The 421,443-nt window shown below is 35.9% G+C and overlaps 7 protein-coding genes across 7 annotated transcripts; 2 read left to right on the top strand and 5 right to left on the bottom strand.

Annotated features, from left to right (window-relative positions):
* Positions 1-8,297: 8,297 nt before the first annotated feature.
* LOC136292509 (formin-1-like) lies at positions 8,298-29,723 on the bottom strand. The gene is made up of 2 exons (XM_066188310.1): positions 27,839-29,723; positions 8,298-8,367 (listed from the first exon to the last, which is right to left on the bottom strand). The coding sequence occupies exons 1-2, from the start codon at positions 29,721-29,723 to the stop codon at positions 8,327-8,329; spliced, it is 1,926 nt and encodes a 641-aa protein (XP_066044407.1). The 3' UTR covers positions 8,298-8,326.
* A 35,304-nt stretch (positions 29,724-65,027) lies between these two features.
* On the top strand, positions 65,028-259,812 carry RYR3 (ryanodine receptor 3). Its single transcript, XM_066188306.1, has 103 exons — positions 65,028-65,155; positions 110,445-110,564; positions 112,599-112,706; positions 114,875-114,949; positions 115,934-116,012; positions 118,422-118,534; positions 118,899-118,998; positions 122,409-122,502; positions 126,203-126,277; positions 127,168-127,324; positions 133,303-133,476; positions 137,309-137,430; positions 138,657-138,825; positions 139,802-139,940; positions 141,540-141,635; positions 142,338-142,456; positions 144,862-144,995; positions 145,621-145,862; positions 146,940-147,132; positions 148,860-149,076; positions 149,269-149,373; positions 149,775-149,878; positions 150,309-150,392; positions 151,730-151,889; positions 152,329-152,476; positions 152,573-152,778; positions 153,458-153,632; positions 155,085-155,293; positions 156,464-156,648; positions 157,373-157,409; positions 157,776-157,936; positions 158,491-158,656; positions 161,522-161,608; positions 161,974-162,200; positions 163,255-164,056; positions 164,561-164,761; positions 165,024-165,126; positions 168,892-169,029; positions 172,598-172,871; positions 174,601-174,715; positions 176,435-176,567; positions 177,574-177,677; positions 180,942-181,077; positions 181,927-182,107; positions 182,569-182,674; positions 183,848-183,968; positions 184,587-184,756; positions 185,399-185,619; positions 185,983-186,073; positions 187,461-187,601; positions 189,238-189,419; positions 190,351-190,429; positions 191,580-191,669; positions 193,106-193,255; positions 194,805-194,867; positions 195,294-195,369; positions 195,527-195,650; positions 199,142-199,257; positions 199,545-199,612; positions 200,199-200,320; positions 202,584-202,633; positions 203,334-203,394; positions 204,424-204,662; positions 205,609-205,690; positions 209,472-209,602; positions 210,914-211,234; positions 212,574-212,814; positions 213,131-213,218; positions 213,322-213,414; positions 221,079-221,249; positions 221,672-221,731; positions 222,865-222,996; positions 223,801-223,913; positions 227,773-227,869; positions 229,429-229,538; positions 230,372-230,423; positions 231,115-231,165; positions 231,456-231,555; positions 231,763-231,842; positions 232,207-232,283; positions 233,907-233,980; positions 234,224-234,241; positions 234,729-234,809; positions 235,202-235,290; positions 235,673-235,801; positions 236,131-236,235; positions 236,421-236,502; positions 236,817-238,138; positions 241,458-241,516; positions 242,529-242,697; positions 243,294-243,380; positions 245,102-245,299; positions 246,187-246,317; positions 248,703-248,745; positions 249,305-249,432; positions 250,355-250,415; positions 251,280-251,426; positions 253,131-253,265; positions 255,189-255,345; positions 256,363-256,427; positions 256,531-256,631; positions 258,179-258,230; positions 259,030-259,812. The coding sequence occupies exons 1-103, from the start codon at positions 65,105-65,107 to the stop codon at positions 259,123-259,125; spliced, it is 14,616 nt and encodes a 4,871-aa protein (XP_066044403.1). The 5' UTR covers positions 65,028-65,104; the 3' UTR covers positions 259,126-259,812.
* A 230-nt stretch (positions 259,813-260,042) lies between these two features.
* Positions 260,043-345,714, bottom strand: AVEN (apoptosis and caspase activation inhibitor). Its single transcript, XM_066188308.1, has 6 exons — positions 345,398-345,714; positions 328,052-328,232; positions 266,477-266,547; positions 262,965-263,060; positions 261,072-261,432; positions 260,043-260,478 (listed from the first exon to the last, which is right to left on the bottom strand). The coding sequence occupies exons 1-6, from the start codon at positions 345,638-345,640 to the stop codon at positions 260,360-260,362; spliced, it is 1,071 nt and encodes a 356-aa protein (XP_066044405.1). The 5' UTR covers positions 345,641-345,714; the 3' UTR covers positions 260,043-260,359.
* CHRM5 (cholinergic receptor muscarinic 5) lies at positions 310,009-352,724 on the top strand. Its single transcript, XM_066188307.1, has 2 exons — positions 310,009-310,034; positions 351,040-352,724. The coding sequence occupies exon 2, from the start codon at positions 351,123-351,125 to the stop codon at positions 352,704-352,706; it is 1,584 nt and encodes a 527-aa protein (XP_066044404.1). The 5' UTR covers positions 310,009-310,034; positions 351,040-351,122; the 3' UTR covers positions 352,707-352,724.
* A 6,652-nt stretch (positions 352,725-359,376) lies between these two features.
* LOC136291756 (fibrinogen-like protein 1-like protein) lies at positions 359,377-362,010 on the bottom strand. The gene is made up of 2 exons (XM_066186893.1): positions 361,863-362,010; positions 359,377-360,424 (listed from the first exon to the last, which is right to left on the bottom strand). The coding sequence occupies exons 1-2, from the start codon at positions 362,008-362,010 to the stop codon at positions 359,724-359,726; spliced, it is 849 nt and encodes a 282-aa protein (XP_066042990.1). The 3' UTR covers positions 359,377-359,723.
* Positions 362,011-378,729: 16,719 nt separating this feature from the next.
* EMC7 (ER membrane protein complex subunit 7) lies at positions 378,730-386,635 on the bottom strand. The gene is made up of 5 exons (XM_066188305.1): positions 386,383-386,635; positions 384,128-384,247; positions 381,761-381,899; positions 381,154-381,234; positions 378,730-379,212 (listed from the first exon to the last, which is right to left on the bottom strand). Exons 1-5 carry the CDS (start codon positions 386,616-386,618, stop codon positions 379,060-379,062), a joined length of 729 nt encoding a protein of 242 aa, XP_066044402.1. The 5' UTR covers positions 386,619-386,635; the 3' UTR covers positions 378,730-379,059.
* A 14,109-nt stretch (positions 386,636-400,744) lies between these two features.
* KATNBL1 (katanin regulatory subunit B1 like 1) lies at positions 400,745-417,466 on the bottom strand. The gene is made up of 10 exons (XM_066188304.1): positions 417,372-417,466; positions 409,163-409,290; positions 408,344-408,384; positions 407,692-407,971; positions 406,213-406,331; positions 405,982-406,032; positions 405,807-405,896; positions 405,166-405,255; positions 404,691-404,784; positions 400,745-403,176 (listed from the first exon to the last, which is right to left on the bottom strand). Exons 2-10 carry the CDS (start codon positions 409,274-409,276, stop codon positions 403,144-403,146), a joined length of 912 nt encoding a protein of 303 aa, XP_066044401.1. The 5' UTR covers positions 409,277-409,290; positions 417,372-417,466; the 3' UTR covers positions 400,745-403,143.
* Positions 417,467-421,443: the final 3,977 nt, after the last annotated feature.

Below are 421,443 nucleotides of genomic sequence, written 5' to 3'. Positions count from 1 at the left end.
TTGGCCACTATCTTTGTTACAGGCTACTTCTAGCAGGGCTGCAGTCCAAACAGATTCTGAAGGCAGCAACTACTGCAGCAGCCTTCTCACTATTGTTCTTTTGGCAACTCCTCCTTCAGTCCCATGGACTCATCTTGAAGAAGAAAGGTAGGTTTTGGAGATACAAGGGCTCTGTAATTCAACCCAGAATGCTGTCCTGAAAGAGAGTCACAGGGAGTGAGCTGCAGAATAAAGTGTCTTGTTGGGTCCCTAGCAGTCCATCAGCCCATGCTGAACACCCTTTTTTTAATAAAAATTAAGACCTTTGTTCTGAGTGTTTTAAAAATAATGGAATAAATATTCTTCCTTTTTAATTACAAGAAACTGAATTTATTCCATTCTTTCATAATGCAAATTATTAGATTTTTAGACATTAAATATTTCTTTTAAAATAGTAAGAAAGATGGAAACCAACTGTTTACTAATCTCAGATATCTTATTTTACTCAAAATGTTGTTCTTAAATGGCCTTCATTTGTAACTCCTCCTCCTCAATACAAGGACTTTTAAATGCAGACAAAGAATCTTCATGGACCATATACTTCCTGTTGTAGCATATTTTTCTAGCAGTGATAACAGCTATGTCACAGTTCCTCTTAGTTCAGTTATTTGTTTTTTTCATCTCAACAATTTATTACAAGGATAAACCTGTACCTTCACACTGGTACAAGACTATTCTAAATAATTATTTTAAGAAAAGAAAGTTAGGACAAGAAATTAATTTTATAACAAGCTCAAGAGAATACCAACGGCGATTGTAAGCATTAAAAAGCATTTAAAATGTACTTCTAAGTCAATTCTTATATTTCCACCAATAGATGTCACTCTTACACAAATTTGTCTTAGCGTTTCTTTGCACAAACTGTACTTTGCATTCTAGTCTTTGAAGCAATTTCTTTCAACCATTCAATCCTTCCCATGTTTCTTTCCTCTTCTTCTACATTCTCTTCCCTTTCCTTCCAGTTTGAAAACTACTGCCACAACATGTCTCCGTAGGCTGCTTACTGCTCACCCTGGGAGCATGTAAGTATTTCCAGCTACGTTAAGCTGGCCTGACACTATGACAAACTCGGGTTGCCCTCAGAAGCTTATTTCATACCCCAGGAAGTTTAGAAACTTTTGCTGTCAAAATCGTGGCCAGTCTGACTGCAGTGCCAGCTCAGCTTCTCCAAAACTCCAAGAAACAGCAGCATGGCTCCCAGTGCTTGGGCTGCACACGTGCACCTGAGCACACACACATGCACATGTGCACAGGTGCACACCCACAGCTTGCTCCTGCAATGCTTTTCTAGGAAGAAACTCATTTAAATGAAGCACCTGTCAAGATTTTAGAAATGGCACATTGTGTCTCTTAATCTATTAATATAATTTCAAAAATTTTCCATATGTGTTGCTTTCAGCTGCACAAAGACATATGGGCTCACAGACCATCTGGAAAACTGTATCTCATCCAAAACTTTGCAGTTTGTCAGATATTTTGGAACATGCTTTTAGACTGACTGAAAATAAATGCATACCAGAAATGTAATTGTATATAATAAATGCTTGTTGAAATCCAATATAGCATGACTACAGTCCTACTCACATTCAGTTCCAGGCTCAGATGCAACACACTTCTGTTGATCTTCTCTTTCTCACTTGAATGGGTAAATGAGTTTGAGTGCCCCAGTCTGCAATCCAGAACCCACATATCTTCATCTCTGTTTGCCACATCCAGAGTAGTCAGCCGTTCAGTGAAGTCATCCTTTAGAGCAGACTCTGCTGGGAGGCCCAAATTAAATTAAATTAAATTAAATTAAATTAAATTAAATAATTCTATGCATCTGCACAGAATCCCTGCATATAGAAAGAATCTGTATCTTTTTGAAACGCTGGTACACACTACCAACATGTGCACTTTCAGTTCTCCTGTTTCTTTAAAGCATAACAAAATGGTATAAAGGGGGTACCACCTTTGTTTTGACTCAGAAAAAATCCTTAAATTTTGTGGGTCAGATCTAGCATTAAAAAAATGGGCTGCTTGTCTTTCCCCCATATACAGACACAGACTGTGTATAAGATGCTTGAGTTCACTTCTGCCGAGGCACTCTTACTGGTCATCCTAAATGTGCTTGGTACACACACATTTCAGACGTGGGTGTGAAGTGTAAAACTACACTAAGAAAGCTCCATAAACTGATTTGACAAACTTTTTGACATTGGCTAAACACAGCCTTAGTGGAGACTGTGCCAATCCATCCACCTTAGTCCTTTACACCAAGTGCATAAAAAGCATAGTCTTTCAATCAGAAATGATACTTAAGATTTTACCTTTCTCCAGTAACCTTAAAACATAGTATCAGTGTGGTTATGGAAGGGTTTAGGTACAAACAGCCATGGATTTAACAGGAGAGGTAAGAACAAAACCTGTCAGCCATGGGTGTACTCCTGTATGTCATGCACTGCAACCATTCAGCACTCTCCCTCCTGTTCACAGCAATGCTGGTTTATTAGACCCCCCCAAAAATGTCTCTTTCTGCATGATAGCTTCCACTTTAGCAATGAGAAAACCAATGAATTTCATTAAGTTAGTGAGTTAGCTCTGAAGTGTAATGTCGGACATAAGATACGTAACAGCTCTTTTTATATTCTATAAGATATATACATATATCTTCTTTTATATATATAGTCTTTCATACATAGACACATCTATCTTGGAACATTTTACTGAAAATTTCAGATATTAGCACAATTTCTGGCTGCTGCATATCATAGCTTAGCATTATAAAAGCAACCCTAGAAGAGTTTAAGGCCAGATTTAATGGAGCTCTGAGAACTTGGTCTAGTGAAAGATATCCATGTCCATGACATAGGAGTTGGATCTAGATGATCTTTATGGTCCTGTTCAATCCAGGCCCTTCTCAGATTCTATTAATGGCACTTACAGTTTTGTAATTTTCAAAAGTTTTTTTTTCTTTTCCCCTAATTTTAAAAGAGGCACTAGGACCAGGATCTGTAAGAATGTTTGCTTAAATATAGACCGATTTTAAAACTTTCTTCTGGCTTACAGCTAGCAGCTTACACTGTATCAATAAGCATAGTAAAATATTATACTTGATAAAATGGCCAATAATGCAAAGTACAAGTCAGTCATTACTGTGTGAATAAACTCATCTTTCATTTTATTCAGATGAAATCTCAGAGTGAGATCCTATCACAATACAGCATTTCTGCAAAAGAGTACTACACATACACATTTTGCAATTATGCACTGCATATAATATTAAACCGTATCAAGATATTCAAATGTAAGACAACACATTTTAAGGCATTCTGAGGTCCAGATGTGCTACCTTTTAGATCAGAGATCTAAAGAGGGAATTGCTTTCTGACTTTCTGAGTCATAGGTTTTCTGTATATTTTTACACCCTTGATAAAATACTTCTTTTGTTGGCCCTTATGATATTAAACACCACCAAACCAAGTGTTGTGATTTAACAACAGCCAGCAGCCAAATACCATGCAGGAACCATGTATCCAAAACAGCCCTGTACCAGCCACTGTGAAGAAAATTAAGTCTACCCCAGCTAAAACCTACTCATTAGGTCATTTTGATATTTAGAAAGCTTTACGATCAGAAATACAAATATTATGCTTTTAATATTGAATACAAATATTATGCCTATAATAAGCTGAATAAAATGTATTGGTTGAATTTTGACCTTGTTTTGGTTGCACCATACAATTAGCCCAGTTACCTGTAGCCACCCCCTTTATATGAGTAGGATGTGGAAAATACAAAGGAGGTTCCAGGTGAGTGGAGAGGAAAAAGTAAAAATCTCCATTTTTAAGGTAATTGAACATTATTTGTATCATGTTAACAAACCTATCATGACAGGTTTTGGTGCTTGTCCTGATTCCTGTCACAGATCAGTGCTATAGTTGTTGTGGGTATCTACTGACTTTTCATAATGAAAAAAATTAGAATCCTGTCATATGACCTATAAAAACTATATATGCTTTCATTTAAAAAATTAAAAACAAAGTATTAAAATGAAAATATACATAGTAAACCCCAGGAAATACTACCATTTTTAATTCAATGCTTTTTGGGAATTTATTTTATCCTTGTAATTACCGATTCACTGGTTGCCCACCCTGCTCAGCATTACCTCTAATACTTCAAAGTTTGTAGTCATTTTGGATCAATTCTTTTTAGCTGTGTTGTTCAAGGTGTCTGTTCTATGTCGGCTACTACTAAAGAGCAAACTCCATTGCAGCAGTGATTTTTACCCATAATATGCTTACTCTGATCATTTCCATTGATTCATTAAGTGATACAGAGCTTTAGCCACAATCAGAATTCCTTCTTGGAGCAAGTGGTATTTCCCATAATTAACTGCGGCCCAGCTAGGAACATTCAGCCTGTCAAAAATGAATACCTCCCTCAGCTGCAGAGATTCAGTTTTTGTCCAAATTAAATTTTATGCACAATTATATTAATTTATGGTATTTCTTGCTGTTGGCAGACTCCTCCCAAGTCTGTTACCAAGGCTCTATTCTCCACGCTCTATGTAATTATTACTTAATGTTCTGTTATCTATTCATTTATCCTGGTATCTGATGACGGCATTCCTCCCTGAACCAGCACACACCTACACACACCATTAGCATACAACCACTTCTATGGTGAGGGACCCATCCATCCCAGCAGGCAGTGGAATATGAAAGGAGAACTTCACCCATCTCTCTAAGCACTCTATTTTAAGCAAATTCTTAAATGTTTGGCCATATTTTTCCCTGAAGTTCACCATTCTGTCAGCTCTGACAGATGGATTTTACTGCTACTTACACTTATCCAGGAAACATTTTTTTTTCTTAAACTGGCAACCTACTGTATTCTAATTGTGCATTTTTTTTAAAAAAAGGTAATATATATTTTATGCATGCATATGCAAACACATGTATATGTAATTGAATCATAGGCTAAATTTGGGAAGTTTTAAAATGCATATGTTTATCCTTTAGCCAACTTAAATGAATTGACTTTTTTTTTTTTTCCTGCTGGAAAAAAAGAAGGCTTTCAAGAAAGTTCAATTGCTATTCAAACTGTCTTCCAGGTTTTCCAGTTTATACCACTTCGGAGTGCCTCCTATGTGCACTGTATGTACAAAGAAGACTGCCCAAATACAGATCTGCTGCCATCTATTGTCACAAGGGAATGGAAGACAGAGCAATATAAATAAGGGAAGACTGAATACTTAATGCTTCTTTGACAATTTTTACCATGCAGACTTAAAGAGTGTAAGGAAACAACTTTTTTATTTTGTCACAGGGAAGACAGATGAGGCACTCAAACGTCAGGGGTACAGGGAGGGTCACATCCTCAGACTGTGACAATAAATAGTACATCCAGGATTTCCTAAACTCTCTAGTCCTATGCTGAACATCATAAAGTAATTGCATCTGACTTTTTCTGAACAAATTTCCATTCTTGTCATACGAAGTCTTTTAAATACAAGTTCTTACATTAGCAAAAAAGCATATGAGATACCAGGGAATGCATTTCTCTTAAGTTGCCATTGTGGAATACACAATTCTATGGAACAATTTCTAAGGGCAGTCTCTCTCTCTAGGAAACCTGTTTGTGCTTTCTCAGATGTCTCGGAAAAAGAACTTGGGGGAAAAAAACAGCTGCTTAATATTTTTTTTTCTTTTTTTTTCTTCTTTTTTTTTTTTTTTTTTCTATTTCAAGGAATTAGGATGTCATGATATCCATTTCCTTCAGTACATGGTTTGCTTGACCACAACTCACTAAATTCGAAGGCCAGTCTTTACACTGATTGCTTTTAGCTATGTTTCCTGACCACTATATATTAGTATTTCAATCACACTCCATTCTTTTTAGATTGCTTTACCATACCACATAGGATAAAAATATAATGCTTACTCCTTTTGTATGTTGATTCCTATGTAATGTAATTCTGTTGCCTCATTGATTGAATGTTATAAGCACTCATATGCATGAATAAAGAAAACTCTGTGTTAATTAGATCCTTGTATTCACTGCTTGCCTCTTGGAAGAAGTGAAAAGAAGGTAAACAAAATTTAAATCTTTGTACACTGTTTGGGAATGAGTCTCAGAAGGCCAGGTTTTGTGGTCCTTTAAAGCTTTGGGAGTCTTAAATTTTAGGAAAAAACCCCACAACAAACCAAATAAATAACCAAGTAGGTTTTTCAGCATATGAACCACAAAACTGAAACAGTCTAACTTGGAAGCTGCCTATTTAAAGGCACCATTTTGACAGTAGAAGTGAACACTCTAAACATCAGAACTACATTTAGGGGATTTACAGTATTACTGACTTAAGAGAATGTTATTACTGTAGGGATTTAGCTCTTGCAAGATCTTAAGTCAGCAAATCACAGCATGTTACAGAGCCTTTGAAATGCTTCCTTGTTAAAACAGATGAGGCTTGACCATTGTTATTGAACGCAAAACTGAGTCAACATATTTTTTAAAATTATGGAAATCCATAATTTGCAGATCCTACCAAATTTTTTTGTTTTGCTGTGGGAACCTCAAATTTCATGATCCATCCCTCTGGTCTGACCTTTTCCTTTCTAAGCAGTAAAAACTTTCTGAGTTTTCCTCTTTAAAATGTCTCTTTTATTTTTGTTATTACAGACACCAATGTATTAAATCTCAGATTAAAACAGCACTGGAAGTAGTCTCGGCAGTTTCAGATGCTGCAGTTAGATGTTATTGCACAGTTCCATCCACACGCCATCCATAGTATCTCATGTCTGTTAGTATATAAAGACTTAATTCTGTATAAACATGTAAGTTATGCACTCTGTGTTCCTGCGTATGTAGCTGACACAAAGGACAATAGGATTTGATTTTCTGGAGTTAAAGTCTACTGTGAAGTCGAAGGAATAGGAATAAGTAGGGAGAAGGATAAGTAGAAAGGGGATTTTAAAACCTAGAGGAAGCCCTCCTCTCTCCGTTTTAATTTTACAGATTTCCTTAATGGGAAAGAAGCAAATAGAAGAAGCCTATTTTCTCTGGTAGAGACCCAAGAGAAGACAGAAATCTCAGCATCAATACAGTTCTTTCTATTTTATTGGCTAGAATGTAAGAACTATGCAGTTGTCTGTATAGAAAAGTGAACATTGTGGACTAGGTAGATGAATAAATCTTTCTTACATGAAGAAAACTCATAGTGCAAAGCTAGAGAAACTGGAAAATTCTATAAATGCTGTCTTTGGGAATGAAGACATATGTCATCTTTCCCACTAATTTACATAGTTTTATTTAATCTGTATTGTAGCATGGGCAATTCATAGTATAAACAGTTTAGCAAAACCCTTGCTGAAGACTGAGTGTTTCCCCAATACATTTACAAGGTTTTTTTGCATGATGACAAATTGTGGATTTTAAAACGCAAATGTTAATCCCACTACTTGCTATATTGCTCTACCAAAGAAGCCTGAATGGCAGAGTCCTTAAATCAAATCTCTCAAAGGGGTGAGTGTGGGAACAAAGCCCTGGAGCAGCAACACCCTGCAGTGGCAGGTAAGGTCCTTTTAATGCTCAGAAAGCTAGAAGCTCCTAAAGTACCAATAGCCGAAACAATCAACCATTTATTGTCTTTTGCTATGTCCTCTTTCTCCTTGCAAAAAGTAAATACAACTTAGTACAGCTAATAATGGAGAAAAAATGTGTAAGTGGCTTCAAATCCATACAATTGCTAATAGAAAAATCTATTGCCAAGAAAAATTAAGACCTCTCTCCCTTGCTAGGAAATAAAAATCAGGAATCTGTTATTCTGAAGTGTGAACTTGAAGGATATCTTCCTGCAGGAGGTGAAAAACTGTACATAGCTTGACAAGAATGTCTATCATTAAAAGAAAAGAACAGCAAAAAACAGTGAAAATAAGCTCTCTGGCCTAGAAAGTTTGACTGAGCAACCTTCAAACATAGGGATATGAACAAAATACAAAATATTTATTTTCTTGTAAAAAATGTTTGTGTGGTTTCTCAATGCAGAGTATATCAACTGCAAAAGCATGTGATGCACCTCAAAGCCTTTCAAAAATACTTCAGAATCATTATAAACCTAATAAAATTAGCAACATCTATCAAATCCTATAAATTCTTTATATAAATTTAAATGGTTTGTATTAAAGTAACTTTTCATTTAGCCTGTTGACACTGAATGTGATTTATATATTTTTTTTATTTATTAAGGGTTTACATTTACAGTAATTTATATACTTTATTTTTTTCCTTCACCGCAATTTATTCATTCTAGACAAAAATCTTCAATCTGTAAGAGAGCAAATCCTAAAAGAAAAAATAAGAATACTTATCAATAACTTAGTGTAAAAGAACTAGTACAATTTTAGTTTAGAGAAAAAAAAAAACAACAAACAAAACCGGATCAAAACAAAGAAAAAGGCAAGATCATCAGCAGAAAGATGAGAGAACCATATTCAAGATTCAGTGCTGTATCATCCAACATGTGCTTGAGAAACCCGAGGAACAGGAACTCTAGTAACAAGTACAGAATGTATTTTCTGAATTAGGATACAGACCTGCAAGGTGCTGAGCCAGTTTGGCCCCATACAAGCCTACTGCTTTAGCACATACTCAAATTTAACAAGTTTAGTTACAGTGAACAAATAATGAGCAAGACCTGCCTTGGCACTTGCCAGCCCACTCTTGTTTTCAGATGCAAGCAAGATACCTTCCAAATGTTCACAACTGGCACTACAAACAAAGAGCCAAAGATACTAAAAACCCCAAGAGGATATAACAAAGGAAGCAATTGGCACCTCAGTGCAAATTCTTCATCTTTTACTGTTCCCAAAGAAACTTCACATGTCCACAGTCAAATGCCACAATCAATGTTCAGACCAAGGTTCTGAGCTGCAATGCCAGGAACTTTTAGTGTAAGGCTCATTTTAATACCAAAGAACTTCAGTGTTCACAGTAACTTCCAGATGGGGGTAATACCCAAAGTAATCTAGTTAAATATACAATCAGCATGTATTAATTATACAACATCTCCCAAGTGAGCCTTTTATGGACATACAAAAATTAAATACGACAGAAAAATTAAAAATACCTCACAATTCACATACGTTTTTCTTAGTAAGCATATGCTTAGTGTCTTTTTGGGCTATAAAATAGATAACAATAATTTTCCAAAACTAGTTTACACCTACTTACAACTTGATTAGCTGAAGTAATTTCTGTGCAATCAGAGCACATACCATATTTGTTACAGATTACACTCTAAGCAACTACCAAAAATGGAAGCGTTCCTAACCCTGTAATTGCTGTTATGGGGAGTGTTTCACTGTGACTTTTCACAACTAGTTCTTTCATCTGTGGTATTAGCCAGTTACCTTAAAGAATGTGGAGGAGGAGACTGATGTTTAAATCTTTTATTCCTTATTTTGTTTAGCAAGATTTGACCTTGCAAGCAACAGTTCTTGAAAATATTAGAAATCCATAGCTAGTGCAATAAGGAAAATGAAGAACTATATAGAAAAACATTACTTTTATCGTGTGCTTTTTATAGTATTTCTCCTTATAGACGGGTTCTCACTCTTAACCATGAGAAAGGGAAAGTCATTGCCGAAAAGATTTGGTCTGAGCATTTGGTAAGAAAAAATTAATTACAGTAGGATTGGTTTTAAATAATCTACATCTTTTACCTTACAATGCAAAATTTTGAAAGTTGCCTAAAATAAGCTTTAACATCAATGCATGTCTTTGTAGAGGTTACTTAGGCCAGCCACCTCTACATTGCATTAATGTCATTATATAAACATTTTAGTGCAAATATTAGGATTTGACACAATGAAGTATGGATAGAAATATGCAAAAGTGCCAGAAGCAACAATCAAAGAACAGCCTGTATAGATAACCAGGGACTTTATTGACAGCAACAAAATTAATTAACACTGAGCACGTTATTTATAACTAGACCATGATTCATCAGTGACAGACTGTGCTGCAATAATAGGGGAATGCACATGTCCTGCATGGCCTGTGCTCTTCCTTCCCCTCCTCTTGGAATAACATTGCACTGCATGCGACAGTCTTCTGCCTTTTATCCAACAGGAAGACACACAACAGTCCAAAATATACTAAAATCAGGAAACCAGGAAAATGGGCAGCAACCTTGCTTAACATTCATGTAAAACAAAATACAAAAGACTTTGCAGCAAAAGGATCACCTGTTTTATGACCCATCCAGCAGAATCTAAGAGATGCAGTCAGAATTTGACAGCTGGTGTCTCCTTTTCTCTCTAACCTCAGTCCCAATGCTGTCCAGACTGCTTTAAAATATGCATTCTCTTGAGTGAGAATGGTAAGATTCTGTGAATGTGCAGAATCAACCTGGACTATACTAAAGCCTTGGACACTGTATCCCACAGCATTCTCCTGGAAAAACTGGCAGCCCGTGGCTTGGACGGGTGCACTCATCACTGGGTAAATACCAGGCTGTATGACCAGGCCCACAGCAGTCATGAAGGAAGTTACATCCAGCTGGTGGCTAGTGATGAGTGGTATTCTCTAGGGCTCAGTATTGGGGCCAGTCCTGTTAAATACATTTATCAACAACCTGGATGAGGTAATCAAGTGCACTCTCAGACAGATTACAGGCAACACCAAGTTGGGCAGGAGTGTTGATTAGCTGGAGGGTAACAGGGCTCTGCAGAGGGATCTGGACAGGCTGGATCACTGGGCTCAGCCCAATGGTATGAGGTTCAACAAGGCCCAGTGCCATGTCCTGCGCTTGGGTCACAGCAACGCAGGCAGTGCTACAAGCTGGGGGAAGAATGCCTGGAAAGCTGCCCAGCAGAAAAGGATTTTGGCCTACTGGTTGACAGCCAGCTGAACATGAGCCAGTGTGTGCCCAGGTAGCCAAGAAGGCCAAAGGCATCCTGGTCTGTATCAGCAATAGTGTGGCCAGCAGGACCAGGGCAGTTACTGTCCTCCTGTACTCCACATTATTGACGCCACACCTCAAGTCCTGTGTTCAGTGTTGGGCCCCTCACTACAAGAAGGACACTGAGGTCCTGGAGGGAGTCCAGAGAAGGGCAAAGGAGATGGTGAAGAGTCTGGAGTACAAGTCCTGTTGTGAGCAGCTGAGAGAATTGGGGTTGTTTAGCCTAGAAAAAAAAAGAGGCTCAGGGGGAGACCTTAGACCTTATAGCTCTCTACAACTTCCTGACAGGTGGTCCTAGCAGGGTGGGGCTTGTTCTTTTCTCACAATTAACAAGCAGTTGGACAAGAGAAATGACAAGCTGCACCAGGCAAGATTTAGATTGGTTGTTAGGAAAAAGTTCTTCACTTAAAAGGTTGTTAAGCATCGGAAGAGGTTGCCCAATAAAGTGGTTGAGTCGTCATTTTTGGAGGGTTTAAAAAATGTGTAGATGTGGCACTTACAGACATGGTTTAGTGGTAGACTTGGCAGTTCTGGGTTAATGGTTGGACTCAATGACATTACTGGTTTTTTTTTCAACCTAACCGATTCTGAGATTTTCAATTAATAAGTGAAAAATTGCATTCGGGACAAGTAAAATGCATTTTTCCAACTGTAGGATGACACACTTCTGAGTCATTAAGGAATCTCCACCCTCTTCTGCAAAAGCAGCCACACTAATATTTACATCCAATCATAAGGGAAATAAACAAGTCTGTCTGACACCTAAAATTCTATAATTCATGTCCCAAAGATCTACAGCTATGTCATTTCACATGTGCTGTGGCAACTGATACCTACTTTTTCTGCTTTGCTAAGACCAGAACAGAAAACAAGCAGTGAAGACCTTTCTGCAATGGTCAGATTCTGGGTGGTAATATCTCAGCATGAGGGCAGTGGCAAACAGAAAAAGATTACCTTAGTCCATGCTCTCTCTAAGTCTGGCATCACTACACCCCATGTCACAATTGACAGGGTGATGTTGAACCTAAGTCAGTCAACATCACATACATTTTCAAAAGATTCAGCTGACTTTTTTCTAATGCAAGTATCTCTGAATGCCTTCTAGTGCATCATGGGTTTACAGAAACTCTGAAGCCCTGCTATGCTTTTGTTAATGAAATATTATCATTGTGATGTTTGAAGCACTATCAAGTAATCTTATAGGCATAGACAGACATATACTGACTTTTATAGTCTTAGGAAAATTGGATGACTGAGCAAAGGGAATTTATCACCCATCTGGCAAATTTTCTGAGTTCTCACAAATGTCCAAGTCCAATTGCCAAGGAAAAAGATTCTGGATAGGATACAATTTTTGTGTATGCTCACAGTGAACTCTCAATTAAATAAGTTTTATCTTTACTGTAGAATAACGTGACTTACAAATTGGGTTCAATTCACCCAAAACCTCAGGAAAACAGTATAACCATATTCATGGAGCACTAAGATGTGTTTTTCACATTTCCAGTCAGCACTTGTATAAGAATTTGAGCTGTGTCACTGACATTGGCTTGTATTCTTCTTACCTCTAAACTTATGTGGCAATACTGAATGGTTGGTTTTTTTTTTTTTAAATATATTATCCACTCTTTTGTTTTATTTATGGTGTTCCAAAGCTTCACTTGTCTCAGGTAATCACAAACTCACTGTATTAGACATTGGACAAGAAATCAGTTAAAACAAAAAACAATCCATCAGCTTTTTTCTTAATTAATTAACTTTAAAAATCCTTTATTCCTTTTCTTTGGTACTTAGGAAATCTTAAGTCAGATTTAGTCCACAGCCTGTTTTTCCCATTTTCAATGCTGTTGAATATCCTTTCACAAATTTCACAAGAAGTGAGAGGTGAACAGTACTTCTGAAAATAAGTTATGCCACCTATATAGATACTTGTACCTGTGAAAACGGGGCTGTGGAAGTGGTAATAGATTGCTTAAAGTATTTTAAACTTTCTTTGAATAAATTAAAGGTTCAAACTGTTTCTCTTTTACATTTATGTTTTTTCTGGCATCTTGGGATTTTTTGTAAACATGCATTGAGATGTACTCTACATCAATAGCATGTGAGCTCAAGATTAAATTACAGTGGCATCCATGGATAACTTCAACTGTTAAAAACTTGCCAGCTGAAAAATCTGCATTCAAAGAAGATGGTGTAATTTACCATATTCATTCCACCGTCAACATTTTGGTGCACTTCAGTTGGTATACAGGAAAGAGAAAGGGAAAAATCCAGCCCTATCTGATCACTTCAGCCACTCAGTTTTACAACCTCTATCATAGATCTTGTCAGTTATCCTTAGGGTTTTTCTCCCATGCTAAAGACATTTTTTGTACTTTAAAATATCCTGTAGTCCTTTCCTGAATATGACCCAGTTTTACCATATACTTTTTGAGACAGAGAATGAGAACTGCAAGATATTTGAAGTGTGAAAGCACTAGATCTCATAAAGTGCAATAATGTTTTGGGGTTACTTCTTCTGAAATTATGAACTGATTTTGTGCGTGGCCTCCTATTTATTTCCTTTAAGTTCACCTGCCTTTTTCTACTTAGTAAATGCTTTCTACAGTTCTTCACAGCACTTCTCCCCAGATATCATGATATGATGTTCACTGGCCAGAGCAGCATTCCTGACTCTCAAAGAGGTCAGGTTGGATATTAGGATATGCATCCCTAGGCACAGAAACACTGGTTTTACAGTTAGTGATGAAGACTGACTAGGACTTGGTTAACTGTTGGGATAAAGAGGGGAATGAAAGGTGAACAGCACAACTGAGGTGGTTTCAGAAGTCACAAGGATATGTGCTGTTTTAAAACAACTACCTCTCAACATCCCTCCTTTCCTTTATTTTACACTGTGATTCAGTATAGGACTGGCTAATTACAGCAACCTTAAAATTGCAGAGCAGAAATGATGCAAAAAAAAAAAAAGAGTTAGAACTTTACTAGTTACCACCTACATTTCTTTTTGATACAGTCTGTATTTATTCATATTTTAACAAGTATCTGCCAAAATGACAAGCAACATTTCACAGTCTCAACTCTGACACATCTACATGTTAAAACTAGTAAAATTTGGAGACAGCTTTTTTTTTTTTTTCCTTAAAAGTTCTTTTTAGGGAAAGACATTTTTTCAGTGTATGGCTGTTTGCATAATGTGTGCAAGATACTACATGCATGTTCAATAACACTTGCATGTCAAAATAACTGTATAAACAACCAGAAGAAGCCACAAGCATCTCAGCTTTATCAAAGCTTTCTTGAACTCAAAGTGTTCTATTACAAAACAAAAGAAAACACTCTACATTATGTAACCTAGCCTTTTTTATTGGCCTCACTTTGGTCTGGCAAAACAAAGCCTTAGATGTCTAAGTACCTAACAAGTGGTCTGCTTAATCCACTAGAACATATTTCTGTCATTCAATTCACTTTTGCAAGTGTTTTATGCAGTTATATTACACTGCTGAGGAAAACAATAAGCTGTATTCTTTTGAAAGTTCAGAGTCTAATTAAAATGTGGCTCATTAGCCAAATGGATTTTTGTCACATGAAATTTTTCACTGGCTTGCTAATGAACCAGATATAAATACCAGTCACTACTGCAATCCAGCAACCTCAAGGCTGCCAGTATTATTACATTTACTTTAAATATGAAATTACAACTTTGCAAGGGTTGGCCATCAAGCATATAATTTTGTTTTGGGAAGCATTCCTATTTAAATCAATCATAAGCATATACTCTCTGTCTTGCTTGGAGTTAAGCCTCCATTCAGTGCTGTTCTTGAAAAGGGTGGTTCTCTCTTTCAAGGCATACTGATAACACACGCCATTCTGAAGCACACCACTATAGGAATGTGACAGCAAAATGCTATTGGTCATATTTCTGATTCATATGAAAGATATGCCTCCTATTTTAAAATTCTTTCATCTTCAACATGTAGATGCCAAAGGAACCAAATGAAAAGCATAACTTCCTTTTATTTCTGTGCTCATAGTTCTGTTGTAACAGTAAACCTGTTATGCAAATTCTGCACACTGGCCAAAGACCTCCAAGGTTTGTCCTCCTGAACCCTATACTTGTGTCACCAAGAAGTAAAATTAGTTTCACTTCATCAGTTTTCCTGCTAGGATTAAAAAAAAGAGGGGTTGCTGTATCTGTGGACGGAGGACCATAAAATCAATTTCCAGAAAATCCCAACATAGTCTGTTAAGTTTTATGGTTAAAAGTCAAATGAAGTGCCTGACTACACTGACACAGAGACAATGACTGAATTATACTTAAGTAGAAATGTAATACAGAAATACAGGTAGTTCCCAGGAGAGAGAATACACAGTTAAATAGAGTTCAATTTTTAGAACCATGAACAGAGACTACAAAGCACCAAAATGCACGATGAGAGTCTAGACCCAAATTCAAATGCATTTTTAAAAAATAAATTTTTTTCTGAAGGAATAAATCAATTTTAATAGTTTGGCTAGATGAAGTTAACAATGTTGCTGCAATAAAAAGCTGAAACATCATTTACTATACAATTATTTGGACTCAGTTGAATATATGAATGTTAGATGCCAAAATTAATTTACTCCAATCCACAAAATTGTGGATCATTCCAGGTCAGATTTGCCAGCTCTGTGTCTGTGTCTCAGACACCCCTAGGGCACCTAAAACTGTGCTTTTCCATTCTGCACAATTTTGCATCCATTTCAAAGATCTTGTGCAATAAGGAGGTAACATTCAGCATTCCTTCCTTTCATTTGTGAAATTATCTTGCAGGTAATTGCCCAGCATATTGAAAAGGGTGGCAGAGATCATTTTGTGTGAATAAGCAAAGTATGAGCTTGTTTCAAAAGGTGCAGATAGGAGAGTGTAAGTCAGATGAAGGAGAAAAGTAATGGAAATGAAGGAGACATGATGAAGGGATTGTAGGAGTGTTTTAAGGATGACTGCTGAGTGATACAGCAAAGCAGCATGCTACTATACAAGAGGATGGGTGGAAATATTTCCATGACTATTCAAAGTCATGACTATTTAAATATTAGTATCATTAGATGTTTTTAGCAGCCAAAGCTGCTAAAGCAGACCTGAATTCCAAGAAACCTTTCATTTGTTCCACTGGAACACCCAGCTGTCATCTCCATTTGCACATTTAACATCAATTTCAATGAATTACACATAAGAAAATTCAACTCTCTGATGACAGAGCTGCAACTTACTTTACAAAGTTAATTGAACCTCCTTTTATGCTCTGTCTCACTGACCATCCACATTATTAATGCCTCAAGCCCAGCTATGTCACAGCCTTGCTTGTAGCCTGGAATCCCCTTTGAGCCTATAGTCACACCTAACCCACATGAGTGAAGCTTCAGCTCCTTGTTCTGTGCCACAAGCATGGAAAGACTGCACCCCACTGCTGTGAGAGAAGCTGTGTAACACCAGCCATGCCACAGGGATTTTGATAGATGAATGAAGTCTGTGCAGGCATACCTGAGCAACTAAACTCTGCAAGAATTGCTCAGGCTTCTCTTTGAACTGCCAGAGTACCCATCCAGTGAGTCTCATAGACCAAACTGGAAAAGCAGTGGGTGGCTAGTGTGGACCAGACATGCCACGCAAACACACCCTATGTGACTCCTCTCATACAAAGCATCTGCATTACTGTAAGTGAAATACAATTACACAGAGGGGGAAAAAATAGGACTAGAAAGTCAATTTGTATGGTTAGAAATACAATGGAAGATGGTGGGGCGGGGGGGAATTCTCATTTAATTTACTTTAAAAAATCCCAGACTTCTGCCTGTTTTCGATAATAAAACATTTCACTTTGGAGGAGTTACAAAAGAAAGTTTTCTCACTGTACTTAGCTATCTCAAAGGTATCTCTTTAAGAAAAGAAAGATCTCTTGCAAAGTGTCACCCTGGAAATCTGAAATAGCTTCTAACTACAGCTCATTTTCTGCTAGCCTTTGAATAAAGCCTTTAAATTCAAAGTTCTTACAAGAAAACAAAATCTGAATATAATGGAAACAAACCTTTAGTTTTGTTTGCAAGGTGAAAGACTTTAAATGTAATCCAATCACTTTGATGAAAAGGACTTGACAAATATTCAGTGCCTCATGAGATGAAAAATAGGGATCTTTGGACTAATTAGGTTTGGCCTCTTTTAGTAATCCACAGATTGGAGAAAAACTCTCAACGTAGTTCAAGACTGACAAACTAAGCAACAAAATTAGGCTTTTTTTTCCCCATGATATAAAGAAAAACATTCAAATGGAACACTGCCCTTCATACTAAACATAAGATGGCAAGATAGAAACCTGAAGGCTAAGAAGTAAGAGATTTTTGAAAAAAGTGAAAACCTGAAGAAGTATCTCCTTACATTTTTTTCCTATCTTTGGATGACAAACATCTTTCATTTTTGCCTAACTAAGTATAACTTGCATAAATAAATACAAAAGTGGAATACAAATTAATCACAAGAAAAAAACATGTAAACAGTTCCTGGGAATTTATATAGAGCTATTTGTCTTACTTATAATACTTAAAACTATGGTTTCACTATGTGTCAGATTTAAAGAATAATCTGTTGTAGTAAACTAGTACAAAAATTATTAGGTCCATATCCCATGAAAGAAGCATATGCAAGGAAATTAGAGTACAAAAGCATAACTTAAGTAAGCACTTAGATTTTGAATAAGACGTTTTTTATTTGCCTATGCAAAAAGATGTATTGCCATCTTCTGTTCTTGGCATATGAGTTGGAGTTTATTATTCACCTGGAAGATGATTTTCAGAAGACTGCTACTTCTGGAAAAAAAATGCTGGTTTGGGATTTTCTTTGTTTTAAATTTTACTTCTGTGAAAGCTGGGATTTTCCAAAAAGAAGAAAATATCTGACTGGCATGACTTCATATAACTATTAAATACATGCTCAAGTTTAAACTGTAATGTCTATTGGAAAATGCATACATAAATATATAAAAATTATATTATGTTATATTATGAATAACTGTAATTATATTTTAATATACATTTATTTAAAAACAACAAAACTGAGTAGTTTTTATTTTAATAACTTTTTCAATATATTTTTCACACTTGAATACTTTATTTTCTTAAGACAAAAGAAATTTCACTTTGAAAAATCAGAAATTAGTGAACTTATGCTCGTTTACCATGTATTGATAACTACATTATTGACAAAAATATTTACTCTAGAAGAAACTTAGAGAAGATAACCTCTAAATTTTAGTTATTGTGAGATGAAATAGCTTAATTCCAGCTGCTTTACAGGTCAAATACATATATGTTTTAAATAAAATTAACACAGAAAAAAACACCCCCAAAATTTTACTTTCTCTAATAAACTTAACAAATATTTAGATTTCACTTCTGCAACAATAACTATCAGACTCAGGTATATGTTAACAAAATGTTAGCTGGGGGACTACAAAACCACTGACTTCAGTGCTGCATAAAATAGAAGAAGCCAGTTTTTGAGTAATTGCTCCAAACATCTTGGAATGACTACTGCTGACTAATGCTCCTAATTTACCACAATATGCTTAAGAAAACTCTGCAGCTTTTAAATATGCCTGCCTTGGCAGCTGTAGTGTTCAGTTTCTCTGGGCATGGAAATCAAGCTATTTGTTCTAAGTACCCTGACAATATGAATCAGATCCCATACACAAATTATGTATATGAGGTAAGCACGATTAACATCTTAGGTCACAGAGAGCACCTGGTATTTTGCAAATAGTAACAATTAAAGCTGCTGGGAGCAGGTTGGGAACTGAGCGTATGCCTTCCAGCTGGCAGGGCCTCCCAGGGTACTAGCTGCTGAAAAATGTGAAGTGTTAGGGGGTAAAAGGATGGCAACAACTAGCTTTAGCTTTTCTACAATTTATGACTCAAAAATAAGTTCACGCACTCATAATAACCTTTTGTTCACCAAACTCCCCTGTACTACAATTTTGTTAGTTTTACTTGAGTTTCTGTAATAAAATCACTGAAGCTTAGAGAACGAGAACCATTTTACTTCATTTTGTACACATAATAAGATTAATTTTCTATTCATTTGGTAGTTTTAGTGGCTTAACAGGTTTTGTTTTCAGATTTGCAGGGGTAATAATCAATAAGCAGTTCTACTCATGAGATAGGCAAACAAATACAGAAATGACTGAAAATGTTATAAAGTAGAAACTCACAATACCTTTACCCATAAAGATTTTTCTAGAACACATTTTCCCTCTTAATTTTCCAAAATATTCTAGAAAAGTGAGAGCAAACATGGTAAGAGGTTAGCTAAACCATTCATCACTTATACCCTTCATCTTGGTAGTTTTGAACTATCCAAGTCAAAAATCATTAAAATGTGTATTGATAGCAAAGAAATGCTAAGTGACTGCCTAGGACAATTTCAGAGAGGCTCATTGTATTTAGAATGCAAAAAATGTCCCATATGCCTCTTCATTGTAAAAGCACACCTTATAAGAAAAAACATAGTACTTTCCATTTTACCACTTCCAAAATGTAAATGTGAAAAAAAAAAAAAAAGTAGAAAATTACACAGCATTGAAATCTTTATCACACAGGACCTTACAAGTGGCAGTGTATAGAGACTGTCACTCAGGTGAGGGACTGTGAATTATTTCTATTTCCGTCTTTCCTCACATTTCATTCTGGTAAAGATGAATTTCCCATAGCCTTTAAAATTCCTCATGTAAAATACATCCAACAGTTCTCAACATCTCACCTCTATTTTCTCTGTCCTATTTTTATCTCACTGATCCCAGCAACAAAAGAGACAAGCCTGAAGAGATCTTTGAATATGGTCTAGAAAATCATAACCACTTCTTGCAATTGAGAAGTCACCATAATCTAAATGCAAGGGTACTCATCATTTAAGCCCAAAGAAAATTACTCTGACACACAATTAAATAAATCATTAAACCACTAGGTGCACTATTTTAATGCTATGACTCAAAAATAATATTGAATGCTTACAGGTACTATTTAAATCTATTATTATAGATTTATATCATATCTAAATCATGAAATACATTTCAAAATTATTTACTGCTATGGGACACCACAAACACATAAATTGCATCTTTATTAATTTTCAGTATTTAAAAGTATCTTTTTATCAGGGAGTATGCAGAATTTTTCACCACTTTTACAAGTTGGATTTCATGCTATGTCACTTTTTCAGAATCAAAATACCAAAGGGTAGCTATTAGAGTTTTTAAAAATTCCTAAATACATTATTAAATCATACTTACAGAGATAAATACCTGAATCTGATCTCAGTTTATATATCATCCTGATCCATCAAGCAAATTTCAGCTGAGCCATTTCTATCAACTTGTTTAAAGTGGCCAACAGAATACATACAGATTCAAGAAACTACAACTACCACATTATTCCAGTATTTTACTTCAAGAAATTCTTTTTATACTGATGAGAAAAGAAGTCCATTTCATTACAGTAAGTTTCTTAAACTGAGTGCACAAACTGTAAACCAGAAGGAATGTTTTGGCCTTTTCTCCCCCCATGAAACAGAAAATTGTTAATCTATGACCTGCATAAAACATTAAGCTGTCTCTGTTTTTCCATTCCAATTTAATTCCCTTGGTTTCCCCTCAGTGATTGCCTTTGACTGATGAGTCACATGTTACAAAGAGAGAAGAAAATATAACTGTTGCTTAAGTGTGCCATGCTGAGAAGTCATTCAACTAAAACAGGGGCTATTTGTTCACAGAATCTATCAAGGCCAGTCTTCAGAGGGTCTTTTTAACTCAGAGACCATGTCTTGAACTTACAGTCCTGCCTATGTTCATTTCAAACTGCCATAAGTCTGCCTTTCAATGCAGCATTGCCTTATTTTGCTTACACTGGTACGAAAAGATTTTGGCTTCACTGGGATTAATTATTAAGGATCTTTTATCGTTACCATGTGTAATAAGACTCAGTAGAGAATACAGGATGATGTCCTCAAAGGCAATCACAATACAGTGTACAATGAGTAACTGCAATGAATATAACAGAGAAACAAAAATCCATTTTAGTTGGACACAAAATTAGCAAACTTTGCAAGATTACATACCTAGAAGGAACATGCAAGCTTAACAGGAACAATTTTAGGTACAGCTTTCAACTGTATGCAGAAGGAGCAAGGGAAATCCTTATCAAAGAGGGTATCTATTTTACAGACCTAAGTGACAATCAGGATAGTGGTGTTACTCAGTATGTAAAAACCAATAGCTGGAAAAATCCTCAGAAAGAACTAACTCTGTTGCAGCCACACGGAGTCAGTAGGTAACACAATTCCCATAGGATATTAGAAACACCCTGGGCTAAAAACCCCAAGGTTAGAGTAGGAGTTAATGGTATTTATAACACTGGAATGGTAAATTGAAAATTTACGTAATTCCACCTGAATGAAAGAAAACGCTTTTATTGTGAGGGTGACCAAACTAACACAGGTTGCATAGACAGGTTGTTCAGTCATCATTCTCAGAGAAATTAAAAATCCTGCACACAGGCTCAGGCAATTTGCTCTAGGTGACCTTTGCCTGAGCAGAGAGTTGGACTAGATGATCTCAAGTGGGCCTCTCAGCCTAAATGATTCTGAGATTCTGTGATTAATTCTCTCTTCTTTTTTATTTTAATTCTTTTCTTACACCAGTCTCTTAATTCTTAACTCCTTTACAGCATCTTCAAAGGACATTTATTCTGAATAAGATGGGTTTTGTGAAGCAACACACTCATGAATATTACTTTCATGTGAATTACCTGTGAGAAACTATGCATCATCTTTCCATGTGATCCATATGCAAACTTACTTCATGAAGTGCATACTTACTGTGGACAGAACGCTATAGTGCTTTTAAAATGCTAATTAGCAATTCTCTGAACCACTTCAATTAGAGAAGATATTTTTAAACCTTTCCCTTCCCTATAAAAGGAACATCAAAAACACTATAATATAATCTGTCTCCTGTTATAAGAGCCTTCAAACAGTTTTGTTTATATGAAACTTCATTTTCCAAAACCATGGTTCAGAAACACGTCATTAGGTCTCGTTATTGAATTTCTCTTAACAGACTCTATTTGTCCCTTTTCATCTTAAAGAGTTAGTTAAGTTAGGAAAAGACAAAATAATATTCAAATAGTACCATGATATTAAATTTTTGCTATCTTTATAACATATCTGGGGTGAAATGTTGCCTATATGCCATTTTTCAATTACAAGTCTTCTGGCACGGGCACTGCAATAGATTCATTATCTGGTGTTTAATGATAATGCATCCAACAAAAGCCAGAACTAAAGCTTCTCACATCCTGCTACTTCAATGCTGGAAATTTAAACAGATGTATAGAACTACAGACTATATAACTGCTATATTTGTAGAATTAGAATGTTCTTCTTCACATGCAAGTAAGCTATGATTACACTACAAACAGAAATTAATCAGGAAAACTGGGATAACTTAGTTTTAGCAGGGAGTGAAAGACCTAAGGAGTAGGGCAGCTCTTGGAGCACTGTTCCTCCAGCCACCAAGGAGTGAACTATCAAACTGAAAGTATCATTTTGTGGTTTTCACTCTCTTCAAGATCTTTGAGGATTAAAATACAATCTTACACCATTTAAAGAATAATACTTATTAAAGTATTTATCTATAGAGTAAACAGTTCTTTATAGGTTAAAGTACCTATATATTTTGAGACTGCAAAACTGACCTGCCAGAGATAGCCATTAGCAATTGGCATGTTTCCAAATGGCAGTGTGTAATTTTTGACAGCCACACTACCAGAATGTTTGCTTTCAATTCTTTCTAATGGAAAGCGAACTGCTGCCATAAAATTCTCATTGGCAGAAACAAGCAAACACAGCATTCTCCATTTAATAATCAGCATGGACAGGGATAGATGCATCTATAATTGCATCCAGAATATATTGCAAAGAACTCTTGGGTAAACATCTTTAACTGGTCAATTAAAGAAAATTATTTGAGAAATAATTTTAAAAACTTATATTCAAGTAGGTTAGATGCCTTCCCTACAACACAATAAGCATTATAATTTTGAAGACCTTAAAACCAGAACTCTACCTCACTTTTCTTATTCTTCCTCCCTTCTCTTTTTTGCATCTCCAAAATTTCATGATACTGACTTCATGAATCATCAGCAAGCCAGATAGATTTATACCCATAATGTACATTCTAACGGTTATGGTTCCTTTTGCACATCAAAACAACGACAAAAAAATGATCTTGTCTCTAATCAGCCACATTCTACTTGTTTTGTGATATTCCATAAATGTTCTCTATTGTAGCCAATGTAACACTCTCCACTCAGTCTTGGAGTTCCCCTTTCTCACTTGTCCTCCATCTCTTGCTCTTCTTGCTTCAGTATTAATAGCACCCACTCAAAATATCACAGTGTCTCCGTATCTTCAACCAACTTGATTCATCTCATTTCCCACTCCTAACAACTTGCCAGTCACAGCCAGCCTTCTGGCTTCCAGTTTTTGGATGCAACTGAGATTTTTGGGGATCAAATGATTCCCTGCAGGAGGGGTGGTCTTGCTCACTTGTCCTTTCTGCCACACTTGCATGTCCTCCCTCATCCTAGCTGTGGATTTCATCAGCCCACTGTGAACTGTTCAGCTCACTAAACCAGCCAAAGCTACTCTCCTCTGTCCTTGTTGGCTCAGTTTTCAGCTTGCTTAGTGATTTGACTGAAATTACCAAAAAGCAAGAAAAACACCAAAGCTGTTGCAGAGAAGAGGAGGAAAAGTAAAGAGAGGAGGCCTTCACTGTAAGAAGGAAGTGAGTAAGAACAGAATGGGCCTGTCTTTTCAGTCCCATAAGTCTCAGCTATTCTACCTGACACAAAATTTATTCATTTCTATCCCAAGTTTGGTTTAGTTTCTTTACAGTCCTAGTAGCTTTGGATTTTTGTGTTTTCTGGGTATCTTCTTCCTTCACAACATCTAGATACCAAAAAAGGAGCATTATTCATTGGCTAGAGGTAGGGTAACATCATCCTTCTCCTTTGTTCCTTTTCTTCTTTTCACCATTCCCCCTTGGCAGATTTTTATTATTTTTTTCCACATTAGGAGTAAAAGATATAACAGAAAGTGTGGTGAATTACCCTTCCAGTCTCATCCTGACTCAAAGCACAGTCACCAGTCACTGTCCTGGAAGCTATGTCATAACCAGTGATTTTTATTTTTAAGTTTCCTGCTCTAAATCAAATTCACTTCAATAACTGCTAAAATATCCCTAATCTTCTTCCTCTTACAGGCAATACTTAGCAAAATAGCATATTGGTGTCATTCAGTACTAAATGAATACAATAGCTCTGAAAATTTTCTCCCTCCTTTTTGCTGCTGCTGTGAACAACTTGAGAGAGAACCAGCAACAGGAACTAAAAGATCTCGGCAATTCTTTCCCTGAGACAGTGTATCTGATATTCAGATACATTGAATATCTTTTCAAAGGCATCTCCAAGACTACAAAAGCATAATGTAATTCATATTAGAGTAAAAAGAATTTCATACAGAAATGCAGGAAGTATGTTTCTGAGAATTTAATAAATGTCATTCTGTGAGAAATTTTAGTGTTTGTACTTCTGCTTTTGCTGCTTGTAACTGAACAGTTTATCATATGCAAGCTCTAAATTATTCTAAAGCTTTTTCTTAGAATTTTGATAATTCAAATAGAACTGTTGCATAGTAATACAGGAATTTTGATTCCCAGTCCCACCTACAGAGAAAATTGCCAAATAATTATTGTTGAACTATAAATTATTCCCAGTTAACTATTAACTTACTAAGATGAAAGCTGTGGCCTATTCCCATGGCCAGTAGTTGCACTTCAATAAGAAGATCCAGTAAACTGTACTTTCAAATTAACTACTAATAGAACTTTGTGCAATGAAACTATGATATACATGCCATATATGTATCTATATATCTATAAAGAAACTGAATTTGAGAAAAAGTGGAAGTACAGAAGAAAGGCACTCTGCCTTAATTGTTTCAGTTTTGACTGAAGGAATATTCTCCAATTATTGCGAGACTGTGAAGAATCATGATTACAAACTATAAGAAAAAATTAAAATTATGTGTAGAGCTGTATGATGAGTCCAATTGGTAATTTAAACTAATAAATTAGAATATTTAACTGATTAATGAAATTTTCCAAATCCAAAGTTACAGGGGTAACAAAAGGCCCCAAAAGTTTTTGAAGAAGAAGTAGTACATACTGTGACAGCAACAGAACTTTGAAAAGATATTCAAAAGGCCATCATTTTTGCCATGAGGCAAATCCTTCAATCATCCTGACTGATAAAAAGTTGACCAAAATTCTCCGTAATTCTTAGAGTCATTGCAGATACTTACATAATTTAATAACAGACTGGAATTGAAAAAACATTTCACAATAACACCCCATTGAAGACAAATTTGAAAAATAGTCCTGAACTCTGCTCTTCACACATGGGACGAATCTGGTAACAATTAAACCAGGAGTGCAAGTTTATAACTGCAAATCTTAATATCGTTTACATTAACTAAAATTGTCTCAATGAATTATAGTAATTGTTATTATTCATTATGTTTACAGAAAAGTGGTATTCCAAATGCTCTATCAATATGAATGATTCCACCCCTGGTTCAGATGGAAATGGAAAGTCATATTATCCCAGATCCAGAGACATATCTACAGTATTATATATACCAGCAAAATAAAGAATTTTTCCTTAAAGTCACAGATTTTCTGACACACCAGTAATAATGCTGGCATGCAATCATACCTGAAAAAAAAAAAAAAAACCCCAAAAAACTTGTGATACTTTCTGTCTGTATTAATGTTGCCAGGTAACTGTAAACAAGAACTAAAATCGGGCTTGTCTGTTTTCTTCTCTTCACAAAGATGTTTCTGCTTAACAGCCAGGATTTTCAGCCAACAGATGCCATTAGTATGTATGTGTGTTGTTTTTTTCTTGTAAAACCATTGTGGGTTAAGCCCAGTGGGAAAATAAGCACCACACAAAGACTCATTCCCTCCCTCTTCCCTTCCCCCAAGTGGCATGGGGGAAGAGGCATGGAAAAACCCCAACAACTGGGGGTCAAGATAACTAACAAAGAATTTGTTTAATACGTTAAAGATAAGTGGAAAAAGAGGGAAGAAAAAATGAAACAAGTGATGCTACAGCAATCACTCACCGCCTCCCATGGGTAGACTGATGCCCTGCCAGGTCCCAAGCAAAAGATGGCTAACCCCTCTAAAGCCCCCTCTTTCCGCTTTTATTCCTGAGCATGACATTATGTGGCAGGGAATTTCTCTTTAGTTAGTCTGGGTCATCTGTCTGGTTGTGTCCCCTCCCAGCCTATTGTGCAGTCCCTGGTCTATTCATTGGGGGGATGCATAGTGAGAAACAGAGAAGGGAATGATGCTGTGCAAACACTGCTCAGCACAAGCTAGAACATCCCTGTGTTATCGAGACCGTTTTCATCGCAAATCCAAAACACTGCCCCAATACAAGCTGCTGTAAAGAAAATTAACCCTATCCCAGGCAAAGACAGTACAAAGAGTACAGCACAAAAGGTACAACTCCACATCCAAAAATTCTGAATGATACATCAATTTAAAAAACACTAATGTAAAACAGAGAGCAAAAGATTTGCTGTGCTACTTTAGTCTTATAAAGGAGTGAAATTGCTGGTTTTGTCAGCTAAACCAGCTCGCTGAAAGGTACGATGAGTACAAGATGTAATGAGAGGGGCAGGACAGCACAGCACAACAGGAACCAAGAAAGGAATGAAAAAGGAACATGGCACCCATCTTCCCAGCTATGGCAACTCACCAAACACCTTAAATTTATTTGATTTAGTCTTGAGTGGAACTAACACAACTTCTACAAGTAGCAGGCATAAATGCAGTATTCAACACCCTCTGGCTAAGGTAATGGTTTCACACTCCTACACACCTCCCCTTTTGGAATCCCCCTTTCATTTTCCACTGCCAGCCCCCTCTATAAGACAGAGGGACCAGTCTGAGCCACACCTAGACCACTGCAGAATTAGGTCCTTCAGCCTTCCTGTTTCTTAAGTTAAAAATGAAGGGTATAGATGCTGATGTTCTATCTAACAAAAATAGCTATTCAGGATGTCATATAATTATGCCTTTTTTACACAGTATATCTTTATAAATAAACCCATGCACTGTACTCAAATACATTGTAATATGACTCCTGCATGCAATCATCTTAAAAACAAGCCTTTTCTTACAGAATTTACATGTAGCTCTTGTAGCTAAATGGTCAGACCACCAGTCCTATACTTAAGGCACTGCAAATTAGCTTGTTCAGAAAGTATTCTATCAGTTAAGCCAAAGAAGCAAAAAGAACATTTTGTTGAATAAATGTTACCATAATAATTTGAAAGACTAGAACACAGCACAGGAAAAGCTGGAAAATAAGCATTCAAGCTTTTTTCATTTTATACAGAAAGATTTTTCCTTAACTTTTGCTAAGAGGTCGTTCAGTAAAAACAGGACTGAAAATCAGCTGACATAAAAATGTATCTTGAAACCTTTAATAGGTGCAACTTTTGTTTAAAAACTTCAACAACTTTTCATCCAATCCATAAGTAGAGAAAAATAGCTTTTTTTTTTTTACACAATATTTATTATTAATAGCCAGTATTAAAAACACCCAAACCAAACAAACCCCAAAAACACTCCAAGACTTTCATGCTTGGTTGATTCTATTAGCTTAAAAAATGTATTAAATAGGACTGACCTGGACAGAAATTCTGCTGTGTCTGTGTAGTTAATTTTTCTTGCACAGCACACTTTTCAAAATGTCCTGCAGTTGCATTCTGATGTAGGCCCCGTTGTCTGGTGGCAAATCCCAATTCTCCAGGATCAGAAAACTTCCGATAAAACTGTGGCTCCAAATCCCTGAAGGAGAGGTTTATAGCACCGTGTCTTCCATGGCCATAGTCACCAAACATGGATTCGTCCTCGGTGTTCTCTGTGGGCAACGGGAGGATCCGGTGGTGCAGCTGTGGGCTGGGCAGTCTCGAAGATAACGGAGAAGGAATAGGTGACATCTGTTTGTGTGTATTTGATAGTGGATATGAATTACTAAAAACATTACTCACTGCTGCTAATGGGGGTGAATGCAGCCTTTTCTCTTCCAGTTTATTACTTGTCTGAGGAATATCAGGACTTTCATTTACAGGCAGGTTCAAAAATAAATGCTTGCCGTTTCCCCGGGATACCGTGGTCCTTTTCTCATGTAGTAAGCCTGGCAGGTTTCTGTCTACTCTTGTAATTTGTTGCAGTCTCTTCCATTCTGCAGCTTCATCTAAAGTGTCGCTCCGGATAACTTTCAGAAGAGCTTTATTAACTGCTCCCACAAGGTTGCATGACTCATCAGTAATGTGTACTCTCTCTGCTTTGTACTGCAAACCAGAGCCGTCTTCCTCCTTTTCCTGCAGCACACTGTTATTAGAGTCTCCAGCAGCTTCATTTACAGAGTATACGTCGGTTCCTGATATAAGCTCGTTATGTGCTGTTGTGAGAACAGGAGAAATGGTTTCATTACCTCTGTGAGAATCAGGTAAAGACTCTGCAGGGAGGTTGGTAACTTTTTTAATACAAGTGTCTAAATCCTGGACTTCAGCAAGAACTGTGATTCCTGGTTTCTCCTTACATACTGGCTCAGCATACTTGCTACTTTTCAAGATTTTAGCAGCTGCAGATTTTCTCAATGTCTCGAGTTTGTTAGACAGAGTGTACTGAGATGAATTCACCAAACTGGTGCTCTGTGGTACCCTGGTAACTTCAGGAATGCATTCTCCATAATCCACTGGTTCAACTGCAACAACATCACTGATGTCTTTTGAGCTAGAACTTGGTAAGTGAGTGTCCAATTTCACAGTTTTGTTGCTCTTAAGAAAATACTCCTCTTCTGTCCACTTTTCTGGTTGTATTCTATTGTCTACTGGTAAATTATCCTTACCTGTTACTATTAGCCAGCTGGAGGGAGAAAAGGAGCTAGGATAACTCCTGGTCGGAAGTCTAGTGGAGACCATCTTCTTATTTTTCTGTTGTGTGTCTTGTGTACTCAGTAAAAAGAGATGTTCATGTATCTTTTTTCCCTCTTTCCGATGTCTGATCTCCTCAAAGCTCTCTTTTCTTCTGTATTTTCTCATTTTTTTGTGATTCAAATTTTCTCTCTTTGTAGAATCCAGTAATAACTCCTGCTGATGTGTAAGAGTGAAGTAATTATCACCTTTAAGTTTCGGGACTCCGGAAACATCCTGTCGCTTTTCCTCCTGATGTCCTGCCTTAAGGTCTGGAAAATGATGAAATCTCAAAACACTGGATAACAGTTTTTCCTTTTCAGCAGTTATTTTGTACAGCTCATTGAAAAGGTCTTTTGTGGTAGTTTGCTTAAAAATAACATCTCCAAAGTTTTCATATGGCCATTCTCTCAGGTCCATGTGAAACCTCTCCCTTACTTGATAGCAGCTACAGAGACGCTTAGTGGCTCTATCCAGAGTTACAGAGCCCTTGTAAGTAAATCCTCTGACTTTCCCCTCTGGATGATAGAAGCTGATGTAACAAAGCTCCATAATGGGTTTGTGCAATTGAAGGATGGTATGTGTGCCTTCCATTATGCTTGCCAAATTAGTCATTCATTTAAATTATGTTCTGGATGTTCCAAAGCTTGCATGACATAGCATGTGAGGCAGGGAATGGACGGAAGGCATCTGACTAATCTTCAACAATAGTATTGTCTGCTGGAAAAAAAAAGAGAAGCCTGTCAAACTTGATTATGGCAAATTTAATATGACAAATAACAAGCCTGTAGAAGCACAATCTTCTCTCAGTATTTTCTGAAACAAATCTTTTTCCTTGAAAATCTGACACAAAAAGAATGACATTACTAACACTCATAGTTGGAGTCATAATCTTTCTCTCTCCTACATCATCCCTCTGTCTCCAGGCCTCTCAGTCAATGCTATTCCATCAGGTCACAAGACGGTCACTAAAACACTCATTTCAAAGAGGCTTTACTTTTGAATGGTGGAATCTCTTCCCCTATCTCTGTTAAAAGTTAACTTGCTGTTGAACATTTAGTAAAAAGAACCATTCAAGCACGCCTGTTGCCTTTTTACTCAGCACAACCACCAGCATAACACCATCACGATGTATTTAGGTCTCGCTGCTTTATTTACCAAGAAAACATTTAGAAAATAAAAGAAGGCTCAATATTTTCTTCTTGTACTGTTTTGTGGAACTGCCAAGACATCCAGAAAAATTGGAATAACAAAAAAAATACAGGTTCTATTTACTTGGCTACCATTCAGGTACTATATAAATCTATTTTGAATCAGCATGCAATAGTGTAATTGTAATTTTATAGGCAGATTTTTTGAACTTTTTTATTTTCTATTCTTTTCATCACATATTTTCTTCCTACAGTTTGGATATATTTACATTCTTTGGGTACATAATGGAAGTTTGTTTGCTCCTTTTGAGAACTAAATTGGTTTTTATCCAAAAGGAACTCTGCTACCATAATTAAAGAGAAGAAGTCTGAAGTCATTAGGAAATGCATAAGCATAAGGGAAAGACCTAAAGCCCAGGAGCACAAAAAGCTGGAGAGCACCTGCTCCTACATTGAAAAATGCAGGATTTTCAGGTTTTAACTGAAAAAGCATAAATACAACAGAACTTTTCATAATTAAAAAAAAATCAAACCTAGGCAACAGTATTTAAAAGGAAGTTATCATATTACTACGTAACATATTTCATAGAATCATAGAATAAACTGATTTGGAAGGGACCCATCAAGATCATCAAATGCAACTCTTGGCCCTGAACAGGACACCCCAAGAGTCCCATCATGTGCCTGAGGGCATTGTCCAAATGCTTCTTGAACTCTGTAAGGCTGGTGTTGTGACCACCTCCCCCGGGAGCCTGTTCCAGTGCCCAAACACCCTCTGGGTGATATACAACCTAGATCTCCCCTGACTCAGATTCATGCCATTTCTTCAAGTCCCAAGACTGTTCATGAGAGTGAAGAGATCAGTACCTGCCCCTCTGCTTCCCCACATGAGGATGTTGAAGACTGCAATGAGGTGTCTCCTCCAAGTGGAACAAAATGAGTGACCTCAGCTGTTCCTCTTAAGGCTTCCCCTCCAGAGCCTTCACCATCCTCCTGGCCCTCATTTGGATACTCTCTCAGAGCTTTTCATCTTTCTTATACTGTGGCTCTGAGAGCTGCCCCCTGCACTCGAGGTGAGGCCACCCCAGTGCAGGGCAGAGCGAGACAATCCCCTCCCTTGCCTGGCTGGCCATGCTGTGCCTGATGCCCCCCAGGACATGCTTGGCTCTCCTGGCTGCCAGGGCACTGCTGACTCATGTTCAACTTGCCATTGACCAGGACCACCAGGGCCCTTTCCACAACACTATACTCTAGCCTCTCATTCCCCAGTCTGCGTGTATATCCAGGGTTGCCCATCCCAGGTGCAGAATCCAGCACTTTCCCTTGTTGAACTTCATATGGTTGGTGATTGCCAAGTCCTCTGACTTTTTGATCAAGTCAGGGCCTCTCTGCCTTTGAGGGAGTCAACAGCCCCTCCCAATTTAGTATCATCAGCAAATTTACTTACTCTTCCTTCAAGGCCTGCATCCAAGTCATTAATGAAGATGTTGAAGGGCACAGAGCCAAGGATGGAGCTCTGTGAAACCCCACTAGTGACAGATCACCAGTCTGGTGTCACCTGATTCACTATAATCCTTTGCACCCGACCTATGAGCCAGTAGCTCACCCATCTCATGATGTGTTTATCCAGCTGTGTGCTGCATATTTTGTCCAGAAGGATATTGCAAGTAATGGTATTGAAATTTGCTGAGGTCCAAAAATATACAAGTTTTGTATCAGTTTTTATTATGCAGAGTTAGATATCATTTTATAATGATGCCCATAACTTATTATAAGTAATTAGTGAAGCCCAGCTGTAAGAATCAAGCAGCATTTATCCAAAACATCTTATCAACAAGCAGTAATTTATTGTGGTGATTTATTTGCCTCTGTTATATAGAACATCTATAATGTTCTTTAAACAGTTTCAGACTTTCCATTTACTTTGAGTAGTATCATTCTTCATCCCAGCAAAATTCTTAAAATGTACACATAATCCCTAAAGACAGAGGAGATATCCTAAGGAGAGAGACCACAGTAAGAACAGTGTTCTATTAGAGCCATATGAGCTTCTTAATTCTTTTCACCAGCAGTTAACAGTTGTGTGGCATGATTCAGAATACTGTTCAAGTATAGGAAGTGATAGGAAAGGTGCAAAACCTTTAGTCACTACTTTTGTTGAAGACTGGCTTGTTGTTTTATAGACCTGTAAGAACTTCTGAGAAAAATATGCCATTCTGTTTCCTCTTTTATTCTTGTTTTAATTCTTTGTGTGAGTCTGGAGTTCGAGATACAGGCAAGGCTGAGGACTACCTAAAAGAGCAGCCTCACCTCTTGCCCCACTAGTCTCCTTCTGTCCAGCCCAGCTGTGCATGCCTGCTTTTCTTCTAGCATGGAGTGATGCAGTCACAGAGTTTGTGTACCACTGGCAGATGCAGTCAAGAGTGGTTCTGCATACAGGAATATTAGAAGCAGTCTTAACCCTACTCATTCTTTAGTCAAGGATTAGTGAACACCCCTTAGGAAACAGCATAATGGAAACTATAGACCCAGTAGCTATAGGCCCAGATATTATGATCAAATTTCATATCCCCAAATGACATCTATGATATCACCAGGTTCAAGCCAGCCCTAGTCTGCCGAGCACTTTACTTTTGGTAACATGCATGGTTTTGGTTTGGGGTTTTTTTTGGTGACAAAAGATGATACATGTATATTAGAGAACTAGCTAGCCCTTGTCCTGGCTGCATAGATTTGCTGAGCTTTGCCCCTCCCAAAAACCAAGCACCTGCCCCAATCTAATCTGAGTTCTGAATCATTACATTACTGAAACAAGACCTACAGCTCTCCTTGAATGGTATTGCAAAAATGATTAAAATCAAAACCTCTTTTTCACTTAGAAATAGGCAAATTTGTTGAACTTTCTTTTTTTTTTTTTTAAAGTAGTATTATCTTTGAATAACAAACTTATGCCAGTTTGGTCCTAGTAAGACTACATCCTATTAGTTATCTTCTTAGTTACACCAAATATAACAATGGGTTTGATACACACACATCAACACATTAAAATGTGGAGTCACTGTGAATAGAACATAACTCACCCCCATGCAATGAAAAAATGTACACAGACTTTGAAATTAATATTAAATGTCAATTATTAGAAAAATACAGTAACAGTAACAAGAGAAAAACAGAAAAGACACTTTGTTCCTATTAGGCCAATGATATTCTGTATCAAAACTTTCATTGATTTAAAAGATAATGTGATACCATGCATGGCACTGTTTACTGGTATTTTGGAGCTTATTTCTATTAGTAGATATATTTATGACCAAGAAAACATTTTCACTCCATTTCCTTCTTATTCTACATTTTTTATAATCTTCCATCAGAAAACAAACAAAGAAGTGAACTCCTTGTTCTATAAGAAGAAGCATTATAAGAAACTATCAGGAGAATTTTGTCAAGGAAAGAAACTGGTGAAGGTCTTTCAAATGATATTACAACACTCATCCCCAACTTTTTTGTTAACTTTGCAATCTGTTTATAAAACTACTTCCATTGCAAACCTTACTATAGGGAACAAAATATTGTAAAATAAAGTCACATTCAGGCAAAACATACAAGTTAAGTAGAATGCCCATTATTCCCAGAAAACTTTAAATTTTAACTACAGAACATATAACATGGAGCAGTGAAAACAACCCTCAGCATCATTGCTACGTTTCTCTTATGCAACTTTCCAAAGCATAGTGGCAGAGCAGTGGGATTCAAGTTGTGAGAAGAACTGCTTCAAGGAAAAAAAAAATCTACTTAGAGAAAGCTAGTAACTGGAAGGAACAGCTGAAATTGTTAAATAGGCAGCTGAGAAGCAAACCTGCTCTGCTGATGGATTTTCTTTCAGTTTAACAATGACAAAAAATGTCAGTGGTCTTCAAAGTTTAATGCCAACACATCCATTCATTATGCTGTTTAAAACATGCTCTTAAAAACCCAGGACTCCATTCCTACAGTTCCTTTTCTCTAGCAAGACACATCATTCACTTCTCAGCAGGACAGATGGTCTTCCTCCTTTCTCTGATACTCTAGTAAGCCAGAATTGAAATTCTCTACTTTCCTAGCTCTCCCTAATATCAGATTGCTACTAGGTGACAACCTGTGTCTGAGCACACTGAGTCTAACTTCCTGAGCTATGCAGCTAATTAACACATCACAACAGGAAAAGCATGGAAGAGGAAAGGTAGTAAAAATGTGAACAGATCAAGGCTTCACATCACAAGCTCAAAGACTATGAAATGAAATTCTCATACTATAATATTTGTTTACTGTTCAGATCTGGTTTGATAGACACAAATAGAAACAAACGCCATCATTTTCTTCTCTTGCCTAAACTCTCAAGTTTCTCTGAGGTTCTTTCAAATTTTATTTGACTTACTAATTATATCATTAGAAAGATAAAGGTTATAATCTCTTCATGAAGACAAAATATTACAGCTCCTTCCAGCAGCTTTGACATAAATAAAAGAATTCCATAAAGAACTTTCTAACTCCAAGTATATATTGCATTTACTGCATTGTGGCAAAACCAATAAAAAAACCCCAAACGAAACACCACACATAAAAATACCAACCAAATTTTGAGTATTTATTTGTGTAATTGTTCAAACGATACTGCATGTTGTTAGCAATAACTGCTCTTTTCAACTTCACAAGTACAGAATTGCACCAGCAAAGAGAGCATTAAGGAATACAAAACAGAGTCTATGCCAGACAGGAAGCTGCTTTATTAAATTTCAGATCTCATTCAATGGCACAAAGGAAGTGTTAAAGCATATTAGAGTCTTGCCAACAAATTCAGATGAAGCAGAGAAATAACGCAAAGCATAGGGTGGAAAGTCATTAAGTTAATCCACAATGCGGAGCTTTGTATACCAAAACCAATTTTCAACCATAAATGCAACCTTTGGCTGTGTCATTCTGTTCAATCTAATGCAGTACAGAGAACCAGGAAATCCAGGATAGAGTCCATGAGAAAAAAAAAAATCTGAAACCCAGATCTCTGAATACATCATCCTTGTTATCCAAAGATGAGGAAATCTAAACTTCTTGAAACCAAAAAACATAATTTAACAAAAAGATAATTTACACAAGGCATGTAAAGTTAATTAAAATGGGCTTCAAATGTTTGTGGCTGGATTGAATAATATGATGATGCCTCACTAGGAACAAAAAGTAGCCAAAGTGTCCCATACTTGTTCTGGTCCTTTGTAGATCACTGTCTCATTTGACATAGCTGCAAATATGCGTATTATCTTCTTAGTGTAGAAGATGGAAAAAAGCAGTGATGATACTTTGGGGTTTAGAGCTAATACTCACCATTTACACAAAAAAAAAGTATATTATGTTTGACTAGTCAAATATTATTTGCACCTCCGGGTCTCCAAAAAACATTCCCGAAAGGAGTCTGACATGAAAGTTCTCATCCCTCTGTAGCCTACTTCAGTTCAGCAAAGCAATATCTATCTTTCTCTGACACAACTGCATCAGGAAGTTAAAAAAAAGAAAAGTTGTCACACAACATGCCCTCATGAAACTGCTGTTAGAATCAGCCATACCACAAAAAAATCCAAAATTTGTTTGTCAAAGGTGACTAATTTGCAAGAATTAGTTACCAAATGAGATTTCCATCACAAACTCACCCATCTGACTGTTCAAGAGGTTGCTAATAAAAAAGTCTGCAATGGATATTACAAATATGAAAAGTCTTTAATGTAGGAAATACATTAAGTAGCAAACCAGCAGACATTAAAGCAGAGAATAAGCAAAGGCAATCACTACACATATCGGAAAGAAATAACAACACAGTAACAGTCTGTTTGAAACAGACTATATCAAGAAGTACAGCATTTAAACAAACAAACAAACAAATTCCTTCTGCACTTCAGTCAGGTTTTTACACTCTCCACCTTGCTCTTAGGTATTTGGCATGGAAAGAACCAAGAGAGCAGATGAGCCAATCATCTTGCTTCTAAGCTTTTTTTTGACTAGAACAGTTTTCTGACTGCTGAAGAGGCAAACTGAAAGGTAAGTGCCCCTAAAAACATTCCTCATATTCTTACGATATGTAGAAGCTCAGACTTATGGTTCAAAGGGATTCAAAAGATGCTTATAAACAAGAAAACAAACATTACCCCAAACTCTTTGATGGTAAGAAAACCTGTAATTAGCTCAGCTGGTTAGAGCATGGTGCTAATAATGATAAAGTTGTGGGTTCTATCCCTGTATGTGCCATTCACTAAAGAGTTGGACTCCATGATCATTGTGGGTCTCTTATAGTTCAAAAAAGTCTGTGAAAGGAGTATTTTGCCAAATCTGGAAATTAAAATAAATGTTATAATTATTTTATCTATTTTAAAATAAAGACAGGGTTCATTCCTCAACAACAATCACCTGGTATACTGTGCTTTACTAATTTTACATCAATGTAATAATATATATACCTCATACAGACAAGTAATTCTCCCTTACAACATCCCTACATTCCTAACACCTCCCCTATATCCTTTCTACCTAACATGAACACTCACAATGAAATCTTGCACTTAAAATAGAAAAATACTCCTTGATAAGTGTACAGGGGATATTGGCCAATATTCAGCTGAATTCATATAGTGATGTAAAAAGTAATTAGAGGCAAGAGGAAAAAATCTTTTGCCTCAGGTTAGAGATGTCTTAATGAAAATCTGCACTTATTAATAGTCAGCTGGTTTTCAAGCAACAAAGTAACAAACAAAAAGCCATACTAGACCAGAACAGCTACTACAAACAAACAATTCACATTATCTAAAACAAAATCTTTACATATTTCAGCACAAAAATACTGTATTTTCAGAAAAAGTAGAATAAAAAAAATAGATTTACAGTGAACAAAAGAATTCAAATTTGCAATATCATATTTGAAAATGTTAAACTAGGGTCATAAACTGCACAAACACCTTTTTCCAGTTTTAACCCAGATAGATAATACCCCTTACAATAATTTTTTTTTTCTCAATACTTTATCAATGGGTAAGTTTTACAGGATACACAGCAACTTGTTTCCACTTCTGGCAGCAAGTACAGGATATTTCTACAAGAAAACAATATGAGTTAAATAAGTATTTTCTACATAAAAGGATCATCATCTTGTTAAACTCTACCCAAAAGTTTTAGTTTTGCTTGTTCAATTACCCAACTCTTCAGCAAGAGCTGCATCTTATTCTGTATTGTATCAATAACATCTTTAATTTCCCCAAACCAAGAAAGTACATATTTATTTATTTAATTATCGAATGCCCATATTTGTTAGTGTCATGATGATATTTACATGAGGCATTTAGTGTACAGCCTTTCAGATCAGAGGTCTTTCACCAGACATCACTTTCATTGATGTATCTGGCCATATATTCTGAACTTTAAACCCAATGCGGTATTTAGGGAAAGCAAAGAAAGAAACCAAAAGGTCACATTGCAGCAAATGTTTGAGCTATTTCATGAGCAAGGGATGAAAATACAGCTGCAAAAAGTTTGGGCTAATCACAAAAGGAGGTGCAAGTCATAACGAAGCTTTAGTGGTGAAAACAAGAGAGAAATTGAATGTTAAGAATAATAACGGCAATTTAAACCCCTCCCATAACAATATTTTTTACCTATGGAAGGACTCCTCCACAAAATACAGCAGGTTTTGAATCTATCTGTCTGTAATTAAAGGTCAAAGACTCTGTCCTACATTAAGTTCTCAAGAATCAAGAACAATTTTCTAAAATATTTGACAAGTTAACAAACCCATTTTTAATTATGCCTATTTTTTCAAAAATTATGCAATGGTTGAGAATAAACTCAGTAATAATTTAAACTTTTCTCACTTCAAAAATTTTGGTGGTCTTGAAATTACTTTAGCCTTTAGGAATGTTGGTTTTTTTCAAAAATTCTAGCAATAATTCAAGTTTTGAAAACCTTGACTGTATGAGATAAAATGGGATGTAATGACCTGGGATGATAATACTAACATTTCAAAGAAGAAAGTATTAGATCAGAGAATTATGGTCATCTTTGTTTTCTTCATTCCAACTTTTTGCTAGTAGCACTTCATACATAGCTAAATGGTTTCAACATATGACTACAACTAACAAAAAAATACAAACCAAATTGCTAGGAGAGATTATAGGTTTTCAAAACCTGTTAAAGAAGTAAGCACTGGGTTTTAGATATACATTTAGTCTGTTTTATCAGTCTCAAGGGCATATCATTAACATTTTTAAAAGTCTTGAAAATGGTTAATTGCTTATATGGTATTGTCATTTTCGTGGTCTGCTCCCTATAATGGAAGATCAAAACCAGAATTTTTATTAAATTCAGTAAGTCTGTCAACAGAAAATGTATTTTTACCAATAAAAATATTTTAAAATGATAAAACTCAAATTAGTTTAAGATTAAACAGGTTACATAAATCCCCCATGGAAGTTCTAACTTAACAATACAACTCTCATCAGAAAAAGAAGCTATAAGATTAAAACATGAAGAACACAATATTTCAGTATAATAAGCTTAAAATACCACAGGATCAAGAGGATGACAGAAAAATGTCAACTTAAATCTTGACGTAAGAAATGCTCATTTTACTTAGGATTTCAGTAGTGCCATTTAAATTAATCTATAAGACTTGATGACTCCTTAAAAGGAGGACAGAAACAATTTAATATTATGAATTTAAAGATCTATTGTAATTTTCTAAGGGCCCAACTCAACAAAATGTGTATGGTCTTGTGGAGATAACCAGCCCTCCATTATCACCCCATAGAACTGGATTTAGAGTCAAGCTGAATGTGCAAAGTAACAATTGGAGGTTCAGTTTTCCATGGAAAGAGAAGCAATGATAGTGCCTGCCTGACTCAGAGACAATGATTTGGATAAGAACTCACACACTGCATTTTGTATGTTTTCTTTCCAACTTCTGAGCCAGAAGTGCTGAGATATAAATACTGCATATTTAGCTATACATACTGTATCTCTAGTCTGGCAACACTTACCGGCAAGAAAAATCACAAATAATCATCTGAAAAGATGTAATGAAATTGCATTATACTAAATGACCATGGCAAAAAGAACCCTCCCTTTGGGTTTCTTGTTCCAGGCAGATCTAACCTACAGGCTCCACTGTCTCAGAGGAGGTTTGAACTACTCTGGCCATTGGACATAAAACCAGATTTAAAAAAAAAAAAAATCAAGAACCAACTTGAGCTTTGTCATAAAAATATTATTGCAGTCTTTGCTCCTACTGTCTCTAAGTATGGAGAAATAAACATTTTTGGCCACAACTAGAAACTACAGCAGTGACATGATTATAAACTAAAAAAAAAGAAGGGTTGTCATCAAGGAATAAGGTATAAATATATAAAACATGCTGAAACAGTAAAAACAATATTTGGTTAAGGCTCAGATTCCATTGAGTTATATCTATTTGATTACTCCATGATGGCTGGTTTCCTGCATTCTGGTATGCTTCCTGATACCTAAAACCTAATGGAATATACATTCAGATTATATATCTTTTTAAGTCATATGAGATCCAAGCTAAAAGAGGAAGTTATTTCATGACCAAAATAGCTAAAGAAAAATTAAAAGCTGACAGACTTAGATTCCAGGAAGACTGGGTGGAGAAAGGGATGCAAAGTAATTTTTGGAAACAGCAACACAAAGGCGCATAGAAAAGTTGGGTTTTTTTATGAATAGAACTCATTCAGTTCTTAAACACTATACTATTGGAGCAAAAAGCCATCCAACCTTTGTGCTTAAATGAAGACCTCTGTGATTGTTCTTGCTTTTTTTTCATATTCTTGACCACTGTCTGGAAAGTATTATTTGAATTTAATTGCAAAGGCTGCTTTTGACTTTTAACTCCACTTTCAAACATTTTTTGTGTGCAAGTTAAAGCAGGATCAAAGCTTCAGAAAGGATGACCTTGTTAAATGACAGGGTGAAGACCCCAGGTCTTTTCCTAGGTTAACATAAAACAATGAAACAAACACAAAAACCAACCAAACAATCAACCAACCAAAAACCAACCAAACAAACAAACAAAAACAAACCAACCAAAACAAACAAAAGCCCCCAACAAAACACCAGAAACAAAAACCCCCCAATCTCCACCCCCTGCCAAGTATCTTCATATCCCAGGTAGAACTGTCTCTTTACCACCTTTTTATATCCTGACAAATGTCAGTATAAAGTTGACATTCATTACCTTGGCATTTATTTTGAAACCCTGCTATTTCCCAATTTTCTTCTTGGTATTTGCCTATAGCTTTTGCTTTACAGATATGAAAATCTGAAAAAAGAAATTAAAAGGAAAAGTTCTAATTTCCTGGGAATATCTGTCTATGTAAGAAAATTTTGCCTGAGATTATCTTTTATCCATGCATCTACTTCAATCTTATCTTCACAAGATGCAAAATATTAGAGAAACATTGTCCTGTTGTTGTTAAGTCACCTATGCCCATGTAGCTGTACCCCTTCCACCACTGAAAAACCACACAGGAACATGCATGTCCATGCCACTTGGCTTTTAGTGAGTTAGGTTCAACTCAAGTGAAAACTTATTTCCATTGCTCAAAACACGTTTGATTTCATACCCAACTGCAACTTTTTGTCTACAGTCCTTCAAATTAAGTTAATGATGTTATGCGTTGACAGTTTCTTTTTCTACAGTAACACAAAAAAGCAGTCTTTCTTTCTTTCTGTCTGTCTGTCTCCATTTAACCCAAAGTTGCTGAACTGCTTCTGCTGAAACTTACCAAAACAAGCCAATTCACCTGCAAGTACAATCCAAGCTACCTGAAAGGTGAAAGTTTCACAACATTATGTAGAAGGGATTTACCTAAACTTCACAGGAATACTACTAATATACTCGTAGAAATATCTTTAAATGTGTATATAAGAGTTTAGTAACACCTGCACGAGATATTTCTACAAGTAAAATGATCATTAAGCCATCATGAATGATTCAAAGGATGGGTATAAAAAAATAACTAAAATTAGGAACATATTCAAAAGTCCTTCCTCTGTAATTTCTCAGCAATTTTTAAAAATTGGTTGATTTTCTGAGAAGCTACAAGAAAAGAACTCATTATGATTCCTGCTACACACTTCAGAAAACAAGTATCACAAGACTGTGGGACAGCCGGAAGGACTAAATATATACAGTTCTCAGACCAACTCTGTTGTATCATGATGTGATTTAATATTGCAGCTGAAGAAAGAAGATTGTGCAAAGCAGCAAGAGAAGGGTTTCTCCTGAATGTCAGTATTTGTCTTTTTCCTATATGTAAAAGACATTAGCAAATGTCAGCATACAAATGCATTCTAACTCAGGGTAACAGTTCATCAGCCTCATCTGCAATGATGGCCCCTATAAGCTTCACAACACAGAGTAACAGATTGTCTGAGCGCTGTAAATATTAATCACGTGTTTCCCACTCATCTGCCCTCCTGCGTGCCCGACGGTATTTGCACACATCAAATGCTACAGAATTATAACAGTCTGCATTCCCCTCTTCGCTGCATCCATCCCGCACACCAGACAAGAAGAAATCGAGGATAGTTTTAAGAGTCATTTTGGGGCGGGGGAGAGTAGTCCAGTTAAATTTAATTTAATAGCGCTGTCATGAAAGGGGGAGGGAGGCAATCTACGGACTTTCTTCGGACCGCAAGAGAAACTAAGATATCTCAGCTCTCGTGATCCCACAGAAGCTATTTATAAATAAGCAGCCAGAGAGAAGACGAGATGCTAATGACGATCAAACAGATCCCTTCCCTGCAGTCTTGAGTTAGTGATTTTATTTTGTAATCCACTCGATTGCGACAGAGCCACTGCGGGGAACCGAGCAGATGGGCAGAGCGGTGGGCAAGCGAACGAAAGAACATTACCTTGAGAGAAGGGGCGCGCCGGACGGCGATGCTCCTGCTGCTGTTTGGCGTGCCAGGGAAGACACGGGACGCCGAGGGGATGCCGGGCGGCCGCAGGGCTGCAGGTGCCCCGCCGCCGCCGCCGCCGCCGCCGCCCCCTGTCCCTGCGGCCGCCGCTGCCGCCTCCCGGATCGCTCCCGTTGCGGGGCGCGCGCCGCACCGCACCGCTCCCTCTCGCGGGGCGGGACTGACGGCCCGCCTGGCCAATGGGCGGGCTGCGCGGCTGGGCACTGACCAATGGGCGAGCTGCGCGGCTGGCGCGCGCCGGCTCCGCGCGCGGTCCGGCGGCGGCCCCGCGTCCCTCCCGCGCGCGCGGCGCCGCGTCGGGCCCGTCTCCGCGTGGATGCGCAGCGGGACCGCGGGGCCGCCGCTCCTGGAGCCGGGATTCCTGCCCCTCGGGGTGTCAGAAACAGACGTTCCGGCAAAGCGTGGGGCTGAGGGAAGCTAACGCATCGCGGCGGCAGCCTGCTTATTTTCGTCGTTAACTGCCGTTGCATAATCCGTCAAATCTGCTCTCCTCCTGGATGAGCATCGCTGCCAATCATGTCGCTACCGCTCACCACAGTAATTGCAATACAGCCCTCAAGCAAGCCAGACATAACTCCGAACTGCAACATTAGAGGACAAGAAATCCTCTCCTTTACTCCTAACACTGCTAGAAGAGGAAAATCAGAATACAAGCTGCAGTCCTAAACCACCTCATAAAATACCTTGCTATTTCTAGAGACAGAATTTTAGGTGGAACAAGGACCTGTTTCACTGGTCTGAACCTCGCTTTTCTACAAGTAATCTTCCTGCTACTCTTCCCTAAAAGTTCTCCATTCTGAAAGGTACCATAAAGGAAGAAAAAGGTTTTTGGAATAACTGATTTAGGAAAAATAATAGCAACAATTCAGAAGTAACAGAATTAGGGTTAAAATATTTTTAGTAACAGACACAACTAGGAGAAAGAAATCTTGTAATTTCCATAGGCATGTAAAACCCTTGTCTGTGTAGTCAAATATTGCAACAAAATACCTTTTCTCATTGCAACTTGTAGCCTCCTGAAAATGTCATATTTCGTTCTGCTTCATGAATTAGTTTATTAAATTTATGATCTCGTTTTGCAGATCTTTCATAAATAATTACGATCTTACTGAACTTAAACAGAAAACATACACCTTTATTTGAAGTACTAGAGATTATCAGATTCTTGTCACTTTAGACCACTCACATGTTCCTTTCCTTTTGAAAACTTAACAAAATGAGTTTTTGTACTTTTTACCTGACATTTTTTGACCATCATCTGGTCACCTATACAAGTACTAGCTCATACTCTGCATATTGAGACATGTGTGCAGACTAGGGAATGGAAAAAACCCTGACTAAAAGTAAGACTTGCTCTTCTGATGTTTAATACTTTCAAACAAAGATTAACAATTACTTTCTTAGTAACTTCATTTTGCAGACACATGATTTATGTGGAAAAGAGTTCACAGAAAGCAACTAACATGAAATGATTATGTCAGGCTGGGCTGCAATGTAGGGCACAGTGAGAGCAAAACCTAATCTCTGAGAGGTTTCCACTTCATCTGCACTCATCTGCGTAATCAGCTTTTCATCTTGTCATAGGATAAATGCAACCTGCCTTCTGCTTCATTTACCCCATATAAAACACTAGTATAGATTTGTATGAACCGGTAAGAGCTTGTGTAGAAATGTATTTGGAAAGGAACTTGAAAGTATTCAATTTTTAAAGGAAATTAAAGGTTGAAAGTCATTTATTTGCTAAGTTAATGCACTAATTAGAACTGAAAACTACTCACTACATCCAGTATGCAAACTGACCCGGCTTTAGATGAAACAACCTTTACTTTCAGCTGTTTCATTTCTTAAGCTTTGACTTTGTGTATAGTAATAAACAATAGCTGTTGTTTAAACCTTTCAGGAGCTTTTATAAACTACTAAATTCCATTTAATAACCCAAGCTGTTGGGTGGAACTAGTGTTACTATCATTCGTTTTAGTCTCCGTTCATCTGATTGTGGAAGGCTTATACAAGTGAAGACCTTCATGGAGCAAAGCAATGAGTAACAGCCTCCTGTTCAGGCTGATCCTTTATTTGGAAGGCCTGGAAAATCACCAGAAATCACAGCTAACAATCAATGAAACACTTTACCAGCAATGTTCTCAGAAGTAATGCCTGATTAGCTTTGATGTCTGACAAGCTAAGTCTATAAACTGAGTTCTAAGGACTAACAATGAGGATACAGTCTGGCCAACTACATATTTATACTTCTTTGTGCTCCTCTCTCAAAGGATGAGTATTTGTCTGCATTACTCTCAGAAACATGTTCATGAAGATGTATGGGTAATCTACAGGTACATGAGGAAAATATGAACCGTGTAATGCAAAAAAGGAAGTGGCAAATATATCACAACTTGCTGCCAAAGCAATTGTTACCAGTACATTTGCACTTGAAGAACTAAAAAGCAAACAGCTATCATACATAAGACAACTTTATTTTCCCTTTTTTCCCCCCCATACCTGCAGAAAATTCTCATCTCTGAACAGGTATTTCAGTCTTTTAATATGCTTATATTCTTGTCCTAAAGTTGCACATCAGAGCTGACACTTCCATAAAACAGAGATGTAAGATTTAATATTTTAATTTTAAAATGCTTTGCATTCCCAATAAATGAAGCTCCAGAATGCAGCAATTTATTTTTTACTTAAATTTAAATGGCTGCTTTTGCACCAAAAAGATTTAAATCTATTCTTGACTTGTTAAGAAATATGAATTTATATAAATTATGCCATAAATATATTTATGGCATAGCAAATACACCCAGAACTCTTTTTTCTTCAGTTCTTCCTCCTGCACCCTCTCAAATCTTCCTAGTATCATCCCATATTCTTCAATCCATAACATCTCATCCCTTGGAACAGCAGCATGAGCCATCATTACAGGAATACCATGTACTAACTACTACTTCAGATTCTGATCCCTTCTGCCCCGGCTGCCAGTTTTATTTTCATATCTAAAACTCAGTAGAGACTCTGCTCATTAATAAAGAGAACAAATTGTGAAATTTTATTGAATCCTTAACAGGACCAATTACAATTCTGGTATTGTTGTCTGACATAATGGATAGACAAAGAAAAAAACAAACACAAAACCCCCCATCTAGTTCAGTGTAAGAAACCATCTGCTTTCTTAAAAAATATTAAAATAAATAGAATTGGAATTGTAGGACCTGGAATAATATGTATCTTCATGCAGAAAAAAACCCCAGTAACACTGTTTATATGAACAACATAAATGCAAATATATTGATATACATGTTTAAAATGAATTGGTTGGACAGGTTTAAAGAAGTGCTTTTTTTTTTGTCTCTGCAACATATACTGAATTGTGTCAATCTGATTTATTCATAAATTCTTGACTGAAAACTGTCTAATACAGAAATATTATAGCTTACATTAGTAATCAATTACATACATCAATATCAAAGATTTTATCCTAGTGAGAAATACAGATTTGCCTGTTTTAAATTATACCAAATCACCCAAATTATTAAGTAACTTTGGCCAAAATGGCTTTTTCTCTAATTAATAAAATGGAACTTCAAGAGGCCGCAGAGGAGAATCTTCATAATTTTCAAAATCCTGGATGTATGACTTTGAAGTGTTGCCAACTCTTGTTATAAAATGACCTGAATTTGGACAGGGAGGAAGCCAATTTTACAACAAATACAAGTATGTGTGTGCAAAATTCTGAGAGCAGGGTGAAAAACTACTTATTTTTATGGGAAGAGAACATAATTAGGATTGTTACAGAAAGCAGACAGGAAGTTTCAGAAAACAATGCAGAAAATCTGTCTGGAAACGAGTATGTATTTAAGCAGCTAAAACACTGTTAAAGGTGAAGTAGGAGGATCAATTTCATTAGTACATTGAATTGAGGTGTTCTCTGCCAGGCTTAAGTACAAGAAGAAAATTAAGGGAACTGGTGACAATAAAAATTTTAAAATAAAATTATACCAAGAAAAAGCTCTCTTTATTTGCAAATTGTATTATGTAAACAAATGCATGGAAATATCAAACATTCTCTAATGGTTATAAACACCAACTAGTTGTCTGTTATTTGAAAAAGGAGGAGTTTACTGTTTGGCATATACTATATGTCAACAGATTTACATTAAGCTATTACACCATCAACTCCTTATAGAATCAATTAAATTGTCATGACTTCCCCTCACGCAAATTTAACACTAAGATTATGAAAAAAGTGTGTGTGTGTGTGTATGGTATTAGATACCTTCTGGGAAAGATTAACAGCAACTGTAGATACAGTCATTTATTTAGGTCAGTAGTGAAATTCTGTGTCCAAAAAAAAAGAAAAAGAAAAAGAAAAAGAAAAAGAAAAAGAAAAAGAAAAAGAAAAAGAAAAAGAAAAAGAAAAAGAAAAAGAAAAAGAAAAAGAAAAAGAAAAAGAAAAAGAAAAAGAAAAAGAAGGTAGTGTATATATGTATCAGTTGTACTGGTTGAAAGTTCGTGGAGACAAACTGCCCTCATTAATGGTCTTAAGGATAAAAGGATCTTGGGACAGCAGAAAACCATTATCACTCCTCTCTCTCTCTGGTACATCTCCTATTTTACAGTCACTAGTGAATCTAGAATCAAACGTAAGCACACAGGTACATTTCCTCAAGCAGAACGGATTCAGTTCGTGTAGAGATGTTAAAAGCTATAACTAAGAGCCCAATTTCAGTATGCTGAAAGGTTACATTTGAAATATAGGATTCATGGAAAACTGTGCAGAGAACGAGTGGAGAGCCTCTGGGTTTCCATGTCAGTCTCAGCACACTAACCTATATGCTGATAAAAGCAATTCAGACTTCAGTCTCCAGTATTCAGTTTAATATTTTTATACCTGATCTATTTGCTAGAGTTTAATATTTATAAAGTCAGGAGAGAAAATAAGGAGACCAAAATATTAACAAAAGCTTACCTAACAGGTGCAGCAGATCTTAAAAATGCCTACTTAAGGAAAAAAAAAAAAACCAAACCACTCTTCAACACTGAGTGATCCAATGTTTTAAATACAAAACATCTGCAGTTCTGCACAATAAATAGAAATTTAGGAAAACAATCAATGTTTTTCCATCAGAGGTTTTATACACATTTCAACCAGATGCAGTCATGCAACAGCAGAATTAATTGGATGCAAAATTATAATTCCTCACGCCTAGTAGTCTGAAGGAAAAGGTGGAGGAGAAGAAGAAAAGCAATCTGTGTACAAAAAAGAGTAACACCTTTTCTAAAACATGTATGTTCAGCATCATTGAAATACTTGCAAAATAATTCAGAACCATGCAATGACACTTTCAACCTCTGAAGGTAACTGAACTTACTTCAACTGTTTTTGGACATGTGAAGGTGCTTTGCAAAATCTAATTAAACTATTACCTTGTGAGAATCTCAGTTTCACACTGATGAGTCAAAGAATATTCTAAGGGAACGTCGCATGTCTAAGGTCACCGCAAATAAGGAATTGAGATGAAAAATCCCTATTCTCTGCATATTTTGCAAAGATGGACTATTACTTCTTCCTATATAATGTAGAAAAATATCTGTTATTCCGAACAGTGACAGGATTAGACCATGATGTAAGACTGTCAGACCACAATTAGCTACTTAGATATAGTCTTTATGAAAAAACTGTTATTTCAAAGAATTTTCTCTTTATGTCTGTGGGGTTTTTTCTCAATTTATTAAAAAAAAAAAAAGAATCACACATTCATCTGCTCTACAAACACAACACATATTTGGAAGGAGATAAACAGATAACCTTGCATGGTTTAATCACATAAGCCACTTCATAAATTGATCATGGGAGTTTGACACTTCTTGTGAGAATATTTAGCTTAAAACAGAAGTACCCTTTTTTTTTTTTTGCTGAAAGTTACTAAGAAATATTTTATTTACAACCATCATTTATGAAATCTCACCAAAATAAATCCCAAAGTTAAAATGCTTCAGACCTTTAATGACTGCATTTCATGAAATTGTGTCTCTAATTTGAACTTTTTGTAACTGCCTGATGCTGACCAGACTTGGCAGGCACACTGTCTACAAAAAAGCAGAGCATGCCAAGTCTAAGGCAGAGAGCAACACAATTTATACTCCCAATTATTCCAGGAAGAGGGCTCACATGTAGCAGTGGTGCTAGTCTTTAAAATGCGACTCAATTTACCTTCATATTCTAAGGAGTTGGAAGCTTTGCAATCCTAACAGATTTGAACACAGTGCTTACAATGTTAAAAAGGATAATCAGCTGACAGTCATCAGTCTGACTCTGTTAAAATTTTTAGTTTAGCTTTAGCATAATATTTCCATGGCCTCAAATGCCATGGAATTACCCATTCTCCCAACTATACACTTGGATAAATTTTACATCTTTCTGAAATAATATTAATCTTTGGATGTATAAGACATGAAAATGTATAGTTCCAGTGATTTAAGTACAATTCTCATTTTAAAAAAAGCTTCTACATTTTTTTACATTTAAAATATAGGCTTATAAGCAATATTACATCTATGCATTTCAACATACAAAATAAAATAAGAGACGGACATATCTTGAAATTGGCTCAGTAGCCAACATATTTAAAAAAATTAAAAAGATGAAAGGTTTATTTACATAGTATTTGCATGGGGGAAAATAGCAGACTTGTTGCTATAGGACATGAAATGAACGACACGCACACAGTTAAGTTGTCAGGGCAAAAAGAGGGAAGTTCATTTTTTTTACTTTGGTTTATATAGATTTTGAACAATGACTAGGGATTGGAGGATGAGGTTGCCACCTCTCCAACCCCACTGGTTAAACTAGAAGTTTATCAATTGTCCCTCCTCAAGAGAGGAATGATAAACAAGAAGGACAGTTTATATAACATCACTTTGTTTACATGAAAATCTGTGAAAAACTTCACTACAAAAATGCAAACATCAGAAGGCTGAAAAAGATCAGGGCGACACAGACTAAGAAGTTTTGATTACTGGAGAAAGACAGTCAGTATAGAATTCAACCTCTGCAACAGGATTTAATCATTGAGCTTTGAGGTAAGATAAATCTGTATATGGCTGGTAAGGGTACACATAGTCTATGAACAGGTAAAATGAAAGAATAAACTGGAAGCGCTTGAAATTAATTGTCATGATCTCTCATTCAGAAACATTCCTGATAGCTGCTCTTTGTTAAGGATTTGAAAAGATCACAATGGATCATATTGATTAAAGGCACACTCTGAAAGGGAAAATCCAACCTATTATACTTGTACAAGCCAGTTATTTCCTCAAAGTTCGTGGTGTAATATCTATGCACTCAAAAGAAGATGACAGTGAGGGACTTGCCATTAGGCATATCTACTCAACAGTAGTTTAATCATGTAAAAATATTAGTAAATAGCTGTAGCCCTGGTTCTTGCCTGACACGTTTTGGTTTCTGAAATTCCTTTCCCAGGGAATTTTCTGTAAACAAGAGACATGTTTTGGTAATGGCAAGAATGTTTACATTTTTTCTCTAGGAATGACTTCTCTTGAAGTCCCTCTGGTCTGACTAATGTGATTGAAGTTTTGTCTTCTTGTCACCAATCGAATTGGTCTGTGTAGAATACTATAAAAAGGGAAACATTCCAGGAAATAAAGTAATCACCTTTTCAGCCTTCTGAAGTCGGAGTCTTTGGGTCATTGTGGTGTACAATTGCAACAAATAGCAAAATTTTGGGTAAAGACATTCAACTTAATGGTCCTAACACGCAACTTGGCCCCTGAACATGTGTAATAACAGCAATCTAACTTCTTATCACAAGCCACTTTCCACCATAAAGCACAAACATGTCAAAACTGTATATGTCATAAAACCACTGGAAGACAGATCCTATAGTAGTTACAAAGATACAAAACATGTCTTCTGTTATTAAAAACTGCCACATAGTAACTTGTTTTCACCAAAGTCTACTTGACAGGAAATGCAAGGTTTAGCTATGTGCAAGCTTCCTAGAAATATAAAAATATTGAATTGAAATATATCCCCCCCCCCCCCAATAAGCAGGAAGGTTTTAGAAGAATGCAATAAGCTATTGAAATTTTGAATGTATTTTTCTTCTGTTGCATGCACAAAAAACTTCTTCATGCATTTTTCAAAATATTTTCCATATATTAATTGCATAGTTGCAATTTGATATTCTAGAAAAATTCTACAAGTTTGCCTCTGGGACAAAAATATTCAAATAGTCATAGCAGAAGCAGGATACTAGAAGTGGTTATTTCTGCTAGCACATTGTACAGATGTAAGATACCACTGTATTTGAGAGAAAGACGCTTTCTACAAGGAAGTTCTGTATGGAATTAGTGAGAATGGCACACAGCAGAGGAGCAGGCAAGGAAGATTGCTGAAATACCACTCACTGTTTTCGTGTTCTAGGGAGAATTAGGCATCCCCTGAAAGATAGTCAGGCATCAGCCAAAGAAAGCAGTTACCAATTTGACCATGAAGTATTTTTAAATTAATTACATCTTGCAGACTCTGATCATTGCAGTAAATCAACCACCTAGAAAGTGAGCTACTCTTGGAGCAGAAAAATGACATTTAAAAAATTCTGGGTGTTTGTTTAAAGACAGTGTCAGGAGAAAGAGCACAACAGATTCAAATTTGTGGTGCTCAGTTGCTCTAGTTACTGTTGAAAAACCAGAATAGATAAAACCTCAAAATTTAACATACATTAAAATAGAGATAGCAACTTTGTAAAACTAAAGAGTATGAAAATATGGTTTCCCCACACACTTTCAGGAGAGAGTAAGGTAATTCAAGCTTGTGTGATATATTTCATCAAAAAAACAGCTAAGACAATATAAGAAGAATTCAAGCTTAAAGTTTTCATCATCACAGAACTAGTTCTCAGCAAGTTGTATTACCTTCAGATTTACTTTGGAAGACCTGTCATAGAGCTACTTAAACAACAATACACCTGCTTCAAAGAGACAAATATCTGTGACAAAAAATTCAAAGCAAAAGATGTGATTGACTATGTGAAGCTGAATTGGGGCTTAAGGAAGCACATTTGAAGGTTGAATTGACACAAGGTTCTGGAAATAATGCAAAGCAATGGTATGTAAATTCAGGAAAGAAAAGAAGAAAAATACGCTTTATAGCTGCTTCATGACATGATGTTGTACATAGTTATGAAGCTTCAGATCAAGTTATTTTGCAGTTTCATTGAACTACAAATTATTGTTAGGTTTTAACTTCATAAATTACCAACCCACTTTCAAACCACAGAGAATGTATTTACACTTTTCCACATCAGATGTTACACTGGCCCTATTTCTGACACCTTTTAATTTCATATTCATCCTAATTCTGTATGTTCATTAATATCAACATGAAATTTGATCTCATTTTCCAAATTTATTATAACCGTTAAACACATGTACATTTTTTATGCTTTCCCAATAGAAACCACTTCCAGCCTGCTTGATATTTTACCAAAACCTTTTAAAAGAAAACTGCTGAAAGATCTGTGATGTATGTACAGATTGCTGGGAGTGGTGGTAAAGGGGAAAGAATGTTTTTTATGTGACACTTTGCCCAGGAAAACATTGTCGAGATAATTTAAGTGCAGTTTTGATAACACTTATATGTATCAAGAAAGATAAATGTGTCCAGAAAACAAGGTTCTCAGGGAAAAAACCCAAACCAAACATCTGTCTTTTATTGTCATAAAATACAGGTTAAAACCATCAAATTATTTATGGAAGAAATGTAAATTAGGACAAATGAAGATAATGGAATATATCCAAAAATGTTATTTAAATGGCTGTAATAGTAATATAAACCTTTATGTAATTTAAGATTTGCATATGCTCATTCAAATTCACATGTAATTTTTTTTTGTTAATTTCAAATTAGAAGTATAACATCATCTGCAATAGTCCAACCTGATTTTTATGTATTTATATACTTTTCCCATAATTAAAAGGCAAAGTTACACAGGTAAATTATGGAAAGTGAAAGAACCTTCCAATAGCTTTCTAATATATATAACTATGATGGATATCATTCTAGTAGCAGCAAACAAGAGGTGACCACAAATACCTAGGATTTAGTAATTTAGGATTTTATGGATTAAAACTAACTGCATAAGCTCAGCCATGGCCCAAGCAGGAAACAAGTGCAGATGGTGTGCTACTCAGCCCATAAACCTGTTAGAAAGACAGTATTCCACCAGTGTCTTTTACCCAAGTGATCTATTGGACTGGGTATGTGACACAACTAGAACCAGAGAGATGTAAATGTTATTGAATTCCTTCATTCATTGTCAGAAACGTTTGTTAATAAATGTTCTACTGTTGGTAGAAATGAGGTATCTTACTCTTTTAAATATTTTAATGATTCATGACCTTGGAAGAACTTAGACATGTGACAAAAGCAATACGAGGCAGGTGGTGTTATCTCTGTCTGAACAGAATAATAACAGGCAGTCTCTGACTTTATCTTCTGCATTGTCTGGAAGCTACAGAGAAGCAATTTTTGTTGAATAATGTTCTGTCAATTACTGCTACAAATCAGCATTCCGGGGTCAAAGTTGACAACTTCCAGAAATGAAGGTGGATAAAGAGTATGAGAGAAGGCAAAACAGAAATAGAAACACAACCATGTACAGAGTCAGATATGGTGACTCACACAGCTATCTACATTTTCCCAATTTGTTAGTGTAAAATGGAATTTCTCAATAGGTAACTGTAGGAGGATGAAGTCATGTTAAAATAATAATACTCATCTTTTGAAAAAATTACTCAGTGTGTTTCTAAGCTATGAAAGTTTCAGTGCAACTGGCCACTGAGATACAAATCCTACAAATAAACATGTACTTGTATTTTTAACACAACTCTAAAAGACAAAATGGTCTTTTATTGAAGTAGAAGTATTTTCAAATAACACTTGTTCAAGTTTTGGGAAAACCTAGGATGTCAACCTAAGAATGTTAAAGTAACTGATAATATTTAAAAAATATTGTAGTCTAAAAATGTAATTTGGTGGTGCCACAGCAGATTTTTTTGAGTTGCTTTTAGACTGGGGGGAAGGACATTTCTGCTATAAAAGGGGCCAAAACCTTAAATCTTCTATAAAAATAGGTTTGAAATTCCCATAAAATATAAATCTAGAAACAGGAATATTGATCTAGAAAAGGGGAAATGAAAAAAAAATTAATCTTTGCCCCTCAACTAAAGAAATATGATAATGCTAAGACTGAAATAAGTATAAATCTAGCATGAGGGTAATCAAAAAACCCAGCAAATGCTCTATATTAGAAAAAGACAAAATGTCATAGAGAACTTAATGCCCAAATTCACAGGATCAGGTAAACATGACCTCACACATTTAACTATAAGAATGTGCCAAAAGTTCCCAGATGTTTATAAAGGTAAGGTCAAGAAGCAATGAAATAATGTCCACATTTTTGTGAATACAACCCTTTTGAACACATGTTTGTGAAAAAGGAAAAATTAAAAACATTAGGATGAATACTGTGTGGCATTTTCTTTGACTGCAAGTTGAAATAAATCCACTGTGACAGTTTACAGTATTTAGCCATGACTTTCCTTAACTCCAGAACAGTTACTGTATAACATCTATGCAAAGCATTATGTATAGAATTATACTATGCATATATACTATACTATACTATAATTATCTATGCAAAGCATTATCCTGATTTATTGTTAGTTTTATTTTTGCTCATGGAGAAAACTGTTCATTATCCTTTCCCAACTTATTGTTCTTTCACAGCAAGTTTTTAAACACTGACCACAGTTAAATGGTAACCCAAAATAATTTATCTTATTTTTTAATATTTGCTAAGAGAGTTGGACACAATAGGGTTATTATTAAAAAAGCATTAATATCATTAATCAAAGGTATCTTGACTTTCATTGTAACTCCCTTCCTTTGTGAAGCCATATTTAGTTTACACTTGGGATACATTTTTTTGTGTGTGTGTGTATTTTTTTGTGTGTGTATTTTTATTAGAAGTATTTATTGGAAACATTCTCTGGGTCAAAAAGGATATTTATTATAACATTCTGCCCACTCTATACAGCATAATGACTCACAAATAATTAATGAAATCCACTAAATTAACTCCCTAATGGTTTTCAGAAGTACATGAAACTTCACTACCTGCTAGTTAAAGTACTGAAGAACTGTAAAGGTAAACACAAAGCTATAAAATTAATTTCTCAATCCAAGTCACTCAGTTACACTAATACTATATGAAAATAAGGTAAGTCTTACTGTAATTTGAATTGAGGGGTGAGAAGATGATTCTAAATTTTGATTTATTTCCTTTGCATTTTTTAAAGCTGTTTGGACAGAGCTCCATCACATGTAATAACTCTTCATTGTTATACCCGGTGTGCTAAAAGAAAAGGATACATACAATTAATTGCTGACGGGGGATAAAGGCAAGTCCTGCACGCCATGCACGTGGTCAGCTTTACCTTTGTGGTCTCTCACACTTGTTACGAATTGCAGAAGCTCCCTTCATTTCATCTGCAAAAGCCGTAACTTTCTTCGGCTGCAGAGCTGATTCGTTGGAGTATAGGTTAAAGTTTGTAGCATTTTGAAGGCTAAATATTATTTCCCATCAATTTCTCGTTTCAGCCTGCAGTGTTTTTGGACCTGTCTATGCAGGGCTCAGGAGACTGAAGCAAATTTGAGGTGAGGCAGCACAGCATCAGCTACTCTAGATTCGCTTCTTCTGTTCCCTGAAGCAACTTAGTGGGGCAGGTGGCATTTAACTATGCTTACAAAAGCTAAGTAACAAAGAATTGATTGCTTTTTTGGGCTGCCTGGGCCCCGCAGAGCGGCAGCCCCGGCACCTCTGGAGCGCCCGGGACAGCGGCCCTGCGAGCAGGAGGATTTCTCTGTGCAGTTCGGACTAAGCAGACCGAGACCGAGGCTGTAATAACGCAGAGACGTGGCAAACCTAAGCGCATCTGTTCAGGAGTATTCTTCCCAAGCACTTTCTCGGGGAACCCTCGGGGCCTGCCCGTGGCGAGGGCAGTCACTCCGGGCAGCCTTGGCCCTGCGGGGCGGTCTGGGCTCCCCGAGCGCTCCCGGGCCGACGCCTCCCGCTGGCGGGGCCCAGGAGGGAGCGGGACCCCGGGCCCTCATCCTGCCCGGATGGGAATTTTCCTCCGGGAAAGGGCTGCGCTCCCGCCCCGAGCCCGGCCATCCGACCTCACTCACTGCTCGGTGCGGTAGAGGTGACCGCAACATGCTCGATCTAGGAACTGAGAGGATTCCGCTTTCCTGGAAGGAAGGGGAAGGCTGGATGTCCCAGGTCTCGTTGCTTCTCAGCTCACAGGACCACCAGGGTCCCCTCTGCATGAACACCACAAAACCAGTTCGGAAATCTCAGCACAGATCCGCTGAAGGTGAGGGAGGGCTTAAAAAACATTCTGTGGTCAGGTTAGGGTACACTGAAACGAAACAATTTACTGGACTTAGTAGAATAGCGCACTAACTGAAACAGCATTGAACAACATATCCTTGCCTTATTTTTAAAATTTTACTTCTTTATTAAACGACTTAACACAGTTTTTGAACAGTTTTCTTTGTTAAAGATGGTTAGACCATCTAATAGTCTGAGTGATCACAATCGTCTCTTTCTGGGCTAATACCTGTTCCTAATTAAGCTCGGGCTTCTAGGACTGCTTTATCTAGAGAGCAAAATCTCTTTGTAATTGATTAAAGTAAGTATATTCCTTTTCTAGCATCCAGTAGATAAATGCAAATAATTCAACTACACATTTCTAGAAGAGCTCTTGAACCTAAATTAATCCAAAGTAGATGATGAAAGCAGATTTTTTTCAATTGCATTTTTTATTGATTTTTTTTTTTTTTTCAGATTTAGACTCCTTTATCTTGGGGATATTTGGAAGACTTAGTCCCATAATTGGTTTCTACATTTTCCCAAGAGATTGTATCTAATATTTTCAGAATCTTGTTACAAAAGTTAATTAAAGCATCTCCAGCACATTTTCATTTGCTGCAACACAAGAAAGATTAATACATTCACAGTGTCTATGTTCCAGTTAAGAAAAAAACCATTTGATTAGCAAGTTGTGACAAAAGCCTTATGTTTGGATATTAAATTGTCCGTTTAAAGCTGTATAAAATTGACAACAAAACTTGAAAGTAGAACCAAGTAAACAGAGGTGAACAAATAGGAATATACATAAAAGTAGTAGTGAGAATGTCTACTTCTTCTAAAGCTCACAGCAATACAGATCAATAAGTTTATGCTACACCAAGGAGCACTCAGTACAGCACAAGCCATTTTATGGGAGAAAAATTTTAGGCTTCTTGATTTTTAGTCATTGAGAAGTGAGGAAAAAATATGTGGGTTTTTTTAAAATTTAGTGACAATTTTTTCATATAATCGCCTTTAATATTTTATGCATCAGTTGCCATAATCAGTAGTCATGATTGTAAGTACTAGCTCATAATCATCCGAATCCATAAATTCACAGAATACAAATATAATCTTAACAGTAAGATTCTATTGTCACATTTACTGAATTTTAAATTTTAGTAATGACATCAAGCTTGTCATTTGTTACAGGAGATGCTGTGCTTACTGAGCGTATATATATATATACATATATATATATATATATATATATATACACATATATATATATATACATACATATATATATATATATATACATATATATATACATATATATATATATATATACACATATATATATATATACATACATATATATGTATGTATGTATATGTATATGTATATGTATATGTATATGTATATGTATATGTATATGTATATAGAGAGATGTTATTTTGGGCTTGTGTATCTGTTGCATGATTGTTTGCAGTTATGGTGGACTTATAAGCATAAGAGGTCACCTTTCTAAATTTAAAATAATATATCTAGCACAGCTTGTGTTAAAGTAACTGTAGTAGGTTGACCCTAGCTGGATGCCAGACACCCACCAAAGCTTCTCTATTCCCCCCCCCCCCCCCTCCCCTTCCTCAGGGGTGAGAAAATATAGCAAAAGTTTCATAAGTTGAGATAAAGACAGGGGGAGATCACTCATTAAGTACTTTCATGGGCAAAACAGGCTACAATTGGAGATATTAATTGAATTTATTACTAACAAAATCAGAGCAGGACAATAAGAAGTAAAAATAGACCTTAAAAACACCTTCCCCCGACCCCTCCCTCCTTCCCAACTCTACCTTCTCCCCCAGTGAAGCAGGGAGAGAGGGGATGGAGGTTATGGTCAGTTCAAATCCCATTGGTTTTGCCACTGCCCAGGGAAAGGAGTCCTTCTCCTGCTGCAGTGTGGGGTCCCTCCCACAGGAGAGAGTCCCCCATGAACTTCTCCAACATTGCTGCCATGGGAAACAGTTCTTCACAGGTTGCTCCAATGTGGGTCATTTTTCCATGGGGTGCAGTCCTTCAGGCACAGCCTGCTCCAGCCTGGGTCCCTCACAGGGTCACAAGTCCTACGAGGGAACCTGCTCCAGGACTCCAGGCCTCTCAGGGGTCCACAACCTCCTCTCAGGCCTCCCCCTGCTCCAATGGGGGTCTCCCCCAGTGTAAATGTTAATGTTGGGAAGTAGGATGCTATCAACTTACATTGCAAGTTTCTCTGATTCTTGTCCCAGTCACAACTGTCCTTTCTTCTGAGCACTTTTTCTGGACCTGTGTTTGACTGGGATTGATTTGTGATACACTAGAAATTACTGGCAATAGAAATGACACCTTTTTTAGACTCTATTTCTTTCTATAGTACTATGAGATCTCAGGCTGAACTGGCTTTATGTAGAGTCATGTCAGTAGAAAATATGAAATGATTAAAGAAATTCAATATTTTCAATAAATGACCTTAAGTAATTTTTTCTAAGGCAGAGTATTGTATTGACATGCTTTTACTTTAGAAGAGGAATGATGGTTGAAATAGTCCATGGAGTTTAAAAACGTGGATTATTTCTATACAAAAATTTTATATTAAGTAATTAAATTTTTATGTATAAAAGTTCAGAGAAAAGAAAGGTAAATCATAAGCCAAAGTAAATCTAATAAAAAGTGCTTGAACAGTTTTCTCAGAGGCAATCCAAAAACAGTGTTGGGAGACTTATTTTACCAATCACAACTGAAAAATATAGCTGAATACAAAACACTGTATATATGCCATCTGTTAATATTCAGCTGTTTGGATAAGAAAAGCTGTAGTAATTTTATTGACAGCAATTACAATAGTCTTGAAGGAAGTTAGCATTTAGATAGCCTTGAGATTTTTACAGAAATTAAGACTATTTTTATAGTTGCAGCTCTATAATTAGCTGAAATGGTTGTGGCATTTTCTGGTGGTAACTCTTAAATTACATAGTAGATGCAAGAGAAACACTAACTAAATGGTAAGTCTTAATTCTGTTATATTATAGTTTGAGGATTTATCACTTGACTTATATCAGTACTCTGTATCACATTAGGGGAGGCAGCTACTCGGCATTGCTAGTGCAGAATTTTTTCCATTTCAGTTCTTTGGAAATGGCTGGTCATGCTTTTATTGAATTCAAACTGAATTAATGCAGTTCTCTGTTGGCAGATGGGCTGATATTTTCTTTGCACAAACTCCAGGTTCTTCATAATGTGTTGCCATAGGCACTTCTGTAAAATTATAATCTAGTTTCTGTGAACTTCGTTCAAAACTTTGAAAATCACTCATTAAAATTTCCTAATTGGTCATCAAAGCAATCTATGCTCATATGCTTATAGAAAATTATGCTGAAATGTCATGCTTCATCTATGAGAGATGGGTAATATTTAGGAATATATGACAGATATTTCAAGAAAAAGAAAGTTTAAAAATACAGGTTTGTCCATATAATATATAATAATATGAAGCAGAAACATAAAATTTGGTGTTGGTGTCATTATGAGACCAGGAATGGTATTGATTTCCCAGAGATAATCTCACTATATCATGCAACTGTTATAAGACACAAAGCCAGCATTTCTATTTATTCTAATTAGTTAAATTCTTACTCTGCTTAACCTCACTCAGAATAAGGAAGCAGATGAGGCCTTCTATGATGAAAAAACTGTCCAGATGGATGAGGGAAGAGCAGTGGATCTTGTCTACCTTGACTGCAGCAAGACTTTTGACGCTGTCCCTCACAGCATCCTCATAGGCAAACTCAGGAAGTGTGGCCTGGATAAGTGGACAGTGAGGTGGATTGAGAGCTAGCTGGACAGCAGATCCTGGAGTGTTATAATCAGTGGCACTGGGTCTTTTTGTGAGCTTGTCACTAGTGGCGTACCCCAAAGTTCACCATTGGGTCCATAATTCTTTACCTTAATTCTTTGATTTCTTTAATGAAGCACAGATGACTGCTCGGCAAGTTCCCTGATGACACAAAGCTGGGCGGAGTGGCTGATACCCCAGAGGGCTGTGCAGCCCTGCAAAAGGACCTCAGCAGGCTGGAGAGATGGGCAGAACTGTCTGGAATCAACAACAGCAAGTGCAGGATCCTGCACCTGGGCAGGAATAACCCCATGGAGCAGCACAGACTGAGGGCTGAGCTTCGGGGAAGCAGCTCTGTGGAGAAAGGCCTGGGGGTGCTGGTGGACAACAAAGTGTCCCTGAGCCAGCAGTGTGTCCTTGTGGCCAGGAAGGCCAATGGGATCCTGGGCTGCATTAGGAAGAGCATTGGCAGCAGGTTGAGGGAGGGGATCCTGCCCCTCTACTCAGCCCTGGTGAGGCCTGACCTGGAGTGCTGTGTCCAGTTCTGGGCTCTTCAGGACAAGAGAGACAGGGAGCTCCTGGAGCAGGTCCAGTGAAGGGCAACAAAGATGATGATGATGGGACTGGAACACCTCTCTTACAAGGAAAGGCTGAGGGAGCTGGGGCTGTTCAGCCTCCAGAAGAGATGTTGAGAGGGGACCTCATCAGTGTCAGTATCTGAAGGAAGGGTGTCAGAGGATGGAGCCAGGCTCTTCTTGGTGGTGCCAAGCAACAGCACAAGAGGCAATGGGCAGAAAGTGATGTGCAGGCAGTTCCACCTAAACATGAGGAAGAACTTCTTTACTGTGCAGGTGACTGAGCACTGGAACAGGTTGCCAGGAGAGGGTGTGGAGTCTCCCTCACTGGAGATATTCAAGAACTGTTAGGACACAATCCAGTGCCATGTGCTCTAGGATGAACTTGTTTGAGCAGGGAGGTTTGTCCGCTGTGGACAAATGTATTGCATAATCTATAGTAAAATTGGAAACAAGACTCCTAACACCTTAGACAAAAATAATATTAACTGTTATGCTTACCCAGTCACAGAATCTTTTTTAAACGTTACCACCAGATGGCAATCTAACATAAAGTTTTGATCATTGGCAAATGAGGTTTTGAGATACGGTTCTGTCCTAATTTTGTTTTTAGTGTTGAATTTGCTTAGGAAAGCCACTGAATCAGGCCTTACAAGCAATATTGATATTACATTATGAATTCTGAAACATTATATAGTACACTTTATGCTTTCATATAGAAATGGCATCCAAGGGGGTTTTTGTTTTTAAAAATTGAGGAAATCTTTGACCAAGATCCTACATTTTCCACATGAAAATTTAATGCAATTTCTCCAGACTAAATTAAACACTCTCCCTCACCCCCCCCCAAAAAAAAAAACTCAACAGAAAAATCAAAGTAACAAGACAAAATGACAACATAAAAAACCCCAGAAGCAAAGAAAGAACTTTTTTATTGGATATTCACAGAAGTAGTTTTCTCTTTGATGAATGAAATGTTCACCTGTTTAAGCACCTAACATTTATGAACTGAACAAGGACCTGACTGCTGAAGACATTGAACATAATGAATTTGAATACTTTTGTGAAGTTTTTGTAAAGAATTTTTTTTTCTTTTAATGGCATTTTAAAACCTGTATTTGTAAATGTTCTTTGTACTTAAGAGGCATATAAAAATGCAGAGATATGACATGCTTTTAAGCAGCACCAGACTTTTAGCACTAAGGCCTGTAATTATCAGTGGAGAATACAGTTTTTATTCCTCACCCAACTGACTCCTTGGTAACTGGTATTACCTGTTCTTTTTAAAATGTCATTGTGCATGTACAACCATTGCAGATTTTGTAAATATCTTCTACTTGGTGTTTGATTCATCTTTGATTGGGCATGTTAAGTCAATCTTCATAAAGGTAAAATGGTAAAAAGCACACAACAAAAGTTTTTTACAGATTGTTCAGATTATATATTTTTTACAGAATGATGATTGTTTATTTTGTTTTTTAATATCCATCTTACTATTTTATTGTCAGGATAAAGCTACTCTAAAAATTCTATCCTACAATCAAAGACAAGTGAAGAGTCAGCCAGCCTGGATCCCTCTGTGAGAGGGAGAGCTTATGTTGACAGATAAGCAGGCTACATGTTTGTAATGAAAACTGAAAGGAAGTTTTTCCTTAAATTTGGTTTGTGGGAAAGTCCTTCTGATAGCTTTAAAGTACCATGAAGTCTGTAAAGAGTATGCTTAGGACTAAAAGTGCTAAATTACAAACTGAGATGAATAGAGTATCATAAAACACACAAGTGGTCACAATTCAGATTATTGGACCTGTGTGGCTTTCACAGGGGAGTGCTGCACTTTACAATCATATTCAGTAAAGCAGAGTGTCTGTGTATTTATTTATATATAAATATATATATATATCTACACATAGATATATATACATATATACACTGTGTGCCATCATCACAGCCAGATCTCAGTCTTGTAGTAATGGGGAAGTCCTAGACAGAAAACATGTCTTGAGGAGATATGTATCTCACTAAGCTGTAGTAAGTGAATAATTTTCTCCTTAAACATATTGCAGAAAAAAAACCTAGGGAGCCGAAGTGCTATGCAATTGTTTTGCATTACAGCTGACAATTTTAAAAAGAGGAAATCTAACAAAAATATTTTGTTTATTGTGGCAGGATTTTGTTTCCCAAAACAATGCATGGGATACTTTGTAAAGATGAGTATCAAACAATAGAGGAACTTACAAAAAAACCCACAACCAAACCCTAAACCTACTGGTTTGACATGAATTAGAATTTTACCTAATCTCTGTTATAATGCTCAAGGTATTCCAAATATTCCTTTTTTCATATGCTTTGTCTGTTGTTTAAAGAAATTCAAAGAAATATCCTAGCATGTTGATGTCTGCTTAAAGAAAAAAAATTTGTAACCTCTCTATCTGCCTTATTAGGAGTTGCAGACGTAGATAACTGATATAAATATATTATTTTACTCCAAATTTTCTGCATTCCGTAGGAATCATTTTAACGGAATGCTCCAAAATATGAGGAAAACATTTGAAAAGTTATGTATTTTCCCTTTTCATTTGATTCAGGTGGATTAATCTCAGCTTTGAATGTTCAGAAATTACTATCTGGAAAACTTATTGCATAACTGAAATAAAATTTGGCCAGCGCATATACTAAATGACATTGATTTCTGTTTGTGAAGGAAATTCAGCACTGGCGCTTATTGTCTCAGGTTTTTAGTTATTTCTTGTTTATAGTTTTTCAAAGTGAAGTAGTATACTTAAAAGGTTGTTTCATTTAAGATCTTACAGAAAAGCTGTCCTTGCATGTGTAGATTTTGCCATGCAAAATCCATTTTGCATCAAATCCATTGTGGATATAATGGAATCATAGAATGGTTTGGGTTGGAAGGGTCCTTAAAAATCATCTAGTTCCAACACCCATCTTCACCTACTCTGGTCAAGGAAATCTTCCACCAGAACGTAAAATAGAAAAGAATATAAATGTATGGATAAGCATGTGTCATAGTAGGCCTCACTGCCTACTCTTTTTAGTAAAATCACTAAGTGGCACACTTTGTTTTTGGGCAAATTTTCCCCACTTCTCAGAATTTTTTTTTCTGGAATAACAGTATTCCATAAGGAAGATCAGTTATGGTATACTCTTATCATTGATGAGGAATGAGATAAAACCTTGATCCAAAATGGCTGGAGTTAAAATGAACACCATAAAAAAGCCCCAAACACAAAAATGGATGTTCAAATGCCAACCATATCAGTTTTCTAACACTTCAGAGAAACATTGTTCTGCCACATTTCCTTTGCCTTACACAAAGCTCTTTTTCTTCCTTACAGCAACCAATAAAAACTGTGGGATGGGGAAAAGGCAGGAGAGCCTGTATGACTATATCAACTAAAGGTTTCTGAGTTGCTTTTGACCTGAAATTGCCTGTTGCTGAGTAATGTGAATGGCATTATTTTTTGGATTAATTTTCTCAGGGTAATAAGACAGAGTGAAATAAAACATTTTTCAAAGAATTCTTCCCATCAAGGAGAGAAAATCTCGAGCATCTTATTTTCTGGCTTGTGACTATTCTTATTTTAATTAGTGCAAAATCGGAATACCATTAATTTTGGGGGGCAGAAGGGCAGTGTGCATTGGGTTCTGTGTCCAGAGGACAGTTGTCCATAAATTATTAGCTTGCGGGCACAGAGTATTTTGTTTCAGTTTTCAGTGTGCTACACTCATCCTTGTGACCCCAGGAAAGATATTGTTCCTTATTGCACCTATGTTTCCCTTTGTAAACCATAAATATGTTCTTACTGAGAAAAAAGACTGTATGCATATGGTAGTCTGTGAGGGAATGTATTGAGTTAAGTAGGGACCGCACAAATTTTGGGTAATTCTTCTCAGGGGTTGAATGTAGAGGTAAGCTGTGATTGCAATCTTATCGCAACATTCAAGATCACACAGTGAATGGCTGGCTAGAGCCTCCTCAGTGCTTTCTTCTGTTTTCTTGTGTCCTTTTCATTTTAATCCCTTCACTTAATTAAATATTGTTCTAGTGTTGGTGTATATTTTTCCTTCAATAGATGCTCATATTGAAGTATTAAATAGTAATCTTCATTAATTACAAATTTCTTCATTATTGAACTAGAATTTAAAGTTATTTTATGTTTTATTTTAACATAACTGTGTTTTATGCATTCTGAAGTAAATATGTACCGTGTTCTATAAATATTCAGGTGTAGTTCTGAAGAGGTACAGGTAAAGCCCTTGAAGTCCTTAGGATATAGGTATAAATACCATGTAAAAGGATAGCACAAATAACTACATATGGTTGGTTCAGACCATGAAGTCATCTTGGAAATCAGATTTGCAGCTGCTTATGCAGAGAATCAAGAAATGGAAATTATTGTAAGCAAGCTGAAAATACCTGCTGTCAAAATCAGCTTGTCCTGTGATCATCAGGATTACATCCTTCTGCTGCATAATCAGTAGCTTCAGAATTGCTGAATTTGATACATTTCAGTTCAAAATTGGCTATCCTGATCTGTGAAAATGGAAGCTCAAGCTCTGCTTTTATTAACACTTCACCATTATTGTTGTTCTGCCCAGACAGTATCTAGAGGGAAAAAAATCAACACCTAGTGATGCATATAATGCTTCCTGCAATACCTTAACTGTAGGGGGTTTTGCCTCCAGGGTAGAGAGAAAAGGGAGAGAATTGCTTGCTATGAGCTGGAAAAGCAGCGCAGTTGGCTCTGGCAGTGAGGGGGTTGACTGACAGTCTGCAGTGCAGTGGAGTTAGCTGAGCTCCCTATATGGCTGTGGATTAGCTATATGCTAATACTGATAGGAGAGGAGCAGTACAGAGCGCAGTGAGCCGACGGTGGAGGCGATCAGCCTCAGCAGAGCTGACTCCTCAAGAGCCATGGCTGAAGGGGGTGAAGGAGGGGAAGATGAAATACAGTTCCTACGAACTGTAAGTATCTGCTTTTTATAGGTCATGTAGTACATGATTTTGTGCCTCATGTCTATTTCTTTTCTGTTGTATTAAAAATAAAGTGTTATTTCTGTGCTAGGCTTTGCCAAATGGCAGAATTGATTTAGTCAGTGGATAAAATAAAGCAAGAATAAGAGCTTTAATAGCATCATGCAGTCTCGGTGTGTTCTTCCCTGAATCTGCTCAATAGCCAATTTGGTATAAGGAGACCTATTTCCGCTGTAATCCCCTGTGTTTGAAGCGTCCTCGTCAACTTTGTACTTGGGTTTCTAAATGTAGCATGCCAAATATGTGACCTCTGAAACTTCTGTCTGGGTTAGATTTCACTGACATTAACAGAAGCTTTGCAAATAGGAGTGCCTTAAAATGATGAATAAACCAAGCAAGCCCCTGATGACCTCTTCTGATAAACATGCACACAGAAGCACACTTGTGTGTAGAGAACACCAACAGATGTTGAAGTCAGGGCTCAGCAAATGTTTGGGGTCTTTTCTCTACTTAAAAAAAGCTCATCTTTAAAGGACATAAGCATTTCTTTGGGATGGGGTGTTAATTAGTGAAATATCCTCCACTTGGTGTAATTTTCTATAAAGAGCCCTCACACCATTCTTTCCTAAAGCTTTACACAAATCTAGTATGACAACTAATTTGGACTTTTAAGCAAGTAGTGTACACGCATTAATTTTTGGGAAGAGAATAACAACATGCTTTTCATGTCTCATCTTGTGTCTCCTTATTTTTACCTTGCATGACTAAGAGTGTGTTGTTGTGTAACTAGCATGGAAAAACTGCTGTTAAATGTGTGTATTCCCTCCTCTTTCCATGCTATCTTTACTTTGCATTTATCACAAATAATATTTCAGAAACAGATTCCTCTAGAGTTGATTCAACTTTAAAAGGATAAGTCACAAAAATAAAACATGCTAAGTTCCCAAAGTAAGAAATTATAAGATTGATTTGTGAGAGGCTTGGGTAAGTTATTTATGTGAAATAAAGGTTGGAGTGAGGTGATGGCTGCTGGTGTAAGTTGTTTAGGTGTGATGAGGTGTCATTAGCACTTCTAAGCCTCAGAGAATTTCACGGGGAGTAGGGGGGTGGGGGATGGATAATGACAATGAAAAATCTTTTCCAACATTCCTCCCCTCCACTACACTTTTTAGAGATACATATTTTAGCAGATTACTCCAGCGTTCAATCCGAGACTGGAGCTTTAAATGTATATCCTTCATCCTTCCACTTTCCAAGATATTGCCTTGACTGAACAGCCATCCTCAGTGATGGAGTGAGAAGCTTTACCCTTTCATAGGTGGCCTATGTGTGCTACATGAGATGACAATTTCTGCTGCTGTGATACATTCTCATGTTAGAGTAACTCTATTGCCCTTCTTTCCAACTGTTAAAGTGCTGAATAGAGGTGTGGGCCAAAAATGGATACGGCAAAAGGGAGACTATGCAGAAGTGTTCCTTCCATGTAGTGCAAGGAAATCTTCTACAGGGGAGAGAATGGACTAGATTTCTGTCTTGGAAGTTCTAGCTACTTCTTGCTCTAAGCAATCATATCAGTTACTGCTGGCTTCTCTCTATAATAAAACTTCCTGCACCTTTGTGGGGAAGCGATGAATTGCTGTTAATATACTGAGAAAGGAAACATTAGATACTGAGTGCTCCAGTGAGATACACCTTCAGTACTGATTTCTTACAGCTTTTATTGCTGCCTAAACAGTGTTTGTGCTTACAAACATTAAGTACAGTAGTCCTTAAGAACTCTTCCAGTGAAATTGTTAATCAATTAGAATCTACTCCAAATCAAAATATTTTCTGGGAATTTGGATTGCTACTGAATGTTTCCAAGGCTTATGCAGCTGAATCTTCCTTTGAAAATACAGATATCCATATTTTAATTTTGAGTCTTTAGAGCAATAAGATATTTTGTGGTCCTGGGGATAGCTCTTTCTTGTTTAGGTATAAAATAAGACTAGATGTCTTTTGATTCAAAGATATCATACAGCATTTTTCAAAAGAGCAAAAGAATCAACTATGAAATATCTGCTTAAATTATTGTTTGCTATCTTAAAGACAAATGTCCTTTTGTCCTCAATTTTTTGTAGGTTATGACTTTTTTGTCTTCCAAATCTAAGTAGTTGTTTAGTTTAGTGCCCCACTTTCATGTTCTCTCATCATATAAAAGGTCAAGAAGCTTGTTAATGCATGATGATGAAATCTGCATTTGTTTCTATGGAGCAGCAACTTGTGGGCACATTTATAAGATTTGATGGAAAGCTTCTTACTGTCACTTTCTGTTTCAAAACATTCCTTATATTTGATTAGTTTGGCAGCAATGGGAATGAGGAACACCTAAAGAACAAATTCCAGAGAGAATAACAACATTATCATTGTTCTAGTAGCAGTATGTCTTCAGTACTCTTTTCAAATATGTCCCAATGCTTGTGTAAAGCCTTTACATGTAATGACAGCATTTAGGCATTATTTATACAATGTAATTTCTGTTCTGAATTCTTCCCTGACTTTTAAGTTCAGTATGAACATAAATAAACATATTTTTTTCTTACACTGCTACCCTTTTGTTGTGCCTTTGTTATGAAATCTTTGGTGTTTTCTTTCTTGTAATAATGCTTGGAATTGTTTATCTGTTTTTCTAGTTGGTGGCTTCTGTCTGTTTAGACTCCAGATATTCAGTGTGTCATGTATGGAAGGGAGAAGCAAAGCACTTGTTGCTTGTGTGTAAAATGTAATACTGATGTGTTTCAGTTTCTCATTTGTTTAGATAATTTTCCCATATTGTTTATTAGTTACCCCCTCCTAATGTGTGAATATATGAGAAATCAATGAGCTGACTGACATTGTGCAGCATTAGGTGAAAATTCATACGGTAACCTGTGCTGTTTTGAGATGACATAGTGAGGGATAAGGAAAGAGCCTTGTTGCCTTTAATGTGAATGAGTGAGTGTAAAGCATTCTCCTTTGAGCCCTTCCTACCTACTGGGAACTTAACTGCTATGATAAATTGAATATGTCCTCTCCTCACCAGAAACTATTCACAAGTGCCTTCTGCTGCTGAATTAGCCAAATATGATGTGATCTCGGTCTTGGAGCAAAGAGCTTTTGCCTTCTTTCATGAGAAATACCTGAATAGTAACTTGCTAACAGAAACCAAGAACATGGTTTAGGATGGAGGGGAAGTCCCAGCTCTGCCCAAAGCACTTTAAATGTAATGAAGCATATCAAAGTTGTTTGCCATCTTAGAGTCGAAATTATGGTGGTAACACTAGGTAATAGCTCTATTGCTTTGCTATTTTTCTTGAAATTCATGCTATTAGTGGAAAGAGTTTCTCCTTATTTTAATAGAAATACTTTTTTTTTTTTTTTTTTTTTTGAGATGATTCATTAGTCAACAATGTTCTGCCTCATTTTCTGTAAATCTAAATAGTGTTTCTGCTGGTGTGTCTGGGCATAAGTGTATATATGCCTTTGTACATGTGTCTGTGATTCTTTCACCAGCTGGTTACTAGTTCTTCATTTCTGCGAGTCACAAAGGCCTTACCAATTGATTCTTCTTTAACCTGCACTCTTTTAACAGCTTCTCTCAAAGACTTAACTTCAAGTGTTCTGATAAACCTCTCCAATCACTATCTAAAAATTTACACATAGGAATGGGAAACTGTCTTCTTCCATAGACTGAGTGTAGTTATCTGTTATACTTAAACAGCAAAATACTGTTGTTACAAAGACACAAAAAATAATATTTGGATTTTTTTTTCAAGATCTAGTCCATGCATGTAAATTTACCAAATGACTTTACAGATATTTTTAGGATCATTAGTGTATTGAGTTGCTGCTCAGAATCAAGACAGTTGAGCAGCTCATACACATATTTATTTGTAGATACACATTCCTATCTATATTTCTTGAAAGTTAAGTCTTCTACTGTTCAGATGTTGCAAATGAGATGGGAAGTAATCTCAGTTTTACAATATGAGCTGTCAGGTATAGTGTGAATTAGATTTTCTTTTTTTTCCCTAATCATTTACACTGTTGCCAAATATAAATATATAAAGTGATTATATCATGCTTCTTATATACTATTTAAGAGTTGTACTAAATAATTTCAGTTTATCAGGGATTAGTGTGGCATAAACCTAGGTTTCTTTAGATGCTTCTAATACATGTTGTTTCATCAAATCTATATTCCAAGTGGTGTATCTCTAGTGACATAACAAAGAGCATATGAAGTGGAGATAAGAAAATAATTTTTCCTTCATAGTCCAACTTTATATCTAAAAGCTGTGCTACTAACTGCATGCTGATATTCCGTAGCACAGATCTCTGTGGTTTGAGTCAGTAAAGTACAGATATGGCCTATAAAATACCCACCAGACCTATACTTGTAAACAATTATGTTGGAAAAATGTCCAAATACCAAATAATGGAAGATATTTCTGGGGAGAAGTCTTTAGCAGTGCTTAATTAAAAACTCGGAAAATGTGAAAACTGATCTCAGTGAGTCATGCATGAATTTATAGAAAAGTATAGAAATGATAAGAAATGCCTTGAGATCAAATCAGTGGAATCTTCCTGATGCCCTTTTTAAGGGAGCTGGCGCAAATTCTGTGTGCTTTTTGAACAGCTGTGTGTATGTCACGGAATTGTTTTCAAATTAATTAGAACATTTTGTCTATTGTCACTGAAATGTGCTGCAATTCATGACACAGCAGTTCATTAGACAGTCAATTCTATTCCAAAAAGGGGTAAAAATAAAGAATAATGTTGTATAAAACTTGAATTGCTTCTGAGAGCTGGTGTGTGTTAGCAGTTCAGTTATTCTTGAGTTAAATATTTCTGTATCTGTTATCTGTTTATCTCTGTGCATTAAATCTCCCCCTTCTGATCCTTTTGCTGCAGTTGTACAGTAGTGTAGCAGTCCATACTTAAAAGGCTTTTAAGTAGTACATCAAAAATTTTGTGGCAAACAAAACAAAAAACTACACCATGTTTCTTCATCTCTTTAAAAAGTCTCTTTCAAAGAGACTTGTTTTTTGCTTCTTAAACTTCAGGCTATCACCAGTACAACTATCCACAATTGCTTTTATTTTCCTTAATTTTCTACCATGGAAATCATACTTAACATTGTAAATTTATCCTGAGTTATGTTTCTAAGAACTTGTAATGTCCTTCTTTGTAAATAATGTTGCTCAGTTTATTTTCACTCATTCAACTGCCACTTTTACTTCCTGCATGTGTTTTCAACTTTATAAATATTTTTGCCCAGTTTGTCGCTATAGGCAAAATTAGTTATGGTCATTTTTTGCTTAGGACTATTTCCCTGCTGAAAGCTGGATCATATTAAGGACAGATTTAGAATATGACAAAATTTCCAGTGCATCATGTGCTGTGATATGCTGTGTTTACTTTTTATAAAATAAAGAATAAATCTTCTAAAATAAATTGCAACCTCTTTTCAAGGCAGAATTTTAAGAAAATGATCTACCATAGTATAAAGACAACAGCTGTTGCTTCATACTGTAGTGTGTATCTTTTTTTTAACCTCCAAACATATTGGAGTACTTGTCTGATACCTATGTCAGTCTTTCAATTAATTTGTAATAATTTCTCTTTTAGAGTGAAATAACATGAAATATTTGACATGAAATAGTTCTTTGCACCATGTTTAGATGGAAAAGGAAGCGTTTCAGTAATTTGGTATCTTTAATTTAATGAAAGTTGTTTGAAGTTTATAAAAAACCAACTTTAATAAATAATCAATAAATAATAAATAATAATAAATAAAAATGCTTTTTTTTTGGGTGATGATGTATTGGAAGACTACATCAGGTAAAGGGGAGCAGAAAGAGGAAAAGGCAAGTTGAGCTTTTGCAGATGAAACAGTGAACAATGAAGACTTGAATCATGATTAATCAGAGGCAAAGGTGGATTTCTTTTTATCAAATTGAAGGTAGTTGAGGTAGGAATACACTTCCAAAGTGTATTGACACTTTGAACTGACATTGCTCTTGAAACAGTACATTGTTTGGTCAGTTTCCTTGAGACATTTCTTATGTTTTATTTAGCATGGATCGATAGAGTATGTAGTAATCTTATTTTTCCTACAAGGGTGTAGACCAATAAAGTTCAGAGTAGCATTGTCAAACAATATATAATCATAGTACATGTATGTATGATAGATGTATGGATATATATCATATTGTATCATATCATATCAATGGGATATATGTAATTATATCTAACAAGTTGCACTTTAACCACCTGCTTCATATTAGACCAGTCTACATCAACTGGATTTAAAGCAACATTATACTACATGTACTCAGCATCATGCTTTTCTACTGCTTTCTACAGCATAAATTTTAAAAATGCTATTTCAAAAAGAAATCAGTGCATATACGACAGTGTTACAAATCTAGTGTACTGCTAGAAAATATGTGTGAGATTGAATGTATTCATGATTGATTTAACTTCTAGGAGAGATCTGAAAAACTTCTTGTTAGTTTCTTTAACTTTTTTTTTTTTCTTTCCCCACAGTTATATTTCTAGGGGTATTTGATGTTGATGCAGTTCTGTAGAAATAACATCAAATTTGTTACAGTCAAGCAAAACTCTTCAATCTTGCCTTAGAATGTTAGTGAGTGAAAAACCTTTTGATAAGATTTGTGACCACGCAATAATCCTAAATTAACACCCAAGCATGTATTTCCCTTCTTCCTCCTAGCCACATTGGTGGTTGTTGTAGGGATTTGTATTCTTCTCATGCTCTGCTTTTTGGTGTCCAAATGGGAATTAATATCTTCAGGAATAAATAGTGAATTTGTCACTGATGCTATGCATTTTTATAGAATGCAGTAAGTAGGTTTTCTGATCTCTAGTCCCATGCCATACTAACTGGGTATGATTCATATTGAAATCCAGCAGTGAATATTGCCTCTTTTCAGTTCCCATGGCAGTGCTGTGACCACACGGCCAAATGCTGCCAGGTGCATTAGCTACACATTCCAAAAATTAAAACAGAGTTGCAGGCAGGGAACACACAGTTATTTCGAAGACACTGAACTCAATAAGAGGACACTAGCTAAAAGTTCTGTCTCTTGACTTCATACACAAAATGCACATTTTCCCAAATGACATATAATAACAATGCAGCTATGTAATAGTACAGATGTCTATAGACAGTAAAATTAACATCTCAATTAAAAAAAACCCAATTGGTAACAGAAATGCACTTTTTCAGAAAGAAAACATGATGTATTAACATATGCCTCAATGAGTACTTTGGTTTATTTTCACAACATGGAAGTTTTAAATTTATATTCTTTATGTATTCTTTAATGTCATGAAAACATCACCAGACCATTCCTTCTGTCTATAACTTAGTAGGATATAGTGGTTTTGGTGCTGGAAGATCTAAAATTGTGTACCAGATCTTACTTAAAGAGAATGTATGTTCTAATTTCAGGAGATATTTTCCACCTAAATACTTGATGTGCTTGGGTCACTTTTGGAAACGTATTTTCTGAAAGTTACAATGATGTTCTGAAGTGCAAATGGCAAATATGTGACACTTCAGGGTGCATCTAAAGTAGTTCAAGACTGGGATATGCATTGGAATTACGAAAGCCTATAGGGAAATTGAGGTCTGCTCGATCTGCTTCTGGCGGTGCTTCAGTATGAGGCACACAGAGCTGTTGATTGCCAGTCATTGCACCTGCTGTCAGTCAGCTCTCAGTCTCCACAGACGGGGTTCAGCTGTAAATAGGAACTGATGACCAGTCTGTAACCGCCCTTTTCCAGTTCTCTCTTCTGGCACATCACATCCATGGGGAGGAGTGTCAGCTACCGTCAGCAGAAGTAGTCGTAGAGACATCAGCAACATAAGGTGAAAGATTCAGTAGTAACATCAAGTTTGTTCCTTCTGCTGGGCTTTTATCCAAATAAGCAAGTGCTAGTTCCTCAGTGAGCTGAGTAGTCAGCACAGCCTGAGCTGTTTTTAGTCCACAGCAATCATCTGTGCCAGTCTTGAGTATTTCAGCTACTTCAGCACTCAACCATGTTCTCTAATACCTTGTGCCAGAAAACCAGCTTCCCTTGACACAATTGCAACAATTTGAAATCTCTTCAATAATAAAATAATACAGAAGAATTGCAACTTAAATAAATATTTTAAAATTATTTGTACAAAAAATAGAATTTCAACCTGCAAATTGAAGCACCTTTTTAACAGAAGATGAGGAGCTAATTTAAAGCACTGGAAGTTTAACATGCTTTCAAACTACATCAGCAGTACCACTTACAAATGGGAGTACAAGGATCATCAAGCTTAGAATATATACTAGTGCTAATGTCACAGATGATTCACTAGAATGCTCAAGACCAAGTGACTCCCATTTCACATGACTCTATCTGATGCTCATTGACTTCACTGCCTCATCTTTTCTGTATATTGAAAATTCTCAGACGACCTATGCACCTGATACATATTAAAGATACTTAATGTCAGTAGTTTGTATAATTCTGAAGCTGATGAAGAATGCATAGAAATATTGATGCAGTTAGTTAACATTTTGACTAAAAAAAAAATCAAAAAACCTCCCACCTGTCAGTATTAAATTCCAAGTTACCAGCCTGTCTTCTTAAGTGCATATCCATTTCTGTTGCACTTTTCAAGAGATCAAAATCAACAGACATTATAATTTCTTTGTGGCCAAAGCTGGGAAAAGTACAGTTTAGAATTTGGAAGAGCTCAGTCTGGTCATGTACATTATACCTGCATTTGTAGATACAAGGTAATCTTTTTGTGAAGAACATTCACAGGACAAATGATTCTTTGCTCCATTCATATTGACCATTGCAGAACTAAATGCTAATAGGGATTTATAAGATCTGATTTTCTGTGGAAAGTTAATGTTGATAATGTGCCAAGCTTTCATTAAAATCTTTGCATTTTTCCTTTATTTTATGAACTACTTTGACATACTAAAATTAATAAAGAGTGAGTTTTTTTAAATGCATACGAAAATATAAACATTTTTAATCTGCAGACACTAACCCTTTTCTCTAAGGGTTATGAGTTGCTCCTTACTTGCTTTCCTAGTAAAATTTTGCAGATCTGTTAGAAATCTTTGTTTGTTTTAATTACTTTGTTACCATGTCTGGAAATAGTTGCATGTAATCTGGTTTAGGGGAAGTTACAGGTGGCTGAGGGCAGCTAACACTTTTGATGGCTGAATCACCCATGTGTCTGGTAGATAGTGGATTTTTTAAAAAAAATTTAAAGTTTCTTTGTTTGTTTTAAATTATTTTTACACAATGTAACAAAAAAATTCCAGTTCAAAGCTTTCAAAAATGTCAAGAACTTTATTTGTGTACTATACTGGATCCTAGGTGACCATCTTAGGTAATGTCAAACTGGCCCCGCAACGTAGCTCTGTTGCGTGGGTGAATAAAAGAGCTGAGTGCTTGAATGCCAACTAGTACCTCAATAATAACTCTTCACGCAACTCTTGATTATAAAGGATAGATATTCTCACTGGATCACTAATCATTGATTATTATTTCAGAAGTTTCGATTAAGCTTTTTTAAATGTATCAATTTTAGTAAGCTTGCTGCTGTTACAACTCTTTAAAGTAATTCCGTCAATCAACACCTCTTCCTTCAGTCACTGTGAATGCTAGTTATCCATATTTGCTTGAGGTATTTGGTTTTATTCAAGATTTATTTACTGTGTTTATTGTAGTTTTGTTCAAGATATCCCTAAATTTTAAAAAATTTCTTCCATGAAATTGAATGAGGTAAAATTTTGGATCTTTTACAGGTCCAAAATATTTCCACCTGTTCAGTTAAGTGAGATTGCATCTCATATTGTACCAGGTAATATGTGTAGAATATTTGGATTCCATTATTATATTTGATTTTTTGTATAATTAGACCCATAATATTTTCTTTTCATGTTTCTCTTAATAAAGATGTTGCTATATCTTTTTGTAAAATAATGATATTGATGTGTTTCTTGCATAGCTTAAAGATTTTTTCTATTATTTTAATTTCTATAAAGATGGATAAAAGTTGCTTTGTACAAATATAATAAAAACCACTATGATAGAATTTACCAAAGAAGCGCTTCAATCATAGTATGTTAACATAAATTTTTGCTTTATAAGAGAAGGAAAAGTCAGTAACTATTGTGACTCTTTTTCAAGACAAATAGTTTTTAATAGTCATTTTAAGCTGCACTGCAAAGACAAGTTTACTGGACAAAGTTTCACAGAAGGGAATATAACAATGTTATTCAATAGTACATGGGATTATATCCTTCACCACTGATGCGAACATTTTCTCATTGTTGCTTCAGTTTCATGTGTGAAACAGTAAAAGTTAGGAGATCAAAGCTGGCCTGGAGAAGAATCACATTGCTTCACTTTGCTTGAGATTCAGAATTCTTCCATTTACACATTTTGCACATTTACACATCCCTGTTATGCACAAAATGAACAATGCTGTGCGGTATGCTTGTATCATTGTGAAAGTTAAGAGAAGTTAAGAGCTACTAAATCAGTTAGCCCTTAATAAATGGTAAGATCCAAAAAAATGTGCTACAATATATGTCATATGTTGCAAATATTGTTTAAACGCCCAGTAGGGAAGACACACTAATTGCTAAGTTAGATAGTGAAGAGTTTCCTCAGAGGGAAAAAAGGATATCACCTGCATTTAAAATATGTTTATATTAATATATGAAAATATATCGATAATGATAAAAAAATCTTTATTAAGGAAGAGGAATTTATCAGAAGGGAAAATTTTTCTTACTAAGGCTTTTGTTCATTTCTTGATTTGAAAAACCACAGTTTGATGACTCATTGTGAACGGCCTAGCTAGCCTAACTGCAGATAAGTTACAGAAGCTGTTGTTAATGGCCTTTTACTGCTAACCAGAGTATAATTACTGTTTCTTGTCATAGTTGATATTTGCTTGTCACAAGCAATAAGCTGTAATGGTGTATCCACTGGTGCCTTGCAACTGAAAAACACCAACTTTGAGAGAAACTGAACAAGGAAGTACAGACTTTCTGTGATTTATTTGAAATTCAGGAAGCTTGGTGCTATCTGAAAGATTCTAGATTCATTCAGAGTATGTAAATTGAATATCATCACAGAGGTTTATTTTTGTTAGAAAGATACATTTTTTTTTCTACCAGGGATCTTCCCAAGCCAGCTTCTCTCAAGGTTGACCTTAGGCTTAAATAACATCACTGACGAAATAAGGGCCTGTTCATAAAGCTTAACTTGCCAATTAGAGTGGTAATATGACCTTTCTTAGCTTTGCCAATATGAAGACCGTTTAGAATCATAAATCACAACATTCTAAAGGGTGAAATGTGTTCACCACAACATAAAAAATGGAGGGGGAGGGGGAGGAGAAACCTGCAAGGAAAAAAAAGATGAAGGGTGATATTCTGCTACAGGTATTCCGTGACATCTGTAGAATATTTCTAGTACTATTTGGAAAATTAATCACATTATTACATAGTTCTATCATGTGTCCATGCAATTTAACTATATCCTAATGACTTTACTACTTTTATCTTTTCACATCTCTGTCTCTTTTCTTTGTTTTTCTAAAGCAAACTAGACAGAGAGTCAATGATAACATGGGAATTGATGGAAGATTATCCTGACTTCAGGCTACTTCCAGGCAACATCAGTTAAAAATACCCAGTCTCTTTATTTCTGTGCATCCCTTAAATCTCCAGCACTACTGCTGTAGAAAAACACCCTATCAGCAAGCCGTGTAATGCAGCTATATCAGAACACCAAAACCAGATACCAGCTTCTGTGTACTCTGTTTTCTCTTCCTGTCATTTCTTAAGCCAGGTGTTTTCACAACTGCTTGCAGTTGCTATAGTAGAAGTCACAGAGCTATTCCTCTTAAATGCAGCTGTGGAGGATAGAGGCAAAGACACAGTATTATTTTCTGGATACTAGGAATAGGACATTAGGAAGAAGCTCTTTCACAGAAAGGGTGTTTGGGCATGGGAATGGGATGCCCAGGGAGGTGGCAGAGTCACCATTCCTGGAGGTGTTTAAGGAAAGACTGGATGTGGCACTTTGTGCTGGGCTCTACTTGACAAGGTGGTGCTTGGTCAAAGGTTAGACTCGATGATCCCAACCCAGTTAATTCTGTGATCTTGTAATGTTGTATAAACATGGCAAAAGTGGTGAGCTTTTTGCAGTGCTGACTAATCTCCCCTATGACCACGTCACCATACAAGTGGAGGTTTCTTTGATTGAGAAGGCATCCCAAAAATAACTTATACCTCCTTTTGTTCAAGCAGAGATTTATATAGTCAGGATTCTTGGTACACATGACAACAGTTTGGGTTTTTTAAGGTTGGTGGTTTGATTATAGGATAATTGTACATTGATTTGTAAGAATCTGGGGGGTGGGGTGGGGATATGCAAGGTGAAGAGTTACAATATTTGCAGAAATGTTGTCTTAGACAATGTTGGGCAATGTGCTTCTGTCCTAAAATAAGGTCTGAAGCAATGGCAACACCTGATTCTTCCCAAGTATTTCTTCTCCTGTTACAATATTCTTTATGCATATTCACTCTGGTTACTTTCTGTCTCCTACATACATAGTTTTCATGGCTCTTGTCACTATTAGCTGTGCTTGAATCATTGCTGCAGGTCTTGTCTTCAGCTATTTACAAGTTAGTGTAATGTTCATATGTAGAACTTGATAAAATGTTATGTGTGAGCGTCAGTCATTGGTAGTTATATGTGGTGAGAATCAACTGTTGCTAAATAGTAGTTGGAAGGTAAATGTTCTAAACGTGAGAGCCTGTAGATGCAGGAAGGGAGATGTACTGCATCTGTGGTTCAATTAAAAAACCCCAATTGGATATTTAATTTCTATGCTTTTTATATTAAGATTTTGCTCCTCATTAAAGAAGTAGAACAACCGCTCCTTATATTGCAATGAGAAGTAGTAATTTCAGTCATCTAATGATGGCCAAATTTGCAAGAATTATCTTAAACCATCTCAAGTGAACCATGATTAAAACCCATGTTTTAGCCAAATTAATGTTTTGAAGGACTCTCTTAATGTTTGCAGCTGTTTCTGAAACTGTGGTTTTAACCTAAATAAGCAAAATAGTACCTGTGATATAACACAAATGTATAGACTGTGTGGGCAAGAAACTCTTTGTTTTGCATTTTTTTGAAAATTTGACTAGTTTTGATTTTTATTCTGTTGCACCCAGATAAAGGCTAGGACTTCCTTGTATACAAATGCAGGAAAGCAGTGCATTCTCTGACACAAAGTGAATGTGTGGATGGACAGGCTGCAGATGAGTGCACAAGGAATGGTCAGTATGAACAGGAGTCATCACACATTTTAAATATTACACTGCAAAATGAAGGTGTTAAATAAAAGTTAAATGAAACAGGAACCATAGAATTATCAAGGTTGGAAAAGACCCTTAAGACTGAGTCTGTTAAGCTAGAAGAGCTGTGTTCATCACTAAACCATGTTCCATCTATGAACCTTTTAAATACATCCAGGTATGGTGTCACAGCAACTTCTACAGACGGCATATTTCAATGCTTGATAAACATTTCAGTGAAGAAATTCTTCCTAATATTCAATCTAAACCTGGATTGGTGCATCTTGAGGCCATTTTCTCTTGCCCTATTGCTTGCTGCTTGGGGGAGGAGACTGATTCCCACCCCAGCCTCTTTCAAGGAGCTGCAGAGGGTAATAATCTTTCCCCTGAAACTCCTTTTCTCCAAGCTAAAAAAACCCAGCTTCCTCAGCCACACCTCTAGTCCTTTCACCGCCTTTTTGCCCTTCTCTGGGCATGCTCTGGTGCCTCAGTGTCTTTCTTGTAGGGAGAGGCTTAAAAGTGAACACACTATGCAAGATGCAGCCTCACCAGTGCCAAGTACAGAGGGATGGTCCTGCTGGCCTCACTACTTCTGATACAAGTCAGGATGCCATTGACTGTCTTGGCTCTCTGAGCACACTGTTGGATCACATTCAGACAGCTGTTGACCAACTCCCCCAGGTCCTTTTCCACAGGCAGCTTTCCAGCCAATCTTCCCCAAGCAGTTTGTTCACAGATTATGTGTTACCACTGAATGACTTAGTTCTCCTAACAGTATTTACTCACCCAGCTTAACATTTTGTAAGGCACAGGACTTTATCAGAAATGTGCCCTCTGAGACAGAATCAGCCAGAAAAAGAGTCCTTAGTGCCGAATCAGAAGGAAAAATTCAGGAATTTTTAGTTTTTTAGTTTTTAGGTCTTTTTAGACACTGTAGTTGTCTATAAACCAAAACTCTAAACCAGGCTTTACAGTCATAGCTGGATTTCTGTTCACTGAGAGAACTATCCTCAAGGAGTAGGGATGGCATTCCTGATCATTGAATTTATGAAGAATAAAGTATGATAGCCCTAATGTAAATTGACTTTTGCTCAGGAAGCCCATGGTGAAAGCTTATATCCAAGATAAAACATGCCATCTTTGTGCATTAGAGTAGAACTAGAGCTAACTGCTATACTTCAACAGATAATACAATAGTTTATTTTAAAAATTTCTTAAAATCTTGACTATGTTCTTATTACCATGGCTTTAGAGCTGGAAAGTCCTCTTTTCTTTGAGTATGCATTAATCAGGTCTGAAACAAAATACAAACATATTCACAAAAGTCAGTGTCGTGCGCAGATAGTGAGATGTAACTTTTATAGTAGGAATCCTCTCAGACATGGGATGCCTTTTACATAATCAAATTCACGAGTAGAAATGCAGTTCCTACAAAGAAGGGGAAAGATTGAAGTCAGCATTCTTTTGTATTTTTTACTGTTTGGTTGTTGTTGGGGATTTTTTACATACACAGTTAAACCAAGCCCCTCAGTTCACTTGAAACCACTGTTGATAATTAGGAAGTGCATTAATATAGTGAAGTCTTCCATTGCCCAAGAAACTTACCTGCAGTTCTCAGCCAAAGATTTCTAAATTAGAAAGGCTATGGCTGAAATAGTCAGTAAAAGCCTATAAAAATCCCTCCCTTGAACTTCCTTCCACTTGCAGGTAGAATTTAGGTGACCTAATAAAGCCTGAAAGGGATGCAGTGTCATTTATTTGTCTGCCTGTGTGCTTCCACCAAATGTTTCAAAATGCTGTAAATTTTTTCTGTGGGAGTCTTAGCTCCATGGTAACCATATCCAGTTTAACTCTTTGGGAATCTTGTCACTGCAGAGAAATCTTCTTATTTAATATTAAATTTATTCCAGTCTCCTTATAATTGTCTTCCTTTGCTTCCTAACTTCCCCCAAGTAAGGTTTTGTTAAGTGTGGATGAAACTGATCCTCTGGTGTAGGATGACATGACTTCAGAATAATTCTTCATGTTTTCCTCATGAGCAGGAAGAGAAATACAGGGTTAGGACAAAGTAATACTAAGATGATGAGTCAGACTGTAGTCTCTCAATTTGCAGGAACAGTACCATTGCAACATTTGAAGTTCAGAATGTGGGAAACAAAGTATTATGAGTATGGAAATATTCTTGCATGAAACGAGGATGAAATAATTGTGACCTTTAGAAAAGAAATAATGCTGTGACAGAGATGCTCTGTAGGTTACATAGGAGGGCCCATTCTCTTTCTTAGCATAAGATAAATTTTGAAGGGAAAAGGTGACAATTTCTTATGAATCATATTGAAGTAAAAGTCTCATGTTCAGAAAGAATAAAATACACTAGAGAATATAGATTTTCTAATGGGAAATGTACAAGGGTTTTGCAAGGAGTTCTGCACCCTACCTTAGTACAGGAGATATAAAGTAACCTCTGTACATTTGAAGATTATGAGGAAGTTTCCCGAACAGTTTTAAGATAACTGTCTTAGATTTGTGTGGTAATTTGTGGAGTGTACAAAGAGGGGGGAGGCTATTTGTGAATACTTACCACTTTCCTCAAAGTAATGGTGTTCATTTTAAATCACAGCGACATGTCAGAAGCTATAGCACTGATCTGACTGCTTCTGAAATCATTGAAATCAATCAAAACTAATGATTCATATGCTTGTGGATTTCTGTTATTTGCGGTCATCTGTCTGTGTATAACCAGGGAAAGTTCTGTCTCATGTTGAAATCTGATATCTGGTGCATACTGAATGTAGATTTTATTGTTTTTCTTTCAATATATCTGTTGTCTCTTGAGCAGAAATCAAATGTTGGCAGTCTAAGAAGACATTAAATTAATCTCTTAGTCCTTAGTCCTTCTGGTAAAATTAATTAAATTAATCTCTTAGTCCTTCTGGTTACACTTCCATTTGACTTTCACTGTATTGTTACTTAATCATTATAATGAAGCCATAGTGAAATCCTGGCAACCTGCCTGAGGCCTTCACATCCTTCTGTGTTGAAATAAACTGTATGCTGCTATTCTGATAGGAGTCACAATAGATGGTATATTTTTTTGTTGTATTTATTATTCATAATTAGTTTTTTCTTGTTATTCAAAGTCGTGGCTATTAACAACTGGCACAACTTTAAAACTGCACACATTTTATTATAGCTGAAATAGTTTTGCTGTTTGCTTGCATCACCAGTCTTTAATGGTACTACATGTAGTACTCGGGATACTGCATCTTTAAAATATGTCCCACTTCTGTTTAACTTACTAAACACACAAAAATTATTTCTTTGAATTATTGGTTGTCTTTGCCTCATGTTGCTTAAAAAATACTCAGAGAGTATGAATTGCCCTCCTAGTTGAAACTCTAAGTTAGGAAAATATAAGATTCAATGCTGCCTAGAACTGCAGCACAACCATTTGCTAGTGAAGTGAAATTGATTACAAGTCCTACCAGACAAGCTGTACAAACTGATGGTCAAAATAGGAGTCTCCACTCTCTCCTGCTTGTCAGAAACAGCACATTTGAGGGAAGTTGTGATTGCAGTACCACGACCAGGGATATATATATATATATATATGTATGTATATATGTATATATATATTTAGCACTTAAAATGTAAATACAATGTATATTGTACTTTCTGTGGCCATCACTGACCAAAAAAGTTCAGGTTAATTTCACAGAATCAAGCCATACTTCTATTTGTTTCAGGATCTTGCTTTGTTAAATTAACTAAAATATTTTTGTGCTAAATACTCAAAGTAGGCTTTCCTTTCTGAAATGATGATATACATATTTGAATTTGATTTTTTAATTTCCTTTATGTTTTTAGTGTGAGCTTTCAGTAAGCAGATTTCACTGGCTAAAAAATGAACATAATCAGAAATTGCTTCTCTGCCACTGTGATTAATCTTTATCCAGGCTTTTAACTGTGAGAAATTTATGTCTTAATGTGTGTGAAAACAGGTAACTTCTACTCTTCAGTGAGGCAAAATATCTTTTGTAAATATTTCCAGGCATACAGGGAGGAAATTGGGTCCAGCAGTTTCATTACCTCCTTTTCTTGTGGTACTGACAAGTTGAGTTGTTCTTTGTATGCCCAAATTTGATCTCTCTTACACTGGCATACTAGAATTAATGATAATTGAATATGTGATTTATTGCAGTATTTTTTAAGTTTGCTGGGCAAAGAATTTTATTTAAAATTGAGGTTGTTAGAACCTCAAGGAAGAGGAGAAAAGAAAAGCAGAATATGAAGTCTTCTGAGTATTAATTTTGGAACTGCTTTTAAAAAACTCAAAACATCTCTAAGAGATTCTGCTAAGTAGTTTTGATTTTGCTAGGTAGTTTTGATTTTTTTTAAAAAAATTGAAGCACAAAATTTATATTCAATTTAGCTACATTTCTATTTCTCTCATCTCAGATAGCACATAATCTACAATAGATTTGAAAATCATATCACTTCCTGCCTCCAATTTACTGACTTCCTGATTTAGAACAGAAAATTCAGTTCACTAATCCATATGTATTTTTTTTGTTGGCAGTGGTGATGGTGTTTGGATTTTGTTTTTATTCGTAATTACATCAAAGAGTTATAACCTCAGAACAGCATTTGATAATGTTTGGTGTGTCTGAATCTCAGACTACAGACAGTCTTAATTCAAAAATTCAGTCTTTCACATCTGTCTGGTAAATAGCTCTTGTGACATTAATCAAACTTTCTATAATAAAATTTAATATAATGCAAATACCATCATTATCTTGATTCTGAAATTCACTGTCTTGAATATTTATTATCTATTTATTTATTTGTTTATTTGTTTATTTCTCTGTGCTTTTGTCAAAATTGTCTGTGAAAGCCAAGAGGACAGTGACATCTGAAATACATTACCTGGAAGATAGGAAGCAGAAAAGACAAAATTAGCATGCTTGACCAATTTCAATACAGAAAAGAGATTTGGTAATAAAAAACATTGAGTAAAGTAATATACTTACTCAGAGAAAAGCACTGGCACTAAAATATGAGATTAGCGCTTAAACTGTGGAGACACATAAAATTATGTACATTTGATACAAAAAGCAGAAAAGTACCAATCAAGCCACTGAATTTGTGCTAATGCAAATAAAATAAATCTAAGATGTATTGTGAAAAATCTGCAAGGGAGAAGAAAGAGAAACAGGTACTTGTAGGAACAAGGCAGGCAGGAATCTCTTCAAATGCAAAGCAGTACAGACCTCTTTCATTGCCAAGTTGTTTCATCTCATTGAGAACAGTCAGTTCAGTTCTGTGGAGCTAAGGTTGAAATGTCTAATAAAAACTCTTAGGGAAAGAATTTATTTCAGGAGATGGGATTTATTTTAAGTTCTCAGTATATGTTATCCAGTGTAGAGTGAAATCTATATTGGCACAAAGTGTTTTATACTTTTATTTTTAAATGAAGATTAACAAGAAGGCTATCCCATGAAGGCTGCTGAAGTCACAAATGACTGCTTGCTCTGAATGTGTTAAGATTTGTGGAATGTTAGTATTTTTTCCCAGATGTGAGATTTAGAATAGGCCTATCTGAATAAATTTTCTGTGAATGCTTATCTTAAAAAATCATATAATGTTCACACATGTAGAATACTGGAATTGTAGATTGTAGTTTTACTGATGGTGTTGTCTCCCTGAAGAATGCTTCACTAAAAATATAGTAAGGTATTTTAAGTACCTTCAGGTTTAGAAACCTAAATGCCAACTTTTCATTATGTCCTAAATGATTTCCAGTTAATGCAATACATTTAAAAATAAGAGCTATTTTAGAAATTAGAGTCAGTTATTTCTATAAATGACGTATAATCACCATGAGATTATAGTACTAGCTGTAGCAGATGACTCTGTAGTTACTAAAATATTTTATCTTTTGTCATTGAAGAGTGTTATTGCTTTAATATTAGGTTTTTTTGAAGTTATTAAATATTTCTCAAATTATTATATTCCGAAAATTTTCTCCTACAACTCCTCTAGCAGGTACTAGAAACATCAAAGATTTTTTTATACTTGATTTCAAACCAGTGACAAAACAGTCATGCAAAAAGAAATCTGATGTCCCAACTACCATGAGACAGGATTGGAAAGTTAGGGAGTATCTGTTAGGGAATCTGTGTTAGCAAGTTACATCAGATTTGCATTACAAGATTAGTTAATATCTTTCCAATATTGACAGCCCTACTTTATGTTGATTTTACATATAAATCCATGTCCAACCTTCCTAGAACTCACAAAATTTATTGCCTCTGTGACTATGTAAACTTATTTGTTTTTTTCTGCATATAAAACACAGCTTCTCTAATTCACTCAGTAAAAGCTGCAAAGCTTTGGTAACAATTTTATGATAATGCTTGTTTTCTGCAGAAAAAAGCTTTTTTTCATGTTTTACCATATAAATTACTATATAATTTGGGGTTTAATGCACAAAACTACTGCTTTCTCTGCTTTGTTCTGATTTCTCACATAAAAACTGATGCTAATAAAATTAGTTTTATATGAAAATAATGTAGCAGTGTATTGGCTAGCAGATATACCAGGTATTCTTGCAGTATAACCAAAAATACTTAGAGAGTTTTGCATATATATGCTGCACAAGAGTTCCATTACAGGCAGAGAAAAGGCTCAGTTTTGCACCACATGGTAATCTTCAAGCCTGTGATTGGTTTCACTGTGAGTCAGCAAAATCTGTCCTTCATCATATGATGAAGATATTTGATGTCATGTCATCACACACCAGAGTGTCTCATAGTGTCTCAACTCAGTTGCCGAGAAAATATTAAGAAGTAGGAAGTTATAATGTAACAGCCTCTTAAAAGTATTCCTAATTGCTTTTGGTATCTTCAAATCAACTTTGCTTTTTTTGAGAACTGGATTTATAATTTATTTTATTTATTGTTTGTTATTATTCTAGTGCAGGTTATTTGTACTAAAAAAAGTGTATTATAATACTATGTATAGCAATCTCCCTCAATTATTATTTAAATTGATTTCTAAATGAGCCTACTCATAGAAAGCAGAAAACACAAAAACTTTATCAGACATTAAGAGAATCACAGAATATTCTGATTGGAAGGGACCAAGGACCACCAAAGTCCAACTCCTGGCTGTGCACAGGACACTCCAAGAATCACACCATCTTCCTGAGAGTGTTGATGAAGCATTTCTTGGACTCTGTCAGGCTGGTGCTGTGATCACTTCCCTGGGGAGCTGTTCCAGACCCCAACCACCCTCTGGGTGAAGTGCCTTTCCCTGATATCCAACCTAAATGTCCCCTGTCACAGCTTCAGGCCACTCCCTTGGGTCCTGTCGCTGGTCACCTCAGAGAAGAGATAGGTGTCTGCCCCTCCTCTTCCCCTCACAGGAAGTTGTAACTGCAGTGAGGTCTCCCATTAGTTTCCTCTTCTGCAGGTTGAACAGAGCGACTGACCTCAGCCATTCCCCATAAGGCTGCCTCTCCAGACCTTTCACCATCTTCATAGCCCTCCTTTGGATGCTCTCCAATGCTTTTTATCTTACACTGTGTCACCCAAAACTGCCCCCAGCACTGGCCATCCCAGCGCAGAGCAGAGGGGGCAATAACCTCCCTTGCCTGGCTGGCCATGCTGTGCCTGATGACCCCCAGGACAGGTTGGCCCTCCTGGCTGCCAGGAACTGCTGACTTATGTTCAGTTTGCCACTGACCAGCACACCCAGGTCCCTCTCTATAGCGCTACTCTCTAACCTCTCATCCCCCAATCTACAGACGTAACCAGGGTTGCCCTGTTCCAGCTCAGAAGCCAGCACTTGCCCTTGTTGAGCTTCATACACTTGCCTGTTGTTTATCCCTGTATGTAAGCTCTACTCTTCACTCTCCAATGCCATTTGAGAAAAAAATAAACCATATTTTGAGTTTTTAATTCAGTTTATTCATTAAGTTGATCTTATGCTTTTGAGGCAGTATTTTGATACTATCCCTGTAACAGTTTTCTTTCATATATCAGTAGTTATTTCAGTCAGCAAAATACTGCACATGGTACTCTGGAAGAATTTTATACTCAGTGGACAAGATATTAGGAAGGCATAGTGCTTCTGTAATTAGTGTGCAGTATCTCATGAATAGTTAGAAGCTTTCTCAGGCTTAAGACTTCACAAATTAAGAAAATAAAGCAATCTATATGGCTTCTTGTATAGGTGCTGTGAGTGCTTACTTTTTTCTGAAGTACTTCTTAGACATGATTATTTGTCTGCTGGAAATGCATGGAGTAAAACAGCTTGGTGATACAAGACCTTCAGATTTAATTGAACCCGTGGCTTGTGCTATATATTTACTGAAATAACTGCTTACAAACTTTTTTTCTAATCTTATTCTGCTTTGCTGCCTGTCAGGTTCTGTTACCTGATTTTCTGCTTCTATTTTATTTCTGATAAATTGAGATGGAATGTCACATTTTTCTTCAATTCTCTTTAGATGGGAAAAAAATTAGAATCACTGAATTGAGGCAGAATCCTCAGTCTGAAGATCCTGGTAAAGAAGGAGAAAGTTCCAGTGAGCAAATGACTTGACGAAGGAGATGGATATGTAGCTTTTTAGACAAAAAAAACCCCAAAAAACCCAAAAAAACCCCAAAAAACAAACAAACAAACAAAAAAAAGGTGCCCTTTTGCAAACACATCATATTTCCCAATTTGTGTTTCCTATGCAAAATAAGAGATTAAAGAGATGAGAGAGGTGGAAACAAGGACCCTGCCCTGCTGAGCATTAAGGGGCTATATAATATAGCTGAAGAAGGTGCAGTGGCAGAGAAGTAGAGAAGACTGGAACATTTTGTCCCTTTTGACATTTGTGCTGGGAAAGGAGGCAGAGAAGAGGTGGTAAAAGTCATCACTCCTGACGTTCTTTGTCACTGGTGACCAAGGCACAGGTTGCTTTGGCTTGGATAGGTTTGTATGCCATGGAGGTCTTTTATTTGTGTCTGCCTCTTAAACAGATGCTCTCAGACTCCTGTAGACAAGCTGATATCAGCTTGTGGGAGACAAGTGTCTAACTTGTTACATTTCTACATTTTGCTGATCCTGACAACCCGTGATCAAACAAGTATCTTTAACATATGTAAAGTGAGTTCTGAATGGAATATATGTGACAGCATACCTTGAAGAACAGGCCTAATGTAGGGGTAAAGGGATCTCTGTCTTAAATTTTGATTACAAATAAGGAACAGATTAATTGAGTTGATGGAGCCCTGTTAGCACTCACCTGATAATAGAACATAGTTATATTTTTTTCAGTAAAACCTCAGTTTAGTAACAGACCAACATTTTGTCATGCTTAAAAAAAGTGTTTATAGCTCTATTGTATATTAAATCTTGCACATTTGTTTATATGCTGCACTGGGCCTGGCTGGGATATTTGACAACCATCAAACCACACTGATTTTAAGTTTAGATTGGCTTCTTTCATTGTATTCTTTAAAAAAAGCCTTTTTTACAGTTGAGGGATTTTTTTAGCTGGGTATGAAATTTTCACACAAGATGTATCTGCATCAAGAAAGAGAGTTTACATCTTAAAAACAGTATCGGGGCATTTGGCATGCCCATACATATCAGAAGTAGCCAGAACTCTCCTTGAACTGAAATAGATGCATTGGGTGTGGGATGGAGAGGGCATGTAGAATACACAAACAGAGAGAAGTGGTTATAAGATTGATGTGCTAAATGAAGAGTGAAGAAAGTCAATATATGACAAAGACTGTGGTGAGAAATGATGCAAGGAATGGACATGAGAGATGTGCAAAATTGAAAAAGAGGAACTGATGGCTGGGCTAGGTAGGTTCAAATTTTTGAAAGTGTTCTTTTAGGAACTTCATGTCTAAGTACAACTCTGAGAAACGCAGTTTATTCACTAAGATTTTGCTGATTCTGTATAGTAATTCTGTCAGGTAGGTTCCAGTGAATTTTCAGAGACACTTTTTGAATTCCCATTAAAATAAAGACCAGAAAAATTGATTGGTATAGGCTTAAAGGAACTTTGCAACTAGTGATGCAATCTTTTGAGAGACAAAAATGACTGAAGTTAGTAATGATGCAGAAAACTTTATCTAGAAATAGAAGGATCCTTCAGCAGTGTTATTGGTCACACAAGCATATTTTCCTTTAGTGGACCTGGGCCAAAATACAACAAGAAAATGGTTATATAGGAGCTTCAGATGTCTTTGAGCCCTGTAATAATGAATTATAGATTAAATACAGAAGATACGGAAGTACGATTGTAGAATTGAGGTTTTTTGCTAACTTGGGCTGTAGTAAGTTATAAGTTTCCTATTTTTCTAGCTAGTTTTAATTTGAAATAAGATATCTGCTCTGTTAAAGATGGAGGAAAGAGTGTGAGACACTTGAATGTGGCAGTGCCCTTATTAACTCTGACAACAGTATGAAACACTTGATAGTAAACATCATTATTCTCATCCCTGCCTTTGTCCAGGTATATAACTCTTCTCAAACCTCAACATATAACCTTTTTAGGGGACCAAAATAATTGATCTGCAAAGAAGTCTGAAATATTTGTATGTGGAAAAATATTATTTGAAATAGCTTTTTCTTTCTTCTTGTAATTAAAACAATGTCAGCATTGTCCTCTGAACATTTAAAAAAAGGATAATGAGTGCTGCCTTCGAAGTCCAATTGCCATTTCTGCAGTATAAGAGTATGTAATTTGTTTTCAGTAAATGTAAAAAAAAAATATTATCTGACGGCATTAATAAACCATAGATGTCCATAAAGCATGAAATCTGTCTCACTATAATATGTAGTTCTATAGGTAACATTATTTGGAAAGTATTTAATAATGATTATTAGATAAAGTTTTAAGTCCCCTTTTTTGTGCTCTCCTATAGAACTACGAAGAAATCATTAAGGATGATCAGTATCTTCACAATCTTTTTTGAACAATAGTGCAGAAATATGTTTCTAATATGTTTCATTCAGTTAATTGTCAAAAGTGTCTGTATTCTAATTCTGGGATTCATGATTTTAACATTCAGCCTGATATATTTATTATGCATTTGTCTGCTGTGTTTATGATTCAATTATTTGACTCTTCTCTCTGTGAAGGAAATGTTATTCCTAGCAATGAACTCAGGCTTATCCTTAGGGTTTTATCATAACAACCACACTCAAGAGATGTCATGTTGCTGAAGGTGACTAAAGATCCCAGGTAGCCTATTTTCAGTTTCACTGGTAGCTTTTTCTCATTTGAAATGTACCAGCTGCTAGCATGAACAGTCAGCATTTAGTAAAAAACTGAAAAGTGAAAAAGCTCTTTGTTATTGTATGGTCAGTCAAAACATACTTAAGCACTGTATACTTGCACTTTATAATTTTATAGGCAACTTAATGAAAGGTGTGTATGTGAGGGCTAAACTGGCCAAAGTACATCTGTAATTTTCTTAGTGCATTTAATTATCTTGGTGTTATCATTTAAACAGAACATGTCTTTGCATGCTTATTTATTTACTAAGTAGTTGAGTAAGGGTGGAAGTTTTTCTGTGCTAGTTATCATACTCCTCTATTTCTGTCTGAAAATCTTGTCTGAGGAGAAAGAGATGTTCCAAAAGATCTCCAGCAGGCAGCCAGTTTTTATCACCATGCATATAGATATACATGTAAAATTTGATTAGAATTTGCATGATGAAAAATAGGTTCAATTCTATCATTCTATTGTGGCTCTATGACAGTTTCTTGCAGATGTTGAAGAATATTATGTAAAGCAGAGTGCATTATTGACTACAGAGAATGAAGGATAATCTAAGGGTAATGGGGCTTGCTGACATACCAAATAATTTCTATCTGAATATTATCACAGTGATAACTTCTGTGACTGTAGACAGAATATGCTGTTGCATAATTTTGGAGTGTGTATGGGGTTTGGGTTTTTTGTGGTTTTGGTTTTCTTTTATAGAATTTTAGTACACAGTCGTTGTGTCATGGTTTTAATTTTGGCTGCCAATAATGAGTACTTTGTATTCATGTTATCTTGAAATATCAATGTTAACCAACTAACATGACATTCTGAATCTGGTTCAAGATCAATTCAGAGCCCCCTGGGTCCCAAAATAATTTGAAGTAAAATATTCAACCAATCTCATCCTCAGATTAAAAAGCACTTTACAGATTTCACAATGTGAACAGGACTTTACACAAAAATTTAAGTGTTTTCTGTCCAGATTTCCCACCCATTCGCCAATTAACAGAAGTAGAAAGTGTCATGGGTCCCAATTTTCCCACAAATAGGCTAGAGGCAGGAAATTAAGATCCAGGTTCAGATTTTCAGGAACTTTATGTAAGGGATCCAAGTTAAGTAGACCTAAACAAGAATGTTCAGGCAAAAATCTGTCTTTGCTTCCTAATATTAGTATTTGACACGCATAATGTGTACCATCAAGTGTACATAGTGTACATAGTGTGTACCTTCATTTTTGACACTTCCATGAATTAAAACAAGTCCAGTAAAGAGTTTCTTTATGTAATATCTGAATTTTCAAAAGACAGGTATGACTGTTGAATGAGTTATACTTTTCTGAAAGTTTCTCATGACTTCCATGTCAAACCACTTGTAATTTTGAGACAAAAGCTACAGAGATGACAGTGTCAGAGAACATGTCAGTAGTAACTGCTGGAACACCTCTTTATTATCTTACTCCAGAACTCAAATTTCTGTGCCTTACCACAAAAGAAAAAGAAGTAGTATACTAATTTGATTTTGAGAGAGTGTGGGATTTGAAATTAATAAATAAATTGGCCTATATTGTTTATTTAATCTTGAATGAGCACTAAAAACATCAAAAAACTCCATGAGTACAAAAATTTGGTGGTGGTAAATTCTAGGTTGGAATGGGAATGGTAGAAATGATAGCAGAATGTGGATGTACAGATCTTATTAAAAAATAAAAAAGAACAAATCTGATTAACTAACTTTAAAGATCTATGCTTTGGACTTCATCCTAATGATTACTGAACTTTTACAGAAATTACAGGTATTCTTTTCTACTGTATTCTGTGATCTAGTTTATAGTAATCTTCAATCTCCTGGCTTTTTTATGGATCCAAGATGATAATTAGAGATTATGTTTATATGGAGTCAATGAGAAGTTTTTAGCAGAGACAGAATATTTATTATTCCAGGATAAGATACAAAGGAAGAAAGTACCAGATTTTACAGGAGGTGGTACGAGGTGCATTAGTTTGAAGAGATTTTTCTCTATGCTAATGTTTCATAACTGTGTCTTGATTATTTAAGACCTGTACTCATTGCTTTGGTCATTAATTTCCAAGGTTTTGTCTTGTCTAGACACAGCTATGCAAAATCACATCCCTTCTCTAACTTCAGACACCCAATTTGTCACTGAATTAATTTTTAATCTGATCTGTTAAAATTATTCTGTTAAAATTGGAAGATTTAATTATCTTTCTGCATTTTGTCTTAAAGTCTTTCTGTTTTTCTTGTGTAACTCACCATGAAGAGAAGGTCTAGCAGATGCACTCTAAATCTCTACCTATCTCACTGATACCTCTGTTTGAAGTATGAGTGGAATTGATGTAACTTAGATCATTGATCTACACAGCGGTAATAAAAATAGAATGAGAGGTATTGCTGGTTATACTTTGCAGGTTTAGATTAAGAGAAAGTTATAAGTTTTGTGTGAAGAAAAATGTGGTTCTAGATTTGGTGAAAAAAAGAAGAAAAAAAAAAGAATCACAGAGTACTTGAGTATTCATATCTCTGGTAATTTTCTTTCCCCAACTGAGTTTTGTAGACATGAACATTTTGAAATAATGGATGTCAGGCAGTAATTTCTGTAGCAGAAACTCACAGTGGGAATATAACAGTTTCCCTGTAAGACAGTTTGAAGTGGTGATAGATTTTGTAACTTTGTAATTTCCTTTTTCTTCATATGTCAAGAGAGAGATGAATCCAACTTAGCATATGTGCAAGCATAAAATCGGCCTCAGTATTCATGATAAGAAAATCTAATTTAGCTCTTAGTGATAACTAAGGTTTCATGGAAGCAGTATGATCATGAATTTTGAAAGTTCAGGCATACAGTAACTTGTAAACTTAAGAAAGAAAATCTGTTACTCTGCAAGTGTCTGTATTTGAAACAGGATATCAGAAATAAGAATTTCTCCTGTTTCCTTGCTTACATCTGTGTGCTGTATTTGCATTGGCAATTAGTTGAACCAGGTGTTTATGCTGGTGTAGCATTAAAAAAGCCCACCAGCATTCTACTCATCTTGAGACATATGCCAACCTAACAAAAGCCTTTACCTTTTTCTGCTATATAAAGTGCTCTGCAAGCAGGGCAATTGTTGTTGCTGGTTTTGAAGTTACAAGTTCAAGCATTTTATAGGTTCTTACCTCCAATAATTTCCTTGCACAAGCAGCACTAAAATCTTTGCTGAATGCTTTTCCTTTTGTTCTTAAAATAAGGCCTAAGTGGAGAAGAAAGGTTGAAGTGGGGGGGATTGCTAAACAAAACCACACAGAGATACAAACATAGTAGAGAGGAGAAAATGGAGACAATGGCAAAGACCAGGGCTCTTCAGCTGTTAATTGATGGCCCATTATGAACACACAGGCAGCATTTGGAGAGGACCCATCTGGACTTTGTAACTGATAAGGCAGCAAATATGAAGGTTTTCAAAATATTTGAAGGTAATCTGTAAGACTCTGCAAAATTTAGGGAGAGCTGTTTAGTGAAAAAGGAGTGGGGAACAGTAAAGTGACGCTAGGGGATTGACAGGTGGAGCTACAAAAAGGGCTGTTTTTGCATAAACAGTGCCCAGTCAGTGTGCTTGCCTGGCAGCCCTATGACTGATCACAGCAGTTTATCTTCCTGTGTAATACTCACTATTTTCCCCTTTGCATGAGTGCTGTAAAGAGTGATGCTAGGGGACCAGGGGAACTGAAAGTGAATTTGGAGCCAGCAACTGGAATCAGACCTCAGAAGAAGCATGTATATGGTGCCACAACTGGAGCAAGTAAGAGCATCTCCATCAGTGGCTCTGGGCTCCATGGATCTTAGAAGGATTGACAGCTACTGAGTGAACTGGGGTGAGTGAATTCGCAGCAGGAACTGGAATCAGACTTTGTGTGAAGAGACACACGTTTTCTGTACCAGCATCCAGAGCAAGCAAGTTTCAGCATCAACTGCTGCTGAAGAACCATGGGTTATCAGTCCTAGGTGCAAGCTGTAGGGATCAAATGGATGAAATGAAGTAAGGGTCTTAGTGTGAGTAGCTGGAGTGGGAACCAGGGTTCATGGGGCCCATGTGTCTAAGCACCAACTGCTGGGGGTGACACTGGAGTTTAAACTTTCCCCTAACCTGGAGTGTGAGGGGCGCATGTGTGTAATTTGAAAAGCAAACTTCAAGCTGGCAAGTAAGAGGCCCAAGTATTAGGTAGAGGGCCTGGACTGATAACTGAGGGAACTGCAAATTTTTGTGTGCTTGTGAGTCTAGAGTTTCACTAACAAACTTTGATCTTGGTCCTGAAAGCAAATTATTTTTTTTCCTATTTTGGGGATTGTCAAACACTGGAACAGGTAGTCCAGAAAGGCACAGAAGTCTCTGTCTCAGGACGTATTTAAAACCTAACTGGATATGGTTCTGAGGATCTCATTGATATTGACTCTACTTTGGGCATAGGGGTAGAACTAAAGGGGTAGTCTCTAAAGGTCACTTACAACTTCAGGATAGAAACAGAGTTTTTGAGGTTGGAAAAAACCTCTAAAATCACTGAGTTCAACTGTTAACCCAGCACACACTGTTCACCACTAAATCTTGTCCCCAGGTGCCACACTGAACCCAGAGATGGTGATTCCACGACTTCCCTGGGCAGCACATTCCAATGCCTTACCATCCTTTCAGTGAAGATTTTTTTAAGATCCAGTCTAAACCTCTGTTGCAACTTCAGACCATTTCCTTTCATCCTGTTCCTTGTTATCTGTGAGAAGATGCTGACCCCCGCCAGGCTGTAATATCCTTCAGGTAGTTGTAGATGTGCTACCCCCAGGCTTATCTCTAGCAAGCCTGGTTTTATCCCTTTCCCCCTTCAAATCTAACTTAAAGCTCTTTTAGTGAGCCCTGCTAAAGCCTATGTGAAGATCTTTTTCTGCTTTGGGACAGGTGTGCCCCATCTGTTGTCAGCAGTCTTGGTGTTTTGTAAACTGATCTGTGATGAAAAACCACAAAATCCTACTGGTAACACCAGGCTCAGAGCAGTGATTCATCAGCGTGATTTTTCTACTCCCACCTTCCTCTGCAACTTCCAGAATAGAGAACATTACTTGTTGCTCCAGACCCCTCAACAAGTGGTGAGATCCCTCTTGATACTCCTCTGGCTTCTTGGGACTTCATCACTTGCCTAAAAAAGAGTAATGGATAATAATCAAAGGGCTGTACCAGACTGGAGAGTTTCTTGGTTACATCTCCAACCTGGAGCCCAAGGAGGCAGCAGACTTCTCTGTGGTTTGGGTCCACTCAGCATATTGATCCCTCTGTTTCTCTCAGAAGGGAGTCATGGATGACTTTTTTTCTGTAACAGGCAGTCATGGTGTGTAAAGTAGAATAATTCACCCTGGACAATTCCTCAGCCTGTGAATCTTAGTCCATGTTGCCATGTGCCTGACCCTCACTTCCAGAGCCTCATTCCTATTGTATAAGGGCTCCTGGGAATGTGAGATAGGCTGGGTGGGGATTCACCTCTTGCTTTTAGCAGAGACCTGGTTCCATTCTCCCCATCTCTTAAGCTCCCTCCTGCTGCCTGGTGACAAGTCAGTTGGGTATCCTTTGCTTCTTGATGTGGCTGGCTGGTGAACATAATTTGATATGAATTTGTAAAGTGCAAAGTATGTAAGTGATTATTAAACATTTAAATTTTATGAACTTCTCTGCTGAAAGCATATCAAGGTTTGGCTCTCTAATTTGCTACTGAATGTGTTGGCTGATTTTTGGAAGAACAGGTATTACAGAAATCTTAAGTGAACCTTTTGAAGTCATTTGCAAGTAAGCAAGCGCTACTAACATCTTATCTGGGACAGGAGCAGTGGGGAATACAGTGACATGGACTTCTCTGTAGAAATCAACTTAATTGCAAAATTAAGTGCACTTTCCTTTGGCACCGTCTAATTTATGAAAAAAGCACAAAGCAAGCTAATATGACTTTATTACACTTTGTAACATCAACTAGTAGATACTGAGAAATATTTTCCCTAATTTTATTGAAATCATTCTATTTCCAGTAATTGCTCTCGCCCTCAATTATAGATCCAATGTAATGACATCAGTGACTGAACATGTAGTTAGCTCACACATTTGCATTGATTTTGCTAGAGGCTAGTGACTGATCTGTCACTTTTTTAGGACATTTCTACCTCTTGCAGATTTGTAGGTATCTCCTACTGGAGTTGCAATAATTTTAAGACTTAAACCATTATGCAGGGGAAACTGCCATGCAGCTGCCTGTGGGTGGTTTGAATATTTTATTTTGGAGGGTATAGTTGATGGATATAATTCATTTATGCTCTTTCAATATCCTGTTCCTGCCACTTCTTGTCTAAACCTCGAGGATTTCACTTTCTATAGCCCAGCTTTTTTCAATATGTGTGAATGCTTGACATGGAATGGACGGCAGTTAAATGTACTTAAATTTGAATGTACTTAAGTAATGTGCTAGCACTTCTACTTTATTCAGTCTTTTTTTTTTTCTTCCATGTATTTTGTATGAAGGCTGTTAAAGTATCTGCTGTGTTTTTCAAATCCTGTTGGAAAGATTTCTGTTGTAATTTTCCCTGCATCTGATGCCTTTTCTCTTTTCAACTGTAACAGATGTGGATGATTACTGAGGTTTTTGTTTAAAAGAATTTCCAGAAATATCAGAGAGTTCACTTTTGAATTAAATTTCAGAAACCATAATTCAGGATTGTAATGAATAGTTAGGGTCAAATATACATGACAGTAATTTATGGGTTTCAGAATTTTTTGTTGAAATAGGAATGTAATTAATCTTAGCAGACTTCTTTAAAAAATTTTACTGATAGGAAAAGCACAACAAACTAACAGGTGTGTGCATATACATAGTGCAGTATCAGCATAATGGAGTATGGATTCAGAAATGGAAGATACAGCTAGATTTCAAAGGCATTATATCCTCATATTAAGCCAATTTAAAATAATTTGTAGGCCCTATAGGTCTATAAACTATAAAGTTTCTTTAATTCTGTGGTTCAACATTGGGGAAGTAATTGTAGCTTATGCTGAATCATATATAAATACATACATATTAAAAAAATTATATATATATATATGTCCACAGAATGGAATTTGCCATTGAAGTGTTTCAATTTTCTAATAAATTTTAAAAATTATGCTCAGAATTCTTTTTGTCTAGGTAATATATACCACCACATATGTGATGGCACGCTGTTCTGACATTCTCTCAATAAGAATATTAGCAGAAAAGTTTAATTAATTGTTTGAGGAAGAGCACTGCATGTAATAGCTCTTCAATGTCCTCTACACCCCTTAATATATCTGTATATTGACTGACTGCTCAAATATACATTATTATCTGTATATTTGCTAGTACAGTGTAACTACAGCTACTGTATTTCCCTTAGAATTCTTCCTTTGTATAATTTGTGATCCCCCATGTACACATATAAATTTGAACCTGTTCCATGGTTCTCCCATTTTTATGAATCCATGTTTGCCTGGCACCTCATCAACTATATGTTCACAGCTGTATTTATGTCTTGTCTATAGAAGATTTGGGGAAGAAGCCTCAGATTTTATCTAAACCTCTGGTTTCTTGATTAAAATCTCTTTAAAACCCGTCATCGTCTTCCCCAAGATATTCTAGACCCTGTGGTACCTTGCATTTCTGCTTCAGACCTATCTTATCTCATAACTGATGTCATATCATCTCTGGATCATTGGCAGAAAAATTGGCAACATTCCAGCTCTCATGGTTTTGCCTTTTTGTCCCCCTTCATTTTAAAATCTGGATAAGTAGCATGTAAGTCTTTATTGGCTATAAACAGACTCACTCTGGTTCTGAGACCTGGTGCAGAGTCCTGGGTGGTGGAAAATCTCTCTATGTGTTTAAATGCCACTGCCCATTTATCTGTGGTCCTGCTGCCTACTTCTGAAAAGGATAAGACTTAAATTCAGGTCACTGTGACATTGTAAAATCTCCTCTGAGAATACTAATTAAAAAAAAAAACCTGTAAAGGTTTCTTCTATCTTCATGTAGAAAGCAGCTAGCTTAAGACTTCATATAGTGACTGAGCAAATTCTGCTGTGTTTAATCTTTTTTTAGGACCTTTTCCAATTTGTTCTGAGTTCCTAAAATTTCAGGTAGATAAATTTTTTATCTCATTGTATGTCCCTAATTTTCAAAGCTGTACGCTAAGTATCCCTTTTGTGAATAGTTGATATAGACCGTGTTTAAAATCCCGAATGGCATTGGGTTCTGTAAGAAAATCCATATGATTTTTGCCTTAAAGTCAGGATTTAAGTTTCCTAGTAAAAACTATTAGTCCAAAAGGGAAATCTTACATCTTTATCAAAATGTGGTATTAAATAAATATCTGAAATATTTATAGTTGATAGTTCAGAGAGACTAGTCATATCCAGAATAGAAGATTTAAAGAATATGCTAAATACCGTGCCCACCCATTCTTGTTTTGAAATAGATATGATCTAAATGTTTGTTGTTGTTGGTATCTTTACTAATCTGGTAGTGGTCATGCACTAAGATTCCAAAAGGCTGACAGCTTCTATTTGGATTCCTTCTTGCTGTCAAGTGTCAAGTTTTTTAAATTGGTTCATCTGTAATTGAGACAAGACACTGACTATTCCATTAATATTTATGGTCATCTTTCAAACAGTAAAAATTTCTAAGCTAAACCCTGCAGATTGAGTTTATTAGGCCAAAATCTCTTACAATTGTGAACTTCAGTTACCAGTTAATTTATGAAATTAAAAGAAACTTGTTTTAAATTTGTTTTAGTGGGTATCCTTTGTTATATCTTCCTGTTGCTAACTGGTTAGCCTGCTTCACTTGCACCAGATGTAAAAGAAATGGTTAAAACAACACAATATATACAACAAGGTATATACACAATAATGTATCTTACATTCATGTTTCTCTCCAAAAAGATGATCCATTTAAATGAACGATAACACCTTCCTTTCCTAATGTAGCTATAATATTTCTTCATTTGCTTATATAACCTTTGCCAGAGGTTATGAATGTGAATGTTGTAAAGCATGCCAGTACTGGCACCACAACTTATAGAATCATAGAATGGTTTGGGTCAGAAGAGAACTTTAAAGATCACCTACTCCAGCCCCTGCCACGGGCTGGGACATTTTTCACTGGATCAGGTTGCTCAGAGACCTGTTCCAATGATGGGACGTCCACAGCTTTTCTGGACAACGTGTTCTGGTGTCTTATCACCCTCATTCTAAAATAGTTCTTTCTTGAGTCCAATCTGAATCTACACTCCTATAGTTTAAAACCGTTGCTTATCCTGTCCTTACAAGCCTGGGCAAAAAGTCTCTCATCATCTTTCTTATAAGTTCCCTTAAGCATTGAAATGCTTCATTGAGATCTCCCTGAAGCCTTCTCCTCTCCAGGATGAAAAACCCCAGCCCTCTCAGCCTTCTTGATGAGACAATTGTTCCCACTCTCTCAGCCTTTCTTGACAAGAGAACTGCTCCAAACCTCTGACTGTTTCATGGCCCTCCTTGGGACCTGCTCTGACAAGTCCATTCAGTAAGTAATGATGAGCTACTGAGGAAAGGTACGCCTTTCTTGGATAATTCCAGTTCCTTGATCAGCATGGCATACATCTTGATGCTTTTTGTCAATCTGCCATTCTGTTAATTAAGGTTGTATACCTGTTTCTGTCATGGTTGATCCCCAGCCAGCAGTGAAGCCCCATGCAACCACTTGCTCACTTCCCCACCATCGAAATCAGGGAGAGAATCAGAAGAGTAAAATCCAGAAAACCCCTGGATTGAGATAAATCCAGTTTAATAGGAAAAGAAAAAGCTGTGCACATCAGCAAAGCGAAACAAGGAATGAATTCAGTGCTTCCCGTGGGCAGGCAGGTGTTGAGCCATCTCCAGGAGAGCAGGACACCATCAGCTGTAATGGTGACTTGGGAAGACAAACACCATCACTTCAAATGTCCCCGCTTCTTCCTTCTTCCCCCCACTTTATATACTGAGAATGATGTCACATGGTCTGGCATGTCCCTTTGGTCAGTTGGGGTCACCTGTCCTGTCTGTGTCAGCCTCCATGCACCCCCAGCTTCCTCACCAGTGTGGCCATGGGAATAGCAGAAAAGACCTTGACTCTGTGTAAGCTCTGCTCAGCAATAACAAAAACGTCTCTATGTTATTAACTCTCTGTTCAGCACAAATCCAAAACATAGTCCTGTACCAGCCACTGTGAGGAAGATTAACTCTACCCCTCCTGGAAAAAGAATGCTTCCTTAAAAAAAAGACAGGGCTCTGTCTGATATTTAATTTGAACATATTTAATTTTCCTGAGGTACACCAACCTGCTCTGTACAGCTAGTTTTCCCCAGCTCAATTAATAAGTCTTAATTTTCTCATGCATTAGAGTTTGAAATCAAAGGAGTGATTTTTAAAGAATATTTAGTTCTCAGCTTTAATGATAGATATTTTGGATATTACACTTGGTCTTGGTATATGGTATGGATATACAGTGATATCCCTTTGTGGTCACTCTCTCATGCTATCTCATTTCCACAAAGAGCTGCATAAAGGCAGAGGTGGAGAAAGCTGTGATACAAAGGGCAGCAAACTATCTAAATGCTTCAATGGCAACTATACCACCTGGATTTGGATTGAAAAAAAAGCAGCAAAACAGTCAATATTACACTACTTGACTTTTGAAAGCAATTTTTTATTTAGAGAGATTTTTTGTTTGTTTTTGTTTGGTTTCTTTTTTTTTTTGTGTTTTATTCCTGTATATTTGGTTATTCTGCCTTGCTGATGGCTTGATATAAGATATGGGATTATGTTCCAGAGTTATGATTAGGCTTTGGTCCAACCACTGTTGAAGAAGTAGACTGACAACGGAAACCCCAATTCTATTTTTAAAATCTTCTGAGAACTGTCAGAGGGTGCTGTGTGAATTTCCATCAAAGAACTCTGCTGTCATCATAAGGATCCATTTGCAGTGAACAGGCTGTGGTTACTGGGAGAAATTTGTGTGCTTACTGGGAGAAGACAGGCCCCAGACAAGCCCTGTCTTGGTATGTTACTACAAAGAAATAAAGGCTTTTAATTTATAAAAAGATGTTAAAAACAACCAATAGCAAGTATGGAAGTAAAGCTAAATCTCCTGAGAATCTGCCTCACCACGACTGCCACTGATTTAAGATCTGCTCTGGATATTGGTTTCCTTCATTTTTTTAGTGGTTTTGTGGTGATTTACGATATGAGGTTTCTAAGTACACCTCTGTTTTAGATGTTTACACATACTGCTTACCAGAATATTTATTTATAGACATTTAAAGCAAAGGAAAGCCTAAGATGATATAATCATGTGACCTCTTCCTGATTCAATTACATGACTGTGATGTCTGTATTTTGAGACCAAATTATTGGTGCAGTATGCACTTCTGTGTGCAGGTCCTGATGAATTTTATCATATTGCAGCAGACCTGTATAATCTTTTCTAATTAGAGAAGTGCAAAATATAACTTGAATCTTTTATGAACCTTTTTTTGGTTCATAAGCTGACTCTGATATTAAACCTTGCTTTAGGTTATCTTTGGATATATGCTCTAGTAAACAATATTTTTAGTATTAATTTATGAAGCAAGTATGTTAGTATTTATTGAAAAAATTTATCTTCACTATTATAAATGGATAGTGTCGGGAAAAGAAGTGTTCTCGAGAGATATACAGAAGCTTTCTGTCTGGCAGAATGGCAGAATTTAACTGCTGTGAGACAAAATTTGTAGTTCTGTAAACAGGAAACATTTGCTTTGCTGGCATGTATGTAAGAAAAAAAACAATAAAATGGTTTAATGACTGGGTATGTAGTTTGAGTCTCTTTTTTTAAAAAAAAGGGTAGTAATTAAATTTGTCCTGATAACTTATCTTTCTTAGCAGTTTACATGTTCTTTAATTTTTTTCCCATTATTATAATTTGTGATTAATGTGTTTTTTTGATGAGCAGGCACAGGTTTTTTTCTTCTGCTGCCTGACAATATGATTGAAACTCTTAAACATGGAAATACTGAATAGAATATGGTTATGTGAGTACCTGTTACACAGCCTTTTAAGTTGAATAGAAGTATAAAGTTACGTATAGAGTATTTGAATTAGGACAAATATTTATGTCCAAACATAAGTTTGAAAATAATTATTTAAATTTCAAAACTTTTTAAATGTTCACACAGCTTCAACATGGATCATATGCATTGCATATTGCTTCTTTGTTCTGTTTGTTTCTAATTTTATGAGGAAGCATAGAATTAAAGTTCATATTATACAAATTAACATAAAAAGAGGGATTTGAGTTGTTGAAGAACTTCGTGACTTGTCATTGTTTTGATCTGAAGAAGAAAAGTGAGTAAAATAATACACAAGAAAACTGTCCTGGAAGACACAACACACTTTCTTTCCCTATGTTCATCCTTAGTTTATGTCTAAAGGGGAGGTTCACAAGTTGTCCTCCCTTTCAAAGTGCACAGACTGAGGGTGCTTGTTCCTGCTCCTTCACATAGTCACGTGTCCTAGAGTGACTTTACGATGCTTGTATCCCGAATCATCTGTTCTGTTTGCGCTGTATATTGAGTTCTGTACCTTTAAGACTGATTTTGAGAGCAAAGCAGGGAAAGAAGAAGCGTGCAGTTTGTTTTGAAAAGCAGCTTTTGCTCCTCTCCATTTTTTTCTTGGGGCCATGATGTTTGTAGGACACATGGACAACAGCAGGACAGAAATCTTTTTTGCTTTTAGTTGGTTTAGCTAGCTGAGGCAGAGGATTTCCCTGGACTGTTGTTTTTTTTTTTTTTTTTCCTTGTCTTGGGACTGTTTAAACCTGCTCTGGACTGAAAAACCCAGAGGAGCGCCAGGAGCTTGCACCTGCGACCCACTGGGCCTGAATCTCTGGAGGGACTGATAAGAGACTGACCGAGTCGAGCTACACCCACAGCAAGGACTTTCTCAATTTTCCATCTCACTCCAGAATGAGAGGTTTTATTGTTTCATATTATTCATTCTTTATGCTTGTGGGAACTTTGTTTGTTAAATAAATAGTTTTTTCCACTTTTCTTCAAGGAAGTTATTTTCCTGGACCAGCTGAGGGGAGGGGCCGTTTGGGTCTGCCTCCCAGAGGGACCCTATTGAGGGGTTTTCTCCCAAATTTGCCCTAAACCAGGACACCATGTCTGTAGCGTACCTTTCCCTATGTGATTGGAAAGGCAAAGTTGCTTCTAATTGCTACCCACTATTCAGTGAACCTCAGGATTCCACAGACATCTGTAATGATGTTTGGGGACTGCTGATCGATGTTGAGTCATCAGTAAAGACCTGCTATGTTGCATTTATAGTAACTACAGGAAAGTGTGTAAGCCTAGTAGGGTATACTTAATTTTTGTTTTTTCTTTGTTTCTATGTATTTTGAGTTTGGGTCTTTTTGAAACTTAAAAGTGTTTTTTGAGGTTTTACTTGGTTTCCTGTTTCTTTTTTCTCATGACTAGTCAAAAAAATAAAAAGTTGCTTTTAATCTTGAAAAGAGTAGGCAAAATGAAAAATCCATCTCATACACTAGCTTTGTAACTTTAATAAAAATTATTTTTCTAGTGAGAAATGTCTTTCAACAAGAACAAAATCCAAAATATTCAAAACTTTAGTTAGTCAAATCTGTACCTCATACTATACATGAGTGTCAGTCATCGTGTAACAATGAACAGTTGTTTTCTTTATTAAGAATGGAATTGCCTTAGCAAATAAATAAAGATTAATACAGAGCAGCTTTTGGAAATTTCCTCCAAGTAATTTTTTGTTGAGGGCTATATCTCAATTATTTGGCAGAGGAAAAGTGATATGACCATGAAGCAAGACTTCTGATGTAGCTATGTACTTTGCTCTGAATCTGACTTCTGCATGGACATGTGATACACAATTGTTCTTAATTGCAGGAAAATTACTCTATTTTTGCAGTACAGGAACCTAAACAAACTGAATTGTTCTATCTAGATGGCAAATGAATACATTAAATTATTTTTCTGGATCATAGCCTAAAACCCAAAACAACCCAAGTAAGATTTAATCAAAGAAGCTTTTAATTTTTATAAGCTTAATTAGGAAGTCTAAATAGTTAAGACTGTGTTGCCTTGGTAAATAATAAATTCAGCAACCAGAATTTTTCCATATCCTTCATCTGAAGCAGAAGAGCAGTAGCAGAAATAATAAACCATACCAGAACTGTTTTCTGTATCAGTTTCATGAAAGTAATTTTTACAATGTAAAAGGGAGAAACCCCCCAAATTTTCCAAGTGTTGCAGTAACAATAACTGAAGGAATAAATCCCAATAATGATGTATGAGTTCATAGGTTTGAAATGTTCTGTTCTTTTCAAATGTGGAAGTAGTGAAATCCTTTAAGGTCATGTTTTATGGAGCTTCTGTTTTAGAATTAGTGGAATAATTGACTATATCTACTAAGAAGTTGAAAACTAGGTAAATTATGGACTCTTTTTAAATGGATCATTTAAATGGATCTGTATATCGGTAACACATCGTTAACTCTATTTTTTTACTAGTATTTAGGAAGTCTTTGTACGCTTCATCAGCTTCCTAATTTGAGTCACCTTTCTTCAATTACCTTCTTTAATGCAGCAAACCAAGGAATGGGTGTGACAAATGTTTCATATACATCATCGGCCCTAAAACGGGTGTAAAATTTGACTACAGCACAGAGATTTATAACTCTACCAAAAAAAAAAAAAAAAAAGAAGATCACATGAAAAAGCACTTTGACTACTTACTTAATTCTATATTTTCACTGTTGTCTGGTGATTTAGACTTGCTTCCCACATAACACTGTCTAGAAGTTCAATGACCTAACCCACAGCTTTTATTAAAGCTGCTGTATTACCCATGATGTAGGTGGATATTGACTATATGATCTTCCTTTTTTTTTTGTACAAACTGGCTATGATGCATTATTTTTTTGAGGATAAGACTTAAACTGTTTATAAAATTATTCTGGACATAAACAATAGAATTAAAAAACAATTATTTCTTCTAAGTGAAATATATGTATATGCTGAACATGATGTCATGTGGTCTGGAATGCCCTTTTGGTCAGTTGGGGTCATCCGCCCTGACTGTGTCTCCTCCCATCCTCCCGTGTACCTCCAACTTCCTCACCAGCATGGCCTTAAGAAAGGCAGAAAAGGGCTTGGCTCTGTGTAAGCCCTGCTCAACAATAACAGTAGACTGGTGGGTACAAACAAGTTTACCAAATCCATCTTTGGCTAGAAGATTGTCAGCTCTGCCCATAGTTCCTTATTTTGTAAAGAAAAATGCATCCACTGTAGGTTGCAATTTCTGGTGAACTTTACTTGTTTTCCAAGATTATTCCAGAGAACTCTAAAGAAGTGTAGTCCTGCAGAAGAATGATTTTGTAGCTAGTGTTCAAATGCTATCAAGATGTTTATTTACATCCTGTGCTTTGTGACAGAGGAAGAGATGTAAGTAGAATGTCTATCAAAGAGTTAAGGTGGCTGTGGATTTTTACTTGGTCCATTTTTTTGCAGCACTGATCTATAAGCTGTGAGTGTCTCACATTAATCAGGCCTGTATAGAGCATCAACTCAATATGCCTGCTTGTTTTATCATTAAAACACAAGAATTCTGAGTTTCTTTTTTTAATAGATATGTGTTGGCTGTTTTATAAAAAAATTATTATTTCTTGATGGAATGGATGTATTATCAAATAAAATTTTTCCATTTTTTTAGAGAAGAATGTACTTTTTAACAAGTCTGTATCACTTTGCATTTAAGTTAGTCATTCCTGTGAAAGTATCTACCTGAATGTCTGTTGCAGCTGTGAGTAAATTATAGGCAAAATATATAATTTTTTTGAGAAAATGCTTTCTTCCTGTAGTATAATAACAAAGTTGATTAATTATCTAGAATTGATAATTCTTAATGTCATGTCAATTTTATTTTGTCAGTTTATTTTCAGAACTGAATATTATCAAGATTAGGTAGATGTTGACTCAGTAGGTAGTAAACTAAATCTAGGGTATCATTTTCCAGCAACATATGCATGTATATATTTAATGCATTCATGGTTCTGTGCTTGATAATGTAAAATATATTGAAGTGTGTCTATTTTTGAATACAACTGCTATACAAATTTATGTGGACTATACAAATCACTACAACTCTAAATTATGGAGTATATATGCAACATAAATGAAGATGGAGTTTCACTAACTGTTGGAATTTCCTTATTCTCAAATTCTGCATTGAAAAACTAGTGAATTGTGCAGGAGTAAGGTCATGTCAACAATACATTAATTCACCTTGATCACTGAATTCCTTTGCAGCAACTCAAGTAAAGGAGTAATAAAAATCAATTTTGCTTATGTTTGACCTATTATTTTGTCACAGAAAGCTCAGTTTAAGTTCACCATCGCTTTATATTATGAAACCTGAGGATGAAGACAGCCTGAACATCAAGAAAAAATAGTGTTTGGTAATGAACTACTGGACTGTGGTTCTTTAAAAATTAATTTTTAAAGTTATATAGTATACTGCCTAATTCTGTATTGCTGAAGGCTAGGAATAAAAGTTTCCTGTTAAAAAAAATTAATATTTAATGTATTCACAAAAGACATACTTTTGTGTAGAGTCAATTTCTATTTTGGTGACTTGTTAATTCTTAAAATTAAAACATATTGAATTTGTAAGTGTTTAAAAAATATCTTTGTTTCTGAGAATATATTGACATTACTATGTAGTCAAATTTGTAATACAGCTTCAGCTCTAGCCAAAGCAAGTAGAAATTTACTTCAGCAGTACACAAAGTTATGTGGTTCCCTACTTTCTAAAAAACTCCCAAATCCCCCAAACTGTCTTTTTCCTTTTCATAAAAGTTATGCAGAATGAATACATGAGCGGACAATGGATGGTATTATGACACATTAGCTACATGTCACTAGGTAAATTCTGCAGTATTTCAGACTATCTGAAATATATTTTAGTCATTTCAGCATGTTTTATTGTCTTAACCTTCTTGGATTTGGGATGGAGTTACTTTGTGTATGCCCTTTATCTAAAAGGCTGAGAGATTAATCTTAATCAGAAAAGAGATTTCTGGACAGAAGGGAAGAACTTCCACTTCCTCTTCATTCAGAATAAAAAAGTTAAGAATTGCTATGCATCTGTATTTGTGAATAGATAGAATGATGGTAGTCTAGGACGTATCTCATTGTTAACTTGATGATGCCACTGGTGGAAACAAGTTATTAGTAAATGCTGCTTAGAATGTTTGTACTTCTTGAGGAAGAATACCAAAAGCAGTTTCTTGTGCAAACGCCTGTCTGTAGTGGACAATTGTTTATGGGTGTCCTTTCCTGCCTGTGATTCCATGCACTCTATGCCTGTTTTGCTAAAAACCAGCCAACCAACCAAAAAAACCCCCCAAGCAAACAAACCAAGCAAAATAACCCCCACAAAGATCCCCCACAAAACCCCCAAAACTCAATCCCCCAAAATAAATGGACAAGAACATGGAAATGTTAGAACTGCTAGATGAGAAAAAATGCATTTTACACACTTACTGAATCAAAACCATTTAAATGTTTTGAATTCATGGTTCACAAACCAGGTACTGAAAAAAAGGTACTGCTGAGACATTGTCTGCATTTTCATGATAGCATAGCAACTCCATAAAACTCATTTCTATTAGCATCTTCAGGCCAGAAAAGCATTTACAGACCTCAGCCAGAATGATGTTTTTTCAGTGAGAATACGTTAATACTGAATCATCTTAACAGGGAATAATTGTCCCATTTGCAGATTGTATAGGCTTAGCTTATTCTTTATGCTTAGTCATGAATGAATACATTTTAAAACTTTGCTGCATAACATTCTGAAATACCACATAATATAATATTCTTGCCACTTAAAAAAAAAAAAAGAAGTTTTTTGTCCTACATAGAAATACCCCGCTTGTTAAATACCCAGTTTGTACACAAAGGAAAGGGCATTGGCCATTAGGGGAATAACAGAAAACATCAGTCTTGGATGGCGCATACATTTCCTAAGATATTCTGTGCTTGTGTTTTGGGATTGCTGCACTTATTGTTTGATAAAGTCTTTCTGATGCCAGTGTAAATTCTAATTGCTTATTTTTCTGAATTCTAGAATATTAAAATATTGATTTCACTGTATTATGAACTTTTGCCCTTTTATGCATGTGGATTTAAAAAGAAAATAGTTAATTTATTTAATTCTCATTTTAAGTAAGTTTTATGTATGTTCGTAGAATCATACAACAGTTTGGGTTGGAAGAGATGTTTAAGACCACCCAGTGCCATCCCAGTGCCATGGGTGGGGAAACTTTCCACTAGACCAGATTATTCAGAGCCCCATCCAACATGGCCTTGAACACATCCTGGGATGGGCATCAACAATTTCTCTGGGCAACCTGTGTCAGTGTATATCTAATGTAAACCTACATTCTTTCAGTTTGAGGCTGTTACCCCTTGTCCTATGAAAGATAGGATATGCACCTGTAAAAAGTCTGAAGGCATAATTCAGTTTTTTAGGGAACTACAAATTACAATAGAGGCTATATATATACACCTGTGTGGAATGATGAATATTTCAATGTAGCACGGAAAATAAATACAATTTGAGTTATATAGAAGTAATTCAATGTAATGATAAGTGCATGCTAAGTTGCAAATCTCAACTTTATTCTAAATCTTGGTGTTTATAAATTCATGTTTATTATTTTACTCTGTTTAGCTCTAAAATATCTACGTTCAAATATTGATACGGGAACCAGATGATGAAAAAAGTTTTTTAACATCTTTATTTTATCTTACGTATCTTCTAATTTTCCCCCATGAAATAGATATGATTATGATGTAAATTTTTAAAAATTCATTAAGGGAGGCATGTAGTGAATGTTTAATTGTACTGGCAATATTTTGCAACTTATTACACTGAAGATTAAAAAGCAAAAAATGATTTTATTAAAGAACTTGAAAGCTGAAAATTTTATAGAAATGGAAGCAGAAACAACAGGAGGAAAGATAAGTTTTTGGCATTAGTTAATTCTGTCTAACTGCTACATTTTAGAATTGTTTGCAAAAATGTACTGAAATATTTTTCTGTACTGTTGAGACCACTATTCATTGTCATGCAAAACTAGATAAGAAAAATACTGTCTATAACTGCTGATTAGTCTGAAATGTGATAGTTGCCCATTTCAGTAACTACTAGTAAGTAGTCAATGAAGGGTCACCTAAAAAAAAGCCCTGCAACTTGCACACATCTGCAAAATCACACAAGTAAAAAACATGCTTTTGATTTCCGTCTGTAAAGGGTGTGTCACTTGCTTCCTTTGGTGAAAATGACTTTGCCTCTCACAGCTTTTATTTCCAGTGCCCAAAGCTGCAGTAGTGTCATAGTATTGCAGTTGCATAAGGGGAGTGTAAATAGCAGTGCTGCTTTTAGAACGTAATTGTTCAAGTGATCTCAGAGTTCAGCACAGGCGGCTGTTGTGTATCTGCTTTGATAATAATAATTGACACCAGTATAACTTTGTAGCAGGAGGGGATAGTGACATATCATATCACTCCTCTTCTATCAGCTTCCGCCCCCTTAAAAACTTGTCAGCCAGTGTCTTCTGGTGAAGAGTTACATGCCCGTATAAAAATAAATGCTTCTACATGCTACTGTCTCAGTGGTGTTTTTCTTAGTTAGTGGACAAGTTTTGGAAAATAAAATGATTTTTTAATTCTGTATATAGCTTTGACACAGCCCAAACACTAAAAATAATCTCTTTTGGCTCGCTTATATCAGCCTTAGTGTCACACATTAAGAGGTGGAAAAGGGCTTGGCACTTTATATGTTTGGCATTTAATTATGCAACAATTTGTAAAAGTGCTTTTCCAGAATGTTCTTATTATCAGGATATGTCTTTTGAGGATCAAGTTCTTATGACTTATTTGAACTTTCTCTTGAAAAATGCCTCTTGGATCTTCGGTTGTTAACAGAGATTTCTATATTACACAATAACTTTAAAGTCAGGATTCTGCATTCTGAAGAAATAGTGTTGGTAGTTTACTGTGCTACCAAATAGCACTGTTTGCAAAATCAGAGCAAAGGATTTTTACTGCAAGTATTAAAAAAACTTTTGCTGAGTAAAACTGAGTAACAGTGTGCTTACAGTTTGTTTTGTATCACCAAAGAAACAAAAAGACACAACACTTGAAAAGCCTTGGAGGCAGTGTGCAGTCTTTGTCACATTGATAAAGTCTTCAATGCAAATCTATACAGAAATCTTTTTATGTTTATAGATCTATTATAGGTATACATCAAAAGAATCTCTACATATGTACATTATGTGATTTAAAAGTATAATTCATTTTCAACAGATGTTGGAGGATTACCTGACATTATAGTGTATGTATAAATTCCAAGTATTTTTTTTTCTTGTTCTTTGTGTTGTGACAGGATGATGAAGTAGTACTTCAGTGTGTTGCCAGTATTCACAAAGAACAAAGGAAGTTTTGCTTGGCAGCTGAGGGGCTTGGGAATCGCCTGTGCTTTTTGGAGCCAACATCAGAAGCTAAAGTAAGAAGCTGATACTCTCAACTGGTGTAACTGATCAGTGAATGTTAACCTACTTATTCACAAGCACATTTAATTATGGTTTCTTAAATGTGGTGCTAGAGGGACCTTATGTATGCTTTTCTTCCTGACTGCATCTTAGAATTGCTTACAAAAATTTCCTAGAGACTCCAAATAAATTTTGAGGCACACTTATGAACTGTCAAAAGCTGCTATTCTTTAACTAAGAAAATTCCTGTAATGGAAATACTTCCTATCTTCAAGATAAATTCTCCAGAGTGTCATTAAGATTTAAGTTCACTAACCCCCCATCTTTCTGTTACTGCTGTAGGTTCAAATATATTGATACACTGGACTGATAATTTTAGAAGCATTGTCACCTGATAGTTACTGGTATTAAGTGTTGCTCGTGACTTCATAATCAATCAGAAAGTTAAATGTACAGGGACAAGAATGGTTGACTGAAAAAGAATTTTAAAAGATTAAAACTAGCAAATTGAAGAAAGAAGCTAGGGATATGTGAAGAAAAAAACCCCCAAAAACCCCTGGCTAATAAGCAGAGCTAGAGAGCAGAAAGGACAGATGAAACTGTAAACCTCTACTAGAGCAGAACGTTAAACCAAAAAGAGGAGGAATGTCACCCTGGTTTTGTGCCTGAGATGTTTTAGTTTTCTGAAATTCTTTTCCCAGGGAATTTTCTGTAAGCAAAAGAAGTGTTTCTGTAAACTGTACTTTGTCTTTCATTCCTTTTCCTAGGAGGGACTTCTTGGTGTCCCTCTGGTCTGACCAATGTGGTTGAAGAGGTTTGCTTTTTTGTCACCAATCAAATTGGTCTGTGTAAAATAGTATATAAGGGAGACACATCCCAAAAATAAAGCAGTCATTTCAGCCTTCTGAAGCTTGGAGTCTGTGTCGTGGTGTAAAACAGCGTCAGAGGAACTCCTCTCTCTCTTTGGTTCTCTCTGCATCATTTTCCCAAATGGTCTTTATTTCTTCACTTTTCACCACCTTAAAAAGATACATTATCCAGAATTTCATTCTTTCTTGTCACTCTGATTTAAAAAAGAAGTGCTTATCCACTTTAAAGCTCACCCACAGCCAATGATCTTTGTCGTGCATTATAGAATACAGAGTTAAGGTTGGAAAGAATAGGTGAAGGTCATCTAGTCCAAACACTCCTCTTAGAATAGCTTCAGACAGAACAGATTACTTAGGACACTTGGGGGGTGTCTCCAAGGGTGGAGACTCCACAACCTCTCTGCGCAACCTTTTCTACCGTTTACTGTGCTCACAGTAAAAGTTGGAGGGTTTTGTCATGTTTAAAAGTATTTCCTGGAGTTCACTTTGTATCAGTTTCCTCTTGTCCTTTCACTGTGTTCTACTCTGTAGTCTCTGGATCTGTCTTAGGTTTTTTTCTGCCATGTATTTATGTACACTGATGGTTCCCCTTGAGACTTTTTTCTCTTGGAAGTATTTTTCTTTGGACATATCAGTGCCAAGAAATTGGAAAAAAGAAAAGTCTGCTGTGAAGTTTCATATTTCAAAAACAGCAGACATACCGATTCAAAAAATAAGATTTCCTAAAAGAGTTCATACTATTATGTCATAAGATTCTGAATCTCAGCTATCCAGTTACTGCTGTAAATATCTTCTATCAATCTCATACATGATAAAAGATCATATACCTTCTCCTCTGTTTTTTCAGTGACTTTATAGAGCAAATACAGTATTCATGGTGTCTTTCTAAAAGACAGGAAAGCGATAATACGTAGGGGAAAAGTTCTTGCATTTGAACCTGAAAAAGTTTTATTTCACTGTGAGGAATATAGGTCAAGGAAAGTAAAATTTCTGTGTTGTCAATTTATGAATAATGGATTTATATTGTTTTCATACAGGAGATTAGTCTGTACCTCAAAAACAAACAAGTAGACATTAAGTATAGATTAAAAAATTAAAATAAATGCATGTTCAAACACACTTTTCATCCTGTTTCACCTGTTCTGCTGATCTGTTGCACTGTTTAACTTATTTTTGCAGTATGTCCCTCCAGACCTTTGCGTCTGTAATTTCGTCCTTGAACAGTCATTATCTGTCAGAGCTCTTCAAGAAATGCTGGCCAGCACAGGAGACAATGCTAGTGAAGGGGTAAGTGAATTGACCTCAAAGAACATTAAATCTGAATATAGATTGTCCCCATTTCTTTCCTTGTCCAGGATTTTCTAGAAGAGACTCCTGATGTCATAGTATTCTGGGGACATTATTGCTCCACTTCTTGTAATCACATTAATTTCTCTTTGACAGTGAGGAGCTGGTGCAACTGTCTTTTGAATATCTGTGATCCACAAATTCTGAAACATCATCAATTTGATGCTTTGACCATAATTCTCCAATTTCAGCTGAACTGAATTGAACTTTTATTTTCTTACAAACAGGGCATGATCAAACTCTACAGCTTTACTTATTTTACAACCTAATGGCTTAATCTGTGCTTCAGATCTTTAACTGGAACATGTTATTGCTTAGATGGGAAGTATGGACTTCAATCACCCCTGATCTTGCCCTGTCAACCATTGCATACATGGTTTTCAGACTTCATTAATACTGACCTTCTGTTTTCCACTGCATAAAAAGTATGATTTTTAATTTTTGCAATTATGTTGCATTCTTTAAAACAAATCTTGATAAAAATAAAAGCATAGGCTTAGGAAATCAAAATATTGATTTAAACTTTTCTAGGATTCCTAAGAAATTACAGTTTTTCCTATTTCCAAAATATTCACCCCAAACTGCAGCTGAAAGATTTAATCTGAGGTTAATAATGATATATGAATATTTTATTTGGGATTGGATGTAGAGGACATATAAGCTCTTCGGTAAAAATGATCCCACTGTTGCTTAAGGAGGCAAAAAAAGAATATAATCTGTTGTGCTGTATTTATTTTGAAATTATCATGTCCTGCATTTATTTTGAAGTTAGGTACAATCCATTGGGGAAGTTGTAATAGGAACACAGTAGTTCATACTAATAGCAAGGCTGAAATAAAAAAAAGATTTTTTTTCATATTAAATTTAGTTTGGAACAGAGTTCTGCTGCTAGTTTCAGATTTTTTCTAGAGGAAGACTGTAACTTATTCAATTTGGAGGTTTTGTTTTTTGGTTTGGTAGTGTTGTTTTCTTCTTCTTCTTCTTCTTTTTTTTTTTTTTTTTTTTTTTTTTTTTAATAAGTCAGCCTTAAGCTTTCAAGTGGTTCATTTAAAAACTTTTAGTAATAAATAGCGGGAAGTGTTTCATTGCTCGTTTTCAGTGTTCACATATTTGTTGGAAACTGAATACATGTAATTTCATTTTGATGACCTGTTTCTATTTACAGTTGATTTTGTTGTTCAAGTTTTCCTTTTTCATTTAAAAAAAAATATGCATAAAAGAAATATTATATTCACTGCTACATGTTTTTCTAGTTTTCTTCACCAAGCAGTGAAAATTTCCTGAAGGATTTTATATAAATTTTTTTATAAATGACATATTTTGAAGAAGCTTGGTGGTAGTTTGACTTATGTATTGTTCACAGTGTTTAAAACCATTTGCCTACACATGTATTACCATTATTTGAGTTATTGGAGTATCCTTTAATTATCTTTTTACCTTCCAAATCTCATCCAAGGATGAGAACTGACCTTAAATGCCATCCAAAAGGAATTCAAAAGATGTTTAATGTTAAATCCTCTAAAGTAAGCAAATGGAAAATCCAGTTTTACCTCTCCCTGATCTTTCATAATTTTACGTATTCAAAATTAATAACTGTACTCAGTTGAAACTATGGATGCTGTTGCTTTAATGAATCTGAAACATTAAAGATTAATATTAGCAAGTAGATATTCTTAGTATATACTTAAACTATTCTGGGAAGTATGTATGTTATTTTCTCATTCAGATTTCAGCCTCTGTATGTATATATATATTTATGTTGTTTTTATTTTTCTTAATGCCTGCATGAAGTTTATAAGAAAGGTAAGTAGTATCTTATTTAACCTAAAATATGTTTTTGCAGATGCCGTGTTTTAATAAATCATAATAAAAACTAGGTAACAATGAAAACCTTTGTCAAAGAACAACATTTTTTCCTTTGGCAGATATTTGGTTATTGCTGTAGCTGCTTCATTACTATGATATTTTCCCCAGTGTGTGCGTTTCATAATTTGTTGGAATATTTTCACTTATTCCTTGAACTGCCGTAGCTCTTCATGTTGTTGCATAGTTCTGGTGGTGGCCCACTCAGAGCAGTGAGTTCTGACCTCCTCCATCCTGTCCTGCAGGCAGCCCAAGGGGGAGGCCACCGGACCCTGCTGTACGGCCATGCGATACTGCTCCGGCACTCCTTCAGTGAAATGGTGAGTGGGGCAGCACCTGCATAGAATGAGTGGCGTGAATAATAAATGACTTTTCACCAAAATAAAAACACCAAAATTTGAAATTATGTTCTTTCCAAGCTATCTTCTGCATTAGATGAAAAAGCATAGCTTGAGGTGTCTCAACACAACAGATATTTTTGAAATTCGGATTCTTTATCAAACTCAGAATTGAAGCTGAAAAGCTACTTTGGCCATGGATTATTTCTGTGTTCTTAAGGAATCCATTTTAATGATATTTCCATTAGCAAGTATTTCTATAGCAGATGAGTTTGTTGTGATATATGTTATTTTCTTCCCCATCGTATTTTATAAGATGAGATGTTCCATTTGATATCCCATAGTTCCCAGAGATAATGCCCGCAAAGATGCTGTCTTCAGGCTGCCTTGTATAAATTTCATCATACTATATTCTATAGCTGAAAAAATTCAGTTGTTTTGGATCTTTGACATACTAGGGCCCATGTAAATACAACTAATAGAAGGCTGAAGAAATGAGAAGTCAGGAAAACACTTTCCCTCCTTTTCTCTGTACTAGAAGATGCTACATTAATCTTCAAATTATGTTGCTTATGTTTATGAACCTTGAAAATTGTAGTTGCCTTGATATACTAGAGTTGCAAATATAATAATTGCCTTTTGGTATGTTTTTTAATATTTTCATGAATCAAACTTCTTATGGTAGGGCTGTAATTAGATGTTTTACTGTTGCTATCTGATGAGCTGTATGAAGCGTCAGAAAGGTAGAAGCTGAATTGCCCAGCTGAAGTGGAAATGTGCTTCAAAGGAAAAGGATTTTGATGTTTTAAGTTCAGGAAGAGCTTCTATATGAATAACAACATCATCTTTAACTCATTAAAAAATTAAGTAGGATAGTAAGATGGATTAATGTGAATGTATTCATTTGGCATGTGTGTCAATTGATGCTGTTGGGTTTTTGTTTTCAATAACTTCACTATTTTGCAGTATTTGACATGTTTAACATCATCAAGATCCCAGACAGATAAACTTGCATTTGATGTGGGACTACGAGAAAATGCAGCAGGTATGGCAAGTTATTTTTGAAGGAAAATGAGTCACCCCTTTTTAGAAGAGGCATTGAGGTTAATGTAACTGTAAGGTTATGAATGGGATCCTTATGTGTTCATCAGAAATAAGATGACTGAAAGAAATGAGTGTTGCTGCTAATGACTTTCAGCACATTAAATGACTTTGTGTAAGAATGTAAGAGAGTTTTGCAATTAAACTGACTTAACACAACTGCAATAAAATGCATGATAGTGGTCAAAGTAAAAAATTTCTGTTGAATACAATAAATTTGATGCTTTTTTTTTTTCTTTTGACACTTAAGAGTACAGAAAAGGCATATATTGGCACCCTCACAATAAACGTTGTAACCAAGTAACAAAAGAAGTTTGCAACTTGTAGTGCAGGAAACCAAAAAACATGTAGTGAAGACATTGCTAAAAGAGCTGGATAGAAATATACATATAATATGGACTAAACAATGGGACAAAGGGGAAGAGATACAACACAAACATGACATTATGAGAATGATTTAAAATCTAATTAATGTATTTCTGGGAGTACTGCCATTACCATTACTGCTGACAGAAATATAGTGAAAAAAATTGTGCTTCCATGAAAACACATATAAATTATGAGTTGCCACTGGGAGCGATATGAAATGAATTTAAAAGTAACTTTGCCACAAAGAGCCACAGACAGATTTACATGCTGCTCTTTACATAGTGCTCATGGTTTCTGAAAGTGATGAGTACTCCTCAGAAAGTAACAGTTGACTCTGCAATAATCAGGCCCAGACATATATCTTGAAAGGAAAATCTAAGTACCTGTATACAGACTACATTAATGTAAAGCTCAAATAAAGAAATACTGATTGTGTTAATACAAACCTGTGCTTATTTTTGTTTTTTCATTATTTTGAAAAGAAATTATAATCAAATAGACCAATGATGGAGAGGGACTGGCAGTGTAGGTGTTAAAATGTTTGTAAATCATAATCTTTGAATCTGTTCAGGCGACTCTCTACAAAAGTTTGTCTTTTGAATAAGTGAAATTTGTCTTTCAGTTGTTTAAAGCCATACAGAAGATGGCTTTAGACAGATACTAGCAGCCTGTTACTTGGCTTTGATTGTTGCCTTAGATGGAGAACATTTTCTTTAGGCATGATGAGAAAGGGAATTTATGTGTTAAAAGGAATATGTGTGTTTAATGTCTACTAAAGTAGTTTCAGTGAAATCTGTTTTTATAATTTTATACTTTTTTATTTTAGAATTATTGTACATGTATCTGCTTCTATCTATGAGGTTTTATAACAAGGATCTGTAGTTGTTTAACTGGTATTTGCTTAACTGCTTAACACAAGAAAACTCTTATCCTTGTATACATAGGTAAGACTCAAAAAAGCTTACTTGTGCTTCTGAACAGAGGGGTTCAGTAACTACTGCATGTCTGTAAAGCTCATAAACTTAGTGCCATAGTATCACTTCCCCTTTCCCTATTCCCTCACCTATGAAACTGGGCTAATGAATCAGTTTCATCTGCAGGAAGCATTCTTCATGTAGCAGAGGGAAAAGCCACTGGCTATAAACAATTATTCCCTTTGAAGACTTAGCATTTTACACTTGTATCGGTCTAACTTCTATTTATTGTCTTCACTATAATTAGTTTCATAACCTTGAAATTTTGTTTTAAGAAGGTTTTACATGAAATAGCTTAATGAATCGAAAACTTTTGTACTTTGATTCTACCAAATTTGCCCTTTTTTTTCCACTTTGTGTTGTCTGATGGGAAAGTTTTATTCAGCTTGTTTTCTTCAAGGTCTTATCTTTCACACTCTAAAGAGTGTGAAATTGTGAAATGAACTAGGTAATCTTCCCAGGATGTACGTGTGTGTGGTTCTGTGTGTATGCGTGTGTGTGCAGAGTAACCAGGAATCTTATATTTAATGTATAGGAAATGTTCTATGGTTGTCACCCTTAGGCTTGACTATTTTGTAATTACATGGTCTGTAGTGCTAGTGGAACTGCTTTCAGGTTTATTATGCTTATGTTATGATGGTTGTGAATTAAATCTGACCATTAAACAAAAGAAGAGACAAAAGGTGATAAATAAGACCAAGGTAGCTATCAGCAATTTCCTGGCAAGGAGAGGCTTCAATGAAGAGCAGTTCTGAGCAGTGTTTTGTAAACAGTCCCTTTAAAAGTACTTGAAAAGCGAAATATCATATTTGGCAAAGATTATTTGACAAAAAAGTTTCAAGCAAAAAAAAAGCACTGAAAATGACTGAAAAAAGAAATTATGTGGTTTTATAGGGTAAATGTCTTATAAGACAATTTTTATAATGATATTTCAATGTTGTATAAAGATCCTTAGATTTCTTGGGAGTTGTCTGTTTTGTAGAACCTTGATTAGTGCCTCTGTCCTTTAGGTGAGGCATGCTGGTGGACAATACACCCTGCTTCCAAGCAAAGGTCAGAAGGAGAAAAAGTTCGAATAGGTGATGACCTTATCCTGGTCAGTGTGTCCTCTGAAAGATACCTGGTAAGTTTGTTTCTTTAGATAGTGGTCAAACAGTGGGAAATTACAAAGTTCTGTGGGGATATCAGGAGATTGGTTGGGATTCTTATGAATTATTTTTTCCTAATCTAGGGGGTAATGTCTGGTTGTAATACCTTTTTATTTTTCCACTCTGAAAGGGGGTGTGAGGGTGTGTGTGTGTGTGTGAGTCTGTCCTCCAGAACAAGACTGCTTCCATGCCTTTTACCCAGATTTTAGAACAATAATAATTTTAGAAGAAATTTATATATTTATTTTATGATACACTGTCTTCTTTTGATAAATTATTATACTAAATATCTTAGATGCATAATTTTCATTATGTCCTGTTACCATTGTCTTATTTCAGCACCTCTCTGTGTCAAATGGAAATATTCAGGTGGATGCCTCCTTTATGCAGACACTATGGAATGTACATCCTATATGCTCAGGAAGCAGTATTACAGAAGGTTTGCCATTTTATTTATTTACACATTAATATAAATTAGATTAATTTATGCTTTTGATAAAGAGGGAAAATTAAAAACAAATTCCTTTCAGAATATCAACCAAAAAGTTTAATGAAAATAAAGAAAAGGAGCTTAGGACAGAAGAACACTTAAAGGGAACACAGGGAAATACAGATAGATCAGCTGGATTTACTGAAGAAAAGCTAAATGAGTGCTGTAACTTAAGAATAACATGGCTTTAAAAGCTGTATGAGAAATGAAGACTTAGTTTAATGTGACGGAGTAGGAGCTGCAGAATAACTAAAGCCATAAAAATTAGATTGTTGTATACAATTTTCCCTGTTGCATACAATTTTCTTAATTACTGTTCTCCCACTACAGATCAAACAGAAGAGAGATAAAGGTACAGTCAAAATGGATAGCAGTTTTCTCAATGTTCCTATTTCAGTCTCTTAGTTCTGCTTTTTACAGACATTTCCTCAATATCCTTTCTGGATGTCACAGCCATGCGTCCTTATGGCCTTCTCTCATTGAGCCTAAATACTACACCACAGGGTTAGGATTTCTGGAAATTTTATGACACTTCATGGTCATGTTTGAAAAGCATCACCTTATTCTGAGAGATGTCTTGCTCTGTACTAAAAGTCTGATCTGCTCAGTATCTCTCGGTATTTCAGTGCCACAGATTGTCATTAACATTGTCGTAGCAAACATTGTACTTCACCTTTGCTGTTCTCTATTCAAAGTATCTGCACTCAACATTCACAAACGACTTAAATGTCTTTAAGTTAGGATCATTTTGTTTCACTTGTCTGTAAAACTTATCATTTATGATATACTAATATACAATAACAAAGGACAAAATGGAGCTTTAAGGGAACTGAGAGGGATATAGCACTTCCCGGGGATCAGCTATAGTAAGTCTTGATAGAAGATGGCTACCCTGGTGTTAGACTTAATTCAGTAGTCTTATTCGAGCTATGTTTGGGTTTTTATAACCCCACATGGTTTAAATCAGCATCCCACAGTGTTTCTATACACTGGCCCAGAAGAAACCTGTTTCAGAGTGTTAGGTTTTCATTTTAAAATCATACAGGTTGTGGATTTTGCTTGTAATATTTTTTAATTGCTTTGGCATGCTGAAGCTGGATATTTAAAAATGGGGGCCTGCCCTTATGGATCATAAATAGAATAGGGATCAACCCTGGAAAAGTCTGTGTTTTTTCAGGCTTCACAGGTATAACAAAAAGAAGCAAAGAGAAAAACCATCCTACAGGAAAGTTTAAAACCTGTAACAGATGAAAACCATAATGAGCTATGCAGAGAGATTATGGAAGACTGTAGCAATGTATTTGTATAACAGGCCATTCTGATGCACCAGCCAAACTGGTTGTGAATAATATTATCAAACCACCTGCAGTTTTGTTGTTAGAGGTCTCAGGGTTTCATCAAGGTTACTGAGAAAACAACAGGATCAAAAATAAAAAGAGGGCCTGAGAAAATGTCTGCAAAAAATGTAAACCCTAAATAGGAGAAACACAACGTGAGGATGGACACTTGACCAATTGGATGTCCTGAAGGATGTGTGCCTGCCTCATGAAGAAGCAGCTTAGCCAACCCAGAGATGCGTGCCCACGTGGACAGTAGACCTAGAATCTATATCTGGCATGTAATGTAAACAATAAAAGGATTCTGTTGGAATCATTGGTTCTGTTATTCAGTGGCCCATTTGCCCCCTGCAGAAGACCAATGATATATTTTGGATTTCTGTACCTGAAGAGATTTGGCAGCTAAACTTCCTAGGAGCTTAAAGAATTATAGTCACTGAGGTTGGAAAGGATCTGGTCAAATCCACAGTCCAAGATGATCCACCTAGAACCTGTTGTCTAGGAATATATCTAGACAGGTTTAGACTCTCTCCAGGGATGTAAACTTCACAACATGCCTGGGAAACCTTTGCCAGTGCTCAGGCACATTCCCAATAAAAAAGTGCTTTCTGATGTTCAAACAGACCCTGCCATGTTGCAGTGTGGGTCCATTGCCTCTGGTTCTATCACTGGGCACAACTGAAGAGACTTTGATCCCAAGGTCTTTACACTGAGAAGATCCCCCTAGAGTCCTGTCCTGTCCTCTCCCTCTCCCTTTCCTCTCCCTGTCCCTCTCCCTGTTTCTGCCTGTGGGACATGCACCAGTTTCTTAATCATCTTAGTGGCCTTTTGCTGTATTTGGAACCCTTATACTCTGTGGCCCAGAATTATTTGCATAATCCAAAATAGTGTAACTTAAAAAAAAAAGGGTGGAATAAGAAGAAAAGTAGATTTTCTGTGTCAATCAATTTTTTCTCATTGACTTAGGCTTTATATAGGCTTTAGTTTAATATGCACTCTCAGAATGGTTTATGTGAGAGATGATCATATGTCAAAAGACATAGAAGCCTAGCTCAAGTGGAATGAAGAGACAGAGTGGGATTTCCTGAGTCTAAAACTGGGTTAGGAAATAGACAATGCTGGTTTTGTGACAATTGTAAGACCATCAAGAAAACATAAATAACAGAAAAATTACATTTTTAATGTAAAAAAAGTTACATACATAAACATTTTTCTCATTATTTCTTTGCTTTGACTTTTATATTAATTGGCAAGACGGTATCTGTCAGTTACAGTTTTCCCCATTTACAACTTTATGTTGAATCAGCTGGACAGTATGAAAGTTTCCGTCTACCCTTCCTCCTTAATGTGTGTTCTTTTAAAAGGCAGTGACTTCACTTACAAGGTCAGAATGGTTTAGATCTGATGAGTCATTCTCCCACACCTTCTTTGTCTTTTCTTTTTCAGTGTGAGGCAGAGTGCCTGGTTTTTGACCTGTACTCTTTGTGTTAAATGGGTTGGAAAGTTAGCTTCCATTAAATTTAATCTTCAGAACTGCAAAATGTTCTTCTGTCCTCTGTCTCCTGCTGCACCTTTGATTTTGACACAAATGATAAATGTCAGAAGAAACTGATGAAACCATGGATCTATTTTGTATTGAGATCATTTAAACTGTATTAAGGGAGAGGAAACTGTGGTATCATCTATTTGATTGGGCTTTTACCTAAAGCATTCAATTTTCAAAACAATAATTTTTTGTTGTTTTAAAGGAGTTTTTAATTTCCTTTTCTGTCTCAGAATCCAAATTTGAGTTTTAAATGTTTAAAGTTTGTTTTTGTCTTCATTTTCAGAAGAAATATTAAAAATAGAAAGGTACTAAAACCCAGTATGTTGACACATTAAATTTGTTCTTGTTTAGTTTCAGTTATGAGTGAAAATTTGGAAAACAGATCTTATCTGGGCCTTGAACTTTTTAAATTTTCATGAGGGTGTTATTTTCCTAGTCAATGTTTTAGGTAATGAGTAAATGAACTTCTTTTTCAGGATATCTTCTTGGTGGGCATGTAGTACGTTTTTTCCATGGCCATGATGAGTGCCTGACAATTCCATCAACAGATCAGAATGATTCACAGCACAAGTAAGTCATGGTGCATTTTTTAATATTTCCTTCTTTCAAAAAGGAAACAGGATGTCAGTCGAATTTGAGTTTAGGTAGATCAAACACTCTTTAAAGCAGTCTTTAATTAGGCAATGACATTGTACAAGAAGTTGAGACCTACTAAGCAGAAAATCAGTCACAAATTCTTTCATTGTTGAAATTCAAGTAGTTGATTTTCACTGAGATTTCATCCTCTTATGTTGCTTGTCTCTAGTTCATACTAATACAAGTAGAGGTAAGAAAGTGGTAGCAGGAAGATGTTAATGTGAAAAAAAAAATCCAAAAATATCTCTGTAAGTTTGGCCTCTGTGATGACTTTCATATTTTATATATTTTGCACTTTTTTCCCCCAAGTTTTAGCTTTTTCAAATTTAATTAACATTTTAAGAAAACTGAATCATATTAGCTAGACTAAAACACTTTTTGTATTAAACTTATATCTACAGTTGTCAACTATTATGTTGATTTATTATTTGAATTTTTCTGTATTTTTAAAATTTTTGTTAATCAGAAGAAAAGTGAGCCAATAATTTTGCTACACAAACCTGCCAGCTTTAAAAATCATATTCAACAAATAAGACCTTTCTACCTCGTGTGGTAAATAAGTTATGCTTCAGGTAATATGATACCACAAGTAACATTCAATTAAGTCAGGTCTAAATTTTCCATGTTTACATTTCTGTGGATTAACAATGTCTCCAAGTCCTAAAGAGAACCCAAAGTGACTTTTTTATTGCTGTTCTCTCCATACATGTAAAGAAACAGAAAAAACTCCATTTTGACTGTGTATGAAGATGTACACACCTAGTATAAAAATACTGGCAAACAGGATGTTGCATTCAGATTTATATTATAAAGGACCCATTTTAGCAAGGTTAAAATAGACACTGAGCTGTTTCAGTGTGTTCAGAAATGCTGTACTTTGATACTTCTCTCACTTATCTAGAAGTCAGATATAGCTAATATTAAAACTAATTCAAGAGTCCTATGCCCCAGTGTGATGTGATTCTTTATGCAGGGCTTATGTGTATTGTTACTGCCTTCAGATTTGCTTTCAAGTTTTTTATTCTAAGTAAATAAAAGGGTAAAATTAAAATGTGTATTTGTCTGAATTAAATCTGTATATTTATAATCCTAAAAGTGGAAAAAAAGTGAATGCTATATTGAAAATTTTCAAATGTGTGATAGTGATAGATTATTTGAAGTTTTCTTTTGGATTTATGAACTGAGTAATAGATGTAAGGTCAAGTTTGTACCGTGTTATAGTTGTAGGAGTCATGTCTACATTATCAAAACAAAATGAAAATAGAAAAAAACCCCAAATACTAATAAGTACGGGAGAGAGAGATGTAGAAAATGGTTGTAGTTTTTCCATCTCTTTATTTAGACAGTTCTATGCCTTTCGTTAGGAATGTTAAATAAGTTAAGTTGGACAAGAGTGAAAATTTCTTTTTTCATAAAACAAAAGTCTTATTTTTGAGTGTTTCTGTAAAGAATGCTCATTAACAATTCTCAAAGAGACTGTTCTCTGACAAGAATCCTACAGTCTTTTTTTACAGGCCAAAAGGAAATTCTTGGAGTGGACATATTGAACATCAAAAAGGCTAGCTTGGCAAGAAAAAAATAAGATGGATAGATAGAATCAAGTAAATGGAAAAAATGTTATGTGGATGCTGTTGTGAAAAAGCAGCAATTCTTTTTTAAGTACAGCTTTGGTACTGAAAAGCAGGTCACTAATTCTAGTCCAGAACTGGACATAGAAAAATCTGGAAAAATATCTGAAATTTTTAAAAGTATAGAAATTAAAAGTGTAAGACATGAACAGAGTCTATGACTGTATCAGGTGAACTGAACTGTATCTATGACACTGAACTCTACCTATGATAGTCCTTTAGAGATAGAATGGTTGTATTGGGCCAAGGAGAAACGAAGGAGGTCAGAGAGAGTGGAAATGAATACTTAGTTTTGAGCTTAGCTAGGATTTAGTGTCTGCCAAAAGTAAAATCAGTAAGGTCAGTGGGACCAGAGACATAGAATGAAAATGGAGAACTCCAGATAGTTATTGTGCATTCAGTATATTCAGAGAATCATGTAACAGCCCAGGCTGGAAGTGACCTTGAAAGATCAAATTCATGGAGTCTGGAAATGAAGATGAGTTGAAAGCTAGGGATTTATTTTGGTTTATTTTTATTGTAGAGTACCAATACATTTTCATGCAAGATAAGGTGTGTAGGGAATATTACTACCTTTACTATGAGGAATATTTATTCTTACTCTTCTGGTGCACTAACATTTTGAAATATTTGATATCACGTGTGCCCTTAAATGTGATTCCTGAATAAAGTAGACGTGTAAATACAAGTCCATTATCTTAAAAAGCTGCTGTGTTCAAATGAGTAGTCATACTCCACTATACTTCATGACTCTTCCAGGATTTTATTGGTGTTGCTCAAGAAAGAGACCCTTAAGTGTTCTCAGTAGAAGAAAAGGTGTAGAAGTACTTCCTCAGATATGAAAACCAAAAATTTTAAAATAAAAGTTGATTTTCAGGTCCCATAGTTGCATAAGAACAATACTAAATAGCTTTTTTAAATTTTTGCCTACTAGCTGTCAAAAGTAGGAAAAGAATTTGACAAAAAAATTCTGCATTTCAAAATGTTACTTTAATTCAGCTAGATAACAGCTAGATTGTGACATCTTTATGCATGAATTTGATGTAGTCACTGAAGTTTGCCAGAACAGGAAGGCATGTTTTAAATTCCCTTGCTACACATTTTTCAGACATTTAAGTACAATAGAAGGTCCAGCTTCTTTGCATGCTAGGATGTATTAGTCCTTCTCAGAGGAATAACATGTAAGAAAGTTTTTTTCTTTTGGTAGGCATTCAGATCTTTCCTATTATCCATTATATTTCCTGTATTCATTATAAATGAGAAATTTTATACAAATTCTGGTGATTAGATGACCAGACATGAATGTTTATCAAGATACTAAAAACTTCCTGTTCCTGTGAACAGGGCTTCCATAGTTTTTCTTTGTTTGTATTTGATTGCTGACAAGAGTATTAGTTTCTGCACTAGAACACATGACTAACCCTCAACCAATAGTTCAAGAAAACCAAATTATAGTAAAGGCATAGTCATTTCCCTTCCTGATTTTTTCTCTGAATGCATTATCTGTTTTGCAAGGATTATAATACAGATTTTTTGTTATCACCACAATTTTTTGCCCTTTAGTAAGAACCACAGAGATAATTTTAGGAATGTAGTCTCTGATGTCATGTTCTGGTTGTTTCCATCTGAAAATGTACATCTTTATTTTACAATATGTTATGTATTTAAAACCATTGGTAATGTAGGTTAATATGTTTGGAACTGTAGGAATTACATATTTTTATGGCTGATTAAATGAAAGGGAAAGTTTCCTAGCCACTTTCAAGGCTAAGCATTTTATCAGTTCCTGAGAGAGACTACCCTAATGGAAATAATCTAATTTACCTGGGACATTTTGATTGTTTATCATAGTCTCACTAATAAGTAGGAATCTTCTGTCCTTTCAATGATATTTGTTTACTGGGAGAAAAGTAGTGAGTCATGTACAGTTTCCAGAGAAGTAAGTTATAAATACTATGTAAGCACAAATAAACATAAGAAAATGGTTTTCTGAATCTTTTCTATAGGAAAGTATTTTATGAAACTGGAGGAGCTGGCATTCGAGCAAGGTCATTGTGGAGAGTAGAACCCCTTCGAATAAGGTACTGATATTTTGTAAACTTTTTTAGTTAGCAATTTTTGTTATATTAATAGAAATTTATAGACCCTTAAGGCAGAATATTTATTTGCCACGCTTTATGATGTCTGTTAGTAGGCTCTTTGTCAATAATAAAAAGCAATGTACTGATATCAAATAAATTTTTTCTGTCTCCCATGTCAAAAGCAGCATTGCCTGAGATATGTGTACTTAAAGCATTGCTTCTTCCCAAAAGCATTCGTTGTTTTACTTGGAGTTTTGTAAGCATGACTGGAAATAAGAGCAATAATACCCCTTCTGTGTTTCTTGGGTTTTTTTTCTTTTTTAAAGATATTCTTCTTCCAATGTGATTATCTGTCTGTTATTTCCCTGAAAGTGAAATTTCAAAATATATCATAAGAGTACGTATGGCCTTTGATGGCCATCTGAACTGCGTGTTTGTTTCATCCATGGTGTGTTTGTGATTGTAAGTGAAATACCCTCATAACTAACTCAGATGTAGGAAAATTCTGTGGAATGTTGAGTCCCCACTTTGGTTGAATTTGTTTGTCTAGTCAGTCACCTAAAATACAGTAGTTAATTTACAAATGTAGGATTTTTTATGGACACCGTATGTAGCACCCTGAGGAAATGGAGAGAGGGTGTAGAAACAAGAAGATGGGAGCCATTCCAGGGTTCCCTCTGCAAATGAATTAACAGTTTTGCATCTGATTTAATGCAAGTATTGAAATCAGAACCAAAAAGGGAATATCTATCTATCTATCTATCTATCTATCTATCTATCTATCTATCTATATCATATTCTATTTTCTGAACATGCTTTAAAACCTAAAGAAAAAAATTCTAGTTTTACCTACTTTATTTGACCTAATTTTTGGTGTTTCTTACTTTTAGCTGGAGTGGAAGTAATATCAGATGGGGGCAGCCTTTTCGTCTTCGACACATTACAACAGGAAAGTACTTGGCTTTGAATGAGGATGAAGGAGTAGTAATACTAGACAGAGAAAAGTCAGACACAGCATCTACAGCCTTTTGTTTTAGAGCATCAAAGGTAAATAAAAACCATGCAAATTTGTCCTGAATGTGGAGCACTCAAATACTAAATCTGAATTGTTTCAACAACTGTATAAATTATAATTTCTCAGTTGAGGCTAATGGTAAGAATTGTGCATTTAAATTCAGATGTAAACAACCACTGTCAAGAATAACAAAGGTTTCATGAAGAAAAAATAAGAGCAATTAATAAACTTTAGAATAAACTAAACTGTTACCAGTTTAATAAAACAAGATTAAAACCAAATACAGTGCAAGATACAGTGGTTTAATATGAATACTTTAATGATTATAGACTTTAGTTGGATAGAATCTCATTAGAGTGCTACATGTTCCAGCTCTATCTGTCATAATTGAGTTCAATTGAATTCAGTTGAGTTGCTATTCTTTATGCAGCATGCTGATAAGAACTGAACTCAAATTTTTCCTAAATGTAAGGCAAATGTAGTCAGTGATTTCTAAACCATATGTTTTCAAATTATGCTCTTTAGTGAGCTGCTAATTGGATGTTATTAGCTTTTTAATTGTTTCCAGCTGGGAAAAACAGTACAAGGGAGAGACAATGAAGAATGATTATGGAGGTAGGCAAAATTAATACCCTTTTTTTTTTCCCAGGAAGTGAAAGGTTTTATAAGCAAAGATGATTAAATGTTCTTTACATTCTTTCATGATTTTACTTATAAATAGTTACCATAGCTGTTACAATTTTTTATTGGCTTTTTTATTGGCTACAAAACCCTAAAGTTTCCACATAATTCTGAATGCTATATGATCGTTAAGAAAAAAGAAATCCCGAAGTGAAAAAGAATCTTTAAAATTAGTTATACACTAATAAAATCTAACAGTAATAATATTGAAAAATGCTAGACTTTTGTTAGTATAATAAATCAAATACTGCTTTTTAGCATGTTTAAAGTAACAATGTTTATTAGTGTGACTGAGTATGATATTTCATGAATTTTTTTTATAGCCAATCAAAACAATTGAAAAACTATCAGAAATTTTTCTTAGATTGCTAAGATTTACTTACCACATAGTTTTTAATTTTTGTTCTGTTTAAAGACTATGTACTATAGATTGTACATTTGATGTTGCTTTGGGGCATTTATTACATAATTTTTTCCCATTATTGGCAAATCATTGTAAGAATGGTGAGTATCCCAGAATTGCCACAGTTACTGGTTAAGCATTGAGTTAACAGTCCTTTGATGCATTCACTGTCTAATTGAACACCAGCTGTCTTGCTGTTTTTCAATATTTGAATCTATGCATATAAATGTATAAATTTTGTGTATGTAAATTTAGTGGCTATGTATGCACATTCATAAAATTATTTCTGTTACATTGAGTAAACATGCCCTATTTTCTAACTCTTTTTGTTGGTGTGTGCCTCAAAGGCACACTAGTAGAATTTAGTGCAGTGCCCCAAATGGCTAAGCTGAAGTACAGTTGTTATTAATTATGCAGAAGTCATTCGTGCCTACTGTGTTTATACACAATATGGTTGTAATGTACATTTTTATATTAAATCCAAGCTCAGTGTCTCATCATTCTGTCCCATTTGTGCTGTCCTATGCAGAAAAGAGTGTTTTTACCTCATGACAGGTTATGAATTTGGTGTCAAGAATAAGAAATGTTATCTATTGTTTGGGCACATAAGAGCTGCACTGTCTCATGAGTGGAGATATTAGTGTTCCCAAAGGTGAGGGGAACAAGCAATGATAAGTTTTCCTGAAGAAAGAAAGGTGATATTTGGGAAGGGAATAAACCCCAAAGATCAACCTGGACTGTAAGAAGAAAAGGGCTCTTAAAGCCAAGTGCTACTTGCACACAGATTGAGAGGAGAAAGGATCATATATACAATAGATAGACTAGATATATTCAGGTGTTTTTATTTTATTTTCTGCATAAATGTATTTGTAAACATTTTTTTTGGGTTCATTTTCTCAATGAAGAGACCTTTTCATTTGCACGTACCTTAACACAGCATGAGTTCAGGAAAATTTCAAGGTATCTGTCTAAAGTTTCCTGTCCAGTTGTGTACAGATTTTTAAAAATAGGGTGCTGGATACCTGTCTGTTTACAGAACTCCCATCCCTTAGACTAATAGAATAATTCTGATTGAGAAGGACCCTGGAAAACCATCTAGTCCAGCCTTTTGCTCCAGGTAGGATCAACACCAGTTCAGACCAGGCTGTTTACAAATAAGCATTGCTGCTGAATATCCAAGAGGAAACGAAACATTTCTTCATCGTGGTATTCTTTCCTGTTTGGAAGCCAGCAAAAGGGTTTTTTAGGAAAAGGATATTATCTTTGCCAGAAAGGAGAGCTATGTGGATATGCAAATCCTCAAGGCTACCCAGGAGCCTGTAACACATGACAACTAAAATCCTGTTTTCCAGCAGTTGTTATAGAGACCTTCTTGCTGTAAAAGAACCTTCATCCTCAATACTGTTATATTCCACTTCAGCAATCTTGTGTGTTACTTGCTTGTCAAAACCTATGATTGTATTCATAGTATATTTACTTTTAATGTTTTTTTCTCTTTCGATGGATAATACTGGAAATTGAGACACTAATTTTAAATTATAAAATTCAAATTATAGTGTTCCTTAACATGTTTTTACATTGATAAGAACAGAAAGGAGTTTTCAAAAAAGTTAAGGTAAGCTAAAGAACATGATGGTGATGATTTCAATGAAAATAACGTGTAATACATGCTTGTTTTGCTTCCTAATTGCTGCAAACTAAACTTACAAGCATTAAAAATTGATGGACCACCTCCCCCTGCAAATTACATGTTTTATTGGTTTTAATATAGAGCTTACTTTTGACCAAGTTTTAAAATTTCAACTTTTATACTTTAAGGCAACAGATCTGTAATGCCTTGTGACAACAGAGACAGCAGTTTCTCTACGCCAGATGGAATCCTGTTTTGAAATGGGATGTTCTCATTCCAGCATAGTACTTGGCTCAGCATACACTGCTGAGGAGAATCTTGGGTCTGCTTACAAATTTCCTTGAGACCAAACACAGTGCAAACAACAGCATATTTAAAAATAATTGTTGATTTTAATTTGTGTAGCCCAGAATTAATATTTGAGATTTCATATTTTATTTTTGTTGTGGTATGTAAAATTGACAATGAAGAAATTATTGGTATAGTCTTGGTAAGTAACATTCTGACACATTCAAAAGTCACAGATGACTCATGCAGAAGGATTTGATATCATTTTAATATTACTGCCAACATGTAGCTGTCTTAGGGACTGAACATGGCATTAGGATGTCGTAAGAGTATGGTAGTAATCATAAAGTTTAATTTGGTTTTGTAGTAAGATCATAGGTATTGCAAAGGCCTTTACCAACATTTGTCTCTAAAAGTTCAAATACTTATTTTTAAGTTAATATTTTACAGTTATAATTTCCCAGTAAGCACTGCATTTCAAATGCAATATTAAACTATTTCTTCTTATTTTTTATGAGAAGAGAAAATAGAAGGTGAAATGAAAGAAACTTTTTTTTTCTCGTCTACTAGAATGTACAAATGTATAAAGCGAAGTATACAGAGTACAATAATACCAGTAGCAAGCTCTTATATCTGTAAACCTTTTGTCTTTTCTTTTGTTGAATTGGAGTATCTATGGCAGTGCTTTTAACACAATAACAGTGTGCAATATCAAAAGATAAAATTTTAATCAGCTCATGAAAGTTAGATTTAGTCAGGGTTCAGCAGAAAGGTTGTTTTGCAATTCTTAGGACTGTCTAAACAAGCCCTTAAGCTGGTAAAAAATGTTTCCCCTACTGTGTTTTTACTACTGTAAAATCTTTGTATGGAAAGTTAAATTTATTTGTTCTGTTCACATTGCAATTTCTCATGTTCCTTTTATCATGTAGGACACCCTGATTCTTTCTCACTTTCTAATTCTTGCCCTTCCTCTAGTATATTAAACATCTTTTGAAAATATCATCTTTGACAGCTTTGCCCTCAAATTCCTTTGTTCATTCCATAATTTTTGGTTGGTTGGTTTAGTTTGGTTTGGGTTTTTTTGGTTTGTTGTTGTGGTTTGTTGCTGTTGTTGTTGTTGTTGTTTGTAATTATTTTTATTACTTTTCCTTTGCCAACTTCCATGATTTAATTCACAGCCTGAGAGAGTTAAAGTGAGACTAGGCTGCAAAGAGAGGGTTTTAAAAGCCAAAGTGTTTGGATATTTTACTGTTAAGATATGTACAAATAGCTAGATAAGAGAAGGGTTTTTTCCCCCCTTCTCCATCAGTAATCTTTATCTGACTAGACTTTTCAGCTGTTATAAAATACACCGTGTCTTTGCACACTGTGTTCAAATTACTTGGCTGAAATCCTAGAGAAGCTGGACAGGGAGCAAAGAGCAAAACATGATGAAGAGGAATTTGTGCTGTATTTCTCAAAGTGAAAACAACTTTCAGGCCCCTGAAATAATTCTAAAAATTTAATTCTGAAATGAAAATAATTGGGTGTTTTCACTACATGTAGTGTTGTCAAAAGAGATCAGTATCACTCAATTTTTTTCAAAAAAGGAACTTAATTAGGATTGCTTCTTACCACACTATGATTTCCTCCTCTGAAATTTTCATTGATGCTTGATTATTGATGCAGACACCATATTTGAAGAAAAAAATTTTAATCTCCATGTTAGTATGTAAAGACAAATAATTAATTGCTGACAGTTAGTGAATTTGTTCTATATTATTGTAGTTTTCACTGAATGTCCTCACTGCAAATGTGTATTGAAACAGTTCATCTTTTTCTGTACTCGACAGCACAGTCCACACAAATATGATGTGACATGTTTTCCCCATAGTCTTGACATTGAAATGGTATCTCCAAGCATGTCCTATAATTTCATTCAACTTCATCTTGGCATTATAATGTTACCTGTTTCAGCTGAAATTATTGTTGAAATGTGACAGTTAAATTACGTATAAATGAAAGCAGATTAGTATAGATATAATACAACTCCTGTTTACTCCACAGATGCTGAACATTATATAACCTGAAATGAAATAAAAAAACCTTGTCACACATAAAAAACCATCACAATTACATGTATCCATAACTCGCTATTGCAAAGTTTGCGGCAAAATTCTGTTCTTATTCCTGAAATAATTTTTTAAAGAACAACAACTTTATTTTAAATTGCGGAAGCCTTAAAATTCCCCAGTTGTGAATGAAGAACAATGGGATTAAGAAATAAATTTGGCTTAAAAAATGTATTTTCCAGCCAAGCATTGAGCAATGGCTTTATAAGAGGTTTGAAAGATTCGGAATTTTCTTACAAAGTGGATAAAGAAAAACATTATTTTTTTTTAAATAAATGCAAAACATTGAGAAAAAAATTAATAAAGTAAAAAATGAAGAAAACATAAAACCAAATCATACTTTTAAAATAACAAATATTTTCTTTTTTTTGATTTTTCAATACAGTGGCATTATTCTAAGCCAAGTGTGTTCCTGTATATACAAATTATAAACAAAATCTTACTCAGCATAAAAATATTTTAAATACATTGCTAAACAGGTTTATTTTTATTAATATTTTTCCTTTTTCAGCTAAAATTCAAAAAATTTGGCTACATAGAGTTCTACAGATTGTTAAACTGAACCTTTACTTAGATCAGTAACTCCATTATTGAACAGGTTAAGATAAACATCTTAAGATTTTTTGTATGAATCCACTGCAATTCACTGTAATGGATTTGACTTGATTTTTCTTCGTTCAGTGAAAATGATGCTTCGGATTTGAAATTATTTTTAATCACAGTCTTAAAAATCAATTGGATAGAAGCTAAAGTTATGTGAATTGAAATTTAGCTGCATCTTAACAGTATAAGTAGCATAAATATTGTTCAGTATTGTAATATGTATCAGTGTAGAATTCAATGCTTTATCCTATTCCAATACAGAGATTAAATATCAACTTTATTTTATATCTTTAGGAGCTGAAAGAAAAGCAGGAATCTAGTCTCAAACGTGACATTGACGGAATGGGAGTCCCAGAAATAAAGTATGGAGATTCAATCTGTTTTGTCCAGCATGTGGCCACTGCCTTGTGGTTAACTTACAAAGCACAGGATGCTAAATCAGCACGTTTAGGTCCCTTGAAAAGAAAGGTAACATTTGGGGGGTTCTGAGGTTTGAGGATTTTTTGGGTTTTTTTAGTACTTGTGAAATATATATGAGGGTTTAATTGTTTTGTGCTCTTATATTGAAAATTTGAATATTTCGCTCTGAAAATGAAAATACTGATGGATATTAATGTAACCATGTAATTGAAGAAAAACTTTTTCATTGAGAGATGTATTTAACTACTTTTTTTCTCAGAGGAAATTATTAGTTGGTGCTCAATTTTTTATTTTTTGCACTAGTAAAAGACAGAAATTCCTGATCTGGGTAATTATTTAAAATCTAAATTTAACTGTTGCAACTGGTGTAAACTAATATATCATCTAACATTCACTGGTGCTACAGGTTTTTTTAAATTAAGTATATTATGTGAAATGGCAATTAAATTTGTCACTTAATAAATGGCCTTAGAAAATAATCAAGTTTCTTAAGGGATATTAGAGAATAATTTCCTCCCAAAATGTTAGATGTAGTTGTGACGTGACATCAAGGTCTTTCTCTCAGTCTTTTGATTTTATGATATTAACAAGTGGCATATGACCTGTTATATCTTCAAATTTTTGTTCACATTTCATCCAGTGTTAAGGGGTTTTATACTGGCTCCGTGTAACTTCGTCATTACCAAAGGATTCCTTTACTCTCCATTTGTAGAATTTTACAACTTGAACCTATCCTTAGACCATGAAAAAGAAAAAAAAAGTGCATTACTGAAAAGAGGTTGGAATTCTTTAGTTCCCTGTACAAACGTACATTCATAAGAGAATACCCATACACAAGCACTGCAGCACTGAACAAGGAGGTTCTCACACTCCCTAGGCACAATCACATTTATTCATATGCAGCACACATGACATGATCATCATCAATGGGCAGTGAGTGCCCAATCCCTTCACTTCTCAGCAACCTGACTGATCAGAGAAATTGTTTAAATACCAGTCATTCAGTATTTTCTTAATAAAAAATTAAACCACACAATGACGGCCTCTTCCTTTCCCATGCCACAACTGGTTGTGTCATTGTGTTTCCAATTTTACTTCTTGAAAAGGCAATGTGTAGATTCTTTTTCTGTGTTCAATGAAGACTTTTACAATAGCTTCCTGTGCCATTTAGTATTTTGTTTCTCCAGTTTTCCGCTAAGCATCAAGGGGCAAAAGAGCCTCCATAATTGCCTGTCACTTTTATTCTCCTTTGAAACTGTTTCCTTCATGTTCAAAGACTTCAATTTTTTTGTTGCTCTCTCACCTGGAGAATTCTGTCTTGTTATATACCTTCAAACAGAAGAAAATCCAAACCTTCTCGCTTCATGAAATTGATTTTCCTGTGGAGGCAAGAAAAAATTTTTCATACCCTGCAAGATACGATACCAGGCTGTAATCTTGTAAGCAATTTGAGATATACATCCATTTAAATTTCATATAAAATCAATTTTTCTACATTAGAACTGAAGTCATTGCTTCGTATTTATCCTCTGCCATCATTTTGTCAGGCAGTTTTCATTTTCACTCACTGTAATCCTTTTGAAGCTGGCCTGCACTTTTTGTGACATGACTCATTAGCCCTAGGAAGATTGAGAAATACCTTGTTTTGGCAAGAGGCAAAGGATGCTTTTAACCTAGCTATTACCACAGTCAGCTTCAGTAAAGATATAGAGAGGAGAAAACAACTATGAGATTAGTTCTGTTATAAAACACTAAAAAATCCACTTAAAAATTTCTGTTGATTGGCTTTGGTGTAGTTTCAGGTATCTAATTATTATACTAACAAATACGAAAGAAATTCTGGCATCATTTATGAGGCATTTGTTGCATGATTTCTGCCAGAATTTTTATTTGTTGTGTCTCTCTCTCTCTGAGATTATGGTAATCAAAGATTCAAGAATTTGCCAGGTAATGATAATGTTTACATCAGTATCCTTGTCAAAATCCCTCCCCCATCCAGTGAGTGATGGATGTCTATCTTTTCAGTTTGAGAGCTTGCTTTTGTGCAAGCAATGGACTCCTGCAGAGCTCCGAAATGCTAGAGCTCAGGGAACAGAAAAACCTATGCTACACGATTTGATCCATGCTCATGAAGCCATTGCTCACAGAGTACTTCAACAAGCAAGGCATTGCCAAATGCCTTTTTATATGCAGAGAAGTGTTTTATCTGAGGAACTGATGTAGCCAGCGCTGGATGCTTCTGCCTGTGGTGTACTTACTGGAATTCTAAATAGCACTTTCCTGTCACTGTGATGTTTCTGGATGATTTAGTTAAAGTTTGGATTGTTGGTTTTCTGGTGTGCTTTTTGGGTTTTTTGTGGTTTTTTTGTTTTGTTTTGTTTTGTTTTGTTTTTCTCCAGAGAAATGGGAAAGATTAGGTCCTTGTAAAAGAGTTTTTCCTCATCCACTGCATACTTATGGAGAAGAGCGCATATCTGCTCTACAATAATGAAGATGTAATTATTTTGCAAGGCATGACAGTTTTAATACCCTGTCAAGTGTTTTCATTCCTGTAGCTCCAAAATCTGGAGCTACATACAATGGCCTGAGGAAAAATTTAACTGTCAAGTGTTTTCTTACTGTTTTGTGATGGGAAGAGCAGATCTTCACTTACTCTTCAGTTAAGAGACCTCAGGACCTTCTCTATGGAAACAGTGATATTTAAGCTAGCAAAGTCACCCACAGTGTGATTCTATATAAAGAAGTGTCTGAAAAAAAGAGGAAAGATGACCAAATTTTAAACTAGTCTCTTTTAAGAAAATATAATTAGTGTAATAATTCAAAAATATCTTATTTCCATGGATTCTGCTGTCCAGATAAACTCAGCAGGTGATGTTTGTCTCTTTCAAAAAAGCTCTTCCTCAGGGAGTTTGAAGAAACAGAGCACACGTGTAGTGTAGATTCTGCTAAGCATGGAGATACATCACTTTTCAGTGCTTTGATACACTTATATGCTAGTATATACAAAAGCTGTCGGTAAATATCTTCCGCATTTGTGGTAGTAAGGACTCATATAACATTACTTGTTTCTTTGTTAACTATTCATGCCCTCAGAATTACTCTGTGAACTGGGAAGGTGGGTTGCAAATCTTTATTAACTCAAAGCTAAAACGATACATTTTTTTGGTGGAGAATTCAGTAGATTGCCTCTTGGACAAAGAAGCATGATAACTCACATTTACTTCCTACAAGATTGCTGTAAGATTTTAATGACTCAAAATGACCAATACTTGTTTTTGTGACACCTAAAAGTGACGCTAGCTTTCTGTGACTTTGTGGTTTTTTTCAAAGTGAAAGGTTAAAATCCTACAAAAGGATCTCTGTTATTGCTTGAAGTTCACATGATGTTCATATCTGATTTGGATAAGAGTACAACATATTGTGTAGAAATAGTCAAGTGAATCAGAAGTTGCTCGTAAACACTATTGCTCCTTTAGCACCACTGTAATACTTGTTTGTCACTCCAGCTCGATTTTTCTTGTCAGTATTCTTAAAGCATAAATCTTTTCATAAATGATGCTTAAGAAAGTGATGTTCCTCTTTCTCTGAGAGCTAGAATACAGGAAAAATGACACTTTTGTTACAATTTGAAAATGTTTTTTACGAGTATCTTTTTAACGAATTGTGGAAGAATAAAAATACATTACATTGTCTTCTCTGAATAACTTATGTAAGACTGAAAAACTTGTAGTTTTTAATGGGTGTCTAGATAAAGTGATTAACAAATCTTCATATATACAAATTACTTTTTTTTCAGTGAAGTATTGAAATAAGTAAAAAAATATTGAAAAGCAAAAAGTGTTTTTAAGTAATGATTGTGATCATTACTGACTCTCAACAGGTTATATTACACCAAGAAGGTCACATGGATGATGGTCTCACATTACAAAGATGCCAGCGTGAGGAATCCCAGGCTGCTCGAATCATTCGCAATACTACAAGCTTATTCAGCCACTTTATAAGGTAGTTGTTACCTTGTTTTTAAAGTATTCTGAAATTATAAGAATTTTCTCTAAGAGAATCCTTATGTCCTGCTTTCAAGTATATGGATTTAGAAGCTACTAGAAATATATTTTTACTGATTGAAATTTGAAATTTTGATTAGTAATGCCATTAAATAGAACAGTTTATGTGAGGTTATTTACATGAAATCTAATACCTTGAAGCCAGAAACAAGCTGGATCATAATCCAGGTTGAAGAAAACATGCTAACTGATCTAACTCTGTTAGTGAGTATTCAGTGGTTCCTAGAACTTTATGTAATTACATCTATAAGAATGTATTTTGTACTGAATAAACTATTTTTGTAGTGTTTGGCAGAAGTTTTAATTATGATGATGAAATGTTCACCTTGTAATACGTGGTATAATATTTGATGAAAAAATAAAGAAAAAGGAGTTTGTAATTAATTATTTGCCCACCATATGAACCTGTGTTTAAAACTTTATTACTTCAGTATCTCAAGAACCTGCACCACTCCTTTGTATTTCTTGGGCTGAGGATATAAAACACAGCTGCCTTTGCCAGCCAGTCAGTGCCTGCTAGATGATATAATTTATAGCAGTAAGGCTCTGGAAAGCTGGGTTATCACACAAGATTGAGAAAGTACTTGGACAGAAAAAGACATTATTTTACTGACAACAGAGACTCCTTGAAACACTTTATATTTTTAAATCCCACCCTTCTTTATTTACTGTATGGAATAGATACAGAAGATCTAATTTATGGTTAGGATTACCTGCTACTTTTGTGTTGTTTTCCCAGAAGACTGTGGGTGTATAACATCAATAACTGCTACTGTTATTGCACACTACATCTATAACTTTTATGAGATTTAAAGTACCTAAACAAAATCAATTACTGTAGAAAATGACTTTTGATCTCTTTTTTTTTTTTCTGAATTATATTGTTTCTTCTTCTATTTATTTTTTCATTTTTTAAAAACATTCTCTATGTTTATATCAGCACGGAAAGGGAAATATGATTCCACTTCAGGAAGCTCTGAGTGCTGGTCACCCAAAAAATAGATGTTTGAGTGATGTTCAACTCTGATCATCTGTTGTGTATATTCATATGTCAGACATGTAACGAGACTTGATTTAAGTACCAAAAGAGAATAGGCTGCCACATAATACTGTAAATAACAATGGAGAAATGATTAATGTTGCCAGTCTTGCTGTTTTCCATAGTGGGAACAACAGAGCACTATCGCCCACCGCCCTGCCTGTTGAGGAGATGGCTCAGACTCTGCAAGACCTGATCACTTACTTCCAGCTTCCCAAAGAAGACCTGCAACATGAAGACAAGCAAAACAAACTTCGCTCACTCAAAAACAGACAAAATCTATTCAAAGAAGAGGTATAGAGAAATAGGTTTTTGCATTATTTTAAGTGTATTGTTTCACAAACTTGGAGAAAAATGTAGATGTATGCATGTTATCATCTTGATATGTGCATATGACCTATAATGTAACATTCCTAGTTGAAATATATGTATGTAAGTATATTAAACTTGTCACAAGCCATGCACTCTGTCATAAAATTTGATCTTAATACTTCTGAGTACCTTTAAATGGCTCTTATTTTACAAGGAATTTCTCTTGCTCTGTGTGAAGTTATACAACCTGGACACTCCGAATGACTGATAAAACCTGGGTCAATAATGGATGTTATTTCTGATGTCTTTTCTGTCCTGTGAATTTGCCTGTAAATTTTTACTTCTAGAAACTCTAAGAACGCCAGTTTTAGAGAAGGTTATGTATTACATAACTGTTGAATTGCTCCTCTCCGAAAATAGAATAACTGCATTTTTGTAGAAATGTGTTTACGTTTTATGATGTTTTTAGACACATTTGAATTGCTTGCAGGTTTTCAATACCATTTCAGTATGCAAAGTGAAGTTACAAATCTCTTGTAGTATTTAACAGTCTTTGAATTACAGATATTTTATTGGATAGTAAAATTTCCACCTTCTTTAATCAGCGAAAATTCCATTTGACCTAAATTTAAAGGGTTTTTTTTTCCTTATGCAAGGAAGACTTCATGTAAAAAAGAATGTCCTTAAAATTGTAAAAAGCCTTTTCAGATTTTTATTCCCTATTTTGCATAATACCTAGTTGTGTAAGGAACAGTATAGAATAATTCTCTAAAATTAATTCTTTTTATACAAAAAAATACATACTCAAATCTTTTCAGCACAACTAGTTTGTTGTTTGGGATTTTCTTAATTGAAGGTAATGCCACCTTCCAATTTATACAGCAAAAACTCTTTAAAAAAACAATGACCAATGCTTTTTCATGTACAGTTCACTTTCCTCTCTGTCATATGTATTTAGGGAATGCTGGCACTAGTTCTAAATTGCATTGATCGCTTAAACGACTACAACAGCGCAGCTCATTTTGCAGGAATTGCAAGAGAAGAACATGGTGGTACATCATGGAAAGAAATTTTAAATCTCCTTTACAAATTGTTAGGTAAGTTCTTCAAAAACTTACTAATGTAAAAAAGCCTCCAGAATATATATTCTTGGTATCCTATGTGCTGCTTCACCACCAAAGAATACTTCGAGTATTATTCAGTTTACTATGTAAATTACAGAATTTCTTCCATAAAGTTGCTTCTATTTATTACAGAAAACAAAATTTATTGAGCAATTTTACATCAGAAAATTAGATCTCAGGTAGGAAAAAGTTCCTTGAAGCATGCCAAAGCCTTTTTTAAAATTATTTAAATGTACCTGTGATATGGAAACAGATGTGATTTATTAATTCAAAAATTAGATGAACTGGAAAGCAGTCTTTTTATATGAAACTGAAGAAAAATCTAAAAGCAGTAGTCAGGTCTGCTCAATCCATTTTTGTCATTTGATGTTTAATATTCATGTTAATGGTAATAAAAATAATTACATAAAAAAGAAATATTTTTTCAATATCAATGTCAGATTTTCTACAGCACTGTTATTCAAGAGCAAACTGCTTTTGTGTTGTAGAATGACCAAAATTATAGAGCAGGAAAGGTATGCTTATGTTTATTCTTTAAATTTCTTATTTGATACCTAGTTTGCATTGTACCTCATTTAGGAGAATTTTATCTTCTGATGGAGATTAAATACATTCTATTTTCATTGTAAAGGAAAGTAGTCCTGATCCATAGTGAAATAAGGAAGCTGAGAGTCAGGACAAGAATAAAAAAACAAAGGGAAGAGCTTTGAAGCATGAGGTTATTCTCATAGAGTGGACTTAGAGGTGCTTCTAATGAAATCTCATTGCCTTAGAAATTGGTGTATTTTGCTACAGTTTTATGAGTTTAAAGAAAATCAGAATGAAAATAAACTCTCTTTAATACTATGTGGAATTTTTTCAGATTTTATCTTGATTTTCATCTGCAGGTACATTTTAAACACAGTTGTTCTGATGTAATATTTATTGTCCTTCATAATTAAAATCCTTGACAATTGTATACAAAAGGTGGTTTTTTGTTACTTTTTTCTCCCTATAATCTATGACTTCTAGAAGGAGGAGAACTAACAGTATTGCTTGAAAGACTTGAATGCTGATGAACTTTCAAAGTGCAGTCTGCACTACTGAAAAACTAAAAGCTATGCATTCTACAACATTGAAATCAGAAAGTAGAACTAAACACCAATATGCCTAAACTGCACTTCACCTCAGACTTCTGCATATGATCTTCCCATACTTGGTAGGAAAAAATAGAAAGAGAAATGTTTCAGCCCCATGATCATGACAGTACTTGACATCAAGCAAGGGCGCTGGATAAATTCTATTTAAATTTAGCAACAAAATAAAACATAAAACTTTTTTTTTGCCTAGATTCTTGTTTATCCAGCAGACCTCCTTCAATTTCATGAACTATGTGCTTCTTAGAAATTATGTCAGTTGCTGATAATCAAAGTAGTGAAAATCTCAATTCTGTATTATGGTAACAAATATGGACTTGTCCTTTCATTGTTTTATGAAGTAGCTCTAAAAATTGTGTTAAAATGCATATGATAAACATTGTTGATTTAAAATGGAAAGCTCTTTTATAAAATTATAATTTGTGTTTTCTTCCAGCTGCTCTCATTCGTGGCAACAGAAACAACTGTGCTCAATTTTCCTGTAACCTTGATTGGCTAATCAGTAAATTGGACAGATTAGAATCTTCCTCAGGTGGGACTCACTTTTACAATGTAAATTAACTATCAGTCAATGCCTGTTTTACCTTATTGACAGAGCAGCTTTCCTTGAAGCCAACACATATGAGAAAACAAACACACACTTGGGGTTTGGTTTTGGGGTTTTTTTTTGTTTGTTTTATTTTTTGTTTGTGTTGTTTTTGGAGGGTTTGTTTGTCTGTTTTGAGTTTTGGTTGGGGTTAGATTTTTTGTTTGTTTTTATTTTAATTGGCAAAAATAATATTTTTAAACAGATGTTCATATGACATTTTTTTCTTTAATGCATTTGTTATGTGCAATACTGTATCCGGTCAGTGTTGAACGTGACTTATGAATTTAGGGATTGGGTATCAAGAGTGGTGTACCATGAAATAACATCTATTTGTGGCATGCATAAGAACTATACAGTGCTCCCTATTAAAACCTTTACCTCTTCCATTAAAAAGGAGTTAAACTTGCAAATTTCTCTAATGGTCTTAAAATTGTCTCTATATTCAAAAGAAAAATTAACATTTTTATTATGTGTTTATTCCTAATGTACCACGTTCATATAATTACTTCTTAGAAGTGGTTTCACTCCCTTTTTAGGCGAGAGAAAACATAACCTCTAGTAAGATACTTATTTACTGAGCTTTTATGTTGTGTTAAGTGGTGCAGGTGATTTAATGACATCATATTTTCTGGGGCATTCATATAGGTATTTTGGAAGTGTTGCATTGCATCTTGACTGAAAGCCCAGAAGCTTTAAATCTAATATCTGAGGAACACATCAAATCCATTATTTCACTGTTGGATAAGCATGGGCGCAATTACAAGGTATGTTTGCAAAAATTTCAGGATATAATGTTAATCTTACAATAATTTGTGAGGGGAAAAAAGATGAGAAATGTCTACATGGGAATATTTGATTCTAGTACCTTTAAAGGAATAAAATAACCTTAAAGTACATCTGCAAAATTTCTTTGTTGAGATTAAAAGAATGTTTAATATATAATTGCTTTTCAGCAATTTTCAAATACCAAAAATTTGTATGAAAAGTAAGCAGTTAAGAAATATTGATAACCAGTCAGAAAATTGGATTTGATGAGAAAATTAAGTATTCTGGTGGCTGTAAGAAAGTGAGCAGAGTAGCTTGCTTTGTGATTCAGGGCTCTAGAGAAATAGTGAAGTACCATTGCGTATGCAGATATAGAGAACTATGTCCTGCAAAGTCATTCCTAACTTGAGTAATAATAATAGTAGCAGAAAAGAAAAAAATAAATTGACAAATCAGAAAAATAATCCAAATATCTGAAAACACAGGTGTTCTGAAGAACGAAAAAAACCCCTGAGTTTCCAGAAGATATACTGGATGAAATTAATTTAGACATCAATATGCAATTTATTATGATAGAAGAAGGTGAACAGAGTTTCTGGCTGCAACCAGGATGACACCACAACACAGACGAAGATATAGGTTTTTGTGTGATTTTCTGATGTGAGTTTCCTTCCTCAATTAAAATTTTATTTGAAAGACTGATAACATCGAGGAAGAACAGAGAAAGTTTTAGTGAGGTGAAATTTCCTTCTCTTATAATTCACTAATACAGAGAACCTAACCAACTACAGATACGGTATGAATGGATTTAAGTACGCATAATAAAAAAAGTTGAAATTACAGCAGGAAGTTTAGCTTACTTTTTTATCTCTTAGCAAGATTACTGTTATGCCAGTCACCTAGAAAGAACCTTTTCTCTGAAACATCTCAATGTAGATTTTATAGTGAGAATTTACAGCAGAAACAGAAAATGTACACAGGAGAAGAATTATACTGGGTAATAGATTTGTTCATTTCCATTTGTAGTGTCTTCGGCTATACCTCAGCAAGTAATGAAGGGTGGGAAGAAATGAATTTATCTGTTATTCCACAAAATGTATATCTTGTTCTCCTGCTAGATTAGAAATTCTGTTGAGATTTAGGAAATAAGAAAAACAATGAGCAAAATAGTCCTGGAAATTACTGAGTTGGAGGACTTTCTAAATTAAAAGCCTTCTGTCAGAAATAGAGTCAGCAAATTCACAGAGACTATTTAAACAGTTTACATGTAAAGCCTCAGTTCCTCGTAATCATTAATGTTACTAAGATGCTTTCCAGCTTAGTACTCGTCAGATCTTATGCCATTCTTTAAATAATTACCTCTGTCCTTCTGCTAGATGGTTTCTGCCCAATTGCAGTGGTGGTAAAAAGAAAAATGCATGGGCTGGGACATAGAAAAGTGTTTAAGCATATATTTTAGCTTAAACAGGGTAAGCTGTTAATGGTGGGTTTGTGTTAAATTCACTAGTCAGACAACAGGAATAGCTAAAATGAATTTTATATTCTGCTGTTTCTGGAGTTGTACTATAGTAATAACATAATCAATGGTGTGAAAAGATGTCTTTGTCGTGGAGGTGGTGTGTAGCAATGTAGACCACTTGGGCTCATTGCTCAAAGACTGTCAGAGGTTGAGTGCACATTGAAGCTTCTCTGGTTTTTTTGTCAAATCGTGCAGCTTTGTTCCTCAGCACTAAGCAACATTCTGTTACTCTGCTCTTCCAAAACCTCCTGCTCCAACACTCTGGGAGCATGATATCAATCTCCTTCAATTTTCAGACTCAAGAAAAAAAAATCTGAAGTTTTAGAATAACATCTTTCTGAAATTCTGTTTTGCTTTAGAGTGAACTTTTAAAGTATTTTTCATATTGTAAATATATTGATTATTTCTCAAATTGAAAACGTTCTTTCCAGAAGAGACTCATAAGCAGTCAGATCATTGCCATTGAGAATTATCCCCTAATTTTGCACAGGAAGTTTTTTGGGCTGCAGAAAATTTATCAAGGAATTTCATTTTATATTCAAATTTTTAATGAGATTTAATAAAAAAGTCTTAAAGAGTCGACACATAAGGCTGTGTTAACTTTTTCTTTTTCTGATCAAAATGAGAATAATGAATCTTAAAGGAAGGTGTTTTTATGCATTCTCAAACTCTGCTCTGATTTTATGTTCCACAAATGTTTGATATGCCTTATCAGTAGTGCAGACTACACTTGGTCCAAATATGTGAAAAGTATATAGAAAATAATAATGGGTATTATATCCCTTCCTTTAGGCCTATTCTGAATATAAATTAAGCTGACAACTGAAAAAGAGTGTATGCTCCTAGCTGCCCTTATCTTACTTCTTCTGGGTTTTTTTTTTTTAGGTTCTTGATGTGCTTTGCTCTCTCTGTGTCTGTAATGGAGTTGCAGTCCGTGCCAATCAAAATTTGATCTGTGACAATTTACTGCCTAGAAGAGATTTACTTTTGCAAACTCGTTTGATTAATGATGTGACAAGGTATAGTGATATGTTTTACTGTTATACTAGAAAAAATTGAATTTTCATATCTTCAATTATTAATTGAATAAAAGACTAACCTAAGAAACGTCCCAAAGCTTTCAGTCCTGAGAAACACACGTTAGGAAGTGATAATGTATTATTAGTTAAGTTGTAGAAAAAACCACATTTTTACTGACAATATGGCATTCACATGGAATCTGAGATCAAGTAGAAATTGCTAATCCATAATCAGTGCTGTCCTAAAATGGAAACATGAAAGTTGCTTGTTTCTGAGTCAAAACAGGTACAGAGTATGTAAACATACTCTGAAGTACTTGTGTGTTTTAAGAGAGACTTGATTTCCCGGCAACTCTACTCCTGGCTTTTTGATTTTAGGAAATGATCTTGTCAATTGTCTTTTGACTGTAAGTTTTTCAAAGCATGAAACCTCTACCTTAGAAGATGATTCTACAGCAGCTTTATTAATTTATACAAAATGGTTCACTTTTTAAAATATTATAAGCAAAGTGTGGGTATCTACTCTTATATCATACTTGTAAAGTGAATTTTACAATTATACAGCAATATAATTCCTATGTCACACTTTATGTTTACACTAACTGGCTTACATTTTCTTTCTTAGCATAAGACCAAACATATTTTTGGGTGTTGCCGAGGGCTCTGCACAATACAAGAAGTGGTACTTTGAGTTAATAATTGATCAGGTTGATCCATTCTTGACGGCTGAACCGACCCACTTACGAGTTGGATGGGCCTCTACTTCAGGTTATGCCCCCTATCCTGGAGGTGGAGAAGGATGGGGAGGCAATGGTGTTGGTGATGACCTCTACTCTTTTGGGTTTGATGGCCTTCATCTGTGGTCCGGTGAGTACTTTGTGAGCTATCATTATTCTTATGTTAGACATTTGCCTATCTTTACCTTCCATTTCTTTGTATCTATAACATGCTATTTTATAGTGAGCTACATTCAGAACTCTGGGTTATCATGAAGTTTTTTAGAAGTTCAGATCAGACTTCTTGTCTGATGTTAGCCAATATTGAATTATGCCAATTAGGCTTTTTATCAGATTTCTTCTGTTTTCATGATTTTGATCACAGAATAGCATTTTCCAGATCTAGATCAATACTGACTTAATTCTATCTGTCTAAAATCAATGGATGCATTGATTGCAGATAATATAATTCTATACAAATTGACATTTACATTATTATTTTACTTTAAATCTACAGTTGAAGGAAAATGACAGTTATTTTTAAATCCGTTGATAGATCTGATAACTTGAATTAAAATTTTACGAAATAGTTTCATAAAAGTTTTGTCAATAAAAAATAATAATTGCTACGCTGCTGCCAACTTTATTATTTTAGTCCTTGTGTATAGCATCTTTAATTATGAACTAGCCCTTTATTTTTTCTTACAGATTTCTTTTGCATGCACAGTAAATGATGGTTATTTTTTAGCTTGTTCAGTTTGTGGCGTATATTTTAATGTGCAATTTTCAAGGCATGTAGACAAAATCCTTAGTTTCCCCAAATTTCTCAGTGCCTTTAAATCTCGTATACATCTAGGTATTCTTTAATTGCTCTGAAAATAATAGAGTCGGGCCATGCAAATGAAAGTTCTGTTTTATTGAGTGTCTATGAATGAAGTAAGTTTTATGACATTTACTCTAATAATTCATACTCTGAGAGTGTTTCCTTTATCCATTATATTAGCATTGTTCTAGCATTGTGTTTTGTATATAAAATATGTATGTGCAGACATACATAATTCAATATTTTATTTCAACACTACTGAAAAATTATCCAAAGTCAGAAATCATCTTTTTTTTGAGAAGATTAGGAGGCATCTGTGACATACTCCTTTAGAAATGGCTGAATAAGTAATTTTAAAAAATTAAGCCTGCCTAAATCTTCTGATTCCTAAATACTTTTTCCTAGGTCGGGTACCCAGAGCTGTAGCATCTGTGAATCAGCATTTATTAGCATCTGATGATGTGGTTAGCTGCTGCTTGGATTTAGGTGTACCAAGCATTTCATTCCGCATTAATGGACAGCCTGTACAGGGAATGTTTGAGAACTTCAGTACAGAGGGGTTTTTCTTCCCTGTCGTAAGCTTATCAGCAGGTGTAAAGTAAGTAAACTTAATTTAAATGGTTTTTGTTGCTGTCTTATCACACAAAATATTGTCCAGATTCTAGCATGATTTATTCTGTTTGGTTGCTTGAATTCTGCCCAAATAGTAGCTGGAAGGACGGCAGGGAAGTAATGATTTGTTCAGAGATGATTTCACTTAAAAGTGAAATGTGAGCCTGTAAACTATTTGACCGAGTTGCAATGTCTGGACAGTATGGTTTTATGGGTATTTAGTGACCTAGGGGAAATTAATTTTGTTTCATTCCAATTATCAGTGAAAAAGCATATTAGAAACACAGCACCATATTTGGCACTAATTAAGTTTCTCACTGGCTTTCTCAGCAGGGAGTAAAAAACCTAAATCATCATGAAAATTGATACTGTGTTCACAGTAGGAAACAACTGATGAGAAGCAGTTTTAGAATCTCTTTGCTAATATTGCCCATTTCTTACCTCTTCTATTGCTAAAATACTGAGATTGAAACTTACTGTATTCAAATTATATTGTTGTCTATGTTCAATGAATTCAGAAAATCTCACGTAGAATCAAATAGAATAAAGGACAGCTGGGAAAGGTTTAATAAATCAATTTCATTTATTGCCCAGGAGTGACCCTAATATGTAGCTGTGTTAATACAAAATTTTGAAAATGTTCAAAATGTTTACTTTTTTACTGTAAGAAATGTCCTGAAACTGATGTAATTATTTTCTTTTTTCATTCTTATTTGATGTTGCTTTTATACTTTGTGACAGCATTTTCCTTTCTAGTTTATAGTAGCTGATGTTATCAGCAGATGTATGTTGTCATCTGTTTCTATTACTACCAGAGAAAATATTTTTACATGGGAATCCTGAGTTCATGAGTAAAGGAAGGTATTCTGGGGTCTTAGTTTTTCTCCTCTTTTTAAAAATGTGAACAAAATATGTTAATCGGTTCTAATATTGCTATATGCTTCTGGTCACCCCATCACAACAAGTGTAGGGCCTAATTCCTAGAGATAGATAACAGGATTTTTTTTTAAAAAATAAATTTCTGTGTTTATTTACCACTTGAGTTTTCCCACTTGAGGACCAGAGTATACAGCTGGATAGTTTTTGTCTTTGTTCGTTTTCCTGATATACTCTTAAATTTATATGAAAAATCTATGTCTGAGGAGAAAAAGAACATTTTAGTCGTTTAAAAGGAATCTCAGCTGTGTTTCTGGAACTCATTCCCAGTTGTAACATTTGGTATAATATTGTTTGCTTTCTTAATATATTATGGTTTTAGTGTTTTGTTTGGTTTTTATTTCTCTCATGTGCCAAACTGTCTGCGTATGTTCACTGAGAAGTAACTTTAAAACTTTCAAGTTATGTATCAATAGTCCCAATAGTATTTTTCGAGTAACAGTCCAATTTAAATTAGATTGGTTTCCAAATCCCTTAAATCCATTTAAAAATTCACAACTTACAACCATTTTTAAGTGAGAAATATTTAAATATGCTACTACATTATTGTTTTGGCCAAAACAATTTTTTTTAAAAATAGTTGGTAGGTGATGGTTTTACTGACAGTATCTGCTAGTATGAATGCTTGGTAATCCTTTGGTGTTTACCAAAACATGAAGCACACATGCATTTTTGTAAATGGTAGTAAAATAAATGCTTAGGCTTCTACATTATTTATTCATAATGATAGTATATGCTGACTATTTAAGAGTCTAATTGCTTCATTGAAAATCACAGAGTTCGTTTCTTGTTGGGTGGACGTCATGGAGAGTTTAAATTTCTGCCTCCTGCTGGCTATGCTCCCTGTTATGAAGCATTGCTTCCAAAAGAGAAGATGAAACTGGAACCAGTCAAAGAATATAAAAGAGATTTTGAAGGTGTGAGGGATTTATTGGGTACAACACAATTTCTCTCACAAGCTTCTTTTATCCCTTGCCCAATAGACACCAGTCAGGTATGTGAAGTTTGCAATACTGAGATCCAAAACATATGTCTGTTCAAAATTTAAATTCACAATATAAAATCTTCCCTCTTAGCAATTCTTTTGGTTTTTTTGTGATATATTAAATAAACTAGATGATCTTGGACATACAAGGTGTGGCAACTGGAACCTCTCACTTCCTGAATTGTTATGCTGTTCTCTTAGGTTGCTCTTCCTTTTCATCTTGAAAAGATCAGGGACAAACTAGCTGAAAATATCCATGAACTGTGGGGAATGAATAAAATAGAACTGGGCTGGACATATGGCAAGGTATGTTTTGAATGACCTCTCTGGGCATAGTCAACTGTATTAGGTAAAATCTCCTACCAGCCCAAACCTGGACTTGGAGTTTGAGTAGGGTATTCCATGGTGTTCTATACATTACCAAGAACAGGTGAACATGTACTATGGAAGGACACACTTTTTGGTTACTTTTTTGACCATTCAAATTCCTTTGTTTTGTTATTTCATTAGTTATGGAGGAATGTTTATAGTGTACATTACAAATGAATCATGGGAAAAGGAGACTTACATAGTTATGAGTTGCTGTCATTGAACGAAGATAAATGGTATTGCTTATAATGACTTCATTACTGCAAAGAATTTACTGAGTTTTTACTGTGATTCTTGATTCTATCAGGAAAGTACTCTTTTCTGTTACTCTTTTGCAGATACGGGATGATAATAAAAGACATCATCCGTGTCTTGTGGAATTCTCAAAACTGCCTGAGACAGAGAAGAATTATAATTTGCAAATGTCAACTGAAACCCTCAAGTGAGATTTAAATAGAAAAGAAAATAAAGTTTTAAAATTTTCTTTCTATTCAAGTGCATCATACTGTTGTAAGATATAAAAACCATTCAAATATCTCCTGCAAAAATATTCTGCTAACTTTACTAGAAGTCCCAGGAACCCAATCAGAATGATGCAGAAAAACTTTGTCTCTACAGAGAGACAAAGAAAAAAACACCACCAAATCCTGTTCGTTTTAATAAAGTGGTAGCAATCTCAAGCCATAGATTTGTGCCTTTTTAGTCTTTGAAGAAGGCTTATTTATTTAATTCTGATAAATTAAAATATTTGGGTTTTAAAATACCATTATTTTGGATTACTTCCATGTTTTTTAAGTATAATTTCTTCTGCGTATTTATACAATGCATGAGAACTATAATACTGTGTTTCACTAATGCCCTTTTTATGCCAGAACGCTTTTGGCCCTTGGATGTCACATTGTTCATGCTCATCCAGCAGCTGAGGAAGATCTTAAAAAAGTCAAACTTCCTAAAAAGTATGTACCTTATGGTAACAACTACATATTATAACATTTATTATAAACATAAAATATTTTAAGTTCATTTAAAGAATACTGGATATGAACCCCATACCTGATAAGGTCTTACAGATCTCTGGTTAGGCCATTACCTTGGCTGTGATGATGTTGGAATGTGAATACTGCTGTGCTACATCACCTCCTGAAGTTGTTCCGAGACAGGAACAGTGACATACTTAAACCACAGGCAATTGTAGTAGTGTTACATCACCCTAGAACAGACACTCCAAAGTTAAATACAACACTGTAGTGCTTTTCTGCGTCATAGTAAAGAACAGTCTATTCATAGGATGGTAACTGTATTTATTTTAAATAAGGTTTACCACTTTTTGTAGGAGACAGAAACAGCAAGTTGGACACTTGCCATTTCACATCACTTTATCAGCCCACCATATGTCCTTTTTCCAGAAAGAAATTTATCCATGAGAAACAAAGTTATTTGTTTCAAGTGAGCAGTAAAATACATAGTTTTATGATATGAGAGATGGTAATCTTGATCCAGTTGATGGCATTAATTAAAAAAAGGAAAAAAAGATCTATTCTCAAGGTTCATACTGCAAACAGTCTATCATAAAACTGGTTTGCTATTATTCTTTTGTTAAAATATCTATTGAAATGTCCTAATTAATGGAAACAACCTGATTTGAGCAAAAGAGAATCTGAATATGTCTAAAAGGGCAGGTAGTCCTTACACAATATGGAAGGGTTGGAGAAAATAATAGCCACTGTTAAAAAATTACTAAACTTTTTATTCAGTGAAAAAGTGATAAGAACAATAGTTAACTTTTTTTCTTCTGTTGGAAAAAATGGTAATGCAGTCCTTACCTATGGAATAGTTAATTAAAATACCATACTTAATGATAGTTGAGTAGGATCTCAACTTAAGATCTGTATGATGAGTTCTTATTAAACTCATAAAAATTATTATCACACAGACCTTTAAAATAGAAATGACTTGAAATGTTTAAATGACAAATATAAAAATATATTAAAAAGTAGTCAGTCATTCAATAACAATTTTGTTGCTTTATAAGCAACCATTTAGGCATGTATATAGGGTCACATTTAATTAGCTATTGTGCAAGCAGGTGGAAAATGAGATGAGCTGCTAGAATCCAATTTGTATCCTAGTCAATGACCAAACACAATGGAAGATTTTTTGCAAAGAAACAGGGGAGTAGGAGATTAAACAGTGGAGAGATACAATGATTTTCACCCTATGAATGCCTCACAGAAAGATTTAAATACAATAACTGGGATATCTTGACACTCTGTTTTGCTATGTTGAATTACAGTTACATGATGTCAAATGGATATAAACCTGCCCCTCTTGATCTTTCTGAAGTGAAATTGTTACCTTCTCAAGAATTTCTAGTTGACAAACTGGCAGAAAATGCACATAATGTCTGGGCAAAAGACAGAATTAAGCAAGGGTGGACCTACGGCATTCAACAGGTAGGAACTTCTTTACATGCATTTGGAATAAGTGAAGAATGTGAGCTTTTTTTATTCTAGAACATCATTTGGGAGGGAGTGATAGTTAAGATGATAAATGCAGAAGAAAATAATAATCTTGGAATAACTGGAAAAGCCAGAGAGGTTTGGGAGCGGGAAAAGAACCCCTGCCTATAAAAACCTGGATTGTCAGACCTGTATGTTGGCAGCTGCTGGATGTATGAGAATATATTTCCATCCCTCTCTTTCATTCTTATGTTTGGGTTTTCAGTGTTATTAACAGATAATCAATTGAGCTTACATTCATGGAACTCTTCTTCATTAATGCTGTTTCTCTTCTTTAATCATTACATGATGCCACAGTATACTCTGTCTTATCAGTCAAAGTCTTTGTGTTGTCTAAACAGACTATTCTTCTTGCTGTTATAATCCCTTTCAGGATCTTAAGAACAAACGTAATCCTCGGCTGGTGCCGTATGCATTATTAGATGAACGTACTAAAAAATCAAACAGAGACAGCCTACGTGAAGCTGTTAGAACATTTGCAGGCTATGGTTATAGTATTGAGCCACCTGACCAAGAAATAGGTATGTATTTTCAGTAAGAATCATGGCCTTTTTTAGTGACATTTATAGTTTCATTTTATTACTAAAAGACGGGTTTTTCCTCTGTTTATTTTACAGCTGACCAAACAGTGGAAAAAGTCAGCATTGACAAGATCCGATTTTTCAGAGTAGAACAATCCTATGCAGTGAAGTCTGGAAAGTGGTACTTTGAGTTTGAAGCTGTGACAGGTGGAGATATGCGTGTTGGCTGGGCCAGGCCAGGCTGTCGACCTGACGTAGAGTTGGGAGCTGATGACCAAGCATTTGTATTTGAAGGAAGCAAAGTCAGTACACATTTACTTCTTTTGATCTACAAAGAGGCTAGACACAGAACTGCAGGATAGGTTTCCTCTGTGTACTCTACATCAAGTACTGTAATGTTTTTGATTCATATAAAGATATCTCTGAGCTCTGTTTTACACTGGATAGTATCACCGTTTTGGTTCTGGTCATGAGATTATGCTAACAAAGAAGTGTTGGTTTATATGTATCTTCCTAGGCTACACCCAACTAAGTAAAGAAGTCTGCCATAATTATAAACTAGATATAGCATTCGTTTCCATTTTTTGATGTGGTGTTTTACAAAAATCAAAAAAGGTTTTTCATTGACTGAGAGAACCACTGTCTGTATTCCTTTTTCTGTCTTTTCTGCTTTCTGCGTATCCTTTCTTCCCAAGTTTGTCTCCTAAAGGACCAGAAGGATGATAATAATGACCCTGTGCTTAAAAAGTTGAATCTGGTGAACAGTAGTTATCGGGTTCCAAACTGTATAGGAAATTCCAATTGAAGTTAGGGTGCCTTAGTTGCTCTATGTCTCTGTTATCTCTAAGGCAAAAGTCATGATCAGTGCTGTTTGCAAATTACTTTGGGATCCTGAAAAATAACATATTTGGGTTTCTTTATTTATTTTCTATTTAATTTTTAATTTTATCACTGTATTTATTTACTTGGTTTTCCATTTAGGGCCAGTGTTGGCATCAAGGCAGCGGATTCTTTGGACGAAGCTGGCAACCAGGAGATGTGGTTGGTTGCATGATAAACTTGGATGACAAGTCAATCATCTTTACTCTGAATGGAGAGTTGCTTATAACCAGTAAAGGTTCAGAACTTGCGTTTGCTGACTTTGCAATAGAAAATGGTAACTTCCCCTTTATAGTCACATGGTTATTAGAAGACAAAACAATACAAGCAGCAGAAAAACTAGTCTCTCATAATGGCTCAGTGAGCTGAGAAATCATATTGCACTGATGTGAGCCTGCAGACTGTGCTATACATTAACTTATAAAAATTTATTTTCAGAGTCCTTGTGTGGCACAAACTGAATTTCTTTTCTCCTTTAACCACATTAATGGAGTTTCAGCAGTCAGAGTAGGTAAATTTTCTCACTGTTGCTAGGCTTTCTCTCAGGACTTCAGTGCTAAGAAGTGGTAATAATAAGCATCCTGAAAAATTTCCAAAACTTGAAAATGTAGTCTCTGATAATCTCACTAGAGCATGAATATACTACGTTCATGTCTGTGAAGGACCAAATGAATACTGTGTGGTGACAGTCTGCATCAAAAGAAAGAGTTTTCCAACATAACTTGAGTCCAATTTTTTTTTTCTCTGTTCTATTAATCTTTTCCAAATTTCCCCCTTTCCTGGGATATTTTTCCTCTTCTGTTTTTGGCCTTTGGTTTTTTAAAAAGTAGTATCTACGTGACTGTAGTAAAAGAGTTGGAGAATATTTTCATACTGTTTTGCTTTATATTTTCATTGACATTATCTTTGTAAGTGTATCTCCTCCAACCAGTAATAGCTTCATACCTGTTAGTAATTGACAGAAAACTTTGCAGTTGCTTACTGTTCATCTTTGATCTTTTCATTGATGGAGTTTTTATAAAGGTAGAGAATGAAGGACTGCCTTAACAAAGCTGTACTGAAGCCCTAAATTTTAGGAGAAGAAATCTCTCCTTTAGAGGTTGAACTGTTGGCTTTTCCCTAATCTTGCTCCTAATTCCGTTTCTTGGGGAAATGGTGAAATAAGTCAACAGCCTTTCATCACTGTCTAAAGATATATGGAGATCAAAAAGTTGAGTCATAAAAAATGCTAACATTAAAGCAGTTTGTATTTGTCCGTTGTGAATGATGGAGGAATGAAGGCTGGCAAAAAACCCCCTGTACCTATTTATGATAAAGTAAATTTTAAACAAATGTATGGAGATACCTGAACCTCATCTGAAAGTCCTTTTGAAAATTTGGTGTCCTCAGAGACTCTACTGAACTTTTGTTAATAACTTTGATCTAGCCAAGGTTGGCTTCCAGTGTCCAGCCTGTTGTATAAAGCCATGTTTGTTAGTCTAAAAATGAGAAAGATAACAAATAAAACAGGATAGTGGCTAAGTTCTCAGGGGGGTTGGTAGCAGTTATATTGTACTTAGACTTTAGTACATAATAAGGTGGCTTTAAATCCTTGCTGCTGTCATCCTTCATATGCATGATTTGTAGGAGCTAATGTTTAGTTCACATGAGATGGATCAAAAATAAAGAATATCTGGTTTTAAACTAAGTTACTGTTAAGTTTTTTTGTGTTTTCTTTTTTTTTCTTTAGGTTTTGTTCCAATTTGTGCACTGGGCCTATCTCAGATTGGTCGCATGAACCTTGGAATGGATGCCAGTACATTCAAGTATTATACCATGTGTGGCCTCCAAGAAGGTTTTGAACCTTTTGCTGTTAACATGAACCGAGATGTTGCTATGTGGTTTAGTAAACGCTTACCAACATTTGTCAATGTGCCAAAAAGTCATCCTCACATTAAGGTAACATTACATGTCAGGGAGACACCTGTTCGACTGCTGTTTGTTTAGCAAGCTGAGACATTAAACCCTTACTAATACTTACTGTCATCAGATAGTTTGTCATATAACTCTATTAAGTCACTCTTAGATAATTCCAGATGATCTTGTCTATCTTCTGTTTCACTTATGGTAGTACGGATTCCTATGGATATACCTATCTGGTTTATTATACGACGCACTAATTTATGTTATGGTTAGCTACTAGAAATATGTTAGTTATGGAGTTATTTTATATTCTATCCTACGTATTCTTTCACTTTTTAAACCTTCTCTACTATAAATTTTTCTTAAATATCTGAAAATTGTTCAGCTGAAGTCTGAGGACATTTAAATGTACCTATGGTGTCACAGATTCTTTCATTATGATGCACCAGTGATAGGAATTCCAAAATTCCCTAACTAATCTATCCTGGAGCAGAATAATATATCCTGTCTTTTCTAAAAATTGTTTCATATTAATATATTCCAAAATGATAATTTTGAATTCCTGAGGAGTTTTTTTTATTATAATCTCTCTAGGACATTTACTTTAATTTAGGTGTAGCCAATTATTCTCTAATGCTTGTCTCTGAATATTTCCTTCTTAAGCAAAATACATTTCACTGAATTCCAGTTAAATGATCTCAGCATTTTTTTTTCATTTTATCAGGATTATTTCATCACTATTCCTGTCTTTAAAAGTTTTTTTAAATGTTCCTATCACTGAGTTTGGAAACTCACTTTTTTAGCACAAGGGAAAGTAACATCAGAATCAAAGTCCATAATAACCCTCTGAGTGATTCTAATGGATATTTCTTCTCATTGTGGTAGAAAATTACTGATTCTTGTGATGCAGTTTTTCAATTACTTGTGTACTTAAAGTGAATTAGTTCAATCAAGTATATACTTTTTTTAACTCTTGAATGGAAAATCTTGAAAATATTTACTAAAGTCAGGATATACTGAATCTGTTGCTTTGCTTGGTTTTCAGGTTAAATTCAATATCAGAGAATCAAGCTGCATAGTTTTGAAAATAATTAATTGTGAAAAATTTAAGTTGGCTCTTTCAATTTTCTCATCCTCTACCTGCTTAATGGAAGATTTCAGCATATTTTGGATAGTATTATTTGAATTTTTTTCTGTTATTTTTAGATATGGAGAATTGATGGAACCATTGAGAGTCCACCTCGGTTAAAAGTTACTCACAAAACATTTGGCACACAGAACAGCAATTCAGACATGATATATTGTCGTTTGAGTATGCCCATTGAGTTCCACTCATCATTCAACTTTGGCATGGGTGTGGAAAATGCCTCATCTGATGTTTTCCAAAAACGGTTAGATTTGGGTTTGGTTGTCCTATTTCATGCTTTCAGTGTAAATGTATTATGCTATATAATTCTTTATTACTGTATACTCAAAATTTTATACTTACTCTTGCACTAAACACAGATTAGCATAAAATGTGTGTCACTCAGATTTTTTTATTCTTGATGGTTTTATAAGCCACCTTCGCTGCAGAATGCTGTGTCCAGAAAAGATAGAGTCTTTCCTAAAGAGTTGCATCATAAGGTCTATGGATCTCTGCCTAAGCATTTCAATTTTTCCTGAATTATTATGATTTGAAAAAGCTAGGCTGGAAAACCAGCTTAGTGTTTTTTACCCATTGGGTTATTGCTCATCAACATTATTGTTCAGTAGATCGTTGTTACAAGAAAAGTGCCTAATTCATTAAAAGGAAAAAGGTTGTGGGACAGATTTTTAAAGATACCTTTAAAGATAAAGGTATCAATGGGTCCTGCACCTTTCAGAATTACCTCTATCTTTATTTAACTGCCGTAAATCTGCCTCTTCTCCCACTCTCTACCTTAACTGCAATCAATTATTTTACTTGTATATCAGTATCCCGTACCGTCTTTGCTAATGCATACTCAGTACCAAGCAAACTGGTTATCTAGTTAACTTACATTAGTAAGTTTTAAAGTATACTTAGCCTAATAATGACTAATTTTTTTACTAAGATATATTTTTGAATTATTTACTGATTTTCCTTTATTGTAGAAAGCACAGTCAAGAAATTGCTCCCCCTTCTACTACGGTAAGTAAACATGCTGAGATGCTTAATTCTTCTAATATTTTGAAGTACATTTATTTGTGGCCACACATTCATTAGAAATTGATCCATTGAAAGAAGCATTTTTAATAATTTTCTATGATATAACACTGTTTATAAATAATGATATCCAGAATTGCATAACTTGTGTAAACATAAACCTCACCAACCTAAAACACTAGTCTATTTTTTAAAATTTAAGGGTATTTAAAATGACTTATTAGAAGAATGTGAATTACTATTATTGAAGTTTGGCACATAGGAGAGGGTTTTTTAAAAATCACTATTTGAGTATTCCTTGAAAAAATACCTTAGATTTCTATTACTAATATGCTCTTTTCCTCCTTTCAGTATTTTTACTCACTGCGGATATTTGCTGGTCAAGACCCAGCCTCTGTCTGGGTTGGCTGGGTAACACCAGACTATCATTTTTACAGTGAGAATTTTGACCTAAATAAAAATTGTACAGTGACAGTTACCTTAGGCGATGAGAGAGGCAGAGTTCATGAAAGGTATGGAATTATTTTATAGTTTATTAAAGTTTTAATTATAATACTGTTGTTTAAAAGTCAGATGTTCTCAAGCCTGATGATATTTTAAATATTAATTAAACTAATAAGGAAATTGATTATGGAGTATGAATTTTCTGTGCTCATTTATAGATGAATGTGTTTTAGGTAGACATGTTAAAGTGAATTTATCATTAATGTTCTGTTGGAAAGAAAATTTCTTCTGGAAAGAATTTTAAATGAAAGATGCTTCTTTCATTTAATATCTATCTTTACTCCCTGTGGATGAACTAGCTTGTTTTACTGCAATTTACAAGTGCACACAGCAGCCTGTGAAATTTTTTCATAATTATAAAAAAGAAAAAAAAAGTGTATTTAGTCTGATCCCTTACCCACAATGTTGCTGGTACATTACAAAAAAATAAAGGTTTTTTAATGAGCAAGTAAACTAACAACATAACAAGCATCTTTGGGGATCCCTTAGGTATTCCTCCATTGAAAAGTATATCTCCACCCAGTTCAATGTGACTTATGCTTTGTTCATGTTGTTCTTTCAGTGTGAAGCGCAGCAACTGTTACATGGTTTGGGGAGGAGATGTAATTGCTAATTCCCAGAGATCAGGTCGCAGTAATGTTGACATAGAAATCGGATGCTTTGTTGACCTGGCTACTGGAATGGTGTCATTCACAGCCAATGGAAGAGAGCTTGGCACTTGTTATCAGGTATTATCAGATTTTCAGGAAGCTCTCTAGTAAGCTTCTTGTTTTGATGCTAATTCTCTTTTTCACGTATCTAACTGGACACCATTTGTGTGATGATAACATGTTTTCCTATATCATTCCGGTCTATCCCTCTTTTTGTCGCTCTCTTGTAAGGCTATGTTTTTGAGTTGCTTCAATATGTTCAGATAAATATTTTTTAAATCTGAGTTTGTGTGGTTCAGAATCTTGATTAATAAAGTTAATTCTTTAAATTATTTTTTCAACTGAATCTGTATACAATAAAGGGAAAATAAATATTTTAAGTAGCAGAAGTTCAAAAGTAGACTTTAGATAATAGTAAGTTTTGATATGAATTAAGAAGAAAAATTTAGTTAATTATTACCAGGGTTTGTGTCTTCTGCAGATAGCTGATTTGTGATTTGGAGAGCTTATGATTTGATAAGTTATAAAGCATAAAATTCAAATATGCATTAATGCAGAAAGCCAAAACAAGGTGTGTGGGCCCTAAATGATATTAATATCTTCAAAGCATGGTGTCATTATGTTGTTATAATGGTGTCATTATGTCTCATTGACAGGAGTTTTCAGCACCAGATTGTTGAGATTTTCTCTTAGTGAGATCAGTTGCCCATAGTAAATCTCTCACTGTGGAAGAGGTTGTCCAATGTTACCAACAATTCATTGCTTTCTTCTATATCACTCCCTCAAATCCGTTGCACAGACCAAAAGGAAATGTTATTTAACTAGATTTTATGAAACTTTTATACTGACTCCATTGAAAATGAATGTGGCAGGGTTGCACACAGCCTGTAAATGGGGGTGGGAGGTTATCTAGTAATTGCAATTTTGGAATATTTTGTAATAATGGTCAGTAACTTCAGTGCCACGCTGGGAGAATATAGAATGTCAACCCAATGTGAAAACAGGCATTTAAAGCACTTAGCCCTGCTTTGTTGTTTTTCTAACTAGATAAAAATTAATATGAAAGCTTCTGAGCAAACCCATGAAACTTTGGTGTGTTCCTTTATAGTGGGTGTATGTGGGTTTTTTCATTGACAGCCTTTAGCTGTTCTTCTTATCTTGCTAGGAGATGTATGAAAAGACAGATGTGGAAGATGTACATTCTTGAATTTAGTGTAAATAGGTCTTTCAGGTTTTCCCTTAAATGACTTGCAATTAATATAATCATGTTCTCTGTACTAAATTTTACACTATCTCAGCAAATACCATTATTTCTTCTCTGTTTCTTTTATTTTTTTATGGAAAAATACCTGAAGTTCTTTTAGGAAATATTTTTTCAATAAACCCGTTACACCTGGTCTACTGAAAAATGAAAATATCCAGCATTTCCCATAGATATAAAATAGTATAAGCCAATAAGATTGTTACAACTACTGGTGAAATATTATTTAATTTTTTCTTATTTGGAGTAGCTTAAATCTTTTCTCCTTTTTTGAAAGTAATGAAAATAGTATTATGTAGTTCTCATTTTCATGTCTTGAATATTTTTGCAATAAAGTAAGACTTTTAAAATATTTTAATAAATCAAATCTATCACACCACTTTCCACAAATAATTGATATTTGTTTAGTCTACGTAATTATTCTAGTCTTATAACAGTTTGCATGCACTTTTCAATTTTCTTAACTGAAATAGAAGAACAATATTGGTATGCTGTTTTCATTAATAAAAGGCCTATTTGTTTAAGAGATTTATTTAAAAGGGCCAACGTATTTAAGAGAGGAAATGAATTTTTCTGTAATTCTTGATCTAGCTATCAAATGCCACAGTGATATTCAGGAAAAAAACCCCCATACACCAAGAACAGAATGCCTTTGTTTTCTGGATTTGGTGTTGTGGATTTTTTAACTTACCAGAAAGTTTGCAATGTTAATACATAGCCCTATATTATTTTGTTGATGCCCAAAGACATAGTTCTGAGAAAATACTTTTTGATAGATTGTCTTCAAAGTTAGGACTCCTTCACAGCACAAATGTTGTAGTTGTGCTTATTATGTACAACATCTGTACATGATACACAAAATGCACCACGATGTGAATAATATATTTAGTTGAACATCTGAAAATTTAACTTAATTGTATAGACATACTTTTTTTTCAGCCACTGTGGAGCACTGTATTTTTAAAAATAATATAATTATAATTATATTATAATTATCATATTATAATATTATAAAATAATTATAATTATATTTTTAATTTATTTCATGGCAGTGGTGGTGGGTAATCTTGGTCAGTATTCTTCAGAATAAATTGGTCTTTTTACGCTGACCTGCACTTTGAGTCCAGCTATAATGGGGAGAAAAGGTAACATAGCTGTCATAAAAGTCCCCCAAACAACCAGAAACTTTCAAATTACAGCACTGTGATTCCCTGTGATTTTGTAAGACTGGGAACCAATTTTAGGCCTTAAAATATAGAGCTCTTTAAAAAAAATTACATTGTTCTACTTTTAGAGTATAGATTAGAAAATCACTAGTCTTAATAGGAAATAAGGATTTGCACTATGATCCCATGTTGTGCTCTTAATTTCTAGAATGAGTTGTTGGATTTGGATGTTTTTGAGAAGAAACTACACTGTGTTACCATAATTAACTCCTATAGGTGTTGAGAGCACATAAGGCTACAAAATACTTGTTTCAAAATCAGGAAATCCTATAAAAATAACCACACATACTTTACTATATTATAGGTAGATACTATTCAACACTTTATTTAGCAAAGTATCTAAATTATTCGATAATGAAGTGTAAGGTATACAGTATTTATTTTATATCATATTCAGGGAGATTAATGTTTTCCTTTTTTAATTCTTTAAAAATTTTAATCTCATTTTATTCCTAGGTTGAACCAAACACGAAGCTTTTTCCAGCAACTTTTTTACAGCCTACAAGCACTAACTTGATTCAGTTTGAACTTGGTAAATTAAAGGTAAGAAGTATTTTTTCATTCTACAGAAAGACAATCTTTATGTAAATGTGCTCTTTTAAATCTATTTATTTCCATGCAAATTCCGGCTCAGTTAACTTTGTTTAGGAAGGTTGAATGAAAGGCATGACTTTTAATTTTAATTCTACGTTAACTTCTGTAAATGTTATTATATGCAGTTAATTGATTATCTGCATTTGTCAAAATAAACTAGTTTTATTTGAGGATAACACCATTAATGTTAGGGGGTTTTAATAGATCTTTTTTTGTTGCAATAGCTTGTATCTTTTGTTATAGTTCCTTTTGGTGTTATGGGTTTATCCATACTTACATGTTTCAATCATAATTAATACATATATTTGTTTCAGAATACCATGCCTTTATCAGCAGCAATTTTTAAAAGTGAAGAAAGAAATCCTATTCCTCAGTGTCCCCCTCGCCTTGATGTACAAACAATTACACCTGTTTTATGGAGCAGGATGCCAAACAGCTTTTTAAGAGTAGAAACTGAGCGTGTCAGTGAACGTCATGGCTGGGTTGTACAGTGTTTGGAACCTCTGCAGATGATGGCACTTCATATCCCAGAAGAAAACAGGTGCATTGATAATGAGATAAAATTACTTGATGTGGACAAAATATACTGAAAAAAGATTTCAGCCTATTGATTAAACCTGCCTTGCTGAATATTTACCCTATAGTGTTTGAGAATTTTCTGATCTTACCTGATATTATATCAGATATTATTGTATTCGTGAAACTTAAGTAAAAACAAGAGACTGAACTCTAATGCCATGTACCAAGTTTTACATGCATAAAAGGAAGCATGGTTATTTGATTTTATTTAAAATTAAATTGAAATAGCGTTTCTTAAATCTGTAGGTCTTTAAACATAGAGATTTTTCTCACCTTGAGAAAACCAAGCATAAAGAACATGCAAGTACTATTTTGCTGCTTTTTTTCTATAATAGAAACCTGTAATCTCTTCCTCTTTCATCTGCACTGAATTTACATGAATTAAGTTCTTATGTTCTTATTGACAAGATCATGCCTTTCTTTGATTTTCATTAGGTTTTATCTTCAAAGTGAGGATATTATCTTTTCAAATATCAAATGTCATAACCAGTGAAAAATCAAACTATCAGCAAAAGCATAGCAGAAAGATCATTTAGCAGCTGCACTTCTATTAGTAATTTTTAAAGTTCTTTTAATGATTCAAAACTCAATTTTATTTATTGTTAATAAAACTGAATTCAAGAAAAGAGTGAATGTCTTATGGAAAATGAACCAGTAATCCTGAGTAAACTAGAAAGGCACTGTTTAGTAATGGCTGTAGTGCAGATTTTCAGCATGCCTAATACATCTATTTTAAAAATAGGTTCTATTTTACAATAGATTCCAAAGAAGCATCTCCATATTGGATTTTGGGTTTTTTTTTTTCCTATGGAGTACTAATTTTAAAGACCTCAACAAATTATTTCCACCATTTACTGTGTTTTAATGATGCACGTACCAGGATTAGTTAGTATCAACTTTTATACTAGTGGTTTGAAGAGCAACTGACTGAAATATTCAGAGACTATAAAACTTTCCTTTTTCAAAGTCTTTATTCGTGGCATTGACTGGTGTTCTGTTTCTTTATTTCATAACAGATGTGTTGATATTTTGGAACTATGTGAACAAGAAGATTTGATGATGTTTCACTACCACACTTTAAAACTCTATAGTTCAGTCAGTGCTCTAGGTAACACTAGAGTTGCTTATGCACTTTGTAGCCATGTGGACATATCTCAGCTATTTTTTACAATAGATAATCAATACTTACCTGGACTTCTACGTTCTGGATTCTACGACTTGCTCATTAGTATTCACTTGGAGCACGCCAAGCAAGCCAAGCTCATGATGAGCAATGAATTTATCATTCCAGTTACAGACGAAACTCGAAATATTAAATTATATCCCAATGAAACAAAGAAGCATGGTTTACCTGGAGTAGGGCTTAGCACTTGTCTTAAACCAGCCTTTAATTTTTCTACTCCATGCTTTATTGCGACCAGTGAAGACCATCAGACATCCATCCCAGAGATACCCCTGGAGATACTTAAATCCAAAGCCATAAGTATGTTAACGGAGGCAGTACAGTGTAGTGGGAGCCATATACGAGACCCTGTTGGAGGACAGGTTGCATTCCAGTTCGTTCCTGTTCTTAAACTGATAGCAACGTTGCTCATAATGGGTGTTTTTGATGATGATGATGTGAAGCAGGTATTACTCCTCATTGATCCCACTGTGTTTGGAGATCACAAGGAAGAAACAGAAGAGAGGACAGAGAAGGAAGAAGTGACACAAGTCGAAGAAAAAGCTGTAGAAGCTGGGGAGAAAGCAATCAAACAAACAAAAGCTCCTGCAAAGGGCTTGTTGCAGACAAGATTACCAGAATCGGTTAAACTTCAGGTGACCATTTATTATAAATAAGTTTACTTCTATTCTACTCTTGATTAAAAAAAGGATTGTGCTTTCTGTATGTTCTCTATTTAATAAGATTTCAAATTATGAAGGTCTTTAATTCCACTTTGCCCTAAAACCCCAAATTCATTAAAAAAAATGAATGATGGTGCAGTTCTTTCTATGTGTATCTATACTGAATATAGATATGTAAATTCACATTTATTTCAAAAAAAAGGAAGGGTTAGACCAAGTGATCTTTAAACGGCCCTTACAATCCAAACTAGCGCATGATTTCCAGATATTTTGAATGCACGGAGGGAAAGATTTTGCTTGCAATATAATATCATCAATCAGATAATGAAGCCACCATTTTGTCACCTTTACAGTGTTAAAACAAAAATATGGGTAAAATGTCTCTCATTTTTACAGTCTGATTCAGTGCATAGTATGCACTCAAGTTCTTCCCCAGAGTTTGTAAAGCTGTTGAGATTTCTATTTTCTCTACCCTAGATGTGTCATTTACTCAATTATTTTTGCGACTGTGAGCTACAACATAGAGTGGAAGCCATTGTATCATTTGCAGACCGTTATGTATCAAAACTGCAGTATAACCAGAAATACAGGTACAATGAACTCATGCAAGCCTTGAACATGTCTGCTGCATTGACTGCCAAGAAGACGAAAGAATTTCGGTCTCCTCCTCAAGAGCAGGTAATATTAATTAAAAAAAATTCAATTAAAGATTAGAAAAACTCTTTATGATGATAAAATAAAGTTCTGACTTGCTAGAGAACCAAAATGAATTTGAAAAGAAATGTTTTCCATGCCGCAAAATACTGAATGTCAGAATGCTGAAATTTGTGTTCTAGAACTTACGATGTAAACCAGAGTTATAAACACATAAATATGGCTATATACTAGAATATGTCTTGGGCTATTTCAGTTTTTTAACTATGTTTTAAATCCCTTGAAGATTAATATGTTGCTGAATTTTCAACTGGGAGAGGATTGTCCCTGTCCAGAGGAGATTCGGGAGGAACTATATGAATTTCATGATGACCTTCTAATTCACTGTGGTGAGTGGCAAGCTGCTGAAACAACTTTTGTTTGTCTTTTTGGCAATTAACAGATCAGTTGAAAAATACACTGGCATGAGAGGTTTTATTATTGCATGTATTACTGCCTAAAAAGTAACTTTACTGACAGACTTTGGTGTATATTACAAAAGTATGGGAAGCCTGTGCATGGTTTTAAGTTTCACTGTTAAACCTCTACTAGATATTATCGAATATTATTCTGTTTATATACCACTTATTGGGGGAAAATTCATCCAAACAAGAAGGTTGGCTTAGCTTTAAAGATTTATATAAGCACATGTATGAGTACAAGGAAATAAAAGGTACTGAGGGATCACAATTGCTACAAAGCTGAGCATCTTAAATTTAATAAAAGACAGCAGATGGGGAGTTGTCTGCCTTCTTTAGCTTATTTTCCTATTGTATGCATAACTGTGAGTCAGTCATTGCAAAACACTCTTGCACTGCATATTACAACTTGAATTGCTCCCACTCATTTAATTTGGATTTTCTATGCAATTTTATGTGGCTTTTTGATGTCTATTTTTTTGTTAGTTTATTGAGTTTATTTAGATCTTAGTCTAATTCAGACAATCATGGAATTATTTACATTTTTAGTCTGACTCATCTAATTATTACTGTTCATTCACAGTAATTATGCAGTTAAAACTGAGATGAATAAGCTTTTTCCATTGACCTACTTGGTAGATATATTCATAGTTACTTTTCCAGTGTGTAGCTTAGTCCTATGGTTATTAGTATATCCATCTTGCCCGAAAAGAAGGGGCCAATGTCATTCCAATGAATTGACAACATCTCAATCTCTTCCCCGTGAAGAGCATGATACTCCTAATGGTTAGCTCTCCCTTGTCCACCTTTTTGCCTGAGGTCATTATCAAATGTTTACCAATACAATCTGGTAAATCTTTCTTTACTGGTTATCTCTAAAACCAGTGTTACCTGATTCATGGAATTGTACTGTTCTAATGACCTATAATTAAGTTTCTGTTTTCTGTTTGGAAGCACGGTGCCTCCTATACCATTCTGTGCTTGTATTGCTAAGGCTTCTGATATTATTTTGCACTGCTATGTCTGAATACCCATTTAGAATCTCCAGCAGCCAGCAAGCCATTGCTGGTTTCATGATAAGCCAATTATAATTTTTCAACTAACTCAGCCTTAACCTCAGCCAAAGATGAGTAGGTCTATGGATATCTAAGTTATGCTCCATCAATTTACTTCTGAGGGTGTTGTACAAGACGGTATTAGAAGTCCGTAAAATCTAGATTTGTGTCTGTAAGGCAGAAATTTAGTTGGTTTAACATTTTTTGGTTTTCACAATCCTCTGGTAATTGCAATTCATCCTTGCTTCTAAGTGCTTACCAAAAACTGTTTATTTCATTCCATCATTTTTCTTTCGAGTGTTACAGTGAACAATTAGTATCCTCCTATTTACTCCTCTTCCTCTCTGTTTTTATTACATCTACCATAACAAATTATTACAGCTACCTTCATTGTTCAGTCACTTAGCCCTTGATCTGACCTCTGGTTTCCAAAGTTAATGCCCATTTGGCAGCACAGAGTACTCTAAGACTCCAGGATGGAGATTATGAAAGACCTGCAACTTACTTGAAAATATCTTAAGTTAAAAATCAATTAATTTTAGCTTAAAATCTTGAGGCTGGTGTGATCATTTAGTTTACCTCCTGATCACTCTTCATATTTCGTGAGGTGAAACAATGGCTATCGTATGCATTAAGATTTTTCTTTTTAGGGATGTACTTTTATTATTTGCTTACTGCATTATAAACATGTATTTTGAATGAGAGTTCAAGATAGAGAAAGCGCTGTCTCATGATTAAAAAAGTTTAAAGATCCTCTGGATTCTAAGCAAAACCATATTCAGTACTTTGTACACATTTATCAGAGGTGGTCGCTGTGGATAAGTGCTCCTCATTATCTGTGTCCTGACTTGGTCCTGAAAATCAGTACTAAGCAATCACAGCTGCAGATTAAATGAATAGGAGTTCTGCTTGGAATGTTTAATCAGCTTTTTAGTACTAAGTATACTTTGCCATCTAAGTGGAAAACTATGTATGCAATCAAGTAATTAAAGGCTTCTTCATAATGAATATAAGCAAATAGTTACTCAGGCAGTCTTAATCCTAGCACACCCTAACTGTGAGTGGTTAATTTTGCTGGCAAAATAATGGTCCTCTATCATATTTTTATGTGCAATTTCTTGGTTATAAAAAAACCAAACAAATTTGCAGCATATTTTGTAGCATCATATCAAACTGATAGTTATCTGGGTTGAAACCATCTGTACCCATGCACAGACCTCTGCCACTTGGAGGAAGCAATTCGCCAGTAGCAACAAGAGATAGCTTCTGAATGGGTTGCAACTATAAGAGGATGCAGAATGAACAATTAATGATATGGAACAGTAAATAAGACCCCACCTGGAGGAGTAACAGACCTCGCCTACCTCAGTCCAACACTGTCTTAACTGATGATCCTAGCGCATTTCTTCTTTTCCGTCCACTTCAGCTTCTTAAGAGTTCTCCTCCCAGTGTCTGTCTCTTGTGTCCAGGGCCTAGGTTTTATTTCAATGACAGATAGTTTCTTCCTTTACTGTTCTTGTGTGCTTTCTCTTTCCTTTCATTACTGGTGATGTTTCCTGTTCTTACTTTTTGTCAGACTGACTATATCCTTCCTTCTTTCTTGACTTTTCATTTTGCCAAGCCAGTTTCACTTATCCCATTTCTTAAATTCCATAATTACTGTCCAATTTCAATTTTGACTTCTTTCATTTCCTCCCAATGCCTTTGAATTTTTTCACTTAGTCATTCCTAGTCATAATTTCCACTCCCCCTCTGTAGCTGCCAGCAGCAAAGTTTCTCCAAATTGATACCACATGTCTCTATTTTCTTTCTCAGTTATTTTTTAGTACCAGTTTTAGCCACTGCAGTTTATTCTTTTCGCCTCTGCTTCAGGTTCTGGGTCTAGTATCCTGTCTGAAAAACTTTTCTGTTTCTCAATTTCTCTTTGACAAGCAAACGCTTGTCAAAGCTTACGCTTCAGTTTGGCACAACTGGTCAATTCTCTGACCTGAAGGGAGCCTGCTTAGTTGTTCTTTGCTTCTGCACATAACACATGTGTTCTCCGTTGATCGCTAAGGTGTGAGAAACTTTGAATGGTTATAAAGCAGTGTAGTGAACGGAACTGTATTAAACTACCTTGTAAAATGACATCCCATCTCTTTGTCTACATTTTAATGAAAAGCATATATTACCAACATGATCTCTGAATGTTGCCTTCTTACAGCTCTAAATTCAGTTGATATATTTGTTTATGGCTGCTAAATATCTCTACTGAAAAAGTGTATTGTATTGGAAGATACAGCCATACACTCGTTTCTTTAGCCTACATTCTGCAATATGAAACAAAGGATCATATATTTAATCAACTATGACCATGAGTCATATTTAATTGCTGTAGTAGACTCTTAAAATGTACCACCTCTTTGGTCATAATAGTGAAAAATGAATACTATAAATCTGGATGTAAGAAGTATGTGTACTGAAATGAACGTAATTTGAGGGGGTGCTTCTGGTCCCATGTGTTAAAACTGCTGTTTTATCCTGTATGAAATTTGTTGGTTAAAAAAATATTCCTATATCTATTTTAATACTATTTAAATATTGAGGGACTTAAACTTCAAAGATTAAGTTTTGTTGCTAACCAGTTTTATTTTATGCTAAGGTATTCCACTAGAAGAAGAGGAAGAGGAAGAAGAAGATTCCTCCTTGGCTGGCAAACTCCGTTCATTAATGTACAAAATCAAAGGTCCACCAAAAGCAGAAAAATTGGAGCCTAAGGAAGAAGAAGAAAAAGCTCCTAGTAAGTTTTCTTCCCATCTAAATACTTTCATAATTCAAGTGTTACAGTTTTACACAGTCAAGAATGTATTTTCTAATAAAATTTTATAAGGGGCTGAAGATGGAGACTACTTGTTTAAGTGTCTTCTGTCTCTTAGAACCATTATTCTGCATACTGAACACCTCAGGTGCATTTTTAAACAAGAAATTAAAATGAGTGGAAGATTTTGGATCCAGATCATTAACTCTGGATTTGAAAACTTACATATTCTTTATAAAGAACTGTGAAAGGCTAATTATAGCCCAATAATGTAGACTCAAGCATTCTTAACTTGGTAAGATCTAATTTTTATGGTTTGCTTTTTAATGTAAAAATTCTTTGGAGCTTATATACATTTTCATCTGTTACCTGTTCTTAGGCTACATACACATGCAAATACAGACAAATGCATAAACCCTCCAAAACACCTGTAATCAAAAACTTCTTATTCTCAGCAGTATTCCTGTACATATCCATTCCCATACACTCTTCCATAACATGAAAAGGGTGTTCATGGTCTATACAGGTGAGATTGGTTCTGTGCTTGCAATTCCTTCACTATTTGCAGAAGCTTTTTGTTGATCCTCTTTGAACAATTCACCTGATTCTCACTGCCACTGTGCTCACATGCCACAAGAGAATTCACCCCAGTAAGGGTGATGTGTGGTATGAATCTCACAAACTTTGTCTTTGCTGTGATATGTTTATAAGTTTTCAATCCTTAGAAATGATTAGAGATGGTGAGGAGTAAGCAAGTCAAAAAGCCAAATTTCTCCAGGTCTTCCTTTAGGACATGTTTTTGCTGAGGTTTCTTATTTTCTTTCTGATTCAAGATGGGGCTTGTAGCGCTGAATGTCTGTAACACCATCCAGATATCATGTGCAGGATTCTCCAAGTGACTTGAAGTTGGTCAACCAGTGATGACCCACTCTTTTTTTTTTTTTCCAAGTGGCTCAGTTTGGCAATAGGCCCATGTACAGATGTGGAATGGTTAACTTCTTTCAGGTTAAATAATTTCATCAAGAGTCGTGTTGAGATTAGACAACAAAGTTATTTTACAACTCTTGAAATTTCTTACATGATCTGCTTGTCCTGGAAAGCACCTTAGAGTGTTTGTCCTGGTCTGAAAGCATACTTTAGTCTGTAGAGCTCATCACTGTGTTGTAATTACATTGAAACAAGGCTTCATTCTCCAGTGACCCATCTGTTAGCATCTGCTTTAATAGTAGCAGGACCTACTCAGTATCTGGAAGTATCATTTCTTCTCCAGGCTTCATGTGGATTCTATTGTCATGAATCAGGAAGTATTCACTCTTAAAGCCTCGGGGCACATGGTGTTTGGTCCTTGAAACAGAGCAGTTCACTTATTTCATGTACCAGAGCTTTGGGTTACAAGAAACCTAGGCTGGAGAAAGATCCTACAGTGTCTATTTTTCTAGAAATTTCAGATGATTTCTTCAGGCTTGGGCTTCTCCTTGGAGCAATGCATAGCACAATTATGCACATGGATTAAGTAATTCAAAACATGATGTGCGGTGGTCGCCGTGTCGCAGGATCCCTTTCCTGCCTCGCCAGGCCAGCCCTGACACTGGCTGCAGTGAAAGGTACGGTCTGATATCCTGAGATATCTTGCCGACCCTGTGGGGTCCTAGCGAAGAACGAACAACAACGAAGAACAAGGGTGGACTCTGACAAGGGGACAACAGCTGAAGTTTATTGGAAACTGACAAAGGCCAAGCTCAACTCCAGAGTGGCTGCCTCAGCAGAGCAGAGAACACTCTAGTATAGCAACTTTTATTACGGGGAGGAGCAAGAGAATGGGCTCAGAACAAGATCAATCAGGGTAAACATGGGAGTGGCTCTGACAGTAAGAGACAAACTCTGTAACAAATCAAAGAGAAGTGGGAGGGGAAAGTTGGGATCCTGTCCAATCACTTGCTGTCCCTGGAAATTTCCAGGCACAGGGAGAGGCCCCAAAGTAATGGACAGGACCCAGGGGTTGCATAACAAATGAGTGACAACTAACTGTCACTGGGGAAAACCAAAGGGAAAGAAAAAAAAGGTGCACATGGAACGAAGCATTACAGAGTACAGAATAGGAATAAACCTTAAATACATACATCGAACAAGCAAAACCAAAACCACACCATTACAATGATGAAAAAAATAATATAAATATATAATATACTTAATTATAGGTGGTCACTGAGGTTTTTAGTCCATGTGTGCGCTTTCCCTTAATGCACCAGGAAATTTGGAATTCAGAGATTAAAGGAAATGGGTATTGGAGGTACCCCCAATCTTCTCATGTGCATGAAGAGGTGTGGTGGTGTGCATGATGTGTACCTATTTCCAAGGTTGAAATCTCTGGCCTGCAGTGTCTTGGCTTTGGTCATATGTACTGAGAGTGTGAATATACATAAGAAGGAACTATTTACTGTAAATAAATCTTCCTTTCCTCTAAGCATACATTCATTTCTTATCACAAATGAACTTTTACCCAAGTGAGGAATGCCAGCAATTTCAACCTAGTATTAATGATGAATCAGTGAATTTGGTGTTTAAAACCAACTTAGAACTCTGAAAATAGACACACAGAGGCAATGCATTAGAGCCAATAATGATAATAAGAAATATGTAGCTATCAAGTCAAAAGTGAGATAAGGCATGACATGCCACTAAGAGTAGGGCTGTCTCTGTGAAGTACAGAATTTGTTCCCACAGATTGAAAGCCCAATTATTGAACAGAACATCAGAATTAATGATGGGTTTGTATAAATGCAATATTAAGTAAATTAAGAAAGAAGTCTTAGCAAGTGTTAGAATAGTGTAGACACAAACCCCAATGGATCTACACTATATATAAACACTTCAGTGATGGAAAGTGGGAGGGAGCAGTTCTTGCCATTGGAAGAACTTTGGGAAAGTCAAGGGGTAGGTTTACTGGTAATAGATGAAAGAAATTTGCATTGTTTTAAGAGGTCAGATGGTTATTCCTGTTCTACTTGATATCAAGCTTGAAGATTTGTTGGTACAAGGACTGGAACATGCATCTAGTTTTCAGGTAAATTCCCTAAACTTTGGGCTCAGCAAAATTGTTTTCAGCATCACTGAATTTGCAATGTCTACATCACAAGTGTTTCAAGCAACATTTATTCTGTCATTCCAAACAACACAATGTTTTTATAAATACATTCCCAAGTGACAGTGACTTGATATAGAAATGAGGGATAAATTAAAAGTCTAAAGGCGACATTTAATTTACAAAGATGATTCTCAGACTCATGGTCGGCTTAAAGGCTTTCACTTTCCACAGTGCTGGTATGGACTTACTTGAACCCTAAGTAGATGTTTATTGTTTTCTATCTCTGAAGAACATTACACTTATCTTGAAGGATCTGAAAGGTGGTTTTCCAATTTAAAAATCCTGTTCAGTCTGCTTGTGATTCTTTACAACCTCTCTGTTGTCTACTCCTATGTATTTTACTATAGTACGTTTTTGATATTTTCTGTTGGAAAGCTAGTAACATTTAATGTATTTTGCTTTTAGCTACACTGAAAGAACTCATATCACAGACAATGGTGCGCTGGTCCCAGGAAGATCAGATCCAAGATCCAGAATTAGTTCGGATCATGTACAGCCTCCTTCGTAGGCAATATGACAGCATTGGTGAGCTCCTGCAAGCCCTGAGGAAAGCATACACTATCAGTGCTGCCTCTGTGAAGGATACCATTAATCTGCTCGCAGCACTGGGCCAGATTCGCTCACTTCTCAGTGTGAGGATGGGAAAAGAGGAGGAATTGCTAATGATTAATGGATTAGGGTATGGAATTAACTGAATTTTGTTTTTAAGTTGGTGTGAAGCTTTTTGTTATATTAGTAAAACCTGTAATTTTTGTCCCTACATGAAAATTAATGCTGTACTGAAGTGTAAATATGTACCAGAGATCTGTATTTTCTTATATATTTCCAAGGTGACTCCATCTGATCTCTCTAACAGTATCAAAAGAGTAAACGTTTCTGTGAACTAAGGTATTATCTAAAGAAAATGGACTCCTTTTACTGCAGTTAAGTCTGATGCTTAAACCCCAATCAAAGTACATGTTTCAGCAGCTCTGGAGAAAAGGATCACTAAAATTTTTGCTGATGTCCATCTTTGCTGCATTTTCCCAAACTTAAAGCCCATTTTATATTTCATATATGAGTGAATAAACTTGCTGGTGTCTTTTCAACTGGAAAATCAGAAGAAATTTCCTTTATATAGCACCAGAGGATGTGAGAATATTTTCTGAATCTTTGCTATAAAATTACCTCTGTTGAGCAGTGGTATTATGGTGCATTCCTGCATGTTTGTTATTTCTTTTGTGCGGCTAAATGCTGGTTGGGCCATTTAATATTGGAAGGAAAAAAAATCACAGAAAGTAAATTACTTCAATTAAAATGCTGCATTTTGGAAGAGAGAAAATTATAGTATTGTTACCTGAGAACTATATTTATTTTTCTTTCTTCAGGAATATTAAAAAAATTCTCTCCTTTACAACAATTGTAAGAAAGTTCCATTATTCTTACTACTTCAATGTGAAATTTAGACTCTTTTAATAAAAATTGCGAAGACTAATCTCTTCATTTGACTTGGTCAATTTGAATTGGCAATGACTCATTAGGCAGTGTGTGACAGTATTACCCAATTTGTCCTTGATGCTGAGTTTGTAAATTTGCTGAGAATAAAGGATAAATTTTTCCTAAACATGGTATGTGTATAAACACCTTCCAAGAGGTGCTGTATTGAGACTCATCCATTCCTAGTTTTCTGTATTTCTTTACAGCAGGCATGATTCCTGTTATATGCCTTGTGTTTTTAACAGGATGTCCTCAAATATTAGTAATCCCTGGATTCTATTGAAATCTAGTTCCTGGATTATTTTGAAATACATAAATTGCCTTTTGGATTATGAAACCAATACAGCAGATTCTCAAAAATGTTGAGAAAATGGTGGGCAGAGTAAAAAAGTTAAAACAGTCCTTCATAATGGACCTGTATGCCACTTCTGACAGATTTTGGAAATACTGATGAAACATATATAACAGATAACCTTAAATACTGGGTCTGTTTATTGACTTTACTTTGTGAACAGAGGAAATGAATTGAGAGGTTACTGAAGACATATGACCGATTGAATTTCGTTTTCTTGATCTCTGGTCTCAACTTAAAACCTAACAAAACATATTCTTTTCCCCTTAGATCATCACAGGATTTTTTTTTTTTTTAAATTTAAACTGAAAAGATATTAGGAGCAATTTAGAGATGAAGAATTGCCATCTTGAAATAATTTGGAGGTTAATATTCTTATTATCAAGAATCTATGAGAATTAGAGGAATGACTGCATATTGAAATGTGGAGCATTTTGTTCTCAGGTGCTTTTGTATTATGCTGAATTCTAAGAATTTAAAATGATGATAATACAATGAATGCATACTTCTGAAATCTCAATGCATTGACTTAAATGAATTTGGAGTTTCTTAAAAAGAAAATGTCTTTTCTCCATTTTAGGGATATAATGAACAACAAGGTGTTTTATCAGCATCCTAACTTAATGAGAGTCTTGGGCATGCATGAGACTGTTATGGATGTGATGGTCAATGTGCTTGGAGGAGATAAATCTCAGGTAATTTCACCACAATTTGTTATGTGTTTTGCAACTTCCCCAAAAATATATTAGGATGTTGAGGTGAACAAAAATATATCTCATGTAAGCTAGTTTTTGCTTGTCCAAATTAAGGTATTTATTAATAAAAAAAAGAAGAAATCTTTTTTTATTTTACTAGAGGGAGAAGTCCAGTAGCTTTGATTTTTAAAACCTGAGATGTTATAGGTATTTCATTTTTCTTTTAATAGGATTTAAAAATGCTTTGTTCTTAAATTAAATATATACTTTAACTGCATTTATTGGAGGTGTAGCTCTCGTAGGAAGATTTATCTCTTCGCCTTAAATGAAGTGTTACTACCAATAAATTTTAATAAGAGACTCAACCAAATTTAAATTTTAGTTCTCAAATTCATGTACTTGAATTGAGCAAAAATTTTCTTGCAGTGTTGAGTTCTCCCTTTTCTCGGTGTTATGCTTGAATATATATACGTTATTTTAAAGGCAGAATGGTGTCAATTTTGAGAAGCCTAACACAAAATTTTCACTCTTGAAGAAAGTGAGAAGTGCGCATATTTTCTTTCTTCTCTTTGCTCATGCCTGATGTTTTTATCCTGTTGCGTCCATCCCAAAAAGAGGTGTCTTCTCTTATCCCAGTATTTCTTATCTGATATCCTTTTGCCTGGTCACTCATTTTTCTTATGTATTTGGAACAATTTTCAGCCCAATATTCTAACTTCTGCTTATCTTTTCAATTTTTCATAACTTGATTGTCTTCTATGTGCAGCTGCACACCTCTTTCTTTGCCTCTTTGGTCATACTGCTTATATAATTCTCTTCGATGTTTATACATTTAATCTGTCTATCCCACTGCAGTTTTACGAAGTACTCACATACCAGTTTTAGTATTTCTGTTGCATTTCAAAGTAAGTTACAATCAATTATAAAATTGTTATTACTTTGCTAATTTATATATATTACAACAACCTGGTTTTGCTACAACTTGTGCATAGAGCCAAAGGTGACAAAAAACCCCTAAAACTCAAAACAATGACAACCCTGAATGCCTCCTTATTTTTTACTAAAAACGTTTTCCTAGAAAATTTTAACAACACAGATCTACATAAATGTTTTACAGAAATTACCATGATAACCTTCAAAGGAAATGGTGAATGAGAAAACTGCTTAATCACCTGGTGTTGTGCCATTAAATGTGCTTGGCCACCTAAAATAACCTATTTTTTGTCTCTGTCATTATGAATTGCATGTAGACAGTAGGCACCTCATGAACATTTCTTTCTGTTCAGTGTTGTAGCTTCAAGAGATGGAATGAGAAATCATGAACTGTAGTCCGGTTTAGGGATTAGGCATTTTTCTAGGTAGTGGCAGCAGGTTGTTTGAGCTAGAGCCCCAGCTTCTTGGAATAAATGGTTAATCATGAGGCTGTATTGAGACATGAATTGTCTCTGAAGGAAAGGTGGAAAGGTAAAAACTTGTCAGTTCAAACTGATATGTCACCTATAGTTCTCTGGAAAATGATTTTTCAACACTTTAATGGCCTAATGAATGTGAAAGTTAAAAGGAAACGTGGGTCCTTTCTGAAGTCATAACCAAAGCAACTGTCATTTGCTTATCACCTTGGTAACTTCACTATACTTTCCTTGTTAGGAGTGCATGAAGAAGAACTGGAACAGATTGGTAATTAACATATTTCACTGCTTTGTCAACTTTCCTCTTCAGCAGATCGCTTTTCCTAAGATGGTGGCAAGCTGTTGTCGGTTCCTGTGCTACTTCTGTCGCATTAGTCGTCAAAACCAAAAGGCCATGTTTGAGCATCTCAGCTACTTACTGGAAAACAGCAGCGTTGGACTGGGTACGCCATGTAGCTGCAACACCTAAAAGCAAGAGTAGGAGCAACTGTGATATCACAAGACTGATGTCTGATTTGTATAGCAGGCTAAAACATGCTTAAACCACCTTGTTGCTTCACCTTTAATTTTTTTTTCACTTTTGTTTCATGCTTACGTGACTATGAATTGTATGAGAAACAGAATAGTCTGAATCTGAAAACACCTTGAAAAAATTAGTATTAAACATGTGGTTTGACATTTTTCCATTGAAAATACTCGTGGTTTGAAATCTAAGATTAAATTGACTCCTTATGGTGCTTGCCTGTTTCATCTGGTTAAATTGTCCTTGCCTCTACAGTTTAGGCTACTGAAGTAAATTTCATATTTTACTTTTGAACATTGAATGTATGCTTTTTAATGCATGTGCATTAGATTTTGTAACACAAGGGAAATTTTATTGCATAAATAGTTGGCTATAATAATAAGATAAGGCAAGACAGCATGTGATTTCACAGTGATTTAGGTGCTCATGCATGCATTTGGCCATAATAAGCACAGAAAGCTGGAAAAGATTAAAGAAAGAAACTAGGTAACTGAAGCTTGAAACGTCTCTTTTTGCTAAGCATAGGCATGTTTTAAAATCTTGCCTCAATAAGGCTGGGCAGAATGACGTAGTTAACGTGTTAGTCTTGTAAGGAAATAGTATTCCTCTGATTTGCTATATTGTTAATACTGATTTTTTTTTTTTACCTGTATTTTAAACCACTGTGGTTGAGTATGCTTATAAAAATGGATGTGAAGTCAGAAAAAAATTGCAGCATTTTCACTTTATTAAAAACAGTTGACTATGTTCTTGGATGAAAGACTGCCCTAAAATATACTATGAAATGTTCTTGGGTGAAGGACTGCCCTAAAATGTACTATGAATATATTTATGGTCTAGATTCCAGCGTGATTGCTGCCCTCTGCTGCATGAATGTGATTACTGCAAACTCCCTTTAATTATTGTGTATTAACATTTTTCTGCAGCATTTCCTTCAATGAGGGGTTCAACACCACTCGATGTGGCAGCAGCCTCTGTAATGGACAACAATGAGCTTGCACTCGCATTGGAGGAGCCAGATCTTGATAAGGTGACCACTCTGACCTATTTACCCATTTATTATATGGTGTACTTGGGCTAAAAAGGGTTTAAAAGAGCAAGTTTGGTCATAGTAGTTTTTGAATATGTTGTCCTCAGAAATACCCACTCTAGGTACATGTTGTTTCAAGGTAAGGTTGACTGAGCAGTATTTTCCCTGATTTTGCTTTATGCTTACTGTGAATCAGAGCAAAAGGGATTTATTTCTATCTTCTGCATCCTTTCACTATTGTTCTCAGGTAGAAAGGATGCCAAGAAAAAAGACATGAAACAGGAATATCAAGAAGTGTTTTTTTGGAGAGGAAAAAAATGAGAATTAAGAGGAGAATGTTAAAAAAAGGACCCAGGTCTTTTGGCTTAAATCAGAGAGATTTGTGGGGAAGGAAGTTAGAGCTAAGTGAATGGACGGGCAGGTATTTCAAGATAAAAGGTGAGAGCGGATTTAAAGGGTAGGGTCAATGGTAAACTGAATCCAGAATTCAAGTCATTGGCAATGGTTAGGAATAAAGGGGAATGTGAGGAGAGGCAGGATGAGCTGGAAAATGCGGTAAAATGTAAAAAATGGCATGAAAATTATTTGTATATCACAGGAGGAAAACAGATTTAGAGATGGAAGTGCACAGTCAGAAGAGGAGGACAGCCAATAATGTAAGTTAGGCATGCTAGCAGAGCATTGGGCTACAGAAAACAGAAAACAGGGTTTAGTATAAATGGAGAGAATAGTCAAACACCTAAATGGTAGCTTAGCACACGGAAAATCTCTGTGCAGTATGAGAGGATCCTGTGGTGTCCGTGGAACTCGTGGGACCGTTTGTGATCAGTACATGGTGTGGGAGAGGAAAAGTTGTGAAATTGAAAGAAATGGGCACATTACAGCCATAGCTTCAGGAAGACAGACAAGAATATAGATGGAAAGTATGTGAGACAGCACAGGAGTATACATACTAGGCAATATGCTGCTGAGAAGAATTAGCAATTCTCTATCACCTGCAAAATTGCTGAGTGCACTCTGTCCTGTCATTAATAAAAAACTGAATGGTATTGATATCAACCCTGGAACAGTGACTGGAACACTACCAGTGACTGTCATATTTTCATGGAAACTACTGCAGAGGAAGTAACTTAAACTAAATTTCACTGTTGACCATATTTCTCGTTTACTGATTGCTTACCTTGAAATACTTGGCACTTTGCTTACTGAAATACTTGGCACTGTGCAAATCCTGAATGTTCAAACAGTAACAGATATCAGCTGTAACATAGGCACTATTTTATGCTGAAAAAAATCAGGCTGTATGTTCCTCAGACTGGGCTTCTCAAATTCATTAGTCATTTTAGCTGTAAGAATCATAATGTATTGGCTGCAATGTATTACCTTTGGTGAGACAATAACTTTATCTAGTGCAGTATGTAGAGGTTAGTCAGTAAACAAACCTATTTACTGAATAATCAGACAAAACTAATACTGTCTGGACATTAGGTGATGGATGTGACAGACACTATTTTCACAGAATGATACAGCATTTCTATGTGACTTAAGTTTATACAGTAAAAACTGTGTGAAAAGCAAATAAATTGCACATAGCCAACTTAACTTTTGAACTTTTGCCATTGCAAATTTAAATTCGGTTGCATACAGATAAAGCTTTATAAAATAAGGGCCTTTTTAACCCTTTTAAACCATGGCTTAGGCCTGTTACTTCAGCTGAGTAGAAGAGGACTATGAGAAAGTGGCTCAGATGAATTAGAGATGGAAAAACAAGTTATATAACCATTACCTGTTCACATCCTGATGTGTGGTTGTTGTTTGGGTTATGTTTGTTATGATTTAAAACTATGTATACTGATAAAGGCCTGACTGCTAAAAGTGGACTGGTTTTTGCAATAGAGCTGTTCTCTTCTTCACCTGCCTGGGAGCCTGCGTCACTTTGCTTCGTACAAAACTCTTTTTACTGCAAATGTGTGACTGCGTGGATGGTAGAGGATCACATAAGAAATGTATCCCATGGCTTGATGACATACTGTAGCAAACTGAATAGATTAAAACTACATGGCTTGGTGGTAACATTGTAAAATCTTAGAAGTATGCATTCAAGTATCCCTGCAATTATGTTTTCACTTATGTCTTCTGAATAAATGCTTGAAAACTATCAAGCATTATTTAGAATTATTTAGAGTGCTCTGAGTAAATTCCTTACTGCATACTGCAATAAGCAAATTTTCCACATCAGCCCATTTTTCCACTGTTGCAGCCTTTTGGAGCCAATTTGTATATTATATCAGCAGACACATAATTCTTCTTCCTAAATTCATAACTTTTTCTCTCTTAAGACACTGGATAATGACTAAGTACAATCTCATCATATTGGTCCCTTTTGCCATCCATTTTGGCTGCCTACCATTTTAAGAAATTATAAGTTTTATCTTTTTTACAAGTTCATGGAAGATACTTTGTGTTCATTACCTACTTGAAGTGCTATAACCATGCTCATGTGTTGTGCTTTGCACAAACATATGATTTTTAAAAATTTTATTTGAAATGCACAATTTTCTGCAAATTTCCTTTTAGATGAATGAGGAAATTACTCTGTATATATTTCTGAAATTCAGTTTACTATAATTAATTTTTCATAATTTCTCAAAGATTTCCCTTAGTTAAAGATACTCCTCTTGGTAAGAAACATTGTGTTAAAAATTTTTATATTAACAAATTTTTTTTAGTCTTTCTGAGTTCAGACTCTTAAAACTGTTCATTGATATTTATCATTCTTCTGAAAAAGTGTGATGGTTTTCATATCCATTTAAATTAAAATTACACTATATAAACTTTTGATGCAATGTTTATTTTGCTGTTGTAGCAAATAAACCATACATGGGTTTTGATCTGATTTTAAAGCTGATCAGTATTTCAGTTGTCATGTGTGTACTGATCTGGATTACAGGAGATTTTACTGTACTTTTCACATTCCACATTTGTTCATGTTGATTTGTGTGTCATCACATAATTAGGTAACTTCAGAAACAAAGAGTGCTAACCTTTTTCATTAAAAAAAACCCTATGACAGGTAAAATAATGAGCTATGTTGTTAGATTCTTAGCTTAAATGCCCAGAATATAAAAATCCTGTGATGAAAACAAGCAAACAAACAAACAAAAAACCAAAACAAAACAAAAAAAACAAGCTCATTCTGGTTTATAGCTATTTTTAGAAATGTATTTCTAAACATAGGAATAAATGATTGCTTCTGTATTGCAGGTTGTTACCTACCTGGCAGGTTGTGGCCTGCAGAGTTGTCCAGTATTGCTGGCTAAGGGATACCCAGACATTGGATGGAACCCAATAGAGGGTGAACGTTACCTGTCATTCCTACGATTTGCAGTTTTTGCTAACAGTAAGTCTAATTTCTTGGCCTCCAGATTCCATCAGAAGGTTTCCTTTAAATGAATTCCTAACCATAAAAATATGTTAAATCTGAAGAGAGGCTAATGCATACTCTCCTCATTACAAACACACGACTGTTGGTGTATGCTTATAATTGTAAATTTTTTTTTTTGAATCTTCATAGTTGTATTTTTTTTCTTAATTTTTTTGCAAATCACATAATTGAGTAGACTGACCTGTAGCCATGGTAGCAAATCATGTCAGGAATTCCTTGGCACAAGAAGACCAGAAGTGGGGGTTATATCATACATTCCTGCCATTCCTCCAGGAGAAGTCTGTCCTGTGCTCTATCATGTGGTCCCTCCATGGGAGACAGTCCTCCGCAGCCTTCTCCAACCTGAGTCCATCCCACAGGGAAAAATTCTCACAAGCTGCTGCAGTATGGGGTGCAATCCTTCCAGGACAGGCTGTTCCAGTGTGAGTTCCCCAAAAGTCCTACCAGGAAACCTGCTCCAGTGTGGGCTCCCCTCTCCATGGGTCTGCAGGTCCCTGCCATGAGCCTGCTCCAGTTGAGACCTCCACAGGTTCACAGCCTCCTCTCGCGCATCCCCCTGCTGTAGTGTGGATCTCCTCCAGGGGCTGCAGGTGGATCTCTGCATCTCTGTGGACCTCCATGTGCTGCAGGGGCACAGCTCCCTCTCCCATGGTTTTCACCACGGGCCGCAGGGGAATCTCAACTCTGGCACCTTAGTATGAGGACTTGTTTTATATTTTGTAATACTTAGGCGAAAATGAAGTTTTCTTCTGACTTAAGAATACCTTTCAGGAGAAAATATATGTAGTGCTTTTTGGTCCTCAGGTGAAAGCGTTGAGGAAAATGCAAGTGTTGTCGTCAAGCTCCTTATTCGACGGCCAGAGTGCTTTGGGCCAGACCTTAGGGGAGAAGGAGGAAATGGTTTGCTGGCTGCTATGCAGGAAGCTATCAGGATCTCAGAGAATCCTAGTCGTGACCTTCCTTCCCAGGCATATAAAAGAGAGGGGTAAGTAAATGTAAATTCTTCTTTGGTAAATGAGGATTTAATAGCTGGTCCAATCATGCTTGCAGTATGTGGATAATAGACCCTGTTGTGTGAGGCATTACACAAACAGAATTAGAGATTCACATCCACAAGCAGTTGTCATATGGTATTCATAACGCATTAGCTAGATAAAAGTGGAATAAGAATTAGAGAGAGAAAAAGCCTGAAGGACAAAACAAATGAGAAGACTGCTGTGGAATGAAGCTAAAGTTAAGCTAAAGTAAGAGGAATGTAGAAGGCTCATGTGAAGTCAGCTATTAGAGTTAGCCTGCATGCTTACCCTAGGGACAAAAACCCTTCAGTCTGGAGCCAAAGGGTTGAGTATGTCTGGTGAATAGTCTCTGGATCATGTCTCTAGCTCCAGAGAAAATCTATAAAACTTAGATTAGCAAAATTGCTCACTGTTATTTTTAACTTTTTAGTGATGAGGACGAGGAGGAAGAGGAGACTGTGCACATGGGAAATGCAATCATGTCATTCTACTCAGCTCTCATAGATCTACTTGGACGCTGTGCACCAGAAATGCATGTAAGTTCATTTTACCACTTGCTCAGAAAATGTAAGATGTTTGTAAACATAAATGCACATGTCTAGCTAAACCTTTCTCTATTCAAAGCCTTCTTCCCTTCAGAAGGTAGACTTTATGGCTTCTTGCTGCATCTGAATAGATTTATTCCCTGCAAGCTGTTAATAGAGAACCATGTTTTTTTGATTCCCTTATGCTTTTTCAATGTATCTAAAATTTTGATGATTTTTACATGACTATGGAATCAAAGCAAATATGAACTACAAGTGTTGCAGGATTAAGTGACTAGTATAATAAAACTGACCCTTGATTAATTCTCTAGAAAGCCATAAAAATAATTTTTATAAGAATGTGATAGAGGGCTGTTTTATATGTGCATTGATGGTGCCCACACCATGTAAATACGTGGAAAAATATGTAAAATCACTGTTTCAACCATAATGCCTGTAACAGCCACGTGCAACTCTTGGTTTTATTAGGCTGACTATTGCTTGTTGTTGCTTAAAATTCTTTAGTAGCTTAAAATCCTCTATATATCTCAGTACAATAAGAGTAAGAAGTTTGGCTTGCAGCTTCCCTACTTACTCTTACAAAAGCTATTAAATTTATTAGCTACATGTAGTAGCTCTCTATTTCCAGACACAGTAGTTTCATGTTATGAGAATTACTGGTAGAGATTTTCAGACACAGGTACGAATACCTGATTCCTGCTAGAAGTTGAAAAGAATTCCTCACCTCGTTATTGTAAATGCCTTTGGAAGATTTTACAGCATAGAAATAATAGGAAAATGCATGATCACATCACACAGGTGTGCATCCATTTGTAGTGTAAAAAAGCAAGCTCAAAACTTGTCACCATGGGTTCTCTAGGTAACATAGGCATTTCATAAGTTTTGCTTTCATCAACTTATCTGGTTCGTTTAGGAATCTTACCAATGTGGAGTTCTTGGAATTGTTGGGAATTTATAATATTGTGAAATCATTGATATAAAAATAAGAGCAGATACAAAAGTAGGAACAGCTGAATTTGACAGCTTCATTCATTCTTGGATAAATTGAATTTATGTACATTTTCTTCCGGTGTTTGAAAAAAATCATATTAATAGAAATATTTTGAGGAAAATTCTCTTATGTCACTCAATACCTAATTTCTTAGTTGGTAAATTTTTCAACAGCTTATTCAAAGTGGAAAAGGGGAAGCTATTCGAATCAGGTCAATTCTTCGCTCCCTAGTGCCAACTGAAGATTTGGTGGGGATTATAAGTATACCACTGAAGTTGTCCACAGTTAACAAAGGTAACTTCAATACTTTTATTAGACGGTTTATCCTTTATTAAAGTCTTTTATCACATTAGCCTTCAGATAAAAAATAGAGCAGTTTTGTTAGAGTTGAATGTAAGCAGAGAACTGTTCTGCAAATCCTAATTAGATCTGCATCAGTTTGAGCTGCTCCAGTGACACAGATATTTGCTCCTGTAGAGCAGAGAATCTAAGAACATAAGAAATAGTTTAAAGGATCACACTGATGGGCCAGTACTTTGTCTCCAGCAGTGGCTCTAGAGATGCTAACTCTTTAGTAAAATGTTTAAGCTTGGCATTATTAAAATACTAAATATTAAAATATTTAAACTTGACATTATCCAGTCATTTGTAGAATATTTTACCATTCAATTCTAAGCTTTCATTTAAGAGTGAGAGAAAATTGAATTGCAAAACAATAGGGTTTTTTAAATAATAAGAGCTTAGTATTCTGAATGATTCTTTTTCAGCGGAGAACAAAACTGAACAAGAATGTAATTTTCTTAGAGTATGTGGCTTTACACATTAAATGTAATTATTATGTCTTTCATTGCCTTGGTGTTTCTTGTTTTATCAGTTATCTGTTGTTAAAAGTGGCTTTGTATATTTGCGTAGATGGCACAGTAAATGAGCCAGATATGTCTGCCAGTTTCTGTCCTGATCATAAAGCTCCCATGGTACTCTTCTTGGACCGTGTCTATGGTATTAAGGACCAAAGCTTCCTCCTTCACCTATTGGAAGTTGGATTTTTACCAGATTTAAGAGCTTCTGCCTCTTTGGATACAGTACGTATTTAACTGTTGACTTTGGGTGCAGTGGCTGGATATAGTGGCTCTGTAAGTGTAAAAAATTGGAATTTTAAGTCAAAACAGCTTTTTAAGAAAAGGTATTGTCAGCTCACAATAAAAATCAATATTGATTCACTTACTATTAATTTATAGTGGGTAAGTCTGATTCAGTAGCACTTGTTGAAGTATAAAAGTAGTTTAAAATCTTTTGACACAGGCTGTACAGTAATACAAGTACTTTGAGTATACTGCAGTAGGTCTAATGGTTGTTTTTATTTCATGTTTGTTTCCAATAATTACACTGAAAATCCAGGTGTATGAAGAAATTGATGTGACAAGTGTTGTTTTATGCTTACTGGGGTTTTCTAATCTGTTTGAAGATAGAAGCTGCATATTCTTTTCTGCTGCTATTCAGAGTGCAGGGGTGCAAGAAACAGGACATAAATGGATGGCTTAGATTTTCTCCAGTTGTAAAAGAAATGGCTTTATTCCTCATGTACATACTGAGAGCATCATGTTAGCACCCAGACACTTAGGAGACTTAAGGACTATTACGTTACTATGTTACATTATTTTAGCCTTCAAATTTAGTGACCTTTATACAGTGTGATACTAACAATCATTTACTACTTCATACAGGTTTCTCTAAGTACCACAGAGGCAGCTCTCGCACTAAATAGATATATTTGCTCAGCTGTGTTTCCGTTACTCAAAAGATGTGCTCCCCTCTTTTCTGGAACAGAACATCATGCCTCTCTGGTTGACTCCATGCTTCACACAATATATAGGTTGTCCAAGGGACGGTCCCTCACGAAAGCTCAGAGAGATGCTATTGAGGAATGCCTGCTTGCTATTTGCCAGTATGTATGATACTTGTGTACAATTAATTTCTTTTGTATTATGTATTTTAACAACTTCTTCCTTTGCCTGTAGTGTAGACCTAAGACTATTTTATTCTTGCATGAAATGAATGATCAGTGTTATCTCAGGAACTGAAATGTAGATTTGTCTGTTCACTTCAGAGGGTTCAAAGGTAGCACAAAGTTTTGTGCTATATCCTCCTATAGGTAGATAGTGAGATTCCTTAAGCACCTAGCATTGTTTTTTCAAAATACTTTTAATGAGTGTTTTGTCTCCCAATATGTAAATTGACTTCAATTTTTATTTCATTTACACTGAGCTGTGTGAATTTTGCTAATAACGTCTATTTTTAAAATTTACAGCCATTTGCGTCCCTCTATGCTACAACAGCTGTTGAGAAGGCTGGTTTTTGATGTGCCCCTGCTTAATGAATACTGTAAAATGCCTCTCAAGGTAAATACTTTATTTTCTGTACCTGTGTCCAGCATAAAACTTCAAAATAAACTGTTGTTGTCTTCTTTTTAAAAACAGAATGGGAAGGGTAAAGCAATGTAAAATTACTTCTGAATTGAAAATAATATTATTGTTTTGTAGTCTTTCAAATTAATTGTAATGCTTGCAAAATTTTTGAAATCATGCCTAATGCAAACAGTTAGGTGATTATGCTATTTTGTATGGTGAACTGTTGATTTTCCCATTGCTTCAGCAAGAGAGTATTTGAATGTATCAATTTAAATATCAGTGTTGAGATTTCTTCTTCTGCTATATGAACTATAATAACTCTTGGTGGGATGCATGGTCCAGGAATGAATTTTGAGTGAAATCTAAGGAACAGGATGCAGGGAGGAAAATTCACCTTATATTTTTGAGTAATCTGTGACTGAAGTATTATCTATCCTTTGGTTCTGTAAAAAAAAAAAAAAAGTTAGATGATAAATAAATCTTATTTGGAGCTATTCTGTCAAGTTTGTTTCATTTTTGTGTTGTGTATATAAAACAGCCTCTTAGGTCTGTGTGTTTTTGTGAAAGAATTGAAATTTTATCATATCTTAAAGCAGAGCGGCCATATTCACAAACGTACTCTGGAGCATCGTTAATTTTTCATTAAAAGTGTGATGTAGAGGGAGTGTTTGGTCTGGTTTTTAATTATTATTTTCCCTTCTTACACAGAATTGCAGTAAAAACTAAAATGTCAAGATTCTAGTCTGATACTTAAAGAAATTTTTTTAATTTCTGTGGGATAGGAATTTTTAGTTCTACAGAAGAAACCGGTAGAAATTTGAAATCATGTGGAAAGTGCACCAATAATCATATATACTAGCTCTTTAACTTTACATATTTCCTCTGTGATAGTCCTTTCTGTCAATTTTTTCCAGAGCTGAGCAGTCCCAGCCAAGGGGGTGTACTGCAGGTGTCTTTTGCAGTGTTTTGAATAACACTAAAGCCATCAACTACAAATGAACGGAGTTAAATCACTTTGAATTTGTAAAACTTTTCATCAGAATCTATCATGTCCTGCCTTATACCCATTTCATTGGCTCTGGTTTTACCCTGTGAGCAAGTCTGTACTCAAATGGTAACAATTCTGTAATTTTGCTACTCCCTGTTACCATTGAGAATCCCAGCAGGTGCTCGAGATAATGCACGCTTTATACTTTCACAATATGGGCTCTGCTGCTCTTCCAAAAAGAAAAAAGAAGAAAAAAGACCATTATTCTGAGCCATTGGAAATTAAGAGACAGACACAAATAATACTACTCCTGTAACTCTTTAACATAGCAGTTTTTTATTTTCTTAAATAACAGTGTTTCACATGCATTTTTATTTCTTGAAAATCTAGCTTCTGACTAATCACTATGAGCAGTGCTGGAAATATTACTGTCTGCCTTCAGGAATGGGAAGCTATGGAATTGCAGCAGAAGAAGAATTACATTTAACTGAAAAACTTTTCTGGGGAATATTTGATTCCTTGTCTCATAAGGTAATGGCTGCAATTCACATTACATTATGGGGTGTATATAAAAGCTTTACAGTGATAATTTGCTGTGCCAAGATCACAAAGTTCCTATTTTAACAGTTGTTTCATCTAATATGGGAGATACAGCAATGAATGCTTTTAATGAAGTGAAAAATTGAATACTGAATCTTGAAATATTCTCTCCAAGCTGATGAAATGTCAAATCTTTGCTTGATATACTTGTAAGCTTTACACTACTAATGAGGAGATATATGTATGTGTGTATATATATTTATATATACACACATAATGTTTATTTCTCACTGCACTAACATGTCAGTGTTGTCCACTCTCCTATCTTGGCTCTACTAAACATTTTAGATTACTTTTTACTGATGTAAAATTAATTTTGATAAATATATGTATGTGCTTATCAAATTGTTTGTATATGCAGAATTAATTTACATTGTCTGTCTTCAAATATATATTCATATTTCTTTAGTTTTCCAGCTATTGCCCAGCTGAAGATATATGATGATAATACACTATGAAATAAATACTTTTCCATTTTTCTGTTACAAAGTGTGATATTGGGACTTTTTAACTTCCTCAGTTTTTCTCTCAGTAAGGAAAAGTTGCATTTCAGATATGAGAAATGTCTTACTAAGTAAGCATTCGTGTGCTTGCTTGGGATCAACATTTAGCCCAATCAAAAATAAGTTTTTGCCTTGGGACAATAAAAAATCACGTTAATTGTGTCTTGCTTAATTTATGTTCTCTTTCTAAACAACAGATTTAGATGATTGCTCCTCTAGACATTCTGATTTATAATATGGAGATAAAAATGATCTCTCCATTATTCTGAAATGACTTTTTCAGCTTTATTTGTATTTGATTTTAGTAACATTTACTAAATTATTACTCTCTTTTTGCTTTCACGAGTGTGAAGAGTGTCATGAGTGCCTGATGCAATCAAATGTTTCCAATTAGTGCATCTTAGATTTTTAACAGATTAATTAACATTGTAAGTTTCTGCCAATACTGGTGGATTTCTATAACAACATTTTTATTTTTCTGTAAATGGTTGTTAGCCATTGTGAAAGAAGAGTTGTGTAAATCTGATCTGGTGACCTACTGTTTTCTCTACCATTCTTTTTTGTTCTAAGATATTTACAGGTTTGATGTCATTAAAAAGAATGAAATTACTTTGCTACAGTAAATCACAATTTTCTTTAATGAACATATTTTAAAATGAAATAGTGCAGGGTGAAAGAATGGAAAAATGACAATGGCTTCTGCTAATTTTGCAGGAATTATTAATTTTAGAACTAAGCCAGTGTTTTACAGATGATTGTGCTCTGTAGCTAGGCGAACAAGCCTTTATGCTCCCTATACAGGCCATCGTGACCCAAAAAAAGCTTCAGTTGAACTCTTATTGCATAAACATACACAGTGTCAGCACACTCATATTAGTCTGAGTAGTCTTAAGAATATATCATGTTGATATAATCAAAAATAGATGTCATGCAACAATAATTTTACTCTATGAATTTTAAATGTGACCAACTGTTTGCTTGCATCTTCTAATATTTGTACATGGCTATGGCTGCCTGGATTTCACTAACATTTTGCATGTTTTTCTATTGGGTTTTCCAACCAGTTCCTATCTCTCCTGCAGAAGTATGATCCAGAGCTCTTTCGAATGGCTTTGCCTTGTCTAAGTGCAATAGCTGGTGCCTTGCCCCCTGATTATTTAGATACACGAATTATGTCCACTTTGGAAAAGCAGACTTCAGTGGATCCAGAAGGAAATTTTGATCCCAAACCTGTCAGCACATCGAAGTGAGTCATAATTCATAATGGTTTCCTTCCCTTAAATATTTTTATACTATTCCTTATTAACATGTTTTATCTTCTGTAGGGAGAGTTGGCTGATGACTGACATGTTAGTGGTGTTAGGACATTCAGAAGTAGTACAGGGATTTTTGCTTCTTTCTGCCAGATATTTCAATGCAACATGTCCTGTTTACCAGGCTGTGTTCTTCTCAGCCCTGAACAGATGTTAAATATTTCCATCTTATGTCTTCAGAGAAAATAGTAAATTCTATATTCATTATGTACCCTATTGCCTAATCAAATGTTTGGGACAGATAAATTAGAGACCACCATTATTTTGCACATGCTTGTGACAATTTATACAAGATCACAAAAATCTGGTGATTTAATTGGTCTGTAGCCCAATTTTTATAAAATCTTCACTTAATTTTGAGAATCGATCTGTAGAAGTATGATATGGCAAAATAAGTAGATCACGTAGAATGATTTAAATAGAGATTTGACCTTCCTAGTAATCTTGTGCTTTTAAAATACAGACTTTATATTCAAGAACTGAGGATCACTAGCTCAGTCTTGCTATTAAAGTCTTATCCTTCCGTCATTATGCATTGTGAAACATCCATATTAATATTATTCTGTATTAAGAATTAGCAACAAAATTACCTGTAGGTTGTAGTGAAGCAGGTTTTTGTTTCTTTGTGACTTCAGTTGCTAGAAAGTGTGACTGTTGTGTGCTTAAATGTTCTCTGTAAATGCCATTATAGCTATGCCGTTTCTGTGGTATTTCTTTTAAAGAATATGGAATTGCCATGCCAAATGCCTTGCCTTCATTTGGCGGTGAAGCATTTTGATTAGTGCTATATTATGCTGACATTTTTTTCATAAATCAGACTTCACTAACTAATGATTGAATGACCATAGCCCTCTTTGCTTACAGCCTTGTACTTCCCGAGAAGTTGGAGTATATTGTAAGCAAGTATGCTGAACATTCCCACGATAAATGGGCCTTTGAAAAGGTAGGAGTTATTTTAAACCTGGTAACTGTCCAGGGCTAGTAAATAATTCCTAGTGTGAATATTGAAATTGAAACCGGGCAGTTTAACTTACAGGCCCTTGTTCAGAGTGTATGGGTGTCTACAAATTTATTTTGGGATATGTGGAAAAAACCTCTTGCTTAAGAAAATGCATTGCGATTCATTACTTCTTCAAAGAACTTATTAGGAGAGATTTGAAGGGATTAAAAAAAGGGAGTTGGATTTGGGGGGTTCTTTGTTTGTTTGGGATTTTGGTGAGTTTTTGTTGTCAGTTTTGTTTGGGGTTTATTTGTTTAATTTTTTTTTAAAGTAAGAATCTGTAGCTCTTTAGCACCACTTTGCCTGGCAATGGTGCAGCAGCTCCATGATCTAAGAAAGTACAGTCTAATGTAATTTTTTATTTCAGATAAGTAGTTGTAGCTTTTCTTTCTTCTTAGCTATAAGAAGCCTGTTATGTATTGAATTTCTCTATAATTTTCCAAATGCTCTGTCACTGTGTCATGTTTCTGTTTCATTATTTCTACAGAGCTACAAGAAAAGACACTGAATTCTTAAATAACTTATTATAACAATTAATAACAAATGAAGAGCAATTTTATGGAAGAGTTCTATAAAATAATTCTCTTGTTTGGGGGGGCCTATGTATGCAAAGTTTTAGAGGAAGGTATACATATGTATGCATATGAATATTTTCACAGAATAACTTCAAACCATAAGTTTCAGTTACTATTGTTTAAAGTGAATGATTCATTAGTTACATTCTTCAATTCTTGATCTGTTAATGTTACCTGTTTATATCTGTGTTTCTGACTTTAGCCTTCCAGAGAATTGGGACAGCCTTTTTTGCCTCAGTCAGAGGAGTCTCAGTGCCTGAGCCCACTTGAAAGGGGCCACTGTGAGTTAGGCTCAGGACTGGTCTCATGAGACTCACTACTCAGGTGGCACCCATTCTGTCTCAGGCACCTCAGTGTCTACAGATGGATGCATGCTCCTCTCCTGTGGCACTGAGCAGCTCTTGGAGTGGGTTGGCACTTTGATGTGACAAAGGAAACTGGCTAATTTGCTCTCACTCATCGATGTTGTTCTCATTCTTATTTCAGTGGGGGTTTTGGTTGTTTTTTTTCTTTTTCAGACTAATAGTGGATGGAAATATGGTGTTTCACTGGATGAAAATATGAAGACTCACCCATTAATAAGGCCTTTCAAAACTTTAGCTGAAAAGGTAATAGAGGAAATTTCAGCTGCATTAATATGAAGTAGATTGATTTGTATGCTTTTAAAAATCCACTTCAAATATAACCTGTTAAATGTCAGGCAGAAGCACAAACAAGGATTGTTACAGTTAATAGATACGACTTAATGCTGAAGTGATTTTTCAGTAAATCTTACACTATGTCTTGTATAATTTGCTTCCATTAGGCATGATGTTCATTGTTTCTTCATAGGGCTAGGGAAATTTGAACTCAAAAGTATCAGTAGCACAGTTTTTTTCAGGCTACAATGGATGAGAAATAACTGGCAGAAACTCCTGGAGCTTAATGAAAATGTAATTTAACATATCTGAAGGCAATTTTGTCTTCCAGAAAGATGGTAGAAAAATGTAAAAAATGCGTAGGAGATGATTCAGTTGAAAATGCAGAAAAACATTTAAAGTATTTTGCATTTCTTGACGAGGCACAAATGTCTTCTAGTTGTCAGAACAGTGAAGTGAATTTGAATTGTTAGTTATTTTTGTAATGATTCACTTGGAGACACAAGTCAATTACATATGCCCCTCTTCACCACATTTTTCCTGTTCAGAAAATAGACGTGACAATAATCAAGAGGGATTAAAGAGGTTGAGTTTCCTAAGGTTTGTAAATTGCTTTGGAAACTTTGGAGAGGAGACGAAGTGTTGCTGGTGGCTATTTAAGCAGTTCAAAGAGAATTTTCTGAATTGTCTGAAATTAGAACTTTTGAACATAAAAATCAGATCTACTACTAAAAACTGTCATTTTGAGCAACTGCTTTATGGTACAACCTGAAGTACTTTTATTTAATTGATTTGAAAAGTCTTAATTTGGCATACTCAGAATTTTACCACAAATTTTCGGAATTTTTCTAACAGTTTTACTTTTCAAAGTAGTGTTGAATATAGGCTGTAGTGTTGAATATAGGCTGTCGCCTATTTTTTTTTTGGCAACTGTGTTTATATAAAGAGGTGCATAGTTCAGTAACCTTCTGTATCTGTGAGTGGATATAAATATAGGAAGACTAAAAAAAGATCTTGAGTGCCTGATGCATTTGAAGATACATACTTGTTTAACTAATTTATAGAACTCACAGTACCATCATTTCTTTATTATTTTGTGCTGATGGAATTAATGAATAAGTTTCCAGGTCCAATCTACATTATTGCTCCAGGGCTCATTGCAGTGCTGTTAGTTTCTAACATGTATCCCAGCAATAAATGCCACTAAGAATATATTTTTTTCATATTGTAGGTAGTTCAAAGTTTTTCTCTCATGCAAAAAGAACTATATTTTATGTTCTTACATAATATACAAATTTTCTATAGTTTTGTGGCACATGGGACTTAACAGAGAAGGACAGAATATTTTTATTGTGCTTTTGCTACTCACTAAATACAGAAAAAAATTTACATCCTTTTCTTCAAAGGAAAAGGAAATTTATCGTTGGCCTGCCAGAGAATCATTGAAAACCATGTTGGCCTTGGGATGGAGCCTAGAAAGGACCAAGGAGGGAGGAGAAGGAATAATACATCAGCGTGAAAATGAAAAGCTTCGTAGCATATCTCAGTCTAGTCAGGTAAGGTGGAGCACCTGAAGTTTAGAAAAAAAAAGACCTGTTCATTAATTTACTAATAAATTATAAACAATTATGACAATTTTATATTCTTCTAGTGAAAAGAAGCTTTTAATGGTTGAGTTCTGAGATTAGAAGTCATGTCGCTGTAACAAACACTGTGCAACACTGAAGAGGGGATTCCAAAAAGCTTTTTAAGCAATGAGGCTATAAGAGACCATACATATTTTCTTAGAAGAACTGAAGATCTTTTTAATATAGTCATTCAAAGAAAACAGATAAAGCATTTAAAGTCTTTTATTTTATAAAAAATAGATCTAGCAATTTCCTTTTTTTGGTCAAACAGAAGAGCCTAACATGGGCTTTTGTTAAGATTACAATTATGACTGACAAAAGAGATTGTACATTTGATAATTTTATTTTTTTTTAAGCTACAGGCAAAATTTTCAGGTGATGATAGATTTCTTTTTCCGTTTGTAGATTTTTTTGTAATCACATGTTGAGACTGGTGATCAATATGTCTTGGAGGAGGAAAGCTGCTTAAAATTATGAGAAGTGTTGGGGTATTGTTATTGTACCCCTCAAGGTGAATTACATATTTGTACATAAATAAAGTGAGAGTTAATAAGCAGTGAATTGGGCATAAGTCCTGGAAGGAGTGTGCAAAGCTGTGTCACAAGTTAACTCCTTATGTACACTTGCACTAGCACTGGTCCTGTGAGCATCAGTACCTGGCACTTTAAGCCTGTTTAGGGCTCCTACTCCAGGACCAGTATCTGCTTATCAGAAGGGACCCCTGAGCACTGCATTACAAGATAGTTCTTCAGCATTTCTTATCTCTTCAGCAAACCTTGCTCCCTTACAGGAAATTCTGCTGTCTCTGGAATCTCTGCTTCCAGCCAGTTACAACTTGTTCTGCAGTTGGGCCTTCTTGCCCAAGAAGATGCATGATAAAGACATGACAGAGGAGAGGTTTCTAGCACATGATTTACTTGAGTACACATTTGAAATCAGTGATTTATATGTAACCTTTCACATTTAACATGCACCTGTAATAGATTTCTGAACTGGAGCTTTCTCACTTAAACCAGTTGAAGATTGTGTAAATATATTACACTCCTGCTTTTTCTTAGTCTGTAAATTCCTCTAAGAAAATAATTTATCTTTTTGTTGTATTGTCTCATTCTTAGCGCAGGACTCACTCAGGCTGCTCCCACATGGTTCTGTCATGTTTTGAAGGCACATCTTGTATGTCTCATGATTGGTCTCCTCCTAGGCTAAAAGCTCAGTTCTTTGCAGCTTGTCACCTATAGAGAATAGAGAAATCTAAGTATCTGCAGCAACCTGCATACTTCCACACTAGCAAACCCATTCTCTTAATCATCCAGTGCCTTCACCACATTGCAAAATAGGTGAACAGTTTCAACAAGAAAGTATAAATTTGGGAATGGTGTTACTCTAACCAGGTCAACGACACAGATGTTGCAGTTGAATATTTGGTTCTTTTATCTGAAATTATTTTATCTGAGAATAATTTTCTTTTCCCCTGCAGGGAAATGGGTACAGCCCAACGCCGCTTGATCTCTCTAATGTGGCACTTTCTAGGGAGCTCCAGGTTCGTATTTGTGTTTTGCATATATTATGCTGAAAGGAATGGATGTGCTTGGTTTCATTTTTATTAGCGAGATGAATTTTGTTAGGTTTTATGAGTGTTTTTGTGACTGTAGTTATGATAAGCTTTTGTAGAAATGCTATTTACCTACTAAAAGATGAAATTTCTACTGCTCATGCCATTGGTGCTTCCTGAGTTCCCAAAAACAATTAAGCACGAAGCTAGGGAAGGGGTTGTCAACAGCGTGTTATAACTATGCTGTGCTTGTGCTGACTTCAAAGAACAGTTGAACATAGAAATTCCACTTAACTGTGATGTTTCTTTATTATAAGAGTGTAGGCTTTACTCAAGACTGTAAAATTATGTAGCATAACAGAAATTTTAATTGTCACCTAATCTTGCATCTTGTTCTTTCTGATGCTAATGTAGGGAATGGTTGAGGTAATGGCAGAAAACTACCATAATATATGGGCCAAAAAGAAGAAAATGGAGTTGGAAAGCAAAGGTAAGCCACAATCCTGAAAACCACACCCAAAAAGACAAAGAGGATGAGGGAGCAGAAACAATCTGAAAGATGACAGTGTAAGACAATAAAAATGTTGTACATGAAGCAGAATAAATCTTACAGTAGAAAAACTTACAGTTCTTTCAACTTCCTAAAGGTGGAGGTAGTCATCCTTTACTGGTACCTTATGACACATTGACAGCCAAGGAGAAATCACGGGACCGGGAAAAGGCACAAGAGCTGTTTAAATTCCTTCAGGTCAATGGTATAATCATATCTCGGTAAGTCACACATTTTTTCAGATGCTTGCTTGCATTCAGTGCACAAACCAGAATGTTAACCTTATCTCACTGCAGACTGGCAGTTATTAACCTAATTACTGTTCAGCAGATCCTCTATGAATCAGAGTTATTTTTGTGTTCAGAAAGACTCTTCTAAAACAGCATATTCAGGCAATATTTTTCATAAATATGTGATCATAGTAAATACAAAATGCAACAGTAGGGTAATTAAACAAGAGGATAGTTTAAAATGTCTAAATTAGCAGCCAGCAGTGTCTGTGGGAAAATTAATCTGAGGTCTGATACTGAAAAATATCTATCTAAAACTGCTTTTTAATCCAATTTTTGAAAACAATATTGCCTTGAATTCTGTAAAGTAATAAAATAAAGTCGCTACTTTGTGGGCATTAACTCCTACTCTAGCAAAAGCATAGACTTCCTTTACTGTAACTTGAATTGCTGTGTTTCAAAGTAAGCTGGCCTGTGTGGATTTGTGTGGATTTTTTACTGTAGAATGTGGCTTTATATAATGGAATTATGAATTACTATACTAGACGTCTCCTCTTTTTTTGTATGTGAAACACCTGGACACATGGGAAACCTCAATTTTCTGGCCTTAAACATTTTCGTGAACTAAATTGTATTAATGAACAAATTTTTCTGTATTTGCACAGAGTCAGATCTTACGTGTTTTCATTTATTTCTACTTTTCAAGTATGTGTCTCTATTGAAAGTATACTCAGGGATTTATAAAAACCTATTTTTAGGATCTGCAAAAGGTAAATTTGTTTGCTTCAAGAATCAGTAATATTTCTAAGAGATGAGAAAACAGTTCCAAGTACACATTTCTGTATTACTACAGAGAAAATTTCCCTCCTGCCTACATATGTGGGCTTTCAGCCTGAACCCAAAATGTAGGTATGCTACCAAACATTTTTATAACGTCCATAGTGCCTTCAGAGCCGTTGAATAAGAAAAGCTGGTCTATTTAGTGCAAATGAATGATCATCTGAAACACCATTGGGATTGCTCAAATTTTGCAGCTGCATGTCTTTGGGTCAGGAAATCAATTTTTTCTGTGTTACATCATGGAACAAATCAACTTGACAAAGCACGTTCAAACTTCATTGATATGGCCAAAGAGTTTGCAGTGATTGTATATGGATGAATCAAGATTATCCTCATTATCTTCTTTTCAGTGTTTTCTTCAGATGAATATATGCATATATATGCATATATATATATATATATATATATATATATGCATATATATGCATATATATATGTGTATATATACATATATATATAAATCTTTTGATGTACTCGTTGCAATTATCACAATGCAGGATGTCATTCTTGAAAATGTTGGACTAATCATTAAAACATAGGAATTGCTTATAATTGGAAACATGTAGGCAGAACAGCATGTGTACTTTACATATACCATCTGCCTCTGGTTTTGGGCTTTTTGTTCTTTTCTGAGTAAATTTTTGAAACACTTTGTGTGTTTATGACATACAGATAAATCTCTCAGGCCTTATTCAAGTATGTATTAGGAACAACATGGAATTTTGTTAAGCATCTTTAAATCCCTGCAAGGTGTTTGGATATTTTTTTTAATATTTCACAGACCTATCAACATTTTCAATATTTAGGAAAGTATGTATAATCTCTTAGGAAGCAAGACTTCTTATAAACTAAAAAACCCCGCATTTACTGTGACCTCACTAAAAAAACAGATAAGTACTTAGTCCCCTTTGTGAGAGTGAGGCAGCAGAAGATGCCTCTCAAGCATACATAGCTGTTAATTCACATTAAACAATTTGATTGCACCAGTGATAAATTGATTGGGAGTCATCAAAGCATACAAACTAGAACTCTTACGATAGTTTTTTTTTCCCCACAAATTAAACTAAGATGGGAGGTTAGAGCCCTATTAAATTTGTGTTTAAAATGGGATTGAAATGTCTTCCTTGGTTCTCTGGCAGTGTTTCCCCAGACTATAACCATTTTTTTCCTCTTAACCTTGTTCTGACAGGGTCAAGAACATATATTTTATTATTAGGTTTTTCTGTTGTTAAAATTTCTGCTCCATCAACCTCCTCCCAGTATTACTTTTTGTGCTTGGATTTCTCTCATAGCTGTTTTTAAACTGCTAGTCTAATATTCCATTTTACCTCCCTAATTTACTCCCATACCAATGGTAAGGACTCTTGGTACAAATGACCATTTTCTTATACCACAGCAGTGAGTCCAGCAACTGCCCTTTTTTCTTGTTCCTTTATTGCTTTTGCCTCAGTGCCACAAACTACCAGTTCCTTCCTTCTTCCCTACTTCTGACACACTGTTCAGCTCCTCTGTAGTGTCCTCTGGCCAGGTTATTTTCTCTTAACTGATAAGGGCTGTGTCTTCCTGTCTGCTGCTCTTTGAAGAAGTTGTATAGAAGCAGATGAAGTAACCATTTATGATAAACTAGAGGTTTTCCTTAATGTCACTCAGTTACTTCCTGGATAAAGCAGTTACATGTTCCAGGTGTAACCCACCATCTACCAATAGAAAATCTCAATCAGAGTTTAGATCTTTTGATATTGAAATAAAGAGACTATGAAGAAGTTGCAAACTAAACAAAAGTACAAGAGAACCTCAAGGCAATGAAGATGGAAGAATTAATGACTTGTGAAAGAAAGTCATTAATTAATTTGAAAACAGAATAAATTTAAAAAATGTTTAGAATCAAATGACTTCAAAAGGGGAAAGAAGAAATAATCTCTGTTCTTGTCCTGGATGCCAAGACAGGAAGCATTGTTTGCAGATTTGTGGAATGAAGAATGATGAGTTTATTCCTCTTTAATTTGTATGATCAGCCATGATTTAGGCAATGAATTTATCCTAAAGAAAAAATAATACATGACTCTTTAGAAACTATTGTATTCTGTAGAAAATTTTCAAATATTTTAATTATATAATAGTTTGCTACTTACATTTAAGTTTTAATTTAGTAGATGAAGTAATTTTGGCTTTGTTCCTTCATAAAATAAAAGGACAAAATGAATTTTAACAGTGATTAATTGAAGGAAGGGTAGTACTGGGGCTGATTTTGTAAAGATGCAACTGCTGACTTCCCAAACACTTGGTACGTAAATGTGCCAGCAGTAGAAATTGAGTGACCAATGCATTAGTTTTTTTAGATTCAGATGTGTGATGGCTTTGTCTGTGCAATAAGGTAGCACTCTAAAGTTCTTATCCTAAAATAACTGTATTTTGGATACAGTTATTTTAATCATAAGCTATGGTACCTCTTTTTAAAGTCAGTTCATTTTTCTCTGTATCTTTCTAGATAGTTGGTAATTAAGAGTTACCGTGGTCATTTTCTCCTTCTTATGAAAATTTACCATAATAAAACACATAAAGCATGAAATGCTTCATAGTACTGCCATCATTTTTACTAGTGCCATCATCAATGCTACTTCTCTTAATCCTTTTCAAAACAGGGGCCTGAATGACATGGAGTTGGATGCTTCATCCATGGAAAAGAGGTTTGCCTTTAAGTTTCTGAAGAAAATTTTAAAATATGTTGATTCTGCTCAAGAGTTTATTGCACATTTGGGTAAGTTGCAGATTTTATTTTTAAAATCATTAGAATTGTTGAAATTTAAATATTTAATTGATAGGTTTACATTTTTAGTGATAGATATTTTTATTGCATTTAATAAACTTAAATAATGTCTTAATTTTCAAATTTAATTCTTGAACATTTGTAACTAGCTAAACTGCTTCTGCTCTTTTATTTTTATTTGAGTAAAACTTATTTTTCATGTCTATCCGAAAGATCTATTGTGTTACTTATTATTAGACAGCTTCTTATTTGTGTCTGCCTTGATTGTATCCTTATAGAAGCCATTGTAACCAGTGGAAAAACTGAAAAATCTCCACATGACCAAGAAATAAAATTCTTTGCTAAAGTGAGTGATTATTTCATGTTCATATATGTTCCACTCTACAGAATATGTACATTTGTAATGTTAGACTGCTTTTCACATAATAAAAATATATATCTTTTCCATTTTTAAGTGATAACTAAACTGTTATCAAATATCTTGAAATGTCTTCCAAAATATCTCAGTATATTTGCTGGATTCAAATATTTCAAAAAAATTCAATATATGTGATTTTTGTATGAGAAGGAACATAAAAATTAAAAGGCAGATTACTCATTACATGATATTAAATACTATCACTGAATAAATATATAATCTGATTTTCTTACTACAAGAAATCACTGAAGTGCATATCATCTAATTAGCAGAAAGAAATACTCCTATGCAGTATTAGATCCAAGCCAGACATCTCTGTGGAATTCTGTTTATTATTTTATGTAATTTTGAATAAAATTGTAAGACTCCAGGTTTTCATTTACATGAGTTTGTGTCTGAAATGAAAAATACAGTTGTTACAGAACTAAAATTCTTTTTATGAAATTTGACCAATCAGAGCATTGCTGCTACACTTGTGCTCTGTAAAAAATACATTTTTGTCTATATTTCTTAGGTTCTTTTGCCATTAGTTGATCAGTACTTTACAAATCACTGCCTCTACTTCCTGTCTTCTCCGTCAAAAACCCTCAGTAGCAGTGGATATGCATCAAATAAGGAAAAGGAAATGGTAGCAAGGTAAGGAAAAAAATAAGATATTCACAGTAGGATTGTCTTCAGATAACTGAAGGTATCTTCTTAGATTATAGAGAAAGACAGATAGTTCAAAAGCCTAATGTCCTCACCTGGAAAGTGAATGTTTTATTCTGTATGAGAATGGCTGTGAGTGAATAAAATTCCTCATCTTGTCGTTCTTTATTTTATATATATTCACACATACATATAATAATATACACACAATTAAAGAGTTCGGTATATATCATAAATATTTATTTTATAATATGGAATTGTAGATGATAGCATCAAAATACTAATAAACTATTCTGTGAGCAGTGGAATTACTTAGTTTCTGATGAGGTTCTGTTTCATTGTTGGTGGCAGTTTCTGGTTGAAGCTCATCCCACTTTTGGTTCATTTAAATGGTGTCACATTTATTTAAATTTTTAGCTACCAAAAAAAGTGTTAAAAATACCATGAGGCAGCTTTTTAGGAGGGAAATATGTATTCTATAAAAATTACTTTTGGCCCTGCAAAAGTATTACTGGAATTAATAATTTTTGCATGTCTGTACTGTTTGAATGGAATCAGCCATTTGACCCAAAGTTATTCTAGAAAATTTTGCTAAAAGCAATTGCCTTTTAATTTAGAACGTGCTGCCTATATGATAGTACAAACTTCTCTTTTCTGCAATGAAAATTAAAAAAAAATATTTAATTATGTTTTAACTATCACTGTAATTTAATAATTTGACAGTGTTTTTCTCCTCCTTGAGTTGTGCTGCTGGTTACTTTCTGTTGGAAATTTTGTATCGTAGTATTTGAAACTGTTTTACTCTCATGCTTTCTTAGTTTAGCTGTCAGTTTCTCAGATTTCTTTTATTTCCTTTACTACATTGACCGGAGTTAACTGCTTTTTCCAGCGGAAAGTAGATTTAAAATTTGAACGTAAAGGTTACTTACCTGTTATTACATAAGATCAAGCATGGGGCTCAGCTTCTTAGATTCCATTCTTCAGTTTACCTCCCAATACATTTTTCTTTTCTCTAAATTATTATTACCCTTTGTTTCCATCTTCTTTGTGTGTGGCAGTCCTTTTAGAGCAGTTGTGTGTAAGAGTGGTAAGTCCCCAAGATTCTGCTTTACTCAGATATTTACAGATATTTGCAAACCTGCAAGATAGTCCTCCAGGAGCTGGGAAAGGCAGCTCAGGCTCAGGAGGATTGGAAGTGTCACTTAATTTCATTTCAATTTCAGGCTTCCTCTCTGAATACTCCTGTTACTTCATAAAGTCAGACAGGTCTTAATGAAGATAGAAGAATGTGTTCTAGAGCTATAAAAGTGGCTTTAGAAGCCACATGAAGAAGTTATATGTCTAGCACATGTAACTGCTAGTATAACTGCAGAAAAATCTTATAATTCTTTGTGCATCCTTCACTGAGAGAAGTGACTATCTGCCATTTTCATCTTATAGGAAGTATAGTATCTCCTTACCATTGTGAAGATATTAAAAATCTGTGGTTAGTATGAGACCATACCAAGTCCTAATGTATATGTTTCATTTTCATATGTCCTAATTCCATTTGTAAAGTATGGCCCAAAGGATATGCAAGTCTGTCTAGCTGTCTTTGCTAAAGCAGCCCCTTTAGTCTTTAGGGAGTCAGTGCTATATTCTCTTAATTATCCTACTGTTTTGACAGGTAGGTTAGATATGCAAGCATCTGATGTACTTGCTGGAAACTCTTTCAGTGTGTATATATTTAGGATTCATATTATCATCATGATGGGGTAAACACAGATTTATTTATTTATTTACAAAGGACGTCCTTTGTCCAAATTATTTTAATAATTATTTTAATATTATTTTGATATTATCTTAAGTATGAAGATTTTTAACATTCATATCCTGCAGAATGCCAAGTTAAACACTAAAATGTTTCTCATTTTTTCTTGTTCTTACAAAAAAGTTTTCTTATTCGGAAATAATAGCCATAAAGAATGACTCAGTCATTTAGTATGCAATTGTTGAAAACCACTGTCAAAAGAAGTTTTTAGACTTCCAGACACTACTGAAGTGGTGAAGTATAGAAAATGAGAGATCTCAGGAGCCTCAAAATGTTAATCTACTTAATGCAGTTAACTGTTATCATGTATGACTCAAAGTACGCTTTCCAGAAACTTGTGTTGTCTTTTTCATATTCCTGCTATTCTTTGCCTCATATTCTAAATAAATCTTTCATCTTTGTCTTATCTTGTTTTGCTCTCTCTGTTCTTCTCAACTTTAGCCTGTTCTGCAAACTAGCTGCTCTTGTTAGACATAGGATCTCACTTTTTGGTAAGTTGTTAAGAAAGAGCTTGATAAAAATTTAAAGAATACATAACCATTGTTTCTATCTTACCCAAAGGTTTTCACAACTATAGGCAAAATTCTATTAAATGCTCCATAAGCTTCTAGTGAAATTAGTAAGGGCATTGAACATGGCTCTGAAGCTAACACTTTATAAGATACATGAAATGTTGAAGCAGGAAGAAATAGCACATTGTCACATCTCCAGACTCCATGAAAAAAATATCAGTTCTTTGCAGTTACTTTTAGCTTTTCAAAAGTAATCTTACACTAATTATTTTGATTTCTGTCATCCAACTGTTGAATCCAATAGACTGAATTCTCAATAGGTAAAAGGGGATGTAAGGAAAAATAATACACCTCCTAGAAAGATACTGGTTAAAAAAAATAAATTAAAAAGAGAGATATAAATACTACAAGACAGAGTTCAGAATGTTGCAATGTTAGGTGGTGAAAATGTGCCCAAGTAGACATTAATTATTCCATTTTGTTCTTACATGGAAATAAAAACTTAAAAAATTAAACTTAGTTCTAGAACGAGATTTAACTCCCTCTCCAGTGACCTAAGGTGGAGGATTTAGGTAACATCTTGTTTAAACTGTGCATATCCAGTAAGGATGTTTTGGATCATTAGATGATGCTATGTTTCCTGTGCTATTGTGCTCTCATAGTATCTCTTTCTAACCAGGTAGTGATTCTGCTACAATGGTGAACTGCCTGCACATTTTAGCTCAGTCTCTTGACACTCGGTAAGTTTGCAACTTCTGTGCCATCTGCAAACTACAAAGGTTTCACAGTGCTTTTCAGAAGCAATTGGATTGCTTCCGTATTTTTTATTTTTTATTTGTAATCGATGATCTTAACAGCATCAACAATTCAGATATTGCCCTCCATAGTAGCAAATTTTGTCTGAAGTGTTTCACCTGTGTTTTTCTGCTCAATGTCTGTCATTCAAACACTGAAAACACTTATCAACCTTTCCAAGTTCATTTGAAGACTTTATGGGGAGATATAAATGACATGATCATTGGAACTGAAAGTAGTGATACCTGCAGATATTAAGGAAGCCTAGTGCATGGTGGAAAATTTGTCATTAGAAGTATGCAGAGTATTTTCAAGTATGGGCATAGCTATATTTGCAAACTTTTACTGCTTATCATTGAAGTGATTATGTAGATTAAAACAGAGGCCAAAATAGTTTTCTAATTTGAGCAATTTTCCGGCCTGGTTAAGTTACACACCAGCCTGATAATGAATTTATTGTGAGCAACATTGGAACCTTCATTAAGGTGTCAGAGAAGCATGCAAACAATCAAGGAACAGGACTGTGATTCTGGTATTGCAGCTGCATTTTCTGGAATTAGGGTGCTTTGAAGTACCCTGATTTACACACCTAGTTACTGTGGCTCCTGTAAAGCTATAGGGATTGAGATTTGGGAGGTTTTGAGCATATTTTATAGAGGAGATTTTTTGTGACTTACAACATTTACTGAAAAGGCATTGTCTTATTCAAAAGCAAATCACAAAAACCCGGAAAGGCAAGACTATGTAATCAAGGTATTTGTTGTTATTATTTTTCAATCAATACTCAAAGAAAATTGTTGCTTACACTGCTATTCAGATGTAAATGCCCTTTTCTGTTCATAATGTGAGTTTTCCTGATACATGTGGGTATCTTCAAAGACTGACAGAATGTAACTAACATGTGCATGTTTCTCTATACAGCTACTAAATATCAAGGCAAAGTTGATGTTCCCCCCCCCCCCCTTTTTTTTCAGGACTGTTATGAAATCAGGATCTGAGCTTGTTAAAGCGGGATTGCGTGCCTTTTTTGAAAATGCAGCTGAAGACTTGGAAAAAACTTCAGAAAATCTTAAACTAGGAAAATTTACTCATTCACGAACACAAATCAAAGGTGTTTCACAGAATATCAATTATACTACAGTAGCATTGTTACCAATCTTAACATCAATTTTTGAACATATCTCACAATATCATTTTGGAATAGATTTACTTTGTAAGTAATTTATTTTAATTTTGAATTTTATTGTGTAATAATGCTGCAAATGCTTTTTAGTAATAACTGCATGGATTCAGAGGATGAAATTCTGTTTTCAGTAACATGTTCATTCCCAGAATTAATTCTGAAATTAGCAACATAGTACCTAATTTCTAGTATGTGTGCAAAAATAGTACTGAATAATCTTAAATTTAATTATCTACAGTATTTCTCCAAACATTCAGAGGGAAATTAAAACATCCCTCTAAGTGTTCTCTTAACAAATGTGTGGATGAGACTAGTTTTCTACACAAAATTTGTACTTCATTAAATTAAAGGAGACAACTCACTATAAGTTCCCCTGTGGATTTTTCCATACCTGGGAAAACCACTTGCAGGTTTTTGAATTTAAAATTTCACTGTTTTTAGCATCGGTTAATTTAAAAATACTGAAACGACTCCTTGAGATTCAGCAATGTATTGGCTGTATTGCGTTCTAATGTTTCTCATGTCTGTAATTATGATCCAAAATGTTGTATATATTTATATTTTGTATATATTTAGGTCATAATTAAAAGATGGATAACCATTAATATAATTTCTTTAAAAATATGGTGCACCTTTATATCATGTACCTAAAGTTTAGACACACAGAGTGATGTAGTTAGCTTAAAATTGTACTCTGTGAGTGTGATAACCTGGAATATCTTATTAGCAAGTATCTGCTGTCCTCTTGGAATGTCTGATGATCTCGTAGGCTTTGGAGTGAATGTAGATGATAGACCAGGAATTAGAGACATTGAAGGTAAATACCCTGTGGTGTATGGAAAGTCAGAATATTCAGTGATAGATGAGCTAAAAGTTTTAGATACTGTTTAAGAGATTGCATAAAACAGATGTTTGACATTTGAAAAGTAAACCTTAGCTGAATAAATACTGATAATGTATTTTTATTTTCCTCTAGTGGGTGATGTTCAAGTTTCATGTTACAGAATTCTTTGTAGCCTCTATTCTCTTGGGACTGGAAAGAACATCTATGTTGAAAGGTATTAAGTGTAAAACTCAGCATGCAAAATTTTCTCTTCTTTATGAGTCTGTTGCTTAGGTAATAAAGCAGTTTGGATGAAAGATGAATCTGAAAGAGTGAGGGAAGTTTAAATATACTTTCCCTTGAAAATAGTTGCCTGTACTTTAGCATTCAATTCCACAGGGAAAACACCCTCAATAGAAGTAAATAACTTATCCTGCACATGGCAGTGTATCTGCACACAGTCTATTTTTCCCATAGGAAAAGCTAAATTTTTCTTTGGGTTGCCATTGGGTTCTCAAAGTTTTTCTGCCACATATTGCTGTGAAAGTAGGCTGAGTACTAAGAAGGAAGCATCTGTTTCACACCTAAGTCTACACAGGGCTCTCAAAAGAGTTGTCCTGAGCATAAAATCCTGAGGATATGCAGAGTATTCTGACAACCATTATGTCTACAAAGGAAACCATTAGTTACTTCCATTTTTAAAAGGCTAAAGTCAATAATTTCTTTAAGCATCTAGTTGCTATGCTGTTTCAAGCCCTTTCTTCCAATAAAAGGGGATCAAATCTGTATCTGTTAGCTCAGAAAAGAGATTCCTAATTGCTTGTCTGTCACAAGACAGGAACCAGGATAAGGATAACCCATCTTCATACTTGTGAGAGTTTTAGGTTAGGCAATTTTCACTGCCTTTCTTATGATGAAATGTTTAACATCCGTAGGGGGAGAGAGACTAAACTGGAAGAAATACAAGTCTGTAGTCTGGTTAAGAGAGGCTTTGCCTAGTGTGAGGAATGCTGGTCTCCAAGTCCTTCCTTCCAGAGTTTGTTCAGAATTCTTTCATAGAAAATGCAAGAGGTGGGTGGACAGATCTTTCCTCCCACTCTGCGTGCATGCACGTGTGCACACAGGCTGTATGTCCTCATTCAGGCATTTATGCATCTATCTCTAATCACAAAGCTACACTCTTTTTCTTTTCTTTCTGGGCTTCAAAATCTTAAATACTCCTTTACATAGATCTGATGGGAAAAACAGGAAATGCCTTACCCCTTATATGACTAGCAGTCAGGGTCTCCTCACAGGAAATGAAACATGTTTGTGTTTGAGCTGCCTTCCAATAAGAAAAACTCACAGCACAGGTCTCTACTTGATTGGCAAAATCTGTAAGCACTGGACAGTTTCCTTAAATATCTTGATGCTAGCAGCATCACCTTTGCCTGCAGCAATTGTCTTCTTAGAATGGAAAAGTCACCAGATTAGACATATCCAAGGAAACTAATTATTCTCCTAAGGCTGTGTGAGAGGTTCTCAACTGTGGATTTCATTTAGTTTGTTTTTCACTAGTCTCAGGCTCTGAAATTACAGTTGTAGGCAGACATCAGTGTCTAGGTGGGAAGTAGGATTTCAAACACAATGCCCAGTGTTTCAGTAAAACTTAGAAGTGAGTGATTGAGCTGACTTGAACACTTATTCAAATTAAGCCATGTTCAGTTTCAGGATCAAATTGCAGGTTTTTCTCCTAGGGAATTTTGGCAGGGACATTAAGAAGTTTTACCTTTCATTGCAGAATGAGTCATAGTTCACTTTTCATAGATAAATATCTCTTCTTATGGCTGAAATAGTTCTGCTGGCTGCAGGGGCTCAGAACTAATTCTTGATTCAATTGCTGCTGCTGCCCTGTTAAGACAAACTTCCACTGTCAAATGTTTTATCCTTTGTACAAAGACTGTTTAGCTTCTTTAGGATGTTGGAGATGTTTCTGATTTTTCTGTGAACATTTCTTCTCTAAAAGTCTCCATGGTTCATAAATCTTGAGAACTGGATGCAAAATGCTGTAGCTCTTGATTACTTTGAGCCCTAATGCTTTACTGACTGGATATCTTTCTTCATGGTCTTTCACTTGTCCTGACACATCAATAGAGGATGCTTGAAAAGATACCTTTCCCTCACACTTGTCAGGAGCTGCCTTCAGAGGCTGAGAGTTTCTGCCCTTTTCCCAGTCCCTTTTGTAATGCCCACATCACAGAACAGGGATCCAGATGCTTGGCTTCATTACCATCCAATTTCATATTGTGGGCCATGATATCCCAGCATGGGAGCAGTCAGGGTCACCTGACTGGTGGATGAAATCTATTCACATATCTTGCAGGTCACCCAGGGCTATGGATCAGGTGATTATCTTCCACCCTGAGTGTTCCTCCTTGTGATGGCCCTACTTCCTCTTCCTAAGCAAACTGATTTTGTCTGTCTTGTATTTTTTCTGCTATGTAGGGGTTACTTCTACTGGCACAGGTTGTTCCTCTGGTTCAGCTGCAGTTTGAGTGGCCACAATGCATTTTTTCCTCCTCCTCCCCCTGAGGGTGCTGTCTAGTATCAAGCAGTGTCCAAAAATAGTAGCTAGAGCCCAGCATGTTGCATAACTTTGCACCTCCCTGAAACTGCCACAGTAGTTTTCCTTCAAATATTCTGCCACTTTCTCAAGCACTGTAGTTGCTCTGGGGTGAACTTCAAAAACCATCGGAGCAGAATCATCCTTCAAAAGTTGCCATTTTCTTCCACCTTCCATACTGCTTGACTGGATAGTCAAAGGTCTCTGATGGGGCAGATCTCTGAAATAATCTCCTAAAAATCTCTTTTGTAATTTCATGGTGTGGACCAAAGCAAGGGGACACGGTAGACCAAGCAATAAGAGCATGCTTTCCTTAATATCTAAGGGAATTTCAAAATCCTCAAAATCAGTTGTAACAGGCCTGAAGTAAGACAAGGGGGTGAAAAGCTGGAGAAAATTTTCCACCCTCTTCTTCCCACAGGCTGGGTACAATTATTAATGGACTTCCTGAGGCAGTGCCCAAGGTAAGGGCAGAAGAGCAACACTGAATACAATCCCAAATGACCTTCATTGTCCTTGTTGTTATCATGTCGTAAGCTGATATTACATAGTGCAGCAACAAAGCAATCCTGATCCCTCTCCCTGCTCTGAAAAATATCATCATGAGGAGCTCATATTGCATATATGGGAATATATGCAGGGTTAGGTACCACAAGCACACGAATCGACTGAGCAACGTTGTGATCAGTGGCTCTGGACCTAATACAACAAATGCTTTGATCACATTTGCTTCTTGCCCACTTTAGTCAGATCTGTTGTTCTCATCCTTTCCTGCCCTATTTTGATTGCCAGATAAGAGTGTTGGTTTCAAAATGGCATTTCCTCAGTATTTCTCAGGGAAACACTTGAAACCATGTGCCACTTGCTCAGTCCTTCCTCCCCTGTCCCTGTGGCGGATGGAGAGAGTTGGAGGCACTAAAGGTAAATATCATGGGTTGAGATAAGAGCAATTTAATGGAAACAGCAACAAAATAAGGCAATGAACAGTAAGAGCAACAATACTAACAATAGCATACAAGAAAGAGGCAAACATGCAATTACTCACCATCACACAGGACCCCTGAGAATGTCTGACCCCTAAGGAACCCTGTCCCTGGCAAGGACATGAGGTGGCATAGAATAACCTGTGTATGTCCTGTGTATGCCAAAAATTATCCCTGTCCTGATCAGAACCAGAACATTGGTGGAGGTGGGGTTTTTTAAACAGTTTATCTTGCAGTACTGTGATCTCTGGTAGCTCTTTTCATGTGAGAAATTAATTTTTTTTAAATTGTCAGATAGTTCCTAATGTTTAAAAAAGATTTTAAAAATCAACTATAAATACTAATACTTCCTTTTATCATGTATGCTAGACACTGAAAGCCTGGTGAAACACTTTTCCTCTCAGATGACTTTTAGTGTCTCTCACATACAGGCAGCGTCCCGCACTCGGTGAGTGTTTAGCATCTCTTGCGGCAGCCATTCCAGTAGCATTCCTTGAACCTTCCCTCAACCATTACAATCCACTGTCTGTTTTCAACACAAAAAGTGCCAGAGAAAGAGCAAGTAAGTACTGTTCTTCACCAAAATAAAATAAAAAAAAAGCTGTTCACTCCAACTAAATAATAGAAGTTGTGTGATGAAAAAGGCCTGAATGCATGCCTCAGCAGAGAGCTCCTGCTACTGATATTTCTTTGCTTGCCATTTTAGCCTTGCTCTACTTTGTTGAGACTCTGCCAACAATGTTCTTTTTCTCTTAATATTTTTTTATATGTTTGAAAACTTTTCTAAAAATGCACTGTAATATTTAAAGGTTAGTTGAAGATCTACATATCTGCATTACAAAATTTTTTGGCAAAATACAATTGTGTTCATGTAGCAAAATGCAAGAGGTATACTATCTGATTTAGGTGAAGAGGAAAATAATTTCCATGGTTTGTTGTCTAACCAAAAGCGATCCAAAGCAGTTTGGTGTAGGGAACTCCCAGCAGAATATGATTAAGTCCATAAAACCTTGATGAAAAAGGGACCTTGACATGTTGGAGAAATAGGCAGAGAAGAACAGCCTTAAATTCAACAAAGGCAAGTGCAGGCTCCTGCACCTGGGCAGGAATAACCCCATGGACCTGGCGGTGCTGGTGGACAACAAACTGTCCCTGAGCCAGCAGTGTGTCCTTGTGGAAGGCCACTGTGACCTGCATTAAGAAGGGCATTGCCAGCAGGTTGAGGGAGGGGATCCTGCCCCTCTACTCAGCCCTGGTGAGGCCTGACCTGGAGTGTCCTGTCCAGTTCTGGGCTCCTCAGGAGAAGAGAGACAGGGAGCTACTGGAGTGGATCCAGTGAAGGGCAACAAAGATGATGATGATGGGACTGGAGCATCTCTCTTACAAGGAAAGGTTGAGGGAGCTGGGCCTGTTTAGTCTCACAAAGAGAGGAGAGCCCATCAATGTATACAAAATATCTAAAGGGAAGATGTCAAGAGGATGGAGCCAGGTTGTCCTCGGTGGTGCCTAGCAATACAAAAATCCGCACAAAAAATTGTGAATGATTCTGAATACAATGTCCAGAGTGTAATCAATATTAATATAATCTTTCTGTTCTGCACTTTCACATAGCTCAGCAGATAATTGCAGGACACCTTAGGGTAAAGCCCTAACTTTATGGCAGCTATTGTTTACATTATTACTATATACACATCATCTGTAAGACACAATTTATGAAAGGAGATACCCATGCATACCCCAAAGTGTTACTATACTTCTGCCTGTCCAAGATGGTGAAGGAAAAAAAATCTGAGTCATTTGTATTTAGGGTTAGGTGTAGATGTACTCTTTCATTTTGCTAATTAATCTTTTGGTTTTTTACCCTTACTTGCAGTTTTAGGTATGCCTGATACAGTGGAAGAAATGTGTCCAGAGATCCCTCAGCTGGAAAGACTAATAAAAGAAATAAATGATTTAGCAGAGTCTGGAGCAAGATATACTGAAATGCCTCATGTAATTGAGGTGATCTTACCCATGCTATGCAACTATTTATCCTACTGGTGGGAAAGAGGGTCTGAGAGTGTTCCTCCAAGTGCTGGGCCTTGCTGTACAATGATAACATCTGAGCATCTGAGCATCATTCTTGGAAACATTCTAAAAATCATAAACAACAATCTGGGAATAGATGAAGCATCCTGGATGAAGAGAATTGCAGGTACTGTAAATATTTTTTGAACAGTAATTGTACTAATAATATTTAATTACTTTGCTACACTTTGCCTTATTGCCCAGTGATAAAACAGCAAAAAATAATAGCTAGAACCATCATGAAAGAAAGATAAATAAAAGATAAGTAACAATAAGAGAAATATGTTTATATTTTATTATTAGTTATATGCACGCATTGTAGCATCACTGTAAGTAGAGAGCTCTCTGTTCACCATGAGAGATTTTGAAAATCTCCTTCTCTATGCATTGTATAAGGGCCTTAGTGTTTAATTTGGAGTTGTGAATTCCATTGATTTTCAAGACATCTGAGTTTTAGAGTAGAGGGTAAAAGTGCTGTGAATTCTGTCCAAAATGGAAAGAGAGTTTAAATGGTGAAATAATCTCAGGAGTAACCAAATTCAAAATTAGTGGGTTTGCCTGAATAAATGTATGAGCTATTAAATAAGCTTAATTTTTTTTTCAAAATATCACATAAGATATAGTATCTATCCTGCTAAAGAAGTTTACCATATCCAAATTTTATCATTCATGTTATACAGTGTAAGAACATAATATGCAATAACATGGTTCAAGAAAATCTATGTAAAGGTAATAATTTCCTGCTAAAATTGAAAAACCAGAACCCATTAGGACTGTGTTTTTGGTATTATTTTAAATGCTGGAAGGTCTTTAATAATAACAGAGATTGCATTAAAATTTAGTAAGACTTTGCTGCTTAATTGTAGAGAGTGTTTCCTGCAGTTTTGTGCTGATTGTTCATCTGCATAAGGTGGTAATATACTCATGTTGTTCTTGCAAGGATTTTTGACTTTGGTAGCTTGCATTTTATTGCTACTGCTTGTACAAAATTGATCTATGATCTTGAATTACTCCTTCATTCTCTGCATTTTAACTTGCCCAAGGCAAAATAGGTAACGGAATTCTTCCAGAACACTATGTTCTGGTGGTTTTCTGACATTGGATACAAAAATACCATCTCAGACACAAAAAAAACCCAAACAAAACAAAAAGTATTTTTGGGAGGACTTTGTGTCTCAATCCTTATTTTGCTTAAGTTCTTGGTTAGAGACATGGGGCTTGCCAAACCCATTATAGTTTAATTTATATAAGACTGAAATACTTATAATCCAAATCCACAGTCTTTTAATCTCGCAGTACACAGTTTTTATAAAGCTATATTCATAGGTCTATCAATAATTTTATGGTGTAGAAATTTATGAAGCCCCATAACCTTTACTGTTTCTAGAACTTCAGCATTCATGTTAATACAATGAAAAACACCAGTTATACATTAATCACAGAATTATCTATATTTTCATGTATAGTTTATGCTCAACCCATCATCAGCAAAGCCAGGCCTGATCTTCTCAGATCTCACTTTATTCCAACACTGGATAAATTGAAGAAAAAAGCTATGAAGATTGTGATGGAAGAGGAGCAACTGAAAGCAGACAATAAAAATGACACCCAAGAAGCTGAGCTACTCATTCTTGATGAGTTTGCTGTGCTTTGTAGAGACCTTTATGCCTTCTATCCAATGTTGATACGTTATGTAGACAACAACAGGTAAAAAAACTTAATTAAACTCGTTGTTACTTAATGTACTTAATGTCTGATCTATGATCAGACAATCAGGAGGAACACAGTTCATTTAATGTTAGGGTGAGAATGAGATCCTGCAGGTTTTAAGATCCTTAAATCCTAATCCTGAATAATTTAAGATTCTTAAAGAATGCTGTATCTTGAATTCGCACCTTTTGCTCAGATGTGAATTCCGAGATTAACTAGAAAAATGTTACCTGATATATTAAATAGGGATCATTATGTTAAACTGTGTTTTTTAAAATATCTTATTTTAAATTTCTCTTATTTTTGTAATTAGAGCTAATTGGCTAAAGAAACCAGATGCGGATTCTGATGAACTCTTTCGAATGGTTGCTGAAGTTTTTATCCTGTGGTGTAAATCACATGTAAGATAAAATGTACACTTTTCTTTCATTTCATTCTGTCTTTAAATATAAATGTAGTACATGCAGATGAGTTAAACTTCTGGTGATTTATTTTTTTCTTTAGAATTTTAAAAGAGAAGAACAAAATTTTGTGATTCAGAATGAAATCAACAACTTGGCATTTTTAACAGGAGACACCAAGAGCAAGATGTCTAAAGTAAGTTAATGAAAAATTGTGGATCTGGTAAATCTACACTATGCATTTAAAATGTTGAAAGAAGGCTCTGAAAATCCACTCAGATTGCAGCTGTTCTGCTGTTAGAAGAAGAGAAAAATAGTTTTACTTCTTGATGACAGATGTGACAACTAATATGCAAAATATAGTCTATGTACCTTTGATTTATTTACTAAATGTCTGCAAATATTCAAAGACACAAGATTTAAATAAAATTCATAATTTGAAAAAGTTGCACATGTGAGAAAATACGGGTTGTATTATAAAAGATGGGTTATTGAACATTCAGGAAAGAAAAAGCTAGACTACTACCTCTTTATTTATAAATACAGTGTGCTTCATGTGCATAATTTTTCTTGTTTCTTATCAATTAACACATTCATTTCTTTTTTGCTAATTTTCAATATGACAAGATACTAATATGATGGCTTCAAAGTACATTTTGTTACCTGTATAATAGAGTCGAGGTAATGTCAAGGTAATTGTCAAAGGCTGCTTTGACCTTAGCTGAGGAAATTGCCTTGCTCAGCTAAAGCCAGATGAAGTCTAATTCCAAATTAGTGTAGGTAAATATAGTGAAGAAACCCTTTCTTATATTAATATTTAGAATGAGTTTGAAGTAATCCTGTTTTGAAGGTGTAGCAAAGAAGTAGCATTTAAAGTTTTGCATTTCACCATACTTCGGCTACCTGCAATCTAGCTACTGCAAGTCAAATTTCAAACAATAGAGAAGCAGATAAAATATGCTGTTACATTTCTTAATTATATTAAAAAATGTGCTTTAAAATGTGTTTAAAACCCAAGGGTTTTTTCTTTTTTTTTCTTATGAATTTTTAAGTTTTGAAACCTGACTAAGCCAAATCCTGATACTGGAATTTTTACAAGCAAAAATAGCATATTATCTGCTGATCATTAGTTCATGACCAGCACTTAAAAACAAGTCCAACTTTATAAAGAATTCTGTATTTGGAGACAAGGAAATTTTCAACCTGTTTTCTTATTGTCAAGATGCAGCTTATCAAAATTGTTTGATCAAATGCAGCTTATCAAAATTGTTTGATAGAATGCAGCTTATCAAAATTGTTTGATAATATTGGAATGTCTGTATCATCCCTATTAACAAGATAAATAGCACATCCAGGCTATTTGAGGAGCAATTGCACAATATAACAGAGTATTATATGTAGCTCTATCCTTTTATCCTATGGCAACCATTGCACACATATTTATTATGTGTATTTTAACATTAATACATTACAACTGGCCTGAGGAGACAAAAAGTTGGTTTACTTTCTTTGTTCAGACATCAGAGATTAGAAACAGTATATTTAATCTAAATTGTGTCCCACTGCAGTATTGATGACAGGATAACATGAAGTAAAGTGTTAGTGTCATATTGTTGTCAGTCTGGCATGGCAGGAATAAAAGCCAAGTCATTACAAAATAAGGTATAGGTAGGTCTCATAGTGCTCTGATTTTGATAAAATCACAGGAATTTAACATCAAGAATCTCTATTACCGAAATCTGATTTTGAGATTATATTTTCAAATGCCTGTTGTGTATATTTAAGTATGCAGATACACTATGTATGAATAATTGTATGAATATATTTGTAACGGAGATGTAGAGGCATATGTAAATACATTTTTATTCTGATGGGTATACAGTACAGAGAGATTTTGGGGTTTTTTGTATGCATATTCTTTTTTGTAAGCATTAACGTCAACTTATGGTGTTCAAGGACACTGCAAGGTTATTGCTAATAAAGGAAGAAAGAAAATACTGTACTGTTCATGACTGAATATTTTATTAATATGATATTGTAATGGCAGGCATGACTGCAGAACAGCTGGTAATATAGATGTTTGTTTCATGATGACTTAAATACCATGATGAAATAGATGAAGTGTCTTTTAGAAGGGTTGTATTGGTTTTCTATATATCCTTTCAAAGCAGAAAATTGCTAATATTTCATAACCTAAAATGTAAATGGTCTAAACCCAGCACATCCAATAAATGACAGATAAACATCTGGTTGGTTTTTCTTAAAGATTGCATAGGTTAAAAGAAACAAGAAATTCTCTAAGTAATTGAATTTCAGGTTTTCTTGCAGGTTTGATATTTATTTCTTTCCTTAGACATTGATCAGTAGAGGATGTTACATTAGGGAACATTATTTTTATAATTTGTTGCTTTAATAATAATATTTATCTCAAAAAGTAGCATGTTAACAGAATAATTAGCCCTTTCCTCTCTATTACTTATTCCTCTCTATTCACATTATTTCTAGTGGAAGCAATCTTATCCACTATTTATCAAGCATGAGGAAGTACAGAAAACTGAATATGAACATTGGCCATTGACAGTGGGCCCAAGGCAGAGCATTTTGAGGTCTCCCAAAGGTGTAAGACTGATCTGAGACTGCCTTAGGTAACAGAGAGTCAGTGTTTTTCTGGATACAAAACACTGGAATGCTATCGGAGTGTGAGGTGCAGTATATCCTGTACAGAAGGTTCTATATCCTTACATGCCATTTGGAAGAAGAAAAAGCAAGCACAGGAGGAGGGAGTGGCATTAAGTTACTTTTGGTAGCTAATAGCCGTGGTAACAAATGATTCATCATTACGGTCAAGAAATTCATTAAGCACCCATTGTATTTTCATTATACCATATTAACTTTGTTAATAGTTTTTCAAATAAATGTATTAACAGCTGAGAATTTAATTTTTCTTTTCTAAAAATATGGCAGCAGAATGCTCGGAGGGGAATGGTAAGTTAGAGAACTTTCAGTCTGAGAGAGACTGGTAACTTAGATCACATTGAAATACCAGATTTGTGATAAAAGTGTTAAAAAGGAGAATTTAAACACATTCAATTCCACTAGTCTGTTATTTTGGACCCCTTTATAGGATTCTTGATAAAATAGCATTTTGGTTAAGAGGAGATGATGTCCTATTGTGTTCTCCAGTTAATTGCAATAGAAGACTAAATGTATAGATTCACATGTACATACTAACTGTGTAATATGTATGTGGGCAATTTTTCTGTGTCAGTTTTGGAATCTAAATGAATGTGTGGCTCGATATACACCCTCAGTTGCTAAACATTTACATATCCTACTGAAGTTTTATTTGATTTGCCTCATCAATTTTTTAATCTATTTTTTAGAATGTTCGAGTAGATCTATTATAGAAGTTAGAGGCGGTCATAAAATGGAAGTTTTTAATATGAAACACCATGGTCATTTGCGCTCATCTGCAATATGTAGTACATATTGTTTGCAGATTTACAATAGTTAGAGGATTTTATGTTAGTATTTTCTGCAGGAATTTTAGATCTCTTCTTTGAGAACATTTCAATTTCATAGGATGCATTTCCTTTGGATATACTGAGGTAAATCAGGAGTGGATTATTTATATGGTCAGCTGCAATAAAGTAAATGTAATTAACATCTTGTCTTTCCTTACCTTTAGTGCATACATACACCTCTACATACCTGCTGAGCCATGTCTATGCAGCATATACATATTTCACACGACTGAAATTTTAAATTAAAATTTGCTATTTGTCAAAGGTGTTAAAGATTCTAAGATGCTAAGATCCTAACACTGAATTTGAATATTAGTCTTTCGCTTTCCTTGACTTGTACCTGTTTTTCTTACTATGTGATACAAATCGAGTAGGCTATAAAAGTATTTTGATAGTAGATGGACATCAACATTTTGAAACTTATTCAGATATCACAAGAAAATGAAGGTACTATTATGAATGACAGAAGTGAGGGCTTGTGTGTGTTTTTTTCTGCTTGTTTTTTACCAACAGTTTTCTATAGTATTTTCCTATGCCTGGTTGAGGATTCTTTTCAGTAATAGTTTATTTTGTTTTACCATAAATAAATGGTGTTGTTGTTATTTTCTTAAGATTTCCTGACACAATTATAATATCATTTTGTCTATGGAATACATATTTATTTAAGTGTATTTATGGTATTAATTCAATAAACTGGAAAAAATCCTCTGTATGTATGAGAGTTACAGCTGAGTTGATAATATTCTCAAAATGGCCGCTGAGAGATGCAAGCTAAAGTTTTCTTTCAGGCTGTCTTCAAAAGGATAATAAGCTATGCAATGGGAAAATAGATCTGTAAATTAAGTGCTACACCAAACAGTGATTGATTTCTAAACACAGTTTTTTCTCAAGCATATTTTGGTGGGGAAAAAAGGTAGAAAGAGCTATTTTTGTGAAAATGTGAATATTTTTCATTCCTGGACTATCCTGAGTTCCAGACATCTTTCCTTTTTTAACAAAATCAGTAAAAGATGCAGTCATCAGTGTATTGATAGGTTAACTTACTGGATGTCCTTATATGTGCAAGCAATAAATGGAAGTGTGTAGTAGAACAGAAACAGAAATTCAGAAGTTCAATTATTCAATAAAGATTAAGCTGATTTCACTTACATCTCAATTGGTTATGCATTTACAGTCTATTGTTTTAGCTATGACCTTATTATATTTTTAATGTCCTCATAAAGCTGACTAAGTTTATAAGTAACTTGTAAAATTACCATCCTTTCATCTCTTTTACTTATGTTTGTTTTTTTCCCTTTATTTTTTTTCATACAGGCCATGCAAGTAAAGGTACAGGTCAAAGTGCATGATGTGTCTTTGTATTAGATTTAGAGATGATCAGGCTCCAAGCACTCTTTCCATTGATCATAGCAGTGGCGTCACAAAGTGAAGCACCAGGTTTCACCTAGTATAAATTTTGTCCCAGCTAAAGTGGCAGTCTTTGACCAGCGCAGATGAAATTCCTGTTGGCACTCCTAAATGTTGCTTAATGTGAAAATGTCCTAAAGCGACCTTTTGTAACAATTTTAGATTTACATTCTGCCTCTGCTGTCCTTCTGCATTCTATTTTTTTTTTTTTTGCTAAAATAGTGAAGTAGACATTGTAAAAGAAATGTTTAAGTAGAGTCATTAGAAAGATGTATTTAGCTCATGATATTCAAGAAGACTATTTGGGAGAAATGTGTTTAACCACTACCCCATCTGTAGATCAATAGAAGATTGTGTTAAATCCAAGAAGTTTAAATAAAATAAATAGTTCAAATCCTACCTTTTTTCAAAAAGTAAAATGGTCTCTACGAAAGGTGTGAGGTGTGACAAAGTTTTTGAATAACCCTTAGTTCTGTTACGTATTTAAGGTATTTGAAGATTTCTTTTCCTCCAGTGAACTATAGGTCATTTTCCTTTGCATCATTCATATGCTTTTTTAAAAATATGAATTTCTAATGTAGATGAGTACTTTCTGACCTATGGAGCATTCTTCATTGGTGAAGCAGAATAGCAGCAAAACGGAGAGTAGATCCCTTCATCTTTTCCTTCACCCTGTGAGAAGCACGCATGGTGCTGTGAAGAGCTTTTAATCAATCAAACCTGAGACATGACTTAAAAAGAGAAGCTCTGTTAAACTAATAACCTGATTTCATGCTTTGCTATTGTCAAACTTCTCCAGGTACATGGGGTAAGATTTAATGACTGCCCTTATGGTAATCTCAAAGAACTGAAGCTCAAAGAGGGATGGAAATACAAAAAATATTAACTCCATAATCTTAACCAGTTTTAGCTGATTTTTTAGTGTAAATAAATTATTTCTTCCTTTACATAGTGTATTTAGTTATTATTTATCTACTAAAGAATCTGTAATTGGTTTTTGGTAGATGGTTTTTTTCAGAAATATCTATTTGTGTGTTTAAATCCTCAGACAAGTACGATCATTACACACTTTTAGGCAACCAAATTATATCATTCCTCCTGTTGAGGTCCTTTTATCCCAGTTAATTATTTAGGCAAAATATATCAGATTTAATGCTTTTTACATATGTAATGCAGGTATTGTGTGTGCATAGGTGCATATCAGAACCGAAAGAAAAGAAATTCCATTGTCATTTAGGTTTCAGTCTGTGACTCTACTAATACAAATGTATTTTGTATTACCAGCAGGAGAAGTGAATTTACAGACAGCAGAATTTATGGCAAAGGCAGAATGAATCTTTTCATGCTCTGAAAATTCTCCAGTTTTAAGGTTCACCAGTCTTATTGATTTCATATGAACATAAAGAAAATTGGATGTGTAAAATGTCCACTGGTGTAAAACACGCAGAAACCAGTATCTCTCCTTTTCCTTTTTTTTTTCTTTTAAAAATATATCTATTCCATATTTTTTTTATTCCTTATTTAAGATGCATAGTGACGCCACTGGAATACAGTGATACATTGTGGGATTTGTTTGTCTTCTGTCAATGTAGAGTACAAATTAAAGCCATTTCATCACTGTTTTTAAGGCACTTTGAAAAGCAAAGCTTTGAGGCAAAGTACTCTCCTGTAATTGTTAGTTCCTTAAGAAAGGAAGCCACATCCATTGCGTGTTCCCTCACACTTGCAAAAGGCTTACCATGAGAGCTATGTATATAGAGATTCACCATCTGGAAGACAGAATTTGCCAAAATTTATCACCAAATAGAATATGTACTGCTGCCTTTTTTCTTCCAGTGATTACTGTGACAATAGTGAGGAATTAATTAAGAAATAATGAATAGCAATGGATTCTGCTGTATCCTTATGTGGAACTACACAATATATAATAAGAACAGTAGCTTGTAAATCCTAATTGACAGAAGGAAAAGGATGTGGAGGGTTAAATGGAAGCATTTGTTATTTTGTAGTGTTGTACAAGCCTGGAGGCCTAGTCCTGAAATCTTATCTTAAACAAAACTCCCCTTGAGTATAGGAGTTTAATCTGGGTACAGAATTCAGAACTGGGCTGTTTGGTGTTGTTGCTGTTTACTGTGTGTTCTTTAAATTTATGGGTCTGTTTGAAAGATTTTGGTTCTCTGTCTCATAAAGGAAAAGTTGGGTGTGGAATATGTTGTATAGTGTCTGTCATATAAAGAGAGGGCAGATGTTATTCTGTTGTGCTGTTTACTTCTGTCTCTTTTGTTTTCCTTTTCCTAGTACTGATGATGTCCAAAGATACCAAATTTTAATTATTTTGTCCCAAATTTGCCAATATTATCCAAGCCAAAGGGCAGTAATTTCCCAGAGGCACTAATTCATTGGCATTTTGTTACATTGAATCAAAGCCGTTTAATTAATACTGTTTATCAGATGAGACAGGTCAGGCAATATTCATTCATTCAGACCCTGAATAACTATCTTCATATAAATCTCTTACAAAAATTTAAAACCCTAAATTTGTCTCTATAACAGACAAATAATGAGAATGATTCAGCTTTTAATTTTAGGGTTGTTTCTGATTTGAAAGGTAAGATCCAGAAAGTATTGTCAAAATCATATGTATGAATGCACACAAAAGTGTGTGACTCCTATTACAACATTACTGTTACTGCATTTTCTGTACTGGTGCACACCAAAAATATTCCTTTACATTTCTTGCCCAAGACTGTACACTTGTCCTCTAGTGTAGCATTTTTAATTATTTGTACTACACCAGAAACATAGTTTCCTTGGATCATTAGGGGAAGAGCGCATTGAAGAAGTGTATGATCAGAGAATTAAAGTTTTTTTCTTTTCTTTTTCCCCCCCTTTTTCTTTTCTTTTTTTTTTTTTTTTTTTAAACTTATAGTCTGGAGGACAAGATCAAGAGAGGAAGAAATCAAAACGTAGAGGGGATTTGTACTCCATACAAACCTCCTTGATTGTGGCTGCACTTAAAAAGATGCTTCCTATTGGTTTGAATATGTGCACTCCTGGAGATCAAGAGCTCATCTCTTTGGCTAAGACTAGATACAGCCATGTAAGTGTGTGCTCTTAATAGTTTTTAATGCAAATTAAGTAGAACTTTCTGAACTGAATTTTGAAGCATAGATATCTAAGCAGTCAATATTATTAAATATCTGTATGTACTGTAAGCAATTATAGCTGCTAATTATTGTGCTTTTTTTAAAAAAATGGGTATATACAGCTTCCATACCTTCTGTGTTATTTTCCATTTCTATACCACGTGTTCTTTTGCACCAAATACTGAACTACAATTAGTTAGCTTTAATTACCTTCAAATTTTAACCCTTGTTTCATGGTTAAAGAAAGCCCCTTCTGGTATCTTACATACTTTGAAAGCAAAACAGGTTAGATTTCAATAAGCTATTACATATTGTACAAGTTCTAATGAAATGAATCATAATCTGAATTGAAAAACACTCTTCTACCTTTCTACAGAGGGACACAGATGAGGAAGTCAAGGAACACTTACGCAACAACTTACACTTGCAGGAAAAGGTAATATAAAAAAATCTGTCTTATAGGTGCCAATGTGCACTTTTAAAACACAGAAGGTGCAACTGTTTTTTTTTTTTTTTAATCGTGATACATTAAAAAAGAGAATCCAAAATGCTATTAGAAATGTTTCCATTTTATCATTATTCTTCATGATTTTTCATTGCAATAAATGGCTTATTTGTAGGTTTTTTTGGTTGAAGTTTCTGGAAGATCTGTAGAATGGGACAAGTGTGAAGAATTGAGATACTGGTAGTCTTAAAGCTCTAATTACTTAGAATCAACTTGATCCAAGACAAAAATAAAATTGAAACTCTACAACTTAAGCTTTTCTTCTTGAATTAACTTTCACTATTAATTAAATTAGGTATTTCTAAGAATATCTACAATTTAAAGTGACTATAATAAAATACAAAAAGTTTGTGTCATCTTAGCACTTGTGAGTTTTACAAGTACATTTGTATTCCTACAATTCATATGCCAAATACATTGTCAAAGGTAATACCAATATTATTACCAGTATCCATATCAATCTGTAAAATAAAAATAATTTAGATCATGCCTACAGTGTTCGAACACTATAAGAGTAACTTATTTATCTGTCATAGAAGTTGACTGTCTATTTGCTCTAAATTTGTGCTTTCATACATTTAAATGGACACAAGAAGTAATTTAATGTAGTTTTTCTATTTCTGTCTGCAAGAAAAACAAAACAAATCTCAAAATCTTTGGCTGTAACTCTTCATCTACTGAAATTTTAGCTGTCTTTTCCAGACTACAAAAAACAGCTTTACACTCTCAGTACAAAGGGTCTGCAAATTAAACTCAATCTCAGTAGTAAATCTTCTTCCTTATTTTTAATGGAGTTAAGTGGAATAAATAAGTTGCAAGGTACTTTACTTGGTTTCCGGAAATAAAAATACAGAATCTTGCTTAAGAATTGAGTTCAATTGCCTAATAATATACAGAATCAATGTCATTTTTTTGAGCAGCTGGCAGATGTTAATTTGCTCTGAAAGGGATGGAAATTGGGAGTATTTATAACCTTCTTTATTATAATATGGGAGTAGAAGTGGTGTTGGTCAAATTCAGTGCTTTCATTCAGCAGCTTACAAATGAAATATGTTGGGTTTCAGTCTGATGATCCAGCTGTGAAGTGGCAGCTAAATCTGTACAAAGACATTTTAAAGAGTGATGGACCTACTGACCCTGAGAAAAACGTGGAACGTGTGCAGAGGATATCAGCTGCTCTGTATCATCTGGAGCAGGTAAAAAGCCAAATGTCTATACTGTGTTCATTTTAAAAAGCCTGAGATTTTTCCTTGCAGTGATTATTTCAGGTACAGATAAAACTTAGGGTTTTGTATATGTGTGCATGCATGTGCCCATGCACATGCAGATGTATACATATGCACACTTTTCAATGTAATCTGTTGAAGTGCCTCCATTTAGCTGCAGGGAAAACTCAGGATATATTTCTGCAAAACTGCATGAACAGTCACAAGAAGTATATTACACAAGTCATCTCCATGCAGTAGCTGAAAACCAAGAGATTTTAGGAAGAGGTGTTTGCTCGTGCACTTATTTTTAACATACTGAGTTTAACCTGTCTCTTATTTCTGCATCATGGGGTGCTGTAGCAAATTTTGCTTTCCTATTCATCCAAATGATGCAATTTAAATATAGAAAGGCTTTTCTAATCTTCCTACAAAAAGTCAATTCATTCCATTCACAAGTGATATAGCACAGAAATACTTCACATGAACAACTGAATATACATTATTAGAAAGAGAAAAATTAGCAGGTTTTGAAATTTACCAAGTAGTCCCACACATGAGGCATCTTGAAGTTGTCTGAATAAACAGAGAAATTTCTATGTAGAAGGTCCTCAGGATTTTTTCTTATTAGTAAAAAAACAAGCCCCAAAAGAACAAGAACATTTCTCTTCAGATGATGCAGAGCATTAGTAACATTTTCTGCTTTGCTAACTAGCTAACCACTAGCTGAATAGAAAATTTTGGATGAAAGTTGAAAAGTTTCCATTGCATATACTAGAAGATATTTTCCTATAGGTTGAACAACCCCTGAGATCAAAAAAAGCTGTTTGGCACAAACTCCTGTCAAAACAACGCAAAAGGGCTGTTGTTGCATGTTTCAGAATGGCACCATTATACAACCTGCCAAGGTAAGTGGCTGAAAGGTTTATTTCTTCATAACTTTTGTTTGCATTGTTTACTGAGTGCAAATACTGCTTGTGTGTTTACCTATGTGTTTGTTGATTGTTAGGTGTATGTAATTTTAAGAGACAAGGATTGATTAGTCATAAGCTAGTTCTCCACAGTAGCAAAACAGTCATCTCATGACAGATAATGAGTGGGAAAACACCATAAGAATTACATACTTCATTTTTGTCAGTTTTTCTGTATACTTCCTCAACTTATCTGTGAAAATCGTTAAGATGCTGCTGTTTCTGTTCATTTTTTGTCTTTGATTGGTTGCTCTTTTTACACTTTAGTCTTCTGTGGGGTTTTGGGGGTTTTTTTGTTTGTTTGTTTGGTTGGTTTGGTTTTTGGGGGGTTTTTTGTGTTGTTTTTTTTTTTTTTGAAATTTTGTATGGCTTGTCCTCTCCTCTTGCATGAACACTTCATGCTCTGTAGCTTGTCTGGGCCAATCTTAAGATGCAACATCAGAATGTTATATTAATCAAAGTGACTATGGGGGCAGAGCAGTGCAGAGAGCACTGCAGAATGATATTTTAGTCTTCTATGTCGCTCTGCTTCTTATTCCTGTTGAATGTAGATACCACAAAGTCAAAGATAAAATTCATCCTGTGCCTGGATCCATCTACTGTTTTAAGCAGAATATTAAGATCATATGGCACTTGAGTAACTTCCTTTACTCTTTTTATTCTCAAAAAATCTGAGTTTTATTCAGATAGAGGTTAAGCACAACTTTAATTAGGTTTGCTTCTCACTTTCTGCAATGTTTCACTTTTTGTGTTTAATGTTAAAAAGATTTTTGGCAAAGCATTTAACTGAAGAGTTGTGTGGGATTTTTAAATGTCTTTATCAAAGCCAGTTTACACACTCTGTGAAACGGTCTTTAGCTAAAGATTTGTAGCTGTGCCGCTAACACACTGGAGGAATATTAGGTTCACACAGACAAATAAAAAGCCAGTTTATACCATGAAAAGCACACTACCTTCCTTTACAAAAATGAGTATTTCTAGCCTATGGTAACTTCTCCCAGTTCTCATGCTACCATCAGGCCCTCTTTAAAGAACCAGGGAAATGGAGACAATTAAATACAACATAACAAACCAGCCAGTATCAACCCTTCCCTCTTCAAGAGCTGTGTTTGGCAAAAGAAGAACTGGTATAAGGAAATACCATTTCAGTACAACCTTTTTGTGAACAAGTTTTTTTCTTACAACCATATTCTGCCTTTGTAAATTCTTAAAATATTGGGAATAAATGCATGAGCAGCCAAATGTTAAAAGGGCTCATCCTTTTTTCGCCCTACAGAGCACCTACTTTTTTTTTTTTATTTGAGGTTGATGGAACACTTGCCAAGAGGCAAAGTGGCTTATGAATCTTTAAATTCTTGATTTTTTTATTTTAAATAAAATATGAAATAATACCATATTGAAATGGAACATTTACACTATATTTCATTCTGTAGTTGCTAAAAATCAACTCTCATAAAACTATTTTTGCCAATTAATTTTGCTCTCTTGCACTTCAAAACAGGTAAGAGTGAAAACGCAGTTTGAACTTAAAATTCCAAAGTTGTGGAAGAGTTTGGGTTGGAGTGGACCTTTAAAGGCCATCTTTTCTGACCCTGCTGCCGTGAGCAAACTTCTAGGTATACTGCTCAATTGATAGGTGCAAACCAAAGTTTTAAAGTTCAGTAGCTTATAGACACTTTTTTTGCCTAGACAAATCATAGGATTCTGACAAGAAAATAAGGCTATCACACTATTATAACAATCTCCATCATCTAAATTGACAGTGTTGCTCAGACATGTCTGAACTCTAGGGAGATTATTTCAAGTGGGGTATGATTTATTCTAGGAGCTATTTAAATCTCTATGATCCAGAGTTTAAACTGCAGCTCTCTATCTCATCTATTTCCTCATTTTAGTTGCAGCTTTGTATTGGGAGTGTTAGTTCTAACTTTGATGCTAGAATCAATTAATTTAAAGGGCAGTAAACAAATATTATGGTAATAACCTTTCATTTATCCTAGAAATGATAAATCTTCAGTAAATAATAAGCTTATTCTTTTGAAAATTTTCCAGATATTTAGGTAGCTTTCAGTATAGTTTAATTTTAATCTCAGAGCTTAAGGTAATTTTCTGCAAAACTCACTCTAACATCTATCAGTTTTTAGGAATTTCAGCAAGACATTTCAGAAATGTATGTCTATTGATACAAAGGAGTTTGTTAAATCACAGAAAAATTACTTTAATTTCTACCATAAACATTACAAGAACTCTCTTTGAAGGAAAGTGCCTGTAGATACAGAACAAACAGCTTTATTAAAAAAAGAGTATTTTTCACAGAATCAGTTAAGTTAGGAAGCACTAATTCATGTTCTGTGTTTATTGAATGTGCATGGCTTTGAAAAAGTGTCTTGTGTGATAAGTGTTTTTTCTGAAATGTATCTTTTTATGTTTGACGTTTTAAGGAAATTAATTTGAAAAAACTTTGTCTTATTGTCTGTCCTCTGTATATGCACATAGATACAGCAAAGTTGTACATGGCAGTTTTTCAAACACGGTTTACGAATACATTCTTTCTGACTACTTTATTGAATTTAACTTGTGCCTTTCTTCAATGAAAACCTATATGCTTTTCTTCAGACACAAAATTAGCAATTTCTTCCTGAGCACCTTTCAACGTGTTTGGCTGGAAAAAGTACATGAAAAAACTCAGTATGACAGGCTTATACTCAAGTTAACGGTAATGTAACTTGTGGAGAGCCTCTTGCTTATGCGCTCACTTCTTCCTTCCCAGCCATGATTTGATATTATCATAAAAACATGAATTTGTACAATTTTCAGAGGGGATTCTGATTGGTCAGTTTTTGAAATTTGATAATAAAACAGCAGCAGTGTCAGCAAGTGAGCCAAAAGTGTTGACTCAATAGCTATCCCACTATAAAATACTGATTTTTGTGCATAATGTATTTAAAAGGTATTTAAAGGTGTACACACAGTGCATTTTTATAGCTTTTTTTCGTGGCAATGGATAAAAAGTAAATGAAAAGACTACATTGAAAAGCCTTTCTAACCTCATGTAGTGCAGCTCAGAAAACATTTTTCCCCCAAAATAATGTAAAGATGGAATTATTTTGCCACTATTATATGTAGTCTTATTGCCATGAGCTGTATTTTCTGTGGAAAGTTAAAATAATGAATAGTATACAGTAGAAATTAATATGACTCAGTTTTCTAAAATTGGTCATTTTATAGAGCAGGTTTTGTATATTTCTAATGCAACTTCTTTGAGGACATGCTAGTACTGCCCTGATTTGGAACTGGAAGACAAGAAGCTGAGGTTAGGCTTCTTTCTGTGGAAGAAGGCAGTGATTCTCTGTAGATGTTATGCTGGAAAGCACTTGATAATTATTTTGGTTTTGATGGCCAGTGTCTGCTGTCTTGCTGTCCTAAATCTGGTAATTTACATTTACGCCTTGTAGAAGTAAACCCCACTCACTCATTCTCAGTCTGTTCAAGTGTGTGTTTTTCTCATGCTTGTGTTAAGGTATCAGTCCTGCAGTTTCATGTACAATGTATTTTAGGCCTCTCTTAGCCTTCAAAATAAAAAGGTATTGCGTATATAATTGTATAAAAACAGTAAGAATGTTCAAAAGTGCCTGCAGATTTGTCACTGAATGTTAGTTAAGTTTTGCATTTTGTTTCACTGACCAATCAGAGGATCAGAATTGTACAAATATGTATCCTTACTAACCATTAACCATCTGAGCTGTTATACTCTGTTCCGTTACCCCTCTTGATCTCACTCTCACAACCCCCCCAGGCACCGTTCTATTAACCTCTTCCTCAATGGCTATCAGAACTTTTGGATAGAAACAGAGGAATATTCATTTGAGGAGAAACTAGTTCAGGATTTGGCTGTAAGTACTGACATAATTGGGCATATATATCAGTGCCCACTTCAGTGTGTATTCTATGTATCTATTATAAACTATATTTAATTTTTGTGTACTGTATGCATAAGCTTGTAAAATATTAATCCTAATGCTTCAGAGCATAAGGTCATTTTCTGCTGTGGTCAAAAAGACATTTGTCCTGTGATGCGCACTGAAGTGCGTTAAGGTGATTTATGCCTTCAGACAAGCTATGTGATACTCATTCCTGGGAAGAGAAATGGATTAGATGAACAGTCAGACTATTTTTGTCATTGTGGTAATTCTTACATTTGTATATATTATTACTGGGGGTTTTTTTTAAAGCTTGACACTATTGATCCTTTTCCCTTTCAAAAATTTTTATGCATAATTAATTCTGCCATTTTCAGCTTTGATACAAATTAACTTTGCTGTTTTCCTTTTGGATGCATCATAAGGAGAAGTAAATATATGCAGCCATACTCAGTAAAAATGTAGTTTACCTTTGTAAATTGGTAAACTTCAGAATGCCTACTGCTCTTTCTCTTCCTTCTGTGTAGTTAGCTGGTCAAAAATACTTCCAAGGAGTTTATCTCCACAGTCTCTAAACACCATGAAAGTTAACACACAGCTTCATGGATCACATGCGGATGCATCAGGAAGTGCTCCAGTGTCAACAAAAACAGTCATGTTGTGCTTTTTAAAAACCCATTATACCTGATATCTCTCAGAGACATAGAATGGTTTGGGTTGGAAGGGACCATAGAGATCACCCAGCTCCAACCCCCCTGCCGTGGGTAGGGACATTCTTCACGTGCTCTGGACAATTACATGGTCAGTTGTTCTTTGACTTTTGTTTCTTCTTGCTAAAGGAAAGAATGAGGCCATTAATCAAAGCAGTGCCTACAATTCTTTCAGATTTCCTAGAGAAGTAAATTGAACTTCTGTAATTACAATTATTACTGCAATTACAATAAAACTACAATAACTAGAAAAACTAAAAAGGTGTGATAACACAAGGTAAGGGTAATAATCTGATCTTTGGCCGGTTCTGATTATGTTATTTTTTTATCTGCCAAAAAATGTCTGAAGTTTACAATCATGAGCGTTAATTAAACCAAGGTTACTTAGAAATGACATATGAAAATGTTGTAGTTAACACTAGTCTGAATAGGATGTATCTGATGCTGTTATTAAAAATTATTCCAGTATTCTACTATGAAATAATTGAGCTAGAGGTTCCTTTCAATTTGGGTCAACTGGAGATGCATGATTTCTCTTGAATAAGGCTTCCCCAAGATTGTCCCTTTCTTATTCTCAATACCTTGCAAATGAGAAACTTCTAAAGTTACAAAAAACAGGAATAAAAATCATGTACTCATTTCTTCCAAGCCATACAGGCACATAATGTTGCAGGTTATGCTGTAAACCCCTGAATTAGATTAATACAGGCAGTTAATACAAATTGGATGGAATTAAATTAATGAAATCCTTTCCTAAGCTTAGTTACTGAATTTTGTTCTTACTTATGAAGCTTAACTATCATATTCTGAATCTTGAGACAGACATCTCCAAAAAAAGATGAAGAGGAAGAAGAAGAGACTGAGAAAAACCATCCTGATCCACTTCATCAGATTATCCTCTATTTCAGTCGCAGTGCTCTTACAGAGAGAAGGTAAAAGAGCTGTGTGGAAAAGCCCATGGAGTAAAAGCACACAGTAATTGACTTTTTAGTAACATTACCAAAGTGATTTAACACAAGTGTAGTTCATTATTGTACACAGCGAATACCTTTTCCCCTCTCAGTTTCATTAGAGTTTTTATGTATTTAAACTCACTATAACCTTTACATTGAGATAAATATTGACTATTTTTGGCATTTTAAAAGCTTAGTAAATACTCAATGCAGAAATGATAGAGCATGACATGTCACAGGAACAGAAATTCTACAGGAATTGCAGGTTTAATCAGAGTACCTTGCCCTGGTCTCTCCTGGTAATGGATGTGTGTTCTTGGTTTTGGTATTCATTACATTTCACTCAGTAAATCAGAAAAGATTTTGTTGATGTTTTTGAATCTCTTTGCCAGTGTCTGTTTTGACTTTAGATTGTTTAGAAAGATGAGAAAAATTCTTTAGAAAGATTAGAATTAGAATTTTATGAGTACTCCAGAGCTTCATATACAGAAAAACTGTATGAATAATAAAGCCTTGCCATCTGACAGTTATAATTATTCTAATTTATATCTCTGTATTACTTTTCTACACCCTCAACAGCCAGTGATGACCCAACATGACTAAACTGAATGCACAAACATACCTTTGATTTGAGTAAAAACTTAGAGACTTGGATTTAGATAAGAGAAGTCATTCATGACACAATTTTAAAGTGTAATAGCTTTTCAAGTAGACTGCTGTAATAAAATACCTTTTAACAAAAAAGGTAGGCGTATAACATCTTTGTATTGCTATATCATAAAATAATTTAAAATATTTTTTACTCTTCACAGCAACCTAGAAAATGATCCTCTATATATTGCCTATTCTGCCATGATGGCAAAAGTAAGTATATAATTTCAAGCTCCATCCCTTACTGCATTTAGGTACTTTCCATTAATTTTAGATGCTTCTTAAAACTTTTCTTTCTGTTTCTTCTGTTCCATGGACTGCTTGATACTAGTTACATCTGTGTTTTTAATGAAGCAAATGCTGTTCAGAGTTTTACATATATGTATAACAAGAAATCTCCCATGTTAAAACAATTCCATAAAATTCCAGTAGGTACAGTCCTGTTCCTTTCACTTGGCACCATTTTTTTTTTTTTTATAGGATGAATTCATGAGCAGTTTAAACCCATTAGTTATCTTTTTCCTTTGGGTAATTATTTTTGAGTTAATAGTTGAACCCTGTCAAAGATAAGTCAGTTTTTGCAACATATTGATTACAGCTGACTCGTGATGAGAGTTTGACTGTGAAGAGAAATATCATGGATATAGAGATATGGGACAAGACTATATAGCCTGCAATTACAGGGTGTGTATTTGGTTGGATGAATACACTGAAATACTCATACATTAGGGAACATCATCATCTTAGTGTGGATGAGCACAAATATTTACAACTACGGGTTTTTTAAATCTTCTTAATGCCCTTAGTAATTGATTGCCCATTTTTGCAGAAATACTATAGCAAAATTAGACATTATGTTTCTTAATAAGTAAGATCTTGTGATTTCTGTTTTTAACATAAAAAGAGCTGTCAGGAAGAAGAAGAGGGAGACGAAGAAAAAGAAAAGACATTTGAGGTGAGAGTTTAAATAACATTTCTTTCTCATAATCTAATGTGGAAGTATTTTAAATATGTCCACTAGAATAAATGCAAAAATAGCATAACACATTGTGTGCTGAACACAGTGAACTGGTTTACTAGGCTATTCATATGGAAGAAAGATGGGGTGTTTCGAAGCTTTGGAGTCAAACAACCCATGGATTTTGGAGGCAGATGGTCTTCAGCCACTTCAGATTTCTCATCTTCCTATTTTTCCTGGATCCATTCCAGTCTGTAGTCTGTTCTAATTTTTGTTCCCAAATGCAGGAGAAAGAAATGGAAAAGCAGAGAACTCTGTATCAACAAGCTCGCTTACATGATCGTGGAGCTGCTGAGATGGTGCTTCAGATGATTAGTGCAAGCCAAGGTAATGCTCTGGGATATCTTTAAGGTATACAGAGGTGTGCTATGTCATTATACTTATCATCTACATGTCACTTACACCTTCTATATGACAGTTAATGAGGCAAAATAAATGTCAGTAACAACTGCACTAAGTAAAAGTTCCAGACTGCATTTCTGATTAAAGAGTTCATAACTGCAAGTTTTAAGGAGTGTATCCTTGTTTTGACAGGTCATACAGGACCCATGGTTGTTGAAACACTGAAACTTGGTATTGCTATTTTAAATGGCGGAAACACCATAGTTCAACAGGTAAATGCTTTTCTAATTACCGTGAGTCTTGCTTCCATAAATGAGGCGAGTAATTTTGAGAATTTTAGTGTCCTGTTGTTTAAATTAGTGTACTTAATTTTAACCCAAACAGTGAAGAAATACCAGTGTATTTTTGGTGCAAGAGCAATTATATTAGTTTTTGCCAGTGATTTGCATTTCAGGAAATTAATTGGGGAAGTTTTGAATTAATAGAATTACAACATCATTAATTATAAGGGTACTTATTATTTTTACTATTTTGTTTTGGTTTATAAATATTAATTAATTATTAATTGCTAATTATTATTTATCGTATATATTACTTACATTGTATTTTTCTCCTTCAAAAATATACAACATTTAGAAAATGCTAGACTACCTGAAGGAGAAAAAGGATGCTGGATTTTTTCAAAGTCTCTCTGGCTTGATGCAGTCCTGCAGGTAAAACCATAAATTGCACTATTACAGGTTTCGTTTTATCCATGTTGGTGGCTTATTGCTCAGTGCTGGTGAATGCATTAGATTTAAATTACAGGAGTCACAGGTTGTAGAACTCTTGTGGGAAAGTTTTGTGAATCACAGGAATAGCCTGTTAATCTTTTAGAGTATTCTTCCTAAGGAGAAAATAAAGCAAAAGACTGCACATGCCTTTGAAGGCTTAGTTTGAAGAGACAGAAAAACCCTAGATCCCCCAAGTTTTTTGTCTGGTAGGTTCCAAGGATGGAGAAAAGCCACTTCTAAGGGAGAGACAGGCCAGTGGAGCTTTATTGAGCTTTCAGTTTCTGCATCTTTCTTAGGAGTTGCATAATCTCTGTCTTTTCTGAATCCTCTGCATATGTATCAGGTTTTTTAGAGTTGGCATGTTACCAGTGAGACTGTAGTCCACTCCCTTGATAAAACAGTTCAAATTAGTTAAGGTAAAGGGCTCCCATACAGAAGATGGAAAATTGCTGGTGTTTTTGATTACTCTAATAGTAGACGACCTTCTTTTCTCAGCCTTTTAAAGAACCAGAAGGGTTCTGAAGGAGTAGACTGGGATTAGAAGTGGAGCAGCTGTATGAATAGAGGAAAAAATGTGGAAGGAATGGTGAACTGCATTGCAGAAATTATTTTTGAGTAGTTGCAGCCTAATGAAATAATATCTGCCTTGTAATTTTTTCATTTATGTAGAACACTTTAGCAGGGACTCGCTCAAACAGGCCCTGCTATGATATTATTACCAATTGTGTATATGTATTATTCAGGACTTCATTAAAAGAGGTATCAATAAAGTTACTTGAACATAAGAGAATGAAAATGATGCTTTAAGAAATGCTTTTAGTTTTAACAGTGTCACTAGATTGAATATGTGACTGCATTGCTATTTAACTGAAGTAAAATTAGATAATGATAGAATTACAGTGGATGGTTTGAATGAAAATATTGTGACTGGGTGGTGAGAAGAATCATGATTTGCTATTCATGTGCTGAGCTATGCCAATTTAACAAAATAAAATTCAGATATCAGTGTCTTTTGACCATGGAAGATATGGAACCTCTGATTACGCTTTTGTCTTGTGCATATAGAATCAGAAATTCCATACATCTTCTGAATAATACAACCATTATATATACAGAATATATATACAGAAACAATATAATAAAAGTAACAGTGACAACTTAGCAGGAAACAGTGTGAGAGAGAAACAAGGGCAGTAGTGTTCTTTTGTTGACACGTTTAAACCATGTATCATGTAAAGAGTAATATTTCAGGCTCCTTTTCCACTCTGCATTTGTACATGAAACTTTGAATGACATTATCAGGAGTGAAGTAAGTGGTGAGACCTGACCTAAGACTCATTTCTTTTCAGAATTGGACACTGGACCCTTAGTTTCATCCAAAACTCATTTATTTAATACGAATATTAAATAAAATATGAGGCAATGCATGTCATGATGGGTGAAGAATAGTTGTTGAAGGCCTCTAGAAATTTTGTAGAAGAAAATGACTTTCCATTTGTTACTATAGTCCTTTTTTCTGTTTGTGCTGTTTGGTTGTTTTTTTTTTTTCCCTTTAAATATCAGTGTTCTTGACTTGAATGCGTTTGAGAGACAGAATAAAGCAGAAGGCCTGGGAATGGTTACTGAAGAAGGAACTCGTAAGTAGAATGAAATTGATTCTAGTAGCGCTTCAAACATTTTTTGTGCTTCCTTCTTTAACTAGAATTGTTATTTACTGTGGCTTAAGGTGTCTGTTTTTAAACTTATTATAAGTAATTCTAGGCTCTGGGTTCTGAATATGCTTTTTTTTTTACAATATCTTTAGCAATAATTTTTAAGAAAAATATTGTAACTTCCAATATTCTTATCTTGTATTCTTGTTATTTTTCTTTGATCCACAGTCATCGTTCGTGAGCGTGGTATGTTTGGGTTTACAGTTTTTGATACTATTGTTGCAAAAGTGTGTTGCAAATACAAAGAGAAATCTCTCATTGCATCTTCTCAGATATCTTTAGGTTTAGCTTTATGGTCTGCAGCAGGTTGTGTGTTTAGCTTTAATAAAGAGTTTGATGCTTATTAAAGAAGTGTCACTCACATTTAAGGCATGATTTTAGTTATGACTAACAATTTACTTATTAGATATATATCCTGTTGCCTTTTTTTTTCAATTTAGTGTTGTTTTTTTAACCATGGATGCATTGGAGTGCTAAATACTTTGGCTCTGCTTTTTCTGTCTCAGTTTTTCTTTTCATTATTATCAGTCTGTTTCTTTTAAATTGCTTTAACGCTTTTAAATACTGGTTCTTTTATTAAAATTCCAGTTTAAAAGGTTACTGTAACATTATGTGTTCTGCATAATTAATCATAACAACTGTCACATAATCATTGTATTTATATATTTTTAAGGTGAAAAAGTCTTGCAGCATGATGAATTTACTCGAGATCTATTTAGATTTTTGCAACTTCTCTGTGAAGGGCATAACAATGGTAAGAGAACTGAATTAGTTTTTTAGAAAATGCATGGTGAGTCTGTTCCAAAACAGAGTCCAATAGAACCAATTCTGATGTTTTCCTCTAATGCATTAAGTTTCTGAAGGGAAAATGGCATGACAGCATTTTGAATTGAAGAGTTCAATTTGATTTTTTAAGTCTTAATATAGTTTCAGTGTTCAGCATATTACTAGTAAAGCCTGTTCCAAGTCACCTGGATAACACTTCTTCAGTCATATTACATTGAGATCTTAAGCTCAATTTCTACCACATAAGCATCTGTATCCAACAAGATATTTAAAAAGAAGGCATTTCCCATGAAATTAGAAAACTGGTGGGTTTTTTCCCCCTTTATATACTAACCAAGCACAACTCACTTTTTATTTCAGATTTTCAAAATTACTTACGTACTCAGATGGGCAACACCACAACAGTGAATATTATAATTAGTACTGTTGACTATCTCTTGCGTCTTCAGGTGAGGAAAAAAACACATAAAAATGGAGTATAACATATTTGCCTTTCCTTCACTTGTGTAGATTCACATTTTATTGGAATCAAATCTGAAAATTCTCTCTAAAAGGATACCCAAAATGAAGAATTTTTATTTATTTCATATCTTTTTTCCTTTGAAAGCAGATGACATTTCAGAATTCTGTGTGAAATCAGATGTTTGATAATGGATTTAATTTTCACTTCTGAAGAGAGCGCAAAATATTATTGCAATGAGAAATAGATTGACACAGATATGCTAAATTTCATTTTAATTACTGATGCAAGTTTTGGTGATACAAATGCAGGCAGTAAATACTGCATGGAGAATTCAAAACTAGAAAATGTAATGTTTTTTTTTTTCTTAGGAATCCATCAGTGACTTCTATTGGTACTATTCAGGAAAGGATGTTATTGATGAATCAGGACAACGTAACTTTTCTAAAGCTTTGGCTGTCACCAAACAAATATTCAATTCTCTTACAGAATATATCCAGGTAAACAGAATGTGTTTCTCAAGGTACTAACAAAGAAGTTCCATGCTCACACAGCATGATCATGTTCTTTCATAAATTTGTAAATGCTCTGCACTTATTTTTTTTTTTAATTTTGATAAAGTTACGTGGAATCACTGGACCAGTGTAAAGTAAAAACTAAAACATGCAAACAGCTATGTATTTAACTGGATGCAATTTGATGCACTAGGTACCGAGGTCTTGGAAAACCTTCTTATGTAGCTTCATGGCTGCCTGAAACTTCTTTTTAATTTATTTGTTTTGGTTTATTTGACATAAATTAAAAAATGTGTTTTTCTTAATTTTTTTAGGGCCCTTGCATAGGTAATCAACAGAGTCTGGCTCATAGTAGGCTGTGGGATGCAGTTGTTGGCTTTCTTCATGTGTTTGCCAATATGCAAATGAAACTTTCACAGGTATTTTCAACGTTAATTATCACTGTGCACTCACCTGCACTGAAACCAAACTTGACATTTACAGCTCAGTTATACCTTTCTGATAATGAATTGAAATTCTCTAAATTTATTTCGTTTTCCATACAAATATGAATTAAAAACAATCTTACAGTCCTCTTTTTTTTTTTTTTTTTTTTTTTTTTTAGGACTCTGCTCAGATTGAATTGCTTAAGGAACTGCTAGATCTACTAAAGGACATGGTAGTGATGCTCTTGTCACTGCTTGAAGGTTGGACCTGTTTTTCTTTATGGTCAAATATGATTATCTCACCTTCCTAGTATAAAGCATAATTATTATGTTCATCTTTCTAAACTGATTTTTAATTGACTTTATGTAATTTTTGGGGAAAAAGACATTCTTCATAATTATTTAAGAATTATCCTGGAATATACATAGTCATGGAATATAGGAGTGCTAGAGAAAAGCATGCTGGAAGAAAAAATACTAATATTTAAGAACATTTTTGTTATGAGCACAAACATGAAATGTCATTATTTAAAAAGTAGCTGCTAAATAACTTTCTGTTATAACACACTACTTAGGTAACGTTGTAAATGGAACTATTGGAAAACAAATGGTGGACACACTTGTAGAATCATCTAGCAATGTAGAAATGATTTTGAAGTTCTTTGACATGTTCCTGAAGTTAAAAGATCTGACTAATTCAGATGCTTTCAAGGAGTATGATCCAGATGGTAAAGGAATCATTTCCAAGAAGGAATTTCAGAAATCAATGGAGGCTCAAAAACAATACATACAGTCAGAGATTGACTTCCTGCTGTCTTGTACAGAAGCTGATGAAAACGACATGTTTAATTATGTGGACTTTGTGGAAAGATTCCACGAACCAGCCAAAGACATTGGATTTAATGTAGTAGTATTGCTAACAAACCTTTCAGAGCACATGCCTAATGATCCACGCCTTCAGAGCTTACTTGAGCCTGCAGAAAGTGTTCTTAATTACTTTGAACCATACCTTGGCCGTATTGAAATAATGGGTGGGGCCAAGAAGATAGAAAGAGTTTACTTTGAAATCAGTGAATCCAGTAGAATGCAGTGGGAGAAGCCACAGGTGAAGGAATCTAAACGACAGTTCATATTTGATGTTGTAAATGAAGGTGGAGAGCAAGAAAAAATGGAACTCTTTGTGAATTTCTGTGAGGACACAATTTTTGAAATGCAGTTAGCATCTCAGATCTCTGAAACAGATTCATCTGAGAGGCCCGAGGAGGAGGACGAGGCAGAGCCTGCTTATGTAGTGGATATTGGAGATGACGAGGAAGAAGAAAAGTCTCTGGAACCTGCTTCAGCTTTTGCAGTGGCATGTGTTTCAGTGAAGAAGAATGTTGCTAACTTTTTTAAAATGGTCACTGTGAAGAACCTTAGGAAACAATACAGGAAAGTTAAAAAGATGACAGTAAAAGAGATGGTGAAAATGTTTTTCTCCTTTTTCTGGATTCTATTTGTAGGGACATTCCAAATGTTCTTTTCTATAGTGTGGGGTATATTCCAGATCCTTTGGAACACTGTATTTGGGGGTGGCCTGGTTGAAGGAGCCAAAAACATAAAAGTTACAAAAATATTAGGGGATATGCCTGATCCAACGCAGTTTGGAATCCATGATGATGTTATGGAAGCAGAAAAAGCTGAAGGTGCTGAGCATGGCATAAGAGCTGAACTTGGGGACTTTGTGAAGAGTGAAAAGGGAGAAAATGACATAATCGCAGACATTTTTGGCATTCCTACAAAGAAAGAAGGATCGAAACACGGTCATGATGCTGGACTTGGAGATATTGCAGAAATCCTTGGTACTGAGATCCAGACACCTTTGGAAAACACAGTTCATAAGAAAAAAAGATTACAGGTAAATTAAAGAGATTTTTTTTCATAATATTAATAATGAGAATTATAATAATAATAAACTGTTGAATGTTAATAACAGATTTATTTGATAGATAGCTGATTAATATATATTATTCATAAGGACTTACTTTATAATCTCTACACATTTAAAAACCAACAGGAAATTTTGTCACAGAAAAACTGAGCCCAGTGTTTGGATTTCAGTGTGGTAAATTGTTACTGTTCATTTGGACTTCATTCAAAGCGAACTGCTAGCAAATTTCTAGTCACAGTTTTTGCCTTAAATGATTTATGGTCTTGTTTATTCTGCGTGCCCCATATTTTCACAGTATACTTCAAGTACTTTTACAACTTATTATCTCCATAATAATGCCTTATCATTAACATCTTTCTTTTTTATGCTTTACATGCAATACAGTATCCTTTTTTCCTATTATTTGAAATACATTTGTCTGAATTTATTGCTAGATTAATGTTTATAATGTAGTTATTCTTTACTCATTTTCTGGTTTATAAACAATATATTTTGTTCCACTCAGCTGGACTAAAGAGAATATTTTTCTGAGTAAAAATGAGTAGAACTAAATATCAAAACCAAAATTTGTTAATCATATCTGGAAGGCATTATGTTCACTTTACACACAGGTCTGTTTCTACTTGTTATTCAAAAATATCTTTTCTCTCATCATTAACCCACCTCTTTATGTTATACTTTCCAGGTATTTTCAAGATAAATCTAAAACTGTGCAACTTTTTAATGCATTATTTTCTCTTAATTAGTATGTTTTTGTCCAGATTTTGGTTCTTGCCTAAATTGAACTAAATTTTTTGCATTTGTTTTTCTCATTTGTTTATTATATCATTTTTATGTGTGGACTTAAAAATTACAGTCTATTAAAATCCTGCCTCATTTAGCACAAATATAATGTGGTTGGTATTTAAAAATAAGTACTTTAATGAAAGAAACATTGCATTAAATTTACTAATATGTAAACACCTTAGAATTTTCTTCAGTGATAGTTGAAGTAAATATTTTAATTCAGATCTGAATAAACACTTTAGAATATTCTTTGCTTTACTTCGATTTATACATTTCTCACAGATATGTTTGATGGTATTGATGAAAATACTCTGTAATATTTTACAGATAGTTTGAGTCATTAATGTGAAGTCAGTTATGCAATTTATCCAGCTTTTGCCTTTAATGTGTTATCTAGTGAAATTCTATATTACAGGAATTGCAGTTCATTTCCCATTGTGTATATGAATGCCTCACATAATCTAGTTAGAGGACAGGATATAAAGAATAAGTGCAGTCAAAGTAGAAACAGCTCAAAACAGAAACAGTGTAAGAATCAAAAACTCCCTTCAGGAAGTCACTATGTCTTTCTTAGGCATCTGCAATGATAAAACTCACATAAATGGATAGAAATAGAAAATCAGGTCTGTAGACTGGAAAAGTGTACTGATAAGGTCAGTGACATTTACCATCGAGCCAGAGAAACTGCAAAATAACCTATGGAATTGTATATAATGAAGCCTTTTAGGACTTCACTTTTACTGTAAGGCTTTATAGGAATCTGTGCCAAGAGTTGTGTGGGTTCACAAATTAGGGAAGAAAAGTAGTAGTGACATAACAGTTTGCTGATAAATCTAATTACTGGTAGCAATAAAATCAAGAGCTAACTGTTAAGTTCCCTTAAAATAGCAGATGAAAATCAGTGGAGTGATGAATACAGGAGGAAAAGTTATAATTTTACCTGTTAAATGGCTTCATTTTCATCTCATTGTTACTGTTCAAGTATGAAATCTTGGGAATACAACAATCTCAGTTCAATGATAATGTCAGTCAAGCAAACTGAAATTTTGAATTGTTGAGAACCCCATATTACTATGCTCCATGAACCCTAATTTATCTGTGTCTTGAAGACCAGGTTCCCTCATTTCAAAAAGAGTGTGATAAAACTGAAAAAGATTCAGTGAAGAACAATGAGCTGTTAAAACCTGATATGGAACAAATCATGTGTATGGAATTAAGTAGGTCAAGGCTCTTCAGCCTGGAAAAGAGAAAATTGAGAGAGCATATATGGATAAGACATATATCCATATATGGATAAGACAGATAGGGATTTATTCATTCTTCTACCACCCTACCCTGTAGAAGAACCAGGCATTATCAAATGATCTCTCAATTACCCTCCACTGGCTTGAGATCCTAGGGGAGACACTTTGTGAAAGAATTACACCTGCATCTTTTGCTAGGTGAGGTTCCACAGATAATATGTGAGATATGCAAGGCAAGATCAGCTGAATAAATTCTTTCCTATATCCTTTTCCCATGTACCTGCCAGAGGAAGGCATCCAGATGAGTAGTGGCAGAAACTTTAGATAACTGTATATATGTATTAACCAGAAATATAGGACCAATAGACAACTGCTGTCTAAGTACTTCAGGAGAATGCAGAAGAGGATTAAGAGTTAACATAGGTTTTTACAAAAGGGAATGGAAACAAATTTAAGCACTTTAGATTTCTTCGTGAGTCCAGGATGTCAGGGCTTGAACCTCTTGGACTTCCATTGAAGCTTAGGTATTCAGACTGCATTTGAAATGAGTTTACTTTGATCTTGTAATACCAAGCCTAAAGGTGTTTGCTATGCAGGCCCCAGCTTCTTTGCCACAGTTAGCCATCTGTAAAATTGTGTATTGGTTTTTCCTTATCTCAAGGGAAAGCTGTAAACACACACTTAGGAGGGTTGTGTGGTGTGCCAGTAAAGGTTTAATGAACAATCAGTCCAGCTAAGATAAATAGCTTGAAGAAAACATTGTGTAAGTAGATATTATTTTAACTATTTGTCTGTTTTCAGTTGTATTAGTTGATCATGGCCAAGTAATTGAGGTTTGCAATATCTGATAATTACATGGATATTTTTCAGATTTTTGATGATAACATTAATATATTGTTTCTTGTTTCAATCAGTAATTCCACTGAATCTTTGTGGGTGACTTTAGTATCAGGATATGATCTGGATGCAGTTACCTTCATCCTCAGATGGTCACATAATCTGCCTGATCACTGTGTATAATTAACTTGTTCAGTCAACTGGACTGGTTAAGAGTATTGATAATTTTACACTGAAAAAATGTCTTCCTTTTTCACTGTTAAAATATTGCCTGAGTTCTCGATCTTTAAAGATCTAACACCTTAAATGTGCAAAGTGCTATAAAAATATTATTATTTTGTTTCTTAGAAGACAGTAACTAAAGTTACCAGAATTTTATTTGAATGGGTCAATTTTGATAGTTAAAATACTTTTTACAGATATCTGAAATTGCAAAAGAAGCTGGAACACAAAGAATAACAGAAGCTGAGAAGGCTGAGTAAGTTAATTTTACAAAATTCCTGCTTAACTCCGTGGTACTTCTTATGCTAAATAATTTGGCCAGAAATAATGCAAGAAATGCTCTGGATTGAAAGAACTTTATGTACACTTTGTCTCATCAGTATTTTAAAAATATGCTAAGGGGTACATACTAAGTATTTTGCAAATATACTAAAAGATGGCAGACTATCTCGCTAGGCAAACACAATGGCAATCTGATTTTTATGATTCTTGGCAATTATGCACACATACATCTTTGGCCATTGTCTTTTTAAAAAATCACGTAAAAATTCCCATTATGTCCTTTAAAAATGAGCACCAGTCTTAAAAGAACCTCTGCAACTTATCATTACTGCTTTCTACTTTCCTACTACCCACTACAATTTTCATGGAATTTTCATTGGATCATAAAGCACAAGATTTATCTAACTCAGCTATTTTTATTTATTGTTGTTTTATCAGGTCTTGACAGCAGAAACATTCCTTTGTCCAGTCATCCTATATATGACTACCTAAATAATATTGAAAATACTTACCTTGCTTTAGCAGCATCCTACATTTAAGGAGCATCCTCTCTGCCTGGACCTGCAGCCACATTGTAGTAACAGATTAAAATGTTTTGTAGAGACACACAAAAGATGTCCTAGAGATTTTTAGAGATTCAAAAGCTATATCTAATTATCTTTTTTTTTTTTGCCTCATGTTTAAAATGTTTACTTCAGAGTCATTTATCATTCTCCTCTTATCTGCCAAAGCTAATTTTTTTTTAAGTGTATCATCAGGGTCCATACTTTTAGACAGTCATATTGATGCCTCAAGATTATTTCACACATATGGAAATCCAGCTTGTTTGTTTTTCTTGTGTTTTTTTTGGTTAGTAACTAAATTCCTCTAATGTTACATACAGTATAAAAACTGAATTTCAAAGTCAAACTTTATGAACTCACATCCATTTGAAGTGAATGCATTCATTTGGCTAGATATTTTTGTTTAGTTAACCTTTCTTCTAGCATGGAAGATGGTGAAAAACAAGATAAAGCAAAGGAAGTACAATCTGAACAGCTAGAAGAGGGAAAACTGAAGAAAAAGAAGAGAAGGCATGGACAAAAAATTGAAAAACCAGAGGCTGTTATGGCTAACTTCTTCAAAGCTTTGGAAATTTATCAAACAAAGATGCTTGTAAGTTTGTCTTAAGTTCTTTAGTCATTGAATTTTCATTTATAGAACCTTTTTTGATATTTAAGGTAGAAATATCATCATAAAGGGAAATTTGGCATGAGTTTTCAAGTGACTGGCTGTAGTCAGTCTCTTGTGATTTTATAATACTTTGTAGAGTTATATAATTAAGTGTTTCTATGTGAAATCTCTAACAGGACAGATTAGCCTCTTGAGCTCCTATTCAGGAGCTCTCTATTTTCCATAATTTAACTTCTAGAATATTCAACGCTGCTTTCTATTTTTCTTTGTTCTTAAAACCATGAAATGTTGAATTCTCTGAAAACTCTCAAGTAGTTTTTTTCCAGTATTCTAACATATCTTTCCACACTTCTTTCTCTTTCAGACTTCTCTTACTTATAATTTTAAGGCCATTATTTTTAATTCCATTTATCATGAAAAGGGCGGATAGGCTTCCAAGTTATTATATCTGGTCTATGAAGGCAACGCCATTATGTTACTGTTTTACAATTAATTTACTGTTTCAAAAATCTTGCTATTTTTCTTAATTTGATATTACTCAGAGTCTACCTTTAATTACCTTTTATTTTTTATTTCAGCACTACTTGGCAAGAAATTTTTACAACTTAAGGTTTCTTGCTCTATTTGTTGCATTTGCCATCAATTTTATTCTTCTATTTTACAAGGTAAGGTAACATTGTTCTTTAAATATTTATGTTAGTACCAGAGGATACCATAGTTTAATGTTTGTAACTATTCTGTTTTTATTTTATTCAGGCTGAATGAAAAGAGGTTTATTTAATTTGTCCTTTATGGTTGACTTTCTAGGCACTTTTTCATTTAATCACATAAGTCTTTTATTGTTTGGACTGTTGACCTTGTTCTGGGAAAATTGAAATTGACTAAAATATTTCAGATGTCAAAACTGTTGAATTATTTTTCTTTCATTTGTTCTCAAGATATTAAGAGACTTCAGTTAATATGGTTATTCTCGGTTACTTCTTTTTTTATAGTAGGCTACAGTTCTTTTTGTTTAGCTCACTGATGAAGAAGGCTATACATTCACAATTTAGACCTAATCTTAGAGATTCACCTGAATCTAGAGTTGTTTCAGCTGTGTAACACCAGATGATACAAAGTGGAACATCTTCAGCAGCCTCCACTAATTTCCTTCATGAATCTTCACAACCTTGAAATTCAATAAAGAGAATTCAATAAAGAGAACTCCTATCCATTAAAGCCTCATTTCCCCCCCCCCTTTCCATACAAATCTGATGTCTGGAAGAAGAGTTCTGATTTACTTATATCCTGAAATCTGGACCTTTTGATCTTCCCCTCCTAGATACAGAATGCAAGCTGTGATAAATAGATGAACCCCATGTTTTCCAATATTACATAATCTACTACATATTCTGCTACTTAAAATCAAAACCTTCAACAACAAAAGCAGCTGACTGAACTGAGTCCTGTTCTCAAATACCTTGAAATGCAACTCCTATAACACAATTATGTTCTCAGAGGCAGGCCAGGTAAAGATGTGAAAAGCTCTTGGAAACTGGGCAGAATGTATATGCACGTTCCAGGAGAAAGATGCCATGGCTGTTTCAGGCTTCCTCCTTGTCTCTTTCTTTCCCATAGGGTTAGAGAAAATGGACTTCAGATTTACATGTAGAATTCTGCTTTTGTCTATGCCAGTCTCCTTTTCTCCTCATTCTCTCCTGCTTTTCTTTGAGTCTAGTTGGTGACAACTCATTTTGTTGCAGAGCAAGGACAAAAGTTCGTGTCAATCAGTGCAAGTCCATCTGTCATACATAAGGAAAGGGTCAGTGGGAGTCAAATAGGACTGAACAGGACTTCAGCTTTCAGATAAAGCTGTCAAAAAAAGTGCCTTTAGGAATTTTATTTTAAAGGGCAGGTTTTTAAAGTCAATGGAAGAATTTAGGGCAGTATGTCAGCTGATGAAATATGTATATAATTTATAAGCTCTAAACTGAGTCATGGAATACAAAGTTATGAACAGTGTATAAGTCGATTATATGACAATTTTGCTTCTTTTTATACTCGAATAATCAGGAACTATGTAGATTACAAAAAAACCCCTGAATTCAGTCATAATAGATAACCCCGTCATTCCTCGCTTCTTCCAAGAAGTTGTTTGTGCGTAACTTTTCATTTGTTCTAGTTTTGCTACAGCATTGTTAGAGAGATTTGTAAACTGCCTGTATTTGCTTTTTCCAGATTTTCTTTTCAGTGACATGTGGAGATTTCTGCTGTGCAAATGAAGAATGTTTAAAGCTTACGACCTATCATCTTCCTTTGAGCAGGCTTTGCAAACATCATGTATGATTAGAGTAAAGGGAAAGCATTTGAATTTATTTCATTTTCAATGTGCTTGAATTTTTCTCAGGTGACAGAAGAGCCACTTGATGAAGTAGAGGAAGACTCTAATCTCTGGAATTCTTTTGCTGAAGAGGAAGAGGAGGAGGGCATGGTGTTTTTTGTTTTAGAAGAAAGTACCGGCTACATGGCACCTGCTCTCAGAGCACTGGCAGTTATTCATACTGTCATCTCCTTTGTCTGTGTGATTGGATACTACTGCTTAAAGGCAAGTTCTTAATCTTACTGCTAATCTGTTTGTTAAACATTGGCTACATCCCAAGGTGGTTGGTGGTGCTAATGCTGGAATACCTATTTTTACCTAGCTGTTTACAAATTCTCACTGTTCAAAAGGTAAAGGTTTTCCTCCTGTATTCTGACCAGCAGAAATGGAGTTAACTTTCTTCCCAGCAGAGTGTGTGTGGTTTGGATTTGTGGTTAAAACAGTGCAGGTAACACGGAGACATTTGGTATTGCGGGACAGTGTTTGCATAGTGTGAGGGCTCTCTCTTTGCTCTACCCACTCTGTGCATCCCTCAGCAGGTATGCTGGGAGAGGTCACAGACAGGACAGCTGAGCCAACCAACCAGAGGGATATTCCATGGCCTGTAGCATCATGCTCAGCAATAAAAGGTGGTGTGGGGGACGGTTGGGGCTCGACCACCAAGGTGGCCATTGCTGAGAGGCTGCCTAGGCATTGATCTACCTGTGGGAGATTCTAGTGTGAAGTTTGGTCTTACATTTTTAGTGTTATGAAGAAGCAAAAATACAAAAACTGTGACAAGGTGGCTGTGGCCCTGGTTTCGTGCCTGAGATGTTTTTTGGTTTTCTGAAATTCTTTTCCCAGGGAATTTTCTGTGAACAGGAGAGGTGTTTTTGTAAACTGTACTTTGTTTTCATTCCTTTTCCTAGGAGGGACTTCTTGATGTCCCTCTGGTCTGACCAATGTGATTGAAGAGGTTTGTCTTTGTTTCACCAATCGAATTGGTCTGTGTGGAATAGTATAAAAGCGAGACACATCTCAAAAATAAAGGAGTAATTTTCAGCCTTCTGAAGTTCAGAGTCTATGTCGTTGTGGTGTAAAACAGCGTCAGGTGGCCACTGTCATTTTCACAGGTCCCTCTGGTTGTATTCAAGAGGGAAAAGGAGGTAGCTAGAAAGCTGGAATTTGATGGACTGTACATAACTGAACAACCAACCGAGGATGATATTAAAGGACAATGGGATCGCCTTGTTATAAATACTCCGTAAGTAAAATTAAATTACTATATGCTTATAAATATTATAGCTCATTAAGTCACTGATCTAGAACCTTTCCTGTCCACCTGCCACTTAGTTCATCTAAAAGAAAGGCATTTATATTAGATGCTACAGTAGTAGTGAAATCCTGTATTATCTGTTTATTTAATAAATACTATGATAAAATATACATTCCACCTCCTTTGAATTTTCTACGGTTTGCAAGGATTATGTATTTTACCTCACAATGTCTCTCCAAGACATTTCACGTATTAATCTGTATTGAGAAACTTTTAAAAAGATAACTTCCGTCCTTTCCAGTGACTCTATTTCACTTGTACTCGGACTTGTACGCACTTGTACAGGAGTAATATTCTCCTCCCTTTCTTTCCTGTTCCTTGTTAAAGAAACTTGTATGTGATGAGAGGAGTAAATCTAGTGAAAAATAGCATTCCTAGAATTTGAGTAGTCTGACAGGAATTTCTGTCAAGTTGTAGGCATTAGCAAATACTGTAGTTGTCATACACTGATTCTAAGAGTCTCAGTAAGCTGTGGCAGTTTGAGACACAAACACAGCAAGTCAGCTCTCTTCCCACAGAAAGAATGCCTTGACTACAGGCTGTTTTTCAGAATTTACTGGTAGGTTTAGTTTAGCTGTTAGTAAGTTCTTATAATAGTGGTGTGGCACTGGAACAGGTTGCCCTGTGAAGTTGTGGATGCCCCAGCTCTGGAAGTGTTCGAGGCCAGGCTGGATGGGGCTTTCAGCAACCTGGTCTAGTGGAAACTGGCCCTTCTCTTGGCAGGGAGTTTGAACTAGGTGATCTTTAAGGTCCCTTCCATCTGTGTTTCCACAATTAGAATTTCTAAAATCATGGAAATTCTTGAATACTTTGTTTTCCTATACCAAAGTTTTAAGAATTTTTCTTAGGTATGCAGTATGTACAGTCCATGTGTTATTAGTTACAACAGAAGGTAATCAGGAAACTGGAGAGCCTGCTTATTTTCCAACCAGTTTCTTTCACTATTGATAGCAACCCATCTAGACACCCAGTAAGCTTATCTTCAGCAAAAAGAAGCATGAATTAATGAAATATATTGTCAACCTATCCCTAATGACATGCTGTACACTCTGTTCTCAGCATGTTGCACTGGCTACTGGAGTTAAACAAAAGATTAGGGCTAATTTAAGCAGGCTAATCCTTCCCTCTGATGTTAACTGAGTCTCGAGGTTTAGTGCAGGTACTGTACGATCAGAATAACCACTGCTGGAGGGTACCCAGTGATCTGTATAAACTGAAATGTGCTTTCTATAACTGGAAAAAAGTAATTAAAAGAGCAAAAGATGTACCCTGACAAATTATTGGATGTTTTTGTTAAAAGAGATAGACACAAGCTGGCTACACTATGACGTATATGACATCTCTTAAAGCCTGAGAAATCAAGCAAAAAATAATACAGAGCATTGGACTAGAATATACCATCCCTTTGAGTCACTAGAACCATTTGCCTTTATCTGAATTAATTTAATTCAGAATTCTAATTCAGAAAGGTAAAAGTTGGAGCATAGTCATTGGGAAGCTTGCCTTATATCCCAGCAGAACACTGTTCTGGAATCTCACTTCTCTTGAGCTAGCACTTACTTTATTTTACCAATACTGTCCTTTAGTTTAAGTAGTTATTTTTCTCTTTTACATTCCTCCATATTTTCTCAACTCACTCTTATTTCCAGGAAATAAAGAGAGAAAAATCTTCAACTTTGTAGTGTTTCCTGCTAACTGGTATTCCTCAAAATGGATATAATAAACCGTAAGGTCATTAGAATGAGCAGCTCCTGGGTACTGCTCTAAATATATATATATATATTTGCTATATATTGGCAAATGATCTTGAATTTTCTTGGCAAGTTTAATATTTTAAATTTTTTGTTGGCAAGCAGTTGACTGGTTCTCAAGCGTTCAGCCTCTATTTGAAATGCAATCCAATGAACTTGAAAATTATTTATGCTTTAATATTATCTTATTTGTCTCTGCATATCATTGCCTGGTTTGACTTTTATGGCTAGGGTAATAAAGAATTTATTTAGGAGATAAATGATGACTAACCTACTAATATGGAATTGTTAAGCTTATTAGGTGATAGTATTTAGCCTGCTGTCCTTTTGTAGCCAGTTGTATCTGTGGATGGGAAAAAGAAAGGGGGTATGGAGAGGGAAGATGATATTGCAGCAAATTATGATTAATAACAGCTGCTGTCCACATGGAAAAAAAAATTTCCTAATTTGAAGTGCTGTGAGTGAACAAAATTTGCAACAATCAGAAACATGGTATTTTCTCTATTTTTTTTTTCCTTTCCCCTAACAAATAACTTGCAATACCTTTGCCTTATCTATGTAGGTCCTTCCCTAACAATTACTGGGACAAATTTGTGAAACGCAAGGTAGGCTTTTTATATTTCTATTATGTTTTTCAGAGCAATAATCTACTAGTCGGTTAATTTGGATATCTGTATAATATGCTTCTGTACACATAAATAGAGAAATAACTGAGAACTGGAATTTGTTTTATGGAAGTCATTGTTGTGTTAAATGTCTTGGTGAACAGGCAGCTGTGGCGTAGGTGGGAGGAGGGAGGAAGACAGAAGGCTGTGGTTTCCTTCCTAGACTCAGACATTTGAAATAACTTTGTGCTGTCAATCACCAGCAGGTCTAATTTACAATCATTGTCATCTTTAGGATACAAAGCCCCCTCATCGCCCTAAAAAAAGAAAAACATGCCAGCTTAAATGACAGCAAATTATATATAAGCTTTCAGATAATAGCCTTTAATGCTTCTATTTTTCTTTTTTATGCTCCCCTGGTTTCCTGGGAGTTCTTACTGTTCTAGTAGTGTTAATTGTGGAAGACTTATTTTTTAATTCCTGACAACTACTGGTCTAAAGTAGGTGAATGTCACTGAGGAGTTTCTGTGAGCAAAAGCTTCTCTTCTTCCCCTTCTAGGTTATTAACAAATATGGAGACTTATACGGAGCAGAGCGCATTGCAGAACTTTTGGGTTTGGACAAAAGTGCCCTTGATTTTAGTCCAGTGGAAGAAAGCAAACCAGAAGAGGCATCTCTTGTGTCATGGTAGGACTTCTGAACTTCAGAGACAAATTATGTATTGGTCTAACTTCACCATCAAAGATAAAAACAGATTTCATCTTGAAACTGTTGTGATGTTTTCCTCAACATTGAAAATTCAAATAGATAAGTCTTCCTAGTGTGGAAGTAAAATAAAATAGCTTTTTGTTTGTTCTAAAACACATTTCTGTTATAAAAGTAAAAAAAAAAAATCAGAGAATTTATGCTGACTGATATAGTTGGCCACTCTTTCATTTTAAACAATAATTAATGGAGCATTTAAAAGGTCTTACGACAGAGTTTATAAACCAAGGGACAGAAGAAGTATTGATAATAAATACCTAGATAACAGGTGTCTAGTACAGATTCAGAGATGTTTTCCTGATTTAACCAGTAAGTCAAGATGAGAGCTTGAAAGTGTCCCAGGCTCAAGTGATTTATGCTCGTACAAGAGCTGGTTTTCTCAGTATGTAAGATGCACAAGTATGATCTCCCTTTGCATGCCATCCAATGGCTAATAAAAAATTTAGAATATTGCAGAAGGCATTACCTTTTCTCTTGTTTTTTTCTGGCAATATTTTACACTAGACAGAACACTTACCTCTTGAATTAAGCAATCTGTGCTCCACATCTCACTACTTTTGGCACAGATTTTAATTTCTTAAGTCTGGAATGTGGCAGTATAATTCTTCCTGAAATTGTTACACCAGTTTTGTTGGTTTAGAAACTCTTTATGGTGCTCAGAATTAATGAATACTCTCTGAAAAAATTAAGCACCCAGATCACTCAAAAAATGAACAGTTAATTTATATCACTGCCTTCAGCAAAAAAAAAAGGTGAAGTGCCAAAACTAGTTTGCTGTTTGTAAATACAAAATTCAATACTTATTTTTGACATTTATGCATTTCAAAACCTTCATATTTCTTAGGCTAAGCTCCATTGACACAAAGTACCACATTTGGAAGCTCGGAGTTGTTTTCACTGATAATGTAAGTACGTTAGCCTAGAAGAATATGCTTTGATTTACTTTAAACATGGTTGTATGTCTTCCACCATCTGCTTTTATTTTAAACAAACATATACAAACAATATTTCATTACAGCGCCATTTGAAATTATTTTTTTCTGTCTTGTGATTAGACTAGATGTTTTAATCAGAATTATATACTGCACAGTATAGATGGTTATAAACTGCACAGTGTAGATGGTTATAACTGCCATTATAGTACATTATTTATTAAACTAATGGTTTAAAAGGTAGCTTAATAATTATTGTTACTTGCCCATATCAGTGACAGTGGGCAAACCTCTTCGCTTCAGCCTCAAGGAGTAACCCTGGGGAGCGTTCCCACTCAAGTACAGAATCCACAAGACATGCCTGGGAGTGCTAAAAATCCCTGCCTTTAAAAGCAGGACTGGGCTTTTACAACATAAAGTGATTGACTGGAATTCACATGTTCGTGGGCTAGCCATGCTAGCTCAGCAGAGCAACATTCATCTTAAAATAAGTTATTAGTACTACCAATCCTTGGTTGCTCTATCAGGAAACACCTGCCTTCCACATCCCTGCCAGTGGCAGTAGCTGTCAGGATACACAGGGGTTTCACATCCTTGTGATGTCGTTTTTTGAGGTTGTCAAGAGAGGCTGGTCTCGGTGTTTTTCAACAGCAATAATAGTGTGATGTCCCCCTCCATCACTGTTAATTTTCAAAAGTTGGGTGAAATTTGAGCTGTTTAAGCCCTACATAGGCAGTGTCCTACTATAACCTGAGTGACCTAAACCCACTATGTTCTGAATCCAATAATCCACATCAACACCTGCTAACCCTCTGTCACTTTTCACTTTCTCTGCAGTCATTTTTATACTTAGCTTGGTACACAACTATGTCTATCCTTGGGCACTACAACAACTTCTTCTTTGCTGCTCATCTGCTGGATATTGCTATGGGTTTTAAGACATTGCGAACTATTTTGTCTTCAGTCACTCACAATGGCAAACAGGTTAGTGCTACATGCAAAGGTTTGAAAATAAGTACACTGGGTAAAAGTACTGGAAAAAAATGTTGTACTGGAAATACGGGAATGCAATTTATTTTTATCATGATAGGATTGAGCCTATCTTCTGCAGCACACTTAATACATGCTCAATCCCATGAAATTACAACAATCTGTACCCACCAAGTGATGACTTCTTTAAGTGTTGTACGCAATAGAAAACACATCATTTTAGAAAAATACAAGAGTATGAATTATTACCTAGCCAGCTCCTTCTATATTCTTGATGATGAGCTGATTGGTGATATATATTAAGAATACACAATCCCTCCTTAGCTATAGCAGTAATAATGATCTGAGCACTGAGATTTCAATACCTGGCAAATAAGAATGTGCTTAAAGGTGTGGGCATTCTGCACTGTGGAATATGCTTCTATGGCACTTTATCATGCAAAAGTCAGGTTAAATAAAGTGTACTTCTAAAATGAATTGTTAAAATTTCTGCAGGGAATCATGCTCTGATCTCCAAAGTATCCATGTTCCTAGCTAGCATAACAACAAAACCCAAGCTTTACAGTTACTTTTAAACTCACGTTTAAGAAATCTAAATTCCCCAAAATATCATTTCAAACATACGCATTCCATTCCTTCTCAAATGCAGTAACATATATTTTAAGCCCACTCCTATGCCCTGATAGATTTGTCAAAACCTTTTAAACCACATGATGTTTTGGAAGAGGCATAAAAATAAACCCACCTGAGGTGATGATGTATTATATCACACAAACAAGTGAAATCTCTAGTTTTATACTATTTGTTTTACTTCAGGATGACCAATTTCATGTGAGTTTCAGGATGACCAATTTCATGTGAGTTTTAATGATTGTAATGATTTCTGTATTTTCCTTATGACATTTTTAAAATATAATAGTCAAAACTAAGCATAGTTGACAAAACTGTTTTAAACTGTTTTAAATTCTTAACAAGCAATGAATAGTTTTTCTAATCCTGCTGCTTTTCTGGCTAGTAAATGTGAACACTGAAAGACAGCTGCAGATTTTTGAGCTGAAATGTTCATTTTGGGAGCATGCTGACAGATTTGCAGATAGTGATAGTTGATCAGCTTGTCCTTCAGTACTCTTATGTTTCTTTTAAAAGAATAAATACTGGTTGTTGCATTTTTAAAAATATATAGCTTTCAGTAAACTCCTCTCCAGAGCTATATCTTCTAACAGCAACTTCAACAGGCAATATAATCTAATCTAATTAACTGCTAAACTTTTTCACCTAATGATTTTATTTCCTTACAGGCAGGATCTGGAAATTACTTACTCTTATCTAAAAGGTTTTCTCTCCACTTTAGCAATGGCTTTTCTAAACAGCTTTGAAAGAGAAAATAGACTATGATAGGTCTTTATGAGTCCTAATAAGTCCCAGCTGAAATTGTCAAATTATCAAAAGGGTTTTATTTTTATTACTTAATTTTTATTGTATATCCAGTGTTTCAATTTACTATAATTACACTTTTTTAAACTAAAGAGTGCAAAAAATTGCTTTGGTGATATACACATAACTGCTGTCTTTAGTTTCCCTATTGGGAAAGGTACAATATCACCCATTTTCAATATTTAAGGCAATGCACCAAGCAGGCATGTCTCTGCTGACAAAATGATATTGACACCTAATTTCATGTCACGTCTCTATACACAGCTTGTGCTTACTGTGGGACTCCTCGCTGTTGTAGTGTACCTTTACACTGTGGTGGCCTTCAACTTCTTCCGCAAATTCTACAATAAAAGTGAAGATGAAGATGAACCAGACATGAAGTGTGATGACATGATGACGGTAACTAAAACATCACCTGCATGCCTCAAATATCATCCTGAATTTTCAAACAGATACTTTAGAGAGAATGATAAGTAAGGAGAGATGTGTTTGTTGTTAAATCCATTGGATTCTTCTTCCTGATACCTGTCCTTTTGGAAATACATAGTCTTGAAATTCCCTCCGCATTCTCCAGTGGTCTGAGCTCAACAGCAAATAGGAAGGTATTATCAATTTTTCTCCTAAATACTGTGGTTTATGATGTACCACAATGCTTTTACAGCTGAGGATGGCAAACCCTCAAACTAAAAAAAGGAATTTCTTGACAAACTGGTCAGAGCTTCAAAAAGAAGCTGTGTTGTCACAAATAGAAGCCCCATTTGTTCCCAATGTTCACAAGCGTGCAAGCTCTTCCTGTCCTTACTTAAGTTATACGAATTAAGTGATGTTACTAGCACTAGGTATAAAAGCCTGCTCCAAAATTACAATTAGTAATTTAGTAATGAATAAAGAAGTCAAGGGTGAGAAAGCAGAAATTACAACTTATTTTGGGCAATCCCAATTTACAATCTGATTTCTACCCATTGACACTGAATGTTATTTCTGTCAAAATAACACATACTCAACAGATATATTAATGAAGAGGATTTGATTTTCTTACTATATACAGAAAACACGAATTCAGGTAGTAAAAATGTAATATTCAGAGTTTGGGGCCAGCTGATATCTCCCATGGAACGGAAACTCTCTGCTCTGCATTTTACACCAAAGATAGAATAAAATAACTCAGAACAGAAGTGTATCATAGACTTCACAGAATGATCCACCCTATTCTTGATCTTTCTTTTAAACACTCAGTGCAGGTTAGACATGCAAATTACAGAAATTGTGAAACCTGCCCAAACTTTGTGAGCCGAATACTATGGTCTGGTCATAAAATAGGTGTAGGAATAATTAGAGTAATAAAACTATACTTCATTTTAAACCACCCTATCAAGTGAGGCAAATAAATTCTAAGCTGAATTTTTAAGTATTATTAAACTAGTACTAGCATCTTATGTCATCAGTAAAACTGCATTATAAAAATGTTTAGTGTTTGCAAATGCCAGGTTTTATAGTCATTATTTAACACCCACTCCTGTGTAATGTGACTCCAGAACACTGGCTGTGCTTAGAGATTGATGTTGTTTTTAACCCACACTGTGTGGTGGTTTACAAGATTCTGTAGCCAATCATACAGGAACATCAGTAAATTATCACTCCTGCAGAAGATTCCATTCCAAAATACTTACAGAGCTTAAATAGACAGATTATTGAAGATTTTTTGATTGAGATTTATATCTTCAAAAAATATGACAATACTTTTTTGTAAAGCCATTTCTTCTGTATTGAACTGAACACAGGTTGTTTCACAGATCACAACTTATTTACAATGTAATAAATCGGCCATCTAGTATTGCAAAATTAATTTATCTAGAAACCACCTACAAACAGGTAGATCTACTTGTTCTGAATAAACAACATATTTATTTTATGGCAATATTTTCCACATTTCTAAACTTCACTGCAACACTTTGAAAGATGTCCTCTGCTTACTCAGAGCAACACAGAACCTTAGGAGTAGAATATGGTTGAATACAGAAACAGCAAATACAAGAAAAATAATGCCAAAATAGTCTCAGTCTGAAAGTAACACCCAGGGAGTGAGGAGCAGGTAACAGCTGATGCTGACTCCCCCTCTTAGTAACTGTACCTGAAGGTGGAATCACATTAGTTAAGACAGTAACAGATTTTTGGTGCAGTGTGTTTGATACATGAGGAATGATATCATGTGTTCTCGTTTTAAATTTGCCAAGAGAATTATCAGAGCAGAATAACAAAAAAAAAAAAAAAAAGCCCAAAAGAATACTTAATGGTAAATATATTTTCCTCTCTCTTTTTTAGTGTTACCTGTTCCACATGTATGTGGGTGTAAGAGCTGGTGGTGGTATTGGAGATGAAATTGAGGATCCTGCTGGAGACCCTTATGAAATGTACCGAATTGTCTTTGACATCACATTTTTCTTCTTTGTCATTGTTATCCTACTGGCCATTATTCAAGGTACCATCACTTACCTTAGTAGACATTGTTCAAAATTGATTCATCTTTTTAAATCATATATATGTCTGAGGTAAATTTAGCAGTATTGCTGTAAAAACTTATTTCTGAGTTTATAAAATCATTAATTCTGAAAGTAATATTTTATATTAATTCATACCTTATAGGCCTTTTCTCTATTTTCCCTAAAGTCAAAGAACAAGTAATGTAACTTACATGGGTTGCAGTGTTTATGAACACTTTCATAACTATCCAGCAACTATGAGCCTTGTGCACGATCACTGTTCTTTTATACTAAGAATTTAAACTTGGGAGAGCCTTGCTGAAGACACTCTTCCCACTTTTAGCCTGGAATCACCAGAGCTGACTGGGAATGTAGACTTTCCAATAGGAAAGGGTAAATGACATGTAGAAAGTCACCATGGCCACGTAGCCATTTCCTTTTTTCTTTAGAGACTGATTTGCAGTTTTAATTGGTTTGCAGTTGTGGTTTACAGCAAACAACACCCCTCTTTGGTGATGGGCAGCAATCAGCACTCATTGCCTAAACTCTTAAAAGGCTGTTAGGAAAAAACCGCACTGTTTTATGGCAACCCGGTGGCAAAGAAAAAATGTAACATGTCTATACTAAGAAAAAGTTACAAATGTCACAGTCCCCAGAATGATCCGATTCTTTTCTTAAAACGTTGAAAGTGGAGGAGCAATGCTTCAAATGTGAAGCAGACTCACAAACTGTCCAAGGTGGGCTGTGGGAGCAGAGCTGTCTTTGTTGAACAAGACTTGGGATATAAGAGTTTCATGAGAAGGAAGAGTGAAAATTAGTTTCATTCATGGGAACAAAAGAGATGAGCTTGTGTGAGGTTAAATGGTCTATAATAAAGCACAAAAAAGTCCTTCCACTGTCAAGATTGTGCCTGTGTGTATAAAGTACACTAAATTCTAGACACTGGAGGACTGACATTACTTGCAATGTGAATACTGCTAAGTATTGAAGAGTTGCTACTTTTCTATTTGAAATAGGTCTGATTATCGATGCTTTTGGTGAATTAAGAGACCAGCAAGAGCAAGTGAGGGAAGATATGGAGGTAGGAAGCACATTTCATTTTTCACTGCTCTTGCTCACAGAGATTTTTACCAATTAGTGTCTTTGAGTTAAAATTCATCTGTAACCACAACTTTTGCTTTCAGACCAAATGCTTTATTTGTGGAATTGGCAATGACTACTTTGACACAACCCCACATGGCTTTGAAACACATACTTTGCAAGAACATAACTTGGCAAACTATCTGTAAGTACATTTTACAATTGGAATTGTGATAAAGAGACCTTTCAGATGTATTGTAATTTAGGTGCACACATTGCTGAATATCCCAAGGCAGAATTCTACAAAACTGAGGAATATTTCCTGTCCTTTCTGGTTTCTCCATCTCTGTTCCACACTGCTGATTACCTTCAAAGTGCTCACCTTATACATGAGTTACCTCAGTAGTATGAGAACAGAGGGCACATCAACTCCTTATTCTGCTGGGAAAAAAGCCAGATAGGGGGGAAGGAAAGGGGACAGTTTAATAAGTTGCTTTAGTTTGGAAGTTTTGATTGTGACTTCTTGGGGGGCTTGGTAATGCTGATGAGACCATAGAAAATTGGCTTCAATTTGACAAAAAAGAAAATCCAAAACAAAGCAAATAAAGGCACTTGTAGAAAGCTCTTCAAAGATAAGCTCCAAAAACTAATTAACTCTGTCCCTATAGTTCTTTAGTGACAGTGGAGCTTTTTGAAACTTTGAAGCATTCAGGAGCTGTACATATTTGGGGCTATACCAAACTCCCAAGAGAGTGCTCTTCCACTTTCATTAGTAAATATTGAGCAGACCTAAGAGGATATTAAAAAAGGTATTCTTGTTGCATCAGTTATTCATACAACAAAGATAATTAATTATATGAGCATTGCACCAGCAGAATGAAGGGAGAAGCTGGTGAAATCTTATAGCAGTCTGGCTTTGGAATACTGCATCTGAACTTTTTAAAAATTTAAAAAAACATCAGTTGCTTAATGTGATGCAAATTTCTATTAATATCCCTAGATTTACTAGCCTACAACATCCAAGCTTTTCTTACTATATTGAATCGCTTTGCTGTTACATGGGAACCTCTAATTCATCATAAATTAAAAATGGCCACTTTCTTCATAGTAGAATATATAATGATCAGTCTTTTTACCCAGGTTACCCTTTAATTAGACAACTGTTAAAATCAGCGTGCTTTCCTTCCTTCACAATGAAAGCACACAACTAAGCTTAATTCGAAAATCACGGCAACAAAACTGTCAACCATGAGTAGCATTACCTCTAAACAAACCACAGTTGGTTCTCTACAGTCTTCCTGATTACTTGAAGCTCTCAACATTTGGTGTTGGGGAAGGATAGGCTCAGCCTATAAGCTGTACAGAAGCAGTGCTCAGAATTCCTGGTGCAGCTCAGTATTTGCCACACTTCTCATGCAGTAGCCATAGTAACTTCTTCCAAGGTGAGATGTTAGAGCATATGTGCTCAGAATTTGGCATATACCTTATTCAGGTATTGCTCCTCACACTGAAACGAAGGAAATGCTAAACTGCATTTTTCTACTTCTACAGCTTTTTCATCTGTTAGCACTTTCACAGGAGACATGCTTCAGGACAGAATTTTCTTCCTTAAAATAAGCACTTTAGATGCCTAGCAGCATCATTGCTTTGCTGGTTGGCATAATCTTCCTCACATACCCCAGACTAGAAAAAGGTCAGACAGAGATATTATGTTACCTGCATTAATACTCACACTTCATGTGCTTGTTTCAGGTTCTTCTTAATGTATCTAATTAACAAGGATGAAACTGAGCATACTGGCCAGGTGAGTAGAAAATAAAACTTAAGAAAAACCATTAAGATAATCTTTAAACATTTTTATCTTCTCAAGCCTTGTAGCTGTGTACCAGCAGGTGGAACTGATGTACCACTGAGAAGTGTGGATGATGCCACTCTCCCCAAGAAGTCTACTGCCAGTGAAAGAAAAGAGGGGTTAAAACAAAAGGGAAGGGGGGACGCTGCACTGTGCTATTTCACCCAGCAGTGAACTCTGTCAGAAGTCAGTTACTAGTAATCTTACTGTTATCTTAGCTCTGAAAACAAAATCTCAAATGTAAAGGTGTAGTTTATTCCCAAAAGGCTTAAGTAGTTAAACTACTATATTTATGGTCAAAATCTCTACATACATGTGTAGAGAGACAGGCATTTGGGTGACTGTATGTTTAGCACTGTTAGGTCTTAAAGGTAAATAAATAAGAAAATAAGTAGAACTTAATTATATTGTATGTCTAATAAGAAGCTTTTAGGCAAATGCTACCAAAGTAACTTTGTTTTCCATTCAGAGCAAAACACATTTGCTTATATACAAATTTATCAACAGTTTTGCTCTGATAAAAATAGACTGATTAATTTAGACTTAGATATTTTACTAATAGAGTTTAATTGCAGCACTACTGAATTAAGAGAAGTATAAAACTTTTATAAACATTATTGAGTTACAATCTTTTGAGTTCCAGTGTATTTAGCTTGTGGTAGCAGGCACAGTATGTGGTTATTGTTAAAAACTTGTCTACAGCAATAACTGCACAGTGACTGGTAGAAAAAATACTCTTTCTCATTTTCAGGAATCATTTGTGTGGAAGATGTACCAAGAAAGATGTTGGGATTTTTTCCCAGCAGGGGACTGCTTCCGAAAACAGTATGAGGATCAACTTGGCTAATATCACAAAAGAAATGATTTATTCATGAACTGCTAAGATCCAGTATCCGAAAAAAAAAAAATCTATTCCTTTCATGGCGTAATTTCACGGCTTGTATTTGCTTTAAATGTCTTCAAAGTTCAAGACACACATAAAATTTGACACTATTTCAGAGGCTTTTTGTACCTATCACATATGAAACAGGTCTTTTGTTAGAATTTTAATTAGCAAAAACTATGCCAGATTAACTTAAGCCTTCCAGTTCAAACATGGCCTAAAATTATAACAACTTCTAAACCACATCATTAAGCTGGTGTTTGGCAGTACAGTTGAAAGGGCTAAAAGGCATCTTAATTGCACATCTGACATTGAAGAACTTGAACATCAGAGACCGTACCTCAGAAAAAATAGTTCAACTAACTGCTGTCCAGTTTTTCCCCATAGTATTTGCTAGTGAATGTATTAAGATACAGTTTGAAGAGCTTTAAGCAGTTAAAAAAAATCATTTTCAAACACTTTGTCAACCTTGAAACATTAAAGTGCCTTAAAACCTCTGTAGACATAGCTATGCAAACTTTTTGTTAGTGTTCAAGATGAACAGACCCATTAACTGTATTGCTTTTCTGTCTTTCTGTATCGAATTGCACTTGAAGTTTGTTTATATACTACCTTCAATAACAGCTTATTAGATGCTGCTGTTAAAAGACATACACTGTATCAAAATGAACACAATTGAAATCTTAGGCCAAAATAAAACAATGCTTTACGGTCACCTGCAAGTAGAAGTTGCTAGGATTATGCTTTTTTTTTCTTTCTTCTAATAAAAAGTGCCCATTGCAATAAAGTATTACAAACCAAATATAACTGTTTCTATCGTCTTTCCCATTTTTCTTCAATATGGCATTTTGTGACAATGTAACTGAAAACACATACATTCATTGTTCATCCACAGCTTTATTTTAAGGACTGCATAGAACAAGTACAAGCCGAGGTACTCTTTCTGCACCGTAGCCTGCTTCTTTAGCAAAGAAAACTAACTTCATCACAAATTTTAGATCTCTCTATTAACATCATTAGTCTTCAACAATCTTGAATCTCATCTAAATTAATTTTGGTTGCACAAAATTTAAAGTGCCAGCAAAGAAAAACAGACATTTAGCATACAGAGAAAGGAAATAACAAGAAGACAAAGAAAGATTCAAGTTTCTCTGTAATGTTTGCTATATTCAATTATTCATATGAGGAAATTTGAGCTTCAGGAAATCATGCTGTCCAGCCAATCTTCAAGCTCTTCTTCAGTAACATCTTTAGATGTACTTTGCTGCTGCTGTGATGATGTGCTCTTCTCTTCAGGCGTATCTACTTTTAAAGGCTCTAAAGAAGTAAAAACAACCAGACTGAAAATCTGGAAACAATTCCGTACTACCTCTGTCCTGCACTGTTCTGCTTTTAATGCACAACTGACTGTATTTAAACACAATTTCTCCTTCTTGAAGAACAGCAAGTCATATTCCAAAAATAGTTTCCAAGCTAAATTTCATTTTGTAAAATTAATGCTAGTAAAGTTTGAAAATAGCATTTAGAAGAAGCCATCAGAAATATCTGTCAATTCTTCTGTACACCATTAGCACAATGAACTAAAGGCTGATGCAGTTACACGAATACTTACTCTTCCTTGCAATAAAATTCCCTAGCAGTACACTTTTTTTTTCTTTAATTTAAATTTTTGTTAAATCATGAGCCCAATGCTGTTTTGCAGAAGAATTTCACTAAATGTTTAATGTGGACTGACAATAGTGAAACTTCAGGTTAGCGAGGAGTTAAAACTGAAAATGAACACAGCCCCAGATAAATGTAGTGTGACAGAGACGATGATGATAGCAGTATTGTTGACTGGCTAATCAAAAACATCACCAGAATGGAGAGCAATGGAAATAAAATAAAGTCATGCTGGGGAGAAAACTTACCATTTTCCTTACAATCAATTTGCAAATCTTTGTCAGTTGATATGGTGCAGGATAATGTACCTGACGCAGGTCTATTTTCTGTATTAATGGGAGCCTCTAAATTCAGGAGGAGATCTAGTTCTTCATCCAAATGGTCAGTGTCTTGATTTGATAGTGGATGGGCTCTTTGAAATGATTCTCTTGCATTTGCCCTAGCGCCATTTTTCCTCCCAGGTTCTGATGGAGCAACAGAATTACCAACAGGATCAGAGACCAACCCGGTTTCACTTCGAGTCAGAGACTGTCGAAACAGCTGCTCTCTCTTCTTCCCATCTTCAAAAATTTTAGATTTCATCTGTGGAATGTCTAGAGGTGTTGATGCCTAGGAATACAAGAAAGGACTTGAGTCTTTATAATGATTATCTATTATAACAAATCTGTCTAATTTGGATTATAATTCATACTTGCTATATTTGATCACTTAAGAAGGTATAGGAAATTTGAGCAGAACTGAACTCCGAAGTAAACTAAAGTTATCTTGATACTTTTACAAAAGCAAATGCAAAATAAAATCTCCTTTTATCCCTTATTACAGAATATGAGATTGTATGCTGACATTGCTACTGACAGAATCATAGAATGGTTTGGTTTGGAAGGGACCTTAGAGATGACCTGTTCTAAGATGTCTGCCATGGGCAGGTAACTTTCCACTAATCCAGGTTGCTCAAAGCCTCATCCAACCTGGCACTGAACACTTCCAGGGATAGGGAGCCCATCGCTTCTCTAGGAAAGCTGTTCCAGCACCTCTCCACTCTTACAGTCAAGAAGTTACTAAAATCTAATCTAAACCAACCCTCCTTCAGCTCAAAGCTATTTCCTTTGTCCTATCTATACATGCCCTTGTGAAAAGTCCCTCTCCAGTTCTGTTCTGTAGGTCTGCTTAAGGAACTGGAAGGTGCTGTAAGGTCTCCCTGGCACCTTCCAGTTCCTCAGCCTGAAGAGCCCCAACTCTCAGCCTGTCTTCACAGGAGAGGTGCTTCAGCCCTCTGATCAACTTTGTGGCCTTTCTCCACACTCATTCCAATAGGTCCACGTCTTTCCTGTGCTGGGGACCCCAGAGCTGGATGCAGCTCTTCAGGTGGGATCTCACAAGGGCAGAGCAGACAGTGAGAATCACCTCCCTCAACCTGGTGGTCAGGTTTTCTTTGAAACTTGGCAGACATTGCTGAGTCATGTTGAGCTTTTCATTCACAAACACATCCAAAGTCCTTCTCCCTAGGACTGGTCTTAATCCTTCTGCAAGGGCCATACTTCTCCTTATTTGGACAAATGGATCCTTTTAAGAATTTTGTTTTTATATTTGTCTCACTGACTCTTTTCCCTTACATTGGTATTTTTCACAGTTTGAAGGAACACTTTACAAACACTGTTGCTATCCCACCACTGGAGAATAAATGACATTTTCTTCACCTGTACAATTGACAGTTTTACCTAGAGGGATTGATTCATGGAAAAAAATATGTATGTTGATATTAGCTATGTAGAAGGTTAAATCACTATTAATATAATTAGCAGGAAGAATGTGAAAGCACTTAGAAGATTTTAGTGCAAGCTTTTAACAGCTGCTAACAAGAGAAGCAAACACAAAATAGTGCAATCATTCCATGTCAAACACTCTGATATCTGATTTCAAATCTAATATGCTGCCCATCCAGATATTTTAAGGCCAAGTAAGCACACAGAATGTGTCAATATTTGAGGGGTATCCTGCATTACATGCCACTTGACACACCAGTCTAAATGAATGCATTTACTTATATAATACATTATACTTCTGTTTGAAGACTAATCATTCTTGCACACATTATTTCTCCTAAAATATTTTCATTTTCTTGTGAAATTTCATAGCATTACCTGCACAAGGTCAGCAGCTACATTCAGTCTTAGATGTAGAGGCAATTCCTGAAGGGCCTGGACCAAAGACTGGCAGTCAACAGAAAGCGCAGAGAACTGAAACACAATTCAATGCATAGTACACTTGAGAACAAAATTAAACAACCAACTAACAAAACCCCTCATAATTTTAATGTATTACATTCCCCTGCCACATACATTCAAGAAATCTAATGAAATGCACAAATTAATAGTTTAAAATACACTCTTAGGAAGCAGCTTGGCTAAATAATAACATATGAACACCTAAAATGCAAATAATCACTTAAGGCTAAAAACAAGTTATAAATAGAATGCTCCTTAGACAATACCTTGAAATTCCAAAGTAGGAAACAGTTCAGGAAGTTGGCATAAGAATGCCATAAGAAGCTTTTCCAACTGAAACATCTTTCGAACAGTGAAGCTTCCATGCAGTTTGAAATGCCATTCTTTAATGAGTTGCTACTATTTCCTAACCAATCATCCTGTATAGCTACTGTGTAGCTAAATTTAATACGTCAAGAGAGGCTTTTCATACTTCCCCAAATGTTTTGATACTTCCAAAAACAACAAAATATATTGTTATAAACACTTCTAAAATAACACTGGAGAAAGATATGCTCCTGCTGCTAAATGAGAACTTATTACTGTGACAGGTATTGAAGTTGCCTTTTCCCTTGACTGTTTCTTTAAAAACAAAATTACACAAAATGGACGAGCAATATTTGCAATTTCTACAGAACAGACCAGGTTTAAGTAGTTTTAAAACAGATTTCAAGCTCAGAGTACAGCAGAACATTCTGAGCATGTTCACCGTGGGTAAACTGGCAAAGAGAAATCTGATATCCATCACATATTTTAAAATCTGACAACGAAATGCTTAAGTGCAGTTTATACTCTCAGTCTATATTTTCATGGAAGTAGAGAAGTTGCTTCCAAATCTCACTTGCAGAGACAAAAATTTGTCCCTCTCAAAATGATGTAGACTGGCACAGACGTTTAGATGTCCCAATACTCACAAATTAGGAGAGTTTTGTGACATATCATAAGAGATTTGTCAAAGAAATTCATACTGCTTCCAAAAGCCAGTCAACACCTTTTAACAGGCTTTTAACACCTGCACAAGAAGCAAGAATTGAACATCATAGTGTGTTTGATAGTATATTTACAAAATTTAAATGAATTTTTAAAAGAAACAATGCAGTTGATTTAACAGTTTCTTGTATCCAAATTCAGGTTCTGGTACCCAGTAACGAGAATAAAAAGACTAAAAAAATATGTGATGTAAGAATTTTTCTTCTGGACTAAGCACTTTATTTTACAATGGATTAGTGATCACCATCAAAGATGATTCACTGGTGCAAGTAACCTCACAAAGTCTTCACCAAATACTTCTTGCTGTCCAGCAATGTGAACTAGATGTTCAGAAAATCCAGTTATTTTGACAGATTTTAAGGATCAAATTTAGCATCTGCACAGTTGCGAAAGACAAGGAAATTGTATGAATCTGGTTACACAAAAAATTCTAAAAAGTATCATTGAATAACAAGCATTTAAGTGCATTTTGGAAGAGCAATGTATACTTGCAAAAATATTAACATGAATGCACATTGCAAATGAAGGCAAAAAGTGGAGAGAGAAGAGGAGGTGATGTTGAAGATAAAGGAAAAGAGAAATTTTGAGAAATAACATAATAGAAGAAGGAATTTGATATCTAACTAGAGACTTCTCTAAAAGTGGTGTTCTAACAAAAAGCAAAAGGGATCAAAGCAGTATTTAATGAATTATGAACACTTCATGGCACATAGTGTTATTTGCTCAAAAAAACAGTAAAGGCATACTTTGTTGGTGGAATTGCCATTTCTTACTGAAAAATCCAAATGACTAACAACTGTTTGCTTTTTCAATTGCAGACCATGATATGAAACATTTTTATTGCATTTTATCAATATGCAACGGAGCAAATGCCAATCTACTTTTTGTGAAAATGAAAGACAGTATTCTTAATAAACTGAAATTTTGTTATTGTTGATGTCACTGTGACATTTCCATTCCACATTTGAAACTGGTCCTTTGCCATTGCTTTCTACAAAAGATAGAGAATGAGAAATACCTAATAATTCTGCAACTAATTTTATGTCTTTTTATTCTGTTTTCTCATAACCAATTTACTTCAGCTTAAACTTCTCTAATGCTGTACATAATGTGTAGACAGGCAAAGAACTAGAAACAGGTGAGTTAAGAGGCAAAGGCCAGGAATTTGGCAAATGGGATCTAGGATTAAAATTCGACTTCGATCCGGCTTTCAGGAAAAAGAAAGATGGATCAAAATCAAAAAGGAGATACCAGGCTGAAGATCAGAGACAATGTGAAAAATTAGATAATGCTATGAAACCATCTCAGACAGAATTCTGGATTAAAATAAGAAATCAAAGGAAGGGTAATGGTGACAACATGCAGCTTCAGTCTCCTCATGATGGCTTTAGCCATTCAGGAATTAATTATTGTGTTCTAATGACCTAAATGCTATAACGAAAAGCATCTGAGGAAATTATGAAGAAATTAATATTTGAGATACTGACACCATCCTGCACACTAGGAATAGAAGAACTGATAAGAAAAAAACAGTCACTGAAAGCCTGTGTTCCACTGAAGAAACAGGTGGTGGTTTAGACAAATTATGCATTTGCCTTTATTTCCTCACTTTAGTTTGACTTGGCAACCTTAAAGTACCTTTAAATACCACTTCTGGGGGAATAATTATTGTAATATTTTAGAAAATAAATAGCAAATCTTTAAAATTTGAACACGTGGACGTTACAAGAAGCACTCAAGCAGAGTTTCGTAGCAATTTTAAGAAAAGTCTGGAAGACGAAAGCATATATTTTGCAAAAATTTAGATGACTTAGATGAGGAAGACAGCTGCAGAGATTGAGGCACTTTAAGGCATCCTGATAGAGAAAACAGGAGTCTTCTATTGCTGCGCTCCTTTTTACTCAAGCATAAAGAATTCATATATAAAAAATCTAGTTGGTGCCCTAAATATTTAGGGCATGCAGTTACAACCACAGGATAGGAAGTGGTAATTTGAAGGAACTAGAATGCTTCCCAGTCCAATATATGAACATACTCCTACAGATTTTGTTATAGTCATTCAACATTTTTCTCTGGAATACAGCTGAAAAAGGAAGACTGAATTCCTACGGCAGTAAAGAAAAGAGACAGTTCCTTATTTTCTCTTCACTGGAGGGCTTTCTTGTTCTTTCCTCTCAACATTACTTAAAAACTGAGCCTGCGGCTTTGATTAGTCTTCCGCAGTAACAAAAGGACAAGGCCCAAGGACAAGAGCCTCCAGCATTTGAAAGAAATTGATAAAAATATACAGAATAAAGAATGCTACTATTGTATTGAAAATTTGTTGCTGAAGGCACAACCTAAATATTCTGTCCCAGGTGATTATCTATAGAAAATCATTTGAATGAAAATTCTGTTACCTGCTTATGGCATATACTTTCTTTATCCCATTCTTTCTCATCAGCAAACCGAAACTGTGTAAAGGAATCTCCTAAGGAAAAGAAATAAAAATATATTTATTTAAAAAAAGAATTAAAAGTTTTGTCTGAAGTTCCCAACCCTAAACAAGTAAATTCAAGAAATAAATCTCAACTCTTCAAAAATTTTCATTTAATATTAATGCTGCTTGAATTCACAATATTAAACTAATTTATGCCAAACTTCTATAGGACTTTTAATAGTTCATTATAGTACAAAACAGTACTAAAAAGGGGCAACGAATACAAAACTGAATGGTGTGTTAGGTGCCATGCCAACATGCAAGATTTTCATTCAAAAGTCCAATTTAGACAACATACTAGGAATAGTATTCATAGAATGAATTTTTTATGAACAGCTTTGAGAGTTCTGTAGATAGACATTCTCTTACCAACATGCAAACATTTTTTAAAATGGATTAAAAATATATTTTTAAATCACTTTGTACAAGCCAAATAAAGACTTCCTGTTGTCTGGTAGCTATATTCTCTCTCTTCTTGAACTACTCCCTCCTCCAGCACATCATCAAAAAATGCACTGAGCCCCAAATTCCAATTCACATGCAAAAAGGACTGAATTAAAAACAAACAAACAAACAAACCTTTATATAGGACTAATTAAATTAAATACATAATTACAAGATCTTCTAACCTACTACATTCCTTCAAGCCAATAGAAACTTTTACTTACTATAAGGGATCCTGAATTATCATTTTGCTTGAAATACAATATTTTTATTGCAGCCCCATGCTGTGTTAGAGAAGACAGACCTACAAATTCATTTACTGAAAAAAACATAGAAGAACTCCAGTGACTCAGAAAAATCAGTAAGGTCTGTGACAGAGGAAACATGAAAGATTAGGGTCGCAAGATGATGGCCAAAGGTACAGAGTAAGAGAAAGCTAAGATTCTTCTTCTCAGACTGCAATTTAAGGATAAATAACTCTTTCAGGAGTTCCATTAGAAAAACAAAAAAAAAGAGCAGAATTATTATGTGAAGGAGATGAAATTTGATCCTGAGAATTAGAGAGCTACTAAGTTGGTCAGGGGTCTGGAGAATCTCTCATTTGACAAAAGGCTGAGGGAGCTGGGCCTGTTCAGTCTCAAGAAGAGATGACTGAAAAGGGACCTCATCACTGTCTGTAGGTATCTGAAGGGAGGGTGTCAAGAGGCTCTCCTTGTTGGTGCCAAGCAATAGGGCAAGAGGCAATGGGCAGAAACTGATGCACAGGAAGTTACACCAAAACATGAGGAAGAACTTTACTGTGAGCACTGGAACAGGTAGTTCAAGGAGGTTGTGGATGCTCCCTCACTGGAGATATTCAAGAACCATCTGGACACAGCGCTCTGAGATGATCCTGCTTGAGCAGGGAGGTTGGGCCAGATGACCCACTGTGGTCCCTTCCAACCTGACCCATTCTGTCATCACTGTGATTTATTTAAGCAGTTGGTTGAGAAGCAATGGCTCTCTAAAAGAAAATGAATACCCTCAGAGGAAGTTTTCAATGGCTTTACCAACAATCGATCATCTAGCTTTCATTTGGCTCTTGACATCCTAACTGCCATTCATGCCTTTGCCAATTCCTGAATCGTGCCCTGCAGACAAAATATGAACATATAATTTGCCTTCCCCAAAATGGCTTCTTTTACATTTTCTGCCTGTCCAAAATGTAGGAGAGTGCAACTTTTCAGCAGTTTTACCTAATAGTGCAAGCAACAGCTGGCTTCTGTTTTGCAAACAAAATGAATAAACAGCAAAATGGCATAGCAGTTGGCATATTTCTTTCCCAAATAATGAGAAACAAGAGATCTAATCATCCTTCAGGTGGAATTTAAAATTTACTGGCCATTAATTTTATTTTTTTTTAGTAAATAAAGTGCATTTCTAGTTCATTGCATTTCATGTATGGTCATTGTAAATGCAAATATAGTCATATAGTAGTAACACTGAGTACCTGGCACATCCACCATGGTCATTTTCAGAACCATTACAGCAAGGAAGTGACCGTCTCAGCTGAATATCTGTATAGATATTTAAGGCCATTACCATGTCCAGCTTGAATATGCATTCCTCTGTTTTCAGTTGCTTTATCCAACATGGTTCAGCAGTATTGTGCTGATATACAACCTTGCCTGATCAGCTATGTTTTGGTTTATGTTCAGCATCTCCAGAGATCACTATTTCGTAAACAGCCATTATCAAACAGTACAAATGCCAATAATTAAAACTAAGCACTGAAATTAACAATTAAATATCTAATAAGGTGGCTAAACTTACAAATGTTCAGTTCATACAATACTAACACCAGGTTTCATGCTTTTTCGAGGGATGCTCAGCAGTGTGGAAAAATAAGACCCTGTATCTTCTTGCATCTATCTGCAGATGCAAACACTTAACTTGGGCACTCACAGTTCTCTCACCACTGACAAAGGCGCCTCCCTCTTCATTGCACCAGAGGAAATAAATGCCTCTGTTTCAAAATATCTAGAGTACTGCTAATACATAATAACTAATTCTTAAACCCGAAGAAATAAAAATATTAGTCTCCTGATCTTAAAATGGGTATGACAATGTGCATATTAATGTTTTAACAGCTCATATTTTAAAGGCTCTAGTTAGTTATGTTTGCAAAGAAGTCCTACTGAAAACAAAATGGTCTTCAAAGTCTTTTTAGTACTAGAACAAAGGCATAGGTGCTTTCCTTCAGTATTCTGAGGACTGCTCTAGTTATTGCTCACACTGCATCAAGGAGGAAACAGGTTTCTCTACTCTTATAAAAGAGTAAAATTAAACTAAAGGATTAGATAAATGCTTTCAGTATCTGAGAATGATCAGATGTAAACTAGCTAAATCAACCCACTTCATCTTGATCAAGAACTGGTTTATGATTGTCCACACTCCCAGAGTTGGTAATCACAGATCCTCAGTTTGATATTGTATTGCTGAATTAAAGAGTATGACAAACTGTAGTTTAATTAGGCTCTTTAAGTAAGCTAACAAAGCATGCCTTTCAAATGGAAAAGCATAACTCACATAATTCACAGTAGCATATTTAATGCAAATTAGGTCAATGAGAATGTTAGTCTAACCAATTATCTTTTCACAAGTTCCTTTACCCTGAAAATAACCTCCTTTTATGCCATGAATAGCAATCAAACCACTTGCAATAACTCTTGAGTTCCTTCCAACACAAAAAATTACTTTTCTTCTTGAGAATAACTTTTATGTTACCTACAAGTCTCATTTGGCTTTCAAATATAGAGTAGCTGAAAATAATGAATTCAAGTAAACCTTACACATGGGTCTTTGGTAACAGTGATGATCAGCCAATATTAAAAAATATTGTTTATTGTTTCAAAATATGAAATTATTATGAAAATGGCAGAATTAAACCACCATGCTTTCCTACCATTCAAATATATCATAAAGCTAAATCAATTTATTTAAATAAAAGGTATCTTTCATTTTTTCATTATCTCAATTATCTTTCCCTACAAGTATTCATTTAATAGCAGAATCAAAACACATTCTACCTGTAACCTATAATAAATATTTTCTCATTTGGGAAATTTAAAGTCTAAAAATAGAAAAAATTGAAGAAAACCAGTTTTCAGCAGGAAAAGTTCTATCGGTGGAATGATTTTGTTAATTTAAAACTATCAATCACATAAAACATTACTGAAGACAGAGGAAAAACACACTGTAGTCTTAGAGATTAAACTGGAGGATGAGAATAGCAAGGAATTAACATGATCCTTCTAAGATTGCCATGGCTGTAAAAAAGTGCTGCAAGTGCAAATGCAATACTCTAAACCCACTTTTTATTCATAATCTCTCTTTTAGCCCTCTTTGGGTACCGAAAGGTGCTGTGAGGTTTCCCCAGGGTGTTCTCTTCCTCAGGCTGAAATCCCCCAACTCTTTCAGCTTATACCTATAGGATACTGATAGCAAGGATATTTGTAGCCTGCACTGCAAACTATAAAGGATATTTGTAACCCAATTCAAAAAGAACAATATTCTAAATTATTTCCCTGGCACAACTATGCAGCACTACTAGTCATATTTCAAAATGAAAACATCTGACCAAACAGCAGGATTATCTGAACAAGGCTAAATGATGTCTTCAAAATTTAAAATGTGTCACAGAGAAAGGAGTGAGAAGGAAGGATCTTTGGGAACCAGTGCTGATTTTGCAACAAAGAGTGTCTGTTCAGGAAGAATAGAACTAATTTAACACATAAAGGAACTGCAGCCTCTTGAAATCAAAGACAGGTACCAATTTTTTCAAAAGAGAAGCAGGGTGAAGCCAACAAATGCCAAAATACACAATGGTTCAAAAAGGAAAAAAAAACCAAAACAAACCAACCAAAAAAACCCCCAAAACAAAACAAAAACACACACACACACAAAAAAAAATCCCCCACAAAGCAAATCTTCTTACTAAAAACGAAAGCAGAGGCTAACAAAAGTTCAGGAAAACCAAACAAATAAAATTATACTGAAAGAGGTTCAGAAAAACAAACTGTAGTACACTTGCTTCTTTACGAATTCCAGGTGTGTAAGACATAAGACAGAAGGAACAGGAATGCCTTTAAGCCTTTAAAGCTTTAAAGAGCTGAATGACAACTCAAGGATACTGGGAACAGTGAAAGGGAAACTGGGAAAGACAATGCATTACAAGCTCAATGTGTTTGATGGACAAAGTAGAAACTACCAGAAATTTAATGGCCATGCAGATAAATATAGTATTTCAGGGAAGAGTCAACATGGCATGTGAGGTTCTGCTGCGTGATCTAAGACAACTTCTTGAAAGAAGCAAAATATCATGCACAGAAGCATGATCTAGTTCATATAATTTAAATGCACTTCCAAAAGCTCTCACTGACATTCCACTCCCTTTCCCACCCAAGACTTCAGAGCAGCAAAAAGAAGAGGAGGCTTTGTATGAATAAATAATTTCCCTAAACTAGGAAGAAAAGAGTAAATTGTCAATTTTCACATTAAAAGAAACAACCTGTGCAATTCTCTGGGGTTCTAGCTGTTTAGTCTCTTCCCTCAAATAAAACAGAAGAGAAGAGGAGAAAACAAAGTAACAAAATTTGCTGATGATACCATGTGTTAGTGCAGATGAAGGTAGGCTGTGAAAAATGACCTAAGAACTTCATAAGATTGAGAAAGTAGACTTTAAAATGGCAAATGAAGCTCAATACTGAAAATGCAAAATGCAGCAATTCCCAAAAAAAGTTTAGAGCTAACCAACACCATTCCAAATCAAAACCAGTGCTACACAGTTTGCAAAGCAGCAACCTCAGGGGAATTCTAATAAGGCAGGAGTGAACAACACATAGAACATCATTACGCCACTATCACGTATTACCTGAAATACTGCGCAGAGTCTTGGTTTCCCAAACCTAGTCTCAAAACATGTAACAACATTAGAAAAGGCAAAGAACAGATTCTGGATCAGAAGCAATTTAGTGCCTTAAGCCAAAGGAGGGAAACCAAGGGAACATGAAAGAGATCTAAAAACAGGAAAGGCATAAAAAGGGCAGATGGGGACTAACTGCTCCTTGTCTCTTCTCACCTAGAGGCAGCAAATGAACCCAGCAGGTAATAAACTCAAAACAAAAAAAATGTGGCAAATCTTTATAACTTGAAGCTGGGTTGTGGAACTCCATGCCGCCAGATGGTGCAGACATCATAACACGCAAGGCGGGATACAGGGTAACTATTTCTCAACACAAAGATTGCACATCTGGCTCAGCAAGCCCCTCAGACATAAAATATTGCAGGTTAATATAGTATGTGGGAAAGTAGCTTATAATATAATACATTCAGGTACCTTAGCTCAGGTGTCTCCAGATGGACCTTGGGTCTGCTTCAGTAGAACAAATCCTAAACTAAAGCAAATAGCTAGGGTTTGTTTTTGGTTTTTTTAACCTTTAGAGCTCTACCCTTCTCTCATTTGGCTTTCTGCAAAAAAATAAGGAGGAAAAGTAGGCAACCCACAAATTTAATTTTAGTCTGTAGCTAAGTGTTCAAGTCAATGCACATTTGTGTTTTCTATCTTCTTCCATATTTTCATAAATTTATCACTATTTTTCATATGTAATTTTTTATTAATTACTTCATTACTATAGCTTTTGGAATGCTTAAAAATATAAAACATTAAACTAAAATGCATTGAACTAAAAAGTATATTCAAAATTTCTCTCCAACTACAGTAGCCTGGTTATTCATGAGCACCAATGCCATCTCCTCCAGTATTCACTTTTTTACTGAATAAACAATAAAATTATATTTAAGGTTAAAGTTACTGATTTCCCCATAGGTAAGCTTAAACTTTTCATTAAGTTTAGGCTAGTCACCTTAAATATTTACATTTTTCCTGATGCTTTATGACATTTTCTGGTGTCATTTTTTTCAGGCCACTAATTTATAACATACTTAGTGATTTTTAAATGTCACTGCAGCCAGCTTGCAATATTAGACAAAGTATATAAATCCACTGAACATACTGTTTTTTGAGCAGTATCATTCAAGTAGGCTGGAAAAAAAAAAAAAAAGGAAAGACTGCTGCATAACTTAATAATCCAAATGAAACTTAATTACTGCATGACTACACAAGTTCAATGAAATTTGTGATTCTTCCTAGGAGCAGGGACAGAAACTCCTTCGGGAAAAAGAGATAGAACTCATATACTTTGATAAGTCTGGATCCAACAGAGGAAAAAATAGCTTACCAGAAGAGTTTGTGATCCACAGAGATTGACAGTTTAAGGGAACTAATGATCCAGCCCTTTGTGAAGACCCTGTTTCCTCCACCATCATATAAGCACCTAATGTCAATCCAGCATATGTCCACATATGTCCATATCAGGAAGCAAAGCTTAAATTCAACACTGGGAGAAAAGAAGAAATGGCAAGGTTCCCACCCACAAAGAAAGATTTGCATAACATCAAACTGCAGAACTCAAAGAGGAATCCATTTGCATCTGCTGGCACAAGGTGCTCTTATATGCTGGCTTACAAGGAGAGACATCATGAAAAGAAAAGAATCCAACAGGAACAACATTCAATCAGAATGAAAAACAGTCATCCCAAAAGATCCCTGGTTTGTCCTATTTTGTCCCTGTTGTTTGAGCCTATTTACAGGAACCACTGTGTGGCAGCCATAGAGAACGGGCAGTGAAGGATAAGGAAGAGGAGAAGGATGCACTCCTGTGCATTCTAGTAAGCAAAATTACTACCTTGAGACCTTGGGGCAGACGGTACCTCTAAGCTCACACAATCACTTTAAAAGCAAATGACAGCTTAGATGAACAGTTTAGTTTTATACTGAAGTGAGGTTAAAGCTGAAACTCCACCCTTCGTTGATACTTTAGGCTGTACAGGTTGCAAATAATTCATCATCCTATCCTGCTAAGGTTTGATATTTTAAGTAGCTAAAAAATATATCATATAATGGATAACAAAACTTCTGGCATTCATTAGGGAGGTTTTAATTTTTTCCAAAGTACACATGAAGACCAATTTTTACAGTGCGCACAAATCCAAAGCTTAAGTAAAATATGTTACAAAAACACAATAAAACTACTACTGTTGTTTAGATACTCATGTTATACTAGCTACAAGAAAGAACAACAGAAACTGCATGTTAATAGCTTTTGCTGAGTTGCAAAATGGCACTCACTGGCCTAGGTTCTTTTAATTTTCATATTTAAGAAAAAGTTCCTCCCAATTATTTTCTATTAGGATTATTGTTCATTATCCCCCCTGTGTAAACCGTGCATACAAACATGTTGCTGTATCATATCCACGAGGTGAGAACACCTTTGGACCAGATTTCATTTTGCATTTTTCCATCTAAGAGAACTTCATGTCTAACTGCCAAGCAGTTAGATAGAAACTGCTCTTAGGTAGCTAAGATTAGTTGCATTGCATAAATTTACACAAGGATTACTACTGTTTTCTGTAAGCAGCCTGTCAGAATATTTAGTCTGAAAACTTTGAAATTGATTACACAGCTTACTTGTCCAGAAAATGCAGGAATATATAAAATAAGTCCCCTTTATTCCATCATGTACCTCCACCCACAAAAAAATCTATTTTTAGAAAAAGAATGCCCAAACTCCCATGACAGCAATCTTAAAGAAAACAAATGAACAAACTTAATAAATACTTTATTTTAACCAGCTTGCTAGTTTTTAATTGCAATAATAACCACTAATTGACACAATTAGACAAAAAAAATCTTGTATCTGCAGTCCTTACATGCCACAGAAACACTGGAAAACTTCTTTTAGTCCATCTTTCTTCCCTCCAGTTTTATAGCAGACAAATCATAGAAGTTTACAACAGATTCGACAGTGGAATATCCAAACTTCCATTTTAAGCATTAAAAGCCAGTCTTAATTTTAAATGGTAAGTATACGTTATTTGACACCTCTCACATTATTAGAATTTCACAACAGAAAAAAATTCTAGATTTTTCTTAGTGCAATAGTTTGATTCCTTATTCTTTGTCAGAACATTTACAACAAAGAATATAATTGTACAATTAATAAATATTCTTTATGATACTGTTCTGACTATTTTTAATTTCACACCCAAATTAGTTCTATCTTTCCCTAAAGCACAATTCACTATTCATGTAGGTGGTACATTATGCTCTGTCTAAGGGACTATCTTTCAGAAGAATTCATAAATTATACACAAATATGCAGGCCTAAAAATATTCAACCAGTTTGAAACAGTGAGTATGAGGCTTGGATTTCTTGCATTTATGAGGAGTTCTGCAAGATATGAGAAGTCATAGTACTAACATGAGCTTGCAAGACTTTTTTTTTAATGAAACAAAAAAAGTAGCTTCATAAATCAAGACAGGAGGATTTTCTTCTGAAATGTTAATAAAATTACAAGGAATACAATTAGTAAATAGTAAATCTCATAAAGCTCCAGTTCTATAAGCATGCAAGAGCCTGGAAAGCATTTCTTTGCATGTGCAAGTTACTCATACCCCTCCAAAGATAGTAGCAGATTGACTTACCAGAGAATTCCGAACATCCAATTAAAATTAACTGCAGATTGGTAAATATTCACTTGTGGTGAAAAATACAAGCAAACAGCACACTAGATTTGCCTTATCAAAGGCGAAGTGGCTAAAGCCACTACATTCTTGGTCCAAATTTACAAAAGTGTGCTTTTTAAAATGTTATGATTACCTACAACGGAGTTTTTCCATTGCTACATAGTAATGGTCAATGCAAAGTTTCAAAACCTGCATTGAAAGAAATTAGGAGCTCTTCCGCAAAGTGAAAAGAAGAAAAATAATTACTTACTATCTGCAATTCTTTGTGCCGTGTTAAAAGGAAATTGTATCCACATACAAGCTTCTGCTTATTTGTTGTATCAGGTACCTTGAGGGATTTTCTAACAAATTAATCGTAAGTAAATAAAGATTGGGTTAGCTCAACTGAAAACACCAGTACTCCTAATGCTAACCTCTGCTCTTGTGCCTATGTCTTGAACATTCCACATTCTATAGCTTACAATGCCCCTTAGCAACAAATAGCCTTCTTATGCAAGTTCTCTAGCCTTCTTATGCTAGATCTCCTTGTATGGAAGTGACAAGACCTTCAGCTCTCCCACAAATTAAGAAACAAGAATTGTTGGTGCAGAATGGAGAATTACAGTTTTCTGGATGACAAATACCATCTGGGCTACGCATTTATCACTGACACACAGTGTTTCACCAGCTGAAAAATGCAAAAGTATTGATTTTTATTTAATGATCTTCTGTATCCAAAGAGCAGAAAATTTAAATGTGCATTTTAATGTTGATTTTGAAATACAAGTTTCAACATCATATTTTCCATCACACTATTGACATACTATTAAATAGCATCATAGCAATATCAAAATTCAAGTTTTAAGATATTGAAGACTGTGACATATCTGGTAATGTTGACAAAACTGAAAAATCATATGTGTCTCAGCTATTCACTAGACATATTTGCTTTCTGTTTTTATTTGTAGTGTTTGTTCTATGATCTAGTTCTCTAGAGTTAAAAAAAAATGGTTTGCACAACTTTGGCCCCCAAGGACATTACATCATTATTTATTTTAATGTCATGCTAATGCCTCCCCCGCCTATTCATTCATCCACCACTGTTCTGTTCTAGCCGTGTTTGTTTCGTTTCTTTTATCTTTTAACCTTGTTTAAATCTATTCTTCCAGATTTCTGGTCATGATTGTGGTATTTTAAGTCCCTCTAATCTACTTGAAACATAATAAGCAGGTTCTAATCAATGAATTTTTTGTTTTAGCAGGAATTGATCTCTGAATCATGCAGAAAGTACTCTTAATTCTCTGCTCTGCCTTTTCAAATTGCATTGCTGTTTCACTGTGCACAGAAATATGCGACATTTATCACACATTATTCCCAGTGTCTGATTAAATTTGGAAAATGTATTTCAAAACAAAAGGTTACAACATTTTTCTTTTATTTACAGGAGTTTCAAAACGCTTCCCTTTTTAGTTTTCTTTCTTTTTTCCCTTCCCAGCACCCTCCCCCTTTTTAAAATGTTTTGAATCAGCATTGCCTTATTGGGTGCATTAATTTTGCTCAGTTAGCAATCTGAGAGCAGAGATTAGCAGAAAATGAAAAGTTCTTAGAAAATATTAAAAAAAAATTAGCAGCTACAAATCTTAATGGTATATATACAAAAAGGAAAAATAACAGTCTTCACAGAATAGGAAAAAACATCCACCAAAATACTGCTCCTTTCCATGTGTTTTCCCACAGATGAAAAAAAAAATAAATCACCTTTTCTCTAAACATACATTTAGGATTTTAACACCTCTTCTGCTTTTGGTCAGCACTTTTAAAATTAACATTTGTAAAATACCTTTGTTCATTTTGCTTTCAAGCTTCAGAGCCTAGAAAAGAATCAGAATCTACCAAATTTTTAGGACGACAAGTTCAAATAGGCCTCTACTCATAACACATACAGCCCTCAACTCTATAGTCCACAGGCTTCAGTTAGTACTTCTGAAGGTCAGCCCAAAAATGGGAACAATCTTCTTAACTGTGAAGGAATGTACTGGGACAGGATGCAAGGGAAAAAACCTCTCTCCATTGTAACCAAGAAAACTATATATGGTAGGTACTACAGTGTCAGTTCTCATATTTGCCAAATACAGCCTGTTTACAGGCTTAAACAGTTCTTTCTAAAGCACCTTAAGATCATATAAGTGCCAAGATCTAACACCAGTATTGGTTGCCTGCTACCAAAACCACGTGTCTTCCTGCTGAAGCCTGATACTTCAGTTATCATTTCAAAATCACTTAAAGATTTTGGCCACTGCAGAAGAAAAGATAAAAGGTTTGAATGAATGACAGTCTAGTTAATTAACCACTCAAATTCTAAAAAATCGACCAGTGGAGCTCAATTTTAAAACAGCTCTGCTTTAGAACAATCCACAGCTCTCAAAGGAAAGAACTAAATTTTGCTTGCCTTTTTCATATCACGCATCTTGCCTTTGCTAAGTGCAAACACAAAATGCAAGTGTTCTACGAATGGTTCTAAACTTTTCAAAATTGAGTTTAAACAGCAAAACTAGGCTTTTAATTCTTTCAGGAGTGAATAAAGAAATTGATCACCACATCTTCAAATTAACTTCAAACCACAAAGTCTTCTGGAGTATTGCATTCCCATTGAGTACCTCTCAATTTTCAAGGGACAGGATTCAAATTATTCAGAGGTACAAAATATCTGTCCAGTAATACCATGAAGAGATTTATAAGAGAACCAGTACCCTGACGTCTATTTACCTTCCACAACACACTTTTGTATGTGTTTTCAAAAACACAGAAGTGACGGTGAAGTGAGTATTTCCTATACAAACTTCTACAGGTTCTTCAGCTTGAGAATATAACAACAAACTGCAGTAAGGTATCTGAGCTCCCTCAGGGCACAGTACTTAGTCACACTGACTAGAAAATATTAAAAATAGAGCAGAAGTTCAATCCATTAACAAAAAGTAACATTTTGAAGACTAGAATAATATATCAAATTATATATATAAAAAGTGAGACTTAAGTTTAAGAAAACAAAACTGAAATTTCAAGGCTGACTTTCAATTCAACTAAACAGAGTTTTATCCATTCCTAATTTCTTTACTCAGAGGACTCTGTATTCATGATTTTCAGCCATGGGTTCTATGGACTACCTCTCTGGGACCCTGAAAAAGGTGATGAAAGCAACATGAGACTGTGATTGTCACCACTGGATTCCACACCACACTGGGAAAAAAAATCAACTCAAGATCTGCAAGTAAAAAATAATAAAGTCCATTCAGGTCAGTCAAACTACTCCAGTAATTAAATTTTATATTACATATGGGGAGTATCAAGGCTTCTCTGAAAATACAATTAAAAATATACTTGAATTGTCAAAGCTCACTTGCATTTTATTAATCTTTGGTTTTGAGAGGTGAGCTGTTCTAACCTGCTGGCTGCAGCTTCCTCACCTTACATCAAATCCATGATGAGTCACTGAAGAAACTAGACATGCTGCAAGGCTGGTTTTGATGGATGACTCAGAACTAAGAATTAGCAACCATTGGAGGGATAAGAGAAAAAACAGAATTTGGAAAGGTCACATATTTCTAGACACATTTGAACCCAAAACTTAACTCTTCTTATGCCCTCAAAGGTTGTGGTGGGGAAATATTCTGGACTAATATCAGGAGGAAGTATGGTACAATGGGTTGTCATACTATTGTACTTAGTGATCAATAGATTGTTGTGCTTTTAGAAATACTGTTTTATTGCACTGTACAGTAGCACGATTAGTAATTTATCGGTACTGCACCTAAAAAAAAAAAGTAAAGAAAAGCAAACATACCAAAAAACACCCTTAACTACTGAAAAGCCACGCATCTCTCTGGTTCTGTAAAAATGAAGACAATACAGACTGAAAATTACTCTTGTTTAAAATACACTTTTGAAAAAAATTATCGTCCTCACTTGAATTTATTAAGTTTGGAAGAATAAAAAACTGTTTGGCAATTGATCATCTTAGAAACAAGCTTTTTCTGTGACTGTCAAAATGCACACTAGGAAACTTTGGAAAATGCCACCTACTGAATTCATTAGCAATCTTTGTGTTTATCATGTCTACGTTTCACTCTGAGACTTCCTAAGCAGGATGATAAAAATAAGATAGAAATCACCAGACTAGTGTAAAGCCAGATGTATCCTCACTATTGGTTGAACCTGCAAATGCAAAAGCAACAGCCACATCCATCGGCCAGAGCTGGAGAGAGCCCAGGGTCTCTGCACTGAGCAGAAGGAATCCCCAGGAGTTGTTGGAGGTGGTGGTTGCTTAGAACACCCCAAAACAAATAATCAAAGAATTTACTCAGAATTTTTGTTCTGAATAAAAATGGTAAATGTATTTTTAATTATCACAGAATATATGGAAGAAAACTAAAGTATAGTTCAATAGTTCAATTAGCACCAGTAATTGAATTCAGTAAGATCAAGTTCAGTAATTGTGCATTTAAGAAAGACTTTTTTGCTTCAGTGATAAAAGGGAAGTATCTTTGATGAAAAGATGTAGAAGTCAACATGGTTATCAGATGGATGAAATGTCTTTAGGAAAGAGCCAGTTTCATGACTTGACTCTCATCACTTTGGTATAATGAGAAATGTTATATCCTCTGTACAATACTACTGTAAATGAACATGAAAATGTGACTGTCAGCTGGGGTGAACTATACATACATGCCAGGTTCTCCCATGCTAGTTCACTGACTACACAGAGAAATCATAATCCAATGTATTTGATAATGTTTAGTACAAAAAGAAATATGACCCTGATTACATTATTATTTAAATCTTTTAATCTGAAGGTGTCTTCTTGTATGATCTTTCTACAATTAGAGAAATTGAATTTAATAGGTTCAATAAAATGTTTCTCATTCAGATCGAGTAAGATTTTATTGATTATAGTTTATCAAATTGCTTCCTTGAGCTTCTGACATCAGGTAGGTCCTGAGAATCAAGCATATAGGATGTACATGTTTCAAATAACTAGGAAAGACAAAATTTCTAGGCCAACTTTAAGTAATAAGTAATTTTAGTTTACTTGACTGAAATAGCTCAAGGTAGAAAAGCATGTATCACCTGATTTGATCATAAAAATGTGACTTCATAATAAGCTTATCTTCCAAAATTCTGGAAAGTGTTACTCTCTCAAAAAAGCCCTCTATGCAGTTTCTTTACAGTGCACTTATGTGGACTGTAGATTCATTTTGCTTCTTCCATGTCTATAAATAAATAATGAAAAAAGCTATTGCATGAGGTGCTACATGTCTGTAAGAGGTCACATGCCCTTAAAGGTGGCCAAGTTCATCCTGGAAACTGCAAACTTGATTTCACAGTGCAGTCTGGCATCCATTAAGAGTGCATTTATTCATGGTTCTGTGAGCCCACAACCATGCCCATAAATTTTACAGGGCAGACATAATCAAAAGGTCTTTGTAAGAGGCTACACAATGGAAAAAAAAGGAAGTCCTCTTTAGCTACATCATATTTTCAGGCTTCCTTTGCTACCTTTGAGATTCTTGTACCAGACGAAGGACTGCATTCAGCTGTCTTGAATTTTGGTCACAGGAAGTGTCTTTCATAAGCCAGACATCTTCATATACGGACAAATGCACAGCCTGGCAGAACACACATGGGCCACTACAGTGTTTTTCTAAATGTTCTCACTGCTACTGAAAGGTCAAAGCAGCACCCTCTACAGCTGCTTAATGTATTGTAACATAGACCAAGTGAGGATCTCAAAAGCTTTTTGTTGGCCGGATGAGTACTTACAGAAGTAGGTACCTCTGCTATTGCTTTTAATCTGATAATGGAAATAAAACAGTGACCAATGTGAATACAACACAGCAGATGAAATAATTCAATTCTCTCAGTTGAATTCACCTCTTTTCTTTGAAAGCAGGTTTCTTTGAAATCTCAGTCTCCTCACCTGGGATAAGAAGATACAAATCCCACGCCTGCTGCAATGGTAGGAGCTTATTCTTGCTTTGAATAACTTTTCAATGAGATACATTTACGAGATTAGAGAAAGAACAGCTGGAAATAGTATGTGCATTTTCTGGCTTGTTTACTCATTTGATCTTCATGATCTCTATGAGTAATAGAGGCCACTTTCCTTATGAGTAAAGGATTATGAAGAGCAGCAACAGTCAAGATCAAACTTACAGTCCAAAAGTCTGTTGATTGGGGAGCACTGTGTCAGTTGATCTTCCTAGGATTTTTTGTAGGTTTTAAACACAGAGGATGCAGCCCCAGAAATCTGATGAATATCCCTGTAGTAAAGGTTAATCAGACAACTGTATACTGATAAATTTTAAAATTGCTTCCCTGGACAGGTACTTTTACACTTTGTAGTTACAGGAGAGCAAGAAATACTGCTGCTTTATGCAACAAAATCAATGATTAAGACTTAAATAAAAGTAGGTAATGCTTTGTTCTATTATCAGCCCAAATAAGAGTGCTACATGTTTAGATGTTTTACATTCCCGGAGACAGAAAGAACAGTGGGTTATGTAAAAACTCTCAATGTATTTTTCATTCTATCAGTCAGTGAATGCATTATTAGTGCCTAGTGTTTTACTGAAAAAAGCAATAGTAGTGACTTTGTTTTACTGAAAAAAATACTTCCCATTATTAAATAGAACCCACTGAAATCTAAAGTTTTAACAGCATCTATTTCTATTGCTGAAGCATATGACATCTAAGTATAAGCTATAATTTTCATTTAAAATCTAGGCATAACATAGAAAAATAGCGTATCTGTTAAAATGGGAGTTTTGATCTCAGGGTACTATGTCCTTGGAGAGTAACATGAAAAATGGATGAGGGATCAGAGAACTTAGTTCACATACTTTTGTCACTGAAGTGACAGTCAAAAAGAAATTAATTTAGAGAGCAGAAAGCTGAACTTCACAGTCTGAGACTATGACAACCAACCTTGTTGATGACACTTGATTCCTTCTCCCTGTGGGCCATTAGAGCTTAGTTCCTAAGGTCAGACCCTCTAAGTAGCTATAAGGATCTTTTTTATGGAAAACTTTACAGGATATTCTAGTTATTTCTTATAAGACATTGAAAATCATCTAAGACAAAAAGTAAATACAATTATTTTTTCAAGCCTGAAGAAATTGCTGCTATCACTGCTTTTTCATTTTAAAATACTTTGTACATAAATCTGCCATCAATAAGGGCTCATTACTCTACTTGGCAACATGTTTATTCTGTGCATTTTCCCATTGTAACCTACAAGACTCACTGGCAGATATTATTAAAAAAACAAAAATTAATATATAACTAATATGAAAGATCTATTAAGTAATGACAAAGCAAAAAGTCACATATTAAGGACAGGAGTAAAACTACCAATTATTTATTAAAACTCTGTAATACATTCCATCTATTTTTGCAAGGGCATATTTAGTAATACTTGATTCAAGTTAATATAAAAATGAAAACTGTTACTAATAATTTTTTGGTCTCTTTCAAAACACCTACTAAGCTGCAGTAATATAATGGGAGTTTCAATAAAGATTAAAAAAACAATTTAGTACCTGACAGCCAAACATACCTAAAACAGAAACACAGAAGAAAATCTGCAATTAAAAGAATAACATGCCAAATAAACACATTAGTTAAAAGTAAAAACAGAGTTTAAGAAATTGCAGTTAAGAAACAATATCAAAACATTTTTTAAAAATCTTATTTTAAAATGAGTAAGATGCTTCTGCAAGACAGCTGCATTTGGAAGTGCAGAAAAATGTACAAGGATATACTTCAGCTAAAACATTGTTCAATCAGTCCAGAAGTTCCATTTCCACAAGTAAACAAAATTCCCAAACATTTGCTCTCTGACCAATCTCTATCCCTCAAGCTCCATTATCTTTAGATAGTATTCTTAGGCAGATAAAAAGGAAAAAAGATTTTGTTTAGCCAAATATGAAGGAAGCAATCAGACAATACAAAATATTTAGGCAATTTTTGCTTCTGGCTACCAGCAAAAAATTAGACCATTTCATTTTAGGAAGTACATGGTTATATCTATGATCCTATGCTTCTATTCCAAAATATACCAGTTAACTTTCCATATAATTAATATTTACTGTGTGAAGTTTATGGCAAAAGGCTTTTTATATTAATCTGTGCTGTCATCCTTAATACCTAGCGTAAGTGTGTAAATGGCAGTGTTCAGCACAGCAGTGGCTACCATACAGGTAGTACTTGTAAGCACCAAGCTTCTGGCACAGAACCTACTGCTCAGCCATGTCAGAAAGATGTGTCCCACTCCTCCCTCCACACCATAGCTCTGTAACTCCCTCGGGCTGCCTCTGGGGGCTCTCCCACTCACGCCTCCCCTTCCTCAGGTCCTAGATGTATAGCTGCAAATCCTCCTTCATGCTGAATCCTTACCGAGCTGACTCACTTTGTTAAAACATCAGAAAAGCTTTTTGTTTGTCAATTAAGCTTTCTGTCATTTTCGCAAGCAGATTCCAAGAAGCATGAGAGTTGGCACAGGAGAAAAAAAATGGATAAATGCTGCCAGAAACAGTGAAGAGAAATTATAAACTAGGATAAAGCAGAACACTAACTCTATTCAAGAGCACTCTTACACAAAGTCCTACAATTGAGTGTCTAAAACTGAAGAAACAAAATTGCATCAAGTTCAATTATTAAAAATGAATGTCTGAAAAGAGAATTAATTGCTAATATTTAAGAACCCATTTACTCTGAAACTAAGCATTTATTCAGATAGCAATTTTTTCCTAAGAAAGCATATAGAATTTTACAAAGCTGAAGCTGTAACATCAAAGCGTAAGTAAAAAAATCAGTTTGTATGTCTCCTGCATGTGATGAGGTCAGCACAACACAACAGCAGAACAACTGGCAATCACTTCTCTCTTTCTAAAACTTTTTCCTCAGAGTGAGAGAAAAGCATTAACTCATGAATCATCCGTGAGATAGATATAAATATTTCAGAATATATTTTTCTGAAAAAATTGGGTCAGAGTAGCCATGGACTGGAATTTGAAAATGTTGATCTATATTAAAGATGAATGGGAGGAAAAAGGAATTAAAAAAAAAAAAAACACTGCAAGGAGAGCACTGTTGCAAAAAGCTATAAAAACAATAGCTACTGACCTTAAAGAAAATGTACCATGTCCATCAGCAAAGCATTATGCAAACCATTTTTACTATATTCAAACTATAAATAACAATTTTTTTCTTATGTAATCTGAACAAAAATATCAGATGGGTGACCACATTAATTTTAAACATATTAATACAATTAAAAGAAAAATCCAGGCCAGTAATTTTAACCAAAACAACTTATCTGGCTCTAGTTACAGAAATGTTGTGATGTGAATTCTGCAGATGACATATGTTTCGTTCAAAGGACACTCGTGCCTTTTGGAATGAAAATGTAGCTTGTCTTTACCAACAAAACTCTTGGAAAATGTCCTCCTGGGTAGAGCCACTGAATTTCTTCACGGACTGGAACTGCATAGTCATGGTTCTTAAAAAGACATAGATACATAGCTGTGATATCAGTCTGGCACTAGAGAGATCTATTCTGTAGAAAGACAAAACACCCAAATCTCTCTCTTGGTCTCATTAATGCTAATCTTCAACTTAAAGAAAAAGGTTTTTTCATCCATGAAAAAATTCGCATGCATGTAAGTGCTTTTTTGGAAAATTTCAGATAAATGCACATAAAACTTTTGCTTTCAGCATATATACACATGATACAGAAATGACGCTAATGTCTGTAATTTGTTTGCTTGTTAATTCTCCATTCTGCAAAACTGTTTTTCCTTTTCAATTAAACTTGTTTCTTAACAGATTTCTTGCCCCACAGCTAGCTTGAGAAGCTCTAAGGCCAACCAAAACAATTAATTTAAGAACAACTACCTCATTCTTTTTCTGAAATGTTCTAGAATACACTGACATTAATATTACCCTCCTATCAAAAATCAACATTGTGGCAACATTCCGTAGCTTTTCACTTCAAAATACAGTAAAGGTCATATGAAAATGACTGGAACTTGCACAAAATTATTTTTAAAATTATGCATCTGACGAAGCTAAACTTCCTGTCTCTGTATAAGAGAACAACTGAATAACTAACAGAAGCTGTGTACCTACAGATATGTCGCATGCAAAATTAAAACACAGCACGAATTTCCTGAGATATGTAAACAAATACACCAAACCTGTTGAAATCAGTACATCCTGAAACCTAAAAAAAAGTACATCAATTTTAGGAACAGCATGCCTACACCGCCTTTTCTCACAAATAGTTTCTATCTGTTAGACTAAACACACTGGAAAAAAATGTTGGTTTATGTTAGTATCTTTTGAAACAACTAAGTTGTCATCAAAAGTTTACCGTGAAGAGCTCTCTATGAACAGGGGAATATTTGTAAAACACAGTCTGTATTAACCAAATGATCATAGTATGAACCTAATCACAGTCATTTGGAATGCACACCAGCAAAGATGCATCCAGAGCACGAAAATCAGACAGCTCAGAGAACTTCTTCTTTACGTATCTGCAGTAAGCATTGTGTGGTCATACAAACCCTGTCCACAAAATGAAAAGGCAGGTTTATCCTGTAAACTGAAACCACATAAGTAAAACTCATGAAAAAACTATCATTTATTCTGGATTCTTAAGTAAGTTTTATTTCCTCTGATTTAAGCCTTAGATTAAAATAAACAACCAAGATTCAATATCTATAGGAAAAAATTAAGGTGCAGCAGTGCATTGACAAAAAGATACAAACAAAAATATAGCAATTTTGCTATAACAAAGCAATAACAACATTTAGACATGGAGATCCCCATATTTTATTTGCTCACATGGTTTATGGAGTGCAACTGGCTCACACTTGGACCTCCTGGAATATGTCTGTGTGCAACAACACATGTCCAGGTATAACTAGCTCTCTAACACCTGCCCTTTGTTCATTTTGCTTTATTGAGGTCTCTGCAGTTTATGTTTCCTAATTTTTATCAATAAGGAAGTACTTCACAAGAATCATTGCTTGTGAAGTTGCAAGACTTAGACTTATGAAAGTACTCACCATTATTTTTATGAGCGCTTTATAGAAAAAGTATTTTTATTTTCAAATCTTATGGATAAAATTTAAGATTTAAATTGATATCCAGAAATAAGACGAAAGCTTAAATACTTTGAGAAATACAAGGTGAATAATTTTCGTATCAAGAGAAACCATGGCAATTCATAAAATTAAGTGAAGTACAGTGTCTTCCTAGTCTATTAAATTACAGCAGCCTTTTAATAATTGAACATTTTTCTAAATAGCATGAAGCTGAATGAGTAAAAAAGGTCTTTCATTTTAATAAAATATTAATCTGTTTTAATGAGGGTTAACCACACTGGATTTTTAGTGCTAAGGAGACTCATGGAAGAAGGCAGTTATTAAAAAGCTCTAACTGTCTATATGTAGGCACACATACAGATATAGGCTGGCACAAACATTTATTATAAAACAATGACAATATTCTCAAAACACTTTACCCTGAAGAAATCCACTTCCATAGTACACATACTCCTTATTAAAATACGATGGGTTTTAGTAGCTAAGTTAAATTGCATAATAGCATCCATGTTGCTGCATGGATAAAGCTATTTATAACTCAAAAGTCCTGTTAAGTGCATGTGCTGTTACACAGCAGTTTTGCCCTAATACTTAAAAAGCCTCCCTAATAAAGTCTGTGTTACAAGGCCTACTAACTCTTCAAATACCAGAAGCCTTATAAAATACTTGCTAAGGACAGCAATCTTTCTGTATTGTATCCCTTTTTTAGTGTGTTTCATGTCTAAAGGTCCACTGGCCTCACTGACCACAGTCAGGACTTCAAGGACATCATTTCAATAACTGAACAGGTGTTCACTGACTGACATCAAAAACAAAACCTCCAGAGAGAATGAGTCTCTCTCTTCAAAGGAATCAGTCACAACTGGCTACACAGCACTACTTTAATTTTAAATTCTAATTCATAAAAAACAAAGGGTAGAGGTGAGCAATCACCTCTGAGGTCAAATTTGTCAAAAAAAAAAAAAAAAGGCAAAACAAGGATGTAAAGCTCATTTCCTCAGATAGGGGATAGATATTACGAACTTGTTTTATTACTAAAGAAGAGTGAAAATGTGCTGCCCACTTGAAAGTAAACTTTGTATTTCAGCTTTTCAGATTTTTCCCTCTTCATAAATCCTAGACAGCACATTTCACTTTTGTTACAGTAACATGAATTTCTTGAGTGATTCCTTTGATGCTTCCTGTTCTACTAATTCCATTTTCAAACACAAATTATCAAGACTGTGCTCTGCCTGGAATAACTTTCTTCAGTTTCAACCACAGGAATAATTCTGTCATTTCCTCTGCATTGACATTGGTGCATTCCTTTGTCTCCCAAAGAAATGTAACTTATGCTCATCAAGACTCCATGCATCAATATATGTATAAATACACCAACATTAAAAGAAAATAAAATCCACTGTTACCTCTATCTGAATTGAAAAGTCTTGACATTTCTTGTACTGATAATCAGAACTTGAGCTGGACAGTCACTACTAAAAGGAACTAAGTGCTTCTGTTTTCCTGAATGATGTAATGGCTGTATCAGAAGGATGGTTAACCATCAAATTATAACTGATCACACAAAAATGTAACAATAAGCCTACCAGAAAATGCATTTAAAAAGCATTTTGAGACATATTTATTTATTTACAAGACTAATTCTTAAAGAAATATGGTTTATGAGATATGCCATTTGTCTATCTGCCCATAATTTTTGATGTATGTAACAAATTCTAATTTAATGTAACAGAAGGTGAAGCTTTTCAACATACAAAGGTCCACATTTTGTGACCAAAACTCACCAGGTAAAGATAAGCCCTTGAATGTGTTTATAAAAGGAATAACAATTAAAACTTATCCTCTTATTCATTAAAAAAAAAAAATGCAGCAACCAGCAGAGCAAGTAGCAAATCTGTAAGTATAAACCAATAATAACATAGAGTGACAATAGACGAAATCAAAAACCACTAGAACAGAGAAATGTTTATATAAACAAACTGTAAAGAAAATAAACTTGGTAGTTTCCTTGCCCATGGGAAAACCAACTTTTACGATTAACGGTCAGAAAAGTATTGTGTGTTTTCAGAGTATTATGTCAGAGAATAATTAAAAAATTTTGTTGCCATGGTCAAATCTAGGACTGACTACCCAGTCTTATCCTGATTTATGTTAATAAATTTCCAAATTGAAATCATTAAGACATGAAAGACAGAAGGCTATATAACCTTCACCAAATTTTAATCTAAATCACAGTGAAACATCATCTTAATTCCCATTTACTTTCTAGTTCAGTTTTTATACGTTGTGTTTCCTAGTTACAAGCTGAGGTTGGTAGGAAATTTAGCATATTACATTTCTGAATGCCTGGTTTATAAAGTCTTCAAAAAAAGGAATCTACCTTACAGTGAATTGTATTGTGAAGTATACGAATGACTTTACAAAAGAAATAATGAATAAGATATGGTGAGGAGAGCCAGTAAATGCACTATTATCGCCCTACCTGACTAATTTACAGTTCATACCTGACTGGTTAATAACCCTCTTTTACCTGTTTCAGATAGTTTTACTATCAAGGCTTTTTGACACACATAATCTATTCCTCCACATTTAAACAAAGAAACAGAGTATCAGGGAAAAAGACAGAGAATGGAAACAAGCTGAAAGGCAACCCTAGAAAATCTCACACTTCCATTAATTATACACAAGTACTTAGAACAGAGAGCAGAAAACAGTACAATGAATTTAAAACTATACAAGTAATTCAAGGGAAACAAACAGGCTCTACTTCAGTGGAATTTCACCTTTACAGTGGCCTTACAAAAACCAAATAAATGCTTGCAAAACAGGGCATGACTGAATACGAGTGAAGGTGACAGAATCTATTCTTTAATCTATAATGATATTTAAAAGATTATTTGTACTACCGCATCTAGTAAACTAGTGTATAAAATGTATTATATAAACAAATTGGTGACATGGATTTTTTTCTTCAGCTTGTAGAGGGGATGGAGGAAATGGCACTGATTCTTTCCGCTATTACCATCATTAACACTGAAGTTAATTGCTGGAGAAGGGAGCTTTATTTAAGCTTAAATCTCTCTACCTCAGTCTTTAAAATGAGCCTCTAATATATAGACCAGGTTAGCAGTTAAAAGCTAAGTCTATTATCAGGGTATTTCACTGATATTCAGTTAGACACATACAAAATACCGAGTTTGGGAAATACAAATTCACCAGGAAACATTTTAAAAATAACATATTAGCACAGACAAGGTTTGTTCTATTTGTGTCTTTAGGATACAATCACTCAAACATGACCCACCATGCAAATGTATTCAAAAACCTCAAGATAAGGCTAGCATTAAAAATTAATATTAAACTACAACATGAACTTCCTATTTCTCCAATCTCATTAAGATCAAAATTTCAGTCAAGTGTTTACCTGAACACAAATGAGAACACTGAAACTAAACTGAGGAACGGGAGGAAAGAAGGATACCTTTGTGTTCGCATCAGTCTCTCCCCTGCCTTCAGGCCAACTGCTCTTCACTCTGCTGACTTGGCATTTTTAAAAGCCACATTCTGCCTTTCACTGTTGAAAACCACTGCAGACAGCATTTTGAGACCTCTAAGAACTGCACAGTAAGGAACTAAATAAAAGCTAAATTCATCTCAAGCTACTATTTCTGAGGGGTTTTTTATCCTATTGCTTTTATTTCATCTCAAGCTACTATTTCTAAGGGTTTTTATCTTATTGCTTTTATCAAATAGGGTTAACTTTGTTCTTTTAGAAAGTCTGCATCACTTTCTTAAGCAAAACCCCCTCAAAATTTATTATGATAACAATAGTATATTGATATAGGATTAGCAGTAAGCAATCATTTTGTTTGTAATTGAATAAACAACAGCAATTAAAGAACAGCAGATGTCAATACTTGCATAGATAGCCATAAAGCTCCAAATCAATACCTGCTTCCAGTTCCATTAATGAGGACACTCTCATTCCCTAATGGCTACTTAAAGTGATACAAAAGGAAATACTTGCAATTTTTGTAGAAAGTTTACACTATTTCAGCTTTTAGTACCAAATTACTTGATGAATGAAAAGGATTCAAAAAGGAATAATGGAAGATTATTCAGGTTTTGAGATTAAAAGTTACATAGGCTTTTAGGCACATTTTTTAAGAAGTCCATGCTCCTGGGGTAGGAGATACTTCCCTGTCGCTTCTCCTCCATTGGGGTGACAAGCAGTGGATGCCCACGGTCTTACTACTGATGTCACCTTAAGAATGTAGAGTTTAAACCAGATTTACTGAAGCAGAGAGATAATTGGATTCCGTTAAAAAAGAAAAGATTGATATTTGTGTAGTTCAAGTGTAAGATGTTTTCTCTCTTTAGTAAGACAGTTACTTGTAATAAGCCAAAAATCAGAAAGATGGTAGGTAGCTCTTAAAGGAGTTATCATATTCAGACACAGTTCATGTATTATACAAATAATCTTCCAGAAAGAAAGAGCAGGAACTTTATTAAAGCAGCTACCTCACTACGAAGCATTTTAAACTTTAATGTATACATTAATCTACATTAGAGTTGCCAGTGCTAACATCATGCTGACATTGTCTTCGTTTTCGTACTCTAGAAAGTTAAATATGCAATCTTACCTGAAAACATTTTCCATTAATAGCATGTTTGAGAAAATGCCACTATGGCATTATTCTTCCAACACCTGGTGCCCTAAGACATACTTGCTTCAGAAATTACTGTAAAATGGCACATTTGTAACAAATATCACTTAACATTACTGAAATTATTAAATGGCTACCAATATTAAGATATACGGAAAAAATATTTTAAGAAAACTCAATGCAGTGCATTGAAGACTCATTTAAAAATTCGGGACTACTCAAGTTACAACCATTCTATTAACATTCCTTCAACTGGCATTAAAGAATTTTCTCAACTTGTTTCCACTTTTGCCTGTTTGACTCAGGTCAAACATTTTTTTCCCATATCTAAAAATCAAGTATTAATCCCCTCTTTTTGAGGAAGAGACAAGATAGAGGGAACTACTTGTGTTCATCGATTCAATGACAATCTCTTCATTCAGTTTCCTACGTCCACAACTATTCACAGGGACATTTTATAATCACGTAGTTAAACAAATATAATAGCATATATTAACCTGCATTCTTTACACCTTCATTCCACTTCATTGAAAGCTACCAGGTACCAGCTACCAGAAAGCTGACAGACACAACAGAAATACTTAAAATACTGTATGTCATTTTGTAGTGATCCTGACACTAATATTATACTGTGGATAAGTTAGAGGGGAAATGGCAAAGACTACCATCGTTGGGAAAGGTCACGATGACAGTTTATGGTAAGTCATTCGGCTGTTTCATAGCAACTAGTAAAGAGCTTTATTTTCTGAAAAAAGGGAAAAAAAACCCCAACAACAACAACAAAACCCAAAAGAAGAAATGTAAACTACCCTAAAAGACTCATACATATATAGTGGAACAGCCTATTCTTCCATATGAAATTAATAAATTATGCATAACAGTTCTAAATCTCCTAGGATGGTAAGTCATTTAACCCTTAATAGCTAGAGGCAGAGAAATAAAATCATGAATTTTGATAATGTCTCTCCTCGCTAAAGCTCAAAAAGTGAAGACAGAAGAATGAGCTACTACCTTGCACGTATGTGTGGCAAAGTACTGGTAACCAAGCAACAGGCAGGAAACATGTCAGAAAGGAAAAGCATATTTACAGTCCTAACAGCCTCTCATTTATACACAATTATAGATACCAGTTAAAAGAGCAGAGGATCAGACTGCACAAAGCAGTCACTGCACCTCTTCCTTTTTATTTTTCCATTTTGCTCTACTACAGATATTGCCTGGGTTTTAATCGGATTAATCTCACATTACAATATATCTGCCTTAATTCTCTTCATTCATAACAGAATAAGCAACTCGCTTAAATTCTGCATGAATAGATGCACAAATAGAGAATGCATCCTGAACTTCCTACTTATTTGGGTTTGCATTTTAATAGGATTCTGTATTAGCATTTCACGTGAATTATTCACTTTTTCTGTATGATCAGCAGTACACTCAGGAAAAAGAAAATATATATCATTAGACAAATATATTGTGTATATATATGTTCAGAATGATTATTCATGCAAAGACAGTTTTTTCCCATACACGCACCTACTTAGAGAGTTTTATCTTTAACTTTGAAGTTCTTAAGACTTAGTCCGAAGTTCACAACTTTATTAAATGCCCAAATGGAGAAATTACATTTTTTGTTAATACATTTGCACTTTTCAAACATACAAATGGCAAATAGGAAGGTTGTCATACACAGTCATATTTAAGCATTACTGGGAACACAAGTATAGCAGAAACAATGTCTACCAATGTTTCTTCAAACAAAATCATTCTAAAGCCTCAAGGGAGCAGGGTAAGTAATGAAGCATTAAATACATTTTAAGTCTTATGCTCCCCTTTTAGTAAGCATTTATTAAAACACAACTATTAATGCATGTATTTCAAGCAAGCCGTGGAAGCAGTAGTGACCTTGGTCCTCACTACACCTAAAAGATACTTGCCAAATGCATCAGAACACATACACACAAAAAGACACGTCTTTTGATTTGAGTTTTGGTTGGAGCCATGAGGAGGAAAAGAAATCTTTCCAGGGTAAATTTCCACTTTTTCAGAGGTGAACTCCATGAACTTTCATTCTTACACAGAATACATTCTATTTTTGATACAAATATTGGTGCTAAATCTAAAGTAAATCACTTAAATGGACACAAATGACAAGAGGTATTGCTCCTAATTTCTACTAAAACTTCAATAAATTATATTTATAACTTTGTAATAAAAATTTAAAAATATAGTAATCACAGTCCTCTAGAAGCCCAGTATATAATTTGATTTTATTTGTTCACGATGATACTTATACTCTTTATTACAATCAGGAGTATAATTTAAATCATGCTCACTACATAACAGGTTATTAAAGAAGACGTAATAAAATGACAATATAACCAATTTGAGTCTGAAATAAGTCTTTAAAAAGTAGACCATGAAGAGAAACAGTGAACAAATACAGGTGGTCGTTTCTAGGACTGCCAGTTGCCTCAGACATTTCTTCTTTCAACTTTCAGTGACACAGTAACGTTTTACATGTCACAGGAACACTATTTTGAGAACAATATAACAATGATCAAAGAAAAGATAGAAACAGTATCACTAACTGTGAGAAATGTAAAAGGATATCTCTGAGTGAGCCTTGCTTGAGAGCTGAACTTTAATAATTCAGACTGAAATGGAATACAGAACAGAAATGGTGACACATATGCTCAAATATTTTCCCCTGTTTTCACTTCTACAACTTCTGGTATATAGGGCTATGCTGACGCATATAAACATAATTATTTCATGCAATTTAATTCAAACAGTTAATAATATTTAGAAGGAAGATATTGGGATCTTTTGTTCCTGTTCAGACTATTGTGAAATCACAGAACTCAAACAGGCTTCACATGAACATCTAGACCTTTTTCCTTCCCAAGCTGGCTCACCTACTCCTATGTCATTCTTGGGAAATGTTTTTCTAGCCTATTGTAGAAGACCTCCAGTGACAGAGACTCTCCAGTGTCTTTAGTGAGTTTACTCAAAATATCTGGCTGTTCTCACATAAGTATTATTTTTTCCATGTTTAATCTAAACCCTATCTAACTTCAATGTAAATGCTATGTCACTTTTCATCTACACCATGAAGACATATCCAGGCTGCAGCAGGGTCCTTGCCAGGCAGCAAGCTGCTCAGGAGCCAGCAGTGCTTCCTCAGAGCTGCTCAGACCACATCTGGAATACTACACTGGTTTTGAAATGAGAAGTTCAGACTGGATATAAGGAAAAGCATTGGGTCAAGGTTGTGGAGCAGGTTATGCAATGCTAACCTTTGAGACACCAACTGGATAAAGCCCTGCACAATACTGTGTGACCACAGCTGACCTTGCTTTGCTCAAGAGGCTGGACTAGAGACCTTCTGAAGACTCTGACAACCTGAATTATTCTGTGAACCTATAACATCAATAAAGCTCCACAGAATCGTTTAGGTTGGAAAAGATCTCCAAGTTTATTAAAGTCCAACTTTTGACTGATCACCACCTTGCCAATTAGACCACAGCACTAAGTGTCATGTCCCGTAATTTCTTGAACATCACCTCCCCAGGCAGTCTCTTCCAATGCTTAACAACCCTTTTCATGAAGAAATTCTTCCTGGTGTCTAAACATCAAACAAATAGAGATAGTCACACATACCAAGGCTATGCCCCCTATTCAATATTTTTTCTTTACAACCGTAAGAATGGTTGTGCTTATTCAGACTGATGGTCGATCACACAGTATCTCACCTCCATGACTTGTGACAAGTAGTTGCCTCTGGCAAAGTGAAAAAAACAAAGGAAGGATACTGTCTCCTCTCTAGTATTACTTCAACTAAGTGGAAATTTAAAACTGATAACATTTCCAGAATTCTCTAATAGAACCCACTTCCAAATGCTGTTAAAAATATGTTAGCTATTCAGTCAGAGAGAATCTAGTTAGTGTAAATTTATGCAAAAAAAGAAGATATTCAAAGCTTTCATTTTACTGCTTTCACCTGTTAGCAACTTTCTTCCCTGCTCAGCAGCAGGGCAATTCCTTAGCTCATTTTTATTCAAAAACCTACAACACAAATAGTAGCAGAGATAATTAGAAAAGAATGTCATCTTAAATTACTCTTATGCTAGATCTTTTGCATGCTTCCAGTCTGCTTTTTATTACCACAACAGACTCTTATTCTGTTCCTTCCTGATACCAGAATCATCAAATTTCTTTGACCCTTATCAGAAGTATCAAATACACACATACAGTGCTAACAAACTGCTGGGTAATCTCTTTCCCAGGCCAAATTCAGATTTTCTGTAGTTTGGTTTTGCTTTTCTTTTTTAGTTTGAAGTGTCTATTTTCTTTTCCTACTTTTCTCCCGTCTTAACTCTCTCAGATTATTTTCCTGTGTTTTCCACCAAAATCACACTTACGGATCAGTAAAACAAAAAAGGGAAGATCGGATTAATTACAGCAAAAACCTTCTGCCATCTGATTTTTCATCAATATTTTTAAATTGATGAATCAGTAAAACAAAAAAGAGAAGATCGGATTAATTACAGCAAAAACCTTATGTCAATTGATTTTTCATCAGATGATAACAAACATAATTACCGTAAGTATCTACCTGGACAATAAATTAATCCATACAATAATTAATGACACAATCCCAATGAAATAATATTTTACAATTTAATACATGCATTCTACAACAGCTCACATTTCTGTGTCGAGTGCCAGAGCTTCTAAGAGCTTTATTTAATCATAACTGTTGAGAAAATTCCATGCCAAACTCACCAAAGAAAGTATAAATACATATTATATCTAGTCACACTTTGTTAGAACAGTGTGTTCCAATAAGGGCTTCAGTAAAACAAAATTATACAACTTGCAGTATCATTGAAAGCATTTATAATTTCTAGTGCACTGAAGTTGCCAAGAAATCCTGAGAAGCAGATGGGCATTACCGCTGTTAAAATGCAATCAGTTACACCAGAAAAGAATTGTGCCTTTCATACTTACAGAAGAAATATTACAGTTTCCTATAATTTAATTTCCTATTTTTATTAAGAAATAGTATAAATGAACTGATTTTTAAAAATCTGGTTTCCTTAGTAGATTCCACTAGTGGCATCACTATTTCTATTTAAGAACATGATCAAAAAATAAATAAATCACTATCCAGGAAACATCTCATTCAAAGAATTTCCAGCAGCAAGCCACCTGAAACTCTGCCACTAAAGCTTTTCTTACTGAATGCCATAAAACAAAGCTTCATTAAAACCTTGATTTGTTTAAAAAAAAACAGAAAAATGCAGCAGATTCAAGACAAGGAATAAATTCTAAATTCTATATTTACTTTCAATACATTTCTTCTTTATATTCCATTATTTTTATAAAATATCATCCATTATAATCATATCCATTACTATCAACAAATATCAACATTTATCATTATTCACTAGATAAGCAGCCCTCACATCAACTACAAGGTTATAGCATTATAAAAATATAAACTATAAAATTTACACAAAATATTATTTCAAAGTCACTGTATGTAATACAAAATTACCTGAGACTAACCTTCTATGTTTATTACTCCAATGTCATTTTTTCTGAACATTGGTATCACCAAAGAAGATGCTTGCTTACTTCAAGAACATCAAATAAAGGACTTCCAAATGGGCATATATAGTTTTCACTCTTTAACTGAGATATAATTTAATATTTTTGAATGTATATCCTGTGGATTACCCCAAAATGCTCGATAAATTTTGAATTTCTGCTATCAGCATGATTTGCGCAGAAGATTACAGTGATTTAGAACACACACAGAAGAAATAAAATGTCGAAATCAACACACTTGGCATATTTTTATAATGTGGCTTATTACACTTACACAACTATTTTCTGTTATACCAACAGAACATTCCCCATTTCTTTTACTTTCAGAAGTAGATCACCTGATCAAAAGAAACCATGTTTTATAATAGAGGGTACATTTTTCACTCAGCCATCCACATTTGGACCAGTTTCAAAGCCAAGATTGTTAACCAAGGTGTTTCTACAGATAGCAGCATCTCTTTGGCTGTTGGAGGTAAATGTCATCTTTAATTCATTAAACAAACAGCACTTCTTTTCTCCTAGGCAGAAAATGCTGTCAGCCATAATATTTTCTAGATTTTTTTAAATACATTTAAGACATTTTTTGCAGGAGTTTTTACTGAGATAACAGGAAAGTAGATGATGAAAAAGGAAGTCTCTGAAGCACAAATATCTATCCATACACCCAATGAATGATATTTAAAAAAAAGAGAAAAAATAAAAAAGGGCACTGAACTGTCTGTTAACAGTCCAAACTAATACACAAAACAGTCTCAAATATTTCTAGAATCTCACTGACTGATAAATTGCATGAAATTGCTCTCATTGCTCATTGCTCCTAAAGCTACTGAAAAGCACACAGCTGTTTCACAGATCCCATTTGCTTCTACAAGGTGATTTTTAACATATCCTGGACCAGTCAAATAAGAGCTAAAGCACACAGATAACAGTTAACTTCTACATTCTAAAATTTTATTTCTTATTTTTATGTCTCTCTGTTAAACATGACACTGCAACACTGTTGCAAAATGTGGACTATGTAAAAATCTCTTCGAGAAAGGATGTTCTTTGATATTTGATATTTGTATGCTTTCAAGACTAATCAACAAGAAGGGAGATTTAATCCGTGAAACAGAAAGCAGCTAACAAGCAAGCTCCAAGTGATGCCTATGAGTTAGAAACACAAATTACTTGTTGGTACAATTGCCTTGTTAAGGTACAGAGCTGGACATGCTTCAGCAATCTCAGACCTAGGGGGAGGTTAACAAGGCTTGGGAAGTAGGATGCGTACTGAAAGTGGACACAAGGAATGCAGAATTTATAGACCACCTGGCAGAGCTCCCAAGATAAGGAAGAAACCACATAAACCCAACTCAGCAACTGTGCTGAAATCAGCTCCAACTGCCTAAAAGGTAATTCCAGCAGGAGATTGTGACCACTGGAACAAGAAACCCACTAATTCAAAAAAATGAGAAAGCCTGAGCATGTGGAGTAATCAGCATGGGAAATGAGAGAACCATTAACCAACAGAAGATAGAATACTACTGAATAAGAGAACTATGCAACTTGTAGCCAATGAACACTAATTCCTTAGTTTGCTAAAATGTAAAAATAGTAAAAATTTTTGATTGGTGAGTATTGGCTTGCTGCACATAGGTAACAAATACGGTTTTTGCAGACAATACCCTTCCCACCACCACTCCCTACAGGGGAAAGGGAAAAAACAGTCCTTGATGGCTACCCCAAAAAAATGAATTCAAACTGTCGAAAACAGGGAACTGGGAAGATAGACCATTCCTCAAGCGGCAGGTCACACAAATCTCCTATAAGACAAAGACAGAAAAACAAAACTTCCCTCTGCATACACAGCCTATTCCATCTGAGGGTAGATTTCAAGGAACACTGCTCCATTCAAATATGCAGTAGGAAGCAAAGCCTGACATTTCTGAAGATACTGAAAATCTCTGGAAGAGCAGAACCACAGCTTAACTTCTTGTTTCTTCCCATCACACAAGTGGTCACGTCTCCATAAGAGGTACTCACTGCATGGACACATTCTTTTGCAAGCACTGAATTTTAATGTTTGTCTCTATTTTAAAGTGGCAAACAAGACAGGCTTTCCCAAAAAGTAGATCATTGAAGTATATAGAATCAAATGTAGAAGTTGTATGCATTAAACACAATGGGAATGGGCAATCCCGTTCACTGATGATGCAGACATATATCTGTATCTGCTCATGTGAGACACATGTCCCTGTCCTGCAGGTACCACAGCTGCAAGGCAGGGCCTGAGGCCTTCTCTGTGCTTCTGCACAGCCTATTGCCTCTCACCCAGCTTTTGATGGCCAGGCCTCTTTGGTCTGCAAATCTTTCTTCTTGTACCCAAGTATGTTTTACACATGGCTGACATAAGCATACTGAGATAGGAGTCTTTTGCTGCCATTATGCAGGATGCCTGCAGTGTGGCAGGAGACCATGTGATGAATCACAGAAGCATGAGTCTTGTGCTCCCCTCTGAGACTTGATGTCTGTGTGATTGGAAGAAAAGACTGAGATTCCTTAAAAATAAGGCTGAGATAAGGCATAAAGCATGATATTCATAACCCAGCTGACAAATAAATTCATACATTGAGTCACTCAAAAAAACATATAATGAAAAAACTAAGTACATATTTTCACAATTCCCAGCTGAATGGAAATGGAAAATAATTGCATTAAAATACTATTTAAATAACTAGATAATTACTAAAAGGTTTTGGTTCTTTCCTACTGTACATTCTTACTCCAGATGTAGAAAGAAGGATTGGACATCAAGGTGTAAGGGTACACTTTTTGACCTGTAGTTTCAGTGACAAAACCAGAATTGCATGCCCAAATAGGTGTTTGAAGATGCTATCTGCATTACCCCAGCACTACTCAGGAAGAGGCTAATTCTCTCCTAGGACATCTTTACATGACAAACTGTTAAAAATGCAATTTAAGGAATTGTAACTGAGAATAATTAACACTCAGCATGCAAACAGATAAGTATTGCATTACATTTAGATTAGTTTATCCTGCAAATATAGCATCCTTGAATTGGAAAAGGAACATGAAGTAGCAAAATACAGTCATTCTCAAAATTCTAAAATAATTTTAAAATGAAAGAGAGTTAAGTGGAATCTGTCACAAATAATTATAAAGGTGTTCTACTGAGTTTTTTTCCCAGTTCCCAGTGCTGCAGCAGTAAATCCTCAGGAGGAAAAAAACCCTCAACCACACACCAAAACAAAACAGAACATCCTCCTTCTGAGAAACAATTCCAGTCCCTGCTCTACAAGTGGGCAGAGACAAACTTCGGCTCCCAGGATTCTTTAATGAAATAGTGAAGTGCTGACTAAAATGCAAAAGGATGAATCTCAACAAAGAATGCCCCCACATCTATATAAAATAGCAAGATAATGTACTCATGATGCAGAGACATTTGTAACTTTCTCATCTTTCCTGACTTTTTTGTTCCAGTGTACATTCTCAGTGGTGCCTCATTCATTGATTTTCCCCTTACAAACAGATTTCTTTCTGTTGTTCAGATTTCTGAATCCAGCTTGGATTCCTTTCTCCTTTAGACTCCCTTATCTATTGTTAGAAAATAGCCTTTAAGCCTGCAAAAGTGAATTCATTTCTTTATTAATTCTTAGTCCTGGAAAAGGCTCCAGTAGATGTTTTTAAACTGGTAAAATTATAAGATTAAAATACATAAACCATAACAGGTTACTTAATAGACTGCACAATAACACACAGAATTTGGAAGAGCAAACTAAAATTCCAGTATCTTTAATATTATGAATTCATTACTTAATGGGATAGATTTTAAACTGCACCACTGCAGTACTCCTTAATTGTGTCCTAATTATTTGGCAAGTTCCAATTATATTTTTTTGTACAGATTTCACTTCAAAATTGCCAAACTTATAAAATGAGTCTCTAGAAAAACCTGCATACAATCTAAAAGCAGGAAAAAAGGACTTCCTTTTCCTAAATAATACATGTATAAAAGCAGAGATACAGCAGGAAGATCACTGAGGTTTTTGAACAAGACCTGTTTTTCTACCTCACCTGGAAGACTTCAGAGATCATTCCTCACTTACTGGGAAACTAGCAAGTTTTGTGTCTTTTGTGGGATGGCTCTGCCCTTCTGCAGAACACAAACATCAAGCTCATTTGTCACATGACATAACAGAGAATGAACCACACAACATCACTATGAAACCACCTGAATTATGGGCATGTGTTCTTCAGACACATGGCTATCTGCTGGGTGACATCTACACAAATGGCTCACAAACAACATTAGTTAACCTAGGAAAAAACCTACAGGAAACTAATAAACTTTCAGATAAGTCTGAAACTTAAAATTTGAACCTTGGCTCGACTGAAGGCTGAACAATAGAATTTCAGCAAAATTAATGTTTATCTATTAGAAGGAAAGGACACAAAATTTTATATTAGTGAATGTCCAAAAAGCTTTTTCAATTTCAGTAATTTTGCAACCATGTAATATTTTTTAAGGGATCTGCTTTCAAAATTATGTAAGACATGAAGTAAGAAGAAAGGGGACCTGTTGCTGATTGTTTTCTGGAAACAAGCTGTACCTAGGCATTTATAGATATTAGCTCATACAATTTGCAAACCATGGGCTTTAAAAAAAATGCAAACCCTGATCTGTACTTCTATTTTAATCTTCCCTTCATAAATATATACTTCCCCTACCTAATCTCTAGCACATTGAAGATCAACAGAGCATGTGTCTTGGAAAAAAGAAAAGCTTTTGCAACAACTTATCCCAACAACCCAGACTACATTAATACTGCTGGTTTTATACTGCTGTTCTGAGATGCAACTGACATCAAACCTTATCTTTTACCCAAATCGCCATGAATAAAGAGGGAAACCTTTCAAAGGATTTCTAGTAAAACCTTTTAACTAAGGTAAGTTCAACAGCTCCAGAGAACTGCCTAACAGATTTCAAAGTAAATGTAAACAGGCTACAGTTTATCCAAAGCCTGTAAGATTAAACAACTCCTTTCCATGATTCCTCTCATGTGAAGTGTGCTATTGAAGAACAGCACCAAGCTAGGATTCTGTTCAGATATTTACTCCTACGAAGACAGTTGCAGAGATGAGATGGAGTAACTTCTCACAGCTATGAAGTCTGCAAAGAATGCAAAATTTTCCATTAACTCTTATTTATCGCAGAAAGGACAAAATCTTTTACAATGGGGAATCACAACAGGACACAGAACCTAAAAAGCAACTAATCCTTCATGCTTAAATTTAAAATTAATCCTCCAGGTCTAAGAAGCCTCAGAAAATCAAAGCTCCAAGAATTCAGGGAATGGGGAGGAAGTAAAAGGAAAAACTAACAAAAGATGATAGAAGTACAAATGCATACTTGTGTAAAACCTAGAAAAAGAAATGCCATTTGCAAATATCATAATAATGTAGCACTTTCAAAATAATTTCTTTATGGAGCAGTTAAGTGGGTTTTCTTGCAACATTTATAGGGTTTTGGCTGTTAAGTCTTATACTCAGTAGAGAAAAAGCTCTCAAAAGCAATTTTCTGAATATGATTTCAAAGCCATGCTAAAGAAACGGCTAACAATCAAACCGATTCTGGCAGGGAAATGGAGAACATATTAAGAAGTGAAGGCATAAAAGGCTAACGGCATCTTCAGACACAGGATATCCAGGCTGAATATTTCCCCCGTCTAGAATAAAACAAGAAGTCTGTGCTGAAGGCATCAACGAACTTTTAAAAAAAGTATTTATATTTCTCAGTTGAGGAGTACCTACAATCTTTCTTCAGTATAAGATACACTTAAACAAATACTTTCTTTCATACTAGGATGTATAAATTATGTTTTGATGATTAAAATATATTTTCCTTTAAAAGTAAAAAAACCAAATTTGCCTTTGAAATGAACAGCTGTGATTACTGCACACCATTCAAGTCAAATTAGTTTTTCTTTCAAAGTTACACGTTGTTGCTGAAGTTTTACAAATATCAAACACGGTGATACAAAGGTTGAAACAGCTCCCACTATATCTTATTACAGTGAAGTAGAACCATAGTTTAACTAGAGAAAAAAAGAACATGCTTCAAATTTAAGTAATTTTATGTAAGTGAAGACCAATTCAAAGTAAAATATAAACAATTTGGAATTAAAAAGAATATGGATTTTTTTTTGGCCTTTTTTTATAACATACTGTTATACTGTCTCCTACAGCAAAACCACATAATTTTGTTTTAGGGGCAAGTGCAATACATTTGGCAGTAGGTGAAAAAAAAGCAAACAAAAATCACATGAATCTTCAGAAGTATATAATTCATAATTATTCAGGGTTGCAAGTTTGTGCTGTGCCTTGTACATTTGCCTGAAATAAATGTGTTTAAATAAAACCCCCAAAATCTATTTGGGTGAAATAGTCTTTAAACAATCCTTTTATCACAGGTTTAGTGGAATCACTCAAGGAGTTACAGAACACCTACAGTAAATTATGTAGCTGCTTTGACACGTTTCCCAGGTTAAACTATTTCCAGATTTCAGAAAGTTGTATTGTAGTTACGCAGAATACCTTGCTGAAAGTCTATAAGAGGAACTGCATCTACAATGAATATCTGACTTTCTTCAGTACTAGAAACAGACTCACCCTCTACTTCCTGCCTTTCAAAAATCATTCACTATTTAACATTGCTAGTCTTTATTTAACATAAAAATAATTATAAAAGTATTGAAGATGTCAAACACTTATTTCTTAATGAGATATGAAACTCTGTTATTAAAAAGGTTATATTTTTCCTGCTTCCTAGAAAAGCGCCATGTTCCCACTAACCTTTTAACTAACGGGAACAGATGGGTCTAACTGGATACAGGCGTGATGGGGCATTGTGGTAGAGCAAAAGAACATGTTGATTCTCATACCTCTGGCAGATGGGAACCAGTCAAAATTAATTTTAGGCTAAAAATGTTTTGCTGCTTCTCAGTAAAAAAAGAAAAGAAAAAAACTACTTGGAACAATATGCTATTTAATACATGCCATCAGAGCTCAGACAACAGCAGCTTTCAAAAAGTTGGTACCATATATTAAAATCAATTACATAGACTTACTGTATACCATTTTTAAGTTTGTGAATAAATTAGAAATTCCTGAAAACAGTAGCTTATAATGGAAGTGCTGACACAACCTTAACTACAGCAGTGAATGTGCTGCTATTATGAAGTTGTTATGGCAACTAGAAAGATCAAATTGAGAGAGAAAGGAAGAATATGCATAAGCAAAACTTAAAAATCTTTTGACACCACCCCCCACAAACTCTTTCAAAATTTGTGGCCACAGTGTTATTGCTCCTTACCTTTATAAAAAAAAAAAAACCACAACAAAACAAACCAACAACAAACAAAAAAACCCCACACACCAACCAAACAAAAAAACCCCCAAAACTAAACCGAAAAAAACTCCACCAAAAAACAAAACCACTAACCCCCAAAAAACTGCAAAACTTGCCTTTAGCACAGGTGAGGGGTAGGGTTGCCAAAATAATGTAAAATCTAAAACATATCCAAAGTCATAATCTATTTTGTTCATGAACAGTCTAAAAATTAGTCAATTGAAAGATATCTGGCCAGCATTTGGTGAGCACATATTCATCAGAGATCACAAGTTAGCTAACAACAATTATGCAAAACTGTTCAGTCTTCAAAACAGTTCTATAATTTGTTACCAATCTGAATATTTTAGTAACATCAACCTGCTGTAATTTGGCTGAATCAAATAGACAGCACATTCACAAATACTGATCTATTAATTAAAATGTGATTAAAAATCTAACTTAAGCTCATACATTTGTGAAACAATCATTACTTACCCTTCCTAATACTGTATTAAACAAAAGCAGAAATCTTTGGCTGTTTCTGATATTGAAATAATGGGGGAAACACATACAAGGCAGTCAACTTTTAATACACAAAAATGCTCAAAGTATCATTTCTAAAACAAATTCATCAGAATCTGTGTGAACACACTGTTACGTTTCTCAAAAAAAAGAAATTAACTGTTTAATTGCAAGTGTCATTCTTGCAAAATTTCACTGAATAAAATTTTCAACAAAATGTTAGTAGCAACCAACAGCATTAGAAATAATGTTAAATTATCATTATTCGGAGTAGTGGTATACATTTTTATTACAGGACCCAAATTCATCTACCAGCAACACTTTGATAAGAAAAGTAGAAAACAAACTATTTGTCTGACTTTTCAAAGAATTTCATATTAAAGCCAATTTGTCTCAAGTCTAGCTTTACCGCCATAACTAAAATCTAGGAAACACAAAAGCCCTCAGATGTCTGACATGATAAGAGTTGTGCTAAGTACTCTTACTCACTCATTTCCTAGGTAACAAAAATGTCTTTTCTTCTAAGCAATCTCATTCCATTTCTCTTTTGAGCCTGTTGATCTATACCATTTTCCAGACTACAGGAAATACCCATTTAATGAGAACAGAATCAATTTTAAGAAATGTCTAAGTATCAACTTTCACTGAGAGCTAGCAGATAATGCTGTTAAATTCAAAATAATTTTAAGATTCAGGTTGGCATGTTCTTAAGTCAAAAATGATTAAGTGCTAATTATCCAACTGATTTCAAAATTTTAAAACTTTGAAGACTCTTTATTTTCAGACACAACATTCTATAATAAACACCGAAAAATACAGTTTTGCAGATGAATTTCATTTAGCTGGAACATAATCAAGTATTCCATTGACAAAAGAGAATTATTTAATCTGCAATAATCAATAATTATTGATAAGAGATCATAAAATACACAAAACACCCACCCCCACCCTCAAAAAAAAAAGGATAAAATAAGGTAAAAGAGTATTTGGTTCATAAAAGCAAGAAATACTTCTAGGCAACAAAAGCAGAAATAATGATGACATTTTCTTCAGAACATTAGTTCTTCAGCAGTTTAAAAATTCTGATAAATACACTGCTTTTCTTTGAAAAGCAACTACTAGTTATCAACTTGCTTGAAACATGTAATCTAACAGCTCTCTAAAAGCTGAGTGACAATATTCAGAAAAAAGGCAAAAATAGGATTTTTATGTGTATAGCTGTTTGTTAGGTAAATGGTAAATATTTGATAAAATTCTCAAAAAAGGAAAATGCGTGGAAGTGTTCTCTAACACTGTGTCTTTTTTTAAGGTTTTTTCAAATTCCTTTGCAATGCTAATGTTAGTGATAATCACGCATTTTATAACTTGTAGAAATGGTTCATTGAGATACAGCTTTACTGATCACTCAGTCTTTTTAGAAAAATGTTTTTTCCAATATATTTGACAAATTACTTTCATACAGTGGGGGTAATATTTGGCCTTTAGGACTTGAAGAATCCATAATTATTAATTGTGCGTGGACTAACACAGACAATACATGGCTTATTGCTATTTGCAAAGCTATTAGCTTTGATACTGTAAATATTAAATATCACTGTGAGACTGCAATGTAATTTCAGTGAGCTTTCAAATCAAACGCTCACACACTTAAAATGCAAAATGTTTTTAAGAAAGCATTCTGCACACTTCTTATGCAACTTTTAAAAAGCACTTTTCTTAAAGCAGGTAAGTACATTATTCACCCTAGATCAAATTTTCAGCTGCAGAGTTTCAACCCACGGTTAACTAAAGCTACATAGTAGCTTTTGTGCATAAGACTGTTCAAAAGAGTAGGAACTGAAACATAAGTCTGTCCAAGTATGGGACTTCTACCTCACTACAAAGTTAACTTTTCTGCTGTCACAAAGTTATGCAGAAGACAACATGCTAGTGATCCAAATGAAACAAAGTAGAGGGATGTAGCCAGTCCTCTGATTCCTTACTGCTGGCTCAGAGGTGTGAGAACTTCATGTCAACTGATGTAATTTATGGCTATGGTATCTCTCATCAGGCCACCCTGTGAGTCCAAGAAAACCAAACTCTGCAAGGAAATAGTCCCCTTGTGCAGCACTGACTGTCACACAGCAGATATCCAGTCACAAGATGGGCTATAAGCCTCTTTGGAGTGCTCAGTGGTGCATGCCTGGAGCTTCTGCTACTTCAGTCATACCAGCAACATCCTCCACCACAGAGGTCAGATATCCACTTTAGTCATGCGGCTTATACAGAACTTATTCCTGCTGCAGATTGACCAAACAAAAAAGATTTTCAGAACACCATGCTAAAAAAACAATCCTTTGTGTTGTATTCAAGGGTAAAAATTTTAACCACCTTCATCTTCAGTGTTTAAATTCTTATCACCAATCATGTCTTATCCCAGACTAAAGTTGCACATCAAGATGTTAGAATTATTGTCATCCCCTAAATTTTATCACACTGCTTTATCTGAGTTATCCTCATCTCCAGGTTTGTGACAGCAGATTATTTTTGATACCAACACACAGTTACCAATGCTCAGTTTACCTTGTCTTGAAGAGGGGGAAAAAGTGGGAGATATATATAAATATAAATAAAACTATAAATAAATAAAACTATAAATAAATAAATAAATTATATATATATATATATATATATATATATATATATATTATTTTTTGCTTCAGGACTTCTTCAGGGGGTGACCACAGTGTAGATATTTGAGTCCTCTGTTTTGGGATTTGCAAAGGGGGAAGTAGACCAGGCTAGTGTTTGCCTCCCAAAAGATTATCTCAGAATACAAAGGTTGTGCCTTGTCAGATTCCGATTACTTGGAAGGTTTTCATATCAACAATTTCATGAAATATGCAATTAAATTTAGGATACTTTCAGTCCAGCTTGGGCACCAACTCCAGGCATAGATTGTATATGTGAAGACTGAAATCATGAGAGAGAAAGTGTTAATATTATTTCAGAAAGTATGCCTCATTCCAGTACTTTCAGCATGGACTTTATATCATGTACCCATTGTATCCTTGGCAACTCGACTTGTTATCTAAAGAGACAAAATTGACAACTTAGATTTAAAGGTACAGCCATCATATACTTCTAGGCTTGGATTTGGTCTGGAGCTAGATGGAATGCAAGGCTAGAGACCAAAAATACTCCAGAAGTTATTTGATGTGATATAACGGCATAATAGTGCTCATGATTTTTGACTGGATAAACTAGAAAAAGCTTTATCCAGATGCTTTCCATCACTTCATAACAAGAAAGATGAACGTAAGTTTTCCTCTTCAATGATGACAGAGGTTCCTCATAGAGCAAACAAGTACAAACCAGCAGAAGTAGCCCATCATCCATCACTAGTACTAGTAGTAGCTTTCCCACCACCTCTTTTGTGGGGGTTATATTTCACCCTGATTTTAAAGTAGTCATCATCATATCTCTTCTTCACCTTCAAGGTACAGAAGGCAAAAAAAGAAATAAATTCATTGTAAACATTTTCTTGTCAATCAAATTTTTTAAAAGTTACAATAAAGAAGATTCTGAGAGGAAAAAACCCCTTCTATTTTACAGAAAAGTTTGAAACATGGCATTATTTTCCCCACAGTCATCATACGTTGCCCTTAACAACATTGATATTGCAAATGATGATTTTATCCATCATATTTTATATTTATGAAGGCTTATGATACTGAAGTGAGTTCTTCAAAATATATTATTTTTTCTATATTAACCTCAAGAGAGCAGTTCCTCATCATTAAATCAGACAATTTAAATTTCTAAATCAATTAGAAATGGATTTGAGTGTCTATGACACAAAGCATGTGATGAGTTTGAACATCATCTTCATACAGAGACTCCTTTGAAAAGCATTTTTTTTAAACATTAACATTTCCTTTTGCAGGAAGAAAAAAAAGAAATGTGTGGGTTTAATCTATAAATTAAGTTATAAATGAAAACCTACAAGACAACAGCCAGCCTCCCCAAATGTAAGGCTACATGAAGCAAAACACAAACCATGATTTTTAAAGCAGATCCGTTAGAACATCTTTTTTATAAAAAGCTAGCTTTGACTAGACCTTAACCTGACTGGAGTTTTTAACCCTATGAATGACATCCACACTGTCAAAACAGCTCTGGTCTGTTTTACCTGATCATATCCCAAAACAGCAGGTTTTTTCCTGGTTTGTTTCTTAATGACAAGCTGTTAAAACACAGAGAACCTATCAAACCTAGTATTATCATCTGCTGCTTTTTTCTTCTACTACACACTGCCGTCCATCAGAAGAAATAATTAATAGTTCTATTATGTATGAAAGCATCATCCTGTCAGTTCAGCGACTGGTTTGAATAGCTCATATCTGCCACTCATTGATGCCATGCGTGCTCACTGTCCTGAGAGATGACAAAACACTACACCCTTTAGGATTTTTTTCCCCTCTCTCTAAAGCAGCATTTCACATCTGTGTCTGACAGAAGCATGAGGAGCTGGGAGAGGCAGACCTTCATCATCCTTCACAGAATACTGTTGCATGGATTAAAAGTTAAGACCTGATGTCTACTGATCCTGTATATTTCCTACAAAAATCTAAAATGTAGAGGCTACCAAAATGTGTAGGGAAATAACTTTTTAATGTTGGAATAGCACCAGAAAACAGATGGAATTTACTGGATATCATTTAAATGATTTTTAAATGAGTGCTGAATACTTGAGTTAACTGGGGTCAGTGCATTTGCCTTTTTAAATTTTTTTTTTTGGTGGGGAGGGAAAGATGCAAAGTTCACAGGTCCTTTCTGTTACCTGATCAGGGCAGAATTAATAAAAATCCTGAATGTGGAAGAACTCAGATACTGAAGATACCTGGAAATAAACTAGAAACAACCAATACCACAAGAGCAAAGCAGCAGTGAACAAGAAGATGCTGTGGAAAAGAAATCACAAGACGAGAGTGCACAATGCATTTCAAATAGAAAAAAGCTTCCTATCTGCTGAGTGAGTCTCAGTATATTCTGACAGAGCACAGACAAAGCTTCAATCAAGTATCTCCTAGGTAAGTTTCTATTTCATATACTGCTTTGATTGATTATCACATCAACATATACTTAATGGATTAAAAATAACTCAATTAATTTAACATTCTTTATACTAACACTAAATTCAATGGCAGATATTAGATGTTCTTAGATTTCCTATACTGTAAAAATACTATCTCTCTTTTGATATTAAGGTTATTCAAAAGAAAAACTCTTAAATGTACTCTTGACTTATACCAGGGTGAAATATTTCCTAAGATTTAAATCCTTCCAAATATTTTAATACATATTTTCATGCATGGCTGTTTAAGAAAGAATTTTTTAAAAGCTATGCTTCTGTTAATAGTACCACAAAACATTTACTGCACTTCATTATCTATTTAATCTGGCAAAGCAAACAATATTTTGCACCACAGCAGCAAATGTAAGAGGATATCTTTTATTACAGAATAATAAATCTCTCTTTATATAAAACAATATTAAATAAAGCTAGAAGTGTTGATCAGTTATTTATGAAAGGTAAACTACAGCACAATAAGGAAACAGCACCATGTTAATGCACCCCAAGGTACCGTGTCAAAGTGTCAGTAAGAAGACTGGACATCTGTCCCTCAGATAAAATACAAGAAAGAAGGTGCAGCTCATCTCATTTTTTTCACTCCTTTACAGCATTTACATGAGTCACAAAGACATGAATTCTACATGAAAATAGCATGCAAAACATTTCAGAATGAGATTCTACCATCTATAAGGGCTTGAAAAATAAACATTATACATACCTTTTAATCAAAAAATTACACTTAGAAGTCATAGAGAAAGATATATTTGCTCAGATACAAAAACCTCCCACAATCCTTGAAATTAAAAAAGCATTAAGAATTTTGTATCATTTAACATACCATTTATATTATCACACTGGTCAATTTTGTGATCAATAGCAGCTTTGAAAAACTACATTTTTGCTGCTGCTGTTTTTTACTGTTTTCACACATTTTTTTCTATTTATTAAGATGCAATATTTCCTCATCTAGCATTGTTTTAAGTGTCTCCTCTACTTCTTTCTGTATCACTTCCCTTGTCTTTATTTTGCATATCTGATTACATGATATTCTTATTTAACATAACCTTCAGTTCTTTCTGGTTTTTTCATGTTTTGCTAACTTACTAAATACCTCTCTTGCCAAAGGCAGACTAATTTGCCATTCGCAAATACACATTATGAACCCTTCACTTGTGCACAAAGCATTTAAGAAATCTAGCAAGTGCTAGAAAACTGAACTTACTTGCCAAAGACTGGTAGAATAGTATGAGACTAAAAAACTGAAGTTGATATGAGACAAGACTCATTGTTGTATAAGGAGTCAGCAACACACTCCAAAAATAATGGCAGGATACGTGAAAAAACTTCTGTAATAAATGGGCTGTCTAATGCATAGTACTGTGGCATAGTTTATATGTCTGAAACTTGTTCTACTAGTCACACTTTTCACTGCCATGGCAGGGGGGAAAACCCAGTTCTCTAAACACACTTAAGTCTTCTGCTTAATACAGGCAAAGACATTTCTATAATTCTAACCATTTCCCTATTTGCTGTATTTAATGAGAACTTGATGGAATTTTTGCTAATGTACCCATAACTCAGCCATTTTGTTGTTGACAGGTTCCAGCACTCTATATTTCCCGAGTGTCTGTCCTTTTCTCTCTCAATCATTTCTTCCCATGTCTCACTTCACATATCACCCTGATCCTGCCTCCTCACAGCTCCTATACAACATGCACTTTGTCTCACATCCAACACACCAGGAAAAAAAATCATAAGTGAGGAAGTAGGTTTCCTACAATATAAGCTAAAATAGTATGGCTGTAAGTTTCAATAGAACCTGTTCATGATTTCTATAACTTGAACCATCAAAGCCTACTACAAACCAATAATACCTGCAACAAGCAGCAAATGCAATGCAGCTTTTGTCAGCTGATTTCAGAAGACAGCTTTGTATCTGCTGGATATGGTTCAGAGTTGGATATTAAAAAAGAGAGAAAAATAAGAATTGGAATTCAACCTTTGTTTCTCCAAGTACTTTTCTCACACTAGAAGTTTTGTTAACTTGAATGTTTTCTGAGTTTTCTGCCTTCTCTTTTGCAAAAGATACTGCTTATCATGGCTTAAAAACAAAACAAACAACCTTCACCCCCCCAAAAAACCAACACTCCAAACTCTAACTCTAACCAATACCCTCATTTAAGAAAAATCAGGTGATTATTCAAAGATCTCAAAAGGCTTACTCAAAATCTTGTGTTTTAGAAACTTCTGAACTGAGAACTGCAGTTAAGGATTTTTAAGCTCAGTTGAAAATGAGAGGGCTAAGAACAAGTGGAAAGCTCACTTTTAGGAAGAAGAACTGGATACAACTAATATTTTTTCCAATATGTAATATTTTTAAAGGGTGGATATTTTTCAGATGTATTCATTAATAATATTAAGTCATCAAGATAAATGCTAATTTCATTTTAAGAGCATTATTTCTTTCACTTATCCTCAAAGAATTCAGATGTATTAACTAAATGAACAGTTTATTATTAGTTTCAAAAACTGAACCTTCCATGCAACCAGAAATAAATATCAAAGAAGCACAGAATATGCTGAGTTGGAAGGAACCCACAAGGATCACTGAGTCCAACTACTTGCCCTGTACAGGACCATCCCCAAGAATCACACCAGGTGCCCAAGAGTCACAAAATATTTTCTAAAATGTGTAATTATGTAAAATCTTTTCACCTGAAAGAAGTTAATATTTATTTTTCCACCTTTATCATAATCAGCTGTTTAAGGATCACTTAGCATCTGACAAGGATATCTTTTCATTTCCACTCTGTATTGAGACGTTTGTATACGTGAAATGAATAGACCACATCACAAAATAACAACAAAGAGAGCACATCTGCTCAGCAAAACAGCACATGTGGTCCATACATATGGGACCACCTTCCCAACTAATTCAGGAAGTAACCAATATTAAAGTGGTAAGATACAGTTTAATAAGTCTGTTAAAAATTATGAGAATTAGACACAAACCAGAAGTGCCAACTGCCCATTCTGGGCAGTTACCAGCTAAAAGAAATCCACAAATAGGAGCACAGACTTGGAGGTAAATACGTTGCTGAGCTGTTGGCCTATCTTCTGCATTCACTTTCATGTCTATCAAGACTACTATGCCACAGGTAAAACATAAGATACTTTTACACTTCCATTCTTTTATTAAAAGAACTTATATAAGCTAATAGAAAGTAAGGAGCAAAATCCAAAAGTTACGCTCCTATAGTTAAATCACCGATGCAGTAAACCTATTTCACCTTGAGTTACAAATGAACACAAAATTCACCACGGCCATTTACATCTCTCTCAAGCCCTTCATTAAATAATCCCTTGCCTCCAAAAATTACTGTAATGAGAAAAAGGGCACTAAAACACTTCAAACCATTTGCACTATAAATACATGATGGTAATATTATGCGGTACTTCCAACCAGGTGGAAAGAGCTATCTTTCAAAAAGCTAAACTGACTGATATTGGTTATATTAATATATATTTTTTCATATGTATTCACACATATTATTTTCATGTATATTCATATATAGAGAGTTCGTTCGGGGGTTTTTTGTTGTTGTTGTTTTGGTGTTTGTTTGTTTTAATAAGAGCAGAGGCAGTTCACATAAAACCAATTTATGGCTACAGGCACAGGGCAGACATTCAGGCCTCTATCAGTAAAAACTCTGACTTAAAACAGAAGCACAAAGGCTTACATAAATTTATGGCAGATATAAACTGCTTTGGGAAGGGTCTAAAATGGCAAAGCAGCATCTGCATAGAAGGAAGCTCTGTTACAGCAGATGCAACTATGTGTTCCTGGCAACCCAAAACCTGCAGCCCAACAGCTTCGACACACATCTGCTCAGCTCATTCCTCTCTTTGTTTATGATACCTGGTCCTTGACCAACTTTTACGTCCTGCAAGGGAGGCCTCCACACTTTAAATCTCAATTAACCAAATCCCGTATCAGCTTTTTCCATTTTTTTCGCCAGACCTGATATCATTCATGGATCTACAGTTATCTAAATAGCTCTATTTGACAGCATTTTTTTACTTCTAGAAAGACAGTCCCTAGCATTCTTCAATATTCCTGAAACCATGAGACATTAAAAATACCCATTTGTATAGTCTGCCTCAATGAGCAGTATTGATGCTTTACAAGGAATTCAACTTGCTATTCCTCTGCTATATACTTATATATCAACCAGTAGTGAAGCCAGGAAGCGTGTAAAAAAATCTTAAAATTACAGAAAAGCGAATTCTTTACAGGACCTCAATACCTTCCAAAAATTTTGAACTGACACCATCTCAAACTTTAAATATTAATTTAGTGATTCTGCAGCTTACAAACAAGGAAGAAAGAAGCACATCACTTGGGAAAGGTCACACCATATCCACCAGAAGCTCCATACAGCCCCAAACTCTGCCCATCAATAACCAAGAGCATGAGTCTAAGGACGACTGAAAACAGGGTACACACACAAGGATATTTCCTTTGAATTATTGTGCCTGCCTCTAGTTATTTGCAGTTAAGGGATTTTTTGAGAATGAGATAATGTCTTATTTATAAGATAACCCTCAAAGTATTCTTCCAATTGTTTTTGAACCTGCAAAAAATTTCAGTTTCCATGAGATCTTGTGACATATTTCCATATTTAATTATGAGTTACATCAAAAAATATCTTTGCTTTGAATTTGCTGCCAGATAGTTTCATGCAATACTCCCTACTTCTTCCACTAGGAGAGACAATAATAATTTCTTATTTATCGCAATAATCCTTCCATTATTTCACAGAGGGCTACGGCATACTGTTCTCATCTGTCTTTTCAGTTGAAGACTGTCACTATAGAACACGAAAAGAATGACATGCATGCAGTCAGGTCGTCAGGGCGAAAAGAGGGAAGTTTATTTTCCAACTTCAGCTTATATAGATTTTGGACAATGACCAGGGATGGGACAATGAGGTTGCCACCTCTCCAACCACACTGGTCAAACTAGAAGTCCATCAATTGTCCCTCCTCAAGGGAGGAATGCAAACATCACTTTGTTTACATGAAAATCTGTAAGAAACTCCACTATAAAAATGTAAACATCAGAAGGCTGAAAAAGATCAGGGAGACAGAAGACCTCTATTTTACTCTACTCATACCATCCTTAGCCATGCCTTATATGTACACTCTTCCATACTATTGGTTGTCTTGTTGGCCTTTGCCGTATCTTTTCAATACTACTGTTTCCTCGTGGAGCTTCTAGGATCCAAAGTGCAAAAAGCTCCACTAAGTGCCTTTGTCGATGATTTATATGGTGACACCATGATGTATTTTCTGTTTTTTTCTCTTTTTCTTTTTTCTTCTTTTCCCAATTTCTGTAGCTCATTTGCTTTTAACTAGGGAGGAATAACAATCATTTCAGATGACTTTAAACCTATAGGGACTGTTTACATGAACACAAACGCACATAATGTACTTCACCTAATCTTCATCTGCAGAGAATTTAATCTGCCATTTTTGTGGTTTTTTTCTGCAACTCTCTGCAATCCTCAGGCTATATGGAATTCGAGTAGAAATAAGAAACACACTTTTAAAAGTGAAAGTAAGAACATATCAGATCAGTTCAAGAGCTCTAGGTGATTCTCCACAACTGAAATTCACAGAAACACAAAATGGCTGGGGTCGGAAAGGATCTCTGGAGATCACCTAGTGCAAACTCCCTGCTAAACAAGCTTCACCTAAAATGGGTTGCACGGGAACTGGTCCAGGCACGTTTTGAGTATCTTCAGAGAAGGAGATTCCACAATCTCTCTAGGCAACTGTTCCAGTGTTCTGGTATCTTTGAAATAGTTTTTTCTCATATTCAGATGAAACTTTCTGTGTTTCAGTTTATGCCCATTGCCTTGTCAGTGGACACCACTTGAAAAGAGTCTGGCCCCATCCTCTTGTCACCTACCCTTCAGATATTTGTATGCACTGATGATGTCCCCCCTCAGTCATCTCTTCTGCAGACCAAAAAGGCCCAACTCCCCCAGCCTTTTCTCATAAGAGATGCTGCTTTGCTGCCTCTTCACTGGACCTGCTCCAAGAGCTCCCTGTCTGTTACTGAGGAGCCCAGAACTGGACACAGCACTCCAGGTCAGGCCTCACCAGGGCTGAGTGGAGGGGCAGGATCCCCTCCCTCGACCTGCTGCCAATGCTCTTCCTAATGCAGCCCAGGATCCCATCGGCCTTCTTGGCCACAAGGACACACTGCTGGCTCAGGGACAGTTTGCTGTCCACCAGCACCCCCAGGCCCTTCTCCTCAGAGCTGCTTGCCAGTCTGTGCTGCTCCATGGGGTTATCCTTCCCCTGCTGCAGAATCTTACACTTATGTTTGTTGAACTTCATTAGGTTCCTCTCTGCCCAGCTCTCAAGCCTGTCTAGGATGGCAGCATGCTGGATGACAGCACAGCACTCTGGGGTATTGGTCACTTCTCACAGTTTGGTACTCTGTCCCTCCATGGAGGTCACTGATCAATAAGTTTGAAAAGATGCAGTACCAAGCCCTGAGACACAACGCCAGCAACATCCCTCTAACTAGACCCTGTGGCGCTGATCACAACCCTCCAAGCTCTGCCATCCTGCCAGTTCTCAATCCACCTCTCCATTCACTCACCCAGCCTGCATTTCCTGAGCTTAACTCTGAGGATGTTATGGGACACATGTCAAAAGTCATGTCAAAGTCAAAGCAGATATGTTTAAATCAAGACTGACAAGAATTTTTGACAGTAGCTGTACTAAGAGATGTGCCTTAAGTCAAACACTAACTAGTTCACAACTTGCTTTGATTACTGCTCATGTAAGTCAGAAAAGTTAACCCAATCACAAAGGGTTTCCTTGGCTTTGTAATCTATTAATTTTACTGGCTATGCTGGGGTCGGACTTTCACGTACCAAACCCTTCCCACTATCTTTCAAGTCAAATTCTTCCTAGTAAGGAATTTGAGCTAGTGGAAGAAAAACCAGCAAGTTTCCCTTCCTCAAATTTGCCCCAAACTTTACTGAAACTGTTTTTTTTTAAATTATGCTTGCTATTTCACATGTTTTGCAAGTTAAAAAATGAAGGTACTATATTTTATGTTTCTTGGTAGTATTTTATCTCTAACATCTAAAAGCAAAAAATGGCAAATATTATTTCATTTAACAATTAAATTACATATGTTTTAAAAACATCTTGCAAGGAGAGGAGGAAATGGAAAAATTTAAGTTTAGCTGTGCCCAGCTGTCAGAACTCAGATACAGACTCAAGAAAAACACCAAAGGTGTCTTAAACATCTATATATACTCTCTTTATTATGCTATTCAATAACTCTTTTACCTATTTTAATGTAAATTAGATAAATTATCTCTAATGTCATTACTGGATGTCATCTCTTCCTGACTCGTATCATAGGCATCAACAAATTATATCTTGTCCATTTTATATTGTCCTTGGATTAATCTACTGTGCTTTCCTTTCATGATTAAATGAATTCTAGTCACATGAGGTTGCATTGCCAAAGTGGTTGTTCAGTGATTCAGTTTTCAAAAGTGCATTATAGCAGCTTTTTATCATACAGTATAGCTTGCTCAGTGAGTTATTTTCGTACCAGAACAAACTATTTCAATAGTCCTTTTGAATGAAATAATTTCAATTTACAACCAGTCTGGGAGAGGGACAAGTCTCAGGAACAGTGCTCATGTTATTTTATTCTATATACTTATAAAACAATACTGCCTATAGCCTCTGTCATCACCATAAGTCACATACAATTTTGAGGTAAAATTATTACATCCCTCTGTAGCTCTTTTTTAATTTAAAAAAAGTCTTCCTAGTTTGCTTGGGTTTTTTTAATTCATCCTAAAATTTAGACCACAAATACTCTTTTCCCCTACTGAGCAAGTTTGTAAAAACAGGTCTTTAATTCATACTTCCAATTTTGCTTCCCAAACGAGTTCTTTGGTTCACTTCCTCAGGCTTGTACAGTCACTGCAGCAGTAGAAAACAGTAGAATGTTAAAATATTTTAAAGTAGAAAAAACTGCAAAGAGAAACCCCCAAAAGAACAAAAGACTATTTTATTAATAAATGAACAGACAAAAGAAGGCTCACATGCACTGATACAGATAAACTCTTCTGAAGCACAGGCACTAAATACAAATAATCACTAGTAGTTTGTTGTTGTTGAGTTGGGTTTTTTTAAATGAAGAGATAACGTGACCAAATCAAACACTTTAGACACTTCAAAATGCTTTGTCTCTAGGTAAGTGTTACTTTACACAGAGATATTTATAAAGACCAATTTTCTTTGACAAACTAAACTGTGCTCGTAAGGTAAAGATATGAGATCTGATGCTTTCAGATCACATTTCTATAAGTTAATTTAGTCACCTCATATTTGTAGGCAATTTTCCTCTAAGAGGCTAGATTATTCTCCCTGGGGATTTCCACGCCTCCTTCTTACTCTTCCTCCTCCTCCTCTTTTCACAATCAAATACAACTCAGAGAAATAAAGTTGTCTGTGGGACAGAAAGAGGGTATATAAAACCAAGAGTAAGGGAATACTTAATAAGGCATGATGAAATGACTAACAGAAGAAACATAAAAGTAGCAGACAGAACCATGTGGAGTTACACAAAAGAAAATTTAAAGCAAGAAAGGCTGTAGACCCTAATTTGCATTACAAAATTTACTTGTTGTCAATATTCTAACTGCAAATGTACATTAAGATGAATCAGAAGTAGGCATCTGGATTTAATCCAACTTAATCCAATAATACACATGCATGTTACCATCCTTACTATTATCAATAGCAATTCCAGTATTTTACTGCGATCTTTCCCTTCTCACCAGCTGTTCCATTTCATGTTCCTGCCAACTCTTTTGCACCATACATGCAGTCAAATCAGGCAATGAGATCCATATCTGGTGATGGGCCAAATCCATAATATCAGTGAAGTGTCTTTCAAACTTTTTTCTTGATAAGAGGGGAGGCGACCTTAATTTATTATCAAGGGCAGAAGTAAAATACAAAGCAATTTCAAATTCTGTCACACCAAATTCTATCTTCTAATGACTTTGGAAACATTAGGCACACCTAGAAGAAAAAAAAAAAAAACAACCAACACTAACAAGGCTCCATTGTAAGGATGTAAGGGGGAAAGTACTGTTTTCCATTAGAATGACTTTGGTATATTTCCTTGGGCATTGAAAAGGTTACACTGAACACTGGGAAAAGAGTATCTTTTCCTGAAAAGTACAATTGTATAGACTTCCTGTCTGGAACTGCTATTCTTACACCCCTAGCACTTTATTTATTCAAAGAAATCTAACTCAGATTACCTCCTATATACCAGTGAAATGTCCATTTATAACAATTGGCTTTCCAAAACTTCCATTCTGCCAGCATTTTCCCAGCAGAAGGATAACCAAGTGTCTTGATTGAAAATTTCATTGCTATAAATAACTGCATTTATGGCCCCTGGCTTTTATTACACAAAAATCAATAGAATTATATCATGATTTTAAATCATTCCCATCTTGAAATAGTCCTTCCACCTTACCCCCTCTTATTTTGTAGCAGGCTGATACACAATTTTCAGTGACTCATTTTCTGAATATTGAAGCACATGCATATACTGAGCCAAAGAAACCCATATTATCACAGGCTGTTTCCAGTCAACAGTATAAAAAGAAGTAAAGAGAGACGATCACTTTCACAATCCAAATTATCTGCAGCATATTCAGAAATACCACGCTTTATAAATGCAGACAATGAGTGTGTATTGTCAAAGGAAGGTCATCTGATTCACATTCCAGTAAAGGTTGAAAATTAGTCAGAATCAAAGAAAATATAATTCGTCCCTACTTGCATCCTATTCTGACCCTCAAACATGACTTTTTTTTTTAAGAGTTTTTAGTTCATAATTTTACAAACACAAGGGCTTGGTTTGCAAGAAGGGACAACAGTGGGATACAAAGAATTCCCTTGAGCCTGGAATAGACAGGTAATACAACTCTTGTTTTGAAACAAGCTTTGCCAAGGCTCAATATGCCTTTGACATTCTTCAGGAAAATTACTCAAATCTAGACAAAAAATAAGCTGTTTCAGAAAAAAAAAAAATCTTTTAAGTGCTCAGAAGAGCCATCTACCTATACAATACCCAGAAATGTTAAAAAGATGTCATTTCCCTGATGAGCTGAGAGTGAGCAATAGGCAAGAGAACAAAAAACAATTGAGGAACCGACAAGTGCTTTGGGCAGGTACAAAAATATGAGGCAGGGGAAAGGTCAATAGAAAGCCTAGTCTAGAAGCTGGATGTAGGAATTCTTGAGGAATAGGATGAGACCAAGGAAAAAACAACCTCAAAATTAATAGGTGTGGCTAAAGTACACTAAAACCAAAAGCATTAAAAGAAGAGCAGGAGCCCAGGTTATCAAGACCAGATTTGAGGAGAAATTTCAGGATCACAGATGGAATAAGAAAAGAGGAGCTGTAAATGAGATTAAGGAACAAACAGGCACTCCACATCCTTTAGAGCACTGTCTACTTCACAGCCCTTCTTTCACTCCAAAATTGATGCTTGGAAAAATCACTGTTTCTTGCAAATGAATTTCTCAGACTATTGCTAGGTTTTGCTGTCTCTTCTGATGGTGGTTCACATGCAGGCTGATCACAACACTTCTTTGGAACACGTATCAGAGAACAAGGAAACATTCCTATCACAGTTATTTTGTTTGTTAACAGATATTAGGAATAAATGCATACTTATGAGAAACAGAACAGCAAACGCAGTCTGGTTTCTACAATTAAACCAATCTGCTACATCTGATAGTCTTATCATCTTTACCATAAACAAAATCTCCTAGTTTTACAAAACCTTGTAGAATTTCTATTTTGTTTCTTTCTCTAATGTAAGCTGCTGAGAGATGGAACAAAAATATTACAATCAAAACAAACACAGCTCCTCCAAACCAATCAACATCTTTTAGTATTTCCATAGAACTGATATCTATTAATGTCACTATTGGAAAAGAACAGTATTTTATCAATAAGCAAAAGAATGTCTCTGCTCTAAAAAGTTTACAGTCTAATTCAGGTGATTTAACAGTTGTCAGAATTCAACAGAATCAAAAGAGTAAAAAGGAAACAAAAAAATATCAATCAAAAGTAATATACAGCAATTATGAAAATCAAGAACTTTTTAAAAATTCAAAGTAAGAAATAGCACAAAATAAATAAAAAGTAGTAAAAGTAGGAGAAAGTGAACAAGAATGTCGTGGCAATAACACACTGAACTTTGAAAATGAATACTGGAATAAGAACTGTACCATCTGAGTGCAAGAGTCAGAGTAATTCAGTTTTGGTTAGGGGATTTCAGTAGCAGAAATATCAGAGATGATGTGGCAGAAACACAGATGACCAAGATGAGGCCGAGTCAGGCAGAACAGTTTTAGGGGCATTATAGAAAAAAAGGACATTATTAAACTAGTGAAATAGTGAATCAGATGAATAGCCATTCTTATCTAGGTCTCATGCCTACAAATTCAAGCAGTGGATGTGACAAGAGCAAGACAGGAAAAACTGCTTCACATTTAAACTTAATGATTTGTGATTCCATAACAAAAATACACTTCAACACAATTCAGCAGAATTACCACCAATATAAAATAGAAAAAAGATTAAGGACCCAGTGTTAGAGAAGGATATTAGTCAGGAAACCTTTTAAATCCAGAAATCTGGAACTTCACAAATAAATGACTGCACTCAAGAAGTGAAAAATTAAAAGAATGGGGAAAAGCTTACCACACCGATTTTGATGGGAACAAAATTTAACCCATTTAGTCTGTGAATCTTACTCTATTCAATTCTGAATCATAAAGCACACAAATTTCTCTGAAATACTGAAACCTTTCCGATTTTTTAATTTACTTACCAGTACTTATTTGGTACTTCCACTGATACTTAAAGCCACACAGTTCTAAGATATCAGAATGTTAAAATGAAATGTTATCCTACATTTATATTCAAATCATGGAGTCACAATATACTTCCACACTTCAATCATAATTTTGGTTATATTTTAGGTAAAACTTAGGAGGAAAAAAGGCACAGATAAGAAAGCACATATAATGAGCACAGACTACCTATTACAGGAAAACACATTTATCAAGAAAATGTAATTAATACTTAAAATCTGGCACTTCTTATTTTTAGTTCAGGAAAAAAAAAAAGACAGCTTGGCTTGTCTGATTAGAAAAAAAAAAAGATGAATTTCTGTAATGTTAGGAACAGTTTAGGAAGAAGCACTGAGCAGATGGAGAACCAGCTTCCACTGATGCCAAGTCCTGTGACTTCAATGCAAATCTTTATTATGGAAGTTTTGGGGGTTTTTTTCTGTTTGTTTAGGAGAAGAAAAAAAGAGTACAGGAGAGACCACATTTTCGTTGACTTCAGATATCTACAGGTATATAAGCCAGAAGTATCTCTTAGGTCAAGTAACAAGTCCAAATTTGCAGACTGCCCTGCTGCAAATAAAACATGTGCAAGTGGAAATGAGACCACTTGGATACAAAGCGTCTACAGATGGGAAATTTTATCTACCAGAGGACCATCAAAAAAGAAAGGAAAGTTCTGATGTGCTGGAATGGGGCTAGAGGGAGAAGCAGCATAGGAAAGCATGCCATAGAAACTCTGAGAACATTTAGGGAATGAGGTAGTAGAAAAACAGAGAACATGAAGAAAAATGCAAGTAAAGCACATGCCTATACCTATTTATGTCAGGAGCACGTAAACTAGCAATATTTAAGTGACCTGTTCCCAACCCTTGTGCAACAGTGCAATCACCTTTCAAGATCAGTAACCTGGCACCTTTACCTTAAAGCTTTTGATAAGTGATAAGAAGTAACTAATACTGTTACGGTCTACACACAGAGCTCATGTCACTTGGGGAACAGCAAGAACATGGAAGTTTTGCATCAGTTGAATTTCTTGGCCAATTTCTGGTCAAGAAGTAGCTGAGTTGGTCCCACTGTAAAATGGGACCCAGATATATACAGTAATCCAAATCACCAATGAGTTAGGCATTTCTGTAAAGAAAACTGATCTTCAGCTATTCTCTATAATTTGAAAACTCACAGGATTCTTTTTTAATACTTGAACTATGTGCTGCTATTGCCATTCTTTTTGCTTGAGCAGACCTACAATTGAAAAAAGAAAAATTATTTACTCTTCACTGAACTTTTTTTTTTTCTTTTTCTTTCAAAAAAAAACTTGGAAAAGTCTCTACTTGAGATAGAAAAGTTGAAGCAAAACTTACTTTTAATGCAAGCCTTGCTCCACAAGTTTATCTGTTCAGGTTTTGCAAGATGGCCAAAGGTCTTTTGTGTACTTCTAATTCTCAAGCATGTACTGACCATGCAAATGTTAACAATGCAGCAATGTATTGCAATAGAAACATCAAAATTAAACAGAGACCCAAAAGAAAGAGGTTAAAAAAACAGATCAGGTGTTTAGGGAATAGAATGTAACTGTTACCTCATAATTCTTATGCCTATTGTTCATTACTGCTACGCTCCAGTGACTGTTCTTTTTGATTTTTATTCTAAATTTTTACTGTATTCAGCTGCTAGGTACCTACAGAAATTATATGTATTATTATTATAAATTATATGTATTCTTACAATATCAAAACCATTCTCCCAGTTTTATTTGAACTGCACAGCATTTCTGCATCTTAACCTTTAATGCACCAGAATTATTTAGCCATGGACTAAAAAACCAAATGGGAAAAATTCATGTCCAAAATTATATTTTTTCATCTTGATAATCATCGTGCAATCTGAGTATTGCTACTAAGGCATGCATGTTGGCAATTTTTGGCTGGTGTAACTGCTAATGCCTACCGCACTTAAAGAAAAGTAATCAAGTGCCTGGATACATTTTGATCAGCTCCACAATGACATTTAAAAAAAATATTTTAGAAGAATCTATTCACATCCAAAAATATGATGAACATGTCTACCGTAGGTCACTTAACCCTTATCTGTCAAAAAATGAGGGCAGCTCTTCAAACATGGTGCTCGCAAAGTAAGGTTATCTTATCACTTCCACTTCTCTTGCTCTCTATGCTTCAACAGCATTTTTGTAAATTGATTCAAGACCCTTTCCCCCTTAAGGCTTCACAGTGGACTTGTATTTTATATCAGCTAGACAAAAACAATGCAGAAAAGTTTGCTATATTCAAGATAATTAAAAAAAATAAATTATAAAATCTTAAAAAAAGGAACTATACCTAAAAACTTAAGCTGAATCCTGGACATCTATTTTACACAGAAATACAATAAGCCCTAACAAAGAAGCTGCATCAGGCCAGTGACATCAGCTGTTATCAAAGTCACCTGGCAGTTCTTAAGACTATTTTCAGCTGCCTTTTAAACAATTCAGTATGAAATTTTCATGGTCTATTGTCTGCTTCAGGTGGTTTTTCCTCATCCTCCTTTTACCACCACCTTGCAAAGGAACCCAGAGAATGACTTGAACATTTTTCTGTGTGAAAGCACTTGAGAAACTGTAATCACTTTCCTGCCCTGAATCAATAACTTGCAGTCAGACTGCACAATGATTTTGTATGAAAGACATATGCTCTTCGCATTTGGTGAAAAATCTGACCTGACTTAGCCAAGCTACAAGCTTCTAGAAATCAGAGTTTGTACCTAACTTTCACAAGATCTCCTGAAGCTTAACAACCAATCACCACATTTACCTCCTCAGCGGTCTTCTGCACGTCATCTAAATGTGCAAGGCGACTGAATTGAGCTTCCTCTTACTTTCAGTTTTGAGTGAGAGTCAGATTTTCTGCTGTAGGAGAAGTCTGTGTTCAACAGGCTTTCGCTAGAAAACTGAACACAAAGTGTAGCCTTGCATATTTCTGCAGCCTCACCTACGGTGATATCCTTAACACAGCTGAAAACAATGGTCTGTCACTTTATATTGTTGGGTAACTTGAGCAGGATTTAGGGTATACTGACAGAGAATGTGGAGAGAAGATGTAAAAACAGTTTTAACGGAAGCTTGAAAGAATAAACTGGTATTGACTAGACAAGGAAAGAAACTAAGAGGAACATAACATTATGTGGTAGTGAATCAATCCAAATGGGCAATGCCAAGCAGAACAACTAAGACTTGGCGATCACCAGGACTGGAAAGAATGAGGGGCAGATATTCTGCCTCTAACAGAATTTGAAAGAATTGGATTTTAATAAATATATACGGAAGGACGCTGGCTCACAACAAAAGACCAAAAAAAGATCCACCAAGAGGAATCAGAAACACAGACAAGAAGAAAAAACAACAGAAAGAAGGAAGAGTGAGAAGAATTAGTAGGCAGGCAAGGGCTGACAGCAGAGAAACAACATGCAGTCAAGAGACGGTCTGGGACTAGTCCGGCCTAAATATTAGATTGAAAAGACAGAGTCAGTGCCACACTAGAGACTGGCATGAGGCAGAGAAAGCTGGAACTATAAGTGAAAACATAAAAACCCGGTGTTTGTCTTCAGAAGCTACTGAAAGACATAATAAAAAAATACCCTAAAGACTTTAGATTCTCTGCAAGTATCTTGCAAACTCCTTTCTCCTCCTCAGACTTCCACTTTCCACCATCCTCTACTAACAAAAATGGAATGTAATAATGGATAACTTTGTTCCTTTCTTAATTCAAGCAATAGTAATATTTATGTATTTAGATTTAAAAGCTCTATTCTTAATCATCAACACAACACCCGTACCACATAATATCTCATTTTGCTATTTTTAGGTTGATTTTAAGTAAAGAATTACACATAGATGCACTTTTACATAAATAAGTACCAAGGACTTTTAATTCCTTGGACATCAGCAATTCCTTCCTTTAACTCTGTCTATTAGTATTAATTTAGTCTTTATTACATTATCCCAAACGATTTTTTTTCTATGCTCTCTCATTCAATTAACAGTATATTTTCCAGGATAAGCCAAGTTTTATCTTGAAGGATGGGACCCTCTTAAGACCCTGCATTCAATATTACAGAACCTAACTGGTACGTAGGAGATCAGGTTTTTAGTCTGAGCTTTTGCCAAAGAATTCTTAACTGGCTGCATTAATTACATAGTTGGGCATTAATAGTAAATCACAAGATTTAAAGACATTTTTAAGGTTTTGTATTAATGAAAAATTGGAAATTTAACTCCATTCCCTATCCTGTACTCTCTAACTGCTTGTTGCAATTAAACTGAATTCATTTTGCATCTTCAGAATGCTGAACAGCAATATACTAACAGCAATTATCAAATAAAGCAGATGTGTGAGCTTCTTCTCAGACCACTGAGAAGAATATGACTGTATTCTCAGTTTTCACACATCAGCCAAAGAAACTAAAGAACAAAGAACACTGCTGACACAAACTGCCTTTTTATGTGACGCCACGAAATCTGCATTATTGTTTAGAAGACACTTTTTTCTTCCTCCAAAAGAGAGCACTTTATTCCACTGCAATTTCTTACTGATTTATTTCACTGTAAAGAACAGTAACAATATCTTCTAAAATAAAGCACTCTCTAAATGAAATATTTTGAATTAATAAATAGGATGAATTTAGGAATACTACCTTCCAATATTATCATTTGAAGCATTAAGAGAATCTAAAGAGTAAAATAAATGGGGAGGTAATAAATGTGTTGAAGTATAACTCATGAAAAATACAAATTAGCAGAGATAAATACTATTTTGTTACATCCTCAGTTCAAAAGTACTATTCTTCAGAACATTTTAAAGACATTCTGAAGGCTAACTACAGACTTATTCAAGTTCCAAAAAAAGCTGAACCATGGAGACATGGCAGCTCAGGACAGGTCTCTTAATTTAAAAAGTTTTGAATTACTGTATCTACTTTGCTCCCCAAAGTCTGTTAAATACACATTTCTGAGGTCCATACTATGTGCCTTGACTCCAGCATTGCACGCCATGTAACACAAGATTCAGCGAAGTCAATATACATTTCATGATACTATGATTAAAATCTGATGGCTTAGGCCCAACTTTGCAATGCTCATGTGAAACAGAATTTCAGGAATTGATTCTTGCACAAAGAAAGGAAACTCTGTTCTTTGTTTCTTTATTGTAGCTAACTTTTAACTTACCCTACCAAGCTGTGACTGAAAAATCCAATTCTTTAGATTTGAGACACTGAAGAATTTCCAAGGTACTACAAAAACTGTCATAATACATTGTCTGCAGCTTTTTACTGAAAGGTATTCCAGCACAATGGCATATCAAGAGTTTGTAAAATAATTTTAGGTAGCTGTTTTTAGTGTAACAATCCTATACTATTAATGTACAGGTGAAAAACCCCAGGATCTAGTACAGACTGTCCCTCCACCTCCTCCTTTATTATCTCCTCTAAACAGAGGAAAACAAGTGGTCATTATTTTCAAGGAGAGTAACACTTGCTATTCATGCATGCATCTCTACAGTGCCGATTTCAAATCTCTGTTGAAACAAACAAGAGCAAGCAGCTGCCTGACTGTTTGCTGTGTTTAGTCTTACCAGCAACCTTTTTCGTTTCCTGCAAAGCAACCCAATAACCAAGACCAGCAAGAATAAGCTCAAGGTTACCGGATGCTGCACACACTCAGACCCATCTTTTCACAAGAAGGCTATAAATCCACTAGCCAGCAGCCCTCTTACTCCCCATCTGTCACAGCTCAGTGCAGCCTATATGCTATGAGGCTGCACCCATGGAGACTTTCAACACTCTTAAATACTTAAATGGCAGACTTACTGAGGCAGTTAGGAATGGTATTCTTCGGTGAAGTTTCATCCTCAAGGACAACAGCCAGAAAAATAGTCATGTCTCAAAATGAAAAACTAAAGAAGCCTACCGATTGGCAAATGCTTACCTGCTGAGCTAAGCAAAACACTGAAGTCTGTTCCTCTCTGTGACTCCCCAGCTTCATTCTGTCCCTCTTTTTCTGTATCTTCATAGCGACTCCAGTTAGAAGATACCTTTCTTCTTGAATAGCATTTCACTTCTTCCTTCTCTTCTTCATGTCGTGATTCGATATCATCATCCTCTTCTACCTGTGACATTTAAATGGACAGTTAAGGCATTGCAACGTAATAGCATTTTGTTCTGTATTTAAACAATCATTCATACAAACAATTCCAACCACAGAAATAAAACCCAGAAAACCAAATCCATCTGGATACCCACATTCATTTTAGGTGGCACACTCTGTGAACTGTATGTAATTCATCAGGAGTGTAACTAAAAGCACCGAGTGAAGCTTCAGCTCTTACAGGGGGTCAAGCAGTGACACTGATACAAGTTCCACTACTTTCCCTCCTATTCTGAAAATTCATAATGAAAAGCCCTCTTCCTAAAACTGAGGGTAATGAATAAGGAGTGGAACTAAGAATTGAAAACAAGTGTCTCTGTCCAAGCGTTGCAGTGATACAGATGATAACTGAAAAAAATGACGTTGGTAGAGTGGAATAGGAAAAGATATGTTCTGCAGAAAAACATTTTGAAAATGGTGATTTATATAAGAGTTTCCATTATAGCCGACTATAGAGTCTTAAACCAAATTTCACTTCCTTCATGAAAGCCATTTTATGGAAATAGACATGAAAAAGTTAAATACACTGCTAGCAGTCAATCTACCGATCTCAACCTCTTAAAAAGTTCTAGGGTCCAAAGGAGAATTCATTGCAGAGTCAACTTAAGCTACAAACAAAACAGGCATTTGCCACAAGTACTCAACAGCTGCAGAAAACTCTTCCCTGTATTGAATTCTCTATATATGCAGCTCTCCCAGAGTTTGGGGTTTAGTTGAAATGATTGTTGATTCACAAAAAACAAAGATTTGCTTCTTGGAGGGAGGAGCACTCAACAGGCAAGAGATTAAATCTGTCACAATAACACAAACACAGTCCCAGGTGTCAAACAGATGACAAAAAGGAAAATATTCTGTGCATTCTCACTGGTTCTGTGCAATTTTTAGCTAAATTCTCTTTTCTTTGTATTCATCAGATAAACACACTAAAATGATTGTTGAAGGTAAACAGTTGGTTATGTGAGCAAGTGGATGAAGTGACAACTACATTACTGGAAACTGAGGTAGAGCTATAATTTCCACACAACAAAGGCCAAATCCACTTAGATCAAAACAAAAATAAACTTATGTCTTCTCTATTCTTCTCCTATGAAATTAATGATTTTCATTCATTTGAATCCAGCACACCTAGTGAAATTCAGTGCCCAAAATAATTTGGAGCTCATACAATTCACAAGTCAAAGCAAGAACACTACTACAGAGATCAGTTCTGTACTTTATTTTTAAGAAAAGATCAGAACCATCTTAAGTAACTATGATAGTACAGATAATTACTTATTATAGACCTGTTTGAAGAATTGACTCCTTTCAGCTGTAAACATAAAAACCCCAGGAGTACCACTTCCATAGTTCAACAAGCTTTCAGTAAACTAGGATGGATACAAATGTTTTCTCTTAAATCAGACTAAACTCTTTTTCACATTCTGTTATTAGCTGTGCTATACAGTGCACCTCAAGGAAAGTTCACTTCTTAGAAGTGAAATAGTTAACTTCAAGAAATAAATTCTCAGGAGCGTTAACAGCAGCTGTGCAACCTGGTTCCCCAAGTACTGTCCTGAGGCTTACTGTTAAAACAAGTAAACTTTAAAAATCTGCTTCCCTTTCCAATAAATATTTAATGGAAAATCTTACATGATGCACCACCAAGCTACAAAACAAAACTGCAAATAATCACAATTGAATAGCCAACATTCAATCAATTTAAAGATGCGTTAAAATTTTCAAATACATTAAAAAACTGATAGTGAAACTTCAGAAAATAGTTTGCCCATCTCACATGAGACAGCTACCAAGTAACAACCCCAGAAACTCAAAAATAAATACTTTAATCACCTTTCTCTTAGCTGCTTATACAGCTACACTATATGCTACTAACATTATCACCCCACCTTACCAAAAATGAGTCTTAGTACAGAGCAAACATCTGTCCTATGTGTAACGAATTAAAGTAACTACCCTCTTGCCATATTGTCAAATAACAAAAGACACAAACTGAAACAAATTCTAGAAGCCAGCTCAGACATAACCTTTAAAAAGTATTACTCACATAAAAAGAAAAACTTGGGCCTTTAAAACATATTATACTATCTACATGTTATTGCTCAGTGTTCTAACACACCATGATACCATAGGAGGTACAGCATCTATCTGCTGTGCCTCAGTTCCGGACAGTAATGCATCACCATTTGTACATTTCATTGGAATTTTCAAAGTGAGGAAAGTATGCAAAAACCCAGCTGAACAAAATCAGGAAGACTTCAAACTATTTTGCATATCAGAACAAAAAAAAATATGGGCAATATTCTGCCTAAACACTAAAGCACTCAAACAACAGTGAAAGGGCCAAGTTCCCCTGCAGAGAAATTTGTACAATTTGTGGTCTTCTGCCGAGCAATGCATTTTTTATCATTTATGAGAGCCTGTGACTGCATTTTTCCTCTAAAGGAAAGCAAAGTGCATAGCACAAATGTCCACAATCTGCAGCGTAACAGCAAAAAAAATACTTTAGTACACTAATTTTACATATAGGGTTTGAGACAGTATGATATTGAGAAAATACAGGAAAGTGGGCTTTTTGTTTGACTTTTCTTACGGAAGAGAACACACTGATGCACTTGGGTCAGGAATGAAGGTGTTTAAATGAAGTAAACATTGTTCTCAACAAGGAATTTCCCCTGGGGTTATCCTTCTGCACTTCCCTGGAACCCAGAGTGGTTTGGATCAAACCCAGGCTGAAGCACACAATGGAGAATGTGCAACAGTGACCTCTTGCATCCCGCTTCAATTACTCAACCACTCTTCACTTAAGTGCAATCGGTCCTAGCATGTTAAGCACACATGTCCAAACACTCAGCAAGAATTGTTAAGCTCAGAGCCCTTTAACAAAACAAAACTCAAAGTGCATTAGAAGTCAGGGCTTCCACTAAGATTTTCTAAAACTGCACTTATTACTCTTAGGAAGCCACAGGAGCTAGAGCTCATAGCTTTCTTCTTGTTCAATTCTGGTAACACTGTAGGAAAAATATAAAACTCTTCATCTTTGTCAGTACTTTGAAAATCCTACAGTAACAGAAACATCAGATGTACAGCTTACCTTTCTTTGGGCCAACTGCTGTTCCCTATCATGTAGGTATATCATACATTATTAGATTTCCATTCTTATTTATTTTGTAGCATTCCTCCCAGTTCTCTTCCCAATATTTTACTTTACAGTACCTAAACATAATCCGAGTTTTTTTTGTTAATCTCTTAGAAAGAGCATAGCTATCTCTCTTCTTCACTTCCTTCCCAAATTATCTTTAGAAACTCTTCAAAATTATATTGATCAAGTTCTACTTTCCCCCTTTGTTACTTAATCTCTGTATAACTGTTTTGAATATTACACCTACAACATATTCACATTTCCTTAATCTTTTCCATTCTTTATTATGGACACTCACCTACAATACTCCAGACAACATATATATTCACTCAGTGTCACAAAAAACAGTCACTGCCATATGGGGACACCTGGCTGTTCATGAACTCTCATAACCACTGTCTACTCCCTACATTTGCTGCTCTCACAACACACAACAGCACACACCAATTCCTTGAAGAAACTTCTCTCTTGATACCCTCCTCCCTTTGTGGAAACTGCTGTACAGCTGTGGTCAAGTGCAAAGACAGTCAAGCTTATCTAGACATCTCAATCCCATTTTCTCTTCTCATCAGGGTAAAAGGCTAGCAAGTTAAAATGAAAATATTCTCTAGGTTGAATCAGCTGCATCATGAATGAGCATTTTTCTCATTTATATTTAAATACTAAGGTGTATGTGCAGAGACAATTTATCTTTTGCTCCTTATCCTAACTTTGGCAGCATCTGTTAAGGCCAAATTTCCACAGAAGGAACTTCTAAGTCAAAGGGTCAAAAAAACCATATATAACTAAGCAACAAAGCTGTTCCTGATCTCTACACCTTAAATTGTTTCACAGAATAGAAGTCTATATATGGAGGCTTGTATGCTTGTAAATTAGTAAGGCAGCTTGGCTGATATTGACTTCTTAGTGCTTCCTCTGGGCAGACATAAGTGGAAATGTTGAAGAGTGTTGCTCTTTAATGTTAGAGACACTCTTTGATGACTTAAATTGCTCTTGGAAAGACATACTTGCTTTTAATTTAATGGTTCAAAGTTATTGGTGGTGTAACCAAAGAGGAGCAATGGGATTACACCAGGAATTATCTTAGTACATTACAGATACAACACAATCTCAGAAAGGTTTCCTTTTTTAGCAACAGTGCTCATTAAATGGACTTTATTTACATTTAAATCCAAAAAGGTACAGGAGAATCCCCTGACAGCTTACTTTATGTATTACTATGATTGATAGGCGAATACCTCATGGTAGATATAGATAGCATAAAAATCTTCAAAAGTTTTATTTTACACATTTAACTAATTACAACCTCTATATATCTGTCCCTCCTCTTGTAAGTAATTACTTGAAAAAGGAATGCATCATCTGGCTTTTTGTGGTGGAAATTTAATGGACTTTCTAAATAATGAGCTGCTATAGTTTATTAAAGAAAAACAGATTATATTCAGAGCTATGGCAAATGGAAGCAGAACTTGCTGTTCAACTGGAACAAAACCCTACCTCCTAAAATATTCTTTGCACTCTTTAAAGTTTTAACATGATCAAGCACCGTGACTACAAGGTATACTGCATCTTTCTCACAAATCATTAATATTCCCACGAGCTATAGCCATATTTTGTGCAAACCTTACATCTCACTGAATTGGAATGAGAGCTTCTATTAGGGGCTAAATCTCTTCCTTTGATTCACTGAGACAGGGGGGAAAAAAAGTCCCCCAGCCAAACAGCTTGGCTATTTTGTAACTGGTTTAAATGGCAGACCACCTTCTCTTCCATAAATCCTGACACTCACTCTTCACTGCCCTCCCAGAAATACCTCCATAACCTGCTAATAGTACATGATAAGCTGCATGGTCCTTCAAATGGGAGCCTTACAGGGGCAAAATGAACTAATCTAATACACACTGCTCAAGTTTTGCACTGCAGCTTTCAGAGACTCAGTGTGAAAATTGTTGACTTGTAGATAAATTTAACTTAATAACCATGCACTGTAGGTTAGCAAGACTTTGTTCTTGATAAAGCCTGCCAAGTAATTATTTATTTCAGAAAGTGTATATTTGAGGGTGCTGCTCATTAAATACAGATTTTCCAAACCACAAAACCACTAGCTAAAATTTCACTCTAGTGATTTAGATTAAAACTCCAAACTGAAGGACACTTGATGGGGTATGTTGTGAAAACAGTATCATTATAAATTCAGTACTCATCTGCACTAACTGGAAAAATTGGTAGAGTATCAACAAGTTGCATTAACTGCAGAAGTAGCCCTTTGCCTCTCTTCCCCAAGGCTGCCCCATGCTGCGAACAAAGAGTCTGTAGGAAGTTTGTCCAGCTGCTGTCTATAGATAATGAGACTTTTGATTTCCTAAACTTGCCAAGCTAATATATTTCCACCAACAGAAAATCAACTGTATTTTTTTCTTTAATTCAGTGGAAATGACTTCATGAAAGTTACTGGCAACTATGTAAACTCATCAAGCAATTTATACAAAATTGTCACGTGGACCCGCACAAAACCTGGCAGGTCTTCTACCTTCAAACTGTCAGTAACTTTAAAAGCTGATTTTTTGTCTTACAAACATCATTCAAAAGTATGAGTGTAAACATGAAATAGGAGCCTCTGTCTTGACAGAAATAACAGGTTTCAAGAAAAACTTACAAAGTAAGTATATTTCCACAAAGGTTACAGAATTTTCAGTAAGATTACTGATTGTTCCTATGTATAGGCTGTGCTTGGCAAAAACCAGAAGGTTTATATATTGCATACATATGGATCCACATATGTGAATGTTGCATGTCTTATTCCAAAACCAAATTACACATAGCATTCTGGATCAGTTAAGGAAATCTTCTGGAGAAAGATAATAGTTTTTACCAAATCTGCTGTTCCTAAAAAGAAGCTTCCTAAGCTGCATTAGAGACTGACAATATCCTGAAACTGTTTCAGTTCTTATGTGTTAATGTCACAGTATTATAGAGTAATCCAAACTGAAAGAGATTGCAAGAGGTCATCTTGTCCAACTGCCTACTCAAAAGAAGGTCAAAACTGAAATCAGACCATGTAGGTTGGGGCTTTGTCTACTCAGGGCTTGAAAACCTCCAACAGTCTACTTAATCCTTAGTATTACATTTTGCTGTTTTATTCTAGCACTCCTAAAATTGCAAAAGCAATTGTATTAACACCTTTAACAATAATTTGTAAAGAACATGGAGGAGTTCTAAAATATCAAGAAAGCAAAATTTATTGAGGGGAAATACTCATCTCAACACTTAAATAAGAGATGTCTTAAAGCATATTGCTATTTTACTAGTCTTCATAAGTCAATGGGTAAGACAGCCTCTCTCAATAAAAATATCTGTGATAAACTTCTATATATTGAAAAGCTTTGTACTTCTGCAACTATATCAATGATGAAGTAAAAGCACAACAAATTGTGTAAAAAGTATCAATGCTCCCCCAAAACAAAAGGCAGCTACACACCACACACCCCATTATCAAGCTCTTTCAGTAGGATAGCTCAAAGACAGTAAAGGCAGTAGTATCCCAGAGCATGTTCTCTGACTCCCATACTACAGTCCGAGAATTAACAATGAGTCTGTCTGGGAACTCTGCCTATACATCACAATGATAGAAGGTGTAGAGACATCACACTGTCTTGACTCAGGTAAGTCAGAAGCAGAAACATTTATCATCAATGTGTGGCATGCACTTGGCCTCAAATCAGGGCATTTTGGACAGAAACAACATTTTCTCCAGCAAAAATAGCTCTGCTTGTCCTGCAATGAACTGAGAATAGATGGGGAGTGCAGCAAAAGAGAGGGGAGTGCCAAAACAAAGCACCTCAAAGAGATGTGTAAATAAATACAATCCATGTTTCTTCACCTATTACACAAAACCAGCATTTTATCAAGAAAGTGGAAATAAATTCAATTCCCTTTTCTGCACAAATGCATTTCAAGTTGCATCCCCCACTTCCCACGAGAATACAGTGGTTTTACACACCCTGGAGTAGAAGATCTCAGCCAGATCTATTCTACTTTGTACAGCACCTGGACACTCCTGGTAGGAGAACTTGAGAAGCTGCTGGCCTATACGTCCTGCAGATGCACAATCACCACACACAGACACAAAAAAACTCCCCCCCAAAAAAACCAAAAACACCCCAAAACAATGACAACAACAAAAAACCCCAAGAATGTAACACTTAATGTCAGTCTTTCATTCCTATTCTCTTCATGACAATATCATGTTTGTACATAAAGTACAAAGGGACTGAAAAAAAAGAATTGAGGGAAATTCAGATAAAAAATTATTTCAAGTTCATTGGCAGGTCACTTATCTAAGAAGTGAAAAAAGCTTCACTGCACTTTGTATTTGAAACTGGGAAGAAAACAGATCGCAGCTTGAACTTTATTCCACTCAAATTCTTCAGTCAGTAGTCATTTGAGACTGAAACTTTTTCATCATGTACTCTCTGTACCCAACACAGGCTCTGCATCCCCTGCCTGCCTTTTTACCACAGAGCATCAGCCATAGTGGCTCTGTAACACTACCCACAAGATGTTTCTAATGTCAACTGGCACACACAAGGATGATTTTGCTATATATTTTGAGAGAGCTGAAAATAATACATTACTTAATTAAAAGAGGTTTTTTTCTGCATCATAACCAGTATTTTCTGGGGCTAACAAAGAATACAATAAGGGAAGAAAACAAACAAATACTGATAAGGTCATCAGTCCGTTCTGCTGTCTCACTGAAAATAATTAAACCACTTTTCATTATACTTCCTCCTTCAGGGTTTCATATAATTTAAATAAGATTTTTTTCCCCTTTCAATTATTCAACAGAAAACAAGCATTTATAACAGTCATTTAATTGCAATTCTTGGCAGTCAGCTTAAACAAGGCAGTATAGATATTTGCCAATCCTTTTGTTTTTATGCACTATGTTTTCCAGGCTAAACCTGATGAAATGCAAAGACAAAACAAAAACCTTGATATTTAATATTTTGTGTATTGCACTTTCTGATTTGTCAACAGTATTAAGAAGATTAAATCGTATTGTTAAACATTCAATCTATTCCATCATTACAGTGACACACCAGAGCAAGCTAAACATTATTTCTACAAAAGTATTAATGGGGATGAGGTGACACATATGTTTGCAAGTTCAGTCTCTTCATATTGACACAGTGGCCTGTTGCTGAATTTTAGTGAGCCTTCAGCGATTTTTCAGTTTTGCCTCTCAGAAACAGAAACAGTTTACTTTCTTATTGTTCACCTAGGTATCAGAGCTCCTCCAGTACAGATTCAAGTTTCTACTATAAACATTTTTTTAAACTTGAGGGAAAAAGGAAAAAGCTAAAGCTTTTTTTTCCCCCCTTTAGACTAAGGAAGGAAGAGCCTTGACTCAAAGGTTCTTTCATGAAAAGAAAAAAAATATCCCTACAAAGAGTAATCCTCTTCACTAGTTTGCTCTATTGGTGACCTTTAGAGAGATCTACCAAAGCTGAAGGGAAGCTTAATTAGCAGAAAGGGCAGCTGAGAGAACAGGTAGCACAAAGAAAAAAGCTTCTAGTCTTTATTGTACGGGATGAGAATTTTTGAACAAGGGATGAAATACTAAGACTGGTTCATAAATGTTGGATACTGGAACTCAGCACTCTGAGTTAGCTAAGGATAGAATAAGCCAAGAGACACATCCAACTCTGAAACCAATGTTTTGCCAAACAGGAATGATGCTCCAGTTAAAGGCAGAAACATCTCATCAAGTACACAAGAAAGAGACTTGTGCTTGAAGTTTCTACATAAAATTGACTGCTTCAACAGTCACAAAGTATGGTTCTCGAGACCATCTAAATAACTTCAATAGCAAAAAATATTTCTCTCTCCTTGATTTTTAAAATCTGTTATGGGTAACTCAAACAGATTAGTCATGTGACTGTGACCTGGTACGAACTCTCATCCTCTACAATATGTAACTTGTAGATAAAGAGTATAAACACAGTTTCCTCTCTGAAAAGCATCACTGAAGATGCAGAATATCAATATGAAATACCAGAAGAAAAAGGTCTAGATCCTGAAAAGTTCTTATGTTCAAACCCACTTACAACTGAAGAAAAGAGCATGACTCATATCTAGATACAACATCTTCAAAAAGCCTAACATTAAGCAAAACTCAAACAATTCTACACAAACAGAAGAAAGCTTATCAAGTGGAAAACTCCACTTCTGTGTATCGCATCTCCATGTTTATACTGTCACTATCAGCCTCTTGAGATGCTCAGTATTGCAATGTTCTTTCATATTTGAACCAACATTATGAAACGGTTTCATAACTGTACCAGAGTGGTATAATACCATGGATGTTTTCAAATATCTGTCTCTGCATTCACTCAAAAAAACCCATTTGATATTTTTATATCAAATTGGAATGCAACTTACCGCAGACATTTTAGAAACCACCACTCAAACCTCTGACATCCCTTCCTCATTCACCTCCAACATTTTTTGGAAGAGAGTGGATAGAGAAATCCTGTGAAAGATATTTTTCTAAATAGCCTGAGAGAATATGCTTTCCTAAATCCAACACCCAGCTTGAGATAAAGTAGTGAAGAATCATTATCCAAGGTCCTCAATGCTGCAATGCCCCACTTAAAACCCCAAGATGTTAAAACCTAATTTTATTTTGCCACTGGTCTGGAGCATATTTCTGAAAAGTAAGTGTTACTACACAATGATGCTCCTAGACCCTGAAGTTAACAATGCAATGCTGTGAAGAAGCTTAAGTCATTTAGAACTTTCTGAAAGTGCAAATAGATCCAAATTACCAACAAGGACTGGGCTGTAACTGCTGGGATGCCCAACAATCCCATGATTTTACATGCTCATCATATCCTTACAGGCTACAATTTGCACTGGCGAGCCAACTAAGGTGCACACAGAGCAGTAACTGCAGGAGAACTTTGCATCCCGTTTGCAGTGGTGAGATACAGACAAGTGTTCACCTGTGTGGACAACTGGTGGAGAGCTTCAACTGTGACTCCATCAGGAGTGAAACCACACCAAGTCCACTAATATTACACCCAAATGTAACCCACAAGGCAAATTTGCATCAAAACCCCATCCTCAACAGTAATTTGAACTAAGAGCCACCCAAAAAAAACACTGAAGGAACTACTTTTTCTCATTAGCACATTTTTAAAATTTTTGTCTCTACAAATCATTTTACTCTGAGACAATAATCCTTTAACATCCTTGCTAATGATTTGGTTGAACTGGAAGAAAAAGAGATGCTGAGAATGGGATCATTTGCTCTTCCATTACTTCCATGGGCATGCCACCCTTCGTTACAAATTAACAGGAACATAATACACCAGTGAAATCAGAAAAGCAGCATAATGCAAATAACGCAGTCTGAAACAGGATACTGAAGAAAAAAAAAGGAAAAAAAGAAAAGGAAAGAAAAACAAACCAACAACCAAAACAAATCCAAAAATACAACAAGCCAGCAAAAAACTCCAGTTTGTCAGACAATCAAAAAACTCAAGGCCTCACAACAGGTCAGTGAAAGAGCCTAGAAAGAACTGTAGCCCAGCATCACCATTCTGTTCCTATGAGACAAAGACTGTGGCTATTTCAGGGTTAAGAAGAGAGACTGTACAGTCTCTAATGTAGAATTATCCTCTGGGGAAAGAGAAACAGGAATAGAAACAGGAATAGAACCTTAAGGCAAGGTTCTTACACACTCCAGCAGATTTATGGTTTTACAGCAGTGTATTACAGTGTCTATCTGCAGAAAAGTTACTCTTATTTTCAAAACTAAAACAAACAAACAATTAGGAAAACCCAACCCTCCCTCCCAGGCCCCCTACATTCACATATTAGGGAAGAATTGCATACATGAAAGAGAACAGTGGGAAATAAATGGACCCCCCTCTCAATGCCATGCCACAGAACACTGAATCACACAGGCTTGAAATCCTGTGATTGTGAAAACCTGTAAGAAATTTTCTTCTGTACTTTTTTAAGTCTCTAAATCACCACTGAATCAATCAGCATTTGTTTGATTTTTTTTTTTTTTTTTAAATACAGCGAAACCTTCTGACTGCTACAAACAGTGCTACTGTGCAGCACTATTAGACTGGCTGGAAACTCAAAACAGGGCTCTTGAAACCACCCAGTTACTTTTGAGAGGAAAAACAGCAGCAGCATTGCATGGCATAATTTTTTAAACAAATTCACCACTCCTACAAATTTGTTGATATTTCAGCAGAAATACCTACTGTCTCTCACTTGATGACCCAAACAAACTCTTCTATTGTGCTATATGGGACCAACCACTTATCCCAGTAGCACAAGATTTTTAGCCCAGAATTACAAAGGGCACCCTTCCTACAACTAGCTTTTCTTCACAGCCGTGTTTCAGAGACCCAGGGGCAAGTCCTAGTAACTCACACGTACGTGTGACTCACACGTCGTGCTGTACGTTCAGAAGACATCACCCTGAGACGAGAAGAACATTCCAACCCCACGATGTTCACACATCCTGACTCCTCACCAAGCAATTCCGTCCCAGCACGGGAGCCGCCAGCGCCAAGGGGCGGGCTGCCTGCACCACCTACTGGTACCTTACAGCACTGGCTCATCGCCCCGGATGGATGGATGCATGGATGGATGGATGCATTCTTAACCTGCGGAGTTTTAGTTCTTCCCGAAATTCTAAAATCTTCAGTTAAATGTGACGGGAAGTTCCTCCCCAATATTCAATTAATTTCTATTTTATATTTTCTCTGAAGAAAATCCACACGACTTTACTACATAATTAAATCTAAATAAGATTAGTGTTTCACACTATTAACCAAATATGCAGCCAGTAAAGTTATTTCTTTAAGCTAGAAAATATTTGGGACAACCCGTTACTAAAAAGCTACCAAATTACTATCCCAGAGACTTGAGAGTAAAAAATGAGGAACAAAATCATTTAAGTAGGTGAGGACAGAAATGCACAGCCATCTAAAATATATATATATATAAAAAAAACCAACCCTCAAGTCCTTTCCAAGGAAGTTACAGAAAAAGATTCAGACATGAAGTTGCTCTGCAGCAATGATATTCATCTGTGTAATGGGATGCTTTCAACACAAATCTCCCAAGTCATATCAGCAGGAAAGTTAATAAAATATGCTGAATGAATAACAATGAATATCATTAAACCATTCCACACTAAACAATTAGAGACCATTATGAAACTCTGGAGCCCACAGCACTGTAAAAAACAGGTTCCTCTATTGCCTAGAAACCAAAAAGAATAAATTAACTTTGGATGTATAAAAAGCATTTATGTTTTTCCATTGCACAGACAGCCTTGAAAAAATAAAAGAAAAATAAGTAGGGCTGTGACAAGTGGTTACACAGCAGGTCTACTGAGTAGGCTCAGTATCTTTCATCATACATATTTTTCTGTCCTGATTCCCATGTACTGCCTACAGAAGCTATCTAATCCCTCAGTCACAAATTTTATTTTCAAGGCCCCAATTAAACCACTTCCTTCTTAATAATGTTTTCTTCTTGTCCTGCCTAAAATGGATCTATTGGCAGCAACCTTTCTATTTTATAGAATATTGCTAACCAGGTCTGCCCAAAGCATCCTCTTTCCCAGACTAAAAAAAAATGAAATAGATACATAAATAAAAAGAGAAAGAGCCAGGTTCTTCAGCATTTCCTCCTTGGTCATATCTTCTTTGCATCCTTCTTCATTCCTTTCCTCTGAACTTACCCTAGCTAGTCCCAATCTGCAAAAATAGAACTAGTTCTTCAATGTAATGGCATCACTAATTGATACTTCTCATCCATTAAGCTGACAGTCCTCTTCTATTAAATTTCACCTTAATCAGTCACACACTGCTACAGATTTTTCCTATGTAGATGTGGTTGTATTATATTTGACCTTGAATCACACCCAAATGCAGGCTGTTTCCATTTGTTGAGACTGTGTTCTGTGCTCCACCCTCCTGCTAGTTTAGCACTGTCTGCAAATTTTAACACTGTATATTTTAATCCTTCCCTGCAATTATTAATAGAACATTGAACATGAGCAGATAGAGAATGAAGCCTTGCAGAATCCCATTTAACAAACACCAGTTTGACACTGAACCATCACAGTAGAGAAGCTCCTGAGAAGGGAAGCTCTTCACACCGCATTAGTAATTAAGTACAGCTTACAAACTGATGTACATTAATCTAAATAAGTTTTTTCTAGCTGCTTTTGAAAACATTAACACAAAATGTCAAAAGATTTATTGTCAAGATCCAGAAATATATTCTTCTATCTGTACAAGTTCTGTTGTAGTATTCTAAAGGAAATCAAATATATCTGTATTTGTTACTTTCATTACTGTGCCTCTCAACTGCTTTTTGCAGTTGCTTGGATTATAAAGGGTTAGCTCATACTAATTAGGAAAATTTATCTGATGCTGACAGCATTCGATGATCTCTTAGATCACTTCTATATGTGCATGGACAACAAAAATGAAGATATAATAAATACAACATAAATGTGATGCCATCTTGAAACTAACGACACATGAGAAAGATTTCACTAAAATCCATCTGTTAAACTCCATTTTATAACAATAAAATGTTTACTGCAACACTGCCCAAAGCCAGGAAAGGAACATTGAAACAGACCTGCCAATTCCAACTGCACTGAAGTAGTAGCAAGCATCACATGCACACTCAGTCTACCACTGAATAGAAAGTTAAAAGAATACTTTGTAAATTGCAAATGTAATGAACATAAAGGATGAAAGAAAATCTCTTTAAATCATCACTTCCCCCCCCCCCCCCCCCCCCAAAAAAAATTGTGGTCAAAGACCATCAAAATAAAACCCATCATTATATCCACAATTTCAGAAAGATGTTTCTATTTTAACATACTGTATCTCATAGAGAGAGAAATTTTAAAATTCTGATGGTATATAAAACATGAATTCTGAGTTGGACTAAAAGTGGGAGATAATATTGGACCGATGACAGTTCGACCTTTCACTTTAAGCATTATAATGCCACATTTTACTAAAAATGTGTAATTTCAAATGTGTTTTATTTATTTAACATAGCATAGATGAGCAGAAGCAGACTGAAACAATGGAAAAATATTCAAGATGACAGATCTATAAAGAAATCTGCCATTTGGTAAACCAGCTGGTCTTAATTAGACATTCATTTTTGAAGGGAGGACACAAGATCTTCAGTAATCAAGCCAGTTAAATCAACATGCACACTAGTTACAAAAAGACATAACAAGTGGAAGATCCTTTACCCTCTTCACAAGGAATAAATACACTTTTTTTCATTTTCTAAAATGAAAATGGTTTCTAAATCAATTTAATGTTTGAGAGAGGCAGCATCCTGTTTCAAAGTGGAGCTGGGAATTCACTCAGAGAGCCACCTTCTCAAGAACTGACAGAAATCATGAACCTTTCTTCTCTAAGAATCTGATCCACAGCTGGATCTACCATGCAAGACATGAATACAAACACAACACCTCATCTCCTTCCCCCTTAGCACACTGCTGAGAAGGGGAGAACTGACTTAGCGATTTCTGGGTCTTCCCAGGCTTTGCAAATAACACAGCTGATCACTCCTTACTCAAACCAAAGAATTACAGGACCCCTGCAGCAGCGTAAAGCACACAGTATCCAGTCTTCACGTGCCCCACAAAACTGCAAACTGAATGTGCCACCACACTTTCTTCTCCCTCTTGCACAGGTCAGAAATAATATTCTCCTGTAGCTTCAAATGCAAGCTTAGGAGCCATTAAATTAGAACATCCAAACCACAACATTTTAGGCCTAGCAGTGCTTTTACGTGAATGCAACTGACTTAAGAAATATTGCTGCCAAAATGCAATTTAACGCAAATTTCTACTTCAGTGTAAAAAAAAGATGGAGAAGACTCCAGCACCTCAGCACATAGTAGCAAAAGGGAATGTGGTAAGACCACCACACTCCCTGCCTTATTACCTGACTTTCCAGGTTTGCAATTCACACATGACCTCTTCAGAAGATTTGGCCCCTGTTGCTGAAAGACAGCAGGGTCTTATCGCACACAAAATGCGTACTCTGGGCCAAGCATCCTATCACTGGGGTGGTACACTCTTGTGATACAACTCACTCTGCTGAACACAGAGAACACTAAGAAACTAGGATTAAAAGGGGAAAACTTTCTGTCAGATAAATGCTTACCACACTGATGGAAGAAGGAAGCCCACCCTGCTCAGAAGTGGTGAATTATGAGATAGGCTCAGAGGTAGCACTAAAATTCAGCAGCCGCAGGCTGGCACAGCTGTTGGTACTGTGGCTGGATTGCCGGAAGCCAGTCTCATCCAAGCTGCTAAACACGAAATTTGTGGCAGGTGTGCTAAGAGACCATTCAGTGCTTAACATCAAAACCATCCAGTGCAGGAAGAGAATTACATTTGAATAGTCTTCAGCAGAGTTCTCTAAGAAAATCTTAGCTATTGCTTTACTTTTAAAGTCCCAAAACCATAATAGTCTCGGCCAAAATTATAGTCACTGTGCTAGGCTAAGATGAAGAGCATATCTGAGTCAATAACAGAGTGGTCAGTGGCAAAATATATTGTAATGTGTCCTAAAAGAAAAAATTTTAATTGCAGGGTTGAATGACTCGGGAAAAAATCACTCCAGGATAGAAATGCTTCTGCACCTTATGAGGGAACACTGTCGTTTCACATCCAGGACCCAAACCTGTCCACAAACATCAGTGTAAATTCAGCAATTTATATTGCTCACATGTGAAAGCACTGACCAGCATTCTAGGTAACTGCACCAATCGAGCCACAGTTTCATCTCCCAAAACATAAGCACTATGGAACTAAATACAATAACAAAATTAACTTTTTTTTTTTTTTTTTTTTTTTTTTAAATCCACCAGCAAGGATGGGAGTTCTAATACAGATAAAACACTGGCTGGGTTCCATTGAAGCCATGGCATCATAAAAGTCAAAGTGAATCTAATCAACATGATGCTGGAATTGAGGCAGCAGCTGGTCCATCTACATTAGGACTCCCAGTGCTGCCAACATCAATTAGTATTAGGTCATCACTGTAATCTCTTTGCCAGTTCAGGGACAACTATGATTTCTATGTTGCAACAATGCTAAGAGAAGCCAGACCATCTGAATGAAGTAGTCAATGCATTTTTTAATGGAAACTCTTTTTAAAGGCACAGTGTTGATCTCATATCATGGTGAGTTAGAGAACACATTTTAATACCACCACAAGAAATTGCCTATGTAGTTGTGGTACATAACGGTATGTCTGTGCTACCTTTAATCTGCTAAAACATTTTATAATGGCTCAAAGCACAACTATCAATTTCTATTAATGACAAATGATATCCAGTGAATCACAGATACCCATAACGTAAGGCGTGCTCTGTTACTATGTCTTCACTGCGAGAACCACAGGCTGGAGAAGCCACACGTTCATTTCAACTTCTGATCGTAGAATCGTTAAGGCTGGAAGGGATCTCCAAGATCGTCCGAGTCCAACCATTAAAACAACTGTGCCAAAAACGCTCAACAATTCTTCATCTCTATTTGCAAACTGAGGATGTATTTTTTCAGATGCATTTTCCAAACAAGACTTTTATCTTTTCAGCGCAAATTTATGCACGTATTTCGTCAAGAAAAGCCTTGTGTATGCTGCACCAGAGTACATAGGCTGAGCTGTCCCGGAGCTGGAAAAGGGCACAGGGAGGCTCTAGCCCCCGAGCTGTCGCGGGCGGTACCGCGGGCAGCCCCAGGCTACCCCACAGGCTGGGAAGGGGAAGAGCAGGAGAGGAGAGAGGAGGAGCTGGGGAGGGGAGGGTCGCGCCCCCAGCCCAAGGGCCGCCCCGGGGCCCCGCACGCTCAGCTCCGCCTCCCCCGGCTGCTGCGGAGGGCGGGCTCTGCTCCTGCTTACCCGCCGGTGCTGCTGGGCGCTGGGCGGCGGCGCTGCCCCGCGACCCCGCGGCTCTCGCCTGCCCCGTCCCCCGCCTCCTCGGTGCCCGTAGGCGCCGCCTTTTCCCCGGCCCCCGCCTCCTCCGCGCCCGTGGCCGTCCCCGCCGCGTCCTTCCGTCGCCGCGTCGGGCACGCCGCTGGGCCGCCGCCGGCCGTGCCGGGCCCCTTCCCTGCGGGGCCGGCTGCCGCCCCGCTCCGCCTGCATGACCGGGCTCGCCTGCCGCGGGCCGCCGGGGCCGCGCCCGTCCCGCCCACTGCCGGAAAGGGCCGCTCGCCGGGCCCGGGGAGATGGCGGCGGCGGCGCGGCCTCGGCAGCGCCCCCTGCGGGCGGCGGCTCGCGCGGGCCCGAGCGTCTGCGGGGCCCGCAGTCCCGGGCCGGACCTGCTGCAGCTGCCAGCGGCCGAGGAGGGCATCCACACCTAGTAAAGCCAGAAAAATAATGGATTTCGTGTTTAGGAAATAGAGCTCTTAGCTAAAGCCAGATGAATTATGGAATTGTTTAGGGTCGCAAAGACCTTGGATAGCACTCAGTCCAACTGCTAACCCTGTACTGCCATTTCCACCACTAAACCATGTTTATAAGCCCCACACGTACACATCTTTTAAATACCTCCAGGGAAGGTGGTTCTATCGCTTCCTTGGGCAGCCTGTTCCAATGCCCTCTTGGTGAAGAAATTTACTTAATGCCCAATGTAAACTTCCTCTGGTGCAGCTTGAGGCTGCTTCGTCTTGTCACTTGCTACCAGGGAGAAGAGAACAATCCTCGCTTCACTACAGCTTCTTTTGAGGCTGCTGTAGAGGGTGATAAGTCTCCCCTGAGCCGCCTTTTCTCCAGACTAACCAAACACATCTCCCTTAGCTGCTCCCCACAGGACTTGTGCTCCAGAGCCTTCCCCAGCTCTGCTGCCCTTCCCTGGACCCACTCCAGCCTCTCAATGTCCTTGTAGTGAGAGACCCAGGGCTGGATGCAGGACTCGAGGTGTGACCTCACCAGGGCTGAGTACCGGGCGGGCAATGATCACTGCCACAGGATTGCTGATACAGGCCAGGATGCCATTGGCCTTTTTGGCCACCTGGGCACACACTGGCTCACGTTCAGCTGCTGTCAACCAGCACCTCCCAGCACCTTTTCCACTAGGCAGCTTTCCAGCCACTCTTGCCACAACCTGTAGAGCTGCATGTGACCCAAGTGCAGGACCTTTGCTTTCTGCAGGAAATGAGGGAAAAAGCAACTGATCCCAGGCTGACAGGATGTTACACACACCTGCACTACATGAACCCTGTGAGTTGACTCTGCAGCCTCTTGAGGAGCATCCTTCTCTCAGGACACAGAGCAGAGACACAGGAACAGCTTTGTGCCATAGCTGGTTTATCCTGCTCTTCTTGAACTAAGCAGGCGCCCATCCTGTTCTTGGGGAATTTCACCAGTTTCCTAACACCAGCTAGCCTGATCCCTCTTGAGCACTGAGGCTGTCATTTGACAACACATTATAACATCCATCCGGTTTTGAAGTGTTTTTAAACCCAGGAGTCATTCCAACAAAATGTGACCAAAACTCCCATTTTGTGAAATCATGGGCTGTGCTGTAGCTGCACAACTACCTGTGTTGTGGGCTGCTGAGTCCCAGGGCACAGTAGGCAACAGATCCGCAAATTAGCTTAGCACACAAGCAAGTAAATAAAGTAACAGAGAGCAGCATTGGCAAGCACATTGCAAAGACATCCAAGCAATACTCATGCAGCCACCACAGGTCTGACAGATCCAGAATGAGATAGAGCTAATAAAACCTGGTGAACCCAAGCTGTGCCTGCATCTGTGGTGCAATTAATCTGTGACACGAACAATCTGCCTGCAGATAACTGTAAGCTGACTTTATGTACAAATTTAACAACTCACATTAATTAATACTTACAGATAGATTGAAAAAAAAATCATTACTACTTGTCAGCACATAACAAATACCATTACAACTCACAAGTGTGAACATCATGCATTAATAATTATGAGCAAAGTCATGATACTGTACATATGCATTTTGATTTTATAATTCAGTTTTGATCTCCCTATTATTATCATCTCTTATGATAGACAATTAACATAAATTATGTTACCACAGCATACAGAAGTCCCACTCACAGGCTCTATTACCCTGAGTGATACACAAATAGATGACAAAAGGTAATGCCACAAAGTGTTAACACAGACCTGTGAAAAAAAAGAGGATAGAGTATGACAAGATGATGAGAATGGTCAACATGCCAAGAAGAGATCTTCGCATACTAGTAAGTCAGCTGTTGTCAACTTTATAGACATCACAGTAAAGAAGCCCATTTGGGAGGGAAGGCTTTGCATGATGATAAAAAGCAGTGCTTTTTATTAAGAAATTTATTAAGAAATTATGTAGTTTCCATAACATATTATCAGTATTTCTCCAACCCTTGTCAGTTTAAACCAAGAACATCTGTGTCACAACAACAACAACTACAACAATTTCTGCTTCTCCTGTTGCTCTGAATTCTGCAATCCACACAGCATAGTTTGAGCGGTCTTTCTTCCTAATTGCCAATGTTAGGGAATGTAAGGGACCTGAGAGGTGGGACACTTGCTATCTATAGCAAAGACAAAGCATTACAGGCCACAGCATCTATACAATTTCCAGTCTTCTGTCTTCTGAGGCAAGTGCCATCTTCTGGCAAAATAAGGCAGAAAGCTGAAACCATCTGTAATTGTTCCACATGGCCATTCAAACCTGGGTGTTAGGCAAATGTAGTTTGTAAAGGCTTATTTTTGTGCCTGATATTCATAGCTGTGCCTTTTAAAGACCATCTCTAGCCTTAGCTGATATCTTGTAAAAGCCCAAGGCCAGCTGCTCTGCTGGTAAGGCCTGTTGAAGAGAGCTAGAAATGAGGGCCTCCCTCTCCTTTTCCTTGGGAGCTGTTTTAAGCTGAGGTTGTACCGCTGGCCCTCACCTGTGCTACATTGCAGCCAGGCAGCCACTACATCCACACCTGGCCTCCTATCTTCTCAGTCCTGGCTCAGATCCTGGCTCAGACCTGCCGGCTAGGCTTCCTGGCTTGGTCTCAGGCCTACCTCATCACTACAGACTTGCTGTGCAAGCGCTGGGCGGTCACTGTCTCTGGCCTTCTCATGAACCAAATGTGCTTCTCCATATTCTGCTACTTCTTGGTCAGGCCTCCGCTCCTGTCTGCCTCAGCGTTGTCCTCACCTTCCGTCACAGAGAGAACAGCCCCCATTGTCCCGTGACATTGCCACACTAAACCCACTACCACATTGCCATGCTTGAAAATTTAGTCACACGGAGCTTTTAATAAGCAGGACGACTTGGCTGACTGTCCACAGATAAAGCATAAGCCACATGAGGTAGCAAAACCAGATTCCTCTCTCACAGCTCAGTTACCCAACACAGCCATGCAGCTGCTCCATACACCTTTGTTTCACATGAAATGAATTCCTACCCTTCAAGTTTTTGTAAAGATTTTGTAAAGCCAGTGCATCAGCCATCAATTCAGCTCTGACTTGGGAGGTCTTTGGAGAATGCAGAACCAGGATGAAATGTCTTTCTTTGGATAGGACTAATTAGAACTGCTGTGACACTTCAGCTATTCTTGGCTGCTAGTCTGACTCTGGAGGTTGGAAAGAGAGAGAGCCAAGTGTACAGATGGTCAACATGCGTGTATCAGGATTGTTACTAGTCTTCAAGTTCTATACATGAACTAAAATCCTGTTGAAGTAGGCTCAGTATCTGCTGTGTATGAGTAGAATACAGATGCAGAAACATTTAAATATAAAATGGGAGATGACAGACGTACAGTTGGAGGAGAAGCATTTTGAGAAGTATGATGGGCAGAAGTCTCAGTACATCAGGAAACTTACCATTATCCAGCTTCATCACAACAAGGAATCACCATTTAAGCAGGGTTTGAAGTAGAAACATGATACACTTCTGGGGGTATTTAGGAGACCTGGGGAAAAAGTGAAGGAAACAGTAAAAGCAAATAAGAATCATAGAATCATCAAGGTTGGAAGAGACCTGTTAAATCAAGTTCAGAACCTAGAACTACCATTGTAATCCCTAAATCACCCTAAACCACGGTGCCAGGTCCAGATATCTCTTAAACACCTCTGAGGTTGGTGATCTCCCTGGACAAAGAGGACGATGAAAGAAAATTACACGCTTTTCTGAAAGTTCAACTAGCGGCTATAAAAAAATTCTATTCAGCTCGTGAGAGACAGGACACAACTACTTGGTACAAAAGACAGATGTGGGGAAGAGATAGGCTGTAAAAGCTTGCAGTTAATAAAAGACACTTGCCAAGACCAAAGAAAACAGTGTTCTGAGAGTTAGGATGAAAGATGAAAGCACATAGAAGTGGTGTGGATGGATGGGGAGGACCATATAATAGAGATCGGACATAGAGAGAATCTTAAAGACTTAGAAATGGACTTTAATAGGTGATTCATGTGGTAATTTTAGCTGAACCTATGTCTGCTTTGAAAAAAGAGCTCATACCAGTTTTACGGTGACTAAAAGCCCAATAGAAAAATCTGTTAATAACTTATATTTAATTTCTTACTTTAAAAACTGAATACTGTTTGACTATTTCAAAATTACACAGTTTAATGAGACTAAGCATTGAATAAGTGATTAGCATCAACTGATGTGATGGAATTACTCAAAACCCAGCAGGTATCTTTGAAAGAAATTTTGCCTAATACAGGTTCGCTGGCACAAGAAACAGCAGTGAGGAATGTAGAAAGCAATGGATGTCAGTGGCATGTATGCATTAATAGAGTGGTCCTATTTTCACCTTTTGTTGCTTATGCAAGTATTAAATTGATATTTGAAATTGATTATTAAATTTGCGCTTTTTACCACTGTGGTTTGTCTTCTGCTTCTTCCTCTTCAGTTTACTCCTCCGTATCCTCAATCCTACCATTCACTTATCTAAACTACCTAGACTGTACTTCCATGCTTAACCCCATCAGTCTCCTCTGTCCTAAGATCTCTTGCTAGAGTTTTTTCTGCAAACATCTTCTTGCCTTCGCCCGCTTCTTTTGCTCAAAGATTGCCCTCCATTGCCTCAAGCACTTCTAACACCTATTTGTTTCTTGCTGTTGCCATGCCAGTATGGTTCCTAACTCCCATGCATCCCCAGTATTCACTTACTCTCTTTCTGTTGTTGGTGACTTCTACAAAATTTTCAAAGATAATTTCTGAAACCTTGGCATGCATTCTAAATACTGTAGGAAACAACACTGTCTTATTGCACTGCAAAAATACAAATGTCTGTCTTTGAGAATATGTAGAGCATTCCTAAGGTATTCAAAACGTAAGAGCTGGGGTAGTTGACTGTCTTACGAAATAATAGTTAGACTGCATTTTGAAATGTCATTGTCCTAGCATGTACATTTGTGCATTTTAGTTCTGTTTGCAATTGTAGAAATAACAATCAAAATGCAAAAAGAGTACAAAAATAGTATGATAGGTTGTTTCACAAGTGTTTTCATGGTAACTAATGGAAGTCTGTGCTATTTAATGAGCTACTTAAATTTTGTGCTTTTTTTCCTTTGATCTTTTATAGCTATCTCCAATAGGATTCTTCCTAGTACAGAAAGCAGTATGCAACAGTGCTAAGGTCCTGATGACAATACACCAAGGACAAGTATGGAAGTCAATTTATTCAGCAATTCTACTGTTGTAAACAGTTCATCCATCAACCATAAGCAGTTAGAAGGGCATAGCCTCTGGGAAGTCATTACTATTGCCACTGTGACTGCAATTGTAAGCTTAATAACCATAGTGGGAAATATTCTTGTAATGATATCCTTTAAGGTTAACAGTCAGCTCAAAACTGTCAACAATTATTACTTGCTCAGCCTTGCCTGTGCAGATCTCATCATTGGAATATTTTCTATGAACCTTTATACATCCTATATACTCATAGGCCATTGGACTCTTGGAAGCCTTGCCTGTGACCTGTGGCTAGCACTGGACTATGTAGCTAGCAATGCCTCAGTAATGAACCTCCTAGTCATTAGTTTTGACAGATATTTTTCCATCACAAGGCCTTTAACTTACAGGGCCAAACGCACACCCAAAAGAGCTGGCATCATGATTGGTATGGCTTGGCTAATTTCCTTCATGTTGTGGGCACCCGTAATCTTATGCTGGCAATATTTTGTGGGTGAACGAACAGTACCACCTGAAGAGTGCCAGATCCAGTTTCTGTATGAACCCATTATTACCTTTGGTACTGCAATTGCTGCTTTTTACATTCCAGTGTCTGTAATGACCATTCTGTACTGCCGCATTTATAAAGAGACAGAGAAACGCACCAAGGACCTCGCTGAACTGCAGGGCTCAGAGTCTGTGGCGGAGTTTGAGACAGTAAAGCCTCAGAAAACTCTCCTCAAGTCTTGCTTCAGTTGCAAGCAACAAAACTTAGTCAAAAGAGAGAGATGTCAGGCTTCCTGGTCTTCATCTAGTCGAAGTACATCAGCTACAGCGAAGGCCTCCCAGGCAGCGAGTACTTGCATGGACTGGGCCAAGGCTGACCAGTTAACCACCTGCAGCAGCTACGCATCATCAGAAGATGAGGATAAACTTGCTACCGACTCAGTTTTCCAAGTAACTTACAAAAGTCCATCTAAGAGTAAGGCAGAGGAGTATAATGAGACTACAGATGTTGTCAAAGACCAACCTGAAGGAAGTCATTTTGAGAACCAGAAATACTTTTTGTCACCTACCAAAGAACACGGACAAAAAAGTAAAAAATGTGTGGCCTATAAATTCCGTTTGGTGGTTAAGGCTGATGGCACCCAGGAAGCCAACAATGGCTGCCGAAAAGTAAAAATAACTCCTTGTTCTGCTGCTCTGTCAAAGGACCCTTCCATCAAAAGCATGGATCCAAATATAAATAATCAAATCACCAAAAGGAAACGGATGGTTCTTATAAAGGAACGCAAAGCAGCACAGACTTTGAGCGCCATTCTTTTGGCATTTATCCTCACATGGACTCCCTATAATATCATGGTTTTGATCTCCACTTTTTGCTCTGACTGCATTCCCCTGACACTGTGGCACCTTGGATATTGGCTATGCTATGTGAACAGCACTGTTAACCCCATTTGTTATGCCCTCTGTAATAAAACTTTCAGGAAGACTTTTAAGATGCTGCTTTTCTGCCAGTGGAAAAAGAAAAAAGTGGAAGAGAAGCTATACTGGCAGGGCAATACCAGACTGCCATAATTGTTCTTGTATAAGAAATAAGGGAAAATAAAGATATTGATGTAACCTAGAAAAATCTGTCTTTTCAAAGCCATTGCTGTTGTGTCTAGTGGTTTAAAAAATCTGCTGAAAAGTTAAATTTTGCATGAAAGTAGTGTGCTTGGGATAAAAAAGTCAGTGGCTGCTGTGAGCAACACAGGTTGTTTTTGACTATGCAGTAGAATTGCATTACAGTTAATGTGTTTGGTGTCTTACATCCTTTCTTTCAGCCTAAGAATAGGTGGAGTAAACTATAAACTACTAAAAATTAGACTGGGATGATTGTCCAGTCATCAGGTTAGGTCATTCAGTCTGTCTCCCTGTAGAGAAGAACTGTTTCTTCCTACAATTCTTTGCTAGTGTACTGTTTATTTAGTTTTCAATGTATTAAGCAATGCAGCCAATGCTACTTCTGTTTTGAGGCTTTACCATCAGCTGTTGAGATGAAACAAGGACTATCTAATAGGTAAATGCTGTCAACCCCAATACTAAATGGTTAGGGAGATTTATAATGCTCAAAATGAACACACATATTATAGAAGAATATAATACTGAGAAAATTTCCACTTTAAGGGTGACTCTTAAGGGAGACTTAGGAAGGGCTCGTAGTGGAAGGGCTTATAGTGGAAGAAATAGATAATGTATTTTGTACATGAAGAAGCCAGTCCCAATATCAGTTCTATCATGCAAGTAACAGTCATTCGTAAAAATGGTGATGGTTAGAAGACACCTCTGAATTTCTACAGTTCCCAGTACCTCTGAATGAAATTTTAAATTTTTTTTTTCCACAGTGACAATGGTACAAATCAGAACTGACTGTAAAGCATAATGGATGCAGTCTATCTAAACACAAGGAAAGTCTTTTTTGCAATCTGCTTTGTTGCCCAACACCTTGCTCCAAAAGTTTCTATAACATTTACCTGTATATAAAGAGTGAAAGAACTGTCATCCTTTAAAGAGAAAAGATTTTTTAAGCAACTTTTTAATGTTTCTGTAAAACTATTAGAACAACTTTGTGTTCTTTGTCTTTAAATAGCTTTACAAGTACTAGTCAACATCAGGTATTTGAAAACGAGTTATCTTCAGGCACTCTCTTTTGGTCCAGCAAAACCACATCTGCTACAGGTGGGCTGGAGTCAACCCCTCTGCTGGCTGTGGCTTCTGGGGCTGGGTTATAGTGGCCTACTTACGAGCTGAGACTGACCACTAGCTGAGATTTGAGAGGGCTTTTGGTGCCAGAGCTGAACGTGCCTGATCTCTGTGTTAGATAGGCAGGAGACCTGCAGCACTGACCGGGTGAGTGGGTAAGCAGAAGGCCTTTGGAATGGAGCTGGTGACTTTGTGGTGGGCACAAATGAGAAGCTTCAGAAAAGGTCTTGAGAAAACAAAGTTTATGGCAACAGGAGTTATGAGATGTGGAAGTCCTAAAGAAAAATGTTTATGAAGAAATGGGAAAGGTCTTCATGTACATAAAATTCAAATTCAGTTCTAGCCTTTCTATCAAAATTCTGAGCGAGATACTTCAGAATATTAGTTTGAGACAATCTTCATACTATATCTACTATACACTTTAGTGGGACGTTGCAGTGGTGACATTACCAGTTGCACATTTCAGGGATTTCATGGGTCATCATGAATGTACCATTGCTCTTAGTGAAATTGTTTGTATAACATATTAAATTATACCATCAGAATGTTTTCCTACAGATAGATAAATCCTCCATGTCAACTATCACAGTAGAAGTAACTAACATTTTTTTAGCCCCAGTGTTCACAGTGGAAAATTTTGTGAAAATGTCAGTGAAAGATTAGCAGTGTACTAATGTAAAAATATGTCCTCTAACTTCGCATGATTGGTTTTGCAACGCACCATACTGGGCCTATTATTTTTTGTGCATTAGCATATGATTACTGAGGAAAGGAAAGCAGAGGTCTTTATAAAAACTCTTTCATCAGCTTTGTTCTGTCACTATCCAGAGCTTTCCTTGTGTACAGTAACTATGTACAAATTGGTTGTTAGAGAGGATTTATTTTATATTACATCAGACCAATCATTCAGTAAACTATGTTTGATTTTTAGCAAATGAATGTTTCTCTCTGGGGGCACAAGCTGTAGTTAAAGGCAAAGTTTATGAGGTAGTAACAGTCCCTGCTAGCTGCATTTTTCCTGTTGAAATGAAACATTGGCTCTTATTGAAATTAAATGGGGTATTTTTTGTTGTTTTTGATATCTGTTGATCAAGAATGTTCTGTAAATGTTTATTGACTCTGCTCAGTAAATGTATTAGAATACACAGTGATGGATGCAACAATGTTGGTTCAATGTAATTGTGCAATATGTGCTCAAATTATGCTGCTAGTACCTAACCATGTGAGAGATTACATGGCCACACATGAGTACATTGTAAATATGAAGAATTATATAAAGAGGTGTGTGTTACTTTATTGTTATGTAGAATGCTTCTTCTTAAAAAAAATCAAAACCACAAAAAGACGAAGGTGGTCCTCATCAGAGTATCAGTACTTGATTGTATTTTGTACCTTTAAAAAGTGTGGTAGGACAATGTTGTTATCTTGTTAGCTGTCCTTTTAATGACATTTTTACTGATGTAATATTTATTATTGTCATGGACTAATGAAATGTTTTTTGTAAAACTACATTTTGGTTGTACATGATTTCATACACATACATATGTATAGATATGTATGTATTATCAATACAGATGGATAAATACACATCCCTAACTAAGCTTTTCAGAGACCAGCGCCTTTCATATTTTCAAGTATTGAATTTTCCCACAAACAGGGGGTATGATTTTTGTCTCTCCCTTTTCATAAATGCCAGCATTCCTACATTTTCCAGATCCCCATAGTTTATCAACTAACATTTATTTTTCACAAATATAATTTTTGTTTGCGGATAAATACTTGGAAGAGTTCCCAGAATTTTTAAACAGACATAGAACACGTGGATACAGTTGTGCTATTAGCACACTATGTAAAGTGAAGAGCTGTGCGAAGGACAGCTCCTGTAATGCTCCTGCAGCTGCTGGGTAGTCAGTGGCTTCTCTCTTTTGAAACACAGGCCAAACCTTAACTCTAGAAAAGGATACTATGTCTTTTCACTTTACTATTTGGCTTTACCCCTACCAAATCAGTAAGAGGCCTCTCAATTTCTTATGTGCTCTCCCCCAAATCTCCATTGCTGCCTTTTAAACTCCCTAAGAAATGTTTTTCCGTATGCATTTGACAGTTGAGTGTCATAAAACCTTAAACTTTAATAAGCTTCTTGTTTATGATTTTATTAATAGTTACCCTGAAAGTAGTCTAAAAAATTAAAAATTTATAACATCAGGTTGTAAAATAGGAGATAATCTGTGTCTATTAGTGGTTTCAGAAAGGGATGGTGTTACAATTGTTTTTTCCATCTTAGTAAATGTACTTCTTCAGGATTAAGGAGCTCCAGTCTTTGTTACACTCACTAAAAGCACTGCCTTTTACTCAGTATTTTTGCCATTGGTCACTAAATGTCACTAGTTTCTTCATGTATCTGCTGATATACCAAAGTCAGTCCTCTTCAAATAAACCAAACATTTCAAATCCTTCAGAAGTTTTCTTTTCAACAGGTCCTCCTCCAGACCCTGTTAGCTGATGGTTTCTGTTTCAGTAGACATCTTAAATTGTGGGGGGAAGGGAGTTTACTGAATTCCTGGACTACAATGGCAAGATAGAAGCTGAAATCTCGTTTAATCCTTACATGCAGCAGCAACTTAGGTGTCGTGGAGGTCAGATATTTGTTTTTAGTGTCTGCTATCCATAAGGCCTCCTTTAGTGTGCAATTCACCGGGTAGCTATAGGAGGAAGAGTGGAGACAGGGTACAGTGGAGGATTCCAGCTGTGGAATGTGGCTGGATTTAGCTCTGTAGCCTCCCACTCTGACTGTGGCCTGATGCCTTCTGAAATGCTAAAGACATGAGAGTGACTTAAGGACTGTTTGTTAATTCTTGCAGGAGAAAATGAAGCCATGCAGCTAACACTGTTAGTTTTTTGATGCAGTGTATTGCATCAGTAAATTAACAGCATTAGTCACTAGCCCCTAAAACCTCGTGGTCATACTTTTAAATCTATGGTTAACACAAAAAATAAGGTTACCTGGAAGTCTGGAAAATCAGAAACAAAAGCGAGCAATTTCTCTTATGAAAATTGAAATATTATTTAAAGACAAATAATAAATAAATTCTGAGTTGATTAATTACTGCACGTGAGAGTGTGCTTACATTTCCCACAGTTGACAGTATAAGGAGAAATGCTAAGCAGCAGAGGCAAAGAAAACTATTTCACTGCTGTTGTTAGGAGATTGCGTGGTTAAAGTGGAACATGCCTCCCGTTCACAGGTGCTTAGAGCTGGAACCTTTTGCTCTAGACCCCGTCATACTTACTCGTTTTGGAAGGATATTTATTTGACCAAATAAATTTGTTTCAGCAGCTACTCCTGGGAAGACCCTTCTTCTTTCTTGTACTGCAGGAAGCAGTAAAATCAGGAAAGGCTAGGAGAGAGAGCGTAGGAGAAATGTGATTGGCAAAAGAACTTAGGTGTGGGTAGAATAGAAACCCCCATGTTTCGGTCTGTGATTTCATTGATACAGTGATGAAGGCCATCAACATTGCTCTGGGTATCTGGTGATTAAGGCTCAGCAATGGAAAAAAATAATCTGTTCAGTTAAGAGAGTCTTTTGCTAAGGAATTATGAAGTAAAGTTTAGTCTACTTCTAAAGGTTCTATGCTGCTGGATGTTCTAGAATATTCTTACTTATTTTCATCCAGTACTTAGTCCCTGACCCAGCCTCAATAGTCATTTCCACCCATACTTTGTTTGGAAGTGTGGAATGCAGCTCAGTCCCTGAGTTCAATTAAATGTCTCAGCTTTCTTGCTGGTAGACTTCTTGTTATGAGTTTTTATTACATTTTAAATTTAATTTTATGTACCGGAATTCAGTGCATAGGTTTGTAGGACTCCAGTTGATACTAGAGTCTCTCTGGCACTGAGCAGTTGGATTATGTCTGCTGGTGCCCAAGTTGTTCATACCGCTCATTTGCAGAGCCCTTACCTCCGAAATCCTCTAAAACAAACTAAGGTTGTGCTGCAGAGCAGGTTACCTGGCTTTGATGATCAGATGCAGCCTGTAGACTCTCCCTTCAGCACTTCCATGTAAGGTTATTAAAAACACAGTTTTGGAAGGTGAGTGAGCATCTGGCTATATGGCCAGAAATTCTAACAAAAGCTACATGAGACTGGCAGCACTCAGGTGATTTTCTTGTGTCCTCATCACAACTTTGGAGGCATCGTGATTGAATTATGCAGAACCCACATTAAATTGACTCAATGATATGCACTCAATTCAGGTACTAACCATTTCTTCCCCTACCATACTTCTGTCTTCAAACACAAATTCAGAGGGAAAGAAAATCAGATGCTGCAAAATTGGCATGTGTGCTATGTTGGCCTCATCCACATCACAAAGCTGTATCTCTTCCTGAAAATGCTGCAGTGCATCAAGAAAAACAAAAATTGCTTTCTTGGCTTTTCTGCTTCCAGAATAGTTTCTTATCTTAAGCAATCATGACAGTCTTGGTCCTCTCAAAACCCACAGAATTTATTTTCTGAAGCAATTTTCATGGAGATTATAAATAGTATTTTAAATTAAAAGGCAAGAATTTGACAGTATCTTTTGGTGGAGTTTCTTGAAATGAAACATCTACGAAAACATACATGATAATCTAATTATTATTCTGACATTTTTAAGCACAATAATAAAAACTCTTCAGTTGTCATTTAGCTTTCCAATTATATAAAAATGTGTGAAGCAACTCAAACAGTGATAAAAGGTCTTCAAGGTTATAAAAATTGAAGTCCTTTTGTTTATTATTTTAAAATAGAATAATTTATATTTAAATTTTATTTTATTTTATTTTATTTTATAATTAGAAAAAAGGCACTGTTTAATTGATGTCAAGGTTGAGTACTTAAACAATTGGAACCAATAAATGTGAAATAAAGGCAACATTCTCTTCTTTTCTCACAGTGGTATTAAAAAAAGAAAAAGCTGAAGCACAGAATGGAACAGGGAGAAGTAACAGTCAAATAATGGTAAATAAAGACGAATAATCTTCAGGGCAAAAATGGAGGAATAAATAAACAATTTCAATATCAATTTGATATTTTTAAAAATGTATTCACTGAGTTTCTTGGGGGAAAAATTCAGACAGGTTGTAAGCTTTGGATCAGTGACTTTAAATGGGAAAGCTGGCAATCTCATTAGTGCTGAGTGCTCTAAAATGAAGGCAGAAAAGAAAAACCTTTGCTGAATACTCCACTGTATATGGGATCATTAAAAAACAGAGATAAAAGAAGAGTCAGTGAAGGGGGAAAGAAGCCATGGGAGATGAAGTTAATTCCAATTTTAAATAATAAAAATCCATTCACTAAAATTAGAAAGAAAAGGCCTGTTGGAGCCCTATGGCACACAATACTCTTCAATATAAATTTTGTAAATGTAGATATTTAACTGAAAATTTCCTCCCTGCATGATATATGATGATGTGTTATCATAGATGTGCATTCAATCATGAACATTGACACCAGAGCAAAACCTTGAATTTGAAATGCATTTTTATTCATGTATATCTTGTACAAACCATCATATCCTGGATTTCATACCAGACTTGTCTTATGGCTAAAATAGTATAAAATGAATTATTTAAATCTTCTGGTTATTTAAATCTTGTGGTAAAGGCCTCAGTTTCTGACAGTTTCTCACTTGTGTGGTTGGCAAATTTCTGTGACATGTTCCAGTCCTGAACAGTATGTCCTCGTAAAGCCCTTGCAGAGGCCCAGTTAAAATTTTCATTCATGGTTACTTAGGGTTATTACTCAGTCAGTGAGTTCACTTCAGTCACTTGAGAAAGAGTCCATGTTCCTGGCAAACACATGTGGCTTGTCTACAGTTCCACTTTCTGACAGGGGCAGGCCTTGGTAGGGTATGACTGGTGGTGCTCAATGGGTTTGATCATCATCCATGCAAACTTGCACGGGCGTTGCTTGTTGCAGTCTTTTTGCCAGTATATCACATTCCTGCGGTTTAGATTTGCTCCAGCACATGCATCATACCACCAGCCTCCCCCCGGAATGCCATTGAGTTCCAGTTTGGCACAATTCATAAAGTAATTGTCGTTGTCTCTGTCCTTGGTGGTGAACTTCTGGTTGTCATGGAGATAAGCTTCTGTGTCCAGGGTCAGAGCGTCAGTGGCGTTGCCTTTGTAAAGACCAACCCTGATTCGGTATTGAGACTCTTCCCCCTCAATCAGAAATGGCTCATACTGTCCCCATTTGACTTCAGCATTTAGATTTACAAGTTTAACTCCAAGTATATATTGCACTGAGCTGCCAGTTAACTGATGCATGTATTCATTTCCTAGCCAGTGGTTCTCATGAACAGAGCCAAATCCATATTTGTAGTCCTGCCAGGTCCTGTCAAAGTCGACAGTACTGTTGGCTGTAATGTGCTGAATTACTGTCCAGCCACCATCCTGCATGTTACAAAAGACAACAATTGGTTCCTCTTTTGGTTGGATGATGTAAAGGCCATCTCTGGAATTTCCTTTGCAGTGCTGTAAAATCTCAAAACAGTCTCTTGGATAGTCTGAGTAAAAAAAAAAAAATAAAAACAAGACCAAAAAAATTATTGAATTCTTTTCAAATAATAAATATCAGAAATTGCACTCCATCCTTTAGAGTGACCAAACAACTCTTTTCAGACGGGAAGCTGACTGACTTCATTGCAGCTGATGGGCATTTATTCCGCTAAAGGGGGAAGATTGCTGGCAGGAACATGCAGGAAATTTTCAGAAATTCAAAAAATGGTTTGTTACTCTGTCATGCAACAGAAATATGATTTTGCATTTATGACAGAAATATGGTTGAAAAGTCAGAAGCTATGTACAGGTCAGTCCTTTTCCACTGGGTTCTTCCAGTACTCAGCAAGTTTGCAAATCCCTGTGACATCTGTAGGACAGCTGAGTTTAATAACTAGACCTAGTCTTTTTTATCAATCAACAAATTAATTTCTCTTGAACCAACTTATACTTCAGGCACCTCTAACATCCTTGTGTTAAATTCTGAAATGTATGCCATGTGCTCATTGATAAAAGGGAGATATTAAGGCATGTTTCTTGTTAATATAAACTTGTAAAAATCTGAGGATTTTCTTAGGATGAGTTCTTTTCTCAAACTCCAGGCTAAATCTTATGGATTTGCAGGTATAAGTACAGTTCTGTTCAGTCCTGAACACCAGTATCAGGAAAATAGATGAAAGTGCTTTTCCATTTTATTGCTTATCCAGTAGACTCACAGGGTAATAAAAATGGCATATAAGGCTTGGGTTGACCCTCTCTGTTGGGCTAAATTTTTTACTGGGGTTTTTAAAATGTAACATGCTTATAAGGTAACTTATTGCTCTAGTATAATATCAACCATCTCTGAAACTGCAGCACAATGCTCTGAATTTTACAATTGATTGTGAGGTTTCTTAAGAGCCAGAACAGAATTTATTTAAATATATATTTAAATATGTATGAACTTAGAGAGAGAGAATTTCTTTTGTAGAGAAGGATGATATTCATTGTTCTGTTACTCAGAAATATGTTTATGAATTGAAATCACTCACTTCTCCATAGAGTTGAAAGGCATGTCCTTATGTCAGTAAACTGTGGAATACTTGAAATTTGTATTTAACAAAACCATGAACGTTTTATTATCTCAGCGAGAAAAAATTCAGTAAAAATTGCATTCACCCGGTAGACATAGCCTACCTGACTCCAAACGTGATCCCATGGTTTTATAGAAGGATTATTAAAGTAATTTATATGGCTATATCCAAGCCACCAATATACACTGCCATTCTCAGTGAACATTACAGAACAGCTTCTACAGATAGGTTCAGGACCTTGTGGCAGGACACATCCATATTGCAAATTATTCTTCCAGGGCTAGCTTTCATATATGTTGGTTGAAAATGCTGCAGCAAAGCAATAAAGTAAAACACAGAACACTTCCATATCACTTTCTGTCTTCATGAGTACCTTTTTCATTGGCATTTCCCAGTCTCTCATAGTCTCTCTGGGGAAGAAGGTGGGCGTTAGCCAGGACCACTGCCTCTTTGGTGGCCAGGGACACAGTGCATTGAGAGAGCAAGAACAGCATGAATCCTGCTGAGCTCCTCAATAGCATCTTCCTTGTGCGTCAGTGCTCCTGCAGCGATAACTGTAACACAGGTTGGAGCTGAAAATGGCAATATTTATGACTTTTAGTACAAAAGTCCTGAAGGAAAAACTTTTGAAATACTGAGTTTCAATATGGTAAGCCTCTGTCAAAGTTGACTACTCCCATCTTTGAAGGACCTGTCCTTTCCTGATGCCTCAGACCTCATTTCTGACAAGTCATTCATTTCTCTGACACACAGCGCTGTGCTGAGACACTTAGAACATCTCTCACCTGTCACCTTGCGCCATGCTGGGCAATGAAACATAATGTAATTGTGAGTGTGGCAAAAAGCCATCAAGAGTAATGTAATGACGAAAGAAAAAGCTCAACTTTTTTCTTATTCCCTGAATCCAAACTGCAGTGAAATAGAGACACCAGTGGTGGAAGGGACAGAAACATTAGCTCTGCTGACTGTCTGTAGCTCAAACAGTACTCAGAAACATGGCTTTCCTAGTGCTGGAAATGTTTCCATGCACTGGAGAACTCACTTAACCTGAACTATGCTTTTTTTGTGAATTTCTGTCTACAGATTGAAATAACAGGTTATGGGTTTCAATCAGATTAAAAAAAAAAAATGTTCAGTAAACAAAGAAAAAGGGGTTTTCTTTAGCTTCTTCCAAACCCACAAGGGTTCAATATACTGAATTGAAACAGCCTTGAGCCTCATTTTATCCACCTTTTGGGGCACATGCCTACTAATACTTCATTCAGTACAGAAGAAAGCTTAGGCTATTACTGGGGTCCTCACTTAAGCAAATCCCGGATTCTCTGAAGAAGAGTTTCTGTCAACAACAGCTTAGAATGAGTCAGGTAAATAAATGTTTTCAAATGTTTCCAATACTCTCAGAAGATATATTTACTTAGACTTTAACCAAACTCTTTTAACGCATTTTAAATTTTATTTATTTATTTATTTATTTATTTTTAGGGCTGGGCTCCCCACAGTGGCTTTGCTGAAGGCAGAAAATAGATCTAGCAAAAAAGCTCTTTGCTCAGGGCTTATTTCCTGTCAGCGTCAGCACAGAGCCTGCAGAGGCCAGTACCCTTCTCCACAGTGGCTTATGTTGCAACAAAGCCACATTCCTTATAAATCTATTGACTTAGCAGCAGATTCAGCAAACAGTTTTCCAGAGTGAAAAAATTCAGCACATTTTTTTTAAAATGGCCAAGATAAATCATTTTAATAAAGTTCAGGTTTGAGAGCTAATTTTTCTACCTACCATACACAAAGCCAGCAAACCAGAATTTTCTATTCCACCTAAAACTATTCAGTAATAACTATGATTTACTATTAAAATATAATTTGCCATTTTATGCAAAGCTGGCCATTTGACATTGGGATCATAATAAACTGGAAAATTACCTTCCATGAAATTTGGCACAGTGCTTCCCTTTAAGCATCTAAATTCTGCTGTACTTGTATTTTCTACTGTCATGTTATTATTTTCACTGAAAGCTTTGATTATTGTTGCTATTATGAAGTATTAAATTATAAATTACTTTAAATCAAACCCTAATCCATAAACCCAAATACTCATTTTCATGAAATTTGAACTTGGATCTGGAGGGGTTTTTTTTAACTGTTTTGTTTTTCTTTAAGTATTTTTTCTTCACTTATATTTATGCATAAACATTGAAAATTGATTTAAAGATCAATTTAATTCCAGAATAGAAATTGGTATTAAAAATTATTAAGAAAGCACCCAAGGAACACAGTGCTGGGCAGGTACCTTACCTCTTTCAAGTGAAGACTAGCAAACAGGAATGAGCTCACTCTCTACAGTTGTACTTTGCCTGCTACTTAAGTCCAGGTGAATAAATCAGATCCAATGTACTATCTCAAATGCAGCAAAATTGTATATTCCTTATTTCACACTGTGCTTAATCTGCTGGACTTTGCTCTGACATATTATACTTGCAAATTAGTGTGCATGAATTATAAAGTACAAAGTTCTTCTGTCATGATAAAATGACATAGTAATTAAATTTCCTTTATTAACCAATAATGGTGGAGAACCATGAAGAAATTTTAGTTCAGTAAACTATTTATGTTGCTTAAATAGACGCAGGCAGATGCTTAAATTTACTTTGTCGTTTTGTATAGATTAATTAACTCAAAGCTCTACTGAAATGTAGTCACATTTAAATTGCAGAGATGACTTGATTTTTAAGTATTAGGAAGAATCCAACTATAAACCGTGTTGTTACTTCATGTTTTAATGTGGCTGAATCAGAAACAGTGTCTGAGATCTCTAAAAATACAGCAAACAAAAGCAGAACAGGCTGGTCAACAGGTTTCTATTTTAGTTTATGGGGATTAACAAGAGTCAGTTAACATTAACTCAGATCAAAACTGTAATTAACTAAATAATTAATTATTGCTATGTAGCTAAGTGTCTGAAATTTCTACTGTCTCCCTGCATGGCCTTTAGGCGACATCTAATCTACATTTACCCTTTGAAAGATTAGACAACACTTACGTTTTTGAGCTTCCTGATCCACCCTGCAACCCACTTTGATCAGATTCTGTCCTTGAAACAAGTCACAGTTAAAATGGATGGAACATTTAAGACCTGTGCAAGCTCTACTTCAAGATTCATGCCAAGTCATAATTTCTGTTCTTCAATAATTCATCTTCAGTGAGGATTTTTATTTCATGTGCAATTAAATCAATACCCACAGCAAATGTTTTAGGAAATATTTGCTTGTAACATTTAAAACTCGGTGATCTTTCTCTTCCTTTTTAAAGTACAAGCAATCTATTACACAGGAGGATGTCCACAGGGAGTCAGAGCACTATCTTCTCAGTGACACTGGTCAGTTGTAGAGCTACAGGGAAAAGTTTAAGAATACATATTCTCTGCTTTTAGCATTACAAAGCTCAGGGAATTTCTGATATTTGTGTGTTTGACAATATCTAATTTATGGTTGGTATCAAGTATTACAAGACTTGTCTAAGGTATGAAAATACTGTATGGTAGCTTATGAAATATAAAATTGCTTTGAACAGTTACAGATCTTGCTGAAATAGTATGCTTAGAAAAGGTAGGGGAAGGTACCTTTCCACTCTGTCCATATAGACACACTCTGAAAAACACCATTGACTTTAGTGGTATTTATTGGTGGGCCTCTCATCACCCTGATATAAATTGGGGTGCATTTTTGGTGCCTTTGATTCCTGTATATTTCATAAGTGTTTATCTTCTGTCTTTTCATTTTTCTTTACTTGTTTCTTTGTTGATTTCCAAACTTTCATCTGAGCTGGCAGAGCAGAAGTGAAGTGGGAAGTGTTTAATTAGAAGAGAGAAGAAAGGGCACCAGCATTCATTCACTCATGCTCAGAAAGGCATCTATTTTTGTAGATGAAAACTTTGAAAAACAATTAAAATGTTTACATCTCCCTCTCTGCTCTTGATTCTGAGAATAATTTTTCAGAAATTATATCATGATCTTAAGGTCAGAATACTTTACATAGATATGGTTTGGTAATATACAGATTTCAAAATAAAACATTGCTACAATGACTTGTTGTTAGCCATGTTAATTAAGATACTTAATTTCCTAGCCCAATGACCACATATTCCTTCTCTACAGTATGCTGAAGTTTTAATTATCCTTCTGATTCTGTTGAGCTTTAACTGACAAGCATTCATTTGAATTTTTCCAATTCAGGCTCTCCTGTGTGGAAATACTCTTTACATATTCTTTATAACCATACGGCCCATCAATCCAGCCTGTTCAGATCCCTCTGCAGAGCCTTCCCGCCCTCCAACATATCAACACTTCCACCCAACTTGTTGTCTGCAAATGGAATGAGGGTGCATTTGATCCCCATATCAAAATCATTGATAAAGACATTAAACAGGACTGGCTCCAAAACTGAGCCCTGGGGGGCACCACAGATGACCAGTCACGAGCTGGATGTAGCACCACCCACCCCCACTCTCTGGGCCACGTATGGAACCACTTTCTTACCTGGAGATGAGTGTACCTGTCCAAGCATAGGAATCCAATCTCTCCAGGAGAATGCTGTGGGAAACACCAAAGGCTTGACTAAAGTCCAGGTAGGCAGCATCCACACCCTTCCCATTATCCACGTGAGTAGGTCACTTTGTCATAAGAGACCCAGTTGGTCAGGGTGTTTCACAAACCCTGCTGTGTGGGCCTGACCCCCTGGTTGTCCTGAGAGCCATCAGAGTGGTGGAAGCTTCCATGATCTTCTCCACCAGCAAGATCAAGATGACAGGCTTGTAGTTCCCAGATCCTCCTTCCAGTCCTGTAGGTGGGTGTTGCATTTCCCTAACCTTCCTGGTTAGCCAGGACTGCTGATAAATGGTGGAAAGTGGCTCAGTGAGCAGTTCCACCAGCTCCCACCTGGCCCCACGGACCTGAGTGTGTCTAAATAGCTTAGCAAGTCACTGAGAATTTCCCCTTGGATTATTGTGACTTCATTCTGCTCCCCATTCCTGTCTTCCAACTCACAGGGCTGAGTAGCTTGAGAACAACTGGTCTTGCTGTTAACCACTTTAAGCTTTAAGGACCTCAGCCTTTTCCTCTTCCTTTGTCACTGTTTACCCCTTTATCCAATAAAGACTGGAGATTATCCTTAGCCCTCCTTTTGCTGTTAAATGCATTTATAGAAACATTTTTATTGTCTTATAGGGCAGTGGTAAGATTAAATTCCAGTTGAGCTTCGACCCCTCTAATTGTATTCCCCGTAAGCTCACATTATCTTTGTAGTTCTTCTGAGTTTCCTGCCCCTTCTTCCAAAGGTTATAAAATCTGAGTTTCTGTCCACGTTCTCTGTTCAGACAGGCCACTCCTCCTCGCCACCTTTTGGCACATGGGACAGTTTGCTCTTGCATCTAAGATTTCCCTCTTGGAGAATGTTCTGCCTGTCTGGACTCCTTTGCACTTCAGGATGGGCACCAAACTCTCTGAAAGTCCAAGGCAGTTCTTCTGTCCCCGCTCCTTACTTCTCCAAGAACTTAAATCCATCATTTCATGATCACTGTGCCCAAGATGGACTCTGTCATTATGGGAAAGGGTTTGACACAGGCTGGCAACTTGCATGCCCAGGATCTTCAAAAGGCTTGACATGGGTGACTTATGGATTTGCATGGTTGCCAGAAGCATGCAAAATGCTACCTTACGTGCAAGAAAGTTGTTCAGTATACTGAGGGACACAAGAGACTAAGATCTAACATGACAAAACAGATAAAACACATAACAAAGGGCTCACTGAGTATCCTTCCTGAAAGAAGTTTCATGGGTGCACAGCACAAGTGATTGCTTTGAGAAAACAAACTAACGAACCAACAAAGCCCCACCAATCAACAAAATTGGGCCATAGAAATACTTCTGCAGCTTTGAGTGATTTTGAATTCCTTTGCAGCCTTGGCTAAATGCACTTTGGTATCTGCAAAAGATCAGTAACAAAAAAAATGTTCATAACAGCTTTCACTTGTTCTTGAACTTATGAGCTGGCATTGGCATAAGAAGTGTGTGTTTTGTCTGACAATGCTGAAAGCCGTTATTAACTGCTGAAATACACTGCACATAATGCTATTTTCAATTGAAATTTTAAATCTCTTTTTACACATTCAGTATTTGTGAGATGAACCATTATTTGGGGAATGAACCAAAGTATATTTTTTGACTGAATGTAAAACAGAACAAATGCTACACTGTTAGAATCATTTGACTTTTCAAATGTTTAGCAAATTTATTGAGATTTCTTACAAAAATATTTTAAGAACTGAAGTAAATACTAAAAACATATTCTTCATATCTTTCTGCTGAATCCAAGACTAAATTCTAAGGGTGTGAAAACTTAACAGAATTGAAGAGGGTTTGCTTTCAACAAAAACACTGACCTAACTGGAAAAATACAATCAAAACTATCATCATGCAAGATGCTGGAAAAAACCTGAAGTTTGGTTAGCTGACAGTTAGGACTGGTGGTAATGAAAAATTTAAGTTACTTAGGTAGCTTTGAAAAACAGTATCATAGGAAACATCTGGTAATTGATTTTTTTTTTATTCTAAAGGTGGCAAAAATTGTCAGATATGAACACTCCAGGTGAAAACCATCAGAGAATGCTTGCGTGGAATGCCAGTTAGGTGACATCTATCTTAAGAAAGTAGAATTCACGATTCTGAGGAAAAGTATGTGCAGCATTGTAAGGACAATATATTTTAAAAAATTAAAGGCGGACCAATAAACTTAGGCAACCATCTTCTAGCCTCTCTTGCTAAGAGTCTGAGAGAGACAGGCTCTTTGAGCAGGCTGGAAATTAATAAAAGGTACTATAGTGAAGATGAAATGACAAATTATTTCTCATGAAGAAAGACAGGAACCATAGTAAGAACACAAGAAGTCTGTCTAAAAAGTTCTTTAAAAATCTGAAAGTCAGAATGAAGTTGTGTAAGCAAGGGGAGTCAAAGGACAAATCTCGAGAGTGACTATATAGGGATAAGATAATAACCAATCATGATAAAATTAGAGGTTAAGATTAAAAAGGTCAAGCGACATAAAAACCCAACAAATATTCTGTAAATGTATTAGACATAAAAAGAAGTTAATCCCAAAACTCCATTTTTTAATGAGGAAGAAGGGCAAATGGCAGAGGTTTTTTTCTTACAGACTTCATAAACAATGATAAGATACTTAATGAAATTAATTTTAATGAAGGAGTAGGACTGGAGGCCAGATTAAGTGAAAAACATCTCAACAAAACTGAAGTATTTTCAAAGTGGCAAGGACAGATAAAATTCTGTATGTACCTTACAATCTAGCAAAAGTCCTCTCTGAACCATTTACGATTATATTTTAGAAATAATGGAGGTCCCAGAGGATTTCATTGGGCCTATCTTTTAAAAAGGGAAAAGCTAAGCCAAAAAATGAAGAGTAAGATACCTTTCAAAACACAGAAAATAAGATGACTTAAAAAAAAACAAACAAAAAAACAAAACAGGGGATGATAAGTTGATAAAAAGCAGCCAGCAAAGACTGGTCAAGACAGAAATCAAATGAATTCATCAACTGTCTGTAGTTTAGAGAAAATAAACTTTAAAAGTATCTAGCATTTCAGATCTGATCCAGATTTGGCATGTTGCAAAATACAAGTCCAACTCAAAGTCATATTTTAAACATTACCTATCTAGGTAGCAGTCAACTTTCAGGATAATTTCTACTACAAAAACACATCTAGTAAAATCAGTAAGTTGAAAATATTTTCCATCTGAATGCACCAGTTTTACCTCAAGTACTTGAACAAATAGAAAAAAATATTTGAGAAGTACCTGCAGAAATATTTGATTCAAGAATTTCAGATTATTATCAGCCCAAAGATATTTAAAAAGCAATGTGTTGATCTTAATTTTAATTCAATTAGCTGTATGATTTAGTTTTAAACATTATAGATTAACCTTGTAATAAAAGAGTCTAAAAATTATTTTCTCAACTGGGACAAGAAGCAGCTGGAAGCATTGCCATGGCAACCATCTCATTTCCAAAGAGAGATTCTGTGACTTTTGTTGCTCTTTAGCAAGCTCACAGCTCAGTAGCAATGCTGAATAAAAAGGGGGGGAGGGGGGCTTGGAAGAATCATGAAAAGAATGCTTCAAAACATAAGGGAGGCTTTAAGGAAACAAAGTGAATTCTCAGTCTGATGATGAGCCCAAGGAAAAGAACCAAACCAAAAAACCAAACCAAAACACATATATCCCACCACTCTAACATGTGTCTTTGAAAATGACTGTAGAATCAATCTCTCCTGGAAATAATGTTTATCACAGATTTCACTGTCTCACACTAAGTACGTGACTTAGTTTCTTGATCCTACTGTTTAAGGAAAATTGATAGCAACATGAATAATACACAGAGGGTGGATAGGGTGGGAGCAAAAAAAATTCTGTCAAAACAACACATTTTACTGCCCACAGCTCTCCCCAGGGGAGAGGTTGAGATCATATCATAAGAATTAGTCAGATTGCTCAATGACTACTGCAAGATTTTAAGGAACTATGGTGTTGTGGTGTTATGAACCTGTAGGCTAAGAACTTGTACAGACTATGAAACCTGCAGTACCTCTTAAACTCATTGGTTCTGAAAAAGCCATAGAATTTAGAAATTAAGGGAAGTTCATGCCCAGATCTCAGTTTATGGTTTAAACTCTTATTTACCCCTGCTTCAGTCTGGTTGGCTAAATGCCCTTTCGTGGCCACTGGAGTATTGCATGGCTATGGCACACTTGGGACGCAGATGATGGTCACTCAGACAACAGTGCGCTGAAGTGCTACAGCAGCATCAGGCCATACACAGGCTAAAAGTACTTTCCTACGGTGTAGGCTGGGAGTTTTTCAGCATCTGTATCTGCAATCATGCTGTCTGTGCTCCACTGCTGAGACCAAGACCCCTTGCACTGGCTGGAGAAGGAATAGTAAAGTTGCCTTCAGAAGGAATGATGTATAGGAGAGCAAGATCTTCAGAGGTGTGCCTGTATTTTTGCACAGGTATGAATGGAACCTGGCTGCACTTGTAACTTTAGTCTCTATTTTGTTCATAAAGGAGCTAATTGAAGGAAGTAAGCACTGCTAAAAATAGTAAATACAGTAGAGCCTAATTCCTGGTTCAGGCTTCTGTTGATAAACCACATCATATTCTTCTTGCAGAAACACTTATTCAAATTCCTAACTTGGAACATAAAGGAATTGTTAGGGTGTAAAAGCACGTAAACATAAACTATATATCAAATATGAAAAAATGCATAAGGAAAGAATAGACAATAAAACAATACTAAAAAAACCCCAAAACAGCAAACCAATAAACAGGACTTAAATCAAGTTAGAAATTTTAATTTTTTTAGATGTAATCATGTTTTGCAAAGAAGCAAATTTATAAAGTGAAAATTTGTTTAGTTAAAAAAAAAGCTATCAAATTTGAACAATGTTCAAGAAGATTAAAAAACGCTAACGTGGGACTGCAGAGCTATAAAGGCACTTAATGAGCTTCAGAAGGCAAATGTATTCTGTCATATAAAAAAGACACATAAAGAAGCACAATATATGAAGAAGAGCATGAAGATTTTTTGTAATCAACAGATTGGATTGAGAGGCAGAATTATACAAAAGTGTTTCTTTACTAATGTGATACCAATGAAGTGGGTTGAAAGCAGCAGGTGACTTCTGGTGTTAGTTAATGGGATTTAGGATGACTCTTCATGAAGAGCTATCCAGACCCTTTGGACATTTTATTCAATCATCTTTTTTTCCCAGTGAAATAGCTGTAAACAGTGCATTATGTTAAACTCTTGTATTTGCAGTGAACAGTGTTGGATTCTATAAAATCCTTCTAATACTCTCCTCAGTGTACACTTACACTTTTTGGAAAAAAAATCCCCTAACAATAAAATAAGTTTTAAGCGTATTACAAAGAAAGCCGAGAAGTTTTATCAGGTCTTTCCAGGACAAATGACCTCTCCACCTTTAGTCAGCTACCTGGTGATAGAAATAATTGGTTGCCACCAATGAGACACTTTAAAGAACAAGTGATGTATACAATTATTTCTGCCAGCACCAGCTCAATAGAGCTTGCTACTGCAATTTCAACAGGACTCTTGTAGTTGTCATAAAAACCAAGGGCAAAAAGAAGTGAAAAAATTCTGTGCAAATACCGTGTGAATGGAAGGAGCAGAAAAACAAACCAAAAGAAAAGAGGGAGTATCAACACTACAGTTCAAAACAAAAATGATAGGATTTCAGGAGAAGGTTCCCATAGAAATCTATACTGATTGTAGATGCTCATGTCTATATGTGGGGGACCCTTACAAAGCTATAGGTAGGGGTATTATGTTTATGAAGCAAACATTTAATCACAAACCTGGTAATGACACCATAGTTCAATTCTCATCACTTTTGGTAAATATGATGATGAATGCTGTACTTATTCCACTATAAACCTGTCTTTCAGCAACTTTTAGTAACTGCTCCACCTTTCGTCTGAGCTCCTCCTCTTTCTAAGAGAGAATGTTTAGCATGGCAAAAATACAGGTTCATTAGAAGGTTTGACCTTAAATTTCTTTGGACACTCTACTAATTCAGCTTATGCATTTCTCACCTGCCAAGCTGAAGTGTTCTCAACCACATCCATAGGTGACTGGGAAAACAAACTGGCAGGAAAAGAAACACTCCTCTCTACTGCCAGAAATTTGTTTCAAGTCTTATTCTGTTCTGATCCCAGGAATGGAAAGTATTACTCCCAAGTATTTAACTGGATTCTTCACGCATCTGCAGGGTAAATAGCAGTCCTGTGCCCTGCACACCAGACTATGAGCTTGGGTGTCCTATTCTCCATTCTGAAACACAATGGGAAAGCCACACCCATGCGTACCAGACAGCAAGAAGACCCTTAAAGAATCCAGAGAACTTCTGAGGACAACATTCTAATATTTTAGAATAATATAATATTTTTCATAAAGAAAAAATGTTCCTTTAAAACACCTTTTTCCTTTTTTACTTGCTCTGTTTGCAAATGAGTTTCACCAGCTGTTATATTACTTTTTTAATGTTTGTATTCAAATTAAAAGAGTCAGTCAAAAACTCAGTTTTGTTTGAAAAATGCCACAAAAGGTTTTGTTTCTGTTGTATATTCACAACTTTTTGCCCTTGACTGAATGACAGTCTTTAATTAATTTTTATTCCTACCAGCCATGCAGAACCAAACACACAATACAAATGATCCTAACTGTGATGTTTTGTGCATCATCAGTAAATGAGCTAAGCAGCTAAAGTTCCACTTGTTTTTCTGCAGAAAGTTATTCTGTCATTAATCTTTATAGCCTTATTAGAAACAAGGTATTACATAAATGTTACTGACAGCATAATTGAAGGAATAACCTTGTAATTCAAAAGTGAACCAGTTTTCCTGAAAAATCAATATTTATTATGAAAGAGGATGAATAATCCTTTATGGCTTTTGAAACACAGAAACAAAATAAATTAAAATGCCTCAGCCTATTTATGACCTCAAGAAGCTTTCACTAGCTCAATCTGAAAATAGATTAAACTCAATACTATTCCTACAGATAATTTTCTGACTAAAAGCTCCCTGAATGTTGTACTAATATATGGCCTGAATCACCTGATTATTCATACAGTATAATGTTCAAATAGTCATTAAGATCTAAGGTCTTGTCTTTAAAGCCACTGAAATGATGAAAGAAGTAAGTGTCGTTAAAATTCTATTTTTTTTCACTATTGATACTGACTGCTTTTTGAAAGTCAAAGTGTAATAATGTATTTATTAAAACACTATTATATAGAATGAACCCTGCACTGAGTGGGGGAAAACTGGCTAGATTGTGCCACTTAGTGAAGAGCCGTAAATGGGTGCCCAGTTTTTATGCAGTGACAGAGGGAAATACTGATGAACTTCATCTCTTGAATGCCATAACAATCTCTCCTACATAGAGAGAAACATGGGATAACTGCTTTTTCTTTACTCATATGGTAATAGGGAAATACCATTTAGCAAATACCAAGTAGGTAAAGAAGTCAGTTCTCTCTTAAGGGCTGTGACTGTAGTTCATTTGCTCACTTGTCACTTGCCAACACTACGTTCACCTAGAAAACAATGCCTCTAGAACATCATGGAAACATTTTCCAGCTACAATTTTTTGCAAACCTTAATATTTGAGTTAAATATGGCATGACAGCAATACTTAATTTTTTTTCTACCTTTGGAGGCTTTCTCCAAATTTTTCTCCTTACAATTAACTATAGCTTCAAATATCTTACTAAATGAAGCACTACCAGAGAACTTGCCTGGACATGGGAATCTGCTGATTCGTAGTATTAAGCTTGTGTAATAGCTGTTAGTACATTTTTGGAATATGGCTAATAACAACACTGTCCCTCCCCTCCCAGTGATTCCTGGATATGATAGGAATATCATATTTGTTATGATAAGTTAGTAGGGCAATAAATGACTCCTGAGCTGCACTGTCTTCAAGCTTTCTTTAGGAGAGCACAGCACCCACAGTTCTTCCTGCCAAGCAGGCCTCTGTGCCATTTCCTGGTTGGGAACAAGCCTTTGGAGGTATAGGCCGTGATTAAGCCTATTAAGTGGGACCTTCCTAATGCCCTGTGCACCACAGGTGCCTCTTGTGCTTCTCCTGCCTAAGAATGTGCAAAGTGTAATCTTTTCAACCTTTTAACACTGTTCAGTAAATCTCCTTCTCCACTGATTTGAAGTTTAAAATTTTAAGTTCTTTCTGTATTCCTTAGCTCATCAACAGTAGATGTAAACCCTTCCATTTTCCTTCAATTTGTTAAATTAGCACAATATATAGCCAAATATATCTGTATTTTATTCTGACACATCAGAATGAAAACGACTAAGGGTTTGTTACTATTTATTTTATATCGGTTATTCTCCTAGAAGAGGTAAGTCTCAAATGAAATGTAAAATTGTATCTACTAACTACCAATAGCAATAAAATTAAGGCCAAAGATGTCTTAAACATGAACATTAAATCCTTTTAGTAGTTTAAGGTACTGCTATCACTGTTAGCTTAGGGTCCTTTTAGCAAACTGTAAAACAAACTTTGCCTTCTTTGAGCTACTGATCACACATGACCTTTATGCAATTAAGGGTACATTAGCACCCAAGTGGAGATGTTTAAATGGATCTTAGTGATTTAATACACTTTTCACTAAGCTGGAAAACGCAATGTTCTAAAATTGCCTAGATTGGTTTTGAAATCTTGACGTGCAGTTACTTCAAAAGGGTTGCTTTAACAGATACATATAAAGATCTACGCAATAATGCTTAACAAAGGTACTCTTTAACAAGATTACATACTGGATTTTTTTTCAGTTAGCTCATTGCCACACTCTCTGAGTACCCAATATTCATTACTAAATTTATCTTCACAATTACTTCTATGAGACGAGTTTCTCATAACTCATACACAAGAAATTGAAACAGAAATAATAGAAGTTTTGTGCAGTCTGACAGTTGCATCCAAACTCAAGGCACTTGATACTAAAGTTCTCTTCACAAATACAAATCTTAATCACAAGCCAGCCTGTCTCTCTGAAGCAATACACACCTCATTTACAGAGCCATTATCATCCCCACTCTATACAAAAGATAAAGAGCCCCAACATATATCTTTTGTTTAAAACAAAGGGGAGATATCTGTATATTAGATTTCTTCCTTATATGTGTAGAATGTGAGTATCTTTGATGATGCAATTGGTAAAATTATTTCAAAATGTTCCAAACACCTTCTAGACCATCTTAAATGACTAATAGCCAAAACAGACTTCAGCAAAATATGTCTCTTCTCCTTTCTACATGGCTTGTCATAAACTCAGTTGCCCACTCATTCAGAATGTGGCTAAATGAGCTCTTCAGCTACAAATCCTCAAGATGCAGTGAGCTCACTGTATTACTCACACTCACTGCCAGGAACAGAGAATTCCTGCCTCTGACTGAATGTTTCTGGTGCTTACTTTCTGCTGGCTCTGGGATTTCTTTGATCCTTCTCTAAGCTGATTTAACTTTCTAAAACATAAGAGAATTCCAGCAGGCTGATGAACCAATTTCACTTGTTAAATCAAGGCATGACAAAGCCTGAGAAATACCAGAACTTGTAATCAGAAGGCAGCAGGGTTATCCAGGCCAAACTGAGGAAGCTTGTCTTCCTCCTTTTTGCAATAAGGAAATCAGCTTGTCTATAGTCCAAATAAATCTTTAATTTCTGTTCTGAGGTATCAGTTGCTTCAATTCACAGTCTGCCTTATGTTATCCCAAGAAGTCTCACTAAAAGGCAGCTATGTTGGTTTTTTTTTGAAAATGGAAATGCCAGACCTAACACAGAAGACTGATCCTAAAAATCCTTAAGAAAATAAAACTGAACTACAGCAAAAATTTATTTTCTGCAGAATTCAACCTTGCAGTATAACTGCTACAGGATCAAGTAAGTTTTGCCTGGTGGCATTTATGATATCCCAAGGCCACATTACGACTTCAATTGACTGTGCTGGTTTTGACTGTGGTAGAGTAATAACCTTCACATTGGCTGGTGTGGGGCCATGTCTAGGACGTGTGCTGCAAACAGTGTTGATAACCCAGAGACATTTTTATTACTGATGCACAGTGCTCCCACAGAGCCAAGGCCTTTTCTGCTCCTCACTACACCCCACCAGCAAGGGGCCTGGGAGTGCACAAGGAGTTGGGAGATGACAGCCAGGACAGCTGACCCTAAATGACCAAAGGGATATTCCAGACCATGTGGCATCATGCTCTGCATACATAGTGGGGGGAAGAAGAGTGGGATATTTGGAGTGATGGCTTTATCTTCCCAAGTACACATTAGGTGTGCTGAAACCCTGTTGTCCTGGGAGTGACTGAACACCTGCCTGCCCATGAAGTTGTGAATTGTTTTGTGTGCAGATTTTGTTTTCCCTATTAAACTGCCTTTATCTTGACCCACAGATGTTCTTTTACCCTTCTGACTCTCTTCCCCATCCCACTGGGGGAAGTGAGTGAGCAGTTGCGTGGGGCTGGGCTATTGGCCGAGGTTAAACTACAACCATGACCAATTGACTATGAGTGACCAGTACACTCTGGCTAGAACCTCTTTGCTCACTTGACACACAGATTCCAGCTCTAAAATGAAAAAAAACCCTATCTTGCAGTAGTTCAGCAGCAGACTAATGCACTTCTACAAATTGCTTTATCACAAGGGTGTCTGAAAAGGTGAATCATGTACAAGATTTTTGGGCTTGGATTTTTCTGGTAACAGGTTACTGAGAGGGACACTGCATCTGATCCCGATGCACAAAGGAACTGCCTCAACCTCCATATACGAAGTCCTAAGAAAAAGCGTTAAATATTCCATATGCTCCTTTCAGAGTTTTACGATTTTTACAGTTCCTGTGAACTTTTTCACTCTGAACTCTTAACAAAGACTTTCATCTGTTCATGGCCTGAATTCTCCATTCTCCCTTGAAGACAAATCAAGAACGTGAACAGACAACATGAAAGAAGGCAGAAATATTAGTTCCTACCTTTGGAATTTTTCCATGTTCCTAACATGGAAAAAAATGCATCAGTATGATTAATTATAAGCTAATGCATTTTAACTGTTATTTCAATTACTGTTAAACAGAAGTAACTCATAGCTTATACTTTCCAGGATAGGACAGTAATGATGCTAACTGCTCCATCTTCAAAGAACTGCTTTCTGTTTTTCATATAATTTTTCATAAGACACTGCTGAAAGAGGGGGTTTTTTTAATGGGTTGGGTTTTTTTTCTTCACCAATGCAACTTGACACTTTTTTCAGTAGATCCTTCCAGCAAGAATATCCAAATATCTTCTTGTCTCCACTGGAAATATTTTACTTAATATGTGAAACAAAAAGACTATTCAAGGAAAAGAAAAACAGAGCAAAATGTGCAGCTTACTTTGCAGAGAGAAATCTTTCACTGTCCACAAAAAACACTGGGTTATTTCTTCTCCAACACCTTAAAAATTGACTTAATCTTATGAATGAGTATTTAGTCTCTTGCAACTTTAATGTTTCCCAGCATAACTTCTAAATATGTGTTCTAGGAAAATTTATAGCCCTCTTCTGTGTATGGCAGAATAAATACCTGCATTAGAATTGATTTTGCTTCAGATGTACTGTGGGAGGATGTTAAATACCATTTTTGGATGCAGATATACATTACCTATGCTTTATGGACACTGTTACCTAGGAAGTTACCAACTGTACAGATGAAGAACAGCATTTATGATGAAAAAAAATTCATGGACTGTTGCTAATAGGGTGTGGCAAGTTTGCTGTCATTTTAATTCGCAAATGTTCAACTAATGAGAAACAGTTTTTTCAACTTTTCTCTGGGTAGCTTGAAAAGATACTGCATAAGAGATGTACAGGCATGGTCAAAGAACAAAGTTCTGCCAGTGACTCAACATTCCTGGGGACCCATATACTTTGGAATGTAATTTATAGGATGAGCAGAATTCAGCTTCCTGCTACCCCTGAAGTTCTTTTCTTTCATTTTAAAATTAGTTAATTTGAACTTGATTTAAAATTCTGTATTTGGCCTCAAATCATTCCACTGGTAAGTTGAAAGCACAGCGCGCATAAAAAAAGAGTGAGAAGCCTCAGTGTCACAGAAGCGATACGTGTAAATTAGAAAAGATTCAAGATCTTGACAGCTTAAATGACTTCCTCATGGCAAGATACTTTGCTTTTTTTCCTCCCAAAGAGTTTTTAGCAGGAAGTAGATCAGAGCAAAACTGGGCAATACATAGTGGAAAATCTTTGAACTAAAGATTGCCCAGAGAGGTTGTGGAGTCTCCCTCACTGAAGATAGCCAAGAACCATGTGGATGTAATCCCATGCCATGTGCTCTAGGACGACCCTGACTGGGAGACTGGACCAGAGGACCCACTGTTGTCCCCTCTAACCTTAGTCACTCTGTGATTCTGTAAATTTTACAGGCAGCAAACAGCATAAAATAAAATTTATATGTAACGTGACAAGCTGATACAGCAAATTACTTACCCAGTAAACTCACAACTCCATTTTGAAAGGATTGTTCATTTCAGAACTCACCAAGTGTAAAACATTAGAGACATCTTAAAACTGAACTCCACTCCTATCATCTTTGAAATTTTTTAATACGTTGTCTTAAGACATTTACTGTTGTGAAGCACATTGTACAATTTATTTTAATTCTCTACAGAACGAATATAGTTAAATCAGTATCATCAATAACTTTATACAGATACAGTATTGAAGCCATGTCATCTTCTGCTTACTGTCAAGTACAAAACAGATTATACAGTCTAAAAAAAGCTATAAACCACACTTGTAGCATAACATATGTTGTGCCTGGTTAAAGTTTACAGCGGTGGCTTTTTAATCTTTCAAGACAAATAAACATGACAACAAACAGGTGTGGAAACTCAGACTTGGGAGGAAGACTTAACTACCTCCTTTTTCCAGAACTACTTTTCCCTGCTTTATTGCTGCTACCACCAGACTTGCTGGAAGATTTTGAAGAGAAAAGTCTTGTCATGAATTCAGACACATCTGGCAGCTCATGGTTGGAATTCAGCATGTTCATTGACTGCTCCATTTCCTGCAAGCAAAGATCAGATAATCTTAATAGCTTGTAACAATTCTGACTGTATCGAAGGCATCAGTTGAAAGACTGTATGAGAAAGATAACAAATTTTCCCAAATACTGTTTCACTTTCTGTAGTCCTCCAGGATACACATTACTACATAGTTTTATGCAACCACAGCCAAATACCCAGATACACACAGAAACATAAAACCCCAAAACTAAAAGCAGCAGTGTACAGAAAATGGTAACCATGTCTTAAGCAGTCTTACAGGGCAATCATCTGATAAAAGAAAACCTAAAAGATAAAAAATATTTCTTTTCAGCACTACTTTTCTCCATATTAAAATTTAGCCTATTGTTTAGATATTCAGATCTGTGTTGTCATAGATGTCACACTTTTGTTTTTCAAATTAGTAGTATTTATAGCAAATTAACAAATTTTTGATGCTGTTTGAAGGAATTAGACATTTTTATTGCCTTGCTTTCTGACACTAGAGTACTGCAGGTGAGTTGTCATTCCTTCAGGAAAAAAAGGATTTTAATACAAGACCATATATCCAGGAAAGCTTAATGTAACTTTAGGGTTTAGCACAGTGGTTCTACGAAATGAATTAGCACATTAAAAAGACAAGACAAGACAAAACAAGACAAAACAAAACAAACAAACAAACAAACAAAACCCAAAAAAACTCCACCACAATCTTGAAATACTTTTAATGCCTAAAACAGCTGAACTGCATGTCCACAAAGGAATAACGCTTATAGCAATTGTGAGCTTCGTGTGGGATTGTCACCGGATTCTTCCCCCATTCAGAATGATAGATCTTTAAGTGCTTTCAAGGCATTTCAGTAGCCTTTGTTACTACTGCATCTACATTACACCTCTACAACAAGCACAGTTACTAAATCATTAAACTTTCTACACAAACTAGTACTGTGCTGACTCCAGAAAGAAAAAACAAGTTAATTTGAAAAACATCATACAACCTCCATATACTCCACAAGTTAACACTTAACAGTTTAATACATGGTCATCTAGAGAATGCCATTACAATTAGTTCTTAAAAACACCTTTTTCCTACTCTTTAAAGATAAGTTAAATTATAGGCAAAATTCTTCCAACTTTAAAATTTCTCCTTAAGAAGTCGTATCAGTTATCTGATAAGAACTAAATCATCGGAAGTTTTGATGGTTTACCATCAGAACAGCCTGTCTATAAGCAGTGTCAGAGCAGTGAAAAAAGTAAAGAACATGTGATCATCTTTTTTTAAAATTCAACTTTTAAAATTCAACAATTCAACTTTTTTTAAAATTCAACCAAGTTCAGCTTGGTTCGAAGAACATGCCATGAATACCTAGCATATCTTTGTATCTGTTTTTTAATCAAAATTACAACCAAAAGAGCATGATACAGCTCTGATATGCTTTATAAAGATATTACTTATTTAAAAAATATGCAGACACCTATAAAGTACAACTGAAGACAGTGGTCATTTACAGAAAAAGGAGTTTTTAGTTAACCAAGCCTTCAAAAAGCAGCCACCCATGACAGACAAATAATACTTGAAAAAATAAAAGATTTAGCCAACACCTTGAATCTCCATTTTGTCCTAGCCTTCTGCTATTCAGCATTTTGCATGATGAAAGCACAATATACCAGATAATTTCATGACTGCATTAAGACTCCATATCATATATACTAGCGTGACATCTGGATTTAACAGTAAATAGTGAACTGTGGTTTAGGCTGAAGCACAAGAGAACCCCACAACACACTCAACACGCTTGACACTTATTAAATGACTCACTGCTAAAACAGCAACACCGTATTAGCTAAATAAACGATGGCAAATAAGCCTTCCTTTAAAGTACAGTTTTGTTTTTATTACTTTTCTGTGTCTTGAAATCTCATTATCTTTGGTCTCTCCATATGCATTAAATGAATGTACTTACCCGCCTCATATCAGGATCACTGGTGTTGACAACTTTAGGCAAAAGCACAAATATCAGTAATGGAAGAACCATCATCATCACCTACAGAAAAAAACAGGAAATACCTCTTCAGCTTAGTTGTTGCTCTAAACACTTTTAGACCTACTAAAATAAAATGAAGCTCTATTAAACAGCCAAACTCTAGAACCACTGCATTCTGAATCAGTTAGCCAGTAACACTTGTCAGGAATGAAACCTGCTAAGGGAGTATTGTAAACCACAGTTTTCAAAGTTGGACCAATAAGGCAAATAGTCATTCTCTCTTACACCTGTTGTAATTACAGTTTTGCAACATGTTGATCTCTGCATTACTAGAACAGCATTCATTGCATTGTCAAAGAAAGAGACTATGGGCTACTTTCAGGGGACATACAGTGGTATATAGGGAAGGAGATGTCAGAGAAAAACTTCCCATTTGTAAGCAATAAAATCCAAGAAAACATTCCTCTCAGAAGAGCAAAGGAAAAATGCACGTTTTTCCTCAATTGTTTTATTCTTAGTATTCTGATGAATAGCTCTATTTGGATCCTTAACATACTTGTAGTATTTGTGTGTTGCCTGTACATACCATAGGGTTCATGAGGAAATCTGTCCATCCCCAAGATTCTCTCTTTATGAAGTATGAAGGTGGCCCAGAAGATTTCATCTGGAGTGGATATGGCAGCCTGACAACTTCAGAGGGTTTGATGTAATTCACGTATCTTGCTCTATTAGGCAAAATGTAAATAATTGAAAAATATAAACATAGAATCTTTGGCAAATAATAAAGAAGATTTTAAAAAATCCAAACAAGTTTTAATAAAAGACTACAAACAAAACCATCTGCTATGCAGTGTCAGCTAGGCTTCACTTTTGAAGAGTTAATTTGCTTCAGCAGCTTATTTTAAGGAATCAAAAGTGAAGCATTTTTTGTCACCTTGTAAACAAGCAAGAAAAACTATGCTGTTTAAGGTGCAGCTTTGAACAGTGCAGTGTAGTTTAACCAGTATGCTCAGGATATCAGTTACTTGTGAAGTTAATACCTTTTCCTTAAGTGCATTACTCTGCATTTAGAAATACTGAATCTCAGTCTTTACTACTTTGTAAGGTTTTCCCATATTTCATCACTAGTATTCTTCATTTGGGCCTCATATTTAGATAATCAGTACTAACATCTTTGTCATTCTTGATCCTTTTTTCATGATTTATGAATATTTATCCACTTTATGCAACTCCAGGGATGACTTCTGTCCATAAATAATTTATTCCTTGTGAATTTTTCACCAAATACTCATCTATGGAATGTCTTTCCCTCCTATCTTATGACTACGTGTTTTCTTCAAAACTTGAGATTTTCAAGTAGATCTTATCAAATGCATTTGTTATCCACATGCTGTTTCCTCTTTCTAGTTATTACCATAACTTTTTAAGGCAGCACATCCCTTAGAAAAGCCCTGATGACATTTTTCCCAAGTATCATCATTTTTCATGCATCTCTGACTCCTCAATGCATTCCTCGTTACAGTTTCTGTCTGCTGGACCTGTAGAGATGACAAGTCTTCTGCTGCTTTCCTCTGCAGATGTATGCCAGCAATTTACTCAACATCAAATTTGTTACCTTACTAGTCCTTAGATACTCAAACAGTGCTAAGGGTGAGGTCATATCGGCGATTGATGGAGAGATGGGAAGACTGATTTTGGTGATCAGAATTCGATTTTACTCAGGTTTTGCAAGAGCTTATATACCATTTCAGTAAGGCTAATAATTTCTACTACAATTATTAGGTCAGAAGATCATACAAGCAACTTATGCATTTTACAACATCTTTCTCGTAGGGGGTTGATTGAATCTCTCCTCTTCCCATAAACAGGTTTAATCCCATCTTCTCATAATCTCAAAGTTGTGTTTGTCCCTGCCATGGCATCCTAGTCATCAGACTAGCTATGCTAATTAAATCTGTCTTACTCTCTGTCTTGTGTATTCCCACAAGGTCATAGCCAATATTCTGTCTATACCTCTGCATTTGTTACACATTAATTATTGCCAGTAAGATACTAACAAAGTAAAAAAAAAATAATTCCATATAGTCTGGAAAAACCTCAGCTCAAACAAACAGTTTGAGCTTATTATAAACTCAAACATTATTATACTATAATTATGTATTATAATATTATTATATATAATATTATTATATTAATTATTATTATAAACAGACTATTTGCACTGTTTTCAGTGAGATTTCATTTTTTAACCTCCCCTAAATACACTGCAGGAGTATTTACACTGATGATTGTATTCCTAAAAGTTAAGATGCTATGTGAGTGCTTGAACAAAGAAATATTAAATATAAGCATTTTCATTTAAATGAAAATCACCTCAATAGATAGATTTTTCTGTATTACTGAATGGTCTGCAGTTACAGTCAAGAGTGGTTTGGCCACAACATAAAAACAAGCCAACAATCCCACGGAAACAATGTAAACTGGCAACTGCCAATATTAACCAGTAACTGTAACTAGTGTCCTATAGGGGTGCAACAGAAATATTTAAAAATTTTGTTGTGCCCAGTACTGATAGTACATTTATAAAAGAAATGTATGGGAAAAATGGGGAAGGGAAAGGGAAGAAGGAAAAAAAAGTGTTGACAAATAATAAAGCAGTTAACTAGTTTATGCCTAGATTTTATTTCTGGATAGATAAAAAAAAAAAAGAGCAAACAAACAGATGAAATTTTAAAGTCTCTTTTCTCTTATTTCAGGCCATAAATACGAAAGGAAGAAAGATATCCGACTTTGGAATTTGAGAAACGTGCTTCTAGAAGTGATGTTAAAAGAAGCTGGCACATACAGTCTGAGATGGAACATGAGACCTACAGCACTGCTTCCATGAGTTCTGACACTGTGCTGCCAACCACACGGAATTCATGAATACTGAGGCAAATCAGGAAAGGCTCACCTCATTTTGCCCTTTGAAGTTATGTCAACTCGCACGGGCTCAAATTTATGAGCAGGGGATATAACTTCTACTACGTAAGATCCTGAAGGTACATCATGAACCACAAAACTTCCATCTGTCCTGAAAAAAAACAGTGAGTTCCATGACAGTTCAGTACGCTCCAGAATATAAGACAAGGTGCTCTGTCGCACTTAAATATGTATTTTTTAAGCAAGCTGTATAATTTCATTTTACAAATCTTAATATAAGCACAGTGACCAAAACAAAAATTTCTATCAGTCAGTACGCACAATATCCAGCCCCTTAAGTTCCTCAATGCATGCTGCAATAGGAGTGGAAATTCCCTGCTAGGTTAAAGATTTTGTTGTGCCCTCAAGGTGTTGTCTTGCTGGAGGAGTAACTTAACAGTCCTAATAAAGTGTGAAATAAGTTATATTTCATGTATACAAGTGATGGCAGGAGTAATTTACACCTTCTTTCCTCCTTCTGAAATACATACAATGAAGTTTACTTTGCTTCAGTGCTTCTGCTGAAAGCAAAGTCCCTGCCAGACTGACATTCTGCACAGTGTGGGTGGGTATAAGGGACAATTTGCAATGCACAAAAATAGCGATTTGTGCCTTTGTAGCAAAATAGAGGTTTTTATTCTAATTGCTCCCTTCAGGACCAGCCCACGCTGGAAAGCTCAATCACAGCTATAAGGAAACTAAGAGCTCTGAAAATATACACAGAAGGGAGTTTTACACAGGTGGCTTTTATATTAAGACATGAAACTTGAATATTCGATGAAAATATTAGTAAAAGGTTACTTGCAAGCTTCAGCACTAGTTGCCTTAAAGGTACAGAAGTTTTCCTCCTATATATCTTCCAGAAGTCTCCAGTAAGAAAAACCTAGTGTTCTCTACCCAGTTAAGAGCAACATCAAAGATCTGTTTCCTAAAAATAAGATGCAAAGTTAAGACAAAAATTTGTCAAAAAGACAAAAAAAATCTAATAAACCCTAATGAATTAGCAAAATGCACCAGAAAAACAAATAAATGAGCCCTCTTAAAAGTGAATTCTCCAAGAATTTGTCATCATGTCCTTCACACCACATCTCTCTCTAACACGCAAAACACTTAGGGAGCTACCCACCTTTATGTGATGATTTGAATCCCAAATACTTACACTATCTTATATTGCAACTGCTATAACAATGCTTCCCTGAGAACTTCCTTTTAGTTTTTCATTCTTTACAATATTGGAGAAATTTAGGGTTTCAATTAAGCATTGAGAAATTTGCCAACCTGATGGCAGCTATTAAATCAGCTCCTAAACATGATGTCAGGCTCTCATGTAAATTGTTTGTAGTGGCCTAGCAGGTGCAACACTGTCAAGATTCTACAAGATCTGCAGAGTAGAATCTGTTGTGCTAATGTATCGACAGAACCCAAAGTCAAAGTTAAGTTTAACTGCATTTGCAGAGGGATTAATTAAAAATTATGAATGTTTATGAGGGTATGTCTTCATTGCACGTAATCTCAGTTTTATACATATTTTAAAAACAATGTATTATACTGTACTGAAAATCACAAAGAAGAACTTAGAATTTACTTCTACTCTTGAAATTACGACATTAGCTCAGTTCTTAATTCTGAGGTTATTTTCTATGTCTTAGATTCTCTGGAGCTTTTGCTTATCTGCACTCTGTAACACAGAGCTACAACTGTAACTTCTGCCATGAACAAACGTATATCCACATGGGGTAAATTCTTAGCCAAGGTGAGCTTCTTAAATAACAAGTGGCAGAATTTACAACAGAAGCTGACAGTAAATACGGTGGTCCAGACAGTGCAAAGCCGTTTGAGGTTTGTTTGTTTTGGTTCGGCTTTATTGTTTTTTAAACTAAAACTCCGTTCCTAAGTTTTTGGCCAGCAACCTGAGTCATCAGTTTGGATACGTCTGCTGGAGGCTGAGGCCAAAACCCACGGCAATGCAAGCTGGCCGTGCCCAGCCCACTACAAGGCCGGGGCCCAGTGTTCACAGCACCGCCGGCAGCTCAGCTCGGGATGCTGTGATTCCACGATCCCGCAGCCGTGCACGGCTGACCGGGACACGGCCGAGCCCTGCGGGAGCCGCCCCCGCCCCCCGCCATCTCAGGGCCGGCCCGGGCCGGGCCTGCGAGCGGCCGCACGGCCCCGGGAGACGCCGCTGCCGCCCGGGCAAGGCCGCCCGCCGCCCCCGGGGCCCGAGCCCCCGCCCCGCCCGCCGCTCACTTCAGGAAGCCGACGTGCTCCTCCCCGTCCACCAGCACCCGGGCCCCCGCGATCCAGTCCTGCGGCTTCACCCCGGGCACCACGGCCCGGCCCTCGATCTTAAACCGCTCCCCGGGGCCCGCGCCGCCCGACAGCTCCGCCGGCCCGACGGGCTCCGATCCGCGGGCGCCGCGGGGCAGCGGCGCCGCCGAGAGCCAGAGCAGCGCCAGCCACAGCGCCCCGGCCCCCGCCGCCATCGCCGCGCGCCGCCCGCCCCGCGCCTGCGCCGCCGCCGCCGGGTGGCCCCGCCCCCGGCCCCGCCCCCCGGCCCCGCCCCCCGGCCGCTGCCGAGCGGGCTGAGCCCGCGCACCTAAAGCCGCTCACAAGCAGGTGTTGGAAGCGCAGGGACGGCTCCCTTGTGCTTCACTTTGTGAGTAAAAGCAAAGGATAAGTTGCCACTTAAAATGTGGCGTGACGGAATCGTGAACCTGAAGAAAAAGGATGTGTGAGAAGTACATGTATCTTCCTTGGTAATGGATATATTTAAGGCATTGTAGTTTGAAATCTTACTAGTTATCATGAAAAGACTAATAAACATTTTCTAGGGGGGAAAAAAGTAACAATTAAAATTGGCCTAAAGCGTATTCTTTTAAAATAATTTCTAGCACTGCATTTTGCTTGATTAGTTACAATAGAATGAGAATGTGTTACTTAGTAGGCAGACACAGACTTATGGGAGAAACCACGAGGGGCTGTAATACCTTCCCTGCCCCCTAATGTCCCTTTACAAAGCACATCCTGTTATGTCATATGTATTCGTTGTCACGTTGCGGCTACAGTTGCTTCCTTTGACCTCTCTCATATATGTCAGAGTTAATTACTGAACCTGTGGAAAACACTATCATTAAACAGGATGAACCTGGTCATCAGCTGATAATAAAAATACTACTTCTTATTATATTATACTAGGCATGATTTAAAAAGCATATGTCATCCTGTGTCAGTGGGATGTTGTGAATTTTTTGTCTATTAGTATCTTTGAGATGTCTCTACTTTGGAGAAAATCAGGAAACACAGGATCTGTGAGGTTCTTCTGTCACATAAGTCACAAACACCTAAAACTCCAGCAGTTTTGGGGGTGGAAACCTAACAATGCCAGAACTGAAGAGTGTTAGAAGTACTTACCAATAGAATCACTGAGCAGAAGCATTTATGTTAAAGCTACTGACAACATTCTTTCCAGCACAGCACCCCAGATAGACATCCTCTTCACAGTGACATATCATGCAGTTAGTGTAAAAATGCACCTTTTATAAAATATCCTCAAGGAACTGTATTAGGATACTGTCAGACCACAGTATGAATGATCATGCCATCCAGTTTTAAGGATTTCCTCATCCTAATAATTTGTTTTTATAACCTATATAATACAGTTTCTTGGTTTAAATCCTTGGAGAATCCAAAGAAAAAGACCCCCCCTATTTATTCTTTCATAATCCAATCCAAGAAGCTTTTCTCAATATATATCATCCTGTTAACAAATTGAGAAGTTAATTAAACAGCATCTTGCCTTTTCCAATAACTACATTGGTATGCACCCCTTTCAGTGTTAAGTTAGTAGTCCCTTTTCCTCTCACCATGTAACTTCTTTACATATTAAAAGTTCTCTTTCATTCAAATATATCAGTTACCATATTTTTAAGTGTACACAACTGAGAAAAAAAATTAATTTGGTTGATTACTGCCTTTTTCTGGTTAAGACTAGCTACAGTGGCAGCTTGAGTGGATTGCACAGTGCTATTTTGTGAGTTTTGATACCGTCATGTGGGTGTTTGTCTCCTAGGTAAAAAAAAAAATAATCCCAGAACAGTAGTACAAATGGAAACAAAGATGTAAAAACATCCAGGCATATATTTATGAAAATAATTAGTACATCAGCTGGGAGATGCTACCTGTTTTTAGTCTGGAAGGAACTTTACTATTAGCAAAGTTGTTTTTGCAGCTTGATTTCAAGTGAATCTTACATCAAAAGACAGATAAAACTGCCAAGTAACAGTTTCAGTTCAATGGAAACAACCAAACAATTCTATGAACTTGAAAATGCAATCAAGAATGACCTCCATGTTTTGTAGTTGTCTCTTCATTGATGGATTCACTCCTTGAGTAGTAGCTACATAGAAAACTGCAAGTTTCCTAAAAGTTCTACCCTGCTCACAAGAACATTTTCGGTTTTGTCTGAGTTGCTTCAACAAGCTGCTGCTAACACTACAGAACTGTCAGCCAGATGGATGAGAGCTGACAGCCCCTAATGGTTTGAACAAGGAGAAGGCCTAGGTTAATGTAATGCCATCGCACTGGTAACACTGAAATCTGTGTCTACAGATTCTTGTCCCCTTTGGTTTCACATACAAACTGAAAAAGCAGAGGAAACGTATTAAATGCCTCTGAATGCATCATCAGAATCCAAGACCATCACAGCTGTTTACAAAGAAATTAGTGGCTTGGAGTACTTTCGTGTACTGTAAGAGAGATTTTTAATCTCCTGAGGATAAAAGAAGTTTGCAAAAAAGGTAGCAGAACTTATTTTTTGATTAATCCTTTCCAGTCAGAATGCTAGCAAAATTTGCTACATGTCTTTTGCTTACAGGTCACCATTAGTAAAGCATTTAATTCACCTTTGAACATTTCAGTGTAATTGCTCTGAAAACTTCTCTTTCCATAAAGCTAATAGTACCTTGACTAGTATTTAAATATTTGCTTGGGACAATGAAGTTGATTTGTTATTGATATTGGTTTACTGTATTATACCAGACAGGTGCTGGACCATAAACAGCAGCAGTCCAAAATCTGTTTTGTGTGTGACTCAGGCTGAATATACAGAGGTGTTGACTTTGACTAGACACGCAGGGAGCACCTTCAGCCATCTGCCTCTAATCTTACCATAATCTTTGAGTCAGTCCCCCAATATAGATACACAGGTAACAACACTCAACACACCAGATGAGTAATGCTGGTTCACAAATGTTTGGTGGAAGCAAAGATACAGTCCTTGCTGACACAAAGAATAAATAAGAACTACATGTGCATTGGAATACTCATAGCTACATCCTATTTGGTTTTTGACAAACTAATTAGAGGTGAAAATAAATCAAAATGCCCAGCAAAGTGAGCAGATTTATGAGAATACACAAACTGAAGATAGATGGAAGAGTTCAGCATAAAGGTACCGTGAAAGGCCACAGCCAGGTAACTCATTTACTGAGCTCTCTCCTACCCGAGGAACTTTACTATGATCAAACACGAAATTAACAAAAATTGAGCTGCATATTTCTTTCAGCACCATTAAAAAATTATTGTGGTGTGCCATCTACTGGCAATTTACTGTGCTACCCTAGAAATGGTAACATGGACTGAAGAGTCCGCATTGCAGCCTGAGTTCAGCAACAATCTTATTGTTCTTTTGAACAGAAGATGCCCTGAGAGGGTCTCTGACTTGGAGCAGAAAGTGCACAGGCTATTTTCAGTTGCTGCAGAATACCAGTCTGCTTCAAACTGATTCCATTCAAAGAATGGCGATGAAGCTGATGAAAGGTCTGGAGCACAAGTCTCATAAGAAGCAGCTGATGGAGCTCAGGTTTTTTAACCTGGAGAAAGGAGGCTCAGGGGAGACCTTACCGGTTTCTAAAACTACCTGAAAAGAAGTTGCAACAATGTGACGATCAGCCTCTTCAACCAAGTAACAAGTGACAGGAGGAAATGGCCTCAAATTGCACCAAGGGAGGTTTAGATAGGACATTAGGAAAAAATTCTTAATCAAAAGCATTGTGAAGCATGAGAGCAGGCTGTTCAGGGAAGTGGTGAAGTCCCCATTCCTGGTAGTATTTAAATGACACAGAGAGATGATGCTTAGGGATATGGTTTAGTGGTGGACTTGGCAGTGTCAAGTTACTGGCTGGACTCGATGACCTAAGATGTCTTTGGCAATCTAAATGATTCTATGTTGGGGCAGAAAATCTCTTAATCCCCTGCAAACTCTGCAGTTGTCAGAATAATTCCTGCATGTCCAACACATCCACCCTCACAGCATGGAGTCAGCATGTAGGATTGAGGACTTTCCAGTCTCAGAGAGATAACATTCCCCTACTCCCTTTTTTGCTTTCGCCTCAAATTGACTGGACAAACTTCTTCAGGACTTTTTTTTTCAGGAATGAATTGTTTTCATCTTCGTATAATAAATGTCCAAAATCATGAGCAGGTCACTCTACTTTGGCACACTCATCCTAAGAGTTAGCAAATGCTGACACTGAGATTGCAAGATGATAGCCAGTTTTGTCTGGTTGCAACTGAACTCATCTTTACTAAATTCAAATTCATTCTTCACTGGAGGAAATTTAATTAATAGTTTAAGTGCCAGGAAAAGGAACATAATTTCTCCTGTTGTATGAATTTCCAGACTCCCTCATGCAAGTAGAACAAACACGTAACATGATGGTAACCTGGAAGTCAGTACTTTTACTACACTCCTCATCTGCTCCTGTTCTTTGTAAAAAATTTTCCCTACATGTCTGTTAAGCAGCAATTGTGCATTAACCGTGCAAGCAGTAGGCTTAATAATTGCAGCATCCATTAAGCTGACTAGGCAATAAGCTATGACCCACAGAATAGTGCTACACACATCCTCAGATTCCTGTGTTGTTACTTGTATGGACAGCACCTGTAATCATCTCACATGAGGGTAGAATGACACATCAGTGTGATGTTTGGGTTGTAAAAATATAAGCAGTTTAGAATCCTTATTTCTTGCAAATATGCAGCCTAAATGCTGATGTTTCTTTACATTTGGGTTTTACTTTCATAATGCCACAAGGTGGCCTCCACACAACACACCATTATCACAACATCCTTCACACAATGACATCTGAAAGCATGTTTTTGCTTTCCTGCAGTGTTAGTAATAGACCACCCCAAAATGACATTCTTTTCTTTGTATTTCAGGCTCAAGAAGCTTACTTGCTGTGTAGAATTGGTTCACATCTGACAGGAGTGAAAAGCTGCAACACAAAGCTCAAAGCACTTTCCTAGGATGTTCTACCAGAGAGAAGCTTGTTCAGGAACCAAGCGTGTGACACGCTCATAGAGCAGGTCTAGAAGTTGTCTGCCCTGCAGAGTCTGGGAAATCCTGCATCCCACATGTAAAAGCTACACTAATTCAGACAGCTTTAAGCAGTTGCTTAAATTATTCTAGTTACTTCTGTTCTAGGAGGACCTGAAGAAAGAAAGGCCAAAAGCAGCAGAGATCCTCTTTTAGCCTGGAAGTTAAACAATTTATGGCATATCAGAAAGTTGATGCTGGTTTTCAAAGGAGGTGAATGACCAAAGCCCGCTAAAGATTGATTTGCACTATTTCAAAGCTTACTGGGTGTTTTTTTTGGGTTTTTTTTTTTTTTTTTTTTTTTGTTTTTTTTTTTTTTTTGGTGAGGGGGAGCTTTATTTTACACTATTTATAGGGCAACTTAAAAGTGTAACAATGCAAGTGGAACTGGAGTAGCAATTTCTAGATGATTAACATTTTCTTTGGTTAATTAAAAATGTTACAAAAGCTATTACAGTGTGTACTATTAGCAAATCTAGATTCAAACTAAATATGGAAAAAATAAAAACTGTGAACTCGCAACATTTGACAAAGCAAAAGGAACAAAGCTGTGTCTTAAACTCCTTTTTTCATTTACAGAGAAAATTACAGTGGCTCTGTATTGAAGTGCAGCAGTAGCTGTAGAAATCTTTTTTTTTAAACACAATCTGTCCATTTTTGAGAAGCTGAGAACTGTAACTCTCCTTGGTTTTAAATTAATCTGTACACACCTTTCTTGTACAAGGCCTGCATTTGAGATACATCACCCTACACGTGCACAGCTGATACCCAAACAACTTTACCAAGTTTCTACTTCTTTGAAATTCAACACTTAGAAGAATAACTATTGGTAACTTACTCCTACTGTCTTCTTTCAATGTATTGACCTGTAATTCTCCTGTAATTCTTTTCAAGCTATTGTTGAAATAAGCAACTTTTGTTCTTCTGTCCTTCAATCTTTGCCACGTTTACTTGAATGAAATAATTTGGAGGTGCATTACACCTCCATTACCCTTTAAGTAAGCTAAATATGAATCTTGTTTTCATCTTTAAAGTGTATTCCTATTTGTGTGGGTTTTTATGCTGAATCAGACTGTGCAAGTAAAGACATGCCTTAATGAGCCTGAGTTTGTACCTGACAGAGAACTGCTCAAATGTCCCACTGTGGGGAACTACACACATTATCTATCATTAATCAATGGCAAACAAGCTAATTTTCTATGTGTTGTTACATTCCTATTCAGTGTGTTAAACAGTTCCATTAAAGCAACATGATTAACAGCTTTGCAATAAGTAGCAGTTCCTGTTTGAGTCAAATATATATATGTCAGCCTTAGACTACAGGTAAGTAAGAGTCCTATGGCAGTACAGTGATTCTGTCTATATTATACTAATACTTTTTTTTTTTAAAGTTAAATAATTTAGCCTGATGCAGGATTTGCCAATTCTCAAATAAGCACTGTGGGGTTAAAAAATTTTTAGCTTTATAATACTAGCATTATCATACAAAGTCTTTCCAATTGCAGCATGAAGGTTTGTACTTGCCATATGATTCACAGGTTTGGAAGCCTGTGTTTCCTTCCTCAACTTTTTGAGCTAAATAAAAATGGCTCATTTTTCTATTTCTCATACATTTTTGGAAGAAAATAATAGCATAAGTGACCTTTCAATGCCTTTTCTTTCTTTACTTGCTTTCATTATTTGTAAATGTATTGTAAATGTAGTTGACAGCAGGCTCCTCTGGGAAGCTCTGTATAATGGCTGGTAAAATCCAGGACTCACTGGAAGTAGTAGCTTTGCCACAGACAGCAAAAGTCCTGAATTTAACTTTGTGCTTTGCTTTTAGATTCTTATTTTAAGTAACTATTCTTACTTTAAAGTAACTATGATCTGCTCATGGAGTGTTGCAGGATTTTATTTACAAATTTTACTGTCTCCTGCAAGCCTAAAGAATTCAGCAAAGCATCTTAAAACTGGTGTTCACTCCAGGTGACAGGCTCTGCTGTCTAGTTTAGAATTACTTCTTGAAAGTGCAAAGGGATGTTTTTAGATATTGAGATGTCAAAATATTAGGAGGAGGAAACAAAATCAAATAATTGCCAGGACTGCTTTGTTTTCATGCAGAAGTTGTGGGGAGAGGTGGGTGGGACAGAGAGGGGAAGAAACAGTGCATAAACTCTTAACAAAAATACACATTGCACTGAGGTCCCAGGTAATACCTGTCTAGAAAAGAAATGAACAACCTAAATCAAACCCACCACTCTGCTCATCTCTGAAAGTGATAATGTTCTTTTATAGGGATAGTGCTATCCCTTTGACCATAAAATAATGTGATGCTCAGTGAATAAGCAACTGGACCTCTTAAAGGCTGCAGTGTAGCTACCTAGAAGAGAAGCATTCTTCAGCAAGGCCACAGAGAACTTGAGCTCAGGTGAACCACCACCAAGTCCCACCGCAGGCTTTTACACAGCCCGATATCTAGCTGGAAAGTCTCTGTGGCAGACAAAACATAGGGAGATTAGAAAGTCTGAGCTTAAAATTTAAAATTAGAAGACGCTCCTTGCATACAAAGCACACAGTCACATCTTAACCTAGAACAGGCACATACAGGAAAGAAAAACAGGTTCTTTTATAACTGATTTGTCAACACAACTTTAGATGACAGTTTGGAACATCTGCTAAGGGTAGTTCAGCTAGGAAAGAATCCTACAAAGGGTTTACCAAAAGGGTCTCTTAGCAGAGTTGATGCTGTGTCTGAAGCTCAGGGAGCAGATCAAGGAGCAGTGCAGCAGCTGCTCCACACACGCCACAGCTCTGCATAGCTGACTGCTGGCAGTGCCCTGAGAAGCAGCCATACATACGAGACAGTATCTGTGACTGAGGCTGGGTTCAACCCATCCTCAAATCAGTAACTGTTGCATATCTTCCTTTGATTTCACCACTAGATGTGGGAACAAAAGGTAGGGCTTGCTGGAGCCATCTGACTCAAATTAGTTTTTCCTCTCACTTGAGTCTCTCATTGTTGAGATCATAAAATTCAATTATATTGCTGCAAAGCCAGCACAAATGATATTTTCATCAAAAAACCATACTGCTCCAAAGCACCAGTGAAGATATTATTTTGGACTATTAAAATCAGTTCAAGTTCTGAATGCATTTCCTGGCCAAAAGACAACCTCATATAAATGCCTGAAAAATGAGACAATTATGCTAAACCAGAAACACATGGACAGCAGTATCTTGGAGACATACCTTAGGGCTAATGGACAGAAACTGCTCTATAAGGTAGGAAAAATATCATAAAGTGAGTAAATACCACAAAGGAATGACAGACAAATCAATTTTGCCAGAAAATAAGTATGAATGAGGATAGTAAGACCTGTAGGTTAATGATTCCTTGATACAAAAGCCTATTACAATCAAGATTTAGATTTGGTGAGTTTACAAAGGAAGAGAGGTCTTACACTTCCTTGCACATAAGCAGAATCCTTGACATCAGAATTGTTTCAACCAAACTAAACTTGAATCGCCAGAGGCTATATGCTCATTTTCCAGAGCTCAGAGAGAACTATCAAGTAAGAAAGCAGCATTGGAAGTGTGTATGCCAAATTTTGCAAACACAAATGCTGGAATATGCTTCACTAGTCCCTAAGGTAAAGCTGAAGTTAGCAAGCTGCCAGTTGTGAAGAAAAGCTCCAAGGGCGTTCTCCTCTTATTTACAGCCCTTCAGAGTAAGGTGGCTGAGGTCACAAACCAAATATTCACTTAGAAAGTAAACTAAATCACAGTGTACTAACCCTAAAAAACTGCAAACAATTTGTAATGTTAGAGGCTCCTTGCTCAGAAAGGCATTCTTATGTCCTCTTTTTAATGAAAAATGGAGAGCAGCATTTGTTGTCATTTGGCTGCAACACTATTTTATGCTAGAGACAAGTGAATTGTAGGTTTTCGGTTAGGGTTGAGTTTAGAATTGTTGTTTGTAGTTTGGTGGTATTTGTTGGGTTGTGTCATGTCCGTCCCCTCTGTCCCACCCCCCTGCCCTCATTTCTGGTTTTTAGCTTTAGCAACAACCTTCTCTGTTTCATCTGGAAGGAAACTAATCTGCTTTTTGAATCAAGAACTGTGAAGTGGAAAGAATCCCTTTAGAGATGTTAAGGGACATGCCACCACTAGAAACATAAATATACTGGAGTGCAGAGGAAAGGGCAAAAATTATACTTCTGCACAGAAATGAATGGAAACGTGCTTATACAGCATTTTGTGTACATAACACGTCCTCACTTTACCCAACATCCTGATTATTTCGTGTGGTCAGAAAACCATGGAAGACATAAGCTTGTAAAAATGAAAATTCAAATTGGAACCAACAAATTTAAAGAACTGCACTCAGAGGGGGGAGGCAAGATGGGTGAATAGGAAGAAATCCTCAACCCAAACCAACAAACCACCCGCCTGTAAGCACCAGGATTTCTCCCTAACTAGTCACCAGCCTGCCATTTGCAAAGGTTCAGAACTGTAGGCATTTTTAATTAATAGGCAGTAAAATATTGGTGGGGCATTTAGGTTTAAAAAACATTTATACACACACAAACACTCTTAATACAGCAACTTCTTCTTAAATATCATAGTGGCCTCCACAGTCGCTCTGTGTAGGGCATAAGCCTAAGCCTCTGAGTTTTCACTAAGTTGTTTTGTAGTGAGAACCTGGAAGACCTGAGGGACAAGACATCACTTGGGAAACTAGGTGTGCCAAATATGAAGGTATTTTATTCTCACCTGGATAAGTGACAAGGATGTGGAGTTGGAAATTCAGCCAAGCAGATGTGCCTCAACATGTCAGAGGGGTGGAAAAGCAGCAACTGTGAAGAAAGATGACTGCTCTCTGAGCATCAGGTCTCCAGCCCTCCTTTGTGAAGTGCCTCGCTGCTGTGGATTAGGCACACAGGACCGAAAAGACTTTCGGTTATCATCATACCCCAATCTCCCAGCAATCACAAGGCACACTTTTCAGGTGATGGGAGTTTTTGTATTTTAAACACTCCTCCTTCCCCACTTTTATGCAATACATTGACATCCAGGACAGAACACGCTGGCCACAGCCCTGATTAGAACGTGCCCACTACATGCCAGCCCTCAACCCCCTGTAACGATTACTGATGCCACTACTCAGAGGACAGTATTTTTAGAGGTACCTTTTACAGCACTACCCCATCATCCAATTAACAATATTTAGAAAACTCCATCTGCTCTGTTTATCCAAAAACACCTTAACTGTAACATCTTAAAAAAAAAAAAAAGGCTCTAAGAAAATTTATGTGAAAAGACAGTTGCTCTGGTAGGCAGGGTTCACTTCACAATCAGCTACTCTGCTTATTCTTATGCTAATGCTGGCTGCTGGCACAGAATTACTCCAGAATTAACACCCCCATCAATCACTACTCATTTTGGCTGATTAAAAAGTCAGGCTTTTAAGACTTACCAAAACATAAGGTTGAGAACAAAACTTGCCAGCTCTATCTTTAGTCCTGCTTTGCTTCACTGGCTCACTAGTAATACTGCTTCACTTACAATGTTGAAAATCAAGTTTTATCACTACTTATACCATGATTAATTGTATTTTTGTAATTTACTGTTTCCTGCACCTGGAACACGAGGTGGTAGTCATCCAGAAATTAACTAATGCAGCAAGGCTGTTTTTTTTTTCCTGTTCAGTCAGAAACTTGTTATTTTAGTAACTAAAATTTTAAGCAAACACACAAATATGCTTATGCCTTTAAGCTTCAGGACAAAGTACTATTAGGAGACATAAGGAAGTATTAAGAGACTTCTGCTCTCCAAACCAAACACAACAAATAGCTCCTTTCTGCATTCATTGCAGCAATTTCGTCAGAATAGAAAGAGCAGTTTTAGTTTCTTACAGCCAAGAGCTTTTAAGACTTCAACTCCCCAATAACTCATCCTTCCACGTTTATCAAGACTCAGTAGATAATAAGACAGCTGATTCACACGAAAAAAGACAATTCAATAGTAATGAAATGTGCACTGTCCTAACAGCTGCCTGTATTTGTGCAAATTCCCCATTTAGAACCAAACATTCCATAAGTTCCTTTTATGTGGCAACCCCCCTCTGAAATGCTCCTAAAAATTATTTAACTCTTGCAGAAAATAAGTTTATCTCACGCAGAAGATATGTAATGAAAGTCTGTTATCACAAAAGAAAAAAAGATCAGCTATTTTTCTGAAGGTGAAATACTTACTGCAATAAGTTTTTAAATCCATAGACTATCTGAAATAAATAGAAGTGGCAACTGCAAGATCCAAACATAATTTGGGCTTTTTGAAAGTGAAGTTCAATAGATTCAAATTGACAGAGACACATTATAAATTAAAAGAGCTACTTTAAACTGTCTACACGTCACTTTAAAGCATATTAGGGTGCATATGTATTTCAACAGTTACACCTGTTAAGAGCAGGCAGTTTTGGAATGTAACTTTACCTTGATATTTAGATTTAATTGTTTCACAAAATACATAGTGCTTATGTAAAAAAGAAAGTATCAAGAATATGATTACAGTATCAGTGAAGTCCACTAGTTCTGTTTATTTCCAGCCTATACATACAGCAAACAGCCTCCTTCCCAAATCCACAGAAAACCGTTATTCACAGAACTGTATTAAAAGAAGTCAGAAGCATATTTGTAAAAGCATTTTATCACATTTTGGCACCTATCACTTTCCAAAGGGGATTCAAATGGTTCTAAGCACTTAAATGAAAGAATAAGGGAAAGGTGGGAAAGATAAATGTGGTGTCCTTGTGTTTTGTTACAACAAAGAACAGATGTTTGAGACCCCAACACTTAGTTGCTCATCTACACTACAGCACTCAAAGTAATGACTGCCTGAATTGAAGCAGTGATCTGTACGAATCAAAACCACTATGGATCACATTCAAGCTGAAAACAGCAGATCTCATTTTACAGCAATGATCAGCGGCCACAAACTACATAGAGATAAACTACAAAACTCTCATCAGTACAGAAACAAAAATATTCTAGCCCTGCAATAGTTGAAGATTATGTGGATATTTCCATTTAATCCCTTTAAGGGACAATCCCACACCTCCTGCATCCCTTATAGCAGGTTAGTATCCGAGTCCAGCTTAGTAGACAATACAAAAAACAAGAACAGAAACAATACTGCAGCTAGTTATTTAGAATGAAAGCACTTTATTTTTTTTCCAACCAAGTTCAAAGTCAAACTTAGAGCTATGAGTCCACACTTCAATTCTTAAGTATTAATAAAATTTGTGTGAAAAGTTTTAAAGATGGAAATTTTTCAGTTACTTCATATTCAATCATGTTAAATAGCTAGCCCTGTGTTTTGTCTAGAATTCTCATCTTCCCCTCCTCACTTGAACAAGACATATTCAGTATATTTAAAGCAGATGAGTAATAAATAACATCATTAAGTGCTAAAGAACATATGTGGAAAGGGGCAGAAAAATAGTTGCATTTAGTCTCATTCCAAGACATAAAACAGGCTATTTATCTCATGGAATAAACATAGATTGTTTAAAGAAGGATAACAAGCATTAATAACACAAGCATGCTCAATCTATTTTTTCTGTGAATCTTTATCTGTAGCCTACAATGATTACTGTGTGTAGGTTGGTAGACTGAAGGCAAAAATTAGACTACACTGTCTGGCTTTTACCAAGGCTATTAAAAACTGTTTCATTTTTTTCCTTCACTAATGCAACATCAGCTCAATATAAAGTTCTCAAAAGAATCAACTGCTTACATAAACTTTTGCATTTGCATTGTGCAAAGCTGGAATAACTTCACAGCAGTACCATAATTTGCATGGTTTTGTATTCTGAAAAAGTTGACTATGAACCACCAGTTTCACTTTGCACCAAAAAACTAGGCACAAAAAATAGCTGCAAATCTCCACACTAAGACATACATGCAGTCTTCTGTAAAACTGGAAGATCTGGCAAGATGAAGTGGCAAAAGCAACCACTTGCTAGTCTAAAATGTAAGCTTCGCATAAGATACTTTCAAGTTTCCATACACAAGAATGTCCACTCTTTCAAGGAAAAAAAAAAAAAGCACAAATTAACACTGTAGCATCCATCTTCAAAACTTTTCTCTCTTCAATGCAAAATGCATAAAGACGTTTAACTCCAAACTTGCTTACTTCAGATGCCAGAAAATGAAAATACAGCCTGCTTTATAATGCAGTGGAGCTGATGTCACTTGGCACAGGGCACGTGTACTTTGTCCTTTCCTACTCTCTCATCCCTCCTGCACCTCAAGTGTTAAAACTGCAGCCTCTGATAAAGCAGCCTAACCAGAGGAAAAAAATAATTTTATTTATATCTCACTGCAGAGGGTAAGTTCTTGGAGGGCTGATGCTATTCTTATTTTTAATACCAGCAACAATCTGCAAGCACTATTAAAAAGTGTGGAACTGTAGTACCTGTGTGATACAAGAGTAGAGGACTCTTTCCTGAGAAATAGGCATAGCTCCTTCAAAACAGAGACATACATAATCATTAAGACATGTTAACTTCTTCATACCCAGCTAATTAATGGCATAGCTTTTTACACCTCCACTCTTCAGCAAGCTATCAGCAATACCTCAATTTGGCCACTTACATTTACAAAATATTGGACTTTTTTTTAATTTCAGCCCTGCAGAAAGAGACAGTTTGCCAGAAGGATTCTATTATTTCAGTTTGGGGGATGGGCAAATCCTGGGTCACACTTAAAAGTACTTCAGCAAAACAGCCTCAAGTACTTTTGGGGAACGCTGAGGCAAAAGACATACTGTTTTTCAAAGACATCAGTTTCATATCAAGTGGCATAACACGAAGAACAGCTTCGTGGAGGCATCCTTCATCCTAAGCACATATGTGCTTCTGCATCACAAGAACACACAGGAATAGGATTAATTCTGCCTGGAACTTCTGACATATCTGAGAAACAGCATTTTTAGAAAGGGTCACAAGGATTAGCATTTACACATGGGATAGCTCATAAACTTAATTCTGAGATTCACTGAGACAACTACATGAATCTAGTGGAGTTACACAGCTGTTAAGACATTTGACTCATGCCAACTTTGACCAGGTATTACACATGTACATTCTGTAACAGCAAAACTGATTCCTAGCCATTTGAGAACTAGAGAGAATACAAGAAGCTGAGCCTGAATATTAGTGCGAATCATTTAAATGAATTAAGAACATGATGAAAAAAATCCTTTAATAATACAGACACCTGAATCCTGTTCTTACAGTCTAGTAGCTGCCTGAAAACAGTAAAAAATTCATTTAAAATAAGGCACAGATGCTAATGACAATGTTTAATACTGTATCATTGATCCTGTCAAAATACAACTTCTGGCAGTTAAAAAGAATGCATTACTTTATTAGATATTCCTCAGTAATGATCCTCAAGTAATCTTACTTGCCTTAAACAAAAGCACTGTCCACACATAGGATTTGGTAGCTCTATGGCCACATACAGAATTCATTATAAGCCCATGTATCTAAATCTACATTCAAGCTAGATTTTTAAATACTAGAGTATCCCTTTAATCAATTACTTTGATTACTATGCTTTCTTATATTATCAGAAATAAATGGCCATGAGTTACTTTATTTTGTCTATTAAAAAAAAAAGAAAAAAGAAAAAATATTTGAGTTTCTATAAACAGTATTCTCCTCGAGGAATAATCTAAGAGTTTCAGCAATTGCCATCCAAATGATGAAATGAGACTTTGTTACTTTTTCATTTAAGCGTTCAACAGAACAGTAAAGTAATACAAGAATGTTGTCATACTGTAGTTCCTTTAGAATTGATAGTAAGAATATTTGAAAAGTCCTATCTCAAAACTTTTTGAGCATGAAATATTTCTAATGATACATAACAATTCTAGCAAAAAGATTGGCTATGTGCATGTCTCCAGATTGTCCCATGAAGTTCTGGATATCCCAGAAACTCTTTGACTGCCCCAGGAAATGCAAAACTTTGGTGGTTTACAGAACAGTCAAATAACCAAAAGCACCAAGTTCTGATGACAGATTTCTAGTTGGCCTTCAGAAGTCAGCAACAATGATACATCAACTAAATACAAAACTAAGCAATAGGAGGCCTGAAGTTATTGACCACTACAGGAGTTTAAAATTCATTTATTTAATCTGTAAAGCAAAAACCACTTGGGGTTATCAAAAGACCTTTCTCCTGCATGCCAATAAAAGTGCACATGTTTAATGCTAGGTATGAAAACAACCCTTGCAAGTACTTATTTTTAAGGAAGTAGTCTATTTGGTCATACATGCTGTGCATGTATACTTTTAAGTGAAGAGCTGGCACTTCATAAGTTTTAATTGAAAAAGCATGCTTCCTAATCACAAAATTTAAAAAGGCAACAGCAAGCCTAAAATTAAGACTCCCTCAGAGCTATTAAGATATAGCTTTTACATTAAAATAGAACAGCATATCAATATGACAGTAAGAGTTTATAGCTGTATTCTCAAGGCTGTTGTTGGTATGAATTGCCATCATTGATCAGGTTAGAACTTGACCAATTTTGCAAAAGCTCTTTGTCACTTTCTTAAAGGAGGTAGTATAAAAAGGGTGTCATTTGAGTAACATGGCCTCACCTGGCTGTAAACATTTTAAACAAGAGACAAAAATATCTATGACAAAAAGAATTGTGGAAGAGATTATTCTAGAAATTGGGTTTTTTTGAACTTGAAAAGAAAAAACAGTAGATATATTTAATATATTTACTTATTTGCATGTAGTTTGAACGATACAGAACAAGATTACTGTGTTAGAAACCCACATACAGTATAAAAACATTTGTTAGACATAAATTCACCATTCTGCTGACATTTGCAATAACTGTTTATCCAAGCTTAACTTCAGGTATTGATAATATTTTTCATACATCAATCTTCGTATATGTGCAATGTTTCATTAACTACACAATGTGAAACCCTGATTTTTGTAGTTTTTCAGCACAATCTGAACATAATAGCTATTTGCATCTTAACACATTGGCTTTTTGAAACACTAGTAATTAAGGCATCTTTGCTGTATAGTTTCTCAATAGTGCAAACAAAAACTGTCTTTAATAATTCGATTAAAACATAGAAGTAACTGAATATCTCAAAGTTTTTTGTATTTTTTTAAATGTAATTGGAAGATAGTTGTGCATTTTGGAGTTCTCTTGTGAAAGAGACATTTAAAAGCTCTTAATGCTGATTGTTTTTGTTGGTTCCTTATAACTGGTTCTGCTGTCTTGTCTTCATGACAGTATAATTCATCTTCTTTTATGCGATGATGCAAAATACAGTAGCATTTAAAGGAATACCTAGTAACTGAGCGAATCCCAAATGCAGCAAAGGCATACAGTTTTCATAGTGCACTTTCACCTCACTGAAGTAAAAGTTGCTCCTACTAGACATTTTTCCACTTCAATGTGAAGTAGATTGTTAGAGTTTTGTTAGTGGTTTCATTAAAGAGCTTGACAGTTCAGTTCTCTTCTGCCAGTATTTCTCAAAAGGCTTTCAGTACATATTTCAGGGATACTTTGGGGATTGTTTCACCACATAAGCACACTGTTTCCCCATCGTGTCAGTGTAGCTGCAATAAATAAGCATTTACATCCTAGAAGGAAAAAGAGAAAGTGTTTGTCACATTACTTACAGCTCCAAAGTCAACTCTATGTCTGACGCAGAGTAACCAATCAGGACCGTAACACAAGAATAATTATATCTGCCCAAATTTCAGAACAAGTTATCCTCACAATTACTTTCAATTAATGCTTTCAATGACATTTCTTTATGTACTAAAAAGCCTGCAAGAAGAACAGAATTAGTTTCCCATGCCATCAATTCGGTCTGTTATTCCTCTGCTTACTGCATGAGCAGGAAAGATCATCATCATCTGACCATGTAGTTAAAACATATCGTCTATTATATTCCTTCACCCAACCTCTCCAATATTCTTGTACTACTTTCTCTGACTTGCTCAGGTGACCTTGGTCACAGTCTATCCTGATACACATTAAAGGAGCCAGCAAATGAACATTAAGTGAACCTGAATCCTAGTGAAACAAACTGACACTACCGATAGCTGCTATTCTGATCTAGCAAAAGAACTAGGCAGTCTACATTACATGCTCTCATAGCTCTACCAAGCTGGGAGTTAGAAGTCAGGTGTTCTGCATCCCTGCAGACTGAAACTCTGGAAGAAGTTTGCACTTATCCCTTCACCAAAATTGAAGCTGCAGGTGCACAGCAGTCCCAGAAAAAAAAAGGAAATAATTTACTTGTTTGATACATCAAAGTGATCAATTCTGTAGGCATGGTATTACAGACTCACCAAAACTCCTTAAGATGTAAGTAAAAGATGCAATTTGTAAGTTTTTTTCAAATTCACTCAAATCCTACACACAACTAAGTGTCTGCTGTAACTCCTTTCTGTCTACCTTCATCAGGTCCCTCCATCTGGAGAGGTTTCTATCTAGTGTAACTTTTGGTGCCCCATCTCAGAAAGCCATGTTTATAGAGACAAGCACAAACAGCAAAACATGCATCTACCAGGCACCCTCACTATGTTGCTGATACCACAACCTACTGAGAAATACAAGCAGGGATTTGTCTCAGATAGGCTCTTCTGCTCTCCACAAACTCATCATTTTATAAGCATTAGGTGAGAAATAAGCTTTAGAATTTAGTATGCTGTCACTTGCCCCAGTCACCTGAAGTGCAAATGCCAATAATGTTCCTGGGCTAAGATTCTCTATTCTGCATTACACTTACAACAGTGGGTACAACAGATCTAAGAGAAAACATCTGTTCCTTCCACAGTTTACCTACTCAACTAAGCCCTTTTTCACATCAATTTAATTCTCATTACTATTAGCTACTTTGTTATTAAGGGGATGCTTCCTCTGTAAAGTAAGAAAAAATGATAAAATTATTATCATTTTAAATCACACAACTATCATAGGGAATCAACTCCAGATTTCTGTAAAAACCATGCAACACACATGAGCATTAGCAGAAACTAAAGTAGAAGTGTTTCTGTCCAACCACAGTTTAGCATAAGTAAAACAAGAGCAATACTATAAGTGATACAACCACGTTTATTACTGAACACAACCAGAACTGCATTACCTTAGCTATATTACCAGTATATCCTGGAACCAGAGTAAGATGATTCTCCTGTTCCCACAAAACACTTAGCTGTTGTTTTAAAATATGAATGTTTCTGAAAGAGAATGAACATCACTTTATAACATAGATAGTACATTTCAGTAGTCTCTTTTATTAAAATGAATTACTAATACTGCATACAGACTTAGCCTACACAATAGATATTACCACAAGGTCTGAAAAATTTTGATTCAACTTCTACAGCATTTATATAATCCCTGACAGGACTGTGTCCTACATGTAATGAAACAGTAGCAAAAAAAAGAAAAACACATCCAGTAACTTGACTATCCCTAAAGTACTTTAAAGCTTTAACTTTAGAATTATAATTTTTCCTTTTGTAGGCAAGTTGTTCTCCTACTGATCAAAATTAAAACAGATTGAGACAAAACAGGCTACAGAAACACATTTAAATATTTCCCAACACTATACTCACCCATCTTCTGCTTTTTCTGCATGTGCAGATAGTTCTGACCACCATCTTTTAATGACAGCCTGAAGCCAGTTTAAACCAACTATCACATACCTGTAACAACACATTTTACACATTATGCATTTCCCCCTCCCTGTACATTATATACAGGCCAGATAAAACGTTGAGATAAATTTGTAAGCAATTTTGAAAGCAACACATTTTCTATTCTGGAAAAAGGAAAATCTAGACAAATTGGTAGGTTTAAATACTTGCTTGCACTTGCAATTTCTAAGTGGTAAACTGAAGTTCTTGTTGAAAAAGCAGAAGAAAACTCTGCCTTGATTTCATGTTAAAAAGCATACTGAAACCTCAGAGCTATTCTTTTTTAATGTTTAGGATAAATAAATCTGCATAAGGCTAAAGCCAGTCCTCTCCCCCAAGTCCCTAACACTGCAGAAAAGAACTTCTCCACTACTGTTTTGTTAAAGGTTAAAGGTTCAGAGGAAAGCTTCCATTCCGGAGCTTTCTCATTTCCTGAGAAAGGCAGAGTTGGGAGAAGTGCAGAGGGAAAAAGAGTCCAGAGGATAAAAACCACTGATTTCTAGGGCTCTGCATAGCCAGGAAGTAACGTTGTTTTAAAAACATCACAAGCTGATACTTACTCTTCGTATTTGCTTTTAAGCAGAGATTTCACTAAAGGCAAAAGATCTACACAGCAGCCAACTGAAACATATGGTTTTTCTTCCTGTAAACTTAAAAAACAAGATGTTTCAGAAGTGCTTGAATTTCAGTGTGGTTAAAAGCAGATTCTTATCCCCCACTTTTTTCTATCTGTACCTGTTTGTAAGCACAGGAAGGCAGTCTACTACTACTCCAAGATCCTGTATCCTAGAAACATTAAGAATAAAATCAGAAGTGTTACTAGTAGATCTTACTACTAGAAGTATATACTTCCACTATGATTTAAAAAATGTAACTAAGTCATAACATTCACAGAACTGCTAAAATTACTGTGGCATATTTGAGAGTGCTGTATTTTAAGGATATAAAAGAAGAGACTTATTTTACCTCACTAAGTAGGCTACCAGCTCACTTATACTTCTCCTTCTCCAAAAGGTTAAAGCCACATTCAGTCTCAGATTCCTGCTGAAAAGAACTTGAGCCATAGTTTCATGGTCCTGAGAAACCTGCATGTTTTTAAAAATAGAAGAAGTTGCCACAAGTTAAGTAGCCAGCAATAAAACAATAAGCTACTCTAATATAATCTGGCATATGATGATATACTTTTCTACCTGTGTGTTGATGAGTCTGTTTTAGAAATTTATTTAAGAATAGACTTAAATCCGTAGATTTCCCTTAGAAGGGTGCACAAAAATATTAGACCTATTTTACATGAAAGTTGCAAGAATAAAGTTTGTACCTGTTTACCAGCTAAGACAGGTATGTAATAATTAAAATTAGCATTTATGAGCATCAACCTGTAATTCTTACAACGCTGAGAACTTTTTACTTCGATCATTATTAATTTTGGCACAATTTAGATACAAGTAGTTACATTATTATACCGAACTCAGACAGAAAAGGTTCATTTCTGAAAAAGCTTGTTCTCTGAATGAAGTTCAGGCATTTTAATTAATTAGACCTTGGATTGGAACTAACACTGCAGAGCCACACACATCTCTCAAACCAGTTAAATAGTCATTTGTGGCCAGAGGCCAGTGATCTGGTCTTTAGCTTCTCAGAAAATGAATCATCCCCTGTCTTCATCTCTTTACCCATCTTTCTGCAACCTCTTTATTGTACCTATTCTGCTCTTTTCTTGAAACCATCAAATTAAACAGTGCAGAAGTGCTGCAGACTTGCATCTTCAGCCCACTGGCCTCTCAGGGATCTCTCCTCATGGCAGCCCAGATTTATAGCACTGTGACAAGACAGCATGGTGATGGTCTCTGATCTTACTTTCCCTGCCATGCCTCACTTTAAACACATGCAAGCCTCAATGAGTAACAAAAATCTATTGTGACAAAAATGCAAACTTCAACATTAAGGGCCTTAAATGGCCCTCACTGTCACAAAATCCAATTCATTTAAATATCTGACCTTTTAGCCAGTTTCAGAAAGCCTGCAAGCATCCACTAGGTCTTGTTAACCAATCCTAACAAGAAATAAAGCTCATACAAACACTTAAGTTAGTTTTGCACAAAGTTGATACACTAACATTTTTACACTTCTATAAACACACATATGGACATGTGTCCTGGCAGTTTATGAAACCTAAGCAGGTCAAAACAACTTCTCCTTTGGTGCTGGTACAATTTTAACCCAGCCAAGTCTGACAGATCTGAGCTTCTGACCCAACACAAATATGAAGAAAAGTGGCAGGACCATTACTGTTGACAACTGTATCACCATAAATTGACAGACTGTACATCACAAGACCTGATATTTGCAGAATCAAAGGAAATTAATCAAAAGAAAGAAAACTTTCCCAGCTAATTACTAGGAACATTTCTTTTTTAAACTGAAGTTTTTTCAAACTCTACCCACCTCTGAAAAAAATGCGCTGTATTTGGATGAGGGGCCTTCTGTTTGAGATGAGCCAGAGTCACTAGAATTCAGCAAGTGTGTACGACTGTTGTGAAGTTTTGCTGGCAGATTCCCTGCACAAGCCAGTTCATTTTCTTTATTTGCCATGTCACGGCCCCTAGATTTAGGGCACAGTTTCTTTCTGTAACAAGGCTTTGGAGTATAACAATGAACTTTCCTTTTACAATATACCACTTTGAAAAGAGAGAGGGGACTGGTCACTGCTTTTCCAACCGTTACTCTGCAATAATAAAGCACTATTTTAATGAAAGTTGATCCAAACCAAATCAATTGCATTATTATGTTTATCTATATATATATAAAATTATGAATTCAGTAGTCAGAATTCAGGTTATTGAAAACATTTTTCCCCCAGTACATAGCTTAATGACACTTGAGTTTTTAGAAGTCATGCCACCAATATTCTTCCCTGTTTTTATTAATGCAGAGACTCATTATTATGGAAGAAAACATAAGAACCAAGAACTGTCGTTAAAATCAAGACATATCATCCACTGGCGTTTGCTTTGGTTTGTAATCAATTTCAACAGTATCTTCCTCCCGACCTCTGTCACACTTTAAACTCAGATATCACACAGCACAGCCCTCCTACCTGTTTGTGTATGAAGCCAGCTCTTTTGGAGATTTCTTACCCTGAGAGAAAGGAAATAGACAAAAAAAAGCTGTATTACTAAACAGGGCGAAATACTCCCGTCTATACTATTTAGCATTAATGGCAACACTTACATTGTGCACACCAGCAAGACAACGTTATGATCTTTTTTTGTTAACACTGGTGATGAAATGTTAGCATTAATACAGAATTTCAATAAACAGACATCTTCACCACTTTTTGAAGAGGTTTTACAGTAAGTTTGCCTCTCTAGTGCTTCCTCTGTACTCCCCTGTCCTACTGGTCAGCCAGTAACACAGGTATGAAAAACAGGTTACAAAAACTACTTTTGAGTAGCAAGAACCCAGTGAAAATCTACGTGTTACCAACATGGTAGATGAAGCTGTCTGATTATACAACAGATCCATTTCAATGAAAGAGTTTCACCTACTCCACCTCTCACTTGTGCCATGTAGATCTCTTGGCAAGAAAGAACTTTTTCATGACAGAATTCCTGCATTGAAACATTTTGGCTAGATTGCAGAAAAGCACGTATGAGTAAGACTGCAGAAGTACCTACTGTTCATATGGATGATATGATGCACTGATCTGTGCAGCCACTGCCTGTATCTATTATAACACACAGTTTTCATAATGTAATTGCTGTGCAACTTGAAGTTCTATTGCACACCTAAACATCAAATGCTCAGAGTAGTGCTGGGCTTCTAGATTTAGACTCCTCAGAACTATGAACTTGCTCAAATATCCACTTTTCTCAGAGGACATAAAACAACCCAACAAACAACACAAACAGCTTACCTCCTTCATGATCTTTTTAGTGGAAGAAGAGATTCTTTTTCTGGGGAGATCAATGGGATGACCTTCAATATGCAGTACTTTCTGTTTTTTAACATTGTGAGCTTCAGATGCCATAATCTCTCAAATTCCTGTTCTCAAGGGAAAGATATTTAGCTGTATTTTCTAAAACATTCCATCAACTTTCTTTAAATGCAGCTAGCAACACAAGAATTCAACTATTTGCAAGATCTTCCATCCTATATATAACTCAAAACATCATCCTTTAGCGAATGTTAGCTGGAGGCCTTATTATTAACATGTTGAGATTTTCAAAATCCCTATTTAGCTTTCAAAAAAGAGGGAACAAACCCAAAATCACCCCAAGAAACAGAGGTAGAGATTCTGTTTTCACACCAGTTTCTACATCTGCAGTGAGGGTGCAATACAAACAAGAATTCAAGTAAGAAATATGGCAATTTATGAGAGGCTTTCCTCATGCTATCAATTTCATCTGCCGCCTAGAGGAAAATAATTGGTTTCACACCTGTTTCCAAGAGTGAAATGCAGCTAAAAAACTGATTCTTGTTTTTCAGGAAGAAAGCGAACTTCAACAAAATAACAAAGGTTGAAAAGAAAAAAGAAAAGAAAGATCTTCCCCTTAGTTTATTGGCAAATGTACATCCCCCTGCCCCCCATTTTTGTCAAAGCAGTACTTCGGCTATTTTTCATACTAAAACCCACAACTTTATTTTATGTCTAAAGTCCTTTGTCTTCAAGTCTGCAAGTATTTCTATAATAAATAACACCAAGATTGAGACAGTTGTACTTATTATTTTCCATCTTTTCTAACTGATCAGAAGATCCACAGCGTGAGACTAGGTTCAACTACTACATCATCATATTCTTGAAGTGTTTTAGCCAGACATCCTATGCTACTTTCAAAAGAACCACTTGCTCCAATATTACCGGTTTTTCCCCTAAAAGGTGTAACTCTGGTCTCAACATGAGTGCTCCAGTCTCTCCCCTCCATCTTTAGCAGCAGCCCTATACCTTTTACTCTATGTAGCAGATTTACCCCACATTAAGAACTTCAGCATTTAAAAGACTAAGACACTGAGCACTGAATAAGCCAGACAGGAAACAGCTTATTAGCCACAAAGATGCATGCAGCAGCTGAAGGCCATCAAGTAAAACAAGCAGGTGGCAGGTCCAAAACAAGACAGATGCTGTATTCAGGCACATTAAAATCCCTCTTGTAGGGTACGGTAGAAGAAGAAGAAAAAAAATCTTTAGATGTTCTGGTATTCTTTAGAATTGGATCAGTACTAAAGAACTTCACTTGAGATCTCTCCCTCAAAAAACAGAGTGTTTACTGACAGAATCCCTTACCCTGAAAGATGGGAACATGGAGCCCTCAGACTACAGTAAGAACTGCAAATGGCAGCATTATTTAGGGCAATATCTTTAACAGCTGGTGACCAGTATTGTTCCAGATATATGTCTGCCTTAAGATTGGTTCACTAACTTAATTTTTTCACACTACGGGACAGTGATGAAGAGTTATCACTTTGTTAGCTCTACACACTTCCTAGCTCTTCCACACAGGCTTGTAAATAAACTTTTCCCTGAAGTTTAGGAAAAAACCTCACAAAAACAAACACCTTTTCCTCTGCTTATCACACAGGTTAAAACCATTATTCAGACTCAAAATGGGCTGTATATTAGAATGTGAACTTGGAGCACAACACAAAAGCATATGCTGAACAACTGGACTTTTCAAGAAAAATCCAACAATCCCAAAATCCAAACAATTCTATCCTTTTATTCAGGTCAGTGATGAAGAGGACTTGGAAAAAGTCCTGATATTTTTTTTTTCTTCTACCCACTGTTTGACAGTAATACTGAGGGGAAAGCAATTAACTAAAATATTAGGGGGGACAACCTCCAACCACCAGAGTTAAAACCCACAGTCACCTTGTAAGATGCAAAAAAAATTCCTTATCTCTGCTGCTGAAGAATAATTTTTTGACAACTCCCATAACACACTCTGAGCTTACAATTCTTCATGCCTAACAGTGACTGATCGTTATTTTTCCTTGTTTAATAAATGATCTCAATCTACCCTCATCTTTCACACCAAGCAGTACACATGAATCTGATCACCAAACTAAATGACAGCACTATATAACCAGAATACTTTTTGCTTACAAGAAGTGTAAAATATTAGAAGGCTAGAAGGGAATGTCTCACCAAGGAAATTCAATTAGCCTATCAGTTTTTAATATTGGGCTCTAAAGAGCAAAGAACATCTCAAAATACCTGAACTGAAGCTATCTGAACTGGAGAGAGAGGACTCTGGACAGAAAGAAGTTCCTTACAAAAGGCTGCATGTGTCCAGGAGAAAAATAAAGAGAATTTTACACTGAGAAATCTGACATAAGAATATATTGTTCCCCAGCCTCCCAGCTGAAACGGAATGAAACAACAGAACTATAAATTCTTTCCCTGAAGACTGGTAAAGAAATTCAGAAGGTCAAGATGATCAGATATAAAGAAACATCTGATGAAGCAAAGTAAAATCCTTTTGTATGACTTCACTGTCCAACAGATTACGGAGGTTTCCATAGTTTAACCTGTTGAGGGTCTCAGAATATGCAGAAGTAGCAGTGAACATTTAAGTAGTAATGAAACTGCTGTGTTTTTAGCCAAGGTGTAGAATCTCTCCCTTGGAGCTGACAAAGTCCCTAAAGAAAACATAGTCAATATTTAAAGAGCACCTCAAGGAAGATCCAGACTGACATCTCTGTTGCGCTAATTAGTAAACAATGTAATCAAGAACAGACTTAGTGGACACAAACAAATAATATAACGGGAAAGATTCAGCCTGGCTGTCACTAAGGCAACACAGCCTGGAAGAGAGAAGGCTCCAGGGTGACCTCACTGTGGCCTTCCAGTACCTGAAGGGGCTACAAGAGAGCTGGAGAGGGACTTTTTTACCAGGGCATCTGTAATAGACCAAAGGTAAAAGCTTCAGACTGAAAGAGGGTAGGTTTAGATTGGATATTAGGACAAAATCCTTTACTGAAAGGGTGGTAAGGCACTGGAACACATTTCCTAGAGAAGTGATTAATGCCTTGTCCTCAGAAGTGCTCAAGGCCAAGTCAGATGGGGCTTTGAGCAGTCTGGTCTAGTGGAAAGTGTCCCTTCCTTCCCATGGCAGGGAAATTTGAACTAAAAGATCTTTAAGGTCTGTTCTAACCCAAATTATTCTATGATTCTATGAAGTCCTGCTCTGCAAACTTAATGGAATTTATCAAGAGTATGGGGTAGTACAACATGGAAAAAGGGCAACTAAATGATAGACTATTTGAGTTTCCAAGTCCCTCACTTAAATCTTGAGGAAACTAAGCAACCAAGCAAAAATAGGGAAAGCTTTTGCATGTACAGGTATCTCAGGGAACAGCCATAAACTGTCTAAGCAGTTTCCACACTGCAGAAAATCACCTCCAGATCCCTGGGGAAAACCTACATTGGTTTATGCTCATAATACATTCATAAATTACCTCACATAAGGGGAGGAAGACTGTTGACAATACGAAGTCATACCAGTGATGATAAGGCCTAACTGAAGAACTGGAGAAGGACTGTGATGTACAATAAGAGATGCAATGCTTATATAAAGCAAAGCCTATGTATCTGCAGGTAGGAGGAAATTCTGGGTTCCAATTGGAATCACAGTCTCTGAGATAGTAACTACCACCCACAACAATATCTGGATATAGGACACTTTGCTTTAGATCAGTTGGACTGTTAGGTGCTCCATATGGATCAATAAACAGAAAAAAACCCAGAACACTATTGTGACAGTGTACAGAACTAATTAGAGCCTGTATATCAAATACTGAGAGCAGGGTTAATTAACTTTCTTTAAAAAACCAAACAAATCCTAAAAAGTCAAAGAAACTTCTCAGTAAATTAAAAAACAGCTCAGACAAGGCAAGTTAAAAATACATGGAATACCGCTCATATAATCAACAATTGGATTAGATCAGCCTCTTCAGTCTGGAGAAGAGGCTACTTACAGCCAACAGGGGAAATAAGACAAAAGCCTACAAAATTAATGGCTTGGAGAAGTTGCATACAGATTGTGCCCTCTCTTGCCCAATATGAAAATAAAGGGTCAAAAGACAATAGCTGAAGGTCAGATTAAAACTAACAAGGGTAAAATGTGTGCAAATTGTTATCAACCTGAACTTGCCACAGGATGTTGTGGACCCAGATGTTTTATATGTGCTCTAGAACAGACTGTGCAAATAAATTAGAAAAAATAGAAAGTGATTAAATTCAGATCCACAACCCACATAGTCCAGACAGAGCAGAACACAAACAGAAGAACGTCGTATATACAAACCTAACAGTGCTATAATAAACTTAGTCAATATCATAAGAAACCAGCTTTGAAATGCTTAGGAACACCTAGGAAAATGCTGGCTGGCCAGCAATTAAAAAGATGAATGCTACAGGATGAAAGGCACTTTACATGGCTCATCACAATTTTGATTTCCTATTTGCAGTCCAATATCATCTAGGGACAGCTAATTAGACACTACAGCCCCCTGTAATTTTGGGATATATACAGAGGGTTCTTAAACTGGCATTAGATACTAATTTGTACAAAGCCAATCTATACCTTAATGTCTTTAACTTCTAACTTTACCCTGGTTATAAGCACAGCTAGTTGTATTTGATCAGGACAATCTGCTATACAATCGCATTGAGGCCAATTAATTTCCCTCACTTTACAAAGTTTAAAAAATTAAACTAAGGATAGAATGCACGTCCCTTCAGCTCTGCCTTGGTCTATCGAACAATCCTAAACTGTTTTACAACTAAACAAAGTAGGCTACAAATCTGAACAGAGATGTATGATTTCAGTAGGATGCCAGAATCAAATTCCACCAATTTCCCCTATACCATGGGTGATTTCTCACAGAAGACATACTTTCCTTCCCCTGCTTTTATTCTCTTTAATCTTCAGTAAGCGGAAGAACTAAAGTAATAGCAGCCACATCTCCTGAGAAGAAGCTGGTTTGTCCCCACAGCCAACAGACAGCACCTGTGCAAAGTTTTCTTAAAGGTTCTACTGGTATTTTCTATCTCTGATCTCTCCCAGATGCAATAAAACTCTTTAGGTCATACCAGAATTAGGCAAAGAAAGTCAGTACTAACAGGCTTTCAAGCGCATATCTATCAAAGGCAAGTATTAACAACTCTGCCACTCCCTCCCATGTCCTAAGTTCTGGGCACGGCCCCCAGAGAGGGACAAACTCTTCTTGGCATGTTATGTAATCTAGATGCCTATTAACATAATATTATTTTCTTACAGAGCACAGGCTGGACTACTTTGCACGGCAGCAAGGAAAATGTAAAATACTTAGATATCTTAAGCCATCAGTAATACCTTTTAAAAAACACTTTCTTCCATCCTACTCCTTGCCCAAATTCTTAATAGCTACTTTTTTCTGCAGCATTCCACGTGCACCAGCCATGGCAAATGTTCCTGTGATTCTCCTCCACCCCACAGTAACCTAACCGCAAGTTCAATGATGACAATATTAAATTCAGATGAAAGAGCTAATTAATCATTATTCCCAAGGAGGGGAGCACATGCTCTGAAAGCATTCCAAATAGGCATGCAGCAGGGAAGCAGTAATGGTCAACCCATTTCACTGACTATTATCAGATCTACAATGGCCACAAGAAACTTCCACGAATGGTTATTTCAAATTTACTTCCAAAAGGGTAATTTGCTTACAAAAAAACCTAGTACCATCTTATGATGTAGAAGTGATTTTGTAAGCTTGGCATAACTTCCTTTCATTTTAGCTCCGATAAATGTTACAAAATCCATCTGTCTTTGCTTTAGAAGGCTTCCACATCCTTTGCATATGAGACACATCCATTTCAATACGAGACATATTGAAAAATACGAATTTTTTTCAAATTCCTTTTTTAGTAATTGATGTACTGACAGTTCACCAGCTGCTAAATATTGAATTTTCTTTAAAAAAGGAAGTGGAGTTCAAGATTCTAAGGAGTGTGTTAATGCAAAATTTTTCTGCAACATTATAAAGTGTTATATGCCAGCAGAACACAGAGTTTTAAAGTGCTACACCTGTCAGGCCATTTGTTCCAGTTTAAAGTTTCCTATGTTGATAAAAACGACAGGAATTTCACAAAATAAAAATACTATTTGAACAACTAGTTACGGTAAATTAGCTTATACCTAAGATTTAAGCTCATTTTCCTCTTACATGTGGAATTTGTAAGTGGCTCACTGTCAGTCATGATGAACATCCAAAAACGACCCCAAGTCACAGCTCATCCAAGTTTAGTGACGACGAACTCAGGTGTGCATTAGCACTCCTTGCGGAGATAACCCAGGAGTCTAATAAGTGAACTTTATGTACATTTTCTTAAAAAGTCAAACAAGAACCCATTTTTCTGCATCTGGAGGCACCATTTACAGATATGTTTAGCTGCCATAAAGTAATAGCAGTTGTCAGCGGTTAAGCCCTTTCTGAAGTCACCTTTCACTAATGAAGATATCTCTGCCTGTTGATTTTCACTTACCAAAGCTCTGGGGACAGTAAGTTTGGAAAAGCTTTGTAACTGAGAGGTGTTATAAAAGAAATAAATTTCCACAACACTGAAACTTCCACCTTAATGCTTTACACAACTCTTTAAGAAACTACCCATGAAGTTAAATACAGAAATTTATTTTACCATTTATTGCTCAACCCAAAGAGTTTCAAAAAACCGCAACAAGGATTTTGAATTCACATTCAGAGACAGACACACTGGCAAACCCCTCAAGCTCCAAACTTGGTGGAGGCTAAGGAAGTTCTCACTGTATGCCCACCTGCCTGAACATTCTGTGGTTACATGTCACACAGCTTTCACATGGCTTTTTATGACACCCTCAAATACACTTCTGTTATTGACTGTAGTCTGTTTATAGTGTTTAAAAAACCTTCTTACTTTATAGTCAAGCTTCTTACCCTAGGACCAACATACAGGTTTTTTTTTTTAATAACTGATTTAAATTATTATGAGATAATATATATGAAATATATCACACACAATCACTATGCATAACAATGTTATGAAATGTGAAATAACTTTAAAAAGAAGTTTTGAAAGTGGGGAAGTGAATATATATACACATGGCTATAAGAATACATGCACATCAGCGTACTGAAATGTGCTTTTTAATATCCACGTCCAAAATGCCTTAATAATATTATTTTTAATATATTATAATGACATCCTGAGTTTTAAAGTTTAGGAATTCAAATCAATGGTAATTTGAGTTCAATGAAATAACATTAGAGACATTTAAACCAAAACTACATGGACTGTTAATAAGAAATTAAAGTGACATCTTTAGACAAGAACATGTTCTTTTCCAATCGGCAAGGCCAAAGAGGTACAAACCTGCATTCTGTTATGCTTTTATTATACTAAACACGGGAAACCACATATTTTCAATTCTTTCCCTGATTACAGCCAGCGAACAGAAAGAAGAAAAAAACAGGAGAACAGGAAAAGTAAAACTGATGTTCCAAGATCACCACCTAATCTCTCTCCTTAAAAGATCTCCCTATTCAAAATGTCCTTATTTTAAATCTGCATCCCAAATCATCCAGCACAACACCGAAAAAATAATTTGAAGGGTTCTAAACGAAGTAATTAATGCAGGATCTGATCTTCAAGAACTTAAGGTTCTTCCCCCCCCTTCTTTCCCCCTGGAATCTGTCACACCCAAGAAATTAAATCCGTCAGCAGAGCAGGCCTCACACCCAGCTTGTTGTCCTGCCTTTCGGCAGCACCAGAGCCTTCCCTGCTCTCCTGGCACGTATCCGCCACGGCACACGCTTACTTCGAGCGGAGGCTGCTGGCACCATTTCAGAAAGGGACCCGAGTGCCAGAACCCGCTCTCCGGAGGCGGCAGGCACCGCACACAGCTGTGCGCGAGGCCGCCGGGCAGCGGGACGGAGCGGGACGGAACGGGACAGAGCCATCCGCACCCCCGCGCTGCCCGCGGCCCCCGCCGCCAGCCCGCACGCCCGGCGCGCCGCCGCGGTGCGGCGCCCGGTCGCGGCGGGGCACAGCCCGGCCCCGCTGCGCTCGCCCCGGCGGCGGCCGGGCCACCCCCCGCGCCACTCACCCGCTGCTCATGTTCGGGGCCGGGACGGGACGGGCCGGGCGGGCGGAGCGGCGGGAGCGCTACTGCCGGGGCCCGGCGCCCGGAGCCTGCGCCATTCAAACGCCGCCGCGGTGCACGCCGGGCCGCGCGCGCCGCACCACGCCCCGCCGCGCGCGCCGCGCGGCATCGCGGCGCCCCCTGCCGGCCGCGGCCTCGCGCCCCGCCCCGCCCCGCCCCGCCGCGCGCCGCCTGCGTCACTGCGCGCCCCCGCGGCCTCGGAGGCGGAGCTGCGCAGGCGGGCTGGAGCTTGGGAATGCCGGGTGGTCCCCTGTCAGCGACCGCTGGGCCCGCGCTCTGCGCCCGTCTGCCGGCCGCCTGTGACGGGCCGTGGTTATGAGTGTGCAACGCTCAGACTGGCTGAGGAATCCGTGGTAGCTCCATGCTCTGCTGCATTATCACAGAACCACAGAATAAGCGGAGTTGGAAGGGCCCCACAGGGGTGACCAAGTCCAGCTCCTGCAATAGCACCGCCCCCAAGAGTTCACAGTATGTGCCCGACAGCACTGCACGCTCCCAGGCTGGTGCTGTTCCAGTGCTTAAACACCCTTTGGATGAAAAACCTTTATCCATCCTGAGTATCCAACCTGAGTCTCCCCTGACACAGCTTCAGGACATTATCTGAGGTCCTGTCACTGGTCACTGCAGAGAAGAGATTGGTGGCCCCTCCGATTCCCCTCACAAGGAAGTTGTAGACTGAAATGTCTCCCCTCAGTCTTCTTCAGGCTGAAAAAAGTGACCTCAGCCAGTCCTCATATGGCTACCCTTCAAGATCCTTCACCGTCTTCATTCCCCTTCTTTGGATGCTCTCTAAATAGCTTAATAACATATTGTGGTGCCCAAAACTCGCCCCAGCACTCGAGGTGAGGCCACCCCAGTGCAGAGCAGAGCAGGACTATTCCCTCCCTTGCCTGGCTGGCCATGCTGTGGCTGATGCCCCCCAGGACATGCTTGGCCCTCCTGGCTGCCAGGGCACTGCTGACTCGTGTTCAACTTGTCATTGACCAGGACCCCTAGGTCCCCTTCTGTAGCACTACTTCCCAGTCTCTCATTCCTCAGTCTGTCCATACATCCAGGGTTGACCCATCCCAGCTGCAGAATGCAGTACTTTCCCTTGTTGAACTTCATATGGTTGGTGATTTCCGAGCCCTCTAATATGTGAGGGTGTCTCTGCAGGGTCTCCCTGCCTTTGAGGGAGTCAACAACTCCTCCCAGATTTGTACTGCCTGTGAAATTGTTTAGTATCCCTTCCAGTCCTGTGCCCAGCTCACTAACAAAGATGTTGGCAAGCACAGGAACAAGAATGGAGCCTTGGGAACCACACTAGTGACAGGTCACCAGTCTGATGTTATCCCCTTCACTATAACCCTTTGCACCTGACTCACGAGCCAGTTGCTCACTCATTCATCACATGATGTATTTATCCAGCTGTGTGTTGGACATTTTATCCAGAATATTACTATGAGGAAAAGTATTGAAAACTTTGTTAATTATAACCAATTAGGCTTTTCTGTCCTGGATCCTCTTATGTGGAAGAAAACATAGGACATATTCTTTACTGAAGGTGGTATCCTTATTTCATTGATGGGCTCCTGAAAGAGAATGACACTACTTTTCCATAGGAAGGAAAGCACACAGCCCCAGTTTCAGGTGCAGATGAAAGGCTGCCAAGGGGAGGTAATAAACAGTATTTCACTATCATTCCCCTTTTCATCTAAAACATCCTGGTGATTAGTAATACATTCTTATTTCCAGTTTAAATCTATTCATGTCCTGCCTATTCTTCTAGTACCAAAATTACCCTATAGTTTAAACAACTCTCACAGACTATCACGGCTGTTTGCTGTAAGAGAATAACATAAGATAGTAATTTGATCCTCTCAATGATTTCATTTCACTCACCTAACAGTCTTGGCCTCCCATTGCAGGATAGATAGCCATTTTGTTTGCTCAGTCATCCTAAAGTCACTTTTACCTACATTAGGGTTATTGTTAGAGGTTAGGGTTAGTGTTAGGGTTACTGTTAGGTTTAGGGTTAGGGTTAGCGTTACTTACAAGTTTGAACAGTCCAGTCTTCCAGATGTGTGAAGGGTCTAACTGGATGTCCTGGTAATTATGGTTACTGTAGTGGGACAGGATTTTTTAAGATCATCATATGTATTCTGAATTGATGTTTTTCTGTCAGAGTGATAGAATATAGGTCCAAATGTATCTATGTCTAACATGGAAGCGTGTACATATTTACATTTAAAATTTACCTACTAGCTCCTTTGACCTCTGTTCTCATTTTTTCAAAATTTTTACAGGTACTTAACTTATTTGCCTTTTTAATGGAACTGCAGTGATTACTTCTGGATGTAGAGAAGCTCAGAAATTCTGTCATTTTTTTCCCTTGCAGTTTTCTCAAACTCCAAATTATATGCTTTTTGTAATCTTCGCAAATGTAAAAGTTGCTTCTCTTGCAATTTATAGTGTAAAACAGAAATTTTGATAGCAATTGTGGATGCAATACAGCAATCTATTGCGTACAATTTAAAAGCTTGAATGTGCAGCAGAGCAAAGTACTTGTGCAGAGGGCAGAGGAAATGGCGATGATAGGATGAATAAATTTGCTAAAACTGATTCTTCTGTTCTGAGCTGATTAAGGTGTTCTGACTACGTAGTGTTAATCTCAATAATGATTCTTTTCTTGAAACCTGCAAAAGGGAATTGCATAGTGGTATTTTCTTCTTACGATACCTACTCCATTCATTTCCAGATTGCATTTCTCACAAACATCTACTTGGATTTTCTACTTTTGCTGATACTTTTTCTGCAATAAACTTTTCCTTCCAGACATTTCATAAGTAGTACTATCCAAATTGATGCTGTAATTTTACCAGCCTGGCTTCTTTTTCATTCCTCCTTAGGTAGAATTTAAAGTTAAAAAAATGTACTGACATTTACAGATCTTCTCCCAGATCTGCCAGTAGATACCTGAGATGTGCAGTGGATGGGATATTTGAGGGGGTGGTAGTTACTCCACGACTATTAATTGCTTAATCTTCAGCCTGCAGGTTGGAGACAGGACGGCTCAGGCAATTGGTAATGGGATAAAGCTTTTCACCTCTGAATTGCCAACTCTGGGCCAGATTAGTAGGACAGGATATTTCCACCATCTGGTGTCTGGTTAGTGACCCATATGAGGGAAATCAGTAGCCATCCCTTCGACTGGTGAACAGCTTTACAATTAACTCCCTCCTCACCCTCCAACACATACTGTGTGAGAATGATTGCACCACAAACAGCTCCAAATGAGCACGAGGACTAAAAATCGCTCTAGAAACTTGATGATCAGGACTCAGCACACTGAAGGGAGTGCGGGAAGATTTGCCAGCCTGAGCTATCAGCGATGCTGTTTCACTGGGAATATTTGCTTTAGAGAAAGCTAGTTTTTAAGACAGCAAGCAACTGATGATTCTTGGCTGAAAATAACAACAGCTTGTAAGGAAAGTAACTTGATTTTTCTGTGATGTAGAAAAGCTGAACTTCAAAAGGCAAATATCCACCAATAATATTTCTTGTTGCCCTATGATGTCAGTACTCAAAGAGGATGAAAAGGATGCTCTATTAAAATGTGTAAAGTTTTTGCAATCTGAGATAGGTTAGCAGATTTAGTGAATAAAGAATCAGTGTGCCATATTGGGATTATTTGTAACATAGCACTTCTTGGCACTACATCCATTTCCTATTTTATGAATAAGGCCAGGTTTAATTATAGGATCTGTGAATTGGGTTAGTGTCTGAATTTCAGTAGTTTTCTGAAGCAATATTCTGTCTGAATCAAGAAACGCAAATTAAATATTACTTGAGATAGAAAAAAAGCCCTCCTACTCTAATATTAAAAACAGTGCTTATATTTAAAATTGTTATTTGTTACTATGATATTTTATTTAAATGCTGAAATAATAAACCAATGCTAACCAGTTTAGGGCTATTGCCTGATGTTCCTGAAGCAAAACTGGGCTTCTAGGGTGATCACTTTGAGAGAAACGGA

The sequence above is a fragment of the Chamaea fasciata genome, unplaced genomic scaffold (assembly GCF_029207755.1).
Source record: "Chamaea fasciata isolate MVZ Bird 193981 ecotype frontalis unplaced genomic scaffold, bChaFas1.0.hap1 SCAF_7, whole genome shotgun sequence".
In the NCBI taxonomy this organism is placed as follows: Eukaryota; Metazoa; Chordata; class Aves; order Passeriformes; family Sylviidae; genus Chamaea; species Chamaea fasciata.
Note: the sequence above shows the minus strand (reverse complement) of the source record. Positions and strands in the feature narration are given on the sequence as shown.

Excerpts from the sequence above, each read along its gene's own strand:
- LOC136292509 (XM_066188310.1), bottom strand. The coding sequence starts at position 29,723 with ATGGAAGGCACACATACCATCCTTCAATTGCACAAACCCATTATGGAG. Across the intron at positions 8,368-27,838 it reads ACAGCAGAATTTCTGTCCAG|GATTTGCTCTCTTACAGATT; the intron begins GTCAGTCCTATT and ends TTTTTCTTTTAG.
- RYR3 (XM_066188306.1), top strand. The coding sequence starts at position 65,105 with ATGGCTGAAGGGGGTGAAGGAGGGGAAGATGAAATACAGTTCCTACGA. Across the intron at positions 149,077-149,268 it reads GCCCAATAGACACCAGTCAG|GTTGCTCTTCCTTTTCATCT; the intron begins GTATGTGAAGTT and ends CTGTTCTCTTAG. Across the intron at positions 174,716-176,434 it reads TTGGAGGAGATAAATCTCAG|CAGATCGCTTTTCCTAAGAT; the intron begins GTAATTTCACCA and ends TTTCCTCTTCAG.
- AVEN (XM_066188308.1), bottom strand. The coding sequence starts at position 345,640 with ATGCAGGCGGAGCGGGGCGGCAGCCGGCCCCGCAGGGAAGGGGCCCGG. Across the intron at positions 266,548-328,051 it reads TGTTTTGCTTAGCTCAGCAG|GAGATTCCTTTACACAGTTT; the intron begins GTAAGCATTTGC and ends TCTTTTCCTTAG. Across the intron at positions 260,479-261,071 it reads AATTGATTGTAAGGAAAATG|AGCCTTTAAAAGTAGATACG; the intron begins GTAAGTTTTCTC and ends TTACTTCTTTAG.
- CHRM5 (XM_066188307.1), top strand. The coding sequence starts at position 351,123 with ATGGAAGTCAATTTATTCAGCAATTCTACTGTTGTAAACAGTTCATCC.
- LOC136291756 (XM_066186893.1), bottom strand. The coding sequence starts at position 362,010 with ATGCTATTGAGGAGCTCAGCAGGATTCATGCTGTTCTTGCTCTCTCAA. Across the intron at positions 360,425-361,862 it reads GGGAAATGCCAATGAAAAAG|ACTATCCAAGAGACTGTTTT; the intron begins GTACTCATGAAG and ends TTTTTTACTCAG.
- EMC7 (XM_066188305.1), bottom strand. The coding sequence starts at position 386,618 with ATGGCGGCGGGGGCCGGGGCGCTGTGGCTGGCGCTGCTCTGGCTCTCG. Across the intron at positions 384,248-386,382 it reads GAGCACGTCGGCTTCCTGAA|GACAGATGGAAGTTTTGTGG; the intron begins GTGAGCGGCGGG and ends GTTTTTTTTCAG. Across the intron at positions 379,213-381,153 it reads GTGATCCTGATATGAGGCGG|GAAATGGAGCAGTCAATGAA; the intron begins GTAAGTACATTC and ends CTTTGCTTGCAG.
- KATNBL1 (XM_066188304.1), bottom strand. The coding sequence starts at position 409,276 with ATGGCATCTGAAGCTCACAATGTTAAAAAACAGAAAGTACTGCATATT. Across the intron at positions 407,972-408,343 it reads CTGGCTTCATACACAAACAG|AGTAACGGTTGGAAAAGCAG; the intron begins GTAGGAGGGCTG and ends TTATTATTGCAG. Across the intron at positions 404,785-405,165 it reads GCAGAAAAAGCAGAAGATGG|AAACATTCATATTTTAAAAC; the intron begins GTGAGTATAGTG and ends ATTCTCTTTCAG.